Below are 441,734 nucleotides of genomic sequence, written 5' to 3'. Positions count from 1 at the left end.
ATGTATATTGCGGTGACCCCAAATAAAATAGGGAGCAGGGCGAAAGCAACCTTTCTTATAACGTCTTGACTCTTCATATATTTGCAAGGTTAGAACAGGATCCAAATATTTGCGTATTTTTTAATGATTGATAGTCTAGGGCACTAAATAAAAGCGGGCTATTTCGATTTTGAGGTGCTGAACTTGTAATGAAAGAAATGTTACACACATTTAAATTAACTAAAATATCTGATATTATAGGTAATACTTCCAAATACTTTGTGGTTCCCAGACATAATTGTTCAAAGAATGTGGTAACACGGTGACGTATTTCGCGTTAGTACCACGGCATCTAATTCGGTGAATCATTGTAGTCATTAGTGCCAAATAGACATTCATTGGGTTACTGACATACTGTGAGAGAAACGTAACTAGTACAAGAATGTTTTTATTTTTAACCACGTCGATTTATGAATAGAAAAAGACGTGGTGGCCTAGTGGGTAAAGGACCAACCTCTCAAGTGATGAGAGCGTGAATTCGATTCGAGTTCAGGCAAGTACCAATGCAACTTTTCTAAGTTTGTATCTACTTTCTAAGTATATCTTGGATACCAATGACTGTTTCGGATGGCACGTTAAACTGTAGGTCCCGGCTATGTTGAACATTCTTGAAAGTCGTTATGGGTAGTTAGAAGTCTGACACCAGTCAAACAAAGGGGTATCGGGTTGCCCGGGTAACTGGGTTGAGGAAGTCAGATAGACAGAATCCGGTTAGACTGGAAGCCGACCCCAACATAGTTGGGAAAAGGTTTGGGAGATGATGATGATGTCGATTTATGAATAGACATAGCTTCCGCCATGGTTTCTGTCGCTTCCAGGGAGAGAATTCCATAAGTTAGCTACCAAAAAGCATTTTGAAGTATGGAAACACTGATTTTAATTTATTTTTTTTCTATATGATTGCAATGGTATTAAGCGAATGAGTTTTAATGCAACTGGTTGCTAATGGAAAATAACCGTCGCGACCCCGTTTCTTTGTCTTAATTCTTTTTTTTAACTGGTCTCGTTATGTCAATTATAATCATACTTGCACTTTCAAAATATTTTTGATTTAATTGATAATGGTTGTAAATGCCAAATTTTTTTAGCCTAGTTTTAATTCAATCTGATTTATTTCTTGATCTTTTTTATGCTGGTGCGAGACTACTTAAATAACTTAGTTTTTGAGATGCGGAAATGATCGTTTAGTTAATACTATGTCTGTCAATCTTGCTATTAGTCCTCAGAATAGATATTTTAAGTACAAGCGTGCCTTAAAGTAAAGCTTACATACTTGGACCAATTTTCCACTCAAAACTTGTAACACATAAATCAAAAACATCCAAAAATATAAAAAGAAGTACACAAAACTCAAGTGAGACATAAAGCAGTCCTGTAACAGGTAACAAGCTGAAGCTTTCAGTGTCCTTCGCGAGGAAATTGAAAAAGTTACGTGAAACGACAACCTTTCAAAATGTCACGCCTCCAAAACTTGCGGGTGTCAGTTTTATTTGAGCGTAGAAATGTATTGGGAATTTTTAAGTTTGATATGTTTTTAATACGTGAAAGCTTTGAAGATTTTGGTGTGTTTATTTGGGTGTTGACATCTGAAATGGTTTCCATTTTTGAATCTTAGGACTTTATTTAATACTAGGATTAAGTCTAATTAAGTAGATAAAATTAAAATATTTAGGAAAACATTAAAATTAGACCAATAGCTACGGTAGTTAACAAATGGTCAAAATGGTCAAATTCAATAGTTTTAATGAACGGTTACTTTCAATGCAATTAGTATGAAAATGCGAACTATGACGTCACAGATTTTTCACATCAATTTTTATACTTATTTTCCAAAATGAGCAATAAAAAGATTAAAACTTATTTTAAGATGCTTCACCAAATGATAAGGAATCTATTTATCTATACATCCAGCTAAAACTGGAACCTAACCCCAACATAATTTGCCAATAAGACTTGTCAGATGATCAGATGTTTTGCCTTACTATCCTGTACTCACAAATACACACATTACACACCCTACACTAATAAAACTAATTAAAACATAATCATATCAATGGGGGCAGGTTTCAGTCAATGCTCTGAACATGTTATTGTAAAACGCTTGATCAACTATCTATAGACTCTATTGCTTTAGAAATAAGGTTGAATATTGTATAGCAAAGCAATTTGTTAGGTTTATCAGCAACTCGTGTTGTTGTTCTACGGATCAGTGAATTTGCATTTTGGTTTGATTTTAGGTCGCATACATATTTTGTTATACTTTTCCTAAAAAACTTATGTATTTTGACAAAAACTACATACTTATTATATTTTGTACATGTATAAAAAATAATGGGTCAAACTTGAAAATTAATAAAATAAATTACATAATCAGTCAGAATAAGCCATACAAACATAGGTGTTATAAATATATTTCGTACAAAACTATTTAAAAATTGAGCAAACTCTGAAAAGATTAGGCCCATGCAAAACAATTCGGTCGGGATATGCCATACATAAGACCGTATAATAATATGATACCCGTATAACCCATAATTTGCATTTCCATGTCTTCAAACCATCTATGACGTAACACTGACGTCACATATCCTAGATAAGCCATTATACAAACATAGACTAGAAGATGGCACATCTAGTTTTCAGTAGATTTGATTGCATCACTCTAGAGCGGACCGCCTTGAATGTTTCAATTATCTTACAAGTGACTTGCAACATTTCGATACGGTTTTCTGTAGTTAATACGTTTTTGTAATTACGCCTATTATGTTTCCACGTGTAGGCGATGGTATTGGTTAATTATGGTCTTCCTTTATAACATTTTAGGTAACAATTAGCTGTTTTCCGCGGTTCCACCCGCGTTCTGTGGGAATTGCTTCTCGCATTCAAATAAAAAAAAAAACGTATGTCTTTTCTCATATTCTAAATAATAAAACACAGATCAAGCAGCGACAGATCGTCTTTTGTTTATTTCATATAAAAACATAAAAATTGGTCCAGATCTTTTGACGTAATAGTATAACTTTACTAAGGAAGTAAGGATTACTATAATAAAAAAGCCAAGTGCACCGTCTACGGCACAAATAGGCAGCCTATTAAAAATCCAAAATGGACACGATTTTCTCTGATTCCACATAAATAAGTGCACTTAGTAATTGCAATATTTAAGATAATTTGAAAGTAAGGTCGACATTGAATTAGTCTTAAAAGCATAATTGCGAATTCTTCATCGTTTAAATTAATACGGCCTTAGCGCTACCGCGAATTTGGTAATAGATTTGTTAAGATTAATCTTATTACAAATAACTGTTAAGTACTAACAGTTTTACAATCTGTAATTGCCAGGAACTTCCAATTTATTTTAATTTAAACTATTCCCAAATTATTTTAATAGCATTTTAAAACATTATCAATAAACATTTTCATAGTTACTAAACCTTTGATTGGCCAGACGCATCAGGTAACAAAACTAGCGTCGTATGCCAGTCTTCGAACTAATTTACTACGCGCACTGGAATAAAAGTAGCTTGTAGGCTTTCCGGATAGATCGGTATTGTATATAGCACTGTTTTTTTTTCAATTTCTTTCAGTAGTTCCTAAGATAACTGCGTACAAACAAACAAACTCTTCAGCTTTAAAATATGTAATAAATATTGTCTCGCATATTTTTTTTTCTTATTTATTAATTACCTTTTCATAATAAACATATTAATACGCAATAGTTTTGTTTCAACATTTGGTCTTGACATTGAAATTTGATAGTGATACCTATCGATCAAGTGCGCATAATATTATCAATAATTATTGCGACACAGTTGCATTTATCTTTCATAACATTATTTGTATAAATTTTACTTCTTATCATCATTATTTGTTCAGCAGTTTTGTCTCATTTTATTAATATTAAAATACTATTTACATTTTCAGCATAAATTAAATAAAATGTTGTATTTTTAAGAGGAATACTAAATTAAAGGATGTTGATACAGGTGCCCTGAAATGAGGAACAGTGTATTTTGAAGTACCTATTGTTGTAACATCACTAATTAGTATTACTAATTAGTACGTCACTAATATAATAACTTCCGCTATGATCTGTCATCTGTCATTTTCCATATCCTTTGTATTTTCGACTATGTAACTGTGGTGCAGTGAACTATTATAATTGTGTGTTGTGAAATAAAACTCAAGTAACCCAAGATCAAGGACTTTCATTTATATTACATGGTGTCAGAAGTGGGATCTGACGAAATTTGCAGTGATTTTATTTTGCTGTTAAGGCCTTGGACGCCATTATGGTCGCCCACGCCGCATGGCTCGGAACTCGACTGGTCCATTTTCGCGACCGACTGTCTTCCAGACTTCGACTTTTTTGACTTGAGTTCTTCTTGACTATACCTAACTCCATTGACATCCTCAATGACATATGACCTATTATTTGCCAGCCTTTGCTTGACAATGGCATGTTCCCAATTATAATTTGGTTTTCTTTTAAAGTAGACATGATCATTAGGATACAACAATGACAAAGGCTTAGAATTTCTATTATAATATTTTGACTTATTGACATTATTCTTGTTTACACATTCTTTCCAATCTTTAGAATTCAAGAATTTTTTACATGAATGGGACATAGAACATATTATTACTAGCCCATATCATGCACAGTCAAATGGTCAAGCAGAAAGTTCAGTCAAAATTGTAAAAAATATGTTGAAAAAATGTAAAGAAAATTCGTCTGATCCTTATATAGCCTTATTACAATATAGAAATACACCTAAAAATAATTTACCATCCCCAGCACAACTGTTAATGTCTAGGAATTTAAGAGATAATGTTCCAAAGTCATATAAAAAATTAAAACCAAAGGTTGTAAAATTTAAAGATTACAAAGAATGTGTAAACAAGAATAATGTCAATAAGTCAAAATATTATAATAGAAATTCTAAGCCTTTGTCATTGTTGTATCCTAATGATTATGTCTACTTTAAAAGAAAACCAAATTATAATTGGGAACATGCCATTGTCAAGCAAAGGCTGGCAAATAATAGGTCATATGTCATTGAGGATGTCAATAGAGTTAGGTATAGGAGGAATAGAATTCACTTAAGGCATAAGTACTCTCCTATGCTATCCAACTCGTCGTCGTCGTCGTCATCGTCGCAGGGGAGAGAGGATGGTGACAGTCAGAAGGCTGGACCTCAAGAACTCTCATCTCAATCCTCAAGTAGTCAAATTGTCACACGTTCAGGTCGATTTGTAAAGCCTTCTCGTAGGCTAATAGAAGAAATAGATTAAGTATATAATTGTAATCTAAATTAAGTCATAATTAAGTAAAAACCTTTGTCTATCATAACTATGTATAATAAAGTCAATTTTTGTCAAGTCAGTCCATAGTCTTAAGTCTATTGTTTGTCAAGGGTTAATTTAAACTTAACAGGGGGGATGTTGTAACATCACTAATTAGTATTACTAATTAGTACGTCACTAATATAATAACTTCCGCTATGATCTGTCATCTGTCATTTTCCATATCCTTTGTATTTTCGACTATGTAACTGTGATGCAGTGAACTATTATAATTGTGTGTTGTGAAATAAAACTCAAGTAACCCAAGATCAAGGACTTTCATTTATATTACACCTATTTGTCAGTCAAAAGTGAAAACATTATTTCTTATGATTATTATTTAGTTTCATTCAACTTGATCGTGGGGAGAGGAAAAGCCTTGTGTGAGCCCTATGTATGTTGTTTACTTCGTCACTTCGCAGCTTCGTAGCCTCGTAACTTCGTTTACTTATTTACTTCGATTATTTTTTGCTTATTTCTTTACATAATGATATAAATGCGAAAGTCATTCTATCGGGTTAGGGGGAAACTCGCCCCTGGGCCGCGGCCCAGATTACACATTATAATAACAGTCGGGAAAACTGGTCCGAATGTGCGGGCCAGATTACTACGTGAAAAAAGTAACGTAGGTAAATCGACCCATTGGGACTTAATTTCATAAAATCCGGTAGTTGTGAAATTTTTCACAGCTCAAAATCGTCAGGAGGCAAAAAGACTTAGATCTTTTTCATAATTTTCACCATAAATATAGTTATCGGCACGAATCTTGAGCTCTGACCTTTACCTGCGCAGAATATTTATTGGTATGAAGTGAGGAGCGGGGGCGAGCTAAAGCGGTGATTGGCCCTCAGTGCATCGCGTCATAGCCGTCACTCGGGATTGGTCATCGTAAATATAATACTTTGTCTAGAATACTGGACTCCTAGTAGCTAATATAAACTTCGTTAAATAATGAATTTCCTATAGATATTTGATACATAGTTTTTATTTTTCCTTTTTTTATATCTAGATTAGGTGGGATATTTACACAAATAAATACCAATAAATACTTCTGCGCAGGTGAAGGTCAGAGCTCAAGATTTGTGCCGATAACTATATTTATGATGAAAATTATGAAAAAGATCTAAGTCTTTTTGCCTCCTGACGATTTTGAGCTGTGAAAAATTTCACAACTACCGGATTTTATGAAATTAAGTCCCAATGGGTCGATTTACCTACGTTACTTTTTTCACATAGTAATCTGGCCCGCACATTCGGACCAGTTTTCCCGACTGTTATTATACCGTGTAATCTGGGCCGCGGCCCAGGGGCGAGTTTCCCCCTAACCCATTCTATCTGCGTTTCTGTCCGGCTTACACGCGAGAACTTCAAAACTTACAGAAAGATAGCTTCAAAAAGACTTGGCTTTCTATTTATTCGGGTACCGGCAGAAGTTCCCGTTAGAACAGCTAGCCAGATGCAGGATCGAAACCCTGAGCCAAAGCTTCTTAAAAACAAAACTGCACTCATAAAGACCTTAACTATTAATAAGAAAACTGCAATTTTAATCAGCCTATCCAATTAGAAGTCGAGTAAAGATCTTATTGACCCCACGCACTTGACAATGGCTCACAGATATATTTAGCTTCATTGATACTTCAATTAACAACAATAAAACAACTGACACTAATTACTAATTGCATTTATACATGGAGAACAAAATGAAGAGCAGAGATGTCATAATGTAAAATCTCCTAAGATAGTAGTGCGCCAAAATGATGAGTGAGCGGGGGACGTGGAACGTTACTGTATCCTCTTATACGCCTTTTTGGAATTCGCTCATTTTTTGCAATATCAAAAATCAATAACAGATGTCTCAAAGAACCCGAACACCTTGTTAGTTCACTTGTGGGCTCGTTTTGGTCACGCCCACTGCACTTATTCGACCTACAAGAAGGCGCCTGACCTACCTTCCTCATGGCATCTCCGCTCATCCTTCCTTACTCCATGTGTTTATATGATAATTACTATCTACTTAAAGACTGAGAAAATACTACTCATTGTATAGCGCCATCTCTATTTACAGCTGATGATGTATAGAGTATGATAAGGTTATCAATGCAACATGTTTATCTAGATTTGGACTTTAGTTCTAGTAAGCATCATGTACCTACTAACTAATATTCTAAATTACAGTTTGTTTGTTTGGTTTTCATAGTAAAATAGCAGGATCGATTAGCTGAGACGTGGAATGAAGATGGTTCGACTCCTTGTCAAGGTTATAGGAAACTTTGTGCCCAGGTATGCAAAGTAGGTTTTTCGGAGACAGAAATTCCTCTAGGACCCAAGTTTACTAAACTGAGAAACTAAGAAAGGACTGTGCATTTTTCTTAAAGCCAAGGGTGAAACCGCATTAAATAGTTTGTTTTTCATAACCGTTAGAATACTTACAAATGCGTATATTTATTGTAGAATCATGTGCCATAAACTCTGATCATCGTGTTGATGTTTTGAACATGTAACATGTGTCTTCCTTATCTTTGGAAAACTGTTGATGGGAAATAATCGCGTGTAGCACATGGGTTAGTGACCTGATAATGTAGTAGCCTTGTGTCTGTGACATATTAAAGTAGGTGACGTTTATCATGACTAGCCTTTATACTGTCCCACTGCAGGACTCTTCTTACATGATGATGATATCCTCCTAGCCGACTGCCGGCCACGGCGGCTGTTCTCATATTATGTGATCAGCCAGCTGCGCAGGACATATTATAGTGCACAAACATTTGCGCAGATACAGGTGCACTCACTAATCCTTGACTCTCACAGCTCTATCTTCTCACATAGAGAAGGAATAAGCGCTTTTCGCACTCAGGGTGGATAGGCAAGACGATTTCCTTAACCGTTATTTAGACCTTGGTGATCCAATATATACTTAGAAAGAACATTTATAACTTTGAAAAGTTACATCAATACCTACTTACCTTATAGTTTATTTTTAAAACTTACTTTACTCAGGATCATCACGAAACCTAATAAATACGCCAACACAGTTCTCGTTCCAAATTGTGATTCACCATTCAGAATATTAACATCTCCTGTACGGTACTCCCGTATCCCATTATGTTGATTTAGCCTAGATAAATAAACAACACCCTGCTTAGACCGTTGAACCTGAACTGAGAAAAATATGGTATGAATCAATTATACTTAGGTACATCGGATCACATTTTGACACACGGTCCGGTAGCCCCATTGTAAGCTATTCATCATCATCATCAGCCTATCGCAGTCCACTGCTGGACATAGGCCTCTCCAAGTGCACGCCACTGAGATCGATTTTCAGCTGCTCGCATCCAGCTCCTGCCAGCCGCCTTGCGCAAGTCATCACTCCACCGTGTCTGAGGACGTCCTACACTACGTTTGCCGATGTAGATGACTGTAAGCTATTGATTGTAATGTAATGCAGGGACACCTTTTCACATACGGTCGGTTAGCCCCATGCTAAGTTATTAATTAACTTGTGTTATGTGTTATGGGTGCTAACACAATTGATAAACTACATAATATGTAGTTATATAAATATATACATATTATAACACCCAGACCACGGATAACAAGCATGCTCATCACACAAATGTCGATTAGGGTGTGTTATGGGTACTAACATAACTGATAAAATATATACTTACTCACATTCATTCCAATGTGTACACCCAGACCACAGCCAAAAGACATGCTCAGCTCATCATACAAAACTTGACCGTACCGGGAATCGAACCTAGACCCATCAGTTCGACAAGCTTCACTAGTAACTATTGCTCCAACGTGGACATCAAAATACCCTAGTTTTGTACTTAGACTTAATGGTTATGATATTGAATAAAGCAGCGCTCTAAGGTTAATTTTATTTGTACTGTGTGAGTTTAGTCACGTAGGCTAGCATGGAGAGTGCTAAGGTATTCTCAAGTCCTTGGCTACATGTGGCGTTGGGAAATGAAAGCAATAGATCCATATATGGTCAAAATAAGAATAGACGATTTAAGTACCTATAGATTTAATTCGCTAAGCACATTTTATTACCTTTATTACATAAGGAAGTTCTTATTGATTATTAGTTATTTTGTTTTTAATCGATCTCTGAAAAAAGGTTTTCGTTGCATTTGGACGAAGTTAATTATTCAAATTAATAGAAAGCACGTAGTTATTTCAGCATTGTTTAGTTCTAGGTCCTGAAGACAAGGTCTACCTTAAAAATTTCACACCACAATATATACTACGGACTTAACTATTATGAAGCGCGTGGTGCGCATATGCAAGACTTCAAACAGCTGACTTCAGAGAGGGAAAGTTATTTGATGAGAACCTTACATATGATATTTTATACCCAGGTATACTTCAGAGTTGGTCTTCTAAATCCGATTCCATTGTTCCGATTATACTCCAGACTGGTCATAAGGAAGGCGACGGATACGTGACCCCATTGAATAGGTGCATTCAAAGGTTGTTTACTATCAAATCTAGATTCTGTTTGTGGCTGATATTCGTGTCTATTTCACAACATCTACGTTTGAAGAATGAAAATATGGAATAAATATTCTTTGATGGTATATTTTAATAGAAATCAGGAGCCTAGGGCACACCTTGGTATGGTACTGAGATGAATTATATTTTCATACCGTAACTTACGTAATCTTCGTAAATAAATACAGCTGGCTTATTTAATACTGCTCACAGCTTCTAATGTGCGTAGGCTTCCTCAATGAAATTTTAGGTTATCTATCACATTTTTTACTAACTTAACGAGTCAGACCTGATAAGCATGTTCAAGCAAATTCATAAGCTCTGAAATATATCTACAGGTTCTTTAAACTGTTAATTTACCATCCCTCAGCTCCAGATTTTCGAAATTTCTCCCCGCACTTCAAAAAATAATCAAAATCATTTTCTACCATCAACAGTTAGAGGTAAAAATCCGTTATTACTTGTGCGGCTCACGTATGCTCTGAGGGCTTAACTGCCAGTACGTGACTCGGGAGATGCCATCGAAGGCCGCCATGTTTGTGGGGATATAGGGCGCTGTGACCTGCACGACTCATGCTCAAGGCTGGAGGGTGTTTTAGTTTGTGGTACTTAGAACTATCTCTCAAAATCTATGAAGTTTCTAATATTATGGAGCCGAAAAGTAACTCTGTAAGTATGTTGCGCTTTCGCTCTGAACAGATTTAAATGAAATTTGGCAGACAAATGGTCTAGCTAAAGCCTGAAAAAGGACGTAAGCTTCTTTTCATCCAGGTGTATGAAGTAGTTCTCTAAGGCTTCCAGTAGCAGTCGGGATAGAGGTTCAGTCAAAACTATAATACAATTGGTTTTCTGAGTGGCCAATGAAGTGCGTAGAATTTTTAGAAAGCGTACGTCATTTGAAAATTACTCAATACTGCATTTGAATAATTTTCATCATAATCAATAATGTTGCTTCACATGCATACTAACGTATTTAGCATGAATCACCGTTCAATAAACTTCTCCGAAATATTTTAGTTGTAACATCATCAACATTTACAATGTACTCCAAATTATTTTCGGCCTAGTGCATGTTCAATGTCATTCAAAAATCAGGGTTAAATCGATTTTAGGTGTACCTCTCTAAATGATGCAATCGAATGTAAATATTGTCAGATATCATCTTTCTCGATCCCTATAATCGTTTCGTCGTGATTACCTTCGATTTCCGTATGGTGAAGTATAGAATCTAAATGCTTACAGATATCATCTTCCTAGATCATATTAATTGATCGAATATTAGTGATAGTTGTTTTCCCGTAGCTTAACCCACATACCTTCTGCCCGTACCGGGATAAAATAAAGTCTGTGTTACTCGGAAAGGGTACAGCTTTCCAATTGTGGAAGACTTTTTCAAATTGTAGTTTTGGGTCCTTTAGGGTACATACAAAAAAATCCTCTTTATTATGTTACATAGATGACATAATCTTCTCGATCCCAATAAATCGATTCATGTTTCCTATCGATCCCCGTGTAGGGAAGTGTGATCTTCTATTGCATGTTTGTATTTGGGTCAGTGTACCGCTACATCGGTTGGGTCCCGTTATTGTATAACAAAAACATTCAAATTCTTATGAAATAGACTGGGTACAATAACATTGAATTTTCTGTTACGTGTTTCAGGTATCATAACATGTATAATAAGTTGAAAGAGTTAGGTAGGTCTTTGCTTCAGATGGCAGGCTGTGTAAGTTCACAATAGGTAATTTCTTTCTATATTTTTAGGTAACTATTTTTTTAAGCCATTATAATATTATCTTTATTTTCTTGCCCACAATATAGAAGCTAGTCTGATTCGGTTCTGCATTTTGTATAGATCTCTTTAATACGTTTACGGTCATGTTATGAATGATATTATGACAAGAATATAATTAGTTCTTTTTAAAACCTATTTCGATTTTATCAATACGTATCAATCACAAGAGTCTAAGAGTAATCTAGTACTACTTGATACATAGTTGCTAGAACGACCACTTTTTACAAGTTCCACGAAAAATGGATCGTGGGCGTAGGCTAAGTAGCTATTCTGTTCGAAGTACTAAGAATTACAATTCAATATTAGATGCTTATCTATACTGTCAATACTCTAATGAATAGACTATTTATTTATAAACTTTTCAAATCAAAGATGTTTTTTTATTCACAGATTCTTAGAAAGGTCTAAAATTTCGAATATATTCTTAACGCAACCAAAAAAACTTGATATAAATAAATTCTACTATCTTTTAATTTGCATATCAGTGAACCACAGATAAACCATATCAGATAACTAATCTGATAAAGGATAAGATAATCTCGAAGTATTCAAAACAGCTTTTGTAATTAAAACCTTCACAGTGGAAGAAATTAATGCTATAGACATTTGCATAATAAATGAACAGCCATCTCTTTGTTACAATACAAATTGCCGTCAATTAAACGAATACAGTGAAAGCCTAGATCCATTACTAACCTTTAAAGTTTATTCTGAGATAAAAGACAAAGAAGCTGCGTGATGATCTTTCCAAGGATTAGCGTGAGATGAAGCAGTAACTGAGTTATATTTAACTAGATTTTGTTAGTTCAGTTGTCTTAACAACAAAAGGATCTGAATTAATTCAGTTTTGTACGTAATGGATAGTTTGCGACATACTTTGTTAGTGGTTGTAATTAGAGTTAATTTTGTTGATGTTTGTTTTGTAGCTTAATTTATGAGATTGTACCTATAGTGTATTATGTATTAGAAGGCAAACCAGCAACTGGATCGTATTGTAGAAAGCAATATTCGTCGATACCTACAACACCAGAGGAATAGCAAGTAAGTTGTCGGTCTTTATGAATGAGTTTATCAAATCAAATCTCTTTATTTTAGTTTAGGTACACTATTTAAAATAGCAATTCGTTAATATAAATTTTAAATAGTTTAGGTACACTATTTAAAATAGCAATTCACAAGCGAGATTATAAAATGTCATTAGTTATTACCGATCTTGACCGTGATTATTATATTCATTTTCAGAAAAAAACATACTTCCATGACGTATTTATCGGTAAGCAGGCTTTTCTATGAGAATTGATTTCATATTTAGGGAAATCCCCCATTAGCACTCCACTGACGTTTTTCATTTTGCAGAAATTGCTGTCATCATGCATTTTAATAGGTACTGCGTGTAAAGTTGATAAAAATATCAATTTTATTTATATCTTGTTGATTCATGCAAATATGAAGTGAGTGCATTCGTTTTAGTAGTTAAATCATGTGGTATCGAAACCACTGGATAATCATTTTGTTCTGAGTAGAAAATCTGATGAAAGGTCATGTATTTCAGTATTCGAAAAGGACTCCATCACACAAGGCGTAAAATAAAAGACACAAATTCACTGTTTATATCACTTTTTTATAATTTATTTTCACAACATTTTTTATTTCTGTAAAATTTACAATAGCTTAAAACTCCTCACAAATATAATAGTAATTATGTATCGTAACAACACATCGTCGCTATTCGTGTAACACGAAACAGGCAACTTGGAAGAAAAAGAAAAAATAATAACTATAATGTATGTAAATATACTTGATATAACCTAAATAAGCTTATATAACGTAAGGCCTAGCAACCCCTAATCTAGAGAGTCGGTGTGTCGAATGTTCGCTTTTAACATATGAGCGAGAAATGCGACACGGCGGGCTTCGGACGAAGTGATGGGTGGGCAGAGAGCAGCGGTACAGTCAAGACACTTAAATCTTGTTCAATTTTTTAATGGGAATTAGGAAAATCTGTTTTATAGTAGCAGATGTTTAGTTTATCAAACAGACCTTTTAAAGTTTAGCTACTGGAAATTTAGTATTTTAGATAAACACAGCAAGTATACCAAATTAATTGCAAATCCTTAGCTACCAAATATATGACATCAATTTTTTTCCTGCTGACCATAAAGCCAGTTCACTTAAGGCCGCACCGCTGCTAACTGTCAACGCCACCAGTTACCGAAACCACGCTTTTTATAACGGCGTCCACGTGCATAACTTCCACAAGAATCAACTCTCCAACTTAATAAGACCAAGTTCCATATCCAACGAAACAAGAATCAAAAAAACATTAACATGTACTTCATCTTCATCAATCAGAATTGAATCAATATTCTTGTTTCGTTGAACTAACAACTTGATCTTAGTACCAACATTTATAAATAGATAAGTAAATGCTTTTTGTGTCCGACTGTACCAAAAAATAGTATATTTGCTTAAATCATTACTCACTTTTGAGAATCAACAATAATGTCATCGATGTAAAATATTTTTTCTTTGAAAGATAACAAATCTTACTAAACATATATTGAGCATCCATTGATATGAATATGATTTCGCTAATTTATTCTGCAATAAGTTAATGTTTGGAATCAAGTAAGTAATTTATTTCTTTGCAAAATAAATTTTGATAAGGCATTGATATCTGATAGTACCTATGTGGTTAATCGATACGAGGACTGAAACTAAGTTTTGTAGTTATAGATGCTCAATATATTGTATTAGTTTTACAATATCTTCTAGACACGTTAATTAATTGAATGAAGAAAGCTAAGTTTTAACTTAATGTCACATTGATTTTTACGTCACGTGTGTTTAAATGTCTTATACAATAGACTGAAAATAATTGGCAAAGTTTTCGTCAGGAACACTTATAACAATTGCAAGTAGAAAATACTGTTTACATAATTAACAAGTTACTACAAAATTGAAGTATATTTATAGGAAAACTTGGTACTTTGAAATTCTAAAACCAACTTCGAGCTAAATCTCACAAAACTTTCAAGATACTTATTCTGATTTATCTCTTCTGTTCTTTGTGATAACTTGCCTTTTGTTTGCGTCACAATGTTGAAAGTTAAGTACAATCTTTCAGAGATTTGCATATCTCTCAGAAAAGTATCATCAAACCACAAAACCATTATCCAACAATATATACATATAATATAACAATCGACCTGCACGGGAACGCCTATGACCAGTGCTCATTAGAATTAAAAATTAATTATAAAATAAGGCTAGCTGAAAACTGATGGTAACTTTAGAAAAAAATAATAAAATTCCTAAACTATATTGCAATGTCTCTCTTTGCAATTTTTTTAAAACATTTAGACCGTTTTTTTGGAAGCGTTTAGCCACATCACGTGATGTGTTTGGAAGAGCTTTATAAGCTAACAAGCATCTCTTGGTAGTTTCCACTGTCTTCGAATTGTGCCCAAAGTATACGTTGAGAGTTAGGCGTTTTCGAAATTCGAAATAGTGAACTCGACCCAGACTAAAGAAAGAATTATGTAGATGCGCCAAGTTTGTGTAAAAAGCATGTCAATGACAAGTTCGAAATTGAAATGTCTACCAATATTTTCGAAAACTACGTCTTTAGAACTTACTTACAAGACTGGTATATTACTGGTACACCCTACGGCTAATATACCTACATAATTATCTCCATAGTCGTAGAGAGAAAAATCACAAAAAATATACCATCGAATATCGTATTTTTACTCACGCGAGGAGGTAGTTCTTAAACGGATTTTGCCAATAGTCGAATTACAATTGTATGTAGTAGATATAACAATCACAGTTATTTATAATAAATATAGTGACAATATAGAATGACATTTAAAATACCTGTCGAAAGACTACAAATCACAACTTAGACGCCTGTCTCGATATAGCAAGTAACACTAGTGATAATTAACTTACATTCACTCTTATTACATATGGAATAAAGTTTAGATTCAGTTAACTATGTTTATGTACTTCATTTATTTCTAAGTACAGACGACTGCGTACTATTTCTAATTTTAGGGCTACCGTTTGAAGTTACCGTGGTCCGTTGCACTCGTGGCGAATTCGTTACGATAATATTCCAAAAAGTCTTTTCTAGTGCGTTCCGTTCCATGCAGATATATTATGAAGAAAGTATACACAAAGGCGAGCGGCACTAGTCGGTACACAAGTGGAACGGATCACTGAACACGTTTAACTTACATCGAATGTTTTATCACCTCAAGTCATAGAATGACGTATATCCAAGATAAGCATTAGACAACAGTTAAAGTGTTCACAATACAACACTACAATTCCAAAACAATTTTGTAGAACAGTTAAAAAAAAATGAGATCTTAAATTTTGGTTCGACAGTGAGCAAGTCGGGAAAATTCGTTCATAAACTCGATAAATTGTTCCGAAGTTAACTATAAGGGTTAACTCTATTAGATGATTGTACTTGATTACTTCGGATATATCTTCCGCTACTCAAAATATACTACGTAACAAATTGCTTAGTAAAAGCCCTACAAAGTTCATGCAATGTGTATAAATATAGTATTTACTCTGAATATGCATTTGGCAAAATATCTGACACATTCACGTATTGGCCGGACACTGTTTACACCATCGTTCATATATTCTATATCTCATTAAAATACAACAATAATAATATATCTCTCTATTGGATTTAATCTACATAATGTTATGTAAGTAGATAATATAATCATCGACAACATGGTTAATTAATACAACAATTAAATCACATTTTTCCATACATCTACAGCTTTAATATAAACTGTAATTGATGAGACGTTAATAGTAAAAAAAAATGTTCATAAGTACTCTGTTACTAAGTGACGTCACTACTTGTAAATGTTCTTAAAATATTTTTATAATGGTATTTTTATATTATTTAAAAAAGCGTGAACTTTAATATTGTACACACCTTAGTAATATATTTTTTTGGGTTTTTTAACTTTTTTTAATCTTTTTGTATTTTTCTATGTGTATCTTAATTTGTTACTCGTTCGCCAAGCCGTATACAATACTAGAGCGATCACGAAACGTGTAAGTGTATACATACATCCTTTCAGATTGATAAATACATAGTAAAATAGTTGTTGACGTGACACCGAGGAGCGGAGGCGAGCGCGGGCTGCGCGAGACTATGCGAGTCGCGGGTGCTGCTGAGGACTGCCGCCCTACACTGTGGCTGCTATCGGTACGCACGCTCCTCCGATTGTTTCCGATGTTCTAGTGACCCGGGTATCATACTCGCAACAATTTTCTCACTTAATTAGCAATAAAACTCGTATCCGACCGTCCGCTTCTCCGTGATATTTCGACGGCGAGAGACATGCCACTACTTTTATGGAGACGACTTCTATACATAAAAGCTTAAAAATAACTAACTAGTCTTTTTATATAGGCAGACCATCGACTCGGACTCACTATCTAGCGGCGCGTCCGTCACAATCCACGTGAACGATAATTTTCGTACTGCTAACATATTAACTTATCAACACGAAAGGAGTACGACTAGAAATTACTTCACGTCGCGGCGCGGGGACAATTGACGAGCAAATTGATCGGCGGACACTGAGCAACGTGACGCGCGCCCGCTCCTGCGCGTACATACATTTTGTTATCCGTATTATATACATTTGGCACTAAATTCATGGTCGGTGTGGGCGGGCGCCGGTCACGCCGGGCAGGAGGCGGCGCGGCAGCACTCGCAGTAGGGCGCGCACGGCACGCAGGCGGCGCAGGCGGCACAGGCTGCACATGCTGCACACGCCGCGCACACGCACACGAAGTACGGCGGCGCCACCACCAGCGGCGCCCGCGCGCACAGCTCGCGGCACGCCAGCGCCTCGATCAGCGCCAGCGTCTGCCGCCGCTCGTGCCCCATCAGGCACACCGTGGACTCGCGCACCACGCCGTGCAGCAGCGTCAGGTACCTGCACCGAGCGACACCGCCGGTTAGCGACAACTCACTCATACAGAATCTGCAAATAACGGACACCAATCATAAAGTAACGGATTACTACAATAACGTCTAGTTACCCAGACGACGTCCTGAAACTTAGTTTGCCCGAACTGCACCAGGAAAGGCCTCTTAATACTAGTTTTTCTGACAAGTGTTTTAATAAGTTATTATTACCTATGCTTAAGAGCTTCCTCCTCCCTGCCGACGAAGTGGTTCCGCAGGTAGGCCTCGAGCTTGGCGCGCTGCTGTCCGAGCTCGGGGAAGTCGATGAAGAACCTCGAGCACATGTACCGCTCGAGAGTTTTGATTTTGTCTGGTCGCGCCGGCCGGTAGCCCTTTGCCAGGAGGGCGCAGTACTTGAGTAGACCGCCGCCACGGATCTCTTCCGGCTGCCGCGTCGCAATCAGTTTCTCGGCAAGGTGGCTTAAAGCCTCGTTGAAGTCACCGTAGACGGACTCTCCCACAACGGTAGGGTAGAAGTTTTCGCCAATAGGCAGTTGCGCGCACTCATGGAACGCGAGCAGAGAGTCCAGAGCAATTTGGAACGAGTCGACGGAGAACTCGAACTGGCGGCGCATCGTGTCCACAAACTTGAGTTCTACGGACTTGTGGCCGCGCGAATTTCCAAGAGATATCAAGGACCAGCGGTCTCCGTCAGAGTTGACGCGGACCATCTTAGAGACGTAGGCTTCCTTGAGGCCGGCGGGAGTGGCGCGGCGGCGCGGGGTGGCGGGCGGGAGAAGGGTGGCCAGGTGGCCGAGTACGGCGGCCTTAACGCGGTCGCAGTGGCGTGCGGTGGGCAGTTCGGCCGTGAAGATGAGGTCGATGTCAGAGTAGGGCTGGGGCCGGTCGGCCAGCACGTGGCTGGCGGCGCCGCCGTTGAGGCGCACGTCGCGCACACAGACACCAGCGCCGCCGGCACTCTGCGCCGCCTCGAGGCGGGCTCGTACTCCGGCCACCAGTTCGCGCAGGCGCACGTGCAGCGTGGGGAAGTTGCCGCGGCCGTGGATGGCGACCACCTCGTCCATGACGTCATTGAGCCGCCGCACCTGCTCGTAGCTGAGCACGGCGTGGCGCTCGCCGCCACCGCAGCCCTCTTCCGACGAGGTGTAGCTCGACTCGCTCTGCAACAATAAAAAAACAATGTCGTTAATATCAAAGTTTACACAACATAGTAATTTTAGATCGAATTGGCTTGTCGACAGTAATAATGACGCAAAACCGTTGTTTCAAGGTATTGTGCGTTAACAAATTATTATTTAACCATCCCGTAAGTAAACAAAATGCCTTGGCTACAAATATAACGCAGACGATACAACAAAACAAGATGTTGGTAAGTCAGCAATCACGTCAAATTATCTCAACCCCAGTAATCTTTGTTCGTAAACACTACGCATCGGGTTTTATTGAGGAAATAGAATGTAATGACTATAGATTTCAGATTAAGGAAATACAGAAAGCATTATTACTTAGTTATTTTATCTTAGACCTTTGGTCTCTCTTGCCTAAGTTCCATCAATAGCCGTAAATATACTATCGGCACTGAATGCTCGAAAGACAATGGTAGAGAAGAGTTCTCCAACGAAATTTGTAATCTTTTAGAACCTGAAAATCCCCTTCTAACATTGGTAGTAAAAAAATGCAGACAAACGAATGACATAATAATTGTGGAGATTCGGGGAACAACATTTTTTGCGCGTTCATTATTTAGCGATGCTATCAAGGCCAGCATAAGCAAATAAGATTTAGGTGCGTCGTTTGTACAAACGAATACCATTGTTTGGTGCACACTGATTTTATTACGCAGAATTTAAATTTTATCACTATTTTTGTGACACTTCAAAGTTATATATGGGATGCTTGGCGAATTGCCAAAACGCCTACGGGTGCAATTTTTTCTAGAACTTGCTGTGTATTACACAATTTAAATGTTTATTTGAACTAATCTGGCACACTGCCATATGTCCAAAAGAACTGATAACCCACATCGAAATAAAGAATTACAAATATGTTCATTGACCATGTTCTAAACGTTTATTGTATCTAAATATGGCGGTATTGAGAGCAATGAGTTAGTAATAAATCTTTGTCCATTAGACGTTGTAAAGCGATTCTGTTTAAGTGGCCTATTGTTGGAGTTCAATGGTCTCTGAAAAAATGTATGTATCTATGTCTGTCAATATGTCTGTTCGTTTCACTTTAAAATATCCTAAAAAATATGCTCTTGATGAATGACCGTTGGAAATCTGTTTGCTGTTGTTTAAAGATAGAAATCATTTAAGAGAGCATTGGTTACTCGACGGATCTTTTTGATGTTCTTTGGATAATTCATGACAGTTTTATATCTTTCACAGTTCAGAGACTTTCACCAATTGCAAATACCATGTCCATAATTTCTTCAAATAAGTAGTGATGTCATATCAATTGTAAATTAATTTTATACAACAGTGGTCAGTTTATTGTATTTATGTATGTATGTATGTATATGTCACAGGTCAGTACTCGAATAAGGTAGAAAATTACAGCTGTGAAGTAACACTTGTATATAAGATTTCTATTTGACTACGCAATGGTGTGATAGAAATAATGAATGCCCACGAAATTACAGAAAAATATGTATGACCTTTGGTTTCAATAAACCTATTGATTATAATATTTTACTAAGTATTGGTTATAAAATTGGTTTTGAATATTAACAAGCATCATACCATATATTTAGATTCTATAAAGTACAATTCATTTATTGAAGAAGAAATTGATAAAAATGGAGTTAATGACTTAGTAGATAAGACAGACACACAGATAAGAACTAAAGAAGCAACAAAAAGACTATTGAAATTGGAGGACTAAGAAAATACTCTGGAAAGGTCATTCCATTCGTGCATTTGAAATATATGATCGCAACGTACCTACCCACGGTATAGAACCAACCAAAAATCCTGGCCAACGAACAAAAAACAACAATCCCAAACAAACTAATGATCATAGACCACCTGTTCAAAAAGGCTAAACTTATCTAAACCAAGTATCTGCAACTCACAATACCTATCTATCACGGGCTACCCACACCAGCTTTATCAATATCCGGCTCGGGTCTATCGTAATGTAATTCTTGTTACTCAGTACAATTATGTCCTGCTAGTCAACTTCCCATTTTATTGGTGTCATTATTGATAATGAATGCAACAGGATTTGTGAACTAGAATTTCGAAGTCAAGTTTGCGTGATTAGCTTCTGTGAATTCATTATTGTCGTGTTTTGTTTTATTGAAATTTGTTATTATTTTTTCACCAAAATCATTAACATCCATCAACTTTCTTGAACACGATAGTTTAAATCAACCTATTATAATAAGGTGGCTAAAGACTCTTTCTCCTAAATGGAATGATCTCGTTCGTTCCCAGATTGTCATTTATTTCCATAAAAAATACAGCTGGGTTTTACCGTTTTGCCATCGAAACAGTGACTCCCGTTTAGGTATATTGTTTGTTAGGATACAAATAATGACATCAGCTGCATTAACGTTTGCATCGTTTATGACGTCTTTAGTAAAAGGAAATGGTTTTATACTATTTGCAATGCATTTGTTTATTTATTCAGCTGCGGTTCTAGGCAATACCTATAGTGCTTGAATGGTACTGAAAACGCAATTTAAAGTCATCAAGTGCATGATCGTGACCCACTGTACCAAAATATTTCGAAATATCTTATTGCGCAAAATGTGAATTGACGTCTTTTTAACATTGGAAAACTTTAGATAACTATTTCTTCATAGCTGATGCAACGAGTGCTACTATTTTGGTGAGCGTTTGAATGTACGAATTCTTCTCTACATTTGGGTTTCCAACTGAGCTAATATTTATGTTTTGACCTTCAACATAAATGCCACGGGAATCAAATTAAGTAGAAGTGTTTCATTTCAATTATAACGACCAATCACCTCCGTGAATCGATCATCGTAAATTCGAAAAAAAAAAACCTGTAAAAGTGTCATTGTCATTGTCACGGCAGCCCGCGCGGTCGCCGCATGAACTATGCGACGTGACCTCGTTACGGCGTCCGATTAAAATACGAAATTTTGTATTGTTTTTCCTCGTCGATTTGAAATCAGGCGCTTGTTGAGGTCAAATGCGCAATCGTAACAAATTGTATCGGACACGAGCCGCGTTCAATACAACTCTGAGAATACTAACTTTTTTACTGAGACGTAGAAATCAGCTGTTGTTGCAAGGTCGAGTCGTGTTGCGTGAAGTTATTTTGTTTTACAGCGAGTTATGCTTAAACGTTGTCTCAACTAGAACAATACGTGTGTAAAATGAGGAACGATACATTATATAAGTATTTGCAGAGAGAACAAAAGATATGAATGGTGAACGCAAATTGAAATAGTTCAAAAACAAATCCGAGGTTAGGCTTAGCTAATAGATTGGATTATGAAGGTTATTATTCTCCATTACTATTTAATTTTCAATGTCAGATAATTAGAACCAGTCCCTATCCCCATTCTCAATATAAAATGATTTATTGTGAATGAAATTATTTAAGTTGCCTACCTATGCCTTATAATAATTTGGAACAATAATATTTTAGTAAACATTTTCTGGGAAAATTTACTGATATCAATAAGGTTTCCACAATAGTCAAGTATCCTCTGGAAAAGGACGAGATATTGTTTACTATTACCCGCGAAATTTCTCTGTTACCTCTATTTAAGTTATAGTCGTATGTTCCAACAGATCATTTAGAATAAAATGTAACATTCGGTCAAGTCACGCCCCACGGTATTTACCTATACATTGCTATACATAGAAATGTACATTATACATACATACATGATTAAATAATGTATTTCAGGGGCCAACGGTCTGCTAACGTATTGTATTCTGCATGACATGTGTTCGTCACGCTATTATCAAACAGTTGAAAATCATTTTGGATAATTTTTGGTGAAACTAATGTATGTATTTAGATTAAATAACGCAGTTTGTTCTGTTAGATTATGTTCAGTAGACTGACTTTGCTTTCGTTAACTGTATGTTGAGAATAATACAGTATTTTGAACTAGTCTTGAACAAGTAGCCTGTGTTTTAAAATAAATATAGCTAAAACAAAATGTAACTTTACATTTTTGATAAATTGCAAACCAAAAGATATTTATCACATTTTTGCGGTTCACGAGCGTAACGATAAAACACACCCAATATAGTTTGAACATTTAAATATTTCGCGAACATATGTTTTTACACAAACAGTCGAACATCACAAATAGGATATTTAAAAACCATATTAAGTAGCAACAAGAAACCGTGTCTAACACCGTATGTCACACGACTCGGAACGTGAACTTGGTAAGTTTTGCGTGCAAAACAAAACGCGCGATACGGAACGGGAATGTGAAATTATGAATTAATATTTGCGAATTGTTCAATCGAATGTTTGGATCGAGAAAGTCTCCATTTGTTAATCGTCACATTAGCTGTTTGTGTCAAAAATAATTTCTATTTTTAATTTATGTTAATTAAAATGTCCCAGTTTACGCCTCAAGAATTTTGTGTGCATTTAAAGAAACTAATTCTACATTTAAAGTCACTCAGTATAAACAAAAATTTAGTTCCGTGAAGAATGAAAAAACCCACAAAAATCCGCGACAAATGATTGACGTACGGATGTTAGCTTAGCACAAACTTGTACAAATCTAAACAAAATTATCAAACAATTTCTACAACCTAATCAGTTGACGTTAATCTTATCAGTGAGAGAAGAATGCGTGATGTCACAGCTTCTGACGTCATTATATACGACGGGGTTCAAAACATCACGCGGGTACGGAATACAATAGTTCCTTCACAAACTGGACTAACATTGTACAAGTGGTACGACAATGAACCATTTAATGTACATACGTACAAACGTTAGTAATTTACGTACAATATCTCGGTGATAAATCAAAATGGATTGTGATTTTTGGAAGATTAGAAAGAAGATTTGAATTTAAAGAAAGAAAGAAACGAGAAACAACTGAATATGTTAAAAGGTAAAGGCAACAACGAATATAGAAATAAGAAACAGATGAGGCGAATAAATAAAGAAAACAAAAATAAAGGCGTTAGAACAAATTGTTATACAAATTAACAAAAGAAGAATGCCGAAAAGACTATATTAAAACACAAAAAAAAACTGAATACAAAAACTAAACTGAACAAAAACATTATCTGGTTAGTAGGCTAGACTATTATAGACATTCCTTAGGAAACGGCGCCGTTCGCTCGTCTGTCAAAAGTTAGCGGTCGACCTTGCAACAGATAGCGAGAACGTGATCTCAGTCATTTTAAAACCACGATAAAAAACATCGCAACGAATTATCTCGGAAATCCGCAATTAGACTGACGTTCGCTATTAAAACAATTTCGATTCGATCCATTTTAAACTTACATCAATCGATTGCAAGATACGAATCGATAAAAGGTCAAGTATCGATACTGAATGAAAAAAAAAACTTGCGACGCATAAAACAAGTGGTATTTAAATCTAGTTTTATTTACGACTAAAGAGAACAATACGCGATCGGAATATGTTTAAGTAGGATTCGCTAGGTTAGGTATGTTACGTTTCTTTATACGATCGCGTCCTCAATCTAGACAATCGGGCGGTTACTTTCGATTTCGTGAGGCTAGTAATTAGCATGGCCTCGGCATACGCGTGCTGCGTAACTCGGAACGGAACTAGCTCGGGATCCGTCATGGCGCTTGAAACGCAAACGCGGGAAGGAAGCCATATTCACTTTCTTTTTAAATTATATCAACGTTCCATTATACGTGTCGATTCATTAATATTGCAGACGCCGCTGTTTGCGTCATTGGCAAACGAAATTAAAAGTTAACAAGGGTAACTTCACTTGAAGTTACGAAAATGTTTTGTAATTGTATTTTACGACTACCTTCATTTGCAAGTCTACTCTTTGTTTTGTATCTAGGCAGTTTCCGCCTGCGGTATCACCCTAGTCCCGTGAGAAACTATTCCGCGCACCCGATAACGAAGACCCAGCGAAGCTTATATAGTATATAGGCTTCATCGTTAACTGGGCTATCTGCACTGAAAGGAATTTTCTAATCGGTCCTGTAGTTCCTGAGATTACAGCTTTCCAGCATACAATTATTTCAGCTTAAAGAAAAGAATATCACCATTAAGACAAGATGAAACATTGTAGCTATATAAAAAGGGCATAAAAACAATAAAATCTCCGATTCACTGGCAATCATTGTCACTTCAGTAATTACAACAGACAATTGTTTGGTAATTACCAAAGGTTGGAACGAGGCGAGATGTTGCCTCATTTCATTATAGGAAAAAGGTCTGTTATCTGCTAATGGAATTCATTAATTATGTATTTAACGTCCAAGGATTTGAGCCAGGTAAATGTTTGTTAATTGTTATGTAACTAATGACAGTCTGGATTTTGTTCTGTTCATGATACCTGAGTTTAGGATTTTAGGAACAGTAGGTTCTTATTATACTGAAGTATTTTTAAGCGACTAACTACTCTATATTAAAATATTCGAGTAGGAAGAATAGTTAGAAAATTGGCTTAATAAATTACAGAAAAGACGAAACTAAAACCTACCAAAATTGAAATACAATAATTGATAGGTAAAAATAACTGTAATTTACTGCGAAAATGAATCAAAAACTTAATCCCAAATATGCTCTTTACATTTGCCATAAAATTAATGTAGTAGCCACTACAAGTTTTAATACAATTTAATGATAATATCAACAATACACTTTTATTGTGCAAACGACCTTAGACTTATGTTTATAGACAGTTGGCAACAAGAGACAATTAGTATGGGCGCGGTCGTATACCACAGATTAATAGCTACCAGAGACAGAAAACAAGTTTTTTTTTTCTTTTCATAATTATATTATCTTTGTTTGTCGTCTTGTTGACATTTATTTATATCAATAAGTACAATTTTAATTGCGTTCTACAATTTATGGTCGATTTATCAATATATTGTAGTTTAATAAAAATATAAATTTTCAGGATTGCTAAGTTAAAAAAAAAATACATGTAGTGTAGTTGTTATTGAAACAAGATTTAAATATTAATGTGTAATCTAAGTGCTAGGTCAATAATCTGTCAAAGATTGTAATCTAACTTCAATGACATCACAATTTACATATTACGTGACAAAGTTTTCAAAAATGTCAGTCAACTTTTGGGATTTTTATTACATTTTGAAAAAGACAATGTCAGAGTCACGGTCACATGGTGCCATTGGTGACACCATCAGAGTTAGAGATTTGACCGATTGTAAAAACAATAGATTGCGTCCAATGGCCTTTGGTCCATCGTAATTAATCATGGCATCAGAAAATCCGCCCAGTACACACATCTATACTAATATTATAGGTAAAGCTGACGAGTTTGTTTGTTAAACGCAGTAATCTCAGGAGCTATAGGTCCATCGAGAAAAAAAAAATCAGGGTGAGATAGCCTATTTGTCGACAAAGCTTAGGCTACCTTCTGTCTGGGTGCGTAGAAAGCCGCTGGCAGAAGTAAGTACTCGTATATAAATCATTTTATGTAGGATTCATGAATCATAGACATTAAATAAGATACCTCGTCCTTACACACATACACAACACGCATAAAACTACACCCACTATTCACAAAACACATAAAAAATCGATAAAAAAATAAATCGACTAACCCAATCGATTCTAGATCAAGGGCCCACCAAGGAAAAGCACCGAGTATCGAGCACAGTAATTATTAACATTAGTACGTCAGTTGGTGTGTCAGTGCGCATACTAACTACGTCCTCTGACATTCCCTTGTGAAGCAACTCTTGGAATCGAATGAGACAACGTGACGCCTCTCGTATTTAGTACTAGTTAGTCTACGCACATACTACAGACTAAACAGTCGGCCGACTGTTGCCCCGGTGGTTGAATTTATTTTTAGAAAATACAGGAAAAATACCAGTAGCAGAATATCCGCTAGTGAGATCTAGTGATAACTGCTATTGAGATTCAATTGATAACCAATAGATACATCATTAAATTAACAGAATTGAGCCCCTGATCGTTGTTACATGTGTATTTACAAACATCTTCATACTGATTTATGAACACAAACCAACTATCGGCCAACTAAAAGTTCTTAGTGTGCGCGTACTCTTAGTAATAGTGAAGCGATTTAGTCGATTTATGTCGGCCTTCTGAATCGATTAGAGGATAATCGCTTGTAATATTAACGAGTTGGGCTTTGGGATGAGACGTGGGATGTCACACGTAGATATTTATGTACCTACTGAGTTTAGTTTTGGTTGATGTTTTAATGAAATAATGTAATTTTTGGTCTCTGTTGAAGGATGTTTGCTGTAGTTGAATTTGAATATTGATGTTTTTTTTTTATATATTTTCAATAGATTTTTAATGTACAGTTTTAACCAGCGGTTTCATCCGCGTTTTGTGAACGAATTCGCGTACCCGGATAAAAGTATATTCATATTAAAATATTTTTTTCAGTCGGTCTAGTAGTTCATCAGGTTTTCGGTTTCTAGCAAACAAAAGAACTCTTCAGCTTTATATATTATTATAAGTATAGATTGCTGATATCTATAAACTCTCTGTCGTGTACATATGTAGTTGCATGCATTGTGTATTTCTATGTGTGCGTTATTGTATTTTAATAGATGCATGACGTTATTCTAGCAATTAACAACAAACTCATATATTTATTATGCATTTTATGCCATGTGTAAATAACGATACTTTATTGATACAGAAGTGTAACAAAGTAAATAGTCTGCTTACAAAATCACAATTATTTTTATCAAAGTTTTAAATAAAAATACTTAATTACTACAAAGTTTCTTAGTAAACAATATTTGAACTGATAACCTAGAGTTTATTTAAAAATTAAGTATATAGACCGTAACCAGATATACTATACCTAGCGTAATAAGTTCATAGGTTACCAAAATTTTGGTTTTTGGTTTTGAAATTTTTGAGATAATTTTCTAATGAAGTCTCTCTTTTTGAAAACATTGTTAATCTTATGTTTTTTTGTTAGTTTGACTGGTATTTTTAATTAGACGGTACTGATTAGATATTAAGGTATTACAAAATATTGCGAAATAAAATTCTACAAAACACCTATTCAGTAGTTTTCTTTTTTATATTGTTATTTTTTCCCGACATACAGAGAGTTATATTTTTCTAAGCACCGGTTTGAAACTTCAATGTAAATTCAGTGTGTATATTTTATAAAGAGTTCTTAGATATATATTCATATAGACGTCGAAAGTTTTAAGAAATTCAACTCACGTGTCTAACAAGTAATCAAATGACTATCAACGAATTAATTTCTATTGAGATTACAGAAACGGCTTCGCTACAGTTATCTTGTATATCAATAACGTGACAATAACAACGGAGGTAAAGCTTCACGTCATCAATATGTACCTAGTTATCAGGAAAACTAAAAAGAACAGTTGTGACCATGTAGTAATATCATCTGCCTAGCCTTTTCCTATGTTGGGGTCGGCTTTTAATCTAACCGGTTGCAGCTGAGTACCAGTGTTTTATAAGGAGCGACTGTCTATCTGACCTCCTCAACCCTGTTACCAGGGAACCTAATACCTCTAGGACAGACCATCAATAACCTTAAAAAATATAAAGAAAGGTGTTCCAAAATAGTCAGGAAAAACTAAGAATCACTGTAGAACATTTAATTGTTTATTGTTCTGCAGTCGTTTCTGTTCACAAGTTAGGAACTCTGGTCTATGGAATAGGACTTCTAATACCTCCATCATTTTCATTGACTAATAGATAAATCTTTTATATCCATCATCTCTTCATCAAAAACCTAATGTCTATCCAAAACTTATATAGCAAAGACTCATTCATTCAACTGACCAATACCACAGTTCACATAACAACAACGATTTCAATACTGCGCCCACGCAAGGCATAGGACATAGACATGTCCTGGTCATTCAGGACTTCACGCCTACTAATGTCAATCACAGCTTTGCATAAAATATCGATAATGGGCAGTACCACGGAGCAAGGAAAGATGAGTGGAGATGCAATAACGCAGGCGCCTTCTTCTAGCTCAAATACGTACGGTGGGCATGACCAAGACGATCAGTTACGAGTGAACTAGTAGAGCATTCAAGTTTTAAGCTCTGTGAAAGATTTTTGGTATTACAAAAATTTACTGGTCCAAAGAAGACGTACTAAGGGCGACCCCGCTCACCCGCATTTTGGCGTGCTGATTTTTAGGCGATTATCTGTTATGGCACCTCCGATAGTCATTTTGTTCTCCACGGTAGGTGCCCACGCGTTTGTGTTTGACCGGTCATTCTATATTATTGTCTGGGTTGACCGCTGTTTATTATGGCCCGGGTTGATTGATTTGGTTGTTATTTATAGGAATTTTGGTGTTGCTTGAGTGAGATAAAGTTTGCATACCATTTAGGTACTTAGTCAAACAAAAAAATGTTTTATGGTCACAGTTTTTGGGTTTTATTCAGTCAATTATCTGAAAACACCAATCGTTATTGTCATTGTCATTTGTTGCAGAAAGGTTGAATAAGGTTTTATATCATGTTTATGTAGTTACTTACATTCCATTAACACCATAGCATAATGTTCTCAATAATAATAAACTATCAATAAATCATCCATTGATCAATGTAATCAATTGGATATTATTCAAAATGACTGGTGATTACGCGGTAATTTTCAACGCATCAAGGAAAAAACCTCGCACATCCATACAACATTGCTTTTAATTACAATTTAATGAATTATTCTTGTATAAATATTACTATGTCATCAAAGCGGATGGGTCATACTTGTGTGTATGAAAGTGCGTACACATAGTCTTTGTATGTGTAAGCTCGGGAGCGCTCAGTAGTGGTCGACTCACCGAGTCACACAAAGACAATATGCATAGTACGCTTACACACACAAGTGTACCTTCCCCGCTTTCGTGAAATAAAACATCTATAACCCGCATAATAATATTTTTCCTTTTATCAATGAAATGTCACAATATGAATTTATAATTAATGTATAATAGTTATAATGCAATGCAGCCTTGAAGGTCGTTGTTATGAGTCGTTTGAAAGTTGTATTTCTATCATGTATGATCATTTTGCTTGATGATTGTATTAGTCATTTGAAAAATATTTATGACCGTAGATACCTTCTAAGTGTAAAAATACTGATACCGAAACCAACAGACAGAACGAATGTAGTAATTCATTACTAAGGAAAAGCTGTCCCAAAGTTTGTCTCTTATGGCATATGCATATACATATGCATAGGCATATATGTTGACATACTTAGTATGATCTTGTTGCTACTGGATAGACCACATAAATATGAATGTCTTCACATATTACACAGCATTCAATTAAAAAAACTATGAGAAACCCAAAAAGTACAATACATAAATATTTGCTTAAAACACGCAGATACAAACAAAAATAAGTAGACTAACATAAAACACCACTCCGGCTTAATAACCTTGAACAGAATAAACCAGTTCTCGACTTTATCAAGTGAAAGTAATTTATATTAATTATCACACCGCGATAATATCGTCGATATCGAAGTATTATTAATAATAATACCTATATTTTAGTGCTCAACTCGTTTGGCGTAAATGGAATTTAGACTGAGCCTTGAAACTTAATTTTATAAAACTGGCTTAAATGTTTTTCAACAATCAGTTTATTTTAGCATCGAACTAAAATGGCTGAAGGTATATTTAACTTATTTATCAACGAAATAAGAGAATACAGCCGTTGCTATTTTTGTCAAATATAAAAACACTTGACATGACTGTTTTAAAATTAAAATTAACTTCATTTGTGAATGGAAGAACTAGTTAATGATGACTTAACGAAAATTTATGAAAATTAAATGGCAGTAGGCAACTAATCGTTAATTAAATAAGTGTTCGAAGAAAACATGACAAGGTATACCTATTGATATCTTCTACGCTATTACTAATAAATATACCAAATTGAATTCCTATGATACTTAGTACCAAGCACCAAACGTTCAGGATGGACCAATATTTAATTTATATGTCAGTCCAATAGAGGGAGGTTGAAGAAGAAAATATTTAAAACGGACAACGACACAAGAAAAGTGTAGTTTCAAACACAGGAGAAACCGCGGGACACAGCCAGCATTATCCAATATCCATGTATATCTAAGCTGATCACTTAAAACCTCCATGTAGGTATTATGTATCAAGTATGAACATGCATACACAGCTGTCCTAAATACATATCATTTCGAAGCTGCCAATTTGTTCTCCGATATTAGATTAGGCACCTTTCAATTACATATATTGCTGTAGGCATATACGTTGCATACATAATATACGCCTAATTTTAACATGAAGTAGGTTAACTTGGTGTTTAATTTGTGCTGACCTTGTGAAAAACCTTAAATAATTTGCGTGTTTAAAATAATCTGGTTATGAACATGTCTGTACTCAATGAAGTTAATAAAACTTCAATCATGAAAGTTTTAAAAATAAGCAGACAAGCTATAATTTTGAAATAATTTATTTTGAAGAGTCTAATCTTTAATTTACGTTTCTTTCCTCCTCCGAAGTTCGCTACTATGCTGTAGGTATGAACAAAATACTACTGCGTAAGAGTAATCCTTCAAAAGGCAAAGTTATATGAAGTGAACTGTACATACAAGTATTGAATTAACTACATTTTCATTATCAACAATAACACTGTACATCTATGTATTTTCTGCTAAATAAGAGTGGCAACCACATTTCTTTTCAAGCTAGGAGCCACACCTCCGTTGCATGAGAATTCATATCACATAGATAAGTTATCAACTCAACTCCCACAAAATTCTAGATTCTCTTAGAAAATTCGCTCGGCACGCGTTTATCTTAAAAGATAGCGAAGTTTTTTCTTAAATATCATGTCAAGGCCTAGGTTGAATTTTACTTTTACTTTCGTATGTACATTTTTGTGTTATTTTATGAGTAGGTTACTGGGTCCTATATTTCTTGGTTTGTTTGTTAACTGAGGTTCTATTTTCAACGAGTACCTACACTTATATTTTCCTGTTTCACTCGCAAAGGCCTTTTCAAATATTGTAAAAGTGATTTCAGACTTTAATAGTGTAGTAGTGTAGGTTTCCTCAAAAATCACCAGACAGTACTAGGAAGAGAGAAAAAGTACATAAAACTGAATCATATTTATATATCGATTCATATTTGCACTTAAAGTACCGGCTAATTAACCTCTTTTACTTTCCAGTTACCAAGTAATCTTCATAATGGTAAAATTAATACCAAAGTAAGCGGTGTTGCCAGGAGCCAAAATTTCTACCAAACCAGTAAACTCCCGAAAATTATTTCTAACCTGTATTCAGAGATTTTGACGTTGATAAAGTGCTATATAAATTGAAAATTTCTCGTTCCATAATAACCCGACAGGGAGGCTGTCACAAAGTAATTACGTTCCTTTATACGTAATGAACACGCTCATAAATAACTCTTGTGTTAAAATTTTAATGATTGGGTATTTAAGGTGTTTACGCGTGTAATTATTTTGTCACTTTTCAGATGTTTATGTGGTGATAATAAAACAGAATTTATACTTAAGTATTTTCTTAAGTTAGGTATTGTAAAAACAATAATCATAATAGTAAATCAATAATCTGCAGTTTATAACAGGCTTTATGTGCAGACGTTATTTTATTACTATCCCATTAAAAAGTGCGTTGCAATTGTTACATCTTTCAACATCATAATATTGCATCATAAATAACTTGGAAATATAGTATCCAGATCATCACATTAAACGCCTTCCTCTCTTGTAACTATTTTGCTGTGTGTAGGTATATTTTCCACCTTAACATTAAGGAATGCAATAAACGATATGACCCAACCAGCTTTCCATAAAAAAAAAAACCTGTGCAATCTTGATACTATAGAATATAATTTAGAAACTAATGCCTAATAAGTCCAAAATGCACTTTTACCACCGAGGCCTTCCTCACGACATTGGAGTCATTACAACACTCATCGCGACCCACATTCGGGCTGCATCCGCGACTGCCTTCAATATGCTTCACTTGCTTAATATCAAGGATGGTAACCTCACGAGAAGTGCGCACGCGCCGGTCCCACACGTTTCGATAAAATAATTGATTTGAATTAGGAATTGAGTTTGGTTGTCTATTGTTTTTGGGTTTGAATTTGTCATTTTAGACGTTTTAAGTCATGTGTCAGAGAAGGGTCTGAAAGTCTTCAGTAGTTTCGGAGATTACTCCATTTTTTAAACAACACAACAGACAAAGAAAACACCTTTTACTTGACTAATTATTTATTATTTTACTGTGTCAATGCTAAAGCAAATAAGACTAGCCTAATTGAACATGAAAACTGAATAGAAATAAAAAAAAATATCAAAAACCTCAATCACACTAGTTACCATGACGTACAGTAAATAAGTAAGTACATGATATACCTAGTAGATAAAGTGTTATAATATTGTCTGAGCAAATAATACATATGTAAATAATTCACTACAATATACGATTGACCCTATTACGATGAATGCGGCTAAGGGTTAGGCTGAATACGTAAACGGTTCTCTTCATAACCAATAAGGAGGAATAGACATATTTCTAGACTCATAGGCCCTTTCTACGCTAGGCTACAATATTCGTTACCCGACAATTTTGTTCCCTAAGCACTCAGTGCTAAGCAAAGAACGTACGAAAATGTGAAATGAATTTGTATTATGGTACCTTAGGAATCAAATCGTTAGGATATAAAAGACCTTGAGTGGCCTAGTGCGGAAAGCCTTAACTTTCTTACTTAAAATGTTATGTTTTTGATGAAGGAAGACAAGAGAAATCTAACAAGGGAAAGAAAAATCCCAATAGAATTAGAATTACAGCTAAGGAATTGAGTTTGATACCAAATGTAATTCCATAACGCCATCAAAAATAACTTTGGGCACATCAGCATTACTCTAAATATTGTCACGCATATGCAATAAACAATTTTCTTGGCAATTGCATCAAAATTCCCATCATTTATGAAAATAATGTCACAAGTATCAAGTCTTCACGGTCGATAAAGCAATTCATACTCAAACGTTTGATGTTGTTACAGAGTGTTTCAAAAATATTTCGTGTCTCAACATCTGATGCAAATTCCGTCCAAATTGCGTTCAAAATCTAATTGAACACATCCTGTAATTGTTTCAATGTATAAGAAACTTAATACCAACGTAATAAGGTTGGTAATCACTTAATCAATCAACGCAGATTTACGACTTAATTTAAGATCCTGTTCTAAATAAAAACATGAGTTTATATCGATTCTTTGATTTCGATAATAAAATTCGATATAACTAAGATTGGTGATAGGATAAAAAAAGACAATAAAAATTATTCTTATTCAAATGAATGTTAATGTGATATTTGAAAATAGTTTTTCTAGTACCTTAATTTTGGAAAATATTCCACTCATTCTAGGTTTTCCGTGATATTGAGTTTTTTCTTCATTCATTAATGCATGATTGGCAATATGAAATGCCAGCCGTACCTATGTACCTACTAGTAATTATATCGGAATTTATATTGTGACATAATATCTAAGGAATCTAAAGGAAAAAAGACTAACTAATCAATCAACTAGGGGCAAAGTTTAAAAAACAAAAACTACAAAAAATACAAAGTAATTAAGCTCAAATTCGAATTATATGGGATTATTGAAAAGACAGCCATAAAATCATAAAATAGTAATAAATTATAACTAGTTAGCAAAATCAACATCAAAAATAATATAAGAAAGACAACAAAAAAACTAATTTAGGTGACAAAGTCAACTCACAAACACTCATCCAATATCAATATGTTTGAACGCACACAAAAACAAAATTTTATCTTTCGATACCAGTACATATGTATTTTTATAACGATATTATGTAAATGATATTTCGAATATGTACCTATTGTCACGATAAATTTTAATATCATAAGCGATGTATAAGAGAAACGTTTTTTTTTGGAACGTTCCCATTTTGACCATGAAACTGCAATAAATCCAAGTTGTTGAAACTTGAAAGAAAATTAAACTCGAGGATTCCTTGACGCATGCGCGACTCGCGTGCACTGTTGCTAAGCATTGCGTGCACACAACACACTTGGCTCCACACGAATTCCTGCGATTTACGCATATTATTACATTGTTACTAACTACAATACGATCGCCTATTCCATTTATTACTATTATTCTTTAAAAAGCCATTTCACATTTAGTTGCATTCGACAAAAGAAACTGTTCACGCGTTTCATATCACGAGATTACGTTATCGTCGCAACGAACATAATCAAAACATTTTTTCAACAGCATTGCGTCACCGCGATCCTCCGATCTCCGTGTCGTCTGCAACAAGCTCCAATGGTTTTATTGCCATGATTCATTGCTCAACTGCGACAAGAACAATTACGCGACCGTTACATCGATTCTATAACCGATCATCGTGACATTCGATAGAAAATTCCAGTCTAGTATCGATAAAAGTGCTAAGCGGGTATTTGGTAAAAACATCGGCCATTCAACAAGTTCACGTGTTACTACAGCGTAGGTAGAACAGTGCGAATGTTCTCACGTAGCAGTTCTAGTTATAGCAATCATGTCACAAACAACTGATAAGGGCAACCGCTTCCGTTGACCGAGCGACACGAGTTTTCACCGCGGCTAGAAAACGCGCGCGATCTGCATAAAGTCGGCACGCTGTGCGTCGCGCCGAATGCCATCGCGTAAAAGCGCATAACATTTTAAATTACGCGAATCGTCGCGTACAGTGACAGTCTGCGCCCACGCATCGATTCACAATATTTTTTTTCACTAATACGGAACTGGCCGGTTGGAACGTCGCCATCGCAGTTTTGGACATCACATGATTTTCTCTCGTAACACTTACCTTCATATCATCGAGCATGTCGCAGGCGGAGTATAGGGCCGCGGCGTCCGGGCTCACTTTGATGACGCCCATGTTGGAGCTGGTGTCAGTCAGTCAGGGGGAAGATCCAAAGCCGACAGGAGCGGTAACACACGGAGGACCGAGCGGGCCGTTTGCGTGTGTACTATTTTCCTGACGAAAGTTGGCTTCGATATATTTTACGTATTGTTTTAGCGAGTGACGCGTGAGTCGGTGAAGTTTAGGAACACTAAGCGCGAGACGTACTCACGCTGTGACCGAGCCGCGCGGACTGAAGTCTCAGCCGCGAACACACAACTTCGGACAGTGAAAGGGTCCTGACGTCACGGACACGATAACGTGCCGCCGCGCGTCCCGCCCCGCCACTCGCGCCTCGCGCCCGCGACTTGTTGCTACACTTCTGTCCCACTCGCACTCGCTAACATACATATATGTCTATGCCACTCACTAATGACATGACACCTAGCCGTTTGATTAAACATTCGTGCCCCCCGAATACGCGCGGTTGGTGTTATCGTTTTGTTTATAACATGTTCTCGCTGCGATTTCATTAATTTCGAACAAAGAACAGAATGGTATGCAAATGACCTTAAAACTTGCTTAAGTGCTTGAAGCGGTGTTATTTTTACACCGATGCACCTGTATGAGAAACTAGACAAATGAATGTAATTTGTTTACGCGGTAGGGCTTCTACAGTAGCAGTGATGTTTGACGTCATTACAAACAAACACTCGTAGGGAGCTACGATCGCGTAGGCGTTGCGTGCGCCAGGGGCCCGCGCTACGAGCGTAGCCCGCCTACGCGTAAAGGAATCGTAGCACCGATAAAAACTACCCTCTGAATATAAATTGAATGTTTTATAAGTGAAAAACTCTTATAAGACTGCCAAACAAATTATTATAAATTCATAATATTAAAAAGAAGCGATGAGGGAATATTGAAAAACAAAGTAAATTTAATATATTACGAGGCTTGAATAATAAGGGCGGGGATAAAAATAAATGGCGAAAAAATGGAGGTTGCTTTATTTAGGAAATTTGCCATCGCTTCCCTTGGTGGCTTTTTAGAATATTCAATTAAAGTAAGCCGCTCGGTAAATATGTTTGTTGACTCGCTTCGTGTTGATTGTATTGTGTCGCAACAATGGGATTTTTACCGATTTCGGTGGAAATTCATTTTGTTGCTATCAGATTTTTGTATGAAAGAGAACATTTTGCTTTTATGTTGAACAAAGACCTCCCACGCTGTTTACTTGACTATTACGTTTTAGGGACCTTTCAAAACAATATGTTTGTTTGGTGAAATCCTTTCGTATAAAATATAAAATACATTCGTTAGGTTATTTTTGCAATATCGAAGCAATTATATTGTATCAACAATAGGGTTTATCAATTTAATTTTCAATTTTATTCATTTTAATTGCTGTAAAACATCAAAATAAAAACTCAATCAAAATAACAAAACAGCCAACATAAAAATTCCGAATTTCTAAACACCGAACAGAAGCAGAAAAATAAAATAAAAACAAACACAAATAATATCAAAAACCAATAACGACACAAATAGAAAACGAATCTAAACCGATATAGCGTGAAATTAATAGAATCGAACCGGGTCTATAAAAAGTAGGACCGAGAGCAAAAACAGTGTCATTTCATCGTCAGATAATGAAAGACCGAATGGATCGCCCTTGAACTTATCGCTTCAGACCGCTTCACACACACATGCTCACCATCACGCACACACGCTCACTTTCACACACGCTCACGTTAGTGCGTCTAGTCAAACATATACGATAGACATACAATTTTATAGTCGATGTTTTAGACATGTTAGGACTTGCTTAAATTAAATTGAATTTTATTAAATTTTCATTTTAAAGCCTGTCTGTTAAGGACTCTATTAAAAAGGCTTATGATTAGAATTTTAGGCTTAGTAAGATTTATCTACAATAGTACAGTGACGATATTCTTTTATAATATAGCATAATCATGATGACATTCTAATTTAATGAATGCAATAAAACACAACCTGTTTTTCTAGGATTAGGGCAAAAAGAAAACTTTGTCTTAATAACTAAGGATCGGCATTTTTCACTAAACAAAATTCTTCTCATACTATGTTCTACTATGTACTACAATATATATTTACCATCAGCTTTAAGGAGGAGATTTTAATTATATATTAGGAGATTTTAATTATGATAAACAGCTGTTTTCCCTAACCAGACTTTTGCCTAAAATGTACCTAAAGTCATTTTCACACTACAAATCAAGAGTATTGATTGTCTATTGTCAATACAATGCCATATGTACACAAATCTAAAGTCCGTTTTGATACAGCGAATAAAGTACAAAAACGAATTACAAATATACAATGTGTAATATGCCTACAGTACGCTATACTTTGCACCTGAAACTGTTTGCACCTGATGGCAACATATAACTGATAAATAAAAAAGAAGATTATCTATATTCAGAATATCTTGTCATTAATCGAAGTTATGATAAAAATAATATTCGTGACTTATTAAAGAGATAGCACTAATCTTTATTTAAGTGTGAAGTCAAAGTACTGAGTGCGTGTTTGGCGTGAAACAAATGCAATTCATTTACTAAGACTATAATGTTTGATGCGTGGTTTAATGATTTTGGACTGCGTTAAGCAAATGGACGGTCCACACTGCTACTAGTGTGACAATATTATCGTGTCATGTGTATAATATAATTAGGCAGTCGTTTCGTCAAAACTTTTTCCGCCTTTCTAGTGATATACATCATCATCCTCCTGCCTTTATCCCAATTTTATTTGGGGTCGGCACAGCATGTTTTCTCCTTCCATACTTTTCTATCTGCCATCATCTCACAAGTAACATTCTTTCTTACCATATCTACTTTCACACAATTCATCCATCGTTTCTTTGGTCTTCCTCTTCCACTATATCCGTCCACATTAATAATACTCATAATATACATAATATGCTTAACCCCTAAATTGGGGGTCATATTCGGATAGAACCGCAGAATTCTGCCTACATCTGGTCACGCTGGTCGATAAATAAATGAGTAAAATCTCAATATTTGGAAAAAAGCTGTGCAGATAAAAATGATAAACATCATGCCAATATCTAATACTACGTAGGTTACTGCACTAAAATGCTAATGATTATAATGAGGCTGTACATATTTATTCAAAACTCTATGTGCTACTTACAAACAAAATTAAAACCAAAAACATTCAAGCATCACTTTACATAATGATGTTATCATATCAACGAGTATTATGAAGAAGGTGTGTCCATAAGTACTATGTAGATATATTTTTATGTCACACTTAGCGACCGCAAGGCTGTTGCTTAAAGGTTAATACTAATAACGGCATTTCAAGTGTAAAATGTGTGTTTACAAGTACATATTGGTTGCGACATTATTTATGATGTTTTTTGAAAAATGCAGGATTATTGGCAGCGAGTTTCTGGGACGCTGTTCGATCATTTGGAAAATTCAATCACTGAATCATTTTTTGTCAACAATATTGTTGTGAGAAATGTTATTGTTAATTCAGGATAATTGATGTAATATTTACAGTTAATAATACTAATATTTACACCTAATATACGTAATATCCAGAGCGGAAAATCCATGTATCATATGATTTTATGTTACGTGTAGGGTACTTTTTATCCGGGTGCACTGAGTGGTTCCCACAAGACACGAGCTAAGTGCTGGTATAACCTAATTTAACATATACATAACTAGTTTAAAACATATCTTTACTCTGTATTAGGTAGGTATACCTTACCTACACAGGTGCAATGCATTTCAGATTAGATTATTTATGAAACACAAAGATTGTGTATGTAATTAAATTGTTTGATAAAATCCTAGAACCAAAATAATCATACGTTATTTTACCTAACATTTGTTTTACCTGACATTTATTATTGAATTGCAACATTTTTGAAAAATATTTTTCGAGTGCTTCGTTAAGACATTCATCAAAATATATATTGCCTATAATTTGTTTTAATAAATCTATTATTCAAGGTTTTCGGCGTGGGAAAGACAGTGCATTTTAAATATTTACATATGTACTACATGGTCAATATGGTGCTAGTAAATAGTATTTTTGGCTGTCGACTAGCACATAAGAAAAGGGCACCTACCTAGTTATTTCAATAGTTGATCAACAGTGTAAGATGACATAGGAAGAAAAACAGAAAAATTAAGTACCAACGCCTTTTTCTCTAGTTCATTGAAGAAGAGAAACATTGTAGTGAAATAAACAAGATATTTCTTTTTTCAGAAGGTCATTGGTATTAAAACAGGAAAATAATAATACTTTACTTATGTAATTCTAACGAGCAATTTGTCATTGAAAAACCCGAACATTAAAACCCCACGTTAGTTATCGCTATCACACTAGAAAGTTTTATCAGTTAGGTATAGTAATTATCAATGTCAATTTGATAGATAACTTAGTTTCCGCGAAAACATGATGAAAACTGTTTAATAAAACCGATTGTTAAAAATAGATTTCATTGAACTTACCCACTTATATTTTCCTAGTATCGGTATTATAATTATCTTTTGGAATTTATTATAATAATTTTGGCATGTTTAAATTATGATAATATTCAGAGAAATACGCATGTTGTTTTTCTCTAAATGATGATGATAAAAAATAATAACTAGTGTTAACAATTTCCATAAAATTACAACCATACCAAAACTTCGATCACACAAAACAACAAACCAAATTCTTCAAACCCAAAATCGATACCACCAAACCGAGAATCGAGATGGATAATCGAATAAAATCGAAAGTACTATCTATCGATGTAGGTCAGTGCCGAGTCAAGGCGCTACGTTATATTGATAATCTTACGTTCATTCACTGCGAGTATGTAGGGCTGGTAATCAGGCTAAGGTATACTGCCGTTTTGGTGAAGAAAGTTGCTCGTGGTTTTTTGGCCCTACATTAATTAAGTTTCTGCAACTTGTGGTCAGGCTTTCAGGTTTCAAAGAAGGACTATAAAATTATTAAGGAAGCTAAGGATAAAAAAATATTAGACACAGGGGTCTAGATTTAAACGAGAACGGAAAGGAATGGATTCAGGGAATTGGATGTTATTATGTTGGTAGCAATTTGATGTTGAAAAAACACACGTATCTACTTTAATCAAATATTCTTGTGGATGACATTTCTTTTTCTCTAGTACTATCATGCTAAAACACCCATGAACGAATCGTAAATCATTTCATACCTATCAAACCTGGTTTTATGAAATTTTCTGAGGCTCTAAAAAAGGCCAAAAATCCTAAAAAATAGTGTCACATTGCCAACCCTGCAAATGCAGACGCACTTCCAAATCGTGAACATCGTGACACGCTCGCCATTTTCGGAGACGCAGGTGACTATCAAATAACAACATTAGATCGTGTTCATATTCTGTGATTTATTGAGGTCGACCAGACATATAAGCTGTATTTGGTCTTGATAGAGATGTTTGAATGTCTTTGGATTTTTTGTGCAGAGGTTCTAAATGCACTGGTTGGTTTTGGAATCACACATAGATATAGTGATACATAATATTCAACTTATAGGATTCAAGTTATCGGATATGGTTGTATGTTAGTTTGTCTTTGTAACAAACAAAAATTTTATGGGGGTAAAAATACCTAAGTAGGCACACAAGCTCTGTTTGGGCTTCATAGAGATGTTTGTATGTCTTTGGATTTTTTGTGTAGTTGTTCTAAATGTAGTGGTTAGTTTTAGAATGATGATGACACAAATGGACACGGTGACACAGGTTGATCTTATAATATTCATCGTTTTTCTGTGTCCCAGATAGTCATAGGATATGAATGTATGTATGTTAGTTTGTCGGTGTTTCATACAAGAATAATAATTGTATATGGGCTAATATATGTACATAGGCTAATATACTTATGTAAACTAGCTACACAAAAATGCATAAATCTTTATTGGACTTTATTGCTTTGCTTGAAACAGCGTCAAATATTGCACATAAAGTGCGTATTGCAGTATTTATACCAATTAATATATCCTATACCCTTTAATATATCATAAATAAAACATACAATGATTTATTTACAATGCATCAAATGCAATTTAAAATTAATCATGCAATAAAAACTTAATTGCTACTGTATAATCATGTTCATTATCTTTAAAGATCGTTTTTTCGTCTACATAATGTTATTATTTTTAGAAAACGATAAAATAAAATCATCATAATTTTTTTTGGCTCACGTTTATATTATCATGTACGATTTTTTTTTCATTTAAATGAAATCAAAACATTTAAATACTATTATAAGGAATTTGAAGATGATTCAGAAAGACACGCAGTCACTTCCTGATATCAATTTAAAAGTTCACTAGGAAGACCAGTTCAAGACCTATTAACATCAAATAAACATTAGAAAAATATATTTGAATTAAAACTACAACCTATGGTGAGAAAAGATGACACAAAGAATGATTTATAAGCTTATGAATTCAACAGGAATCAAACTCATACAGCAAATCTTTAGAACTAACAAAAGCCTTTGATACACCCGACCGTCAACATAGCCAAACATCAAATTATTCAGCAAATACACAAGACACAAGCCAAGCTATAAACTAATAAAACAATCAAGCAACTACGGCCTCATAAAACCTCACATTCCCGGATCTACAAACTATAATTTATCTCCCGGATTCGTCTGAGAACCAACCTGTATTTAATGCCAAAACTGACCTCAAGCCAGAATTCCCATTTTTTTGTTCTCAATGTGGAACAGTTTTCAATGTCCTTTCTTTCTGTCGCCTAGCGCCAAGGTCACTGGGTCTTTGTGCTCTTAAACGGATTTGGTCGAAAACCGGTTCATATAATGACGTCATAAGATGTATCAATGCTGTGTTGAATTTAGAGTAACGCTAATTTTATTGAAATCAAAATTGGTTGATTGAGTAAGTTGAGGTTATTTAAGAACCGAAAATTGAGTCTCATTTCCAAATTTTTGGTTATATCTAATAGTGTAGTCAATATGATATTCAGCTCTTGAACCGTTGTCAAATACTCAATTAACTTTCATTAATCTAACATAACCTTTCAAAGCTGAATATTTGGGATCCAATCAAAACCCATCCACTGTCCTTAATTTTATTCTGAATAATAAAGAAGAGCCCTTCGCATAGCAACGCCCATTCAATAACAGCTGACAATCAGTGCCAACGTCATATTTATTTCTACTCTGTCGCAATAAATCGTACAAGAATCCCAGTACTATCATTATTTTAAAAACAAACGTATGCATTTGTTACGAAAACTTCAAGTATGACGAAACACTATAATATGTTGGCGTAACTTAGACTCTGTACCGAGTTTTGTTTTAATAATCTTCGCAGTAATTTATATTTCAATATTTATAGCTTCCTCTAAATCATTGTGATCATTATCTGTTGCCTGCATAGCCATTTTTTATCAGTTCTAACACGTACGTGCAAATATCTTAAGTACATATGACTCGTACGAATTTTTTGCCCGATCCTGTTGTGTTAGTAATTAAGACTTCGTATGCGAATTAATTGCTGGCGTTTATCGTGTAATCTAGACGTGAGGTAACACATATTTGTGATCGCTATCTTAACGATTATGTGGATGTGGGTATTTTCACTTGTTCATCTTTTTGTCCCTCGAATGTGATTCAACGGTAATAGTGTTAGAGCACCTTTGTATGCTTGAATGGTTTCATTCATATTCTGTTTCACTCGTGGTGACTGGCTTGTCAGATATTTGGCACAAATAACATTAGCACTATCTGGTTCACCTCATATTATCATATTCAACAACTCTATTACGAAATCCACTGCATCCTTATCATTTCCCAAATATGTTAGCGTTGCCTTGCAAGCCTAATTTTATCGGCCAATAATTTACACCTACAAAAAGTGTCCATACACAAAAACTTTTGCACCAATTCCAGTGGAAGTTTAACAAGCTTGATGCCAAATACGTGTAAATTGATTGGTACGTATGTATGATAAACAAAAAATAATGTTTCCGTTGCCATGTGGTCGAGTACTTGAGATCCGTAACGTATACTAAGTATGAACGACGTGGTCCCATTGGCTACGCGTCTGAATGTCGGCTTGACCAAATCGGCTTGTTAAGAAAGTGGTCGAAGGGTCAAATTGATATCAATGACAGCGAGTGAAGTGACGATGGCGTAGTTAGGCGTTGAATCTTGTCATCGCAGAATTATTTGAATTTATACAATCCCTGTGTACGCTTTGACAAGTTCAAAATCATCTTATTCTTAAGCCAAGAAGTATATCCGTGAACCGATAGCACTATGATTCTTATATTCTCTCACACACAAATAAAAATAGATAATTTACACCGAACTCAACTGGGAAGTAAAGGGACCGAACGCGAGTCCGTTCACAATTCCAAGTAAAGGAGTGTTTTGCGCATGTGTGCGTGTATCGCAAGGGTGTCAAGTATTTTGTTTAGCAATCTGTGTCTATTACCGTACCTTATCGGAGCATTCGGCCCTGCCTCAAGGACGGTCCACATCCGTGAACGGACCGAACCTACATACACTTTATAAATAGACCGTTTTATTATGTTGCGGTAATACCCACGACTATTATTGTTCGTTAAGATCGTATATTGTAAGTGGGAAGACGTTTTTACATCAGATCAGGTGTGGACGAAAAAGGAAAGTAAAACTGAATGCAAATAAATGCAGAAGGTTGAAAAGGATGAAGTTAGCGTTGATATTTCATAAATAAATCTGAATATTAATATGGCTACGATGAAAAGCCATACGATACCAAAACTTCTATTGTATCAAGGAAGAGTTTTTGAGATTCGCGTTGAAAATACCGGAATAGAAGAGACAAAGTATACTTCACATTTAAGTTAAGATGATAAACTCTCAGTAATTAAAGAACTGTTTCTACAAACCAAAATAAAACTCAACTGTTTTTATAGTACTGATTTCCAGTAAGAACACCGAGCAGTTTTTTATCGTTCCTTAAAATAAGCGACCGTTTATTCTTCTTTTGCCCAGTAACCTTGGACTTTATTTTGTAACTAAAGACCGTAAATAAAATGCAGTTTTCACGGAAGAGGTTTTAATATTCATTGGATTTCTGTTGTCAGATCTTCGATCAAAGAACTTTTGTAAATGGCCATCAGGTTTGGCCCATAAATTGAGAGAAAAGGATTACTTAGTATCTGGTGTAAGCCCTTTATATTTTGCCCTGTCATGTCCAAGATCTTATTCAAATCGATTAAGAGAGGCCTTACAAATCTCTTTGGAATTAATTTTTTGATTAAAATGAAGGCAATATTTTTTCTGAATTTATGGTGTCAAATTATACTCTTTAAAGTTTGAAGGTTAGATTGAAGATTAAGGGGCGGTTTCTAAATTGTATGTTATCATCATAAGGCATACTTATTTTAATGTACTGACTGGCTAGTTTCTGAGCACCTTTATCAGTGATATTACTTTTGTACGCGAAACTGTTGATATCAAAATTTCAAGTACTATTCAAGTGTATCAAAAATAGTAAATATTATCAGAAAACTTATCCTAGGTCAAGATGAATGAACCAAATGACACGTTTTGATAGTTCAAAGGTTTTCAATCTCATTAAGACATGCATATTGATGCTGTTAAACAATAACATGGTAATAAAAATGTAGGGTGATATGACGATATCATTTGTTTACTAGAAGATTGCGTAAATAAAATGCTATTGACTTCTGTTGCTAGAGATCTTTAGGTACTTACTTACTACATATAAGTTTCAAAAGCCAAAGCAAAAGATTTTACATAAAACACCTGGCAGAAAAATGACGTACAGAATTTTTTTGAGAGGAATGCCACAAGGTTTGATATTAGACCTTTATATACAGTGTATTTTGCTTGTTATTATTTGTATGTCTCTACCAGACCGAAGCCAACACGCTGAAGCCGTTTTGAGACAACTTTAATGAAATGGTGACACAAATATTATTAAGTACTAAAGCAAGGATCTAAGAAGCAATAGTTCAAGGAAACATAATGTCCTTTTAACTTTAAGTATCAATAAAGAATCGAGTTAACAGTCCAATAAGGCTTGATGTCATGCTTATACGCCATAATTTACAAATTACGATCGCCTTTATAAATAATAACAACGAGCGGCCTTTATAAAAGTATCGGCCCTGACAGTGAACTTTATGATGACAACTTTCTGATTTCTGAATCTTTATGGTTTTTATATCGATCGATATCTTAATCATGTCATTTATCTGTCCTCTCTGTATTTTTAACCTTCCGTTATATGAAACTTTGTACGAATTGATTGACCTTTTTGTTTCAATCATAAAAATCTTGGATTTATTGATTGTTTCAGTTGTAAGTACTTACTATCGATATTTATTAATACAACCAAGTACTCATAAATATTTTAAATTTTTATAACTTCATCAAAATTATAGCATGTAACATAGTCTTTTTCCATTAAGACTTTTCATAAATATCTTCTGTTACAGAGTGTTTTGAAGCGACTTCCCAAAAAAAAGATTATCAATTTTATACTTGAATATTTTAATTGATTCTACATTTCACATATTTAATACAAATTACACAGAGGCTCTGATTTTTTAACTAGTTCGTTTTCCTGTATTTGACCTGATTTGCATTATGTCCTGAAGTTCCAAAATTGTTAACGAATCGATATCGAATCACACATTTGACTCGGTTAAGAGCTAGTTTGAAGTCGGCGAGTGTGATCCGAATATGTGTGAGAGTGGTCGAGAGTGATTGAAGTACTTGACTCGATTCCATTCGATTCGATTCTCGTTTATATCGAATGTTTGAGACGTTTGTGTTTGGAGCGTTTGTTTTCGATTTGGTGAATAGGGTGATTTTATCATGTATGTAAAATGTGTTTCTAATTATTTACCATTTGGTTGAGGATCTTTAAGAATTTATTTGAATCAAACGTACAAACAAGAGAAAGCTTTCTAGAAATTTCCAGAAAATTACATTTTCAAGGAGTGTGACTCCTCCTTTTCTATCTTTTCCGGCTTTTTCTATCTTATCAATATACACTCATACTGTATCAGGCTTACACAATCATGCTAATACTAGCATTAAATACAAATAAATAATTAATTTTAGGCTAATCGTGATTATTTTGGAAATTCCCATCGCTTCTATCTCTTAATCGATATGATTTATTTGTTATCTACGAGTACATGCTTATTAGTTTGGCAGATAGGTAGCGGTCAAAGAGACCGATAGGAAGGAAACTTTTTTTAAAATCTCTTTTACATTCATTTATGCACTCGTAGTGGCCTAGTGGGTAAAGAACCAATCTCTCAAGTATGAGCGTGTGTTAAACATCTCAAAGCAACCTGGACTATATTGTCAGAAATCACCAACCCGTATTGAGCAAGGGTGGTGCTGAATGCTCGATCCTTCTCTGTGTGAGAGGAAGCCTGTGCCCAGCAGTGGGACAGTAAAAAAGACTGTTGACGATGATTCATTAAATGCTGAGTCAATAGGTAGTTAATACGCACATTAAAATTGTGTCTCTCTGAGTCATGATAACTTCAAAATAAAAAGGAAACTGGCTATGTGTATTTCCTGGTCAGCAGAAGTGGTGGTACAAGCCCCGTGGCGAAAAAAAAAAACAAATGAAACACAATGATTTGCGCATTACTTATTTTAGTGCTTTGGACATGCGAGGGAATTTGTCAAGTAGGTAATTTGTAATATCCCAAATAAACCAGAGTTAAAATAGTTGAAAGAGGTATGTAGAAATAGCTACAATTATTTTCTTTGTCCAAATTTGGCGCTTTATTTAGGTTTTATATGTTTATAGATTTTATTTTTAATTGAGGACTTTTGCACACTGCCTCGCTGCGGTTAAACTTGTGGTAGTAGGTAAAGTTAACATTCGTGTGCAAAATGCATAAAGGAAGTATATGTAGGTACCTACTTAGTTATTCTTCCTTTTATCCTCAAGTAACAAAACTCAAGAGATCAAAGGCTCCAGCTCAGATAAACCCATTACTTTTTTTCTAGGCCCAGTTGAATTAAGAAAAGGTGAGTCAGTTGTCTACTTAAAACTATATAAATTACAATGTAGACATTTTTGAAACAAGTAAAACCTTTTTTACAGGAACTAATCATTTAACAGCTGATCCCCACACACCTACAGCTACAATATCTAATCAAGTAAAAGTAATCCTTATCTCAAAAGTAAAAAGATACAATATCGTACACAAACAATCTAACGAAACAAAACACGTGCTTCTAAAACGTGTGATTTAGATAAAACCGCGGAATTGTCTGAAATAGATACGGCAGTTCTTATCAATCCCCCAGTAAGAAAAAATACCCAAATAAACATATGAAGAGCGAAATCATTGCTTCTTTGGAACACAAAAATTTCCATCACGGGTTTGACGGCCGTTTCCAATATTTGAGCTATCTTTTTATTTACTGACTAGAGATAGAAGCTTGACACATTAGCCCCATACAAGTAATGTCAAATTACTATCTCCAGTTAGTGAAACAATGGATAGATAGCATAATGGGAATGACCGTAAAACCCAAGTTCATCTGCGCGTAAACGTTTATTTTTCATAGTAAACTGTAGGTATGTACTAATAAACTGTAATAAAACTGTCGTTTTTGTTGTCAGTTAACTTGAGCCTTATAGTATTTCTAGCTTCGAAAAAAGAACATTGACCGTCTTACCACAAAAACTTTTAAACGTCAGTTTATGCCTTGTCTAAAAAAATGTCAAATTATGACGTTGACATATGGTTCATTTTTCAGCCAAAATTTTATTAGACAAGTGTAAAACAGGGTTTAAAGTTTTTGTAGTAAGGCCCTGAATATTTAAACATACGATTTTCAGAGATTTTATAAGGAAAGATTAACTTGTTGCTTGATTCCGAGAAATAGGGTCTACTTCAAGTGAGTTTATCAAAAAATGTAGCTATTAAAGTTATTTCTTTTTGCTCTGCACGGGGAATATTTACGTAAGGATGAAAAAAGTTTCATTTAATTTTTTAATTAAGGGACTTTTAGTCTCAGAACATGACAGGTTGAATATAGAGGAAGGGAATAGAGCCAGAGCGATAATCATGGATTGTTTGAATGACACTATGACTGACAAACAGAGATAGCTATTAAAGAAATATATACACTGTAGCACAAATAAAAATTGTGCTAATAGCTATAACACCTATAGATTGACTCCAAGCTATAAGATAAATAGATATATTACCTTCAAAATTTACAATGGGACTACTAAACTTGGTCTTTCAAGCATTTCCTAAGGCATCGTTCCCCATTATATCAGTATCAAGTAGAACAAATGACGATACACAAATTGGCCATGACTTTAAAACGTGAATCGATAAGCAAACGATTCGATAACAAATGCATAACTGATAAAGAAAACAGTGGAAAATTGTGTATTTGGTAAACAAAACTAACATGGATGAATTTTGAATGGCTCAGTGGGATTTTTGAAGACTTATCAGCTGACTGAAGCGCCATAGCTTAAAGATATCGCATGACGATGACAGGTTTATGCATCTGTTCATTTCTATACTTGAAGATAAGAGGTAAACTGCACCGATATTTATTTATCTATACACTGCAGAAGGATATAAGTGACTGTAAGTATTGTCACTTTTTTAGGAAACACTGGATTAATTGGATTGATAAGCTTTGTTCTTTAAAAAGCAAATCATGCTCAATTATAAACTGAAACTTACTCTAGAAGAAATTTGTTGGTGTAACATATTCTTAACAATCCCATTTATGAATTCATTTTCATCAAACCTACCTATCTAACCTACGACCAAAAGTGAATATTCTATATCACCATAAGGAACAAAGGCTTACTATTAATAATAATAATTCCGCAAAACAATAAGATGCTGCACTCTAGAAAGAGCCTCTTATTAACTGAAACGTGCCGCCACGCTGAACTTTGTTATTCAAATGGAAAGGTAACACGAAGGCCGTGCAACAAGGCCACTTTTATACACCTGGCTGTAAGATAATAGCCATATAATAGTAAAGTAGAGAAAAAATAATGATAGGCTAATTTTATGTGTTTAGTAGGAGCCTATTGTCGTCCTATTGTGAGGTTTAGCCTCCTGACAAAAGTCAAACAGTGCCGAAGTTGCGATCGTTTATTATTTTCTCTGTAATGTACTGTACAACTGTATAACTTGTGGTGAACAAAGTAAGTGAAATCAATTTGGACCGCCAACTGTGCTGCATGGTTATGTTGACTTAGATAAAGACCATTGCATCCTTTTATTATAAATGTTAATTATAATGCACAAGCAGTTGTGCATACACAGAAGCACTCCCTATTCTCTTACTCTCATAACCCGATGGGACGGCTGTCCGACACGACCGGAGAGAGATCAGGTGCAGGACCGACATTTACATTATATCCGGGGCACAGTTGTATCTCTACTAATTTCCAAATTTCGGGCTACTTGGTGCAAGTTTCTCAAAAACTCATACCTGAAACGATTACGGGTCTACCTGGGAATTGAGCCTGAGACCCTTTACAGCAATCGGGTTGACAACGGTGCACTCTTTGCTTATTTCATGTACAACTCACTCAACGTTTTTTCACAGAACATTGCAGGTCAAACGCTTTACGCAACGCATCGCGCAACTGCACAGATAATGCAAGGTCATGTGCACCGCCGATAAATAACAAACAAATTGGTCAACTGTTTGCGGTTTTAATGTATTTTGTTACTTTGTTTTAATGTAATGCACACGTAGTAATGTGAATAGGAAAGTATGGGTAAAGTAAACATAGGAACATTTCAGAGTATTAAGTGTAGTTATTGTGTAGGATTCCCAGATTTTGGAATGTAAAAACCTACTAATATCATAAATGTAACGGGCGTATGATAGTTACTATTTCACGCTAAAACTACCTACTGTATTAATTTTGATGACACTGGGCAGAAATATAGCTTTTCTATCAGACAGACATATGACAATTTAACGTACAGTTACAAAAATAAACTAAACTCAATTAAAATTATTTGCATATAAGTAACCTAAGCTTTTTACAACCAACCATTTATAATTATCTCAACAATTAGACATTTACAACGCGGAAACACAAAAACGGAAAGCAACCAAAGTTCAATTGTATGCACAACTAATCAATTAAATAGCATTACAATACAGCAATAAATTAATTTGATTTTAATAAGACCCTCTCAGCACTCCATTATTAACAAAAAAAAAACTTCAAAAACACTAATGAAAAAATTTGCAACTTAATTGAATATGGACCTTGGTCAAGTCCTGTGTACGTCAAAGGAAATTATACCTTGTAATAAAGTCCATAGAGTTCATTATCCAAAGGGATGTATGACCTTGATACCAGTGCAGAATTACTATGAAAGTTGACGAAACTGCTTTCGAGTAACAAAAGGACGTAAGTAACATTATACGTTGACTTTAAAGGGATTTAACTGTAACAGTATACTTAGTTGAAAGTCAGTAATTCAGGATAAAACCGGTTCTGAAGTTAAGCTTTTATGTAAAACTGTGAATTTCACTATTGTGTGTTTTTTGCAAATTATTGTATTTGTTCATATGTTGGTCGTTAACCCTAATTAATTCAGGAAGAAAATAATTAAAATGTTTTAGAATTCCTATTTGAAGCTTATTGTATTTTTAAATATTTCATCATAATATACAAAATTATTATTTGGGAATTATTAACGGGACATATCTTTGTTTGTAAATAAATAAATAAAAATAAATTGTAACTTTATGGCATTTAGAAACATATAAACTATGTATATAAACTATGGTGATGCATTAAGTTCCTTATATCCCGTTATTGTGTCTGAAAATAACCACCTATTTTAGGATATAATAAATTAATTTTAGATCTTCAAACCGAAATTTTCCCGCACCAACGATTGCACTCTATTACCACAGAAATACCAAACTAAGTCTAGGCGCCAAAAGCACGTGACCAACTGTTGCAATTAAAATCACGTTTCTCTCAGCACAGCTGCACAAAAATAAACCTTGAATAATCACCAGACGGTCCAATTTCCCTAAACAAATAAATTGAGTTATGACGTTCTTAATTTGAAACTGAATGGCGTTGTGCCAGACACCTAGAAAAAATAACGACCAGTATAAATTAGTCTTTATGCGTTAAGTGTCGTGGCTTCTAATAAGCATTATGAATGGAAAAAATAATTTAAATTAGTCCGTCTTTTAGCTAACCCTAAAATAAGAGACACGTATTTTTTATTTTCTCTTGCAAACAAATATCAACGAAGATACAAGAGGTTTGCAGTTTATGTAATGTCACTTCTGATTACAAATTTTACACAGACGTGACGTCACGAGCCCCCACTCTGAATATTTTCTGCGTTAGATCTTAATAAATATTAAATTTATTTTTTAATAAAAAAAACTTGTCTTATATTTCTGGCCAGTCTAAAATGCGGATTAATTAGAATCACTATTTTTTTAACCTGCCAATCGTTTCAGATGTTGTTAGTATCAAAGATCAAGTTAAACTGGTCATATACTTTCATAGCTCGATTAATTAGAATTAAGAATGGTTTATAAGTCGTGAGTCAAGCACTTATAGAATGCATGGTGAGTACAAAGTTCTGGACACTAAGCCAAAATATTTATTGTAGTACTTTAATAGTAAAATCACGAGGTTAGGTGTGGTGTTTGCTATTGTTCTTAGTTCAATTTTGCAGCCAAAAATATGTATTGCTAACATCCTTGTGGTTGGGATGCAAATAGTTGATTTACGTAGGTAATGTTAAGAAAAATTGTTTGAAAAATAAATATAATTCAGTTCATCTTATTTACAAAAAAATGCATCAAAATATACGTGTACATTGTAAGTAAATAAAAATGGTCGGTCCTTAGAACCGAGATATAGAGCCTCAGAGCGCTTGTAGACGTCCGTTTTTCTCCCAGCTTAAAAAAATATATAATTGTCATAGTCAAAGTCAAAGTCAAAGTCATTTATTATTTGCAAACATGGGTACAGGTACAGGTGTTAGGTTATAAAAGTAAAAGTTCTCCATATTCTACCGTCACATGGGCATGCAAATTATGTAAAGCATAGCAGCTTGTTATAAAAAAAAAAAAAACTAAAACATGTAACCTAATTTATAAAATCAGTTCTGCTCATGCCTTGCATAACAATATAAATAAACTATTAACTGTATAGCAACAGAGTTATTTTTACACAATTTATTATCAAACGCGATAAGAGTTCTCATACACACGTTATTATATAGCAACCCGTTGCCATATGCCATTATTATGTCATTGTAAAAATTCTATTTACAGGATTTAATATAACATTATCGTACGGTGCTGATATATGAACATTTGGGAAACAAAAATGTTAAAAAAAATGCCTACAACCTCTGAGTGTTATATATGTATATCTTTTTGAATCTAGCTTCCATTAGCAGTTTCACCTGCGTCTTGTGGAAACTTTGCGTAACTGGATAAAATCTATATAGCTTTCCTTGATAAATGAATTATTTTTTGAATTTTCCAAATTGGTCCCTTAGTGCCTGATAATATCGCGTGCAGACAAGCTCTTCAACTTTATAATATTAGTATATAGAATCTCATGTACGTATGTAGTAACATACTACAACATTTAAACATTTGTCTACAAGCCGATAACCTCAATAAATCTGTTTACAAACATACAATTTGCTGATTATATTGTATTTTACTTTATTATTGGTTAAAAACAAGTGACAGCCGCTTATCATTCGAATGGAAAGACAGCTGGTACTTCGTTGAGATTAGTTTGATTACATACTAGCTGTACCCCGCGGATTCACTTGCATCCTGTGAGAACTACTGCCCGTGATGAAATAAAATATAGCCTATGTTAATCGGGAAGAGTGTAGCTTCCCAACAGTGACAGAATTTTCAAGTTGGATGAGTAGTTTCGGAGCCATTAGGGTGAAAACAACCAAATACAGGCACTACTTAGATTTGAAAAATATTTCGGTGTAAGATATCCCATTTATCGAGGAAGTAGTTCCTACTAGAAGCCGCTAAGACGTTGGATGCTACTTGTATATTTGAAAATTCAAAGAATTAACTTTATACCGCCAGAAGCCAACAGTATCAATAAAATTATAAAGAATTAACTTTACAAACTTTAATCCACATAAAATTTACATTGACGTCACGGCATCGCGATATCTATCTCCCAAAGTCACCTTATTCAGTTACGCAAACTTCGAAGCATGGAACTTAATTAAAAAATTACTTAATTCAAATTTCGCAAGTTAAAGGGCGGCTAACATTTCGCTACAATTAGTTTACCTGGCCGTACTTTCATAATTCACGATCTTCAGTACGAAGGATGAATATTCAATTTTACCTGTAACAGAAATTAGTTTTATTAATTAACTGGCTCGAAGAAAAACTTTGGGAATTTTCAGAAATAAAATTTGGGGTGAAAGGACTTAGAATTCGTAGTAATAAAACTGAAAGAAAAGTCCTTAACGAAGTCCAATTGGGTGATTAGTGTTTTTATTACGTAAAAATAATAATAAATGTATTATCTTGGGAATCATTTACTTTGAAAGCTCACATTGAACAGATATTTTCATATGACGATAGCATGCATTAAAATCATTGCGTCACTCGATATATTTTCAACATTAACTTCACACTTTCTTTTTCTAGTTTCTCTACCAATGTATTAACATTCAAACGAAACCCATATAATCCATTAGTCATAAAACTAAGTCTTTCAGATCAATAGAGGTAGCCTAATGACCCACAGGACTAAAGTTATTAATATTAGTTAATGCTTTGGAAGTTCACAAACCAATTAAGCCAATTGGTATGTGTACAAAACTTAGGTATTACACTAAAAGCTATGATTAAATTATATAGGAAGGTATAACTGAGAAATGGTCCTAATAATTTATTTGTCAATAATACCGGTAACACAGATTATGATGTTGAGTTATTGAGGTTCCCGATACATGTAGAATTATTTATTTGGTTTATACCTAAGTTGCTACGTTTACAATTTAGTTAACTATTTTATAAAATTGACATTCTCTAATTTCATCGATGTTAATGAGAAAAGATAAAGCAATAAGTTTTCTTATGACCCAAATCTGGTTTAACATAACAACAAAAGTGTATGCGCAACTTTATAATCCACGAAAATACATCCAGTGTATTAGCACCCCAGAGGCTGACGCCAGATTAAATTTCACCTAAAACAATTTGCGAGTTCCAAGGTTAATAATTAATAATAGAACGGCAGCGAATATCTTAGACGTACCTATAACAAGTTATCACTCTTATAAAATGAAGAAAAAAAGATTTTTTTGGTACTTTATTATAGAGCTGAAAATTTGCTTCTTTGAACTCGCTAATCTTAAGAACTAATGCACTGAGTTGAAAAATGTTTCAGTACTAGGAAGGCTGTAGGTTCCTTTTTAGCCGGGTGCGTGGAGTGGTAATTTCTGAACGTGGTTGAAAGCTTGTTTTGAAAATAAATCACGTTACACGATTGGCGCTATTAGTAAGTAAGTAGATATAACGTGGGTTCAATTTCTTCAGAAAGCAAATATTTTGTCCCAACTACCGGTATTTGTTCCGGCATGATTGTGTACAGGATAAATCTTTACCAGATAAACATAGGAACAGATACAATCACTCTGTAACAAGACATTGAGATGATTTGGACAAGTTTTCAGTGAATATAGGACTGAAATGAAGTAAATATGTACTATAGTATCTTTTTTCTCGACGTATCAATTAGGATTTTGGCTACTAGCTTCCGACCGCAGATTCAACCGCGTCCTGAAGGAACTACTTCCCGCACTTTAAAAGTAGCCTGTATTCCTGCCTGCCTGTTATTCTGTATGTAAACTATATTACTGCTAAGTTTTATCAAAATCCATCAGGTAGTTTTTACGTGAAAGAGGAACAAACATCCTTACCAACCATCCGTACAAACTTTCAAGATGGGTAACGTGACAAAACTAGTAGTTCCTATAATTATAATACGCAGTTATTTAGATCAATTGATCCTAACATCTTACGCAGCCTTCATTTAACCGTAAAATACTTTAAAATAGACTTCCGAAACAAGTTAATAATAACTTTAGAACAAAAGCGAACATGTTATGGTAATTATTATTACTGGTAATAATAGTTTGAAGCTTTTTACCTAACAGCGCGTTTCGTTACTAGGAAATCATGTTTTTGGAACGTGGCCGCCAAATGGTGAATGAAGTTCGTGTATGTATTAAATTGCTCTTTTATTGTGAACTTCTGTATTTTTATTGAGCACGTGTAAAATTAAAGCAAAACTTATAGCTGTTGGAAACATATCAGATATTCTTCCACTGTATGCATACCAAGACCAGTTCCGAAGCCATTGAAAATAGAAAAAAGTGAACGAACATTATAATAGGATTGGATTATTTGACTTGAACTTGTAGTTTTGCAAGAAATCGTGATAAAAGGTTTTCTAGTTCTATTCACCATCCCGACCTAAGAACGACCGAAACTATATTATTCTATAGTTTTTGTCCTTCCTTTTTACAATGGATGTCATACTACTATATCTATGGTCTAATTTCTTTCGCATGCCAGTACACAAAAAAAGTTTCCATTCATTTTAAAATACAACTCTTTAATTTCAAAAATAGAACCCACAATTTAAAAAATGGAGCTAAAATTTACGTTCCATTCACCACAATTAGTGTAGGTACCCACAATTTGTTGTGGAATTAATCCATTATGCAGGCAAGAGGGCGTTTTGTGAAACGAAACAAAAGCCGCTAGCATTCACGGAACTTCAGGATTCAAGCTACAAAGTTGGGCCGTATTACCGGTTCATAAGTAGCTAGGGAACTATGAAACGCTTTTATGAAGGGGTTTACAAGTGTGGGGGAAATTGTAGTAAGGGTTCAGCAAGACTTATGGCTAGTTTTATCATATGCATATACAGGAGGTAACGGGTAAACCTACTTAAAGGAATACATAATTCCTTTCTATACTCAACTAATTAATGCTCAATCCTTCTCCGTCTGAGAGGAGGCCTGTGCCCAGCGGTGGGACGATAAAAAGGCTGTGACATACCTATTCAACTGAAGTCCTATATCAACAAGAGTAACATCAGTTACAAAAGTTCGATATGCCTACTCAGATTTTCCGAAGAACACTGTTATATTCAAAATACCTCTAATGGATGGACAATAGTTTAATTGTTGATTTTTGCATAAAAAAGAATGAAAAAAGAAATATAGCTCATTCAAACATTAACAAAATACAGTAAATACTTAAATTTTATTATAAAAAAAGATTCAACTATTTACCTCCAAAATAGAACACCATTCCATTCCTAAAAGTTCTCCACTTAAAAACCCGCCAACACCCCACCCAAAAACGGCCCAAATTGACGAAGAGATTGACACAAAAACCCAGCCGGTAATAAAGTCCAATTTACTTGAATCTAGAGCTAAGCTAACGGCGTCCTTGGTCTAAATTCACGGAGACGTCCTAAGCCATCCGTGTCCCACTAAAAAGTATTTAAACTTCCCTCCAAGGAACATTTATTACGTTTTATGAATATTCTTGGTGAATTATTCGTTTTATAAAAGCGTGGTAATGTATGCGGTATTTTTAACCGATTTTACAAAAAGGAGGAGGTTTTCAAAGCTTAGGAATCTTGATTTTTTCGGATCTACAATCCAATTTTAGTGATTTTGAAAACTCTAAACTTCAGTTAAAAAATGAAGTAATTTAACCAAAGTTATAAATTATTATCCGAAATCAGCATTAGGCACTTTTCGTTACATTCAAACCCTGCTCCAATGCATTGCAGAGACACCATTTGTTAAAATAAATACATAAACAATAAGTAGTAGTTACATAGTTATTAAAAAGAACACAAAATAAAAAACCACAGAGAAAAACTCCAACAAACGAGGAAACCACAACGCGATTCATTTCAGTTTACAAACAAAGTTTACCGTACAAAACTGCGCAATAGTTACAATATTTACTGCACTATCATATCAAAAAGCTGAATGAACCGCCCACTCACACTCAACCCAACCATATTTTTATACACTGCAACCATCTCTGCTTTTGCACAGAAAGTTTCTCACGTTGCCTAACAAACCCAGCTATGTATATCGTGCTTATATTTGCAGTTGGGTTACGAACTTTGGTATTTCGGTACTGCGTGGGTGGGAGCATAATGTTAGAGGTCAGGGTCAAAGTGGAAGGTCATTGCAATTGCGCAATAAGCGTGGGGGGGGGAGGGTGCAGCAATCGATTTTGGTGAAACAACTGTTTTGTGAATGCGGTAGGTCTGAATTACGTGTTGGGATTGCGATGGCATTTCTTTGGGGTTATATTTTTTTGGATTTTATGATTTTGTATCTAAGTACATAATATCCTTTTGGTATTTTTGAGGGTTGAATTGAGTTCCAGTTCCAAATGAATGTGGATAGAACTCATTATTGAACGAGCTACTATTATATGGAATTAACTACTTGATTGTTTAATTTTTCTTCTTGTTTAAGCATCTGTCTACATAAACTGTTGAATAAAATAAATAAAATTGTTGATGTATGTATATTTTGTATGTATGCAACAATCCAAATCAAATAAATAAATGCTCCTATATTATTCTAATATTTTCCGACTGTATTCAAAATTATTCTATTTTGTAAATTACTTGTGTTAAACAAACTCGTAACAAAAACCTACATGCTTTGTATGATTAAAAAAACATCCTACAGCCCAATCCGAGTGACCTACAAAAGCAATTTAACCCATTACAGTGTAATTGCAAAAACATAACGCGACCAACAATGTGACCACATTCCGTGAACCTTTTTGTGGTCACTGTGTTTTACGCTGCGTGGTAACAATTAATGGGTACTGTAAAATTTACTTCATTAAATACATAAATGAAAAATAAATCAATGTATGGTATGATTTTGAATACTTCACGACATCATCATCCTTCGAGCCTTTTTCCCAACTATGTTTGGGGTCGGCTTCCAATCTAACCGGATTCAGCTGAATACCAGTGCTTTACAAGGAGCGACTGCCTATCTGACCTCCTCAACCCAGAATTTAAATACTCTATTTTGAATACTTCATGTATTTTGGAAAAAAAATAAATTTCGTGCTGTACTCTTGTACTAAAATATTATTCTGACAGATATCTCTTGTGGTAGGTACCTACACTTAATCTGAAACTACGCCAGACTTACGCTTTCACTGCAAGACAATTTACAGCGATGAAATTCTAACTAAGAAATAGGAATAGTTAGGGTTATTAATGTAAGTTAAGACATCTTTAAAAGATTCCTAATATTCGCATAACTAATGGGTTAAAACTAGGGCTTTCAAATACCGGATTTTTTCAATTCCGGTATCAATACCGGTATTAAAAATTTCAATACCGTGATCACGTGATCACGGTATTGTCGGTCATGCTAATATTGCAATATTCCAGATAGCTCCTTTATGCGTCTTCGAAGTGCTTTTGCAAGATTTTGACTTAAGTCATTGCTTGCAAGCTTGACCATCTAACTTCGTCAACATAAATTTTAGCGCAATATCCGCTTTTAGTAAATTGGCATCCCGTTTTCAAATTTTAATACAGTTACTTTGACTACAGAAAGGCTGTTGTAAATATTTTTTAATATTGTCAAATCGAATTCGTCTAATTTGAAATCGGGGTTTAATTTTAGATCGAATAAAACTTTTAAAACACAATCCTTTAGTTTAAAAAGCGTCCAATCGTAGCCAGCCAGCGTCAATCATCAGGCACTATGACTAAAAATGAGATTGACTTCATCATGACGAACAAGAAGCACATAGTCAGAGACGTCTCCTTGATCAATAGGTTTAATACCGGTAGCGATCACCGACTTGTCCGAGGCTCTCTGAATATCAACTTCAAGGCCGAACGTTTTCGTCTGATGAAGGCTAGGCTCCGACCAACACTGCTCCAAACCATTTCAGGATCTGAAACTTTCCAGTCAAATTTGCCGCCGTGGAAACCACAACAGACGTTGGAAACGACACCAGAACCACGAATATGTGGTTCAGATCCTCAGGGAGGAAGGGTCGATATTCTGTAACAAGCAGCGTAAGGGCAAGAAATCAAAGCTTTCGGAAGAGACATTAGGGCTTATGAAGAAACGACGTGAAAACCCGCCTGTCACTTCGTCAGCTAAGCGGGCTCTAAACCAAGAGATCAACAAGCACGTACGACACGACCTACGGTGCTCCAATACTCTTGACATTGAAAGAGCAATTGAGCTGAATCGGGGGTCAAAGGTGTTCGTACAATCTCTTGGAAGAAATCACTTGACGAAGCTGACCACAACAAGTGGAGAAGTCATTTCTTCGGTGCCGGCAGTCCTTTCGGAAGTTGAAAATTTCTATGGCCGGTTATACGCATCGCATGCATCTCGACCTGATCCCGGAAATGAGGATTCTAGAGCTACTGGGGGAGCTCCAGAAGCTTTTAACGCCGTCCTGTTTGAAGGGAGAACTCCAGAGGCGTGGAGTAGGAGTGTTGTCGTCCTGTTCTTCAAAAAGGGAGACAAAACCCTGCTGAAGAACTATCGACTCATTTCCCTCCTAAGCCACGTATATAAGCTGTTCTCAAGAGTGATCACGAACCGACTTGCGCGAATACTCGACGAATTCCAACCACCGGAGCAGGCTGGGTTTCGGAGCGGATACGGCACCATATACCACATCCACACAGTGCGGCAGATTACACAGAAGACCGAAGAGTATAATCAGCCCCTGTGTCTAGCATTTGTGGACTATGAGAAGGCCTTTGACTCGATTGATATATGGTCTGTTCTGTCTGGACTCCCTGCAGCGTTGCCAAGTAGATTGGCGGAAAAAGGCTCGGAGGATGATGATGACATCTTACGAGTACGTAGTTATTTATCTTATTTAATACAACTTCCTGCTACTTATTACAACAAACCACAATAATTAAAATTATAAAAAGATTGTAATACCGTAATCACGGTATTGGCTCGTCAATACCGGTATTGAAAAAAGACCAAAATATATCCGTGATCACGGTATTACGGGATCCCGTAATACCGGTATTGAAAGCCCTAGTTAAAACGTAAACATATAGCATTATATTATCATAGCACCTACTATTATGCGAGAAATCAAGAGAAACATATTCAACCCTCTATCCGACACACACACATACGCAACTGATTACATACGGTTCTCTAACAAATGAGAATGACCACACCCCGCGTTAGGATTTTATGATTAAGGCCATGTAGCCAACTGGAGACGCCAATTGCCTTCTTAATTGGCAAAGAAACCGCTGGTCATACTTCTCTAAAAATCGTTTGAAACAGCCAAAACAATAAAGACTACCTCTAAAGTGCATGCGAAATCTCGACCATATTTTAATTGCTTGTCTCTATGAGAATTTGTTTAAGAAGGGCCATATATACATGTCATTGGCTGATACAGAATAATGGACTTAATACTAACGAAAACACTAAGTTTACGTCAAGTCTATATTTGTGTTTGAAAAAATAAAAGATTCCGACGCATTGAGAACCTCACCCTTATGGGAAGTGGGTTAAAATTTCAAGACCAATCTATCTCTATTTGTTGCATTACCCTCCGTAATAAATTGGCAGATTTATTTCGCATAGAGAGAGAAATATTTCGCCTCCGTTCCAGTTGGTTACATACTCTAAGTTTAATGACATTTCCCAGAAATCCCGTCATGAAAGGGTTAAGCGCCCGCGCCGGTCGATCGCACCCTATTTTACATAATAACGTACAAGCCACGAATTTAGTCACATTTGCATATTCAAATGTACACACAAAATGTATTAGTTAATTTCTTTTAGATATTAGAGTTCGTTAGGTTGTTTGTTTCAGAATTTGTTATGGTAATGAGGTTATATTTTTAGTAATAACTAAATTTCTAGATGGCAGGCTACTGTTTACTATGAACGTTAAAATAATCAAATAAAAACACATTACATTTTACTAAAAAGGACAAGCTTGCGCATCTGTTTATGGAATTATGAAAAAACGGCTGAGCCGATTAAGATGTAATTTGGTTTGGAATGAAACAAATCCTTCAGGCAGTAATTGACTTCTATTTCCACCGAAGCAAGATATTCAATCAAATGCGAAATAACTAGATACTAGAAAAGCTTATTAACACAAATTATTTGAAATGAATAATTTCACTAAGCATTTTAGTATCTGTAATTACAACATTAACAAACTTCATTTGAACCAGTTTCCCACCACATTTGCAGTAGTATTTATTTATCAATTTATTTGTGGTTTACATCGTTATTATAATAATTATCGTGGTCAGAACAGCCCACGGCACGCCTACGCAAAAACAAATGCATTTTCCGTTTCAATTCACAATTTCAATTACGCGAACTTAATTAATTGAACTTAATTGAATGTTGTGTTCAATTAATTTGAAAATTGTTGTGAAAGTGTCTTTTATTTATTTGTGATATTATTTTGTTTTTCTAATGTGATCTAAAATGAGTATTGTAGGTAATAATCGTGTTATACCTTTTAATGTAATTATTAAAACATTTTCATATTTTTCTTAAACCTTTGCTTAAAACTGAAAATTGTGACTTTCAAATCGAAAGTCGTGAAAGCCTGTGACTTATGTATATCAATGCCTTACCATTAAAATTGCCTTACCATTAAAATACTACGACTTTATTGCACTTTTTCTTATTTCAACTTTAGACTTTACCTACTGAACAGATTTGTATAAAATTCTGGTTTAGAAAAAAAAGTACTCGTTACTTAAAGTAGCTCATCCACGGCAGAAACGGGCCAAAAGTGGTCATTAGTCATACTGCCCACAATATACAATCCCTAGACACCTTAACTTTCCCCACAAAATCACCAAATCCCCTAACACAAAACACTATAAAACAAAATACCCATAGGACAAATTCACAATTTTCCTTCACCAAAACGAAAGAAACGAACATACATAATTTAAATAGGCAACGAGCCATATCCACACTATCATACTTGAATGAGTAGGCGGTGAATGAATGCGTGGGCAGACAGACAGAGATAGAAATATAAAGGGGGTGAACGAGTGAAAGGGACGAAGTGAGGGTGGCAAAACGCCCACGTAAAATCGTGAATGGGTACCACGGAGTAGATAAGATGAGCAGAGATGGTATATTGCAGGTAGGTCAGGCGCCATCTTCTAGGTCAAAAACGTGACCAAAACGAGTAAACTAACGAGGCGTTGGGGTTCTTTGAGCCATTTATCAACTATTTTTGGTATTACCAAAAAATTAAGGGGTCCAAAGAAGGTGTGTAAGGATGAAGACAGTAATGTTCCTCGTCTAGGCGCGCTACTTTCTTAAAAGATTGTCCGTTATGGCACCTCCGCTAGTCATTTTGTTCTCCATGATAGGTACAAAGCTGTTGCTTCGCTTTCCAGGTTATTATTTTGTGAAGCAGATGTGGGGAGATTAGTATTGAATAGCGCTTCTATTGCTTAGGGGGTAAGCAGGGAAGTGAGGTTGTATGTTTGAACGTGTTTTTTTTCTATGAACTTTTCAAACATGATGCCAGATTGACGTATTGGGGGTTGTATGAATACTTTTTTGTTTTACTGAATCGTGTCTCGTGGATTTCACAATAAAAATATTGACAGTATATTTCGTGGATTAGGTTTAGATTGTTTTTAGGAAATAAATAATCAATTTTCTCTAAGAATTTCACTTTTGGATAGGAATGACTTTTTTGTGTATAATTTCAATTTTAATTATTCTATTTTGGGAACTAATCAGGCACCATTAACTTAGATATACTACTTCTGAGCTACAGAAAAACAAAGTTTCCTACTATCCAAACAAAGGAAATCATATAAAAACCAAACCAAACGCTTTCATCGATCGTTCTCGTAGCGGGCTACTACGTAGTGGACTTGCGGCGTAGCTGCGTAGACCTTGCGCTACGAGAGTACTACGAAAATGTATCTTTAGAACTTTTGATACTACACTTTCATTTGAGAAGAGATAATATGTAGTGATATAGGAAAAGGGATTTCAAAATGTGATTTTATGATAGTGTGTTTGTCTATACTAAAATAATATAGAGGTCTTTTTTGTTTGTTTGCTAAAGGCTTCCAAAGTACTGAATCGATTGGAAAAAAAAATATTTCCCTGTTGGGAAGCTAAACTTCTTGAGTATCATAGACCTCTATATTTTATCCGGGTACGGGAAGAAGTTCCCCCGGGACGAGGATGAAATGGCGGGAAAACAGCTAATGTAATATAAAAATATAAATCTCACGCGAAATAATTAATTTGAAAGTGAATTTTCTTTATGTATTAAGTTTTCGCAACAGGACTGAGACGGGTCTTCTGACTAACCAATACGATATTGGGTGTTCATTTCGTATTCAATACCACAGATTAGGGACAATCAGATAACAGTACATTGTAATATTATTCACACGTATTCGAACAATGTATTGTAGTGTTAATCGAGTTAAAGTAACACGTCTTAGGTATCGATATGAATAGTTATCGATATGATTGGTACACACTAGAAGACACGAGTATCGATCACAATTATTTACAAAGGAATTTTCCGGTTTGAACTCATTTTTGGGAGACGTATATAGAGGTACATATATATTTCCTTACGATATTTTCCTTGACCTCCCTTGATTTTATCTGTTATTGGTTACAAGCGTCAATTTTTTTTCGATACTTTGTGAGAAGGTACAGGTTTATTTCACAGGTTTTAATTCCGTGCTATTATCACAAAAAAATATAATTTACATACTTGAAGTTAGCTATGACAAGACGGCGTTTTAGGCCACAGCAGCTCACAAAGTTAGAAGAAAGTACTTAAACTGTTTTAATAAAAAATCATAATCAAGAAGGAAACACACTTTTCCCAAGGTATTAATTTTAACACCAGCCAACCGAAGTAACGGGCTAACACAGTTAACCATGAAAGAGGTAACGTATAAAGGTATTGATGTTTTCATCACACCTGCTCCGAGCAAACGTTATTATCTCGGAGCGAAAACTTTATTATCCTGAAAGTTGTTTATAACACCCTGTATGTAAGTCAGTAAAATTCAGTTTAATATAATCTGGTTAGTCTTGGGTGAGCATATGAAAAATTATAAAAAACATTATTTTGCAGCATTGTTAAAATAATATAATGTATCGTAATTTAATGTATCTTATCAATTTTTAATGTATCTTTTTGTCATCGAGTGAGATGCAGGTTTTAATTTACAAACAAACACTAGAGTTTGAGTTTTCTTAAATCGACCTGACAACTTGACGTAGAATTGTGACAACTGCTACTGAGAAACATTCAAGGTCGCTGGTTTTCCAGGCATTAGGTTTTACACCGCCAACTTTCAGACTCCCGGCTGCTTTGTGAAAGTTTCTTAAGCCCACGAAGCAATTTCAACGTGACCCAGATATCGAAACCAGAACCGCGTGTACGTATTCCGTCTTTTCAGAAGCAAGCTGAAAAATTTGTATCAAAGGACCAGAAACGCTTAAACTAAGGACCAGCTTAATAAAGAATAATCATCAAGCCCTTCTGGAATGTTTGCAAAAATTCTATCCACATCCAACTTATCACTTTTTGATCAAAATGTAAGCTGATGACAATTTAGTACCTACATAGTTTTATATACGTTTTTACGAGTGTCCAGCATACGAGGTTAGGTTCGTATTACTTCGCTCAATTGGACTGGCCCATAAGGCGGAATTACTGCAATACACTTAGAAGGAAAGGTTATGTGAGAGTAAACGCATTATGTAAGTGTAGGAATGTGTAAATGTTGTATGATAAAAGGGTTTCTATTTATAAGCCCTGTTATTACCATTGCAGGGCAGAGGCCTCTTCTCATACGGAGAAGGAATAAGCGTTAATCACCGCGCTTACAAGCGTCCGGGTTTCCTCAAAATGTTTTCCTTCACCTTTACTAATCACTGGTCCCCAAACAACATATAACAAAGAAAGTAAGTAACGACTGCGTCAAATAAAAAAATATATCATAGCACGTGCTCAAAAATCTACACGCTTGATTTACAAAACGATACTGAAAACGGACAGTGCAAGTTTCAGTCTCATAACATTTAAACCAAAATCAATTCACATAACAACTATAATCTAACATCCCAACATCTTGACATCTACACCGGACAATAGACTCACTTACCATATCACATGTTAACACCAAACCAATTAACTGCTCTATTGACTCAGAATTATCGCTCAACTAAACCTATTCACCAATTAAGACAAACTATGGACACGCATTACCTAGCCGAGACTAACGTTCGTGTCCTTTGTGTATCCCTTAATCCGATAGCCAGGTCCCTATTATTACCTCCGTAGAACCATCTTGCTAACGAGTGTACATGACAAGCGTACGACCTAACCTACCCGACCATAGTAATACTTCTAACCCTAACAAGCCATATTCAAACCTATGCCTTAAAGCATAAGGTTCTAATTCGCTCGTGTCTTCTTGCAGGGATTGTGTTAGTACTTTTAAACGACGCATTTACGCAGTACGCAGCTGCCTCTCCCCTTCTTTTGGGGGGGGTTGTGACGTCACAACGAGGAGCCTTCTGACGTCACGAGCGCGTCATTCGCAAAGATACTGTCGCGTTTTTTATTCTGACAGGACATTCTTTGAATGGAAATTGGAAAGACATTTATGAGAAGCTGAAATGTGTATTTTATAAAGGAGTTCTGTATCAATTATATTTTTAAATGAGTGACAAAGATTGTGAATAAACTGCAAAGCAAAGTCTATTTTCACTGAAACAAAAAAACCTTCAGAATTAAATCACTGAAGTTTTTATAAAGTCTTATTAACATATTTTCATAAATAAAAACCTTCTTTGCACGCCAAAACATTTGTACCAAAAAATATCCGACCACAGCTCGGCGAAACTTTTGAATAATATTTGCGGACCGAAAGTTACGCGAAAATTTCTGCGTACACAGAATTAAGTAGCTGCTACTGCGAGCCCTTATTTATTTTTTAAACTAAAGCTTTTACTATACTGAAGTGGAAATGAAACGCAAATACGAAGAACTGGTTGTTTCAACACTATGAAAGAGAAAATGTCTTCGAAATACTGGTTCTTATCTCTAATGAGGCTGAGTAAATAGTTTAGTTTACTTTGTGTAAAATGCTTTAACTTCCTTTTTGTTGCAACAGTAGACGAACATAGTAGGTAATAGTTATTTTACTTTGTATGTTTTAATGAGTGTAACTAAATCTCATGTGCTGCTTTAGAGTTACGAAATATCTGCGCTGTAAGAAAAAGTAAGAGGAAAAACTAAATCTTTTAAAGAAATAATATGCTTTTAAAGAAAAATCATAATTAACAATTTTGTTAGAATTATTTTTGTTATCGAAACCTATTATTTTTTAAAGAAAATACTTCCTTGAACATTCAATAACATAAACTGCAGCTGCTTCTAACAAATTGTTCTACAGAGACAGACAACCCTTGCAATGCAATACGCTCCCGTGTGCTGGCTTATGGCAAACGTGCATCGTTTAGAACATGGAGAACAAACTGACTAGCGGAGGTGCCATAACGGACAATCTCCTAAGAAAGTAGCGCGCCAAAATGCGGATGTGCTGGAACGAGGAAAGTTACTGTATCATACACCTTTTTTGAACTCGCCCCTTTTTGTAATATCAAACATTGTTGACAGATGTCTTAAAGATAACAAATGCTTCGTTAGATCATTCGTATCTGATCGTTTTGGTCATGCCCACCGTACGTATTTGAGCTAGAAGAAGGCACCTGACCTAGCCGCATTATGGCATCTCCGTTCATCTTCCTTACTCCGTGGTTGCACACACATACATACATACACACATACATATGTACGTTTGTTTCTATTACCTGTCGGTGACGGCAATTGCAGTCTAACGAGATTAGCCGTGACTTCCCTGCGTGGGAGTTGAAGGTGATTTCAGGATTGTAAAATATTTATGTAATAATATAGTAGGCTTGTTAATTTTTAATCCTGTTTATTTGTTTGTGTTGGGAAGTTCATGTAGGTTATTATTTATTTTTTAAAAGGGTTATGTAGCTTTTTTCACTAAACAAAATACTCGTTACATATTATACTATAGGTACATATTGTTTTAATAAACGTTTCTATTCTGGTCCTAATGGAAGCACATTTTATGCGCAATTATAGGTATCCTTAAAACGATGGCTTTTTTGTCCCTTTCACAATACCTCTCATTTACTAATAATACTTGGGAAAAAAATGCCAACATCTAATGACAATAAAAACCAAAACCAATTTCTACTAAAAGCTGAAAACCAACACAAACTATGTACCTAACCTAGGAAGCCCAACAAATGTTATTCAAGTCAAATAAACGTGTTGGCAACAAGATGTGTGCCGTAGTAATTGTTTATCAGTACGACGTAACCTGTAGGAGAGTTAACTCGATAAATGTTCTAGGAGGCAGTAGGATACATACAGGTCTTTAAACCACGACCTTTTCTAAACGTAAATAGTATAAAAAACTAGAAAATAAAAAAATAGTTACTTACCTGTCAACCTACGTAGGTGGTCCCGGTCATATTAAACTAAAATAAAAACGTGGGGCCCATTAACTATTGCTGTAGTACTTTCTTCTAGAGGTATAATAGGTGTGGATTGCATCGACTTACTATAATCGTAACTGGAGATTTTGACAATCAATAATCAGCCGTAGCGGCTTCACCAGCGAACGCCGAGCTCACGATCTACCAAAGTATAAAGATATGCTTTGCCATAGGTAGGATTTCACTGGGGCCCCACGTTTTTATTTTAGTTTAATATGACCGGGACCACCTACGTAGGTTGACAGGTAAGTAACTATTTTTTTATTTTCTAGTTTCCAGTACACATAAGATAAAACCGTTTAACTTAAAAGTTTTTTTTACCGATTTTTTATTTTCTAGTTTTTAGTATTTAATGAAAATGCCTACCGAATATTCCTCATTCTATCTAATTCATTTAGTGCATCATTATTACACGGTCTCTTACCTGAAAATTTATTACAATCCAATTCCTCAATACATAGCCCTTCCAGATACTTTTTTTTGTAACAACCCCAAAAATCATCACATGACCTCTCCTGCTGTGGGTCAGCAGCGGTGAGGGAGTGCCAGACTCTTGACTAAAAATCGTTTTGTTCCGTCGTAGGCCTTTTATGTACCAGGGCCGCGGTAACTCTTTCGAACAATCTCGCAGCCCAGGCAGGCCTTGGCCCTGTTGGGCCCCGCTGGAGTTTCTGACAGTTTTCTACTTGTGAAGCCCTTTTATTTGATACCCATATTGGTGGGATTGATAAAAAATTGTTATCAGGCATTTGGTAGCAGCGGCCATCTTAGATTTCAATTTTGCATAGTAAATTGTATTCTACTTGTTGAGACCTTTCATTTAATACCCATGTTGATGAGATTTATAAAACCTAAGTTATCCGCCATTTTGTAGAGGCCGCCATCTTGGATTTTAATTTTATATAGTACATTGTATTCTACTGGTTGAGAACTTTCATTTGATACCCATATTGATGGGATTGATAAAACCTACGTTGTCCGCCATTTTGTAGCGGCCGCCATCTTGGATTTCAATTTTTTATAGTATATTGTATTCTGCTTGTTGAGCCCTTTCATTTGATACCCATATTGATGGGATTGATAAAATCTACGTTATCCGCCATTTTGTGCCGGCGGCCATATTGGATTTACAATGTTATTGATATTACTATATTGTATTGTCATCGGAATTAAAGGTGTATACAAAATTTCAGATTAATCGGTTGACAGGAAGAGGGTGAAATTTGAATTACTAAATTTGACCCAAGAATGAATAAAACAAACGGGGTGAGCTAAATAAAACCGTTTAAAAAAAGAATGTCATCACTCTCAGAAATTAGTGGCTCATAGTTAACTCGATAGGCGTTACAGGAAGAAGTTGAGGCAATAATGTAAATAAAGTTACTTAAGCTACGATTTTTACTTTTTAATGTATAGCTTAGTCCCGATTGTGGGTAGGTAAATACTGGAACAAATAAGTTAAATATTGTCTTTTTCATTTCATGTTTTTAAACTTTCTTTTTAACATAATACTCTGTTTAACTTTAAATCCTTTTGAAGATAAATAAGATCGTTTATAGGAAGTATGAAAATGAGGCTTTTTTGTACGGCGCATTGTGTGTGCGTTGGCGTGTTGGCAACAAGATGTGTGCCGTAGTAATTGTTTATCAGTGGAGGCACAGCTTGCGCCGCAACGACATAACCTGTGGGAGAGTTAACTCGATAAACGTTCTAGGAATACGTCTTAGAAATACGCGCTGTATAGTTGAGGCAGTAGGATAAAAAGTAACATCGTTTTCTTTGACTTTTGAATATAATAATGTGCAATTACTAAACTTATTATAATTGTCAATCTAAACTTTAGTATCAAATTAATTTTTGATTTTAGTTTTAAATCTCCTTATATTTCTTTGAAAAAAAGCTTTAATTTAGTTACAAAAAACTTTAGATGAGCATTCTTGCGGAAATACTAGACGAAATCGACAGACCTCTTTCATTTCACCATCGTATGCAATCATATTTCCCATAAAATAATTTTATCATTCAGGCAAACCCTACCAAATGAATTATCATAATACTTGGAAGTAACATATAGCTAATACTGATACCAAAATAACACAGCATAGTTTTTATCCGAATGCCTGAAGACTACTTCACAGCCCTTCCTTCCCTTAAACAGCTGGCTTAGCTAAATCTAGAATCCCATAAAACCCAGCAATATTCAGCTCAAATTCCAAATTCCAAGTCGACCTTCTGACCGAGCCTCCCCATTGTTCTATCAGACAGGGCACGTAAGAGCCGCGTTTAATATTCAATCCAGCTTCACACAATTACTGGTCCTCAGGCCCGCGTATTGTTTCCCTCCTAGACCCGTACACTGGCGACTGAACAGTCGGCCGACAGTTGCTTAAATTGGCAAAACATTTTTTCAACGAAATTCCTGATTCTAGCCACATTGGCGCTCGTTACACGTGCCGGGAACTCTTTTGAACAATCCCGCAGCCCCGATAGTCAGAAAGTCTTACCAAGGAGTATTGGGTTGGCCGATTAAACCGGGTTGAGGATGTCAGATAGGCAGTCGCGTCATATAAAACGTTGGTACTTAGCTGTATCCGGTTAGACTAGAAGCCGACCTCAACATAGCTGGGAAAAAAGCTCGGGAGATGATAAAAATCCTGATTGTTATCATATTTTCAGAATCATACCATCAGCGAAATACCAGATCTTTGCAATGTGCGTACTACTATTCATCTTCATACTGATTTAAGAGCCCAAACAAATTATCGGGCGACTAAAAGTTTGCAGTGTACAGATACTCTTGGAGTGATGCAGATTAGATTCTTGCACAAGACTTGAATATTATTTGAACAACAAACAGAATGATTGATGGTCAGTAAACAGTTCTGTTTTGGTTAAAAGATTAAGGGGCTCTTAAAGTTAAATTGCTGTTCTTAAGGAATATAACTGTTTGGAGCTTGTGTATGGATTTATATTTTGGAATAAAGAATAAAATGGCACAGCATCTTAAATGAAAAGTATACCTACATTGTAAATATGTGTCGGATAGATGCAAAGTATAATCACATAAAATCACCAATCAACTAATTTTGAAAAACATATTTCGAGCAAATAATGAATACCCCATTTAGATTAAACAATATTCTATATTATGTATTCTTCAACACAAAATTGACTGTTCCTTATTTCCACAAAATTTCACCACTCCAAATCTTAGCAGCATTTTCCAACGTTAAATAAACTCCGGATTCCTAATAAGTATCTCTTCAAAGTTCCATTACAAATAAATTTCAAAGCCGAGCTGTTGAACAAACAGACGAACAAACAATGGAAGCGCGACTTTGTTCTAGAGACGCGACGTTATCGCTACTAATAAAGCTTGAGGTTAAATATCGAAACAAATACTGATACGTTTCATCGAGCTAGTCGGGAAGTAGGGATGGGAAAGTAGGTGTTTTTTTATCGATAGTATTTAGAAATGGGGGGCATTTTGTCATCAAACAAAACGTCGTCTTACATGGTGCATTGTAATGTGTCTCGATGTATCAAGTCAAATCATACAACAGCTTATTTAGAGTAGTCAACTTTTTTAAAATAAAATTAAAGTCTAAAATGGTACTCTTCCATATTACAACACAACAAGCAAAAAATTTTGCTTCAAAAGGAGTGTTAAAAAGACCCCGCAGGTCGGCATAAACTGTAATTAGAAAATCATTTTCATCGATACCGCCCCCTCCCTCATGATCTCCTGGTATGAGGTTCTATTTAAAGGTCCTCCTTGAATGGCCCTCCATCCCCTCCGAGGCAAAGACAAGAACGTTACACACAGAACATTCCTCCGCCAATTTGTGCCTCGTATTTGCTCAACTGATTGATTTAACATTTTATACTTCATGTTTTCCTGGTACCAAGATAAATGGTTATTACGGGATTTCACAATTTTCTATTGAGGATTTATTCGTTTATTAAAGCTTCACTTTGAGGGATTTGTAGAATGTTTGTTTTTGATTATTTTTTTGGCTTTGTATCAAAGGACCAGTTTTTTTCCGTTCGAGTGATAGTACCACAAATTGGTACCAGTACATTTTTATGTTTACAAACAGAAAAATATGATAACTAAATCCTTTTAAAAGCTTTTAAATATAGTATGGCACGTGCCAAAGTGCAGGCAATTTATGGTTGCGTGGGCTAGACTGAAATAAAGTTCTAGGAAGTATTTGATGAATAGACGCGAATTGGCGCATTCTGGTGCAATTTCCATATTCCTGGCGGGAAATTTCTGGGAAATATGTTACGAAGACGAGATAGAAATAAATTATTTTCAGACCCTCCTAGAAAATAAACTATATTTAAGTCTAATATAAGTCTCTCTTGTTTGACAATGCTCGTAGAGGAAAAATCTCATTACCAAACAATTACTTTTTCAGCCTCTAGAGATATCAAAAAAAAGATACTGATTACTCCAATTTATTCCGTATAAAAGGCGACTGACCTCAACAAAAAACAAATAAATAAATAAGAATTTCTTAGCACATCAATCAGCGTAACATGTCAGTACATTTTCTGTTAGCATCGACTTTCTTCTTGAAAATCCCACATGAGTAGCTACGTACAATGACAGACAAATTTACTGCCCTGTAAATATTACTTAGAAGAGTAAAACACGTCAGGAATAGCCCTTTTTATATCTCTTCTTCAATAAAGAATAGAGCTATTTATGGACGCAAATGTTGCCAGAATCATAAGCTCCCGAGAATAGAGGAAAAGTAAATATATAAGGTAAAGCAAGTAAACATATAAATGGATTTCAAGACCTTTGGATTTGTGATATATGTGCTGATAGATACGTGAATATTCACCTAACTGTTAGGTATTTTCATCTTTCAAATATGTAAAGTTACTAATTAACTATTTCTTGACTACTAACTGCGTTGTATCACCAGAAATAAAAAAAATCTCATTAACAACTGACAACCCTAAAGAAAACTCTAAACGCTTAAATATGTCTATTTAAAACGTATTTTTGCATATAAAGGACCAGAAATAAAGCTCAACAGACATTCAAAAAGGTAATTCAAACCTTGATATTTAACAATCCAACTTATATTTTTTTGTTTCCGTAAATTGCTAAAAATAGCTCGTGTCTCCCTTTCTCCCTACTTTGTGGCGCAGCTGTGACGTACCAGTGGTGTGGGGTTCTATTCTTGGGTCTGCGTGGGTGTACCCCGACTGGGGTCTGGGGGGTGATTGGGAGGGGGGAGCTGTAGTAGGCTTAATGGTAAAAGTTGGCTAGCTAGGTAATAAGTGTGATTTTATGTGTGTTCATGTTTGAAGAGCTCGTTTTGTAACAGATTTTTTTGCAGTACCAGGTAACGTGATAGACCAAAGAGTGATTAACCTTTTGTATGTCGCTGATTATAAAACAAAAGAAAAAATCGATTATGTCTCGGGATATAATTTGACATGCAACGGGATAAAGGTGAAACCTGGTCCTAAAAAGTCTGAAATCACTAACACGCATTGAGCAAGTGTGGTGATTAACGCTCAATCCTTCTCTGTGTGAGAAGAGGCCTGTGCCCAGCAGTGGGGTCACAAAAAGGCTGATGATGAACATAGGTATAGCCAAGTAACTAATACATTCGAATTACTTCTTTTTCACCATCAAAAATCTTTCCGGGTCCTTCGGCTCAAAAAAAATATCGATGTCTTTTCCACAGTGTGAACTGATCCCAAACAACCCGATACCCTTGGCCACCCTTGGCAAGTCATTCAAAAAGGTATGGTGTTAGGATTACAAAGATAAGGTCAGTGGCGATAGGGGTCTGTAACAAAAACAGACAGTGTATTCACAGGGTAATGGATTATGGAGGTGCTTGAAAGAAAAGCTGAGTACTTGAATAGATACAAAATATTGCATGTTTTGCTACGTTGTTTCTCATAAAAAAATTCATTAATGTAAATATATAAAATACACTTAAAATAGTTGCGATAGTTAAAGTTTTTTCTTTTACGAATTTAAATCAAAAACTGGTTTTATAGAAAATCACGTATGAATTGTTTTCGAAATTACACAGCTGTTTATACAGACAAAATAGCGACAATGTGATTCAATGAATTTTTCGTTTATTCAATAACATTGATTACATTGAATCGAAATATTTAAACTCTTTTTTTCGTAACTTTTAACTAAACTTTAGCATTTTTTTTTAGTTTAAGTGAGATTAACCTTAAGTTAAAATTATCCGTCCCTTATTAATATCTGTCCCTTTAGAAAATATTCCTAAAACGTTTTCCCTTTAAAATATAAAGTAACTCAAAATTTAAGCACCTATCTTGAGGTCAGTGACCTCGCAAATTACTTCAGCCAACATCTACTTTTATTCTGGTACAACTCAACATAATACTGAGTGACGAACTCACACATGATGGGCGCGCATTAATTGTCATTAGCACTAATTAGGATAACGTACGCAATTTCATTCTTAGCTTTATCTTCCTTTACTATACGTTTATTTTGAACTACCTTCTGGTAGCGGCTTTACCCGCGTGCTACGAGAGCTATTTACGCATCTGGATAAAAAGTAGACTATTGCGTTCCTCGATAATGACATTAAAATATTGTTTTCAAATCATTCCAATATTTCCTGATATACGCATATTCATGAATGCAAACTAACAATTTTTTCAGCTTTATAATGTTAGTAAGTACCTATAGATATCTAGATATATGTCTTTTCACGTTCTAGAGCGTATTTTGTGCCTAAAAAATTAAGTTTCAGAATATTTTACTACCAAAAACTTTGTAGCATGTGAATAGGAATTATAATAAGCATTTTTATTTTCGAAAACACTACTTTAAACCTAACCAGAGGTTATTAATATGCAATAATAACTTCTTAATGGTACAAAGTTTAATTAGTTCTATTGTTAGATGACTATAGAGGTATACAGGACTAAATTGAATTTATTACGGCTTACACAAACTTGTCTGTGTGATGGATGGTCCGCTAGTCAACTGTTTTGTACCAACCAATGTTTTACTTACAAAACTGATTAAGCTTGGATAAATTAGAAATTAACAGTTTGATATGGCGTTAGAAGCTAAATGTATTATAAAAGGGTAAAATATTCATGTCGATTAAAATTTAAGAAGACGTGTGTGTTGATATTGTGCAATCTTAATTCATAAAATTATAAAAATTGCTGTTAATCACCCGGCTTTTCCCAACTAGGTACATATATTCGAGTCGGCTTCCAGTCTAGTCTGTTGACTGCCTATCTGACCTCCTGGCAGTTAGCAGTTACCTGGGCAAGTCGATACTCTTAAAAATACATGAAAAAAAATATAGACAAAAACAATATAATTCTGTAGAAATTAAGCTACTATTGTAGCTGTACAAAATTATGTTTATAAAGTATGTTATATAAAGTATGGCTTTCCCGCTTCATCGAAGTCAATCACGTTTATTTTTCTTCGACGTAACATTTTCCGCAGTTATTTTTTGTTACCGTTGACATCCATCGCACAACGACGTTTTATTATACGCGATTTTATTTAAAACACGAGACTTGTCACAACATTGTGTATTGCGTAACGAAGGACCGCTTTTTTATGATTTGACAGTTAGGTTTGTTTAGATTTAGACTAGAAAAAGAAAATATTTTGAATGAGGGTAAAAAACGCTATGTCGAGATTCGAGATTTAACCAAGTATCGAGTAGACCAGAAGACACATTTGTGTGCATCATAGTGCCGTGTACCAATTGAATCGCGCCTCGAAAAAAAATACAGGCCATGGCTCAAAGAGTTGGTTTTTGCATGTAAACTTTCCTCCAAAAATTACACTAGCGACTATTTCTAGGAAGGATTCCGCAATCAAGAACCTTCAACTAAGTCTCCCAGTCAGGTAAAGTTACTTTGCGTTTCTACAGACGAAATGTAAATATAAATAGGAGAGAAGAGGGTCCGAATAAACGAACCGTTTCCGAAACTCCTTGAACGAAATGTTTGTAAAGTTTGGTCACCACATTAGGTTACATCAGGTTTTGGGGTAGGTGCGGTCTTCGTTTGTTTTTCGGACATGTCTCAAGATAGAACAGCAACTCTTTTGAGTGTCTTGTCGTTCAGAGCAAAAACGTAGGCAGTATACTAAGATGGAGATCGCCTTATTGGTAGTCCCGACCAAATCAAGCATTGCATGGACTTCTACATGTGTTCGAGAACAAGAAGAATGGCGAGAGCGGGGCAGCGAGTGACATCTTAGCCTGACACTGAATGTTAATCTTGATCACTGTGCAAAGAGTGTTAGGGATAAGTACGTGATCTTTGCATAAAATAGAAAATTGTTTTAATTAATTTCTACAGGTATTATAAAGTATTCAGAGACCAATTTAAGTCGACTACCAAGGAAGGGTTATGTTTTTTAAATATACACTCATTTCTCATAAAAATAACTTTGCAAAAAAGTTATTTATTCATTTCTACATAATGGTATAATGTCCATGATTAATACATGACGACCAGAGTTATAAATATTAATGTGAATTCGAGACGCCATGTTGTAAACTTTTATAATAACATTTAAATACATTTGTATCTAGAGAAAAGTTTGTTTGGACACAGAAATATGTCTTTATTATGAGGGATTTCAACTTGACGTTACTTTCAACCTTAGTAATTCAAACATGAGAATATACTCCAAAACTACTTAATATTATCACCAGCGAACATATTATATATTATGTTTTATCCAGGTAAGGGCAGTATTTCGCATGGGATGCGGGTGAAACCGCGGGAAAACAGCTTGTAATAATAAAATTGATTAGCCTACCGACCTACATAATAAAGTCGAACATAGTAAGTTCCTACTCCCTTTTCTGAAGTCAGTTTAATATTGTCTATTCCTACACTAAACTCTATGCCATTCACATCAGAACGGTCAATGTTTTTAAGCTTCGAATTAATAAAACCGATTTCAAAGCATCTTAGTAAGATCTTCACTGAAAGGAAAAGGTCGAGACAATAAAAAAAAACCGAAGGCGAAGGAAAAAATAAAAATTTCCCATTCAGCCTCTCACAATTAGCTAAAAAGCTTCTTGGTTTATCTCTGGCAGGCAATATTGTTTCTGACTGTTTGTTTTTTTTTCTTTGTATTTATAGATCTTGCAGTGCATTTTACTTATTTAATTGCTAATAGTTTTTGGTAAATTGGTACTCGAAGAGGATGATGTCCAGGATAGAGCGAAGTGCAAAAAGAAGATACGGAAAGCGGACCCCGTCACAAGACGAGATAAACGCTAAGAAAAAGAAGAAGTTTTTGGTAAGTTTATAAGAAGCATTTTACGTATAATTTATCACAAAGTAGCTGGTTTCGCGAACTTTTTTTTGGAACTTCCTGACAGGAAAAAAAAACAAATTATATGTTACAAACTGGTAGACAATTCACTAACATTTTACCTATATCAGATGGTTGAATATCACCAAAATACCAATGTAGAAATAATTCATTGAACAATAATTAAGTCATTGAACATCCTTGGCAGTCGTTACGGGTAGTCAGAGGCCAGTAAGTCTGACACCAGTCTAACCAAGGGGTATCGGGTTGCCCGGGTAACTGGGTTGAGGAGGTCAGATAGGCAGTCGCTTCTTGTAAAGCACTGGTACTCAGCTGAATCCGGTTAGACTGGAAGCCGACCCCAACATAGTTTGGGAAAAGGCTCGGAGGATGACCAATGTAGAAATAAATATTGGTTCCACAGTTATTCAATTTCATCTGTGCAAATGTCAAGATGGTATTTCACTGTTAAAAAAAATAAGACTTCACCAATTACAGAAAACAGATTGAACCTTTGTAAGTTTTCCTTAAAACGAAAGTACTAGCCAATTAATTTAGTCTAGAAGTCCTATCTTTTAATATCTTAGTACATTAATTAAAGTTCACTGAAATCCGTACAGACAGACATTTTTCCTCAAAAGAGTACTTAAGATGGTCTCGACGACATTTTTCTGAGAAATATTTGATTAAATTTCAATTTTCTTGCTTTAAAAAATATGTCTTATTGCTGTTTTTACTTTTGACTTGTTTAATGCAAGATTTCCTTTTGATGTAAAAAAGTAATTTGACTTCGTCCATCTATAAATAAAAATAAACACTATATTTAGCCCTCAGTTCATTGCTCATACTACAAAATTAAATTATTCCACTCCCTACAAAATTATTCCGTTGATATTTAAAAGGCTCTACAAAACAAAAGCAGAACGTAGCAAGCGTTTAATTTTAATAATTAAATCACACTTAAAAACTCACTTCATTCCAAAATTCTTAAGTGGATTGTGATTTAGCCATTGGCTAAATGTCACTCCGTTGCTAGCTTAGTCTTCTTGAATCCGGATATTTATTTACTCATTGAAAATTGAACCCTATTTTTAAAGCAGTATGGTGTAAAATCGTATTGTATAATGTTTGTGCTTTAAGCTGTTTTGTTTGTATGGTGTGTGTATGAATGAATGTCAAGGGTAGGAACTTACGCGGTGTGAAACGAATGTTTGTTGCTATTAATTTGGTGCTAGGAGTTTGGTGAGGAGCGGAGCGAGTAGTGTAGCTAGTAAATATGTATTTTTTATGCTTATTTACAGAAATTTTGGTAAATGAGATGAATAAAATAAGATTCTTCTGACTTGAACTAATTATTAAAAAAATGGCTTTGATTTAATCTTACGAAGGTGCTTAGGTGTCTCAAATGTATATTTTCAAATTTGTAACCTGCTATACTTACCCTAACGTTTTAAATATTTAAACTACAGAAAACATGCAATAATCTGGAAGTACATAGTTATTATCCGTAACTTTCATGCTTATTCACTGACGCCTTGAAACCGTTTCTGTATATCTTTGAGACGTCTGATTACTTTGTGCTTACTTTCGTTAAATAATTTACCATACTTTCAACAATAAGCAATAAGCTTAATTAAAAATCGCTCTTCCCCACTATAGCCAATACCCTATAAAATCAGCACAAGATTCCTCACAACTATTAGTCACGGGCCGTCACCGTAAAGATTACTTGTTCGTAATAAGTAATCAGTTATCAGGTAATCATGGGTTCTGTTGTAAACAAGCTGTTAATAACTTGTTGGTATTTATTTGTGTACTGGGATGTCATAGGGTTTATTATGTACCTATAGTTGTGCTTAATTACATTGCCTGTTAAACTAGGTATTACAATTTATAATCTAAAAAAGTGTGGGTGGCAACTCAACGCTGTATTATGGCCTAATATACAGCCGTTTGGGTAAAGCTAGACAAATGATATTAGTATTTGGTCCTTAGAACTCTCCGTATGTAATTTTATTTCGATCATAAGTTTATTAATGTCAAAATCAACGTGTCAGAATAATTGCTTCTCAGAATGGAATGGCAAATCAAAAAAGACCAAAACATCCATAATACATTATTCTTTAAGATAAAAATCAGATAAGAATGCAATTTGACATAATGAATAACAAATTGCATACGAAATAAATCTTCGACTCGAATTAATAAACACGTTTCAAAGAAAAAACTCTATTAATAAAACTACAACATAATTGTGTCAAAACTATTAATTGTAGCAAAAAACTAAAGGTTGATAATTGATAATGCTCGTAGGTTGCAATCCCCCTGAGGCTTAATATAATTTAATTAATAAAGAATTTTGTTATTTCATTGAATGTCAAACAAAGTCACAAAATGTACGCCCACTGATGTCTGACATATCACAAATAGCAAAGGTATACATTGTCCACTTTATTAACACAAAGTTAAATGTCTCATGTATTTGTATAGTACGTGATATATCTAAGTATTCTGCGCCTGATCTCTCTCCGGTCGTGTCGGATTACCATCCCATCGGGCTATGAGAGCGAAGGAATAGTGAGTGCACCTGTGTTTGCGCAAATGCTCGTGCACTATAATATGTCCTGCGCAGCTGGCTGATCTCCTTATATGAGAATAGCTGCCGTGGCCGAAATTGGATTGGACGCCATTACATATCCAAGTATTATTTGTAAAACAATTAATACGTAGGCACATAGAAGAAAAATTAAACAAACATCGTTTTATCGTTGAATCTTCGATCACAAGAATAGTTGCCGACGCACCTAACATTGTTTTGATTGATTGACTGGTTGCATTGCAATACAAGTACAATTAAGTAATAATATTATGAATGAAAAGAATATTTTAACATTTAAAACTTACAACGCATTCCAAAAATGACTGCCGTCAACGAATAGACATGTTTCATATTAATATTGTGTTGAATTATTGTGTACAGCTATGCAGGTAATGTACAACAAAATACCAGAACAATTATTATGCAAATGCTTTGCGTACATTATTAGTTACCTTGCAAGCTAGGCTTTATGAAACTGTTATTACTTAAATATTACACACACACACATTTATAATAATCACGACTACATTTTAAAATACATTGCTCCTAATATTCGAAGCATGCAATCACAATGTCATACAAAATCAGCAACGTATTATGCACTGAGCGAAAAGTTCGTTGTTTTAGTAAAATCTTGTCAATCTCGGCGTACAATTTGTCGGCATTTACTTGGCGTTTATTAATGATAAATTATTGCACGGCTGAGGTAAAGATATAGTTCGTTGATAACACGTTATATATAGAATGTAATAAGGTTTAATTCACGTACATATATCAGGGTGGGGCTTTGAGATATGTAGCTGAGATAAGTGAGTGTGTGATGACCCTTATTTGGGTGTATTGCGCTCGTTATCGCTCTAAATGCAAGTCAGATTATATCTAAGAGATGCACCGATATTGTGAAATGATATGCTATTTGATCGCGAGAAAGTATTTTTCAATAGGAAATAAGGCTTTGAGTCTAAAAAGTACTTTCAGCTTATTATAATATACAGGTAAAATAACCAGTGTTATATAATACACAGAACGAGTACAAACCTTTCTTTATTTAAATAGTTTATTACTAACCAGAACTTACACTCCAGAGTGTGCGTGAACTGTGATATCAGACCAATGATTTAATATTTACTTTTGGGAATGACCATAAAAGATACTTATAGTGAAATAAATTAATCAGTGCCTATATATCAATATTTTGAGCGAGATCGACTTTTGATGCATATTTTTTCTTTTGTTTTATAATAAAATTCAAAACCACTCCAATAAATGTATTTTCTTTCTTTCTTTCTACACGCTCAGTCTGATCACAAAGACCAGTCCTCACCAACCAGTTAACAGATTCCCACGTATAAAATAAACTATTAACTTTAATCCGGACTAAATCTAAACCGGTTAAGTGCGTCGGCGACATTAAAAGGATAATATTTACGATCTTATTTAGAGTCAAAGCGCCGACGGTGCTCTTGTCATAAAACGTTATTTCTAAACTGGGTAATTGGTATATTTATTTGAATTCAGGAGCTCGTGGCAGTTATACAAATTGTACAAAATGATAATAATAATAATCTTCCACGCCGATTTCGGCAACGGCGACCACTTCGACCCTAATGGCGTGCGTGTGCTCTCATGTGGCTGGAGTATCCAATTTTGTGCGTGAAAGTCCGCGCACACTGCGGACATGTCAGGGTACCAGCCACAAAGTTGTAGTTGATAGCTACAGGTGGTCGAGCTTTCAACTCATCTCGTTTGGCATCCAACTCAGAAAGTCGGCGTGCTTCAAAGTCAAAGACTTTGGCTTTAACGCGGCTTCTCCAGTCTCTGCGGTTGGATGCCAGATTCTCCCACTGAGACGGGTCAATGGAACAGCTTTTCATGTGACGCTTCAGCACATCCTTGTATCGCAGCAGCTGTCCGCCACGTTTCCGCTTGCCCTCCTGCAACTCGGAGTAGAGGATGCGCTTGGCCACTCTAGTATCCGGATTGTACAAAATGATATATCAGTAATATCACTAACCTCACTTACAAGACATTTAAGACTTTGTATAGTTAAAGGCCGTTCCTAAGACGACCCACTGACCAGGTTATCTAATATTGAGAAACTTATCTACGGGACATTACTAAAAAGCTCAAGGCAGAGAAAAAGAATAAATTAAAGATGAACACTAAAATAAACACGCCAAATTATCAACACATACAACAACCTTTTTAGAACCAACCCACAAAATATGAAAAAAAAACTGTTCCAATTTCGAACGATAGCTCGCTCACGGTACACGCAGTTGCGCAAGCGTCGGTTTGCACTGATAAACGGTGCATTGATAACGAGAGGCCGGTCGACCCTGATAGCGATTCGAAAGGCGGCCCGGTCACTACCGAACTATTTTTCCATGCCATATAAGTAGGTATACGCATTTTTATCACAAACTAGGCCTGTTTAAAGGTTTTGTTCGTGGAAAAGTTTTTTAATGTGTCGTTATTAATGTTCTTGTAAATGTGTTATTGTAATTTAAATCCGATCTGGTTTTGTTTATGTATTTCATTTTGGTTACTGTAACCAATTCAGTACGTTTTTTTGTCGCGTACTTAGGCAAACATCATAGAAGACTTGATATGTCATAGAATCGAAAACAAGGCATCAAAAGCTCAAATCATCTTTCTGTGTCAAAAACAATGCATAACTGAAATATAAGGCTCTAAGCAATTTTTAAGTTATTTAAATGACACAGCCATTTTCATAATTACATATTAACTAATATCATATTTGCTGTCTTCATAATCATATAAAAACACGCGAAACACGTAATGAATCCATTCAAAGCCTACATTAGCAGCTTTTTTATATCATGTTATATCCTCAAAACTTTAATCAATTCCCATTCTAAATAAAGATTAATAGCGATAGGAGTATTTCAGAATAATAACATGACAGATGCCACGCCTTTATTTATTAGAATTATTGTCTGAATTTAATAAAGTTACAATATTAAAGCAATATTAATAAATCAAAACTGCCCAGTGGACCGACGGCCAGGACTGGCGGCCAAAAAAATAGATTGAAACGGTAACTTGGTATAACCATTATATCTTGGTACGTGGCGTAATGAGGAACTAAATGAAAGAATAAAATAAAGGATTACCTACTTCTACGCCTAAGTGTTGTTCTTTTATATACGTTTTTACTATTATTTTAGAATATAGCATATTTGTTTTTAAACATGCTTTAAGTTTCTTTAGATAGTGTGTATAAGTACCATCATCATCTCCCGAGCCTTTTCCCAACTATGTTGAGGTCGGCTTCCAGTCTAACCGGATGCAGCTGAGTACCAGTGTTTTAAAGGAGCGACTGTCTATTTGACCTCCTCAACCCGTGTACAACAGTACCCAGTTACCAAATTGATAGTGTGTATATATCTGTATATAAAACTTACTAAATAAAAATGTATGGACATTTTTCGGTTTCATTACTGAGTATTGGTACTACTAACGCCACTGAGGTGTCAAAATATACTGGTGGTCTGTAATCTTGATCGATTGATATCTGGTGGCGCCAGGGAGATTATTATTTGTTCGGCCCTGACCGCACCGGTGGTAGATACAGCCTTTGAAGGATGTGTGAACACTGATATGAACGAAAATCGATTCAGTAGTTTCAAAGTCGTTAGAGTACAAAAAAAGAAATGTTTCCCCTTTATACCATTAGTTAAGACAGTATACTTAGTTTATTGTGTACAAAAAAAATATTTTTACCTATTTAAAATTAAGATACTAAAAAGTGTGTCACAAAAGTCACGTTGTTTTTCACACAGCTAATTGCTATTTACGTTCTAAAAACTCCCTTTACAAGTTTATCGTCCAATCAAAAGGTCGTTTTAATAAATCGTTCGGATTTACAAAGCGTGGGACTTATATGTTGCGTAGCTTTGGAAAATATATAAATCGGTCTGTTGGTTACCTATATGTGATTCTGTCGACTGATGAATGGGGCGATTTCAGGTTTTTATGTGTATAGCGACTGATATTTAGAACGGTAGATGTTCAATTTTTTTCAATAGATATAGGCACAAAAATGCTGCAGAGTTGTATTTGGATTAATAAAATTAATTTAACAAAATTATGTTTTTTCACATAAAGAAAATAAAGGTAAAAAATATTAAGTTCAAAATGTTAGTAATGTCAAGTTATCGTACCATGAATGGTCAGCTTTAGGACAGTAATTATGTTGGTGTGAGTGTATGCACGTTAAGTACAGATGTGTGCGTGTGATGTGTGTGTACGTAACATCAAGGCCGTATGTTAATCGATGTTAAATAATGAATATCGATAAAAAACGGTTTACCTACGCAAATTAAAACGTGCTCTCAATTTAATGGGTTTTGTCTAAAAGTTCTAAAACGTTTGTTATCACGTAAAGATCAGAATTTAGTATATTAGTATAAAAGCGAATATTTATATTTAGGTATAATTACGTAAACAGTATTGCAGCTGGATATGTTTTGATAAGCGACACTGATAATAAAAAAGAAAACTCATTCGTATTTTACCAATCGGCAGGCCCAAATTTTATTTTTAGTTTTTTCCTTTTTGGGCCTGTGAGTGTTACTGAATTTCATGATTACAATAAAAATATACATACATAATTAATCAAATAAAACATTGCATAAACGTCAAAATAAAATAAATCACTATGAATCAAACTATGCCTACATAAAAATAAATATTAAAATAACACACGAATTGCGCAAAAATGGCTCCTAGTCATTTATTTGTTCTAGTCCAATAATCTATAATGATGGCATTGTATGCAAATCTCACTTTCTCGAGCAAAACCGTAATATTTGCATTATTATGTGAACTTAATGGGTTTTTACTGTTCGTAATAAATAGTGATGTTCTATAAAAATGACGGAATTCTTGTCGATAATTTGGTGAAGCAACACTAGGCTGTGATAGGTTTATTGAGTAACTAGCACATAATGGGGTTATAAAATTATGTATTGGTATGTGCATTCGCATATTTTTTATATACCTACTTATACTGGAGTTTAAAGTTTTTTTCTAATTCATTCATTTTTGAAATTCCCTTAATATTAGACGATAAAAATTCTCCAGGTAATTAAACGCTACTACTTACTTTAACAAATATATACAAAAACCCATGCCTGTCATAAACACCAAGTTAAAAACGTAATCAAGTCAAATACCAGCAAAAACACCTAAAAAGTTGTGAAAGGTAAGCGTTTTGGGGGCTGTCTTTTATACATTTTTAGAGTTCAAGCTGTTCTGCAGCCTAGTTTGAAAAAATGATTTTGAATTTGAATTTGAGTTACAGTTACACAATATCGCACTGTATGTGCGTAGGAAGGCTTTTATCCGAATTCCTTAGCCCATGTGTGCGTGTGTGAGAAAAACATTATAATCTGTAACACTTGTATATTACACACATACGTATGTAAGTGTAAGTAAGTCGGCGTCCATGCCACACCTCTTGTGCAACGCGAACTTATAATGATAGGCACAACCTTACATTAACTAGTTTTGTTATAAAATGTGAAAGAAAATTATAGTACCTAAGTACGAACATTTTTTGTTTACATTTTCAAAGATAAGTTTGAAATTAGCCAGGACAATATACATAGGTATTTAACACTAGAAAAATAAAACTGAAAGTTTCCGTACAGAAGGACCGACTTTTTCGGTAGTTCACAACATAGACAGAAAAATGTAACGATTTCACTACTTATGTACTTTTGGTATTGAACAGAAACAAAATCATTAATGCAAAGATCTAAAGTTTCAACTTTTCAGCCTACTTTAACCTCCTTTCCCTCTACAACTAAAATAGCCTTCTCTAATACAAAATTAGATTTTATAAGGCCCAAAACTAGTTAGGTATTGTTCTCAAGTGTTACCAAACCAGCCTACAGGTTTCCTTAACAAAATCTAGATCGTGAACGCCCACACAGGTATTGATAAGGCAAATTGAAATTGTCGTTTCCAATTTAGTAAAAGATATCTTTACTAATATTATAAAGCTGAAGAGTTTGTTTGTTTGAACGCGCTAATCTCAGGAACTACTCACTGATCCGATCTGAAAAATTATTTCAGTGTTATATAGCACGTTTAATATAATCTGAGTATATCTTAGACACCAATGACTGTGTTTCGGATGGCACGTTAAACTGTAGGTCCCGGCTGTCATTGAACATCCTTGGTAGTCGTTACGGGTAGTCAGAAGCCAGTAAGTCTGACAAACAGATATTGGGTTGCCCGGGTAAAAAAAAAGATAATAATTTTACATTTACTGAGGAAGGCTATATAGGCTACATTTTATCCGGGTTCATGCAGAGGTTCCTCCGGGATGCGGGTGAAACCACGGGCAGAAGCTAGTTATTACTAAAATATGATATGCTACAAAGAGTATTGAAATACTAGAAGTGACTTTTACTAGCAGCAGTAGCGTGGGTTTTTGGTAGGCAGTTTATGTAAACTGGCTCGTAATAAATATGTTCTGTTATTAATTTATGTATCTTAATATTTGCTACCGATAAGAAATGTGTCAAATAACTTGTTCACTTAAAGATATTTCCGGAAAGTGATAGTTGAATTAATTTAATCCTTTGATTTCTTTTGTTATTAAAATAATAACTACGAAAGTAACTTTGTCTCTCTGTTGCACTTTAGTGCCAAAATTACTAAACAGATTTTAAGAAATTTGGTACATTGATAGTTTCAAGCCTGAGACAAGATATAGGCTACTTTTTAACCGGGTATGAGAAGAAGTAGCCTCAGCCTTGAGGAATAGTAAGTACCTCGGCGTTTCTTCGGCAATTGGCTGATATGCAGACGATAATAAAGCATGACCTACATAATACTATGCTTAGTATGCTCATAATTTCAACTGAAAAAAGAATCATAAATCACCTGTCAACTTGAACCACTATAAAAAAAACTAACGTCGAAGATAAGAGGCATAAGTGTAAATTATGTTTTCAGTACTACATTACCGATCGCTGTTATCGAGTACACTTTGCGCGATGACATTACAGTACCTGTAAACAAAACAGTGTCATTAGTAGCTTATCTAGGTGCGGTAAATAGATACTAGTGTAATACTTGCCTACAATGTTAGGTTGAGTATAGACTACAACATTTACTTGTAACAGAACAACGAGCCGCTCTATGAGATGTTCTAGTGTATCATCCTTTTACGAATAAAACATCGAGCATGCTCGCCTGTTTGTTACAAACGAACGAGCATATCGGTGTAACATTTCGTCGAACGTATTGGTGTAACATTTCGTCGAGCCAAGTGCGGGCGATGCGCGGTTGCGGAGGACGCGGAAGGAGAGGGACGTAAGACTCGCTTGCTGTGAGCATTTACCCGTAACATAACGCCGAGCATTGACACGTACGTTACATTACATGGAAATGCTTTGGAGACTGAGCTTTTGCCTGTATTGTACCGTTCGCTAGAATGTTACATTACATGCTTGAGAAAATGTTGTAGTCTATACTCACCTTTAGGTTACGTGAATGTTTATTTTGTGTTTCTTCCTTGTAGTGTAATTGTTTGTATTTTCAATTGAGTTTAAGATTTGAATGGTACAATGTTGTGTGGATTTGTGTCACAACTATTTATCTACTAATATGCAAAGAGGAGGATTTGATTGTTTGTTTGAATCGAAGAGAAAAATGAATGTAAGGAAGCTACACTATCTGGGCTGAACATGGGCTTACACATGGGCTACATTTTATCTACATCTTGAAACCGTGGAAAGTCTTGTTTAATAGGTATGTATGATACTGCATAGCAGGTTTCAGACTACAAAGCTTTGGTATTGGCCTCTGGGTGAAACGTAGCCTAATCTAAAGGTGACAAAGAGATAAAATCAACACGCCGAGATCATATCCTTTTGTAGGCTCCCAAACCATACCCAGCACTGGTGATAGCATCGCTGTTATGGTTTGCTTTGTATCAGGTTAACTCACGGATAATCCTGTAGTCTTATCGATGTGTGAAATTTACCAGGGGCAACAATGCTTGCGTTGGCATTTACCTGAGTTTTTAACCCAGGCTTATGGACCACAGAACCATAGTCCTAAAGGACTCTAAGGCCTTAAACCAAGGCCATTATAATCTCAAAACAAACTTCATCCAACATCCCAAAATATCACACAAAAAATCCGTTCCTATCTCATATCAAATCATAAATAAAATAAAACTCGCAAATTATAATTACGAGTGAAAAAACCCGCCGAACATAAATCAAGTATCGCGTTCTATCATAAATATCATTTGATACTGAAATGAGATATCTCCCGCGGGCTAGGGAAAGGATTTCAGCCGATTGGGTTTTGATTCAAACGCGTATATGGGTATATACGTGTAATATATGTACGTATACGCACGCCTATTTATAAGACTTCGATTGGCTGTAATTTCAATATGGCGGATATTTTGGTGTGTATCTTTTGAGAATTCTGAGGCTAAATATAGGAAAATAAAAGGGTTTTTAGATTAGATACGTTTGAGCCTAGTCAAGATCATTTAAACGAGATTTTGAACAGTCTTTCCAAAAAGAAGAAGATTCTCAATTTGTCGGCGTATTTTTAGATAAAAAGTGTTTACTTCCAGATTACAATTTTTTGTCACGTTATTCCGACAACTCTAGAAAAAATTATGTCCCGTTTTGTCAACAAAAACATTTTCCCACCCTTCAGAAGACAATGAATGACCTCGTTATCATTCTCCTCTAAAAGGTCCAATTAATAGTTAATAAATTCAACCATTGATATGTTAAATTGTATTGTCTGAGTTTTCGCTAGCGGTACTGGACCTCGCCTTTGTTTTTATAATTGTTATTGAATGAAAAACAAGGAAACGAGGAAAAATCGGATTTCGCGAGAATTGATATCGAAATTGGTGAACCGTTGACGGAAAGTCACAATGCCAGAGACGAAATGAAATAACTTCATGACAATATATGTATGAAAGATTTCAAAAATAATGTTGTAAAAATCAGTTTTAAAAAATAAATCCATAATTTTATTTTCTCTAGATTTTGCCCGCGACTTCATAAGCGTCCTGATTGTAGGTACTAATTTTTGAATCTAGATAAAATGTGGTTTATCTCCAAAGCACCTATCTCCATATTAAATCTTTAGCGTTAAAGTGTTATAAAAAAACTCACTTTCTTATTTATAAATAACATTAGTAAGGGTCACAAAATTTCCTCTCGATAGAAAAACCTTTGGATTCTGTGTCTAAAAATAAACTTCGTCCCATATTTTCGTCACAAGGCCGGCAGAAGTAGCAAAGTGGAATAGCATAACGTTAAAATTGTTCAATGCGCCATGAAACAGTAAAACGACTTGTAATCCACTATCTGTTGGGAACACTCCCCCGGGGTTAAAAGTAGAACTGAAGTTAGGGTTGTTAAAAGTAAGTTTTATTTAGTTAATGAGACCTTTTGCTCAATCCTTCTCCGTGTGAGAGGAGGCCTGTGTCCAGCAGTGGGACGATAAAAAGGCTGCAACATGAGACTTTTTAGCTGACTTCCAAAAAGGGATATGTAACGAATATGATTAAGTTGAAGATTTTTTTTTTGCTTTATTCCATTGATCTTAGGAACTACCACTGCTCCAGAACACTTTCAGGATAGACAGCCTATTTATTTAACGAGGCTATAGGCTTTTTTATCCCGGAGTGGGAAGTTGTTCCTAAGCCTCAGTGGAAAGCCAGTTGCAGAGTATAATACTATGTATTATGTCACAAAGGCAGTGCGATTTATTTGACGATACAACAGAAAAAAAATAATCATTTAATGACTGTTGCGTCTATTCGTATATTTTTTGAACTGTAAAAAATATTTTTTTTATATTTTAAACATACCCACATACTGTAATCAAGTTACCTAAACAGTACATACTACCCACCTATTACACAAATGGCTAAATATTAGTAGATACGCATAACCTATCACGTTCACAGCTAAAGTGGTTTAGTGATTAAACGGCCCACTCCAATTACTATCTCGTTAAGTAGCGTGAACATTTACTAACTTGAACTTTAAGTTTTATCATTCAATTTTATTAAGTTAATTAATATACATTTAATAACGAGATTTTAAATCTTACTGCTGTATTTATAGGTAAGTATGCAATAACTTTCATCCTTTACTTAAAATCAACTAAAAGTCAAAAAAAAATATATGAATGGATTTTTATAAGTAATCGGGATTTAAACGCGCTACTGTATAAACGCTACCTTTAAGTCCCGATTATTTATAGAGGTAAATAGGGGTATTGGGTCGCCCAGGTAACTGGGTTGAGGTGGTCAGATAGGCAGGCGCTCCTTGCAAAGCCGACCACAACATACTTAGTTGAGAAAAGGCTAGGCAGATGATGATGGCACAAATCGCGAAAGTTTAAAAGCCTTGTATCAGAATAGAATCTGCAGTTCCATAGCCCGTCCTCTACAAACAAACCAGCAAAATAACATAAACAAAGAATCCCGTTACTTATCAAAAGAACAAAAAAAACAATTGCTTAAATTAACATAAATTAAATAAATAAACTGTAGTTATAACAAAAAACACGTGCCCAGCCCTGAACGATAAAAGGTCGAACCGATCTATTTTTGGAAGCGTTCATAAGACGTCCTATTATAAGAAGAAAAATTAAACATTTATACAGATTCTCATTGTTTTCGAAATATAATTCGATAATCTGAAAGTTTTTGACCGAGTTTGGGAAGTAGGGATAGGTAAACGATGTTTTTGTAATGTGAGACAATTTCTGGCTTTGAAAATATAATGTGTTTTGGTAAATGTTAAACAGGATAAAATCGGCGTATCCTTGAAGCAACACGATAAAATAAAACATATTTATTGTTTTTCAGTATCAATTGATAAGTTTGATTTAATTAATAAACTTTTATGTATTTAGATTTATTTTTGTTAAACTTAGTTGAGGAGCTCACGCTCTTAACTGACCAAAATCTTTGCTGTATACAATGCGGAATCTCTTGAACTATTATTTGAACCAATTCATTAATCGATTGTTTGTTGAATGATCAATTGTTTGGTCAAATATTGATTCAGGCTTTGATTTCTGACGTAAGTCTCTGTGTAAACTGACAAGCAATCGTAATCGGAGCGAAATTCAACCGTTTGGCGTAGGTTAATATAACTTACTGTTTGTACGTTTCACCCACGTGTCGTGGAAACTACTTCTTGTACCTGGATTAAATAATGTTTCAAATCGGTTCAGTAGTTTCAAAGTCAATGGTACAAAGAAACAAAAATTCCTTTATAACCGATGACTCGTTATGACGTCATGAATTGTTTGTTTGTAGGGGGTTATCTCTGTAATTACTGATTCGATTAGGAAAACGAATAGATTATATATTTCGTAGAATTTTTATGTGTCATTTATATGAAGCGGTTAATTATGATTGATGTAATTACCACCGTTTTCCCGCAATCTGTTAATCGATTTTATAATAAATTTTAAAACCTGAAAACAGACAAAGTCCCTTATTTTCCCATATGAACAACTTTTCCTATATTACAAATAACCATTTTCCCGTTCGATCTATTGCCTGTACCGGGATAAAGTAAAGCCCACGTTAGTCATGAAGAGTGTAGCTTTCCAACAGTGATAGAATTTGTCTAATCGGTTCATTAAAATAAAATTTCAGTAATTTCGGAGCCAAAGAAACAAAAAAAAAATCCTATGCATTATATTAGTATAGATGAAATGGTGCAAAATTCAGTATAATAGGGAAAAAGTTCAGTATCAAAAAGTAAAGTTTACAAAATAAACGAAATAAAAAATATGGTGGAACCGCGTTGCGACGTAAAGTTGCCGACAACAGCGCTTAGGCGCGCTGCATACGAAACTCAAACAACGACAACTGTTGCCTGGTGCTAAAGGCAGGCTCACATTTGTGCAGTTTAAGATACGACTTTATGACGTCATTTTATATGTTTCTAATGTATTTGGACTATTTGGGGATATTTTCCGTCTAATTGTCTGTAGATTGTCTTGATGTCTGTGAACAGCATTTTTAACTAGTTTTGAAATGCAAGTATACGAACTATTTACGGTCTTTGTGTATGTGGATGTATGTAACAATGACAAATAATGCGAGAGAACTGAACAACTGACTTCGAATCTGAACAGCTTCGATTGTGAAGACTTAATCCAATCCAACACCTTATGTACTTAAATGGTGACCACAGCTAAAGGTGCCATACCGACACAAGAGTCACATGCGTGTGACTGATGGGCTCTTGGTCAATGCATCAATAGTTCAAATATTGCGGCAACCTTTCTATGGCATGTGACAGATGACAAACTTAGGTCTTCAGGTCTCCACAGCCTTGTGAACACAACTTTACACACGACACAAATACCTTCAGCGAATGTGCGTCACGACACGTAGCTCGAGAACTTGTTTCACCTAATCCATGTTAAAGACGAAAGCTCACAGAGGCGTCACTTATTTCACTTTAAATAAAGGTCTTAAGTACCCTAGAATTTAACCCTGCTGGAAGCGCCATTGCCGTAGCTCCCTCTCTGCTAAAGGCATGAGAGAGCCACTCATACTCTTATGTATGTGTACTGTACATGTGTGCATCAAGTTTGGGTCAATTTTGTCGAGTGTTTGAGTAACGATATGATCGAAAATACATGAGTGAGCTATCTCTAGTTTAGAGTTACCGCGGTTCTGGTACCTATACAAAAGGGCTTAAAAAGGAACATGGTGGGTTTTAGTCAGTAAGAGTCTGATACACCCCCACGCTGCAATCACAGCAGGAGAAAAAAATATTACTAGTTTTTCCATCGCCTCGCGTCCCACGGGTATTTGGTCGACTTTTTGCTACAGAGACTTGTGCTCATTGCGCTTCCGGTGGGTTAGATGCTCTAAATAGCACACTCAAAGGGATGCAAATACAAGGGCGAAGAGAGGGCGTGTAAGACGTAAACGTTCTCAGCACTTTATTAAAGGACTGACAGCTTTTGATGAGATTTTTTAAATATTTGCATATGTGTGGGTGTGGTGAAAATGAATAATAATGTAAAGGTCAAAAATATGAATACGGAAGGTTAGTAAAAAATCTAGGTGTTGATAAAATAAAAACATCAATTTAATAAAAAAAAATAACTAGATGCTTGATTTCAGGATAAGTTATGAAACACCTAATAGAATTTTCTTATTCAAACATCCTGTTTTCGCCCACTCAGTACTATCCCTGAGCGGATAAATAACCTTATTCAGTATCTAGCTTTCAGAATCTATCTGTGTCTATTTTTGGCTCAAACAAACTCCAATACTCCGTATATTCTATAGACAAAAAATATGTGAATAAATTATATCAGAGTTTAAAACAAATAAATACTAATAATGGTCTGAAAGATGACATGAAATAAGAAGGGGAGGGAGTGAGCGTCAGTATGACGAGTGACAGGGAAGAATGGAAACGGAAGACATATTATGGGGTAGTCAGAAGTCAGTAAGTCTGACGCCAGTCTAACCAATAAAGAGGTATTGGTATGCTCGGGAAACTGGGTTGAGAAGGTCAGATGGTTCTAAGCTGCATCCGGTTAGACTGGAAGCCGACCCCAACATAGTCGGGAAAAGGGCTCGGAAGATGATGACAGAAATGTTTTTCCCCATTTCCCAGCAATTTTCTGTCGTTACAGCTTCCAATAATGATATCAAATGACTGGAAAAATCTGAAATCCCTAAGCCAATATTACCCGTTTCTTAGCTAAGACGTGACCAATATTTCAGCACATTATTGTGTTCGCTCGTGTAAGCAAGCTATCATACAGACAGTCTTGCACGCTATTCGTTCAGCTTTATTACAACATACGGGGGAGTTCCGTGGATTCAGTTGTAAAAATGAACCTTCATTTTGGTTGAAGATAATAAACCGTATCTTTGGGAGTTGTTATGAAAGAATATTAGATGGTATTTGTTGGGGAATTATATGAAAATCTATTTTCTTTTTTTGAAAATAAATACTCAATATTTCTCCCAAAGGGAATGGTAAGCATTAGAATAATAATATCGAAAAAGTTACCGTGGCCTATTTTTTGGATGTACAGGAAAGAAGTGTAATTAAGAGTATATTCTAACTCTGAACCACTTATGTTCTACCTGGAACCCTTTGTGTTCCAGGGTCGCGGTAACTCTTTCGGACAATCCCGCAACCTCGTTGGTTACCTCAGTTTTTGAAACACTAAAGGTTGGAGATGGAACGAGGAGGAACAAGGTTGGGTTTTATAGTAGATAAGTGTTTTACTCCACCCGTAGTGTAGGGAGTGATTTCATGATATATTTTCTTCTTTTTTCTGCTTAGAGTGATGTATTGCTTAGAAGTTTATTTCAGTACTTTCCTTATTTAACAAGAGCATAAAAATATCACGGAAACATATAAAATATTATTTTTTAGAAAGACAGAATTTACCAAATCATCTTCTATCTTGTTACCAAGCTATTTTCAAAAGCACACATATCAGATAGACTCCTACGCTACACATAAACTTGAGATTAAAGTACTAAATAAATGATAAGCCTGTCTACAGTGATATGATCTCGCGGCGCTTTGTAACTGATCTGATGTAAGCTTTGCTACTGTTCTGCGCGAAGGAAATACGTGCTATGAATGTTAAATGTTTTTATTTAGTTTAAGAAGTTTAGCTTTTTAGATAAGTACTACTTTTTCAAAATATTGTAGCATGGAAAAAGTTTTTGAAGGCTGGTCGGTATGTCAAGAGGTTAAACTACGCTTGCAGCATTCGGACAATGGATGGGTGAGCTTTTGGTATATTCATGCTACTCGACCGATAGTCGGTGACCGATGATTTGTAGGAGGATAGAAGACACTGATACTAACAGTGCAACAGACATTTCCTACAGAAGATCGGTCAGAAAATCCTTGTAAAAATGTCCTACAAAAAATCCGCCCGATTTTAGGTACTTATGCCCTACAAAATATCTTCCTTGGGCTGCTTTACCCAAAATTCAAATAATTCTATAAACACAGTAGGTATTAGGAAGTCTAGATATTACGGCATGAAAGTTACTCTACGTAGCTAATTCATATTAATTTACCTACCGTAATCAAGATAGACAAGCTTAGAAGATGATGATTTCAAAATGGCGGCGTATATTCGAATCAATTTAATACGGTGTACTATGTAATACGTATGTAACATAGGACTTTATTGGGCAGTAAAATGTAAATGTCTTATTTAAGCACGTAATATATTTTACGTGACGTCATAGTGTTCTCCTTTCACTCGGTAGTTACGAAAATGACAAGGACAGATACAGTATTTGAGTTTGAAGGTTTTTTTTAGCTAATTGTAAAGTTAGCACTGCTTATAATATTCCAAACTAATGTACGCATTTTTATTTATTTTTGACACAGCACTTAGAATTTAAAATCTATATTTTCAGATATAGATTTAATAGTTGATATAATCGTAGGTAAACTGTGAGGAGAGCATATTTCTCGTCACAAAAATCACATTGTTTTTCATTCATATTTTCAATTTTACAATGTAGGTAAATTAATTAATACAATTATTTCCCCATTATCATAATTTATGATGACATAACGATTACATATTATTATAACCTATTCCCCTTACGTCATAAAAACATAACAATTATAAAAACCGCAATAATTAATATTACCTGAAGAAATAACGTTAAAATACTCGTAAACAACTATCAATTATGTTGAACAATATCGGTTTTTCCAGCCACAAAATATACAGCTTAATGAACTGTAAAACAATGATGTTTCAAATGATATATGTAGTTAATACTGTACCTACTGACATGAGACCTTTTCTACGTAAGTAGGTACAGTCACGATGAGAGAGATTTTATATTATAAAAATATACATGACTTATTGACTTGTAGAAAGTATGCATATTTCAAAATCCCTTTACACTTTAAAAGACTTTTCAAAATGTGTCAATATATATTTCCAATTATTTACGACAATTAAGAGGGTGATAATTAAATAAAGTTTATGATAATGTATCCTTTGCATATTATAGCTAATTAAAAAATGCAACATGCCGAGGATCCCTATCAGAAATTAAAAAAAAAAAAAAACAAGAAAAACCAAGGAATACGACCTCAGGCAAAAATATATTTCCAACGTACTTTTTTACTCGACTGTACACAATAATAATAATCTTCTTAGAAACAGAAAAAATACATTCCAAGAAGATCATAATTGAACATACACGTTTAAGCTGCGGTTGTTACCCACTATTAGATACGTGTCATGCGAAATGATAGGAAGATATTAAAAGAAAAATAAACTATTTATAGTAGGTATAATTGGGGTTAGAGGTCTATCTGACCATCACTATGAATAAGGCACCACTATATAATACTCGTTTAGGGTTAATTTATTTCATTATTTTGGTTCTTAGTAGGTACTAGTAATTAATCTGCCAAGCCTTCAGCCAGCTATGTTCCAGTCTAAACGAATGCAGCTGAGTTCCAGTAAGTATTTTACATGGAACGACTGCCTATCCTTGCTCCTCCACCCAGTTATCCGTGCAACCCAATACCTCGTATTCTGACAATCTTTCCAGGTTCTGAACCCGTAACAACTGCCAGAGATTTTCAAATAAACATTATTTTGTTGGCCATGTTATATGTTTTTTAAAGTTTTACATAAAAACTATGTACCTACACATAATTGGATGTTTACATTTTTTATTCTATCACCTAAACTAACAATATCTAAACACTTACCTATACCATGACCCACGCAAAGTACTACCATTTGAATAGATGACGTCAACTGGGAAGTAGCTGTTTATCGACAATGCGATAACTGCACTCTCAAGAGGCTTACCGGCTAAGTGCTCGAATGACGTTTGACCGAGTGCTCACATGCTCGAAGGAAAGTGCTCACATGCTCCAAATCAATAACAGTGTTTATGGAAATAGGCATCGAGAATATTTTTCGAAATTAGTGTAAAATATGTGATTTAAAACAATCTATTTAGATTATTGTATTTTTTTGTCACAGCAGAAAAAAATGCTAAAGATGTTACGGTGAATCCTGATATTAGCATCTTCATATATAATAGGTACCTATTCAGTATGCTCATATAATTTTCATTTACATCATCAAGTCAGCAAGAGCATCTATCAATGTCAAAAAATGCGAAATAATACTTAAAGCAATATCGAAATAGGAAAACCACTGCATTAAAAAAATCGTATAATTAACTACTACTCTAGTGCTTCCCAAAACCCAACGCTATCTACCCACACACATTATTGACTGCAACTACATACTGTGTGTATTAAACACTCACACACAAACACATCCTTCAAACCGACCACAACCAGCTTATACCAGATTAATCGAAGATTACTCAATTAGCACAGATCTCACTGATCTAAGACATATCTCATAATTAAACAAGACCTAAATTAACACTGATAAGCCTCACATTCAAGACAGCGATATTAATAACTTAATTATTGAATAGACTGTGTAATTACGTTATATCCTTATTGGAACATCTGGCATTGGAAATCGTTAATTTGATCATACAGGAGCTTAATTAGTGCAGTGAAATTAGTTGAGTAAAGTGTTGTTTACATTGTTGTACTATGAAGGCTTAATGTAGCTTCTGTGTAGTAAGTAGTCCACGGATTGTCCAAAGTGTACTAAACAAAACTATGTAAGGGGGTTGGAGGTTTCTAAGAATCCCCATTTTGACAGACCTCGTTCTTCAAAGTTTTGTATTTTGATTCGATGTACCTATTCCAATACAAAACCAATTATGATGAGACATTTAATAAATTAGGTAGAATCAATCAAAAATTAGGTAGCAGCAACATTTACAGTGGAATCTATTTAAAATGTTGTATTATTAATATAATATGGAGTAAGGCTTAGATCTTATTCAAGAACCTTGAACAAAAGCCGATATTTTCTTTAGGTAGACAACATTTTATAACAAAGTGGTAACAGACTATCTTTAATGATCAGCTAAGTTGTCAAGAGAAGCACACAAATTGTTTACCAAGTGACCGTCAATCCCCATCACAGTGTGCAAACCCTAAGCATAGACGAACGTTGGAAAAATCAACATAATCACAAGCAAGTGGTTTACGCACCAGTAAGTAGCGGCAATCATTAACCAACTGCATTAAATAGGCACATTGTAAAACAAAAACTAGCGTTTCAACACTCCACGACGAGCATTCTTAATTGGTGTGCGTATTCATTTGGTTTTAATTTGTAGGCCTATTCTGGTATTAAAATGCGTAATAAAGTCTTTTTTTCTTCAAATATTGAGCTATTATCAACTTTAACTCGACCTTAAGACCGAGACTGTTATATCAGTTACCAGTCATATAGAAATTCTGGAGTTCACAAGTAAACCAAAGAAACAGCCTGTTACGAATTTTAGGACATATTACTTTCGTCATAGTAACAGCTTTCAATAGAAAAAGTACAAAAGAGCATAAGGTCTATTGGCTATATGAAAGAAACTATTTATCATTAAACTGAAACAAGATATCCCCACTTTTCAGTCTCTAGATTTATAACTTTCCGTAGTTGGTCAAATAGGTATCAAACTCACAAAAGGGAAAAAAACATTGATGATGTTGATGACCATTCTTACTCAAAACAGTTATCAACACCACTAATGTCGTAATGGTAAATACCCTAACTAAGAATAATAATAAAAGCGAATGCATAATTTCACAATATTTCTGAGTAAAGCTGATTGCAATTAACTCACCTGTTAATGCACTTTTATCGATTAATTGATAAAAACAGATAAAAACTAACCTTCTAGTTATTACGATACTGAGTGAAGCTGATATTTATCGATTGAATTGCAATATGTTACAAATAAGTTGCAAGAATTATTTTTTACATGTAAATTTTTTAATTACATAGTTTGTGCACACGACGCTCGAAATACCGGAGAAACATACTGGACCGACATTAACGTACTCTCCGATGCACGGGTGAATCAATCACCAACTTCTAGACTTCAAGGTACCTACTTTGTGAAAGTTTTATAAAACCCACAAAGCGATTTCAGCCCGACTCGGGAATCGAAACCAAGACTTCAGTCATAGCAGTCACTCTTGCGACTAGACCAACGAGGCAGTCAAAATACGATATTTGCTGAAATATCAAATTTCCCAAAACCATCTATTAACGTTTCCTGTGTACTGTAAACTCCGCCCACGGATACAAACACAGGGAAATAGGGATTTACTAACGATTCTCCGGGACGTAGTTATACAGTGATGAATAGAAAATTAAGCGATTACATTTAGTAATTTGCGTACGAATGTTTGAATAATCCATAATTTAGTGTTAGGCGCCCGTTAGCTGATTTATGCGCGTTTTGTGCGAACACACTAAATTCGTGTATTCAAATGTTTTGCTGTGGTTTCAGTTGCTTCCTGGAGCATGATAAACTGTATCTATGAATTAAAAACATATCTCATGGGCATACAGATTACTAAAGATGAAGTTACCAAAATTCATAAAATACCAGGTCCAGTAGGTACACCTTACACAGAGGATGAACTAAGTGTATAGAAAATACTAGTCTCCACCCACGTCTTAGCCTGCGTCTCTTGGAAACTACTTCGCTTAGCCAGATAAAAAGTTTTTCTCGATAAACGGGCTATCTAACACTGATTCCTAAGTTTAGGCTATTTAAATAAAATACCAATAAAAAATAACTTTTACACTTGTACGCCCACATTTCCAAAGAAAACTTCATTATTATAATTATCTTCGATAAACACTTATTTGAAGTAATGAATCACACTCACTCATAATACTTCGTAAGTACTTTAAGATTATAAAACACTTGGTATGAAGAGTCTTGTCGTTAAGTTAAAGAGCACTTTCAAGTTTATAGATATAACGCGGAAAAGTATAAAGGAAAATAATGAATTAACTATATTATTTTAAAGTATTAAATAAGTACTAAAAGAGAAGTAATCATTTGGCTCAAAATATAAACGACCCTTTAAGAAAAAAGGAAACATGTTGTATCAAAATATATTAATAAGAAAAACTTTTACCTTTTCTTTTATCTTATCCTTATATTTTATCTTTTCCTTAACTACCAAATCACTGATACAATCATAAACTTCAAAGTCGTTTCATACATATGTAGAAAGAGCTCGGTGCTGTTACAAAATATAATCGAATCACTAAATATCGATTGCAAGGGATTTGATATGATCAAAACGTTATTAAGTTGTACCTTCAGATATGAAATCATAATGAATTAATATTAGATACTGTGGCCATACAACTTATGACTGGAGATATGTATGGAGTTTCTTGTCGGCTCTTCTCCATCAGACCAACTTTTTGGAACCGTGCAACTAGTGTGACGTTTCTTAGGTGCCTGCAAAGACCTGCCTGTAAAAACATTTGACGTTGAACCAAAAGATAAAATGATTGAAAGAAAGAAGACATAGATAGAAAGAGAATATTATAACAACGAACAATAGAGATAAATGGAATGAGAAGGCAAATAAGAAGACAAACTAATGTACAGACAACCTTATGAACAGATAAAACCTTGAAAACAAAGATTCATGATCAAAAGGCAACCTATCAGAATCTTCACATTGTAATTGCGTGATATAATTAATACAGCCATAGTAATTCATTATGAACATGACAATATGACAAGAGGAGTACACATAATTTTATTCAACAATTATAATTTCTGCGTAAAACGTGACCTGTCGTTAGTCAATTATTATTGTTCTTTTGGAGTTAAGAGCGTGTACGCTCGGCGCGCGATGTCAACTTTAGGTAATTCAACGCAAAAAACCGCGCAGACTAGCGTCGCGGCTGTGTGCGTGCCTATCATACTTCACGTATAGTCACACAAACCATTTTGATCCTTTCGAGTGAAATTGGTAGAACAAAAAATATATTATTTAGTAAATAGTTAATAGCGGGAAAATAGTGTAAGTCTATGGATGTCTAAAATATAAAAGCATGAAAATAAGTCGTTGATACTTACACTCTTTTGCGAAAAAATCGGGCACCTATGAAAACCTTGGTTTTGAGGACTTTCTGTATATTAAATACAATTTTCAACAGTACTAAATAGTCGACTGATGATTAATGACAATGTTAAGAGTTTCTGTATTTTAACCGATTTCAAAAAAAGAAAGGAGGAGGTTTCAATTAGATTGTTTTGTGATTGTTCTCAATTTGATTGTTCTCGATTTCTCAAAGACGCCTGGACCGATTTGAAAAATTGATTGTTTATATGAATGGTCCAGTCCATCCAGACCGAAAAATTGTGGTCAAATAACAACAATTGCCGGAAAGCCAAATATTGGTGAAGAGCTTGGGTTTACCATTGCAAATAAAGTTTTAAGTTATCTATCCTATATGCTTCAAAAGTTATTCGAGATCAAAAGTCAAAATTTGGGTACATCCAAAATGAAAAAAAAAATTATAGCTCGATTGGTAACAGACATCTGCAATAAGTGATTTCTAGCCTAAGGAGTCCGCCATATTGGATTTAGACTCGCGACACATTTTTTTTCGAGTTATTCATAGCAAGCCCTTTCATTTGATACCCATATCGTAGGAATGCATTAAAAACATTTTTTTCTCCATCTTGGTTATACCGCCATATTGGATATAGAATCATACATTGTCATTCAAACAAAATTTCAACTCAATCGATAAAAAAAAATGCTTTAAAATTGAGCTTTAAATAAAATAGTATAAAGTAAAATGTATCAAGATTTGTTGGTCGCGCTTGAAATGTACTCTATTCTCGGTATCCACGGCAGAGGTTATTCACCCTACGCGATGTGACGGAGCGACACGTCCACTCTCTGTGAAGCCTTGCGGCGGTCTGGTTTGAGTTGGCTCGCGTGCAGCGTTTTATAGTAGTTTTTAAATAATTTATAAAAAAATAAAAACGAGAGATTAAATTATAATATAAAGTTTATGTTTTAAGGAAAGAGTTATATTACTATAGTAAATAATTGTTATATTAAATTAAGTAAGATAGATAGGTAAAAAAAGCATTTGAAATTCACAATTTTTCACATTGTTAAAATATTTTTTTCTGAAAGATAGAGACCTAAATCAAAAAATGTTTTCAACTAACTATAGGCATGGGGATTTCGTCTATGAGTAAAAAAATAAATATGATTAGATTTGCCACTGTTTCCACATGAATTTAAGCTTCGAAATAGACGCTGAACGGGAATTTTATAAAACATCTGTTACGTTATAGGGGTTTTAAGTATTTAAACTACACAAATTGAAATTTATGTTCAATTAACTATATAGACAGTGAAATTACCTTGCGTTATTAAAAAATAACATAGTTATAGGATAAGTAGTTACTGAGAAACAGTGGTTTGAAAAGTACCATTTTAGGCCAAATGGCGCGCGGTTGACGTACACGCTCGTGCCGAGATATTTTTCATATCTATGTCGTATACTTGAAAGAAAATCAGATTAGAAAATATTTTTCTATAAAATCTGGAGATTTATTGTATTGGGTTGTTATTTGTCTTTTCAGTGCACAACACCATTATTTTTTAATTATTTTATTTGCACATTTGCCCAAGCCAAAACGGGTTTCACATCCTTCTCATGCATCTTATGCTAACGCTAGTGATACTTAACCTAACCTGTCTACTACTTAAACCTACGAGGCTCTCAAGAAGTCTCTAATCCGATAATCTCTAGCGATTAAAACGACGACATCCGATAGTCTTTAAACCCTAACACCAAACGATTACTTAAAAATTAATTCACACTGACAATCTTCATTATCCTTTTAGTAATTGTCTTATTTGCACTTATTAATTGTTACTAATTACGCAGCAGTTTATTCTTTAATTACTGGTCTAATAATGCTAATTGCTATATTCTATCGGCGGTGCAGGATGGGAAAGCGAAGGTTGGCAACACTTATATAGCCAGGCATATCAGAACTTAGATTTATATCCCCAATTATTATTCCACTTTATCCTAGTGTTTTCCTGGCGTCATTGCAATCTCCGCTTTATTTAAATCGAGGAGCATCCTTATTTGATGGAATATGTTATTTTTCACAGAAAAGTTAGCTAACAATTAATTTTGACTGGGACATCAATGAGATCGTCTACAAAATGAAATCATTTTAAAATAGATATTCTAATATCTATTACAGTTCTTACTTTTTGAGGTCTTACCGAATACCGAATAAATTCACTTAGTCAATGGTATGATTGTATTTACAATAAAAGGGCATGGTTGCCTGATTCACTTTTGATTAACAATCAGAAAAAACCTGACGTCAATAAAACTACATTTCCTAACAAGGATTTGCTAGCAGAACCTCAGTAGCATCATTTGAACCAACATTCCAGGAATGTTTACATAACTGTCTGTATGTTCATACATACACAAACACAGCATTGCATGTCCCGAGCAATAAAACAAAGGCAACCATTACAATTGAAGCAAAAAATCAAGTAATTATGAACTATTATGGTGTCGCGGAATTGTACGGTTCACGTGTCTTCAAGAATTTTTATTTGCGTATGAAAGATTTTAGATTGGTAGTCTCTTTTGTGTTTAGTTTGAAGACATCGTTGAAATGCCATTTAAACCAAGTTTTCATTGCACTCCTTTTGACAGAACAACTTTACTGACGTATGAATAATCTACGCATGTCCACATAGTTTGATGACGCCTCGAATATGTTTGTTTTAAAACCCTATCAAAGTCAAACCTTTACAAACCAAAAAAAGGAAAATGAATCATCCTATACACAGAAACGTGAAAGATTATTTAGGATTTATAAATCCAAAGCTCACCAAAAATCTAACAAAACAAAAATCTGAATGCACCGTACCGAATTTCCAAACCCAATACCGACGTATATAGACAAACAATCACTCACCCGCTCACAACCAAAACACACATCAATCAATCCACTAATGAATGAAATACTCAGCAAATTACGAACCATTCATTCAATTGAACCAAACTCTAAAGCAACAGCTAACAAAATCGTGTCCATTTAAAATACTAAACCATATAAGGATCTCGTATATATCAATATTCAAATCGATTCTGGGCAACTTTCTAATCATAGTGGTTATAAACGGTGTAACCCCTGACTTGTTGAGACATCAAATATTTGTGTGTATAAGTCGTGAGGTTTAGACCATGTAATTGGTCTGTAGGTGCTAAAACCAGGCGTTGTAATCTTGGGATGCCAATTAGGAATTTGAATGTGAGTCCTATTATGAGACTGCGGTATTTAGAATGTCGATAAGCAAACTTTATGTTACACTAATGACAGCTATCAAAATATTTATGGGAGGTTTAGAATTTAGATCCTCATTTCGAACAGCAAAAGGGAATAAATAAAATGCAGGTCATCAGCGTAAAACTAACTTGTACTTGGGATTAGCTTAGATATGGGTCTTTTCACAATAGTATTACCAAATAATACTATATTATTAAAGGTAGGCAAACATTAACAACTAGATTAATAGATTAAAGGTTCTAAAATGGAAAAACGCTTATTAAAAGAGCAGTTTCGAAATTCACATTTCAGACCTCAAAGTTGGCGTACCACAAGGTCCAATCCTAGGCCCTTTGAAGTTTACTTCCTGAAACCTTCAAGTTCAATAAACTAATACAATTTCATCAGAGGACCGCTTTCATAATCGTAGTTTATCTAAAAATATTCCGCACAGGCGTTTCCTTAAAGCCGTAAACATAAAACAAGAAGCCGACAGGGCTGCACCATAAACTATGCGTCTTTATTGCAAAAATATTGTTAGCTTTTGTGACTCGAGTTGTGTTTGACAGCGACACTTAATTTTGTGAATGAAGTTTTGACTGGTGTTTCTTATGTTAAGATTGACAGTGATTAATCGGGTCTTCTTAAATCTTCTGCATGATAAGTAAAACAAAAAGATTTTTTAAATAAACGTCATTGTTTATAAGTATTTTTAAAATAATTCTGCATGAATATATGTAGGTCAGAGGAGATATGTGATTTACATATTCAACACATGACCTATATGTAACCTGTTTTTTTTTTAGTCTTATTTTTTTACCTATGCTGCCTCTTTGAATATGTTACAGATGCCAGATATCTTATTGAAAATACTCATTTCCGCGAGCCACCCTCAGACAGACACTCACATAACATATGGGCGCGCCCTCAGCATGTATTCCACTCACGTGGCCATCGCGGTAGACTCAATAGAACGAGACACATCTTATTATGCGCAGACGCAACTTATTACTGTACCGTTCGAAGATTTAGATGACGTAATGATTATGTAGTTTAGATCAGGAATATTGAATCATTTGTAAGTCAATTTGGTTTGGTTGTAAATGGGATTGGGAAAATTTTACTTCCTTGTTTGAAAATAATTAAGAATTAGAGGACATAGTAGAAGTAGTCTTTGGTATAGATAGACTAACTACGTTTACTCTACGTTCTGTGGGAACATCTCCGAGCACACGAATAAGCTTTCCTCAATAAATGACTGAACGCATTTGTCAAATCGGACCGGATCCTGAGATTAGCTTTATGATCTTAGATCAGAAGAATCTCTCTAAGAATCGTCTTAACAGACAAAATCAATTACTTAGTTACAGCTATCGAATTAAAATATGATAATGTTCACCTACCATTAACTATTACACCGTCTACGCCAGCTGCGGTCAAACCCCATCCCATAAAAGGTGTTTATTGGTAATTCATTTAAATTGCATTGTAATTTTGACCTAAAGATATTTTAAAATTTCGTCACCACGTGTAAATTACCATACTTAGTTGATTTGTTAATTTAAATTGAAACTTTGTACATAGACAACAACCATTTCAATCAAATACGATTTCTAGGTACCTACTATAATGTTCTAAAGCTGAAGAGTTAGTTTATATAGGTAGTTGAACGCGCTGATCTCAGAAACGACTGGTCCGATTTGAAAATTCTTACATTGTTAGATAAGCCATTTATCGAGGAAGGCTATTTAAACAAAAAGGTCGTTTTAAACCAGATGCGTATAGTGGTTCCAGCAGACCACTGGCAAAAAGCTATACTTTTAAGATCGTCCTACATCTCCTAATTCATCCATTAACACAAACGCAGAAAGCCATAAAAGTGACAAGCTCCTAACTATCAGAATATGAACTGATGAAATAGGACAGCATCAAAATAAACCGCTTTCGTCCATTGATATAGCCTCGTTGTCTTTACGAGTTCACTTTACGATGTCTAGATAACTAGGAGATGGTACATTAACACCTCAAACAGTCAAGTGTTGCTTATTACATAAAAAAGGTTTTGATCACTACGCACATTAGATTGGTTCTAGCAACCAGTACCAGTACCAGTAGTATGTGCATTCTAATAATCTTGTTCTACTACATATAAAAGCAAAATACCAGTCACTGATTAAATCCGAAATCTCTGAAATAATAATATAGACACACTCGATATTAGATAACGTTTCTTATTATCACCAGGGAAGGGTGTAGGCATCAATTAAGAATTTTACGAAAGTCCACCCCTATGAAGGTAGAATGGGAGTTGGAAGATTGTATGAAGGTCCTATTCTTTTGAACACCTAATCTCAGTAACTACAGCAACAATAGCCTTATACATTACGTAGTAACTATTTAGTAATCTGTGACTGTTCATAGTCTAAAAAGCCCCCTACATTACACGCCAAAAACTTAAGCGCGTTAAACACACTGACATTTGTAGTCTGCGGCCGATAGAGCGATCGCATTCAATCGTGCTGGCAATTACACCGTCTCGCCGGCTGCACCGAAATGTCAATAAATCACCAGTGCAACCACAATGGCGCTAGTGTCGTAGGGGAGATGCAGAAGGACCATTCAGAAATGTTCTGATATCATTAGATATATTTTGTACTCTTCGATGACTCTAAGAAGGAAATATCTGATGATTTTTAAGAGACCTTGTTGGTTTAGTAGTGGCAAAGGGCAACTGCGGTGCACGGGAAGGTCGGATTGCATTCCACTGGACCGAATATACTTTGTAGTTTATAAAAAACGTTTACATAGCAGTCGGGATGAATAAAATGTTGATCCTACGCCTAACATATTTCCGGTCGTAACGGATTGCAATCCTATCGTGCTTCGAGAGTGAAAGAATCGAGAGTGCACCTGTGTCCGCGCAAATGCTCGTGCACATATGTTTCCAATGACAACACCAAAAGTTCATGAAACATTTTGAACATATTGGTATAGTACTTCTGCCCTACACCTACTTGATCGCATACCAACCTAGTCAGTTGCGCAAGTATCAATTTTTGCATGCCTCCTGATATTTAAGTCTCACAATGGATACGGTTTGGTATTTCTGCTGTAGGTATAATATTTTACAGACGCAGCCAGATTTAGATAAAGGGAGCTGCATTTGAAAAGGTCTATTAGGATTTATGGATGAAGTTTAATATGGATTACCTATGTGTAGCGATCGGTATTCTCACTTGTATACCTTAATTGTAGTAACCACGGTGAAATTACTTAAACAATTTTGATCATTCTTGCGTCATGTTGATCATCATTTGAGTTTTCTAAACAAAAGAATGCATAAAAACCATTATCATCATCATCAGCATTGTTTTTATTGTGCCACTGCTGGGTACATGCCTCTTCTCACACATACCATCAATGTGGACTCGCAATTTAAGACCTTTAATGTCTTATTTCCCTCAAGATATTTTCCTTCATCTTCACCAAGTCATTGGTGTCCATAAAGTACCTATATCATACAACTTAGAAATGTTACATTGGTGCCTATCTGAATCGAACCCAACATTATGCAAGCCTATGTACGGACTAACTTTGCTTTCCTAACCAATTTGTCTTAATATATTTACCGAGCCTACAAACCAACACACGCTCGTTTACAAATAACATGACAATTTAAAAGACCGAACACGATATTCATTTGTTTTATTGGCCAATCGTCTCAATCAGACGTGTAGGTACAAAATGCCTTATGGGTTCACCTATTGATAAACCTGGGTATGTAACATTTAAACTGAGGTCACTCTCCGATGCTTGTTACACGTGGAATCGATCGATATGTTATGTCTATGTGAAGATTGATGTATCGAAAGTGTACGGTGGGTGAACTTTGACCGATATTTTGTTACGAATTTCACATCATCATCAGCCTATCGCAGTCCACTGCTGGACATAGGCCTCTCCAAGTGCACGCCACTGAGATCGATTTTCGGCTTCTCGCATCCAGCTCCTGCCAGCCGTCTTGCGCAAGTCATCACTCCACCGTGCCTGAGGACGTCCTACACTACGTTTGCCGAGGCGCGGTCTCCACTCTAGAACTCGTTTACCCCAACGGTTATCGGTTCTTCGGCTAATATGGCCAGCCCACTGCCACTTCAGCTTGCTGATTCGGTAGGCTATGTCGATGACCTTGGTTCTCTGACGGATTACCTCATTTCTGATGCGATCCCTCAGAGAAACGCCGAGCATAGCTCTTTCCATAGCCCGCTGAGCGACTTTAAACTTGTGGACCAGCCGTACCGTCAGTGTCCACGTTTCGGCTCCGTAAGTCATGACAGGTAGGACGCACTGATTGAAGACTTTTGTCTTTAGGCACTGTGGAATCGACGATGTTAGGACTCGACGTAGCTTCCCAAATGCAGCCCAACCCAACTGAATTCTCCTATTCACCTCGTCCTCAAAGTTGTTTCTACCTAACTGCAATGTCTGCCCGAGGTATACATATTTCCGAACAACTTCGAGAACGGCGCCGTGTATCGCAATCGGTTCCGGTAGAACATGTTCATTGAACATGACCTTGGTTTTGTCCAAGTTCATCCGTAGGCCGATGCGTAGAGAAGATTCAGCCAGGTCGTTAAGCATCTGTTGTAGGTCCTGCAGCGTTTCCGCCATGATGACGATATCGTCAGCAAATCTCAAGTGAGAGATGTGTTCGCCATTGATGTTGATGCCGCGTCCTTTCCAGTTCAGCGTCTTGAACATATCCTCCATTGCATTAGTGAACAGTTTCGGGGAAATAACATCCCCTTGTCTCACTCCTCGATGCAACGGTATGGGCCTTGTTTGCTGATTCTGTACTTGGACGGACATTGTAGCGGCTTCGTAGAGACATCTCATCACTTGAATGTATCGCCAATCTACTTGACAACGCTGCAGGGACTCCAGAACAGACCAGATTTCAACCGAGTCAAAGGCCTTCTCATAGTCCACAAATGCTAGACACAGGGGCTGATTATACTCTTCGGTCTTCTGTATAATCTGCCGCACTGTGTGGATGTGGTCTATGGTGCCGTATCCGCTCGAAACCCAGCCTGCTCCGGTGGTTGGAATTCGTCGAGTCTTCGCGCAAGTCGGTTCGTGATCACTCTTGAGAACAGCTTATAGACGTGGCTTAGGAGGAAATGGGTCGATAGTTCTTCAACTGGGTTTTGTCTCCCTTTTTGAAGAACAGGACGACAACACTCCTACTCCACGCCTCTGGAGTTCTCCCTTCAAACAGGACGGCATTAAAAAGCTTCTGGAGCTCCCCCAGTACGGGCTTACCTCCTGCTTTTAAAAGCTCTGTTGTAATGCCATCCTCGCCAGGGGCTTTTCCATTTTTGAGCTGTCTCAGAGCGATCTCGATCTCGCCACTGCTGACTTCTGGCAGGTCTTCGGTGAAATGGCGTGTTAATGTGGCTCTAGAATCCTCATTTCCGGGATCAGGTCGAGATGCATGCGATGCGTATAACCGGCCATAGAAATTTTCCACTTCCGAAAGGACTGCCGGCACCGAAGAAACGACTTCTCCACTTGTTGTGGTCAGCTTCGTCAAGTGGCTTCTTCCAAGAGATTGTACGAACACCTTTGACCCCGATTCAGCTCAATTGCTCTTTCAATGGCAAGAGTATTGGAGTACCGGAGGTCGCGTCGTACGTGCTTGTTGATCTCTTGGTTTAGAGCCCGCTTAGCTGACGAAGTGACAGGCGGGTTTTCACGTCGTTTCTTCATAAGCCCTAATGTCTCTTCCGAAAGCTTTGATTTCTTGCCCTTACGCTGCATGTTACAGAATCTCGAACCTTCCTCCTGAGGATCCGAACCACATATTCGTGGTTCTGGTTAACGTCTGTTGTGGTTTCCACGGCGGCAAATCGGTTCTCCAAATTTGACTGGAACGTTTCGGATCCTGTCATGGTTTGGAGCAGTGTTAGTCGGAGCCTGGCCTTCATCAGACGGAAACGTTCGGCCTTGAAGTTGATATTCAGAGAGCCTCGGACAAGTCGGTGATCGCTACCGGTATTAAACCTATTGATCACGGAGACGTCTCTGAATATGTGCTTCTTGTTCGTCATGATGAAGTCAATCTCATTTTAGTCATAGTGTCGGGGCTTTGCCACGTCCACTTCCTTTGGGGCTGCTTTTGAAAAGGAGTTCATCAAAAGAGCCCCTCGCGTTCGAGGAAGTTGACGAGCATTTGCCCCCTATGATTCCTGCTTCCAAATCCATGGGATCCTACTGCCGATTCGCCGCAAGTCTGTACTCCCACTTTAGCGTTAAAGTCCCCCATGACAACGGTGTAATGGGTCTTTGTAGTGAAGTGGAGGGCCCTTGATATATCATCAAACATATCCTCCACTTCATCGTCTGAATGTGTCGAGGTCGGTGCGTACACTTGCACTACCTTGAGGCTATACCTGTCGGTGAGCTTTATGATAAGGTACGCTACCCTGTTCGACACACTAGACACCTCCACAACGTTATCAGCTAGGGACTTATTAACCAGAAACCCAACGCCACCTTGGGATTGTTGGTCTCCCTCTCGGAAGTACATTAGGTGACCTGATTCGAGGGTTATGGTGTCCTCCCCCTCTCTTCGAACTTCACATAACCCTAATATGTGCCACCTAATCTTCCCAAGTTCCACCTCGAGTTGCGCCAGATGCGAGTCAAGCCGTAGCGTGCGGCCGTTGTACGTCGCCAGAGTCAGTTTTGTTTGGTGGCCTCCCGTAACCCGGAGATTCTTCGCACCCCCTGCCCCGCCGTAACCACGGTCGCCACCGTGACCGGGAATAGCGGGACTGCCGGGAACTAGGGGCCGTGGCTTTTTTGTGCTGCTCATGGAGGTATTTAGCCTACTGCTATCACGCTGGCCAGACGGGTTGATAGAGGGTTTTTTTCGAGTTTTCCTTCTCTCGCACTGGTGTTCGGTGCAATTGTCTCCATTAGTCGACTTCTACGACACCCACTGGAAGAAGGGGTAGCGACATATGTATTCTTAAGCCGTCGCTACACGGCATACGAATTTAGCAAGCAAGAATTTAACACACACACACACAACTGTAGACAGTTTTTTTGTTGTTTTTTTTTTTTCTTAATTTTTTTTACTTTTTTTTTTGTTGTTAATTTGTTTCTTGGCCTCTCTTGGCAAATGTAATATTGTATGTATTGTAGTATGTATGTATTTAAGTATGTATGTATACTGTATATTTAATTGATAGTAGATATATATATTTTTGTGTTCTTTGTTGACAATATTTTTAACAAAAACTTTGCACCTACCACAGCTTTTTCTCCACCACCCAAAGGTAGACTGGCAGAAAACGCCTATGGCGTTAAGTCCGCCTTGTACGAAATGTGCAGAAGCATTAAATAAATAAATAAATTTAAAACTAATCACTTCAACACATTTTACTGGCACCGTGTTGCAAAGTTCACAAATATCACCACATTGTGAAAACCAGTATTAAAAAGTTTATCAATGTTGTTTCTCTATCAAAATTTTTCTGCAACCGGATGCGGATTAAAAGTCCTATATCCTTTCCTGATTCTAAGCTACCTCGATTAATCCTTTCTTGAGTTATAAATAGTGTGATTAGCACGACTTTATTTTTATATAGCACATGCTTGGGTCACATTGTCAGATAACCATCTTCGCAGCTACTTTTGCAATCTTGCTTTCTAAGTCACCAGTGCCAAGTAAACTCATTGTAACTACCTTTTGTCATTACATCATCAATTGTCACGGTCATTACAGTACGCCAAAACTTCAGGCTGTGACCAATCTTCGGTTTAGGAAACGAAAAACCGTTTCGAATTGGAGAAAAAATGAGCACCCATTGTGGCTAGGTTTTTGCACAGTGGTAAGCTAGAGATACGCTACAGACAAGCTTTTTTTTATTCAAACTGTAATGGTAAAATGTGATTACTTGATTTTAATCAGCTAAAATATCACCCAACTTGCTATAAACAAAAAGGTAAATAATTACCTCGTATTTCGTTATTTTCCCTATAAATATTTTCACCATACAAATAAATACCTTTCATCGTTATTTTCCTTCCAAATGACGCAAAAGGAAAACAAAGAAAGGATGTGGCGACATACATAATTGTGTGATCTCAAAGATAAGTCCATATAATTATTTTATTTCAATAGAGGAAAACCATTGGCATTATGATGTTATCAGCGTATAGGCATACTGGTCAGTCAGTTGACTTAACCCCCAGTCACCTTACACAGCGCCACTAAAGACGTGTTGCCCCCGACCACTCGCTGCGAAGCTGGCATTTCCAAGATTTATTACCAACTAACATTTCTATTTTACAATCCAACCATAAAATTTACCGATAATCTAATGAATTACAAATTACGAACGAATGAGGAACTCTAAGAGATAATCTCGCATAAATTATTGCGTTGAGTGTAGCGCGATCTTTTGAAGAAAGGCAATCGTTCACGAGGTTGGAAGTTAGGCATTTACATCCGGCCTTGCTTGCGATTTTAAGAGAGCGTCTCTGCACTGTTGCTGAAAGCCGGCCTTCGAATTCCAGAACATCTCACAACCGCGATTATAAAACGTTGTGTTGTAAGCATCCTGTGCTGGGTGTGGGAGCGGAACAATGAATGATTTGCTCAATTTAATTATTGGGTTCAGAACTGTAACATTATTGGTTTATTTCAGTAATGGTTTGATCTGTATTTGTCCACAAACTAAATCAGTTTTTTTTAAAGGCTCTGCGTGATTCGTTGGATTATCAACCGATGGTATAGCGTTCTGAAATTGTGTGGGTTTAAGTCCGAAAAGCATGACCTATTAAAGCACCTATTTTTGGTCGGTTGGTTACATTAAATCCACACACAAAACACAATAGAATCCCCGCTAAACGAATAATCAACACGTTGAAACAAGTCAGAAACATTACGACATTAGATTTAGAAGTTGTGAGCTCCGGGGAAATCAGAATGTGAACGTGACGTGTCATGGACGCTGAGATTGTAACGGGACAGAAGGGACACTCGGTAATGTTACAGTGCGATGTAATAACGCCTACGATTCCTGGTAAGCGCAACAAGTTGTGAAGATGGGAAAAATATTGTTTTGTAAAAAATAAAAAAAAACAAAAGACCTTTTAGAATGTTAAGACCAAATAGATGTTCAAAGAAAAATTTCAAACGCTTGCTGATAGCATTCTATAGCCAATTTTCTATTAGCCAGATATTAGCTAGAATATTTGGCGTAGTGATTAGAAAATCATCTTTCACGTAAGACTGGACAAAAATCGGGACAAGTGATAATTCTTTCCAACACACTAAAACATTTACATACAACTAAATAACAGCTGGCATTTTTCAAACTTCTCACTGCAAAGCAGACCTTCTGCGTACCCTTCACGTGTTCAAAGGTCCATTGGCCGTCAGACCTCAGACCTTGTTTGACGTAGACTCAACAGAACATTTTACCGAGATTACGACCATTCGCACATGTTTATAGCCTCTAAGGGAATCTTAAACTGAAGTATTAATGGAAATGATCATTTAGATAGATGGCTTTAGACCTTTAAACATTGTAAAGTTATTTGTTAAAGAGATTGTGTTCTTTTTTATTTAGTTTTAAAACTATGTGTAAAAAAGTAATACAATAGCATGGAGTATGTGTAAGTCTTGAGCATGAACGTATGTATATGGATACAGAGAAAGAGGAAGAGGAAGAACTGAGAAACATTGGCGGATAGTGTAAGAAGCTGGATGGATTGTTAATTGGGACACAACAATATCAGATAGATAAGAATTAAAAAATATTTCGCTAACACAAAATAAAATTTGTATAAGGAAAGGACGATGATGATGTAGTTTATCTTCCCTATCTATTGACCCCTGTCCATATTTATCGACTAAAACATCGAAACTAATACTGACTTATAGCCCTTTCAACGTATGTGTACACTAATTACATATTGACTTAACATATCACGTTATTACAAATAAGTTACGACCTTTTGCCACGAGTTATGGGGGTGACGGAGGAAGCATTCGTTATTTATTGAGCTCATAAGCCACTCATCGTGTTAACTACTGTAATAAATAATGTTATTGATGATAGAGAGTATTCATACGTGTTGGAAGATAGTGTGACTTTGTTACTTCTGCTTCACTTCTTGTATTTAAAACAGGATATATTAAACGCCATCTTAATTATGAGTAGGTAGTGAGCCTGCCAGGACTGCGCAATTGTTCAAAAGAGTTATCACATTTAAATAAAACTTCTTTTACGGATTTTATCGAGGTTATATTAATATTATTTAATCCAGACGTTTCGGATCATTTACAGCATCCATGGTCACGGGCAGACTAAGATGTTATCACATTCCTGGAACTCAAAGGGCTCCAGAAGAAGTCTAATAGGTTTTAGGCAATAGGAGATTCAAACTTCAGCTGCATGTACAGCGGGAGTGGTCATTTAAAGATTTCCTTAACCTACCAAAAACTAAAATAAATATACCCAGTGAAATCATTTTGATTATCCTCAACACCTAGCTAATAAACTTTAACATCATTATAAGTAGACATTAATAATTAAATACATATTAAAAAAAACACTAGTTCATATCAAGTTGTTCCCCATTATTTCCGTATCAAATTAAACAGGAATATCAAAACAGATAATAACATACAATTTACCTCATTTTATGTGCTTTTGACATTTTCACAAATGTCAACAGTTGTCCGGTGAGCGACGCAACAAATTAATGATTACCTGTAACCAATTAATAATAGGCAACATTAATATTAATCAGATTAAAAAAAAACAATAAACGATACTGATTCACTAAAATTTAAATATTTCGGTGAGGAAAAAATATTATTATAAAAGAAGTGTGATAAACATAATATACATTGGTCTAATACTATTATATTTAAACTGATTAAAAATTAGGGCCAACAATTTCACCGACAGTCGTTGACGTAATCGATCGGTTAAACAATATTTTTTTACTATGAAGCTGTAATTTCAATAAATAAAAAAAACACAGCAGTTTTTATAGGCATTACTAGAAATGAAGAGGCCTGAATAAGCAGTTTTGGGACTTAATAAGCCTAGTTATGCCCATTGCAGCTATCAGGAACTAGGTACTAAATCAAGCTTTAAATCAGTCGCTCAAAATAAACCAAAACAAACAACATAAACATAGAATCAACCCATCAAACAAAAGTTCATTGAACTTTATTCAGCAGTGCACAAAACGCTCTGTAATTGCCACCACGGCAATGTCAATAGCACTGCGGTCCATATAGCACGCGCGATTTACGCGAGTCTATAACTGTTTGTTCTTTATGGAGTGCTATTAATTTTAACCGACGTATTTAATTATTGGGATGGGCTTGCAAAAATATGGTGCGGTTGGTGAATAAAGAGTTATGGAATTTATTTGATTATTTTTCCGACCCAAATATCGACCAATAGAATTGCACCATTCGACGTCACGTGGTACAACCTACATGGTATTATACTGATTATTTTTCCGACCCAAATATCGACCAATAGAATTGCACCATTCGACGTCACGTGGTACAACCTACATGGTATTATACTGAAAATTTTTTGAATATTTTCTCTGGTCGTTGCTACGTCAAACTGACAGGTTGTGGCCGACATTTGGGACGGAAAAATAATCTCCCGAATACCACACGAGCTTCATAATTATCTGGCATTTCCCTCAAGGTTCCCTGCAAACAAATAAAGTCGTCAAGTTTTTCAGGAAAAATCACTCGCGCTTCGCGCTCGTTATTTTTTAACCTGAAAAACTTGACTCCTTCATTTGTTTGCAACGAACCTATCGGAAAATACCCGATAATTTTGAAGCTCTTGTGGTATTATAAGTGAAAATTTTTTGAATATTTTCTCTGGTCGTTGCTACGTCAAACTGACAGGTTGTGGCCGACATTTGGGACGGAAAAATAATCTCCCGAATACCACACGAGCTTCATAATTATCTGGCATTTCCCTCAGGTTCCTGCAAACAAATAAAGTCGTTTTTCAGGAAAATCACTCGCGCTTCGCGCTCGTGATTTTTTAACCTGAAAAACTTGACTCCTTCATTTGTTTGCAACGAACCTATCGGGAAATACCCGATAATTTTGAAGCTCTTGTGGTATTATAAGTGAATGTTTTATATTTAAAGCTGTAGTAAATTATGATGACAAAGAAAGGAATGATTAACCGGTGAGTATCAATAACCTATCTATTAGCAGATTTTTTACAAGAGTTATGAATTTGACATTACTTGTAAGGAGTTAATTCCAAAATTGAAGCACTAGTAAACAAATTGACAGATAAGTTATTAAAATAAGCAGGAAGAAAATGATTGGTAGATGTGTAAAAGTTGATATGGCTAGAAAGAATGTTACTGTGAGATGAAGTCAGATAGAGAAATAGTATGGAAGAAGAAAACATGCCCAGACTCAAATTGAAAAATTGAAATAAGGTCAGAGCAATGACGACCATCATTTATAACTCCGAACTTCATTTAGATCACCAGGGAATAAACCGAACATTTCCAAACATTTGAGTATCGATCAACATTTCAGGTGTTTGTTATGTTAAATGGACATTTGTATAGAAAGGTTTCGGTACCCGCATTTAGATGATATCGCGAACCGGGCCGCACGTGGTTTGAACTTTGAACACCGACATTTTCGGTTTTATATCGTATAAAGAATATTTTCGGTTAGAGAAATGGTACCTAGTTTAGAATGAAGAGTTTTTGAAATTGGTAGCGTTTTAGCAATGGATATTTTTGATACAATTTTGAGTTTCTTTTTTTAAATTTGATGACCAGGTTAGCGCATTGGTTACAATATTAGACTGCTCAACTAATAGTCCCTTGTTTAACTGCAGATACTGTCAACGTTTGTGTGATGATCATATTTGTTGACTTTAGTCTGAGTGTTCATGTATCATCATCATTATCATCATCAGCCCATCGCAGTCCACTGCTGGACATAGGCCTCTCCAAGTGCACGCCACGCACGCTAAATTCCTCTAATGTTCATGTATATGTTCTTGTAAATATATTTTTATGTAAGTAAATGTAGTTTATCAGTTATCATCATCCATACTCCATGGCTTATGGAGCTAAACGACTGTAAGTGAAAGGTGTCCCAATATTATACTGTAGATTATCACACAGCTACTTATTTGTAAGCTCACCCACCGTCCTGAGATTGTCCTCTAAGCGCCATATTTATGTGAGACCGTCTATTTCAACAGATGGATTAGCATTGCACATCGCATGGCAACGGAATAGCCTTCCAGCTTTGCCAAGATTCAGTTATATGCCATACATATGCATGGGCTCGTGAAATATCTGTCACAACGTGTGTAGATTATCTTGAGGTGATGTAGCTTGCATTAAGTGTTGGTCGTATCTAGAAGGACATGGTTGTTTGTTAAAATTAATAACTAAGTCGAGAATGAAAAGTTAGAATAACCATTGGAAATTTGAAAAGCTTGCTAATCAGGTACTGCTGAACCGGCATCAAAAATGTATTTTAGTGTTAGATAGCTAGCGCATTTATAAACGAAAGTTATACGCCATTTTTTGTAGATCTCACGGGACGCGGGTGAAATAGCTGACAGAAGCTAGTACGCTTATATACTATGTGGCTCATACTTTAGAACCTGGTCCTACATCGAGGACGTTTTGTCACAAATACCCAACTTTGGATTGGCAAAGTTATTCAAACTATACCTATCTAGTCTAAAAATAACCACAAAATAAACACCCCACATTTACGTAAAACACAGAAGCCAGCATCTATAGCAACAGATCTAAAACGTGTTTCACGGACGGGGTCGCATCGCAGCGGGGGTGAGCACCCGCGTGATATTGACAGCTTAGAGACAAACCCGCGTGCAAACGCTAGTCTGCTTATTGTCTCACGTTTAGAGAAAATCTTTGGATGGAGAAATGTTTAGATAGTTAGTAATATTTTGAAATAATTGGCAGTGAATTGATATTGATAGGTTTTGTAAAGTGACTAGCTTTTTTTCAATCCATGAATTGAAAATTACCTCAAGTGTTCGGATCATTATAGCTCATGAAGTCATCCGGGGATAGTGTATATTCCCAACAGTGACAGTTTTTTTCAATTCGGTTTAGTAGTTACACCAAAGAACCATATTTTGTCTTTATGTAACTTAATAGTTAAATAGGAACATAGTTAAGCTACATAACCATACACAAGACAATCTTCGTGTCTATCGACGTCTACTCTAATGATCATACCTGCAAATTACTTAAACGAGGAGACCATATCACATTACTAACAAACCTGCTTAGAACAAAGTTGCAACTTTATTACCGCAATAAACAAAAACAAGTTGCAATATTATTCTAATCCATCCGACAAAATTGCATTGACCTACCCTGCTCTCCGTGGTTATACATAGCATTACCCAGATGGGGGAAGTTCATCGACCCTTCGGGGATTTTCTTAACATGGTTCGTATTTCTCTGTAATGTAGGTAAATTGAGCATGTGGGCGGACTCTCGAATCCATTATCCAATAGCCAATATTTGGACCAATAGGCTCGTGTACATCATAAAAGTAACTTGAATAGGTTTTATATAGCTTGGTTTAACATATTTGGGACAAACGTTGGTCTAATGGCGCCAACATGGGTTCGTTGACCGGATATGCGGGCGATAATAACCTCCTGGAGCGTAGTGAAGGGAAATTAGTCGATAGAAAATCGATTTATCGATAATTAATTTCATTTGGTTGACATCGATGTTGTTGTCGTAGTTTTTACGGAGAAAAATAACGCTATTAAGGCTTTGTTGTTATTTACCGAAAATGCTCTTTTCTATATTGTAATTCTTTTCCCTAATGGCGTTCACCCAAAAGTTAACTATTCAATTAGTGAATCAAGTTGAATGAAATACCGACCATAACCTAGTTAGGAAAATACCATAAGAACGAGTACCAAATACATACTAGTTTATCACACACAAATGTTAATCACTTATTCGAGCACACAACTGACATTTAGTTAAAATGTCAAAAAAGGTTTTATCAAGGAGCGGTCGACATATCCAATTACCGAAGAAAAATTTATTAAGATTAAAATTTTAATTACAATTAACTATCCGAATAGAGTTTTTGAGTTAGAATTGGAACATTTTATGGCAATTACTGATATCCTGACATAGTGTAAATAGTTTTGGTGGCTTGTAGATAAATTTTACCGAAAATGGTCAAGCCTGTTATTAGTAAGTGCTTCATTAAGTTGTCGTGGAACTATGTGCTGAATGTCGGTGTCTGCGCGTTTGTCTACTGATTCGTAATTTGAAGGTAATTCTTTAATTTAATTGAGTATATGAAATTGTGTTCATGTCGTTCAATTATCTGTAACTTGCAAGGAGCAAAATACATCGATTTTAAGATGTGCACAGTTAACATATGACAACGTGGCATGATAAGGTGGCAACCAAATGGCCTTGTTAGAAATGCCATATTAATATTTTCAAGTATAGAATAAGTAATTAGGTATGGAAAAATAAAGTTAGTAAAAACGATCACTTTTGGAACCACTTTCGAAAAGAAGTCCTCCAACAAAATGATATTAATAATTGCCATCATAACATTAAAACCAAATATATATCTCTTCATTCGCAAAACATCCCTTCGTATTTCCACCCTTATAATCTGAAAGCTACACTAATTATTCTCATTAACACATCACTACTAGCATCTCAGTATCTCAGTGATTTAATACAATTTCCACTGAGCACAGTATAGTTATTTAATGCAAGCTTACTTAAGTTAGTTGGCTTAATCAGACTTTTTCATTTGCGCATAATTTAATTAATTAGTAAGTATTGCGTGGGTTGTTAGGAATGTACGCGTGGATTATTAAATAATACTTTTTTTTTTCTTGGTGTTATTGATAAAAATATAACATGGCTCTAGGAGTATGCATATTTAAGAACGAGTTAGATAGAAGTTACTATTTTATTGGTTCAAGTAGACACGAGCCAAATGAGAACCCCATTTTTATGTCGTTTAACTTGGTAAAGTGTAAAATAAAATAAGTTTCCATATCGCAGGCTCGTTCATGTTAGGTTACCTTTGGTCGCATAAGACTTTGCAATAATTCACTTTCATGAAAATTAAACTGCATACATTAGGTAACCAGAGCCTCAAAAACTTAAATCTAATCTAGACTTCTTTATACTAAATAGTACAATGTATATTATTATTACAGCTACATAACCGTACTACATCATTAACTTAACACTAATGCATAGTTACTTAACTGCGATACATAATAAGTAGAAATGTTCTTTATCTCCGTTATATTTTTTGCTCGCGAGCACCCAGCGGTCTTAATCTTAATGTAGTTTACACAACTTCAAGTTATGTACAATAAAAGCTGAATATCTAGTTCTAAAAGTAGTTTAAGTTAATTAACTTTTGATTTAATAACGTTTTATTTTATTAGGTAAAGTTGCGTAGGTGTAGTTGAAGAAATAATCGTTTAAATGTCACTAAACGTGGAATGGAAGAACTAAGAACTGATATCTACTTTTAAAGCCGTAAAAAATATTATAGTTTTTACCTCAGTTAATATTAAATGGTCATTTTAATTATAAAATGTTCTGAATACAACGACCATTAAGTTTTATTCATATGCTTAGGTACTTAATTTCAAGCATTTTCTTTTAGAAAAATAAGCTCTTTACATAAATGGAAATGGTTAAAGCCACATCAAAATCTGCAATTCTAAGCAATCTTGAAGTTAAATGTGTTGTTTGTATATGCAACTTAATGCTACTTCTTAGATTACTTCTTTGCTTTGCTGACTTAAAATAAAATTGAGATAATGATAAGATAGAATAAACAATTCGTTTTAAGTACGGACGGTAACTTCTGACATTTATTCTATGGAGATTATGTGATACTACCATCCATAAGCAAGAGTACTGCGGCGCGATTCTACTAATTTTACTTGAGCGACATACGATTCACGTCCGACTGAGATCAAATCTCGACTCAATTACGATTGAAGCGTATGTGGCATTCCGCTATTTTATATTTTAAATAAACGATTTTATCCCTTTCTGTGATTCAATTTCTATTCAATTTTGAAATTATTAACTTAGCAGAATCGGGCCCCTAGTTTCTTTTTATAGAAACCGGGCATATATGAAATATCCAGCAAAAATCCACCTTTCCACGAGGGATTTATCTTTATTACTATTATGATTCAATTCGTCGGACGAGTGAGAAATGCAAATGACTTGAAACAACGAAACGAAATACAGGGCCCATGGGATCTTTGTTAAGGCTGGTTGCTTAATCACGATTTTGCGATTTAAACTGCTTTGTGTTGATGCGATTTTTCAATCTGGCATACAGGTTTTCTTCTCAAATATGTTGCCTATTTTTTCCGGAATAAAATTGTTAACATACTGATAAAATAGCTATGTATTGACAAATTTCTGTAGGTTAATAGAAAAGGAGTAAATGAGAACAAAAATCACATATGGACAAAACGCATAGTTTTACAGAAAACTTTCAGACGATGAAACAAAACGAAACCTACTAGTTATTATTTAACAGTCACTATGCCTCTCTAAATATTTCGTCTACCAATATGCACAACATTCATTTTCCTCATTAAAACTAGGAACAAGCTTAAACCCGACAGACACGCCATTACATAAACTTGCGACTAATACTAACGTGTCGCGCTGTCGCCGCTGTGTAGCGGCCCTAAGCTCCATATTAACGCGAACTGAAACAAAGCGAGGCTTACACGTAATGTTAGTTAATGAATCTTTTGCTGAATTATGTATGCCGTGTGTCCTTAGCTTTAGAATTTATACTGTTTTTGCTTGACTTGTGTTATGAGATGTTGTAGTTGTTTACTGAAAAAGTGAATTTGAATAATGGTACTCTTATTTTTGCAAAATATTTCAGTTATAATATTATTTACTGATAAAGGTAAAGCCTACTTTGAACATTAGACGGCAATTGACTAATATTATGAGGATGATACCTATAAAATAAGCAAAAGTTCTGGTAGCATTACCTTTTACACATCATATTTTTAATTATCATCTACATTTACTATGATAACAAACGCCGAAGAATGTAAAAAAACACCTTAAAATATTTTGGTCCTTTCACATGCTATCTTTTCTAAAGAACCAAAATCTCACCATCACTCGCTCCAATTGTATTGCGTTTTCCAAACCAATGCCTTATGTTAAAGTTTAAGTTATATATAACTTAACGCTCGAACACGCTAGCTTACAAACTATGCAGACGTAAGACGCAGTAACTTTACATATTCCATTTTATAGTTAAACCAAGTTTTAGAACTTCGTATGGCGAGGTACAAATTAGTTTTTGGTTTTTGCTTTGCTTTGCTGTGCTGTCATTTTTTAATAAATATAATTTATGTTTAGTTTAGAGTGTAGGAAAGTTTATATTACATTTGCAATGAATAGGTTTTTGTGTTTATTTGCGAAGGGAAAGTTAGCTTTAAACATATTTGGTGTTATTACAACAAAGTTAAACATACATTTGACTACTCTTCTATATTTGACAACACAATATTTTATTCAGCTCCATCCTCCTCCGAGCCTTTTCCCAAGTAGCTGTAGTCTGGTAAATAAAATTCTTATAATATGAAGGAACCTTTTCTAACTCATTTGTAAATAAGGACCACAAACAACTCGTATCTAAGGACCATATACTATAAAGTTGTGCACACACGACAACATTGTAAATGTCTCGGAGATTCTGATTATAAAGGCTGATATCGAAAGATAAAACCTACTGATTTAAACTTAATACTGAAATATTTATAAATAAGAGGCGAGAGGTTCAAGCATTTTATTACTAACAAGCTCTTGTTTGCGTCACCTGCAGTTTTCTTGAATAAATTGTACCTCGATTGTACATAATTCTGCAGTTCTTTAAGATTATTAGATTAATAACGGATTTGTTGAAAACTGAGTTTTGGAGGGCACATTAAACTGTAAGTCCCAGCGATCGTTGAACATCTTTGACAGTCGTTACGGGTAGTCAGAAGCCAGTAAGTCTGACAACAAGTAGTACTAAGGGGCATTGGGTTGAGGAGGTTAGATAAGCAGTCGCTCCTTGTAAAACACTGGTGATCAGCTCTGCATTCGGGTAGACTGGAAGCCGACTCCAACATAGTTGGGAAAAGGCTCGGGAGATGATGATGATGAATAATGGATTTGTAGAAATGATTCCTATACTTTCACATCTATTACATCAAACTTTACTAATTGAGCATTTGTAACCTTTTACACCCACTATCATATCTTTAGACCATCTACGTGATATAACCCTATAATGACTTCGCTATTTATTACAATTAGCACCCAAGCCTGCGATTAAAACTTCTACCATCAAACAGCCTCACGTTTCATATCTATTCACATACCCATCAACCTTATTCGGAGGTGATAACTACTTATCAAAGGATATTAGACCGGTTGTCACCGATAACGATTTAATGACTCCAGTACAACTGGGGTATTGGAATAATGTTGCAACTCGGAATTTCAGTCACGTGTTCAATTTTACGAGTTGCAATGACACGTTTTCTTTGAGCATGCTTTTATAGTCGTTCAAAATTGAAAATTTTTCGCTATGGGTATTAAATAATCGGAAAGTAGAAGACGATAATCTGTGCCTTTTTACCCTAATACCCTTTTCTGTGTTCAAACTACAAGCTATAATAGGTTATCTATAGTAACATAATCAAGATAAAGCATATTTTTGTTTGTTTGTAGAAGGCTCCGAAACTACTGAATCGATTTGAAAAATTATTTCGCTGTTGGTGGACTACCTTCTTCCCGGGTAACATAGGCATCATTTTAGGTTTCATTCCGGAACGGGCAGTGATTCCGACGGGAAGCGGGTGAAATCTCAGGAAAACGGCTTGTCTCAAAATAAATAAGAGTCCAGTAAACCACAAAAATACCGAAAGTATAAAATCGATTCTAAAGAAAAATTGTACGTTTATTATTTTTCCCACATAATTTTTCTGTGTGTCGTACAAGCCATAAAAAACGTAGTAAATGTATTACAAATATTACTGTAAATCATTTCGCGATAATATCGCGTGGTTTTTGTTTGATTTTTACGCCTTTGTATGCTATTTTCGATAAAACACGTTACTTCAATATTTTAATTATTTATCTGAGTGCCTCTGTTTCCCTTTAAAGTAATTTGCGGATAAACGCAATACACCATTGATTAGAAGTAACTGAGTTTCAGTTTTATAATTTCGAAATGAGGTACTTACTTTAGAATGTAGAAATAGACTAAAAAAAACTTCCCACTTGACGTGGGTGAAACTACTGGTAGAAAGTGAAAAAATATAAAGACATTAAGAAAAAACAGTGTTACTACAACTAAAATTAAACAGACTTTTGACACGAGTCTACATAAGTCAAAATCACTTTTATTTATTAACAACACCAATATTATTTTTCAAATTATTTTTACTTATAAAAAAAATATATAATACCTTAACATTTCGTAGTAATAAAACATTTTCCAACACAATAAGACTTCAGTACAATACAGGCGTTTGAGTCGTTCGTCCTTGTTCAAGTAAATGGGTCAAGGGAAGGGACGATGTCTCGTACTATTAACCTGAGTATGTAACGCTAGCCACGTAAATAGTAAATGCTTGGTATTATTAGTGGGAATGTGTTTAATTACTTCTTCTTTTTAATAAGGAACATTGTTTAAAAGTGATATTATTATCAAACTTTATGATATGACTTGCCTCCTCCTAACTATACAAGGGTTGGATTCTAATCTATGAGGATGTAGCTGAATACCAGTGTTTTACGTGAAGTGACTGCCCACCTGACAGTCACCTGGGCAACTTTGATGTTATAAGATGGTCAACCCTCCATAGACTGAATTTACCTGTGGTTACCCTTATAATCGATCGACCCCCGCTGCTGTTTCTTAGCTACGAGCTATTCTTAAAATTACATCCAACTTTACAAATTATCAACCATTTTTATCATGTTTACATAAGCACATATTTTTTTTACGTACAATACGTATCGGTAAATTTCCCCTTCACAGCAGCCTTGAAATCAATCTGTCACATGTCAAATCACGGTGGATTTTTTCAGGAAGCCGATTTTCAGCTAAATTGATTGAAAGCCTTCGACAATATTGCTCGAATGTTCTGTTTCTTTTTGTAAATGACAGCAATGGAGAATTTAACGTGTGGTTTTAACAATGCGACTTTCAGGACCAAGATGGAAACCGCGACTGGAAGGACCAAAGATGGAGGTGGTAATTTTCATTATTGTACATGTATTAGTACATTCTTGTATATAGATATATGTTTTTTGTGTATAAATTTAGTTTAATTTATTCTTAGTTTAGTTTAGTTTTCTTCATTTTTTAATAACATTATATCTACGTATATTCATATTTTACCGGTTATAAAAATAATCAATTACTTGAAAAAGATGATGAACATATCGACTTAAATATTTTTTAATCAGGACTAAGTCTTGCATCATAACTTACAATCTCATTAATCCGTAATAATTAGAAGAACAAAGCACTATCTACAATTATCATGCTGATTGACAGATGTCAATCTGTCATCCCGCATTTTATCACGACATAGCAATAATTATTCATTCATTTACCTTAAAAATTAGATTGATCTGTGATTATATCTTGAATACTTTGTCCAGAATTTAGATAATTTATATTAATATTATAATTTCACAATTTTCATTTGTTTTCCTGCATAAAGTTTAATTTTATCTTTTTGCTACACCTTTGGCGCATCATCTGGTAATAGAAAGCTGCAATTTGAGAATTGATCAATCGACTTAATTTTGACTTATTATGTACTTTAGTCATTTGTTCAAAAAATTATAAAATCGCTCTCGCTACCGCATCTCTAACCAACAGCCTACAATCTTATCAGTAGCTGAATCACAACGATGTACTCGATAAAAAACATCGATTAAACCAACAGATACAAATCACAATGAACCCCATCACTCATGTAAAACAACTGAAGAAATAAATCGAGAACAATTACTGTCAGCCGTATTAATTACAATACAATTACTATTTAATTATTAAATAGAGATCATCCTTGTGTGGTTAACGAGTTTTTTTATTGACACAAGTTATTTCCCCTGAATTCACTTGTGCTGTTTATTTCAATAATGTGTTTTTCTTCTTTCTATCCTGTTTCTAATTTGACTCGGGGTTGATGCAATGTGTTTTTCGCTTCCATTCCTCTGTCACTTGACATACTAATATTCACTCTTAGTTAAAACTGATCTAAGTTACACCATAAGAAGTCAAGTTATTATACTAACAGTAACATCAGTATTGGTCGCTATTTTTAGGATATTAAGTGTACGGGAGAGACAAACAGATATTGCTGTTCTATAAAGTTCTTTTCCTTATTACGCTATTACAAACTTAATTTATATGTTCATGCGTCCTATTAACTCACAGTCAGATTTAATGCAAACACATTAAATGACGCATTCAATTAATTGATCTACATTTTAATTAGAACTCGTCAAATAGTATGATTTACATAATACTTCGAGGGAAAACAAAAAAAAACAGATGAATTGCGATGCTACAAGGCTGTGCGTGCGCGCCGATTATAATTATTTATTAATTAGATTTTCTATGAATCACGTGCAACAGGATCTTGAGAAAATCCGGGTTGATAAAACCCTTTTATAATTGTTCGAAAAATTCGAGTTTTGCTATCTCTGTCATTGGTCCTACCTGATTTTCAAATGAAAAAAAATTTGTTCAAAGTAGTTGACAGGAAAAATAAAGGATTAAAGAGCCTCTAAAAACCTTATACCATTTCATGTGCCTTAAATCATCACCATCTGCTTAGACTTTTCCCAAAACTATGTTGCGATCAGCTTCCCGTCTCATCGAATGCAGCTGAGTTCTATTCATAGATTTTGATGTAACTTAGCAGTAATATAGCCTATACATTACGTTTTATCCGAGTGCGAGAATTAGTTTCTACTGAGAGGTGGTGAAAACTCCTTTAGAAGTAAGTTTTATTCATCATCCTCCGAGCCTTTTTCAACTATGTTGGGGTCGGCTTCCAGTCTAACCGGATGTAGCTGAGTATCAGTGCTTTACAAGGAGCGAATGCCCTTATCTGACCTCCTCAACCCAGTTACCCGCGCAACCCCCTTGGTTAGACTGGGAGAAGTAAGTTTTATTGTATGTAGTAATATTAGTTGAAAACAACGCATTTCAAACTGAAACGTGACTTCAGTCACACCTGTAAACAGCCGTACAATTTTATAATATTTTATTACGCTTTAATAAGCATTGTTACCTGTAATAAGCGTTTAGTTTTAACGATAGTTACATCATTACCGCATTGTGCATTGCGTTGATTATTTCATAAATAATCGTTTTATTGTTTACCTAGTCAACGTATATCATAGTCGTTGTCATAAAGCCCACAGTTTATAAAGATGTAAATAATATTTATCTGCCATGTCCAAGCCTCCGACTTGCCAAAAAAAAGGGAAAAATAAAAATATTTTGCCTGAATCTTAAATCTCTCTATAAGTTCATAAGCCAGAGCCGAAATAAACACACCTAATACACCTATTGACACTGACTTCTAGAGCCAAAAGTTTTATTTCGTCATATTCATATTTTGTTTAAATAGAAATAAAACCCTTTAATCATTTTAATTTATTTTTCCCTTATTTGTTTTAATCATACCCCAATTTCTTTTACACTTAACAAAGCAACTATACCTTACCAATATAAGTACATGCGTGCGGCCTTAACCAGATAATAAAATGGCCGATAAACGGCAGCAATTACCTCGAATTTTCCCATACATGCATCGTTAAAAAATCCTTGAAAATGCTACACACTCTAAATTAGTTGCTACACACAGCGAATGAAAGTGGTCGGAGCCAAGGCGAGCTGGTGGCGCGAACCTCTCGCGATAATACGATACTGTGCCGATCTAGGTATCGATATCGTAATTAGTGAAGTACTGGCTTATGTTGGGGTATAAAAACAGTGATTTCATGAGCTGTGGCGTTAGCGACACACTTTATCTTGCGTCGTACTAGAAGATGTGAATGTAGCTGTGCCAAAAAATATCCGTTAAAAGCCTTTAAGATTGGATATTACTTTTGAAAAAGAAACATGGAGGACGATGAAGTTGACAACCAGAATTAAATAAGAATTTATTTCGTTCACTTTACCATAAAGCATTGTGTAAAATCTGGGTTTTTGTTGCATTTTAGCTGAAAGCTGCCATAGAGTTTGGTCCACCAGTTATATTACCCAACAAATCATTAGAAAAGAGAAGACAGGTGATGTAACTATGAAATAACGCAATTCAATTTGGTGTATTTGCAAGCGAAGGGCGCTACTTTCAGAGCCCCACATTCAATAGGATCCGTGTTAAAGTCATAATAACTGAGACCAGCAAATATGCATAAAACTCAAACGTTTTAATGTTACGCAAGTTTGAGACGTCTTGCGATATGATTTATGACGAACTTAGTACATTCAAACCAATTGAAGATGTTTGTTAAAGTTTTACTTAGACTTGTTATTAAAGACGAGATTAATTCTATCTGTGTGTGTGTGTGTATTTATATAACCCATCATATTCCCTGAGTTATAGCCTTTGTCTATACTATACTATAGTTCGTATTATCGCCTGACTTTACATGAAAGAGTTCCTATAGGATGTAAGTGTACCAGTATTCTTGAAAGGAACTTAAAAATTGGTAAGCTTACTGATGGCACTTTCAAGTTATACGTAGTATAGAGGCTTAGATATTCTAGAGCAGTGTTTCCCAAAGTGGGCGATAACGCCCCCTTGTGGGCGCTGCAGGTCTCAAGGGGGGCGGTAAGAGACCCAGAAAGAAAATAGGGGAGTTGTGTAGAGGCCTGGGTGGTGATTTGTATTTTTATTTAGCTAAGAGGCCTCTTAGACAACGACTTGTGATATCGACATCAACTGATATGAATTACAAGATTGCGCTCGCTGCACTCGCGCCTTTCACTTAATAGTGACTATTTTCTAATTTCTTTAGGTATCATTGCGTCCCAAAAATCAAAAATTTTGCGCTCGCTACGCTCGCGGATTCTTCTCTTTGGGTACTTTACTGTTCCAAAACTCAAAAATTTCGAGCTCGCTGCGCTCGCGGCTTTCTCATTTGTCACTGGTTTTTATAAAACATGTTTGGGTTCTATTATGTCCCAAAACTCAAAAATTACGGGATCGCTTCGCTAGAGTTTTACAAGTTTGCAGAGATCTCTCCCCGGTTTCTTTATGTTAAACCAGGAAAAAAGCACTATGAATGAACCTACTTTAATTAAAAATTTTAGTCCGTGATTATATTTTGTCGTTTTTTTGGGGGGTGCTCAATAGGTAGTCCGCCCCGGGTGCCACCCGATGCTACGCCGCCATTGTAAGACTTAACTTGAGACCTAAGCGCCGCGGTATGTTACCTACCTGCGCTCAGGTTTCAAGCTGCGGGTTATAGTAAAAGTTTTGTTTAGAATTCCCCGTTAATAAACATATATAGGTCACAATAATTATTTTTTTTTACTTAATTTGAAGTTATAGTGGTTTTTAAATAGGTGAAAAAATGGGGGCGCTAAAAAAATATTTATTCTCAAAGTGGGCAGTAGACAAAATAAGTTTGGGAACCACTGCTAGAGGTTGATAAATTTTGAACTCACATTCTCGCAATTTAGAAGATAGAGATAAGATTTGCAAGGCTACCTTTCAAATTACCTACTCAACAGTTAGTTCAAATTATTAACTGTAGCATACCGCTCAGGAATTCCATATATCAGCCGAACCCAATACAGTTAGCAACGACTTTAATACCTAAATCGAGACAACTATCCGTTGCTAGGCAACCATAAAACTTACCTACTAACATGTTTGTAAAGGACCTAACTACGCATGCGTGTTGCAATTAGAACAAGCATGTACAATCGCGCACAAAATTAACATGCACATTATAATTTTTTTATTTCCCTTGCGTCGAAAAATTAAATATTAATTTACCTAAATGCAAGTGCGAACTAGTTTCGAAATGCGTTTATTTAAATTTTGCTTGCGCGTTATATTGTTCCGGTTAATACTAATTTGTTGGACCGATTTTTTTGTTTGGCGATTAAAATGGAATGGAATCTCAAGGCGGTCTGTTTTTTGTTGCGTCCTCGTATTTCATTGATCGCTCGTGTCAATACAAGACGCCATTGTTTTTTGTACAAAATATGTACCGATAAAATATGGTAATTGGTTTTATTTTTGTGATTATGTTTGCGTGAGATGAGCATCCTTTTTGGTATTGACACATGCCCGTGATCTATTTGTTATACTAGTATAAGGCGCGACTGAAATCTTTTAAGCGCGATTAGTGGTCAAGATAGTTACTTTGTGTACCGGAGCTAGAAAAGTGTGTCCTATATAACCGTAAATTATACGAAAATAAATGAACTAAACAATCAATAAATAATTGAATAAACCACTTTACTCGCCAACAGTACATACCGACACTTAATATGAAAATTCAAAGGCCTCAATTTTATAATTTACCGACGCAATCCAACACCGGGTTTTATACATTTTAACACAATTACGACATAGGAATTCTATACCTAATGTACATTTGATAACATAGCCATTACCATACAAACTAGCATGTAGGTCGGTACGCAGCTTGGAGCATTTAAACAACCGGACACGGCATTAAAGTACCTTACACTCTGTCGAGGGAAAACGTCTGTTACTTGAGCATTAGTTTTTGCTTGCATTTTAAGATCTTTCTATCTTCCTTTAGTTTTTTTTTATTTCTGATAGTGTATTTTTGACAGTTTTTGTTTGTTAATTTGTTATTTTATAATAAACTTTTTTTCTATCTATCCATATTTAAATGTACGTCAAGTTAAAGCTTATCATTGACAATTTTGTAGTGTATGTACCGATGTGACCAAAAATGCACGACTGACTTTATCTTGCTTAGAGATTAGTGTTCATAGCGGCTCTGGTAAGTTGAATGCTCTAAGCTAGGTACGGTATAATTTCATATTTCTAGTACTAATATTGTTCTAGTTTTAAACGAGTATTACTTGTCCCAGTTTCAAGTACGTAACGGACATTTTCTCATTATTTTCTTGAAGGATTTCTGTCGGTGTTACTATGTAGGTAAGTTGTGCTTAGTTGCTATGCAAGTTAGTTTTATATATAACATCAGATATGCAATAGTAACGGTAATGTTTTTAAAAACTTAGCTGAAAGGAAAAAATATGAAATAAATAAAAGCATCATAACTAATCTTCCCAAATCTACAACTTTTTAACCGACTTCCCAAAAAAGGAGCTTCTCAATTCGGATGTTTATATTTAATTCTTTGCTTCCATTTAAGATGACATATACCTACCTATTTTTATTAAAATATTATCGTGCTCAGCAACTAACAAACACATCTCCCGGGACATTTATCAAATATTCTTCGATTCATGCTTTTAATCTTAAGAGGACTTAACTCATAATATCAAAACGATTTAACTCCATCTACGACTATTTAATTTTGTCCTCTAAACCATCTCCTAGGGTCGGTGGCACCATACCACTTAAACTTAGATTGATATATCCCATCCTCCGAGCCTGTTTTCCCAACTATGTTGGGGTCGGCTTCCAGTCTACCCGGATTCAGCTGAGTACCAGTGCTTTACAAGGAGCGACCACCTTTCTGACCCCCTCAACCCAGTTACCCGGGCAACCCAATATCCCTTGTTTAGACTGGTGTCAAACTTACTGGCTTCTGACTACCCGTTACGACTGCCAAGGATGTTCAATGACAACCAGGACCTACAGTTTAACGTGCCATCCGAAACACAGTCATTGGTGTCTAAGATACACTTAGAAAGTACATACAAACTTAGAAAAGTTGCATTGGTACTTGCCTGACGTGGACCCGCGCCCTCATACTCGAGAGGTTGGTTCTTTGCCCATAAGGCCACCACGAAATAAACTAAGATTAATACATTGCCAAGTTAATCTGACTATCGGACTACAAACGAAGACAAATTAACGAACAGTTTGGTTTTAAACGAAATCTCAGATTAATATGAATTTGAATCAGTTAATTGAACTGAAGGATTTGTATGAGAAGATTTATTGTATGCAAATATTAAGTGAGTTTGAGTGCAAATCTTGCTTAAAGTTTACTAATGGTAAATGTTTAAAGATGCGACTGATAACTTAAGCTTTGGTTTATCTAATGAAAATTATCTGAAAATGTAAACCATTTTCTATTTTCATCGCAACTACCATGGCATTCAAACGTATTCATAACACTTTTAAATCTATTCTAATATAATAAAGAAGAAAAAAAATGGTTTGTTTATTTGTTTTGGTTCCGAAACAATATAACCCATTATAAAAATTATTTCACTGTTAAGAAGCTACACTATCCCCAGGTAACATAGGCTATATTTTATCCAGACACCAGAGACAGTAGGTACCTACGTCACCACGGGAAACTGCTAGTAAATTATATTACCACCCTTATCATTGTTAAACCTTCAATCAGACAATAGTTAAACACACAGTGCCATCATACCACAACCACATTTCAAGTTTGTAATTGGTCTGGGACCCATGTCGCATGAGATAGGCAATTTGACACCGATTTGTACATTATTACTCGCTCAGCACAAGTTTATGTTAAAACACAGCTATAAAATGAACTGTATGGAATGTCTTATTGATGGAAATATTTACTTTGTTGTGCTTACATAAATATGTCTGTTGTAAAGATTATTTTTTATTGCTCTTTGGGGTAGGTTCTGTCTATTTACATCGTTGCGTTGATAATTTGGCGATAATAATTTGATTAAATAACGAACTATTTGGAATATTGCAACTTTTTTATTTTTACTACACTGACTTTAACTATAGAGTACCTAATAACAATTTTACTACGCTTCAACTAGCGGAATCACCGCTCGGATTTATTCGGCGCGAATTTTACGCTTCGGAAGTATGAAAGCTCTATAGGGCAGGAAAATATTGCTTTGGGAGCAATTTTTATGAACTTTGTTAATTCACCAAAAAAGGAAAATTCATTAAAATTCCCATAAACTTTATTATCCCTCTTATCTTAACCATTTGCCATAGTGACCTTGACAACTAAATCTTTATAGTGAATCATGCAACAGTTGCTGTAAAGTAGCAATAAACCAGGAAACATACAGCATATTAGTGTTTCCTTATTAATATAGCTGATAATAAATCTCTTTAGATAGCTTTTAAACAACTTTTATTGTGGTAGCTTGACAAAATAATTATAATTAGACGATTACTTAGATAAGTTGGTTGAGTAAATGTGTTATATAAGTGTGAAAATCTTTGACTAGAGAGTGACCTATAAAACTGTTACAGAATGTAAATCTCTTCAGTTCATTAGTACAAAATCAAGTTTTGTTAAGTATTGTACCTGTACTAATACTGTACTAGAAATATTATAAAACTGAAGAGTATATTTGTTTGAACGCGCTAATCTCGGAAAAGACTGGTCCAATTAAGGTCATTATTTCAGCACAACTAGCCCATTTGTCGAGGAAGGGTTCAGTCTACTTTTAACAAAAGTGTGAAACCGTAAGAAATTTTGGTAATAGTTTAAAAACCTCTTCATTTTAAAACCCGAACAATTTTTTTCAAAAAAACACCCGCACCTACACAGGTATTATTCAAATACCAGTATAAAACCTCAGGTCCATTGTCAGTGGTTTCAAACATTCCCCTGTCACCAACACTCATGCTTGATAAAAAATAAAATAAAAAACAACCTAGAAATACTTCACAAACCCCTATTGGTATATTCGTTCAGGAATTTGTCCTAGTTTTTACCTGTACACCGTTTTTGAGCCACAAAGACTGGAATGGTATTTCGAAGTTTTATGAAAAACAAAAAAATATCGTTTTTATTGGTGGGTTCAGGTATTGGCTATTCAGTTTTTTAACCAACTTCCTAAAGGAGGTTCTCAATCCAGAAGTTTTGACAACCGAAAACTGGGTCTTTGGTTGCTCTGATGTTGTCAATATTTTGACGCACTTAATTTATTTTTCTGACGTACTTTGCAAGTGATAACCGAATATAAATTAATTTATGACGCAAAGTTTCTTTTCGAAAAACAAAAACTCTGATTTTTTGAGTAATGAAGGAGATTTTTGTTAGTTTTTATAAAAAGTGAATTATTTATTTAATACTTTTTAGAGCGTAGTTAAATAAAGGTTTAGTCGGTGTTACACTATTAATTGCAGGCTTTTTTATACAATTGGCATGGCAAAAATAAGATTTTTTGTACTGACTATAAATAGGTAATCTAGAGCAAACAAAAACGGCCTTACAAACGGCCTCGGTCCTCTTCCTGAACCAATAAGTATTGGAATTCCACGAGTGATACGATCTCTTTGCGATAACACCTTAGGAAGTCGTTACACCGCGGGAAGAGCTATAAATGTAATGGAGATATGCTTTTATTGATATTATTGGCGAATATACAGAAGTGGACAATATTTGTGTGGTGTTGAGGAAGGTTGTGTGATGATGATATTTTTGGATTTCTGTCTTTTTACTTTTAGGTCGTAAGTTGAAGCCAATAAAAAATGTCATTAAGTTTAAGGTTATTGCGCACATCCCACTTTAATTATCCCTTCTAAAAAATCATACCAGAATTTAACCAGAAGAAAGCTTTCAATGCAAAAACTAGCCGATACGTTAGAACCACTTCGCTATTAACCCTATTGTGATAATAAAATTCAAACACTATTACATACTAATCATAATGATACCAGTTTTATTAACATTACCTACAACAATATAATAAATAAATGTAATCAGAGCACGTTATCACAGGCGACCAGTATTTATCATACAAATCTCTTATCATGAAGCTATAATCAAGCTATAAGCATTCGCATAGCTTAGACTGGTTGGTTAACCTTAATTTCAATTACTTTTAAAATCGTTATTACTATACGTAATTATTGCGAGTTAATTAACAGATATCGTTGGTATTTGTAATGAGACTGGACTATAAAAGTGATCACGAGGGATTTAAACGAAAACGGATATAAATATGGATGAGATAAAAACTTAAGTTAAATATTTATTGAAGGTTAATTTGCATAAAAATGGTGTTTAATTGCTTGGAGTACTCCATGCCCTCAGGTTTCATTCTTCATCTCATCATCATCATCGTCTAACCGGATTCAGCTGAGCACCATTATTCTACTCATAATATCCGTACAATTTCATCAAAATCAGATCAGAAATTTATTTTAAAAAAATATGGTACTTTCGTATTCATACGTAAAAAACCATACATTTTAAAATTAAAGCACAGATGTGAAATATTTTGACACGCTTTTTTCACGCTTTGTTTTATAGATTAAATCACATAAAAACATTAATCACGTTACTACAATATAGGTTAGTTACAGTTACTGCCTAAAACTCCATTATTTACCGTGTTTCATATAAAATATTTTCCCTGAAATATTTTTACAAAATTCACTTAGGTAAATTGTTTTATTGACTGTAACTAAATAAACACAACACTGTAAAAATGTTCATTAAAATCTTGTTTTTGCTTATTCACATTGTTTACCAAAATCCTGATGAGGATAAAATGCTATATTTAAACATGTTCAAGTATTTCAAAGGACATTATTCTTGCTATTTTCTATGACTTATGAAATGCCTAAAAAGATAACTACTACCCAATTTACTCTTACATTCTCTCAACAAGTCAGTATTTCAAATAAAGCAGTGTTTTATACTCCAAATCACATTCAAAGTCAAAATCAAAGTTCTTTACATGGCAGCACCCCATAGAATAAAGGCCGTAGGTATACAAAAACAGCATCTTTCCACATTTTACTAGGAAACCACTTAATTTTTATTAACGCCTGCCGTCCGATCCTCGCCTAATGGATGTATTAATGTAACTTTTTATTGACTGCTGATCGGTTCGTGGGAGTATATGTAGGTACCTACTGGGTTAGTATTGTCAATAAAAATATAAGGGGCCTATGGTGTTAGTGGGTTTTTGCTGTTTGGGTAACTCAGTAGGAAATATGAGATGTTTTAGTGGTTGGATTATCTACTTATTCAGCAATTTGTATCAAAAATAAACTAAATTATAAAAAAGTACGTTTGAAATTCTAACCGTGATTAATTTGGCCGCTCAGTGGCCATTTTAACGGACTGCTCTACGAGGACGATAATATTTTTGTTACAAAAATCTGAAATGTATACTGACATTTTTCGAAAACATTTAAATGCCTAATAATAATTGTGTAACTGCTTAATGATTAGAAGATCGTACAGTTCTTACTTGCAAGTTGCATATGTACTTTCCAGGTTACGGAAGTTTTCAAGCCAAGCATGATTATAATAAACAAGTAAATACATATATCACGTTCATATCATGTTCGCAACTTACAACATCATCACGACTTATCAAATGAAGACATATCATGTACCTACTTCCTATAAGAACGATTCTCATTAAATATATACATACATACATATTACTTACTTCTACTAAAGTTTTATTAAAGGAAGTTCTGCTCAGGTAGGTACTTAATGAACTTTAATAAAAATATATCCGGATGATCTCATTACGTTTTAAGACAGCGTAAATAATTGTATTGCTACTGTTATCATTGTTTAAAAGGGAGATATGTAATAATAATTATTAACCTACTTCCCAAAGTGGAGGTGATTCTCGATTCGGAAGTTCGTACGTATTTTTATAATGGGTATATACTGCAAAAATATTTTCCATTTCCTTGTCAATTTCATGAGTAATAATTCTATATACAGAACATTTAATATTTATTTATGATAAATAAGAATGCAAATTGAAATGCAGAATGACACTTTCTGTATCTCTCAAGAGCATAGTCACTACGTATTACGGACCTCCCTCATCTTTCATTCCCAATCCATCATTTCCAGCAACTTCTACCCAAAAAACAAATGAAAATCAACAAACAATCCCTCCCCAATTGCGTGTCACAACCATCAATTACGTTCAAAGGTCAATCGAGAGCAAAATTAAGTCGAAAATAATTTATACATCGGCCGTTACACATGGCGATTGTTTTAGGCGCCGGCGCCGACGCGCGACGCTCGGTCGCCAAGTCACTGGGTCGCCAATTACGCCCACTCGAGCTTAAATTCACGCCTTCATAGCCTTCGGTTTTAGCACCCTGTGTATGTAGTACGGAGTGCGTAGTTAGACACCCTGTTGATAGCCTGGATAACAGTAAGCGTTTGGACTGATATGAAAGATCAAATTCTATATGTCAAGAATCGGATTGTAAGTACTGCTAAAATAAAGCATTGTCAATGTACATAACCATGGTTAATTCAGAAAGCTCTAAGTTAAACTATGGTTAAACTAATACGTCTGTAACTAATTTGAATACGTCATATACGAGGAAATAAAATATGCAATACCTAATTAGCAATTATCTGATAGTGCCTATATAAAAAACACCGAATAGCAATCACAACCAGAGCGCAATTTTTATTTATTAACAAATCACCAAGGGGAGAGCAACAGATAATCTCAAACCCACACAGAAAATCAAGCTGTCACTTTAAAACAAATAAAAATAAAACCTCACATTCAGTATTCAGCTTGTACTCTATGATTAACTGAGCCATTCATTACAGTGCGCCCAGTGTTTTCAGAAAGCGTGGGCGGCCTGTAGTCATGTGCTCGAAATAATGTATTGCTAACATATAACCTAGATTCGATACAAGGGTGTGTGTCGATAACAATGTTCGGTATCGAGTTATTAAGTTATTGGCGAAAATAATCGAGTTGGGTGTAACCTAATTTGTCGCGAGACAAGTTTAGGGTAACAGTTTTACATATATCTACCTATATTATTTAAATACCTTATTTCTGAACCTCTCACTTAGGTCTATTGGGTTGCCCGGGTAACTGGGTTGAGGAGGTCAGATAGGCAGTCGCTCCTTGTAAAACCCTGGTACTCAGCTGCATGCGGTTAGACTGGAAGCTGACTCCAACATATATTTGGGAAAAGGCTAGGCAGATGAGGACCTTACTTCTGAAAGATCCTTTCCCTTTTTTTAGTTAAAAACTCATATAAAAGTTACTTACACAGTTCCAAGATAAAAATAAAATGTTAGTTATTTACAAAATGAGTAGTTCTGAAAACGTGTTTTAATTTAAAGAACTTTATGAAATACACGTCTTTTTGCAACAAAAAGTAGTTGTGTTTAGCAGAACGTTTTATCATCTTCTTTTGTTAATTTTCTTGCTCATTTTTATTTAAAGGAAAATTTTTAACACAAGTGCTTGATACAATTTCTAAAATCTTTTCAGTATGAAAATGACTCATTATAGAATCGGCAATAATTTATTTTATCCGTGTAAAAAAATTGTCCTCTAGTCTGTTTCTTAGCAACGATTTCCTCACAGTAGCTTCTGTAATCCTAAATAAAACTAAGTCAGTGGCTCATAGACTATTCTTAGCATTATACCCTAATCTCCATACTTCCTTCCTAAACCTGAAATTATAATATTTCGACCCTCGTCATAGTTTTAGCAATAAGTCATTAGATTAACGAAAACACGTTAATTTCGCCATGACCCAGATATATGTTATCCGGATAAGCGTAAACGAATTTTCAGCCAAGTTTCTACTTGATATAAAGTTAGTAAACAATCAGGTTGTGATAATAATTAAGAGAAAATCTGAGCTTAATTGTTATTAAAATGTCACATGAGTTTTAACTTAAGAAGTTGGCTAATCCGACGTTAAGAAAATATAAGATTTAACTCACTAAATAAGTAATTTATTTTAAATCACGTTTTCAAAAAAGCTTCGTGAAAAATTCTTACTGAAAATCCAACTCAATACAACTCAATACTATTTACAACTCAATACACACTTCGGTGTTGCCATAATTGAAAAAGAGAATCTCAACATGGAGACTTGTTGATTCATCCATAAACTTCTATAGGATCAACAAGTAACTTCTAACTAAAGGACCCTCCTTTCTTTCTATCTTTTACATATTTTTATACTACAGCTATTACTTTAGCTACGGAAGAACTTTTTTAACATATTTTTTTTCACATCCACAGCGTAACCTCCCATGAATTATTTCCACCAATTAATTTTCCACCCAAAATCAGACACCCCCATACAAGACTAAAATTCACCAGAACCCCATTATATACTCGAGTAAATAACAAACGCGATACATAAGACAGAATAGATAATTCCCGTTGTTTCAACGTAGGCTATAATCAAGGGAGCGACGTCTAGGCGCCAGCGGCGGCCATTTGCAAAGTGACACATTCACTAGGGTTGGACCATGGAGAACTAAATGACTAGCGGAGATGCCATAGCGGAAAATCTCCTAAGAAAGTAGCGAGCCAAAATGCAGGTGTGCGGGGTACAAGGAACCTGACTATATTTTGCAATACCAAAAATTTTTGGCAGATGTCCCAAAGAAGCCGAACGCCATTTTAATTCGCACGTAACTGATCGTTTTCGTCATGTCAATCATACCAATTTGACCCATTAGAAGGTAACTAGGTTGAGGAGGTCAGATAGGCAGTCGCTTCTTGTAAAGCACTGGTACTCAGCTGAATTCGGTTAGACTGGAAGCCGACCCCAACATGATTGGGAAAAAGGCTCGGAGGATGAAGTCAGAAGGCGCCTGACCTACCTGCATTATGGCATCTCCACTCTTTCCTTACTCCGTGGCTTGGACGGCTGGACGAGATAACGCTGTGATCATGGGGCGTTGATCTCTATTCGCTGTTGATAACTGGATTTTTCCTCAGTTAATGTCGACGGAAAATAAATTGGCCTAGAATAGGTCCTTGAGGGAGTCTTAATGAAAATTGTTTGTCAAACGCTGTAATTATTTGGTTGTTTGTCTTTTTTTTTGTGACCATGAAAATCTAAATAGATATAAATCTAAGATATCAAGCAAGCTCATGATGAGCTCTTGGCATGTAGTGAGGGATTCTTTACGTTGAATCGAATTCTTTCAAATGTGTGTGATTAACAAATGTATATACCTAGGTAAACTTTTGGTCCGACCGTTTCTTGGTGCAGTTGGCAAACCTGTCAGTCAGTATAAGCTGTCAACTACATAAAATATTTGGTACACATGGTCGACTTCTTTGAAAACTGAATAAAAGCATATAGGTACATAAATTTCATTAACCTTAGCAATTTTTGCTACCACATTAACCACCCCCACTTATTATTCCAACCTCACCAATTCTTTGTAGGCGTTACAATCAGTGACGTCATTACCAGACTGAACGTCATTCTGTCAAGTGGCATGACGTCATCACCAGCCAGTGATGAGAACCAATCAATTCCTCTCTCATCACCCACGATAAATGATTGATGGGCATCATGTTTATACAAGGTGTTTGAAAATCATCGGGTGATAATTTGTGTAAATTCGGGGAAACGATTTCGTTATTTATTTTTTTTATGTGAAGATGTTTTGCTAATGGTAGGCAAATCTGTCTAGTATTTAGCAGTCAGATTTTTTTTATCATGCTGATCTGTCTAATAGTGCACTATTTATCAATATTTTTTATTTTTTGGTAAGCTTCATATGTCATTTAAAGATTCTAAAAGAGATCAATCTAGTAGTTAGCAAGAACTCTCATGTAAAGTTACGATATAAGTAAAATCATTTTTCTTATAAAACTAAATAACCGCAGGTCCCAGCAATCAAATGAAATCATTTATTTCATGTAGGCCTTTACAAGCACTTATTAAATTAAAATATTAAATTAAATTAAATTAAATTAAATTATCTTTATTTCAGACATTTTTAGTCCATAGTTTTTTTACACACAAAACGTTAGTAGGGTTGTTAGTAGGTATACACAAAAATAAAGCCTAATGATAAGGTGTTAGTACTTTGTTAGTTAACACTTATGAACGTCAAAATTAGAAATAAGTTTGCTTCTAGTTGCCCATTCCAAAAGTAGCTTCCTATGGAGAAGAACGGGCAAGAAACTCCATGGTTACTCTTTTTAAAAACATAATAAGTGTTACAATTTGTATGTATTGATACATACGATAATAACATGAAAAAGAAATGTTTACAATATTTTTTGGGTTGACTTTGAGAAAGTTATACAATGCAAGTTGAACTAGGAAGTTATAAGAGACAATTATTATACAAACTATTTTAAGAAGTTAATAAATTAAACAAACCAAGTTATATAAAGCAAAAGAAAAAATAAATAATAATAATAACAACATGATAATATAACAATAGCAAATATAATTTAAAATACTAATAGCAGATATAATTTTATTCAAAGCAAACAAAATAAACAACAACTTTGTGTAACGAGTCGACCAGAATAAATACATTTTTTATTAAAATCGAGTAGCACTTTAAACTTTTAAAAATTACAACCTCAGAGATTGCAAGATTAAAAAAAAAATTAAGCAACAAAATATACCTTTTAAGATAATGCAGAAAATATTTAAAACAAGCAAGTGATCATTTAGTAAGATTAATGAACGCGCTAAAGTTGGGCAGAAATATTTAAACGATGATTGATGATCGGTACACTGACTTTACACCATGGTTTATTATAAACTAGCTTTTGCCCGCAACTTCGTTCGCGTGGAATAGTGACTACCAGCAGATTTTTGATTTGACCAATAGATGGCGCTATATGTCCGGAATATTTTTTTTTTGTAATAAAAACTATCCTATGTCCTTTCTCAAGTTTCAAACTATGTCTGTACCAAATTTCACACAAATCGGTTCAGTAGTTTAGGCGTAAAGAAAAGACAGACAGACAGACAGAAAGACAGACAGACAGACAGACAGACAGACAGACAGAGTTACTTTCGCATTTATAATATTAGTTTGGATATTTTTTAGCCTTTTAGCCTCCGGCAGCGTGGTGACTACTCCGCGCACCTGGATAAAAAGCCTAGCCTTATAGGTAGGTCATATAAACGTCAGAAGAGTTAGTTTGCTTAAACGTGCTAATTTAAGTAACTACTGGAGTGATTTGATTTTTTTTTTTATGTTAGTTGGTTAATTTATCAAGAAAGGCAGTGTTTTATCCGGGTGCGTGAAGATGCCACGGGACGCCGTTACTGGAAGCTAGTATTAAAATGTAAAATTGACATACAATTTTAGTAAAAAAATCCTTTTGTGCAAACTAGCCTATACATAGTTAATTCTAACATTATTATATATCCATATAATAAAATATAAGAACTTTACACTTATTGTTGGCAAAAAGAGTCACCTTGAATAACCAACGTGCGCAATTTGCGCAAACATTTGCACAAATGTTTGGCTGAAAATAAATCATTTACAGTGATTATTTATCGATTTACATGTACTTACTGTTTGTACTTGTTGAAGCCAGATTTACATACTTATATTTTTCTTCGAATATATCAAACTATTATCAAAAACATATCATAGTAGTGCCTTTTTTTCATACTTCTTATCCATGTGCGGTAAGTAGATCCCTCGGGATGCCAGTTAAAAATAAATGAAACTTTCTAATGTAGCTGAAATTGCTTGAAATTGCGATTGAACTGGGAATAGACGAGAACAAATAAAACCGTATGAAAGAAAACAAGGAAATTGAAACGCTCCTGTACCTATCCTTCAGCATGTGTGAGAACATGAGTTGCAATATTGGAACAAGCAATTTTAGATCTTATTAGCAGCTGCTTAAGAGCGATGTTGTAACTTAACGCTTTGTGTTATAAGACGGTTTGATTAGAGACAGGGTTTGGTTGGTGCATTTCTTTTTAAAATTTATGATGAATTTGGATAGCTCTTACAATTTTTATGGAAAGAACTTTGCGTGCTTTCTGAATTATGGAAGAACTGGTTATGTCATGGATGGTCATCCAAAAACGAGATGATTTTTTCCAGTTGGAAATCATCAAATGACGCTGTGGGTGCAGCCTGAGGGAGTGTCAGACTTACTGCTTATTAAAAGCTACCACGTTCCTTGCCAGTACCTATCGACACTTGTTACGAGCTCATCTTTTAAGTTTTTAATGTTACTACAGATGCTAAAATTCACTCCCACCAAGATATTACGTTACATACAATAGAACTTGTATACCTAGTTCTAAGCTACACGAACAAACTGTTCGATACCACAGGGATTACTGATTGCAACAGATTGGCTATTCAGAGTTCCAAGTTTGGATGCTGACCACACTACCACGGCTTACATGACAAAACTTAGTTAAACTTGTAATATATGGATTGCTAACGGTATGCATATAAGCATATGTATTCGCAAATGTATGATATAAAGATATAAATATGACTAACATATTTTTTACATAAAAAAATGTGAACTATTTCGGATGGCTCGTAAAATTGTGAGTAAGTATTGACTTAAAACTACTAGGTACTTCCCGCCAAGATAGAAACTCGCATAAAAAGTAACATATGTCCTTCTCAGGTCGGTATTAGTATCTGCGTGTACCAACATTTTAAATTCGTTCAGCAGTTTTAGTGTGACAGTCAGACACTTTTTCGGAAGTACAAAAACCTAAACTTTACCCCCCAATCATTCACAAGTATGAACAAATAAATCGCTACTAAGCTCAATCTTAGACATTAGACAACTGGTCTCATGTTAAGGCCCCTTCAGACGACAAATACTCGTCCACTCGTCCGCTTGCCACTCGACTGTCCCAGGGAACTAACTGAATTAAATATTTAACTGACGACTCAAAACTGAGAAGAAATGGGTCACGTAGTTATCTTTTTAGATAGCTACTCGTAAATAGAGAGATTTTTATAAAGGTTTTGTCTTAAGAAAGGTTGTCAGTGAATTATGGGAGATGAAAGACTAAGATGAATTGTGTAAAATAAGACTGCGAAACTCTAAAATGCAACTTCATATATTATTGGAGGTTTAAAAATACTTCTTATGATAGTTCAAAAAATTGTAAGATTATGACACTCATAATAATAAAGTATCCAATTTCGACGCCAAAATTAAAGATGAAATAAAGGAGTTTTTTTGACATAGGCTAACCTTCCAAAACCACTGAAAAGTTGGAAACCTTTTCGCAGTTCGGAGTAAAAGAAAACAGCTGACATTCGCTATTCGCATTTCTTCATCTAAACAACAGAACATCGTACAAAATATTATCAAAACAATATTCAGAGAATATTTGAAAAAGCTTCGCGTTATAACCACTCGTGTGCGTACAATTTACTTTTTACCTCGCAGCGTATTTACATTATGTACATGGCTAGTACGCAAGCGTGTGAAACTAGTCGCGAATACATTGGAATTCACTTTTTATACAAAGTCTTCCGATGTATACAGCAGCAGTACGCAAATACTCGCATATATTTTGTAGTGGCCAAAGTAACTTGCTTTGTTCCATAATATACAGTGCTAGTCCGCATGCAAACTAATCGTGTATACATTGGAATAGGCGCGAAAAACTTTACGATTCCAATCTATTCGCGAGCAGTTGCATGCTCGCCATTTTGATTAAAACACGACCTAGCGTTTAATGTTAATTTAAATATTAATAATGCTCGTTCAATTAAAAAACATTGTATTAAAAATTTAAGTTAGTGACGAAAACGAATCACTGCAAAACCGACTCCACGTAGTCTTGTCTGCCCTACCCCTAGAGTGCAATTCAAAACCGCGTAGGCGCGGAGGGGCGAGGCGGCCTGCGAGCTGAGGCACAGGTAGTTTTAATGCTGGCCGGCAGAGCCGGTCAGCAAGCCGAAGCTGCGGTGGTGAGCGTGAAAACCATCTGCGATGATAAGCTCGCATGGGACCGCTGGAGCCCCGCAGCACCGGAGCCGTGACAGAAGCAATGCTTGCTGCATGTTGCTTGATAACATTTTAAACGTACTGAGTAAAAAAATTAGAAGCTAATTAAATATATTTTATGATGTCATTTAATAGTATTTTAGAAGTTTACTATTAGAATGCCTGCTACAAAAGATGCTAAAAAATAACCATCATGCTGAGTTGTATTTAGACTGGTTTACTTAGAAGATAACTAGTGGCTAAGATAGTATTATTTAGATGCTCGTTAATTGTGGCTGACTTAATAATTTAGAAGGCAACATACATTTTTGGGGGCGAATAATGATATTAAAAAGAAGCCTGTTTAATTAGCATTTTTTCACAAACTCAGATTCAAAAGCCATTTTTATTTAATGCTTTACCTAATATTAATTTGTATAGTTAAATTTGACCGTGTATAAATTGGAAAGATGCATGTGCACGTCTAAGCTACGAATTATACGCGAGCAGTACGCAAAATTCGTGTATACTTTGAAATCACAAATTAAAAAACAGCATTACAAAGTATCAGCGAGCAGTTTCCTATGGATGCGTTTTGGCTATGTATACTCTGTAAATACGCTACCTCGCACCAGTGATTGGATCCCACCTTCCAATTATGTAGATTTTTCCATTTATTTCCACAACAGTGCGTAATATAAAGTTGGGTAGGAATTCGTCACGCGGATCAATATGTACAACAATGGCTTGGTACCTTTATACTGCCTAGGGTTCATTTTAAGGTTTTTTTTTTCAGTTTTTGATGAAGGGATATAGCTCTAAACAGTCATCATCTGCTTAGCCTATTCCCAACCATGTTGGGGTCGGCTTCCAATCTCAACTGGATGCAGCTGAGTACAAGTGTTTTACACGGGGCAATTACCTATCTGACCTCCTCACCACCCGTAACGACTGAGAGAGATATTCAAATGACAGACTGGATCCACAAATATGTATAACGTGCCTCCGAAGGAACTCGATAATATAAAGACTTTATAATCGGTCGACCCATGCGGCTAGCATGGTTCGTTACTTAGCCAGGGGTTTTTAACAAAAAAAAAACGGAATATTCTAACAGTAAATTCACTGCTAGTTTATTCAAAAGTAAGCAAGCTTTGAATAATAGGAATTAGGTTGAAATCCAACAGAATTCAGTCATTAAGGCAAAAGGGATGCGTACTAAAGTATTTGAAATACTTGTGGAGTATTTTAGAGAAGTCCCGAGTATGCAAATTAAAGGTGTTGTACTGAAAATTGGAACCTTTTCCCTTTTCCCATGTAACGTTTCAATGTCGGTCTAAATGAGAAACTGTGAGTGGGTCAAATGAATGAATGTTTATGCAAATAGTCAATCTTATGAACATAAAGTCCACTGTCCAATATATCCATCCCTACTAATCAAAAAAAAATCAAAACTCATATATTCAAACTTGGCTGCAAAACAGCACTTTTCGAACGTCAGAAAATAATTACATAAGGCAGCCCCCAAAACGCCCACCCTTCACCACTTCCTATGTGTTTTTGCTGGTTAATAAATTTAATTAAGCTGAAGTGTGGGTTTGTATCTCAGGAATTAATTGAAAAAATATGTCAGTATTGGATAGATTCTTTATCGAGAAAGATCATAAGCTACATACCTACTATTATTGTTATCTGCATCTAGAACTGAGTTCTCAAAGGAATATTTTTAACTTCTCAACTCACAAAAAAAAATACCTACCAACTGCAAGTTAGTGGACAGTTCGCAAATCCGTCTGGATGGCAGCAGGAACCACTCCGTATTCATATCATATGCTTTTATTATTTATCACTTGGGCACATTGCGGTTCAACCCTTTAGGGTTCCGTGACGGCCAAAGAAAAACTACTTTAACTAACTAACTTTAAAAATAACATAAAATCGGTTTCAATATAACCCGGTGGCACAATACCAGTACAAACTAGTTTGTGAACTTTAAACTATGACGGTAACACAAGAGCAGTAAAGTTACGCTGTTTACTGTGGGATAGGGTGAAACTTACCCACGACTTCGACTGCGACTTCGAAGTAAATACCCTAATGATTTCGCCGAAAGGATTGCTCGGGATTCCAAGTTTTAAACAAATTGCGATCAAAATTTGTTGCTGCATTAATAATTCTTTAACCCTTTCGTTTCTGAATAAAATGGCCAAAAGCACTGAAATTCGTTGAAATTCTTACTGCAAACGTTTTACTGGTTTTACTTCACAAACATTAAATATACACGAATAAAAACATACATTTAATTCCATCAGCTATCATTTCAGCCTAAATCAAAATTATTGGCTTAAATATAATCCCGAGAAAGAAGAAAAAAAAGGAAAATATAAACATTACACATAATAAGATTTTTATATAAAACCCCCATAGGTAAAATAACATAAACCTCACATATTCCCCATACCAAAAAACACATAATACACACATATAAGTATCACCCAAATTAATATATTTATACGGAACTCGATCTCTCCCGACGGGAGTGGTGACGTCACAGTCCCTTTGTCACATTACCGTATTGTTGGTTTACGAGCTTACTTACTTATACTTAGTCCGACATATTTCTGTGCTTATGGCTGTAATTGTTTTTATTCCGCCTTTCCTTATAAGAATTTGTGTTATTAACATTTTTTTAGGTGTAATGTTGGAAAGGTTTGCTTCTTTATTAATAACGAAGATCTTAGTATCCTACTAATATTTTAAAGCTGAAGAGTTTTTTTTTTGCTTGAACGTGCTTTTCTCGGGAACTAGTAGTCCGATTTGAAAAAAATATTTAACTGCCAGATAGCCTTTTATCGAGGGTGGGTATAGGCTACTTTTTATCCGGATGCGTGAATTAATTCCCACTGGACGCGGGTGAAACCGCTGACAGAAGCTAGTTAAAAACTAAGATTATAAAGCTAAAATAATGTTGGTGAAAAAAAAAACAAATGCGAAAACGAAGAATAAATAGCATATTCTAAATTCAAAACCCAACTATTCTGCCCACCTCACACGGTCCACAATACGGCACACACAATACGTGTATCGTACAAAAACCCGTATGTGTACGCTTTCTGCGTTCGCGAACTATGAGTAGATATGATTTCACTTCATGTAAAGCGATAGCCGTCGTTCATATACTGTTACAGGTTCGCTTCATTTTTAGGTTAAAGGGAACTTGTTAGATCACGCTGGGTTCGACACGTGCCGTGTGGAGGTAGCTTTAGGAAATTTTTGAAAATGGAACTTCTTATAGAGTCTGTTTTGTTTCTTTTTTTTTTTGTAATTTAAAATTGGAACATCACGTTTTGAGCCCAGAGTAATATTTTAATTAACGTAGAATTTGGTGACTTTTTAAAACATTATTAATTGTCAATGCCATTTTTTAGGGTTCCGTAGCCAAAATGGCAAAAACGGAACCCTTATAGTTTCGTCATGTCCGTCTGTCCGTCTGTCCGTCTGTCCGTCTGTCACAGCCGATTTACTCGGAAACTATAAGTACTACAGTGATGAAATTTGATGGGAATATGTGTTGTATGAACCGCTACAAAAATATGACACTAAATAGTGAAAAAAAGAATTGGGGGTGGGGCCCCCCATACATGTAACTGAGGGATGAAATTTTTTTTTTCGATGTACATACCCGTGTGGGGTATCAATGGAAAGGTCTTTTAAAATGATATAAAGTTTTCTAAAAAACATTTTTCTTAAAGTGAACGGTTTTTGAGATATCAGCTCTCAAAGTCGTAAAAAGTATGTCCCCCCCCTCTATTTTTATAACTACGGGGTATAAAATTCTAAAAAAAATAGAGGTGATGCATGCTAATTAACTCTTTCAACGATTTTTGGTTTGATCAAAGTATCTCTTATAGTTTTTGAGATAGGTTGATTTAACTGTAATTTACGGAACCCTTCGTGCACGAGTCCGACTCGCACTTGGCCGGTTTTTATTTCTAACTAGCCGTTTTCCCGCGGTTTCACCCGCGTCCCGTGGCAACTACTGCCCGTACCGGGATAAAAAATATAGCCTATGTTACTCGTGGATAATTTAGCTTTCTAATGGTGAAAGAATTTTTAAAAACTGTCCAGTAGTTTTTGAGCCTATTCATTACAACCAAACAAACAAACAAAGTTTTCCTCTTTATAATATTAGTATAGACTAAGCTACGTTAAAAATGGCATAGGAATTATGTAGAAATAGGAATTATTTAAAAAACTAATTCTATTCTCACTCTCAACAAACATGAAAGTAGAAACCTCAAAACTTCCCTTAAATAAAACTTTTTCTTTCGATTTATAATGTAAATCGTATAATAGAGATAAACCGTGGTTATGTCGGCGGCAACACCCACGCCTCGCCCACTCGTGGGCTTTTGCCCAGCGACATGAAACGGAACACAAATTGTCTGCCAACATTTCTACTGAAATGAATACCTATTATTAGGAAAATTATTGTTACACGTGTGGTATATACGACCTTCTTCAATTAGGGCGCATTTACAAACTGTTTTTGTGTCATTAAATTATGTAATCGTAATATTTATTTTGTTGGAGTCTATTATCACGTTAATAGAGGTATGGTATACTATTGTAAGGTATTATAACATTGGAAGTACATAGTAGTTTTGTAGTTTACTAGAAATATATGATTTTTTAATAACTTACTTCTTACTTAGTCATGTTTAAAAGTAACACTGAAAAATAGGACTCCTCCAATTTCTGAATCAAGGATACTCAAAGATTTTGAGGAAAGAAGGAACCCTTCGGACAAGATAGAAAGAAACATTTTTCTACGAAAGTTGTGACGTTATGACAATTTATAGTTCAGATCAAAGAAGATAAAAATAAATAAGCACAGAGCAAGGTTATATCAGACTTTTGAGCACGCTTTATAAAAAAATGCTATGATAGTATCCTTGATAGCAAACAAATAAACTATTAAGCTTTCTAACATATTCATTAAAATAATAAAGATTTTCCAATTACGTCACTCGCTTAGCAACTCGTAACAGCCAATCGGGTTATCCCGCAAATGACGTTGCGTGACGTCATTCAATTGCACTGAGATGCACAAGACTTGCTCTGACGTCATCGATCAAGTTATAGTGCGACTAAACAGTCTTGATACTCACGTCAAAATGACTTTGCTCGAAGTAGATAATTTTATTAAAAAATGTTTTTTTTTAATCAGTAAAATAATGCAAATTACTCTTTATCCGTGTGCGTTTTAACGGGATGGAGATGACACTATAGGGAAAAATTAAATAAAAATTCAGCACAAACTAAAAATATTTCAAAGTCAAAGATTTATCGCAAAAAATAAAGAGTTGCAATTGTTTTCCTAAAGCTAGGGATAAAAAAAATTGTCCTTGTCTGCATACCATAGACCACCAGAATGCCCAATAATTTGTTGATTTACAAAAAATACTAAAGGATTTTCCCTCCGATTTCCTAGCCACACATTCATAAGCAAATAATTGCATTTCAAACGCTGTCCTTATGGCCATTTGTCAGTAGTACGTGTCTCGCCTAGCCGCCTTCATTGTAATTAATGACTTGGACGCTCTAAGGAGACTCCATCACTCACTACACTAATCTTCAGCTTTATACAACTTTCCTCTCTTTCTTACACGAGGCGTTAAAAAAGGACGTAGGAATAAGTTTCGAAATAAGAACGTTATTTAGGTACAGAATAGGCCATTGTGGAATGTTATTCTGTTTTTAAGTTTATTTTTTTCGTTGGTCAAGATTAAGTTACTCTATCACTTTATATTTTCTTGAGAAAAATGAACTTAAGAGACAGGTGTCAAATTAATTTTATTTCAAACGAATAAGAAATAACGTGAAGTTCTTAACTTGACAAGGAAAGCTGTTTTTTTTTTTTAATTTTAATCTAGATCGGCCTGGCCTCTTATATGTTACCTTAACCAAACACTATGAATTTCAACACTGTAAGAATTTTTCAGTAGTTTCGGAGCCCTCAAAAAAATGAAATGAACAAAAAAATGTTTTCTCTTTGTTATATTAATAATGTAGAATAACCCTACTGTAAGGTAAGCTAAATCTCCATATTTTAGTCTAAAAACTCAAACAGAACAATTAACAGAACACAAATTAAAAGTTCAACAAAACATCACCATGTATTTAGGTAATTTCAACGAATACACACGCAAATTCTTTCCTTTGGCCCACGCTTACGTTACGTTCCTTTCCACGGAAAAGACGCATCAAGCTATTTGTAACATAATAGGTGACAAACTTGTTTCAAGGAAAGAGGTTTTATTTCGAAATGTCAAAGGCAAAATGATAGAACTGTAACCTAACTTTGTAGCGCGGTTTTGTTCACAATTGAAAGTTGAAAGTTTAAACCATTGTCTAGGTGAGAAAGTTTATTGTAGCGCTGAAAAGATTATTGTTACAGATAATATTATTGACTTAAGAATACATTTATATTTAGTTTTATGTCAGTTGACTGTAGAGTTAAAAAGGAATTCTAAAAATATAGTATTCATCTGAGAGGCTATTTTTTATTTTAAATTCAAAACTTACCTGACAGTCGACCGAACCGAAAGTTTTCTTTGAAATAAAGAACATACCTGTAAATAAGAAAAAAACAATCATTAATAAAAAGGCATAAAAAATATATCAAACAGTAATATTATGTATTATATATTTTTTTATAAATATATGGTAATTCAATAAATATGTAAATAAATAATATTCCATTACAGAATATAGAGCTCAAATTCACCGAAAATTAAATGACCACACGCAAACCGAATATGAGAGCAATTTGAAGTTTAGTGTTACATTGATACCACATTATTATTTGACAAGCGGTTAACCAAAGTAACACCTTTCTGACGATAATTTATTTATTATTAACAACATATGTATAAATTAAGGCTAGATATACAAAGTTATATCTAGGTACTTATTTATATGTGGATAATGAGTATGGATGTTTGAAACTCTTTCAAGCATACTCTACTGAATGGATTTAGATGAAACTCGGCTTGGATTTAACATATAAGTAATTTCTTTCTTTATGTGCGGTAAGTATTTCTGTCTTGACGTGAGTGAAACTGCGGGCAGAAGTTAATTTTGAAAAAGAGTTTTTCAAGATAACACTTGTAAAAAAATCTCAATTGCACCTGGTCCAGTGATTTGCAAGATAATAATACGAGTATAAAACATGACTAAACTAAAACGACAAATAAAACGTATTGTGAAAAGAAAATTCTATTCTATTTTCACGAAGACTTCGTTTAGCTGAAAATACATTTTACTTACAATCCTTCACAAATTGTTACTGAATACACAATAGAAAGAACATCATAAAAATATATTTTCACAGATTTCACTGAACAGATTTTTTGAGCAAAAATTCTATGAAAATCTGTCTGAAATTCGTTTAGGGTTACAACAGAATAAATGTTAAATACACATAGATAAAAGAAAATTGCATATAACCGTACACTAGGCAATGTGTGTGAAAGAAGTAAATTTTATCTCATAAACAAATATCAATGAAGACACAACCCGTTTGTATTGCGTCACTTTTAAGTACGTTTGGCCTAAAGCCTTATATACGTTAATGAATTTTCTTAATGTTTTGTTAAAACAAAAAATGTTGTCTCCAATATTTTTTGATAAAACTAAATGACGGACTAATTAAAATTACTGCTCTTTAACCCTGTCATCACATCTATTGAGAAATACAACCTCTTTGCTTCAAAATACAAAGCTTCATTCGAAATACAAGACTATCTTCAACGCCTGCAAACCAGGATTAAAATGTATCAACTAGAATCGAATCTACAAAGGCGTTCAGTGGAAAATTTCCTATAAATATGCATCTAGCGTGACCATTGTGCAAATAATCCGATGCTAGTAGCGAGGATTTATATTTTACACCCTGTATAGTGTATGACAACACCCTGTGTACAAGCTATAAAAAGAGTTTTGTATTTCTGAAGGATTTTGAAAAATGCATGAGCCTTTGGTCCATTGAAACCCTTTGCAGTTCAGTATGTAACTTGTATCATAAAGGTATGTTAGGACATGAAAATATGAACGAACTATATGTGTAAGGATTTTTATCTGGGAATGCGACACCTTATAAAGGAGATATTTCTTAGTGTAGGGATGTTCCTTGAAAAGCACATTGCAGTAGAAAACCTTTGTGAAGGTGCTTCTAAAGAGGTTCTTTCTGCTACTTTGCTGTATCTCATGAACTGTGATATTGTTGCTATGATAAAGTATATATTTAAGGGGGCCAACGTGGTTTTTTGGCTGTTTTATAGATAATGGTAAGGAACCTTTCCTACGCGAATCCGTCTTGCTGTTGGCCGGTTTTTTTCGCTAAAAAGCTGCTGAATATAACTAAATTGAAACTTATGATAAAATAGCGTAAACTACTTTTTCGGTTGCCTGAAGTTATTCCTTAATAAATGAAAGTGCCACAAAACCAGTCTAATTTATAATAAACAAAATTAGAGAAAATTATGAGCAAAAGTTCTATCTAAATAAAGGTCACTTTAATGTCGGGCTCCAAGTTGTTCAAAACTTCATGAAATTGAAAGCCTTTTATTATAATTTAGAACTAGCTTTACTATAAGACCTTTTTATGATAGAACCGTGTTTATTTATCTTAAAATTTTGTACTGTCAGATGCAAAAATAATACACCCATGTATGTACATTGTACAGTCTTTTAGTGTTCTTGTCAAATAATATTTGTTCCTTTGTGTAATGCTACATACAAAAATATCTTTAAAAAAATCTGACGTTATCTGGGCCATAACTGTTTATAGGCATATTTATGGCTAACTGTAAGCATTATCTTTGGAATAAATTGAAGAAAACATGTCAGTGGTATTATCTAGCATTATTTATTACAGTTTCACAGACCTGTGAAAATTGCTCATGTATACTGATACTCTGGTTATCTTAAAGTGATACTAGGTTGATATAGGCTAGCAGTCTCAATAAGATGAAGATTATAAGCTTACTTCTTTATAGTTGGTAAAGGTTAGGTAGACGTGTTTTTTTCTTCAGATATTACAGTCTGCTACCCCACATACACTTTTTGTAGGGAATACAGAGCAATTTCCTTTGGTACCTTTCCGCGTACAAAATTAGTGGTTTCTCTGTACTTGTGTTGAAAAATAGTAAATTATACAAGACTTATTTATAGCACATTTCATTATCATCATTTCACCAACACTTTTGAAGATTTTCTCCTAGGAAGCACCTTTCATTTTAAAACAAATGAGCATCACCACCACGTGTTTTTCCTCTCCAAAAACAAAAATAACAAAACAAACACTTGAATCTAGTACATTAACACAAAGGGGAGACATTACCATAAGCAATAGAATGGGCATCATTTCATCCCCATCAATGACCAAGCCAGCCCATTGGTCTAAAAGCCTGCGTACATTATGAGAGAATTAGAACCTGTTTACTTTGTAAGACATTGGGTTTTATTTCGTACTTATAGCTTAGCTTTTATTATAGGACTTATTTGGATAGGTTATGATAACATTTTCGAGCCTTTTTGGATACCCTATTTACTTTATTTTATTTCATTTACGCGACTTCAAATGTCAATTATATAAATCAGTCTATAATCATATTAAACGGTTTTTTTTTTGTATTTGTTTTAATTTCCACGAATGTTAAACTGTTTTAAACAAATTAATATGAGGACCAAATAATCTAAGTTAGCAATGTTCCAATTTAGTAAAAAAGACATCTAAATGTCGTGGTAAGCCAGTCTTACTTAGAACTATTCCCAAGTGTGAAAAATCTATTGTTCAAGAAAATTCATTTAATACGTTATTTCCCAAGAGTTCTAAGGACATGTACCTAATGTATTTTTGGAGCGCGTAGGTATAAGCCTTTTGAGAGGACTGAAACTCTTTTCTAAACCAATTAGACCCCTACGCCCATCCCTCAAACACTTTGTCAACCGAGTCCTTTGAAACGATTCCAGAAAAGAGAATTTTTATATTAGCAGTACTATGGAAGGATAAATTATATTTACTAAATTCATGGTGAAAAAATCAGTCAATCTATACTTGATGTTATAAAGCTGAATAGTTTGTTTTCTTGGACGCGCTGATCTAAAGAAATACTAGCCTGATTTTGAAAAAATCTTTCAGTATTAGACAGTCCATTTGCTACTTTTTATCTGGGTGCGCGAAGTTCCAATGGGACGCGGCTATGACAGAAGCTAATATATCAACATGTCGGAGACTGTCAATAGTACGGACACTAAACGTCACGCAAGCGCGCCCTCTGGTGGCGTTTCCGGTGAAACAACATTTTGGCGCGCTTGGCAGAGTAGTGGTGGTCGGCGTGGCGTCCGCGGAGCTCAGTCTTGGTCGAGGCGTCGTGCTGTGCACATCTCGATACTGCCTTTCGTTACGTGTAGTGTACCTAGTGTTATTGCCTAGTGTTGTAGTACTGTTGTAGATCCATATTGTAAAGTGTGTAAAGTGTCTTTTGAAATTAAAGTGTAAAGGTTCTTCTAACCTAACAGACAGACATGTGTTGCTGGGGAGTTTGTTCCGCCACTTCTTCTCCCCAAGCCAAAACACATAGGAAGTGGCGAAGGGCGGGCGTTTTGGGGGCTGTCTTTTGTTCTGACTAATTTGAATAAACGTTTGACTTTTGAGTGTGAGTGTTTGAGTTTCTTTGAGTTATCTCTTTGCTTCATTACCCTAACTGATGTCGGACGATAGTGCCATCCTTGATGTTCGCCTCCGACATCAGAAGTGGGATGCAATCCGAATGCCCACGTGTGTTAAGGATTGCCATGCCATTGTTCAAAAAGTGAAAAAGTGAAAAAGTGATGTGCTCGTTCGGAGTGATGTGTGGCGGCCGATGGTGGATTAGTTTCGGAAGAATTCGCCACGTGAAGACAAACTTTCTGAATTTCTGTGTCCACGATAGGCACAGGCTGAATACCAACCTACTGGGAGAAGAAAATAAGGGAACATCAGAATTTTGATATGGAGGTTATAGTAACCACGGTTATGGTTTCAACAATGACGGTGATTATTGTGCAATCTGGCGACAAAATTACTGCGGAGCATCCCAGCTGCCAGGAGCCTGACGTGTCATCGTAAGGTCGGAGTGTTGGTGCTCGTGCATCTACGTGGCTTCACGTCCGCGAAAGCCTTGCTGTACTGCGCGCCATAGCGATGTGCGCATCATCATGCGCGTTGAGGTGTTGAGTGGAAACCCGATAACATCTAAGGTGAACCGAGCCTGGAGAACAGGACGAGGTCCACTAGTCAAGCGGCGCGCGAGGTGCGCTGCAGTTGCTGTTTGGAGCGTCATCCTCCCCCGGATTCGTCGTGGAGGCCGTATGAGTTGCGGCAGGCCAGGACATCGCATGTCATCGCACAAGGTGAAAGCATTCTATTGCATTGAAAATGTTTAGATTGATCAGACAAACTTGACAATGACTAGCCTGTGTGGCAGCTAGGAGCCTGTGTGGCAGCTAGGAGCCTGTGTGGCAGCTAGGAGCCTGTGTGGCAGCTAGGAGCCTGTGTGGCAGCTAGGAGCCTGTGTGGCAGCTAGGAGCCTGTGTGGCAGCTAGGAGCCTGTGTGGCAGTTAGGAGCCTGTGTGGCAGTTAGGAGCCTGTGTGGCAGTTAGGAGCCTGTGTGGCAGTTAGGAGCCTGTGTGGCAGTTAGGAGCCTGTGTGGCAGTTGGTAGCCTGTGTGCTACATAGTGGTCAGGAGTGGCCGAGGTTGTACTGTGCATACTGTGCTGTGTTTGTGTTGTTGCAGATTAACCCACGAGGACGTGGGTCTACGCAGGATGGCCGTGTCGGAGACTGTCAATAGTACGGACACTAAACGTCACGCAAGCGCGCCCTCTGGTGGCGTTTCCGGTGAAACAACATTTTGGCGCGCTTGGCAGAGTAGTGGTGGTCGGCGTGGCGTCCGCGGAGCTCAGTCTTGGTCGAGGCGTCGTGCTGTGCACATCTCGATACTGCCTTTCGTTACGTGTAGTGTACCTAGTGTTATTGCCTAGTGTTGTAGTACTGTTGTAGATCCATATTGTAAAGTGTGTAAAGTGTCTTTTGAAATTAAAGTGTAACGGTTCTTCTAACCTAACAGACAGACATGTGTTGCTGGGGAGTTTGTTCCGCCACTTCTTCTCCCCAAGCCAAAACACATAGGAAGTGGCGAAGGGCGGGCGTTTTGGGGGCTGTCTTTTGTTCTGACTAATTTGAATAAACGTTTGACTTTTGAGTGTGAGTGTTTGAGTTTCTTTGAGTTATCTCTTTGCTTCATTACCCTAACTGATGTCGGACGATAGTGCCATCCTTGATGTTCGCCTCCGACAAACATATCATACAGAAGTTTTTTAAAGATTCAATTTTTGTAGTAAATTTATTTCTTTTTCGAATTCTTTACCAATCTCAAAGCGCAGCTGTACAAACACACTGTTTTTAAAACAAAAGGTCAAAACAGGTAAAATTACACCTGCAGCGAACACTGACCTTTAGCAAGCCTTTCTTTGTTATTATTAACTGGTCTTATTTTACTTTTCCAACCTATTTTAAGGACAGCACTGGCTGTTAATAACGGGACCTATATAGCTAGGTTTAAAAATAGAACGCATCTTGCAAAAATAAATAAGGTTGCATGGGTGATCATTACAAATGGACACACTCAGAGACATTTAATGGTTACTTAAGCCGTTCCTTAGTGCAGAATTTCTATGAGAATTTTTCACTATGGAGTGACATAAGTAATCATTAAAATATGTCTCTGAGTGCGGGGGTAAGAGTTGTTTGAAGAAAATTGGATGTTTATGTTGTCGGTGAACTTCTGCCTCGAACAGTTGCGACAACTTATAATACGAATTTCCAGACCGGTCGTTAAGAAGCCTAAACTCTTAAAATTACTCGATTGTCCCCAAAACGGTCTTGAACAACTTGAACGAAACAATTGCTTAATCTCGTCAGATTCGTCGCCATCTTGTTTTTATTTATACCTAAACAGCTTTAGAGAATCTAGGCTTCAATGTCACTAGAACTGGTTCTTCCGACTTGGAGTTTTTTATCCTTTTATAGTTCGATTCAAATGTTGTTACATCATTTTAGGTTAGCAACAAGTTGGGTAAGTAGCATACTGTAGACAAAACAGTCGGATGCCAGTTGACCCGATGGTTTACAAAAAAAAGTCCTGATTCCAATCGGAGTTTTCAGTCGGTCTTATACCGGCTAAATACCTGATCTATGTAAAGGGCTTATTAGACTTGACTAAATTCAGTCATCTAAATGATTCAGTCACTAAATTCAGTCAAATGTAATCGCATTTAGGAAGGTAGGTTTCATTAAATCATTTAGAAACCTAATTAGACATACCTATTTAGACGACTGAATTTAGTCAAATGTAATAAGCACTTAATGCGCGTGCTACCATTCATCTTCATACTAAAGGGCTTATTACACTTGACTAAATTTAGTCATCTAAATGATTCAGTCACTAAATTCAGTCAAATGTAATCGCATTTAGGAAGGAAGGTTTCATTTAATCATTTAGAAACCTAATTAGACAAACCTATTTAGACGACTGAATTTAGTCAAATGTAATAAGCCCTTAAGTTATGAGCCCAAACAAACTATCGGCCAACTAAAAGTTTGCAGTATGCTGTAAGAATTGTCTTGCCCTGTCTTCGAGCTGTATCATTTACATGGTAAATTGCACTAATCTTACTTGTAATAGATTGATAGAATAACTTATGTTCTGACGCAACTTGAAATACATTTGAAATTACGTGTAATCGCAGTTGAAAGGGAAAAGGTGTAGAAATAAAACTGGAATGATTTGAATGCAAAATAGTGGTATCTATCATACTTTCGTTTTCAATTTAAATAATCACTATGCTGCTTTTCAATGTGTACTCAACGGTACGAACTATTTATTCAATGCTGTCATATCAAATACCTGGACCAGGCATTTAGAATGTAACTCCTGTAGAAAAAACTATTCAAAGATAATTTAATTAGTCATGAATAGGGAATAAGGAAAAATACACTATTCAAATTAGGAATATGCATTAAATAGTGGTAGGTATACCTTTTTGTTCACAAGCGGATTTGAAATGACAAACCAAACATGCTTTCAAACAAACGCGGATATGAACAGACCCATTGAGAACTAAGAACCAATTACCATACGTCCTTGTCCGACCTTGGCGGCAAAAACCAACCAGTAAAATTAATCTCAATTCATAATCAAAACAATGACAGTGCTAAAATATCGATAGTACTTTTTTCTATGAACTACGTTTAGTTTTTAACACACAATGATTCATTGAATTTTCAAAATAGGTGTTTGTTATCCACGGCTATTGTTAGAAGTTACATGGGTTTCAATACTGTGAAATTTTGCAGGAAAATAGTTGTTTCAGTGGCTGGAAACAGGTAGTTCCCCAATCTTGAGTAATCTGTTGGTTTTAGTCATTTCAAGCTGCATTAAGTGCATTCAATGAGTGGTCAAGCGTGGCGAAACCTAAATACCCGTTGCATCCTTCTTCGTTTCATGATTATCTATAACCTTTAACTAAGCCTAGGCTATCTGTCTTTCCGTTTCTCATTTCGAAACCACAGTTTAATTTTGCAAATCGTCCTACTTAACGTAGAAATAACAACAAGTTATAAAATGAAAATGCAAACAAATATTGACAAGGTAATATAATTCTTCTCACGACCACGCGAAAGAAAAAATAAGCCATAGAAAAACCTCAAAGATATTTTCTCGAAAACTCATCAAGACATTAAACAAACAATACTTATTCACCGCCAACGCTTCTAAGATCATAAACTAAAAATTATTAAAGAAAAACAAACAGGCAAGTAGGTAGAATCTAAATAGATTCTTCCAGTGAAACACCGCAAATAACAGGAAATTGCTTTTATAGACAGAACAAGTTCACTTTCTTCCTTAACTTATAAAATGAGTGGTGAATTGGAACTGACGGCTCCATCCATTGCGAAACTTTGTTACCTTTCTGTTATTATTTGATTAGGCTTTGAGATTATTCCGAGAAGTTCCTTTGTGCTGTTCGTTTTTTAAATTATTTTTAGGAAGATCAAGATGGATGGTCTGGAAGCGCTATGGCCTTGAGGTGGGATAACTAGATCCTTTCATAATAATTTTCTTTATTATTTTCTGTGGAAGGCAGAGGTGATGCTTTATTAGACAGGCGCGTGGGTAGTTTAACGTAAACCTTATTGTAATAAAATGTAATATTTGCACTACGGAACCGCCAATAAAGATTATTGTAAAAAAATAAAAAAGGTTGATCATTTATGAACAAAGTTGGCCGCAGACATCGGCAGCAGAAGCTGAACTGTATTTTTACGAAACTTAAGCATTCGGAAAATAAATGAAATAGAAAAAATATATTTACCGTCACATGGGACGGGACAAAAACAGCCACCTACAGCCTTATCAGGTTAACACTAAACTTACTACATACCTACATTTCAGAATCAAAACTAAAAAAAGATCTAATTTCATATATTATCTATCCGACTAGTAAACGAGCAACTTTTCAAGACTTTCCTAGTTAAACCAGTTACCTAAAACCAGCCTGTCTAAAAGCCTAATACGTCGATGTCTGTGGCCGGCGGCGCGTGGCACGCACAAAGGGATGCGCCGGCGCCGCATCGCGCTACTTACGCGTTACGCTCGGCGCACGCGTCGTGTGTAAGTGTAGATATGAAAATGACTTGTTTATGAACGTCTGCATTTAAAAGTAGATTTTTTCTAGGATTTTGGCGACGGAATAATGATGCCGTTTTGTGAGTTTTCTTACTGGAGAAAATACCAAAACATATCCACCGAAACCAAATTACACCACAAACAAATTAATTTCACAGTCTTCGTATCAAGAAACCTTACTCATTACACAAATTAATTCATTATTTAAAAGTCTCCCTACTTTCAAAACTCCGCCAAGTTTCGAACGATTCCCTATACAGTACACTGAAAAACAATAATAATTAGAAAACCAACGTTAGGCGACCAATAACTCTTCGGCAATTTCTTTACAAATGAAATAAAAATACTTCCTTAGTAAGGAACCTTAGAGGTTCTTAATTAAATGGCACGGACGGTGCGACTCGGTAATTGAAAATTTCATCCGATACCACCCTGTATTGCATAAGGGTGGACACAGAACGCACGACTAATTTGTCGAGACGTGTCGTGTGGAGGAAGAGAAAAGAAAATAGCTCGGTAATAGTACTGTAGCTACAAAGAAGGACGGAAAAAGATAAAGACATGTTGCACTGTCTCGATATTGAGATCAAGAGACAGGCGGATGCTCATTACATGATGATGAACATCGAAGCGACATTAATTTATCAATATTGTATAGACAAATTATTTTAGGCAACTGATAATTAGGTAATTACCTCACAAGAATAAAAAGACAAAAACTGGTCCAATCAAGTATATTCATATTTTTAAGTAGGCAACAATAATTCCTGTTAATGACATCCTGATATACGTGTCCATAAATCACGTTAAAACACAACAAACGCCATAAAACCGAAACCAAACTTCATTATCAGCACTAAAATCGCACAGTCGTGTCCCGAACAGCACGCTTTACTTTGCATATTAAAATTCAACAATATTTATAGCTCAAAGGAAAAACCACATCGGACGTCAAATGACGGATGGGCAGCAATAACTAACGTTTAGTAGTAAAACCGCAGAAAAAGTCGCACAAAACAGTTTCATTTTCCAATCAATATGAAACTAGGAACATAAATCAACTGTCTTGAATCATTGCGTTTTAAATGTTCGGTAAATTTTGCATTTGTGCGTTCTCGTTTTGATTAGTAGCTGCTTTTATGGCTTGCTTTAAATTAGTTTTGCCGGCTTGTACGAGTCTAAGTATAGAACTGCTAGTTACGTGGCATAACGAATTCTGAGTGCCTTTAATAAACTGCGTTTGATTTGAAACATCTGAGAATGTATTTTTGTTGATTGGCTGTTAAAGCTGTATTGATGAATCTTCAACACGAATTCTAGATATCATTTTAGCAAAGTATGACAGGATATTTTTCGGCTTTTAATGAATAGAAATCGCTAATAACAATCTTTTAAATTTCCTAAGAACTACTTCTTTAGGAGCTACTAAATACAAATACTTTGAAGCGAACTAAAACTCCAGCACCAAGTTTAATTTATTACCCACAAAGTTACACTAGCTCCACAACAGGTCAAGCGTGATAAAAAAATGGCGTCCGCTAACCCATTCATTACAAAGCGGACAGCAGCCCCATTTATACGTTACGACGACAGGTAACAAGTGTTATGACACCTCTATGAGAAATGAACGTACCGATTCGCAATCCTATATAAACGATCATTCGTTCGTCAAAGACAATGCATCAAATACCTGGTTAGCCTATCACAAAGACATTAGCTACTCAAATGATAGATGACTCGTACATAATGATTATTTGCAATTTAAAGACGATGGGTGTTGAAAGACTCGATGGGAACATTATAGTGAAGATTAAGATAGATTGTAGTCTCATTAAAGGCTTTTGTGTATCGGTAAGAGTAGATCCATTAAAGACAACGATTTGTTGATAGTTGGTTTAGAAGCTGACAGATGCATACAAAAACGTGGCCTATAATGTAGCAAGGACGGTTCATGTCAATTGATGTCTTATGATGTTATGAATTGAACTTTGACTGAAATAGAATCTGTTGTATTGTTGAACATCGACCTGTTTTATGAGCATGAGATTTGAGAAGATACATTGATATCCGTGGAAATATAGGCTTCAAACTTAGTAATATATTTTGGAAGCCAATGCCTACTAGTTCATGAAATAAGATTCATCTGCAAATTGTTATCAAAATTTCGTCATTTGCACCTAATCTTGCAATAATGTTAACTGATATTCAGAAATCAAGGAAAGAAAAACAAAAAATCTCAGAACTGTAATACATCGCAACAAATGCCACATCTAGGTTCAAACTTCAAAGCAAGAAGACGGTTTGCAAAACAGTGTTGCGCCACAAAACGATCTCTCCGCATTCCGTAGATGTCAGCCTTGAGTGGCACATCGGCTGTCGGCTATGACTGTACTCCTAGATGCACCCGGCATGAAGGTGAACTGCCTTAGCATCGAAAGGTTTGTTTGCGTCTTTCTTTAGCTAATTTGCTGGTAAGTTCTCGGTTTATTTGACATCGTTTCGAGACATTGTCCTAATTTGGAGTGAATGAGGCATTTAATGTTCTCAATTAGATACTGGACGGATTCTGGAATATGGATATTCTAAGATATTTTGAGTTTCTGAAGGCACGACCATAAACTTTTAACCATTTGCAAAGTCCTTATAGCCTTCCTCATTGCATTAGCAAGTCGCAACATCAGTATAATTTAGATTAATTCGCACCGCAGAGAATTGCGGCCAATGTCAATTGAACAGTCATTTAGTGTCACCAGCACTAACCTGCGCAAAACAAACAACCTGCCATCAAGCCATCAGCACTAAACACTAAAATCTATTGTCAAGTACATCGTCGTAATTATTGTGGGCATAAAAAACCCGCGTGTCATCCATAACCACGTGACCCGGCCAAGGTCTTCAGTAAACTTGTTAGGAGCCCCCCCACTCCCCCCTCATTGAGCCCTCATTATGTAAGACTTCGTTGCATGCGTCCTACCATAACAATGCATTATGACTCATAAACGTCCAACATAACATGACCTATACGCAAACACTACGCTACTAGAACAGGTGTATCAGCTACTGTTGGTATTTGATCTTCAGTTGGCAACTTCAGCTTTGCAGGCAAGTTAATGGAATTACAACTTAAGTGTGAGGTAATAAGGATGGATGTGGCGGCAAATAGAGTGCGTGGGTGGATGCAGCGTGCGTAAGATCGTAACAGTTGATGCGTAAAATGTAGAATCAGGCACATGACATGTTCGAGAATAAATAATGTTTAAACCCGTCTAGTAACTGAACTGACTTAACCTTTATTTATAGAATTAAATTCTTGGAAACGAGCAATTAACGGTAGCTAATATTCTGTTTGAGAACAGTTGGTAATGTTTGTTGGAGTATGATGAGACTTACACGCTTAACTTTTGCCGATCGAGAGTGCAAGTTAGTGCATATTTGCTCTCCATTTAAACCATGCATGAGATTTATACACAAGATATTTACGAGTGTCATAAATAATATTGTGATGACGCAAAATTGAAGCTGAAATTCTACAATGCAGTTCATAATTTTTTTTGGAAATACATAAGCGTCAGCTTTATGTCAATATTCATCCTTCTTCGCGATCAAGGACACTGATCTTTTGATGACTGGATTTTTAAGAGAAGTGTTTACTTTCAGAGATATATTATGCAAACAAATACAATTAATCTTATTAATATTAGTATAAATTACAAATAAGCAACATAGTAAGTTTTACACTACAAATCATACCTTCACTTAATTACTAACGGTATTTGTGTTAAGTACCGTAACGCAACTCCTTCAAAGGTTAACATTACAATATTTTGGCGTGCTCTTGCATGCGTGTAATGTATCGTTGATTTTTGCTTTGATTTTAGGCCTAGAAACCATTGTTGGAGAAACCTTTATCTATTAACAACGCATTTACTACAATAATAACCTTTGTAGTTATAATCTTTTTGCTATTTATTTAATTAGTAATTATTATTTAACCACTGTTTTTTATATAACTCTGTAGTTAATATATATCTTACATTAAGCTGCATTAAGCATGATAAATAATTACGCATGGTTGATAATTCGGATTACGAAACATGTTTATCTTTTCCAACTGCAACTTTAAATCAAAATTCAGTTCTCTGTTAAAATGAAAATTGTTGGCTATATAGTGAGTAAAACTAAACAGCTGATGACACTGACCTTCGCTCACCAACTTGTAAAGCGATTACAGCAACTTAGGTCAGACTGTGGACTTGGGACTTCCTTTGTACCGACTCACTAAATTCGTCACAATTGAAATCTTATTTCATTCGACATACAAAAGGAATATCGACAAATACCAATCACTTGACAAATTGTGATTAAATTGTGATTCTTATGCAATTTAACTTATAGATTCCTTCTTAATTAGCTGTCGATCAGGAAATTATAATAAATTTTCAATATGTCAAACGAGCATCTTTATTTGCCAGCAAATTAAATAGTGTTAGCCTTCAGCCCGTGTACGTTGACGACATATTTGTAAAACTAGTTTATCGACATGCACTGCAATTAACATGCCAGAAAATTATGCACGCGTTAGATTAAAACATAGGCAAAGTTTCTTAACAAGTTAGGCAATTTCCATACAGTTTTTAGTACTTAAATTGGCACCTACAGATACTGATTGCATGTTATCTTAGAGTTGACCAGTTCCCTTCGTTGCAATTACTGCAGCTAGATTTATTAATACATGCAAATTACACTTGTCACTTGGTTTTGAATAATTAGCAATGCACACACACATGTTTGCTGTGTATATGGCAGGACGTTGGTGGGTGTGATAATATGTAATAAGTCCTTAAGAGTTATGCGAATAAATTGCAGCGGTATTGGAAAATATTAATGTTGGAACGGTATGATATGTGACATGACTGCAAACGAGTTCTTGCGGTACTGGAGGATCAATAATAAATGTGTTTTGAACATTTACAATAAACCTAGATAAATCTAGTATTGCCCAGAACAAATTCACACAAGTCATATCTCTGCTCTTTCAAATGTAAAAATCTAGAAGTCTAACAAAGATCAAATACAGATCACGACGAAAATCAAACCCATTTTATTAGCAGTATCAGCTAAATCGGACCACCTAATTTGTCACTCCTCTCGCAATATTCTCGCAAACTATCCGGCATAAGCTTTGTATTTTCACTTCAACAAATATGAAAGACTAGAAATGTTTCGCTATGAGATTTAGTATCTGTGACGTTTCAACGGTTGCTTTTATCTCAAAAGTAGATTCCGCTGAAGTGAAAGACACTCCTGCAAATGTCAGAATAGAAGCTAGATTTATTTTATCCGCTGTACTGGACCTTTACTTGATTTTTGTAGATTTATTTCTTGTGTTCGGATGTCAATATCATGTTTTGTTATTTTGAGACCAAAGTAATGTTCCGTTTGATGAAAATAATATGTTTACTCAGCAAGGATGAATGATTTGAGAATCGTTTGGGGAAAATGATTCAACACAAAATAAATTTAAAATGAATGAACACTTAATTCATATCTAATAGCAAACGCAGGCTTTAAACGCCTAAAACTACATTAACTCTCAGTGTCATCCGAAACTTCCTAGTGTCAATAGATTACCTAATAATGGTCTTGAGGAAAACAGTAAGACTAATCACATTTTGATTATTCCAAAAGTTTATGTTAAATTGACTGCTTTATCCGATACCTGTGGTTTCACCAGCATCTCAAGTTTGCAATTGCCTTTATCTGGATAAAATACACTCACAAATTATAAAACTACTTTTTTAAATATCGGTTCAGTAGATCTAAAGATACCTACATCGTCAAAAGTCACAAACTCCATCTCTTTATAAAAACAGTGTAAATTATAATCATCTATTCAACTCCTTATTACCGGAATATCATCAATAATCATAAATTGGTTAATGAATACCTTATTCATTTTAAACTGAATGCCAAGATCGGTAGTTTAAGCTTAATTACTAAACTTTGTTAGGCCAAGTCGAGCTCAGAATTATGAAGAACTGGATCATCTTGGGAATTATTATTCATCGCTAAGTTTATAATTTATTTAGCTACGTCTGGAGCTATGGAGATTGGATAGACGAGAAAAAAATCTAAAACTAGTAAACGTAGCTACTAAACAATATTTATTGTATTAGGTTCAGCGTCTGTTGAACGTTGATACTAAAACGCATTTTTCTAAATCCAAATCGTATAAAACTCGGGCCTTTATAAAATCAGAGAGTATCGAATATAGCTGCCTATCAGTGAGTTTTGAAATCCAAAGAACTACATCGATGACTCAAACGGTGCTATAAATATTAGGCACTAAAGATGCTAAGGGTTGGTTGCACAATGAAAGCAAAACGGAGGTTTAATAATCGTCACTTGACAAATCTATTTACATAAATTATGACTTCAATATTACGGATTCGATAGGTGCTCAATTTAAGTAACTTGAAATAACATGCATATAACGTAAATATTATAACTGCGAATACCAATGTACGAATCCATGTGTACGATTAAACTTGCTCAACATAATTTTATGAAAGGTTTAACTGACTGAAATACCAAAATTTTTACATAAAGCTACATTAAAATATAAAGACATAAAGCTGTCAATTCATTCACAACAAAAAACTGACAGCCGATTAACATGACTAGCCCAATAAACGTGCCAAGATTTTACTGCCTGCCATCTAAAGGTCAAATCACTTGTCGAACTTTACAAGCAAATAAAGGATATAACCAACAAGCCACTCCCAGATGTTAATCAAAATAATTCTTAATAAATACGATCTAAATGACAAATCCTATATTTGCATATTAGGCACCTATGTACGAAATGTCACTTGTGTTACAAGACGCTTATTTCGGTTGATCACACTGCACATAATTGAGCGTGGGTGAAAGAATTAAAATAATTAAGTGTACATTACACCTTTTATGGAGATACTAGAAGATTTGGCTAAGACCATTTACAGTTACAGTTACACCCTTTTTATCGTCCCACTGCTGGGCACAGTCTCACACGGAGAAGGATTGAGCATTAATCACCACGCTTGCTCAATGCGGGTTGGTGATTTCAGACTATATAGTCCAGATTTCCTCAAGATGTTTTCCATCACCTTTTTATCAGCCATTGGTGTCTAAGATATACTTAGAAAGTACATACAAACTTAGAAAAGTTGCATTGGTACTTGCCTGACCTGGATTCGAACCCGCACCCTCATACTCGAGAGGTTGGTTCTTTGCCCACTAGGCCACCACGACTTTTAACTAACTGGATACGCCAAGAGCACTGATGTCTATGCGTAAAAGACTGCTATCATACTCACGAGAGGCAACAATAGCTGACTTCACAAGACCTTGACGTGCCTTCGAACAGGGGAAGACAAGATAATTGGGTCTCCAGTTGGTTCGATTCTCCAAGGGTTTACATGTTAATGGATGTTTAAATTAAACGGTCGTTAGTCATGTGTTACTAGAAATGGTAAAACCAGGCTAATTATTTATTTCACTTCATTGTTATTGTTGTGTCTACTTATTGTTAAACGAGTATAATATTTGTTATTTTAATGGAATCACCCTAGTCGATTACTGTTTCCACGAAGTAACCATTTCTCGGTATCTAATGATTTACGGAGCATTATTTTGTTCCATAACTTTGTTAACTTCAATAAGATTTGTACGTATTTTATTTAAAAAGGTGAGAAAATTCTTCACTTTTTAAAATTATCCTCAGTCTCGGTCTAAGTCTAGCCAACTAACTTAATTAACATGGCCACTAGTGAAGTTAGAAACTTATCCATTCACCGACAGATCTCCAATGCAAATCCCAGCCAACAAAGTTTAATTATTCAACCTTTATCATTGCTATCGTGCGTCACCATCGAAACCTTTACCTGAAAGGTACGCTTCGGAGACAAGCACCTGCCGCGAGCAATATGCGACAGCAGTCAACGTGCTTGAGACCGCTTCCACCGAACGCAAAATCGCGCGGTAATGACCCATGCCAGAAGTGCACCTTTAGTCGTAAGTTCTAATGAGTATCAGATATATAGGGCCGTAAAATAATAATAAACCAACGCCCGCTTCCAAGAACTTCCAAACAGTGATTGTTTGGTCCTTCACATTTTACGCAACAGGTAACTTTAAAAACAAACTTATTTGCCAATCGATAAACTTTACATAACACCTTATGCTTGAATAAATAGAGTTCATTATCATTTGACAATTCGGATGCAAATTGTTACGACATTAGAGATTATGGGGATTAAGGCGATGACGTCATAATGATTTCAAATTATGTGTTTGTACAAATATTGCCTACTACATATTAATATTGCTAGATTATTCGAGTAAAACCACGTTTAAATGGGAAAGAAGTTAATATGTGAGGTGCAAAGGTATAATTCGGACAAAACGTCTGTCGCGTGCTGCCGACACGGTTCGATTTCTATGCGCTGACAATCGACGCATATCCCGTTGTCAGCCACACGCGACAGACGCGTGACTCGAAATTCCACCTTAAGGAAAATTAATAAAAAATAAACTATAGCAACAAGTACCAAAACAATGTACTCGTAAAGTAAATAATTTTGAAAGCCGAAGTTCAATAACGATTGGCCAATTAGGGTTCCCTAACTTTTCCTGTTTCAGGAAAAATACAAGTCTTGTAAAAAATCACGTGTTCGATATTTCCTAAGTTTTCCTAAAAGAAAATTAGGCACTTGCTAAACTTTAGCTCCCCGATAATTTAATGTTGTAACTAATTCGAACATTTTATGTCGCAATCAATTTTGCGTTGTTAGAGTCGAGGCCTCCTCTCACACCGTAGCTAGAAAATATTACGATCATATAAATAATGTCATCGACAAAAAAGAACTGAAAATTCTGTCTGCCTTCCATCTTCATCAGAAAAGCGACCGTAAACACATCATATAAAGTATATTTTTAATAAACATTAATACGAATACTAAAAGTCTTCGCTTCTCTAATGGTAATCAATCACGAATATGTGAAAAAAAACAATGATTAAATGCCAATATAACAACTTACACCTAACCTTGAAAATGATACGGATATAATAGCATTTGAGTGATATACTCGTATTATGTCATGAATTATGAATGATATTAGAAAGTGTTACTTAATAACAACTTGTAATTATAATGTTACAATGTTATATATTACGGCATTACACTTCGGTGTGAGAGAGGAAATAAAATTGATTTGCACAATGTTTGGATTAAATCGCGTGAATTAAGACTTTTTAGAATTTTCAAGTTAATCAATGATAAGGTCAAATCACATGTACCAGTAATAACCAGGAGAGTTACCAAATTAGAAATAGCTCATCATCGTCATCCTGCTTTGATCCACGTTTAAAAACTAAATTAAAAAAAAAATAGTATGACCGTTTATACAATGTCCGTTATACACATTTGTAAAGTAGGAAAAATGATATAAGTAAAGTAATTCTCATAGAATTCATTTCATAGTGCCATATTGTTATATTATTTTATTATATATTATTTTCACTGTATCAGAAAAATACGCTACCTACGTACATGTATTAGAGTAGGTACCTATTTTCTTAATCTTTTCATACAAAACCACAAACAAAGCGAATACAAACAAAGTATTAATAGAGCTGAGCAAATCTTTCCCAGTAATAGTATAAGTAGGCATAATAATCACATTTATTTGCGTTTAACTTAGCAATTAATAGGAAATTAATACAAATTGCTTATCTATGCGTTGAGAAACAGTTAACAGAAATAGGTTATTAGACCGTCAAGTGTTGCCAGCAGCAATAATGAGCTATTATTGTTTTAGTCATGGTTTAGTAATTAGTAATTACGCATTATAGTTATATGGACCATGAAGACTGTGTAATTTTTGTTATTCCATTTCTTTCAGAATGTTAAAAATATATTTATTTTTTTAATTTAAAATCACTTTATACGCCAAAAAAATATAACATTCAAATAATATAAAAAATTGAATAATGCATTTGATGAATGAAAATATATTTCAACTTATTGTAAATAAATTACGCGTCGGTGTAACAGACATCCGCATAATGAACACTAAACTGTATTAATTTGTAACAAATTAATGAAATCACGTCAACTGATACGCTTTCACATAGACGAGCAATATTCAGTAAAATTAAGAATTCTTACTAAAAAAACAGTCATTGAATTATATCACTTTACTTGCCTAAGTAATCTTTCGACGGGCCCTTTTTTAACCGACTACCCAAAAAATGAGAAGGCTCATCACCACAAAAACTTTTAAACGTCTGTTGAACAGTTGCCTAAAAAAAACAGGTAATTACATTGATATAAGGTCCGTTTTGCACCCAATTTTTTTTAGACAAGTGTTCAACTGATGTTTACATTTTTGAAGTAAGGCCAAATAAGTTTAGTGAGTATTTTCAGAAGCATTTATTGGGTACATCAAGTAGTTCCCTCGGGACGTGAATTAAACTACAGGGAACAGCAGGCAAATACAATTTTTCTCTCACTTCTTAAAATTAAATATGGCCACTTTGCAAAAAAGGGAATACCTGGTTGGCGTGAATTAAATTTCTCGGAAGATTGACGACCATTTCTCCGAAGATGAAGCCTTTACATTAACCTAATTACTAAATAACTTCGTGACCTTCAAATAAAAGTTAACTAATTTACTTTTAATTTTGGGACAATAACAGGACAATATGAATTGAATTGACTTTTTGAACTATACAGGATAGTCTAGACTCTAGCTAGAAGGTAAAAGCAAGGGGCTAACTTTTTTTTTAGGTTGTATATTACGAAAAAAAAATTTCTACGAAAATTTTTTCAGCTTAAAATTGGAGTATCTCTTTTTTATCCGACATCTAAGAAAGGTTATGTTAATAGTTCTCTTGTAGGTATTGACAGGCTCAGCATTCCAGACCTTCTACGTCCTAGGTACGTACTTATAAAAGCAATTGTTAAATCAAAAGGCAAAATTACCATTTTGTGTGCCAATTAATAAATTATTTATCATCTGCCCTACTGTTTAATCAAAAGTAAAATAACTGTGTTGTGTACCAATTAATAAACTATTTATCATCATAGCAACACAATTGAGACAAAAACGTTGAATCAAGAATCAAGGTTTGATCCCTAACCAATGCACTTTTAACCTAAACTAGTAAATTAACGTTAACATAATGCACTATGTTACAAAACTTATTATAACAGTCATACTTTAATTAATGTTAGTCTTTGTTAAGTAATACTTAAGTAGAGTTTAACTTAAACTTTGGTAACACCTTTTGTGTTTTATGGATTAAGTTTAGTTTTGTGGGGCTGCAAACTTCTCATCTAGTTAAGTAATATTTTCATCATAGTACATATTTTTTCAAAGTGTTTGAATGTATTTGTTATTTTTTCACAAAAACTACTGAAAGAATTTTGATGTAACTTTACAACAATATGTATAGTTTAGCTATGTATCAATACTTATAACCAGGTGCGGGAAGTAGGTAGTTCCCAAGTCCTAAGGGTCGTGAATGCAATTAATTATAAGTGATATATAATTCAAAATATCCCAAAGACAAGAAAGCTTATAAACACAAAATGTTAAGAAAATCCACCATTTTAATAAAAGCGTACTATTTTTAAATAAACTGGTTGGTGACAAAGCGTGGTCGCTTGCGTGAAGACAGAGTAAAAATAAAATAGCAAAACCTTTTATACAATGTAACAGAACAGTTGGAACCCAAAGGTTCCGTACACATTTTTTTGAAAGAATTCCCTTTTAAACATTTCCAACACTCTCAAAAAACACTCGAGTTTTCGCCTTTCATTTAACACAATGTTGTTGCCACTTCATTTGAAAAACACTTTTCAGCTATTGTCAAGAATTTTGTGTATTTCACTTTTGTTCAAAACATCCTGAAATACCTAAATCTCTTTTTAAGAAACAATTAGCTTTCTAGAACGTAATTATACAATTAATTATAGTATTTATTACTTAATTAAACACAAAAACCTTGTCTACGTTTTTCTACTGTTTAGTCTACGAACTTCATTAACTAAAATAAGGTTTTATTAAATAGATTACAAAAATAAAGTAAGAAAACGTGCGTTGACTCTCTATTTTATTAGGTCCTAATTGAGACACAAGTGCTCTAACAAACAAGACGGGTCCCAGACCCACGGGACTCTAAATGTCCTAGCCTTCGTATCAGGACAATTTTCTCAGCAGACGTCTCCTATTTATTCACATTAAGATAACAATCCTCCAATAGAAAACCAACTCTATTTTCAACGCCATATACTACAAAATTACCTGTCAATTCTGTGACACATTCTCGGTGGAAATCTCAAAGGAATTTATTCTTTATGTTTGTTGTTGTTGGGTTGTTTTTGCTTTGGTGGGGTGACGTTTGAGGTCAGTGGATCACACCCTTGGTAGCAACAGGTTCTATTGATTAGGGCGCCATCTAGCGGAGTGGAGGCGCGTGTGAGTTTGCGTTTGCCAAGATTGGGATAATCGTTCTTAGGGACGGTTAAGTGGATTTTAATTGCGGGCCAAGTTGACAGCGTCCGGTCTTATAAACTATCTGGCGATTAATCGTAATGTTCTAATAGATAGTTTTAATTCAATGATAGACAGCTGTAAAATAAGAAGCCTGTTTATGGGACAAGGCTGTAGGAATCCTATTTGCTGTGAAAAACTGGGCCCAATGGAAATACTTATAAGATAAATTCTTTATTCTCAAAAACAACAGTTTCCTACTTACAAACGCAAACTCATCGTTAGTTTTCATAGTGCAATTTTTATATGCAAATACCGAGATAAATAAAGCTAAGGCGACAGCTATATCTCGTTTGATTACACACAACATACATTAAAGCCTGATAGTACATATTGTGAAGTGACAACTTGTCAAATCATAGTTTATCTATTGACTGATTTGTTTGTCCTGTGCTGTTAAAAATTAATGTATAGGCTTATCTTAAATTAACTGTTAGTACACTTATTGATCTTTTTCCGAAGCCTACAAAGTGAGCCCCAGTACGTTTTTATCTTGCTTTGTTTCACACACTAACAACACAAAAAGAACAAATTCCTCCTTATGTACCTATGTAGCTAATTTATTGTGTTTTTTACAAAATCAAACATACACCAATATTTGAGAGTTATCCTGATCAAATCCAAACTTGAATGAAAAAAATAAATAATTTTTTCCAAAAAACACAATACCGTCAATGAAAAGGTACCAATTACGGCAATCGCTCGACAAACACGCCGATTAGCGAGTCACGTTCATAACGATCGCTATTTGAACAGAATCAGCATTATTTGAACAAACTATTGTGTTTTGTGAACGGACAGAATGATAACATTTGCTTTGCGATTTGCATAGGTTTTTTGTATCGCGTGATTTTTTAGCGAGTATTTATTTGAATGTTTGAATGCGTTTTGCGTGATTTTCGGGTCTTTTGATATGTAATGTGTTGTGTGAATGTCAATTTGTGAAAGTTACTTCAGTTACAAATGTATTGTGTGTGAAGTTTGGGAATCAACCTGATGTGTAACAAGTTGTAATCTTATTTCAGAAACGATAAAGGAGTTTAGTAAAAATCGCTCTGGAAGCTAATTAATACCATTGTCAAATAAGAACAATGAGTGAACCAAGTAGTGAAATAAAAAGAAAAAGACTGACAATAAAGTCAAGAAATTGAAAATCCTACTTTTAGAAAATTCGGTTAAAAATATTACGCGATAATTAAGTAGATGTAAAAATAATATCCTACCTACGCAGATACAATGTTTCAAATATACCTAAACGATTACTTGGAATCAATTGAATACACTACAAATTACCAATCACGATCGGATCATCTTGCATACCTAGTATTTTTATTTATTTTTCTTCAATGTTAACACTAATAAAATATAATTTTGCCCGTTGACGTCAATAACGACCCTTGCACAGTGGTAGATCACAGTAATTCTTAGAAAAAAATATCTTTTTATGACATGACACGCGTATTACGATAACATAATAACTATACACATCCACACGAGAACTTTATCTTTGAATCTTTACTAATATTATAAAGAGATAAATCTGTATATTTGTTCGTTCATGATGAGGCTATTCCTGCAACCATTGTACCAATTTCGCAATTAGACAGTATCATTACAACGAGGTGATTATATGTTGTGCTCCATTTATAAGCTACTACTACTTCCGACTATTGACAAGTTAATGTTATACGTTAAAGAGACTCTACTGAATAGCCAAGTAAAATCACGATGTCAAAAATGACATTACTATTAAGGTAAGTTTATTGGTGCACACAGCACGAGCATCACCGCAAACCAACGCAAGTCTAGCACACTACAATAATTCACTATTATTATTCGTGAAAACATAATAGTATAGAAACAACATGAAATAAAGTTTCTAGTACGTAACACTTTAGCACACGATAGGGTTATTGCTAGTTATTATTTGAGGCGTTGAAGGCTAAACGCTCCGATACAATCAACCAATTACAAACAAATTAATTTATTATTAAAGTTGATAATTATAGTTGTTTACAGTATTGGGTCAATCGGTGTTGTAATTTGTAATAAACAAAGTATTATTATTGTTTAAATAGTAATGTGGCGAAGTATTTGTTTTAGAATGTAGAGCGTGACAGTCATGCGACTATTAGTGTTAAATTCTTTGAACACCGTTTACATTTTGCCGGTTATGAATTACCGGCTATTCCCCGCATTTCCAGCCGCAATCCAACGGAACTACTTCCTGCACCTAGATAAAAATAGCTCATGTTTTTTTTATCGGGGTTGAACCTATCAGCGGACATAATTTTATTAAAATCAATTCAGTGACAGAAGTAGTAGACAAACACAGAACAATGTACTTTCGCATTGATATTAGTAATAAGGATAGATTATAGTCGAATAATAACTTTACCGGATGAAATAATAATCATTATGTGAAATTCTAGTCTATTGCTTAACTAAAACAAAAAATACAGATACTACAATGCCACTCAAACATCAATAGATATCACCAATTTACATTTTGATATAAAAAAAATTACATTCCTAAACATTTCCCCAATTTAAAAATAGCAACTAACACGTGTCATGTGAAAGTGACAACCACGAACCGTGCGACATTCACGACTACAATTACATAAAACTATTGTCGATTACACGAAATATATCGAGTGTCGCATCGCTGCGACCTTGGCAATGTCACGGTTGCGAACACGGTAATAACCCCCGCCGCCTGCGCAGTTGACGGTACACTGAAAAATTGTTCAATGGAAATTATTTTTTTGAAATATAGGATTGTATGTTCACTTGTTTCAGATTGTGTTTTGTTATGGTTTTAAAATATGAACTTAAATTATCGAAGCTTTCTTATGGGTATTTGGTATTATTAACCATTTATACAACTTACTATGAAAGCCGACCCCAACATAGTTGGGAAAAGGCTCCGAAGATAAACTATGATGATACAACTTACTATGATAGTAAATAAACATATTAGAAGTTACATTAGTATTTTCCTAAGCTGGAATCGAACACGCATATATAACAATGTTTAAAAATACCGATAACGAGGCGACGATTTCAAAAAAATCACTTTTAATAAAAGAAGCCAAAGTCAAAGTATTTATTTGACTTTGACTTTCCCAAATCAACAAACTGCCTACAAACAATCCACCTAAACCTAAAACCAAATAAAAAGCCAAACAAACACAGCAGTGTCACCGCGCGGCGAGAGGGGAGAGCGGCGCGAGCGCACGCGACGCGCGGCCTTGTGCGCAGTTCCGTGAAAGGCGATCGGCTTAGCTAACACCAGTGTAGGGTTGCACTCGCGAGATAGAATTTAATGTAGCTACTTTACTTTATAAAGATAGAAGAAAAACAAAGAAATATTTGCAATAATAATGACAGGACTTATTGAGAGAGATTATAATTGTTATTGTTCAAATGCGAGATCAATAACAATGCGATAGATACAACTTTTAGTTTTAAGCGAGCCATTCGATTTGTTTGATGTAGTTCGTGAGTTTCTATCCCTCGAAAAATGCCTATATTAGCTTTACTTAATACAGTTTGTCAGGATAGAGTAATTTTTCAAAAGGTATGATTTTATTTCGATCCAGAAAAGAACAGTTTCTACTGCACAATATTTTCATTAAGTTAACCTTATACAACATTTGCGGGGCACATTTAAAACGCAAAGCTACATCTCAGCGTGCCGACATAAGTAAATTATGTTTCGCTTTGACGACTCACAAAGGCGATGCAAACCGCACCGAAATTCTAATATACACTCTCTTCACAATGTGTTAGGGTTACCACATGTTTTAGAACTTGAAATTTACTCAAAACATTCTTTGTAAATAAAGTGTTAACCATATAAAATAATGTCCTGGAATCTAAGAATATGAAACGCAATTTAAAAGACGAATACCAATACCATACGAGGATTAAAAGTACTCCAAAAACGGCATCACTCATTTTTGTAAAAGTCTATCTGTAGATTGCAAAAACAATGTTTATTTTAGCGCACTGAATCGCTTTAGTAATTGCCATTTATCCCACGTAGGCTGCACTACAAAAAAGTTATGACAAACAAAATTTTTCATCATAAAAATGACGCCTGAACCGAACTGTTATTGTATGCTCTCATCGAAATTGCGTTGGCTTTTCAATATTTTTGTAACAATTACACTCTTGTATTGAATTACTCACAATTGAAAACTAACAATCCTACCTACTTGTGGTAAAGTTTTTGAGTATGAATGAATAACATTGTTGTAACAATGTTATGATATGTTCGGAATAAAAGCTAAATACGATTCGATTTTTTCAAGAATATTACTTTTCTTTTGTATTCCCTTTCACAAAAATGCTGTAAATATTAATCCAGCTTTTGTACTATCAAAATAAGTTTAAAAGACCAACAAAACATTTTTATCTAATCCAACAATTTCTCAAGAAGCCAGCCCTAGCACTACACCTTAACAATAACTCAAGCCGTACATTTCGTGCGGCGGCGCTGCCACTCGTTATATTTACTATTTACTTTCGATATGGAGCGCTGTCGAGATTGGTATCACAGCCAACAAAATTTCCGTCGTGTGCTTAATTTTATGTTAATAGTATTGTCGCTGTTTCCTTGTTAGCAGTTCCAAATGGCTGGAAAAGTAATTATCGGATTGATGTAATCCTTGCAGAGGATTACGGAGAAGGCTGATGTTTAGCCGTCGTAACGTATGAGAGATGTTTTAGGTTGGCTCATTGAAGTTTTTTCTCTTTGATTTGGGACACATTTGGGATTAGAGGTGAGAAGTAGCGAGCTTCGAAGATATAGAGCAAATAGACATATTAGTTGGTCTAACTAAATGTCAAGATATTTATACACGATATTTTTCATAAAAAAAACAGGAGTCAATTGCGTCAAGGTAAATATTCTTTAATGCATTCGATTATTGCGTCTATAAATTGTACACTTAAACCTTCATTATGCATAGAGAAATACTGCCTAATTAACAATAAAAATCAAACCTCGCTAATTAATTAAAACAAAACTAATTCTTCATATTAATACTTTCAACGCTACACAATTCCTCAAGGAAAACAAGGACATATAACAAGTATGAAGGAGCACATACATACTAGCCACTTTACTAACAGCAGTGCATCATCGCTCATACGTGTCTGAGTATTTTGTAACAACTGCACCGCTTGGGTAACGTTGCACCTTCGAGATAAGTGTGTCTGATCTGCCGTGTAGAAAGTTGCATTTAGTTGGTTTATTTTCAGGTAGAATAAAAGGTAATTTATGTACTGTAAATATTGGTGCTTTGTTCAAAAATGATGTCGCGCTTTTAGAGATAGGATAAAAATTAAGCGAAATATATCGATTAAAAAAGCATATGTATCAGAATATACCCCTCGAAATCTTTCTTGTGAAATTGCTACTCTAATATGAGCAAGCAAATAAATGAAAGACATCTTACTTATTTTAACTGACTTCCCAAAAACTAGGAGGTTCTCAATCCGGGTTTTTTAGCTGAAATATTTGCTAAAAATATTCACAAAACGATACACTGTTTGACAAAAATATCCCATAAAATTAGATAGGTACTCAAAATAGGTCTCAAATATGAAAATCTTTCACATTCTTCAAGCGGAAAGCGATATGAAGTTATTCCTGCATTCTGAAGCCGCTTTAAAATATCATCAACAATATTGAAATCGTATTGAATACATGAATGCAATATCGAGACACGGATAAAGAGTTTCAAGTTTTGAACGAAATGTGACAGTCGCTGGTAGTCTATTGCTCTTCGTTGAGAAAGAGTTATTTTGTGTCTGTTTAGGCGTGTTAAAGAACTTTGACTACTGGATAGTGAAGCTAGAAGAAACACATTGGTATTTTTTTAACAGGATAAAGTTATTTTCAAACAAACGCTATTTTTTATTTTTTTTGTTAATCTGTGATTGCATAATTGTTACATAGATTACAAGTCGAACACTTACAATTAAGTCTAATTATGTAACTGTTTTAGGGCAGTAACCAATAAACAAAATACATAGTTATCAACATTCGTGCATCTCCCAAAGAACTTTGTTCGGAACAAAATAACAAGAACCGCAGTCGCTAGATTCGTACGAACACACGAACAAAAAGTGAAACTGTACTCCATTGCATAACGATACAAACGTTTTAATTAATTATTTTCCTGTTTACATCTTCATACATAAAGCTAAGGTCAAAAACGTTTTTGTTATAATATTAAAAGTAACTGTACCTACTTAATCGGTCTTTTTAGGAATCCGTACCCAAAGGGTAAATCGGGACTCTATTATTAAGACTTTGCTGTCTGTCTGTCCGTCCGTATGTCAGCAGGCTGTATCTCATGGATAACGATAGCTAGATCTATAGATAGACGGATAAATTTTTCACCCATGATGATTAGCCGCTATAACACCAAATACGAAACACTATAATAAGTATTTTAGGGGACTCCGATACAACAAACGTGGTTTTTATAGTAAGTAATAGTAGTCTTTCGTCAACTTCAACATAGTTGGGAAAAAAAGGGCTCGAATCATGATGATGAGTATGGAATCCTTCGTGTGCGAAACCCTCTCGCACTTATCCAGTTTTTTGTTTTTGTCCGTATTTAGGTTGATAACGCTTGGTTTTGGTAATATGTTAATTAATTGATATCGTTATTAATACTTTTTTGGTCTAATTTGGTAAAAAAACGATAAAGTTTGATAAAAACGGTATTTTGTAGTGTAGGTTATGTATGTTACTAATGCCTTCCTCAAACTAGTGCATTTTAATCGCAATTAGTAAATAAACAATACGAATGTTATTAATAATAAAATTAAATAAAGGCGTTCTGGGAACTAGGTATTTTAATATCAACTTCCTCACCAGCCAGCTTTCAGTCTATCCGGATACAGCTGAGTACCAGTGTTTTACAAGAAGCGACTGCCCTGTCTGACATTCTCAACCCAGTTACCTGAGCATCCCAATACCCCTTGGTAAGACTGGTATATTTTAATATCTCTTCTTCTGAAGAAGAAAGAAGAGAGAAAGAGAGAAGAGATTATTAATTCGGATCTAATTCGAGATTTAATTAAGTGTATGTACGTGTGTGTTACACGCAAAATCCCCATCTAATTATGTACGCCATAACATAACGCGTTTCACACTTGACACTTCAAGGCTACAACTCACACTTCCCATAAAAAACACTAATTACTATAATGAGTATTAATTGATACTCACTACATACTTTATTAGGCTTACTACCGGTACCGTAAAATGAAACGTAGTTGCTTCATTGATACAAGACGCTTTTGTCTCAAATGGAAGAACATATGACGAGTTATCATCTGCCTAGCCTTTTCCCAACTATACTGGGATCGGCTTTCAGTCTAGCCAGATGCGGCTGAGAATCAGAAGAGACTAACTACCTATCTGACCTCTTCAACCCTGTTACTTGGGCAATCCGATACCTCTAAGTAAGACTGGTTCGGTCGTCAGATTTTCTGGCTTCTTTCTACACCTAACGACTTCCAAAGATGTGTTCAAATGACAGAGAGTACCCATCAATTTTAACTCCCGACACACGGAGTAATTCGTCATGACAAAATAGTCACCCAGCGGTGGACCGAGTCAAATGTTCTTTATCTTTATGATCTACCGACTCTTGCGGCTGTTAATCCACGAGCTACTCCCAAGTTAGAATATTTCAATTTTGAAGCATTTTTACCAACATTTTTACCCAGGGCAAATTCACCCACACAACAACAAACAGCTGTATCACACACTAGTACTTGCGACGTCACGTCCGGACAGAGTCGCACGCGCACCGCACTGTCATTACGATGATTGACGAGAGTGTCCTTCGTTGAGTGCAACGTGCGAGCCGCTGGGGGTTTTTTTATTGTTCCATATATACTGAAGGCCAGTCCCAATATGTTATCTATCGGTGGTTTGGTTACTAGAAATAGGAATTAGACATAACCCGTCGTACCTACCACAAAAACTTTTAAACTTCTGTTGAACACTTGTCTAAAAAAATTCAGATTATGACGTTGAAATAAGGTCCGTTTTGCAGACACAGGATTTTAAGACAAGTTTTCAACAGATGTTTAAGTTTTTGTGTTTTTCAAATGATATATCTAGTAAGCAAAACAACAAATACGCTGAAAAGTCGGTTTGCATGAACGCGCTTGTATCAGTGCTTGAATGCTTCAAAGCCCATTCAATGAAGAACATATGGGTTAATATTTATCAGGATGGGTACAGGACACAGGTGGAAACGCTGGCAGAATCTTGAAGACGGTCTGTATGGTCAATAAACAAAACGACTTCAGTAAAACCTGTGACTTTCCAACTGCTAAGTTTAATCTTGACTATTAGCCCAACGAAAATGGAAGTGGTAGCCATCACGCTTTTAAGACATAAAATACATTATAATATTAGGGGTTAAAGTATGAAATTGCCGTTTTATTCTAGTAGGTTTTTGAATTGCCATAGAGTCTTCATGGTTTGAGGTTTTCGAATGGAACTTTTTTCACGTGGTTTCTGTGATGTTTTTCTTTTAAAAAATGTGAAACATTTGATTATCGATGTTCAATTGTTTTTGTTATTCAACTTAAACAAGAAAGATGGATACTGCGAAAATTTGAGTAATTTTTGAATATGAGTTCTGACGCGGGATTGAACGGCAGAAACAGCCCGCAATATCAATGCTGCATTTGAAGAGGTGTCTGCTAAAGAACGCGCCGTGCGATTTTGGATTAAACGCTTTCGTGGTGGAAACTTCGACTTGAAGAACGAGCCATGAGAAAGACCGCCTGACAGGTGATTAACGATAAATTAAGAGAGACGGTGAACGCCGATCCTAGTCAAACTACCCAGATACCCAGCCGAACACCGAATAATGTTGAAAAAATTAGCAGTAAAACAGCCACGACTCATGAATCGACCTTCACCGCTATTGCTCCATGACAACGCGAGGCCTCATACAGCAAAATAAACCGTTTTAACTCTTCAGGAACTGCAGTTGGAAACTATTCGTCTTCCTCCATATTCGCCAGACCTTGCTCTAACGGACGACCATTTTTTTTTGTGATTTGGACAATTATCTACGTCACAAGAAGTTTCTTCCCAGGAGGCAGAACAAAATTCTTTCACACTGTTTGTGCAGTCTAGATCCTCAGAGTTCTATCGTAAAGGCATAAATGACCTTCTTATTAGATGACCGCAATGTATAGATAATAATGGCAACTATTTTGATTAAATAAGTTTGTTAAAAATTAAAAAAAAATACAATTTAGGTTTTCAGTACAAATCGGCAATTTCATACTTTAACCCCTATTACGATAACATTTGAATGAACTTTGTCCCAAATTATTCACATTATTTTTACGACCGTAAAATTGCATTAATGGCCAATAAATTAGGCGAAACATTGTGTCTAATTTATGAATAAAATATTTTCACCGATACTAATAAAATTAAAACTGAACGGAACTACCGTGCACCAGCAACTTAGAAACCAAGCAACGCCATATTCTAACTTTATGTTCTACTTAAAATAAATATTTCCATAGCCTAAAAACAGTTATTCTGTATCCATGTGTTTGTACATGTGACATTTATGGCTATAAACGTGCTATAAACGAGAAATTTATAGTACGAGGTGTTAAATAAAAATAAATCGTGAAGCCCCTTGCAACCTTTCTGCGCCCATCTTGCATAACCAAGCTAATCCTTACAAGATTTGAATGATAGGCATTCATAGTTTACTGGTTAGCTCCAAGTGAAGGTCCAAGGGAAATTTAGGTGTTGTCCGCAGTTTTACCTGCGTTCTGGGGGAACTACATCCCACGTACGCATAAAAAGAACCCTTCTATGTATTCATTTGATGTCCAAGCTATATAAACGTAAAAATTTCAGTTATTTTGCGTGACAGAGCATTCACATATCCAAATTTTTATAATTTAGTGTTATTGACACTAAAGGAAAAGGTTATATTTTACGATTTTATAATGACTAATAAGGAAGGAAATAATGACTAGTGAAAATCACTGGAAAAAAATTGAACACCATTACATTTAATTTCGAAAGAAATCAGTGTAGGTGCTTGATGCATGATATTGTCAACTGAACGTTTAACTTGCATTACTCAATAAGTTATTTCGATCCAACACAAAAATAAAAGCAACAAGCACGATCAGATATTGCTTCCAACGCACCTTACAAAGTTGCATACGACTTTTTTATTTTTTATACCAAGGTTTGATGACCCGGAAAATCGTAAGTATTACGTATCGCACTTACATATTTACATACATACATGTAAATGTTATAACTGATATTAATGTTGAAGAGATAACATTGTATGATTGTACGTAGATATAATGAGCGAGTGTTTCTTGTTTTGAAGGCTATAAGCCATTTAAAGAAGTAGATGGATGCGGGTTTAGAAAGACTGGATGCCGGCTGCCCAAGAGTGTGGTGGTTGGCGATCATTAGGGAAGACCTGCGTTCAGCAATGGACAGTAATAGAATGATATGATGACGATAAAGCTTTGGTAATACATGTGACTCTAGGCTTTCTTTTCGTGACCTTTTTTTCGTATTTGCTATGACCCGACGTCATCAGCCTGTTTATCCCACTACAGGACACAGACCTCTTCTCTTGTCGAATAAGCGTTAATTAATCACCATGCTTGCTCATGACAGACTTTCGATTCAGTCAACGTTTCCTTAAGATGTTTTTCTTCACGTTTACTCAGTCACTAGTGTCCAAGAAATCCTTAGACAGCATTGACACAGGCAACTTAGAAAAGTAATTTATCACCATCACCATTTATGAAATATAACACAGGCATCGCCACATTCAGAAGCCAGTTTAAGCAACTGCGAATTCAAGTACAGTGTGGGTGTTATTTATCTTTTATGTAGATGATGTTGTTTCAGGCCAATATCAGGTGGGACATCAAATAACTTTGGACACATAATATTGGATATTGATTGCTTATTTCTGAGGTTTCGTTTGGTTGTTTGCCCTTTGAAGTTAAGAGGGGTGCATTGAAAAAAAAATTGTGGTGATGATGAGAAAATGTGCCGAATGGATAGTCTCATTATGATGATTTATTTGGGTAAGTATTAGGCTAATAAAATAAGATTGAAAATAAAGTTCATTGGGAACCATGAAGTTACAAATATCAAGATTTATTCAATCAAATAAATCTACATGTATAAGAAGCTGCTGACATCATTGACAGTTTCTAAACCACTAAAATCTTGAATAACCAATCTCCAAAAGCCATGAATTCTGCTCACGACAAAAAATAATTAAAGCTTGAACATAAAATTGTAACGCAGATGACAATCACATATAAAAATAATATAAAAAAAAATAATAACACAACTAAATATCCGCAATCCGATTGGCGTCGTTAGCCAAATGTCAAGGCTGTTCGTATATTTAAAACGCACTATTTTTGGACTAGCCGTTTTGCATATAGAAATAATTTATTGTCACAGATGTATTGATAATGCATTGATTGAATTATGTGTCGAGTTTAATTTGACATTTTAGAAGACTGTTGCTCATGTTTCATTGGGTTATGAAATCGGGTATAATCTTTAAGAGTTTAAAGAATGAATTTTAAATCCTACCAAGACTTTACATCAACATTTTCATAATCTTAATTTATTAAGAGTTCATGGCTGGCCATCATTCATTTTAAAAATATACCCATATCCCCGATTCTATGAGAACACTGCCGATCTGCGTATAATTGGAAGAAGAAATTGGGCATAACCTAAGGTCGAAGCAATATGCAGAATCGTACGCACCGAAGGTGACCTGCATAGAATAGTATCATAAAAAACTTAATAATAATATTCCAAATTATATCAAAACCCTACATAACCACTGACCTCTAGACTATAGTACTCAGTAGTAGAATTTTGATACTACTTGTCTGGATCTAATTCAACTCAAACTATGATAACCACATGCGCCAGATTAGTAATTTTACAATAATTTCCCAAAGGAGCTGCTTGAGCTCCATATAATTCTGTAAGATCTTGTAAAGTTACATCTGCATTAAAAACAATGAAGACAGAGTTTTCAAAGGAGTATGAAGAAGGCTAAATGTTCTCTTTCGAACAAGTCTTAGTAGCTCTTATGAAAGGAAGAAGATTTCGAGAGGTTAAGACTTAAGAACGTGTGTCATGACGCTGTATTATATCAAGCAACATTCAGGCCAAAACTCATGTTTCTAACGACAATTAATAAATACTTAACTGAAAAAAAAATTCTTTGCTCCAAGTGGTAATAGATTCCAGAAAATAATTCCTCACCTAAACCAAACCTAAGTAAAGCTTAGCAAATAAAACCCAATTCTCCGCCGCTTACGTACCCACCAGACCGTTGGCCTACCTTCGAAACTAAATCAAATTACAAAACACAAGTTAGAAACAAAAGTTCGCTTACTGAAAGCGTATCCACTGCCTAGTCTAGTAAGTCTACATAACCAGGTAACTGCCCAACATAATTCAACTAGCAACGATTGCTACAATTTCTTTAGCGTACCTTTTCTTAGAGAATTTAAACATCTGGAGTCGCCAAACAGACAAAGTTATGAGAAGACCACTCATGCTTGTTTGTACGAGTGGTAAGTTTATGCTCGTGTCTATCAATTTTGTGCGAAAATGTGATCAAAAATTCATGAATGAGCTAGATCATGGCTAGATACGCATTGCCTCGCTCACAGCGTATTTTTTGGCAGAAATGTAAACTTACAGATTGTTGCTTGGGTATAAGGGCTCCAGTAAGTTAAGTGCTCTAAGTACCTTTCCCTTGCGTATCAATAGTACATAGCCTACCTATACTTAATAGCAAGTGAGATGGTATGATCTGGAGGTAAGCCAAGCACCCCACCGAGGGGGTCCCCACGTTGTCGTCGTGGTGGGGCTTGTGTGCCTCAATGATCCTGAAGCTCTGCCGGTAGAGATACTCATGCCGGAAAGGTTCAGGGGAGAGGCCAGACAAAGAGGGACCCAGGGAGGGGCCGCTCCTGACCAGTCCACGCTAGTGGACATGGCAAGGATGCGGCCATACCCGCGGAGGTGCAGGCGCACCAAAGCGGTGGTCGTTTGCTCTTCGTTCAACGAAGAGCAAACCTTTCGGCGGGTTTGCTGAGCCGAGTTGGCCGGACAGCAGACGGAGGCATGCATAATGCCGCCGCCGAGGGCTTGGCTTAATCGCCCGGCCCAGAGGAAGGACACCTCTTGATAAAAAACCACCCAATCCCAAGTTTCGGGAGCGCGGCGAGGGGATGAATGGCCGTGGGGGACACGGTCGTTAGCGCTCCCCCCTGTTGGGGCCAGCCGCCCCCAACAGTATGTAGGCTTGCCCCGGTATGAGGCCACTGCCGGGGTGGACGAACAATTGCTCTCATGATCGTGGGAACTGTATGGATTCTGACACAAACAAAAACAAAAAAAAACAACAACGAAGAACTAAGGGAGTGGGATGAGGACTCGGACTCCGAGTCCGTGTCCAGCGAGGGGGATGCGGGGGGTTTTAAGCTCCCCCGCAACAAGAAGGACCACCGGGCCGACGCCTTCCTCAAGAGGAGGAGGGAAGACCCCGGGTCCTCCTCTGGTGGTCGCGGGCCTCGGCCAAAAGGTCGCCAGGAGGCCCGTCAGCGAAGGGTCCGCTAGGGCTTCTGGGGTGGCGGAGGAGCGGCTCATCGGAGCTCCTCCTCCGAGGAGGAGTCGGCCATCGGCTCCGACCGGGAGCGCAGGGCGGACTTCGAGAAGACGGTGGAGTCCGCCATCAGGCAGGTGGCCTTAAAGAGAAAAAAGGCCAGCAAAGACGGCGCCATTGAGGCCGCCACCGCCTCCATCACCGCCGCAGCGGTGAGCAACTTTGGCCGGGCTCCCGTGAGCGAGCTGGCCAAACTGCAGCAGGAGGTGGGTCGTCTGACGGCCGCCCTGGAGTCTCTTGTGGAGGAGAACAGGAGTCTCCGGGCGGAGCTCGCTAAGATGCGCGAGCAGGGCGGAGCGCGGTGGGGCCAGGCAACAGGCGCAGACTGCGCCGGCTGAGAGCCAGATCCTGGCCCTAGTCCGTCAGGAGATGGCGGCCTTCCAGGCTCGCTTCTCAGTCCTGGAGGGCAGGGTCCTGCGCCCCCCCCTCGCGGCGTCGAAGCCCCAGCGGCCCAAAGGGCCTCCTATGCGGCCGCGGTTGCAGCGGCACCCCCACCCAGAAGGGGACCGCCGAGCAAGCCCCCTGTCGCGGCGCCGAACGGACCGACCAGGAGGGCGCCCGCTCAGCCAAAGCCCAAGACCGCAAGGGCGGTCCAGGCGCAGAGGCCCCGGTGCCACCGTCAGCACCGGCTCCGTCGTCGGCACCAGTGGCGAAACGCCCTCCAAAGCCGACACCGTCTGCGGCCCCTACCTCTTCTGCCACTGAGTCTGAGTGGCAGGTGGTGGGGGAAAAGAAAAAGAGGCGGAGGGCGGCCAAAGCGGCCAAAAAGAAGGCCCAGAAACAGCGGCGCAGGGAGCGAGCCGCCGCGGCGAAACTCCGCGCCCCCAAAACCGCGGCTGTAGTAGTCACACTACAGCCGGACGCGGTCAAAAGGGGCGTGTCGTACCGCGACGTGCTCGCCCAAGCAAAGGAGGCGGTGAACCTGCAGGAGCTGGGTATCGCCTCCGGCCTCCGGCTCAGGGTGACCGCAACGGGCGCCCGTATGCTGGAGGTCCCAGGAGCGGCCAGTGGGCCCGCCGCAGACGCTCTAGCCGAGAGGCTTAGGGCGTCCATAAGTGCGGACGATGCCCGAGTCTCCAGGCCCCACAAGTGTGCGGATCTGCGCATCATGGGCCTGGACGACTCAGTTACTGCGGAGGAGGTGGTGGCCGCCGTCGCTAGGACGGGTGGGTGCTCTGCCGACGAAGTGAAGGCGGGCACCATACGTCCCGACTTCAGGGGCACGTGCACCATCACGGTGAGCTGCCCCGTGACGGCGGCCAAGCGCATCGTAGACGGCCGAAGATTGCTGGTTGGCTGGGTGTCGGCGCAGGTCAAGCTGCTTGACCCCCGACCGCTGAGGTGCTTCCGATGCCACGTCGGGCATCATGTGGGTGTTCGTTGCACCTCGGAGGTCGACCGCAGCGCCCTCTGCTTCCGCTGCGGTCAGCCCGGACACAAGGCCGTGGCTTGTAGCGCCGCGCCGCACTGCACTGCGTGCGCGGCGGCTGGCAAGCCGGCCGAACACCGGGCGGGGAGCAAGTCCTGTGCCCCACCCGCCAAGACCAAGAGTAAGGGCAAGGGCCGGCCGTCCGTCGCCGCCACCACCACCACCTCCGCAGTGGCCACAACCGCAGCTCCTGCGGCCGCCGCCGCCCCCAACGCTGCCGCCGCTGTCAACGCCGTCGCCACTGCTGCTGTCGCGGCGCCCGTGTCTGCGTCTCAAGAGGAGGAAGACGTGATGGAGTGCTAATCTGGCTCCATTGCGCTTCCTCCAGGCGAACATCAACCACTGCGCCCGTGCCCAGGATCTGCTGCTCCAAAGCATGGCGCAGTGGTCGATCAACATCGCCGTGGTCGCTGAGCCGTACTTTGTCCTTCCCAGGGATGACTGGGTTAAGGACCTTAGCGGCTCAGTGACCATCATATCGTCGGCCGCCGCTGGTACTCCTTCCCTCGAAGGGGTGAAGAGTGGAAGGGGTTGCGTCGCAGCACGGTTCGGGGAGATAGTCGTCGTGGGGGTGTACTTCTCCCCGAGCCGAACTCTCGCCGAGTTCCACAACTCCCTCCTGGAGTTGTCCGTCGTCGTCGGAAGTTATTCCCTCCCTGTGCTAGTGTTAGGGGACTTCAACGCCAAGAATTTGGCCTGGGGTTCCCGACGCACAGATGCACGGGTAGGATGGTGGAGGACTGGGCGCTGGAAGCAGGCCTGGTCGTCCTCAATCGGGGTTCTGTCCCCACGTGTGTACGGATGCGGGGCGAGTCAGTGGTGGATATCTCGTTCGCCAGCCCGCTCTGCTACCGCGTGTCTTTGACTGGCGCGTGGAGGAGGGGGTGGAGACCTACTCCGATCACCGGTACATCCGGTTTGACGTCTCCGCCCAGAACCCTAGCGCGCCGGTCCTGCAGACCCCGAGTGGTCCACGTTGGGCGCTGAGGCACCTTGACCGGGAGCTTCTCCTGGAAGCCTCAGTCGTGCAGGCCTGGGTGTCATCACCGGACAGGCCCGCCGACATCAACGACGAGGCGGAGTGGTTCCGGGAGACCATGTCCGAGATTTGTGACGTGGCCATGCCCCGAGTCCCGCCAGGACGCGCCCGACGCCAGGTGTACTGGTGGTCTCGCGAGATCGCCGCCCTTCGAGAGGCGTGCGTCGCTGCGAGGCACCTGTACACCAGACACCACAGGCTGCGCATCCGCCCTCCGGATGCAGAAGCCAGGGAAGCAGAGCTGTACGAGGGTTACAGAGCTGCGAAGACCGCCCTCCATGGCCATCGTCCAGGCCAAGGAGGTGGCCAATGCGGAGCTGCTGGGGTCTCTGGACAGGGACCCGTGGGGGCGCCCGTACAAAATGGTGCGGGGCAAGCTCCGCCCATGGGCCCCCCCGCTGACCCAGAGCCTTCGGCCTCAGCTGGTGGAGGAGGTGGTGAGCGCTCTGTTCCCTTCGCGCGGGGAACACTCTCCCCCGCCCATGTCTCTGCAACCCGCGGTGTCAAGTACGGACCACACTTCCGACGACGACGATGTCCCCGAGGTGACTGGGGTGGACCTGAGAGTGGCGGTGGCTAGGCTGAAAGCCAAAAACACCGCCCCAGGGCCTGACGGCCTGCCTGGCAAGGCCTGGGTCCTGGCCCTTGAGGCTCTCGGGCCTCGACTTAGGGGCTTCTCAGCGCATGTTTGGAGAGGGCCAGTTCCCACTTCGTTGGAAGACAGGGAAACTGGTCCTCATACGGAAGCCGGGGCGCCCTGCGGACTCTCCGTCCGCATACCGGCCTATCGTGTTGCTCGACGAGGTGGGCAAGCTCTTTGAGCGAGTTGTCGCACACCGCCTCGTCGCGCACCTTGGGGGGATAGGGCCGGACCTTGCGGACCACCAGTTCGGTTTCCGCAAGGGCGCTCAACGGTGGACGCCATCATGCGCGTGAGAGCTCTCACGACGGGGGATGCTGTGTCCCGGGGGGGGGCCGTCTTGGCGGTGTCTCTTGACATCGCCAACGCCTTCAACACCCTTCCCTGGAGTTGCATCAGGGAGGCACTCCGGTATCACCGGGTGCCGACCTACCTTCGTCGCGTGGTCGAGGCCTATCTGTCGGATAGGTCCATCATTTACCCTGGTCACAACGGGGAATGGAACCGGCGAGAGATGTCGTGCGGTGTTCCGCAGGGGTCGGTACTGGGGCCGCTCTTGTGGAGCATCGGCTACGACTGGGTGCTGCGCGCCGACCTCCCTAGCGGCGTCAGCGTGGTCTGCTACGCTGACGACACGCTGGTTCTGGCACAAGGGAGGTCGCACCAGGAGGCGGCCGACATAATGACGCGCGGGGTTGCGATAGTCATCGAGAGGATCCAGCTGCTGGGACTGGAGGTGGCCTTGCACAAATCCGAGGCCATGTGCTTTCATGGGCTTCGGAACGCGCCACCTTCAGGCTCCCAAGTCACGGTGGGGGGGGCTACCATCGGCGTCGAGAGGGCGATGAAGTACCTGGGACTCGTCCTCGACGGCCGGTGGAGCTTCGTCGAGCACTTCCGACGTTTGGGCCCCAAACTGGAGAAGGCAGGTGCTGCATTCAAGCGGCTCCTGCCCAACCTGGGAGGCCCAAACGCCCCCTGCCGTAAACTTTACGCGGGGGTCATGCGGTCCATGGCCCTTTACGGGGCCCCGGTATGGGCACGTTCGGCACGGCCGCGGGCTGTGCACTACCTGAACGTGCCCCAAAGGGTGATAGCCATTAGGCTAATCCGGGGGTACCGCACGATCTCCCGCGAAGCAGCTGGCCTACTCGCTGGACTGCCACCGTGGGATCTGGAGGCGAGAGTCTTCTTGCGCCTGTACGACTGGCGCGAGGAGGCTCAGCGCCGGGGAGAAACCCCGTTGCCGCGGCAAGTTGTCGCGCAGCGGGCGGAGCTCCGGCGCGATCTCATGGTGGCCTGGAGGGAGCGACTATCGCAACCCAGTGCAGGGCACGCCACCATCGTGGCGGTAAGTCCCCTCTTTGAGGAGTGGCTCGGGAGGAGTCACGGCGCCCTCACGTACCGCATGACGCAGGTCCTCACCGGACACGGTTGTTTCGGGAGGTACCTGCACCGCATCGGTCGTGAGGAGGCGCCCGGGTGTCACCATTGTGCGGACAGCCCCGAGGACACGGTGGACCACACAGTCCAGGTGTGCCCCGCATGGGAGGGGCACCGCCGGGTCCTCGTCGAGGCTTTGGGCGGCGGCGACCTCTCGCGTCCGGCCCTGGTTCAGGCCATGGTCCGGGGCGAGAGGGAATGGGATGCCGTCGCCTCCTTCTGCGAGGCGGTCATGCTCGAGAAGGAGGAGGCGGAACGCCAGAGAGTCCGCACCTCTCATCCCGGCCGCCGCGCTGGACCAGGTAGACACCATGGGCGCCGGGTGTCGCGAGATGACTCCCGGCCACCGTAGGCGTGGGTCTGTGGGCGGTGAGTTCGGGTGGCTCATCGTCCCTCTGTCTTCCTAGACGACAGACCCGTGTCGACGGCGCGCGTTGTTCCACGCGCTCCTCAAAGAGACGTCAGCAACCCCAGCGGGGCCCAGCAGGGCCAAGGCCTGCCGGGGCTGCGGGTTGTTCGAAAGAGATACCGCGGCCCTGGTACATAAAAGGCCTATGACGGAACACGACGATTTTAGTCAGTAAAGTCTGACACTCCTCACCGCTGCTAACCCACAGCGGGAGGGTCATTTGATGATTTTACGTCGATAAAAAAAGGTAAGCCAAGCACGTTGGCACAGCATGCAGTTACGTAGTCTGTTATATTTTGGTATCAAATCGTTATGCATTGAGGTAGGTGCTCCTTACTTTATTTCCATAAGAAGGACTGTGTTTTTATAATTAAAATATCGTAGCAAATCTCTTCATTGATGATTTATTTTAACGTAAAAGCTCCTTTGTTAAAAAAAAAAAACTGTTAAATCTAAGGAATTGGTAACCTGCATGAAAATTACATCACTCAACTTTAAGCATTTGTAAAAACGTAACGTTCTACTTTAGTACAATGTACAAAACAGGCTCATGTTTATTCCTTTGTCTGTTCAAAACCATGTAATACCTTCATTTATAAATTAAGGCGTTTATCACAATCTCTTACCAAATAGTGTGGCTATTACACAAATGAGACATGTCACGAACGAGCTCGACTGTGACGTAGTTAAGTAGAAAATATACGGAATAGGAACGCAGAATAGTGGAGCGCGTCTGTCTTTATAACGTTGCTTTGGTAAGGCAACACAAGTTTGTTAAAAAATACGTAAAACACCAATCGTTACCAATAAAATAAACAAATCTGCCTTTATGCAAGTTCTGTTTGCTGTCCAATTTTTATGTACAGATATTTTGCAACTATCCTTTTTAGTTTTCTTGACTGCCATTTATTGTGGGCTACCAAGTTTTTGCTGTGAGCAATAATGACAACTCACGTCATGAGCTAAAATTTTAGGACTTTTTTTAACACGCTTATATTAGCTTCACTTGTAACTATGTATATAAGAAAATCTTGGAATCTTAATTTGACCCACTTCCCGGTCTTCGATTAGGATAAAATTTTGCACACACTCTAAGTTCTGATGACAATACAAGACTAGCTAAGAAACGTCATTACAAATCCAATCAATCCAAAATTTTAATGCGTACAAAAAGCGTGTTTTTTCGTTTTTAAACTATCATTTACCTATATTTACTGAGTGATTGTTTCTTGTTTGTCTCCCTATGTTTCCAAAGTCACTGAACGGGCACAATATTCCTCATCAAAGCGACTAAATCACGACCCGTCCAATATAATGCAGACATCGTGATTCACACTATCCTTTACCACACGTTTGGATATTACTGCACATATAAACTCTAATAAGCGTTAAATCCTTTTCTCAAAACAATTGAAATTCAACCTTAAGTCTTAAACACAGAGTAGATTTTGCAGTGGAGGTTTCGCCAAACACTTTTGATTTTATTTTTCAATGAAAGGTTGTATATGAAATGACTGTTATCGTTGTACGGTTGATAATTGGAAGCCCCTTTACGAAATCATCCTGTATTGTTGACAAAGCCTTTTGTATGAAATTGGAAGGTTAATAAGATTTTATTTTTGGGAGCAAAAATCACAGGTACTGAAGTTAAACTAATACGTTTGTTGGCAAACAACATAACGTAAGCCAATTTGAATGTTCGCAGTAATTAGAAGGATCGTTAAAGCTTGATTGTATTTAATAATTATAGCCTTTGCGAAGTGAGATTCCCTCTCATTTAACGCGATTAGATAGGTTTAAAGTGTGTTCGTTAGTATCCTTTGAAAATATTTTTTTGTACACCTACACCCATGTATTTAGTGATCCCGTGGGAACTACTCCGTGCATCCAGGTTAACAATTCTCTACAGGTTTCCTTGATAAATAGGCTTTCTAAAACTGATATCATTGTTGCAATCAGACCAGCAGTTCCCGAGATAAATGCCTTCAAACCAAATAATGTTAGTTATTAGATGTCAATCTCTGAACCAGGTAGGTATTCCTGAGCAAGTTTAAACATTATTGAACCCGCACAAAGCTAAAACAAGTAACTAATATGAACATAAAAAGTAATTGTAATAATGTCAGCATTCTATTCTTTTATCCTTCAGTTTTGAGTTAAAGGTCACTATGACGGACAGTTGACCTCTACATGTGTCACGCTACATTGTTATAGTATTACGCGATGACCCTTCGTCATATTTATATTATTTTGTATGTCAACTGGGTACAGTTTAATCTGTGAATTTAGCACAATTAAATATAATCCTTGTGAAACAATGTTTGGAGGGAAATGTGCTGTGTAATTAAAAATGAAAAGTAAAAGTGTAACCCTTCTTTGTAGTAGGGTGAAAAGCAGTATTAAAGCTATCACTGACAACCTAAAATACTTATTAAGTAATAGCGTCCGCCTGTGGTTTCATCTGCTTGCTAATGGAACTACTTCCCGCATCAGAATTAAAAGTAGACCGCATATTATTCTAACTTATGAAGTATATTACTGCCAAGTTTCATCAAAATCTACTCAGCTGTTTGTGATAAAGGAAGTTACAAACATACAAACTCAATCTTTCGCATTTGTACTATTAATTTGCTACGTATTTCTCCCACAAAACAGCGCAATACTCTTCCTAAGACACAAAAACAAACTAGTTTTATCCAATTACGGTACCACGTGCTAGCTATGTTGTAACGCGCGGGTTCGCCTGTCGTTACGTCAAGGACCTTGTGGGTTTTCCCTGAATTAGTATTGTTTTGGTGAAATTTTCACGAGACCTTGATAACTGTGTTTATAGGCCTTCGCCCTCATTAGACAGTGGTATTAACTTCGTTGTTTTTTTTTTTGGTTGGAAGGGAATATTTATTTACACACAGAACCTTAAATATTAACTTTAATATTTTTATTCTTTAGTTAAGTTGCTTGGCTTCCATATTTGGGTAATGCTTTTAAAGAAAGTAGAACATTTACTAGGTGTGATTATAATAATAGTGTTTTACTTAAGATGTGTGGACGCAGGCCAACTTCAGGCGGATATTGTTAAAATCCTATCCTTTGAGATTTCCTATGTCTGAAATAATGAATAAAGTTTTATTAGGCATATTATTAGGCAGTCCTCTTTTTATCTTTTTGCTACTATGATGTAGGTACCACATCGGGTCCACATTGCTACTTTCTGTCATCTAGCCCCCTGATACAGGTATCTCATAACCTGGCATTACGTAGTTAGATGATTTTCCCCGTTTGTAGAAAACATCGTGTATTCTGAAAACAGATTCTTGGAACAAGGCTAAACAAGGACCCATCGCGTCCGTTAGCCAATAAACTCATGATTTTAATGGATATAAGCGTCCCTTCGTAGAATTGCGGACCTTACATATTTACTTCCACAGATACTTCATTATTCATTAATATACAATTCCCCAAACTCACTTGAAATCCAAAACTAGAACAAAACACTATCAAAAAATCAATGGCTCCAATTTTCCGTCCAATACGGCTTTTCTTCGAAGAATTCCACGAAAATGCTTATTAGCCGCGCAATGATCATCAAACTGATAGTAAAACCCACGCTTACTGATTACTGATAGGGCATACAAACCGCTCGATTGAAGAGTACTTAATACCTTTCGCCCTTGAGCAAGCATCCGCCAACGCAATATCGATTTTTACGTACATAGATTCATTTACAATAAGGCTTCAGCGTCCACAATGTTTGTATTACAACATCTGACTTATGTCACAAAAACTTACACGCTAAACTCTACCTTAGCGCTATATAATACAGTTTATTTTTGTGTGCAGTGTGTGGCAGTTAAGACGTTTTAAGATGTGGAAACACTTACGAAGCTGTGACCGAGTAGTCAGTCATTAAGTAGGTATAGACATCAGTGCTCTAGCACATGACCTTGTAAGAGATTCGATTTCTACGACTAATTATTTGTTTAAGGCACATAAAACATTTATGGGCAAAATTAACTTCATATAAGCCTTTATTTTCATAGTTTTAGGCTAAAACAGGAAAGAAACTGTCTAAATCGGGCGTTCTCGGATCCAGGCAAAACTTAGTTCGGTAAAATTGTAACTTCCTCACCAAGATAATTATTACACAAGTAACTTTTTAATGATGAAACAATTGAAACCTGAGTACGTAATATGAAAGTAAATTTTAGACGAGATACCAGTAAATATAGTAGGTGGGATGGTGGTAAACTTATGGAAACACACGTGTCACAATTAGATTGTCTTAGGTGCTAATGTGGATGCATGGAAATGTAGACCAAGAAAAAGATGCACTGATTGCCTGTATGGAATAAATGTGAATGGATATACTAACATCATACTAATGATGGCTGAAAGAGAGGAATAGAAGCAGTTAACAACGCGCCAACCCCAAATAGATTCAAATTGGAAGAGGGCAACAAGAAGAAATGAAATAAGTAAGTATAGCATCGTGCACTGAGGATTTTCTTTCTCCTTACTACTATCTACTTACTCATACATAATACCTTCGCAATACATACAAGTTTTCCAAATGAGTGTAACATACAATCCCGCTTTAACAAGCCTTTAATTAAAGACATATTCTACACTACCCAGTCCTGTTATCTTACAGATAGCTACAGAATATAAAAGCGAATATGTCAATAGTAATTACGTATCCCACTTGATGCAGTTACGTTAAGGATTGTATCTTGAAAAGACTGGTTTTGCGGTCAATGCACTGCGCGTTGAAATTATTGACCGCTGGATATACATATACAAATGTACATATTATCAATTTGTATATTTATGTAGTGAGGAAGAATGTTTTTATGTCATCAGTGGTCGTATTTTGTCGCTCCTTGTAAAGCACTGGTACTCAGCTACATCCGGTTAGACTGGAAGCCGACCCCAAAATAGTTGGGAAAAAGGCTCGGGAGATGAGTGGTCGTATTTTGTTTTAGATGAATTAAGGAACTCAGTTCAGCTCAGTTTACAAGGACTTTTTGCTGCGAGCATAGAGTGGAAGAAACATCAATGTGTAATTAAGTGGTCATGATCTGTCTAGCCTTTTCCTAATGTTAGGGGCGGCATCCAGTTGAATCTAATGCAACTGAGTACCAGTGTTTTACATGCAGCAACTGCCTATATGACCTCCTGAATCCAGTTACTCTGGATACTCCTTGGGGAACCTCTTGATAAGATTGGCTGTCAGAATTTTAGGCTTCTAACTCTACTCGTTGTTCGCACGAAATTCGCATTTGTGAATGGAGGTAACAAGAAACAGTGTGCTGACAATTTTGTTCTAAATAAGGACCTTAGTTCCTTAACCAGTACCCAAAACGTGTATGTTTAAATTAATTATGCAGTAATCTCCGCAACGGTAATTACATCCTTGTATTTCGTAAATTAGCCTATTAAAGAACCTTTACCAGTTAATACGTATTCTCATTTAAATTGTTAATGTTTTACGTATCCTTATATACTGGAAAAACGTTTTACGATGTGCTAGTAATGTGATGAGAGAACTTCTTAATCTATTAACTTGATTTATGTCCGAATACTTGAACCGCCATTCGAGACGTCATACTTTGAAGTACTTTCTTAGGTCTCGATAACTAAATAAAAACTGTGTAGGCCGCTGATTCAGTAAGGTTGAACCGAACGGTACTAGCTCAGCGTTCACTTTATAGGAGAACGACTATTTCATCAGCATAATTATTTTAGAATTTTTCAACTATCATTTGAACATCTTTGGAAGATGTTACGGGTAGTCCAGAAGTAGAAACCAGTAAGTAAGTCTGACAACCAGTCTTACTAAGGGGTGATGGGATCGCCCAGGTGACTTGCTCGAGGAGGTCAGATAAACAGTAGCTCCTTGTAAAGCACTGGTACTCAGCTGCATCCAGTTAGACTGGAGGCCGACTAACATAGTTGGGAAAAGGCTAAGCACATGATGATACTGTAACTGTGTTTAAAAATTTAAGTATTATAACATTTCATACAACAACATTATAAGCATTATTTCATTCATAACAAAAGAATACTTTACTTCCAATTATCGCGTTTTAAAAACAAAAAACAAATGACAATCAATTCGAACATGCATGATGGATATACTATACTTACAGTTGATTCATAAAAAAACTTTAAACATATCAAGCGATGTACTAACCGACATTACAAAAAGAGTATGAATAACGCAACGTATTAAGGATAACAGGATGTAAATTATTGTGTCTGCTGTTACAAATTATCGTTGTTGTGAATAAAAATGTATTGTGCTGTGATTCATGTTTTTGTTTTAATGATTTATTTTTCAGTCGTTGCTTATTGACCCATAAGTAATTTTATCAAAGTCTTTTTTTTATAGACATGCTTTTACTGAAACCCACATGATATAAAATGCAAAAATGTGTAACTAGCTTCCACGATAAATTGGCTATTTAATACTCAAATAATTATTTTAATAGGACCAGTCGTTCCTGAGATGAGGACGTTAAATGAACAAATAATCTCTTCAGTCTTGCAATATTAGTATCTAGTTCTCCCAGACTGCGATTACAGAAGCGATATTAGAATCTACAATGTTTACAGAGTAAATAAACTTGAGAATCTGAGATTATGATGTACCCTTTCGGGCACAGCAAACATAGTCTAATTGCAGATTAAAAGAAAGTAGGTAATAACGTCACACAAAACTTCTTTTAAAAAAGGGCTTTCAATCATACATTACACACTGTAATAACGACTCAATGTGTAACCAATTAAGGTTTAAATTGCTAAAACAAAAATAGGTACATAAGACCTTTTAACCTTGTGCGAGTGATGAGCGCAATATTTAGCGTCACGTATGCCGTGTCTTAGGCAAATGTAATCACGTGACAAGGCATTATAAATGTATTAGCCAGATAATATTACCTTACAATAATGGCATGTAACAGTTTTGTAATGTACGCAAAAAAAATGTTGACACACTGATTTTGTGTGCGTAAAATTCCTTGCAAACAAAGCAGAAGTTTAATAGTATTTTTTTTTTATTTTTAATCTGTACTCTTAAACCATATACATATAATACTAATATAATAAAGAAGAAACATTTTTTTGTTTGTACCCTAAAGCCTCCGAAACTACTGAACCGATTTGAATTTATACAAGCATTACTTGCCATACCGAATTGGAAATTCGAAAACGGCTAATTAATGATAACTTTGTAGTTGTAATTCCCAATTATGTATGTTTTGAAGATTATGACATTTTTAATACTGTTATCATAACAATATTACATATTCATTTATAACAATGACACTTATACAGACGATTAGGAATAACCCAATATAAAAGCTTGTATGATTCATACTCAAAAACACTCATTCAACAAGTTGTATACTTGAGTAAAAAAAATATACTACAATAGAATGTTGGCGGTTCAAAAACATGGTGTCGAGTTTAGAACAAGGAGTCCCGTCTCGTTTATATGGTAGACCAATTATCTTTATTTATGTAACTAGCTGTAAATACATGTTGTTTAAAAGTAGAACAGTTGTATTAAGAAGTATGTTCTATTTCTGTTTAAAATGTTGGGGGATTTCCTTTGCTTAATGTTAATTTGGAGGCATTTTTTACTAAAGGAAAAATTACTGTCCATTTTCTTCAGAGGAAGCCTTTTTTCTTGCGTAGGTATTTTTTTTATACCAGTATTACAAAGCTGAAGAGTTTGTGTTTGATTTAACGCGCAAATCTTATCCACTACTGGACCTATTTGAAGAATATTATCGGAGAAAGATAGCCTATTTATCAAAGAAGGCTGTAGACCATTTTTTATCCGGATACACTTAGTATTTCCCACGATACACAGGTGAAACCTCTAGCATAAGCCAGTCTATAAATAAAACCAATGAAAATCCACTTAGCACGTGAATCCTGCGTGGCCATTCACCATGACATCTAAGTGATTGCTGACAAACATCTCCGGTGGCTAAATGTCAAAACTATATCGTAATAACCTGCGCGTTTACATACTAAACAAGCACTAATACTAGCTTTAGTGGACACAGACTTTTGTAGGAATAGATAGCTAGTGACGTCTTTGATATGAAAAGTAAGAGTATCGCTTTAGCTGCGTTGTCTTAAAAAGAGTTACCAGGAAACGAAAAAGGAATGAAGAAATGGACTTCAGTCTGGATTTCAGTCTATAATAATTTGAAACTTATTCGTGTTTTGCCTGCAAGGGAAAGAGCCGTTTAAAGGTTCTGATCATTCAACAATTTCTTTGTCATCTTTGTCATCAACAATTTCTTTGTCTTTACGTTAATAAACACTATACTCTAAGAAACTAGTTGACCCTCAACAGTGAATTACGGATTTATTCTAAGTCGTCAACAGGTGCATTGCACTCCCTTTTGACAAGCGTTCGTCATCTATTTATATGCAAGTCTGTGGCAGCGACAGTTGACCGAGTAATGTTCATACTTAGTAGAAACACTCTAACAAGATAGTAAGTAAACTACTGCAACTTAATACCCGAATACTTAAACGTAAGATAGCTAGAAGCTACCGAAAATTATATGTATGTAAGACTGCTTTAAAGTTATGAAGTACAACTATCTCAAGTTATTGCCGTACCAACAACTGTATGAGTAAAAAATATAGTATTAAGTATATAGGGGCCTAAGACCAGCACTGTCTGAACCTCAAAGATAAAGTAATATCATGTAGACCTACCACAAGTTCTCACTAAACAACTTATTACACAGAAGCAGTTACAAGTATAGAGTACTAAAAAATACAAAAACGTTATATGTAACTTTGCTAAAATTATTCTGTAAACACAGATACACAAGTCCCGATCAACAATAACATCTATAAAACAAAATAACATGATTTACAACAGTCCAAAAATGGGCCCAAAATCTAAATAAGACCGGAGCTAAGCCCCGCTAAGTACGAGCCGTCCTATTGTACCTATATTCTGAACAATGTCCTATTTATAGGACAAACACAAAAGGATTGTTAGACAAGAGATCTTCATATTCTTGAGATCGCCAACAAATAGGACACATTTAGAAATATTATTACGAAGAAAACATTCAAATATACATATATCCAGCCTGACATATTTAGGGGAATAAAAATGTACTGTTTTTATCTCACTGCCTTTCATCACTTCTCTCAGGGAACTACTTAGTGCAACAGGATAAAAAATTCCCTATAGCTTCCCTTCATAAATGGTCTAACACTGAAAGAATGTTTCAAATCATACCAGTTAGCATTATATCATCATACCTTAGCTCGTTTAAGCATACAAAAAAATCTTCAGTTTTTTAATATTAAAGTATACCTACATAGGAAATGATTGAAAACTAAACAAAATTTCGATAGTAGGTAAGTAACTCTTTAACCTGACTAACTTTCAAAGTGTAGTCGTGGTATGAAATTATAAAAATAAAACTTTTGCCTTCAGTTCATTTCGATTACTTATGGTACTTCTGAAGTTTTTCTTTGAGTGGAAAGTGGACCAATATTTTGATAGCATTCATAAGAAATATTCAGGCAAGCTTTCAGGAAAATTAAATTAATATATACCGCTACCTTTACAGGTCAAGTGATACTCATTGGTGGTTGAAAATGAGTCTAAGATCATATTATTTTAAGGAAACAAGTCATTTTATATTAAGTAAATTTATTTTTTTTCATACTTTCCCTCGTTGTGTTAACAATGTTTCTTTACCGTTGGGTATTGTGATAATTTTTTTGGAGTTGAAATTATTTCAGGCAATAAAGACAATTTCTTTTTTGAAGTATACCTTGTGGATGAATGTGAATACCTTGTCTAATAAAATGTAAAAAAAAAATAAGTAATGCAATATAAATATTAACATAACCATTAAAGTACCCAATTATTTCCATATATTCACAAACCGTATTAAGTATTTCGAAATAAATATTGATCACCATTTGCCCAGTCTAGTTGGCCAACAAATGAACTTTAAACAACATTTCAATCCAAATACCTTTCAATTGATGTAACCACGACCTTTACCGACTGCAGATAAAAGGCTCAAAAATATCGATATTGTAACAAATTAACACACCTACGATACAATCAGGCTTTTTAAATTACGAAAGAAAAAAAAAGACGAGTAGTCGAAAAAAAATATTTTAAGGCCGCGTGTACATTTGCGAATGTCGAAAGTCGGTGGCCGACTACGAATAAATTAAAGAGAGATTGCTGAGATTATACCCGCATAGTTTTTGCAACAACAATGATTATTCTATCGATTTTCTGTTAATTTAGTAGAATTTGTAGCAATTGTTGAAATTGTTGGCATATAAATTGCAATCGATTCGATTGAAATTGGATCAAATACTTTATAAGGAACACAGGTGCATGATTTATCAAATGTAGGTAATACTTTATCTTAAGGAAATTGTAACAGAAGGAAAGATAACAATGTGATATCGATAGAAAATAGGTACATCATTAATAAATTTATGTTTTTGCCAAATTCTTTAACATCTAACGGGGCAAAATGAATTCTCAAAATATTTATGAAAAACAAAATCATAGAATCGATGGGTATTTAACATATTAATTACATATACAAAGTCTAAACAGGACAACATCAATTAAATCAACATCAATTTCGAAAAACTCCGATGTACACTTAGCCGTACATGATGCATCGCGATTGCCCGCCATTGCATAACTTACATTCTCCGCTGTAACATCTCAGTTGCTTAACAACTAAATTCTATATGCAAAGTGTACATTTTTTGCTTAAATTACATCAATTGTTTCAAAACTTTACCTAGCCTTATCGTCCCGTAGTATTGTTTTTTGTATCTCGATAAGAATTGTTGTGAAGGAAAAATTTTATAGTGTGCACGAAAAAAATATTGTGTAATTAGAACACTAGTGTGTTTTTGACGGATTATTTTACTACTAGCTTCTGCGTGGTGTGTGTGGTGTCACCCGCGTCTCGTAGAAACTACTTCGCGCACATGGACAAAACTTAGCCTACAGCCTTTCTCGATGACTGAGCTATTTAGCACTGGCAGCATTTTTCTATAACTGGGGTTTCTAATACTAAAATAACTTTTCAAATCGGACCAGTTCCTGAGTTTCAAGCAAAGAAAAAACAAAAGATAGTAGCTCATATTAGTTTTCTGAGCAATTTTTAAGCAAAGTTGTCAGCTGTTTTTGATTACTTTTTCCTTAAAAAATATTTTTTTATTTTCCATAAAAAGAACTGTTCTTTAGCTTATGGGGCCTTCTTTCAACGAAATCAAGTCATGTTACAGTCATAGAAATGAAACCATTGGTTTAATGGCGTTTACTAAGATGCAACAAACTGGGTCACAATATTGTTACGTCATCGGCTTTCATCATGGCGGTAAACGCTACACTTTATAGGATAACAACCTATAGAGAACATTTATTTAGTACTTGAATTACTTTTGTGATTCATTTCGAAAATGTCTAATTTTCGTACTAAGTATCTCCAGCCGTCAATTTAAATGGATGTAGAAAAACTTAAAATATTTCATATTAGGTAACCACATTTTTTAACTCCAAAATCCAGTAACCATGGTAACAATTCGTCTTCTTACCTAAACCTGCTCGTGAGATTCTTTTGTTTCTCTAAAACTACTACCTAAGTACCAAAACCCGCCTGTTAAATATCTACAAATGACAGCCGGGACCAACTTCACTTCCTTTCCGACAAACTATGTACTATGACAGATTATCACGTATCAGACCAACGGACGGACAACCTTAATCGATCACCTTATACCGCTGTTACTCAGCTAGTTACTCTATATAGGAAAATGTGTACAAAACAAAAGTATTTTTTCCAACTTCAGTTATCTTTTTACGTAAAACCAGCGTCACACAATATTTGCAATAAAATATTTTCATACAAATACAGTATGATTTTATAACATACGAACTTGCTATAAACAATATTATGTTACTCGCATAATAAATATGATTCAACATCCACCTGTATATATGACATCACAAGATAAAAAACTGGTTTGAAAGACATCAGACGTACAGAACCAGAAATTCAACTTCTCATGTGAAGGATAATCTTCAGTATTAAGCCGGTGGTTAAGCTCGGTTTTTAGACTTACAATTATCTGCAAGTATGAAAGTGTGTGTTTCTGTATACATGTGGGCTAACCCATAGAGCTATTAATTAAAGTACTTCTATCAAAGCAAAAGGCTGTGTGATCGAAGTTAAAGACGAAATTCCATGACACTTTAAAAAATGTGTCCAAAGTTTCGAAATGCTAAATTCCATGACACGATTTAGGTAAACTGCGTCTAATTTTTCAATCACCATACCAAATGTCATCTTAAATTCAGAAGAAATAACAAATAAACCATTTAATTTAAAGAATGCGCGTGAGTGGTCTGATTTGGCTCCATGTATTGGAGCATTAGTATTTGTAATTATAACCGTTAAAGACTCCCATTGTTTTTGCTCAAGTAGCTACAGATAAGCTACTGGAATAACGTATTTTAACTTTCAGGAAAAATAAAAATTACATTCAGAAAACGCCTTTGCCGAAGTACCTATAGATAAAAGATCAACGTCTATAAGTTTTCAGGAAAAAATAAAATAATAAATATACATAGAGGAATCATTATAACAAGTTTGATGCCACTTTCACTGGTAAAAATGACGCTGCAACATAATATACAAAGTCACACTGTGAGAATCATGACTAAGTGTGGTCATCACTGTTCAACAAAAACGTATCGACCTACTGTTAAATAACTACTGTTCAGTTTCCTTATATTTACGTGTTTTTGTGTGAATGGTACTTTGAGCTGGGGTCCAGCGGTTTCATCCAAACTCCATTGGGAAGTACGCGTACCCGGTTTATGGAACACTGAAAGAATAACACACTGAAAACACCTAATTCCTACACCTGGTATTCGGAATTTATGATATATTGAATACAGAAATAGACATTAATCTTTTCTATGTAGTGGAATAAGGTAAAGATAGGTTTACGTGGTTAGATAAAGAAAAAACTAACTTATCCTTTCAATGAAGCCAATGACATGACAGACAAATGACAATCTCTGAAAGTTAAAAATTCACGTTTTGGCTGGATGACTGACGCAATTCTCTCGCACAATACCAATACATTTTCCTCCTTTCAGTACAAAACTATAGTACTAAAAATGCAATAGCAACAAAAGCTAGCATTACGCAATATTAATATAATCCATCTCAGCCTCACATTAGGAGAAAGGTACCGATCTGGCCGCGGAGCTAAACACGCGTTTTGTAACAAACGTCTTTACGTAAGCCTTCTACGTTATATACACTGCTCTGTGTGGATTTTGTTCAAGGAATTTTATATATAGATTAGATTTTTCACTAACGTCTTTGGTAACTGCTTAACGCACCCGGATAAATAGGACGAAGCCTATGTCCTTTTTCAGGCCCTAAACTCTCTCTATACCTAATTTTTAACTCGGTGTGCAAGTTTTAGTGTGAAAGCCGAATAAACAAACAGAGTTACATGCGCATTTATGATATGAATATAGTAAGGATAACATGTGTTTGCAAAGAAAATATACTTATTCATATTTAATTTAAAAATGCAACCTAATTAAGGAAAGATTAAAAAATACGTATGCAATTTTTCTGCAACGCTGATTAACATTCTCAGTAACATGGCTAATTAATTTTGTATGTATGTAATGTACATTTTATCTAAAATACTTTTTCATGTTTTTGTAGATATCTAGGCTACCTCAAAGTAAACGAAATGAGTTGCAAGATAAAAAATAGAGGGATTGTTTGCCAAGCGGTTGCTCAAGCTGGCAACTTTGTTTAGCAATTTGTGTCTGAGTTGTTGATACAGTTTTAATGTATATTTTTTTAATAAAATAGGAAGTTTTTCTTGTCGCTTTTTGAACATTTATTTTTGTGAGGTAAAAGCCATTGTATTTCATTCAAATTATGATGCAAACACATATATAACTGATAACAAACGTAAAAAGTTCTATATAATTACAAGATTGTTAGGTCTCATTGTACGGTTCATTTGTAAAGTCCTATAACTAGGTAGCAACAAGTACATATCAGATTAGGAAGGACAAACTTTAATTCGTAACGCAATATAAACTTTTCTCTTCTACCTACCATTACATTTATTTTTCTAGCATACTCCAAAGATTACAACTCTTATATACCAAGTGCATATTAATCTTGCAACCTTCATTACAGAGGTAATACTCAAGGCCTGGGTAAGACAAACGACCCACTATTTCCCTGGACAAATCGGCGAAAATGTCCGACATTTTCTAATGAAATACCCACTGTTTTTGTCTGCCGGATATACGATAATGGCTATTACGTATAAAAGGAACTTAATTGACTGAATTTCCGAAAAATTACGGAGCAAAATATTTGTTTCTCATTTTGTAAGAGATAGTGTATTTATCCGAAATGTCTTAATATTTCCCTCCCACTTAATATCTAAGATTAATTTGATTATGGCAGATTAATTACGAAAGATACAAGTAGATATAAATGACGTATCTTAATGTTATCAACTGAATCCTATTGGTATTTGAATGGAATCCTTACGCAGAGAACCCACACTTAGAATTAGTGGAGCTTAGGGGCCTACAGAAAAGTTACATAATAAGGACTCACCTGAACAACAGTATCGATGGCCAGCCTCTCGATGTCCACGTTGTAGAAGCTGAGCTGCGGAACATGCCGCCTCCTCGGACGAATGTCATCATAGTACGCCACCACGTCGTTGATCGACACCACGGGGCAGTCGTCCGCCACACTGCAGCCACTGCTCACCCCATCCACCCCACTGTCAGAGTCCCCTTCGCCCCCAAAACCCTCCTTCGAGTCCCTACGGTCCCCGTAACTTTGCTCCGACCCCTCTTGGTACCCAGACTCGATCATTTCATCCGGAGCGATGATATCCGGGATCTTTGTCGTCTCGTAATCGTAACCGAGATCATCGTCTACCGATTCGATTTCGAGAACGTCGGCCATTTTGAATTTGGTTAGAACGCGAGTGAAAATTTGTTGGTTTTTATCGTTCACTGACTACTACATGCTGGTACGGGAGGCTTGATCACTGGTAGCGCCCTGTGGACAAAACAAATCCATTAGTAAAATAATATATTTTTAAATATTCAGATTTTACTCCATAAGGCAAGCAGAAGAGCAAATTCTTAGTTTTTTTAACAGAATCAAAATAAAGCTTAGTTAAGAAGTACCATAAAATACATTAAAGACTGATATGCGTAAATCTAAATCACAAGCCTAAGTTAGCTACACGTGTAATATTTTTAGAAGGCACAAAAAACCTGCTCACAAAACGACAGGTCCCTCGAACCGGTTCAAAAATAAACACCAACATTCAATAACAAACCACACCCACATTTGGCAAACATTTGGCAAATGAGCCGACAGACCAAGGCCAACAAAACGAAGATGATACTAAGACGATAAATTGGGGCCAATTCCCAGTCAATTCCTCCGCAAATTCTTCGGAAGCTAACGGAAATATCCAATCCATTGTGACATGCGAATTAATGCACAAGGATAAAGAACGTAAGGAATACCTATGGCAAAGAACCAGCAAGCTAAGAAGGACTCAGATCAACCAACAAAAGATTATGTCTTTTAACAGCATTCATCATCTGCATAGTCTTTTCCCTAGCTACTTTCTAGATTCTTGTCTAACGAACAGCAACCTCAAGCTTAACAAATGACTTTGCAAATATATACCTACGTATATTTTCCAATTCCAAAATCTAACTTTAAACTTCTACTTAAAAACCATTCTCCAAATCTTGAATTTCACACATTATTAAAAGAAGGTATTAAAACTAAGAGAAATGGAGAAATACTGCGTTATATATCAAGTTGATTTTATCGAAGGCTATAAGGATAATCGGATCCGAGGGACGGAACGAAAAACATCAAAGAAATAAGGGAAAATATTGTGAACTTTGAATCAGGTTAAGCTGAGATCAGAAGTCGAGTCGATAATCTATCCCTGGCATGTTATTTGCGTCATACTTCTGGGTTCAGGAAGATGGATATTAGTATTTATAACTTAGTCTATTTTACAATATCTACAGGTAATGGCGTATTCAATGGATTTACAAGAGTGGGTTTCTTAGGATGGTTGTTTCACATGCTTTGAGACCATAAACCCCCAAATAGGGAGTAGGAACTTTATTGCACAGCGACCGCAATAAGCAACGAACGTATATTCCTTAGCGTTAAAATATAAGACAGCCATTTGCTACCGTGTATGAAACTAAAAAGAAAAAACAATTGCTCATCAGAAGTATGGTATGTGCCGAAGTCAATATTTTTTTATTATATATTCTCCAATCCTCAAGCTGCATACTTCTGGTGAATAAAATAAACCACAGCAAAAACTTCGCAACATACCACATCTATTGACTTCAAGTAAATAGTATATAAATACCGACTATTATTACTTTATTTGTATGTTTATACAACGCGAGACAAAGTAAACACCACTGACGTATGTCATAGACAATATTATCCATTGACATTTAAATGGAGAAGGCCTTTATACAAACTTTATGATATTATGGTAACCTTTATAGAGAGGCTAGACCCTGATTTTGTTACACACCTATAGGTAGTCAAAACACATCTTTATGTTTCAATGAAAGGTCAAGCAGAGTCGTACCACAGCTTAAGAAACCTACAAACACCAGGTTACTACAAACAAAATATGCTTGGTAATCTATAACAGGTGTTGAGCATGAATGTGAAGGAATATAGAGGAAGAGGACGACCAAAGAAACGATGGATAGATTGTGTGATAGACGATGTGGTTGCAAAGAGTGTAACTTGTGAGATGATGTTAGATATGAAGGTACGGAAGAAGACGCCATGCTCCGCCGACTACGAATAGTAAATTGGGACAAGAGTAGCAATGATAATGATGAATCTCAAAGTAACTAACCAGTTTAGGCATCACACTCAAAATACAATCCAGACTTAGATTCGAAGAACATTGCTTTAGCACAAATATTTTGACTCTCCTAAGCTACCTAAATTCTTAGAAGCCAACAGAAATAGACCCATAACATTGAAAACAAAAAACAAATGATAAACAAAACAAAAACAAAAGCAACGGATCCTATTACATAATCGAAAAAAGGCACCCAAACAACTATAGTACTTTCAGTTTCGATAGACCACTACTAATGTTATGAGGCTCAGACAAGCGGTGCTACTTTCGCTCTAGCAACAAGTGACCTCGTGAGTAGGGGTCAACAGCACACCAGCGTTTCGGGGCCGAGCCGAAATGCTCTGCGATAGTTCGTCTGTCAATGGAATATGGGGTTTACGGTTGAAGGTTCTGTAGGTGCAATACTGCTGTTTCTTGGGAATTTTGGACTGACGTATTTTTAGGAGAACTTGCCACGGTCAGTTTCTTGATGGGTAAAATTCAAGATCAATTTGTTATTTGCGATTTCACCCCAAGAAATTTCTTCCATACAGAGCTCTTGTCATGCAATGTCACCTATGGACAGTAGCTACTAAGCAAACAGCTTCCATACTGTGAAGGATTTCTCAAAAATTAGTTTAAATAGTATAATATGTTGACGTGGAAAAGTTACACCATCCCCAAGCACGGTTGAAGTCATGAATTTACACTAGCAATTTTTATTTAAATTAAAAGTATGATAATACCTCATTAATTATGCACATTCATTTAAATATTTCTGCTTTAATAAATTTCATAATAAAATAATATTATTAATGAATGGATTTGCTTCATTATACTACAATATATGATGTGTTATATAATATTTAAAGTGGGGATGGTCATAATTCGATCGGATGGAATTTAGAAAGGCTGTGCAATTTAGTGTTACCTCAAACGAAGCAACCTCGATTATCTTAGTTTTATGTAATGTACATCTAAGAATGAATACCGGCTTGAAAAATTATGGTCTTATCCTCGGGTAGTAAGAACTTTACGGTCACCCATCAAGAAATTAACCGCATTATGCGTTGCTTAACCTTGCCAGGTATTTTTGTGTCGAATTTGGTACATTGATAGCCTGAGGCAGGGCATGCGTGAAACCACGGGGAACTAGTCTACAGTACCTAAAGGGACTCTCAAAATCAGTTCAGTGCAAAAACATCTGCTGATGCGTGACTAAAACGCAATGACTAACTATTTGTCATTTCTTCGCATGACAAACTAATATTTCCTTAAGAAACCGCAAAACTACCCACAATTAATTAAAATCAAATTAACAAGAATTATAGCGGTTTGATTAATGAAATAAACCATCAAGTTTTTACTGTCAATATTAGTAAACAATAGATTGAATATCATGGTTAAGGCCTTTGTGAGAAACAAAACCGGTTTGAACCGGTCAATTATTTTTTTACGATATTTGATAGCAATTAAGGTATCCACCCACAAGATGATCTTGTGAGCTTGTAACATGTAATTACACCGGTTTTCTAGGTAATGACCTAGAAACACGATCACAACGATGCTGTGTTGCATCAAAAAGAAGGTTATAGTGGGAGTTATGGATCCCCAGATAAGTTTACTCACAAAGATAATCTGCCATACTTTTGGTGTTATTTGGAAGTTCACGATAATGGGGGACAACAGAGGGATAACAGATAAACTTTCACACTGATCATACTTGAAAAAGTTTATCTGCTGTAAGACTATACCTCTATAGGATAATTTGGCACAGGTCTGGTGTTGGGGCCAATTAAGTAGCATTTAGGATTATAAAAATGAAAATATGGACATAAATAGTATTCATTTTTCAAGTCAGTGAACTACAAACGCACTGATACAAAGAAATTCAAGACTTCAACAATTAATATAACGAAAACATTGTTTAAGTTCAGGCCAAACAAACCCAAAGTCCAAAACCAATCAAAGTTCACCAAGTCATTGTTGAACAATCTCCCCGTTCGGCTCTGTCAACATACTTATTGTTTTAACCCAATAAAAGTTTATACGAAGTTCTATACACGTGCCATATGAAACGTGAGGGTTCCATAGATTCTGTACGTCATCGTAATTATCTACCATCATTCACCATTGACAATGCAGAACTATTCGGATTCCAAACCTTAAGTTTTAATTGCCATCGACTCGCCACGAAGAAGATAATTGACTAAGGGTATGCCATAACTAGCAGTCAGGGCATCAAAATCTTGGGACTTGCACCAATATCATGTCCAACTCCTGCTTTCTTTGCAGAAGAGCAGCAGAGCATGAGTATTGCTATGCGTGACTTTCACGTCGGCATCAATGGCTCAGTTCAATTTTATTCCCATAATATTAGAGTCCGATTTAAAGTCTACAATATCCCACCTGAGTTTGGCATTTACTTGGCCTAGCTTACTTCCCCAATCCAGTTACCCACTAGCAGAAAGTCTGATGACCAGTCTCATCAAATACAACCGTCAATTTTTTTCAAACTTTCCGGCTTTTAGCTACAAATGTCAAAGATCAACAAATGTCTAAAACATACCATGAAAAAGCTCCAATTAATCCCCCTACAAACATATCACGTTTAATAAAACAACGTATTGTATTCCGTGTACGTATTGTTTGATTATCGCTGAACATTTTCACTGGGAGCAACCAGGGGCGCGACTTGTTGCTCCGGGAGGCAACCTTGACACAGAAACTGGGTCACAGCAGCTTACACGAACACAGGAGACAGCCACAGAAGGTCTACTTGAAACAGGGTTGAAGCTAGAAGCTACGGACGATATAGACTTTGAAATGTATAGAGATTCAAATGAAGCTAATGATGATTTCGATAGGCAGTTGTTTCAAGATCCTTTGTCTTGCTTTAAGGATGTTCTTGAGTGTAATGCTTCTGTATTTCCCTGTATATTGACCAAGGGTAACACTTGTTGCATTATGGCTTTCTTATTGGTGTTCAGCCTTGAGAGTTATTGGAAATATTGGTGGAATGTTTTCGATGTTCTTGTTTTTATGGGAGTAAAGTGTTTGTCAAGCTTTTGTCGGTATATTTGAGTGCTTGATTTGTTAAGAGACTTTTTGTCTCTTATTTTGAAAATGTGTATTGCTGAATAAAATATAATAGAACAAAAATATGGGATGTTGTGGGTAATACATTTATGTAAAACTATGTAGTTGAGAATTTAATCCCCACTATAAAAAATAACACATAACACAATAGTCACCAACACTAAAAAATTACTAGATACAACAACAAACACAATTTAAGCGCAATAGACAATTACAAAAAAAAATCTAACATACCCACACAAGCACTCAAATCAAAAGCCAATCACACACAAACAAACAAGAGCTGTATGTACTGTAAAACCGCATTTGTACCACAATATTCGCTAAAAGAACGTAATGAAAAATCCGAGTGTATTGATTGAAAAAAGTTCTATCCACAGAGCAAGATAGGATGAGCGGAGATCCCATAACGCAGGTAGGTCAAGCACCCTATTTTAGGTCCAATACGTACGGTGGGCATGACCAAAACGATCAGTTACGAGAGAACTAGCGAGGCATTTGGGTTTTTTGAGGCATCTGTCAACGTCTTATGGTACTACAAAAAATGATCCCGTCCAAAGAAGGCACATAAGGGCGAAAACAGTAACGTTCTTTGTATCCGCTCACCCGCATTTTCGAGGGCTTTTTTTCTTAGGAGATTTTCCGTTATGGCACCTCCGCTAGTCATGTTGTTCTCCCTGTTTCTATCCAACTTCAGTTCGTATTGAGACTGACGATCCGTGAAAATGAAAAGTTATGGATGTTTACTTGTTTTGCTTGCTCCTGTCTATTGTTTCGGCTGATGTTTATGCTGTTGATTGGCTTTTCTGAGAATTTGTGGAAGCTGTAAATTTTTTGTTACGGCTGTTGGGTTTTTATTGAGTGACGTTGGTTTAGTCCTGAGCGTCGCTTTTGATTTTGGTTTCAAATTCAAGACTTGTGTAGCTGATGTTTTTCTTTGTAACTTGGCGAATGTCTAACAGGCTGCAGAGTAGCTAAATTATAGTTTTAATATAAATATTGAAAAAAGTCATAAAGTTATATGAATCATTCACTGATTTGAAGTTTTGAACATCGTTTGAGGTTTATCGTAAAACTTAAAGTACTTCTCAAAGGAAACTTTAAGATTTAAGCACTGGATTTGAAGTTGTTTAATTAAATTCCGATGAGCAATAATGTTAGTCTCAAGATATCCGCCGAAAGAACTTAAATACTAAGCCTCAGGATATTCCGAATCAATGAACAGTAGAATAATTGGAACTAAACCAAAAAAGTACTTTTTTTACTCGAATTACGGCTAGATCTAATATAGATAATGCTTAACGATATATCAAGATGGATTATTACCAATTTGTAACACCATATTGTACAAACGATTTGGTTTCACCTGATAAAACTAAAAATACTCTATTATCTTTTGCCACTTGGCTGCTATCCAAAATGAGTTCGTTGTCATTTTGACAACAGTCGCAACTCCTACTTCATGTTATACAACGTCATAAGCACTATCACTTCTATCAATGGAATGTAGACTTAGTTCAATTGGATTAGGACTCAATTTTGAGGTGAGAACATTGTGAGACGCATTCAGTTTTGGCACGTCGCCACCTGTTGCATTCAGCAGCAATTGTTTTGGTGGCTTTTTAGCTTCCGCACTTTTAGCATCATTTAACGTCTCGGATGTTTCCATAATTTCCGTACACAGGTGAAGAGATTTAGGAGTTAGGTATACATAGTATTGTATGTCTGTCTACGTTGAATTTGACACTACAACTTCTTTTCTGGATGAGTTTTATTTAAACATGTGAATTATTATGTTTTCCTTTTACATGGAACACGATATACTTGAAATGTCTTTGGATTTACACATGTTGTTTATAACCCAAAAGTACATTCAAATCCATTTATAGCCCAAAATACCTATTCACGTTCCGTATGAGTGAAATCGCAGGTACCTAACTAAAAGGTACTCACAGCAAGTACATAATGGACCAAACAATTAACATTAACGAAGTGCATCCGAAGCAAGGTCAAGTTGGTGAGTCTGGCTGGCGCCGACCCAAGATCCGCGGCTCCATTCATACGGCATTCCCTACTATCGCCGACTATAGTAGACTTTATTGACAAATCTGACAACTCACTGGAAATTGCCGGATTGCCAATAACCGGAGATTTTGAAAATGTCGTATTTGAAGCTTTGAGATTTTGTGAGGAAATGGTGTTAAAGATTTTGGTGAGCAAATATGGTGAGTAAATATTTTCAGTACAATCGCTGATTTGACCAATGGACGGCATATGTGTATGTATGTGGCTGGCTATGGTTTGGTCGTGGTTGGTGCAACTGCATCTTAGAGTCAGGAGATTGGAGATTTTGTTTAGTAAGCTATAGATAAGTCTTTACACCTTCTTTGGTGACGATAAGTGTGTAGAAATAGATTATGCAAAAATGCTCTTTGCATAATATTCTGCCAAAGACTGGTTGCCATGCAAAAATAGATGTTGACATGGCAACAAAATGAAAAAGTAACTTTGGAACTAATATCGTAATTTGTAACACAATCGCAAAAGTAAATAACATTGAACAAGAAATCAAATACAATTAAAATCATTTATAAACTATACGAATTCATTCGATACGGGTTGGATTATTTCTCGAATCAACACGTCGGCATGAATTTGCATACGGCTGAATTCATGCCTTTCATTCAGTCTACATTCCGCATACCAGTTTAGACTAAAGGGAGATAACATACTAGACAGACTTCGAAAGACTAGACGCGTTAGTCAATTCGATGGCTGCAACCGATTTCCATAGAGTTACGAAGAAATAGAGAGGACATTTCTGAACAAAATTCAATTTTCAGCTCAGCTAAATTTTCATAATTTTCAAAAAGATAATTTTCAAATCTACTTTTACCGTTCGGAATATTTGCATTTTTCGTTCATTTTTAAGTCCCAGTGCTCTAGTAGCTCTTGAAAATACCAATACATTTGCAAATGACACCAGACTTTAAACGCTAGTCCAGTCTATTTCTTCGTAACTCTGTGGAACGGTAGCCCGCTTCCATTCGATGCGTTACATCACACAACTGCAGCCTGTTTCGCCAGTGTTTATCAGTTAAGTGTAACTGTTGGTGCAATTCGAAGAAATTTCCAGCCAGTTTCGAGAAATCTATTTTAATAGCAGACGAGACTTGCTGCAGACGATGAATGTAGTTGATAAATTTAGTAGCGTTGTGTTTATTTGGGTTTAATGTTGAGATTTATAACTTGCTGATGACATTACACCTGTTTTATCCAAAGACACTGGTACATACAGAACATGCAGATCTGTCACATAGGCCCTTTAAGGGCCAGATTGCCATCAAGGTAACTTGAACTTGAACAAATTTCAATGATCTGATCTCAGAATCAACCAAGATCCCACCTCTTTACCTTCTTTATGACCAATTGAAATCGTTCATCATCCTCAACACAAACGTGATTCAGAAAATCTCACATAAATAAGTTGAATGTAAAAACATCACGATTGAATGGGTTTTAGTGTCCCGATAATCTTACGAGAATCACTGGACCGCCGCATTTTTACAATCGCCTTTATTTACGACCTGACGGAGCCATTAAACGCAGAATTGAATTCCAAATAGATTGTTCACTAATTGCATCCTTATCTCTCAAGAGGTCAGAGTCTAACGCTAAGCTATAATCTTTAATTCAGCAGATAATTAACCTTGGACTATTGAAAAGTTATTAAGTCGATTTCATCAGGTCGAAAAGTCATCGAGATATTAGACTTGACCCACCCATAACAAAAATGTGAAAGACTGCCAAGTTCGATAATATGGGAATGCTTCGCCTATAAAAGAAGTGAGATCTGAATAAGTACCAAGTTCCATACACATACCTCAGTTAAAAATAGTTACTTTTTAATGATGTTACTTGGCAAGTTTTCATACACCTTGTTATAAACCTACTAAACGCAATGAATCAAGTATTTAATTTTCTATTAAAACTTGCCAAGTAATCATCATTAAAAAGTAACTATTTTTAACTGAGGTATGTGTATGGAACTTGGTACTTATTCAGATCTCACTTCTTTATAGGCTTCCCATATTATCGAACTTGGCAGTCTTTCACATTTTGTTATGGGTGGATTTCATTTATTTTTGTAAGGTTGTTTATTTTATTTTTTTATTATGATGAAATTAGTTAAAGAAATGTCTCATTTATACTATTTTTTAGATTTTTTAATATGCACTATGTTTCTTACAAAGAAATGAACTAGATTAACTAAATGGACTAGATTTACCAACTGACTGACATGACATGTTATCATATATTATGTTCGTGGACCAAAGTTACACATTCGTTATTTTCGAAAGTGATTCACACTTGGCCGTTTTCAGATTTTACTTTACTTTGACTAAATACAAACCTTTGTACCATTCGAAGATATATTATATAAATATAGATAAATTTAGTTCGTTTTAGTTCCTTAGGGGTATAAATTTACACCGGGTATAAAACACCTTCATTATTTTGAAACCGACTCACACTTGGCCATTTTCAGATTTTTCCCTTTACCTTGACATAAAGACCTACCTCCATGCCAAATTTCAAGTCAATACGACCATTGGAAGTGGTCTAGGTTTTTGATGAGTGAGTCAGTGAATAAGTGAATAAGTGAATCAGTGTATAGTAAAAATAGCGATTTTCTGACGTCAATATCTCAAGACCTACAATAGGTATATTAATGAAATTTTGTATTTTAGATAAGTGAGGGGGTCTCAACAGATACTAGAAATTTGATATGCGTAAATAAAATAGATTTTGAGTTACAGGGGGGTCGAATTTGGCCCGAAATGGTTCGTGTAATATAACCCACGGCCGGTGTGTCGCTTTTTTTGCTCGAACTTGGCGGACACACTGCCGTGTGTCTAGATATAACAGCTAGGTTGAGCAAAGTCGACACCTGCCTCTCAAGTCAGAGGTGGTATGATTCGAGATAAGTATGGTGGTCAGGTCACTAATACAACATTTCAAAAGTAATATGACTGATGGTCAAGGAAAATATCGTTGAGGAAACCTGGACTTTAAAAACCATAGGTTTGAACAAACGTAGTTATTAATGAAAATTCTTTCTCCATATGACAAGTGGCTTGTTACCTGTAGTGGGACAATAAAAAGACTGGAGATAAGACCCGAATAAAAACCTAAACAAATGAAAGGAAAGACAATCAAAACACCACAAGCTGAATTAATAAAATCCCGCCAACATTCACGCACTCAAATTCCAAACATTAAAAGCAATACATATCTAATTTAAAACCTTTAATTAAGAACTTGATACCGGCTGCGGAAAGTTGCGACACGTTGAACGGTGTCCGATATCGCGAGGCCGTACGAATAGCCCAGATACTACGCTCCGTACATTTGTAGGGCTCAGGACATGAAGTGAAAGAGGCTGATATTAATGTACTAATATTATTGGTAACAGTGAAAGATAAGGTACTAGATGAAGCAGTTCGAGGTATTGCAGATGACAATGTTAGTGCTAAGAAAGTCGGGAACGGTCTTATCAACGAAATTGGTCATCTACCTATTAAAACTACAGTAAAGAACAGCGACCAGGATAGTAAAGTGTATTACTGCTGAAGTAGGTAATGATAACTAGTTCGAAGCAAATTACTACGTTTAGATCAGACTTTATAGGAATAAGTGAGTAACCGCTTTTAATCAATCCAAATACAGCACTTATTAAGGTGTTGTAAATATCAATATCATAATTCTGTTATTGTACCAAAACCAAGTTGTGAACAAATTCTAAGTCCAAACGTGTTCCGTCTCAGATAAATTTATTAAATAGGAAATAACATCGCGCGTGCGTAAAGCTTGCGAAATGTAAGCACCGCTGTTTATTTATAGATAGGGAAAAGATAATATTAGTGAAAGATTTTCTTTCTTCCATTAATGAAACCTACAAAGATAATAAAATAACAGAACCACAACATATAATAAATAAGGATACAAAAGGGCAAAATGATATCTTCAGCACTATTATAACTATCATTTAATTCAAAATAACTGTGTTGAATCCTGTCATTAGGACTACATTACCTAAAAACCCAGACTCAAAGTCTACATCGGTATTTAAATCGCTGCAAACTAAAGCAATAACAATCAAAACAATTTTTGTTCTTTCTGAAACATTAACATTAAGACAATGCAATAAATATTCAAAGAACCCAAAACAATTTGCTAAAACAAAACGTTACCTTTTTGCAATGCAAAATTTTGCAATAAAAAGAAGCCTAGAGGCTGACAAATTGCTAATTTTGTCTCATTAGCAACAAATGATGACCATTAGGCAAAGATTGATGAATTGAAATAAAAAGATGATGAACGGTGCAAAATTCACTAAAAACATGACGACGCACGTGACCTATTTAGAATTACTGTTCAAGTCAAAAACACCTAAATTGTTAACGTTGCCTAAACTCTAGCACGTGGTGTAACACATTCTAGCGAAATACTTATAGATGAAAATTAAGATCTGCACATTGCAAACTTTTAGTCGGCCTATTGTAAGATCGGGCTCATAGATCAGTATGGTGATGAATGGTAGTGCGCACATTACAACCATCAGGTATTCAACCAGTACCGAACTGACTAAAAAGTTTAGGATCACTGTTACCTTCAAGATAAACTGTCAAGCAACCATCAGGCCAATGGGCTGACAGTTTATTCTGCAGTATTCTACTGTCTAAAAAAAAAGCTAGGCCAAATATCAAGGACATTGTACTGGCAGCCAATTACTTTTTCCTCATGTCCTTTCGTTCGGGAGCATCAAAATTATTCAGTCACCTTGGGGAATGTTCAGAAATGTAAGGGTCCAATAACAGACCATTATTTCACAGACACTGAACAAAGCCGTATGAGATTATTACGACATAATATGGATTTGACGTGCCACAGACTGTTTTCGGTATTGCAGTAGATCAAAATTGGGTTTCTGTACTAGTATCACAAAGAGGTTGTGAGTTTGTGAGGTAGCGAAGGGTAATTTCTGGATTAACGGAACCGATTTTGAAGATTCTTTTATCCATAGAATGCCACTTTATTTAGGAGTGCTGTATTTTATCTGGCACCACGAAAGGGAGAAGCCACGAGAAACAGCCAGTCCAGAATATACGATGGGCGAAAGTAGACTTCTTTTTCAATTATAAAATCTTTTGGGGTACTCTTTTAGTAGGTACTTCTACTAACAAAAGAGTTTTTTTAGTACGCCAAATATAATCAAAATATGTAATAGCGTACAAAAAACATTTAAAACCATGTTCTTTATGATTGAATCCGTCCCGTGTACCACCGTGTGTAAATTGGACATGAACTGTAAGATTTATTCACAGAAAACGACAGAAATACTAGAAACACCGTAACTACGGCCGTCTAAAAATAGGCTTGCCCATAATTTCCCATGGGGGGCGTAACTAATGGAGTCCTCCGAAGACGGATCACTGCAACTGTGGTAAAAACCCAAAATTGGGGGCAATTGCAAATCCCAGAGGTCAAGATTAGTTTACAGCAACAAATTGGGAGAAACATGATGAAAACAGTTACAATTTTCCGGAAAAAAACTGTCCTACTGCATTTTGATAGACTGTGGTCTAATATTACTAGGTCAACTGTAAAAACTCATATAAGCAAGCAGAGTTATTATCCTTAGTAAAGTCAATCGTTAAACGTACGCTAAAGTTCCGTATGTCAAGGCTAAACTTTAAGCGTGTATGAAAATATATCTTCATTATGTTGAAAGGAAAGTATTTAATTTTCAGCTTAAACGGTTCGGCCATTCTTGAGTTATAAGTAGTGAAGCTAACACTTCTTTATAGGTAGAGAATTAGTCATTATTAAATAAGGGTAAATAATAATATAAAGAAGAAATAAATACTTTTAATAAGAAGACTCCTTACTCCGATTAAACCAATACCTCCTACTTAAAATATTAATAACTAGCCGTTCTCCCGCGGTTGCACCCGCGTCCCGTGGTAACTCTGCCCGTACCGGGATAAAATATAGCCTATGTTACTCGTGGATAATGTAGCTTTCGAATGGTGAAAGAATTTTTAAAACGGTTTTTGAGCCTATTCATTACAACCAAACAAACAAACAAAGTTTTCCTCTTTATAATATTAGTATAGAAGTATAGATTTATAGCGTTTTTGTACTCCACAGTGCGACGAAACTAACCGTTATGAACTTGAAATATTTTCCAAGACGTTATCAACGCGTGAAAACCGTAAAAGGTCGCCGAGAGAATTGCTATTATGTATGTACTGATTATGATTGACTGAGAGAATTATTATTACTTCAACTGTTAAAGCAAACAATATCTTCCAACCAGTTTTGTTGTTTGAATTCGAGTCTTGTGGGACCTACTCCATGATAAAGCTTTCCTCCATATGTGCTGTCTGACTGAAATACTGAACAAGTTTTTCAAATTGTCCAGTAGTTCCTGATATTAGACCGTTTAAACAAACAGCTGTTCAGCATGTCGATTCTATAAAATATCACAACTCACTTCGACATCACTCTCACTTCGACTTCGATCTAAAGGTAGAATTCCGTGGACGCGACAATAGTCAACCTATGAAAATGTATGGCACCGTTGTCGAGGCCCGTGACAGTCGCGCGCGGCCGACGAATTTCGTAAGCTGCTCGCGGCATTGTCAAAAATTTAATTCTGGTTTTACTAAAATTCTATACATGTTATTAAGCGCTAGACCATGTTGAGAAGCGTACGGCCGCGAGCGGCTCACGAAATTCGTCGTCCGCGCGCGACTGTCGCAGCCCTCGGCAGCGGTGCCATACATTTTCATAGGTTGACTTTTGTCGCGCGCGGCTGCGACAATCGCGACCCACGGAATTCTACCTTAAAGTTTCGTGATTGACATTGTCAAACTACACTAGCGCTACACTATCGAGCATGTTGACAAGTTGAACTAAATCAAAGTCGAGATTTTGACAGATCTGTCAAAATCTGTCTATCTATAGGGAGGTAGGGGAGATGGGCAGTTGGGAGACATGATCAAATCAGAATAAAGGGGTCCTTTTATTCTGATTTCTGATCATAGTTTTGTTTTTATTGGGTAGTTTACGTTACCGACTGGTAACGGTGTTCATCCATAGACTATCTGTCATTTCTGTGAGTTGTCAAGAACAAACACTCGTAAAAGTACTTAAATATTTTGTTGCGGTTTCGGATCGTTATAAAGAAAACTAATGAAAGGTATGTGTATTTTCTATTATTAATTATTGATGGTCAAAATCTCCAGTTACAATTATAGTAAGTCGATGCAATCCACACCTATTATACCTTTAGAAGAGAGTACTACAGCAATAGTTAATGGGCCCCACGTTTTATTTTAGTCTAATATGACCGGGACCACCTACGTAGGTTGACAGGTAAGTAACTATTTTTATTTTCTAGTTTTCAGTGCACATAAGATAAAACCGTTTAACTTAAAAGTTTTTACCGATTTTTTTCATAAACTAAGTCAAAAGTGTCCAATGCTCCCTATGGTAGGGAGGCTTGGACATACCATGTAATGTATAATTTGTAAATTTTTGCTCTTCTTCGTCAGTGAAAATTTGTGAGGTTATAAATCTGCGCGAAAAATCCTTTATAGAATCTTGTTTCAGGTACCGTTGCCAACTTGATCTAGAGACTATTATATTTAAAATAGTGTTTAAATAAAGTTCTAAGTGTTTTAAAGTGATTAAGTGCCTACCTTTAACGATGGCTAGAATGTTTTTGCTTAAATCTTTATTAGAAGAAGCTCATGCTTTAGATAATTTAGAAAAGCGTCAACAATCTGCTAGAATTCGTAGTTTATCTTTATTAACTCGCGATGATGACTATGTGAGCATATATAGATTGTCAAAGGAGCTAATTGACCAACTGGAGTCTGATTTACTGATAAAGCCCACAAAACGTCGAGGCAAAGGACTTACAACTCGTGTAAAAGTAAGTATTGACACAGTTTATAGTTGAAAAATTGTAATCAAGCACACAATAATAAGAAAAACACTTAGTTCTTAATAAGGAGTATTCCCTTTATGTGGTTTCCCCGCCAGCTGATATGTTTTCAAAAGACTCTGTACTTCAGTTATAATATTGGTATTCTCTTAAGCATGAAAATAACCAAATTGGTTTCAATTTTGTTTTCACTAAATCCAGATAAAGTAGGTATTACATTTTTTATTGATTTATTGTTTCACAGATACTATGTACTTTATCATTCTTGGCTAGTGGCGGTTACCAGAAGGTTATTAAAGAGGGCATCAGAACTTATTTATCGCAACCGTCTGCATCTCGTTGCATAAATGAAGTAGTGGAAGCTCTGAACAATCCGGCCGTAGTAAAAAAATATATAAGGTTTCCTCAAAATCAGCAAGGAAGGCAAATTGGCGCTGTCAGTATTTTTTTTCGTAGGGTAAGCATAGATTATATTCACAGCACGAATTTAGAGATTTCTGTTTATTTTATACTCAAAAGCTGCCTCAAATTCCTTACAATAACAAATTATAACTAAAACATCATATTTAGCTAAAATTCTGTGTCAAAACTGATAAAATTAAAACTGATTAATCTCGGTTGACATTTTGTCGAGTGGGAAGTCACTAGCACAGCATTGGTCGATGTCGAGCTCACTTCACTTCGCAAGTGATTAGGTGATGTTTACAGAATGCAAAATCAAGGTCGTTCTGAATCGAATGCGAAGTGAGAGTGAATAGCGAAGTGAAATGCGAGTTGTTGTTCGAATTTTATAGAATCGACGTGCAGGCAGGCCTTGGCTCTGTTGCGCCCGCTGGGTTGCTGACAGTATTCTACTTGTGTAGCCCTTTCATTTGATACCCATATTGAGGGGGCTGTGCCATTTTGTGCCGGCGGCCATATTGGATTTAATTAAAGGTGTATACAAAATTTCAGACCAATCGGTTGACAGGAAGAGGGTGAAATTTGAATTACTAAATTTGATCCAAGAATAAATAATAAAACAAACGGGGTGAGCTAAATAAAACCGTTTAAATATCTCGTAATGTTGAAACTGATTGTAATTTTTAGGAAAGCTCTTTCATTATATCTAGCCGAATATAAGAAATGGCAATAAAAGTTGATAATGATCTGTAAAATCTGATTTTTTATGCAATAAATTGTGAAAAAGTGCCCATCCCTCCCCTACCTCCCCTAAAGTATGAAATGACATTACGAATCGAAGTGAAATGCGAGTTGTTGATCGAGTTTTATAGAATCCCAGTACAGATTTATAATATTACCTCTGTATTAGAATAGATAATGTAACCACTGTAATGTACCTGAAGTTAGCTTGTTTAGTTGACTGCGCAGTAGATCTTTCAGGAGGTTATCAACTGCGCAGCTAATTTCAGTCAAACACGACCACTATAGCGTGCGTATTATACCACTGTAGTGCGTTATATACTACCTAAATGATAAATACTTTCTGTTCCACTCGGTTTCACCCGCGTCCTATGGAAACTTCTCCCGTACTCGGATAAAACATAGCCCCGGTTCAGCGCAAACAGTGTAGCTTCCTAACAGTGAAATAATTATACAAATCCATTCAGTAGTTCCTAAGCCTATTCGATTCAAACAAACAAACTATCAGATCTTACCTCTTTATATATGTAGATGAGTACCGGACAGACTCTGCCTTAAGTCCCTTAAACCACTTGTAATCCTTGCAACAGTTAATCAAAGACAGCGAACATGTTAAACATAGAATTACTTGTAACTATTTAGCAGGCAATTAAACTTACAACCTTCGCTTGGTCTCTGGGGGCCTTTCCTATTTACCGCCTTGCTACCACAACATCATGCAATTATCCAAGATACCCCTTTAGCTACAAATAAATTCCTACTAATACGACTCTTACTAATATCATGGATGGATGTATAGATGTTTGTTCCTCCTTCACGCAAAAACTACTGGATAGATTTTCATAAAACTTGGCAGTAACATAGCTTGTATATCAGAATAACATATAGAACTCGCGCGCTTACTTCTTTTCTTACTTAAAGTAAGTAGCCATCCAAGGAATATGGTATTATTATTTAAATTATTTAAACCCTTTTTATTTCAATTTCTTTACATTATTTATATCATTTACATGTTAATTATTATTTGTTTTAATTTTTGATTTAAAAAATGGATCCCATATGGGTATAGGCCTCCTCCATCTTCTTCCATTTTTCTCTATTTAGGGCAACAGTCTGCCAACTGGGCCCCGCAGTCCCAGCTATTTTTAGCCCTTTTTAGGTCTTCCAACTCTTCTTTTGCCTTTTGGACCATTCCAGTTTGTAGTGAGAAGGGCAGTTCGTAGGGGAAGGAATATGGTATAGTAAAGAGAAACTAAGATACCATTCATTCACACCATATTCTTTAGAAGGCTACTTTAGATAAGTAAGTATGATATACTGCCAACTACCCGGAATTATAGCTATAAAAGAAACACGTGACTTTAGCCTTTAGACTTTAACCAAATGCCACCAAGCCAAAAACAGGCACATTTTATCTAATTCCCATACAAAAAAAACACCTAATTTTCCTCATATTTTTCCAATTTTCATTGTAACTCGTCCAAGATGACCGGAAGCGTACATTCGCGCACACGTGCACATTCGCCACGCGTCACGGTGCTACTCAGCTGCGTATTTAATCAGCACTACGATGGCGACCATTTTGAAAACACGATAAGTACTGTCATGGACAAAAGTGTTATGCCATGGATTGAGAGCGTGCGATAATATTATTGCGTGGCTAACTTTTTTTTTTGTTTCTAATTAATTAAAAGTAACTGACCCTATAAAAGTTCTAGCTTAAAGTAAAGATCAATATTTGCTGTTCAAGCACCCGGATTAAAAGTAGCCTATGTCATTTTTCAGAGTTTAGACCACCTGTGAAATTACACTTGAATCGGTTCAGCAGTTTTAGCATGAGACAGACTGCTTACTCATTTACAATATTAAGGTTTACCGCTGCCTCTGTAAGTTTTTATCCTTGTAATAATATTTTAAGTTACTAACAACTAATTAAGACCTAACCTACACCTATTTAAAATCACCGTTTAATCTAAACCCACACACAAGATAAATCCTTTCTCCATCAATTTAACTAGAGCTACAGAAACAAAGAACTACCTCCATTGTTATCGAGAAAGGTTAGCCAAACATACAAGATACGATTCATACAATATATTGAATGACGATCAAATTGTCATTTGTTATAAAACTCTCGAAGGATCTATGTATATCAAGATGAAAGTAGATAAGTATACTAAGTATAATATTTTATTTTATATCATTGTTTCAATGGAAGAATAGAATAATAAGAAATGTATGTCGTTTGTTTAATGAAAGTTAATTGTGTTACAAAGATGTGGTTTGTAAGTTTGTGTGAAATGCGTGAGCTATGTTTATGGTTTGTTACTATTTGTCTATTATCTTTATTAACATAATAAAGAGGAATAGTATATTTGAAGATTGTACCTAGTCGTTTTCTGTTGCAATCGTTTTTCGAATTGAACCAGCAGTTTTTGAGATTAGGGCGTTCAACTTCAACCAAACAAACAAATTTTTCAGTATTATGGCTGAAAACTAAAAGTTATTCCGTGAAAACGACGACCAAACCCAGTTTTTATCAATGCATTTTCATAGATTTAAAGATAAATCAAAATCTTTCTACAAAAACTCCGATTTCGGGAATTTACATAAATATAATGAATTCATTGATAAAGATCAGTGGATAACCATCTTGTAAAAATAAATTAACGGAATATAATTATAATCACATGATAATTATTAATTAAATTAAAAGATAGCAGTAATGCATTCGTCGTACAGGTCAATAACATTATTATTATTTATTAACCAAAATATAATATTTGTTACGTGAATGTTTAGGAAGTTATGTGCATATATGATTAAATTTCGAAGAATTACATATACATACAATTTTCCTTTTTCATAAAATTAACACATAGGCTTACTTTTATCATGTAAAATAAACGAAAACATATTTATTTTCCATTTATTTGAGGACCAGAGTTTTCAAATAATTATATTTTTATATTATTTTAAAATGTAATAAAGCTATGTTATCATGTAGTTTTAACAAAATCAGATCAGTAGCCTAACATGAAATACAATTAGACAAAATTTCACGTAACAGTGGCCACAGAAATACAAATAGCATAGAACTGCAACATACCACCAATTAATCACTAATGAAGCTATATTTAGATGTGCCTAATAAACAGATTTCCAAGCAATAACCGCACTATTGCAGTTGGGCAGAAACAATTCGTACACGAGTGTTTTGTGTGAAACTAGGGGATACACGTGGCACGGCCCACGCTTACAATTTGAAAGGTTACAATTATTACTTGAAATATTAAGCTTAAGTTACATATTTACAGTTACACAAACCTCTCTTATAGCCGGTTTCTTCATCAAAAGTAAAAGTTAAAGTAATGTCTAAAGTTAAAGTAACGGTCAAATTCAATTTTTCTATTAGTTTTGCTGTCACTTTAGCTTTGAAAAAACGAATTTGACCGTTACTTTTACTTTAGACATTACTTTAACTTTAACTTTTGATGAAGAAACTGGCCGTTAATGTTCTTATTGAAAGTTTGTTGTAAAGGATTATTCAGTAGTTACACGTTAAATCTCATTTAAAGAAAACGTCATCCATTTTGGTTCATTGGGTTGAGAGCTACAGTACCAAAGTCAAACAGAAACACCGAGCTCGAACTAAATCACCCTTCTTTTTGAAGGGAGTTTGTGTGTGTTTGAAAATTTCATGAAAAACCGTCCAGCCGTTTCGGAGATACCCTGCAGTTAACAGTTATCAAAATAAAAGTTCCTGCACGAGTATTCTTCTACACCTAATACATATTCTAATTATAGCTTTACAGCCAGACAACAAGTATTTATTTTTATATTAAAATAGTGACACAATGAGTTAAATTGCAGACATAATGACATTCACAGTTCATATGTAATCAGAACTCGTTAAATATTCTAATGGCTACATAGTTTTAGGAGTTCATATTATCAACAGATGTTTCGATTTGTTACTTATAAAAGGCGAAGTAAGCTTTAGAATTTATTTATAAACTAAGTCATGTATTTCATTATCTTAGTTGTATTTTTAACGTAATACTTTTTTAAATTAATTGTTGACTCATTCATTAATTCAATTCTTTCCTCTTACTTTGTCTTATGTTAATCAAAGATTAGGTTTATAATCACTATCCTGTTTTATCGACATTCGACAGCCAGATAAAAAAGAAACTTGCGTAGGCCATGTATATTACATTCAAATTTCATCGTAACCAGATCAGCCGTTTTTGAGTGAAGAAGTAACAATCACATACACAATCTTTCGCTATCGTAATATTAATGTGAAAAACAATATCCACGTGCCATACCAAACACTAAAAAACCCAAATCAACTTAGACTTTGATTCCAACACAGCAGTTTCCAAGTAATTACCATGCAAATAGAAAATGTGACAAACAAAACTGTTTAAGCGTACGCGCACACTACAAACTTTCAGTCGCCCGATAGTTGCTTTCGGCTCATAAATTAGTAAGAAGACGAATGGAAGCACAGACGTAACAACGATCAGGTATTTGTCCGGCATCAGACCAACTGAAAACTTTGATTGAATTCAGGATTTCCTAAAAAAAAAAATTTTTGCTACTTTTAGTCGCCTAATAGTTGCTTTCGACTCATTATTTAGTCATTCACTAGTTTTGTAACAAGACTGATGGAAGTACAGACGTAACAACGATCAGGTATTTGTGCGGCATCAAACCGACTTAACATATGATTAAATTCACGATTTTCTAAAAATAATAATTTTTTTAACCACAGCGCCAACAGTCAGCCGACTAAAAGTCTTCAGTCTGCGTTTCTCTAAACATGACTAGCACAAACTGAAAGTAAAGGCATAATCATTGACAAGTAATGACCGTATGAAGATGACATATCATTTGATTGGTCCTAGGAAGTCGACAGGCCTTAGAACTTCTCAGAACTGAAATCATTAGCAGTCGTTAAAGAGTTTACAGAGTTGCTGTAAACGATTATAGGACAGATGTTAGTGATGTACAAGACGTAATACATAGGTCAGAACATTGAATAAGAATTGCATAGTGTAGGTATACATACATACATTGTATACTTGTGAGATGACGGTTGAGAGAAGAGTAAAGTAGAAAATATACTGCGCCAACCCCAAATTACATTCAGATAAGGGCAGGAGAATGATGATGATATGGCATAGATCTGAATTGGGAACTTCACCCTTTTGAGAAGTCGGGTAAGGAGGAAAATGGGATTGTCTCAGGCTACAATCAATACATATTTAGAGTAAAGAGAGGAATAGAGTCTGGATGATACATAAAAGTAAATATGTATTTACAACAAAAAAAAATAATAAACAAGGATGAGTCAACACAGAAAAAATATGTCGATATTATATTGGTGTTAGTCTTCTAATGGGTCAAGTGCAAAGAGTGATTAAAGTAAATTATAATAATGAAAAAAATGATTAGACACGTAAATGACGCAGAAGATACTAGTCATCGTATAGAGATAAACACATTCACAAAACAAGAATCAAATAGATCACAGAAAGACTTAAAGATTCTCTAGGTTATAAAACTGTTACCAACTTCACTTTCAAATGTCAAACAGCCTAGAATCAAACAATAAAAGCCTATCATCTTACAAGCTCTTCTTAAAATAAACAATTTCAATGGAAACGAAGTATTTTTTCTACTAAAACATCTGTGCTAGTAGCATTACGCCGCTGGGTGGCATACCGTTCCGGCTAGAGACTTCTTTCTTAATCCAATTTGTTTGCACGGTCCTCTGCGAGTTTATTGTTAGGTAATACACTAGGAATTCTACTAGGTTTAACAAGTACTTCGTTTTGTATGTCTTTATTACTATTTGCATCTTTATTATACAGTGGCTTTAGATCAACATCTTCATTAATGCAATCTACCTCTTTCTCGAGGTGATGGCAAATTAAGTTAATTTTTTCCTTGATATTATGCCTATTACCTGTTTGACTCATTGTAGGTTTCAAATAAATATCGTCAATGTCTTATTGACTAATCCGGTGGTCGTAAATTACTATCTCAAGTTAAAATCTAATTAGGCCATATTTCCAAATGGTCTCAACCAATCTGTTAATCCCAAAAAAACTCCAATTATTTTAAATAAAATCTCAGTAGAACCAGTTAATCCAAATCCATAATTTAAATTCGTAAAAAAAATATTTGTAGCAAAGTTTTGTAGTAATAAATCAAATACAAACACCGGCAAGGAAAGCTAGCTCCATAAATGGCAACGAACTATCGTGGCAGACAAAAACCTAAAGGGCGAACCACAAACGGTATTTGAACCTTACAGGTATCAGAACAAGGTGCATATTAGTTCGATGGTAAAAATTCGAGCACACGATAGTAGCATGAACACTAGTCAGCCTTGGTACACTCACTTTTGTATATAACTATTTTATTTATTATGAATGCTGATTTGTAGAACGGCAACATTATTTGTGCAGTAAATGCAACCTTTAATGATAAAGACAAAGAGTTGAAAATTGCTAATTTCGACTGCATAATTGTAAATATGTAGGACAATATTGATTGACATTTTAAAATCGAGTTAGGCAATTATTTTGTTGTGTTAGATTCTTTTGTTTTACTGATCACTGAGTTTAATAACATTTAATTTGACGCAGTTACGGTGTCGGCTATAGATCGTAATTACTGCTTAGTCCAAGTTTTAAATGAAATCGTTTTCAATTTATTGATATAATTAGCCTGGCCTGGAAATGTTATCAAATGGCTAGCCTACTGGCAACTGCAATAGCTCACTACCTACAGAGGATTAAAATCTGATCAATACCAATAATAATCTTAGAAAATCACATTGCTCTACAAGCCTAATAAATCGCACATACAATATATAAAATTGTAAATATTGATTCAGCCATTCGGCCACTTGGTTAGTGAAAACATTGTTCAAAATCATTTGCTACAATACTTCCTTTGTTGCTATAACACGGTTAATATCTCTGTGGACACTACACTGATTCACGTAACATATTATAGAAATTATGAATGTGGGTAATGTCCTTAATTAATGTATCAGTTGTAATCTTATCGTTGCTTGACAAATTTATAAGTAAAATTAGATTAATGACGATTTAGGTAAAACCCTCTTCGCATGCTATTTTATTATATTAGTATTTCCTTATATATTAGTCAATGGTTGGTTGTATTTCCTTAGATTTTGCGGTTTCCCCAATTTAGTCATTAGTTTTGTATTTGTATGCAGGTGTATTTTTATTTTAACTTTTTTTCATATCAGTTTCTTTCCAGCTTAGTCAGAGTTGTTTCTATGCTAAATGACGTTTTAATGTTATTTTAACAAGTGACCTCCCCATCTTTTCCTTAACAATACATAAAAAAATGAACAAAACTTCCGTCGAAAATATTCTTTAACCAAAACCACAGAAAACTAAAAAGTTTTTTTGCAACAAAGACTCTATTTAAGTTTTTTATGTAAATAAATACTTCTTGTTAATTGTTATCCCACCCAAAACAAAAATGTGAAAGACTGCCAAGTTCGATAATATGGGAATGCTTCGCCTATAAAAGAAGTGAGATCTGAATAAGTACCAAGTTCCATACACATACCTCAGTTAAAAATAGTTACTTTTTAATGATGTTACTTGGCAAGTTTTCATACACCTTGTTATAAACCTACTAAACGCAATGAATCAAGTATTTAATTTTCTATTAAAACTTGCCAAGTAATCATCATTAAAAAGTAACTATTTTTAACTGAGGTATGTGTATGGAACTTGGTACTTATTCAGATCTCACTTCTTTTATAGGCGAAGCATTCCCATATTATCGAACTTGGCAGTCTTTCACATTTTGTTTTGGGTGGGATTTCATTTATTTTTGTAAGGTTGTTTATTTTATTTTTTTCTTATGATGAAGTTAGTTAAAGAAATGTCTCATTTATACTATCTTTTAGATTTTTTAATATGTACTATGTTTCTTACAAAGAAGTGAACTAGATTAACTATGACTAGATTTACCAACTGACTGACATGACATGTTATCATATATTATGTTCGTGGATCAAAGTTACACATTCGTTATTTTCGAAAGTGATTCACACTTGGCCGTTTTCAGATTTTTACTTTACTTTGACTAAATACAAATCTTTGTACCATTCGAAGATATATTATATAAATATAGATAAATTTAGTTCGTTTTAGTTCCTTAGGGGTATAAATTTACACCGGGTATAAAACACCTTCATTATTTTGAAACCGACTCACACTTGGCCATTTTCAGATTTTTCCCTTTACCTTGACATAAAGACCTACCTCCATGCCAAATTTCAAGTCAATACGACCATTGGAAGTGGTCTAGGTTTTTGATGAGTGAGTGAGTCAGTCAGTGAGTGTATAGTAAAAATAGCGATTTTCTGACGTCAATATCTCAAGACCTACAATAGGTATATTAATGAAATTTTGTATTTTAGATAAGTGAGGGGGTCTCAACAGATACTAGAAATTTGATATGCGTAAATAAAATAGATTTTGAGTTACAGGGGGGTCGAATTTGGCCCGAAATGGTTCGTGTAATATAACCCACGGCCGGTGTGTCGCCTTTTTTGCTCGAACTTGGCGGACACACTGCCGTGTGTCTAGATTAATAATATGAATACTACAAAAATAGAAACAATCCGCTTGAGTAATAATTGTACCACATGTGTTTATCAGCGCATAGTTGCGATTACGATTGCAACATGTCGCAGATCCGTTGATGCGATTATTTTCGCGAGAAGTCGCAGATCGACGACTCCACGAAGCAATTAGTCGCTCAAGCGCACAACTGCGATTTGCTGATCTCTGAATGACGATATTTTCTAGGAATTTTGACGATAGAAGATATTAATGCAGAGATGTACAGAAATATTTTATAGTATTTGTTGTATTGTTGAACGTCATAAAGGCATTTGTAGAATTCATATTTCGAGGATTAAAAATCTTTGGATAGTTTTGAGAATAAGAAGCAGCAGACAGTTTCATAAGATGAATATAAAATGATGTTGTTCAAATCGAGAAACCGAGAATATTCTGTACACCTTAGAACTAACCCAGTCTTTCGCGAAACCCAATTACGAAAGTCAAAGACTGTTCATATTGACTACCCCAGTAAATTCAACTCGTATTGAAAGTTTACATAATTTCATAAACAAAGTCGTGCGTCCCTAAACAAAACCCGATCAACACCGAGTGTGTCTATACTGTGAAGAGGTGATACAGAAGGTCTACTTTACTTGACTCCTTGAAGAATTGTTAAGTGAGGTAACCGGTATGTTTGTGAAGGAAAAAGTGTCCCTTATGATCGACTTCTAAAGAAGGAAGACGTAGTTTTTTGTATTATATAGCAAAACAACAGATGGTCAATCCTAATAAAAAGAATGGTTCTACACGTTTGGTTTTGAAGCCTGTCAAAATAAAATGTTTCTCTGAAGGGATCCAATATTCCATGGCGATATAGAAACATTTAATTGAAGAACGACACTGATAACGTATACTATACATATGTACTTCATTAAGTGCCTTATCCCAAATATAAACAGGTTGATGAAGTACGTCGAGCAAAATAATACTGCTCAATATCGAAACCAATGGAAAAGCCTTCTTCGAGCCCTATATCCCTGACGAAGGATAGCATACTATCATCGTCATCATCCTTTCTAGCATCTGCGACATATTCAAGTCTCCCAGTTATCCTATCAGACCTTCTACACTTCGATTCCTACTGACGCTAGTGTCCGAGCATTGCGTCAGCGCCCGCGCAGTGAAAGTCAGGCGACAGCTGATTGGTGCGCGTATTTATCTAACTCGCAGTACTTGCGGCCCTTCGTACTTGTTACCCCTTTGGTAATAAGTCTCTGTGGTTTTGTTCGTGGCCTTCAACTGTTTTGAGGATTGGAACTGTTGCTTTGTCTTGGATGGGCGTTGGATTTTGGACTTTATTGTGAAAGGAATAAGAAGGTTTTGAGCCTTGTGGAGGATCGTGAAGAAGATTGTAGTTACTCTGGAAGAGATTATATCCAAAGATGGAAAGAATGAGCAAAATGATGAGGAGTTGGAAGCCGTTCTTGTAAATCCAATCTTTGGAAAAGCAGAAAACTTGAAATAAATGGACAATGAATGCTTTCGTATAACGAAATGTAAGTAATATTAATGGAGATTTATTTAAAATTGAAAACGAAACGTACCTACAATTTCCATCGCTCACGTTAATTGTTTCTCGGAAGCAGAAAATCTCGAATTGACGTTGTGTATTTTCTGTTAATTAACGGTAAACGAATAATTACTTCAATTTGTCAGAAATGTGAATGAGTTTCATTAGAAGATTTTATAAATTATTTAAAACAGAATTAATAATATAATAGGAGATCTGTTACACTTCGACAGAATATTGTTATTATTGCTAGTAGTACTTGATGATTATAAGCATTCGATGTATGGAAATGAACTTCCATTAAATAAGAAACCTTTTTAACAGCCTGAGCCTGGTAACATCAGTAAAAATCTGTCAATTTTACGAAGACAGCTTTATCTCTATCTTGCATAGGCCAGAATTGTCAACTATGTTGGGATTAGCTTCCAGTCTAATCGGATGCAGCTGAGTACCAAAAGCAGCGACTGCCCTATCCGACCTCCTCAACCCGGGCAACCCAATACTCCTTCTGACTGGTTGTCAGACTGACTAGCTTCTGACTACCCGTCACGACTGCCAAAGATGTTCAAATGACAGCCGGGATCTACAATTTATCGTGCTTTCCTAAACACGGTCCTTTTACCAAGTACGCAAGCACAAACACAGATTTAAAACAAATGACGATACCAAAGGTGATTAAACTCTGACCCAATTTCCTAACCGAAGCAAACAAACAAACAAACTAATGTCAGAGACAAAAATAACTTGCCAAACAAACGAGCATCGCTTCGTAAGCACTGTTTACTGATTAACAAGTGCTATTAGTAACGTGGGACTAATCACGTGGACTCACTCTGGTATATGGTCAATATGATGTGGTGTGATTATGTAAGGATTTGAGCCAAAAATGGTAGGGGATCGGGGCTAAAATAGCACGTGACTGTTTTTTCTGACTGTGAACAAGGCTTTTCTCGTCCTTCTAGTCACTGATTTGATCATATTATTTGAATTTGGAATTTTGTACTGCAATGACAGCAGCTGTCAAAATCACTTGTCATTATAAGGTACGGTTTAGTCACATTTACAGAAAAACAACATGAACGTCAGTTATGTTAAAACAACGGTTTACTTCGAAAAATTACCGTGAATGAGCAGTCTTCACAAAACTGACATTTATGTTAGGTCTTAGTCAACTACACTTTCCGGCAAATAATTTGGGTCCACTTTTTCATCCACCCAAAATTCAAAAATCTCCGCACCTAGCTAAAATAATTCAACTAAAATTACGATATAGAGCTGTAACTCTAACCTACCTCCAAAGAAAATCAGCTACAATATAAAACCGTTGCACTCAAGGCATACAAGTGCAACCATCGAGGAGTTAGTCGATAATATGCGTGATACAATCGATTAACTATACGCAGCGTGCGTCCAAATACGATAATTAGTAATTTTCTACACCGACCGTATTCAATTTATGGACTTAGATTTTTAATATTATTCCGTACGCATTAAGTACCTTTTAATACGTTAGTTTCTATGACTAGTATTACTAAGTTAAGTATTTGTTTGCTTGAACGCGCTTATCGCAAGAACGACTGAGCCGATTTGCAAAAATATTTCAGAGTTAGATTTTTCAAGGAAGGTTATACTTTTATCCGCCTAGGATAGGCCTGGGAGTCGTGGTGGCCTAGTGGGCAAAGAACCAACCTCTCGAGTATGAGGGCGCGGGTTCGATCCCAGGTCAGGCAAGTACCAATGCAACTTTTCTAAGTTTGTATGTACTTTCTAAGTATATCTTAGACGCCAATGACTGTGTTTCGGATGGCACGTTAAACTGTAGGTCCCGGCTGTCATTGAACATCTTTGGCAGTCGTTACGGGTAGTCAGAAGCCAGTCTAACCAAGGAGTATTGGGTTGCCCGGGTAACTGGGTTGAGGGGGTCAGATAGGGCAGTCGCTCCTTGTAAAGCACTGGTACTCAGCTACATCCGGTTAGACTGGAAGCCGACCCCAACGTAGTTTGGGAAAAAGGCTCGGAGGATGTATGTTATACTTTTATCCGCGTGTGCGCAATAGTTCCCACGGGATGTGAGTAAAACTGCTGTTGAATGATAGTTTACTTTTTTAGAAAAAAAAAATACATGGCGTCATATTGTGAAAATTGCCTGTAATCAAATTATTGAATCTCTCAACGACATCAACTGTAATTGAATGGCAGTCAAAATTGACATAAATAGGGCTACAGGCTGAATGCGAAAAGCGGATATATCGAAAAATATAAATTGTGATACTCTAGTAATTTTTTTTGAGGTCTAGAAATTCAGCATATTTTTAGACATTATTTTCACACCCTATTACTTCAAACATTTATCTGCTACTAACAGCCTATTTGCATAAACAATAGCAGCCACCTACAGACAGACAAGTAAACCTCTCGATATGTTCCAAATTGAAACCGATAAGATATTACCACCTACGCACGCATCCTGTCTAGTGCATTTGTAGGTGGGTCACACACTACCATTGCAAGCATTTTTGGATTGAGTTGACCATAAGTAGTTCTGGTTTATACAAAAGATGGAGTGATGTAGACACTTTTGCACGTTCGTTGAGCTGTGGTAGTGTGTGATCCTGTTTATAATCCAATCTCACAATCTCTTTATACCTATCTCAAAGGATATAATTGTATTTTGCATTCAGTAATTCTCATACTTGTTTGCTTAAGAAATGTAGCCAAATTCTAGTAAGGTTTGTGAAGGCATATTAACTAACTTATAAAGGTGACCGGAAGCCGCTGGATGCAGGTCGCCTCCAACAGGTATCTGTGGAGATCTACGGGGGAGGCCTATGTTCAGCAGTGGACGTCCTATGGCTGAGATGATGATGATGATGACATTAACTAAGAACTTTAGACTTATGGCTTTAACAAAAAAGCTTATATTATCAATAGGACTATATATTTATATTAGTGATATCAAATATCTCATCAAACCTTTTATATCACGACAAAATTATACCGAAATCCAGCCTTCACACCAAACTTGTAACGACAGGCTACTCTTACCACAAGTATTGATTTAGCAAAAGCTTATCAGCCATATTGGCACTCAACACCTACGTATTTTCATACCATTGACACGCACTAACCTAGAATGAAAACGCTTATGTTATCTGAGCCGATAATATATTTTATCTAGACTCGGTTAGACTGAGTATTGGGTCAGACGAACTTGATGGATCGTGAAGGGTTAAGTATTAAATACATTTTAGGTAGGTCGTGATAAGTTGTCCTTTAATTAAGGAGGTAATTAAAATATAGGAAGACCGATTGACGTAGATTTACACGATTAATATAATAAAGAAGAAACATTTTTTGTTTGTCTGTTTGTTTGTACCCTAAAGGTCCCTAAACTACTGATCCGATTTGCAAAATTCTTTCACAGTTGCAAAGCTACACTCTTCCCGAGTAACATAGGCAATATTTTATCCCGTTACGAGCAGTAATTTCCACAGGAAGCGGGTGAAACCGCGGGAAATAGTATGATGCGGAAATAAAATTGGTTACATACGCGTTGCGCACACAAGCATCATGGATTTGTCATGGCATTGCAATCAGGTTTACTGTAAAAACGTGCCGTTAGATATCAAACGTATATTTTCCTTAGCCTATAATGCTATAAAAAGAAAAACTTCGAATAACTTTAGCTCTTAATTTGATTGACGGACCAAAAACTATCAAAGGACCAATCGTAACTTCGTCTAGAAAAGCAACAATGAAAAGGAGGAAAAAACTATTAAACAAACAGAAATACCGGTAAATTGATAGCGGAAGAAACTGAAAGGCTTTATTAGAAATAGTCGTCGCATGTCAAACAAGACTTTAACTACTAGATAAATCAATTTTTCATTTCCCACCATTCATTCTTGAACGAATGAATGAGTGGTTTGAACGTTACCATTCATCAGTACTGGTCCCTATGTTGTAACAATGAAATTACTTCATTTCTTTATTGTTGGGTTCAGTTTATGTACATATTTACATGACGTAAAAAAAGCCTTATTTATACATATATACAACTAAAAAATGGCATCAAAAAACTCCTCATCGCTGCCCACCGGGAGTGTACCCAAGAGGCTGGCAGCATTGCCACGTTGGATGGCAATGCTTAATTTTTGACCAAAATAAAAACCAGCCTTTGGGTCACTTGAAGTGTCAGCAAGTCGCTTTGCCAGATCTTTAAAAAGCAGATGAGCACTTGGACCCCACGGCCCGAGGGTTTCAACCCCAAACGGCTCAAAGGTATAGTTACCAACCAGGGTGCTATATTTGCGCCGTTTGAGGTTCTCTGCAGCCGCAGCAGCGGAACCAGCACATCGCGCCGAGCTAGGAAGGTGAGATGGTGCAAGAGTATCGACACAAGTCGCGTCCCATACTAAAGACCTACCCATCTTCCACGGGAACAACGACATACCGTCTGGTCTCTTGCCATCGTCGCGTGCCAGACCACTGGGTTCTAATATGGCTGGAACGCCTACGGCAACAAGAGCGCGACGGATTATGTCATTGATATTCGCATGCCGTGCAAATCGTCCCGCGCTGCGGCTGCACGACAAGCCGTGGTGTCCAAGGCTGCTGACAGCTTCGCCACAGTGGCAGCGGTGAGGAGAGCAGCACGGAGCACCCAAACGCAAGCAAACAGCAAGCCGGAAAGTGGTGTCGTCAAACAATGTGCCTATGTTTGACGACGGTAGTGCCAGAAGCCATAGACCCGACTCCCATTCGCCCACAGCCAGAAGGCGCGCTCGCTCTGCAGAAGAAATTGACGTATTTAGCAGATTATTCCGTATAACTCTGCAGAGCGGCTCATCCCACTGTCTCTGGGAGGACGGGTTGACGGGTGGATCAGTATTCGGGCAGGTGATTTTCCAAGCCTCTACAGCCTCAGTCAGACATGGTACCTCGCAATTGGCCAGTGTGATAGGAAGAATTTTCCTGGTCAATTGCTCAGTACCATGGACGGAGGATATAAAGGCCGGTAGGCTAATACTTGAAATTTTGCGGACGCCAAGCCCTCCCATGCGAACGGGAAGAGTAGCCTGAATCCAGGCTCGGTCGTCCAAGGCCACATTTAAAATTGATGTTAATGTGTGTCTAATAATTTTGTCATTTCTCTTTTTTTCATACTTGTTTTTCCTCACTTGAAATTAAAATTACGGGCTCATGGGTATTTTCCTCAAAAATATTTTATTTTTTAGGGGATTTATTTGTTTCTGGGATTTCAACGTCTTCTAATTGTATTAGAAGAACTTCAAAAAATAAATCAATATTTTTGGAACCTGGTATACCATCTTTGACTTATTCGTTCTACGTTAAAAGAGTTTGGTTGAGATCAAAATCAACAAACAATTGTTTAAAACTGAAAATTGCATTGAAAAAAGGAATTATCAACTTCTTAAAATAGCAAAACAACTTAACATTTAGCTACCTCTGTCAACTGCGGGGCTCATTGGACCCAGATAATCTTTAGAGGCCAACAGACCCCATGCGACTACTATAGGGTTAATTTCACAAAGAAACCAAGTCTCAAAGCTAATGTACAGTTTACCTACATCTACAGTGTAATATACCACTGTACATTATATTTGTAATCAGTTAACTGTAGAAGAGAAGGTGTGACCTTGGCGTGCCTGATTAGTCCCAGTCTCAGGTAGGTGCCATTCTATTATATCAATCATTGATATTACGTATCAATTTGCAGTGCGTTAGGTGACATAGTAAGCACTAAGGTATGTACAGTTAAGGACAGTAAAATTGAGGCAGTTTGCAAAAAAAAAGGGAATTTTTGTTGTTGGTTCTTTTTTCAAAGTTGAATGGTTTTTATTTGACACAGGTGCACGGCTCTAAGAAGAAGTAGTTAGAGGTGTAGTATTTAGGTAATGCCTTTTTCCTCTGGTAAACAGTGCCTAAGATGTGTAGCAGCAAAGACATTACCTTAAATAGTCACCAAAATAAACAAGTAGGTACTGAAACCAAGTGAACCAATACTACATAGTATTAAAAATATGCCTAAAATATTTTTTTATAAGTACAAACTTTGTACGCGAAACAAATCCGCAATTGTAAAGGCCATTGTATTAAAATTCATACTAAATAAACATAATAATAGCTACTGTTATCACCGTGAAAGGTTATAATTGACCACGAATTTCAATGGCATTGGAAACTAACTGTTTTCCTCACTTTGATCCTGAGTAAGAGCCCCGTACATTACAGTCCAGTCCCATTTTAATCCTTTGTATGCGAAAAAAATATAATTTCAATGAAATCAATCTCCAATTACGAATACTGACCTAACTGCCAATATCATATAATATAATAAAATGACACAATTTAAAACCGGGTGTTACCGGTAAATTGTGTACAGGTAAAACCGCTTTACACGAAGATATTTAATACCGACTCGACGCAGATAGATCGGGTGTCACCCATACAGCATAATATCTGACATTCTTTGACGTGACTGCTGATTCTGCTGTTAGATGCGCGAGCAATGAAATTGAGACAGTATTAGAAATATATTTTCTAAGTGCTTTATTGTTAATTTCAAAGAAATGAAGACTGACTTCCTGGCCATTTTGCAACTGTCTTTAATTTGACCGTATATTCAATTATTGATTGTGCTATAAAAATGTATTATTTTGTAGTGTAGAATCAACAAGCTAAAAATCAAAGTTTCATACTCCTATATTAATAATTCTGAAACAAAATAAATTAATAAGACAAAACTGTAAAAAACTTAACCAATTCATTTAAAGTTTTTAACAGAACAGTCTGTATAAAAAAATCATGACTTTTGTTAAAGTTATTCTTTAAAATAATCGTGTGTGTCCCTATTTCCCTGCTCGCAAGTGTATGTAGATTTGTGTACATAGATCTCTCTGTAACATCCATTATGGCTTTCGGTGTCACATAAACGTTTTACGCCACTTTTTGACGCGTACATAAACATTGTGAGATATCAAATAGATATGAGGAAATGTGTCTACGTATCATCTTTTCACATATCCATTAATCTATAAACATTATATGCATGTATTATATGTACACTTATAGTATAAGGATAAAAAGACAAGGAGTCGTGCCGTAGTTGTGTTTATGAGGTTGGAAAAAGATTTTTTTTTTTTTGAAACAGAAATATCCGATTTGATAGACTGGAAGCCGACCCCAACATAGTTTGGGAAAAAGGCTCGGAGGATGGATGAGAAATATCCGATTTGAGAACTTTTTTGGGATGTCGGTTAAAAAGCGTTCGATGGAGGAGACCTGCTTTCAGCAGTGGACAGTAGTTGACAGTAATTAACAGGGAAAAAATTCATTTAAAATCAAATAAGACCAACCTCTCGAAATCTAATTGAACCTTAACTTCAAACAACGTACAACTCACTAACAATCCTACAATTATTTATCCCTCACCTCAACCCACAGTCCTGCCATCACCATATTCTAAACAGCGTAATAGCAGCCATTAAACGTGGTCAAGCTAAGCCAGGAACCAAACAATAAATAAACTTGATAACAGCACAAAGCTTTAAAGTCCATGATAAAAGTCGTTTAGACCTGATAAAAGGAAGACATTGTAAATTTCGGACCCTTACTGACCTTTGAATGGACGAAGGTCAAGAGTATTATGGCGATAAGGAGTGTGGAAGATGAGAATTTACAATGCTTTTCTTCTAAATAACATCCCGTTCTATAGAGCTATCTCGTTTCAGTATTATAACCAGCAAAAGAGTGCAAAAAAACTTGATAAATTGAGAGCAAGCTATGATGCCTATACCATAATCAAAAATAGGATCGCTAAGTGCTTAGGACTTATGAATAACCCAAATAGTTCAAGAAATAAGTATAAGGAACACGAGGGTTTTTTTTTTGGGAAATCGTCGAATGATGAAAATCCCGCTGTGTGTGCAGTGTGGGGGAGTGTCAGACTCTTACTGACATAAACCCACCATGTTCCTTCTTAAGCCCTTTATTTGAGTATGATTTGTTTCAAGATAACTTCTAACACTTTCAAAAAAGGCAACAAAAACCGCTTACTAATACTCATAAACAAATTCGCACACCTAATCTTGGCTAATAACTTTCTTCCTGACGTTTAAATAACAAAAACATTTTTATCTAATCGCGAAGTTAATGCACGAGTATTACATAAAGCCAGTTTGACAGTTGCCATGATAATAAAATGTAATTAAACGTGACTCATTTCAGGTCCGGTGGTCTTCCTTACTAAAATAACAAGTACGAAAATCTGTATGTTACGTCTTCACTGTAAATCGACTGTATCGGTTGGGATAGGATTTGGTATGGAGATAGATGATGTCCTAGGGACTGTTGTGGGCTTAGAGAATTTTTCGTATTTATGATCTTATTTTTTCCTTATGTTTATCTGGTGAAGACAGCTTAATGTTTCAGGTAAGAAAGGTTTGAAACCTATTAACCAGCAAGATTACTTGACAGAGAAGGAAAATATGATGTGATGAGACATCAATGAGTAATGGTTGGTAAAGATGAAGGAAAATATTTAAAATCTATCTTGATGTCACTTGACTGTCATACGATGAGACTGACCGAGTCAAACCTTATCAGTTCGAGAAAAGACTTAATTGTGGCCTTAGCTTGACCGATTTGGCTGAAAAGTTTTTGTCACCATCCGGCTACGGGATGCGGGTGAAACCGCGGGCGAAAGCTAGTACAATATAAAAAGTGTTGTCCTACACCTTGTATAATATAAGAGTATTTAAAAGAAAATTATTTTAGACAAGACTGTATTGAAATAGAAGATGCACTGGAAAAACGTCTTCTTTAAATCCCAAACAATACAAAAATCATACAGCACAACCATTACTACTAGAATAAAAAAAACTGGGTCAAATATTCGCAGCAGCACATAACTTTCCTTTCCGCAAAGTATAACGTGAGTCCTAAATCAAACACGCTTGACGGCCGGATGGGGTAGCAGAAAGCCGATGCACTATGCAGCTAGCAATGAGTTTTATGTACTAAGGAATATTTTTATGAAGATACAAATACTCCATATAAGGATAGAAGAAAGAAGCTCGTGTCTGAGTAAAATGGGTAATATGGCCATACATAACAAAATGCCTATCAGTTAGAACCACTCCAATTAAAAAAACTAGCCGTCTTCCCGTAGGTTCACCTGCGTTCCATGGCAACTACTGCCTGTTCTGGGCATAAAATATAGCGTATGTTACTCGGGAGGAGTGTAGCTTTCCAAATGTGAAAGAATTTTTCAAATCGGTTCTGCCCTTTCGGAGTCTTCAGGGTACAAACAAACAACAAAATGCTTCATCTTTACTAGTACCTATAGATAAAATAGAGCAGCTATAGCAAAAATTTTCAGAGCCACAAAACGAAAAGAAATGGCACCCACAAAAAAGAAAGACACACAAGATCTGCTAACACAGTGAACCTTTATTAACAAAACACTCTCAAAATCTAAACATAATATTTAAGTAGGCCCACAATGTACTTCCCACGAAGATCGCACTAGCAACCTCTAAGGAGTGTCACTAGTTTATATAGCTGTATCCGGCTCAGAAAAGGTTAGCCATAGGTCAGCTGATGCCATATAAAAAGTGGAAAAAGGAGGACAGAATCGGACCTTCAAGGTTGCAATCATAAATGAAGAAGATGCATTCGACCTCTTTACATTTGGAATTGGTGATGAATATTTAAAGATTCAAAGGATAGAAAAATAAATCTATTAGAATTTATTTTTAAAGTACAGGATTCCTTTCATGCCTATTTTAATTCTAATCCAGCTTTTTGTGGATGGTTAGGTAAAAATAACACGATTTCAAGGTATAACAATAAGATTAGAGACAGCGAAATTCTCCATGGTTACTCAAACGGTAGCTCACTAAATTCAGTCGAGACAATACAATTAATTTCAATCACAATGTTTTCCTTCGCAGTAAATTCGCACCCTGAAATAAAATCTACCAACTTAACAAATACAGAACCAAAACTATAAATAATGTAAGCGAAAAAATTACCGATTCGAATATCGATTAAAGGATTATCGACTTGAGTTCGAATTCTGAGAATTGTAACCTCATCCCACGATTGTAACCTTTCAAGTTAGGTAAATCTGATGAGAACGTTCAGGGCTAGGCTCGGCTTATCCAAGTGGTTAGGATAACTGTGAATATTAAAACATAACACATTATTTAGTTCTGGATTCAATTGTAAAGAAGTTCTGGTGATCAAAGATGGATGCCCCTTGAAGAATCCATCAAACTAGCCGATGTATCTATTCTGCGCCGGCTGGCTATTCTTTTGTTAACGAGTGTAAGTTTCCAAAAAAATCCCTTTAAGTTGACGTTGTTTCATAGTGTACATTCGATGTATTCAATTCGACGTCAGTCTTATTTGTTTTATTAAAACAAAAAAATATCTATCGTGGTTAAAATATGATTACTGTGTAATCCACAAAACAATATCCACATATGTATTTTGTTATCCATAATAAACATTTGAATTACAAAGAATCAATGACAACAAAGAATTACAAAGAAATGATCATCTACCCAAATAAGAAGAACGGACGTAAATTAGCAACGCGTAACCAAATGAGATGATTCAAACAATTAGCTCTGATGGCCTGATAGGAAGTTAATAAGATATGAAGATACTAGACAGCTCATTATCTTAAGCAACACTATTATTATTTTAAGTAGTGGATCTTTTTGCTAAACGTAATTCTTTGAAGACTTTGATGTGGTTAAATCGAGTGGAATGCTGGCCTTGGATAGATAATTTTGTGATCTGTACTTGGGACTCTGCTGATGTCCAGTTAATATCTATTTTACGACAATCTGAAAAAATATTTCCGTGTTAGATGGCACACATGAAGGGGCCATCTATCCGGGTGCAAAGCAGTTTACAGAAACTGCTTTACTTACCTTTATTTTCACAATTTTGCATCTAGAAGACAATCATTATGATTAACTACCATGTTTTTGAGTTCTGCCACCATTTCCTCACTTTTTTATCAATACGAGTACCGATTGTATTGGTATCACCATAATAATCTATACTCTCAAAAACACAAACATCGAACAGTATCATGGTTTTACCTTAGGATAGGATAACAAAGGCCTTTCATAAGTCCTCTGACAAGGAAAGCATAAACAAATACATTTCGTTACCATCCACATTGAAACAGGTAATCTAAAGTATTGTAATGAGCCAGTAACATAGAAACCTCTCGGCAAAGAAGATTAGCGTGGTCACGTTTTAGTAACAGGATTATACATAATCTACAGTATGTCATATGGAGATAAATTGTGCGCTTGTTCAAGTAATGTAGCATAGTTGATTGCTAGTGCTTTGTTTTTAGAAAAAACGCAAGTCTTTATATCCTTCAGTGGAGGCCCTAAGATAAACTACCACAAATCAGAAAGTATATCGGTCTACGTGTTATGCAATCCCGCTAAAACGGCTGAACCGATTGAGATATGAGGTAAATAGATAGGTGGTACCCTGTACCACCCTGGAGTCGTATGTGGATATGGGCTGCGACTTATTTGTTTGATGGGAGTAGTTGCCCTGGACGGGGTAAAAACACGGGCGAAATCTAGTAGAAAGTAAAATTACCCAAGATGTTTCTAAATTATAAATTGTTTTTCAAAGTCCTACTTTGCGATTATCCTTTTCGGGTCCAAGTTTTACGCAGACCTTTACTTAATCTATTGTTTTTTCATTACATTCTTGTTCCATTTAGATCTCATAATCTTATTTGGTTTGTTGATCAAAATTGCCTCATTTCTCATCGGCTCCAGCTGTCAATACGAATAAATTATATTTTCAGTCGATAAAGTAAACTAATAAATAAATAATCTGGTTACATTAATCTAAAGCTATTGTTAATTTACGTTCTGATCTATTTTCGATTTGTTTCAATAATTGCAATTATTTTCATCTCACTCGATCAAAAGAAATAGTTTGAAAATCTAAAAATATTTTTCATCTAAAGAATAATTTTTATTTGTTACTTCAACATAGCAACATGTTACATTATCCATGACAAATTTTTGTTTTGTTTTATTCCTATTCTATTAACTTTCATGCATTTCACTATCAGAATTATATTAAATGTTTGCACAGTATAATCGTTCGATCGTTGTAAATCGTTCGCTTTCGATCCATATTATAATCGATTCATTTGTTCCGCCTTAGCCTTTCGTAATCATGACTTATTGTAATCGACGTTGGTTTAAAAGGGGCTGAAATTTAAGGCACTTTAATCGCTCCAAAATTGATGGTGATAGTCCGAATTTTTCGCTAATGACGATCAAAATGTACAAAGCAATTTAGGACTGCGTATTTGCTCGGAAATAATTCAAGGTAATCAAAATATTTCCAATGCAAATGCGTATTTAAAATAGATGATTCTGCAAAACCGAGTTAGGTATTATATGAAACCAGAAATGTGCTTCAGTAATCTAGTACCAATGGAGGGCATGACCAACGTGCCTGCTAGCCGGAAATTTACCTTAACGAGGACCACAGTCCGCATCATTATCGGTACTCTTGAGTTCTAGAAAACTTCGCCAACATTCAACTACTTAACTTTTTGTACGATAAATACAGTCTCTGTTAGTTTAAGATAAATTCAAAGTTTAAGTTTGGAAGAAAATTGAATCAGTAAAAACATGTTTAATGTTCGTTTTCTTCGGCTACCCTTTTTTGTCTTGCTAAAGGAAATACGCAGCCGGTTTTCTAATACATTCTGTTTTTGTCACACAACGATATCATTTGCAATTGCGTTTAGAAAATATTCATGATTGTTCAGATCGCCTTTCGTGAAAGAATCCGGTCCTCAGTTTTGATCTAGTTCAATATTATATTATTTTCTTACTTCAACTAGCTTGGTACATACAAATATTGTCTCGCTCTCGTATTATTGGAGGGTAGATTAAAAAAAGTAAGTACCTTTCTATGTCCTTATACCTTTCCGTTTCTGTGCAAAAATAATCAGGATTTCATAGAAAACTCCTAACTAACGTCTAGATTTTCTTACAAAATAAGTGAAAGAGAATTTCGTCATTTTTGAAATAATTTCAAGAGCGAACGATCACATTTCACAACAGCAGTAACATGTTACTCTAACAATGATCTGGCATCAGAATCATTGAACGTTTATTAGTTTTTGGTGCCAAAATCGAATAGGAAAACAATTGGTCGGCTGCCGAAACAAATGGGAATCGGCGAACAGATCGCCACGAATCAACAAGTGCAGGACGTACCCACAACATCTCCCGGCGGTAAACAAAGAAAAGCAACCAAGCCATGGAATTTGTTCGAGACAGAGGCAACGATCGTGAAAACTGGGCCGGACATGTGTGCCTCGGCCGTGACCGCTTTACAATCACTTTTCAATTAATAAAGAACAAGCAAGCACCTGCAGAATGCAACAGATTCTATCACTCGCAACAAACAAGCAATACGCACGCGTTTGATGCCGCTCCAATATAAATCCAGACCGCACTTTCACAGGTAAGTTAGTGTGTTTTGTTTACGTACTTTTAGGGGTATAACACAGGGCACAGGTACACAGGGTACACGAGTCGAGTCGCGAGCGGCGCGCAGCACGGCGATGCGACTGGTTCGCGCGGCGGGCGGCACGGCACTGGCGCGGCGGCGCGCGGCACCGAGCGAACGGCAATTCGCAACTCGAAATACCTACGTAACGTAACTTAACTCCATAATATTTTATAGTTTCGTAATCGTGTTACTCGATTACTGTGCGCCGTTCGCGTCTAATCGATGTCACGATTTCGGGAGCGGTCCTTGGGACTGAGAGAATCGAAACTCACATGCATTCCATGTTTGTTAAATGCAAGCCTCGGAGGAAGGAAAGGTCAAAGTGTGCGGTTCGCGCCGCGTATATAGGTATGTCGGATTGTATACGTTAGTCCTCCCACGTAGTTTGCGAAGGAGAACTGGGAAAAACTTTCAATGGAAATTGAGCGCTCATTATTTTTGCATCAATTCGTTTTGGTTTACATCGCTTCAGTGGCCGCGCTGAAAGATGCCAATGTTAATGTGGGTAGTGAGAGATAGCTTAGGGGGAGGGGGAGGGGAGGCAAAAAAACATATTTCGCAGTGGGTAGTATTTTGTGAATACTTCACGAGCGATTTGCGTTACGTCGTGGACGCGACGGTAAACGGCATGAATCATGAATATTCAGGCGCGTGGTAATGAGCAGTCGTTCCATATTTCGTTCGTCTGGATAACTCCTGTCCAATATATCCTTGCTCTAATTGCGTTCAATTCAATAATGGTAAAAATACTTAAGCCTGCGAGTATTTGGGGCACTAACAGTCTAGCCAAAAATTCCCGATAGATCAGAGCGCCTCAAAGGGCAGAGTTCGCTAAAGATGGAATTATTACCAAACAATATTGGGTGACCTTATCTCTTTTATTAAGTCCGTGTCCAATTTGTATTACAGAGTATTATGTAGGAAGATGTCTGTATAGGTTTCCTTACCCTTATGAATCTGATACTCTATGAGGTCATCTGAAATGGATATGTTTTCGAGGTGCCTGATTATATTCCGCTTGGAAATAAGAAGTTACGTTATGGCTACTTTTGTGGACAATATACTTATTGAGGATCCCTTTCAAAGATAAGGTTAGATCTAAGTATATTTCAGAGAGGATTTCTGCATTTTTTAAAATCTTCCCCTTCCTTACCTACCCTACATGTCTGAAATAGCTAGTTAACTGTAGGTTATTTACATCGATTTTATCACACTTAACAATAAGATAATCAGAAGTTATATTAAAAGGAAAATGATAATAAAACCAATTCTAGTTAATTTAAGGATAGATTAGTAGCTATAATACCGGCCTTGAATTCCCAGGTGTTTCTGATTAACCAGTTTCCCTATATTAAAATAAAAAATAAAAAAGAAAATTCTAATTCTTCTTTATAAAACATCTTGCCTGATAGAATATGCCTTTCAAATTTTATCATAGGTATTACCCCATCTTCAGCATGAAAAATATAAAGTCCAAGTATAAAATCATCATCTGCCTAGCCTTTTTCCCAGCAATGATGAAGTCGGTTTCCAATCTAAACGGATGCAGCTGAATACCAGTGTTTTACTAGGAGCGACTGCCTATCTGACTTCCTCAACCCAGCTACCCGGGCAACCCAGTACATACCCCTAGATAAGACTGGTTTACAGACTTACTGGCTTTAAGTAAAAATAATCTCCATAAAATTTAGCACCATTTTCCCAAAAAATGAAACTCCATTATTCAATGTTATTTTAATGATTTGGCCAGCGATAAATTGCTTTGCCATCAAAATTGTTTGTTTCATATTTCGTGGCGCTAGGCACTGCTGAATGATCGGCCCACGCGAACAGAACTGTTCATTCACGCTTGATAATGTTGCTGAGACAAAGAGATGTTTTTGCTAATAGCTTTCAGCTTTTTGTGTAGTGTAAGTATGATATTGAAATTATGGTTCTTATAGTCTTTTGGATGGTGGTTGTGTAAAATATGGTGTGATGGATGGTGTTCGATATTTAAATGTTTTTCTTTTGTTTTTTGAGAAATTGGAGTGCATTTTTGAGAGGAATTTTATCGTGTTTTGAAAACATTATTGTGTTTTTAGGTAGGCAGAAATATTCAAAGTGTTTCTACGCTATGTGGCCTTTCTTGCGGGTTAGGGGGAAACTCGCCTCTGGGCCGCGGCCCAAATTACACTATATAATAACAGTCGGGAAAACTGGTCCGAATGTGCGGGCCAGATTACTATGTGAAAAAAGTGACGGAGGTAAGTCGACCCATTGGGACTTAATTTCATAAAATCCGATAGTTGTGAAATTTTTCACAGCTCAAAATCGTCAGGAGGCAAAAAGACTTAGATCTTTTTCATAATTTTCATCATAAATGTAATACTTTGTCTAGAATACTTGACTCCTCCTGCGGTTGCCGCCGGTATCACGGGGGACTCTTTCTTCCCGTATCCGGACCAAATAGTTACGTGGAGATAGTGTAGTTTGGAAACAGAAAAAAAAACATGTCGGTTCAGTAGTTTATGATACAAATATAAAAATGTTTCTTATGTTTTATTTTGTATAAATAAGTCTACCAAGTATAAGTAGATTTTTTCACACGTTAATTTTAACACATAGCTAATTTTTCACACGCATGCTTTCTTATATACCTTACTTACTACTTGAAACTTTTTAGGTTTTCAGGCTTGTTTTGTTTTACTTACTAGGTGTGGTAATTATGAATTAAATATTAAAATTGTTTCTACTCACTACACAAGAACCTAAAAAGCAGCCTTTACAAACTACATCTCTGTAAAGTTAAATAAAAATGCGTTAAGCCGTGTCTGAAAGAATATTCATACTTTTTTCCATTTCGCAACTTATGTCAAAATATGGAATATCCTTCACAAAGTATGTTATTATCAACAAGCGTACATTCGGTAATCGATACCGAGAACGATTTACAAGTCAGCAACTAGTTAATCTTTTTACCACGGTATCGAATTACTACCTACTAGGTTACCTATCTCATGAACGACACACGTCACAAAACAAAATATAACTTAACTGTCCTTTTAGCTTAGTCAGTTATTTAAAATAAATATATGAATCCTCTTCCGTCCGCGGTTTCACCAGCGTCCCATGAGAACTATTTTGCGAATTCACGGGGGGAATAATGGAGCCCAGAAGGGTAAAAGCCTGCCGAGACTACGGGATTCTTCGAAAGAGTTACCGCGACCCTTTTACATAAGGAGGATAAGAAGGAACATGGTGGGTTTTTATTAGGGACCCTATTCTTTTCGCTCCTCTGTCCGTCCGTCTGTCACCAGGCTGTATCTTAAGATCCGTGATAGAGAGCTGAAATTTTCACAGATGATATATTTTCGTTGCTGCTATAACAACAAATACTGAAAACTAGAATTAAAAAAATATTTTGGGGGGCTCCCATACAACAAACGTGATTTTTTATCCGTTTTATAACAGTACGGAACCCTTCGTGCGCGAGTCCGACTCGCACTTGGCCGGTTTTCTTATAAGATTTCCCATAAAAACACTATGACATAGATACCAGGAAATACAGATCTCATAATGCCTTCATCCCAGTTCTAAGAACTGTAATAAAACTCAATGAAACAGTAGTAAATACTGTCATTTTGGCACCCCGTCACTATTCATTTAACTAGACAGCGTGTAGGTGTACCCTACACCCACAGGCTATGACGTACTTGCCAAATTATAGTGGGCGAGTTTCCGCAAATTTTATGTATGTATAACTTAGAGCAGGGAACCAACTGGAACCGCTGGGAGCAGGAAAATTTATAAGGAAGTCTGCTAATTAACGCGTCCCCGGAGTGAGGCAAGATTCAACTCAAAAGAAAATTAACAACACAGGACATCACAACACTCAAAGAAGAGTACAAATGGCGGTCTTATCGCTAATCATTAATATTGAAATATTGATAGCTAACTCATTTTCGATCACATCTTTGTAAATTTCACATGTGAAAATGGACAAATACAATCATGAACTTAACACATGTACTATTGTAAGACCAGTGGTCTCGTATCTTTACAAGAAAGGAAGGCATGATAGTGGCGTTTCCTGTTGGTTAAATGATCAAAGACACACAACGACAGTTCCCCAATTTTTCGTTTGGGCAATTTTCGCAATTTTTCGCATCACTATTTTCTTTTGACACTGAAAATAATGCGTAGCATAATGGGTGGTACGTTCACAGTGTAGGTAAATGCAGAAGATCAATCTAATTTAGTACGAGAGGAAGACATCCAATAATACAGAAAGAACCTGTAACGAGATCTAATAGACGTTTCGGATTAAATTATTTTCAGACAATCGAGAAAAGCGAAGTCTGCCAAATAAAAACGCATTATTAAAAATAACTCAAAAAACATTGAGAGTTTAATTAAAGTTTCTTAAAACTAAAGTACCTATATTTATATAAAAATAATACCAATACCACTACAATGTCAAAATTATTTATTTATAATATTTTATAACAATCAAAACCTTCGTAGTCTCGCACATATGAAGTTTTTCATTTGATTTTCTTTCATTTCTACTTTTTTTCCGGTTTCATAAGAGGTACTATACGGATGAAAATATCCTGATAGTAAATATTCAATTGAACCTACTGATCTCACCTGTATCACGGGGCGGTTATTGCAAAACCTTGTCTGAGCCAGTTACACGATAAAGCAATATGCAAATACCCGGGGAGCGAATCTTACCAATATAATCTAACCGTTGTTTTTCTATGCTTTAGATCAAGATTAATGGCCTTAGAGACCTAGGAAAAGCACACTGCAGATTAAACTGTCGGCTGATAGTTGGTCGACAGATTATTTTAAACGTAGGAAAAATCGGGATTTAAATCAAGCTATTTTAACCCTCGACGTAAATGGGATGTAATAAGTTTGGCCGCTATGTGTGTCTGTCTATAATTTATACCACCGTAGCTCTCAAACGGCTGGACCGATTTGTATAAGTTATTGTTTTAGATGGAATCTGGTATATAGTCGGTCTGATACACGTCGGACACCTAATCGCTTTAATTTGCTTAGTACGATTCATCTCTGTACTGAATTTTGAGCAAGATTAAACTTTCGGCCGACTAAAAGTTTGCAGTGTGCAGTTGCAGTCTTGATTAAAAATAAGTTTTGTAGTAATGTGTGCAATAGATATTCATATAGCATGTGACACTAGTGTGCCCTCAGAGACAAAGGGCATTCACAGTGAATGGTCACCATGGTCACCCATCCTTTAATTGACCTCAACGTGAGTTGCTTAACTTTGCATTCATAAAGTAAAAAGGTTAGAAAATATTTTATTAATGAAATATATATTATTATAATATATTAAAATATATTATTTAAAAGTAACTCGTTTAAGCGGTAATTAGCGTGGGAGTATTTTTGTTAATGGAACCTTTTTTTTACGGGAGAGACGAACGGATGTAAACCGGACTTACGTCCGATCATTAGTTATTTATGAAATATGTACCAACTTTTCCTCTGTTGGTTCCACTCGCGTCCTAAAGGCTACTTCTCACTCTCGGATAATAAATATTCTTGGTCCTTTCTCATGTTTTAGTTAGACTATCTGTGTAAGTAATTTTCGTTTAAAAGTAAATCAATGCAGTAGTTTTGGCGAGAAAATCTGGAAATATTTCTTCTATAATGCAAATAATTTGTGAGTTTTATGTTTAAACGGCCAATTTTGATAAAAGTCCTCGCGATTGAAACTTTAGATAGATTTTATAGATTGACAGAGTCATCATCATCAGCCTATCGCAGTCCACTGCTGGACATAGGCCTCTCCAAGTGCACGCCACTGAGATCGATTTTCGGCTACTCGCATCCAGCTCCTGCCAGCCGTCTTGCGCAAGTCATCACTCCACCGTGCCTGAGGACGTCCTACACTACGCTTGCCGAGTCGTGGTCTCCACTCTAGAACTCGTTTACCCCAACGGTTATCGGTTCTTCGGCTAATATGGCCAGCCCACTGCCACTTCAGCTTGCTGATTCGGTGGGCTATGTCGATGACCTTGGTTCTCTGACGGATTACCTCATTTCTGATGCGATCCCTCAGAGAAATGCCAAGCATAGCCCTTTCCATAGCCCGCTGAGCGACTTTAAACTTGTGGACCAGCCGTACCGTCAGTGTCCACGTTTCGGCTCCGTAAGTCATGACAGGTAGGACGCACTGATTGAAGACTTTCGTCTTTAGGCACTGTGGGATCGACGATGTTAGGACTCGACGTAGCTTCCCAAATGCAGCCCAACCCAACTGAATTCTCCTATTCACCTCGTCCTCAAAGTTGTTTCTACCTAACTGCAATGTCTGCCCGAGGTATACATATTTCCGAACAACTTCGAGAACGGCGCCGTGTATCGCAATCGGTTCCGGTAGAACATGTTCATTGAACATGACCTTGGTTTTGTCCAAGTTCATCCGTAGGCCGATGCGTAGAGAAGATTCAGCCAGGTCGTTCAGCATTTGTTGTAGGTCCTGCAGCGTTTCTGCCATGATGACGATATCGTCAGCAAATCGCAAGTGAGAGATGTGTTCGCCATTGATGTTGATGCCACGTCCTTTCCAGTTCAGCGTCTTGAACATATCCTCCATTGCATTAGTGAACAGTTTCGGGGAAATAACATCCCCTTGTCTCACTCCTCGATGCAACGGTATGGGCCTAGTTTGCTGATTTTGTACTTGGACGGACATTGTAGCGGCTTCGTAGAGACATCTCATCACTTGGATGTATCGCCAATCTACTTGACAACGCTGCAGGGACTCCAGAACAGACCAGATTTCAACCGAGTCAAAGGCCTTCTCATAGTCCACAAATGCTAGACACAGGGGCTGATTATACTCTTCGGTCTTCTGTATAATCTGCCGCACTGTGTGGATGTGGTCTATGGTGCCGTATCCGCTCCGAAACCCAGCCTGCTCCGGTGGTTGGAATTCGTCGAGTCTTCGCGCAAGTCGGTTCGTGATCACTCTTGAGAACAGCTTATATACGTGGCTTAGGAGCGAAATGGGTCGATAGTTCTTCAACTGGGTTTTGTCTCCCTTTTTGAAGAACAGGACGACAACACTCCTACTCCACGCCTCTGGAGTTCTCCTTCAAACAGGACGGCATTAAAAGCTTCTGGAGCTCCCCAGTACGGGCTTTCCTCCTGCTTTTAATAGCTCTGTTGTAATGCCATCCTCGCCAGGGGCTTTTCCATTTTTGAGCTGTCTCAGAGCGATCTCGATTTCGCCACTGCTGACTTCTGGCAGGTCTTCGGTGAAATGGCGCGTTAATGTGGCTCTAGAATCCTCATTTCCGGGATCAGGTCGAGATGCATGCGATGCGTATAACCGGCCATAGAAATTTTCCACTTCCGAAAGGACTGCCGGCACCGAAGAAACGACTTCTCCACTTGTTGTGGTCAGCTTCGTCAAGTGGCTTCTTCCAAGAGATTGTACGAACACCTTTGACCCCGATTCAGCTCAATTGCTCTTTCAATGTCAAGAGTATTGGAGCACCGGAGGTCGCGTCGTACGTGCTTGTTGATCTCTTGGTTTAGAGCCCGCTTAGCTGACGAAGTGACAGGTGGGTTTTCACGTCGTCTCTTCATAAGCCCTAATGTCTCTTCCGAAAGCTTTGATTTCTTGCCCTTACGCTGCATGTTACAGAATCTCGAACCTTCCTCCTGAGGATCCGAACCACATTTTCGTGGTTCTGGTTAACGTCTGTTGTGGTTTCCACGGCGGCAAATCGGTTCTCCAAATTTGACTGGAGCGTTTCAGATCCTGTCATGGTTTGGAGCAGTGTTGGTCGGAGCCTGGCCTTCATCAGACGGAAACGTTCAGCCTTGAAGTTGATATTCAGAGAGCCTCGGACAAGTCGGTGATCGCTACCGGTATTAAACCTATTGATCACGGAGACGTCTCTGAATATGTGCTTCTTGTTCGTCATGATGAAGTCAATCTCATTTTTAGTCATAGTGTCGGGGCTTTGCCACGTCCACTTCCTTTGGGGCTGCTTTTGAAAAAGAGTTCATCAAAAGAGCCCCTCACGTTCGAGGAAGTTGACGAGCATTTGCCCCCTATGATTCCTGCTTCCAAATCCATGGGATCCTACTGCCGATTCGCCGCAAATCTGTACTCCCACTTTAGCGTTAAAGTCCCCCATGACAACGGTGTAATGGGTCTTTGTAGTGAAGTGGAGGGCCCTTGATATATCATCAAACATATCCTCCACTTCATCGTCTGAATGTGTCGAGGTCGGTGCGTACACTTGCACTACCTTGAGGCTATACCTGTCGGTGAGCTTTAAGATAAGGTACGCTACCCTGTTCGACACACTAGACACCTCCACAACGTTATCAGCTAGGGACTTATTAACCAGAAACCCAACGCCACCTTGGGATTGTTGGTCTCCCTCTCGGAAGTACATTAGGTGACCTGATTCGAGGGTTATGGTGTCCTCCCCCTCTCTTCGAACTTCACATAACCCTAATATGTGCCACCTAATCTTCCCAAGTTCCACCTCGAGTTGCGCCAGATGCGAGTCAAGCCGTAGCGTGCGGCCGTTGTACGTCGCCAGAGTCAGTTTTGTTTGGTGGCCTCCCGTAACCCGGAGATTCTTCGCACCCCCTGCCCCGCCGTAACCACGGTCGCCACCATGACCGGGAATAGCGGGACTGCCGGGAACTAGGGGCCGTGGCTTTTTTGTGCTGCTCATAGAGGTATTTAGCCTACTGCTATCACGCTGGCCAGACGGGTTGATAGAGGGTTTTTTCCGAGTTTTCCTTCTCTTGCACTGGTGTTTAGTGCATTTTATACTCCATTAGTCGACTTTTACGACACCCACTGGAAGAAGGGGTAGCGACATATGTATTCTTAAGCCGTCGCTACACGGCATATTGACAGAGTACTATATGTATAGTTTCCAAGGGAAAGACCACGGGAAAAAGCCAGTATTAGTATAAATCCATATTTAATTAACCACTTCCTGGTCCTTCAATAATGTCCGAAGAAAAAAAAACTGCCTTTACCTACTAGTAATTTAATTTGCGTTACATTTTCTCTGCGAACCGATACCTATTAATCTATGCTAATAATGATAGAAAGGAAACATTTTTTGTTTGTTTGTTTGTACCCTAACTCAAGGTTCCGAAACTACTGAACCGATTTGAAAAATTCTTTCATTGTTGGAAAGCTACACTTTTCTTGAGTAACATCCTTACTTCCTTACTATTATCCTTACTAATATTATAAATGGGAAAGTGAGTTTGTTTGTTTGTTTGTTTGTTTGTTCCGCTTTCACGCCGTAACTACTGAACCGATTGCTTTGAAATTTTGCAGACGTAAAGTTAGAAGTCCGGATTAAATAATAGGGTACTTTTTATCCCGAAAAAAATAGATATTCCCGAGGGAAAACAAAAATATTGTTTGCTTGATGGATGGATTGTAGATGGCGCTGTGTGTCCAATATAACCGAATTCCACGCGGGCGAAGCCGCGGGCGGAAAGCTAGTAATATTATAAATCGGAAAGTGAGTTTGTTTGTTTGTTTGTTTGTTTGTTCCGCTTTCACGCCGTAACTACTGAACCGATTGCTTTGAAATTTTGCAGACGTAAAGTTAGAAGTCCGGATTAAATAATAGGGTACTTTTTATCCCGAAAAAAAAATAGATTTTCCCGAGGGAAAACAAAAATATTGTTTGCTTGATGGATGGATTGTAGATGTGTCGTTTAAAACAAGGTAATATATTGCAAATAATTGCTCCACAAGGGAAAACGTATAATATAGTGTACCATTCAGTTTTGGTTTAACAACTAATCGTATCCAGCGTTACATCGCGCTTCTTAGATTTTTCCGTGGGAATGAGAAGTTTTCTTATAGTTGTGATTTATACCGCAATATAACCGAATTCCACGCGGGCGAAGCCGCGGGCGGAAAGCTAGTAGTCTATATTTTATTCCGACACGTACAGTAGTTCACATGGGATGTGGGTGAAACCGCGGGCAAACGGCTAGTTTATTATAATATTTCATTTCTTAGTAAATATGTATTAAGAGTATTCTTTGGTTGTGTTCACAAGTAATTGAATTATTTTTATAACTAGTAGCTCGCTGCGGTTTTGATCTTCTGAGAAATACTTAATAATAAGACTGTTTATATTTATATTTCTTTAGCTCGTAATAAAGTTTTATCATGTTTGGTTTATTGGAATAATTTTCATCCCTTGGACTGTTAATACTGTCTACTTACTGTTAACTGTAGAAACCACTCCGCGCACCCGGATAAAAAGTAGTCTTATTCGATTAGTTGGCTATCTAACACTTGACTATCTACGCTTATCTCAGGAATTACTGGACTGATTTGGAAAAACCTTCCTGTGTTCATTAACACATTTATCGAAGAAGGCTATAGGTTACTTTAAATCTGGATAAGCGGGTGTGATCGCTGGCGAAAACGAATTGTTTATACAATTAAAGATATTCAATATCAAACAAAGCTACACAAATGATACCTATTTTCGAAAGTATCAAACAAAAAAAAAATTGCAAATGATTTGCGGTTGTACGCTAAACGCGTGACTTTTGCGGTTTGAAAAATGTCAGTGAATGAAATATTTTTATGTCATAATGTCAGTATTACTCTTGGAGAATATAACAAACTGGATGGCCAATTCTGAGTACTGAGCATAAATGTATGAGACCACTGTTCATTCTTATACTGTTACTAGCTTTTGCCCGCGACTTCGTTCGCATGATATAGTGACTTTCGGCATATTTTTGGTTTGACCAATAGATGGCGCTATATGTCCGGACTAATTTTTTTTTTTTTTTTTTTAATAAAATCTATCCTATGTCTCTTCTCCAGTTCCAAACTATGTCTGTACCAAATTTCACACAAATCGGTTCAGTAGTTTAGGCGTGAAGAAAAGACAGACAGACAGACAGAGTTACTTTCACATTTATAATATTAGTTAGGATATATATATGGGTGAAGTTTATTTACTAACTTCGTTTGGTTAACTATCTACTAATTGGTTAGGTACACAGTACGATTACAATTTAGTTAAAATATCAATTGTAAGTGCAACAATTACTCAAAAGTTTGCACTTCGGTTGTTCTTTAGCAAAACATTGTTGCTCATGCATGACCAAAATAAAAAAAAATGATCGACAATGTCAATTTATAACATAAATCAAAAGTTTGGGCTAGCGTTGGAAATTTTTTCGCGTTGCCTCGCCGCAACTAAATTGGTAGACTTTTTCACAAAGAGATTTGTGCCCGCGGCGCCTCCAAAGCTATTACTGCATGTCGATTCTATAAAATATCACAACTCACTTCGACATCACTCTCACTTCGACTTCGATCTAAAGGTAGAATTCCGTGGACGCGACAATAGTCAACCTATGAAAATGTATGGCACCGTTGCCGAGGCCCGTGACAGTCGCGCGCGGCCGACGAATTTCGTAAGCTGCTCGCGGCATTGTCAACAATTTAATTCTGGTTTTACTAAAATTCTATAGATGTTATTAAGCGCTAGACCATGTTGAGAAGCGTACGGCCGCGAGCGGCTCACGAAATTCGTCGTCCGCGCGCGACTGTCGCGGCCCTCGGCAGCGGTGCCATACATTTTCATAGGTTGACTTTTGTCGCGCGCGGCTGCGACAATCGCGACCCACGGAATTCTACCTTAAAGTTTTGTGATTGACATTGTCAAACTACACTAGCGCTTCACTATCGAGCGTGTTGACAAGTTGAACTAAATTAAAGTCGAGATTTTGACAGATCTGCCAAAATCTGTCTATCTATAGGGGAGGTAGGGGACAGATGGGCAGTTGGGAGACATGATGAAATCAGAATAAAAGGGGGGTCCTTTTATTCTGATTTGATCATAGTTTTTTTTTTTTATTGGCTAGTTTACGTTACTGACTGGTAACGGTGTTCATCCATAGACTATCTGTCATTTCTGTGAGTTGTCAAGAACAAACACTCGTAAAAGTACTTAAATATTTTGTTGCGGTTTCGGATCGTTATAAAGAGAAAACTAATGAAAGGTATGTGTATTTTCTATTATTAATGATTGATTGTCAAAATCTCCAGTTACGATTATAGTAAGTCGATGCAATCCACACCTATTATACCTCTAGAAGAGGTACTACAGCAATAGTTTATGGGCCCCACGTTTTTATTTTAGTCTAATATGACCGGGACCACCGTAGGTTGACAGGTAAGTAACTATTTTTTATTTTCTAGTTTTCAGTGCACATAAGATAAAACCGTTTTAGTTAAGTTTTTTTACCGATTTTTTTTTATAAACTAAGTCAAAAGTGTCCAATGCGGGAGCATTGGACACTTTTGGTAGGGAGGCTTGGACATACCATGTAATGTATAATTTGTAAATTTTTGTTCTTCTTCTTCAGTGAAAATTTGTGAGGTTATAAATCTGCGCTAAAAATCCTTTATAGAATCTTGTTTCAGGTACCGTTGCCAACTTGATCTAGGGACTCCATATTTATCAGCTATTAATTCTATTTTTTAACCTTTTGATACCTCTTGTATTGCTCGTTATATTAAATCTTTAAGAATTTCCCGTCGCAAACCATTCTTTTTAACCCCCGACGCAAAAACGACGGGGTGTTATAAGTTTGACGTGTCTGTGTGTGTGTGTGTGTATGTGGCATCGTAGCTCCCAAACGGATGATCCGATTGTAATGCGGTTTTTGTTTTAAAGGAATGTCATTCGGGAGTGTTCTTAGCTATGTTTGGTGGAAATCGGTTCAGGTCTTCAAGGTCATCAGCTCGTTTGTTAGGTGTGATAGGAATGTTACACGCTCAGTTTACTTGCAAGCATATGTGGGATCTAAAATTTGAAATACTAATGTCTTCTGGAACCACTGAGCTGGTCTGCTGTTAGGACACGAAGATAGGAGACGTAACCCTGAACTGCCTTTTAGTAAACCCATCGAGTTTGGGCTCGTTTAATTTGTCTTGACTAGTTTTCTTCATGTTTCTAATTGACGAGAACCTAATGCTGGAAATGGGATGTGGCGGATGAAACCCTAGAATGATATATAACCCTGGATCAACAAAGGTCCATCTTTATTGTTTCTCAATCTGTGCAATTCTCCCAGAGCCAGTTTGTCATGAGGATTGTTAAACAGCTTCCTTTGGCTGAGATCGCATATAGCGAACCCATCATAAAAAGAAGGAAAAATTAAGGAGCTCCTTTAAAAAACCATGAAATAAAATAAAATTATAAATTTAAAAAAACCCCCGACCCAAAAAAGTACGCAATTATTATGACAAAATGTTATAAACGATAAACCCTATAAAAAGCAAAAAGTAACTTTAAACACTACCAACTAAAGCATGTCAGACTAAACAAAATTTTGACGTGTCGACGGTTTTATTGAAACCGTTTAAATATCTCGTAATGTTGAAACTGATTGTAATTTTTAGGATAGCTCTTTGATTTTATCTAGCCAAACATAAGAAATGGCAATAAAAGTTGATTATCTGTAAAATCTGAATTTTTTATGCAATAAATGTGAAAAAGTGCCCATCCCTCCCCTACCTCCCCTAAAGTATGAAATGACATTACGAATCGAAGTGAAATGCGAGTTGTTGATCGAATTTTATAGAATTGCAGGACTGTATTACTTCACCCTGAACGAGAGTTAGGCGTTACGTCATAGTCGGCTGGGCAGATGCTATTTAAGAACAACCTTTTTAAAAGTGAACGTTTTGATAAGGTCAAAATTATATGCAATCGTGCACCTGCGTTTAATTAGATTTTTGGAGTTTAAAATAAATAAATCAATGGCTATTTTTAGGCCTCCAAATGTGCTGTATGAAAGGCCACATCTAATAATAGGTAGGTTCTAATAGTCTTTAAAAATAAGACTAAAAGATTTTCTCAAAAATTATGAATTAAGTAGTGCTAGGGTTGATTTTCTCCTTATTATTTAACAGGAGGTCAGTTAGGATTCCGGAAGTGGCTCACTAATACAATGCATCTGTTAATACTGGAAGCCGTTAAAACATATTTGGGTAAAAACTGGGCAGATAAAATTAGTTTCAAGTTTTATTAAAATTACTCTTACTAGTAACAAAGTAATACACGTACATACCATACCATCGATTGAATCTTAAGCTAATGGTATTTGACAAATGCCGTTCTACGAAATATCAATATATTTTCGGAACTTCACAGCGCATTGGGCGTAGCGTGTCGTAGCAAATCAAATTCGTAGCATTGACGCGTTGAACTCTTTTATTCTTAGTCTGTTTTATTGAGATGAATCAATTAAATATTTTTAACCAGTGGTTAACTTAACTGTAAACTATAATGTTTATCAGAAATATTATAAGAATACTTTTAGCTCGATTTTCAGGATAAAGAAAGGATGCTTATTTAATCGTCTCTCCATTGTATTGGCATACAAATGGTACCTATTCGTTTAAGATTTCCTCAATTCAATAACGAGAACTTATAGATGACAATATTATTTTTTTGGAAACTTAACAATCAGTCCTTCTTAGTTTGGGAGGAGACCTGTGCCCAACAGTGGAATGATAAAAAGATGACGATGACAAATTCTTGAACAAAAAATTTTATGTACCCTCTACAAAGAATGATATTGCGATTCAATACATTCAATTGAAATTTTATACATCGTAATATCAATTAACATATAGAATAAATAAATAATATTTATAGATGCAACATCATTAGTACTGAAATAAATTTTATAAGTACTTAATGTCATAAGCACTTAGTATAAGAAGAAAAACTCGTGATCGCCCCTGGCTTTGCTTGCAGGCAGATGTATCAACCAGTCTATGAAACTGGTGCAAACTGGTTTCAGTATAAACGGATTTTGTAATCTGTATTACAGATAGTATTTAATAAGAGTAAATATGTAATAAATATTATAGAGGCTTGGAGGTTAAGTGTATTTTCATTTGTTTTGCGTGAAAAAAGAAGAAATAGCTTCTTGGGTTTAGATACTTTAGCTATTTTTGTATATAGTCTTGAATGTACCTAAAATTATATTCACACATTACTTTTTGACAGAATTTTACGCTGTGATCTCTCCTAAAGTCAATATTTAAAACTCATGTCACCAGCACTCAGTTGCAATAAGAAAGATAATAGCTCCGATCTTACTTATATTCGAAAGTTTGTATGTAAGTATGGATGTTTCTTCCTGATGCAAAAACTACTTGACGGATTTTGATGAAACTGGAAACTTATGTCACAATTATCTACAAGATATCTTTTCCCTATATGTGGGAAGTAATTCCCCGGGACGCGGGTGAAACTGCGAGTTTTAAGGTAATATTACAACCAATTACGTTAATTGAACGTTTGATAAGTGCAATAAAAACTTATGGGATCAAAGGTTTCTTATAACATGTGTTAAGCTACGCAAATGATGGGTGAACACACGTCGTGTTGGTAATCGGTCAACGGTTTAACATGCAAATTGGGTTCCTTGATGAGATGAAGAAAGGCTGGGCTTGGTACCTTCTGGGTGAAGCTAATGTGTGACCGAATACTACAACATTATCGTCGTCATTTGAGTCTATTACCTACCACTGCTATTTAGACAATATAGGCCATCCAATGTGTCACCTAAACTTTTAAATATTTAGTGCTGCTTTTTATAATTTTACTTGGTGAACATACATGGTATATACCTACCTACCTACCTACATAATAAAGAATAAATCCATCTATCTATCTTTCTATAGGCCGGACCTTTCTTTCCTACGTAGGCCTATTTCAACAAATGAGTACCATCTCGATGTTAAGGGTTCTTTTATGACCTCGTCTGCAAAGAAATCACATAAAACACCTAGTTTTTGACTTGACTATCGACTTATTTGTGAATATCGTGTCCAAGAGTAAATTATGCCATATCTCTCGGGTTCTTTTCCAAGATAACCCAACTTTTTTTAAAGATTTTAGAAGGTCATATACTGTTACTGAAGATTATCCAAAACATTTGTCCCTATTTCCAGTCGATAAACAAGGGACCTAGGTAACACATTCCACATAAATAACATAGATCCAGCTAACAAATCTTTTTTAAATCTTCTGCTAAGAACACATTAATCGAAATGCCTTAAGACCACGTAATGAGCGTTTAATGAATACCAACCTTGATACAGGCGTGACAACTACACAGCTCGATGTATACCATAGAACATTGAACCATCAGGAACCGCTAGAAGCACGAATCTCTAAACTAAATAGTCTGCCAATTTATGTGCGGGGCTCGAGACAATGTGTCACTTCTGTAATATCACTTATTTCGCTCACACAGGATGACAGGACCAATAATTATATGATCAAAGCTTTGGTGCAGAAAAATGGACAAGGCTCGGGCCAACTGGTGGTGGTATAGCCACCGTATGCCTTGCTCGGAGATAAGCAGCAACATCGCCAAAAATATCTCGTAATGTGCTGTGCACTGTGCTGCAAACCTAAACACATAAAAAGGGCGGTAAGTAGGTGCAAATCTCCTCAGCTCAAGGGAGACCTTTATCCAACAGACGATTTTTCGGCTGTAACGATGACGACGCACCTATGGCTAGTTAGAAGACAGACTAATGGTTTCTCCAGATAGTTAAACGCTCTAAGCCGTAGACACAAATACGTGTGTATCGGATCGCAGGAGTCATCGGCCGACTCTCGTGATTGAAAGTAAAAGTGACAGTTCCACGCAGGTATGTGCATAGTGCATCTTGTTTTGCGCAAACCAGATGGGAATATTACTCACAATGATATGGTTATTTGTTTATTTCGACTTTTATGGAAGGTTAATACTGTTTTGTTGACTTTCGATGGAGTAGTGTATTGAAGGAGATTTTCTTTGGAGAAAATACCATCTAAGATTTTTCTAATCCATCTTTTTTTTTTCAGCAAGAACTGCTTTGAGCTTGCGTTCTGATAGCTGTCTTTTGTTGCTATTTTATTTGTGTTATATGTAATTTTCCACCAAATTTTATGATTTACCGAAATTAAATTATTGATTGATACAAAACATGCGTTGCTTATACACACTGATTCGGTGGTATACTACGAGTTCCAATAGAATTCACAAATAAACATCTTTGCATATGGATTTGAGCAATTCAGACTATTTAAAAAGGATGTTTTTGTTCTATATCAAAAACAAAATAGGTAAACTTAATCTTTAATAGCAAAGTACGTTATAATTCTTATAGCAAGCTTTCAATCATTTTAACGAGTTGATATTATCCTGGATAGTACAAACCCAGCTGTCCGGATACAGACCATAAATTAAAAGTTGCTACCACAGACAATATTCCAGAAAAAAATAATTCAACCTTTTTAAAGTCCAGAACTAAAAATAACTGGACTTGCCAAACTGGTATACTTAGTCTGCACCTCTGTACACAGTTTTGTGTATGTATGTAAGTATGTTTGTGTGTCTGTGTGTGTGAATGGCATGTCGGTTATTCTTGAACTAGTTTTGTCTTTGTTAGCTCTATTTATAAGCGAATGGTATATTTTTTTCGTTATATAATAAATAGTTAATTATTAGGTCTAGGTGGCCTTGTTTTAACCGTTGGTTACTGTAAAAGTTAACGGACTTGATACATAAATGTGTTCGAAATACCAACAGTTTATTGCTATCTTGGACGCTAATTGGAACTTAATTAACTGACGTTTATTTTTATTTTAATACCACCCCTATGTAATTTTCCCTTAATGAGTTTTGAAGCGTTGGTATATATTGGAAGCCAGCCCCTACATAATTGGGAAAAGACTAGGCAGATGATGATGATGATTAGTTTTGAAGTCCTGTCATCAATCGGATATCAAATCCCTACAGATACTTACAAACACAAGTAAAGCTCACCCGCTTTTATGTTATCCAATTTCTATACCATGAAAGACCTGACCACAACAAACTGATAAGAAAATTCCCCCGTTCCTACCAGTTGCCCTAGAAATAATTTCGCTGAATGGAAACGCCAAGAATGTTGCGTGCGATAAGAATTATTGAGGAAAACGCATTGTTTCACAAAAAATGCAGGCATGCAGGTGTTGCATAACTGGTTTTGAGTTGCCATAGCAAATGTTTACTGATTAAGTTGATAATAAATAATATAACGGAATAATATGTAACAGGGCCCAAGGTTATCAAAAGAACTGTGAAATAGTACAGAGGAACTCGTAGCTAAGTAACAGAACTCCGAATGGGTTACCTTCTTGTTATGACGAGTTTTGGAAGGCACGTTCAATTAGATGGTCTTGACTGTCATTTGAAAATCTTTGGCAGTTGTTGTGGATGCCTAGTCGGAAGCCAAAGTGTATGTCTTGTCTTCTCAAATAACTATTCAGACATGAAGACAGCCATGGATGATAAATAAATATAAAGGAATATGTCAACGACTCTTCCCTTTGATACAAAATTTAATAATATTTATATCACTCGATCAAAGTGGCTGGTCGTTATTTTTTTACTGCACACGTACCAATAAATAACTGTCATTAACGATGATACCTATTATTGAGAAATTATATTTGTAAATACCTGTTAAATTAATACGCATTTTATGTGTTTATTATTAATTTATACGTTGTTATTTTATTGGTCTCCACTTGTGGCTTGAGCAATAAAAACAATAAAAACTTGATGCTGGTAAAAGTGAAAATTCTTTAGGTACTGAATTGACGTAACACAAAAGAAAAAAGCTCATTATGTTAAATAAAAGTAGGCACCGTAGAGTTTGCAAAATAAAATGATTTAAAACAAGACTAGGTGGTTCTCGTGGCATCGCTCAAGTTCGCAGAAGTAATTTTTATAAAAGGAAAAAGTAGGTTATGCTTTTGTTCCAGTTCCTTCTGCCTCCATGGTCAAGCTAGGTCTAGAGCTATAAAACTCCTGTCGAAAATAGACAATAATCAAAGTATAGGTTTTTATCTATACTTTGATTATTGTTTTTGCAACAATACAAACATGCACTACATAACATCTTTATTAACATTTCTGTAGATGAAACATTAAATGATAATGTTCACAATCTTATTAAGCTCGATTACAAAAATGGTCGTAACATAAACTTGAATCGATTCTCATAAAATTAAGTCGACGATTTTGCAAAACAAATAATTTACGAAACATGCAACAGTAATTGCGGTTAAATATTTTAATTTTATTATACTTAGTTAATGTTTTATGGTCGCATGGGTTACAGGTGGTAACAGGTTTTATTAAGTATTTTACTGCATGTGCTACAGCACAAAGTGGGAATTAATTACAATTATAACTCGTATAAAAATAAGCAGGCTGCCGAAAGCCGATGGGGTGGCACTATTATTGGCTTCTTTTTTGACCTCATACTCTACAAGATAGGATCGTTATTATTTACCTACTACTTCAAAATATCAACTTTGAAATGAACAATTACAGCGAAATTGTGATTTTGTGATTGTTTAGAACTGGAATAATTTCTGAACGACAAACAACTATGTCAAATAAAAAGACAGTAATGACAGCAACTGTCAAAAACTTTTGATAGGTTATGTTTTAGAGTTGATCGCAACAAAACAACTTAATTTTCAATGATTTCTATACTTTATCAGAAACAAACAAAGTTTAAAATCGAAGGAAATATGAGTAGGAAAAATATTATCACCGACCACCAACGTCAAGTTGTAATGAAAACAAGACTGTTGCCGCGTTCGTCATTCGACCCCTTATCAACGAATTTTAATCAAAGCGAAACTAATTACAATTGTAGATAAGATGTATTACCTAATTTATTAATCGCTTACGCTGGGGGCATAGCGCACGTCGCCATTACTGTAAAAATGGCTGGTTTAGTGACGAAAAACAGCGGCTTGCTCGTGAAGTTAATTAAAAATGTGAATGATTGCACAAAACGGTTGTCTTCTCACTTTATTTACTACCCTGACAATGAGAAACCCGTGGAAGGTAAGAAAGTAATCTTAAAAGCATGACATTACAATAATATGGAGTAAATATCATCACATAGTAGGCTGACATGCAATAACAGACAATAATTTCACTGTTTTTGTATCACATGATGTAGTAATACTTACTAAATTGTAACATTATCATCATATATATTATTATAGCCAGAATTTGAATGATTTTAACTCTCTAGGGAACGCTCACGTTATTTCCTACAAAATTGTAGGTTTTAAACTACTCAATACTTATATTTGGAATTAAAACAGTGAATATTGAATTTTAACTCTTAGTTACAGCACTTATTTTTATTATTGTGTAGCAACAAGATAAAAGTAGATAAAAACAGTGATTTGCAATCAATATCAGCAATTATGTTTATTATTTTTATTGGGTTATAAAATAACAAGCCTGTGAAATCTCAACAATGCTATATTGTCCAAGTTATACTTAGAATGTACATCATCATCATCAAAGTCGTTCCCCCATAGATTGGGAATTGTGACCATCATTAGTCTCTGTCAGCAATGAGGTTGGCCCGGGATACTTTCCTCCAGGTGCTCCTATGTATGAATGTACATACAAAGTTAGAAAAGTTGCATTAGTACTTGACAGGTTGGTTCTTTTTCTTTACCTACAAGGCCACCACTTTGTTTTATTTATTTATCTACCACTTTTCACCTCATAAAACTAAAAAGCATTATAACAAAGATATTATCAATGCTATTTCAGGCGAGACCGCCAAGATGAATATGATGCAAGCCATCAACAATGCTATGGACATCACGTTGAAGAATGATCCGACCGCCGTGCTGTTCGGTGAAGATGTGGCTTTCGGAGGAGTCTTCAGATGTGCACTTGGGTTACAAGTATGTGTGTTGTTTACTTATTGTCGTCTTGTCTTTTAATATTTTCTGAGGGCGGACTCAACTCTCCAAAAAGGTTGTTGAGTCATCAATCTGATATGGTTTAGAATTTACATACATTGACTGAAATTCATTATATTCAAGTTAATGAGAGAGTATAGAGGGAGGGTATATAAAGGAGTACATAGGGATTCCCCCTATTAACTACTCTATATTTCAATAATCTTTTGTAGGTACTACCCCTATCTTATATCTATGTATTGCACAAGGAAAGGTAGAATCTAAGAAATGAAGAAAGAACATAAGGGGAGTATATAAGGGGATGAAATAGTTGGCCCCAATCACCAAATACATTATTGGCTCTCCAACCAAAATGAGCTCCATTTAACTCTTTCTAAACATCAAACTAAAGCCCCAAAACTACATCTAAAATAAAATCTAACATAAAACTAAATATTTCCAGGAGAAATACGGCAAAGACCGAGTGTTCAACACGCCGCTCTGCGAGCAGGGTATCGCAGGGTTCGGCATCGGGCTGGCCACGGCCGGAGCGACGGCCATCGCGGAGATACAGTTCGCTGATTATATATTCCCTGCTTTTGATCAGGTTGGTTTCAAATATAAACACTTTAATGAAGTTTGATAGGCCTTACCTATAGTAAAAACAAAGAATAATATTCAAATGTATTTGCAACTAAGATATCACATTGTATAGACATAAAGATCTTGAGAGCCAGTGGTTTCACCCGTGTGCCATGGAAATAACTCCAAGCACCCAGATAAACATTAGCTGATTGCATGCATCGATAAATTACATACAGAAAATGGCTATGAAACATTGACAGAATGTTTCAAATCGGTTGTCCAAAGATTAGCGCGTTCAAACAAATAAATTCTTCAGTTTAATAATGTTGTGTACCTACATAGAAGTGTTATGCTATTTCCTCACATACCTAATTCTAGTTTCTAACGACAACAATTTACACACAAACAACATGTGCTGTCGTGTATAGTCCAACAGCACATGTCCAACAATTGTTGAACACGAGTGTATTCTGTTGTTGTTTTTGTTGCATGTAGTGGCGTCACACTTTACTGATAGTAAACAATCATATCGTGATTGATAACACTATATTATGTGTTTAAATGAAAATAACTAGTAATTTATTCTATCTATCTAATAACTATCTGCTATTATCTGTACAATAGTGTATTGAGAGCTATTTGTAACAACATTAGTGTAATGTTGCTTACTAATGTTACAAATACGAATGTTACTATGTATGTCAAGTTTTTACGTCTGAACTACTGGAAGGTTTTAAAGGTAATTGAGTGTGCAGATAGTTTATCGCCTAAGAAAGGGTATGGGCTACTTTTTCTCCGGTTGCGAGAAGTACTACAAAAAAATATTATAGGCATTGTAAACATTTAAAATACGGTACCGTATACAGTATACCTACACTACACATATTATTTATATACGTTTAATTCTCTATTTCTCGTTTTTTTAAACTACATAAGAAAACATGCTGCGCCGACCCCAAATAAAATTGGGATAAGGGCAGGAGGATGATGATGATATAAAATATAATATTTTTACCCCACAGATAGTAAACGAAGCAGCAAAAGCCCGGTATCGTTCAGGCGGTCAGTTCGACTGCGGCGCCCTCACTATACGCACTCCGTGCAGCGCGGTGGGGCACGGCGGCCTGTACCACTCACAGAGCCCTGAGGCATTCTTCGCACATGTTCCTGGACTTAGGGTAATGTACTCTATATTCTATTTTTTTTACTAACATTCCATATGTCCTGTGTTCCAGAAGGCACGTTAAATTAGTGTTTCCCGACTGTCATTAGAACATCTTTAGCAATCGTTACAGGTAGTCAGAAACCAGAAAGTCTGACAACCAGTCTTACCTAGGAGTATCGGGTGTGAAAGTCAGATAACAGTAGCTGCATGCAAAACACTAAAGCTCAGCTCCATCCCGTGAGACTGAAAGCTGACATCAACATAGTTGAGAAAAGACTATGCAGATGGTATAGCATCACTGCTAAGTTTCATCAAAATCCATTCGGCATTTTTCCATACATATGTAAGTACGAACTTTCGCGTCTAAAATATAATCACGCTTTCCAGGTGGTAGTTCCTCGAGGTCCCATAACAGCCAAGGGTCTGTTGCTGTCCTGCATCAAATCGCGTGACCCTTGCCTGTTCCTCGAGCCCAAGATATTGTACCGGTCAGCTAGCGAGGAGGTGCCGGTGGAAGATTATACCCTGCCTCTTGGGAAGGCACAGGTTTTGAGGGAAGGTGGGTAGGCTTCTGATCATTTCTTCTTACCGGGTTTTTGGGGACTGTCTTTTGTAAAATTTGGCCTTCAAAAAGTGCTGATTTTCAACCTGGTTTCACTAAATTGCTTTTTTTTCTATCAGCAAGCAAGAATTTGAGAATTACATTACATTAACTTGCTTCTGCCGGCGTTTTCACCTGCTTTCCATGGGAACTACTCCGTGCACTCAGTTAAAGCTGAGTTGCCCATTCTACCACTGGGAGTTTTCCAAATTAGTCTAGTACATCCAACAATTAGCGCGTGCAAACAGACAAACTCTTCAGCATTATATTACTACACATATATTTTATTCATGTACTATTGCAAACTTTTTTATATTTATGTGTTTATTTTACTATTTCAGGTGATGCAGCCACACTAATAGGTTGGGGCACACAGATACACGTGCTGCTAGAAGTGGCGCAACTCGCTGAAGAAAAGTTGGGAGTCAAATGTGACGTCATCGACCTACAGTCTATCCTGCCCTGGGATGAAGAGACTGTTTGTAATGTGAGTTAACATTTACCTTATTTTAGAATTAAATAGAATAAACTATATTGTACAAATGTACACCATTGGGACAAAACAAATGCGTTTGAGTTTAGTAAGGCCAGTATCAATCGCTAAAACAAGTTCTTCCAGAACTTTTGGATGGAAATAAACTGTAGACTTACATTGGATTTGAAAATTTATTATGCTAGGTGCCTCACCCGCGTTCCGTAGGAACTACTTCCCGTATCCGTATAGCCTATGTCACTCGGGGACAGTGTAGCTTCCCAACAGCGAATATTTGAACTTTTTACTTTTCTTTACAGCACCCTATACCTCTATATATTGTTGGAGTTTACTTTCTATATACTTAAAATTGTTGTATTATTGGTTTCAGTCCGTTAAGAAGACAGGTCGTTGTCTGATCTCTCACGAAGCGCCTCTCACGTCAGGATTTGGAGCTGAACTTGCCGCTACTATACAGGTTATTGTTGTTATACATTTAATCTTACAACTTCTTTAGAAAAATAAGAAAAAATAATGATGGAGCGAAAAGGGAATTTCTTGCTGATTCTTCTCAATAGGATTGTCTTATGGCATGGAGCAAGTGTCTTTTTCTGTGTCTCTCACAAATATAGGTATTAAGTATTGAGTACCTACACTAGAATTTAGAACAGCTAAATTAGTATGTAATGTTACATTTAACTATGTAATTTTATATTTCAGGAGGAATGTTTCCTACACCTGGAGGCGCCGATCTCCCGCGTGGCGGGCTGGGACGCTCCCTTCCCGCACGTGTTCGAGCCATTCTACCTGCCCGACAAGTGGCGATGCTACGAAGCACTCACACAGATGCTCAAATACTAACCTCTACAGTGGATACGGAAGATAATCATCAGTGTTAATCAATAAATTTTACTTTAATATTTGATTTTTGTTGTTTAATTTGATAAAATACATTGTGCAAAGGCTCCAACGTAAACTAACAAGACCTGTCTAACTTGATACAGAGGCTGATTTCATATTAAAAAAACTTCTAACGCAATAAGGTACTAAATTGGTTGCATAATACACAGAGGCAAATCCGAGCCGAGAGGGATAGTTCGAACGGAGGCTGTTTGTCTCTTTCTAACACCTTGCCAGCATAAAAAATGTTGTGATCAAATGTTTTGTCTTCCCAAAAAACAATTGAATCACTTATATTTTTATCTTATTTTAACAATTGTTAGTCAACAAATTAATAACAATCGCATATTATTCGTATTTATTATTAAAACATAAACAACATAAATTTTTATTTTGCTTTTTTTTATTTTCTAGCGGTAACCCTGAACATTCTTGGCGCGTAATCAGCATTTAAAATTTTGTTTATATTTTTTTGTATTAAATCATGTTAAATCAATTTAAACTATTAAAATGATGAAAAAGTGTTGCGTTTCTACTTGCAAAAGTGAATCCTATGGTGGTTGCAATATATCGTTCCACAGGTTAGCTAATAATAACATTTTCGTAAACCAAACAACTAGGGTGCCCATGAATTCTTGTAACGAGTCAAAATATGGGTGATGGATTTTAAAACTGTTGTACTATTGTTATAGCTTCCTAAAAAATGAAGAAAGGCGACATAAATGGCTCAGCAGTCTATATATGAAGTAGAAATACAAAAAATACAGTCTTCACTTCGAATCTTCCTGCTTTTATACTGCTAATTTCCGCTAATTATTAAAAGCCTCTATAAGTATCTTAAGGTCACAAACTGCGTAAGTTAAAACTTCAATACTAATCTGTGTTTAATAATCTTAGCAAATTCGGATTTGTCTCACATAGCTTAATCTCATAGTCACCCTATTAGAAAGGGACAGACAGCCTCCGTACTAACTGTTTCACTCGGCTCGTTTTTTGGGTTTATATGCGCAGTCCTGTTTACTAATATTATGTCTATGGAATAGCCTCACCGGGAAAAAAAATAAGGGCGCGGGAATTTAAAAATCGAATGCGGAGGAATCAAAATGGCGGTGAACACAAGTCGCATTTTAAAAACTCTATTGATGAGATTCTATCAGACACCAATACCCATTTAGGTACAACTATCTATATGCAGCAATAAAGCCCACGTACCTTGTGAATCCAGGGACCCCACTCATAACCAGGGAGATGGGAAGATGCCTCGTCCCAGGGTGCGTGGTCACTGTAAGGTCTGCCGGCCGGCGAGCTAAATCTTCATTTATCCACCGGTGGACTGGCTAAAACTCGTGAAATCAACAATGCACTAGAAGTTCTCAATGTCACACAGCAGCACGGCCACTTATTTCACGAGAATCCTCAGATTCTCAACATTTAGGCAATTATAATCGCGGAGCGGTGTATATTCGACGCAGTGCGAATGGCGGCGGGAAGTTTTTTATATGTCCGTCATCAATACCCTCAATTGTGTTACCTTTTTTATGTAAATAAGCGAAATAATGTTTTAAAATGCGGGAAAAATAAGTTATTTATTTTATTCATTATTTTAAAAATATCTGACTTTTAACAGGCATCGACGCTTTACCACTCATTGGTTTTTACAATATTATTTTGGCACATTCGGTGTGGAGAAAATTGGCAAAAGAAAACAAATAATTACTTATTCAATTTATTAAAAAATGAAAATCAATCCATAAAAATAACTAGACATTAAGAACAGTGAAGTTAGTAGAAATACTTAAGAACAAAATGTCAATTTTATACGAAATTAAACACGCCTAGGTCTCTTCGTTTGTGCTGTCGCATCGAAAACTTAAAAATTATAAGAAAAATAAATCAAATGTGTGTATGCGTCGGATATACCCTATGAAACTTATCCTACTTAAGACGACCATTTTTAAACAATTTGTTCCAAAACATCAGTAAAATTCAGTAACAAATATAAGCCCTTGAAACTTTGTAACTTAAATCAAACAGTAAAATTACATCTGAATGTTGTGATGTCCAATATTTACAATTGAAGTAGCAGATTTAATTTCACGTTCTAAAACTATTGAAAAACAATATTTTCCCTCAAAATCTAAGGCATTTTATGACCAGCACCTTAATAGGAAAATAATCAGATCAGTGACTACACAAAGTCGTACAAAATTTAATTGACAAGTACAAAGGTTTTAAGCTTAACACAGGCTATGGGACACAGCCCACTTGGGATATATTTTTATATAATAATAAAATATAACACAGGTACAATATAATTATTACAATCATTGACGTATTCAGGCAAGACTTTGTACAAACCAAGCATTTTATGACTCTATTTTATCAAAAACATTATTTTGAAGTACCAATGCATTACAACCTAAGATGAAGTTAATGGAAACAACATACAAATGAACATATATTATGCAGAACATTTATTATGAATAAAAAATGTTAGAAAATGAAAGCTGATCAATTTATAGTCAATCTGCACATATTCTTTACAATTAAATCCTACCTACCTATCGTCAAATCAATCCATCAGTTTGTAGACCAGATAAAAATGCAACGAAATCAACTCGAGCTGCAAGACAACTTCCAAAGTTATTTGCAATAAATAAATGAAGCTTACAAGTAAGTCGCGAGACTCGTGTACAGTCAGCCAAGAAGTGTCTATCAGTTTTGATAAAAAATTCTGTGAGATCTAATATTGCTCAGATTCACTTTTCTAACTGAGCATAATGGGAAATCGAGCTTGTTTTCAACAACATTGTTCGGCGACTGTAGCACGCAAGTATAACTCTGTCCGGCGTGGGTGTCGGCTAGTCGTCGCGGCGCGAGTGGCGCTTGGGCGCGAGGAAGGGGCCGGCGCTGGGCGAGGCGGGGAAGCGCTGCATGTAGCGCTCGAGGCGCAGGTACTTGACGGTGATGAGGCGGCCCTCGTACCACCAGCCGTGCAGGCTGCGGTACACCACGCCCGCGTCCGTCGGCGACGCGCACTTCACGTACACGCAGCCCGACGTGCGGTCGATGTCGATGTGCAGGATGTTGCAGTGGCTGTCGCACTTCTCCAGGATGGCGTCCTGTATCTTCACTCGCAGTAATGAATTGTTGTCGTTCTTGTCAAACATGTGTCGTATTTTTAAGCAGGGAGTCGGGGAGACCACCAGGTTGTTGACTGAGCCTTCTTGAGTTTCAAAAGCCTGGCCTTGCCATGATGCACTGCGTTTGGGGCTGCTGTGAGGAGATATCCACCTCCACACGCGGCAATCCTCTCCGTCGACTGACTGCACCTCCATGCGAACCCTGCTCTCGTTCCTCTGTATGAACTTGACGGCGGCGTCCCAGACGGACGCCATTTTCTCCCTGTTTTGTGGCAGGATCAGTGTATCTCTCACATGGTCCACAGATATGTATGGTTCTCCACTATCCTCAGTCTCTTGAGATATCACATCGATAATTTGCTCCACCATAGAATAGATCTCTTCACTTTTCCTTTTCTGATACAGTACATAGTATTTGTAAGCTCTTTGTAGCCCTAAGCCTAGTAAAGTTAGGAGGGCAATTATAATTAGACTGGACCCAGCTGAGTACAATGTGTTGATGAATAAGCATGAGAGGGGTGTTGATGGGTCTGTGAGGGAGATAGCAACAGTGCCCTTGGCTCGTTGTTGGACAATCAAGTCTGTGGCGCTGATGGTAGTGAACTCTGCATCCTTGGTGTACAAGTTGCTCAGTTGAACAACTTTGAGTCCCCAGCGGGGGTTGTTTATCAGCAGCACTTGCAAGTTGTTCAGGTCAGTGCGACACTGGCTGACATCAGATGTCTCAGCCTTAGCACTGGCTATGTCAATAATTTCTCTCTCAGTGAGATAGGGCAGAGAGCCAGGCTGGCCACATTTGTATGCTGCTATTCTAGCTGTCAATTCCGGATGTATGAGTTTTAGTAGACTTTTAGCATAACTGACTTGTTCCTTAGGCACACAGTTAATCCCTGGTCTATTGCCAGGTATGTGCAATTGACAGATTGGTATGACACTGTTCTGATCATCCACCACTGACGTGATGTCGTTTTTCTTAACTATATACATGAAAAATAAGCAAAAAAAAAAAAGTGCAACTAACACAACCAGAGCAAGAGACACAAGATTGTTCTTTAAAAACTTCTTATCAGTAGCAGACTTGTAGTCGCCTATATCAGAACGATTGATTCCAGTTACAAAAGACCTGCGCGGTAACACTGTGCTACCATTGTTTGTGTCTCTGTCTAGGAAAGATGTGCTTCTTGGTGGATCTGACTTGAGTGCAGACAGACGTCTTGTGAAGTTACTTAAGTATGGAGATTCTACCTCATCAATAGTAGAAGTAGACGGCTGATAAGTATTTGTAGAGTAGTTTGAAGTATAGCTAGATGATGGTATAATGGTCGGCCTGTCAGCCAGTGAAGATGTCAAACCTAACCGTGAGCGTATTGAATTGAGATTATCAGAGGAAGACAAAGTGGATGAGTATGAAGATGAGTAGTTGGTAGGTATGATAGATGCTCGAGAGAACACTGATGTCTTGGGGGGACTGATGCCAACACCCACATCCACAGAGGGTAATGTGCTGGAGATGTAGTCGCTCGACCTTGAGTTGCTTCGGAAGGGGCTGGACGTCTTCTTGTCGGCGTCTACATCGCTGTCGGAGCCGGTCTCGTAATCGTCCTGGTCGTTAGCCGCGTACGTGCGCTTGATAGTGCGAGTAGTCACTGTCTCTACCTCTTCGTGTGTTCTCATTGCAGGTTTTTCCTCGTCCGACTCGGAGCCCTTATCAGAGTCTCGTTTCGCGGGAGAACCCTTCTTAGGGGGCGGGCGACGCGTCTTGTTGGCGGCGGGCGGCAACATAGCCCCGCCGGTCGTCGCTCGGCGGCCACGTTTCTCTTTAGCATTCGTAGTTGTGTCTAAATCGGACTCCTCGCCGCTTGAGTAGCGTGCGAGCGACCGCCTTGTGTCAGCTTTGTTATCGACGCTAGTTCGAGGTTTGGTTTTGTTGTCTAATACTAATTTCAACTTTTTCACCAACAACTTTCTTGTGGATGCCGTTATAGGCATTATGGGGAACCCATGCTCGGCTAGTTTCGTCCGCAGCTCCGCATCTGACATTGAGTCGACTTGATCGGCCATTGTGAAGTCTGCAAGCACAATATTACAGGTTATTTACACATGCACTCACTAGAACACTGTTTATGTAACGATATTAGTAATAGTTCACCTTATTTACGAGATATGCACTGAAGAATTACGTCAAATTTATAATAAAATTCACCGGCGCGTCATGTCGCACGCACCGCGAAAGAACGTCGTTATTTAGTGTTGCCACTTAATAATTTTATTTACCCCTTATTTATTTACATTGCGCTACACGTTTCACAATGTTGTGTTATATTATGATGTCATATATCTATTAATAGAACACTACGTCACTGATTGCATCATATTTATATTTGTGGATATAAATATAGGTGATTTTATACGCCCTTCATTAATGCATGAGCATACTCAGGTGGGGAAATGAAACGCTCAATTTTGATCATTTATCTTGATACACAGATTTCTAAATTGTTTTCATAGTTGATCGGATTATTCCTGATCAAATATTATATCGAAGCAACAAAAACCGATTAATTTATTAAAGTTTAAAGTGATTATTAAAGTAGTATGGCAAGTCTAATGTATTGTATTTTCTGAAACTGATTGCGAGAATATCAGCACATACATGATCGGTACATGATTTTCAATACTACAACTTTTAATTACTTAATTAAAATGCACTTATTTCGGTCATTATTTATTTATTCCTTGTAATTTAATAAAATGACTAATCTTCTAAACCACCCGCGAAATTTAAATCTATTACAAACATTTTGCTCTCCTCTCCGAGCCGGTCTGTCTGAACGGACCCTAAACATTCTTTATTATTTGCAACTTCCTTTTCTATGCAAGCAGTTCTGGTATCTAGACCTGCGTTCAGGGGTAAATCTGAATAAACATAATTTTTAATTTATTTACCAATCTTTCAAAGAAGTATCTAGGTAGGCTTGCCCGGGTTAGGCCGCGGCCCCATGGCCAGGACGCGGCGCCGGCCGCCGTGTGACGTAGCACGGTGCCGCCAACGGTGCATCATTCACTACCCATTCAGTCGATATTTCGCTGTTGATGCGCTCTCACGCGCTGGCTGAGTGGGCAATGGATGGCGAACCGTTGGCGGCGCCGTGCTGCGTCACACGGCGGCCGGCGCCGCGCCGTGGACATGGGGCCGCGGCCTAACTGGTTCGAGGAGGTCAGAGGCAGTCGCTCCTCCAAGTAATGCACTGATACCCAGCTGATTCTGTTTAGACTGGAAACCGACCCCAATATAGTAACTATACCAACTGTTGGGAAAAGGCTATTCATGATGTTATTTGTCGAAACGCCAGATAGTTACGTATTTCTTTTGGCGATTTCACTTCGTCTTTACAAGATGAGTGGTTTTTATATATTAATTAATTATTGTCGGTATTTCAACATATCGCCAGTCCACAATTTTCTAGATATTAGTTAACTCATGGAAAAAATAAAATAACGACCCTTCGCACCACTTTATTTATTTGTTTCGCTATAACCAATTAGAATTACAATTGAAAGGGAGTGCGAACCACAACTTATAAATCTACACGAATAATGTACCTAATATTTAGTTCACAACTAAATATTACATTCACAGCGCTTCTAAACAATTATTTAATTTGGAATGCTAATTTATGGTAACGAAATAATTTAAAGCACCCATCACAAATAAATTTTAAACATCCATTACCTCGTATATCCTTGGTAATAAGGCTTAAAACATCTATAATTATCATTTATCAGCATACAAACTGTACAATACTTTATTATAAATAAATTATGAAGTAATTATATTACGTTCCTATACAATTTGACCAATAACAATAATTCAAAAGGTTTGAGTTTTAAACAATCAAATATTGAAATACTGTTAGATTCGGAATCCAGACAAATAAAGATTGGATTTAGATAAATAAAAAACTATACGTTAAACAAATAGTTACACGCAAGTAACCATATTTTAATCATTAATTAATAATTTATTACATTGCAAAGTCTACACAAATTGGGTGCTCGACTATTTTATATCTCTAACAAAAAACAACTCGGCGAGCAACAAAACAATAAATACTCATTGAAGACTTTCTTACAAATAGGGTTATATAAATACCGTTTAACGGGAAAAGGATAGAAAATTTCAATAATCGATTTTACATCAGGTATGTATAACGATTTCAAAAATAGTCAAGTACCCGATTATACATGATCAATTTAATAGTTTACTATCACATACATTTACGTACAAAATAGAATAAAGTAATATGAAAATTTCTATTAAAATCCTATATTATTTTGTTCTGGTATAAAAGTTAAACCACGCCATACATGTGGTTTGCTTAGCTTATCAAAGTATTTGGTATGTTTTACTTAGGTATAACGTTACTGCGGCGGTTTCCATCCACCGAAGCCGATCTCCAGTTGTTTGGCTACTGCTAAACACAGTCTGTCTTGATTTGGAGCTGCTATTACCTGTAACCGTAAAATAATAAATGATAAAATGAGACTCAGTCAATACCCCATTCAGTAGATATTGAACCAACAAAAATGAATAATGAGTAAAAAGTTTTATGAATAAAATTGATGAAGCAACTCGGAAATTAACAGCTAAAATCAAATGGTGACTATGACATGTAAAATCTTTCATCTAAATTATTTCCTTGTGCTGCAAATAAGTGGCCAATTGGACCCTGGTTTCCATTTCATATTTTTTTCAATCAAGTGGAATTTCCATTTTGTAAGTTGGTAATCAGTTAATACTACTAGTTTTATTGGAAGCTACCATGGTACCTAACATGGTAAAACTATGCCTACCTGCACCCCAACAGGCAGTCCTTTATACAGCCCCATGGGTACCGTGGTGGCCGGCATGCCGAGGATGTTGAAGGCCATGGTGTACATGACGCCGGAAGCCTTGAGGAACACCTGGTTGTGGTGATGTGCCTGGCTGATGAATACAGGGTAGATGAACACGCCGTTGTCGCCTAGAACTTTCTGGAAAAAAATCGATATAAAATAAATAATTAACTGTAACTGTTATGGAGAGTAATTATGATAAAACTCTGGTATATATCTCGCTTAACTGAAATACTAGTAACTAATTTCCGAGCCAAGATCTTAACTCGCACGAGCTGCCAAAATTTTGGCAAGAACTATAGTATGTAAACGCAAGTTAGGGTAAGATTAACTTGATGCATGTTTTTACTTAAAAGGTGTATTTTTGTAAAATCTCAATATATTTTATTTCATTTATTGGTAAGTAAATATTGTTATAAGTTATAATTTACCTGCATATGCTCACGTAGTTTATTCGCTTTGCCGTTATAGTAACCTCTTCGAGAATCCGGTATGAACAAGTGACTTCTATTTATAACAGAGAAACTCAGTCCTTGTAATGATCGTGATCCCCCACCGAACATATATTTTATAAGTTCAACGATTAAACTTTTATCACGCTGAAAAGAAAAAAAAACAATAAAAAATCACGCAACACTTGTATTTAAAAAAATACATTTTCCCCGGAAAATGGGAAAAATATTCATTAATTTACTAGCAACATTGTGAAAAAATTTTAATTCCGTTCCGTTTCACATCACTTACTTTCGGATTGGCGGGGTCTTGCAACAGATTGGGAATGTCCTTCATTGAAAAGAATACCGACACCGATATTTCGACTGAGTCTTCTAAATCTTTGAATTTTTCCTGTAAGCAGTAAAATTAGATTGTACATAACATATTTTTATGACACGTATTGATCTTTCTTATTTGTGGTGGTGTTGGTGGAATTATTTATTTGGGGTTCATCACAAATAAATAAGGAAATAAGATAACACATTAGCGATTATAAAATAATCTAAAAATCTGTATTCAGATTTTTAGATATTTATTATATTTTTTTTTGTGTTTGTTTGAACGCGCTAATCTCAGTATCTACAGGTGCGATTTGAAAATTTCGGTCAGTGGGTAGTCTTAATTCTTTCACTATAAGATAAACCATTTATAGATGCCTGAGTGAGCAAAATATTTCCCTCAGGAAGCGGATGAAACGTGAAACTACTACCTGATTACTAGACTAGGCACACCGGATTACATATTATTCATATAATTCTTACCTCACTAACAGTACATCCACAATCTTTCTCGAGGTAAGCGACGGCGTTACGGATGGCGTCGTTGATGCAGCTCTCCACCTTCAGTAGTGCTACCGAGTCCGTCGCCTCGAACATGTAGTGCACCTGGAAGACGAAAGAGGTTGCTTATAAGTGAAAATATACTTAAGCTATAGAATTTAATGTTTGTGGAATACAACAGGATTCATCATCTGTCTAGCTTTTCCCAAATATGTTGGGGTCACTCACATGGAGCTACTGTCTGTCTCCTCTACCCAGTTTAAGACCTTGGTAAGACTGGTTGTCAGACTTTCAGTATTCTAGCTAGAAGTAACATCGGCGAAAGATATTCCCACAGGTTTTATTATGCCTTCCGAAACATGGAAGAACTTGTCATGACAAGATGGTCACCCACGCCAAGCGCTGCTTAACTTTATGATCGATCGATCCGCGCGGCTTTGACTTAGCCACAAGCCTCCCTCTCTATTTAAAAACCTTACATAAAGTCTAATAGTAACAATAAATGAAACTATACCTTAACATCCTTCATATCGACAGGCACATCCAGGTTCAGTTGATTATGTTCTCCCGCCATAATGTTCATCAACAGCTTGAGATCATCAGCTCGCCTGGTCATGGGTCCGACGGTGAGGAACTTGGGGAAGTTCTCGTCGCTGAGGGTCGGGATGTGGCCTTCTATTGAGATTATGCCTGGAAGAGAGTTTGGATATAGTAAGTTTTTTCATGTCGATGTTTTTATGTTATGTGGTTAGGGGCATTATTTTTAAATTATGTGGTTAATGTTTTATTGTGGTCGTAAAACAGCAATTGGTGTTATCTTTTCAGGCTCAAAGAGTTTGGAATTGTTTCGTGGGTAGATACGTAAAAGATTGGAACGATTATTTTGGAGGGCCATTTATGCCAGTGGTGGCATGTATTTCTTAGGTTTTATATATTTTCCAGCACAATTCCCAATTTCTACTTTCTACTTTTAAAGTCAATATTATTTTGGCAGTCGTCATTCATTATGGTCCCTTCTTATTACGGTGTCAAATCGATTAAGTCCGAAACAGCTGGACCGATTTGAAAAATTCGTTGACTGTTAAGAAGCTACACTATTCCCTCATCCGACAGTACATGGAAGAAACCACGAGAAGACGCTAGTAAGTTATAACCCAGCCAGCACAAACCTTTTGAGTAATGTTTGTTTAACAGCAGTCATAGAAGCTAATTGCAGAAAAAAACTACTGTAAATAGCTGATATGGCGCTTACTCAGACGTTATTCAAGCAATTTGGGCACAAAATATACTGCTATTAGCTGTGTAATAGCAACGTAAAATATAAATAATTTTTGAATAATTGTACGACAAGCTGAATATCTTCTACATAAAAAGATTTTGTTCTTTAACACAAGTATTACAGCTCTTTTAGCCAGATGATAAGTGAATGATGAATGAACATATTATAATTGACTGAGTCCTTCAAAGCTCAGATATTCAGATCATACACAGCGTTTAGCTTATTTCAGGTATATTTAGCAAGAAGTTGATCAAATTAAATATTGACAAATCCGAACAGAGTTATACATATTCGTAGTATAATATTTTACCTATCGTAAATTTTACCCTTATTTAGGCTTGATGAAAGAAATTGTAGGTGCGCATGCAACTTTACCGTGTATATATATATATATTTCGTGTAAATTTTTCACGCGCTTCCTGATAAGCCGGGTTTTGAAGAAATAAACAACATTTCTTCTAGTTATGTTTTTTACGTGTAAAATATTTTTTTAGTTTATTTCAATGTAAGGGTTCAAAAATAACCATGTAAAACTTTTTTAAGAATATTATATTTATTTCGTTATTAAACTTGAGTATTTGAGTATAAAATTCCACATCATTATATTTAGGTTATGTTGTTCGATAATGGCGACGCACATTCTGAATAAAATCTGATTGCACAGTGGCTTACCGTCTAATGAATGCATAACAGACCATAAGTGTCCACTTATTAAGTTGTGCTCTGGTTAAAAGTGGACTGCATTAAACATTTTTCGACAACTGTTCTATAATAACACACATGCGTACTGTAAATCAAACAATTAGGATTCAGTCATATAATAATAAAAACCCGATGAATTGAAAACCTCATTCTTTTAGAACTCGGTTAAAATATATTACGATACGAAAAATTACATACTTAATTATAACTTATCATTGTAGTACAGAATTCATAATAGTACGATACAAATAAATAAGCATAGTAGGTACTATATACCTACTACAAACGTGCGATGCATTTTCACATAGTAACCCTACAAAACAATTAGCACTGTCAGCCGGTTAAATGCTGACTAACTTTCCAGAACAGCTCTTCTAGCTTAAAAATGTCTAAGTACTTCTCATGAATACGCAGCAAACTTCTGCATTAGAATCTGTTAATATTGCTTTAACTACAGTTAGCTGCACATGACGGTAATTTCGTACTCAAAGCGTCATAAAGTAGTTACAACAGCCATCTTTATTTCTGTTAAGTTACTATATGCTTTATAACAGAAACAACGCCTATTTTATACAGCAGCTGAATAACTGTCAAGGTGTAGTGTGTAATACAACTAAAAGAAAACAGAATACAGCTTATCCAGTATCATGCTTGATAATGGAATTTTATACCAATGTTATACAAAAGATTACACGAACTCTTGAGTAGCAGGTCTTTTTATGATGATTATTCAGTTTGAAGAAATAAAATCCGCAAATTACTAAACTAGAAAGAAATAACTTTAATACATAATTTGGTAATACACTCAGCTTATATTCATATATAATAAAGCTTAACCCTGCATAGAGTTAAATTCTTGGCCAGTTATCTGACTTGTGTGCTGCCTGGGAATTAACGCTTACCGGGCGTGGGTTTGTGTCCGAAGACCCCGCAGAAGGCGGCGGGGAGGCGGATGGAGCCCGCGATGTCCGACGACACGCTCAGCGCTGACGCAGCACTCGACAACAACGCGGCCTGAAGGAACAAACATATTGGATTTAAAATATATGCTTACTAATATAAAAGTTGAAAAGCAGTTGCGAAGCTGCTGAAAAGAAATAACGTCGTTGAGAGACGTGTGATTGAAAAGTATTTGCGAAGCTGTTGCAAAGAAATAAGAGTAAACATAAGAAACCATTCTCTCAAAGAACGGTACCTACACAACATTTTAACTTTCAAAATCAAAATCAAAAGTCATTTATTGAAACTTGGCTGCAAAACAGCACTTTTCGAACGTCAAAAAAATAAATTTACAAAAGACAGCCCCCAAAACGCCCACCCTCCACCACTTCCTATGTGTTTTTGCTGGGAAGAAGAAGTGGCGCAACAAACTCCCCAGCAACACATGTCTGTCTGTTCGGTTAGAAGAACCTTAAACATTGTTTGATATGTACATTTGTTTACTATTTAATTTCATAATCTTTATTTCATAAACCATTTTCAAGAAAAAGAAATACCGAATCCATATTGATTCATCAGCTTAAGTGTTACGGTGCCACAAACGGCCAGACACACAGCGGTCAAACTTATAACACCCCTTTGTTATTATACATATATTTTATTTCTCACCTGCATTCATTGCACTCAATAATACTAAGAGTAGGTACCTACATCTACACGGTGCAAGTAGCTTGGCCATGTTGAGGCACATGCGCAGGTTACATGCATTTTAAAAAAGTCCAGCGACTGGCGCATGTACCAAAGCAAAATACCCACCCATGTCCTCTTGTCACTTGCGCATGTGAACTTGCTAAAGCTACATGCAACGTGTAGACGCACCCTTAAATAAACTCCTAAATGACCACATATCAAAGGACCTTAACCCATCGTACTCCACAAAGACGTAACGTACAAACATGAAGTCATTATTGACGACAATCGCTTGCGCAACACAAACAAACTCGCCACTCAGCGTGTGCTTAATAATACTCATGTAAAGTATACGTTTGTGAAGTGACTTTGAGAAGGGCTGGCAGTTGTGAAGATGAGTCTGCGAGAATTTTTGGAGAATTGATTTATCATCGTTGAACTTTCGCTTTACACACCACTATCCTATACATATAAATACAATTTTAGCAATTTGAGTCGCAGACTGCGTAATGTAATGTAAAACAACAAAAAAATATGAAACTGATTTCAATAATATACCTAAAACTTTCTCCTAACATTTACTTTTTAAAAATGGTTATGTTGATTCCTAATTATTTTTACACACGCCAAGGTTTTTATTTTTAATTTGGAGACATCCAAAATTATGCTAGTTTTCACATATCCTACCGCTCAGATTCTACAGTGTAGAATCTACAGCTACACCATGCTAGTCTAATCTCAGTCTACGTTACTCTCTACTGACTTCGACAAAATCGTAAACTATCATTTAGCCAAATATTATGGGAGTATCACGTCATTGCTAAAAGTATAAGCACCATAACTTTATAATCACGACAAACATTAGCCGGCCGGTTATGAAGGTATTAATTACCCATGATGTTATTGTGCCTGTATAAGTTTTGCTATGTGATAAAAGTAAAACCTTTATTAAAGTAAGTAATATTTTATGTCCTGTTATAAAATCCTAGTTCTTAGAAGTAATAGGTACTTAATGTTCTGTTATATTATCCGGATAAAGTGTCTGGTCTTCAGGACAGTGTTCAACTAATTAATAAGATGGTGCACGTCAAAATTGTAAGACATTGTAAATCATTTATTTTTCCTAACTTTATCAAATGAGGCAAAAGCTATTTAAACATAATATTTAAAAAAATCAGAAAACCTCAAAAATATGCAAAAGGTGAACATGCTAATCGTTTCTTAATTCGGAATCGACTTCCAAAAGAAATGGTATCTACACCAAAAATTTCCATATCACAAAAATTCCTCACCTCGCCCCCCGAAGATCCTCCAGGCGTCCTATTCAAGCAATACGGATTATTCGTCGTCCCCCGCAGCAAGTTAGTGGTCTCCCATCCAAGACACAACTCGGGGGTGTTGGAGACCAGCAGTGGGATGGCTCCGGCTTTCTTCACGAGGCTCACGACACCCCCGTCCGTGGTCGCTCGACGGCCCGCATTTTCTAGGCAGCCTACTGAGTTTGATAGCCCTGAAATAGAAGGTGTAGAATGGTAAGTGTTATTTTTGGTAGTTTTAGAGCTATTTAATGTTGATTGAACTAATATGAATTGATTGAGAAATTGAAAACAGCCGAAGTATATAGCTAAGTACGTTGTAACGATTTGGTGTAATAAAATGTTTTGTTTAAGAAAGACTTCGTAATCATTTTGATTTTTCATCAAATAAGTTATTTTTGGGAGCTTTTCTATTTTTAAATTATGTACGGAAAGCCATATAGATAAATACTGAAGACAGTAGCATCATCAAACAGCTAAAATCCTGCTATAGCCGACCGCCAAAAATACTCAATACCGCACTGCAATACTCACCAGCAAGAGAACAGCTCTCCTTAACCGTAAACGGTACTCCAAGCAACGGCTTATCCTTCACCAGGTCTTCAAAGGTGCCATTCTTCTTCGCTTCCTCGATCTGTCGGTCAACAGCCTTAGCATCTTCTGTGGCAGCCCGGTACCTTTCATCGACGACCGCATTGATGTAAGGGTTCACTTCTTTGACGCGTTCTATGTAGATCGTCACTAGTTTCTCGCTCGTTATCTGTGGGAAAGTGTACAATGGTCAGCAGAATTCGTCAAGCAGAAATCGGATGTGACAGTGTGGCGGTATTATACCTATGTTACGTTAAGGGTTGCCTGTCCACGGAAGTATAGCGAAACCTGTCGTATTGCATAAAATCTGAAAAGATCCCTGGAAAATCAATCCTATTTCTTAAATTCTACGCTTGGCAGCTACGCTCCGCTTCTGTGGACAGGCAGCCTAATAGGTGTGGAACAGGGATTCTGATATACGAGTGCATAGAATTGGCATAGGTAATTGAAGAGATTAGAGATAGACTTAGGATCTTTTTCTGCCAAATTAAATGCCACAATAAAATGTTTCCAATTTTAACATCAGTGTTAAGAAACAGTTACAACAAACAAACTCTTTTTCTAATAAAGTGGAGTAAATGAAGCTTGATTGCATCCATTACGCTTTGTGTGACTGCAGCTTTAAACAACCCCCGGGAATAAAGGTGTACCTTGCCAATTAACGTTTACAGCAATATTTGTTCAAAGTTATTCCAACGTGCGGTCCAATGGTTCTCATTTTATTTGCAATATAAGCATCAAATAAAAGCAATTAACTTGGCAAATAAACACTGGTATCATTGGCTGGGGACAGACTAGCAGATTTTTATATATATAAAGCTAGTAGATATTGCGCATCAAGACCCTTCTGTGTCTCTGTAGCCGTTGTATACATTAAATTGTCTTACTTATGTAGTAGTGGAAATATGTAAGACAGTAGTCGTTACGAGTACACAGGGGATAGAGAAATTTCTGATAACTCTTTCATTCTAAAGGAAGAGATTGCTGACCAAACTTTTGACTGGATTTAGTTTCAACTGGGCGATAACTCAACTTCAGGCGTTTTTTTTTTTGTTTTGTCGTTCTTTTTTCAAGTAGATTGGTAATAGTGTGTTAATGATCGGACGTCATTATCCATTCCCTCATCATAGAGGCGTATCCAGTGACATCACGGCTCGCTGACTGCCCATATAGCACAACTATGTCAAACAACTGATAATTGACAACTGCCACTGCAATTACACGGAATTGCAAAAATAGTGTTGCCATTTTATTTGCGTTTGTCAGGATGTGGCTAGTGTGTCAATTGTCGAGTGGCAATAAAATAGAACGGCTGAATGGCTTTTAATTATACATATAGTGCATTCGTGTTGTAACAAGTTAAAGCTTTACTCTAGGAAAACCTAGTTTGCTAGACTTGAAAACATCTTACCGTGTGGTCAAGACGTGTGGCCTTGCGAAAAACTTAATATTCTGAGTAGCTCTGTGGAATACTTTGATAGTATTTGCATTTGTGTAACTATGAAGCTTTATACTGTGGGATATTACGCTAATATTATAAAGAGGAAAGATTGTTTGACATGAAAAGGCTCCGAAACTACTAGACTAATTAGAAAAATTCTTTCACTGTTGTCAATCTACATTATCTACGGTGAAGAAAGGGGATATTTCTGGGATTTTTATTTGATCCGGGAACGGGAAGAAGTTTCCGCGAGGGTGAAACAGCGGGAAAACAGCTAGCCTCCTATAAGTCTGCTGAAAGCTGAACATAATCACGACTGAATGTTTTTTTCCCCAAAATAACAGCCGGGATTAGCCTTGATAAACTTTGCCTAAAGAAAACATATGTCCTGCGAAATAGAGGGGAACTTGTACGTACTTCGCCATTCCTGATAGCCTCAGCTAACTCGGCAGCGCTCTTCAGCAGCACCGGGTTGGTGACGGGCGGCAGTCGGCGGTGATCCCTGGCGCGGAACCAGAACAGAGGCGCCAGCAGGAAGTTCAGGAGGCGCAGGATTATACCCACGATCTGGACTCCTACCTCCATCCTGAGAAAACAATGTGGTCATTAATCACTTGTGACATATACAGTCGAGTGTTAGTCACAGCCTCCTCTCAAACAGAGAAGGATTGAGCGTTAATACTTAACCACGCTTGCTCAATGCGGGTTAGTGATTTTTATTAGTGTCTTAGTCGCGATGTATATTAATTTAAAGGTACGATACCTTTTTACCTGAGGTTTAGGACGAATTGCACCGACCGTGGTCACGGTTGGACTGTCCACCGTCTTGGACCTTTATATTAATATATCGCTAAAATTTAGTTTTTTTTGGACGTGATTAAAGATGTGGAAACGTCTTATGACGGGGCAACAAAATTAAAAAATATGATGAACCTTATAATATGATGATGATGATGATGTCCTCCTAGCCGATTATCGGCTACGGCGGCTGTTCTCATGTAAGGAGATTAGCCAACTACGCAGGACATATTATAGTGCACGAGCATTTGCGCAGACACAGGTGCACTCCCTATTCCTTCACTCTCATAGCCCGATGGGACGGCAATCCGACACGATCGGAGAGAGATCAGGCGCAGGACCGACATTTACGTGCTCTCCGATGCACGGGTGTATCAATCACCAGCTTCCAGGCTCCGGGCTGCTTTGTGAAAGTCTTCTAAAACCCACAAAGCGATTTCGGCCCGACTCGGGAATCGAACCCGAGACCTCGTGCTCAGCAGCCGCACTTGCGACAGCTAGACCAACGAGGCAGTTAAACCTTATAATATAAAGAATAAAGGACGAAAACAAGGACTCTAATCATTTTGTCTTGCTCAAGTTAGTTGAATTGAAAACCTTTAAAACTCTTTGTCAAGGGGCCAATATACTCAAAAGGTTCAATCTCTATCCTAGAACTTCCTTATTCCTTTTAAGTTGTGATCGGTCATGAACCCACGACATTGTTACAATGCTACTTCTGCTAATAAATAGTGAGCAGTTTATCCTGTCACGCATTGAGGATGTTTCTTCTAAGCACATCTTACTCATGCGTCCATATAAGAAGAACAAATATGTCATTAGCTTATGCATACTTGCAATTTTAATAGCGTAACTTATTGATTGTCATTTTAAGTGTCTGTCCATTTCATTGAGAAGGGTTTTTATTGGAAACAGGGGTAGAAAGATGTCTATAGGTGGATTTAATGGGGAGGTGAGGTAACAAGTGATATTTAATTACAGCATTCCTTGAGGATGACCGGGAAGGCCTCGTTTTTTTTGGGAGAGTCCTACATTCAGCAATTTGGCGATATGAGGGATGATTCCTTGTTGTCAAGTCTAGCCTTCTTTGGCAGATTTTTTTTTTGCTTTAAGTCTTACCTTTAAGAGGTCCTATCATCCTATCAGTTGCTAATTGAAAATATTGTACTTTGGCTTGACTAATATTGATTTTACAACCATTAAAATAATTACGTATGCATGAACATCACAAGTTATTTTCGTAAGCAAATACACTCTTTTGCAAAAAAAGCGGGCACCTATGCGAAATCCTAGTTTTAAGGACTTTACGTGTATTTCAAAGGGTTTTAATGATTATAGTATATTTCTAGCATCAAAAGGGTTAGCCAAGCATGCGTGAGAGTGTATTCTAAATTTGAATTTTGTACAATTGCTAAGAAAATGGTTAAAACCCTGTTTTGGACTAATTGCTGGCAGAAAGTTCGTCGGTGTTTTGAAAAGTTTTTGAAGTGATTTTCAGAAAAATGATAATGCAGTTTTAATTAATGATTAATGTACCTTTTTGTTAGATCAAAACATTTTTGAAAAACTATGCGTATTTGATAAAATTTTCACCTGCTCTAAATGGGCTATACTGATGATTGATGGCAATGTTAAGAGTTTCGGTATTTTAGTGTAAAGCGTTCTATTGTTTAGATATTGTACCCACGTGTTTTAAAATATCGTTTTTTCGTAAATAAACACTATTAAGAGGAGTATCAGTACCTTGAGCTGCGACAAAACCAATTTAAAGTAGGCAGTGCCGGTGACAACTCGTCTCCTACCGGACTTTGACATTTAAAAAATACCAAATTTTCTGATAAATGTTCAAATTAACCACTTGAAAAATGACGAAGAGGTATAAAGCTATCTAAAAAGTCAAATTATTGCCGCGTTGAAGCTCTCGATAACTCCATAGGTATCGGGAAACTAAACGCTGATTTAGCTGAAAGGGAGTCAAGAATTCAAAATTATTGGCCAAACGTATGTCTCTTAAGAAATGAGCAGATAGCCAATTATTGTAATGATTTAAGCAGGAAAGTGCTGTAGATGCCAGGAAATCTCGATGCAGGCAAGTTTATTTAATAAAATGTCCCTGGGATGAAAACACGCTATTTGAACGCTCAGACTCGTAGATCTTCAGAGGTCTACGGAGTTTCCCAAGAGACGAGGTTGGTTAAAAATCAGTGATTACGAGACCTTAAGACCTCGTGCTCACAGTCCATGCGCTATTTTATGTATTTTGTAGAATTTCAAGACTTTAAAAAATGTCAAAGTCTGATAGCAGACGAGTTGTGACCAGTACTGCTTACTTTAAATTGGTTTTGTCGCAGCCCAAAATACTGATACTCCTCTAAATAGTGCTTATTTATAAAAAAGCGATATTTTAAAACACGTGGGTACAATATCTAAACAATAGAACGCTTTACACTAAAATACCGACACTCTTAACATTGCCATCAATCATCAGTATAGCCCATTTAGAGCAGGTGAAAATTTTATCAAATACGCATAGTTTTTCAAAAATGTTTTGATCTAACAAAAAGGTACATTAATCATTAATTAAAACTGCATTATCATTTTTCTGAAAATCACTTCAAAATCTTTTCAAAACACCGACGAACTTTCTGCCAGCAATTAGTCCAAAACAGGGTTTAAAAATTTTCTTAGCAATTGTACAAAATTCAAATTTAGAATACACTCTCACGCATGCTGGAATAACCCTTTTGATGCTAGAAACATACTACAATCATTAAAACCCTTTGAAATACACATAAAGTTCTTAAAACTAGGATTTCGCATAGGTGCCCGCTTTTTTTGCAAAAGAGTTTATTATTCTTAACTCATCTTAGAAGCAATTAGAACTTGTACCTTCAAAAGGTCTAAAACCATTTCTGGCTAATACAATCCTTGTAACAATTCCATAGTGTGATGATGATGAAACTTATAATTTATACGATGCTCCGAATAGATAGCAATTCCCAGTGCGATGCGAATTGTGAATTCGAAATGCAATGTTTGTTTACGTACGAGTTCTCTTCTACAATTTTATTTGTTGTTAACGTTCTTCCATTGTTGACGGATAATGTTTTGACGTTTTTGACATATTTAGCAGTCTTGTCACGGTAGCAGATGATTGTTGAGCAATGTGCGGTGCTACCAAAGAGGTGGGGATCGAAGGCCGAATTTTACGAGTTGAATTGATTGTAATTTTTTGGGAGTGGACAGATTAGATTATTATTCCTTTGATATATTTATAACACAAAAAACAGACGATAGAAAATTGATTTTCCGTCCCAAGATTTGATATAGGATAGTAAAAGGCTTAAATCCGTTCAACGTTGACAAATAGACGAAGGTAAATTGGCAAAACAATATGTAGATAACACCTAATCATGTTTTGTTGATAGGAATGAGTGTGAGAAAATAAGCAAATCTTGTAGCTGTAGGATCTTTAAGCATTGTAACAGATGCTATTCAAATAGGTACACATTACAAGGTACTTTATATTCGTATTCCAATATGTGACTAACATACTGCAGTTCTGAATGCCCAACATAAGGATAAGCTCAGTGACACTCATAAATCAGTACACACTGCTTCAATGGAAGGACATTTCCCGCTTTGTCGAGAGATTATTTACGAAGTGTAACGTACAGTTTGCCAAGAGAGTATCCATATTCATCATTTGTTGCATATCGTACGTTCAATGTTTGGGAAGCAAACGCTCGTACAGTTTCTGCTAAGAGTCGTGTTGTAAAAACAATCTGTTCTCTATGTGTTTAAGATAATTCCTAGATGTAGTTTTAGTCTTTGCTGAAATTATCAAAAGCTATTATTAGGTCTTTTCTTTAATGGTTCCTGGCTGCGGTTTTTCTGCTTCCCATGGGAGCTACTTCACGCACCAGGATAAAAAGTAACCTGAGATTAGAACGTTCCAGCACTACAACTCTTTAGCTTTATAACTGTAGATTTTGTCTAGACAAAATAAACTCCATAAAAGAGACCACTCCTCCAATCGTTCTAAAGAGCACAATAGCAATAAAACTCAATACAGTTGCCAACAATTGATGTGCAACTGATATAGCCTTGACAATAACAAATATTGGCCAAGTCAAGTTCACAGTCGAACCAACAGTTACATCACGAGACATTCGTTGCTTATTACCTGAAGGTGTGTTTATCTTTACAATTTGGATGTTCTGCTAATTTTAGTTCGAATAAGAAGATCCTTCGATTATTTTTATGTAGAAGTTATTTATAAATTGATATTATTATCTTTTGGAATTCGACGTCCTATGAAAATAAGGTCGTTTTCGAATAACACCGGATCTTTATTTATCAATTTTGTAAACAAGCTATAATTAGTATCTAAAGACATATCTTCCCCATTTTTTGTGGTCATGTCGTGATTAATTTCAAAATGTATCCTTTACAAAAGTAAGTTAAGAGTTTCACGTGAAAACTACTAGACCTCGAACATGACAACCAGACGAAGGCTATTTTATGTCCAATTTGTAGTAATGTCTGAACTATTCCTGGCCCAAACCACCTCACCTCGCCATAATCTTCATGTTATTGAATGAAGTCACGGAAGGCTTTTGTGTAGACTTTATGAATGGTAAGATGTGTATCTACTAAATTATTGCGACACGTTTCCATTAGTACATAGATCATTTCTTAGTACTCTCTTATTATGCATAAGTATGTTTTAGTAAGAATTTTGATGATGAAGTCGAATGACTCGAGCCATCCTCGATTTTATTTCATCACTCACACCATCAAAAAGAGAGAACTAAAGTACACGACTGAAAGCTTGACTAGCCCTCAAAGATTTGGAAGCAGTTTGGCTGTGGCCAGTATTTGCTGACTCAGTCTAGAGTAGGTAGCTAGACTTTGCTCAGTTTTCAATCTCACGGGAGTGGTTTAAATACGGGGGTTAAACTACCCAGGACTATGGACCAGGACTTTCTACAACAAAATGTATACGAAAACATTTCGATTCCACTAACTTATATTATGAAAATTCAAGTCAAATTCAAACTTGGCTGCAAATCTATGGACGTACATTTTTTATCAAAGACAGCCCTTAAAAAGGCCCACCCTTCACCGCTTACTATGTGCTTTTGTTGGAAAGAAGTAGTGGCACAACAAACTCCCCAGCAACTAGTGAAATGAACCTCCACTTCAAAGCACAACTGAACTAAATATTCGACGACACAACTGACATAATTAATGCAACAACATAACAGCCGCAATGGCTGAACAATGCGGCACGTAGAAGCCTTGTGTACAAACACCATACTGGACATGGGACCGCTATAGAAGCCGGTGAAGTCAATACCCAGGGAGCTATTGTGCGTGTGGCAGGTACACGACCGAATTGCACATCTATCATGGATGTTAGGCAAGCTAGATATGAAGTCAGTAGTTAAAAAATCATTAATGTTATCATCGCCTTGGATCTTCTAGAAATGGAAAATTTATTTATAATTGACGTAAGCGTTAGATTAATACCTACATTTAAAAAATCTCACGACCAGACAGTACATGCGTACTTATCTCAGAGAATAGTTTTAATTTTATTCGCTACATGTTATTGATTTAAGTAATAATGTTATTCGCCTTTATTATAATAATGATGACACTCTGATTTTAATTCAAATATATTCTACTATATTTAGTAAATGTACATAGATTACCTTAGGAATGAATTAGGTATAAATAGTCAAATAATTGAGGAAGTGACTTTTATTTTGATCAATATTTATGACTTTTATCGATATGGCGACGATGCAAAACAGTGTTCTTTAAAATTATTCATCTATAAAACCAGAATTTCTGCAGAAACGTTAAGGGTCCACAGAATCGAAGATGAAAATCAAGCTTTAGAAATGATTTTAGTAGTAACTTACAAAGTGGAAAATAATAATAACTTAAGCAGAAGCTGCCTCGACAGAAATAGACAGGTAATAACTTCCAATAAGAACTTCAATAATTGAGAAAATATCACAGTGGAAACTAAAAACAAGATATTGCTACTATTTATAAAACGTCTCACGAAGGAAATATCTCTCGCAATAAACTGGAGCTGTAAAGAACAAATTAGCTAGAAGATTAAACCTTACCTTACACCTTTTTATTGTGTCACTGATTAGACGAACAAGCAACGTACTCAGAGAAAGGACGACCATTGATCACCCACACGCTTGGTCGTAGGTAGTGATCATAGATTTAGGTGGAATGTCACACATTACCGATTGATACCCATCTATGTCCTTTCACCTACTCTTTGTGTTCCAATATCACGGTACTTCCGACCAATAAGTTCGGCAACCCTAAATGTTAAACATCGAATTGCAAATCCAAGGTTGTCGGCGACCTCACTAGCACAAGTAACGTACGTGATGCTTACCTATAATGGCGTTATTACCCTAGATTGAATAGTTTACGGCAGTAGTTCCAACGCTTTGGCACTGGGTGATAGAATCTTGAGGGAGACAAGAGAGCATTGTGTGACTGAAATGCGGGTCGGAACTGGCGTTTTGGACGAAGTAGATAGAGAGAGCAAAATAAGGGTGCTTACAAAAATCATTCTCGTTGCTATGCCACATTAGGTCTCTTTAAATGGTTAGTAAGCTATTTTGAATTCAGTGATAATAAAAGACAAGACGTTTTGATTCAAGACGTGTTATGAATTAACAATGTAGTCTTATCGATTGTCAATCTTTCATGTGCTAGTTTTATTGATATTTGTTGTAAGGCATTCTACCAAAATCAGGTTGCAGTCTGACAACAACCGACTTCATTTGTAATCTGCGATCTCGTTTGATAGGCCTGCAACAGTGAGATATCCCTTTGGTTTGGAGCTGAGCGTCAATTACTTTGCAAAGTGTCTCCGGTCCTAATAGAAAGATTGGCAAAGGCTAACAATAGGTTCTATATTGTGTGAGAAATGTTCAGAGCATTATAAAGATATGGTAAGCGAAGAGTAACCTACAATGGATACTAATAATATGAGAGGATATAACATTTTCTTTTCATGAGGAGATTCAATTTATGTGGTCGTTAAAAAGTTTTTGTTGCAGATAATTTAATTTATGTAAGCTAATTTAAGTCAAGATATTAGAATTTTAAAACCTCATCGTTATTTCCTATTTAAAAAAAAAAACAAAATTCTTTAAACATGCAGCTTAAAAAAAAACTGCGTGCGGAACGTGAATAAAGTCAAAATTTTGGCAATCTATTGCGTTGGCCTCTCTAAACCAGATTGGGATCGGTTTCCAGTCTGACTAGATAAGCGGAATATCAATGCTTTTCCTTATTTTTCGAAAAAGTCACGCGACTTTAGTACACGTGAGGATCTAATTAACACGTGCGTCCTTGAATTTGCTGTTGTTCATAGAGACATCCCATTTTTTGAAGATTTTACCGTCTATAAGCCAATGATGCCTATTTAATAACGTACGGGGCGCAAAGCGTGGTGAAATGAGAGGCGCGGTTTGTGTGTGCCCTGAAATGTTTTTAATACACTATGATTAAGGGCTTTACTACAAAATGCATTTTGGCCATAATACTGGCGTTTCTCTAGATTTTTTTTTTAACTTTGTGGCCCCCATTAAAAAGGTTTGCCTACCACTGGTCTAGGCGTTATTTTTTCGACTTCAGGTCCAGTAAAGCAACAAGTGTGATCGATACGATGTCGTCAACCCTCCGTGTGGCAGACAGCCATGTTTACTTCGCAGGGCATTCGCCTCTCAAGTTGTTTGATGAAAAATGGAGCCAGAAGTGTATTAAAACTGTCAAAGGCCGCGCCGTGTTGGGCTTTCAGGGGTTTTCTGCCAAAACACGTTTTTCGAGTTTGATTTAGAGGGCTGTGAGGGAAGAGACAAAAATGTTTCGTTTCGGATACGGTTTGCTATTTCTATATTGGACCTCTCAAGTTTTGGGCAAAGTATTTTGTTTGCTTTGGTTTCGAAATTCTGATTTGATTTCTGAACCCATTTAAATGAGATGCATCGACAGTGTATATAGCTTGAGAAATTGGTTCCTTTTTATCCGAGTGCGCGAATAAGACCACACAGGCAGGGCGTAGAGAAAACTGCAACGGAAGATAGTTCTTTACAAAACATGGCCAACATTTTATCCCCAAAGATGTTTACAGATGTTTAAAGATGTGTATTCAAATAAATGTAAACGACGTTAATTAAGTGAATGATAAAGCCAGTCTAACTGTCGTAGGTAGCATTAAGCTCCTAAAGCTGGAATACGGCCAAAGAATATAATCTGTGTCCATCAGGGAAAGGTCATCGCGGATGTTTCAGGTCACTGACGGACGGCTTGAGCGAAAGGCATTACTGTCGACGCCTGTAACGAACCCTCGGATATCGAAGAATAATTGGATTTAGAAACTTTTTTCAACAAGCCTATGTTCGTGGAAGCGGGTTTGTGTAAGCGGAATAGTTTTTGTAAAATTTTTGTATTGGGAATTTGTTTTTATATGAAACAAAACTCTCAACGCTTGAGCTAGATGCAGTCATTTTGTGTAAACTATTCGATAGTGCTCAACGTTTTTATCGATGCTCGATTATATAGCAATACATATCATGTTTGTTTTGCCAAACTCATCTGAAATATTAGTGAATTCACGATAAAGTGCTGGATTGAGCGACTTAATCGGTTTAATTTTATTAAAGCTCAGTCACAGATATTCATTACAATATAGTCTAGTAACACGAACGTGAACATCATGATTATACTTTCCACTCCAAACATAAATTAACTCAAAAAGAAAACCAAGCCTTTTCCAACTGGTTCTGCAAAATCTAGACTGGGCTGATGAAATGGAAACAAACAAGCCACTATCAGCAAAATAACTGCATCAAGAAACTGTAAATCAACTGCTTATTGTCCCAACTAAAATGCAACACTTTCACCATGTAAATAAGGTTGAAAATTGCTTGTGGCGTATGATAGAATAACTTCTATCTGGAATAATTAGGGGAGCGGCAGACCGTGTTATCTTAAAAACGTTAACGATGTGTATTTAGCAGGAAACCTACCCTTTAGAAAGGTGTGATACGTAGGTGTACTCTTTAGAAGAATTAACTTTGATCACGATATGACTGGTTTTTCAGTTTGGTAAGCAATGAAAGCGGATTACGTTACGCACTTACTTTGTTTAAATATTAATTAGTACTTGATTTTATTGAAATCAATTCAGTTAGTGTTCTATCGCACAAAGAGAACTTTATACACTACTTAATAACAATTAAATATGTAAATAACCTGAATTGCTAAATAACAAAAATAAATCTTTAAATAGGTACAGAAATTGCACGAAGAACATTATAAGAACTTAACAGACCTTTTGTTGGAGATAGGAAATCAGAATGGCCTAATTATGATTATATGGGGAGTCTGTTGTGTTCCAAAGTCGCGGTTACTAATCTAAGCTATATTACTTATTCTGTTATATATTGAAGCACATATATTCCTACTAGATCGTGTAACGCCTAAAACCTGTCAAGCTTTAGAGGGAATCTGAAAACTGCAGGTAAGCCCGATATTGATTCACTTTGGAGCCGTAGCCACGTCAAACATGTTGCTGACAGGCCTTCAGATTCAATTTCTTTGGTACAGGTGCCGCGAAAAATGCCTGAAAATGTCTATTTTCCGGCCTAAATTATCGTATAACTTAGGGCCAGCTTCTGAACACCTTTTTTGACGTTTATGTATTTAATTTCGATGAGAAGTAAAAATAGGACCCCATGAAAAATAAAACATGGTTTTAAAACATGGTCTGTTAAAACACGCAGGTTCCCAAGACGGCCAAAAATCTAATTTTATGTATGGAAGACCCCTAAAATATTCAAGTTATTCGAGTTTTCTTCAATGATTGTTTTAGTGGCAACCGAAATACATAATTATGAAAATTTTGTCGCGCTATCACGGTTCATGAGATACAGCCTGGTGGAGTCTTAGTATTAGGGTCCCGCGTTCTACCCTTTGAGTACGGAACCCTAAAAATGAGGTAGGTAAGTATATTCTGTCCTCGAAATATATTGATTTCATTAACATTAGCAAAAGTAAATTATAGATTAATGTAGGTGACTTTCCTCACCGCAATCTAAATACTTAATGGAAATCGATTCAGCAAAGTGAAGGGTGCAAAATGCTTTGACAAGGAAATGGCAGGTTGATAAGTTTGCATGACTGAAATAATTATTAAACTTACTTTTAAGAATATCAACAAAATATTGACAGATCAGGGCAGAACCAAATATTGTTAATATTTCAGTTTTTGCGTTTAGATAACTTTTGTGATAGGCAAATTGTGAAATATGTATGATTATTTTTCCGACCCAAATATCGACCAATAGAATTGCACCATTCGACGTCACGTGGTACAACCTACATGGTATTATACTGAAAATTTTTTGAATATTTTCTCTGGTCGTTGCTACGTCAAACTGACAGGTTGTGGCCGACATTTGGGACGGAAAAATAATCTCCCGAATACCACACGAGCTTCATAATTATCTGGCATTTCCCTCAAGGTTCCCTGCAAACAAATAAAGTCGTCAAGTTTTCAGGAAAATCACTCGCGCTTCGCGCTCGTTATTTTTTAACCTGAAAAACTTGACTCCTTCATTTGTTTGCAACGAACCTATCGGAAAATACCCGATAATTTTGAAGCTCTTGTGGTATTATAAGTGATTAATAGACTGTTTACTTGGGGTAGTGTTTCTGCTGAAAGCTGGACACACTATCACTCACTCTCACTTCATTTATTTATGCCATTGTTATATAAACAGCTACAAGAATGCATTCCAGGGTCTGACACATTCGTTTAGAATGGCGGACGGGGGCAAAGAAAAGTTCTTATACATATTTTGTTCCAAGATTCACTGTCTTCTAAAATCTAAAATAACAATTCATCACCATTCTTCCTAATTTAATCCAGAAAGATATTATTTCTGTGTATTTTATTTTTTATTCTTAAAATAATAAACCATGACGGATTTGGGGCCACAAACTAAGAAAATTGCGTTTTTGGTGATAAAAAGTGTCTTCTGCCCTGATTTTGGTACCTACTAAAAGATAAATATGTACAAATAAAATCCGAGTATTATGTTAGGTATAATTTTCTTTTCAATAGGTACCTAGAATTGTTGTACTAAAAACACCCATCAAAAATAAAATGAAACATAAATTCACTACAAAGTCCTGAAGTTATTATTATTCAGTGTCCAAACCATACATTTGAATGCGTGATACAAAAATCTCGTTAAAATAGCAACGAACTCATAAAAATAATTAAACAACATATGAAATATTTTCGCCAAATGAATCCTAAAAATGTGACGTCACAGTTAGCATGCTAAATTGCGTGTGTAAGTTAGGGAAAAGAATATGTAATTAATTACCTAATTCAATTAAAGATTGTTTGAATTCCAGGCACAATCGAAATTATTCGCATTTTTAATGTGTATTCGATAATAATAGTCTACATATTTTAATTAATGTAATCGGTCAGAAAAGGTGCTCGTGGCTAAGTATGTTGTCCACGCGGTTAGAGTTAGACCGATAATAAAGTTAAGCATCGCTTGGCGCAGTCGGTCCGGGGATGGGTGTGCATCTATGTGATTTAGTCTATGGGTCCCGGTTGTCGTTTGAACATCTTTCACAATCGTAAGGGGAAGTCAGTCTGACTAGCTGTCTTACCGCAAGAGTATCGGCTTGCTCGGGTAACTGTGTTGAGGTACTTTTGTGTAAAATACTGGTACTTTCTCTACTGCATCTAGTTAAACTGGAACCGACACCAACATAGGCTTAAAAGTATCTTATAGATATCTACAGCAACCGCGCAGGTTTATATTCAGTTTTTTTTTCAATACATAATAGTTTTTGAATCAATATTGCCAAAATACTGGTAGTGATTAATAAAAAAAAAACCGGCCAAGTGCGAGTCGGACTCGTGCACGAAGGGTTCCGTAAATTACAGTTAAATCAACCTATCTCAAAAACTATAAGAGATACTTTGATCAAACCAAAAATCGTTGAAAGAGTTAATTAGCATGCATCACCTCTATTTTTTTTAGAATTTTATACCCCGTAGTTATAAAAATAGAGGGGGGGGGACATACTTTTTACGACTTTGAGAGCTGATATCTCAAAAACCGTTCACTTTAAGAAAAATGTTTTTTAGAAAACTTTATATCATTTTAAAAGACCTTTCCATTGATACCCTATGTACATCGAAAAAAAATTTCATCCCTCAGTTACATGTATGGGGGGCCCCACCCCCAATTCTTTTTTTTACTATTTAGTGTCATATTTTTGTAGCGGTTCATACAACACATATTCCCATCAAATTTCATCACTGTAGTACTTATAGTTTCCGAGTAAATCGGCTGTGACAGACGGACAGACGGACAGACGGACAGACGGACAGACGGACATGACGAAACTATAAGGGTTCCGTTTTTGCCATTTTGGCTACGGAACCCTAAAAAACGAAAACCCACAGTTTGACATTCCTATTAAGTATATTTTGTAGTCTTTTTCCTCTTCTAAAATCCGATAAAAATTTTGAATAATAATAAGTTGTCATAACGAGTTCTTCCGTCTTTCGGAAGGCACGATAAATTGTAGATCCTGGCCGTCATTTGAACATCTCTGGTAGTCGTTGGTTAGTTAGAAGCCAGTAAATCTGACAACCAGTCTTACCTAGGGGTTAGGTTACCCAGGTAACTGGGTTGAGGAGGTCAGATAGATGTAAAACTTTGGTGCTCAGCTGATAATAATGATGAATAATAATAACTAAAAACTCAATCTTAATAATAAGGTTTGTCTTGCAACTACATAGCTATACCAACTTTATATCATTTGAATCTAAATATGATGAAAAAAATAACAAAAAATCTAACGTTAATTCCCCATGGGGATAAAGGGGACATTTGTAACACAACTGTCCAATTTGTGAAAAAGTTGAAATGGACAAATGTTTTGCTTATGTGAAAGTTATCAAAGCCAAGTATAATAACCTTTTATTATACACGTTATTCAATTAACATTGATAAAAATAAGGGTCATATTGTTGTACCCTTTTAATCAGCAGGTATGCATTTTTTTATAAAATGTTATTACTTAGTAAAAGTAAACAAAAGAGAAGATAAATAAGTAAATTGAGAATATTCTAGCTAGAGCAAACATTATACATATAGACAATATTATATAAAAATAGAAGATATACTTAACTACTTGATCGCCAGATTGCGTTAATGAGAAACTCTGATTTAAGATTTTACCAAGACAGTGGTTGGTTGCAAATGCCAAAATAATTGGTATACCTAAGTTAATTATTTTTGAAATTGATATAACTTTTAGGTAAATACGTAGGTATATTTAAGTGCTTAGATTCACGGTAACGTTCGACTATGCAACATTTCGGTTTGAATTAATTACATAAATTGATTATAAAATTAGCTTGAACACTGAATAAAATACATAACAATATCCACCGCGTATAGGTTTCCACAATTTCGTGTTAGGTTACTCTTTATTCATACGCACAAGCATAAATTCACAGTAGCAAAATTCAAAAAACAAAAACTCAATACAATGAATAAAATCCTGTGCCAACGTAGCTTTTTATTTTCATTTTGTCGAACTCGGTATGAAATATATTGCAAATTGGAATTGCAATTGAACCTAACTATAGATGCAATGTCCGGTAGGTACATGGACATAGACCTTTACGTTATCAGTCAATTGATAAAGCTTTGCTCATAATAAACGTCTGTCTCATACGTATTTTAAGCGAATGTAAACAAAATTTAAATGCTGCTCACATACTTTAATTGACTATGAATAAAATTATAATATCGATTCATGCAGACAATACAGGAAAACATAGGTCAAAATGTCTCTAATGTCTTGTAAAACGTGATATATTTTGTTATCATTTTTTTTTTTTTTCGAGTCTTATAAATCGCGATGAGGATAAAGCAAATCTTCAAAGATTTATTACACTCTTATAAGTGGCAAATATTTTGTCATAAAATAATCTAAATACAATCGAATAAATGGCATAAGAATCAATAGAATTGGAATGTCTTTGTAGGTACAGACTTATGAATGCTTAGAAGAATATTTTCGTAATTCGGCGTCAGTATTTCCATCATCCTGTATTGTCGTACAGGGGCAAAGAAATAATTTCATTGTTCCCAGACCTTTGTAATCTGTGAATATTGATGATGATAATAAAGGGAATAAATTCCTTATTAATAAACACGAATGGGTATTACGGAAAAAGTAAACGTAACACGAGGAAATAATAACTTCCACACTTGGTGAAACTAGTGGAATAATTACTGCTCTCTTTATAGGCTGGGTTTAATATTTTTAATTAACAAAATCAATAAATTAACCAGATAATATTTATATAGCCTAGCAATAAAAAAATTAGTAATCAAATTTAAATCTTAACAAAATGTTAAAAAGAATGTAGCATTTTATACTGCCAAGTAGACACACCAATCCATACTTGATGATAATTATTAATTAAAAGTATTATTTAATCTTAAATGCATACAGGCTAGCTTCGCCATTTTGGACGGAAGAAATATGAATATGTCATCTAAATAATAATCAGGCAATCTAATTTACCTAGTAAGATAACATTTTGTAAATGTCATATATTAATCTCGGTAACTGATTTGATTATTACATAAAATCATGATAAACAAATCATTTTATCAACTTAATCAATTTTATTAGTGCATTGTATTTAAGTGCAGACACGTTTCTGCAAAAAAAATATAGCCATATCATTCTGAGAGGAGTTCGGATCAAAAAGTTTATTTTGCCGACTTCACTCAAACCACTAACAATAAGTTACATATTGACAACTTCTGCAGATCACTTCACACAATTGGACACTAGGACTATGTAGCAATATCCATTGAGCCCGGTTATTCCTCTCATATCAGACATTATACCCGGATGCATTCTAGGATACCTACTGCCCGGATCTCGGAAGCAGCAAATCTCATTGATTTATTAACCGAAACCACAGAGATATCCTGAACTGGGTATACCGGGAATATACCATACAGATATTGGATAAAATGGTATCTATAAGCTTTTAATCACCTGTGTAGGGAATTCAACCTTCTCGTTCAGGGTTTAAGATATATTTCAGATACTTATTGGAGTAGTGCTTAATCAATTAATTAACACGCCTGTCGTCAGTGTTCCGTTAAAGTACAAATAATGGAAGAGAAATACAATTAAAATTAAAATTAAGGGTGAACCTGGGAAAAGTGACATACACATAATATATTGTAATTGTATTAATAGGTATTTGTTTTTATAAATAAAAAAAATGTTTCGAACTTACTTGATTAAAAAAAAACTTAAATCACCTCACAAAAAATTCAAAATGCGAACACCACAATTTCAATTACAGTACAGGAGTGAAAGTCCAATAAATATTGTTTACGTGGTTATAAATCCTGGGAAAGCGCGGGAATGCGCACGCAGGCAGTCGCGGGCTACCGGCGCGCTCGCTCGACCACGACTAACGCAGCGTCAGAAACAAATTGAAACTGATTGGAAAACTCGGGGGAAATGCTCGCCTGCCAGCAACAAGATTGAAAACTATTATATTTCTTATTGCAGTAAACTTTTTTTTTTATATAGAACAATCTAATTATTTATTCACAAAATATTTACATTAATTGAAAATAAAATAAACTTATATATATATACAACTTAAAACTAATACAGGGCATCAAAAAATTGCTCCTCATCGCTGTCACTGGGTAATGTACCAGTAAACTATTTTGATTGAGTTGTTTGGTATTTCAGTCATTGTTTGTTCTGTTCAGCTATTATCATGGTCACTCATCTACATGAGTGGTATAAAGTAGTTTGTTCTTCTGTCAAATGTAGGGATAACTGATTCATGGAATGTCTTTTTTTACGAGTAGGTTGAGAAAGAATAATAATTGTTGATTTGAAAATGTCCAAACAAAAAAGAATCTAAGGTGTACACTGTACAGGTTCTAGGGGCCATATTCCTTATGCACAAAAAATATTTTCAGCTTCAAAACACCACCATCACTTCAAGATATTACGATTTAACTTTTGAAAGCATTTTCATAACACCACAAGCAAAAATGTAACCCAACCTGGCTCAGTCATTTTTCTTCAAAACTCAAGAGGATCAATATTGACTTGATCTCATACGCAGTTATGACACAATAACTAACAGTTTGACTACAATTTTATTATTTGCTCGTTTCATTAACTGGCTAATGTTCGTAATACGGATACACTCGTAAAGTTTCCGCGAAACCTTTGCTTGTTTATCGTCGAAGGCGTTTTAGTACTTTCGAGCCTTTTATTTTCTTCCACATTTATGAAAGAAAGTAGTATTGCCTCGTGTAGTATGATAAAACAGATACATAATCTCTTATGTTAATCTATCTTTAGGACACTTCAGTTTTGACGATTATCAAGGTAAAGATTTATTCGGAAAGTCTGACTTTGTCATTGTAATGAGTTGATAGGAGCTACATTTTTGAGTCAGGTACCGAGTACTCATCATTATACTTCAGCATAGAAAGGTACACTAATCACCCTCTGAGCTAACAAGTTTACGCCAGCTAGTGATCTTCTTTAGAATACATTAAATCTCACACCTTAATACCTCCTCGCAGCTTGATGAGCTCAAGAACTATTTCCAAGCTAAGAATGTCATTATTAAGACCCTATATGGGGACCTTAACTAGATCAAGAACTACGTTTAAACATCATTACGGAAATACCAGATTTTTGGAATTCAATATACTATTAGAAATGAAATGTTTGCCCGTAAAGGATGATGTGCGCAATTTAGTATCAACTAGCTTTTCGCCCGCGGCTTCGCCCGCGTGGAATTCGGTTATATTGCGGTATAAATCACAACTATAAGAAAACTTCTCATTCCCACGGAAAAATCTAAGAAGCGCGATGTAACGCTGGATACGATTAGTTGTTAAACCAAAACTGAATGGTACACTATATTATACGTTTTCCCTTGCATTGCAAGTAAATGACATGGTCCCACAATTGTTACCCGAGCAAAAAACTGTAGCAGCGGTGAGGGAGTGTCAGACTCTTACTGACTAAAATCGTCGTGTTCCGTCCTAGGCCTTTTATATATATACCAGGGCCGCGGTATCTCTTTCGAACAACCCGCAGCCCCGGCTGGCAGTGGCCCTACTGGGCCCCACTGATTTCAAAACACCTTAAGACTAATTCGCGGCGAACCTTAACACCGCGATACAGAAAAGCACAACGCCATCTATCGAGCTATCGGGAAGCTCGCGATTGAACAATGAGCTACAGGTTAAAGCGCGAGATATCATTGCACTTCTTACGTATCTTAAAAAAACAACGTCACCACGTTTTAAAAAGCTATCATTCCACTTCTTACGTATTTTAAAAACACATCGTTACCACGTTTTAAAAACACCCAGCGCCATCTATCGCATACCTCAAGAACTAAATAACTTAACTAATACTTATACCAATTAGTAATTCGTTGAATTATAGTTATTTCAGGATAAGTAGATGTAAAAAAAACAGTTAAGACGATAAAACAAATTGAACGCATCCCTCGGGAATTCCTCATTTTCGAGGATTCATTATCGTATCATTTAGCTTCTAAATTTATATGTTCATATTCGTTTGCAATATATAAGTAGATGTAAAAAAAAACAGTTTAGACGACTAAACAAATTGTACATCATCCCTCGGGAATTCCTCATTTTCGGGGATTCATTATCGTATCATTTAGCTTCTAAATTTACATGTTTATATTCGTTTGCAATATATTACCTTGTTTTAAACGACACACAGCGCCATCTACAATCCATCCATAAAGCTAACAATATTTTTGTTTTCCCTCGGGAATATCTATTTTTTTCGGGATAAAAAGTACCCTATTATTTAATCCGGACTTCTAACTATACGTCTGCAAAATTTCAAAGCAATCGGGTCAGTAGTTACGGCGTGAAAGCGGAACAAACAAACAAACAAACTCACTTTCCGATATATAATATTAGTAAGGATTAGTAAGGATTTTATGGACAATCTCGAATTTTCCATGACGGAAATAGAATTGTAATTTAGCAATAAAGAAGCGACAGGCAGTTTAACATTTATAGCTGCCTCAATTGCAATGACGATCAATTGTAATGATGGGACTTACTAGAACAATTTCATGAAGTTAGAAACGTTGATAATATCAATATGTCGAACTTTTTCATTCTTCAGATATACAAGGGAGTTCCAATATTGGAATTAAATCAACTGTAGCTGGGTTTGGTAACCAAAAAAGCATATTTACACAAGAAAATCTTGCAACGATCGCGGTAGCGGGAAAAAATTCAATTCTCGCAGAAAAAAATGTATTGGATCGGCACACCCAAACATTTTTTCTATTGAACCATCGAACATGTTCGAAATTTTTGTTTGAACAGCAAAATTTTCTACATAGAGAAGTGAATGGGTGTATACTTAACATTTACTTATCAAAAAGGAATGAGGTACCCCATTATTTGTCTCCAAAAATTGTCTTTCCAACCAATATAATAAAGAACTGGATATTTCCCCAAATTGAACAGCAATACCTACATCTTGGGACAAGTTTTAGAAGCGTATGCATTTTAGATGCACTTCGCTCGAGTTTGCCAAATTGTGCAACAACTCGGTCTGGGCAATTGAGTAATGCTTTGCGAAGAAAATTATAGATATTTGCTTTGAAAACTAGAAATATGGTGTAGTAATGACAATTAAAGTGGTGTTTTTGCACCAGCTGGTAGCATGTTATTAAAATAGTTATGTTTAATGAGAAATCTGCGGTTGGTTGCGACAAAGATATCCTAGCTACTAAACATATATAGGTAGTAAAAACTTAAAAGTAGCCTAAGTATTTTACTCTTTGAAAATATATCTACGTTTTACCTCCAGAATCACATTATGAGAATACACGTTCACCAATAAACATAAGACACTAGCAATAAAAGAAACCAATTTTCCGACCAAAACCTAAAGGTCACAGACCGCTTGTCCCATCTCTCCCCTAACTGCACAGTGATAAGATTTAATCCGTCTACGGCCTTTATGAGTGCAATGTACCACGACAGGGGAATGTCCTAGCACCTGGAACCCAGACATCTAAGAGTAAGAAGGTAGGGGAGAATAGGGGTGCAAGATACAAACACAAACATCTGTTTTAATGGTTCTTTTGACATTTACTTGACATTTTTGGACTGGGGGATTCTTGGTTTTGGTATGTTTGTTTGGTAAAGTAAATGAGAGGGCTGCTTTGTGGCTGAAAAGCAAATGGATACTGGAATAATTTAGAAGAGGTTCATACCTATAAGTACTGTGTAAGTTCATGAAACGCAGGAAAACTGAGGCATATAATGACTCAGTAAGACTTCCCAATAACCCTGTTCATTTACGATTACTCGAATCGTAAGTTAACTGTGTTCAGCAACATTAAGAAAACACGTACTAAAACCACCTACAAATCATAACATTCAGAGAAATACCGAAATTGTTACATCTACATCTACATTGCATTTTGCCCTACATTTTGCTCTCAATTCGGTTTGCTCTGTTCTAAATGTAAATGTCAAAGTTTACCGTGACTGATCGGAACTGACGTCAGCAGAAATAAGGGTTGCTACAAACAAGTACATACTCCATTTGTTCTCGAATTTCGACTGCAAGCTGATGGATGGCAGTTTGGGGATAGCCTAAGGTGCATATAGGGATGAAGATAATTTGTTTTTTGACTGCACATATTTGGTAGTGATTAGTAACATCGTCTGATGTGCTACGTGTCGCAGATTCAATGCCCGCGACGAACGAACCGAACCAGGAAAACCCCTCTTAAAAATAAATATATCTACAGATGCAATTAAGTAATCTGTGATAAGGAACCCAAATGAAGTCATCATTATCTGCTTGTATTTTTAACACTAGGTATTGTAGGTACAGCAATCATGAAATATCAGTACAAAGGTAAATGCGTTGCAATATCTTGGCTTAAAATAAACATGAGCGAATCTGTGTGTATTGTTTTTTACATCCGGGTCTATTATCTAGACAGTATTAATATTCCCGCTCTTCACAAAATAATCTGGATTAAGTTAATCTTTGCTAGCGGTTGAAATTGTATAAGTTTAAGTTTTAATTTATTTAAAGTTGCATCCTTCCGTAGAGCTAACAGATTCTTTAAAATTTAAAAGGCTAGTCGGTAAACTGGGTAGTGCAAGATGTACGTTACAATGCTGGAGAAGAGATGAGCCTGTGTGGTGAATTTTAACCGATTTAGAGTTTCCAAATTCAAGATGTTTTTTCTATGGATGAACACAAGATCTACATGTAGATCTCCTGACACATATTATTATCCTGTAAAGTGCTAATGAAAGAGGAAAAGCGGGGAAACCTGTACTACCTACATCAAAACCAGGTCGAATGTTTTTAACAAAAACAAGGCACGCTTTTGGACCATACCTACTAGTGTTTTAACCATAAATACCACCAAAATTGTTATAACAGACTGCACACAAAAATTAGCATACAAATTATAAAACGTACGCGCACAATTTCCGAGATAATAGACAATAACGGGTCATCATCGCAGCTTACCTAGGTTTACGGGTCGCCGCTGAAATTGGTAATTAACGTCATGTTACACGCTGTCTAGAGCACTAGGTAATATCTAGGTAAGTGGGGAGATAGAATTATATATGAGCTGGAAGATTATATGGAATTTGATTAGTTATGCTTAATGGAATTGAGTAAATTAGAGTAGATAGTGATTTTGGTAGGTTGTTATATGCCCTTAGGCATTTAAAGGTGAAATTATAAATCTTGATACGACTTTCATATAAAAAAATAAATGTAGGTACCTCGCAAAAAATCTATGTGAAAACAAAAATAATGCACTTGTTAATGTCTATGTATTTGTGTTTTTAAAGATTCACCTGAATTTTTTCACTTTTGGTTAAATATTTGAACATATGTATAGGTCTGTTAAAAAATTACTGTGTGAAATGACACTACGAAAAAGAGATTTTTCTACATTTAAAAAGTGAAAAAGTAATCTTAATTGTATTGATTTTTTTTCAATCATAGGTATAACTACCGAGTGTAATTACCTATGACTTTTTTGGGGACATATTTTTTTATTAATGAAAAATTAATAACAAAAGAAGATTGTGGCAGTATTTTGAACAATAAATAAAAGTATAGATAAAAATATTTATCAACCGACCAAACTTCAAGCAAAACAACTTCTTCTACAGTGAACATATGAAACTAACTTCCTACAACAGAAATATGAGATACAAAGTTTGAAGTTAAAATTCAACTTTGTTTCATAGTGCAACTCTCAAAGCCAGTTGGCACAACAGGTAACACTGTTAGCCACTAACTTACTATATACGGGGAAGAGTTTCAGATGCTAGGAAGGTAGTTTAATATTATTTAGCTAGACGTGGTACTTGTTTTGTAGGTGAATGAAAATATAGTGGTGAAGGGTCCATGTTGAAATTCAACAACTAACATGAACCCTTATTTTTCTCCACTATATTTTCATGTGGTTATCCCGAGTTGTAAAATCCTACTATAGTAAAGAATGAAAACATTTATCTGTTTATCATATTCATCTTTACAAAATATTTTAGAGTCAGCTACCATTCTCACTGAATGCAGCAAGGAATCAATATTTTACATGGAGCAACTCATCCTCCGAGCCTTTTTCCCAAAGTATGTTGGGGTCGGCTTCCAGTCTAACCGGATGTAGCTGAGTACCAGTGCTTTACAAGGAGCGACTGCCCTGTCTGACCTCCTCAACCCAGTTACCCGGGCAACCCAATACCCCTTGGTTAGACTGGTGTCAGACTTACTGGCTTCTGACTACCCGTAACGACTGCCAAAGATGTTCAATGACAGCCGGGACCTACAGTTTAACGTGCCATCCGAAACACAGTCATTGGTGTCTAAGATATACTTAGAAAGTACATACAAACTTAGAAAAGTTGCATTGGTACTTGCCTGACCTGGAATCGAACCTGCGCCCTCATACTCGAGAGGTTGGTTCTTTGCCCACTAGGCCACCACGACTTTACATGAGCAACTGAGCTCCACAAATCTCTTGACACTGATTGTCAAACTTTCAGGCTTCCAACTCAACTACCCATAATGATTATTAAAGATGATCCAATGACAGCCAAGATTTATCCAATTATCAAGCCTTCCAAGGGTTATGCATGTTTTTTTGTTCTCTTACTTGCTAAAGCTACTGGATGGATTGAGAGGGAATTGGAGATATGAATAGTCTGAATTATGTGACATAAATATAATACCATAAGTATTAAAATAAAATATTGTTAATTCATTTGCAAGGTGCTGTAAAAATTATTAGAAAATTGAGATGATTTCATTGAATATTTGCATCATGTCTTGACTTTTGTTATTTACTTTCACAAACATATGGTGAACACACATTATTTATACTTAGTACCCTATTTATAGTTTATTATTAAAAAAATAAATAAAAATAAACTTACAAAAACGGAAAATTGCTTCTCTGCCATTTTCTCCTACTTGTAAATAATTGTCTGAATCCCCTGTGAGTGTAAAAATAAAGAAGGTAAACAAAAACAATAACAAAAAAACAAACGTAAGTAAGTACGATAGAAATATAGACCCACCTTATTTTTATATAAAAAAGAGAGTATTAGACGAATTCAACGTTTTGGTACTTACCTTACAGATTTTACAGGATATTATTGCACTTCGAGTTCCTGTAAAATACACACAGTTTTGAAAAATGATAAAACAATAACTACTTGTAAATTCGAGGTAGGTAATTATTGCGTTTTCTTACTTTGTCCTTCAATAACATTGCTAATTAGCTACCGTAACACTCGTCTTTTAATTGAGCACATTTTTAACTCATAATACAAACTCAACACCATATTTTTCAGCTACAAAATTGCCGCAGAAAATATTAAAATCCAAAATCGCGAAAAACATCAATCAATCACACAATAACGTTTCGTTATAACGTCTTCATTATTTTTATTATGCGTTCGAAACGATTTCAAAACATCCCAGCCAGCACAAACCTTTTGAGTAATTTTTGTTTAACAGCAGTCATAGAAGCTAATTGCAGAAAAAAACTACTGTAAATAGCTGATATGGCGCTTACTCAGACGTTATTCAAGCAATTTGGGCACAAAATATACTGCTATTAGCTGTGTAATAGCAACGTAAAAGATGATTAATTTTTGAATAATTGTACGACAAGCTGAATATCTTCTAAATAAAAAGATTTTGTTCTTTAACACAAGTATTACAGCTCTTTTAGCCAGATGATGAGTGAATGATGAATGAACATATTATAATTGACTGAGTCCTTCAAAGCTCAGATATTCAGATCATACACAGCGTTTAGCTTATTTCAGGTATATTTTAGCAAGAAGTTGATCAAATTAAATATTGACAAATCCGAACAGAGTTATACATATGCGTAGTATATTTTACCTATCGTAAATTTTACCCTTATTTAGGCTTGATGAAAGAAATTGTAGGTGCGCATGCAACTTTACCGTGTATATATATATATATTTCGTGTAAATTTTTCACGCTTCCTGATAAGCCGGTTTTGAAGAAATAAACAACATTTTTCTGGTTATGTTTTTTACGTGTAAAATATTTTTTTAGTTTATTTCAATGTAAGGGTTCAAAAATAACCATGTAAAGCTTTTTTAAGAATATTATATTTATTTCGTTATTAAACTTGAGTATTTGAGTATAAAATTCCACATCATTATAATTAGGTTATGTTGTTCGATAATGGCGACGCACATTCTGAATAAAATCTGATTGCACAGTGGCTTACCGTCTAATGTATGCATAACAGACCATAAGTGTCCACTTATTAAGTTGTGCTCTGGTTAAAAGTGGACTGCATTAAACATTTTTCGACAACTGTTCTATAATAACACACATTCGTACTGTAAATCAAACAATTAGGATTCAGTCATATAATAATAAAAACCCACATTATAGGAAAGCTATATTATTTTTTATTTTTAGTTCTTATCAAATTCAGATAATTATAGAAGATTCCGATGAATTGAGAACCTCATTCTTTTAGAAGTCGGTTAAAAAATATAACGATACGAAAAATTACATACTTAATTATAACTAATCATTGTAGTACAGAATTCATAAATAGTAACAAACGTGCGATGCATTTTCACGTAGTAACCCTACAAAACTGTCAGCCGGTTAAATTCTGACTAACTTTCCAGAACAGCTCTTCTAGCATAAAAATGTCTAAGTACTTCTCATGAATACGCAGCAAACTTCTGCATCAGAATCTGTTAATATTGCTTTAACTACAGTTAGCTGCACATGACGGTAATTTCGTACTCAAAGCGTCATAAAGTAGTTACAACAGCTATCTTTATTTCTGTTAAGTTACTATATGCTTCATAACAGAAACAACGCCTATTTTATACAGCAGCTGAATAACTGTCAAGGTGTAGTGTGTAATACAACTAAAAGAAAACAGAATACAGCTTATCCAGTATCATGCTTGATAATGGAATTTTATACCAATGTTATACAAAAGATTACACGAACTCTTGAGTAGCAGGTCTTTTTATGATGATTATTCAGTTTGAAGAAATAAAATCCGCAAATTACTAAACTAATTCAGCTGATAGCATTATTATAGCAAGAAATAACTTTAATACATAATTTGGTAATACACTCAGCTTATATTCATATATAATAAAGCTTAACCCTGCATAGAGTTAAATTCTTGGCCAGTTATCTGACTTGTGTGCTGCCTGGGATGCTATCGATTTTCATAGAACTGTCAACTGTCATGTTGCGTGAAACGTATCGTGCGTGTTACAATTGTTCGTTCGGAAATACAGCTCATAATGTGACACCACAAAAGATAGAAACCTCAGATAGAACCTTTACAATGTTGCCATCTTTAGAGTAAATAGTACCAATAAAATACTGGAAGCCTGACGATGCGATCGATGGTATCAGCTGCTGCATACGTTAGGTGTTGACCATATTAATGTGCCCCAACACCTGCACAGTGAAAGACTTACTTGCCGCCACTGATAATGTAGTGTGCGTGGCGAAATAATCGACTCGCCAAGAAGACTCTCCCTCTTATTATAAAACGCGGTATCAAATAAGTATCGGCTTTTGTACTACCTTTAATCCAGCTGTAAGTACGACCTTGAAAAAACGTTATTACAAAACGCAGTTTCTCGCAAGTCCTATTACTATCTGTAGTACAAAAGATAAACCATCGAGCCCCCTAGTTTAACTGCAGTACTTAGTCGACAAACGTCAAATTCCGTCATTATTTACTTTTGAGGTTATTTGTTTTGTGATGAAAAAAACGAAAGTGGATATAAATATGTGTAATTTGGAATACTTGGATGTGTTAGAATACTATTGGGAGTGTCCGGGGACCCAACAGTGTGCGTCATCGACAAAATCTCTTCAAATTACCTGACGACAATTTTCGATATAAATATAGATTTATGTTTTTCGAAATAATAGTCAATTGAATGCATGATGATAATCCATGATGATCCTATGATGCTCAACTGGGCTCGCCATAAGGTACGTAGCCTTTACAGGGCAAGTAAGTTGCCAAAACATCCTATTAATTATATATAAGAGTCGAAGTTTTTATTATGGAAGTTTGTTTATGTTCCACGCATAAACTACCACATGGATTTTGATGAAACTTCGAAAATATATCAGATTATCATACAGTTTACTGTTTATTTACAGATTCAAGACTATTTTGGCGTTTTGCACGCCGTATCTTTGCCAGTAATATGCAATGTTTGTAAAAGACTGGAAGCTTGCTAAAATGTAGGTACAAAAATGCCAAGATGAGCAAGGGAACAAGATTGTGTGATGAAGAACAGTGTCCAACATGTATCAGTGCGTTTGACTGTATAAATAGACATCGGAATAAAATATAATTTTGTACTTTTATGTTGTTTCATTTTCTTTTCGTAAATTAATGCACACGATATTCTGTGTGTAAGTTATTGTGCACTTAATTTTGAAGAGGTTCTAATTAGATGCACAACGTCTTATTTAATCATTTAAATCGGGATGAAAATAATCCAAGTTATTTCTAACCTAAAAACAAAACATAACTCGGATACGCGCGCTGACGTTCCGTTATACGCGCAAACTCGATAGATGTTTAAAAGAGAATAATTGGATCATGTATATCGTTAAAAGATACTAGAAATATAAAATTACCTTTAAATAATAAAAAGTAATATTTTCAACTGCAGAGATATTTTTTTTTATTATCATAGTTATTAATTTTTCATCAAAATAGACTTAACAAAATAATGTAAAAAGGAACGGCGCACAGAATTCGGAACGATTGAAGGAATGATTTAAATATTTGTTGCTTATAATCTGTGGATATTATTTGAACCACACACACACACAGACAAATCGAAGTACCAAACAGTCTTCTCTTAGTCTACGTTTTGTAATAAGGATGTAAAGACTATCGTAAGTACCGTAACAAACCAAGACGTCTTCAGTCTGGTTTAAACCACTACTTGCGGCAGTTTTTATAATAAGAGGGTCTGTGTTTTGTTTTAACACTGGTCCAGGGTACTAATTCGCTGATACTATTTTAGTTGGCAAAGATGTTTGTGGGGCAATTAAAATAAAAGTCAGAACTTTTTCGAAATATTTTATTTTCCACTTGTAAAAACTGTACAAGTCCTAACAAACTTATAAATTAACATTACATATGGACATTGCATGGCACTGACGATAAAGCCACAACTTTCAACATGTCGGATTGTACTCCTACACAATATCGCAACATCAACTGCTTACAAAAAACTTCAGTCGTTTGTTAAAATTGATATTAAAATTTCATAAGGTCTTTCAAAAATTTGTATAAAAGTTGATTGTTCTAACGATTGATAAAAGGCGGAGCTCCGTTTTTTGAGCAGCTATAGCTGGCAATATGTTTAAGTGGCCCGTCATTATAAGAACATTGTAACATAAACCTAGTTTACATATTTTTTCATAATTCCACACGCAAGGAGCACGACTTATCGGGTTTCCTTTCTCACAAAGTTAAATGATAAAAATATTGAATCGTCAGTGTTGCCTTACTATTTTCAATAATGTTGGCAACAGGAAATATTTTGGGAAAATGATTTTCAAAATGGAACACAATTCAAACCGTCTTATTCTAAAAATATGGGATTAAAATGTAAAATATATAAATTATGTACACTTTCAAAGCACCTCATTTGACACTGGCGTTAATATCAATGTTTGTTCTGGGCACATAAAGTCTGGTATTGTTTTCTATAGAATTTGATATCTGAAGATATTTACAAATCAATATATTATGATGTTGTTTTCGAGACATTTCTTGAAACAAATTTGAGCGTTATCATTACGACATAAATATTTTCTCAAACATTCAAATTAGTTTAGCAGTTATAAATACCTTCAGATAGAAACCTTTCATTCTGCTGTTATTCATAAGCACTATTTTATAGTTAGTATCTGGTTCTAATACAGTTAAATTTAACAAAAAATATAAACCTACTTAAACAGAAAAATGTTTATTCAAAAGCTATAATATTCGATTTAGTCCCTATGTTATATTAACAATATGATAATATGGGTTCAACAAAAAAGTCTAAAAACAATTTTATATACATTAAAACTTAACCTTTTTAATGATTATGTGTTAAGACCTCGCTTTGAAAATGCAATCAAGAAATTGAAATGAAATGCGTCGTCGGAAATGTAATAATATTTGGAAGGCGAATTGATGGTATATAAAGCAGCTTACGATCGCTGCAAAGGCTTACAAGTACAAATATAATCTCATATGATTTGACAGAAATCGTAAAGCAGATGTAGCGCTTTAGCGTATTCCAAGGAAGCGTTATTTTTTATATTACTAACAAAATACAGGAAGAAATTGTTATAATAAAGTCAAATGACCATCAAAACCAGTAACTCAGTATTGAAATAAAAATTGATACATAATAAATAATACTGAATACCTATGTTGATAATAAAAAATTAAATACTTATTCGAATTGTTCGTCAATAATTTTCATTTATTTAATAAAATTTAAGGTCACTTTAAATGTAAAATATATTTTTTATTTGTTACACATGAGCAATTTCGATTTTTAATATTATACAATATAATAATAATCGTTCAAGATTATTGTCATAAAATTGGTGAAGAATTGAAGAGTAGGAAACACACTATACTCATGCGACACACTGTAAAAATATATAATTTGACCACAATCGAGTTTATGTCACTAGAGCCTTTACATAAGGTTCAAATTCAAACAAATCATGCGTTTGATACTTTCTTAATAAGATGATATGATTTCCAGTGTTTCCTACAATGACATGGAATAATAAGTTAAACAATATGTTAACCCTACACCGCTGACTATGTTGATACGAAGTTACTCATACACTGTATATACAAACGCTGATACGGTTACGATTTATCATAATTCGTTGTAATACAACACAAATATAAAATAATAATAAATAATATATAATCTATTAACATTCAACAACTAGACTAAGTTATAAACATAGTTTTTTTTGAATCGTTAACGAAAAAAAAAACTGATTAATGATTATATTGAAATCAAAATCATATTGTAGAAGATAGTTCGTAGTGAATCGGTTGTTAGCTAGTATTGTATGAGTCTGGTCACGTGACACTCATAGGCTGGTTGGCTGTGAAGGGGACACTTCATATTGGTCGCGTGAAGTTCGCGGGGAACATGCCTTTCTCATTGGTTGATTCTTTGATGCCCATCAGCCAGCCTTCCTCCTGAAAATTTTACAGACATTGTTTGAGAGAAGAAGCTTGTGGGTAAATGCTAGTTCCATCGATCACAAAGTAAGGTACGTCTACACTTGGAGCGATCGGTCCACGGTTGGGTTATCCATATTATCACGAATTATGTCGTATTTCTTAGGGCGCGACATTATATTGTGACCCCGACTGTCATAGTATGTGTTCATACATCTTCGGTAGTCGTAACGGATAGTACAGTAGCCAGAAAGTCTGAAAAGCAATCTTTTTAAGTAGCTGAACTTTGTAATCACTGGTGTTTATTCGCATTCAGTGACACTGGAAGTCTATCCCAACAACTTAAGGAGGTAAAATCAATATAGCTTAGGATTCATGGAAACTCGAACTCGACCCCAAAAACATTCCTTAGTTACGATGAAAAGTTTTATTTAGTACCTGTTCGTCAGGATCAGTGTACTCGACGACGCGGATGACCTCGCCGACGTCGAAGGAGAGCTCGTCGGAGTCCTCGCGCGTGTAGCGGTACGTCGCGCGCACGCGGTACAGCGTGCCCGGCGGCAGACCCGCCAGCGTCGCTCCTAGGGGGGGATGGGTTATTGATCGCACTGTATAGTTATCGGCACGAATCTTGAGCTCTGACCTTCACCGTGCCGATAACTATACTGTGTACGGTGCAGATGGCTGTCGCGACTCGGTTGTCAGCGTATGGTAATGAATGAGCGAACAGACGTCTGTGTCAGGAGGTAAGCTTTCTGGGACTGTGGGATTGTTCGAAAGAGCCCTGGTATAGGTATCCCTCATACCGCACCCACAGCGGAAAGGTCATTTGACGTTTTTTTTTTATTGAGTCTCGTATTGTGATCAGTGATGATGCAGTCAACCTAATATGGCCAATATACGCCTGTGTCGGAAGATTAGATTTTATGACTCTTGGGCTGTGAGCAGTAAGTATTAGTCAATTCAAGTTGGTAGCAAAGCGACGAGCAATTTCAAAGTAAACTTTATCTTTATCACAATAAAACATAGTATGATTTAAAAAACGGAAAAATCAAAGGAAAAATAAAAAGAATTAAATGGATAAATAAAGGACTAGTGTTGCGCTTGGTTATCTGAATACCGATATCGATAATAAAGTTAAAAATTATATGACACTGACACTGTTCGCCGCTTCACTGTCATATGTAAATGTCAATGTTATTTGACCCATATTGTAAATTTTGTACTGTCGGTTAACTTATCATCTTATGGTACACTTATGATCACTATAAAAGTAATAATTGAGTTTAAAGTTATGAACAACTTAAAAGCTTGGTATCAAATTATGTTTATCATGGGATGAGTATAAATTTCCAATAAATCCATGCAAAACAATGCAGTAGGTATATGTTTACTGAAATGACTTGTTCAAAACTTGGACAGAGTTTCCCATCATAAACATAACATGCGTAAATATTTAAATAATATAGAAAGCTATATTAATGGTTAACAAATACACGCGAAAACCAACTAACAAGCGAAATTGTTTGCACACACAAACTCAAAAGTAAAAGCCAATGCATATACATACATACATAGATATTTACATACGTTTGTCAGCTGGTCAACCTAGAGTGAATGTAGACACAATGCAATATTATACATAGTAAATATACATAAGTATTAAGAAATGAGATAGAAATAAAATGTCGATAAAATATACAACCTTAACCCATTTATCGATATCGATAAATATATACATGCCTACATGTTTAAATTAAATTATGAAGTAAATTTTCTGTAGTTTTATTTTTGTTTTTATGCCACAAAATTGCAGAAATAATTAGTGACAATCTACTGAAGAAAGACTGTTTTAATTATGACGTTGAAATTATCGACTTTTGTTATTAATGTAACTTACGATATAAGCGTTGAGCTGTTAAGTCCCCCACCGGTGGTTATTCACTAAGATTAGGTAGACCTATTCACACTACTGTTTTCCAGACATGTATAAAATTGACGTATCAGATAACTAAAGAACTTTACAAGCCAATGAGCATGCGGAAAATAAATAAAGATAAAAATATAAGTACCTACGGAAATGTAAGCATTTCAGTATGTACATGGTTCAGTTTTTGTCTGTTGAACAAAGTTTGATAAAACATTTTCATTAAAAAAAAAGTAGATGCCTGTTTCTGCTATAGTGTGAACAGGCCTAATTTCAATGGTCTGTCAAATTAAAAATAAATAAACAAAAAAAATATGGCGGATTATTTTTCCCAAACCATATTTTCCGTTTACTATTTTTATCCAGACCAAAACTTACCAATAGGTATGTCGTATACATCGTCGGTCTTGTTTTCAGTGTCATTCTTCTCTTTTTCGTCCTTTTTTTCTGAATCTATCTGTTTGTTTTCTTCCGAGATATTATTTGACTTCTCCGGCGGTACTGGCGACCCTGAGAGAATTGTCACTTGCTATTTGTTCTACGGGAACTGTGTTTGTACAAATGTACATTTGCGGTAAACTAAGTGGAGTTGGACTACTGAATTTGATTGCACTGTGGCTTAGTGAGTGAAACCAACCAAATGTGTGGTTCGTGAAATATTTTACAAAAATTGTGGGGAGTTTTGTTCCAATATAGGTGTTTAGGTATTGCAAATGAAAATTAATGTTTAATTTTGAAATAGCTGTAGCCATGCTTTCTATCTACCACGACATCAAATTAGTACCATCTATGATTGATACTCATACCGCTAACTCACCATTTTTACCCAATGCTTTACAAAGTACCAGGAGTCCATACGCTTTTGGAGATGGAATAATAGGGATCTTGACTATGAAAAAGGAAAAGTCAGTTTTTCTTTTAACTGACCAAAAACTAATAGAAGAGCAAATTTTTTTTTAGTTATAAGTCATACTGTGATATTAGGGGTTGAATTTATGATTTTTTTTTTCAATAAGAAAAAACTGTCAATAATCTTAACTAATGTACAAGACTGACTTTATTTACTTTTTCATAGTCAAAAAAAATCCCAAAAAACCGGTCATCTATACTGAAACTTGCTTAAATCTCCGCGACCAAAAGTACTAGGGCGGCATACTCACCAACAGGTATATCATACAGCTGTTCGACGTTCTTGTCGTCCTGTTCTATATTATTGTTAGTCGCAGGGGGCGTGGCCGGCTTGTCTTTCTCCTTCCTTTCCACAGTAGTGGGCGTGTCTGTGTCGGCTTCAGGTTTAACGTCAGTTTCGGGTTTTGCTTGCAGTGGTGTGTCGGCTCGTGGTATGTCGGGAGCGTTGGCGCGGGGCGTGCCGGGCGGCGGCGCGGGGGAGCCGTTGAGCGCGGGGGAGGGGGGCGCTACACACACATACATACACTCACACATGCCGACACATGGTTAGTGTTATTATGGGAGGTGGTGAAGTGTCTTTATACATATACTTTGAGCAAATAGGCACATAACAACACATAAAGGTATCAGTACTTAAAAAAAATTGTGCCGTAGTGCCAAAAAAGTATACGAAAATAAACTTCACCATTTCCCAAACAAGATTAGATTTTAAAGCTAACAGCTAATATTATTTCAAAGAATTATTATTTTCAGTAAGCTCACTCAAAACATTTCAATCAAATTATTTACTTGAAGAACACAACACACAAAAAAAACATTTAAAGTTAATCTGAGCCTTTTTTCGTTTCCAAATTAATTTCGATGTATGTTTTCTAAAAAAACCTTATAGGTAAATCTTGAACTATACCTACACTTAATATAACAATTTAGTATGATTTAATAATTTGTCTCCCATCCCACCCCAAAAAAATCGTCTAAATCACCCCACTTTAACATTTTTTTCCAAAATTCAGAAAGAATTTAACGCTTCTTCTGTTATTTAATTCCCCAAATTTATAAGCAAATAAAATTGGCATCAAAATCTCCCCATAAAACTTTATCCAAGACAACTTTTTCCCGAAATCCCCCATCTAGCCCAGCATTCCCCCAACTCACTCTGCACAGTATCGGTGGGTGAAGCCGGCTTGCCGTTGTGCGAGTTGAGCGTGGCGTGGGGCGAGGCGGCGGGCGAGATGTTGTTCATGTTGATGCTGAGGTTGTTCGCCTTCTTGCTGTACGATCCACGTTGGCAGTCAGTCGCTAGCTTGTCCGTTATCATTTCCAGTTCGCCAAATACCTGGAATGGGGGATTGCGGGATAAGATTAAGAAAATAGTTTGGTGATCCTTAGATTTAAGACGGTTTTTAGTCTATAGGAGAAGGGGCAAGAACGAAATTCTGAACAGTCGAACACTCGGTACTGAAATGCAGAGAGACATAGGATAGTATATTTTGCACCCGGTTGAACGATCACTTAAAAGCATTCGATTGTTTGTTTCTAAACAGTATTTTAGCTGTCCTTGCATTTTGCTTCTATATTTATAAAATTACTTAATATTCCTCTATATTTCTTTCGACAAAATTACTATCAAACATTTTGCAAGACAAAAATCCTAAATATACTCCAATAACTCATCATCATATCAGGCGTTCTTCAGGGCACAACTCTCAGCCCAACTCAAAAAAAATGCTTCATACAAATTATGTGGGCCTGACAGGGTCCATAATTGTGACATAAATTACCTTACTAACAACTGTAAACATTAAAGTATTGAGTATGTTACAAACTAACCTTATGACTTTCAGAATGGAAGAGTTGTTCAGCCGAGAAGAGTGTTTGCAGATTGTTGACGTAGAAGAGGACGCGGGAGTCGTACAGTGCGGGCAGTTCGTCGTGAAGTTCGGAGTTCAGCACTTCGTATGTGCGCTTCGCTTCTTCTAGCTGCTCCCTGCCTTTGGTTACCTAGAAGAAGATGGTTCAAGTTTGTTAAGGGCCTTCTTGAATACTATCTGAGAGTAATATTGTGCTTAGGTTTTTAGAAATGTGTCAAGCATTCCGTCGCAAATTTCGGTGGGTAAAGTTGCTGGAATTTCGGCAGTCTATAAGAATAGTCCAGACTAGCAAGCGCAGCGTAGGACGTCCACCAACAAGGTGGACAGACGGCCTCATAAAGGTCGCCGGAAGATGCTGGATGCAGGTCGCCTCCAACAGGTATCTGTGGAGATCTAAGGGGGAGGCCTATGTTCAGCAGTGGACGTCCTATGGCTGAGATGATGATGATTAGAATAAACTCTAATGGGAATTGATATTTTGACTTTTAAAATTAATCACTGTATTGCATTAAAATCTTCGTTAAATTCGACTTTCCCAGGAGCCAACTCTAAGCATTTGCAAATTGTAGATTACTAAATAAATCGTTAAACATCTTTACTGAGAGTCACGTTTAAACAGTCTTTTAACGATAACAGCGAAGGCCAAGGTACAGAATCTAGAACCAATTTACTGCGACAGGTAATTAACTATACCTACAGAGTTGTTTATAAACAGACATAAGAGCCTACCTTGACATCGTCCCTTCTCTTCGTGGCGTTCGATTGAAGATTCTGGAAGCTGTGCCTTTGACTGTCGTAGTCTACCAACTTGCGGCCGCGTTTCTCGATCTTTTTCTGTAAAATAAATGGAAAAAATATTAATGCTGGCTGTTCACCCGTTTTTCGGGGGAACTAATTCATCCACCCGAATAAAAACTAGATGCCCTTGGTTAAGCTCTGGATTACTGTATACTAGTTCAGTAGTTTCGGCATGAAATCCTGACAGAAATAAATAATCATATTCGCATTTATAACATAAAGATCAGGTACCACTAATAATTTTGAAATATCTTTATCGATTTTGATATCGCATCCAGGTAAAAGAATGACAGAAATTTTAGGTAGAATATTATGTCCTATTAAAACTGTCGAGCGTAATTCGAGGACTCTCAAAAGTATAACGAGTAATTAAGCTGGTTTAGTACCAATTATGAGGTTAATAACAACATTAACGTGATTCCACCAAACCATTAAACCGTTGCGTAATCGCGAAGGACTGTAATTATTAAGTCATTATCCTTTTAGTTTTGATTTTTTAATTGGTCATCATTGGTAATTGGTGGATTTTGCACCAATCGCTGTTACTTTCAAACATTTGGCGACGATTAGACATAATGAAATAGTTTTGACGATCACTTATAAAGATCAAGAAATTACAAAGTTCAAGATCCTATTTCATCAACGTTCCTTTAAGATTCCTTAACTTTAGAAAACTTAGTGGTAAACGTACAAAAAAGACTTGCCACCTTCACTTAACGAACTCCTAAATATTATTTCCTTGCAACTTAGATCACTAGCTCTAATAAACCTCTTCTGATTCAACTTACCCTGACTTCAGGGAACTGGTTGGTGTACGTATTGAGCGGGATGAGGACCTGATCTCCCAGCTTGTGGGAGAAGTCCTGCCACAACATCTCCAAGTTCTGCGCTTGTACGTACAGCAGGTCGTGGCCTGACCAGCCACTCTCGTAGACTTCCGTGATGGCTTCCATCAGGGTTTTGGAGGCTGTTTGTACCGCTGTGGAAGGTAGAATAAGATAAATAAGTAACCTGTTGTAATTGTGAGCTGTGTGGTATATTTAGGTCGATTGAATTCTTGAAATTATTAGGATTTAGAATAGGAGTCAAGTCATTCAGGTATCGTTTTTCTAGAAATGGCTACAAATGGGTCAAGCTTATGCAGTAAAATAAGACTTTTATAAGTATAGATAAATAAATGTAGGTACATGTTGACAGGATGTAAATAAGACATTATTTAATATTGAAGTCTAGGATTGGCCACCAGGAGAGGAGATCTAGACAAAAGATAGCTACTCGTAGAAAATGTAGATCATCAACCTCTCCACAGCAAACTCGTTGAATTTTTTTGCAATACACAAGACCTCATTAATAGCCGCGGACTATTTGTCGTAGCACTATGTGCACACATTTGGCACGCACCCAGATCGAGTTCAAGAATCTCTGCACATCCGACTCTTTCGTCATTCCTTGGTCCGAATACTCGCAGTTACTTCGAATTTAGCGAAAGTTTATAAGTGGAACGTGGAAGACTAGTTTGCTGAATGCTGGTTCTTTGTGTTCGTACAATGGTGCAAAGGATGTGAAGATGAAATGATCAGCTACGTCCTGGTTGGTCTAACAAGGCTTTAAGTACTATGAGAAAACTGGTACGCAGGTTACGCATGTGACGGCAATTTTAAATTCTTAACTGAATCACCCTTTTGAGACCAGCTCGAGTAAATTGCAAAGATACGAAATATAGATAGTGATCAGTCCTATATTTTTTATAGGTAAGAACTCTTACCTCGTATACATCTTATGTAGTTGTTGAACTCCTTCTGAAGCCTGGTGGCCTGCTGATGTTGCCTGTTGAAGTTCTGCAGATGTTCTTCGAATATGTCGTCGAGGGTCCGGTCTACCTTGCCCAGGTTTTGAAGGAGCTGTGGACAAAGATAGAAACTTATTAGTTACAAGGACATGTATCATCATCATTTAACTAAAAACAGAACCGCACTCTTATACACTATTAGAAGAACATCAACATCCTTATGATCCATCACCAATTCATAAGCAAAGCCATCGGTAAAATAACTTCGTGCGAACATTCAAAAGGTCCCAAAATCTACTGTAATTTAAACTAAGGGACGTCAGACGTATTCAGGTCTACTATCAGATATTCAGCACATCACAAATATATTTCACCTGATTTCAAAACGTAACCCTACCAGCTAGCACAAGGATATCTAGGTTTAGTACGCCACAGGAATGAGTGCAGCAATTATTATTTAATCTATTGCCATTCCAACTTTATTGCTTTGTTCCTGTTGCACCAAACGGTACGTCGTGTTTAATGGTTTGTTTTATTTTATGGACCTGTGCTGAGAATTGTCTCTTGGGATTGATAGATGATTCTTGATCATTGGTAAATTCGCTCGCAGTCTTGCCATTTTAGAATATAATTGGAAGATCAAAATTTATTATTGAAGTGGGCAGTTGTTTCCTGATTCTATGGTGTAGGCACAACCTGAAGTGCCTATGGCATTTTAACTGCTTAAAATCTCACTGATGTTTGTGTGATGTGTGAAAAGGAATTGGAGACATGAATATGCAATATTGCATTTCGTATATCTGACCGTAAAACATTCTGACTAGACACCTACACAAGCTTGAACTTGAATAAAAACACATCAATGACAAAAGCAAAAAAGGTGATGTCAACAAGTCTACTATTTATTACTCAAGAGGTAACTTAATACTATGTGTTACCTAGTAGTAGTTACCTAATTAAAACGCTCTAATGCGACATATAGACATAGACAGCATTGAGCGATAGTTGTCACACCCACAACAACAGGCTTATCATTCACTAATTAAATATTAGTTCTAACAATTCGTCGTCATGTTTAAGGACCGTGAAACAAGCTGCAAATATTATAGTCTGTTTCATTTCAATATTTACTTGGGATGACGTCATGCGTATGTCAATTGCGGGCGAATTAGGTAACGAGGCTTGCAGCTGGATAGGGTACTACAAAAAAACATAACAATTTGGAATCTAGGGATTGTTATTAATTTTTTTTTTCATTCCAATGAGCTATCTAACCCAGTATAGACCTATCTAACAATCCCAATTACATTGGAATGAAAAGAATTTTAGATCTTGTTCAGATAAAAATAAGCGGTATCTGGTGGTCTGGTGCAGAGTCATTATTATCAAAGTAATTAGTCCAAAGTTCAGTCTCAAGATGACGGTCACACGTTTAACACCTTAAACTCCGTTTCATAAGATCACACATCCTATCATTTATTCAGTGACCTTGCATACACACATCGGCGGCATTGTTTGCAAAACATGCATACTTCACACCTGTGCACACTACAAGCAACTGAACTGCTTCAATATGCAACGATCAGATGATCAGACTTTACAAATGCATATTGCGAAGATTCGCAATACTAATTATTGCAGAACAGTTGTGAAGAGATTAGTGGTATTGCATTTGTGATTTAAGATAGCATTTCGAAACTGGTTGCTTTTACTGGTAATGTGGAAGATGTTATTAAGAGTGAACTTAATAGGAATATCAGTGGGATTCCATATGATGATGTTAAAATGAAGGAGCTAATTTGAACACTGCAGTCTCAGTTACGCTTTCATCAGATACTAGACTAGGTAAACCCCCTAAAGCAATTTTAGGATACTGTATCCAAGAAGAAGTAAAACTATAAAATCATGTGAAAGAAGCCTAATTCCCAACCCTGACCAACCTAACACCGGAACACGAAATCGCCAAACAAGCAATAAAGAGCTGCCACACGTCAGTAACCGCGACACATAACACAAGTGATAATCCATTGGCTATACCAAACGTATATGTAATATGTAATGTCATCGACCGGCCACTACTCCCATTGTTCCCGAGTAATGGCATGCACCACCATGGAATAGGTGAAGTTAATTATATTGATGTTTTGGCTGTAATATGCTTCGCGTGTTAGATTTTGTTTGTTGATGATTCGGTATAAAATCTAGAACTTCAATAATGATTTACATGAATCACAGAAATTGATAGAGATCAAAACGTTGTATTTGGAGAACCTTGCACACATGACAATCAATCATAAAAGCCAATATAAAAGGTTTCAATCATTGTACTTGAAGTTCTATAGAATTTAGGAGACCCAGTATAATGACACAAACTTTCTTCTAGTTCACTTGCTTCCTTTATAATATCTCAACAAACATTTTCGGAAGTGACAATCAGAGGTAAGCAGTTACCTCGGTTACGTCCGTCGTTCGTCGTGACTCTTGTGACGTCACATCCGCGGCCGTTTCCTTTCGATTTCGATTGTCTTTGACCGAGGCCTCCAATTACGATCATTGTGCGTAAGCGACGAATATTAAGACTTTAGCACTTACGGAAACCTCTTCGCAATTAGTACTAAAATCAATACAATTAATTCCTTTATCTACTGAATTTATTGATTTATGTCCAAGACAGTTTGGTTAATTATTTCCTATTGTCTTTCTTTAATACGCTTCTATCGTTGTTAGTTTTAATTGAATTGCAATTTCAATAGGACATGCCGCCTAGAAGGCTGTTAAGAAGCATTCTTTATTAATTACACGCAATAAATTATCGCAATCGATCATCACATAATCACATTACAGATCTTAATCTCTTCGGATTTCATAATTATTGCAAGTGGCTGATATGCAGCAATACACGAATTATTTTTATTTATGATTTCTTCAAAAAGGAACTGAATGCACTTGATCATGGGTGAAGACATCTAATAATTTAATTAAGAAACTATAGTTTCAGAATCACATACATACATGAATAACGGAGAACGGAGTGTAAAAGTAGGAGACTTGACTTATGCCAAAAGCTTGAAAACAAAAAAAAAATATAGTCATGCTGAATCTGATGAAAAGCAAAACGCAGAATGACACAGCATCTACTTTCTTCTTACTATCATCTATTTAAAAGAATAGGTTACTACTAAACGGTAGGTCATCAGCCAATCAAAACGATTGTAATACTAAACCCGTTACAAACGTTATGTTAGTTATTTTTTTGTTTGAGTAGAGAATAAAAGAACCGTGTGACGACACACTGATCTACAAATTGTTATAGACACAAGTAACGATGTAGGCGTAAATTATGATTTGTATGATTTACAAGACATTTGTCTGTGTGTGTGTTTATGCATTTGCCATCTGTGTCCGCACACAGATAGGTATTCATAAAATGAGAATCGTATTGTTAAAACTATAATGCACCGGAATAAGGAAGACGAAAGAATTAAGATGTTGATAAACAAAGTTGGTAAGATCAATTCGTTTTAGTTTTACAATGAAGATTAAGGATTTCCGATACATGCCAATGTGACGCGTCATGCAATCATTTAAATGGAAATGAGTTATTGTTCTATTGAGAATAATTGTGATTTATACGCAATGTACGATACCATGCACTGCACATCGAGTCAAGCATGAATTACTTTTTGTTACTGAATTAAAAGACTCAGTGCTGCAACTACCTAATGAATATAATGAGCACAAAGATCTTAATAATAAAATTACAATCAAAAATTACACTTTTGTGGTAAATCATAATGAAAATTGCATCAGCTTCAAGATTAGCACCTTCCAGGAAACTGGTACGATTTCCGAAACGTTACGCATCGTGAACTGTATATTTTTTTGCATCCTAAACTAGGACTTGTATTGTGAAAATTGTAGATATGTGTAAAATTGCAGGTTTTTATAAGTCTTATTTCCGTGCTATGATATACCACATCTTAAGCTGTCAATTGTTTTAAGAGGTTATTGAAATGGCCATTAAGTTCTTGATCTTTATATATATCTTTTGGAACGATCCTAAACTAATGAATATCAAAACGATTACAGTATCATCTCTCGAGTTTACTCAAAGCTGTCTGGATCTATATAACGAAAACTACAAAGTGGAAGAAGCCCTTTGATATAAATTCAATTTGGATTATTATCTGAAGCGTCGGCTTCTCTAAGCGTATAAGCAAACAAGTTGTAAATAAGGATTTCAAACGCATTAGATTGTTAATCAAATGTGTTGAGTATTTCTCTGCTTTTTGCTGACCCTAATACATGATTTAGAATTTTCATAATTATTAATAACTTTTGTAAGAGATTTACAGATTTTTTCTTCTCTTGATCCATGTAATTTGAGATCGACGCAATATTTGCTACAGAAAATTCATCTGCTTCTAATATCGGCGTGTACGATTAAGATGTCGAAATAGAAGCAACGAAGGCAAAACATGAATCTTATGCAAATACAGTAAAATATTTAACAGACACTACAACAACTAAAGCATTATTTAGTTAGAATAATAAGGTTAATAAACTACTGACGAATGAATCTTTGCTAGACGGCCGGACGACAGTATGAATATGCATTGCACTCGGCCCGTAACATGTGCGTCTAAATATAGTCTTCGATAACTCGCTTTGTTTGCTTGCCTAACTTATTCCAACGTTTTTCATTGGAAACTATTTTGTTGGTGTAGTAAACATTATTTCTTGTTTCGTAACTCTCTATACAGTTTCCTATAGATCTATGTACGATCAGTTGCTATTTACTTTTGGTTTTACTGAGGGAAATCCGGCGCTGTTCACACTTTTATTTGGGTTTCTTGTTTTATATGTTTTTCTATTTATTTTTGGAGTTGGCTCTGAGTTTAGATGTCATAAAGTCAAATTTTAACAGTTGTGTCTATGAAGAAAAGGAACTTTATAAAAATTAATATAGTTCTGATTATTGCACCACGTGCATTCCTATGCTCTATTCCTAACAGTGGCGATGCGTGGGTCTCAAAAGCATCTATTGACTGCTCTTTTTGATTTTACGAATTCATTAAGTATGGTAATATCTTTATGTGATAGAGATAAAACACGTTTGACTAGCCGATAATCATCTACTTTTATCTTCATATTATGGTGATCCGTAAAAGCGGATACTTTAATTATACCCACAATTATGAGGTTCATTCATCTTTAGAGAATAAGCCTTGCTTTATTTGGTATGCGTTTATAATCCTTATCGTTTATGTTTCTGCTTTCTCTTCGTCGTTTTGTTGGACTTGAGACACGTCTGTAGGACTAGTTTCCATTTTAGCACTAAGTATCTAATCTCCATTTTAACCGTAGCATGTTTAGCAGCAGGTACGGAGAAATTCGCAATTTTTTCTATTGATTTATGCGAGCAAACGATTCTCAATTCTCACCGATAGTAAATAAAGCTTAAAACCAATAAACACCACTTGATGCGAGATTCACTTGCATCGACTGTAAATCTTGTTGAGTTTAAAATAGTATGCGAACTAATGCTGCTTCAGATGGACTTCAAAATCTAGACAAAAGCATTAGATAGATAGTTGCTCATATTTCACTCTATTCGATATCGTATCATACGCTAATTTGTTCCACGAGGGATTTCTGGCTCGCCTTCAAACGCACGCTAACGCAACTAAACAAATTAAACATAAATGATATATAATAATAAATAAATGCTGAAACACATAAACAAACATAAACTAAATACGTACGTGCGTAGTTTCAATGCAGTATTGAACTAGGTCGATTATGAGAATAAAATAATAGATGATACTTAAGCATGAGGCCATATTTTATTGCAAAATCAATGGATGCAATTTACATAGCAAGTGCAAAATTGCTTCAGGAAGGTTAACTAGGAGTTTCCTTCTATGAATTTCACGGTATTAAGTGTGAAATCGGCAGATAAGGCTATTTATTTTCCTTAATTAACGTTTCCGATCTTTAAATGCCCTCTAGTTTTCTGCTAGTTACCGGTCATATTATTTTAGAATCCAATTGAATGATTTACCTGTGACATTTTGAGCAATAATCTTTTGCAAAATTCAAAGTTTTAACGTCTTGAGAGATTGAACATCTTAGTCCCATGTTCCGCATTCCTGCTTAGTTTTCTATGCAGAGTTATTCGCGACAACGAGGCTGTTAACTGAGCAAAGGTTAACTGAATACGCCACGGTCTAGGCAACATTGTAATTGGTGTTCCCAAGATGACAGTCGACGACAATCATGCAATAAAAACCTGTGATGAACGGGGCGGCCTAGGTACGACGTACCTCTACATGAATGAGACTATTTGCTGTCGGAAACCGATCGACGGATTCTTTCTTAGAAATCTTTATAAACCATCACGACTCTTGCATATTTTCCATTGCGATAAAAAGCTAAATATTTCCTGATATCTAATCTGCTGTGAATGTTAATTAATCTTGTCACTAGTTTGACATTTGCAATTCAAATTAAAACGCTTGTTTAACTGAAATTGCAGTTTATGATATAAAATTTTAGGCCGGTCCCACGTTACCACTAATTAAGTTAAACGTGTGCGGTACCGCTGCACATAAAATTCACCGCATTAATTTCCGTATTTCTGCTAAATTGAAGCACTCAGTCATGATTATTCATCTAATGAATATTTAACATCGAATATTTTAAGCGTAATCTATGAGCGCATACCATTGACCTCAAAATCTTAAAGTTAATGACTTTGCATATTCATTGCATTCACATCTGTGTTGTCAACAGTATCGAGCTCATTGATGACAATGGTAAAATCACTGCCATTTTTTAAAGTATCACAAATAAAAGGTGTTGAATTGCTAACAGATAAGGCATGTCAGATTAGCCTTTTTGTTTTAAAATACGAGGAAGCTTATCATCAACTGATTTCGTTACAATGGCTTCAACGGTCAAACTATCTCAAAGATCCTTCAAGTCTTGACTGATGGCTGTATTGTCAGGCTAACAATGGACAGGTCGTTCGTTCCACAACCAGATATACGAAACATCATTGCTTTGTTTGATTCACCTGCATGTTTTTCAAGTACTACTGCGAAACATGAAGAACCTTTTAGATAAACCTACTTTTGTTTTGAACTTTCACTAGGCTTTACATGGTTTAGTTTTTACATATTCTGAGCTAGACTTTCTCTCTTACAGTTTATAGAATTTAAACAAACGAGAATTTGGATATTTTACTGTGTATTTTGGGTTTGGTTTTAAAGGATGATGGGCAATTTTGTATGAACCCTGGCCTGATAACCAATAAAGTTCTAATGTGAATTAGATTATTGCTTATACCCTACAGTTACTGAAATAATACAGTTCATGTCAAGAATCGACCGGAAATAAGTACAGTCGGGCACAAAAGAGTTATACTTTTTGCACCATTTTTTTTTATTAAAATAATATCCATAGTAGAAAAATCCATTGCATGATGTATTTTCGTCAACTTATCACTTATTTAAATAAGCCTAGGGTAGATTATCAATTAAAATCGGTCTTAACTAGGCATAATTGTTTTAATAGTAAAACAAAACATAAAAACTTTTACTTCTACCACCGTATTTCCATTATTGGAGATAGCATTTCCTCGTGTGATATGTCCTGACTAATATGGACAATAATATAATGCACTTAAACATCGCTCCCATACAAAATGAAGTGGTTCAAGTCCATAGGCTGTCCTATGCTATCAAGTGTCATATCTTCGTTCTCCGGTGGTTTACAAGGTTTTGGCCATAACAAAAAATGAAGCTTAGGGTATAAGCTATCATTTGATATGCGAATGGTTTTTATTGGATATACCGGTTAGACTCACCAGAACGGCGGAATACGTACATCATACGTTGTAAATACTACCTGCTAAATAATCTTTTTTTTTTTAATAAACTTGGAAAATATGGGCACAGATACCTTCTGTGACTCGTTCTGACAATTATTGACAATAATAATGCACTTAAACATCCCTCCCATACGCACTGAGGTGGTTCAAGTCCATGGGCTATCCTATGCTATCAGGTGTTATATCTTCGTTCTCCGGTGGTTTACAAGGTTGTGCCCATAACAAAAAATGAAGCTTAGGGTATAAGCTATCATTTGATATGCGAATGGTTTTTATTGGATTTACCGGTTAGACTCACCAGAACGGCGGAATACGTACACCATACGTTGTAAATACTACCTGCTAAATAATCTTTTTTTTTTCAATAAACTTGGAAAATATGGGCACAGATACCTTCTGTGACTCGTTCTGACAATTATTGACAATAATAATGCACTTAAACATCCCTCCCATACGCACTGAGGTGGTTCAAGTCCATGGGCTGTCCTATGCTATCAGGTGTTATATCTTCGTTCTCCGGTGGTTTACAAGGTTGTGCCCATAACAAAAAATGAAGCTTAGGGTATAAGCTATCATTTGATATGCGAATGGTTTTTATTGGATTTACCGGTAAGACTCACCAGAACGGCGGAATACGTACATCATACGTTGTAAATACTACCTGCTAAATAATCTTTTTTTTTCAATAAACTTGGAAAATATGGGCACAGATACCTTCTGTGACTCGTTCTGACAATTATTGACAATAATAATGCACTTAAACATCCCTCCCATACGCACTGAGGTGGTTCAAGTCCATGGGCTATCCTATGCTATCAGGTGTTATATCTTCGTTCTCCGGTGGTTTACAAGGTTGTGCCCATAACAAAAAATGAAGCTTAGGGTATAAGCTATCATTTGATATGCGAATGGTTTTCATTGGATATACCGGCCAATTTTACCCATCATCCTTTTCTTTTACCCCCTTCCGCAGCTAGTTGTATACAAACATCCTCGTTATTTATTAAATCACTATTTAAACTTACCAATTCATCGTTGTACTTCTAAGCAAGTTGTGTATCAACAAATATCAAAGCACCATTAGTGTCTTCAATTCATTCGCTTTTAACATCAAGGCTTCGCAACTGTTTGCGGTTTACCGTTCGTACACTTGTATCCTATGATCTAGAAATATCTAGCCCTTGTTATGAAACCTAGCCGGCCGCTGGTCACGTTTGCTGCTAGCTATTTATTTTAGACCGTTGTTTGTGTAACGGGCATACATACAGTCGAAGTAATTACATCGGAAATCTTTGAAACTGTTACACGTGGAAAACCAATAATTTTACTGTGACAATGAAACGTTTTTCCACATGAACGGGTTTTGAATTTAACTGTTATAACAACGGTGCATATTATTCATATATTGGTTTATTTTATTTATTCGTGTGATATGTTGAATAGATATTTTATTGATTTAGTATTCATACATTCTCTAAATTATGTAGATGATATTCACGCTCGGATAAAGATCATAAAACACAAAAATGCAGGTCAGGAAAGAATGTGGCGCCGAGAATCAAAACAGATCGAAGATTCGATTACTTAATGTGAGTTTAATAATAGATTTGCAACAGTGTGTTGTGAACAGGCGAAAGTTTTGCATCGACGCCAAATTGTCATCAACATAATGACATTTATAGCCTGATCAAAATAAAGTGGTAAATAGAGAGTGATACATACTAAAGCAAGTGTTGTGGTTTGTGACCGCGATTTACGTACATGTTTTAATAAATAACTAGAAACATTTTATCAATGGACTAATGAAGACAATTTTGTTATTCAACAAACTAAAAACTTCTTGTGAGCTTCAAACGTATACTAAAAGATCAAATATTTAAATTAGACGATGAAAGGCGCTTACGAGAAGATTAAATAATCACCACAGATATCATTTTTGTCTTTGTACCTAATATCAGTGACAGTGCATACAAAACCCTTCTCGATCCTAATAAATACGAAGGCACAAACCAATGTTCAATGTACAAAAAAATGTACATTGGCAATGTTCCGAGTTTTTGGTACTCGTAACGCACTAGACTGTCTGTCAAGTTTTCCCGTTTAATATTTGGAACATGGATTAAACATTTTGTAGAAGCACTGTAGAAAGACCGTGTTACTTGCGAGTAGATGAAGAGAAAGATCTCAAAGGCTTTAATAGAAAGAAGTAGTGCTGTAGAATATGACACGTTGAATGACATGGATTCCGTATTTACAATTCAGAGAGTTAAATGGAAGCGTCAGTACTAATTGACCATTCAATTAGAGAGGTGTTACTGTTAGAAGCTCGTGTCGCAGGCGCCTAATTACATTTGTAGGTACAGGTTCAAAATCTGAATTGCTAACCAAGGAACCATTATTAGAACACTCTAGTGTGCTAGGTTAAAGAAACCCATGTTCATCATCCTCCGAGCCTTTTTCCCAATCATGTTGGGGTCGGCTTCCAGTCTAACCGGATTCAGCTGAGTACCAGTGCTTTACAAGAAGCGACTGCCTATCTGACCTCCTCAACCCAGTAACCCGGGCAACCCGATACCCCTTGGTTAGACTGGTGTCAGACTTACTGGCTTCTGACTACCCGTAACGACTGCCAAGGATGTTCAATGACAGCCGGGACCTACAGTTTAACGTGCCATCCGAAACACAGCCAATGGTGTCTAAGATATACTTAGAAAGTACATACAAACTTAGAAAAGTTGCATTGGTACTTTGCCTGACCTGGGATCGAACCCGCGCCCTCGTACTTGAGGTTGGTCCTTTACCCACTAGGCCACCACGACTTTTTGACGAAAGAAACCCATGTTCTTAATTCATATTTTACCACTAATGGGATCATTGACCAGCAAATGAGTCAAACGTCATAATACCCGTAATCTGTTCATGAAACAACTAAATTAGAGTGAAATATTGTACTCGTTAAACTACTGCTCGCTTGTAGAGTTGTAAATAATATTAATTATAGTTGACGAAATTTTGTCGGAACACGACGTTAAACAGAACAATTAAAATTTAAATGCCGTGAGGGAAGTACTTAATGAATTAATTCGCAGTGGTTGACGCCAAAATATTATATAAGTCAGATTTAAATCTGTTAAAACTGGGAAGCTGGTAACAGCCAGTTGTAATATAGTCGCTGATGGCAATTGTTCATTCAATTAGTCACACTCTAAAATCGATGTAGATCTATTCGTAGAGCTTACACGACAATCGTGACCTACTTCTCAGTCTCTTCTGTTGTTCAGATTAACATAGAAACCAATCCAATATTCCCGAAATATTTGTAACTGGTAGCGCCACACTAATGCACATTACACACTCATACATAGAAGCTAACAATGTCATTGGCTCACACGCACAGGTGGACGTAACACAACGGTGCGTAGCAACAAGCAATTGGGTCGCTGGCTCTCGCACACAAGTAATTATGGTTATGTATGCGCTAATGCTGTAAGTGCATCTGATTTGGTTGTTTTCTGTCACCGTGATTCGTCTATTTTTGTTTACTATATCGGTTGAAGATAGAACGTAAGCAATGATTCATCACGGATAAGATTAGTGTTTAGATTTTATTTTTGTGTGATGTCATGCCGCCATCAAAGCATACTCGCATTTGTAATGTGCAGCAAGATATATCCCACCCAAAACAAAAATGTGAAAGACTGCCAAGTTCGATGAAATGGGAATACTTCGCCTATAAAAGAAGTGAGATCTGAATAAGTACCAAGTTCCATACACATACCTCAGTTAAAAATAGTTACTTTTTAATGATGTTACTTGGCAAGTTTTCACACACCTTGTTATAAACCTACTAAACGCAATGAATCAAGTATTTAATTTTCTATTAAAACTTGCCAAGTAACATCATTAAAAAGTAACTATTTTTAACTAAGGTATGTGTATGGAACTTGGTACTTATTCAGATCTCACTTCTTTTATAGGCGAAGTATTCCCATTTCATCGAACTTGGCAGTCTTTCACATTTTTGTTTTGGGTGGGATTTCATTTATTTTTGTAAGGTTGTTTATTTTATTGTTTTCTTATTATTATGTTTTGAATATGCACTATGCTTCTTACAAAGAAATAAACTAGATTAACTAAATGGCCTAGATTTACCAACTGACTGACATGACATGTTATCATATATATTATGTTCGTGGATCAAAGTTACACATTCGTTATTTTCGAAAGTGACTCACACTTGGCCGTTTTCAGATTTTTACTTTGCTTTGACTAAATACAAACCTTTGTAACGAATTTCAGATCGGTACGACCATTCGAAGATATATTATATAAATATAGATAAATTTAGTTCGTTTTAGTTCCTTAGGAGTATAAATACCTTCATTATTTTGAAACTGACTCACACTTGGCCATTTTCAGATTTTTTCCTTTACCTTGACATAAAAACCTACCTCCATGCCAAATTTCAAGTCAATACGACCATTGGAAGTGGTCTAGGTTTTTGATGAGTGAGTCAGTCAGTCAGTCAGTGAGTGTATAGTAAAAATAGCGATTTTCTGACGTCAATATCTCAATACCTACAATAGGTATATTAATGAAATTTTGTATTTTAGATAAGTGAGGGGGTCTCAACAGATACTAGAAATTTGATATGCGTAAATAAAATAGATTTTGAGTTATAGGGGGGTCGAATTTGGCCCGAAATGGTTCGTGTAATATAACCCACGGCCGGTGTGTCGCTTTTTTTGCTCGAACTTGGCGGACACACTGCCGTGTGTCTAGATAATACATGAGACGGAAAATGCATCATCCTCTACCTACCTAAGTTACATATCATTACCTGATTCACAAAGATTTTGTCTCATTCAGTTGCATCCACATCTAAACGATGCATAAACCGGTCGACCTTGCGGACTATGGGTGTGTTAATTGTATGTAATTTAGTACACAATGAAGTTGTATGCTGTACCAGCCCAAACGACCTTTTAATTCTGCCATATCACTTTCCACTTTAGTTAGATGTATTGTTTGTTGTTGTAATGGATGTTGGAGCGGGTCATCAGATAATGAAGTAGATGACGTTGAAATAGCAGAAAGACAATGTACCTGACTGTCAGCGTAATTCCAAGCAGTTTTTATATCTAGTCGAAGTAGAATAAATTCGAACCTTGTTGCCATAAGCGAAGTGTGGAATGCTACAAGCGAAAAACTCTACTGATTATCTGAACATAAATTGACCACATGGTGTTGTAGAACCAAGTTTCTTCTAGCAATTAATTACAAACTGTTTGTTGGATGTTCCATAATGCAGTCTGCTGTATCATTTAACGTATATTTAATTCAATAGCGCAAAACCTGTCCCATCATGATGGGATTACACTCCCAAGACATTTTATGGCTAACAGGATTGATATATCGATTATAAATCTTTGTGTATTGATATTATAGGGTACTGTGCTACAATTCATTCAACTAACGGATTAGACGTTTACGATGAAGCGAAATGACTGGTCGGACGTATGTTTTGCATAGATATGGCGGGTTAAGGGTTAATACTATTGCATAATGAGTTTGCAGTGAGAACTCGCTAGTGTTTAGATTTGATTTAGAAGTGACTGGGTCTCTTTACAAACAAAATTATAGACATAAACTTCCTTGCTTGCTTGCATATAAATTATGCTTAATTTCAAACATTTCGATGTGTTTTCAACTTGCCTTACGCCTTTTCTACTAGACTTGCAAATGCTGTGGGTGGGACGATGAGATAGAGATCTGATTATTCTCAAGCGCAAATATTTTCGCATCAACAGAAGTGCGAAACTATGGATCCTATCAGATCAAATCAAACAGCAGCAACCATTTCTGGATATAGATATTGTAGCGACTCCTGCGCAGCCGGTCATTCACCTGCAGTACGATGCCGTAAGCAAGTCGGGTGACCTTCATACCGATGCAGTTTCATTCAAATTCCTATTGAATCTTGTACTTTTGTCGCATACTTATCTGAGAATGCGAGGATATTTAGGATTATTGGCAAATGGCAAGTGTAAATAAAGATGGTGGATGACAATTTGGGATTTGCAAATAATTCTTTTTTTGAAGTTTTAAGTAATGTTTTAAAAAGGTAGAATGGCTTTTGGTCCAGAATGATCATCATTTTAAATAAGGACACCTACTTTTTCTGAGCTGAGACATTTCAATATGTGCATAGATCGTTTATTTCAATCAGCCAAACCAACAGATACATAAACAAAAATCCTTCTAATCCATACCAACACCCATCGCGAGCTCTATACATAACTTCTTACTAATGTAATCGCTATTAATATGCGAGATAATAATAATTGTGATTGTAAACAGTAGCACGGTAACGAAATCAGTTTACTTGATAGGAACAGCACCAAGGACGATGGCGAAGCAGCTGGTAATGCCAATAAATAGAAGGAATATAATAATTTCATTTTGTTTAGTAAACCAAATTTTAGATCCATTATTTGTTGCAATAGTGATAGTTAGGGCATGGAATGAGAATAGTATCATAAGAGTATCGTATCGTAAATAATAAGAGAGGTTCTGAGTGCGACTTTAGGACAAGACTAGAAAGAGCCTAAATAGTTTAATAACAGCAAATACCAAACCATGGCTAAGGGAAACTGGCTACTTGCTCCTCAGGGTATATCTATAAACAAAATACAATAAGAAAATCCATATGGAAAGATCCATTGATGTGGGTGTACTTTAGTCATATTTACTACATTTGCAATCAGATGGACAATTGCTTGTTAAACATAATACGAGAAGTATTGAAGGAAATAAATATGGAAGTTCATACCGACATTCTAGTCAATACACTAGACTCCGATAACAATACAACATTAAGCTAAACAGCCTATTATTTGGTAGAATATGAAACCCGTACAGCCCACGCAATGCAATGTAAATGTGGAAACACTGATTAATTTTATGAACCGAATCATTATCAGACAATACAAAACTATTTGAGCTAATGAACATAATAGCAGGAGGAACGAGTTTAATCGGTTGATTAGTGAGCGTAAAATTTGTTTAAATACATTATCCTGGTATTGTAGTAGGCATGTTAATATCCTCAAAAAATATTACATTACAATAAAACACGTCATCATAGAAAACCTCACTGGTCTAACCACGAAATTATAAAGAACATCCATATAAAGATTAATTATGATTTGGAATTATAATAAATACAGTACATGTAACATTTTATCCCACCCAAAACAATAATGTGAAAGACTGCCAAGTTCGATAATATGGAAATGCTTCGCCTATAAAATAAAAAAATAGTTACTTTTTAATGATGCTACTTGGCAAGTTTTCACACACCTTGTTATAAACCTACTAAACGCAATGAATCAAGTATTTAATTTTCTATTAAAACTTGCCAAGTAACATCATTAAAAAGTAACTATTTTGAACTGAGGTATATGTAACTATGGAACTTGGTACTTATTCAGATCTCACTTATTTTATAGGCGAAGCATTTCCATATTATCGAACTTGGCAGTCTTTCACATTATTGTTTTGGGTGGGATTTCATTTATTTTTGTAAGGTTGATTATTGTATTTTTTTCTTATGATTAAATTAGTAAAGGAAATGTCTCATTTATACTATCTTTCAGATTTATGCTTCTTACAAAGAAATGAACTAGATTAACTAAATGGACTAGATTTACCAACTGACTGACATGACATGTTATCATATATTATGTTCGTGGATCAAAGTTACACATTCGTTATTTTCGAAACTGATGCACACTTGGTCGTTTTCAGATCAGATTTTTACTTTACTTTGACTTAATACAAACCTTTGTAGCGAATTTCAGATCGGTACGACCATTCGAAGATATATTATATAAATATAGATAAATTTATTTCGTTTTAGTTCCTTAGGGGTATAAATTTACACCGGGTATAAAACACCTTCATTATTTTGAAACCGACTCACACTTGGCCATTTTCAGATTTTTCCCTTTACCTTGACATAAAGACCTACCTTCATGCCAAATTTCAAGTCAATACGACCACTGGAAGTGGTCTAGGTTTTTGATGAGTGAGTCAGTCAGTCAGTCAGTGAGTGTATAGTAAAAATAGCGATTTTCTGACGTCAATATCTCAAGACCTACAATAGGTATATTAATGAAATTTTGTATTTTAGATAAGTGAGGGGGTCTCAACAGATACTAGGAATTTGGTATGCGTAAATAAAATAGATTTTGAGTTATAGGGGGGTCGAATTTGGCCCGAAATGGTTCGTGTAATATAACCAACGGCCGGTGTGTCGCTTTTTTTGCTCGAACTTGGCGGACACACTGCCGTGTGTCTAGATTGTACTGTTTACATGGATCCCACTGAATGGGACTTTTACTACCTACTGACTACATAAGATCTTCTAGACTATACGAATCACCAAGTCTTACAATCACAATGGAATTACTAGATGCAACTATAGTATTTACAACTCTAGCCTTTAGTGTAATGTTATTAGTGCCTGGCCGGATCTTACCACTTCAGCTTCTGATATAATCCCATACTTAGTCAAGTGTTACGATAGGAAATAGCGTATTATGTTTATGGCTGAAACATTTCATAGAATACATTTTATAGTGTTCCATATGACGAACATCTATCAATCTAAGTTACCAGCCTACAACTTCCAATTATTAAAACAAGAGAACTCCATTGACCTGATAATAAAATCTATTAAACTCTGCACACTTCTGAGTAGATAAATTTAACACCAGTGAAACAATACTCTATAAATAAACCCTTGCTTTAATGCAGAATAAGCAAAAGCCAATGAAAAGAACACTACAACAGTAAATAGTAATACGTTCATTGCAACAGGGGCAAGGTGCAACAAGATACCAGACGGCTCATGTTAACGCATCCCTACAAATGCAATATCCGACACACACATTACATAGTCTAGGATAGATACTCTATCAACTGTTGTAACCTTCAAAAAAGATGTTACATCACTACATAGTATAAAACAAAGTCGCTTTCTCTGTCCCTATATCCCTATTATGCTTAAATCTGTAATACTCCGCATCGGATTTTGATACGGTATATTTTAATAGATAGAATGTTTGAAGATAAAGGTTTATATGCATTGAGTATCAGCATTGAACCTGTGCGAAGCTGGGGCAGGTCGCTAGTAATAAATAAGGGCTTGTGCAAGTTTGGAGTCTGTTTCAGGAGCTGACAAGACTAAGTTTCGTGACGGCATAAATACTGAATACCTCTGTGAAAGTAGCACGTTTTATTAATCAACAACCGCCGTCACCGTGGTATTCCATTTCCATTCATTTTTGTTTTTCGCAGTCTTCGTTTTAATAGGACGTTAGCATGACTGGTCTTTTTAACGAGAGATCCTGTTGATTTAGGAAGGACACTAAATTGCTCGCAATTTTCTTCCTTTTAGCGGTCCCCGGTTTAAACTGCGAATGACCTGTTTACTGTGACTTTTGACACAGTTTTGCTGAGATGTTTTAGTCAAAACCTGTAGTCAGGCATTGTCTTTCTATAAACGTGAACCAGACACTATCTCCTATACAACATGTTTTACGTCGACCTAAAACCCAGTGCCTAAGAAAAGGATAAGTGGCACTTTGGCACTTAAATTAACATGCTACTTTGTAGAATACTCGAGACCTAGATACGAAAGTGGTAGGTACGGCTCAAATGCTGATCAGCCAACGCACTTATTACGTTCTTGACTTTCACAGTCAAGTTCAACGTGTTCATTTAAAAACTGTTGACCACTGCAAAAACCTGTCGGCGTTATGCAATATTTGCGATCGGCAATTTTTTCATTCAGCGATTTCTCTTCCATAAAAGCAAGTACATAATTTGATGTTTGGCAGCCAATATTATTACGGTAAAGGTGTAACGAGAATCGAAAGCGAGTTCGATGTTTTTAATTTTCCCGAGACTGATATCAAATACGTCCACTCAAATATCTTTTAAGACTACTTGCCAAAACGCTACCTGAAACTTAGGTTTACATCCATATTTTTAGACAAAGAGCATAGAACACTAGGTCCAATTCTAAAACGATGTTTAGCTGTCACGTCAAGAATACACGAGTCGTTTTAGTAAACTAGATCGACATGTCCAGTGACGGCTATTTCGAGCTCATTGTTGAGGCTGAATGCTATTGAGGACTGACGGATCACGAGCTGTGCATTTACAAACGTTCGGTCTATATTGTCATCTTTGTATCCTTAATATTATGGTCAGTGGGCTTTGCCATCTTATGTGAGGGACTTGTATTAGTTTCTCTATTTATTAAAATTATTTTTGCGAAATCCAGACTATAATCAGCTAACATCCTCACTATACGCACTATGGTGCCTAATAGGCAATCCAGGTTCATTTTTAACACACTTCCCAAAAAGGAGGCTCTCATACTTCAATCGGTTCAACAGATTTACCATGAAAGAGTAGCAAAACATTCACACAGCATTTTTTAAGACTTGTAGTTAAGATTTTAACGAAAACGGAAAGTCCGTTTTTATAATTCAGAGCACGATTCTGGAGCCGCAAATGAACATTTTATGCTATTCATTCTAAATAAAGTTGCGACGGATTTAATTACGCCGGGAAAGGCATCTAGGGAGTAGAGGAAGCTCAATTTGTTTGAACGGGACGCTGCAACGAGTAAGCAGATTATACATATTTTTATTTTTAGACTATTATATGTACTTCTATTTTCATCAGTCGTTTTTCTGTCATCTCTTATGTGTTAAGGTTTATGTAAGACATTTTTAAATGGCTTTTGAGACAAACTCGTTAACGAAGAATATTTAGGTCACTAAGGCGATTATCACACTGCCCCGCATGATGCAGCGTAGTGCGTGGATGCGTTTTTTTCCGTTGTATGGAAATATCTCCGTTTGTATGGAAAACACGCATAGTCCAACACACCTAAAAATGCATCCACGCGCGTTCATGCGGATCACGCACATACATGCGGAGAAACACGCACCCCCGCGCGTAGGTGCGGGGCGAGACGCATGGTATGGCACACTGATCCCGCAGTGACGCGCGTGATTTTGAATGGGCGTGACGTGTATATTTGAAAATGGAACTTCGCTGTGCGTGAATTTACAAAACGCACCTACGCGCGTGAGTGCGTGAAAAACCCGCACGATGATGCAGATCTGCACTCCCGCAAGAACGCGCGTAGGTGCGTCGACACGCAAGATGCAGCGTGATGCGGGGCAGTGTGAAGATCACCTAAAGGGTTTCTTCAAAACACTTCATTCTTTGGTGGCGATCCCCTGTTGAATGGAGTTTTATGGCTTAAATAATCTCTAAATCACGAAATAGCCTACAGAGTACAATAACCTATAGGCACAAATAGTGCAATTTCGAGGAAATATGAATATTAATGTAATAGCGTAACATTACAGGAAACCTATTTCCCAACACAATACTGCGCTGTACGAAATAAACGATCAAATAATATGTAATGACTTCGAACACGTACAGTGGCGTGAATTCACGAATTTAACTCAAAATCGACGTCAAAATTTTGCAATGTCACAAGGAGAGCAAATGTGGCAAGTATAGAAAAGTATTCCAAGCAAGTAGAGCACTAGTGGAAGTAGTTCTTGAAACCAATAAAGGTGAAATTGAGGTTTAATTGACGATCAAGTAGGAAGACAAACAAGGAAGTGTATAATCTACAGGTAAACAGACTTGTGTTCTTATCTTAGATATCTTAAACGTAAATCCTTTGAAGGGCAATTTAATGAAGCTACTTTAAGTGATAAAATTTGATATACTGCACCAGAACATTTGATAGATGATATGTAAATAAACCAACAGTCTCACAACCTAGTTAGGAGTTTCAATTCCAAAGCCCAAAAAGCAAGACACCCATGACGACAATAAAATAAAAGTACATATTGAAACTATTCACATGAAAATGCGCTCCAATAAACATGTAATAAACCTTTATTTCGAACGACCTGAATGCCTATTCACCTGTGAAGTACAAGCAAAGTTTGTCAATAAGCGCTCAGTACAATGACGCTCTCGAATTAATTCAGCACTAAACTGTTTCTCATGTATGAATAGATCAGCTACTGGATATTACCGGCGTGGACGAGGAGGATAATAAGATACAATTAGGTTACTGTTGTACCTGAATGGGCCTCGCCAATGACCTACTGATGAGAATGTAGATAATCGCTTCTTGGGAAAAAATATTTTCTCTTAGCAAAGTGTACATGTCAACGGGAGGTTATCATAATTATAGATGAAGGAACTGGTCATCCGCTTAGATACTAGTCAAGAACAAACTACATCCTGATCAGAGGCTGAGAAAACACTGTGATGAACGGGAGGAAGTGCAGTCTTGGGGCTCTTAGAAGATTGGCTACCTGATGCCTCCTTGCACTGTTATCATCTTCAATTTAGCAATTACCTATAACTGCGGTCAAGGCTGCTATCATAAACAGAATTCTCTTGTAATGCGTGGAATTTCCATCCAAGTGTAGCGAAAAGAAGTTTATGGTTCAAAAATTAGCGATAATCAATCTCCGATAAGCATCAACAAAACATTTCTGATAATTTGAACAAAATTTGATAAGCTCCTGCAAGATAAAGAACAATGCATTGTTAATTTATCAATCATTCAATCAATAGGCTATGTTAGCAGTACACATAAAGTGTCATCAATGATTAGGCGAAAGGTGCGATAAACGACTGTGGGCATACAAAATTAAAATACAAAGAATGAGAAACACACAAACGATGTAATTAAAAATAATCTCGTAGGTATAAGATTCACATATACTAAAAACAAATCGAGTGGGACAGGCGAAAATAGAAAGCAATGGACGGAAGATGTGTGTCGCGACTCCGGCGCAGGTGGACGCGAGGGTGGGGGCACGCTAGACAGAGACGACAATATACACGGAACTAATTTTACGCAAAAAGAAAAGGGACAGGGCGGACCGGCCAGTTTAACAACATCCACACATAGCAACATCTGGCTTTCGAAGCAACTAGAGAAATGTAATATTGATGGTTCGAGCAATTAGGAACGCGATAACTTTGGACTTGAAACAACATTCTTAGGAATAGTATGAAAATAAAGACTATGGAAGTAAAAAATACGACAGCACATACGGGCTACGCGCGGTATCAGCTAAACATACATCGCAAGGACGCAACATTGATTATAAAATAAAGCTAATGGCTTACAAGCTGCAAATATTATCTCAGCTGACGCTCGTGTAAATTAAACAATTGGAAGCGAAATGTACGCATGTTGTGTGAAAACTGAATTAAACAACGCAGTTTCGTCATCGCCGTAGGCGGGTTATCACGCTTTTGCCTTCGTGACATTTGGCGCATAGCTCTGCGAGGCAAAGGCAACGCTCCGGGGATGCCTCGGGCTCGACTCTTTGGACGTTCACTCGCCGCATTCCAACTAAACAGACAACGTGTTGCGAAAATTTGAAACAATCTTGAGTAAACAATGTTATTTTCTCGACATGAGAATGAAAGTAGGAATAATGTTTGGTTTTATTGATGTCAGCTCAGAAAAAAATGTAGTGAGCGATAAAATATTGCATCTGAATGTAACAACATTTAGAACACGCACTGCGATGAGTGTTGACAAACTGAAGGATAGAAGTAAAATCACACTAAAGAACTTTTTACATACTACATTTAATGACAATAAAATTGTAACTGATAAAATTAACAAAGGCCGATTGTGTCTCTTCAATAAGTCAACGACACGGCTGATAAAATTCCAACAAAACAACACTGACAATCATTCATAAATTATACGAACAATCGTAATAGCCCTGTGGAAGAACCGAAGGCTGTTACATAAAAAGAATCTATGGCAGACTCTAATCTTGACCTCATTTCTCATTTAAAATAACTATGGAATACGTCAGTCGAAATGTGCCGTCTTTATAAGACTATTAAAATTGTATGTTATGGTCCCGATTTGAATTTTACGAGGATGAATGCCAAGCATAATAACTTTGAGCTGTTACTTACAATCTTATAACAAAGCATCATAATAATGTTAAAGAAGCTGACATTGAAACGAAAAATTATACGTATGCAATCTCCGCATAAATCTGAGGATTTTACGGAAATCATATTTCTGCCGGAATAATGTGTTTAGATTCCAGTATTTGTTGTTGATGATGTTATTCCTACTGCAAGAAGTTTCGTAAGATATTGTTCGCAGTACGTAATGCACATTGGCTTTCTCTAGTAGCGATAGGATGTGATATCTATTCGTAGACATACGCTTTTCCTAACAAGTAAGGGACACGACCATCGAAAAACACATACAAACAAAGCTTTAAATTAATCTGTCAGACAAAACACGAATTTCCACGAGCCACTCTCACAACGTGCTCATGAAAATGCAATTACATATTTATAGGAAATATTCTCGCTTTAATATGGAAATATGATATGATTCGAGGACAAGTGTTCAGATCACTGCAATTAGAGCAAAGATAGCCCAAATATTCAGTGTCTGTGACGACCTTGTTTTCATTTTCGTTCACCATCGCTTTGAAGTCATGCTCATTGGATTCGATACTAATGATATTTGTAACAAATGACATAATAAAGTTTGAGACGGCCAAATATGAATATACTGCTTAATTTTCGCGAAGACGTGCTTCAGATGAAGTAGTTACGATAGCACTTAATTTGGGAGATGTTACAAAATATTTCCAAATGATTCACTTGAAATCTTACGAGTTGATTTCAATTGCATGTATTTATAAAACGTTCTGAATGTTAATCCAAAGATTAACATCATCATGTTTTTCATAATTCAAAACTTTACTGTTAGCGAAATGTAACGACATGACGAAACTAGAGCGCGGTTTTAAGAGTTATATTGCGATGCTGATGTTTCAAATTAACATGAAATAGGCGAGGGACGTCATAAAATCTTCGACATTGCACGTCTAGAATCAGCACTGGTATAAGAAAACCAAGTTGAAGGCGTAAAACATACAATTTATAATAAACCCTCTACTACATTTGATTTTCGGAGCACGACAAAGAAGACACCAAACTTAAATTGAGCATGTAATTCATAAGGCGTGCAGCTATCGAGACCGGATTCCACCGATCGGATCGTACAGAATGCATTGGAAAACGCATTATGTATGTAAGTGTACACAAATGGTACAAAACTTGTTCGGTTAGACCAAGCGCCGTGTTGACTTTAACATAGACAGGTTCCAAGCCGCGCTTTTTGTCCAACAAGGTATAGCAATATCAATAAACTCGTTTATCTCGTGAAAGATAGCCCTCCTTTAATGGTTTAAGACCCATTAGAAAGGTATATTGATTCGATTGTAGCGCATTAAAAGAAGCATCACAGCTTGAAATACGATTATACGATTACAAAGTTGGTCTTCAACAAAAAATACTGCATGATGTCACCAATCAGTATTATAGATTGTGCATAATATAAATCATTATTTATTATTGACAACAAGACAAGGAGCCAAAAATGCGCATGCCCATATAAATCGCGACCAAATATTAATGGGCCGTGCTTTAGCGCCAAAATACAATTCAATTAATGACGCATAACGATCGTGTTACACTTGCACTGCACGTGCAATACTCCTCGACACGGTGAGCAATTCTGCTCAATCAATATTTTAATACAAAAAGGTTCACGACTTTTAAAGGTCCAGCTACAATGGTAGACAATAAAACGGCGCCAGAATTGAATGACACGTGCCAAAAAGAAGTTCGCATGCCATCGGACACAGAATCCAGCTTACTAGACGGGAATAGTCACACCGCCGCCTGGCCTGGCGGCCGTCCATACGAGAAACCGCTCTAAAATGTCCTAACTCAATCGTCGCCTTATCGCAATTTTCAATCTTACACGTAAGTATTTAGGTGCCTTTTACTCTGAACTGTTTGTGGATGTAGGTCGGGACGCTGATCATAGGACGGATATAAGTTGCGTCTGCGCCGATCCTTACGTAATTTTTGGTTGACGATGAACTCAATGCGTCACAACAGTGCTTCCGGAAGACGGATAGCCGAATCTTGTGTCCCTTTTGTAAATCAATGTACAAAAGGTAGAATTAGCCAGTATCGAAACGACCTTGCGTGCACGCGCTCGTGGTATGGTGTTTATATTTAGACAAAGCCATTGGACGGACTCCATTAAGTTGATGTATGGGTTGTTTTGACGGCACTTGAACTTCATGGGGAGTGTTTGATTAAAGAAAGCGATATGACCTTACGGATTCAAGGAGCTTAGAAAACATTGGAAGCATTTGGAATTCCATCGTTCAGTTTGTTGGTTCTGCACGCGGAATATATTTTCGGTGAAAACACATCTAGATTTAATACTGACCGCCAACGCTGCCGTGACATACCTATTTCTCGGGAAATCATATTTTACTGTTGACTCTTCAGTTTGGGTTAATGTGTAAAAAATAAAAATGTGACTAACACACACAAAAAATAAATGTATCAGTGAAACTAATGAGTTTAGACAAGTTATAAATCTGTGTCACACTAGAGATGTTTTTAAAATCTTTGCTAATTGTTTTGATGGCGTAGGTCTTAATTAGGGATATGATTTATTATAGAAACATCCTGGCTACTAATGCGTTAAACGGATAATTAAATCAACCAACGAAAGTGTGGCGAACTAATAAAGTCCATGAAATGATGAGATAGATATAGAACGAACAGCGAGCGATACGTATAAAAGGTTTTATTTAAATAATTCAGAAGCAAGGTTTCGTAACAAATTAGCACATGGTAGCTAAGAGTTACCTGATACTATGGCCTTTTTAGTTAGTGGAACTATCGTGATCGCTTTATTAGGAAGTGAGGACAAGCGTGAACATGACATGGGCATTTGGCAAGTTACGGCAAATATGATGAAACATTACATCTTTACTTAGTTGTTGATTGTTATTGGGACATTGAAAGTGGTGTATGTCGGTCGGGTGTTAAAAGGTTAAAAGGATTTTCAAACAGTTCTCTTATTGAAAGAATGTCTGGCAGACACAAAACAAAATATTTGCATGATCAAAATGAAACAGCTCCTGACGTAATATAATCAGGGACAAAAAAGGACTCAACCCAATAAAGAGCTGAACAAAAAGAGACAGAACTTACTAGGGTATGCTACACATGTCGCGATTAAATTATTTACGTCAAGGCATTTACACCATCGATGGAGCTACGATGTAAAAAGTAGAAAATGTTGTTATGGAGAATTCAGAATCGAGTCACGTAGGTATATCGACACGTAGGGACCTTGATCCTGAGCCAGTCTTCGTAATAATGTCATTTAAGTTAGTGTTTAGTGTCATTTTGGCAATGCGTGGGAATTCAGGCCGTTCACCCGTGGACCCTGACTAACACGAACGTTTTTGGACCTTCTCCAAAAATAGTAACTTGGTTTCGCAGTATGGAGACATACCGATCGATCAACAGTGCGACGGAAATATGAAATCATTGGATGTTTTCTTTTCTTGGATTTTTCCACAAGACGTCGATAAAGCAAGAATGATCGACACCCAACGTTGAAATAAAAAGCAATAAACGCCAGAAAAATAAACTGGACGCTGAGGAATGAAATATTAATAACTACCCGTGTTTCCTGTGCTCATTGAACAGAAATATAACGAAACAGTTATGAACGTTTAGACCTACATAGCTATGCAAAACAAAGAAAACCGCGAGGTAAATGAATGTGCCAATAATAAATACGAACAAAGCGGTACAGTCGAACATAATATTGAAAAAGGTAAAACAGACACAGATCAACAATTGGTGCGATAACAAGAGATAGTGATATCGGTACCAACAGCAATGTGCAAATACATGATGTAGGTAAACATTTAGCTGATCGCACACGCAACGCTCTGCTCTGCTTGCTTTTTGTGATACTCAACGGTATAAATTATTTGTGAAAGATCGAAAAGGAAAGCAGTATTGATCGAACGATAAAAATTGCAAAAGATTTTTTGCCTTCATCGATGGTCTTCGCATATTCATTACTTTTCAGCAATGAATGTGTGTTGTTTTCTAAACTAAGTAGAACTGTACGTTTGCATCATAATAATTTAAACACTGTACATACAAACACAATTGTTCTGATATTTTGGGAAAGGCCTAACAAAGAACGATTAATTTAAACAAAAACTGTTTTCACTTTTACACTAGCAGTAGATATAACTAACATAAACCAACCGACGAGGCGATGGGAAAACACCTACGTCTATAATGAAATCCCATGAGGCAGGATGTATTACCTACAAGACGGTTTCTTTACAATGAACGTATCGTTTAAACTTTCTTTGATAATCATAAAAGTAGCACAATTCGAGCAATTTGTTAGGATATGAGAGCAGACGCTAGCGGCTAATCTTCTGTCTGAGGTCAGAGGTCACAACATTAAGAGCTGTCATTTGTTAAGCGATCTAACTTGTAGATCCCCGCAGTCTAGATAACGTACAAACGGTATTTTCTTATTTGAATTCATCAACTTAATCGTATTCTATTCGATATTTAGATGATTCACGTATTACACCATTTTTAGTGAACCTGACATTGCCGAAACCATCTTAGACGTATTTAAATTTATCATCTTACTGGTTTAAACATTTATCTATGTTACACATTTTTCTGATACAGACTGATAAAAACAAATTCTTATTGATATAAGCTGATTACAGATTGACATATGTATATTTTTGTAACTGATACATGGGAATTTTTGAGAAAGGTTTTAAGTTTAAGATGTGTTTCGATAACTTTAAATTTTATAATGTGGTAGATAAATCAACCTAACTTGTATTTAACGCCAACTAGGAATGTATTAATGATGTTTGCCGTAGGTGTGACCACTATATTGCAAAACGCGTAGGAATCAATATATTCACTGCGCACTTTTATAGGCAACAATTTTATATAAGAATAACTATAATTATCGAAATGAACAAGGAAATCTGGTCACGAGTGAGCGAAAATCTAAGGTAAGATTGCAGTAGTCTAATGAGTACGTACAACCTTGGGATGGAAAAGAACGTCTCATTGAGATGTCACTGTTATCTGATTAAAAGACAAGGAAAACGTATGTGCTCTAAGATATAACGATACGTCAAACAAGTAAACACATGTAAAAAGGCAATCTTAAAAGTGTTTTGTTCTATTCACAATATTTATTCTGAGATTCTCGGAAAAGTATGGAGGTTTATTGTTACGTGACGTAATGGTCACGTTCACGATCATAGAAGTGAATTGCATTAACTTACATACGATGTATATTGACAGTATCAACTAAAGCTATGACGAAGGAGATGAACTTCGTTTGTCGAAAATCTTCAATGCTTCGCAACAAGAATATGGCGATGTACTCACATCTTATCAAGATGACGATAATTTTGAGGCCATACCTGAAAACAAGGAGGAATATTTTTAGAAGTTATGCAATTTTAGAAACAATTTGATTTATTTGGAAAATTTTGTAACAAACACTTTAGATTCTAGATGCGTAAGTATTTTACTGAGCACACTGAAGTCGCTTGAGTTAATGATTTATCATCATCTGCATAACACAAACGCTGTAGAAATACACAGACCACTGATTAACTAAAGGTCAGCCATGCAAAATCACGCGGTTATTTTATCACTATTAGATTCTTGTCATATGCCTCTCGTCTTGTAATGTTGCAGTTTAAGTCAACATGCAATTGCATCACATCGATTAATGACTTTTGCAAAAGCAGAAACTAAATACAATCGTATCTATAAATAAATTCGATAACGATATATTGCAATGACATGCTTTGTAGTTATTCTATGTTCAAGACTGGTACTAAATAGAGACAGACAGGACACAAAACAACAGTAGCTGATGTGACTGGCGATCAACATCCAAAGGTTCATAAGAATCCAACTAAGGAAGATAAAACACCGACCGCTCCAGCCTCAGTAGGTCGTCTCGTTGGAAATGTCCGCGCAAATGCCGCGTCGCGAATTCAGTGTTACCACAAACACGCACCTGAGGCTACGTGCCGACTCGAGAAAGTACAAGTAAGAGAAGAAAGTGCGTGGACGCAAAAACAACCGTCCTACTGTACAATCGGAATTCAGCACGGACCACCGTGTGAACATAATAAAGGGATTGTTGAGAATGATATATGGGAGATATGAGATTATGAATGAGATGTAGATTACCTTCGTTTAAATCAGTGGTTCTTAACCTTTTTGACATGAGGGACCACTTTGACCAAAGTTGTCTTGCCGGGGACCACCTCGTCGGTTTACCTAAATTAGTACTCATTTCTTTATTATTTACCAAAAAAAAAAACTGATTTTTTGGGTCAGTTCTCCTCAAAGTTAAACGCATGTCGGCAGTTGTGTAGGTAAGCAAATGCAAATAAAGAAAAACTTGCCTATGCAGTTTCCAAATGCGCGAGCGAAGCGAGCGCGAAATTTTTATCGGACTTAAACCAAATATTACGTAAAATGTAGCCCGAACGTAGATACTTAACTTTTTGTTTGTTGACAAATTCAAAAATAAGGGCATATAGTTTCTGAATACGCGAGCGAAGCGAGCGCGAAATTTTTATCGGACTTAAACCAAAAAATACGTAAAATGTAGCCCAAACGTACTTAACTTTTTGTTTGTTGACAAATCCCAAAATAAGGGCATACAGTTTCTGAAAACGCGAGCGGAGCGAGCGCGAAATTTTAATTATTTTTTAAGACTCAAAACCAAAATTACGTAAAATGTAGCCCAAACATACATTTTCATGAATGGGGGGGGACTAAGTACGACACACCCGATATACGCCCATGCGAAAACCCCCGCTCGCAATTATAAGTCGATAAAAATTAAGTTAGATAACGTATAGCAACGTCGCGAAGCTAAGCTTCGCGGACCACTTGGAATGCCTCCAGGGACCACCAGTGGTCCGCGGACCACCGGTTAAGAACCACTGGTTTAAATGATGCAAGCGCTTGTGAGGCTTAATGATTATCAGAAAACTATATTACGAGAATTCCTAGAACGGGACCTCTCTCGATTACATTCCAGATAACAAGCAAAGAGGACTCGGGAAAGATAAAATCGAAAACTAATTTCAGGATAGGACGAAGTAGATTGGTATTGGATATGTGTTTATGGCTTAGAAGGGTCACGAGTCCCGGTTTAATTAAGCGTCTGCAGGCCTGCTATTTCCTTTGTTCCTTATATCATTGTTTTCACATTGGTTTCTATCTGGTAAAAGTCTGCGGCTGCAAATATTTTCAAAGCTATTATCAGGGTATAAACACTGACTTATTGTTTATTTTCCTAAAATTGCAATGACCGTGGAATCTCGGATATATTGTGCCTATTCAATTTGTTTTTTTTACTGTTTCCATATAATAACACTCTGATATTACAGGAATTGATTTTGAGAGAAACTCCGCTTAGAATCCCAACAAATCTTGAAGATGGTCATTAATCATTTTGATCTAACGTTATTATATTAACCTTCGGAAGAAATACTGTGGTAGGAATGCAGTATGCTGAATAGTAGGTGTCAAGATCAAATAAAAGGAATGTTCTCTTGAAGGTAAGCTAGGTGACTTTATGGGCACATTCGCTCTCGCATATGCGGAAGAGAGTGTGCTCTTGTTTGCAGAGAACCATATTGGCCAACCACATCTTACTGTTTCGTCATTGCTGTTCAAAAGATGCAAGACATTTTCCCTGTAGAAAATAACCTTAACAATTATGACGCAAATCAGAGGATAGGATATAAACCTACATACAAATAAAACTAATTTCCTGAAGCAATAAAACATTGTGACTATTTCCAGGTCATTTGAATCTTCAATGTTTTAAATCTAAACATGTTTTATGTGACGATGAGTCACAGAATTCTCTGACATTGACGGTTATCACTGTGGCAACGGAATTTATTTTTGGCATTTTTTAGCCTTTCCTATTACTACGAAACACGTTCTCGTATAACAGTCCGTCAGTGTAGATAATCAATATTTTTTACGTATTATTTCCTGGTACTTGAATTTCTTTCAGTATTTTTGGAGATTTTAGATAGAAATTGTGATTTTACACTTTTTTTTCTGTTGCCTCTTTATGTTCATAAGCTGTTCTTCTCGACCTCATTAGTTCACTTCCAAATACAACTCCAACAGGTTCGTTATTTCTAGTGCGACAAACCTTTTAGAGCGCCATAGCCTTGGGCCTAAGCATTAATTCGATTATGCAAACTGATCTTCTAGTGCCCCAGTTTCAGTACGAACTACAACTGTTAGAAGTCACACATTTGAGTTTAACGATAATTGTTACGTTCCATGTTTAAGAATCGATTCATTTCAGCATTGTTTTGCTTGTGTCATTGTTATATTACGACATTAGCATTGAGTCAGTTCTATGTACGTATTTTAGCGAAAAAGTAATTTATAGGATAACTACTTTCTATAATCCATAACGAATATTTTGATTGATCTCGAAATATGGGTTAAAGTCTGTCTGAAAAATTAATGAAGCCACTTTAAATCCTTTATGTCATGAACAGGGCACTCCAATGTGCTAACTTTATATGCTTTATTATTAGCTCACAAAACATTCATTTCTATATCGATACTAGTGTAACAATTGGCAACAGTCACAGGAAGTGGGCGATGGTGGTGTAATACATGCCATAGTTTTTAACACGGCATTTTGGAGTAGTGGCTAAACCGATTGCGGTGTTTCTGTATTTTGTAATCGCATATTGGCTTTTATTGGAATGTTACCAATGACATGGCAAATTAAAGTTATGGATTTTATTGCAATGAAATAATTTGCTTAAGACTGCAACTTTTTGGGCATACTGCTACACACAGAGCGCCATAGGATTAAATATTCTTGGCAGCCTTTTCCAACCATGCTCGCATACTTTTGCAACAATGAATCTAAATATCGCGATAAAGCCAAAGTGCGGCGCCTCATTAGCTCATTCGTTGAGTCACAGTTACAAACAGAATAGACATAAATTCCTTCAGTCAAGTCACAAGTTAAGGGCTAATGTAAACACATGATAAGCCACGTCACGTATTCTTTTACTTGCAAATCAAGAAAACCCGAACACTCTTGAAACAAATAGTATTGAACTAACTGATAAAACAGAACAAGATTTAACTGAAGAGTTAAGATAACCTTGGATTTAAGATAAAATTGACTGTGAATGATATGGTACTGAGATTACAGGTACAGACCTAGAATAAGAAGACAATATCCTGATTCTCGCTTTCCCAAGCGATAGCACAAAGGTAGAAATGTTAGATGAATTTATGGCAAACATTTTCCCCACATAAATCTGAGTATTAAGCAATGTGATTAAACGAAAGTGGTTGCTGTAGGTAGGCGGGGCGTGGGATAGGCGCAGTTTCTATGTGGGTGCAGTGGTATCAAGGAGAACACCCACAGTTTGGTGACGGACTATTATGCTAATGTAAAAACTCGGCGAAATCGCTTTTATAGTGATGTCACCAAACACTTGGAATGCTGTCTTCCAAGTTATTGTTTGAGTTAACAAGTATTTGTTGTTATCGTCAATGTGCTGTAAACTTTAAATTGCACACATTTTAAGTCTAATAGGCTTTTCTATCATTCAAGTCTGGAAATCAAATTGCATTTAATATACGTTTCCCTGTCGCATTTCCTGACTATCGACCCTGAAGCTAACTAAGAATACAAATGACTCACACTATGTGAAAATTGAAAAATACTGTAAAGTTAAAATATTCATCTTTTTATTTTTTGCAATCTATGAAGGTCAATCTTGTACCAGAAATAAGTAGGTGTATCACAAATAAAAGATGCCAGTGTAACAATTTAAGTGAACGTTATCTGTGTAAACTGGGTCATCTAAATATAGTCACACACTATATATTGTTTCCCAAACACCTGTTCATGGCATAACAGCATCGTAATATAACATTGTTTGGCCTTGATTTACATCTCACAATCCGCGCGTAATGACTGCCGACAAGTTTGTTGACCAAACAAAAAATGACCCGAGCAATCACGACAGGTCACGAGATGCAAGACAACGGGCGGAGGACAAATTAGAAAATTCTATTGTTTACTAACTGCAACTTGAAGCGGTCAAATTACCATATGAGAGGTATTTGTTGAACGATTGACAGTCGCGTCTCGTCTGCATCGAGGGCATAGAAAGTTCTTTCATCTTGACAAGGCTGAAATTGACCATACACAAGTTGTTTAGGCGTGTATTTGCATAACAAATATTAGAATCAACCATTGGAATGGTCACTTTCGACATGACATTATTTGGTAACCGTCCAAACGTATCAGACGCTATTCTGGTTGCGGTTGAAAACGAAATTGAATATTTGAAATGTTTGTGTCAAGATATCTGTGGTTTTAGGGATCATTTTAACTATAGCACTGGCACAATCTAGCAGGCTCAAATTCTGAATTTTCTTTAGAATTTAAATTAGAACTTATCTGGTGACATAGAGTACTTAAATTAAAAGTAACAAATAATAACATTTTAGATCTGCCATCTTTGTGGTCTAATTGATGTTATCTCAAAACTCTCACTCATTTAAATTCTAACTACAAACAGAAATGTCTGTAGCAGACAATAAACACGATGAGTGGTGGGCGTCGGCTGGCGTTCCCATGACGACTGCACAGTTCACAGTTAACCCAACTGTTAGCATTAAGCATTGTCACGTATCGACCTTTGCAAAACATGGAATTGTCCATGAATTTAGGTCTTATGCTAACGCAATAAAGAATATGAGGAAGTAAAGATCATTTTGCATGATATGTCTCTAGTTATTGGAATAGAAAAGGGCTTGTGACTTCCTACTGATGTTTGCAAGCGGAATGCGTGAATAGATGATGATGATAGCAAAGTTCTCAAGATATGAAGACGTATGAAGATAATGGCTTCACTGGTAATAAAAAAAACGTTGCAGATTGAGTAATGAGTAATAGGCCCGGTACCAATGATTTAATTTCCTTAAAAACATGAGGAAATAAATCTAAACAATATAATCTTGGTAATTTGGCAGAAATAATACAACTTCAAATTTTATAGTCATACAAGTAAATTAGTCACTGTTGAAGGAGATTCTCTAAAGCTACAGCCTATTCTAACTTCGGGTATTTAAGATTGAGAACAATCTAATATTCCCAAACGTGTTTCTAAGGCACTGACAGACGATTAATTAGATGAAATCATACCCAAAGCTACTCAGTTCTCACCAGGGGTCACAGACGTGAAGTTCACGTGATTGATCACTCTGGTAATAAATTGCGAATATCCCAGAGCCACCCAATCTATTGCCGCTAACCACATTTCTGTATAACGGTCTGGCATAACATGAAGATTGACGATTTCGAATCCATTGTGTCCGTGATAGAGTGCCTAGTTTCCTTTTTGCTCTCTTTCGTTTGGACGACAAAAAGTTTGTAGACTGATGTGTATAGGAGTGTATCCGTAATAGTAAACGTGCCTAGATCGATATTGGTCTTTAGAAGCATTTGCGAATGTTCTAGTATATTTTATGTCATTAAAAGTTCACGCAGTTCTTTACCCTTTTCTGTAAATGTGACAGATTTATAAACCATTAGTTACAGCCTATTTATCGTCCCACTGCTGGGCACAGGCCTCCTCTCACACGGAGAAGGATTGAGCATTAATCACCACGCTTGCTCAATGCGGGTTGGTGATTTCAAACTATATAGTCCAGGTTTCCTCAAGATGTTTTCCTTCACCTTTTTATCAGCCATTGGTGTCTAAGATATACTTAGAAAGTACATACAAACTTAGAAAAGTTGCATTGGTACTTGCCTGACCCTGGATTCGAACCCGCGCCCTCATACTCGAGAGGTTGGTTCTTTGCCCACTAGGCCACCACCACTTATATACCATTAAAATAGTAATATTTGATTTAGCATTTTTATCCTTATTTAACTTTGAAACATCAAAATAAAACAGGACCTGTCTTCCTTATTGTTGATCCAATGAAATCGACTTCAATTGCTATTGAAATTCTGTAATTGTTGTTCGGAAGCCAGTACAATGTCTTTATTTAGCTTACATTTAGGGCCCTACCTTTAGCATGCTCAGATTGGTAACCATCGGAGATCAGGTTTATTTTTACCAGTGAGTTGGAAATTCCCGCTACATTACATAAATCTGACATAATATTAGCTGTTATCTCCGTAGCGTGCGTAACGTGATAGATAGGTTTAATTACTGTAGCATTTATTAAAACGGGAAGTGTTAAGATAAATCGCGTTTTATCATGGCAGGTGATTTACTCAATATAGCGCAGATCTTGGACACTTGTGTGGTCAGATTTTTGTTTTCGAAAAAGAGAAAGCTGGGGGAAATATTTGAGGCCGGTTATTTACAGGTTACCTACATGGATTTTGGGTACAAGTAGAACTGATGATCCAACGACTACAGGATCACGACGATCAGGTTGTCAATTAGAATATGCGTGCTGATCGGGTGAATAGCAGAGTTAATCACAAGAGTTAATGACATAATACCATTCAAATGATTGACACCTCGTTCCACCTTTTATCTATTTCCTTAGATTTATCTATGTGTGTATGTAATATCTATGCGTGTGCTTAATAGTGTTATCTCAATTATTCACTGTACAATTTCATCAAGTATGCTAATTTAGACGGACCACATGCAATCTCAATATTGGAATTCTTTGAAAAGGGTGGTCTTGAAAAGAAAGCTTGGGAACAAAAAATGGAGCCCGCATGAACGCACGTTGATATTTCCGACGCCAAGAATGTATTAAAGGGCAGAACAAAACCGGTTGATAGTAAAACGTCCAGATTGCCGAATGCCTTTGGGTCACGTTTTATGTGGCTGTTCCGCCGTTAATTTGTAAATTAGCGTTTATATTATCAGGAATATATAGTCGTAATGGCTAATAAAGCGGTTAAGTGGTTAACGCAGGCGTGCAATATTTAGGACGAAAATAATGGATAAATCGAAGGGCGAAGTTTGAATGGTCACTGAATATTTCGGGAACGTTACGGATTAATTGAATTCTTTACGATTCTTTGAAATGGGTCGTCCAAGACCAGAATCTCAATTAAATTGAAAGGACGACTATCTTCGGTTGGCGCAACTTTGGAACAATATTTTTGGATTTCCCTAGAGTATTCTTTGCTGGTTTAGAGACTTCTACGACACCAGACAAACATTACAGCTTTGGAATCTGGTTCTACATGACCACTCGAAGTATTGCGTATTATAGCCTGCTCAAGCCTCAAGTATGCTCATCTGAAGAACATTCAGTTGTCTACTTGATACCTTCCTCTTTATGGGCACCGGTGACTTGAGCGCACTTGAACATCGTCGTCAGATCCAAGTGCACTTTGTGCAAGTTCTGTTTAAGGACGCTTGCTCGGTTTCTCGCAAATATCAATGTTTTTTAGGTACCATTTTGACACATAAGCAGTTACAATTTTGACAATATTATGGTATTAAATGAAAGGTAATTTATCCATCTCCACGTTAAATGCATTAGAATTACACAGTCCCATACTTTTTTTTACACAATTTCGTTTTCACCGCCGGAAGAATCATAAAAAAGTACAAAAAAAGGGGTCTGAATAAGTACGTGTAACCCAAATGTGGAGTTGATTTATAACTCCCAATAATAAAAAAATCACAGCTAATGTATTTTACTACACGTTCAGCTATTTTTTTTGGACATACGTAAACCACTTTATAATTTACAATAAATTATAAAATCACTCTCAAATTTCTTCATACATTTTTTCGCTATGCGCACGTCTCGGACCGTCATTCCGCGCTCAGACGCGCTCGTGGAAGCACGGGTGTATCGCTTTGTCCGAAAAAATAAATACGTAAAATCTATGATAAAGAGTGTAACGATTTGTGTACTGGGACTGAAATACGTTGATACTTTTTCGGATCAAAACAAAAGTAAGTACGGCCATCAAGTTGTATGATGGCCGTACTTACGTACGTAATTATTTTTAGAATTGTATAATATATACCTATAATAGATACCTATTAAAATGACAGTAATATTTTTTAATTCAAAATGGCGGGCACATATCGGGCAGTAATCAATTAAAAGATTTTTGGGGGTTGTGATTTTGAAAATGTGTATTTATTTCATGACGGCGAACTTTTTTTTTATGAAATAGTAAATTTTTTTACAGATGCCACGGCCTAAAAAATTTGGATATAGACCAAAAAAAATGTTGGAGTTAAGAAATAAAATAATGACACATTTTAGGTATTTACCCAACTACGGTAAAGCTAAAGAAGAGTTATGATTTTGACAGGCTATGTATGTATGTATGAGTGTGTGTATGTTCATAATTAATGTTTTTTAATTTATGTTATTAAAATTCATAATTAATGATGGAAACACGACAAATGAGACACGACAACCGTTTTTAATAGTCTGCATCAAGACTGCCGTCACAAATCACCGATACTCTCGAAATACATATAGAGAGTTGCTACCTAATTGCTACCAGCTACCATTAGTTGCTACCAATTGCTACCCTCGTGGGTTTAAAGATATTCAGCATCCTAAGGTGACAGCCATTCTGATATTTTTTGACTTTTGGATTGACTTTTGGAAATGCACCTCAGAGGGTTTTATAATAAACAAAAAAAGCAAATGGTATTACCAAATTCAGGACCAGTTACGAGTAACTGGTCAAAACCAATGCGTAATTGCCGTATGGACTGGCAATGATAAAATATGCATTTGTGGAACGGGACGACCAGTTCTGGAAGGAAAACATGGAAGGAAATTTAGTTAAATTCTACAACACCTGTTTACTTCCAGGACTGGTTGACCCACGATACACTAGGTGTATGAGCCTTAGGGACCATAGTTCACATTCAAGAAAAATATTGACCGTTAAAAATAATTCTTAAAAATATGTTAATTTTGTCATTTTGTTTTTATATTTTTTTGGTTGTTTACTTTATTTTTATTTTATTACATTTTAATTTCTCACAACTGCATTTATTTTCTTCCAAAATACTTATGTATAGAGGGGTTACTTAGTGCTGAATACCCCAGTACTCATTTAATCCGATGACAAACACATCACACAAAATTTAAAGATCATCATATCAATAAGCGTGAAACCCTTTACAAACACTAAGTTACAACTAGTTATAGTCGAAAAAAAATAATATAATATAAAAAATCTTGCAAGTATCAAATTTTGTTGAGTGATGTACAAAATCTGGCCAACAATGGCTTGTATGTGTGTGTGAGCGCAATGTCGTTGTGTTGCCGCTAGTTTACCTAAAATTGAGCGAGTGAGAAATGTAAAAGCGTCCTTAAAGCTAAATATTGGGTTTAAGGCCAGCTAAATGAAGATCTGGTTTGAATGGCTGATGTACTAGGACAGAGTGGTGGATTACATAAGAAATATCGCAGTATTTACATTGCCTGGAAATTCTGCTGGATCGTTTAGGTTTACGAGATAATTAATATTCATCTAAGCAATGCACTACAAGAAATATTTTGTCCATTCTGTAAGCTTGTTTACTAGTGCAGATTTATAAACTAATAGGGCTTGTATTATCAAGATTATTAATGGCCAGTTAGACACCAACACAACAGTCAGATGAGGCATCATTTACAAAAAAAATACATCTTACAATTGGGTGTCTTTACGGGGACAAAATGCTATGACAGTTTCACCCTCTAAGTATTCAAATGACGTCATTAGGGGTTTCCATTAGTCACGCTCATTATAGGCGTAGTATATTTATGTTCAAAGGTAGAAAATGAGAGTGCAACGAACTCGTAAGTTAGCTACGGCGCCTATGACTAATTAACAATTACCCTGATTGAGCTTGTTTATTGACATTCAAATTGTAATTAATATCGTACAAAGAGTTATCAGGTTTTGTGTCTGCTGTGGTAAGCCTGTGACCTACATATGTAGAATGCGAACATCAGATAAGAGTGGTACATAATATTATGTCCTTATACATATATTTCTGTTTTACGATTGTGACCTTGTCTGAGCTTTAAAAATGGCTGTTTTTCCAGAGCCTAGCAGATAAATTGCAGTGTGTGAATTTTGCTAAATACAAAAAAAATAAGTGAATGCACCTGGAAAAATATTTGATATTGTTATTCAAGCACTACTGAACTTGACATTGAATATCAGGTTTTTAATCTTCATTCAAAATATGCCAAATTAATGCAATATTCATTAGGATTTCTCTTATACTATGCATAATTTAGTTGCACATCTTGATACTTAACTGTGTGACAATGCTAAGAAAATATTGTAAAGTCTGGAGTATTAAAAACAAGGAGGATTGGTGTTATGATAAAATGTAGTCTAGTAAATACTCCTGGCAATAATGTCATAGATAGTTGATGATGCTGCTGGGCCATTTGCCAGACTGGGTCAATAACCGACTCTGTATGTCTATGGTATATGCTAATCAGGTCATCATTTTTATTTTGGTAAAGAATCGAAAATGTTCATAATTTTTATTACAATTAAGATTTAAGTAATATAATAGAATATTTATAAAAAACAATATATCTACATGGTCAAATACACATCTGGGTCAAATGTTAAGCCATTAGAAACTAATTTAACAACTAATACTGTGTCTAGGCAATGGTTACAATTATAATTCAGAGAACCACAGTCACAGCGAGACAGACCACATAAAAATAGATGAGTTGAAATATCCACATTATTTTTGCGAAAGCAGCCCGACAGATCGGCTGTCTCTATCCGCTCCCAAGCCACCGTGTTATTTTTAAAACGGTCCCAATTCCCTAGAACTGTCTTGTGTAATAAATGGGCTTATTAAATTAATGTGCACCAATCGACTGCCACGCTAGTTCAAACTGAACTTGTCGTATCCTATTCAACTAACTGTTCCAATCCAAAATTATCACAACTGCTCAGGACTATAAATAGAAAATTAAATGCCCTGGAAATGATAAAACTGCAGCTCGGCGACGATACCGTCTGCTTTTAAGCGATACGAGTATGCACTTACAACGTACGTAAACAAATATAGGGAAAAACACAGGTGTTTCTTAGATCGCATATCAGACAAGCAACAGGTGAAATTCGATGCACAAGGAAGTTGTCTTACGGCCTAGTCACAAGAAACCTGCCCCGTCGTGCCGCCGATCATCTCAAAAACATACTTTCACATCACATCAGCGACTAAATACATAAAAAATTCACCATCACCTACTAACATCACTCTTTACACGTAAGGTGAATAAAACAATAAATACCTTTTCCTTCGCCCGTCCGGCATGTTTTTGCACTGTTTTCGCGATCAACGCACCTTTACTTTCAGCCATTTCAATCACTGTTTCATTACAAAACGTCTTTATTTCGATACACTATCAACCTGCAACCGAATCTGGCTGCAGCTGTTTGCTGTCACACGTCAAAATCCAAATGCGTGCTGTCGCTGTATTGTACTGCCGCGAATGAGAGAAAATTGTCACCCTAGCGCCTCGTCGTAAATCATTTGCATTAACACTTTCTGTTGATAGTTCAGAAAAAGAACACGAGATAGCGCTAGCTACGGCTTATATAAAATTTCAGAACCTTATATATTATTAACCATGAAGAGTAACTGTTGCAGGCAGACAACATCTGTTTGCAATAGTCTGAAAATTTTATGAAATGCTAAAACGCTAATAATATTCGCTTTTTTTGTGAAAATCATTCCTACTAACAATCTGTTATACTGCCATCTTGTGGATTCAAAAGATCTTTTTGCGAAATGATACGGTCTGAATCTAAAGAGAATCATTTTGAAGCGATAGATGGCAGGCAAGTATAATATTAAATAGAAGACTAGGAGAAATTCTGGTTATTTATTTCGGATCAAAATTAAAATAATTAAATTCATGCTATCGTTTTATTCAAATTAATAAAACCTTTGCGATGATATTATTTCTTTTTTGAAAGATAATATTTTCGAATTGACGGATGTCAAACAAAGACATTTAAATTTGACATTTTGATTTCAACTTCGCTTCGAAAAGTTCGAAATTTGAACTGTTGAAAGTTGAACTTGAATCAGAATGGTATTTTTTACCTAATATACCTATTTCTTTTATGTGATTATTGTATTTTCTACTATTAAATCATGGTAGTTGTAAAACTTCCTTTTTCGCATTTATATTTTACGCATGACTGGTTTTAACTAAATTGTGGTTTCAGGAACCGAAAACAGAACTCCAGAGAAATGCGGTTGTTGAGGCTCGTCAAAAGGAGCTGGATGTTTACCAGCGCGCTTTGGACATCCAATGGCTCAACAGCCGGATGGAAGATGGCCGAATGGGCCGCTGCCTCGCCCTTATACAGCGGGAGGCCGAGATGGAAAAGGATTTTCAGGAGGTAGGTTTTAGTCCTTTTCTTTGTATTGAAAAGAGTCTTTTAGTCGAATACATACCTATATTTGTACTTGTATGTTGCGGCAAAAGCGTGAGGTGCGGCTATACCCTGGTTCAGGCGGATAAAGGTATAGCCGGCCATATGTGGCTAAACTTTGTTTTAAATTTTCTTTTAGAACTAGATGTAGCCCAAAATTTTGTAAAACATTCTCATTTCATAAAAAATCTTCATTTCTAGAGAACAGATCATGCAGCCATAGTCAATGCAAGAGCAGAGAGAGAAACCAAACTAGGCATAGAGATAGCCAAGGTCCGGCGCGAAGAGGTCTGTCAGCTGCTCCGCAGACATTATCTGAGGGAACGGGACCCTAGTCTGAAGGAGCTGGCGAAAAAACTACAAGCTGGTTATGTTTGTAGGGACATACAACAGCAAATCCTTCATAATGAGTACAGGAGGCTGCAGGAAAAGGTATAACGGTTTTATTCATTTCCAGTAATAGGGTCTTATAAGTATGAAAATAAAAGCACTGAGGTTCTAGGTTGGTTAAAACATAGAAGGAAATCTAAATGAGAATCAGTTGTGATTGAGACAAAACTTAAAATCTTTGATTTATAAAGGAAACCAACACTCATAGATAGTTACTTCAATATAAGAACAAATGAATGGGTTAATCAGTAGCTCACCTAATATCAGATTTCTCACACTGGCTTTATAGCCTCTGTCATTGCAAAAGATAAATGTTACAATTAATATAAATAGTCCCCCCATATCATAAACCCACTATTTTGCTTTTCCACTTTGGATAAAAAAACCGTTAGCAACAAAATTCATGTCATATTTCAGGCAGAAGATGTGCGCTCCAACAACATACTCCTGAACGCACTATCAGATGACAAAGACGCTGAATATCAAGAGGCTAAAGAGAAGATGCAACGTACGACACAATACTGCAAGGACTTGCAGCAACAGTTGGTCAACAGGCAACGGCAGAAACAGTGCCAGTACGAAGACTCGTTGATTGAGAAGAAAATGTTAGAGGATATTGTTAGGACGATGTCTGATGAGGATAAACGGTGAGTGTATAAGGTTGATGGTTAGAGTCAAAGTCAGAAATGTTTATTGAAACTGGGCTGGTTTTTCACCCCCACAACCACTTCATAGTGCTTTAGATGGTTGCTTTAGGCATGAAAATAGTTCAAAAGGAAGGTTAGACTGGAACCCCATCTGGTTGGGAAAAAGACTAGGCACCCATTTAACTGCTATTTATGAATTAGTAGATTAATTGCATTCATACCTTAACTTAAATGAGCATGTGGTTGAAATGGTTTTCTCTCTTTAAAATCATTGAAGAAAGAATGATTTCCTCCTATTTTGCTACCTGATTTATTTATCTTTTAAAGTCTTTATATGCAATGTTACCACTACCCATGTTCTAGCTACTTTTTAGCTACTCAATACTCAATTCTTTATAAGCATCCCTTATGTTATACAGATGATACATATTACAGTCTGGAATCAATATCTATAACTAGCTAGAATGTTAGTTCTTATATATGATCCAAGATTTTATTTACTCCATGGTTCTTGATTTTCAGAGAGATTCAACAAAAACGCGACCTTACCGTGCAGATGCGTCATGAAATGAAAACGTTCATGCAAGCACGAGAGGCTTGGAAACAGAAACAGAAGGAGATGGTCATCAATGAGGAACGGAAGATTGAGGAGCAGAACAAAATGATGTCTGATAGGAGCCTTGCTATGTGAGTCACGTTTTATTTATGGGAAATAGAATACATCTCTACTAGCTGATCCCGTGAACTTCGTAGCTTTTAATATCGTTTTATAATTTGGGTGGCATAGAATTTAATTGAGTTCTTCTTAGGAGCTTCCAAACGATAAGTTTTATGCCTATAGAAGTACCTTTGGATTTGCTGTCTACTAATGAGCTATAAGAGGTTTTCATTGTGGTTTATTGTAATAAATATTATTAATATATTTTCAGAGTGCAGGAGAGAGAGCGCAAAATGAAGCTTAAGGAGGAAATTAATGAAAAGATGTCAGCTAAAATATTAGCAGATGAGGTAATCAATATTTTATATTTTAGGTGCATCTTTACAAGATTTTATACAAGTTACTGCACATACATTTATTTTTGTGACTGTTGATCACAACGGGAAATATCGTTAATGTACATAGAAAAAAAAAACGTGCGAATTATATACTCAAACCTTCTCTGAGAACCAAGATATTGAGTGTAAAAACCGCTTAAAAGTTAGTGCAGTCTATTTTTAATTTATCGCGATCAGACAGATATTATGGGGGATTCGGGATTAAAGGACAATTGAGGCTGCGGAATGCCGCTATCATCTTAATATTTAATTTATTTTCCCCATTTCTTTCAGGCTGCCCGCCAAGAACGCACAAACATAATCAAGCTCCTTCAAGAACAAGAGTACTTGGAGAAGAACTTACAAGACGATGTCGCGGAGAAGATGAAGCTCGAACACATGCGACGCAGCACCAAGGAGGCGCTGACCGAACAGATCGAGGAGAGGAAACAAGCGGTTATTGATCGAAGGAGGGTAGAAGCACAGTTTAGAAAAGAGGTATGTACATATTTAGCTTGTATTACGGTGATTCATATAAATAGGCGTGACGACAGGGTAAAAAATGGAGATTCTAATTAGTCTGCATTCTAGAATGGCAAATTATTTTAACGAAACATTTTATATTAACTAGGATATACCGTAGGTAACAAAGATTGAGGGTGGGGGTTGGTGACGTTATGTCTATGTAAATTTTTTATTTAAAAGTGACTTAACACAAAGTTGTACCATGTCGTATCTTCGTTTTTACTTGTTTATGAGAAAAAATATAAAATACGTGTCCATTATTTTAGGGTTATAAACGGACTTAAGTATTAGTTTTTTTCATTCACCCTTGCATAATGAATTATTTCCTACATTTTCAGACAGAAGACAAAATAGCAGCGGACCTAGCTAAAGAACGCGAGGAACATCAGAAACGAAGAGAGAAAGGGAAACTATACTCACAGGAGCTGCTGCGACAGATACAAGACAACGACAAGCGCAGGAAACAGGACAAGCAGATGGAAGAGAGGCGGGCTCTCTACGTGTTCGAGTATGATCATAAGTGGTATGTACTATTAAATACTTTTTTAACATTAACACACTGCCTAGAAATTACTAAAAGGGGTAAGAAAGACCCTCGCTAGAAATACCGAAATAGCTAAAGCCAGCCCTACGAAATCATCATCTCCCGAATCTTTTGTAAGGCTCAACTGCCTATCTGACCTCCTCAACACAATTATCCAGGCAATCCAATATAAAAAATTTTAAGACTGTTTGTCAGACTTACTGGAATGCCAAGGATATTTGATGACAGCCAGCTAGCTCTACGAAATAATGTTACAATTAATGCCATGTAGTTCCCTACATAGAGGGGGGAAAAAGACTAAAAAAATTGCAGGAGCAGCATAAAACCTCCCTACTACGCCTATCTAACGTCTTACAGTCATTACCAACAGTTTGTCTACCTGCTGATATGATTACTAGATATAGAATTTTGACATTAGCCCCATACAAGGAAATTCAAATTCCTATCTCTAATAAAACTACCGCTAGATACAATATTGGAAACATCCCTTAATCTACAACACATATTCACCCAAACTTGCAGGCGCGAGGAAGTATCGAAAGAACGCGAGAAGATGATCGAAGAGCATGCTCCTCAACTCCTCGGCTACCTTCAGGCAGGAGTACTCCAGCATGGGGACCTGCCTGCAGTACGGGCTGGTGCTGACAAACGACCTGACTTGAAGACCCTGGATATTGAAGGCATGGCTACGTCTAATAGGGCACATCGGTTTGCCAAGTGTAATGCTATGTGTAGGGTACTGAGGGAGTATTGAAACTGTATTATTTTATATTTATTATGTCATCTTTCATGTTGTATGTCATTATTATTTTAACATGATAAATTGCCCCAACCGTCATCATAGTATGACCACTTTATAAAATTAATTACTGTTGGCGTAATACAATACATTAAATATACCAAAGGAGATGTTTCGAAATCTATGGAGACCACCAGATTTTTCGAGGTACTTTACGTATCATACATATCTCATTTATTTCTTAAAATTAAATGATTTGACAACTGGCCATGAATCATGGCTCATGAATTTTAAATTGACTAAAACTTTCAGTCAACTAGGGTATTGTTAAATTGTAAAAAAGAACCTTATTGAAATGCTTGCTTGCATCTGGTCATGTCAAGAAATCTGAAATATTCCGTTGCAAATGCAAAAGTAACTCCGCCTGTCTCGCTTTCACGCCAATACTACTGAATCAATTTAAATGAAATTTGGTAGATAGATAGTCTAGAACCTGAGAAAAGATATAGCCTGTTTTTTAGCCGGTTGCGGGAGATTCCCTCGGGACGATGTGGGTCAAACCGCGGGAAATAGCTAGTAGCAGAATAATTATGATTAAAAACAAAACATTTGCATGTGTGTATGAAATGAAAATGTTAAGCATACTTACAATATTTGAGCGTCAAGATAAAATAGACTGTAACTGATATACTTTCAAGTATAGAAAATACAGTAGGTACTGACAAAAATGTCGATCGCTTAAATATGTTGAAATAATGATAATATGTTTCAGAATAGTATGCAAGTGTTTTGTTATTTTTTGAGATTTTAAATGAAGCATATATATTAAACTATCAATATCACTTAACTTAATTTGTCTTATAGTAACTTTCGCCTTTGGTATCACCCACAGCCCGAGGAGCTATTTCTGTAGCCTATGTTTTTCACCAGAGTACCACTATTTCTGTACTAAATTGATTCTTAATTGGTTCAGTCGTTTTAACGTGAGTGCGTAACACAGAATGAGTTAGTTAATTAGGATAAATCTAGTTGTAACATTAAATACATTATTTACTTCATAAGATAAGCACATCCATTTCCATCTCCCGAGCCTTTTCCAGGTTGGGGTCGGTTTCAGTTACCCGGGCAACCCAATACCCCCTTGGTTAGACTGGTGTCAGACTTATTGGCTTCTGCTTACCCATAACGTTGTCAAAGATGTTCAATGTAAGCCGGGACCTACAGTTTAACGGGCCAACCGAAATACAGTCATTGGTGTCCAAGATATATTTAGAAAGTACATACAAACTTAGAAAAGTTGCAATAGCACTGAATCGAACCCGCACTCATACTTGAGAGGTTGGTTCTGTACCCGCTAGGCCACCACGACAGAAGATAAGCACATATCAAACAGTAATATATCTACAACAGCTTGTAAGCTGCAGGTACCACATTTCGCGTACCGCATTGTATCGCGGCTAATCGTAGCTTGAAGGCGCGATGACATTTAGTCTACTACACTAGCAGAGGAGGAGAAGCGACTTCACGCTGCGTTCAACCGCGACACGATATGATACCCAAAATATGTATTTCTGTGTATTTGTATGTGATGTGAACTGACTTTAAATGCCTGCCCACCGTTGCAAATATCCCAATATTTCCCCTTATTTATCAATAGGACTGTTCTAACAGGTACAATAGGTCTCCGCAGTCCATAGCTTCACTATTTCTACTTCTTAAAAGAATATCCAAGGCCTTGGCAGCCTTTTCATCAAGCGTGAATATCTTGACTGGTTTTACTAACTCTTCAATGTTGAAGAAACCTGCTGAAACATAAAAATGCAATTTTTATTAATTTTAATGCATTTTCATAACGTATTTAATGTATTTTGTATCTTTGATAACTTTTTGTTAGTGGCATTATTTATTACATTTTAACTAAACTCTTTTGCAAAAAAAGCGGGCACCTATGCGAAATCTTAGTTTTAAGGACTTTACGTGTACTTCAAAGGGTTTTAATGATTTTAGTATGTTTTTAGCATCAAAAGAGTTAGCCGAGCATGCGTGAGAGTGTATTCTAAATTTGAATTTTGTACAATTGCTAAGACATTGGTTAAACCTTGTTTTGGACTAATTGCTAGCAGAAAGTTCGTCGGTGTTTTGAAAAGTTTTTGAAGTGATTTTCAGAAAAATGATAATGCAGTTTTAATTAATGATTCATGTACTTTTTTGTTAGATCAAAACATTTTTGAAAAACTATGCGTATTTGATAAAATGTTCACCTGCTCTAAATGGGCTATATTAATGATTGATGGCAATGTTAAGAGTTTCGGTATTTTAGTGTAAAGCGTTATATTGTTTAGATATTGTACCCACGTGTTTTAAAATATCGCTTTTTCATAAATAAACACTATTTAGAAGAGTATCAGTACTTTGAGCTGCGACAAAACCAATTTAAAGTAAGCAGTGCCGATCACAACTCGTCTCCTATCAGGCTTTGACATTTTTAAAAGTCTTGAAATTCTACAAAATACAGAAAATAGCGCATAGACTATGAGCACGAGGTCTTAAGGTCTCGTAATCACTGATTTTTAAACAACCTCGTCTCTTGGGAAACTCCGTAGACCTCTGAAGATCTATGAGTCTGAGCGTTCAAATAGCGTGTTTTCATCTGACGGACATTTTATTAAATAAACTTGCCTGCACCGAGATTTTCTGGCATCTACAGCACTTTCTTGCTTAAATCATAACAATAACTGGCTATCTGCTCATTTCTTAACAACCATGCGTTTGGCCAATAATTTATTCCTGACTCCCTTTCAGCTAAATCGTCGTTTGGTAACCCGATACCTATGGAGTTATCGAGAGCTTCAACGCGGCAATAATTTGACTTTTTAGATAGCTTTAACCCTCCTCATCATTTTTCATGTGGTTAATTTTTACATTTATCACAAAATTTGGTATTTTTTTAATGTCAAAGTCCGATAAGAGACGAGTTGTGATGGGCACTGCTTACTTTAAAATGGTTTTGTCGCAGCTCAAAGTACTGATACTCTTCTAAATAGTGTTTATTTATGAAAAAGCGATATTTTAACACACGTGGGTACAATATCTAAACAATAAAACGCTTTACAATAAAATACCGAAACTCTTAACATTGCCATCAATCATCAGTATAGCCCATTTAGAGCAGGTGAAAATTTTATCAAATACGCATAGTTTTTCAAAAATGTTTTGATCTAACAAAAAAGTACATTAAACATTAATTAAAAATGCATTATCATTTTTCTGAAAATCACTTCAAAAACTTTTCAAAACACCGACGAACTTTCGACGACTTTCTGCGAGCAATTAGTCCAAAACAAGATTTGACCAATTTCTTAGCAATTGTACAAAATTCAAATTTAGAATACACTCTCACGCATGCTTGGCTAACCCTTTTGATGCTAGAAACATACTACAATCATTAAAACCCTTTGAAATACACGTTAAGTCCTTAAAACTAAGATTTCGCATAGGTGCCCGTTTTTTTTGCAAAAGAGTGTATTATGTACCAGTATTATTAATTATAACATGCCTAGTTATAAAACTGACTGATTAATATAAATTGTTTAAGCATTTAAATATTTGCCTAATGAAATCTAAAAGACTGACTTCACTGTTTTCATTTATGTGTTCCATGACTTAATAAATATTTTATTAACATTATTAAGTTGTATTATTGTTTACTAGTACACATAAACACCTCATACCCCAATTTATACTGAACTTGAACATACTCTACAATCTACGTAACTAAAAGCCTTTGTTCTCATATTATTACATTCGCAAAATATTATATTCGCAAAATATTATATTCTCGAAATATTACATTCTCAAAATATTAGAAGTACAATCAAACACAGTGAAAAACAAAAATTAATTTATTTAAATCAAAATCTCTTTAGGTATTCCAATACCTAGGCATCACGGAACGTAATACAATATTAAAACAAAAATTATTTGCAGTATCATTCAGTACCTATTGAAAAATTATTTGCATTTATCATTAATAAAATCCTACTAATATTATAAACGCGAAAGTTTGTATGTATGGATGTATGGATGTTTGTTACTCTTTCACGCAAAAACTACTGAATGGATTTTAATGAAACTTTACAATAATATAGCTTATACATCAGAATAACACATAGGCTACAATTTGTAAACATATTGTTCGAAATACTAAACCTGCGCAGACGAAGTCGCGGGCACCAGCTAGTATTAAATAATAACTGAAACTAAAATTAAAGTTAAATGTTTTCTATTTTTTAATTAATATTCAAAAATGTAACTTATATGTTTAAAAATAAATGAATGAAAGATAATACTGAAACTAAACAAATCCCAAGTGATCAAGTGCATACAAGTTTTCACAAGTGGCATCTGTTTCAAAGCACGACGATTGGTACAGCCGCTCAACAATAAAAATTGTAAAAGTTTACACATCAGGGAAAATTTATGGGAGCTTATTCAACGCCGCTAACATGGTTAAGCATTCTATTGGTTGAATTTTGTTGGATAAACAGTCTGTGATAATGCAATTAATTTTTCTATCATTTTCAATGTATCTTAAAGATCTTTTTTTATCAGGGCAGTGGAAAGCACTTTTTAGCAATCTTTTATTTTGAATTTGAGCTTCTAGTTTTAATGCTACTAAAAATTGGAAAATGGTTGGTCGAGATGGAATTCGAGAGTTAATTCTTCTGTGCCATCCTTCCACTGCATTCGTAGTGCGGTTCTTTTCACCATAACAGCTAAAAATATCTTTGGTAATGGTTTGTATCCACTGGTTATTAAAATAGTCTAGAAATTTTTGTGAAACTTCCGTCTCTGGTGCGATTTCATTTATAGCAAGATATGCTTCTGGAATTAGATTGGGTGGTAACAGAGCCAAACTTGTGCACAACTGTGTGATTTTGCGACCTAAGTGAGTTTCGTTGAAATTCAATTTTTTACTCATTCTAAAAACAGCATTTAAAAAATGGTAATAACAGCCTTTTAGTTTTATTTCTGGATATACCTCACGTATAGCATTAATTGCAGCAATTTCGTAATCGCATTTGTATGAACTAATATTCATACGAAATTGATTTCTAAGTACAGAAAAGAACCTTTTGTATGTATTTGTGTTCTTATTTGGTAATAAGCCATAGACAATAGGTACAAAACTAATTGTGTTTTGGTCTCGTGCGATATCAATATGTAAGGTGTACAATTGGTAAAAAGGCGACGGTGCCACCTTGAATGTACCATCTCCGTATACAATATCAATTGTCTGGAATAATTCTCGTAGCTTTTGAGCAGGTAACATCGAAAATATTATAATTCTATCATCCGTTTCACCATCATAATCATCAAATAAAAAAAAGTCTTGCACAATGTGGTGTGGCAATCTCACATTACTTGTTGTCTTTGAAGCACCAACATTCAAAAATTTTTTTCGTGCCCTGTACAGCGTATCCTTTTTGGACGTAAATGTTGGGATCTGATATTCTTTATTTTGAAAAATGTGCTTTCCCAGGAAGTGCTTCTCAAATATTTTTTGGATAGGTTCAAAATTTTCGCACACTTCCTTTTTGCACTCCTCCATTGCCATATCAATTGTATTTCTTTCAAAATCAACGCTGCAACTATGTTTAGGCTGTCTAACGACTTTCTTATCCACACTTAATGTAATCGAAGTCTTGCACTCCCTTTGGTTGCAACATCTCCAGTTGGTTGTACCACTTTTATTTTTCATGAAAAAGTTATATACATATTTGTAACCGTTATATAAAAAAACAGACTTGCCTTTTTGACTCGTTATAAACTTGGCTTCACTATCTTCAGACATTTTTATTTTAATATTTATTTATCAGAATGCAAAATTTATTCCCAATAACTATTTTTCACAATGTCACATTATACATTAAAAACAATTGATAAATAAATACTGACACTAGTACAAATATAGGTTTTTCATTGTAATCTGACAGGAACTACTAGCAAAGAGTTTATCTATTAAAACTTCAATATCATCATCATCTCAGCCAAAGGACGTCCACTGCTGAATAGGACTGAGGCTGAGGCATAGGCCTCCCCCTTAGATCTCCACAGATACCTGTTGGAGGCGACCTGCATCTTACTTACTTACGACCTCACCAAACTTCAATATAAATGCACATAATATTATATGAATGCATATCTTCAGGATTACCTACTACTGACTGAGTGATATAAAATCATTAGTTAGATTTATTTCACAAAAGGTAGGTAAACCTTAAACAAAGGGGTTGTAGATTTGATTCCCATCCAAGACAAATATATGTGATGAATAACCTATGTGATGATGTCAAATATTTATTATTGTTTCCCTCAAATTAAAAACATTTTTCGCTGTGATTGTTCTTTGTGTAATATTTTGAGAATATAATATTTCGAGAATATAATATTTTGCGAATATAATATTTTGCGAATGTAATAATATGAGAACAAAGGACTAAAAGGTACATTTTACTTAGCAAAATGTTAACTTGCATAGGTACAATAAAATTGTGCAATTTTACAATTGAAATGTAGGTGCCAAAAATAATTGCGTATTTTTTTTATTAACCCTACATACAGTTATTTACACACAGTACAGTTCGTACAATTCGTGTATAGGTCTAGGGGTCGTCCAAGAAATATTGAATTTGCAAAAAATAATGTTTTAATGTGCCTTTATCTTGCACGCTCTATTAATCTATTTTCGAGCTATTTTAAGTAACCTAGCTAGAAGCTAATTTCGATAGAAAACCAGTATGGGTTTGCAAAAATATCAAAGTAAACACTGGCTAACTAGAAGTGATGTTCAAACAATAATTACTGGCCACAGAGCGGTCGCAGAAAATATTTAAACGACTGAAATTAATTCCAAATACACCGCCTGAATATTAAAAGGGTGGAGAGTAAGGTGACCAGGATTTCTTGAGTTTTTAAGGACAGTGTACAGACAGTATTAGAATTAAATTACTTATAGCAAGGTTCTGGCAAAGGTGGTACCATTGAGCCACGATCCACAATCATCAATCAGAAAAAAACGAACAAATTCATTAGTAAATTAAAATGCATCTCATACCAATGAAGCACACAGCTGCAGGATCATTTATTGAATGTGTAGAGATTTAAACAGATACATTAATCACATTTTTAAAAAGGGACTAAATATGGTCAGTTGATATCCTTGGGGGCACACCATCTGCTTCACAAGCGGCGAGCATTTTATTTTTCTTAAACACAAAAAACAAATCCCACAAAACCCCTTCACCACAGCCACCCTAACCTCACAGTGAAAGTTAGCATTTTTGTGCAATAAAGAAATAAAATCCGCTTCGTCAGCGTTCGCCAACACGTTATGTCGAGATAAACATCAGCCCTCTATATCGACACCAGCCCCTTTATTTGCAATTCCCTCTTATCTTTGCAACGCAGAATAAAAATCGTGTTTATTTTACGGCAAATTGCAAGCTTAGTGATGTTTTTAATTTGGCGTTATGTCATCAATGCTGTGTATGGGTTTTTATGGTGTTTTGAATGCATATTTGGGGTTTGGAAGGTATCTATTGAGGAAGATAATATCTTTGGTAAGTACTCATATTTTTATCAACAGCCTATCTTCTATCGGTTTTATTGCTGGGTGTATGCCTACATATGAATAATAAGTGTTCCATATAAAAAATATGGCATAAATAAAATAGGTATTAAGGAAAGTACGGCCGCTCAAACAATACCTGCCATAAAAAAATCTGTGTAACCAAATTCGTAGCATATTGGCGGAGTGCTACGACATTTTATCAAGGCGTAGCCGTAGGCGCAAGACAAGCTACGGCGTAGCATGTTTCTTTTTTCATCATCATAGGCGAACTATTTTTTAATTCAATTCTACAACAAAATGCATTGCAAGAATTCAAATTGTGTTTAATTTATTTAAAGGCCGGTGAAACTAGGAGTAGCACTGCTGGGAGCTGATTTAGCCTTCTTCTTTTTCTGCTTCTTGGTTACATATTTCTCGAAGGCAGCATTGAACTCTCTCTGGTCTTCCAAATATTTCACCTCTTTTATACCCTGAGCTGTTTTCTCGTTGTACCAGCTCAGGTATTTGTCGTACTCCTGTCGAAATAAACAAGCTCATAGTCGAAGTTTACTTTGATCTACGACCATTGATTGATGGAAAGTGCACGTGTAATACTTACAACTGTGGTCTGCGTTGTATCTTCCAAAAAATAATCGTACACTTCCATTGGGCTAAGCCCATAAGTAGCTATTCTGTAAAACAGAATCAATTCATTCATAATTAAAATATCAAATACACATTTCACAAAAGCGGCTATTATCCTAGCTAGAGAATGCTTGCAACTTCCTTCGCGTTTAGGGGACAATATGACATCGGCGCCCAGTTAAAATTGCGATCTTTCTCTTCAGTACTTCTCTTTTTTCACTAAGGATAATAGATACTAACTTGACGATCCTGTCAGCCGACATGAATTTATCCAGAGCATCTTGCAAGTATCCGAAGCTGTACCCTTGTAGGGCGCGCGCTAAGTTAGACACGTTTAAATCTGCAGGAATCACTTTGTTCCTGTAATGAATCGAAGCGAATCGAGGTTGAATTGATATTAAGACCTTTTCTAATATATATAGGAACGTTTTGGGATATTTTTGGGATATAAACTAGGTACTACAGGCCCTGGACCGTTTCTCACTACAGATACAAAAACTTATATTTTCTAGAAGACCCTTCGGGTAATTTTGTAGGTACCATTTAAATATATACCTTGGGAAACTGACCTGTAAACCCATTCCTTCAGCACCTGCACAACTAAAGAGTATCCACTGTTAGGCAAGAGCAATACTTCTGGAAACTGCTTCAAAAGCGCGCTGGCTGTCGCTAACCACGGTTCTGTACAAGTTGCTGTGGAAAATAGTATACATATCCTAGCTTTAGGCCCAAACTTCACCAAAGCGGAGCAGGGGAGTTTTTAAGCAACCAATGGAATTTCGTTATTCATACATCCATACCTACTCTTTTGATTGCTTAAATACCTCTCCGCTATACTCTGCTTTGGTTTGGGCTTTAGTTAGTCAGGATAAAAAAGTTCACTAATCAGCAAAGGCTGTCTATCTTTTGACTTAGGTCCGTATTACAGAAGGCTACTCAAGTCCTGATCTCTGTTTAAAACTAGATTTGAGTTGAGATTTAATTTTAGAACGCTGCTCAAGCATAGATTCGGTGATCATAGTTCAACCGAGTGTAGATCATTACTCAGTTGTAGATTACAGTTTAAGTAGAGATTTGAACTATAATCACGCAAGTGTGGTCGACACCACGCTTGAGCAGAGATTTCCTTGTCAGTTTAGCAAATAATTTGCTGTCGAATAGGAAGTTAAAATTAAAATGCGAACAAAAAATTGATATTTTTGAAGAAATTGATTAATATGATATCTAATATATTTTCTATCGAACATTATATGATTCGAACAGAAGGTTGAACTTCAGTTCGTCTCAGATATCTCAGAGATGTATAGGTATATATAGGTACTATTATAAATGATAAAACACACTTGTTTTTCTATCAATAAAATACTATGTAAAAATAATCATCTTTTTTTAAGACATTTCTCTCTAATAAACTATTTTTTCTTTCTTTCTTGAAGTCATTTTAAATAACTAAAATATTTAATTATAACTGTAACTGTCAAGTGTCAACTCCACCACCACAGATACGATACACTCGGAAAACATTCCATTCTACGAACAAGCTCGTATTTGTAATTTTAGATATTACAACCAACTGCTATTGGTATCATTGGCGTATAAATAATGGCGTATAAGGCGTAAAAATGCCATTTTTAAATAAAACCTACAATTAAAAAGCCTATATTATCTTTAAATCATGATTTCATTAATAATTAGATGTTAAACTAAATTCTTATTTTGCGTAAGTTGTAACAGAGTTGGCGAAAAAAATAAAATGTAAACGAAAACAGGCTGATGCATAGACAAGCCATATTCTCTGCTTGAGGCGCGATTTGAATCTCGATTCAGCTGAGTGCAGTTTAAGTACTGTTCTGAAATAAGAACAACCCTCAAGTACAGATTCCATAGTTAAACTATGATCAGGTGATTGGAGATCAAACTTGACTTGAGTAGCCTTCTGTAATACGGATCTTAGAATAAATTGAAAAACGCGCTTGTTGACCTATGCTACTCTTATTAAAAATTCTACAATAATGGCTAAGAAAAGGTAAATGACGAAAACCTTACCAATAACAGTAATGTTGTCAGCCTTATTGATAGTTTTGAATAACTTTGTAACAAAGTAGGATCTTATGATTTTCAAGTTCATTTCTGCTTCCTCTGGTGGTATCTAAAAACAAAATAAACATCATCAGTTTCTTTCAGAGATCACTAACTAATATTAACTTAAGTTGGAACTATCAATGAACCTTAGAATAAAACAGTTTCTCCACATGTTTGATACGTATTACCGAAGGCTGCAACGCTCTGGCACAAGTAACCACCATCTTCACTAAACGTTTCAGAAATTGAGCCGATTCTAAGGCTCCTTGCACATTGTATGGGTCTAGCTCAAACAGCACTGCGTCTGCGAAAGAATATATTAGTTTTCCTTTGACTTTGACTATGACTAACTAGCTAACTATGTTCCACAGCTTTCCTGGAGAAATAGCAAGCCATTAAACCATGTCTATCAACGAGTAAGCGCTCGTGGAAAGGGCACTCTCAAAGTTGGTATTTTGCTTTGACATAAACTGTTTTTGAAGCGTTGACTTCAACTTTGACTATGACTTTATTCATACTTTGCCTTTGACTACATACCATTTACAGAAGCAAGAGCATAGATCAAGTTAGTTCTTCCGCTGCAGTCAGGTCCAACTAGCAACATCCTGCGAAAGCCACAAGACACATCGCGACATCTCTCCCACCAGTACTGCCGTATTTCAAAGTGGAATGGTGATGCAGGTCTGGAATATAGACGTGTTCCATTATATGTTTTGATTATCAGTATAGAGCACAGGCATCCTGTCAGTCCATCACGCTTTTTAGGTGTCAATCCACCTTTTTAGGTGTAAGCCTCGTTTCTATTATTCTCATACATAAAACTATCTTCCTATAACATATCTTTCACAATTCTAAACGGTTTACTACTCACAAAGTTTGTGCACGTAGATCCTCTCCTCCAAAGTTGGGGTCTCCTATAAAATCTTCCAGTTTCTGTTTAGGGTATTCTAGTATGAAACCTTGTTCTATGAGATTCTGTAGGACATAAGCGTTATGAATTTTATCAAATTCATCAAATATGTAACATTGTTCCCAATATTTATTTCATTAATTTCGTTTTTTACCGTTAGCAAGAACACTTTTTAAATAATTTATATAAACTGCTAACCTCAATCATGTCGACTACTTTGTCATCAAATTTTGATTTAGGTGCTTTCTTTACTCTTTTTCTTTTAGGACGCTTCGTTAAATTAACCGGCATTTCCTCTTCATTCGTTTTGTAGTCATTTTTCAAAGCCTGTTTTAGTTTGCGAAGCTCTTGCCTAAAATTGTTATTAAACTTTTATTCTGTTGCATTAACCTGTTTCAAATATTGTTTTGCATTTATTACCTCATTTCCTCGTCAACTTCAGGCAATACCTCAAGCTGTACTTGCATTATTGCATCATTTAAATTGATTTTGTCAACATGTTTTTCTTTTACGTCCATAGTTTCATATACGTCAAACTTATCCCAGGATTTGTGATAGTAGTCTATAGCCTGAAATAAGATGATTTTCATATTTTTCAATTTTTATCATAGTCTAAAATGTATGTATTTCTTTCCCAGGTTTACTGTGGTCAAAGAAATGGCGAACATTTTTATATATAGTATTGTACCTTTACGATGTCACCAGTATATTTCGAAGGCGGGTATGTATAGCCTGGATGCATTGTCGGGTTTTTCATCATTTTCTTCAGTAATAGCGCTTCTGCTTTCATGTTCATTTGTTCTTCCCTTTTCTGTAGCATTGCCAGTTTCTTTGCTTCCAGTTTTTGAAATTTTAGCTGTAGATAGTAATACCAAATAGTAATATAGTAATGTCTAGACTGGATATGTTATCGTCATTTCGATATAGGTAGACACACAACCTTTTGATACCATAGTGGTTATAAGATGGTGGTTGAATGGTTAAGCGACTGAATAGTTTTGTTAGGATCGTGTGTAACTTACATCCTGAGGACTTTTCTTTTTGTCAGCTTCTTTTTTTAGTGCAAGAGCTGTGTTTTCTTTAAGCCAGTCGAGAGGATCGGGAATTTCACCTTTGAAGATAGCAACAGATCCTTCTTTAGGTATGTCGTAGAAGAACTGAACAGATTCAAACCTAAAAAGTAAATATCTGTTCAAATATCTGTCAAGTTTAGAAAACCAAAAAATATGGTCCAAATTATCAATTTTAAATTAATTTCTACAATTACCATTCTATAAACCATTCTCTGATTTGATCACGAAGTTCTTCGCATACAACAGCTTTTTTATTTTTCATATATTCATCTTTTAGTTTATTTCGATGTTCTAGATGTTTCTTTTCATGCTTTTCATACAACTTCGAGCGATTTTTTAACATCTGGTTAATAAAGGCAAAGCAAGTCCCTGTTAGTAATTCTAGATTTATATTTGTACCAACATTTGTATAATTTACTATAGTGTTATTTTAATATAAAGTAAAGTTATTTACCACTTCTGCTTGTTCTTGTTGGACACCAAAAATAGGAGCATCACATAAATTCAATCCAAGTAATTCATCCCGTTTGCATCTCTCAATGCGTTCCCTTTTCAATTTGAAATACACTCTGAAAAATCGTAAATATCAATTATTAATCCTTATATTCTTTGCTTTATAATAATGTCTGTTACTTTTAAGATTTTAATTCCATTACCTGAATACTGTGTGGATGAGATTAGCACTTCTCTTTCTGATTTCGGGTCTAGCTTTTGGTTTCAGTTCTCCCATTAGGTCTTTTTCCCACATTTCTCTTGTTAGCTTTCGATGTTTATCCCATGTTATTACTTGTCTATGAGAAATCAGAATCTAAGTCAGATGCATGAGTGTTAATTTTATAAGCGCTCTATAACTCGATTGGTTACTGAAGCAGTGTGGTGCAATAGATAAACCATGATGATACAGAAATATCATCTCTACCTCTATCTACATCTACTGTTACTACTTGATTCAATTTAACAAATCAAATACACAATCAACTACAAATCTTCAAACCTAGTTTTCTCATGTGCCATTATCAAAGCTACATATTTTCTCGTCATCTGTAGTGCCTCTGGTATGTTATCTTTTTTGCTTGATTCTTTATTGCTTGTGGTTTCCCCATTTGCTTCTGCGTCCCACCACTCTACTGGTTTCTCTGTTTCTGCAGTCTCCGCCGCTTCTTCCTCTGAATCAATATAGAATAATCAGTTACCTTTGCTATAACTGCAAATTCTGTTTCTGCAAATTGTGTTCTCTATCTTACCTATTTGTGCCATCATCCTTTTTTCTTTTACTGCTGCGAATATATCTTCAAGTTTAGCCTGTATGTGTGCTGGTCTTGTTAACCGTTTTGGTATTTTAGTCATTCCTATATCATAAACTGTGTGATGTACTTCGATCAAGCCGTAACCAAGAAATTGGAAGCGACTGCCTTCTAACTTCTCTAAGTGCTTTTTCAGTTCTATTATTCTGTAAAGCAAGATTTTTATACTTGACCCGCGAACAGTCCGTATATGTCCTTATATTCTTCCCATAGAGATAGTTATTTTAGCATTTATAACACTAGTAATGGAAGGAAGTAAGAATTATGCTCTGAAAGTACTGTTTTTTTAACCTTAAAATTACAGCGTTCAAAATGCTATCCAACCACGCTGTCTTTTGTACTTGTAGGTTCTGCTGACAGCATTCAATCATTTGATTGTACATCATGATGTACTGTCCCAGGAAAGAAGACGACCTGTGCACTGCTTGAGGCAACTTCTGATCATGAACTTTTGATTCCTGAAATGTAATTATTATCATTGAAACCTAAGTTTCTGATACCCAGCTGCATCTGATAGGACTAGAAGTCGACCTCAAACTGTTTTAGAAAAGGACAGGCAGATGATAATGATAAAGCAAGTTTCTGAATGATAGTGTTTGTGTTCACCTGAGTTACCTACTTGATAAAAAACATCTTTTTCTACTAGCTCTTCCAGGTCTCTCAAAGTGTCTTTCCATTTATGAAAGTAAAAATTGCTGGACATTTTCAATTTTGAGAAATAAATTCAAAATAAATCAATCAATCCAAGTGAATTGAAACCGTTAGTTTATTAATCTGTAGTTTTATTAAGATCCAGTTGGTCGTGATATTTTTGGAAAGTATCTTTAAAACTACAATTATATGTATTGTAGGTTCAATATTTTATTTCAAGTTATTGTGTCTATATTCTAACCACCTCTAATAAAATTGGACCTTCTTCCAATATAGAACAGTTATGCTCGTATTTGCCTACACAATTCTAGAATATTTTTTCTCCAAACGAAGGTTACATTCAAAAGGTTTTATGTAGATATTCAAGTGTTACCAGCCAGTAACCATGAAGTGACAAAGCCTGCCCTATGAAAGGGCGAACGATACCATTACACGTTATCGCTGCTCCGGAAAACTTACATCATATTCAATGCGGGAAATAAGCGATCGCACTTGACGGGAACGCGCTTACTTATTGCTTTCCTTTCTCCATTTTGAAGAACGAACGTCCCATCACTGCTCATTGTAAACCCAACCTTAGCTTCAGTACACTAAGGTTCATTTTTGAATGGTGTTGTGATGGTGGTAAGGCCGTTTCGTAAGGGTAGTTTTATCATGTTTTTGGGCTCTCCCGCCACAGTTTCCGGCTGCTGTGAACTCGGCCATCTTGTCAGAGGAAGTAGTAAAGTCTTCCGCAGCGTCTGTCCGACGGGAGGGAGGGGGGGGGTGATGTTTTTTTTTTGTTGTTGGGCAAAGGTATTGTGGTTTTTCACCCTTTAATGAGGTTGATGATCGTTTGTAACGTGGACTGTGTATTGTGGGGTTGACGAGGTGGTTTTGTAGGGTAAATGTGTCAAGAGCTTTTTTGGTTGTGTTAGAAGTGGGATAATAGTTCAAGCTTAATGAAATAGGGAACTTGATGTAAACGAAATGATCCTTGAAGAAATGATACTTGCACTCCAATTGACTTGACAGTTACAATTAAAATCTCTTGGTATCTCATAAAATGTATAACTGGTAACAATATACAGCGTGGTCTATGTAATTACCACTGTATAATAATTATGTCAAATGGAGACAAAACTTCACACATAACCAAACAAAAAAAAAAACTTTTCAGGCACCAAATACTTCCAACCTTCAAGCTGTAAACTACCTCAGTATTCCCAAACCGTAGGCTGCATTCGACACTGCCTTCATATTTTTTCGGCAATATCGCGTTATAAGAGCCCTAGGGACAGGCACTGGTATCTGATACTACGACGCTGGGCTCTTAATGTGTCATACTAGTAGGACTTGGTAGCTAACTCATGTGACATTTATTGGTGGGAAGGTAATGCTTAGATGGTAGGAGCTGATTACAGAATTTTCCAAAGAATTTTCTAAAATATTTTGAACATAAGTTACCTGATCATTTTAAAAACAAAGAATTTAAGATCCGATTTAGAATTCTTTAAAAAAAATAGGCCAGGATTAGTTGTCTATGTAAAAACTCTTACCTTAATGGTAATATCAGCAGCAGATAAAAGTTAATGGGACATAGAAGAAATTGATTTCGCATATAAAAATAACGCTGCGGTTTTCATATAATTTATTTGAAAGAGTAAATCTCTTTTAAATAACTTTTCAATCGCATAATCTACTTGTTACATTTATGTCAATGTTCACTTAGGTATATATTATTTGATCTAGCTTTTACCTAAAACCATCGAGCTTAGAATTATATGTCAATGCCTAAAACAGACAGGCCTTCAAGTAAATATGCCATATTCACTTAAATCCATGACTACGCCAATATGTTATCACAAAACCTTGACATATTGAATTCTTTTAACAACAAACAGCCTGTCAAAGGCTGGAGGTAATAAATTCAAATCAAATTCAATCATGTATCATCTTCAATATTCTTTGTGACTGCGAAATATCACTTACGATTTACACTTACATCAATATTCCATGACTTCTATGATCTAAGTAATAGAGCTGAAAATGGCTTGGCAAAGAGTTGTTGAAGCGTTTTATAAAAGGTGTATTGTAACTTAAATATGTCACTTCATCATACGTCTATGCTTTTAGAATGTTTGATGTACAAAATAGTTTATTTTTTCGTTCATCCCTGTTGTTCCTTTGTGGGGTATCAAATTTTTATGTAAGTTCGAAGGGGCTGCCTCCATTATATTGTCACTTATCGGCCCCAAAGGGAATATAATGTGAATTTAAATATTTTTTCATAATTTCTAGACGATTATTTTTAAAGGTCGGCGTAACAAAAGCCTGACGCGATAGTGACATTGAAATATTAAGTGGTGTGAAGAAACAGTTTTTTGAAGTCACATGAAAAAAAATGAAATTTCATTCTGAAAGTGGCTATGCTCTGTAGCGTCTTTACATGACTACATGACATCATTATTATGATCAATCCTTGTCATTGAATATTAAATATCATGTGATTGTTAACTATTGTTTTTATCACTAAACAACAGAAACAAACATCGGTAACTGATTTCACCAAAGAGATCTCAAAAAATATTGTCAGTCAAAAAAAAACCCTAGAACAATAATCGCTCGCGCAGTTACAATGATATACGCTCACGTTGCTACAATACGTCACGAATAACAACGTAATTTAGGAAATGTAAGCGACAATTTATTGGCGACGCAAACAAGTTGCAAATTGGTCCGTTGGAACGACGTTTTCGCTAAATACCTATAAAAATGTCCGTTTGCTGTGAAATATTGTAACTAGCTGTGTGGTTAGAGTTGTACGCTGAAGCGGTTATAAAAATCTGCATTGCTGAAAGATGTAAATAATAAATCAGAAGGAACTAAGGTGTTTTATTTTAGTAAAGGTTTAACCCCTTCCGCTGCACCCACAGCGGGAGGGTCATTTGATGATTTCTTCACTCATAAAAAGGTGCTGCAACATCTTTGAATTTGTCTTGCATATGTCATCATCCTCCGAGCCTTTTTTCCCAACTATGTTGGGGTCGGCTTCCAGTCTAACCGGATGTAGCTGAGTACCAGTGCTTTACAAGAAGCGACTGCCCTGCCTGACCTCCTCAACCCAGTTACCTAGGCAACCCAATACCCCTTGGTTAGACTGGTGTCAGACTTACTGGCTTCTGACTACCCGTAACGACTGCCAAGGATGTTCAATGACAGCCGGGACCTACAGTTTAACGTGCCATCCGAAACACAGTCATTGGTGTCTAAGATATACTTAGAAAGTACATACAAACTTAGAAAAGTTGCATTGGCACTTGCCTGACCTGGAATCGAACCCGCGCCCCCATACTCGAGAGGTTGGTTCTTTGCCCACTAGGCCACCACGACTTTTTTTCTTGCATATGTAAAATAGCACAATTATAATTATTTTCTATTTCTCGTCAGCAGTTTTTCAGGAAATTAGGAAAATGAGATAGAAGTATAGGACATTTCACAACAACCAGAAATCAATGTATTCCTTAATTACATGAAGGCAACTTTCCTACGGAACGGGCCTATATTGGCTGTCATACCTATGTAATCACATTAGATTCTATCACGTATAGGTACTTTAAGATATTCTATAACGAAATAAAAAAAATACCAAATCCATTTAGCCACAGGAATTATTTTCGTACCTATATTAACCGGTATATAACGTATTTAATTTAATGTGATTAGGTATGATACCCTGTCTAGGTGGTACCTATTATGAATGAAGTATGAAACATTAGTTCACCTTTGAATCTTGCTGGGACTGTCTCAAAAACAAAACACAACCCGCTGAATCTCGTGCTTTGGACCACATAAAAAGAACTCTAAATTGTAGCACTCGCCGCGTCTGGATGGCTCATTTCGGGTGGTTGTAGCAAAGATACTTTATCGTGGAAATGTAAATTATCTCCCTCTTATCTGTTTTATTAGCTGCGAACGACCGCAGGAGCGCTGTCCTCTCCTAAGTCATATTTTGTTTATCTTCGCGGTTCCAGCTATGGCTGAGGACAGCATCATGGAGAATTTTATGCATTAAAAGAAAAGTCCATCTCGGTTTTTCTCACTTTTCTTTCTGTAGCTTTAAAAGAAGTACCAATGCGAAAGGCTTTTTGGGAAGTCTGAGTACTTTGGTGACCACAGAGTTGATGCTTTGACAAACACAGCACTTTTGCTTACTGCACACCTAAACACCTTGACCTCAAGCTTGTTGTAAAATCCCCTTGGAGTTAGTTCTTCAGTATTTTATAATCCTGCCCTTTTCAGTCTATCTATCTTCATCTATAAGTTATCTGTTCATCCTTTTATCCTTCCTCTAGACTAGAAAGCCAAAAACAACTGCACGAACCTCAGTAACCACGGAACAATCAACTTTAATAAACCATCTACCACCGCTTGCAAAATGCTATCCATCATCGTACATCACTTGCAGGGTCGGGAACCGTCGGCAAACCGTCGGCTAATCTGCTCTCCTGCTCAGAGCCCATATATCAGAGTAGGACGACGTTTTTACGATCTCTTAATCAAGAAATATAGGATTGTGCGCGATTAAGAGCTCGGCTTAGCTGTTCGTAATGCAGTGGTGATGTATTAGCGGGAATATGATGGTTGGTACATATTTTGATGGTTATAGTGTTATTGACGCTTGTTTTCTTAATGCTGCTAATTAAGAGGTAGGTACATCCTAGTTCCTAAGATATTTTTTAGAAATTCGAATACCTAATATGAAAATATGACAATAATACAAAATAGCAAGCTAAATTGAGAAACTCTTTTACGTCACTTTATAACAAGAACACTGCTAGAAAAAACTGTTACAATAGAACCAACTGCATGACCATACCTCATCGTTAAAAGCTACTCTATAAAGATGGTTATTTTGCATTATTTTAATTTCCGCACGATTTTACAAAATTGATAATACGCAAACCAAAGTCAACGATGATCTAAAGCAAAAGCTATCACATTTCCTTACCACAGCTATACAGACACTACTCAAGTACTTCCCAGACATAGACCGTAAGATAGTTATCTTAAGACATAGACTACAAAGCTAAGCTCACCATGTTATCCACTTACCAATTTACTAAGCCGGTTAGTCAAACGTCTTGTCCGATGGAAACTAGGTGCTATTTCGCAGCTTCGTAGAACAATTTGTAGGTTAGTACTATGAAATAGGTGATTGTAAGAATTTGATTCTTGGTTTAATAATTGATGTGGGTATTGGACATGTGATTTAGAGATAACTAGCTGTTGGAAGGTTTTATCAGAATTTCAAGATTACTGCCTCCTCTATTTAGGATAAAAGCCTGTGACATGACACTCTCAACTAATGTGGCTTTCTTTTGAATGTTCGGCTACCGATACTAGAATTTTCAAAATCGTTAAGTAAATCCTACAACCTCACAAACTATTAAAAGTTCTTTATAATATTAGAATCTATTAATTACACAGGCAAAGATTGCTTGTAACTTTCTTACATTCTGTTTAGCACAGTAGCTGTAAAACATAAGACACGACCCCATTAATCCAAAAATCCTCTTACTAATAAATTCATCTCACTTGAGAACAGTTCCTTTCGCATTGTTTAACGCTGTAAAGTCACTAAAAGTAATTCGTACTAACAAGTATTTGTCGTGAAGGTAATTCACTAGTGACGGATCGCTGCCCCGCCCGACATATTTTAACCCCCACCCGCCGAGCCGGTCCTTTTCACCGCTGTCGGAAGATTTACGAGCCCTCTGACGGAAAAAATGTGGACTCTCCAAAGATTTCACTGGTTTTTATTCGTACCATATATTTTGAGAGAAATGACGCGATGTAAGCTCGATGAGTCGCGATTTATCCGGACGATTTCCTGATAGTTTTTATTAGTACGTTTGACGTGAGTGTTGGTTTATTTTTTTAAGGATAGTAAAAAAAATTGGCTTCTGACGGCATTTAATTGGCATGGGTAAAATTTCAACTTTTATGCAGGACGAGTATCTACCTAATTGTTTTGCTAATCCAAATTATTGCAGTAAACATGCTTTACCGCGACAATATTCTGTATGTGCTCCCAAATAATAATTAGTGTATAAATGAATGCTGTTCATACGAAACTGAAGCACTTTTATTACAAGAGTTTGTCTTGCGAACCACGGGAGAGGTAAATAAGAAAAAGTAATTAAAAATACTTTTTTATTGCGTACCTAAAACTTTTATGGTTTTACTTTTTTATTATGACAAATGGCTACAATTTCCCTCTTTACTTTAGGTAAATTTTCAGGTGGATAATGTAAATGAGGCGTTTTTCATTTTATTCTAGGCTGAGGTCAAAGAGTGCTGAATTTCTGGCTTTTGCCAAATATTACAGTGCTTATCAGGTCATGAAGAACTTGGCTATTTTTTATTATTAAGGGCAAAGCATCATTTTCACATCAATCAACGTCAGTCGAACTGGAATTACAAACAGCATAGTAACAAGATGTCTTCGACAATAGATCCACATGATAAATAATTTATCATCATCAGTCTACCAGCGACAACTCCTCATTTCACGGGAAAATTGCTAGAATAAATAAAAATAAGTTTTCAGTAGAAAAACAAGGGTGTACGCGAAGTGTCAGCGGGCTGGCCGTATTTTATGAAGGAAGTTGTTCATCGCACTATAAATCAGACGGACGCCTCGGGAAGATGGGGCACAGGATCGTGGGACACCGGGAAACAGCGGGTACATTTGTACCCGGGTAACTTTTTGTTGGTAATTAATTTCACAGTGGCATTAAAAGGGTTAATCTTATGTACATTTAGTTTTAAGAAAAGTTTGTAAATTTTGTATTTATGAGAGTATTTTTTTTGGTTTTTATAAAACTAGGTCACTTGAGATTGTGCGGAGCTATTTTAAACAATTCACCAGCCAAAATCAGTCCACTAAATATTCACAAAACCCTCTTGAATGAAGACATCCACCGAACAGAACGAGGCAACAAAAACACAAATCAAAACAGACCTTTCTAAATATTAAATCGCATGTATTATTAAGGGTGCTCGCACATTGTGCCGAGTTCGGGTGATATATTGTCGGGAGGGCCTCTAGGAATCACACGCTGACAAATTCATTCTCCACTTGACACGTAGCTATATATTCCTCCCCCCTACAAGTGGGGGTTTGTCTTGCTAATCTCTGTAACAGCATGAATTTTTCATGCGTAATGTGCGTCTCAGCTTTTTGTGACGAATCGTAGTTTGGCCGTTCGTTTTTTGTTTTTTTTTTTTGTCTGGTGTCGACGTTTTGAACGTAATTGGCTGGTTTTAGGCTTGTATTATAAAAGAATCAACTGTTTTATACAGTAATGGTAGAGCTAGGTAGTTATAGATTTACCTACATATTTACTACCTAGGGAAATTGTTTAAGTATATGCTTTCAGCCAATAACAATAGGAAAGTGAATTATTATAATATACCTTAGGCTAGATTTATTCTCATGATAATATTTTGATTTATAATTCATCTTTTATGTATAGTATGATGGCTCTAAGTTAATACAAATTTAACTCATAATAGGTACTATCTTACCTTTAGTAGTGTCGAAATAAAATGAAACAGTGTTTTCCAAAACAGTTCCAGTTTATTCAGATAAACTTTCAGCGCCAAACAGATTTACTTAAAAAAAGAACTATAACGTAAAAATAGGACAGTATTCCAGCTAAACAAGTTTCTTTATCATTCGTTCTCGGTCCCAGTCTTTATCATTCGTTCCCGGTCTTTATGATCGCATAAATTCACTTTTATCTTTATGAATATTCAGTCTGAATGTTAACTGCGACGGTTTTTGTTGTTTTTCTTTTATATTAATTTTATCTGCGGAATATGCTGATGGAGTAGCAGGTTAGGGGTTGTGGTACTCAGTATATTATCTTGTTCAACTGCTAATTTAACGCATCATCAGTGCTTAACATTATGAAATATTGTCAGTTTTGTCGTGGAAGAAAATGGCTCGGGCATTAATTACCACAGTGCAAGGCAAACAAAATCTAAGAATAATAAAATAGAATTATCTTGATATAATTCTTCCTCATGATCGGGATTTTCCGGTATAAAAAGTAAGCAGGGAAAATTCCTCGGATAATGCCGTTTTTGAGTACCACAAAATATTTATAATAAATACTGCAGACCATTTGAGACATAATTAATATTCCCAAAAATATTTTTGTTATTTCATATTTAGATTAAAAACATGCCAAAGTTAATCAACCAAACTAGCAACATCAACAAAAAAAATCAAACTTTCAAACTTCGAACACAAAAAAGGCATCCGCAAAAAAAAGTACCACCAAAAATCACGCAAAGGAAAACTTTAGCGGGCATTAACAAGCCAAAGTCTATGTTGGAGTAATCCTTGTTCCAACCCCGGGTGATGTATGGCAACCCCCACCCCGCCCCGTCGACCTAACCCCATAACTCAGGCTGAAAAGTAACCTCTGAGAGTGTTTTATTACCTGATGAAATGGCCCGCCTTTGAGAGCTGGCCTTTGTGAATTGGACTGTTTTCGACGGTTGGACTGTTTGTAGGTTGTAGTGTCTGTGGTGTTGTTTTTTGAAATTATTGTTCTTGGAAATAATTGGGTGGCTCGATAAGTAGCGCTTAGAATTTGTGCTCTTCATTTGAAGAAGGTACCAGATAGTTACTTGAAACCTTCTTCGCTAGATAGATCTAGGGATTTCCATTATACCTACCTAAGGTCATTAAATATAATACTTATCAACCACAGAGGTACCTACAAGATATTAAAATTAGATAAGATACACTTAGTTGTAAGTTTTTTGGTTGCGAGTTTGTGTATCGATGAGTCTCTGTTTTTTGTCTTCAAATAGCTTTTATTACTATAAAAATATTAAAACAGGTACTTCAAACACACCAAAAAATAATATAATGTTATACATAAGACGTAACTTCCATAATAAATTACAAACGCATAAAACAGGAGCATGATAACGCCTTTTAAATTTCACTTAGCAATATTTTAAGCGCCTACCAAAAAAGAACTGGCAGTAACCCGACGTTTATCGCCTTGCTATCACTTTAACGCGAGTGTACTTTATTATTATGGTTTTTAAGTACATTTAGGTAACGTGGGGACTGGGAGATTAGGGGGTCTCGGCCTCGTTTTATGAAAATAATTAGGTTGCTTTGCTTTCTACGTATAAGATATTGTTTGACTATCTGCTAGAGGTAGTGTGTTACCTGGGGTTACCAAGTAATCAGATCCCGGTGACTGGGTAGCACTGTCTAAGTAAGAAATCTCTTGAATCTGACTCCTTGACTGATGATGGTCCCATCGGACTATGAGAGTGAAGGAATAGTGAGTGCACCTGTGTCTGCGCAAATGCTTGTGCACTATAATAATGTCCTGCGCATCTGGCTAGTCTTCTTACATGAAAACAGCCGCAGTAGCCGATGATCGGCTAGGACGTTATCATATGGCCTAGGCGTGTTTGTATTTTTTTTATCCAAGATCTACAATTAATGATAGTGAAGTATCTAACCTTCGTTGGACAGCTGTAAATTAACCACAACCTCTTCAAACTAAATACTTATTTATTCCAATTCAAGTCTACGACAGCATTAATAAAATATTTAATGAATGACGACAGGTACACTGTAAAACATCATGGCTCTCACCTTTGATTATATCTAATTGAGACATAATAACAAGAAAATTACTTTTAACAACTGCTAATTAGTAGTTGTCGTTCGGTCGAACGATCCGCCATATTGTTCTGTAGAATTTGAATTGATTTCTAATTGGTTTCGCAATTAAATTATTTATTTATTATGCTAGTTAGCTATGCTGTCTGTTTCAAGTAAAATTATTTATTGTGGTTAGTATTTCAAGGTGGGTTAACTGCGGTTTTAATGCAGTTTTGTATTCAGATTACAGAATTTTAGGTGAAAAGAGTGAAAGTTGTCTTTGAAATTATTACCTCAGTTAAGAAAACAGGCAATGACATTGTAGACAAGAGGCCTCTTCTCATACAGAGAAGAAAAGAGAGTTAATCACAACGCGAACTCAAGGCGGTTGAAGATTTCGGACCTAAAGTCCAAGTATCCTAAAGATATTTTCCTTCACCTTTACTCAGTCATTGGTGTTTAAGCATCATAAGCCTAAGATATCAATATCAGCATTGTCTACTACTGAACATAGATTTATTCACTTGAAAATTTCCTAAAATCTTGCTTCTATCTATCTTCCTAAAAGGGACCATAATAATATCTATCTTAGGACAACTAATCCTAGGACACATAACCTCTTGTACATCAGACACAGTATCGACAATACAATTAAAACTGATAATTGTTCCTTAATTAATAACAAAAGGAATTATTTGCTTTCCATCGGTATAATAGCGGTAGTTTTGACGAACGTGTCATGTTTGTAATTGAGTTTTAATGGTAAGGCAAGCGGGCTGTCATTATACGTGTCGGCCATTTTATGAAATTAGTTGTGTCTGTGTTGTAGCGTTTGTGTTTTAGATGTAATTTTTGGTAGTTTTGGTTTATTAGAAATCTGACTTGCACCAATAGTTTCATTCGCTTTTTGAAGAATTTTCTCCTTGCTGCACCTGGATTTGAAGAATTCCAAATGTTATTTAGCAATGTTCTTGACAAAATTCATTAAAATCCGTTTGGCAGTTTGCCTGAGATGTGACCAGCCACACTCACAAAAAATTTCGCCTTTATATACAGTGAAAAGCCAACGGTTGCTTGTCTATATCCCCTCAAATTCTCGATAAAAGGAATAAATAATTGTGACGTTCCTTTCTTAAAACTATTGACAAGATACATTTAAGGCCTTTTTGATAAAGACGATGACAATGAATATTTTTGTAAAAAACGTATGACACAAGACCACACTGTGAGCAAGGAAAATGCATCATATCCGCAACCTGTAATATCGACAACATTAATGACGAATGGAATAAAATGAACATAAAATAAATAAAAACAACAATATCTCAAGTTGATGGAGAACAAACGATACAACAGTGTTATGGATAATGGCTATCCTTACTAATCCTTCTAACCTAACTGGGTGCATACATATAAAGGTAAATGATAAGCCTGTTTGTTTGTTTAACTACATAGTTTGATACCTAGGTAAGTTTGATGATATTTATGAAGATAATGTAACACAATAACGTTTGCCTTATCAATTTTTATGTTATGGAAACTTAATAACCAATAGAAGGCAAAGTTTTAGACACGACAACTTTTCTTAATCAGAACATCCATGGTACTCCAAAGACAATTTTATTTACCGTACCGTACCTTCTTTAATTTAGCAGGCAAAATCACTAGCATAGTAATTGATAGGTTGCAACCAGATTTTTAGTTTATTTAACTACTGATATAATGACGAATATTTAAAACAGACAAAACCAAAGCAAAACCAAGCAATAAATAATGGTAATTATACATAATTTATAGCTAATATATACCATCAGTCTGCACGTCTGTCACTAAAGATAGATGATGTTTGTCGTACCATATTACCATATGGTTGTTGGTACTTTGCATGCACGGAGGAACCTAATTGGTACTTTATAGTGCTTTAGTTGCAAGGCTGTTTTTGTGGGACAATGCATAGAATCACGTTGATAGCTTCTGCCGTGGTTGCCAAATTGCTTATTAAGGTTGGATGGAGCTTATTTAGGACTGGATTAAGGCAGACCAGCAGCAGTTGTATCCACATTTTACACAATTTTCTAAAGTCTTGGACTTCCACCTTTTCTTTCTGACACCTTTTTTCAAAGAACCATTGAATCGGCATTACCAAACTGACAGATGGTCACCACAATCCTGCTTAAGGTATTTTGTGATTAGGTAATCAGGGGCCCGATTCTGTAAAGTTAATAATGTCAAAATTGAATCGCAATAGCAGTTTTAACCTTAGCGGGCGTTCTGCTACTAATATAAGGCCAATCGTTTTCCAATGACATTCGATTGGTTTGCGATTGGTCTGCAATTTGGTCTATACGGCAGTTTGCTATGCAATCATATTACAATCGTAAAAAATTTGCAGACAATATGATTCATTATTGAATTACAGAAACGGATAAAAACGTTTATACAAAATAAAAAAAAATAGCGGAACGCCACATACGCTTCAATCGTAATTGAGTCGTGATTGAATCTCAGTCGGATGTGAATCGTATCATCGTCGCTTAAGCAAAATTAGTAGAATCTCGCCCTAGTTTGATTGAGGCATGTCGTGGGCAATGGTGATGAATTTTATGATGTTTTCTAAAATTGTGTTTGTAATACTAATGGTGTTATTAGTTGCTTCGTATTAGTTTCTAGGTACATATTAGGTATTCTTACAGCGTGATATAGATTTGGTAATTTGGCAAAGACTAATTTGAATGTGATTGATTTATCCACGAATAAAAGAGCAAGTCTCTACAAATCTTGAATTGCTTAAGTAAAAATTGTTACATATACGCTGCTCGATCTGAAATCGGGATCGATCTCGTTTTAACCCTGCAAAATGTTACCAAGCCCCTTTTAAAATACAAAATAAGCTACAACGTACAATAAAAATAATCTTACACTTATTTTCCCCAACACAAATAATAATGTCTTTGTCAGAATTCTATTTCACGCATCAGCCGTTCCACGGAGCGTTTGATAGCAAATTAGGTTTCATTATTTTACAACTGTGACGATCACAATAGTGCTGTGAAGCGAGGATTTCAGTGTGGGGCTCTTAAAAAAGCGATGAAGAATCAATTTGATCCAGTTAAAAAAAACCTGTCAATCCTTAAATACTTGCTGATAATTTTTAATGTGAAAGTAATTCGTCTTCTCACGCCAAAAATGTTGCACTGATTCAGTGCCACAGCTTGATATGTTTGATAAATGGATATTATATTCTTGGTAGAGCCTAGCTTGCTAATATTCGGTTTCCGTATTCTATAAAGTTTGTAAGTAATCATGTTGGATGGAGCTTATTTAGGACTGGATTAAGGCAGACCAGCAGCAGTTGTATCCACATTTTACACAATTTTCTAAAGTCTTGGACTTCCACCTTTTCTTTCTGACACCTTTTTTCAAAGAACCATTGAATCGGCATTACCAAACTGACAGATGGTCACCACAATCCTGCTTAAGGTATTTTGTGATTAGGTAATCAGGGGCCCGATTCTGTAAAGTTAATAATGTCAAAATTGAATCGCAATAGCAGTTTTAACCTTAGCGGGCGTTCTGCTACTAATATAAGGCCAATCGTTTTCCAATGACATTCGATTGGTTTGCGATTGGTCTGCAATTTGGTCTATACGGCAGTTTGCTATGCAATCATATTACAATCGTAAAAAATTTGCAGACAATATGATTCATTATTGAATTACAGAAACGGATAAAAACGTTTATACAAAATAAAAAAAAATAGCGGAACGCCACATACGCTTCAATCGTAATTGAGTCGTGATTGAATCTCAGTCGGATGTGAATCGTATCATCGTCGCTTAAGCAAAATTAGTAGAATCTCGCCCTAGTTTGATTGAGGCATGTCGTGGGCAATGGTGATGAATTTTATGATGTTTTCTAAAATTGTGTTTGTAATACTAATGGTGTTATTAGTTGCTTCGTATTAGTTTCTAGGTACATATTAGGTATTCTTACAGCGTGATATAGGTTTGGTAATTTGGCAAAGACTAATTTGAATGTGATTGATTTATCCACGAATAAAAGAGCAAGTCTCTACAAATCTTGAATTGCTTAAGTAAAAATTGTTACATATACGCTGCTCGATCTGAAATCGGGATCGATCTCGTTTTAACCCTGCAAAATGTTACCAAGCCCCTTTTAAAATACAAAATAAGCTACAACGTACAATAAAAATAATCTTACACTTATTTTCCCCAACACAAATAATAATGTCTTTGTCAGAATTCTATTTCACGCATCAGCCGTTCCACGGAGCGTTTGATAGCAAATTAGGTTTCATTATTTTACAACTGTGACGATCACAATAGTGCTGTGAAGCGAGGATTTCAGTGTGGGGCTCTTAAAAAAGCGATGAAGAATCAATTTGATCCAGTTAAAAAAAACCTGTCAATCCTTAAATACTTGCTGATAATTTTTAATGTGAAAGTAATTCGTCTTCTCACGCCAAAAATGTTGCACTGATTCAGTGCCACAGCTTGATATGTTTGATAAATGGATATTATATTCTTGGTAGAGCCTAGCTTGCTAATATTCGGTTTCCGTATTCTATAAAGTTTGTAAGTAATCATGTTGGATGGAGCTTATTTAGGACTGGATTAAGGCAGACCAGCAGCAGTTGTATCCACATTTTACACAATTTTCTAAAGTCTTGGACTTCCACCTTTTCTTTCTGACACCTTTTTTCAAAGAACCATTGAATCGGCATTACCAAACTGACAGATGGTCACCACAATCCTGCTTAAATTTAATCTTTATCCGTCAATAATTCCTTCTTTGAATACCACAACGTCTTTTCTGTACTTTCAAGTAGGACCAGAGTTTTTTCTGCCTGTTTCAAGCCGCTTGAAGTCACCTACGTAGTTTTTTTCTACTTGAACCACGCTCACTTGAAGCCGCTTGAAGTCTTCCGCGTATTCTATGGCCCCATAATCAGTGTATTGTAAATTCAGTACTTAGTAAGTGGAAACTTTGCTTTTGTATAGTTTGATAAGATCTGGGCGCTTCAAACATGTTTTGTGAAAGGGCAGGAAATGTCGTATTATAGTGGTATTAGGGGTTGTAGCAGTATTAAATATTGTGTAATCGGGATGTTAGTTGGGTGAGGAGTTTTTGTAAGAATCTCTTGGTATTCATCTTTTTAATGATGTAAAGGTATGTTGGTTGATGTGATAGTAAGACTGGATAGTTTGAAATGAATGCAAAGAAAAGTCGCTTATAGCCTGAAAGTGATTGTTTGATGTCACTTTCAGTTTTCGATTATGAATTTGGTGAAGCTTTTTAGGATAATTTTATTTTTATTAGGATTTTTAGCCTAGCAAGTTTGCCATTGAAAAGATATTAATAAAAGTATGGGATCAAAAGGTGTGTGTGTATCTGAAGATGGACCATACAAGAAAGTGTCATTTTTAAAAATGCCTAAATCAATCACCGTTCAAATCAGTAACTAGATAACATCATACAAACTTAACACAACATTATTGTTACCGGATTTATTTTCAACAAAAATTGAACTCAACAGTTGCGTATAAACAGAACACCCTTTGCACAGGGGATTAGGGTTGCCAACGTCACGTATTGTCAAAGAAATCTTTTGACTGTTGACGAGTAATAATTACACGACTCAATGCTACTTGACAAGCTTGTGACGTTAACCAGACTCGTTATTGTTACTTAGTTGACAACCCTGATTTTGCGTACCAGTCACAGGATTATAGACCTTATTGTGTGAGAGGTTAGGTTGAAAATTGAATGTGAGATTTTTGAAGGATTGCTCGAATCGTTTTTGGAGCTAAGAAAATATGAATTGAATCTTATAGCTTAGAGAATAAGATTAAAATTTGAATGTTATTTTGTTGAAGGATTGTTACAATAGGGTTGTACATAAAAAATACGCTTGTTTGGTTATCGGTTCCGATCTTAACCCGCAACTGATGTAATCGCACTAATTTATAAACGTGATATATTTTTTTTATTGACTCGCTTTTGTTTTTTTCTTTTATGTGCTAGTTAGGGTTATGTTATTAGGGCTGTATGGAAGCGATATGGAGCTACGCGATGCTATATTTTGTACTTAGCTTTATGTAAGTACATTAATTGGTTTTTTACCAATAATTAGAATAAGAATATACTCTAAAATTATATTATGGGTAATTCACTGACTGTTGACGCCAAAGAAACAATTATTTTTGGTATTAACACTATATTTCTTTTTTGTCAAAAACCCAGTCATGTGATGGAACATGATAATTTTTCAACCTATCAAGTTTTTTTCTAACTACAATATCTTTATTTTATAATTCGGTAGCTAACCATATCCTCGCTTTCACTGCGTTCAAAACATGTTGCTTGCATGTCAAAAACATAGCATTAAAACCCATGAAAGGAATATAAATGTTGTAATTAATAAAACGACGTAACTCACGAACCTTTTTATGTACTCTGTTAGAAAATAAATTTTCATATAATTCGTATGAAAACTTAATGTTATTTTAAACAATAAATTGTCGAGCTTTTTATGATGTGAAATGTGAAATCCTCGTGTTATTAAAAGTTATATTTTAGAAACTAAATTTAATATTTCTAAGACTATAAAATATTTTACGATGCATGAATATAATTCATAAAGAGTAGAAGTAGAGTTATACTGTTTTAAGGCAGTTTTTGCCGTCACTGTAAACTTACAATTATTTTCTGAGAACCTATTTAAATCTCTTTTTTTATAACATTTCAAATTCTCAGATAACACACATCCCAGCAGAACACATCCCAGCCAATTTCACGAAAAAAAAAACATTGTACAAACATCGAAATCCAGAAAAAAAAACGTAAATCGACCCCTATTATTACTAGGCTTATTAGAAACAGGAAAATCCTATTTGTAAACACGAAATCTGAGCGTATCAGCTCAAATGACCATCACGGGCTGTCCACGGCTTAAGACATTACCAACTTACATCTACCACCCAAAAAAAACAAAAGAAAAAAATTTACTTGTAGCTCTTACGAAGTAATAAGGTCGAGATTGCTGTAGCATGCAGTTTTGCAACTATCATCATAAGTTGGCTCACGGCTTAAGACATTACCAACTTACATCTACCACCTTTAAAATCCAAAAAATATGAACTTGTACCTTCTGGGAAGTAATAAGGTCGGGGATCGTGTAGCATGTAGTTTTGCAAGTGTCATGGTAAGTTGGTTTTTAAAGAATAAACGTCATGTCAAGTATTGGTTGATGAGTGACAATGGTGGAGTCGTGTGACGACATTGTATCAATGGGGGTGACAATATAATAGGGTATTTAGTAGCCAATATGAAGTATGCTTATTGTATGGGTGTTAGAAAATATGAACTTCTGGGTATTGTTAAGCTTGTGGTGTTTTGAAAGCTGCAACTATGCTTTTAGTTTGAGATTGGGGCATTCATTGTAAAATTATTTTAGCATGAGAAACGTAAATAAAACAATAATATTGAGTAGATTAATCAAAGCTTGTTTTATATCAAGAAACTTACCATTTGACTAATATTCGTAATTAGAAAAAAATCATGTTGAATTTTGAAATTATATACCGCTTAATCTTTTGAATCCCTTGGTTAAGCTGCTGCAACGATAACTACAATAATTTAAGTCTCGATAATTCCTTAAAGACATCCATTGATGCAATTCCTAGAACCACCATCCGGGAACCTAGTTATCATGAGTTTCCTAGTAAAACATCATCACGCATGATTATTACGATCATGATACCATTAATTTAAACAACATAACTTTTAGGGGCTCTTGTCAAATTATACCATTTTCTAGTGTAGTTTTAACGTTAAGAGTAACACACTAGAAACTTTTAGTCGGCCGATAGTTTGGGCTCATAAATCAGTATGAAGATGAATGGAAGTATACACACGTAACAACGATCGGGTATTTGTCCGGTACCAGACCGACTAAAAACTGATTGAATTTGCAATTTTCAAAAAGATTTTTTTTCCAACTAGGGTAAATACGCCAAATGTCGGCCCCCTTAGCGATTTTCTGATTGCGATTCGCTATAGCACCGGCAGTTTCCAACGAAAGATAGTTTCTGATGCGGTTTTGGATAGTTTGATTAATCTATGTCATGTTTATAGGCATAAGATTGATATTTCTACGAAAAGAAAAAAGTAATAAGGCTTAGATGCGTCGAGAACAGAAAAACCCTAAAGTCGGCCATTCACGGCCCAAGGTCGGTCGCGTTTTTTCCAAATGTCGGCCGGGTATAGGCTGTTTTAAATTAAGGCAGTGACAAATAGTATTAACATGATTTATTTTAGCAGTATTATAATATAATACTAAGAATACATTTGTAATTGTATTTGTTTAATTTATAGTAAAATATTTTTTGTTTCCCCTAAACAAACCAACCATTTATATTTTTTAAGCTAATAAGAACGGTTTAATAGATAGCAAGTCCCAAACTATAAAGCTACCATAAACATGCCAACAAAACTGTCAACTCCTACATTTAAACTTAACTCCTTTACGATATAATGAATTATATTAAATAAATTATTTCACTTTGAGAAAATGAAAAAATGTTAAAGTATTTTTTCATCAGCCTGTATAGTGGCGCTTGAGTTTGAGGCTGGTCGACATTACGATTATTTACGATTCCAATGTCGGCCCCTATTTCTTGTACCTTATTTCTCGAGATTCAACTAATATCACCCCGGCCGTTATTTGGCTATTAAACGTAAAATAGATCTATTTTCCTATAAGCTTTGCAAATTCTCTTGTTAAGCCAACGGAATTAGTACAATAGGAATTTATAAAATAGACTGCATTTGCTTTAAGTCGGCCACGGCCGAGACTCCGGTTTTAAGTCAAAACTGTTGTCCTAATGGCGGCCTCCTATTTTTCCTTGAAAAATATACGCAAAACGCTGAAAAAACTATCTTAAAATATAGTAAAAATAACCCATTAGTGATAATCAAGCTTAAAACAAAAATAAATAAATGTTTTATCGTTCTAATATCAATCCCCAAAATGTGAGTATTCACTTCGAGTAAGCTACTTTACGTGCGAATTTGATGTTTCAACGGCGCAATCGCTACTGACGCTCAGTATGAGAAGAGTAAGTGACAGAATCGGATAGTAACGATTTGTACGTATAGAGTATAAACCAAAGTTTCAATTCGAGGAGCAAAACTAACACTTAATTACCTTTTGAATGAATGCAAGCTGAAAATGTACAGACGGCCGAAGTTTGGGGGGAGGCCGACATTTGGCATATTTACCCTACCTGGCTTGATTAATGCTCAATCCGTCTCCGTGTGAGAGGAGGCCTGTGCCCAGCAGTGGGACGATAAAAAGGCTGTAACAACTTGGCCAACAACTTGGTTGGGCGACTGTTAAGTCTGTAGTGTGTGTAGGTTTAAAAGGTAGCCTTAATCATATTTATTATAGTCACGCGATGTGTAAATCAACAGAAATGAATGACCTTCCGTCCTGTTTAAAACCTTTTTTACCTAAATTAACTTGTGTTTTTGACGATTGCTAGTTTTTGGGCTTTTTATTATATTTTATGTGAATGAATACATTAGGATAAACAACTTTGAATGTTTGTGGACGACCATTTCAGGTAAAAATGTATTTGTAACTGGCTGATCCCGCGAAAAAACATTTCAAACATTTTAAAACCAAAATGAGCCAAATCGGTTCAGCCATTCTCGAGTTTTAGTGAGACTAACGAACAACAATTCATTTTTATATATAAGACTAGCTGGTCCCGCGAACTTCGTATCATTTAAACATTGCCCAAATATTAGCTTCCGATTGCTTTTGTTCAGCAGTCTACAATAATATTTAGTTGTCTTTTATTGGCAGTAGGTCTTTACTTAGTTAAGGTAACAAAATGAATGAAAACTTATCTGTAACTTAACTTGTCTGATAACTATGTAAAAAATAGCGAAATTATTTAAGGCAAATATCTGTATCTATGTTAACCGTATATGACTGTAAATCTATCAAAACCATTTGTCTACATGTTTTCTTAACTACATATTTGTTCGAGGTAATCTCCGGAAGAGCTAAACAATTAAGGTAGGACCTAAAAGAAATATCCATGAATGTCAGAATTACAAGGAACTTTCGCTTTAAGAAAGCTAATAAAACCATTGCTTATAAAACCCATTGTCAGGAAATGAACATTATTTATCTATCAACTGGTCTACTTTTACATTACAGTCATTTACACAAAACCGCACAATACGCACCGTGCATCAGCTAGTTTGTAACCCAACACTTATATTTGGAGGCGTTATTCAACGTTATTACAATATATTGTATTCAATAGAAATACGAGTATTCTTTCAAGTGGGGTGACATGACGTTAAATTGGCTTTGTGATATCAGCAGATGTTTCAATGCTGTACCACAATAATATTGTTGAGTGACATCTATTTTGTGGGTGGAATTTTCTTGCGTGGAGTGTAAATTATTTTAGAAAGTTTTTGCTCAAAAAATGATATACTGTATTTTGTAGTTTTATTTTAAATTACTGTCAAAAATATACCTAACTGATGTAAGGTGTCTTTTCTGAAGCATTGAATAGGAAGACCAGACTAGACCTTACTTTAATACTGTACATAAAGATACTCAAGGAAAAATTGCTCTCAAGTATCTCTCAAATTTTTATTAGAAATCATAAATATTAATTTTTATTATTCCCAAAAAAACTCAACTACCCTATAAAACATGAAACGTCAATCAAATGACTATAATTCAATACAACAAAATTTCTATAAACATTAAAATACAAAAGCCGACAAACCCCCATGATGAATAGTTACGACCAATGATTGGCCGCAATCATTCAAAATATTAAAAAACGAAACATAAAGGAATCGATCAAAAAATTACTTTAACAAGCTTAGAGCATTAAATCGATTGGAACCACCACGCACTAACCTCTACTCCTAAATAACGCGCGGCAACAATGCTACATATAAAGACAACTCACTCATGCATTTTCGATTACATCGCTACACACATACACGACAAAGTGAAACACAAGTATAACACTAGACGCACACATATATTACGAGTAGGTATGGTCAGCCATGGCGCTCTCATTCCTTCAACAAAGGGGAAAGGCATGGTAATATCGTCTCCGGTTGTTTACTTGCTCTAAGATAACAAGCCGTTTTATCGTCCTAGTACAAATTAGGAGTATAACCAACGTTTAGCGGTTGCTGGCATGTTATTTAGTCCCATTTTAATTACGTTTAATGTACACCGTTTAGAAATAACTGCCGTAGTTAGGCGTCGAGGAAAAAACCAGGAAATTATAGGTTGTATGTAGGTTATAGGTGCAATGGTCCGTGGCGCCGATTTTGATGGATAGGTTCTATAAAATATAGGTATTATTAAATTACTTTTTGCATGCTCATAAAATTATGCTATTCGTATAAAAGTGCCCAAAAATAAGCTTCTGTTTTTGGTCATGTTGCAATTTGAAGATCGTCATCATCATCTCCCGAGCCTTTTCCCAACTATGTTGGGGTCGGCTTCCAATCTCACCGGATGCAGCTAAGTACCACTGTACCAGTTTTTTACAAGGAGTGACTGATTATCTCTCCTCTACCCAGTTACTTGGGCAACAAAGTACCCTTAGAAAGACTGGTGTCAGACTTACTGGCTTCTTAAACGACAAATTTGAAGATTATTATTACCGTGACTTAGTTAATTAAGTTGATATGATTGGTGCCACTTAGAATAGACTACGAACAATAGGCTTGACGCTGCTAATTGTTTGATCATGTTTCGCATAATCTCCTTCTTTCTAAGTAATTGAAAATAAAAAATAAATGGTTGATAGGAAAATTTGTTATTTAATATCCTTGGTAGTCGTTACGGGTAGTTAGAAGCCAGTTAGTCTGACACCAGGTAATTCAACTCCAATAATTACTGTCGAAAATGCTTCTTTGGTAATCCCTTTCAATTAAAACACGATAAACTAATAGAAATGTCCTTGTCCAGCTTGAAAATTACAGAAAGTAAATCTTACACCGAGGTGGAAGCAAGATTGTTCGCTTATTTATGTTCGTAATATAACGTAACGTTCATATGTAACGCCAACAAAAAAAATGAGGAGTCTACTGTTAGCAATTTTGCGGACGTGTTTACTACAGCGAGTAGACCACTTACGTGCACCCCTTTAAGCATTCCCGCTTTTCCGATCTTTTTAAAAGGCAGAACTGACGTCACGAACTTCTAACAACACATTCCTATGTTGCCTGAACGCCAGTGGCAATAGAATAACATTCCCCGCTTACCATAACCGCAGTTTACGGGATTGCACCTAATTTGCAATGAAAACCAATCGATGTGGTGCTGGGGGCAATTCTTTGCAAGTCAAATAGGACGGTGGTTAGAGGCGACTCCGCCGAGTGATTTTATGCTAATATCTCACGTTTATTATGCAAAACCGGGATTGTTAGTGGTGGGGCATGTGGTATCGATGGAATTAGGAGAAATTCAGGAGGAAAATCTTGAGATGATTTATTATATGTATAGTGGAGTCAGAAACAAAAGGTCAGCTTCAAGCAGATAAAATCTACTACTGCTGTATGTAGTTTTTAAGTCCAATATGCAGTTGTATTGGTTGCAACGAAGCTTGCAATGTATTCCCTTACTTCTCGCTTTAACTTTCGAGCGATTGCTTTACTGACTTAAGAGTTCTTAGTTATTTATGTTTATTTTTGCAAAGATAGAAGAATGGCATGCTATCCTTCTTCATCTTCATCCTTGATTATCTTTTATAATTACGATAATTTCACCAATGTATCGATAGCAACATGTCCCACCCCTATGATCTCTCACAGGCCGGTGCGCGGTCGCCAATTTGCGTTTTAATTAAGTGTTCATATAACAGCTATGTTTTTGTAACAAATTGTTTTCTCCCCCGAATCTGCGGTTTGTGTTCGATGTAATGGATAATTGATGAACTTGATTGGGCTGTTAATCTTGATGTTACTGTTAAAATAATCATTATTATACATATAAACATAATATTTTACTAGCGTCCGCCAGCGGTTTTGCCCCCTATCAAAGAGAACTGCTTCCCACATCACAGTATGTACAATGTATGTATGTATATGCAGTCACCTATTATGTACCAAACAGGTAAATAGGTTAAGTAATTTTGACGTGAAAACCAAGCACACAAACAGAGCTACTTTCGCATTTGTAATTACTATCATCAAGTTTGTCTGAGGTGTTTTTCCAAAATCCTCAATCTGAAGTCGTTTCATCAAGATGTTTTTCACACAATCCATCATGCAAACATATGTATTACAATAATGACTAATATCAAAATCGCAAGGTCTATGAGAGTTAAGTAAAATATAAAGGCAAGGCCAAATATAAGTAATCGGTGTTTGTAGGAGATGTTCAAACATTTTTTTTCCCAAATGACACGCCTCGTTATGGCACTAAATTGCCTAGAAAACCACAAAAACTGGATAACGATGCCTCCACATAATAATCATTAGTTGAACAGTTCACAGCTTCGAATTCGTCAAATAGTTGACGAATCGTACTTCAATGCGAACAGGTGTAAGGACAAAGACGTACATTTACATAAAAATTCTATTCGTCAACAATTTTCACGGTTTTCCATTAGTTTTGGATATCAGTATATGTGTTAGTTTTGTGGTGACAAGTCTCGGATTGTTTTGTAGAAATATTGGTGAGTTTTGTGCAATTAATTCTCGTGTATTGATATGAAATAATCAGATTTTGTGCTTAGGAAAGTGTTACAATTGCAGTCCTGTGCTATTTTCACACAATATTTTTGAGTGATATGATATCGTGGTGGCAGAAGATAGGGTTTGAAGTTATAGTTAATATACGTTTAGTAATAGTATACGTGGTGATTAGTCTTGAATTCGATGGTATAGTATAGATAGAGGATAAATTGGTAAGGTCGGTTTTGAAAAACAGTGTGACAAAATATTGATGTTGTTATATTGATTGGCGTTTTATCTTTTATTTAAATACTCCTAACAGAATATAAGATTTAACAGATACAAAACTGGTTATACCCACCTGTGCTTTACAAACAGTACATTTAAAACCTAACCCAAAACATTAAAACAAAATTCTTACCTCACCGGTACCTATGATCACACACCCATTACGTCCCACCCTGGCTCCCTGCCAGGGTCCTTACGGAGAGTACCAGGTTCGTTCCTGTTGCTGCAACACTTTAGCGGCAATAAGTTACGAGTTAACGACAAAAAGCTGGCCCATTTAACGTGATATACCGCTGTGGAACCGCTTTCATAAAAGTTAAGGCCACTGTGATACATAGCGGTGTCTAGATTAAGGAAGAGGGTGATATGATTTTCTGGTTGTGGTTGTTATCAGTTTATATGACCTTAGGGAGCTACACCTTAGCTATGCCATCGGGCATTGAATGGATGAACGTCCAAGTCATAGCTGCAGACTTTTTGAAAGTCAGCATGTTACAGTCGTATCAATTCGTAATGATTGTCATAGACGGAAAATCAGGTTTGAACTCTGAGACGGAGTTCGAAACTGAAGTGTTTAATAGCTTATGGGTAATATGCCAATGTTATTCTACAACCAGAAGTTTCTAAAGTAATCCATAGATAAAGGAGAATAACTGCAGGTTACTTGATTATAATATCTTAACCTAACAAAAGGTTAGATAAAATCTTCTAAAAGGGAGAGAAATATGATTGCATTTTTAGTTCATTTTACTACTACATACTCATATTTTTTCGTAACGATAAGGAGTAAATGTAGGAAACCTTTGTGTTAATAAAAGGCATATTAAATTAAAGTAATGTTCAAGTTTAGTTAGCACATCCCTCCTTTACTAATCTGTGGTTTAGCTATTACAGTACTGCGGTCGGGTTTCGGTTTTTGAGCGTAATATTTTAGGCCGTGTACTAGTTCTGACACAGTTGTTATTACTTCGCTCCGATTCCATTGTTTTTGTAATAACGAATCTTTTGCTTGCTGAATCTCTGTGTTCCATTTGTAGGCTGCTGAATAGAGGGTCCTAGGTTTGGTTCTTGGAGTAGGCAAAGATTATTAGCCAGAATGTTGACTATGGAATCAACATCTCTTAAGTCGTAGAATCATCAGGGGGTCAACAGGGTCCACAATTGTCCTTAGCTATAAGCCTACTGTCTATAAACTTGTGGAACGCAAATAAATGATATGAATATGAATAGGGTCAACCGTCCCTGTCTTTTTCTCAAAATCCATCTTATAATGCTGGTAGTGCATTATAATTATAGGGATACGGATGTAAATTCCAACTTTTCTCTATTCAAATATCTTGAGAGACCTTGACTTACCTCATTTTGGTAGAAAATAAATTCAGACGGCATTGTTCTAGTAAGATTGTGTGCAAGGTCGAGGTTGCTTTACATAAGGTGGTTCAACAACAATTGCAGAGAAATTAAAAATACCAGAAATGCAAATAACTTCAGTTTCTATTTTGACAAAAAGACAAAGTCAATGGGGTTACTGGGATTTTTGAAAAGTACAATTATTGTCAAATAAGTGTAGTGATCATCAAAATGAACAAAATACTGCATACATCGTTAAATAAGTGTTTTCAGAAACATAAACCATATCTTACTTTAATTTGTGTAATATCTACCTATATACAACCTTCTTCTCAGCCAATTTTGTTCTAATTCCTTTAAAAGCACTAGCCAGTAAATTCCACGATATCATTAGTAATAAAACATCAGAATCACAGTTGGTCGAGTTATTTTTATGAAATCTGTCGCCGTGGCGCGTAACTCAAGTTAAATGGAGCGGTCTTTGGGCGATATTCCTGAGTTATGGCCGCCAAATAAACTCAATGAATGTGCCTGAATTTATTTCAGCGGTTTTGGGCTTTTACGGTTTTTTAAGCAGATATTTTAGGTAGGAAGGGTTTGTTTTCTTTCTTTATTTTGGTATCTATTCACAAGATATTTGCTACAATATAGAAATCTTGCAGTATCGTATGAAACAACGATAACTGTACAAAATGGATTATTCCCACACATGCTCACTGCGGATTTACGATTCCACACTTTTAATTTTAGATTTCTTGAACGATATTTTGCTTCTTCCTTCGTCATTGGAGACTAACTACTGAGGGATACTGAGGGAGGATACATACCAAGGAGGACATATACCTAGGTATATATCTAGTATAATTTAAGTAAACAAGCTTTTCCAAGAGGTTCCACATAGTTTGCCATAACCACTGCACTACACATTACAGTTGTAACATCATACAGAAATGACACTACTAAGTAGTCCTGTACCCACCAGTTACGAAGACGAGCTATAATTTGAGAACTACATACATAATCATTGGAAGCAGCCAAATAAGAGGTTGTTACAGGATATCGCTACTATGTATTGAATGCAGTACTTTGGAGTGGTGGTCATGTTGGGAAGAGTAAGCGGTGGCGATTTTGAAAGTCGTATGATGGAGATGGGAGAAAGTAATTTAGTTTTAGGCTTTTATATTGAAAGCTCGGGGTGACATGCTCTTTAAATGAACACCAAAATAAAGTAAGAGTAGCGATATCCCCTAACAAATTACACAGAATGACTACCCGTCTGCGAAAGGCTAGAAACAGGAGGTATTTATAGCTAGGTCAAGTTGTCAATTAGAATTAATCGTAATCTGCATCATACGCCCCATATTATCTCATATTGACTTGTTCGCGATAATTTAACTAAGTCCCGGTTGTAAATAAATATGTATACAAGTCGCGAAAGGTTCAAAATGCTATTATGTCAGTCTAAGCCAAGTCTGCTTTGTCTTCTTTCACTGTGGTCTCACCCTCTCTTACCCAAACGCTAGCGGTTACAAGGCGGTACAAACCACCGCAGCGTAACGTTACATGGCCACCCTTACATTTTCCTTTCAATCAAACTTTCAATATATTATTACTACCAACAACTAGCATATAGTTATCATGTCAGCAGAAGACAGCAACTTCCTTAGCATCAGCCAACAATAATAGTTTGTCTTCCTAGCAATAATTAGCGGGAATCTATTAATTTCTGCTATTGTAGTTGTACGGCAAAAAGGGGATGAAGAATACGTTTTACTTTCTATGAGTGTCATTAGGCATGGGCGGTAGTAATTATCTCGGACTATGAGTATTTCGTTGGCAAAAGTTACAAAACGTACCTATGTTGACGGTTTTGGTGTCAGGCTGAAAACATTACTGGATAATTTGGTTTAGGCAAGGCAAATCAAAGTGTGAAGTCGGAACTTAAGAAACTGCTTCCTAATCGAGATTTAATAATCTCCCGCATTTTTTCTCTTAATAAAATTATCCTTCGAGGAAAACGGATGTAATGTAATTTTATACCTTATTTTTAGTTAATTATGAAAAAAATCGGAGATTACGTACATATAATGACTTTGTTACCAAGTTTTAATGGGTCTGATAGTCCCCAATTACCAAACTCTGCTTACCCACTATATTATAAGACCGTCACATACAATCGAAACATAAAAATAATAGTAAAAAAACAGCAGTTTCACAACAGTTTCCGCTCATAAATAATTGGGTTTTTTATCAATATGTTCTATGCAATAAATCAAATACTTTATCATGACGGGAGTGTGAACATATAGACTATCATTGCTCTATGATTTATAGTGTTGAACGCATAATAAAGTATTTTTGTGTCCCTTATCTGTTTATTACTAAATTATGTGTGACATAGAAATGTAAATATATAGGGTATTGACTATAGATAAGGTTCGTTTCGTAATTTTGGGATGGAAGGTCAATAAATGGTGGTTTCGTTTTCATGTGCCGACTGTTTATTTGTCTTAATATTAAGTAATAGTCTACACTTTACATAAATGTACGCTTTTAAACTTAGGTAAAAGGTAAATAAATGTTAAAATGTGTAGCACTATATCTCAGAGAAGGTCTTAAATTATTTGTGTGTAATATTTTTGTATCAAACACTGTCCTGTGGATTATTTATTTGCATGTAAATAGCTCCCGATATACTTAGTCGTTAATACATAATATCTATCGAATATAATAAAGATTCATAATGAAAAAGAAAACTTCAAAATTTTCTTCTCCCCTTTTCATATTGAATGACAATGATTGATCGCGACATTACTCTTTTTGAGCAAAACTCAACAATTGGACGCAACAGCTGTTATTTAGAGTACACTGGCGACTAAACAGTCGGCCGATAGTTAACCAACAATTTTTTTAAAGAAAATCTTAATTATAATAAAGTTTGCTGTCGTTCTGGTACCGGCTAAGTACCTGATCTTTGTAATGTGCGTACTCGTGCCATTCATCTTCATACCGATTTATGAGCCCAGACAAACTCATCATACCCCGAGCTTTTTCCTAACTATGTTGGGGTCGGTTTCCAGTCTAACCGGATGCAACTGAGTACCAGAGTTTTACAAGGAGCGACTGCCTATCTGTCCTCCTCAACCCAGTTTCCCTATAGTCTTTGGTAAGACTGGTTGTCAGAGTTACTGGTTTCTGGATATTCAGAAGCATCATCAACATCTTTAGTCAAAGCGAGCCCAAACCATCGGCCGATTAAAAGTTTTCAGTGTGTGCTTACTCTTAACGTTAAAAAATAACCGTTAAAAATAACTAACGTTATTAATCACGTTGTATTTGCATTAAGAGACGGCTCTTGTTAATTTGTTTGAGAAATGAAAAGTTAACCTATTAGGGAGAATGCCTCCCTGGCGTTTTTTCTGATGTTTTTAATCTTAGAGTGTAACAAATAGCTTCTTTTATGAATTAATTTTGTATGAGAAATAGGCTTTTTTGTGGTTTTCAAGTGGTAATTACACCTTTTTTGTTACGTAAAGGTAACCTTAGTAATTATCCTTAAATGTAGTAATGAAGTAATCGTTTCGTATGGATAGATATGCATGCAGTTATATTTTTTCACAAAAAGGGTTTCTTCAAGAGGTATAACAATAATTGTACGTAATTTGCTTTAGTTTGCAGTCAAGACAATACTTTAGTATTAATTTATACATAAGATTATTTATTTTTCCAAGCATATCTATAGTTAATATCACATTCACATAGACGAAACTGCGTACAGAAGTAAGTTATGAGTAAATTGTCATAGCACAACATTTCTAAACAATTATAATATAATTTATTAGCCTTTGATGAAACTGATGGTCATTATTAATTTTTAATTCCATTCCACTTTGTTAACAATTAGTTCAGAATTTGAATTAATTACGTTTTTCTTTTGTTTATTTTTTTCGTGAGAAATTACCGTTTTGTTTGAAAGTCGTTGATTGGCTTTTTCTTCAGTGCCTTTATTGTATGTAGCTTGAAGAAGTTAAATCATTTTGTGGAACAACTTAGGAATAGTCTGCTCTAGTTTTCACGCTTAATTGGTATAGTGAATCTATTCATAAATAATTAGGTGATTGGCCCTGGGCGTAGGCGCTTCCAACCCATTGAAAATCCTCCGTGGAAATCCTTTTAGATGTCAATATCTTTAGCAGGCTTATGTTCAGCACTGGACCTCCTATGGCTGAGATGTTGATAAACATTTTTAACGGACTTCCCACAATGAAGAAGGTTTTCAAAATTTTTAGGACTTTTTAAGTCCCGAATAACTGATATATCTTACAAAAAAATCTGAATAACACTGTAAACTAACATTATATGTAAGACCTATCCAGCACAGTTTTCGTATTCAAGAATAACTACCACCAGAATCATAATTGCTCACACAAAACATACACATACATCAACCAATCACTCACACAACACAATCACAAAATAAATCAGACATTACAACCACAAATAGGGTGTCCACACACTCCTATATTTACTTCCACGTCACTATCAGCGGACATACAGACAGACACCTTGAGAGACCGTTCACTAGTTATGTCGTAGTAAATATTAACGTTATTGTGCCGGCTGTTAGAGTTAACTGTTATTGTTCTTGATAGACGCGGTTACTGATAACTTGGGCACGAAGGGATGTGCTATTGATGTGGTAAATTAATATGTTTAGTGTTCAGTATGATGGTACAATCGTTATTACGCTATCTCTCTGTGTGGCAGTCGTAATGGATAGTCAAAACCCTGAAAGTCAGAGTAACAAGGGGTTTGTAGCCCAGGTAACTGAGCAGAGGCTAATAGTCCATTTAAAAGACTGTTTGGCTGTCTAGTTGTCTGAAGTCGGCTTCCAGAGTATGTCCAATATAGTTTAGAAAGGAAAAAAGGCTACGTAGATGGTGAATGTGGGTCCATTTGATATATTGTCTTAACTCTACAATGACCACAGCCCGAAACGAAACTATGAGACTATAATTTGACCGCTGTGTCGGTCTGTGGCACGGTAGCCCTTAAACGAATTGATTTAAGGGAACATCAACTCTCAACTACCTCTTGTCAATGTACCAACAATTAGCAATTCCCCACAATTTACTGGCTCGATAGCACTAAGATTTCAAAGAGTATCGCCTGCAGGAGTTATGAGCAATGAGCTGATACTGAAGCAAATTACTTTGTTTACAAGCGGTAATGGATGTGATTGTACCACAATTACCTATGTTAGAGCATTGCGATTGTTTTAATGTTTACGAAGCCGAATAGAGATTGGATTTTTAGTTACAATGGGAGGATGAAAAACCTACCTATGTAAGTCTAGTTAACTGCAAATTATATCACCTACGAAAATTGTGCTAAATACGAAGCTAAATATGCATTTGCAAGAAACTTTTCAGTAGGCTCAGTATACATGTATTTTCGATGATTTTGGTGTATTCCTCTGCCTCTATTTACGATCCCACATTAGTACATAGGTATAGATTTACAAAAAGAAGTAACATGAGTACTTGCAAGATTATGAAACCACAATTTTGTATTATACAAGCAAGCACGTTGACCTCTAACTATTCAACAGCAGTTTCTAATGAGTAATAACGTTTACCCGACATAAAAACAGGAAGTTATGTTTACAAAGCCGTCAAATGAAAGATAAAGATTTTTGTTAAAACGCACTAATTAAACTAGCGGAGATATTTCCTTCGTCTACGCCGTTTTTCATTTGTTTTCTTTCCTGTGTGTTCTTAGATCATTTGCCCAAATGGATACGCCATTGGCTACCAATACACTGCTAAGAGCTTTTTTCCTTTTTTATGGAAATTCATCTAGTGACCCCGCTGTGTGTGCAGCGTGAGGGACTGTCAGACTCTTACCAATTAAAACCCACCATGTTCCTTCTTAAGCCCTTTATGTACCAGCGAAGCGCTAACTCTTCGAAGAGCCCTCTAGCCCTGGTAAGAGTTACGACTGACATTCCTACTTGTATATGCATTTTGGTGACATAATGTGTGTGTCAAGTTTATGCTTCTCTATGTCAATTTAGTCGTGTGCGCGCGTAACGATGTGATCGAAAATGTCTGAGTGTGCTATCACTATTTGTTGCAATTAAGCAGAGAGATTACGGCATGTCCTGTTGGTTAGATGATCAAAAGATATAATGTGTAATGGGTAGTTGGCGATTGATGTGTTAGGGAAATTAAATGAGCGTTGATATGTGGTGTCCATTATCTCAGTTTTGATGTTCTTGCTGAATATGAAATCATAATTTTTAACGGTTGTTTGTCATGCCAGTGTGTGGCTGTCAAACATTTGTCTTGATTTTACAAGATGAAAGTTCCTGATACGATACCTACCTACATTAATTCCGCGGTTTTCATAATTCCGGATTCACGTAATTTCGATTTTAATCCGGATTGGTTGTCTATTCATACCGGTACACGTTCAATTGATTTTTATCAGAGAACTCCCACTAAAAGCGCACAGCGCACAGCTGTCAAAAACCGCACGTCCGAGCGACCTCCGTAGCTCGGTCTATCGCGCGTTCTGTCACGTGTCTATTTATGACAGAAAACAGAAATTAACTCAACCACTATCCAAAAATTCTCAAGATCTAGAAAACCATCTTCTCCCACAAACAGCAGCTGTCGAAAACCGCTCGTCCGAGCGACATCGCGCGTTTTGTCACGTGACTATTTATGACAGCCACGTCGCCGCCAGCCGACACCATTTATAAAACTCAATTACCGTCGTCTCTTGCTTCGCTCCCTAATAATGATAATTGATGACGAAATTTGCGAGCTTTTTGCGGGGATCCTCCGACGGCGATATTTCTTATTTTCAGTTGGTTTCCATTGTTTTGTACGGCAAGGGATTTTGGGTTTTAGGTTTCATGGATAGTAGATTGTTCGTTATAGTGTAAGTACCGGTAGATAAGTTAAAGTAGATGCACACACTCGATTGATTTGGATAGTTCTATTAGTTTTCTAGGAGTTAAGATCTGTATTGCGGAAATTGATAATGATCTTTTCTACAAGGCGAAATTCAAGATTTCTTTATTATCGCGATCGGTTTATCGCGAACCATAGTCCCTATCTAACAGTTTTGTAAATCGATACATATTGCCAATATAATTTTTAAGATGTGAAGCATTTAGCACAAGGAATAATTACATTTTATGTAAAGGTGAAAGTTCGGTTTTCTCAAGACATTAATACCTCAGCAAAATTCACTAAAACAATGCAACCGCACATCCACAGCTTGCGATATTTCTTCATAACACGGCCCCTGTTTAATTTGTAAATCGCTTGACGACTGATTAAAAACTCTTCTCTGAAATATTTACGACGGACGGGACGAAGAATTCTCGCCGTTGCCGCGCCACTTCAACGAGTAAATTAAAAAAAAAAAAACGTTCACAGAGATAAATGTGAACGCGTCTATTCAATTGCGGATTCGAATTTCGAACGCGAATTTAAATAAAGAAGGATAATAAGTTCAATTTGTTGGTTGAGGATGTTTGAAAGGGCGAATGAGAACACATTTATAAGACGTGTGACCCTTGAATGTTTTAAGCCTGTTGTGTGAATTTAAATTCTGAAGACGAAAATGAGGGTTCATCTAAATATACATAGGTAGTTATATGAAGCCGTCATAAGCAGATCAGCCTCATATGATTTTTTTACATAATTTATATGCTTTGAAAATCGTATAAAAAGAGCGGAAATGATAACCACACCCGAACAATTCCACCAACTTTACAAATCAACTAACCATTCAAATCCAATTTCAACTTCTTACCACAATTTTCCCAAAAACGAAACTTCAAGCATCAAATTTGAGGAGCATCCAACTAAATAAGTGTTGTGATCTAACGAGTGGTTTTGCCGCAAACACCGCTTCGCCAAAGCAAATCGGAGGCTCGCCATCAATTTGCCATGGTCTGATATTACGGTCTGACGTGACGGAACGCCATCGTCGTAATGGGCAGTGACTGCAGCTTCGGGGGACTATAAATCTGTGGCTGTAAGTGGACGATAGAGGTGGTATTTTTGTTCGATCGATTGTCGATCGATTGTTGTTGTGTTTTGGTGGTTAAATGATTCGATACTCTTGGAACGTATGTTGTCTGTACATTCTCGGTATACAATAGTCTACATGATTTGGGTAATCGTTTTAGACGTTGTCAATTTTGTGAAACTGAAAAGGAATTGGCCATTTTACCACAAATTGATATTAAATTAGTGAAGAAAACTGTTGCTTTGCTTTGAAAATTAATATATCATTATCCTCCGAGCCTTTTTCCCAACCATGTTGGGGTCGGCTTTAAGAATTAATATACAAGTTACTTAATTAAATAGATTCTTAATTTCATTGCCCACCTTATAGCTCTCCTATGTAACGAGATTTTTTATAATGACAAACATCTTCATTCTAATATTACTACAATAAATCGTCAATAAATCGATACAATCGCATCTCTATCGCGTTACTCGCGATTAGTCATCTCGCGTCGAACTCTGCGGTTAGAAGCACATTATAAGCGATAACCATTAGTTAGGCTGAAAGGTTTGTCCGGATCGCTCCGAAGCCTCAGTTTGTGTGGTCAAGCCTTACTTTCGTAACACGGAAAACACAGTTTAAATACATTCTCTTGAAAACAGTTGTGAAGAACTCTTGTAAGAGGTCGTAACGACTGCTAACCGTAACGGGTAGTCAGAAGCCAGTCTTACCAAAGGGTACTGAGTTGCCCAGTAACTGGATTACTGGATTGAGGAGGTTAGGTAGGTAGTTGCGCCTTGTAAAACACTGGTACTCACCTGCATCCGGTGAGACTGGAAGCCGACCCCAACATGGTTGGGAAAAGGCTCGGGAAATGAAACAGTTGTGAAGCTACACACTGAAGTTCGTAACAATGTTACGTATGTGTGTGTGTTGTCTGTAAGAGATGAGAGTGAGAGATGAGAGAGTGTCGCTTTTAGCGATAAGACTGCCCATAGTGTCACCTACTTCAACATTTTTGTTTATTCTTGTTGATTGGTGTGCACAATACAGAATATATGTATCTATCTATCTATGTGCTCGATGTACGACACTCAGTGCTGACAGCACCGATAAAAGCTCGTCAATGCACATGCGTGTGTGAGTGACATTTTTACGAACGGCATTCGGTAGCTTCACAACTGTTTAAAAGAAAATATACCTGAACTGTGTGAAAAGGTTGATTACGTGATTCTTGTTTCAGATGTGTATTTGCTTTGATTGGTTAATGTTCTGTTTCTAAGAGCTTACTAGTAATTTGCTGTGGTTTTATGGATGGGAAAGTGACTGCTGTTTGCGGTGATAGGGCTGAATCAATTTTAATGTTTGGCTGAAGAAGAAAGGGAATAGTATCTGTTAAGTGTAATCCATTTATAAAATCCTTTCTTGATGTAGTTGTAAAAGTTATTGTAACTGTTCTGATATAGCATATGAAAATACATACTTCCAACATAATATTTAGGATATTCCTGAAATATTTGCTAAAGAATTCTCCCAAAGGTCAATTTTATAATACCTACCAATAATTAAAAAAAAAAAAACTTAGGCATCATTTCAAGTAAATCCTCATAACAAGAGACAAATGAACAATAACCAAAAACAAAAGACAAACACCAACCACATTGACCGCCCTTCAATTTGGTCATTACTACAAAATGATCATACATACATACATACCTACCTAGCGAACCAACCAAATTCAATCACCCTCAACGTCAAAATTACACTCACCACTACCATTTCGTCACAATCACGGAGTAACGAAAGATTAGTGGATATGTCATAATGCAGGTAGGTCAGGCGCCTTCTTCTAGGTCTAATTCATGCGGTTGGCATGACCAAAACGAGTGAATTAACGAGGAGTTCGGGTTCTGTGAGACATCTGCCAATGATTTTGGGATAAGGCGTATAAGGGCGAAAACGTAGGGGAGACCGGGGTTGGTTGACTATAGGGGTAGGTTGACTAACTAGCAAAAACTCGTCCAACGCAATAGCCGTTCCTTCTCTCAAACGACGTGCGTGCGCGACGCCGCGTTCCCGGTGACTGAGCGGGGGGAGGTGTCGAACGTTCGTATCTCACTGGTTAGCTCAAGGCTATTGCGTTGGACGAGTTTTTGCTAGTTAGTCAACCTACCCCTATAGTCAACCAACCCCGGTCTCCCCTACATCAAAATCCGCGCCCCTACATTTTGGAGCGCTACTTTCTTATGAGATTTTCCGTATGCCACCTCCGCTTGTCGTTTTGTACTCTATGGTCACAATACACTTTTGTTTTCAAAAACATTTCGACACAATTACATGGAATTATATAACCATTGGAGTGTCGGGTTTTAACTAACGGCCTGGCCCCACGTTTACGTGATTGAGTGACTCGAAAGTGCTTCAAATTACAGGCTTGCAGCCACCGATGTGTTATTATATGCCTCCAACATGTTTAACTTAACGAGGAACGTTTTAAACCTCGTATGAAATTCTGAAGACTTATTTTTAAAGGTATATCGGGTTTCCAATCTTGGGGTGTTGGCGCTTCTTTGTTTTATGATGAAGGAGTAATGAGCACTTCATGTCTGGTCAATCACAATTTGAGTTACTTAGTGAAAATGTTTAAAAATCGGTGACTCATGATGTTCATATACTCAGAGATAGTTAAGGTTCGTCGATTAACTTTTAGCAACTTGGGCTGTATAAGACTTAAAATATTTATTTAAATATCTTTGTTTAAACTAGTCTGCCCACTACGATATCAAAAGTAGTTAAATTGTACTAGCAATTTACTTTCAAAGGACGCAATAAATTAGCGCAATAAACTTCTTAATAGCATATTAAAAGTAATGTTGCTGCCAAATACTTACCATCTTAATGATAGTGCTTGACGAAAACCGGCCATTTAATTCTACAACAAATATAACTTGGCATCATAACGCTAAGGCATATTAATTTTTATTGCACAACATAATATGACAAATAGTCTAGTAGCGGTCATAATAATAAAGTGTGGCAACCTAATTATATGATTACAATGTCAAAATATTCTTACGATCCAACAAGCAATAATAAATTCAAATTTTCTTTCAGTGCCAAAACATCTGCAGATATTATGAAGTTTAAAATTAATAATGTTTTTACTGTTGAAGAGAATAAAAATAAAGACAAAGATAAAGAGGCAAAACCTAATTTCGATGATGATTATGTAGTCAAATCTATGGGTGCATTTGGAAGATGGCAAGCTATAGTATGTACAGTTATATCAATGAGTAGACTGATTGCTATGTGGAATATACTATCAATTTTATTCCTTACACCAGCTACAAAATTCATTTGCAAGAAATTCAAAGATGATACCGAAGTTGTTGTGGAAAATTCAACGTGTTACGCCACCTGCTCAGAGTATGAGTTTGATCATGATGTGTTTGAGGAGACTATTATATCGAATTTTGGCTTGATTTGTGACAAAGCATGGTTGGCAAGTTTAACGCAAATGATCCTCATGTTAGGATTGGTTATCGGCGTTGCTTCATTTGGCTGGGTTTCTGACAGGTGAGAATACATACGTATTATACTTGAATAATAATATTCTTGAGGCAATCTAAATACATACCTATGTTATTCTTTTGTTTTCAGATATGGACGCCGCAAAGCTATAATCCTATCAGCGGCTATAGACCTAATATTTATGATTGCCTCAGCCTTTGCTCCTACCTATTGGACCTTTACTGCCTTAAGATTCTTCGTAGGAGTGGCCAGTGGTGGCATCATGTCAATTACTGCAGTATTTACTCTAGAAACCGTAGGACCACAGCATAGAGAAGTGGCTGGAACACTAGCATTGCTTCCTGACAGCATAGCAGAAGCCTCGTTAGCATTATTTGCATATTTAGCAACAACTTGGAGAGTATATCTGTTGGAGATTGGAGGATTGTCTTCAGGAATATTGTTGTTGTTGTTATTTTTGCCGGAGACACCGAGATGGTTGATGGCGAAAGGAAAAGCTGATGCTGTTGTTGAGTTGATGACTAAAGCTGCTAAATTGTGAGTGGAACTAATATTAAACTCAACGAATTTGACACTTCCGAATATTAAAACATAAAAAAGTATTAAGTTAGCTGACAAAAGTTCCTACTTACTAATCAATACCTTCTTGATGTCAGATGGCTCCAATTATTCATTACACCTAATCTAAATCTTTCGTTCTATTTTTCAGTAACAAACGCAGCACATCAAACATAAAAGAGAACGTAGAAAAAAGCCTTAAAGAGCTAAACCTAAAAGAAAATGAAGCACAAACCATGAATTACTCAGACCTATTCAAAACGAAGCAACTAGCTATGATTACGATGTCTTCAGTAGCTATTTGGTTTGTCACTGGACTGTGCTATTACGGTATCAATCAATACATCACTGTGCTCGGATCGAATGTGTTCATCGTTGTGGCTGTTACTGGTGTTATACAGGTCAGTTGGATTCGTTTGTTAACTTGGCTTTGTATTAAAATTTGATCAAGTTCTTTGGTTGTATTTGTGTCTGCCTAAATATGTCTTGGATCTTGTTTTTCGATTTGAGAGTTTTATGTAATGGATATTAAAAAAATTGTTGCTTAGAAATATCGATTTATAATTCAGTTTCATTTGCAGTCTAATGTTAAGCTCTGGGTTCTGGGAGTTGTCATTAAGTTTAAAACCGTAAAACTTTATTACGATAATATTTAATACGACCTCGGCCATTTGAAGCTGATTGTAAAGTTTTACACGCAAAGTACTGATATTTGTGTACACTTTTTTTTAGATACCAACGGCACCTTTAGCAACAGTCATCACAAAAGTGTACGGAAGGAAGGCGTCAACAATTTGTTCTTATATGATGATTGGTGTATCAATGGTCATTCTTATCTTCCTGCCAAACGGTACTTGGGTATCAACCATATTCGGCATGATAGGCGTTATGTGTTCTTGTTTAAATTTTTGTGTTATATACTTGTACGTTATAGAACTTTACCCTACAGCAATAAGGAACATGGGATTCTCTTTAAGCTCATCAGGTTCAAAACTAGGAGCAATGGTAGCTCCCTTTTTAGCCAGTATCCAACCACGATGGATAGCTTCCTTAATATTTGCAATACTACCATTCATTGCTGCGGCAATTTGTCTTCTGTTACCAGAGACAAAAGGGCGGAAATTGCGTGACACGGTGGATGAATGATAGCGTTAATAGCAGGGGTGGCAATAAATGGCTTCAAAATGATAATGAGGATGTCAGTGACTTATTAGAATATACAGCGATGTAAAACGGGTCATAAAGTGTAGGAAATTGGAATAAGAATGTTTTAATTTTAAGTTAAACAGAATATTAATATTGAAAGGCAAACGAGATGAAAAAGAGTTGGGGTATCGTTTTGCAAGTTGTCTTAGCTTTTAGGTAAATGTATTATTATAATATTCATGTTTTTATAGTTTTATATTTTGTGAGAGTTTTATGAAAACTTTTATAGTTCTTTATAAAGTAACAATACTCAGTAAGAGTACATAATCTTATTGTTAAATGTTAAATACAAAATGACGATTTACATATATTATTGTATTTTTAAATCAAAATATACACATTAAAGAACCTTCATTTATCTCGAAATAAACAGAACACGTAAGCGCAGAGTGTCAGAAAAACATATTTAGCTACAGAAAATTAATCATCATCACCAAAATTACTTGAATAATAATAAGTTTTGGACAGTGAAAATGTTAAGTACATCCAAAATACACGTTTCGGGTACATGATTACATAATTGAGCGGGTCCAAATTGGGCCAAATTACAGCTTACACTACCGTGCTTATTATTTTGGACGTCATTTTAAAAAGATGTATGTAGTTAAGTTTTTTTTGTTCGGAATCATCGTTAACTTAAGTATTGGGATTTGGTAGTAGAAAATTGTGGGTTTTGTGCCCAGAATTATCTTGAGTCATCTTGCAATTTATCGACTGGAAGGTCGGACAATAATGGTGGCCTAGTGGTTAAAGCACCAGCCTCCCTAGTATGAGTATGCAGGTTCAATTTCAGGTCAGTTAACGTAATATGTTATTTATAAGTATATAGTATAGTAGGTGTCTTCTCTATATGAGAAGAGGCCTTTACCTATGGGAGTAAGTTCTTCTGAGGGACAGCATAGACTGATTGTGAATGATCGATTCTGATCATTCGATACCTACATAACTAAAAAATGCGGTTTCTTTGAAAGGTAAACTAAGTGGAACTGAATACAATGATAGATATGTAATTACATAAATGACGGACAATTTGAATTCAAAGCTGAAATGTCTATTTCTAGCTTAACGATTATTGATCGGTTAATTTGCTAGTTCTGATTACCTTTATGACTATTTTATGCGACTAAATCGATAGACGTATTTCAATATGCAGTCAGTTTAGTTTTATAACCCCACTTACTGCAGATTTATATGGCCTATTTATCTTTTTCTATAAAAATATTCAAGTTTCTTCTTTAACGACTTTTACGACTGTTTTCAACATTTTATCTTTATGTTGATTTGATTACTAGGTATTGGAATTATATAATACATAAATAGGAACGACATTACTTGTACGCGACTAATGCCATAATTCTATATCTTGTACGCAAATCAACACATAACAAAATATTGGAAACTACCTATAAAGAAGCCGGCTCAAGTACGGTGGATTTCTATAATCTATCTATGTTGCGATTAGTTATAGATTGAAATTCAGATATAACTCAAATATAAATAAATGTAGATATAATCTCATATGGCAAATCAAAGGATACCTAGATAAGATTCAGAAATAAACTGTTCAAATCATTTCTTATTTTGAAAGCCATTATAGAAGAAACTTAAAATATTTTTATCATCCCATACGTTCACAGAATAATAAATCTGGACACTTGAACAGCTCTTAAATCAAAATGTAGATAAACGAAGATAATTAATAGCTTTTACTAGAGATAGGAGTCATTAAGTGATTGGTATAAGCGGTTCCGATAATCTGGGGTCGCCAGTATCAGGTTTGACCTTGGGTGATCCTAAGATCATTTCTGTCTTATCGTGTAAGGATTTGTAATCTGTTTTCTATCCATTTTCTGTATAATAATGAAAGACGTTGTCGATTTTTGGGAAGCTTTATGATGTAGTGGGGTTATCCGAACTTATTTCAAGTTTTTTTAAATTAATTTCTGAGTCTCTTGTTTTTGTAAATTATTCAGACACGATAGAAACTGAGGAATGAGTTCTAAGAGTAGATTCGTAATTTTATAGACTTATTTTTTGCAATGATAAGGATCCAGAAGACTGAGTTTTAATAAGGGTAAGTTCTTTGTATCCTTAAATCAACACTACTTAAAGGACAAAAAACACATCCTCTACAACGACAAAAAATCACACTTATTACATTGGCAAGTCAAAAAGAGTACAATCATTTCATTGACCGCGGGCCCTTTGATCCTGGGGTCAGAGCAGAGGGGGCGGCACCTTTGATCGCAGATATGCTAAATTGAAAGAGATTGTGTTTGCTGCAGATTGTAACATGTCACTTAGGTAGTGTGATGTTGCCGAGATAATGTCAGCTTCCTGTTTTATTTCAATCTGTTGCTTTTATTTTTATTGTCGTAAGAGTAATTGGCTCAGTTGACATTAGTTTTAAAACCCGTAAGAATATTATGTACACCTAACTTACCTACTAATGTGCAACCAGCTTCACGTTTCGAAAGAGCCCTTATATACATATACACATATACATTGAAATTAAAAAAAAAACATGACTTTGATTTTCACTTCAGGTTCTATCTATGCAATTACGGCGAAGGTTATCCAATTTGTAAACGTGTCTGTACTTCCTCATACCAAAAACAGACCATCATTTTACACCCATCTGCAGTTATGAACAAAAACGGTGAGAACCAAGGTAAAAGTTCTGTGGCCAACAAGAATCTCAAACGCCCAATCTAAATTGTTCAGAAAGTGACGATCTCCTTCGTTGCCTCAAGCGAAGTCGGGGCCCTCATCTATCTGGAGTGCATACGTTGGAAAAACGTGATGCAGTTGCAGCCAGACCTGTAGTTAGTCCGCGATAAGACCTACTATTTGGTTTATTTGACGGTATCTTACTTGAACACAGATTTAAGGTAATGGCGATTATGTTGCGGAAAATTTCTGTTGGATGATGTTCATTGGTGGTTTTGGTTTAGCTTGTTAAGCTATTGTATTCTGAATGGCAAAACAGTTTAACTGTTAAGCTATTAGTTTAGGTATTAAAATGATAATTAACTTTTGATGATTGTGTTTGGAAATCCTTTGATGACTCAATGTCAATTATTTACTAATTGACATTATCTTCTCGTCGTATTATGTAACGATAAGATATTATGTCATTTATACGATTCATATTGGATTTTGTGTTGTACAATTAGCTAAACTCAAACTTGGTTTACAGATTTTGAATACTACTTTCAATTGTTGCAGTATTAAAGATACAACCTGTAAAAAAATATTCCACAAACAGTTCTTCTATTTCTAAATGACCGCCTCATACAAAGTCATCGATGTACACCATCCAATCCTTTTCCTTGTCCACAGGATACAGCACATCTATTACAATGATTGATGGAAGCGACGGCCGGTAGGGGGCGGCCGATCACTTTATCAGCCATCTTTATGGCATCGCCGGTATCAGTACCCATTGTTTTAGTCGTGATTTATGCTTCGTAACGTATGCTATCATATTGTGAATGTTTTTGATTTGCACTCTGGTACAGACCACCCTATGGTTTTGTGGGCGTTGGGGCTATTTTGAGGGATAGGAACGTGTGGTTTTGTGGTTTTAAGCAATTTTGCAAATATGGTATAACTTTAGAAATTATGAATCTAAGCACAAATTAACAACGTTTTTTGAAATCAGCTCTTTTAGGCCAAAATATAGTTATTACGACCCCAAAAACGCCCACTTAGGATTTCTTCCTAGTATTTAGGCTTATGCCTAGTAAGCAAAGTATAATTATATTGATTGGGATAACACTAATAAATCATCAATTCTCGTGAATCATCATCGGATCAAAGCTTTTAAACAAAAGACGGTGGAACAAAAAGAATTAGTGAACTACATACTATAGAGCAATATCCACCAATTCCTTACAATAAACAGCTACATACCTACGTAAACGAACAAACGTGAATGCAATAAACAAAATACTATCAGTACGATTATCAATGACATTTATAATTTTCATACACGATCTAGGATTATCGACACGTAGTTCTTACAATGAGGTCCCTGGAGGCAGCCGCGGCCTAAGATTGGTATCTCTTCCGTTTGTGTGTGGTCTTCATTCAGTATGGAGGTTCTAGGATTAAGGTTGTACAAAACATTCAAATACCTATTTTGTATAATTTTTGTTTCATCATCATAGGGTTTTTGAGCAGCCTTTTGTTTGGTAATACGTTCTCTGTAATGTTACCCGGTCTTATAATGCTAATCTAATTACCTATGTAAAGATTTGGATCTAGTTTGCTACTTCTCACTTGCTTTAATTTACCTACATTTTTAATTAACGAAAATTCCTGATTAGCAAAGACAGCGTTTATTGTAAGACTCTATTTCAACTACCTAAATTCTTATAATGTTCATCTGCATCATGTGCATATAGATTCTAGTACCTTTACTCTTTCACAACAGCTTGGCAACTACTGAGCCTAGCAAGGCCTTATTTAAGTAGGCAATTTACTAGCCAAACATAATGCGCTGTTTTGAACGTTCATCCATCTATTGTCAGTGGAATAATTTGCCTATCTTCACGTGCCTCTAATAAATCTTTGTTGTAATGTTCGTAACCTTATTTGTTAAGCACTATAGCTGTTTGTAAGACTTTAATTGTTATTGAATCAATTATAGATGGTGTGTGGTCCTTGGATCTTAAAAGAGTCGAATCAGTCATTCGATTGTCAGTGGTCTCAGTCTCATTAATTTTATGTTACATTGGGTGTGAAGTTAGGAATCATTTTACGTTATTAAATTGGAACTGGAACTTTTTATGTACTTCACTTAACATACAGATAAAGCAAAAACTCTGTTGCATATCCTACAATAAGGATTCTTTTTTGTTTCTTCAAATCCTTCGTCTAGAATTCTTATAAGTTTTTTCGCCACCATCGTCACATAATTGAGTTGTAAAAATGCATCAGCCACCTAACCCTGTTGCAAACGAAAATAAATTGCAATCACGACCGTCATCGCTGTAGGTGACGCAAAAAACATGGTACTTAGCATTCACTCAGTCAACTCGACCACGGTGGTCGGCCATTAGTATTCACGACATCCAGCGAATCGTAGGACCACAAGTATAAATTATATGGCCGGTTTAAAAACTACGACTGTTAATTAGCTAATGTCGTTTTGATTGTTATTTTGAGCAGGTACCTGTGTTATTTGGGAACGGAATTAATAGCTGTTTGTCATTGTGGGGAGTCGTGCTATCCTGTAAGTGGCTATTGAGCTAGATTTTGGTTTGTATGAATTGTACCGTTTGAGTGCAATCAACGATGACGTTCTGATTCATAATGATAGTAAGTTTATATAGGTCTTCCTAGAGTAATTTTCATTTATAACGTGGCGAAATCATATTGAATTGGAACTATTTGGTGCATTGGCAGCATGATCACAGTTACTTTTCAAATACAAAGCTTTCCTAGTACACATTCGGAAACACAATTAGTATGACATCCCATCGGGTAGAAAACCTTAAAAAAGTCATTAGTATAATGCCGTACGTGACATCCAACATCAAACTAACCTATACTAACTAACGGAATTTTCCCATTCCATCAAGGGTACAAGCAATCAATATTCATTGTACCACGGTAAACGGCAAACCAAATCTTTAACGATAAACCGTTCGCCTGGTCACGGGGCCCGGAGGTCCATCAGTAAAAATTCACAAAACGTAGGCTTACGAGTTACCCACTCGATTATTGGGCCCCTAAGACCCCGGTCGAATGGGAACTGTCTGATTATCTTGGCCCATCGACAATCGTTGTGTAATAGCCCCGTTAGGAGATAGGACGAACCTTGTAACAGTTGGTAATAACGATTGTTATCTTGCAGTTTTAATCGGATAGGATCGGCTTCGGGTGGCCAGTTCAAAGTTTTCACTGCTGTGTCAAATTGTTTGAGGATTTAGGGTTTCAATACCGTAAGTCAACTTTCTAAATTCAAGTGTGATTTTTTTATTTGAGCAACGGTCTTTCTATGGTCCTTTTTGTTCATAATCAAAGCTAAAGAAGTACAGAGATTAATTAATGCATTTACTCAGCAAGTAGCAGTATCTACATATAAATCCCAAACCTACAATTAAAACAAACTAATTAACCATCCCAGATTTTACTTTAACACCGAAACTAGATGTCGCCTCAATCGGCGTTAAGAGCCAGCCGCGATATTTTACTGTTCGTAATTAACGAGCGACGCCAGCGATAAAGATATGTATGTTATGTTCACAATCTTCTGTACTTGAACACTTTATTACTTCTCAGATCTCTTTGATTTTATGGCTTTTAAATGTGCATTTTGCAGCGAAATTTTACGTCTTTGAATTATGGCGGGGATTAATTCGTGAGATAAAGTTATGGGTACGTTTGTGAGTTTGTGATGTGTGATGGTGGTCCCCGTTTTATGGTCTGATTAGAGAACGTAAGATTAGGATGTTTTCGTTTTGGTTGTAAGCTTGGTGAGGTCCAATCCAAACGTTAGGATTATTGCAATCCTAACGTTTGGTTTGGATTGAATATGTTTCTAACTTTGAAGATATGGAAGGCGTTACAATAAAATGCCACGAACTAAAAATTTTAATGACAATGAATACTTCAGCAAAAATTCCTTACCACTCAAGAAAGGTTTGCTTAAAATAGTCTCAGAAAACAATCGTAACCATCTAACCTTAAACATTCCTCAATAGTAATTTTAGAAAAACTATTAAAACTCTAGTAGAAATTCCCTCACTTCCTAAACACTAAAATACACAAGGACAGACAGACAGTGATCGTGTCGTTTCATTAGTAAACATTCGTAAATTAAAGATTTAAATGACAATAAAATAAATTAACGTGTTGTGTCCGCATTGACGGGTTTACGTCCGCGATAAAACGGTTGCGCTCGCGCCGGTCGCGGGGAGTTTATTGTTAGCGACCGATTTGACGCACACGGTGGGATTGTTTGAAGAACAGTTTATTAGGCTTGTCTTGGATTTTAAGATGTACTAATGAATTGCGAAGTAATTTTCTAATGGGTTTTTCACTCCCAATATAAAAAAAAAACATCAATTACACCAATACAAAGTGTCCTATTGATCATGTCTATAGCTGTTTCGTCCTAATCTTACTATGGTAAATCTATCAACCTTAAACCATGAGGGCTTTGGCATTCCTATCAATTATACTACTAATATTTTAAAGTACATAATTAAAACAATCCCTATCTGCTTCCTACAATCAAATCAGAATCAAAATTTAAAATCCAAGAAGCTTGAACCCACCCACATATTCTTACAAATATTTCTTTCTTTCTTGAAATCACCCCGTGCGTTCGAAGTAACCCGATGCCGAATCAACACGGGTAGTTAATAAAAGAGCAGTTAAAATCACCGGCACGGATTTAACATCGAACATAAACCGAGACATCGGCCGTTTATTGTAACAGACGTAGTTTATTTATCCCGAAGTTTCACATTACAAGTAGGTACCTAATGCTGGGAGGATTATGTGATTCTTTTTGTGGTAGCAATATAGAATTTGGTGTGAAAAGAAGGACTTAGACTAATATCCGGATCCTATGAAAAATGATTTTTTTTGCCTACTGTTGACAGTTTTCTGACTTTAGCTAAAACAAAACTAATCGTTTTCGTTTATAGGAATTGTTCTATAAACATAACTAGTGGATTTGTGCTGGATGGTAAGTCCGTATATATATGTATGTACGAAGTACAGAAATAACTAGTCCTGATTATTTATCACTGCAGTAGAATCTACTAATTGACATTTACTACGTTTTCACAGCCATTGGTGATAAAATCACCCTATCCTCGAGACGACCATCCGTCACGTTGACAACACAAAGCAAGCTCGCAATACTATCGCAATTTATATCCTCAGGATTTATGTAAAACATTAATATCAAATATCTTAACATATTCCTAAACATGTTAATTTGACATTCAAACATAGTGCGATTCCCGTCTATTCCTATGGGAAAACTTGGTAATATAAAGAGCACTTCACACCGTCGCGTCGCCGCCGCGACCGGCCGTATAATTTTCACATTCAATCAAACGTGAAGCCCACTTCTCGCAACGCCGTCTATTCATAGTGCTGCCTGTCTGTTGCAATTTCTGTCGCCTGAAAAGTCTGGCGGTGGCTTTATTTTTATTTTTCAAGTTGTGTGTTTTACGAGTCTTTGTTTTTGAGGATGAATAGTAGTTTTAAGTGCTCTGGCTAATGTCGGCTCTGAGTACTGCGGTGTTAACGGAGGTGTTAGGACCACATAATTATGCTTTAAGTGGTCCTTCGCGACGCGAGGCTATTAAAACCTGTGAGAGATAACAGCTTTTTTAAAGCTACATTAATCATAACAACAACAATTATTATATTTCGTGGTTTATGAATGTCTAGTAAGATTTTACTAAAAAGTTCAAAATGGAAAATAAACATGGAATAGGTTTAATTGAAACATTTTACTTTAGTGACCCGCATCTGTCATCGACCTGTTGACTGAAGCGGACCATTCTGTGACGTCAGCATCTTGTCAGGATAGACCTCCCAGCGATGACAAGTTTAAAATAAAATGCTTTGAATAGAAATTACTAAACGTTTTTTTGCTGTATTAAGTTATTTTTTTAGGGTCTTATTCATTAGTTTCAAGAATCCTTATTTCGATTTAATTTGAAATTAATGAAAAATACGTAATATTTTATTTAATACATTTTAGCCAAAATAATTTAGTATAATCGAGTCAAAAAATCTACAAAATCTAAAAAAATCACAATCCTAGACTATGAATACGGCATTAAACAGCAAATTAGCTTGCGCGAGCGCACCACGCGTACCTCACATTTATTTCTTTATTTATCCGCGGCCAATAAGGCCTACATTCAAATAGTTCATTAGGCATAGCTGTGACATATCCAGCCCTTTATATGCGAAGCCCGTTTGTCTGGTTTATTTGACTGGCCGTTGATGAAAACGGACGGACATACGGACAGACAGTTTGATACCACGCTGCATGTTAAGTGTTTCAAATTAGTACGCAGTGGAAAAATACTAAATGTCTTGTAAACATCTAGCGATTTTGTTACCCTGTCTATCATTGTGATTTATTTAGTTTTTTTTTTTGTAATCTATTATGTACTTTTTTACATTTAAACTGGCGCCTATGAAAATACGTCACAGCATTCAATGGGGATTTGCAAAGCTGTTGTTGAAATAAAATACAGATTGTTACAAAAGGCTCTTCAGTTGTTATTCATTATCATCTGCCTAGCTTTTTCATCTGGCTTCTGATGACACTCATTTTTGTATTCCTGAAAATCGGTTCCTTGTAAACAATTTTTTATATATAATCTATTGCTTATTCAAAAATCGCTATACAGTCAAACCAAAGCCCATTAGAGCACCTCCTTATTTTGAAATCGGTTACCTATCCCCAACGAATTAAAGGTAATTTCTCTGCCTACAAGTCCGTATGTCGCACTAGTTAAGCTGCAAATCACTGCGTGAGGTGGGTACACACGGCTGCTTCACAATGGGAACGGAAAATGATAGCTAAGAGTATCCACACACTGCAGACTAAATAGTCGGCCGACAGTTGACCGATGGCTTAAAAAAAATCGTGATATGAACCAAATTTTCAATGGGTCTCATCATCTGACGAACCTTTTCCCAAGTTTGTCTTGTCGGCTTCTAGTCTTACCAGACGCATCTGAGTACCAGTGTTTTATAAGGAGCGACTGCCTATCTGATCTCCTTATCCCAGCTACCCGGGCAATGCAATACCCCTTGGTAAGACTGGTTGTCAGACTTACTGGCTTCAGACTACCCGTTACGACTACCAAGGATGTTCAATGACAGCCGCGACCTACAGTTTAATGTGCCATCTGAAACACAGTCGTTGGTGCCTAAGATATACGTAGAAAGTATATACAAACTTAGAAAAGTTGGTACATTGGTACTTGCCTGACCTGGAATTACTGGATCTTTATACTGATTTATGAGCCCAACCAACTATCGGCCGATTAAAAGTTGGTAGTGTAAGCACACTAAAGCCTGGTCCTTCGAGATTGTTGGTACATGTGTTGTAACATGGTCTTTGTGTATTGAATACTGACGGCTGTTTGTCGTGAAGGTCTTTGGAGACAGGATTTATTGGAACTGTCAGCTGATTCAAGATGTTAAGTAGGTTGAGGTTTTGTGATTGAGAGGCGATATTGTTAGTTTTAATTTTGGAATCATAATGTAAGAAAGTAAATCTATACTTTTTAAATACTACTTTTTATTTTTCAGATTTTATCAAGAGTGTTTTTGTTTAATGGTTAGCTCATTTCTAACCACTATTTTCTATAGCTGTGAAACCTCTCCCAAAGTTAATCTACTAAGTGCCGATTTTCAATGGCTAGATGACTTTTATGCGAAGAATATTTTTTTTTATTTACACAGCCTTTTAATTGAAATGAAAATATGCTTTATTTATTTCACAGATATTTCTTTCTACCTATATATGACTATATAATTTCAAGGCTTCTTTAATTTCTAAAATCACTCAAAAGCCGCAACTTCAGATTAGGAAAAAAAAAACAAAAAACCGCACAAATAAATCAATCCCTAGTGATGGGACAATAAAATCATCGATGACGATACGATAACTCTAAACAATATTTATTGCACTATAATCCCGCTTATTATTCTCGTCGTGAGCAGACGTACGGAGTTATTGCTCGGAGATACGTAATTTGTATGTAGTTTGATGTCGCAGGGGGAATATCTTGAGATTTTATTGTTTTGTTTGAGTTATGAATTGGACTGTCAATAAGTTTTGTGTATTTTTTCACACCCAAACATTTAGGTAGTTACAATTTAGGTAAGTAGACACTTTTCTTGTATACTTTAGTGCGACTCTAAAATATAGACGTCGTAATTTTAGTTAAAGTTAAACTCTTTTGTAAAAAAAGCCGTTTAGAATATATTTCAGTCACTAAAAGCCCATTAAAACAAATAAAAAAGTTCTTAAAACCAAGTCTTTCTAAACTGCCCATTTTTTTGCAAAATAATTTATTTTATAAATGAAATGGTGTTGAAATAAAATGACAGTGCTAACTTTATTTGCTGTAAGACTTTAGTTTCATTTTCATAATAATATTCTTACATACTTTGTCACAAAATAACCTAATAATAGGCTAATAACCATTCTAATACAAAAACAAAATAATATCTTTGTCAATTATTCACACAAATAGGCACGTTTTATACAAAACCCAATTTACTTGTAAATAATACGTCGGCAATAAGTTCAGTGCCGAGTCTATCACTCAGGCCGTAGTGATGGGCATCGGCGTTAAAAATAATGTCGATAAATCGCGCCGAAGATCAAAGCACGAACAAATCGGTTGGGCGCGCCAGTTGAGAGGAGCGAATGAGGTTGTTTGGATGCGGTATTATTTTAGCTGATTGTAGAATTAGTTGTTCTTTGTTTTTATAACTTATTTTTAAAATAATATATTTAGTGTAATTTTTTAATATTTCAGATTAGTAATTAAAAGCCACAATTTTTGTTTTGTACTAACACAAGCTTAAACAAAGCATGCTTGCATTAAAAAACTGCCTTGAAGTTTAATTTCATGACTAATATAGTTCAGGAAATAACAGGGAAAAACACTTGTCTGCAGAAAAAAAAACGCAGATTACACCAAACAGTCCACTTCACCACAAACCGTATCAAAACCCCAAAAAATATGACACCACAACCACACCGGTAATGCAAATTGTCTTCCACCAAATTATTCGCCGCTTCTATATTTTCCCACGTCCCTGGTTCCGCGTGATTTACTCTGTGCGCGCGGGCGAGGGGCGGGCGCGGGTGACGGGGGGAGGGGCGCACTCGACTAATAAAAAACACCCCGACGCCCTGGTGACTGATGCGACAATTAATTTAATCCCATTTCTCTGCGTCTTTCAAGCCGTCAGGGCTGTGTGTTAGGAGATATTAGGAGTTTGAGATTTCTAGATAAGGTATTACGGATTAAGGTATAAAGCTTGCGATGTGTTTAGGTGATATGATCCATTTTTACAGCAAGTAGAAGTGAACGTATTATAAAAAATATGCACAATGTTTTGCGGATATTCTAAAACAGACTACTAAGAAACAATATCCAAAAATATTAATGATCAAATAACTATTATAAAAGCTGCTTTATATGTTTTCGTCACAGCAAAAAGACAAAAACAAAATTCAACGCTACAGTTCATTAATTTCAATTGACATTCCAAAGCAAAAACTACATTAGCAAGTGCATAAGTTGTGCAAGTGCACGCTCGTCTGTTTACCACTTTTGTCTATGTGTCAGCTGTCAGTCCGTCTGTCAGTTAGGAGGTCAGACGTCGCGACTGACGGTTTCTTTTAATAACTTCTTGAGTGAAATTGTAAATGCACTGTACTTGAGTAGTGGGGAATGTCATTGTTTTTGTGGTCACTTGTTCAGGATGGCTGGAAGTTGGATTGACAGGTTTTGCTGCAACGACAGCTACATGTATATTAATGAAAAGCAAGTCTCCTACAAATTGAAGGTTGCATGTAGTCTTAACTTCTTAATTAAGCTTCTTGTTCACAATATTAATATGAACTTTAGTCTCACGTCAGTTGTATTGATGACGCTGTCATTCGCAGTCAGAGAGACGCGACCTTTCAATTAGTTATGACGAGAATTTGCATTTATAATAAAGGTCGTCATTCGACTTCACCTGTTGTGTTAATTCAGGAAGCTTATTAATGAGCTTTTAATTAGGATCTCATTATACTTTTGTTATTATTCTAATATAAAATTAGTCATCTACTCTACGTAAATGGTATCGGGTTACCCGATTTATTTTTTTGTGAAGGTCAGGTAAAACACTGGATTTAAGTTGGATTTGGTCAAGTAAACTCCAAAACAGTAACCTTGCCAGAAGATAAAAAACCTGAACCATTTCTAAACATCCCAAAAATAATTTTCAAAATAAGGGTCCTTAGATAGAGACAGCCCTGCAAGGCGCTAGAAGCAGACATCAGCCGAGCAGGCGGCTATTAAACAAGACTAATTGAGCGATAAATTCACGAGACGAGAGGCCGATATAAAAACGAACGAGAAACGAGAAAAATCTAAGATGAGAGAATATTGAAAGCGGTCCACGCGAAATTGATTACTGTCAATTAGGGACACGTCGGTGTCTACGCCAGATGCTAACTCGATTCTATTAGGAGCGCCTTTGATCGGTGTTTGTTTACCAAGGCCTGTGTTGTGATAGTTGACTTTACTACGGTTTTATTGTTAGGTGCAAGCCTGTAGGCAACAGGCTCGTGTTCAAGATATTGAATTGTGTTCTTGACTTCTTTTGTTAGGACTTGGTAGTAAAAATTAGGAAAATTGAAATGATGAAATTGATAATTAATAAGGTTATGGTTTGTACGCTTGGCAGAGGATGGTGAATACCTTTGCCTTAAGTAGTGGTTGTTTCGAATTAGCAATAACCGTTAATTTCTTCAAAGGGCTAGTAAAATATATACTTTTATCCTTGTGGAGCTTTGTGATCTGTTTCTATTGCTTAGTCCTAGTTACTTAATGTATATAACTCTAATGAATGAATTATGTATACCTTCGATCCAATAAACATGTGTTGCCACTTATCTATATTTAAAACACTAAAAGCCGAACCACATCCAACCGAAAATCATAATAAATTTTTAATTTACACCAACTAATTAACCCAAACATTTCAAGCTGAACATCACAAGTTCCCATAGCGTCGAAGTGTACAAAAATATGAGGCCATCTCCGAAATTTATAGCACTACTAACGCAGCTTCTAATTCCCCCGACACACATTAAAATATCCGTTGCAACCGCCTTATTACAGACGACAGTGACTTATTTCCATGAATAATAACACACTTTCATCCTCACTGAACGTATTATATGCATCATTATACACAGAGACGTTTGCAAAGCCGCAACAATGGCTTTTCAACCTCATTTTTAAAAGAACATGACTGATTGCCCGCTGCTTCGAACAAAAGCCGCTAACATAAACATTCTACACGATAATTTGTCTGTGTTGTCAAATGGATGGTGCTTTCATCTCTAACAATTGCATACATTACCGTTTCTGATTCACTAATCTACTTAACTCTTAACTTATGAGCGTCAGTGTAAAGCAAATGCATCGAAGTAGTCGCTCGTTTTAAGTTCGTAAAATGCCGTAGTGATGGGGCGCATGTGTCCGGGAGTCATGTCGATTAATAAAGTTTACAAGATGAAAGCCGTTGAGCTGTTAGTCGCGATGCGTTCCAGAAATAAAAAGCAGCTTTAAACTCGGCTGGGGATACTTACATCGTGTAGTGTCACCACGTTTCACGCAGGACAAAGTTATGTTGAAGATTGTTGAAGAAGATTATGTTCAGCCTCTGTTGAAAGGACATGAAATTCTATAGCTTCTTGTAGACTTTCCTTTTCAGTGCTGTTATTGCAAAAAGTTTTGTACTACGTATTTATTGTTTCACTTCATAACTGTAAGCGTACAAACGCCAATCTTTTTGCAACTTATAATTCTGTTATGTACACTTTTTTGTAAAATGTTTTACGCAGTTCTATAAAATAAATATAAAAGGGGACCACTTTTAATTACCAAAAGCCACTCATTGAAATTTACGACAAGCAATAAAAAGAGACCTCTCTAACTGCGTATCACTAACAAAATGTGCCTACAACTGTTATAAAACGCATTGTATAAACGACAGCAATAATTGTCGCCCTACACGGCCGCATGAAATATACTGCGTGCAACTAATAGGTGGGACGGGCGTTAAGGAGCGCATAAATTAGCTGATGTTGTGACGGCCGCGACGGCCGGCCATCTGTTTGTCGATATGTCACGGCACAACACTACGCATTTATATAGAGATGTTTATTTTACAACAGAGAATAATGTGACGTGTATTTTATATGATTTTTATTTTTTTGTTAATGTTGCACCTGTTGTTGTCGGCGAATTTAATATATTTTTGCTGACATTTTTAACGTAACTCCATATTTTATCGTGAAGTAGGTAATGAGATGTTGGGAGCATGTCTTTTAATTCGTCATGAGTTATAAATTAGTTTGAATTATGACGTGTATTAAATTAGAATTCATAGAAGTGAGTGCTTATGAGAAATATGATTAATGAAACATCGCAGTATCTGGATTATGCTTATTAAAATTTGTGACGTCGCTTTTCATATGCGAATAGTTTATCACATATTTATATGTCAGAAGAATATAATAACTATAAATTATATTATCATTTCGACACTTTTTTAACACGTTATGATAAATAGTTATTCTAATGCCATTCTTCTTGATAGATTCTAATTTAGTATTCAATGTTTCTTATTAAAGTGTTGTTTTTTAATTGCCGTCAAGCACGCTACTGAAAAATCATTTTCTTAATAAAGTAATTTAACAGGTATATATTTATCATCGTACCTATTGTATTTATCATTTTAATGCATTGTGATCACATAAGTGCCCGTTTCTGCCAAAAAGGCTGCATATATGTATATTCTCAATTCAAAAATAAAACATCGCACAAACAGCTCTATATAACATCCTAATCCCATAAGTAAGTATTATTTCTGATCTCAGGCCCCATGCGATGATGGTCGGCGACATTTGCTTTCGTTTTTTCAGCTTCTTAATTGCTGTACACATTTTAATGTCTGCGAGGGCGAGGTTGAATGTCATGTTGATGGTTTGGATAAGATAATAACTTCAGAGGAAATCATTATGAGAGAGAAAGCACGTAATGGTATGGAAATGGTGTGAATATTTTGTTTTGGATAATCTGATAAGGTAAATCAGTAGCTGAATGGAAAGGTGTTTTAAGATTTAATCAAAAGCAACGTGGTATAAGGTTTCGGGTATAATGACTGCGATGTTCTATGGCCAGTATTTCTCTCTTTTCATAAACTGCGAGGGACATGTTTCAATGAAATTAGTGCCCTACTCTAACGATGACATAAATTGAGAGTGTCAGTGTTCGAAGTGTGACCAGGATACATCGATAAAATATCACATTTGATTTATCGATAAATGCCCATCACTAAAATTAATAAAGACTGTAATATTTCCAACAGTCTGTGAGATGTCAACTAAAAATAACAGCTATGTAGTAAAAGTGTCATTTAACGTTTTTTCACAAATAACATATTAATTGAGTATGACGCGGATTAAAATTGATTATGTTCGAACGATAAAAGAATGCAGAGTTTTTTTATACAAACGAATGCTAATTGCTTTCATCTGTTAAACAGTTTTGTTATATTTTGGACGACGTAAATTCCAATGAATAGTTTAGTATTTTCGTCTCGGATTTGCGCAGTTTTAAAGTCGTTGTGAATCGATAATTGGTTTTACTATCTCATTAGTTGGTTTGCCAAGATTTTGGTGTGTGGTATTATCTAAGATCAGTGGTTTTCAACATGCGGCTTGGATCTTTATTAAAGTGTCTCAAAAGATAGGTATTTTTGGGAGTAATATTCTGGTATTGGACCATTATCTCTTTAAAAAGGATCAATTACATAATTTTTGCAATTAGTTAAAGTTTTGACAACTCCACGATATACATTGCGTATTTCAATCAGTATAGCAGACATATGCTTCAAATATATGCAGCAATGCATAGCATCGTCTTGTCACTGTCAACATTTTCGAACAGCCTAAATTAAAAACAGTTGAGCATCGAGCATCCCAGTTCTAATCCCCAAATTCTTTAACAAAAGAGTACGAACGTTAATAGACATCTTGAATAATTGTCTTCGAGCTATAAATTATCAATATTATTATGTGTTCCACTATAAATAACATCGTTGGCCACAGCTTATAGAAGACACGTGTGCCTCAATGTGTTATTGTCAGGTTATTTAAGAAATAGTGGATTAATGCTGTTATTAACAATTTGTTACATATTTTAGAGTTTGAGATTGTTTATTTTGAATGTAAGGAGTCGTAAATTATGTTTTTATTGTGTGTTGGCGTCTAATGGAGTGGGGGTGATGTCTTATTTTATATGTGAAGTTTGACGTTTGTAGCTCGATGATATAAGAGGTATAGAAACTGAAAGAACACAACGTTTTGCGTATGTTACAGAATCTTTTATATGCACATAAAAATAAATATGCTTAGAAATAAATATTAAGATTCGTTTTTAACCCCCGACGCAAAAACGACGGGGTGTTATAAGTTTGACGTGTCTGTGTGTGTGTGTGTGTGTGTGTGTGTGTGTGTGTGTGTGTGTATGTGGCATCGTAGCTCCCAAACGGATGATCCGATTGTAATGCGGTTTTTTTTGTTTAAAAGGTATGTTAGTCGGGAGTGTTCTTAGCTATGTTTGGTGGAAATCGGTTCAGGTCTTCAAGGTCATCAGCTCGTTTGATAGGTGTGATAGGAATGTTACACGCTCAGTTTACTTGCAAGTATATGTGGGATCTGAAATTTGAAACACTAATGTCTTTTGGAACCACTGAGCTGGTCTGCTGTTAGGGCACGAAGGTAGGAGACGTAACCCTGAACTGCCTTTTAGTAAACCCATCGAGTTTGGGCTCGTTGAATTTGTCTTGACGAGTTCTCTTCATGTTTCTGATTGACGAGAAACTGATGCTGGAAATAGGATGTGGCGGATGAAACCCTGGAATGCCGGAATGAAACGGATAAACCGATTTACATTTTGCTGAAAATCTAGAATGTCCAAAGGTTAATCTTTATTGTTTCTCAATCTGTGCAATTCTCCCAGAGCCAGTTTGTCATGAGGATTGTTAAACAGCTTCCTTTGGCCGAGATCGCATATAGCGACCCCATCTTAAGATAAAATAAATTATATGGAAGAAGGAAAAATTAAGGAGCTCCTTTAAAAAGCATGAAATAAAATTAAATTATAAATTTAAAAAAACCCCCGACCCAAAAAGTACGCAATAATTATGACAAAGGTTGAAAACGCTAAACCCTATAAAAGCAAAAATAACTTTTAACACTACGTAAACTAAATTTTGACGTGTCGGGGGACCGCTTTTTACCTTCATAAATACTTACATAAATCTAATGATACCTACCTAATTACAACATTCGTTTAAAAAAAAAAACACGTATCTAAAGTAATGAATTAGAGCGGTCCCCCGACACGACAAAATTTAGTTTACGTAGTGTTAAAAGTTATTTTTTGCTTTTTATAGGGTTTAGCGTTTTCAACCTTTTGTCATAATTATTGCGTACTTTTTTGGGTCGGGGGTTTTTTTGAACTTGTAAAATCACTTATCAACCTCATTTAATTATAATAAAATGTTTCATTAACTCTCAGAAAGTGTTCGAGAGTCACACTTTCACATTGGAAACCCTTAAACAAAAGCCTATCTAAAGCATCCGAGTTAACAAACAAAATATAGAACCCACAGTATCAAAACAGAGTCCCTTACCCAAAATAAACGGGCCCAGTTCCACAATTAGCCCACAACAAATCACCAATCCATTAACAATGTGCAAGACAAGACAAACGGCTTGTCAGCAATGAGGTAACAATTATCCCGGGTTCGTCCCGGACCCAGGGATCCATCCCGGGATGTCCCGAGGGATGGTATCGGTATGGTCCTCCTAGCCGATCGATGCGGTGTTCGGTTTGAGAAAAGTGTGGAGTTTTCCATACATACGCGTGCAATAAAATCGACACAACTTTTTATATACCGAATGGACTAATAGTACTTGGTG

General features: G+C 36.0%; 9 protein-coding genes and 1 long non-coding RNA gene across 22 annotated transcripts; 5 read left to right on the top strand and 5 right to left on the bottom strand.

The window, feature by feature from the left end:
* Positions 1 to 13,283: 13,283 nt before the first annotated feature.
* Positions 13,284 to 248,155, bottom strand: LOC110378579 (terminal nucleotidyltransferase 5C). Of its 5 annotated transcripts, none has more exons than XM_021337910.3 (4): positions 248,002 to 248,155; positions 207,638 to 208,093; positions 17,871 to 18,820; positions 13,284 to 17,715 (listed from the first exon to the last, which is right to left on the bottom strand). In XM_021337910.3, the coding sequence occupies exons 2-4, from the start codon at positions 207,995 to 207,997 to the stop codon at positions 17,409 to 17,411; spliced, it is 1,617 nt and encodes a 538-aa protein (XP_021193585.3). In that variant the 5' UTR covers positions 207,998 to 208,093; positions 248,002 to 248,155; the 3' UTR covers positions 13,284 to 17,408. The 5 variants fall into 5 exon arrangements, with proteins under 5 accessions (XP_021193585.3, XP_021193584.3, XP_021193583.3 ...); XM_021337909.3 differs by having other exon boundaries at positions 247,880 to 248,130; XM_021337908.3 differs by having other exon boundaries at positions 247,930 to 248,130.
* Positions 188,582 to 190,049, top strand: LOC135117672 (uncharacterized). Its single transcript, XM_064037331.1, has one exon. It carries the CDS (start codon positions 188,952 to 188,954, stop codon positions 189,699 to 189,701), a length of 750 nt encoding a protein of 249 aa, XP_063893401.1. The 5' UTR covers positions 188,582 to 188,951; the 3' UTR covers positions 189,702 to 190,049.
* A 19,537-nt stretch (positions 248,156 to 267,692) lies between the features above and the next one.
* Positions 267,693 to 272,613, top strand: LOC110378583 (2-oxoisovalerate dehydrogenase subunit beta, mitochondrial). Its single transcript, XM_064037295.1, has 8 exons — positions 267,693 to 268,002; positions 268,732 to 268,868; positions 269,329 to 269,472; positions 270,473 to 270,628; positions 271,003 to 271,174; positions 271,558 to 271,703; positions 272,080 to 272,166; positions 272,409 to 272,613. Exons 1-8 carry the CDS (start codon positions 267,879 to 267,881, stop codon positions 272,547 to 272,549), a joined length of 1,107 nt encoding a protein of 368 aa, XP_063893365.1. The 5' UTR covers positions 267,693 to 267,878; the 3' UTR covers positions 272,550 to 272,613.
* Positions 272,614 to 274,301: 1,688 nt separating this feature from the next.
* On the bottom strand, positions 274,302 to 278,026 carry LOC110378574 (inner nuclear membrane protein Man1). The gene is made up of 2 exons (XM_021337897.3): positions 277,881 to 278,026; positions 274,302 to 277,800 (listed from the first exon to the last, which is right to left on the bottom strand). The coding sequence occupies exon 2, from the start codon at positions 277,790 to 277,792 to the stop codon at positions 275,450 to 275,452; it is 2,343 nt and encodes a 780-aa protein (XP_021193572.3). The 5' UTR covers positions 277,793 to 277,800; positions 277,881 to 278,026; the 3' UTR covers positions 274,302 to 275,449.
* Positions 278,027 to 279,236: 1,210 nt separating this feature from the next.
* On the bottom strand, positions 279,237 to 312,834 carry LOC110378578 (fatty-acid amide hydrolase 2-A). Of its 3 annotated transcripts, XM_064037353.1 has the most exons (12): positions 312,639 to 312,834; positions 312,518 to 312,555; positions 289,277 to 289,445; positions 287,362 to 287,587; positions 286,804 to 287,021; positions 284,785 to 284,896; positions 282,416 to 282,591; positions 281,884 to 282,006; positions 281,372 to 281,473; positions 281,059 to 281,226; positions 280,586 to 280,765; positions 279,237 to 280,243 (listed from the first exon to the last, which is right to left on the bottom strand). In XM_064037353.1, exons 3-12 carry the CDS (start codon positions 289,442 to 289,444, stop codon positions 280,154 to 280,156), a joined length of 1,563 nt encoding a protein of 520 aa, XP_063893423.1. In that variant the 5' UTR covers position 289,445; positions 312,518 to 312,555; positions 312,639 to 312,834; the 3' UTR covers positions 279,237 to 280,153. The 3 variants fall into 3 exon arrangements, with proteins under 3 accessions (XP_063893423.1, XP_063893425.1, XP_063893424.1); XM_064037355.1 differs by lacking the exons at positions 312,518 to 312,555; positions 312,639 to 312,834 and adding an exon at positions 312,319 to 312,378; XM_064037354.1 differs by lacking the exons at positions 312,518 to 312,555; positions 312,639 to 312,834 and adding an exon at positions 305,082 to 305,279.
* A 2,112-nt stretch (positions 312,835 to 314,946) lies between these two features.
* Positions 314,947 to 315,797, top strand: LOC135117663 (uncharacterized). Its single transcript, XR_010277033.1, has 2 exons — positions 314,947 to 315,415; positions 315,590 to 315,797. It is a non-coding gene; the product is annotated as an uncharacterized LOC135117663 (long non-coding RNA).
* Positions 315,798 to 316,513: 716 nt separating this feature from the next.
* LOC110378584 (myc box-dependent-interacting protein 1) lies at positions 316,514 to 365,453 on the bottom strand. 4 transcript variants are annotated; one of them, XM_049838675.2, is made up of 10 exons: positions 365,231 to 365,453; positions 325,927 to 326,062; positions 324,950 to 325,140; positions 324,093 to 324,197; positions 323,323 to 323,493; positions 322,648 to 322,828; positions 321,744 to 321,998; positions 320,962 to 321,093; positions 319,095 to 319,237; positions 316,514 to 318,674 (listed from the first exon to the last, which is right to left on the bottom strand). In XM_049838675.2, the coding sequence occupies exons 1-10, from the start codon at positions 365,297 to 365,299 to the stop codon at positions 318,594 to 318,596; spliced, it is 1,464 nt and encodes a 487-aa protein (XP_049694632.2). In that variant the 5' UTR covers positions 365,300 to 365,453; the 3' UTR covers positions 316,514 to 318,593. The 4 variants fall into 4 exon arrangements, with proteins under 4 accessions (XP_049694632.2, XP_049694633.2, XP_063893193.1 ...); XM_049838676.2 differs by lacking the exon at positions 320,962 to 321,093; XM_064037123.1 differs by lacking the exon at positions 321,744 to 321,998.
* A 501-nt stretch (positions 365,454 to 365,954) lies between these two features.
* On the top strand, positions 365,955 to 372,677 carry LOC110382460 (meiosis-specific nuclear structural protein 1). Of its 4 annotated transcripts, none has more exons than XM_021343066.3 (9): positions 365,955 to 366,037; positions 366,174 to 366,350; positions 366,585 to 366,815; positions 367,191 to 367,420; positions 367,943 to 368,107; positions 368,350 to 368,428; positions 368,750 to 368,953; positions 369,319 to 369,503; positions 370,047 to 372,676. In XM_021343066.3, exons 1-9 carry the CDS (start codon positions 366,035 to 366,037, stop codon positions 370,276 to 370,278), a joined length of 1,506 nt encoding a protein of 501 aa, XP_021198741.3. In that variant the 5' UTR covers positions 365,955 to 366,034; the 3' UTR covers positions 370,279 to 372,676. The 4 variants fall into 4 exon arrangements, with proteins under 4 accessions (XP_021198741.3, XP_021198739.3, XP_021198740.3 ...); XM_021343064.3 differs by having other exon boundaries at positions 365,967 to 366,105; XM_021343065.3 differs by having other exon boundaries at positions 365,974 to 366,102.
* A 5,544-nt stretch (positions 372,678 to 378,221) lies between these two features.
* On the bottom strand, positions 378,222 to 384,652 carry LOC110382459 (IQ and AAA domain-containing protein 1-like). The gene is made up of 19 exons (XM_064037118.1): positions 384,509 to 384,652; positions 384,181 to 384,347; positions 383,830 to 384,035; positions 383,580 to 383,751; positions 383,242 to 383,376; positions 383,040 to 383,154; positions 382,780 to 382,928; positions 382,535 to 382,685; positions 382,201 to 382,368; positions 381,933 to 382,081; positions 381,711 to 381,864; positions 381,474 to 381,577; positions 381,140 to 381,285; positions 380,749 to 380,906; positions 380,567 to 380,669; positions 379,090 to 379,213; positions 378,761 to 378,880; positions 378,495 to 378,567; positions 378,222 to 378,411 (listed from the first exon to the last, which is right to left on the bottom strand). Exons 1-19 carry the CDS (start codon positions 384,590 to 384,592, stop codon positions 378,229 to 378,231), a joined length of 2,661 nt encoding a protein of 886 aa, XP_063893188.1. The 5' UTR covers positions 384,593 to 384,652; the 3' UTR covers positions 378,222 to 378,228.
* A 23,188-nt stretch (positions 384,653 to 407,840) lies between these two features.
* LOC110382462 (solute carrier family 22 member 13) lies at positions 407,841 to 423,222 on the top strand. The gene is made up of 5 exons (XM_021343067.3): positions 407,841 to 407,985; positions 420,767 to 421,228; positions 421,313 to 421,720; positions 421,893 to 422,142; positions 422,474 to 423,222. Exons 2-5 carry the CDS (start codon positions 420,789 to 420,791, stop codon positions 422,885 to 422,887), a joined length of 1,512 nt encoding a protein of 503 aa, XP_021198742.3. The 5' UTR covers positions 407,841 to 407,985; positions 420,767 to 420,788; the 3' UTR covers positions 422,888 to 423,222.
* The last annotated feature ends 18,512 nt before the right edge of the window (positions 423,223 to 441,734 follow it).

This window comes from Helicoverpa armigera, chromosome 12 (genome assembly GCF_030705265.1).
Source record: "Helicoverpa armigera isolate CAAS_96S chromosome 12, ASM3070526v1, whole genome shotgun sequence".
NCBI classification, from domain to species: Eukaryota; Metazoa; Arthropoda; class Insecta; order Lepidoptera; family Noctuidae; genus Helicoverpa; species Helicoverpa armigera.
This window is presented reverse-complemented; position numbering and strand designations above follow the sequence as displayed.

What these genes read in the sequence shown, in the direction of transcription:
- LOC135117672 (XM_064037331.1), top strand. Translation starts at nt 188,952, where the DNA reads ATGCTGGAGGTCCCAGGAGCGGCCAGTGGGCCCGCCGCAGACGCTCTA.
- LOC110378579 (XM_021337910.3), bottom strand. Translation starts at nt 207,997, where the DNA reads ATGGCCGACGTTCTCGAAATCGAATCGGTAGACGATGATCTCGGTTAC. An exon ending in CCATCGATACTGTTGTTCAG is followed by an intron (nt 18,821 to 207,637) that starts GTGAGTCCTTAT and finishes TTATTGTTGCAG; the next exon opens with AGCGAGTCGAGCTACACCTC. An exon ending in GAGGAAGCTCTTAAGCATAG is followed by an intron (nt 17,716 to 17,870) that starts GTAATAATAACT and finishes CGTTATTTGCAG; the next exon opens with ATTCTGTATGAGTGAGTTGT.
- LOC110378583 (XM_064037295.1), top strand. Translation starts at nt 267,879, where the DNA reads ATGGCTGGTTTAGTGACGAAAAACAGCGGCTTGCTCGTGAAGTTAATT. An exon ending in CACATGTTCCTGGACTTAGG is followed by an intron (nt 270,629 to 271,002) that starts GTAATGTACTCT and finishes CACGCTTTCCAG; the next exon opens with GTGGTAGTTCCTCGAGGTCC. An exon ending in ATGAAGAGACTGTTTGTAAT is followed by an intron (nt 271,704 to 272,079) that starts GTGAGTTAACAT and finishes TATTGGTTTCAG; the next exon opens with TCCGTTAAGAAGACAGGTCG.
- LOC110378574 (XM_021337897.3), bottom strand. Translation starts at nt 277,792, where the DNA reads ATGGCCGATCAAGTCGACTCAATGTCAGATGCGGAGCTGCGGACGAAA.
- LOC110378578 (XM_064037353.1), bottom strand. Translation starts at nt 289,444, where the DNA reads ATGGAGGTAGGAGTCCAGATCGTGGGTATAATCCTGCGCCTCCTGAAC. An exon ending in GTGGATGTACTGTTAGTGAG is followed by an intron (nt 281,474 to 281,883) that starts GTAAGAATTATA and finishes TACTGCTTACAG; the next exon opens with GAAAAATTCAAAGATTTAGA. An exon ending in AACTACGTGAGCATATGCAG is followed by an intron (nt 280,766 to 281,058) that starts GTAAATTATAAC and finishes ATTTTTTTCCAG; the next exon opens with AAAGTTCTAGGCGACAACGG.
- LOC110378584 (XM_049838675.2), bottom strand. Translation starts at nt 365,299, where the DNA reads ATGGCTGAAAGTAAAGGTGCGTTGATCGCGAAAACAGTGCAAAAACAT. An exon ending in TGTATACGACATACCTATTG is followed by an intron (nt 319,238 to 320,961) that starts GTAAGTTTTGGT and finishes ATCCCCCCCTAG; the next exon opens with GAGCGACGCTGGCGGGTCTG. An exon ending in ACACTGATCCTGACGAACAG is followed by an intron (nt 318,675 to 319,094) that starts GTACTAAATAAA and finishes TAAAATTTTCAG; the next exon opens with GAGGAAGGCTGGCTGATGGG.
- LOC110382460 (XM_021343064.3), top strand. An exon ending in CTAAAATATTAGCAGATGAG is followed by an intron (nt 368,429 to 368,749) that starts GTAATCAATATT and finishes CATTTCTTTCAG; the next exon opens with GCTGCCCGCCAAGAACGCAC. An exon ending in AAGCACAGTTTAGAAAAGAG is followed by an intron (nt 368,954 to 369,318) that starts GTATGTACATAT and finishes CTACATTTTCAG; the next exon opens with ACAGAAGACAAAATAGCAGC.
- LOC110382459 (XM_064037118.1), bottom strand. Translation starts at nt 384,592, where the DNA reads ATGTCCAGCAATTTTTACTTTCATAAATGGAAAGACACTTTGAGAGAC. An exon ending in CTCATCCACACAGTATTCAG is followed by an intron (nt 383,155 to 383,241) that starts GTAATGGAATTA and finishes ACGATTTTTCAG; the next exon opens with AGTGTATTTCAAATTGAAAA. An exon ending in ATACTGGTGACATCGTAAAG is followed by an intron (nt 382,082 to 382,200) that starts GTACAATACTAT and finishes ATCTTATTTCAG; the next exon opens with GCTATAGACTACTATCACAA.
- LOC110382462 (XM_021343067.3), top strand. Translation starts at nt 420,789, where the DNA reads ATGAAGTTTAAAATTAATAATGTTTTTACTGTTGAAGAGAATAAAAAT. An exon ending in TTTGGCTGGGTTTCTGACAG is followed by an intron (nt 421,229 to 421,312) that starts GTGAGAATACAT and finishes TTTTGTTTTCAG; the next exon opens with ATATGGACGCCGCAAAGCTA. An exon ending in CTGTTACTGGTGTTATACAG is followed by an intron (nt 422,143 to 422,473) that starts GTCAGTTGGATT and finishes ACTTTTTTTTAG; the next exon opens with ATACCAACGGCACCTTTAGC.